The 570,093-nt window shown below is 35.8% G+C and overlaps 11 protein-coding genes, 2 long non-coding RNA genes and 1 other non-coding gene across 17 annotated transcripts; 7 read left to right on the top strand and 7 right to left on the bottom strand.

The window, feature by feature from the left end:
* The first annotated feature begins 3,728 nt into the window (after positions 1-3,728).
* LOC124368101 (jerky protein homolog-like) lies at positions 3,729-14,088 on the top strand. Its single transcript, XM_046825375.1, has 4 exons — positions 3,729-3,782; positions 9,340-10,848; positions 12,073-12,078; positions 14,077-14,088. Exons 1-4 carry the CDS (start codon positions 3,729-3,731, stop codon positions 14,086-14,088), a joined length of 1,581 nt encoding a protein of 526 aa, XP_046681331.1.
* Positions 14,089-19,671: 5,583 nt separating this feature from the next.
* On the bottom strand, positions 19,672-42,302 carry LOC124367499. The gene is made up of 3 exons (XR_006922907.1): positions 42,166-42,302; positions 40,497-40,618; positions 19,672-20,113 (listed from the first exon to the last, which is right to left on the bottom strand). It is a non-coding gene; the product is annotated as an uncharacterized LOC124367499 (long non-coding RNA).
* Positions 42,303-48,769: 6,467 nt separating this feature from the next.
* Positions 48,770-76,710, bottom strand: LOC124367498 (venom carboxylesterase-6-like). The gene is made up of 10 exons (XM_046824357.1): positions 76,346-76,710; positions 68,932-69,084; positions 67,397-67,553; positions 66,155-66,340; positions 63,528-63,724; positions 60,943-61,108; positions 58,479-58,663; positions 56,006-56,159; positions 52,760-52,886; positions 48,770-49,092 (listed from the first exon to the last, which is right to left on the bottom strand). Exons 1-10 carry the CDS (start codon positions 76,538-76,540, stop codon positions 48,885-48,887), a joined length of 1,728 nt encoding a protein of 575 aa, XP_046680313.1. The 5' UTR covers positions 76,541-76,710; the 3' UTR covers positions 48,770-48,884.
* Positions 76,711-101,483: 24,773 nt separating this feature from the next.
* On the top strand, positions 101,484-351,926 carry LOC124367497 (protein outspread). 3 transcript variants are annotated; one of them, XM_046824354.1, is made up of 27 exons: positions 101,484-102,040; positions 223,001-223,081; positions 261,619-261,684; positions 303,430-303,618; positions 311,487-311,571; positions 314,603-314,764; positions 315,487-315,666; positions 318,859-319,043; positions 319,383-319,523; positions 320,756-320,917; positions 321,790-321,908; positions 325,337-325,525; positions 325,802-325,955; positions 326,771-326,938; positions 327,701-327,783; positions 328,251-328,365; positions 328,594-328,847; positions 330,045-330,279; positions 330,991-332,807; positions 334,277-334,379; positions 336,789-336,998; positions 338,843-339,114; positions 339,694-339,846; positions 343,902-343,995; positions 345,456-345,528; positions 349,723-349,794; positions 350,831-351,926. In XM_046824354.1, exons 1-27 carry the CDS (start codon positions 101,912-101,914, stop codon positions 350,935-350,937), a joined length of 5,598 nt encoding a protein of 1,865 aa, XP_046680310.1. In that variant the 5' UTR covers positions 101,484-101,911; the 3' UTR covers positions 350,938-351,926. The 3 variants fall into 3 exon arrangements, with proteins under 3 accessions (XP_046680310.1, XP_046680311.1, XP_046680312.1); XM_046824355.1 differs by lacking the exon at positions 315,487-315,666; XM_046824356.1 differs by lacking the exon at positions 345,456-345,528.
* A 3,808-nt stretch (positions 351,927-355,734) lies between these two features.
* LOC124367496 lies at positions 355,735-361,322 on the bottom strand. Its single transcript, XM_046824352.1, has 2 exons — positions 361,179-361,322; positions 355,735-356,369 (listed from the first exon to the last, which is right to left on the bottom strand). The coding sequence occupies exons 1-2, from the start codon at positions 361,254-361,256 to the stop codon at positions 355,809-355,811; spliced, it is 639 nt and encodes a 212-aa protein (XP_046680308.1). The 5' UTR covers positions 361,257-361,322; the 3' UTR covers positions 355,735-355,808.
* A 1,164-nt stretch (positions 361,323-362,486) lies between these two features.
* Trnat-ggu lies at positions 362,487-362,557 on the top strand. The gene has a single exon. It is a non-coding gene; the product is annotated as a tRNA-Thr (tRNA).
* Positions 362,558-365,599: 3,042 nt separating this feature from the next.
* On the bottom strand, positions 365,600-410,003 carry LOC124367495 (F-box only protein 21-like). Of its 2 annotated transcripts, none has more exons than XM_046824351.1 (10): positions 409,623-410,003; positions 396,303-396,560; positions 394,224-394,408; positions 388,691-388,944; positions 387,267-387,400; positions 384,238-384,385; positions 381,227-381,436; positions 376,915-376,920; positions 375,052-375,286; positions 365,600-366,566 (listed from the first exon to the last, which is right to left on the bottom strand). In XM_046824351.1, exons 1-10 carry the CDS (start codon positions 409,787-409,789, stop codon positions 366,403-366,405), a joined length of 1,761 nt encoding a protein of 586 aa, XP_046680307.1. In that variant the 5' UTR covers positions 409,790-410,003; the 3' UTR covers positions 365,600-366,402. The 2 variants fall into 2 exon arrangements, with proteins under 2 accessions (XP_046680307.1, XP_046680306.1); XM_046824350.1 differs by having other exon boundaries at positions 376,831-376,920; positions 409,623-410,002.
* A 1,785-nt stretch (positions 410,004-411,788) lies between these two features.
* LOC124367493 (programmed cell death protein 6-like) lies at positions 411,789-443,319 on the top strand. The gene is made up of 4 exons (XM_046824349.1): positions 411,789-412,000; positions 428,505-428,611; positions 431,783-432,051; positions 440,573-443,319. The coding sequence occupies exons 1-4, from the start codon at positions 411,963-411,965 to the stop codon at positions 440,672-440,674; spliced, it is 516 nt and encodes a 171-aa protein (XP_046680305.1). The 5' UTR covers positions 411,789-411,962; the 3' UTR covers positions 440,675-443,319.
* A 9,219-nt stretch (positions 443,320-452,538) lies between these two features.
* Positions 452,539-470,036, top strand: LOC124367491. Its single transcript, XM_046824348.1, has 4 exons — positions 452,539-452,656; positions 454,382-454,542; positions 465,567-465,965; positions 469,131-470,036. Exons 3-4 carry the CDS (start codon positions 465,600-465,602, stop codon positions 469,926-469,928), a joined length of 1,164 nt encoding a protein of 387 aa, XP_046680304.1. The 5' UTR covers positions 452,539-452,656; positions 454,382-454,542; positions 465,567-465,599; the 3' UTR covers positions 469,929-470,036.
* On the bottom strand, positions 460,757-462,602 carry LOC124367492. The gene is made up of 2 exons (XR_006922906.1): positions 462,276-462,602; positions 460,757-461,377 (listed from the first exon to the last, which is right to left on the bottom strand). It is a non-coding gene; the product is annotated as an uncharacterized LOC124367492 (long non-coding RNA).
* Positions 470,037-481,190: 11,154 nt separating the features above from the next.
* LOC124367490 lies at positions 481,191-501,068 on the top strand. Its single transcript, XM_046824347.1, has 3 exons — positions 481,191-481,346; positions 497,526-497,695; positions 500,815-501,068. Exons 1-3 carry the CDS (start codon positions 481,260-481,262, stop codon positions 500,957-500,959), a joined length of 402 nt encoding a protein of 133 aa, XP_046680303.1. The 5' UTR covers positions 481,191-481,259; the 3' UTR covers positions 500,960-501,068.
* Positions 501,069-526,248: 25,180 nt separating this feature from the next.
* Positions 526,249-532,365, bottom strand: LOC124367489 (L-aminoadipate-semialdehyde dehydrogenase-phosphopantetheinyl transferase). The gene is made up of 2 exons (XM_046824346.1): positions 531,757-532,365; positions 526,249-527,701 (listed from the first exon to the last, which is right to left on the bottom strand). Exon 2 carries the CDS (start codon positions 527,611-527,613, stop codon positions 526,738-526,740), a length of 876 nt encoding a protein of 291 aa, XP_046680302.1. The 5' UTR covers positions 527,614-527,701; positions 531,757-532,365; the 3' UTR covers positions 526,249-526,737.
* Positions 532,366-540,915: 8,550 nt separating this feature from the next.
* Positions 540,916-547,162, top strand: LOC124367488 (transmembrane protein 120 homolog). Its single transcript, XM_046824345.1, has 4 exons — positions 540,916-541,210; positions 543,283-543,506; positions 546,018-546,122; positions 546,958-547,162. The coding sequence occupies exons 1-4, from the start codon at positions 540,931-540,933 to the stop codon at positions 547,009-547,011; spliced, it is 663 nt and encodes a 220-aa protein (XP_046680301.1). The 5' UTR covers positions 540,916-540,930; the 3' UTR covers positions 547,012-547,162.
* Positions 547,163-557,785: 10,623 nt separating this feature from the next.
* On the bottom strand, positions 557,786-569,324 carry LOC124367487. The gene is made up of 5 exons (XM_046824344.1): positions 569,047-569,324; positions 566,262-566,298; positions 563,241-563,327; positions 562,897-563,055; positions 557,786-557,938 (listed from the first exon to the last, which is right to left on the bottom strand). The coding sequence occupies exons 1-5, from the start codon at positions 569,052-569,054 to the stop codon at positions 557,846-557,848; spliced, it is 384 nt and encodes a 127-aa protein (XP_046680300.1). The 5' UTR covers positions 569,055-569,324; the 3' UTR covers positions 557,786-557,845.
* Between the last annotated feature and the right edge of the window lie 769 nt (positions 569,325-570,093).

The raw sequence follows: 570,093 nt of genomic DNA, 5'->3' as shown, positions 1-570,093 counted from the left end.
ATTTTCATTCTGCAAATAAAAATACTTTTAAAACAGATAAAGTTATAACTCAAATTATATATTACTTGTTTTGTTTAAAAGCAAATAATAAATAACCAATCGTTTAAATTTTAACCTTAAAGCTCATAACTTTGTAAATTATTTGAGAGTTTTATTGAAATCTCAGTAATTTACAGAGCTGAAGGTCAAATACTGCCATTTGATTCCGAGTAAAAGTGGCGTACATGGTTACGCAAGCACTGTGTGATTATGCCGAATACGGCCCGACCAGTATACATACAGCCCATTTAAGACTCCATCCGAACTGAACAAGAGATAAGTTTAGGCCACATTTGTTGCCTCCCGGTCGCAAAGAGTTAGAACAGTTTTAAACTGTGTTTTTATACAGTTATTCATTAGTTGTTTATTTAGATGTAAAATAAACTACACCTTTTGTGAATCGATGTAGTGTGAACCAGTAGAAATCTAAACAGATACAGTAGTTCTGCACGTTGAATTGAACTGTATTCTTGTACCTTTATACTGTAGTGTATCAGTATCATGTGTTGATACTGTAATTTAACAGTATTATGTGTTTGTACTATATTATAACAGTACCATAAGTGAATACTGTAGTACAACAGTATTACATGAACTAGAATTGTTCAGAAACTTGATAAAACAAATAAATTTAATTAATTTAACTTTATTAATTCTAGTTAAGTTGATTTTATTTACAGTAAAACTAGCCTAGTATATTTTTAGTATTTAAATTGTTAGTCTTAATCTTTACATTTATTATATTTTTGTCAAATATGCTTAGATAGAAGCTTCAAGATAAAAAAACGAATTAACCCCTTGTTAACGCCAAAAGTGCCTTAACTATTATGCAAAAATCTACTTATTTCATTTGTAATGGGTTTTAATTTCATGACATTGTTTATTTTACAAGGTGACAGTTTCTGTAATATTCAAATCTTTGGACATCTATTGAAGGCATTTAGCTGGTATATTGAAATTTCAAAGCTCAGCTGCAAGTTTGGATTTTCACTATACTCTCTAGACTAATAATAGACTATTTTTGGCAGAAGTAGGCGTCTCATACATATGTTATTATATTTTATTGATTGGAGAAAGGCAAACTCAACTATGCTGCCGGAAATATTATAAACTCAAATCAGAAAAGCTTATACACAAGGAAATAATTTTTAATGTATTAAGAATTCTAAAAGAGATTTTAAAACATAACAATTTTGTAATAACTTTAAAATTGTTGGTATTACAAGGATAATTATTCCAATCACGAAATTAAAACCCACCATTATTTCTTGTCACTCTATGGATTACAATTAAAACTTGTATAATTACTCTTGTCAACTTTCATAACTCAGGTTTTAAATTTAATTATGTATTAGTTAAAACTCAAATGTGACTATTTCTATGTATTGCTATTGTTATAACTATTTTTGCTAGATACTTGTTATTCTATTTTTTCCGTAATTTGTTTGTACTTCTACTGCAAGTAAATAAAACAAGAGTCGTCCTAATATTACCAAAGAATGTTTAGTATAAATTAACTTAACAAGCTGAATAAATTTAATAAACAAAGCATATTTGTTTTTTATGTGAATCCCCATATTTTTTCATCATTGAGAAGTGTGTTTTTCTTTATTCATGCGTTAAGTTTGCAACGAAAAGTGACCTTTGTTTTTGGACAAGAATATTTAATATTAGCAATAATGTGCAATGTATATCAGGATGGGCCAAAAAAAGGCAACTCCATCCAATTAAATTAAATTTTTCTGGTCAAGAGTTCATTTATTAGACTGCACATATACCTACAAAAATTCAGTTCTTTGTGCCAAAATGTAATGTTTTTAACCCTTTGGCTGCTATGCAATGATATGTCATTTTTGGTAATCGTGCCGAAAAATGCTATGCAACGATATATCGTAGTTGGCCTTTGTTCAGAAAAATGCTATGGAACGATATTTCGTTGTTGCGAATTTTTGTTTTCCAGCGCTAAATATTACGTTATTTACACGCGGATTGTGGTAAATGACAGATGAATAAGTTTACTTTTCCTTAAAAATAATAACAACACTTGTATTTGCTGGTTTTTTATAGTACACTAACGGCAAAAATAGCTGTGATCTATAACGCACAGGGTAAGTTTTTTGTGTTTTTTCCATTACATAAGTAAAAATCTATATTTTTGCATGAAAATTTCAGTATGTACTCAAAACAACATATGGTTTTAGGTAAAAATGTATTTAAAAAAATAAAAGTTAAATTTAATTATGTTTTTCTGTGTCAAAGTAAAAAAAAATTATTTATTTGTTTACATAGTTTTGTATTTTTCAAAATGTATTATTTTTTATTTTCTTACATATATTATGCTACAAAACAAAACATAAATCAATGAAATAGGTTTAAATTTGAGGAACTTATGATTTTTTTAGTAAAACTCTACAAATTCACCATTTTAGGCTTAGCACTTTTGGGATAAAATCCGATAAAAACCTGAGCACTTTTGGGATAACTTGTCAAAAAATTCTTAGCATCCAAAGGGTTAATTACTGTGGTAAACTTTCCAAAACTAAACAAAGCCCTGGAAGTGGTTAAAGTTAATGTTCTAAAGGCCTTAACTACCACAAAAATCTTGATCTTTATTCGCTATCGTTTTCTACATTTTTATTTTCCGTACTTATCCTCTTCGTTAGTTCATATACAGGGTTAATAAAAAGTCAAGAGTTTGCCTTTCAACACTTCACATTCGAAAAACTAATCTCTGCAATTGTTTGTCATGTCATAAAGTACTTTTTGGCCATAATATTACTACTTAGTTAACAAACCCAAAATGGGGGATTTTGGGGGGAAACTCAAAAATTTCAAATGATAAGCCCCATTGAGTGACCCCTCATTTTGAAGGTCCTGATAAAAAAAAAAATCAAAAAACACAAACTTGAGGTCTCTTTCTCAACCTAGTACAAAACGACAGCAAATTGAAAGTTTTAGGAGTCTAATTAACTTCTTACAACTTAGGCATAAGTAACCTTTTGGAGCAGCTAAAAATTGTAAATTTCAAGCTCCACTCAGTGATTTCTTTTTAACACGTATTTTTAATGCTACCATTGAAGGAAAATTATCTATGTAATAAAGGTATGCAGAGTTTAGTTTTTCTAGTGTGAGCTGTTACAATACTAACAGGGGTCTCCGACTTTCTATCAATCCTTTAGAACTACCCAGGACTCACAACGGGGAAGTGGTTGCAAGTCGAGTCCCACTCGTCCCCTGGCAGAGTTTCTAGACCATGGTGCCGTCAGTACCTCTGGTCTTCACAATAAGCCTTAAAAATCTTTCTTAGATCCAAATATTAATCTTATCTTAATCACACACTGCTGGAAAAACTTCTGACTTTGTGGTTTCTTTCACAGTCTCACTATAGCTTGGGTGTGAGTAGGCAGGCAACTTGAAAAGAATTCCTTCTTAACAACTCTCCAGCTCCAAGATAAAACATAGATCTGCTTGAGACGGTTTAAACGTAATTTGTAGCTAACAAATGTTTGTAACTTCAAGTTTAATACTTAAAACTTGTCATGAAATTCCATGTTTTTTAACTTCAGGTCCAATGTGGATGAAATCCTGGGCTGGAGGAAAAGGAACACAACTTGACCAATCTGTATAGACATTTTGACGCATGTACAATTCTCAAAATAGTTCTAATAAAGATAATTGACTATTGGACCATGACTACAGCTGAGCTGGCTCACCTGTGCATTGACCTGAATCTACAGAACTTGGTATTACATATTCGGTTTCAAAATAGTGTGTAATAATTTAATTTTAAATCTGGAATTATAAATAAATGAAGTCTGTAAACAATTTGTTTGTTTTTTTCTTAAAATTGAATATTTATTAAATGATTTACTTTTTTAATGAAAGGTTTAAATGTCTTTCTTCTAAGAAAAGCTAGCTTTACTTGGGGTCAATGCATGTTTTAATAATTTAAAATTAAATTAGCTACAATCTACTGAACATCTAAATAAACAGTTTAACATTATCATAAATTGAGGTTGAATCTTGTAAAAAATAAAGAAGTGTTTGAATAAATCAGTAAGTCTAATAGAAATAAATAAAAGAAATCAATATTGATATAACGTTATAAATAATATTACATTTAATATTGTTTAAAATCATGTTTTTATTTTTTTATATATAAAAATCTGTTGTTAATTAGTGGATTATTGAAGAAACAGAAAATGAAGATGGACGGAAATCCACAAGAATATAAATGTATTTGTAACATTTGCAGTCTTTGGTTTTGATTTAATATTTTTATTAAAAATGCATTTTTTTGTAAATATATTGTAATTACGTAAATATAAATAAATAACTTATCCAATAGTGTTAGCATATAATGTTTCCTATATTATCCATTAGGATATTATTCATTATTCCTAAAAGAAGGAAGTTTGTTATCGATGTATGGTTTTTAGTGGAATTATTCTTTTCCATGAGAAGGCTTTTTTAATTTACAGTCAAAATATACTTTTAAAGAATCCTGCATAAGAATTAAACATAAGAGTCATTTCTCATATAATGATCATATATGATTTTTTGTAGTAGTATTACGCAATATCACTTCAATGCTCTGCTCATAATGGGGGTTTAGCGTAAATAAGTTAAGGACACAGTAAATATGAATGTAGACTTGCAATGTGAGGTGTAAATCAAAACATTTGTGGTAAAAACTCAACATTTTTTTTCTATTGCCATTCATTTTATCATTGAAGACAGAAATATTTATATGAAAAGCTGAAATTATTCAAGTTTGCATCTAGAACACCAAGGGATAACGATGCAGCAGATGTGGCCAACAAGTATACACCTGATAATAGAAACTGTAGTGAATTGTTTTTCTTATCAAAAACAATGGATAATCAATCAGAGCCTTCATAACAACTGAGTTGCCACAAAATCTGTGGATGGATTTATTACGAGTATAATGCTAATAATTTAAAAGCCAATGGTGTGTTGTCCATAATTATTATAGACCCGAAAGGGCATTTTAAAATCAAATTGTTGTCCATCCATCTATGGATTAACTCTTGATAGAAAAGTACTAGAGATTTAACTTTGTATGTAGGTTCCTTGGTTCAGGGAAGAACCCTGTTGAAGTCGGCAGTCTGTCTGTCTACCTGTCCACCCACCTGTGTGCAGTAGACCTGTTTTTTCTGTTTAGGTATTTTTGATAGAAAGGTCCTAGAATCTTTAAAAAAGGAATAACTTTTAGGTTTTGTGGTCAAAGACCAGTCCATCTGGCTGTGTGATACCTTTTTCCTTCATTACTATGTTATATTGGTTTATTATTCCAGGTTTAATGCTTATTTATTTACATGTTGCCTCAAACAAGCAACTAAAATGCTTAAAATATATTTACAATACATAGGGTGTCACACTACAGACCTTTTTTATCACTGAAATCATATAGTCACATACAGATGAATGAAATCAAACTTATAAGACATGTTTATTTAAGTAAAAATTCACAGTAAAAAATCAGAGAGAACTTTTCTTGAAACTTGAGGCAACTCTTCTGATAATGAAGAAATTGTGAAATGTCTGTTAATTTTCACATTATCATTCACTTTCTGAACAAAATCTTCCTTGATCATTAAGGGTTGCCCACTCCATTTCTTATTATGAACATATTTAAGGCATCTTTTAACCCTTTACAGGGCAAGGTATATATTTTGTCATTTTGCAGGAAAGCTTTCCAGTGAAAAAATCAACAACCCTGAACATATTGAAATGACCGAACAAAACAACTTTCAAAATTTATAATGGTTTTGTTTCATTGTAAATGCTACAAAAGGCATTAGAAATAACAAAATTGTTTTAATGTTTATTTTCTTTTTAGAAGGTGATTGATCTATCAACCAGAAAGCATTCTTGCATAATGGTCTGCCTGTGTGTGTGTGTGTGTGTGTGTGTGTGTGTGTGTGTGTTTGCTGGTAAAATCAACCAGTAGAAAATCTATTGAAATTGTAGGAAAAGGTTAAAAAACAATAGATTTAGGAAGACATGCTTTCAGTTAATACCTTTGGTTTATACAAAATTAAAAATTGCAAAATATTTGCATATGGCAAATTGTTAGTGATATATTTTTTCACTTAAAAAGTTATTATAAATTGATTGTATTTATTTATGCAAAATAATATACTGTACAAGTAAAAAATATATAACTTTTTTCTAAATGATACCTAGTAAAAAATTTAAAAATTCCTCTCATATATAGTATTTACACATCTGTGTGACATTTCATTAATGACACTAATTAATGATAATTCAACTAATCAACACTTCAAAAAAGAGTGCAACACTTTATTTAATGCTACCTTGCAAGTAGAACATTCCATACTGGATCTTTTGGCTTGGCTGAAACACTACATCTAGCATATGTTCTGCTTGAAATAGCAACAGGAACTTGTCTCTCCCACATTTATAATAGGTATTAACAGTTTTTACCATTCCTTCTCCAGCTTTATTTCCCCTCTTGCAAACTGCTGGCGAGTTTTTTATTTTCCAGCTGGAAAAATGTCTAAATTAACAATGCACCAAGTTTTCTTCGGAACACCTGATGTTTTATTACTTTTCCTCCATTTTCTTTGGCAATATGTCTGTATAAAATAAACAAATTTACCATAGTAGATTACAACAGGAAGAACATAGGTTTATTTTTCTATAGTTTCTCAGACTTTTGGACAGTATTATAGCTAGACTGTAAGTTAATTGAAATGGTCTACAGACATCTACAGCTCAAGGGCATTTCACTTCTACTTTTTCACAGATTTTGTTTCTCCTCGCAACCTCAGTAACATCTGGTTCATGCATATTAAAAACTATTTTTATAGATTTTTCTCTTTATCCTTCCATTTATCACAGATATATCCGATATGAATTATTTGTCTTTTAGTAGTAGTGGTATATCAAACAAGAATCTTTTCTGATTGCTTTGTTTGAGCAATTCAGTCTTTAGCTGTGTAGTCCTACATTTTCCTATCTAATTTGGGATCCTTTCAGCAATAAAAATAAATGATACATTTAAAGCTATAGTATATACATGAACTACATTATAAATTCTTCATTTGTTGAAGAAATGTCAACTATTAGATTGGATTAAGTGTTTTGATAGATAATAGTATACTATCAAATTAAAAAAAAAAGCATTTAACACCAAACAATAAATTATCAAAGTTTGTAAAATTTTGTTATTGTATAAGTCGCACATCACTCACATTTGGCCAAATATCTTGCCTGCACTGATTATTTGGATCTTAAAATCTCTTAATTTATCCTTTGACATGACTTTATAGTGTTATTATACTAATCAAAATTCTGAAGACTATTTATTTTTTTATTTCACCTTTTTTTCTAATTAAGTGTAGAAGCAACAACAAAACTTGGTTAAATAATTTTAAGTCTTAGTGTCAACGATAGAGACTGATAAATCAAATGACCAATACATTATAAAAAAAACTAAGTTACTATGAAGAACTTTATATACAGGGTGTATATTATGTCTGGAAACACCCAAATATATCCTTTAATAATTTAAATATAAATTTGAAACCTCTTACAATCGTGATAGAGATTAGGCATCTACTTTTTTGGAACAATGTTTTGTTATGTCACACCAACGGGGGACGTTCCTGCCGAGGGTATCGTGAATATTCTTAATGGAAGCCTATACCTTGTGATACATAATTTTAAAGGTAATAGCTTACTGAATTGAATGCCACAAACCGCATCTCAAGGGAATTATTCTATCAGAAAATAGAGCATTTTTAGTATTGAAAATTTACTGATGTTCAGCAATGTAATTTTAACATGGTTCTTGCCACAAAATGTGTTACACTAATTTTTTAGCATTTTTTAAATGTTCAATTAAAATAAAATAATACAATTTTATTTTTAAGCTGGTTTCATTAGTACAAATTTTACAATTGCCGTTACCTGGGCTAGTGAAAACCCACATTGGATTACTGAGTCCCATTCACAGCAACCACAAAAACTGAACGTATGGTGTGGAATTTTAGGTAACAAAATTGTTGGACCCTTTTTTCATCAATGGAAATTTAAATGCCGAACTTTTACTACAATATGCTCCAAAATGAAATAATCCCAGCTATTCAAATTGCATCAGGAGAATACTTTGATAATGTATGGTTTCAGCAGGATGGTGCTCCACCCCATTATGGGAGACAGGTAAGAGAGTATTTGGATTTAAGGTTTCCTCATAAATGGATTGGCCGAAGAGGAGAAATCGAATGGCCTCCAAGATCTCCGGATTTGTCAACCAATCGATTATTTCCTATGGGGTCATTTAAAATCCAATGTTTATAGAAGAAAGCCTCATAATTTGGAAGACCTAAGAAACAGGATTATAGAGGAGATTGCTTTGATAACTGAAGAAATGTTAGGCAACTCTGTCGAATCATTTTTACACAAGATTGGCTCATGTCAAACCGTAGAAGGAACACAGTTCGAACAATTGCTTTGACACCAAATGCAGGTAAAACGTTTGTTGTAAGACTTTTCTAACAGCATACATTATTTTTTTATTTGTAATAAGAAATCAATAACATAAGTATTTCCATAATTGTACTGTAATAAAAACTGGCAAATTTGTGCTAATAGAACCAGCTTAAAATGAAATTTTTGTTTTATTTAATTGAACATTTAAAAAAATGCTAAAAAAATTAGTGTAACACATTTTGTGGCAAGAACCATGTTAAAATTACATTGTTGAAACATCAGTAAATTTTCAATACTAAAAATGCTCTATTTTCTGATAGAATAATTCCCTTGAGATGCGGTTTGTGGCATTCAATTCAGTAAGCTATTACAGTAGACTCCCGTAAGTTCGGCCTCGGTTAGTTCGGCCGCCGCTTAGTCCGGCCGGTCGGCTGAGCATGAGTCACACGCACTTGGCGCCAGCCAGAAAGCGGGCAGCACGTCTCTACTAACAGTGCCGTTGTATTCTTTGGTTAGTTTACTGCTCTCTGTCAAACAGCTTCATCAGTTCGTCTCGAACATTCATACTGGGTGGTGCTCGTCATTTTTACAGTAGACCTACAAAGTCAGTTATTTTCTTTTAGTTTGCGTTTTGTACTGTTGTTTATTTACTCGTGTGGTTTCTGTGATTTCTTTTGTGTATGTACAGTACTGTTGTTTTCATAGTTTTTGTGTGTGTGCGTGTGTGTTTGAACAAAAAACTGTTTTGCATCGTGTTTTAATCTGTTTTTAAAATGAGTGAAATGCAGGTAAACGTAAGTACAAGTCAATGGAAAACAGAGACTACAAGCTCTGGAGAGATTAGACAAAGGAGAATCAGTGCAAAGTATTTGCAAGGATTTAAACGTGGGCAAAAGTACAGTCAACGACTGGCGACGCAACAGAAAAAGTATTGAAGGCTTTTGTACACAAATTGATACCGAAAAAGTTCTAGAAAAGCGTTGCACACTAAGGAAGGCCAAACACGAATTGGTGGAAGATGCTCTATGGTTGTGGTTCGTTCAAGAACGAAGACGAGGAACGCCATTAAGTGGACCAATATTAAAAGAAAAGGCCATGATCTTACACTCAAAGCTTCAACCAGAAGAGGCGTTCGTGGCTAGTGATGGATGGCTCTCTCGTTGGAAAAAGAGACACGGCGTACATTTTATTGGAGTTTGTGGTGAGAAGTTATCAGCAAACCCAACAGCGGCCACCGACTTTTCTGCAAGATTTTTAAAAATTATCGATGATGAAAACTTTTGCCCAGAGCAAATATACAACATTGACGAAACTGGGTTAAATTTTAAACTTCTGCCTAGAAAAACATTTGCCACCCCGCAAGAAACGTCTGCTCCAGGGTTTAAAACCAGCAAAGACAGGATAACAGTCGCCTTGTGTTCAAATGCTTCGGGGACTCACAAGTTACCCCTATTTGTCATTGGCAAAGCAGCAAAACCGAGAGCGTTTAAGAACATAAACATGGACGCTCTCCCAGTGTATTATCGGTCACAGAAATCAGCGTGGATGGACACGTACTTGTTCAGAGAATGGTTTGTATGCGAATTTGTTCCCAAAGTGAAAAAACATTTGGCAAAATCGAAACTCCCCGCCAAAGCACTTCTACTTCTTGACAACGCGCCTACTCATGATGAACATCTTCAGTGTGACGATGAAAAAGAAATTAAACTGCTGTTCCTACCACCCAATGTAACCAGTCTTCAACAGCCGATGGACCAGGGGGTCATTGAGTGCTTCAAGAGGAAGTATCGTCGTAAGCTACTTTCGGAAGTTCTTTCCAAACTGGAGACTGATGACAGCTTAGACCTTACCAAAGTGTTGAAGTCAGTTAACATGAAGGATGTTGTGTACATGTCGGCCAAGGCATACGACGAAATACCACCATCCACGTTTGTAAAGTCTTGGAAAAAACTTTGGCCAAATATAGAAGATAGCGTAGATCAAAACAACACAACAGCAGATGAGCCAAACAACATTCTTGATGGCGAACCTGATGACAATGCAGCTCTATTGCACGACCTTCAGCAACTACCGAACTGTGGTCCCATTGTTGAAGAAGATGTTTTGGAGTGGATCAACATGGAAAAGGAGCTAGACAACGAGGTTCTGAATGATGACGAAATCGTCGAGTGTGTCATTCGCCAGGACAACGAGATGAATAACGACGCAGATGGTGCTGAGATTGAAGAGGAAGACGAAGAAAATAAAATGAGCCACGCTGAAGGAAAAGCAGCTTTGCAACTGGCAGCTACTTACATCGAACAGCAAAAAGAAGCAACTGCAGTCGATGTAATTTTTATTAAGAAGTGGCGTGAGTTTGCACATAAAAAATCATTAGAAACAAAAATTCAGAAAAAAGTGACAGATTATTTTAAGTGTTAAGAAGCTAAACCACCAATGTACAGTGCAGTACTGTATTATTTTATTTTATTTCATTAGGTCTGTGGTTTTGTAAATAAAGCGTTACTCTGTGTTGTATTCTATGTGCAAGTGTTTGATTCCTACACGCATTGATTCCCAACATATGCAGTATTACCGTGTTTTATTGGTAAGTACAAATTTAAAATTAGTTTAGTAGTTAATTCTGTGTTGGTAATGTTTGGAAAGGTTAATTTTACGGTTATTTCATAACTTTTATTGAAAAATTACCCTTGCAAACAATAAATGGGCATTTTTTAAATAGGCATCGGTTAGTTCGGCCGCTTTTAAGTTCGGCCTAGGGTCCGGTCCCGAGGTGGCCGAACTTACGGGAGTCTACTGTACCTTTAAAATTATGTATCACAAGGTATAGGCTTCCATTAAGAATATTCACGATACCCTCGGCAGGACGTCCCCCGTTGGTGTGACATAACAAAACATTGTTCCAAAAAGTAGATGCCCAATCTCTATCACGATTGTAAGAGGTTTCAAATTTATATTTAAATTATTAAAGGATATATTTGGGTGTTTCCAGACATAATATACACCCTGTATACCTGTCAGGAGATAAATCTGATATTATCATGTTATCACACGATCTGCTGCTTGAGTCACAAGCTGGAACGGTCTGTGGTTGGCACTGCTGAGATTACAGCTGACAACATGAAATAACAGGTGAGCTGAAAAAATATATAAGCTTCCAAATAGGAAACAAGAGTGACATTTACACGCTTGGTCACTGAATTATGATTCTTATTGTAAATGGTCGATTTTTCAACTGAAGACAGTTCCTGCAAAGTAATAAAATTTCCTCCTCAATACATAGAAAATTAAATAATTGGTTATTGAACCAGAAACTGTCAAGGGTTACAGCTCTTACCCGATACAATGCCATTTCACCCCATACACTTAATGCCAATGTCCATACACTTAACCTACAGTGAATTTTAATTACTTTCACATCTAGCCCCAAGGAAATAATTTACGTTTGCTTCACAGTTGGCGGCATTCCCAATTGACTGAGACATTTGAAACAGCATTACAGATGTAAAAACAATCTTTTTTGCTGTCTCTGTGTCTGTGACTTGCTAACAGATGAAGGTAAGTGCGGGACACCGACAGCGCTGCAGCAGCAGAATTTCAAAACTGTACTTACGTAAAGAACACCTCGTACATAAAATTTGTTTATGGTAACAACTGATGGTGTTTGTTTATTGTAAGAGATGTTGAGATAGATCGGTAATTTTCCATACAAGTAAAACTGGCAACAGTGTAAGGCTAGGTTGTAGTTACTGATACCCAATGTTTTCCCTAACTACTTCGATTCAAGCACTGATTAACAACAATTTGTCAGACTCTGTTCACAAAAATCTAAGTCACTCACTTTGACAGTTTCTTCAATCAGACAGACTTCAACAACTCCAGATTAATGACAGTTTCACTTTATTGGAGATTAACAAAAACGTGACCCTGTTTGTTCTCAACCCTCTAGCAGTACAGATCACAAACATTGTCCCTCTGTATTATTTCACAATTAGTCCATCTACAAATGGTTTAATCTCCTCAATGTTAAAGAATCTGGTCTAGTTCTAGTGGAAAGCTTCCTCCTTTAGACTGAATTCTCGACTATCTTCCAAGGTACTCTACACCCTTTACTGAAGGGGGGGGGGATGAATGAGAGCTACAAGCAGTTCAGGGTAAATATGAGTGCAGGCTCTCATTCTTAACCTTTCTTTACATCCCATATCTCTATTTGTGCCAACAATCCTTTTTATTTGTAGAACACTGGAAGTTGCCAGCTTTCATTCACAAAAATGACTTTGAGTAGTATAGTAAATTAATACCATGTTAAATTAAAAATAAACTTTGACCGATAATACCAACTTCACTGAAATTTGAAGACCCAAACCATTTTTGTTTTATTAAATCATTTTTTGAAGGTCTTACTATCCATATATAAATTTATTTTATTTAACAATTAATACATATTGGTTTCAAATGGATTTGATGTTACAATTAATTTATTTACCATAACGTTTTAAATAACATAAACACTAAAAAACTCTCTAACTCATTTAAAAGGTTACTAATAATTGGGAACATGCAGGAATGCATACAAGGATATGTTGTTTAGTTTGGCTACCTTAAAATTGTTATGCATAGCAAAAAATCCCAAAAATTGAGTACCTCTAAATTGCATCCGTTGCATTTTCATCTTCTCAAACTATTTGAAATTTTATTAGGCCATCTCTGCTATAATAGGAACTCCCAAGTTTCTCCTCATAGTCTATCAAAAATACCTCTCTGTAGCTTTGAGGAACATTAAATTTTTGAATTGTATGTTTGAAAATAACATTTTGTTTAAACTCAATCTAAGGAAATTGTTTTGATTAATTTGAAACAATTATTTATATTAAGATTCAGCTGTACTTAAATGACCTTGAGCTTTTAACTACATAAAAACAATGTTAAGCTTCTGACACTTGCTACTCTAAAACTACAAATAATGTTTAGTGGTCTACATAGACAAGAAGTGAAAGAGATGAATATTTGTATTGTATAATTCAATTGTCATTCTGCTATCTATCCACTTCCTGTTCCTGACCCTGATTAAGTTGGAGCATCACAGGATAGAAAGAAATCTACCACATTTATTTGATAAAAATTATAAAAGAATGTTACATAACATCATATTTAATGGAGTAAATATATTTAATTAATATTTATTTTAAAATTGTGAATAGTAAGATCAATTGCTTGTCAACATAAGCTTGAATTAAAATACCAAATTTAGATACATGGTGAAAAAACTTCATGAAGAACTAACACTAGAGTAACCATTTAGAGTATTTGTTTTGTACTTGCAGCGTTAAAAACCATTATCAATATTAATCTGTCAGTCAAATACTCTTTTTACACAATCATTGAAAATTACAATGGCAGCTTGATAGTAAAGTAAAATTATAAACAAAACAGTGCAATTAACAAGTTAATGAGAATCACATAAATCATCAATAGGTATCATCAAAGTATTCTATAGTGTATTCAGTAACCCACCTGACATGTGTATTCCTGTTTAAACTGTGATATACTGTGCAGATAAACACTTGATTAGGTTGTCTCGTTGCTTAAGTAAGTTGTTCTATGGTGTCATAGGGTTATTTAGTTGTGTTGGAAGGTACAAGGTGTGTATAAGCTCTCCTCTTAACAGTTTTTGATTGAGAGGGTAAAGAATTTAAAGGCTATTTATTGAGTGAATAACAGTATTTTTGAAATCTTTCATTATTATATATTACAAAAAAAGAACACATTATGAGAATTGTAATCAATTCTCTTCTACAGATATCAAAAAAACTTAGACATAAATTTATGCAATCATGTATAATATTATATCAATAAGGGTATGCTGATGGCCAAGCCTTCTAAGGACTTTGGATTTGAGTTACAGATAGTGCATGTTCAAATCCTCTCTGCAAATGTTGCACTACCTTGTCCTGTATCCACTCTTCCCCTTATTGTGTTTGGTAGGATTCTTGTATAGGCCATTGACCCATGACAACAGGCAGAATAAGGCTTTAGAGAGAGAAAATAGATATTATGGCAATGAATTTTCCTATGTCAAATTGATGACAGAACAAACAAGTTGTATGTCAAAATATTCAATCATTTCTTTGAGGGTCCATGTTGATAGAAAAAAACACAAATTTTATGATTTGGTCGGTTTTAAGTATACCAAGTTAATACAAACATAATCTGAGAACAAATGATCATTTCATAACATTAACAATTTTGAAACCTTTCATTTTGACCTTTACTGACAATCAATTTCTTTCTTAAGATAAATTCTTCTATCAATTTCATGAAAAACAAGTTTGCTTGTACAATGCAAATACGTTCTTAACTGCTGTCTGGACTATAATACTTACAATTTTCCATAGTGCTTTCTTGAACAAGTATTAATGCCATGTACGTATGTGTCTTGGCTTTATTCTATTTAAATATAGATACATGACATAATACAGCTTTTAAGTGTGTATTATTATGAATACACTTATGTTAAACTATACAATTAACAAGTAGCTGGAAATAACATTTATTCATACATTAATCACAACAAATAATAAATTATGTACTTCCTATGGCTTAGTGGCAGCATCGCGACTTGTTTGTTTATATAATTAGCAATCCACATCATTTCCTGATTACATAAATTGCTGTATTTTATATATAAATAAAGTCTAAATCATCTTGCATTCATTATTTTGTTTAGCAAATGTTTATTTGAAATTAGTAGTCAGATGAAGGAATTTATTATAGTTTTAACTCTAACTTGTTCTAATTCCAATACTTCTTATTTGGTTGTAAAGTAACTTGATTGTTCCCCAGAAAAAAGTTTACTTGTGGTTTGTATCTTCCATTAGAACCTACAATGGGCACAGCAGAAACCGATGTGTCACTTATTTCTGGGCAACCTCATCGATGTCTGGGAGCAGCATATCACTAACCACACATATTGGGTGGAAATATGGATCAAATATGGTTTAGTATACTGTGGAGGATGACTGTTGGAGTAGATAGAACTCCCTTAGTGTTAAAGGTTGTTGCTAGACCGCACATGAAGGAGTGATGCCCTTTCCCGCTTTAGTTGGAGAGGCTCTGTAGCAGGCCTTCCCTTCTTCCAAGGGGACATGACTGAGATACAGCCTGCTGTTCCTCCTCATAAGGTCTCTACAGGAGGAGGCTCCTACACCATAATCTTATCCATCCTGAATATCCTGTCACTGTGGAAGCAAGTGCAAAGGTCCTTTTAGGAATAACTGCTGTGTGAAGTTTCTTGTCCTAAGTGAACAAAACAAAATCTTTGAAGGCATTCTTCAGGCCCGTACTCAGACAGATTTTTCAAACAATTTTACTGGGCCCCACTACACTTGTAAGGGGACAGGTGGCGGAGCATGATAGGGTCTGGCCAAATATCTTTTCCAGTGCCCACCAGTGCTGAGTACGGCCCTGACTGTATATCAGGATCAACAGCCAAATCGTTTTCTACGCAGAAGGATAGTTTTTTGTCAAACCTAATTGTGTTGTGATATATGCGAGCATCAACACTGCTCTTCAGGCGGATTTCTGTATATTAGGATACAATATGAAATTACATGTTATAGTTTGTAATGATGGGATTATAAATGTGAGATTTAAAAAGTCTTGACAGGACAGTTGCAAAGGTGTGAAGACCAACTTCCTTTTTAGGTATAGATGGTTGTGGAAGTAAATTGTACTAATTGGCTGAAGTAGTGAAACCTAGCACTCAACGTGCAACAAAATGTCATTGTTTGTCTCTCTGTAAACACAGGTGTACTTTTTTGTCTAAGTTTGGCCAAATTTGGCTCAACCTTTCTTCTTCTAAATATTCAATAGAAATTGACCCAAGGGGGAGAGCCCTAGGACAAAACCCATTCTCATCAATAATTATTGACTGAGTGTTAGCGAAGCATATCACTTGATTGAGGGGCTAAAGAAATTCCATTTTGTCTGTCTGTCTGCACAATATCTCAAATACGAATGGACATAAATTTTGCATGAAACTTCATTTCTGTATAGGTAATATCGAGTTTGATGATGGTGGTGCTATTCCATAGGGTTTGAGTGAGCATTAGTGAACATTTTATATTGGCCTTATGGGTAATCATAATGGCAACGAGAAAATTGCAGAATAAATCAGTTTGTAAATAAACTAAGTACAATCATTTGAAATGTTACTTGCTGCTTCAGCAAAGCCTCTTATATGACACATTGTGGCATACTCCTACCTTGTACTAGAAGCCTTTTTACTAAAGGAATCTTGAGGAAATTTGCTCTAGTACTCTTACAAACTGATTCAAGATGAAGATTCAAATTCCAAAGGATGGTCGCAGTGAACCAAGCAACTGGTCTAGGTTTTGAATTATGGATAGATCTTAACCAAATGTAGCATGGTTATTTTATGCCTTACTAGCACATACCCGTGGCTTCGTTCGCAGTTTATATGCAACATTCTGTGTATCTGTTTGAATAACTCCTATGATTTCAGTATTATATGAACTATTTTAGAGCAATGTAGAGGAAATCCAAAGTCAAAGTTCATAGTTTTCTTAGTGAAAGCACTTGTGGTATAATATGATAGGGTTCTATGATATTTTTCAAGTGGAATTAGTCATATATCGTGCATTTGGTTTCCATTTTACAGTGTTCATAATTAAGAGGACCAGAAGTTAAACAAAAGTGTGAGTAATTCTTATTTCAGGTTTTGCACTTCTAGTTCAAACTAACTTTATATCTCCAACACAAAATTGGATTTTGCTATTTTGTCCCGAGAAGCAATATAAATAGACCTATATATAGGTCTATTTATATTTATATATATATATATATTATATATATATATATATATATATATATATATATATATATAATTTTGTAATGAGGTTGGATTCAAAACAGTTTAGTTTTCTAACTTGTATGAATATAGATATTTTTTATTGAAAATTAAAAACTAAAATCAACATCAATAATACTAATACATTTCAAGACTTACATTATGACAGTTGCCATCTATATGTAAATATAATACATGATACAGTAAAGTTCTATCTTACCAATCCATGTTCACTATATCATACTATTTCCTCAGTCCAGTCTAGGAATTATCGGTATTTATACACCTAATCAGTATCATATACCTCATCAGTGAGAAATAGATGCAATGTCACCTCGACGATTATCTGTCATAAAAATTAAATTAAGTGTGTTGTGTATTGCTTTGTGACCCAGAATAATTAAGTTGATTTGCCTAAGATTTTGAAATGTAAACAAATTCAAATTATAGGTTAAAATTAAACATATGGTGATGCTGTCATAATAAAATGTTTACATACACCAAGATGGGATTTTTGCTGCTTTAAAGACCATTGGGGCATAGCCTGGAAGGATTTGCGAAATAAGAGTAGGCTATATTCACCCTAGGGATGTCCATGTGAAAGTTCAGACCAATTGATTGATTAGTTCATACGTGAAAGCAAAACAAACAAACAAAGACACTTTCGCATTTATAATATTATTATGTGCGAATGTACTAAAAATAGTTTAAGCCAAAAGGTCAGAATCTCTAGGTGATAATGTTCACTAAAACTGTTCTAAGAGCTTTATTAGGGAAAGATTTTTTAATCAAATTTAGCATGTTGAATTTATCACTTGAATCGTATGATGGGAGCAGTGGATCAAGTCAATTATCTGGGCTTCTTATTATTGGACAGATATTGTACAAATTTGGAAAGAATATATCATAGCTCATGCGTCGCCTTAACTCAGGATTCATGCATTTTTGAGTCTGATTCAAGGATCGTAAGTGGATAATACCAGTAGTGTATTTAGAAAATTATTTTCGGGGCAGGAGGCTGACTCACTGGCTAGTTTAGAAAGAATAAAATACCTTCCAAAAATAGGAGCTCAAGAATCTTCCCACTGGAAACTTTTTAGATTTAAGACCTCATAAATGTGTTCTAGCTTAAAACAAACTATTGGGTACAATTCTAATGTATATCTTTCAAAATGTTTTGGGGGGGGGCTCGAGCCCCCTGAACAGGGGCCTTATATACGACTATGGACGGTACTCACTACATAATAGAAGTTGTTTGAGTGATTTTAACAATCTAAACACTTTGACTGTTTAAAATGCTTATAATAACTAGATACTTATGACGCTTCTTCAATGTGTACATGCTTTTGAAAAATTGTTTTTTTTTCATAATTTACATAATTGTTTAAACACTGATCAATACTGCTGTTTCTACCATTGTGAGAGAAATCAGGAGTTAAAAGATTAATCAAGCTATATTTAATATTGACAACAAACATTAAAAAAGCACAAACACAGTACTTGCATAGTGCATCAAATAATTGAATACCTCTCCTATTGCAAACACTGATAATTAGATTGTAATTAATAATTTACTGAATGTCAACAATAGTGTTGTTGCTCATGTTTAAGAGCCCAAGTTAGAAATGTTATACTGATGACATAATAAGTGGTGATTAAGATTTCAGTCTGTCCATGATTCCAAAGTTGTACGCTTAGTTCATTGCCCCAGTCGTATCTGTTGTATATGTACCATCAACAAATAATATGATACGTGTAGAAAACCACACCTCTGAGGTTTTATAAGACGTGGTAGTCATAGATAACAATGCACACAGTTCTAGTCAAGTCAATTCTATTGCTAGATAACATAATTTATATTGATAAAATAATCCATTGTTGTTTCTTAATTAAAAACTTAGTTACTTTTATATTAAAAGTGAGATCAGATATTTAAGCAAAGTCTAAACCTAATGCATAAATAACAGCATTTTTTTAGCTTTAGAAGTAACATTTTAAAATTCTTTAATCCAAAAGTATTTTTATTCAAGTCTATAAGGGTTTTTAATGCAAAAAAGTGTTTTCAGAAATAAAATTCAGTACCTGTGCAAGAAATTTTGAGGATTTTGAATTTTGAGTTTGTGTACGATATTTCATATATTATGTTTCTTCAACCTTTCTACCACATAGAGGAATTTTGTAATTAGAGGACAAATGGCAAATCTACATCTCTTCATCCACACTGAACTCTTTTTTCTATTTTTTATTTCCTTTCTTGTTATTTGTATTTCAATATAATAATAAAACCAAAAATTATGAATAAAAGATATTGTCTATTACTAGCACAAAATTTCAAATGTTTTTGTTCTTCATTGTTTGAATAGTCAATAAGTAGGTATTTACACACTTCACAATAAAAACTAAAACATGTTTGAATGCATATAAATCATATCATTAACATGAAACATTTCTCACAAACCTATGACTAAAAATAAGAATTAGAAAGTATTTGAAGTTTGACATTGTTCTTATGAGGTAAAAATCAAGGTAGTTTCACTACAACTTTCTCTTAATACTAGGTCCAATCAACAGTATTTGCTATTTTTTGTGAACATCCTGCTAGTAGCAGTTCCTAGGTCTAGCCATCGGATTGTGCTGTGAGCAATGTTCCAGTGAGACTTCTGTTTTATCTTTTATCTGCTCATGTTTTTGTTTATCTTAAGATGACAGTCACATAGATTCTAACTGTAACAATAAAGTAATAAATATTGTTTGATTAAACCATTTATAAACCTTTTAAGAAAGTATTCTTTAAGTACAAAAATTACTTTAAAGCAATTAGTTGAAATGTAAAATTTAATATTTTTAATTTTATAAAATTTTATTTTTTATTTATGTTCTTAACATTTTACAACATTTTAAACCAAATAATAAAACTCGCAGAGATGGAAGTTAGGTGGAATGGAGGGGAAAGTGTTTTAGTATTTCATTAACAAAGGATATCGTCACAGCACCTCTACACAAGGGACTGTTTATTTATCACCTTTCTACAGTATTGGATAGAGGAAAGCTGTTTTCTTGATTGCTTAATAGATTAAGTCTCTAAAGGACTTGCTTTTATTGAACAATCTAAACTCTGTCCTTATTTTGGCTCAGTTCTTTATCTATGAAAGTTTTATAAGCTATTTATTGTAGTCTATAGTACAACATATTAGTCATTTCAAAATGACTTAACTCATTAGTAAATGTTTCACACTGATTGGTGTTAACAAGATATTCTGTATCATTCTATTAATATATAAAATACGAAGAATCCAAAGTGATTTTAAAAAATAGTTAAAACTATAAATAGTCATTTATTAGTGTATGGATAATTTTAATAGGGTAGATTTTGTATTTGGAATCAGTATATTGCAATTGTTCTCATAGGAGCACATCAGTACCAAAAGTTTCTGCATAACTTCACCAAACATGATCTCCAGAGTTCAAAACCACCCCAGTCCAAAAGATTATATATATAATCTAACTGCCATATAATATAACTTGTAAAAACTATAACTGTCCCAAAAAAGCAAAAACAAGTCGAATTTTAGTACAAAAATTTCTTTTGTAACAACGGAAGTACAGTGTTACACCTTTTCTAACATATTATAACAATGGCAAATGCTCAAAATCCTGATATCATTTCAAGCAAGTTTATGTTTTTAATGTTACGTGGTTTTCTGTTTCTAAAAGCATTTTTGATCAGGAAGCATAATTTGGTAAAGACCAGTTTGTTTGGTTTTATTGTTTGGAACCTAGACGAAATACAGTGTCACTGAACTACCTGAACAGGCTTTGTGGTATTGCTCCTTGGTTTTTTACTTACAGATTTTACTTTATGACTATGGATTACCAGTGCTTATTTTTATGTCTGGATGTCTGTGTTTTTACATGCAAATTTTTAGCTCACAATTACAATTAAAGTTACAGCATTATAATTTTGCATGTCATTATCAACCCCAAACACTTATTTTACTAAAATTTTAAGAGGTGCCTCATTTTAAATGGTTAACCAACTGCACTCATTTTATTATCTTTACAATAGTGTTACTGGTTACTTAAAAAAACTCTAACATTATTATTTGTGCTATTGGATAAAAGTTTTGATCTTGTCCTTCTTCTAAGGGGTTGCCTTATTGCCGTGCACTTAAGTCACAAGAGTCTTTTGTCCACTGGGAAGTGACCATGAAGCCAACATGCTTACGGTTTCAGCAGTTCTACAAACCGCTGAAAACAACTGATCATATCCTCCTGAAGAAATTTACCACCCTTGTCCAGACTACCAAAGATGGTGTAGCACTCCCTTGTTATTGTAGGACAGCTAAAGAACAGTAGTTCAGCAGTTTTCTCCTGCCTGTCAGACAGGATCTGTAGAACGGATCCTCCCAGAAAATGCTGACTCTGTGAAGATGCTTCCTCAGATGACTCAGTCCTGTGATTAGACCCACAACCTGAGAAGACACTTATCTACTTAATGAGTGATCAGATGCTTCCTGGGTGAAGGAGGCGTCATTCTCAGACCTGGATGTTGTATCCACCTGCTGTCATGTTGAGTGTGAACCCACTTTGAGACAGCCCCAAAGGATTCACACCTAGAAATACCATAGAATGGTTGAGGCCCTGTCATATTAGATGCTGAGCCCAAGTTGACCAGGGCATTAGCTCTTTCGTCTCCAGAATCACTCCCTCCCCATGATCAGGAACCCAAAAAACATTTACATTGTTGATTTTGCCAAGGGAAGAAACAACTTGATAACAATCCCAGACAAGTTTGGACTTGTACACAAAAGAGTTCAATGCCTTCAACGCTGCCTGGCTGTTTGTGAAAATGTTAATTGTCTTATTCCTTTACTGCAGAAGAAGAATTTTACAAGCACATTCCATAATGGCTGTGAATTCTACCTGAAAACCCCATATGGGCCACCAGCTGCCTGCATGGTCTCACTTTTTATTTTAGAGCCATCCATAACCATTAAGCTCCTCTGGTGGAAAATTCAAACTCATTTTATTGCTCCTGGCTTTTGATGTGTCTGTTCAGATGTACTTATGTTTGATTATAACCATATGGGTCTTTGGAATCACCAATGTGGCTATAAATGACAATAAAGAATGATTGATTTCGCTATTCAGTATCAAAGTGTCACCTTGTACTAACAGGTAATACTCATAGTTCCAGCACAGCTGCTATGTTCTAAATGTGGTTTTCATTATACTATGTGTCAGTTCCTTCATCACAGAGAATTCAAATGTTTTCAAAAGTTACAAGAAATATGATGCCTACATTAGGAAAAATGATGTGTTCCCTGATGTCACTTAAATTCAATTTTCTGCCAAGAGATCATATCTGGACATTTTCTCTGAAAGTTTCAGGATCAAAGTTTGAACACCAAAGTGAATTTTTTGTTTATTTTTCACACTTCTCTCTTTCAGTTCACCCTGATGCCCTCAACACTTATCTCATTAACATTGCTAGGGAAAATTGACATCATGAAATATTACAATATTCATGATGGACGACTTTAATGCAAGGAGCTATGACAAGTATGAGTGCTCATTTTACGTAGGATGTAGATTTCTAGTTTTTATCTCAGAGGTAGTATAGACCCTCTTTTAAAATTTATATATTTTTGAATACTATAAACAACTTCATTAAGGTTGAAATATCTTAGAGCACATCCTTATTTTTATTATTACTTACCAAATTACTCCATTTTATGAACTACAAGCAAGTGAACTTGTGGCATTACATCCCAATAATATTATAAATGCGAAAGTGCCATTGTTTGTTTTGTTTTCACATGTAAACTATTCAACTGAATGTACTGAAATTTTACAAGGACATTCTTATGATCCCTGGGATGAATATAGGCCTATTATTATTTTGAAAATTCCTCTGGGCTATGCCCAACTGGACTTTCAAGTAGCGGAAAGTTCCATCTTTGTCTTTAAAGTTGTGAAATATTAATTAAAAGAGATGTCTAATGTAATCAGCTGTTCTATGTAAACATAGTTTATTATTTTCTATTTGTTTACATTTATAGAGAGTAAATTATTGCTAGACTGAACATTGTTAGAACCATTGCTAGACTGTGCTTTTTAACTAATGTACCTATTCCAGCTCTAAATGTTCTATATATATATATTATATATATATATATATATATATATATATATTATATATTATTTATTTATTTATATATATATATATATATATATCACAGATCAGAGAAGCCTACTTCTGTCCAAAGTTAACTAAGATGGGTTTTATATGAAAAATTTAATTAATACTAAAATTAAATAGTAACATTGTTTTTTAGATCCAATACTTAATATTTGATAAAAAATGTACAACAAAGTACATTAACAATGACACTACGTGTTTTTTCATTAAAACTGAAAAATATTGATGACATTTTAGAACATTTAGAGCTGGAATAGGTACATTAGTTAAAAAGCACAGTCTAGCAATGTTTCATCTAGCATAGTTCTTGCCGACTGCTTCAAAGGGAGTTTTCAAAGTCAAATCCATGTTTACAGCTTTTTCTAAGGTAGATAAGTCCTTACCTAATTACTGAATTCTAAAAATATTTGTTAATCCTTAGATAATTTACTCTCTCTCTCTCTCTCTCTCTCTATATATATATATATATATATATATATATATATATATATATACAGGGCCGGATCCAGGGAGGGGCAGGGGGGGCATGTGACCCGGGCGCCGAGTTAGGGGGGGCGCCGCGCCGGGCGCCAAATGATGGGATGAGGCCACCATAAAAAAAACATTTATCATTTCTACTGTCAAGTGTCAATAGCACAATATAGTCTACGTACGTACAATTTCTTACTTCAGTAAACTATATTTGCGCAAACCAAAAGAACATAGGCCTAGTAAGAAATATCTTTAAAGCGGCAGGGTATTTTCATAACTAAGGCTGTGGGTTGGCAACATTGTCTACGGCTTGACTAGGACTAGAAAGCGCAAGCGCAAGTCTCCCGCTCCCGCCCCTGACTAGTGACTCGTGAGTGTTCCCGCTTGACGTGAGCGTGAACTTTTGATGAGTTTTAGGTTAGATTTCATGTCGCAGTTGTATGAATATTCTACCTGTGACTAACATAGATCAACATGTCGAAAAAACCATCAGGGTGTTTCCACAGAAAGAAAGCTAAAGCAAGACAACAAGAGGCCACGAAATCGTCAACTTTAATGTCATCATGGTTGCAAAATATCAAGGACCAAGGTAACTAATTTTTGTTGTATTTTAATTTGTTAAGATTCATTTTGAGTACAAAACAGTTATAGGCTATAGCGGCATAATAACAACAAACTTCAGTTTTAATGTTAAAAATAGTGGTTATAGATCATTAATTTATTGTAAATATAGTTTTAGTTTATAGATATTTTATAGATTCGTTGCCTGAATGAAAATCCTCTCCCGTTCACATTCGTCGGCCCACCACACCTTGCGTAGCATAAACACATTTAAATATTCAGAACTAAATACATTAAAAAACATATACATAAAATGCTTCTTTCACTTACTTTCTATGCTATTATTAACGATAGTTTTAATACGGTAACATACGTACTAAAATGTTAACAATACATTGATTGTAATAATATCCCCTTGGCCCTTATTACTAAAACAATTAATATATCGAATAGGCTGTAGGCTAGTACTGTAATAGTATCCCAATTAAGATAGCATGTTTTTTAGCATTTTTGGCACTATTTAACAACATTATATTTTTGTAACGTTTTTAGTTAGGCCTACATGATTTATAAAACGTTACACAATGTAATAATTTGTTTATGTTGTACATAAACAACATGTAACCTACTTAAAAAACTAAAATGTTTGGTCATGTGTGCATTTATGTCTGTTGCTTACAGACGAAGCCGAACCTGAAGCAACGAGAAATAAACCGTCTGTTCAAGAAGATGGGAGAAGAAAGGAGGAGAAGATCTCATGGACGTTTGTGCAGAGGAAGAAGACAACAATGACTTTATTTGTGAAAAACCACATACTTCGCATGCTACTGATTTTTGGGCCTCTTCTACGTCATTTCAAGAAGCCGTTTCAGTTTCAGACTCAAAAGGGCCTAACCATGAAGAACAGGAGAGTGAATGTGAGTACAATTTTAATTTTAATGACCCTGGAACTTGGCCAACTCAGCTTAGTGACAAACAAAGATGTTACATCATAAAAAGGAGATGTGAAAACGATGATCATAATCCTGATTTGAGTAAAAGCGGTAGGGAGGGCCGAAACCTTACAAAAGATTGGTTTTACAAAATTTTTAAAAATGGTTCAAAGGTCAAAAGATCTTATTTGGCTTACAGCGAGACAATGAATGCTTTGTACTGTGTTCCATGCAGGCTTTTTCGTCATTTGAACACAGAACATGAATCAACAATTTCCTTTTTAGCAAGAAAGGAGGGATTCACAAATTGGAAAAAACTCAGTGACAAATTGCCAGAACATGAAAACTCCCAGTACCATAAGAAAACCTTTGTTTCATGGAAAGCATTAGAAATGTTACTTGGTAAAGGAGGGATCGACAAGGAGTTGCAGGATCAGATAAAAAAGGAGGAATCCCACTGGAGAGAAGTACTACGCTGTATACTAGATGCTGTCTTATTTTTGGCAAAACAGGGTAGTGCATTCAGAGGGACAAACGAAACTTGTAACTTTGCAGATCCAAATAGTGGAAAATTTCTCAACACTATAGATTTAATTTCCCACTATAATGAGACCTTGCGTGAGCATATTGGTCGCCATAAGAAAGGGCAGCTCAGCTATTTTTCTCACACAGTACAAGATGAGTTTCTTGATCTCATTGCAAATGCAATTAGAGAAGACATAATTCAGGACATAAAAAAAGCTAAATATTTTTCATTGATTTTCGACTGTACCCCTGATGTAAGTAAAAATGAACAAATGACTGAAGTCATTCGTTACATTACATATACTGACGAAGGGCCAGAGGTATGTGAAAGCTTTTTAGATTTTTTTACTGTGAGTGAAAAAACAGGCGAGGGGCTTTTTGAAAGCATTGCTAAAAAGCTCAAAGAAGATGGTCTAGACTTGATGTTTTGCAGGGGCCAGTCGTCTGACAACGGAGCAAACATGGCTGTGAAATACAAGGGTGTCCAGTCAAGGATTGTGCAAGAGAACAAACTGGCCTACTTTGTCCCATGCTCAGCCCATTCCTTAAATTTAGTTGGGGTTCATTCAGCAGAGGCCTGTGTTGAAGCACAATCGTATTTTGGTATTATAAACAGCCTCTACAACCTCTTTCATGGCTCTACATCAAGGTGGGAAGTTTTAAAACAACATGTTCCCCTTTCGTTAAAATCAGAAAGTAAAACAAGATGGTCAGCAAGGATTGATTCTGTGGAGGTTATTTATAAACATATGGACAAAGTGCTCTCTTCTCTTGAAGACTTAACTACCCATGAGTTCTCATCTCCTGAAACAAGAGCTGAAGCTAAATCGCTACTTAAAAACATGAAAAGGTTTGAATATGTTATTATGACATGCTTTTGGTATTCAGTCCTCAAGAAAATTGATAGAGTTAGCAAGTTTCTACAAAGAGAGGACACAACAGTAGACAATGCTGCAAGAAACATACAAGGTCTTCTAAATGTATTATCTTCAACTAGAGATTTAACTGTTTCAGAGGCAATTGATGAGGCAACATTTTTAGCTAATAATATGGGCATAACAGCAGAGTACAAGGAAACAAGAAAGAGAAAGAAAAAGAAAATGACAGGAGACACACATGAAGATGATGGGCCAAATTTTACTGAAGAAGAGCTTTTCAAAAGATCACTTTTTCAAATATGTGATAGAATTATTAGTGAGCTAACTAACAGATATGATGCGTTAAAAATCGTTGCTGATAAGTTTAATTTTTTGTGTGGGGATCAAATAAAAAAAATGGATGTTAAAACTTTGAAAAGTAAAGCAAAAGAATTAGCTACAACATATGCCAGTGACTTAAATGAAGAAGAGCTTGTGAATGAAATAGAGAGTTTTAAATTTCATGCCTTAAATATGGAAGATGGATTGGAAGACGCAACAGCAGCATCTTTGCTCAAAATATTGCATAAGAGCAAGTTGAAAGAGGGTTATCCAAACATATATGTAGCTCTTAAAATCTTTCTAACGCTTCCAGTCTCTGTAGCATCTGGAGAGAGAAGTTTCAGCAAATTGAAGCTTATAAAAACCTATTTAAGAAATTCTATGAAACAGCAAAGACTAACTAATTTAAGCATTGTATCAATTGAACATGAAAGGGCTTCTTTGATTTATTTTGATCAGATAATTAACACGTTTGCAGCAAAGAAGGCTCGGAAGATAAAGATTCTATAATTGTTAGTATTGTTTTTTTCTAAAACAATTGTATTGTTTTGGATTCATGTAAAATTGTAAAATAGACATTTCTATTTCATTAAAATAACACTTTCTTATTCAACCTAAGTTTTATTTTATTTCAACCCCATATACAAAGCATATAGTAGTAAAACTTATGGTAAATAGTTTGGTATCGGGGGGGGGGGGCGCCAAAAGTCAAGCTTGCCCCCCCTAGAAGAAATGATAGATCCGGCCCTGTATATATATATATATATATATATATATATATATATATATATATATACCCAATGTCAGACCACCAATGTCTGATATGGAAACAGATATTACACAAATGTAGCAATAAAGCTGATCAGAGGAAATTGTGGATACTTTGAAGATCTCTGACCTGGTTGGAGTAAGCGTGTCACAGAAGCTTTGACCTCTTGCTCTTTCAGTTTGTCATACTGGGGTAAACGTATATTTCTATAGAATTCTTTATGGTCACAAAATACAAGACGAAAATGTACATCATAGTTCCAGAGTATTCCTTTTATACAAGGGACCCATTTGCCCTGAATTTGGAGTATGCAACCCTAACAATTAGATACAGTGGCTTCATAAACATTTCAGTTAAAATTTTTTTTTGTAACAAATGTGTCAAATTTTTATAGAACTTGATAATGATGTGTGTTTCTCAATTGCTGCATGCTTGATCCTAATAATGAAATGTTAATAATGACAGTTTATTAATGTAGCCTATGTTATTTTAATTTACTTTAATCATTTTCTACAAATTTTTTAGGCAAATTAAGAATCTAAATCAAATTAACACAGCATCTAAAATTGTGCACATAATTCAAACACCAGTACTAAAATAACTCTTCATATGTATTTCAATGTTACTTTGATATACTTTCATTTGACAAAGAATAAGTTTGGGTCAGTTTAACTATTATCTAATGTCCTATCTTATCTTATCAGAAACAAAGTCCATTTGGGAATTTAGACACATGCTCCCTGTTGTGCTGAATTACCTCATTGATTGCATCTGTCAGAACGATTCCATTGTTTTACAGACTACAATTACATTTTTTTCCTTAAGCCATGTCTCGAAATCTGACACACAGAGAAGCCACTAGAGTAAGATTGTTAGTGCAGCATGTGCGATTATACAGAGAAGTTGCTGCGTTGTACAGAGTTCACAACACAACTGTCATGAGAGTTGCTCATCGGTTTCAGGAGACCAGAAGCGACAACAAAAGGCGAGGTCAGGGTCAGCCTCTTGTTACAATTGAAACTGACGGCCGATTTTAAAGACTGAACGGATTTAGAAGAAGGACTTCACAAGTACAGAGCTGCAGGGATTGTTAAGAAGGATTTATAATGTTCAAGTTAGAAGCAGAACTTTTCATAGACGACTTTGTTTTTCCATATAAACAGCAGAAGGCCTGTCAGAAGTCCTATTCTTACCAGAAAGCACAGAGTAATGCTATTGAGCAATACAAAGCAGTACTCTTCACTGATGAGACAAGAGTGAGTCTATGGTCTTCAGATGGACGTCAACCAGTGTGGAGAAGGCGTGAAGAACACTTTGCTCAGGCTTCTATCTCACCACAAATCCACTTTGGTGAAGGTGTCAATAATGTTTTGGGGAGGAATAAATTATAAGGCCTGCACAGAGTTGGTATTTGTTGGTAAACCAACTATAAATGCTTGTCGGTACATAGAAACTATTCTACAAGACTCTGTTGTTCCTTTTGCTTTCTTCGTTGTCCCTCAGTTTGTGCTCATGCACAATAACACTTGTCCCCACAGTGCAGCAGCAGTATCAGCTTACTTAAGAGAGGTTGGTATTAGATTTCTGGAGTGGCCATGAAGAATTCCGGACCTTAACACAATAGAACATGTGTGGGACGGTAAAGAGTAATGCTAGAGTCAGAAATCCACCTCTAGACAACCTTGTGAAGCTAGAACTAGCTGTAAAAGAGGAGTGAGATAGAATGCAAAGACATACAACACCTCCTAGAAGGAATTCCTAGAATACTCCTAGCAGTCATCAAGGCAAAGGGGGAAATACCTGTTATTAAGCAGAAGATAAATTTGTGTTAATAATACGTTATAATTTTCCAGTCAATATTACAGACTGTTCTCATTCTGTTTAATTTTTAACTAATAAAGTAGAGTGTAATCCAAACTGTAAAAGACTACTTTCAATTTTTATCCCCAAGGTTCCTGAATTATGATCTCATGAAATTCTACAAAGGATCATCCAGAGAACATAGATGATGCTGCTTTATTGTGCTGAAGTTTCATCTGGAGAATCTCTATCTCAATCTTCTCTTTCATGGCCCCTATCACGGTTATATATTTGCCCTCATCAATTAATTGCATGAGTAATTTGAAGGATAACGAGGTTATAGCTCAGTTGACCAGAGCCCCCATGACTGAGTGCTACTTATGCTTGGAAATATACTCACAACCCATGATTCAGCCAGTGCCTAGTATAGGGCTGGACTGACTCCACTGCTAATGGTTGCTGTTGGTAGCAATGCAGTTGTAATAAGAATCTTGGATTTTATGCCTGGGATTAGGATCTGAGTATAAACCTCTTCTTACCATTAGGTATATGTCCATCCCCTGGTTTCCTTGATATCATCCAATGGTTTCAAATCAGAGTTACCTAATTCCTTGGTAACAAATTCAAATCAAATTTGTATGCTCATACCATTTGAGCTGTTGACTACGTTAAGGGACCATGTCTAGTTTCTTAATCTCTCTGAATACAGGCACATATCTCATTCCGACTGGTTCTTATAAGGAATCTATCTTCCACTTACTGATTGCTGAATAGTATTTAAGCTTACTTTTTATTGTTACACTTCCAAATAAACTATGCAGTGCAATTCTTGTGGGTTTTCCTTCTATGTATCATGTCAATTAGCATAAAATGTTGAGTTAACAAGGATAAGACCACAAAGCTGTTTATAGCAGAGGTTCATTTATTTTGAGCACCTGTTTAACATTTCTACTCTATTCAGTGGCGAAGCAAAGGGGGGGGGCGCACTGGATGTCAACTTTTTTGGGGTGACACCCACCTGGTCTCTCAACTTTAAGAACAATGTACAAACAAACAAAATAAATCGCTAGCACAAAATTTTCTTTTTCAGGGATTACTCCACTATCACTAGCTCAGCTCTATGTATAATTCAATATTATAAATAATAAATTATCCATGACCTTTATCATATAACATTTATTGCTTTTTACTTTTGATGGGTTAATACCACCAACTTCCACACCGGGTGCCATCCAAAGTAGCTATGCCACTGATTCTATTCTTGATCACTACTCCAAGGATCTTTTCACTGCCAGGCTTCTTAGTTATAACACTGGACACTCTTGGTGCTCTTGTCATTGCATTTGTTGTATAATGATGCATAAACTCTATCTTCCAAGGAGCTGGCTGCCTTTTTAGACTATCTTAGGAGGTTTGAGGTTGTCATGGGGTTTTATGGGACCAACTCACACAGTGATGTGTGGTATAGCTATAATACTAACAGTAAAGACAAATCACTGTTAGAGTGTTTTATTATTCAAACCTTAAGAGCTTGTTGTGGGAATGAGGTATACTATATAGTTTCAATCAAAGAGAGTGTGATCAATAGGATACATGACTAAAATGAATTTGAGAAGCTATTTCTCTCTGATCATACTCAGATTTTGCTGCAGTATTTGTGTACTGAAGTTAGAAATGTTGTCTAATACAAACTGAATATTGTACAAGAGAATCTGAAATCATGAATTGAATCTTGCAATGACAAGGGGTTATTAATACAGTTCTATTGGATATATCTATAGGCAATGTAACATCAGCCATTATGACATCCTTCAAGCATGGCTGTCCTGTTTTAAACAATAACAGATCAAGGTAACCCAATAGAACTATAATTGTTCTTCAATGAGGGGAAGCATTTAAAACTCCATTTTGGAGAGTTAATCTCAGGGATACTTAGGCAAGTTATTTTGAGAAGCTGTTACCGTAAAAACCAAATAGAGCACTCGTCCTCTGTGCCAAGGTGTCTGCCACATATTCACAAATCCACATAAATAATTGATTATCAAATAGTTTGTACCAATAATCTGAAGACACATGGTGTAAATTTAAAAAGCTCCACTTTGCCATAGAAGAGGTTATGTGCAACATGTTAATTACTCACAGTGAAGTCATTGGAACATTGGATGATGAACTTCAGAAGGACTGACTAGGCAATCAATTCATATAGTCATAGTAAATTATCTTTGAGAAACAGTGTTAGACCAATCTGTTGGGTAGGTGTTGGATTGCATCCTTCCTTGCTTGTGCCGGCTGTTCAGGATATCTGTAGCACTTAGGTTCATCATGGAGACTGTCTATGATGGTTTTTACATCAAAGTGGCCTTTAAGTCTATCTTTATTGCAGACTTAGCACCTAGGAGGCATTAGTCCCCAATGAGGGCAATTATTTTTGGTAAAGTGGAAAAATCTCACAGACATTTATTGGGTACTTAGCCAATTCTCTTGTATTGGACATATGTCTCTGTGATCAGGCTTATCATTTGGATCTGTGGTAATACACTTTAGATGCGGTAGCTATGGGCAGGATGGCTAGCATCCAGAGGATAGTCAGTCTGATCATCAATAGAGCTATAGGCGCAGCCTTAGAATGTTCTCTTGGATATTGTGATCCAGATTATCCCCAGTTAAAGTGTTTGCCATGTCCAGCACGAAGCACAATAATTAACATCTGACTGCAGCATTGGACTAGCATGGTGATGCAGAAACATGTGTACCCAGAGATAAGATATCTGAGGGACTTGAGGGTCCTAAAATGTATTGACCCAGAGAGTGGAAGTACCCAGAAGTCAGATCATTACAATGGGTTACCACCGAATGAATTGTTTTAAATCAGTGGCTCCCAGCCACTAGAGGCGCTAGTGGATGAAGATTTCCGGAGGGCAGGTGGTGCTTGTGACTGAAGGCCTCAAGAGACAAAGTGAAGGTAAATTGGTAAATCTTAGGGGAATCCTAGAAACTAATTGATAACAGTTACTAAGAGGTTATGATGTATCTGAGTTGGTGTATGCTCAGATAACAGAGACTTTATTTTAGAAAAGAAATATTTCATTGAGTTGCTTTATGGATCTATCTCTATGGAAATATAAATTAATCTTGTGACCAATGAGTTCTTGTGTTGGTGTATACTTAGACAACCAGAGGCTTTTAAAAGATAAATCTTTCTTTGATGTATTTTATAGATCCATAAAATACGTGAAAATTTTTTTTAAAAGAAACACTGTATGGAAATATATGTTAATCTTGTGCCTAATGAGTCCCTGTGTTGGAGTACACTCAGACACCAGAGTCTTTCAGAAAAAGATTTTTTATTTGAGGTATCTTATGGATCTACCTTTACAGAAATGTACGTTAATATTATGACCAATAATTAACCTGTCTTATTTTTCAGGTATACTTTTTATTTCAATTTCATTTTATTTAATTTTAAAGAAGAATACAATAAAAATAATTAATGCTGTATTTTTTAAAGAGAAGTGATAATAAAATAAATAATGTACTTTAATCCATTATTAACATATTTACCTTAGCTATCTTTTTTGATGTACTGCACAACCTTTGTATTTTTTGCTAAAATATTTTGACTACACTGATTTTTTCAGCAAAACGACAGCTCATCAGTGTCTGAGTTGATGGTTTTACTGGTTACTATGTGGGAGCTACTTTGCTTAGTATACCAAAATGGTTTATATTTGTATAACCTTGTCGTGGTAGTGAAGAGATGATGATGACCGCTCCGTAGACTATAAACTGTGTGAGGAGTAGGGATGTGACTATAGATCACACGATTTACTGACTGGAATGATCGTATTCAGTCAATCTCTTTTACTATCGAGACCAGTTCATTTATCATTAAAGTGTGTCTCTGCTAAGTGACTCTCCAGTGAGATGATAGTATTAAGGACCCAATAGGGCCTTCTTAAAATCGTGTCCATCCTTCTGCTTGTCTGTCTGCCCGTCTGTGTAATGATTATTGTTAGAAAGGTACTAATAAGACTTGAAATGTGCTAGTACCTACTATATTGGTTCTCTTCATAGATGAAAAAACTCTATTGATTTTGGGATCAAGAAGTCAAAGGGCAGTATGTCAGTCTTTGTGCTGTCTTTCGTTATGATCTTAAAATTGATTCATTTAAGGATATTTAGTAAATACTAAATAGATTTAAGTTTATGTAAAAATTCCTGCTATTAAAGTTTTTTATTCAAAAGGGCTCTAAACATAATTAAAATGACTTTTGTGACCTAGTGATCTTCGAAAAAAATCCTAATAATATTATAAATGTGAAAGTGCCTTTGTTTGTTTGTTTTGTTTTCACACGTAAACTACTCCACCAATTGTACTGAAATTTTACATGGACATACTTGTGGTTCCTGGGATGAATATAGGTCTATTCTTATTTTGAAAATCCCTCCAGGCTACACTCCACTGGTCTTTAAAGGAACAAAAAATCTCATCTTGTTCTCTAAAGTTGTGTAATATTAATTGAATGAGCCTGTCAAATGTAATCAACTGAGACAAATATAGCCACAGTGACCAAAAACAAGCCAGCATAGTCTAAGAGCTGTGGCTTAAAAGAGAATAAAAAAATTTTAATAAAACCTGTTCTGTATAAACATTGTCTACTGTTTTCAATTGGTTTACATTTACTGTGAGTAAATTGTCTAATAAGTAACCATAGTTCTCCATTTTAGTTTTCAGCGATTAGGTAAGTACTAATCTATCTTAGAAAATGTCCTAGAACATATAAAGGTCAGAATTTGATTCTGAAAACTCCTTTTGAAGCAGTTGACAAGAACTATGCTAGATGAAATTTCACTGGACTGTCCCTTTAACATAAGTAACATAACAATGTAAACTCTTAAGTGTTCTAAAATATTTAAAAACTTTTACTATAAATTACAAGACTGATATAAAACCCTTCTTAGATCTCTTTTGACATAAGTAGGGTTCTCTGATCTATGTTATATATTTTCTTGATTGGGAAACAACAAAATTAAGTATGGAACAAAACATACTAAGGACAAAGTAAATTTATCTCACCAAATCTCACCACTGCTCAAAGAAGAGAAGCACTAAAAGGCTAAACTTCTTGAAAAGGGTGAAGCTTTTGACCCTTCCAAGTGGAGGAGGGGGAAAAAGAAAGAAGAAAAAGAATCCCGAAACGGCAGGAGGTCTCAACTCCGGGCCCAATCTGCGGGTACCAAGGCGGGGGTGGGGTCGGCCAAACGCCCCAGAGGCACCTTGGTCACCCCGCCCTCCGCTGAGGGACCCGCAAAGAAGGCTAGGAGGGAAACCCAAAAGCCCGAAGCCCACGATCCCGAGGCCTCTGGTAGCACACCCAAGGCTACCTACAGAGAGGTCGCAGCGATTTAAAATGGCCATAGCCCTCGAAGGCTACCCGGAAGCGAAGCTTAGTGCAGAGCAAGGAGAAGAAGCCATCGAGGACGCAATTATGGAAGAAATCCAACCCCTGGAGGATGGTTCCGTTCCATCGTTTGCGGGCACCTACCTAGAGAAAGGTGTTTTAATTGCTTCCTGCATCAACGAACACACCACACGTTGGCTGGAAGAAGTTATCCAAAGAATAAAACCTCTGGGAGATGATATCTCTCTGAGATTGGGTCTGCGTAAGGACATCTTGAGGTCCACCAGGGTGTTTTTCAGAGCTCACCCGAAGCTTCTGAAGAAGACACCTGAAAAGGTACTTGAGATGTTCAATAAGCAGAACCCCAACCTGAATGTAAACGAGTGGAAAATCCTTCCATCCAAGCCAGACCCGAAAGGTTACGGATTCGTCTGCTTCCTGGACGAGGTCTGCTACAAGGCTGTGAAGGCTTTCCAACTGTAGAGCCAACTTAGGACTCTGGCAGGTCTCAATTGTCTCCTCGACAGTCAAGGACAAATGCCACGAGTTCTACAAATCAACCTCCAGCACAGTAGGGCTGCCTCGGCAGCCTTCTGCCAGTTCTTCCTCCAGGAGGGATTTGATCTGGCACTGATTCAAGAACCATGGCTTCACCAAGGAGAGAGTGGCGGGCCTAAATGAAACCAAAGGTAAGTTAATTTACTGTACCTCTCTAAGGAATGTCAGAACCTGCATCCTGTTGAGGAGAGGCTTGGATTTTCTAACCCTCAACGAATTCTGCTCCAGAGATCTCACTGTGGGCACACTGACCTGGAAGAATGGAGGTATAGTGCAGAGCACAATTGTAGGCTCCGTATACTTGCCATATGATGCCAGGGAACTCCCTCCATCAAGAGACCTAGAGCTCCTGGTGGAAGAAGCACAAGCCAGACGTCAACAACTTCTTCTAGGTTGTGACGCCAACGCCCATCACTCTGCTGGATGGGGCAGCACCAACACTAACCCTAGAGGTGAGGCACTTTTTACAATTTCTTTCTAAGTAGGGACCTATTTATATGTAATAAAGGTAACCGCCCTACGTTCGCAACACGAATTAGACAAGAAGTTATTGACATAACAATCTGCACACAAGGAATACTTGGAATGGTTGATAAGTGGCACGTAAGCGAAGAGGCCTCATTATCGGATCACAGGTATATCCTCTTTAACTTGCAAGATGAGGCTGCAGAGGTCCTCTATCGTAATCCCAGGAGGACTGACTGGTTGGGGATATAAGTCTGACCTTCAGTCACAGTTGGGATCGGTAGGTAGGCGGAAGGGTGCGATGCTTCACAGACATAGATCAGATAGCTTCTGACCTGCAGAATGCTATAATCAATAGCTTCCATGACAATTGCCCATTGCGACGGGGGAAAGAGTCGAACCAATAGTAAGTGGTGGACTGCAGACCTCGCTCGCAAAAGGGCTAATGTCAGGAAGCTGTACAATCAATGCAAAATGGAGCCGTATCTGGGAGTCCTATCATAGAGCTCTAACAGAATACAGCCTAGCAATTAAAAAAGCAAAACAAAGTTCCTGGAGGCAGGCAGTTTACACAGAAGGTAAATGAGTTAAGCGCGGCAGCTAGACTGCAACGCTTGCTAGCCTCAAGTCCAACCGGTCACTTGGATCTTTAAGGTCCCAGGGAGGTCAACACACTTCCGGGTCTAGTGATAGCCTCAAACTTCTCCTTGAGAACTCACTTCCCTGATTGTATCTTTGAGAATGACGACACTGGAACGTCTGGTAATCACGAGGCAGGCTCACGGCCAAGAGCTTGTCGTGGTAGCTGGGGCCATTGCCAGAAGGATTGTCACTCTCTCTAAAGCCAAATGGGCAATTTCTAAATTTGCCCCTTTCAAATCTGCAGGAGGGGATGGAATCTTTTCCGGCCCTGCTTCAACAAGGGCCGTGAGAATCTCCCTTACCCTTCTATGTGAACTATTCAGGGCGAGCCTAGCCTATGGGTACATACCACAAGTCTGGCGTCTCAACAGGGTGGTCTTCATCCCTAAAAAAGGGAGAGCGGACTACTCTGTCCCTAAATCTTTTCGTCCCCATCAGTTTATCTTCGTTTCTACTGAAAACATTAGAAAGACTGGTGGAGAGGCACCTGAGAAAGGGAGTTCTCTCAGACACTCCCCTTCATCGCAACCAACATGCATACCAGCAAGGCAAATCCTGTGAATCAGCACTGCACCAATTAGTCAGTAGGATTGAGGATAGCCTGTCCGCCAAGGGAATTGGCATTGTGCACCTTCATAGACATTGAAGGAGCTTTCGACAATGCCAAATTCACTGCAATGGTAAGTGGAGCACAGCGACGTGGCCTCGAGCCAGCTCTGTGCCGGTGGCTTAGGGCCATGCTGTGCTCCAGACGGATCAGGGCCGATCTCAATGAAGTATCGCTTGTGATCGCACCCACAAGGGGATGTCCTCAAGGAGGCATCCTGTCACCTCTACTGTGGAACCTAGTTAGTAGATGGTCTACTTGAGGACCTTTACTAACAACGGAATCTATGTCCAAGGATATGCAGACGGACATAGTCCTTATGGTACAGGGAAAAAATACACAAATGTTGTTGTTGATATCATGAATACCAACCTTCAACATGTACACAACTGGTATGTCAGGGAGAGGGACTGAAAGTAAATCCCTCTAAGACAGTAGTTGTACCATTCACTAGAAAAAAGAACCTAGAGTCTCTTTCTAGGCTGAAACTCGCATCCACTCAGCTGGAGAGTGGTCAAAGACAGTCAAATATTTAGGACTGACTCTAGGACCATATGCTTACGTGGAATGATCATCTTAATAATATCCTGCACAAAGCAAAGTGGGCGCTCATGACGTCCAGGAGACTTGCAGGAAATCTCATGGGGCCGTAAAACCCCATATAGCACTATGGCTTTACAAAGCAGTTGTAAGGCCTCAAATCACTTATGGTTCATTAGTCTGGTGGACAAAGGTGAATCAGGTAACTGCCAAAGCCAAGCTTGAAAGCTTACAAAGGCTTGGCACAATCTTTGTAACCGGAGCATTCAGGAGCAGTCCCTCAGCGACCCTCGAGGTGGCTTTAGGACTTCTACCTCTTGATGTTCATATAAAAGCTGAAGCGCGTAAGTCAGCTTATCGGCTGATGGTTGCTGGCTTGTGGAGGAATGGCGCGTCTAACGCGAGCCATGGGCGCCATCACTGAAGCTGTAAACCCAAGCGCTATTCTCGAAATGGTCTCCGACACAATGAGAACGGAGTTCGTATTCAATAAGCCATTCTCTGTTGACTTCTACTCCAGAGATGAGTGGAAATCGCAAGATAACATCCCAACAATAAGAAAGAGCTTTGTCTGGTACACGGATGGCTCGCTTATTAAGGGTAGTAGAACTGGATATGGAGTGTTTAGTCAATCCCCTAGAACTGCCCTTAGCGGCAGTTTGAGTCGGAACTGCTCCATATTTCAAGCCGAAATCTATGGTATCCTAGCCTGTGCCAACCTAGGCCTCACCAGAAAGGTACCAGGGAAATGAACATCTGTATAATGTCAGACAGTCAGGCAGCTCTTAAAGCTCTTGACTCCAACAGCATTTCATCCAAGCTTGTGTGGGAGTGCTTTAAACACTCTCTGCAAGCTTGGATCACGCAACTGTGTGTGCGTCTGGTTGGGTACCGGGCCACACAGGCATAGGTGGCAACGAATGCGCCGACAGGCTTGCCAAAAGCGGAGCAAGCATGCCATAACACGGGTCCAGAACCGAGTTGTGGTATAAGCAAGTCAGCCGCTTATCAAAGTATAAACAAATGGTCCAGGAAAGACACACCGCTTGCGGTGGCAGAGTCACCAAGGACAAGCACTCGGCAAAAGACTGCTTGCCGATTCTAGCTCCGGATTCACCAGATGGCTGATGGGGCTGGGGAGGGATCGGGGTTAAGCAAGTGATTGCCTTGATCACTGGACACGGCCACTTCAGGAAACACCTAAACACTCTAGGTTTACGAAATGAGGACTCGGAGAGTGTAGACTCTGCAATAAGTCTGAAGAGACTGCAAAAACACATAATACTGGACTGTGAGAGACTGGGAGCAAGGAGAAGGGCTCTTTTCGGTGATAAACAACCAGGCGACGAAACCAGATGCTAGTATCGGGGGGAAAAGCTTCTTAGCCTAATTAAGGGCACGAAGATAGGCTTACCCCTCTAACATCAAAAGGGGCACACAATAAGCTCAGGTTGACGTGTGAGGATCTAGGAATCCACCCCAATATCCCAAAGGAAAAAAAAAAAAAAAAGTAAATTTTAGGCAAAAACACAAAATTGATGTCAGAAATATAATTAACTTGAACCAGCAATGGTCATAAACGTGCAACACCTACTAAATTGCGTGCAAAGCAGCAGGTTAACTGCTAGCAATGCAGATGTAAGAGACAATGTAGTCTAACTTTTACTACCGTATACATTTAAAGACTTATGAAACCTAAGTTATCTTTTGACAAAAATAGGCTTCTCAGAGCTGAGTATGTATATATTCTCTTGATTGGGAGAGAGGCAAAATCAGCTTTGGAACAATAAATTTATTCCAACCGGAGTAAATTAAAATTACCATAAATATACATTTTTTTAACATATTTTCTGCATAGTGGGAAGAAAGCAAACTCAATATTGGCATCGGAAATATAATTCACTTGAACCAGAAGTACCCATGTAGGTGCAAAACCTACGAAATTGTGTGCGAAGGTGTGGGTAACTGCTAGTTCTTAAATAATTAAAAACTAACTTCAGCTATGTTTAGAAAGTGTCAACACATGACTGAAGTTGGTTTTAATTATGTTTTTCAATAAATGTTCACTAAACGATTAAAAATTACATAATTTATTAAGAGGTATAATTAAAATGTAATACATTTAAAATTTAAACTTTCAATTCAACATTTTATTGAACAAAAATCTTATTTTTTATACTATGTTGTTTTGTTTGGAGTGCACTTAAGCAATAATGGAAACAATCAAAAGGTATATAGATGCAGCAGCTTTTGGTAAAATAGTCTCTGATTCAAATTTTGCGGTAAACAATCGCTAGCATATTTAGATTTTATTTTGTATTTATTTGCTTAAGTTTACTTCAAAATGAACAACACATTTCTATTTAAATAAGATAAATAACTGTTTTGCTGTGAGACATTTTTGAACATAAAAAAGACAACTTTGTATACTTACCTTAAATATACCTCTCAGCTATATGTTTTGAATATTTCTTAACACGTTGCTTACAAAATTGAAACCATCTTTGGAACTAATTAAAAATGTGAATGAAGTTAGCACTTTGGGCACAATTACATCTGGAAACCACAAATTGTTTATCAATATTTTAAAGTTTATTTTGAGAATAAAAGATACAAAACATTCAATCAAAGTTCTGGTTCATCAAAGTTTATTTTGATGAATAATATTAGACATTTATTTTATGTTCAAATACACTTAATTTATAGTTCATTGAAGGTTAAACAATTACTGTACACTTTTGTTTATTGTACAATAAGCCAGTGCTAGTTTCGTGTGTTTATGCTGAAAACTGTTGTTATTACTATTCTGCAATTGTGTTCAGTAAAACTTACAATGCATTTATAAACTTCTTTTTCCGTGTTTAGTGACGTATATTTTATTGTTGGATTGGTGATGAAGTAAAACGCAAGTTCCAATCAAACTATTGATTTTAGGTGAAGTAAGGTTATAGAAGTAAGGTTATATTGTAGGTCTGTGTATATTTTTATATACTTTTTATATAATTAGTATTTTACAGTCGTCTTACTTCATTGAGTGAAATAGGGTAGTTATAATATTGTTTCTAAACTTTTGACAAACTTGAACAAAAATTGCTTTTTGTTGTATTTTGTATATATTGCAGTATCTGGTTAAATATTACTGTAACACACCATATTATGCATGATTTTTGTTCAGTTTTTCATGCTCTTTCATATGGTATAGCTAAAAAAATTAAAAAAAAATTGTATAAATAAAATTTTAATTCAAACTTAAAATTTATTTTTTTTCATTTTTTAGTTATTTGTTATAACCTATATTCTTTTTGTGTAAATAAAAATAAAAATATAATATAATATGGAAAAAATACCTTGTTTTATAACACACAAACCAAAAAAAAATTATTCAAATAGGTTGAATAGTTTTTTAATATAGTTTTTTCCCCACACGCTTGCAAAACAGAAGGAAATGCTCTGGCAATTTATGCGTATGACTTGGGAAAATATGCTGTGGCACTCAAAGGGTTAAGTTTCATCAAAATCGAATTAGTCCAAGTAAACAGTTTGCAGATTCGTTCCAACCTGCAGGATTTGAATTTATTTTATTGGAAAACCCATATTTATGGTAAACAAATTTTTGTACTGTATGTAGGAAACTATACAAAGGTGATTACCAAACTTCATCCAAATCGGATTGAAGTGCCCATTCTGCAAAATGGACAGCCCACATAAAATTCGAGTTGTGGAGATGAAGTTACCTATTTGCCATTAAGGTCCAAGTAAATAAACAATTGAGATGAAATTAAAAATTTTAAATTAAATTAAAAAATTTAAATTAAATTTAAAGAATTAAATTAAATTAACAATGCATTGCAATTCTACAGTACCAGTTCTAGCATGACAGTGCACAGCTATTGTACAATACCAGTCCTAGCATGTAATTTCAAGAAAAAGTTGCAGTTTGCTCACAAAATTCTTTTCATAAATTTCACAAAACTCTCTAATTAAATTTAATACTGAAAATCATATATATTATGCTACATTAGTACAAGTCTAATTAACCAACGATGTATTAAGTAATTAAAAATGGATTCAATACAGTGTAGGTGTTCCCATAACTAACTTACCACTAAAAGTTTTAGTGTGGACAATTAATTTACAAACTTTCATGGTGATCTAAATTGATTTTCTAAAAAGTCACTAAATTAGCTGTCACAACAAATAAGTTGTTTTCATTGTTTGTAAAACCAAATAAACATAGAATTTTTACATAAGTTGTTTTCATTGTTTGTAAAACCAAATAAACATAGAATTTTTACACAGAAAGCCATAACCACAAACACGAAAACTCCTCCATCTCAGAGCTCATCGTGAGCTCCGGAGCGGAGGCCGGAGAATCAAAGTGGAGACTGAAACTTGAACAGAGTTCAATTTCAGAATATCAAGAATTAAGATTAAGAGAAGATAAGGAGTGATACAAGTTCACTAGCTATTATCAATAACATTCGCTGTTTCTGCTGCTGCCTGTTAGTTTTTTTTCTTTAGTCAACAATTTGGCAGCCTTTTTGTATGATTATCGCATATCGATGTTATGAAATATTCGATATAATAGATCGATGTTTTAGAATAGTCGATGGCAAAGACTCTCAATTTGTTTCTGTCCAGTCAAACGCGGAATTTTCCTTTAGTTCATTCTCTTTACCTTTCTTCATACTCCCAAGATATTTTTGAACAAACTTCAACAGAGATAATCCAAACCTAGACATATCGTAATTCGTTTTACTGATGTTAGTAAATAGGTAGGACCTGTTATCATTATTATTCACTAGTCACTGGCCTATAAGGACAGTATTGAAAATGAACAGTCAAAAGTATTAATCACTAAGTAGTGGTACGTTGTCTCGCGAATAGTAATTCCTGGATGGTTGTGAACAATGATTCTGTGAGATTTCTGTCTGAGAGAATATATGTAACGGCTAACAGCGTTCTTCTTTTCTATTATATCCAGATTGTGTACAGTAAGAATGAATAATTTTCATCCATGACCAGAACAGGTGTTAGCTTATGCGGAGTCTGCTGCAAAACTTACTGCGGGGTCCCTAAATTTGACACTCTTCTTGTTACATCCCCTCAACCACTGTAATTACAACTATTTAACACCATATAAAAATTTATTTAATCAGATACACACGAGATTCATATATCATTTAGGGACCGTCCATAATTTACGTAACGTCCCTAGTGGGAAGGGGGTTTTTCGGCAGCGTTACGTCCCATTGCGGGGGAGAGTTGAACGATGTGTGGTGTTACGTAACTATTAAACCTCAACTATTAATTGCTTGAATTCGTTCACAAAATTTGCTTGGTCCCCCAAAATTTTAAAGTAGGCTTTTTGAAAGCCTGACCGTATGGGCAGGTGCCGCACTACACTAGTACCCTCAGTTTGCGGCATTACCACATTGTACATCAGCTGATTCTCAGTATAAGGCAACAAAACACGTCTCGCTTCGTTTACATCCGTTTTTTCTTCGGGGTTTGATTATTCTGCATGTTTTTTATTTTATTATTAGTTTTTGCTAACGTTCTGTTTCGTAGTTTTAAGTTAAACAGCGGAGCTCCCCTAAGCGTGGGGGCTCGTGGTAGCACTGGCCACACCTGCCTACTCTTGGATCAAGAGGATAAATGACTTTAAAAGTTAACTATATACTAACTATAGTAAACTTACAATAATATGAGTTACATTAAAAGTTAGCTTCCTTATTTCTGCGTTTTTTATATCAGTAACAAGGAAAAGGTTACTGTTTAAACGCTTTCCTATTAAACTGCAACTTTCAAGGTTCATAAGTAGGAAGCTTGTAACTCATAAATACCATATTTTAATATGAGATTTTCAGTTTTATACTGATATGAACACAATTTTTATTAGTTCACCACTTTTCCTTTTTTTAACGGGTGGTTGAAAAATTTTACAATGGTCTGATTATAGAGCTCAGAGTATTTTAACTCTTACAGCATGAAAATAAAACTACAGCATATGTTTTGCAGTAAATTCATAACAATTTAAAGTTTCATTGGGAGAAAACACGAATTTGATATATAAAATCAGAAAAATACCGAATACAATTTGACTATAATATACAGTAATAAATAATTATGTAATGTAATAATTGTATACAATACTAATACATTGACATATGTAACAAAAGCAATGAACAAACATTTACAATGATCTGAACACAGATACCAAACGGTAGGAACAATTTATAATATTGCAGTATAGTACGTAATAATTGAAAACAAGCTTATAATACTAACAATGTAAACACCAAGGTGGACAAATCTTAGAAACAGAATGAACTGTAACAATATCATGATTTGCATTTAAATTGGGGGGGGGGGGTGGGGGGGGGGGGGGGTGGGGGGGGGGGGGGGTGGGGGGGGGGGGGGGTGGGGGGGGGGGGGGGTGGGGGGGGGGGGGGGTGGGGGGGTATTGTAAGTGTAAAGAGTGTTTACTTCTCAATCCCTATGATAGAACACAGCAGGTTACACTCAAGGATTAATTTCGCTTATTATCAAAACCAAATAACTTGAAAACATTCAACTAAAAGTGTACCGTACATCATGAATAAATTAACTGATATTTCATCATTCACTGCACCAGTTAGTTTATGGTTTCCTGTCAAAAATATTGAACTTGCTGATCCATATTTCTTAAAATCGATATACCGTAATTCTTGGACCTGACAATTTAAATTGGTTTATTGTCAGATGACATCATTCAAGGCCCGCCAAATATGCTATCAGCGATGGACTACAACTTATAGGTTATTTATTGTCAGGTCAAGTCTCAGGTTCACAATTGAACAACATCCGCTCATTCAGACTGGCTGTTGATAGTAGTGAACATGCGAAATAGGTGCAGGTTGGCATTGATGCCAATATTGGGCGAAGACTTGAAAGATTGAAATTGGGAAACTCTGCTTCTGATATATACTTTCCATGTAGAGGGGTGTTAGAAATCCATGCTAGTACAATAGTTGAGTTTCACCTTATTAACAAATTGAGCTAACAGTGATACACCACATAACTCAAGCTTGGTGATGGTTACTTTCTTAAGTGGAGTCACTCTTGACTTGGAGCAATAAAGTTGACTTTCACATGTGAGATCTCTAAATATAAAGATGCAGTGTAAGCATTTTCTGAAGCACTACACAATTCAAACAATTCATCACTAAATTCTGAACCAAACAAGATCAATGCCCTGGGTACTTTAAACCCATTGTGATACTGGATTCATCAGAGAGTTCCAGAGATACTGGATCATCCCATTCCTTTGTATGTGACCAAATTTGTTGATTGCTTTACACAGTAGAAATAATGGATCAAACGTTAATGCAATGTCAGATAAAATGTTTCACTTAGTTATGATGAGTAATAAATATGATAAACCCATTTAGCATCGAAAGACATTTTTATTGTAACCTGAAAAACTCCTAAACACTTGACTTGATTTGTGATTGAATCGAAAAATTCTCTGGCTGCTAGTTGTTTGAACCAGAATTTTTGGGCATTTAATGACCATTTCATAAGAATGAAACCTGTCTGGTTCATTGATTGAATTAACTGATTTTTAATTTATAGAGCAAGACCTACACTTTCAGATCTGCTGATTAGATCATTGTCATAAAAATCCTCTTTTAATATCCTTGCTAATTCAGGATTTTGCAAAACACAAAATTATTGGTTGGTATTCTAGTGAGCGAAAAAAATTTCTAGTAGGTAGAGAAAAGGTGCTTTTTGCTGCATACCATTTATAAGAATTTATATAGGCATGGTTCTAAGCTTAATAATACTGCCTATAAAACTTACCTTAAATGCACATCAAAAACTTTACAGAACTGAATTGGTTTTTTTTTTTTCAAGAAAAAAGCATGTGAAAATTACATTGAAGGTGCTCCAAATAAATGCAAAGCAGCATGGGATGTCATCTCTCAAGAAAGCTCACCTACACATGCACACACAAGACATCACATTGGATCCTGATGAATTACACTGTGTTTTTTCTGAATTCTGTTGAACACCTCAATAAAAAGGCAAACCTGTAAATTCGTCAGCAGCAGAGTTCCTCAAAAGGCAGCATGTGAAACAAACTGTCTTCCATTTGAATGAAATTACTTTGAGCCAGACTGTTATGGTTGTTTCCAAATTTTCTAACTTCAAAATTACAGACCCCTATGGGCTGTCCAATTATATAATTAAAAGGACTATCCAGTTAATCGGTGATCCCCTTTGTTTAATTTACAAGAAATGCTTAAAATCTGGTTATTTTTCTGACCCACTGAAAATTTAAAACATAATTACAATTTTCAAAAAGGTGGAAAACGCCTGTTGCAAAGTTATTACCCAATTAGTACCGTCCCAAACTTTTGAAAGTTATTTTGAACATCATAATATTTATCCGATAATCAGTTTGGAATCACAAAGTAAAAAATACAACTTCTGCAGGTCTTAAAATTATAAATAAAACATTAGATGCTTTTGAAAATAAAGGTACAGTTTTTCTTTCCTTGTGCAACCTATGAAAAGCATTTGATTGTATCCCGTTGGATATTTTATAAATTAAATAAGAATTTTATGGAGTAAAACATAATTGTTGAAAATAATTAATTGGATCTTATATGAATAACAGAAGACAGTTTGTTTCAATCCACAATAAAAAATCTGAATTAAGTTATGTTAAGATACGTGTTCTGCAAGGCTCACTTCTTGGACCATTCATTTTCATTGTGGCGGCCAATGATCTTCCATCCAATGTCATGGCTGATACAGTTGCAATGTTTGTTATGCTGATGACACAACCTAGATATTGCAACTTTACAGGTGATTTCGAAATCAGCTCTTTATAGTGCAGTAAACTGGTTCTCAGCCAGTAACCTTCTTTTTAACCACGAAAAACTCAATCAATTTGAATAGGTTTATCAAAAAATACAGAGAATAGATCAGTCTATTAGGCATTTGCATTGATTTAAAATTGAATTGGAGAAACCATATTGATTTTGTTTGCAGTAAAATTTATAGGGTGAGTTATCTTATTTGGAAATTAAGAGATATTGTTTCTATTGAATACCTTAGAATATCATATTTTGGACTTTTTGAGTCACATTTAAGCTATGACTTGCTTTTGTGGGGGCATTCCTCTTTAGTCAGCAACATTTTATTGATAAAAACTCTGTGGATCATTGTCACCATTTGTTCATTAAACCTAAAGTGTTAACTGTGGTGAACTTATATATTTTCAGTTCATTGATGTATTTAAAAAAACAACTTAGATAAATTAGAAATCAGAGGAAATATACATAGACATAATATACGTGGAAAAGCAAAACTGATATCTCAGTGCATAGATGCCAAATCACAAAAACTATATTTTGTACTTTTTCGATAAATTACCACTGTCTGCTAGAACTCCGCCTATAAATATGTTTAGAACTAGCATGTACATCTGGTTGCTTAAAACTCTATTTTAGAGTATAAAAGAATTCTTTGGTTGTGAGATTACTGTTAATTTTAATTAGGCTAAGATAGTTTTATATATTTTAATTTTGATGAAACCTATTTCATTATGTATTATTAATGGTCAATAAAGACTCTCTTTGACTGTGTGACTCATTGACAAAATTATTGGCTGGTTGATAAGTGTATGAAATTGTGACAGGTCAAATTACGACATTTGAATATTCGCGGGGAATTGGCAGACTGTGACGTCAGTGAATCGGCAGACTGTGACGTCAGTGAATCACATGTTGTCGGAATTGAGATTTATTGAATTAATAACGGAGAAATATATTAAACTTTATACGGGAACAAATTTAATTAATTAAAATGAGTTATACATAACCAAAATTCGTGTTTTACAAAAGTACTAAATAAAATTACGCAGAGAAGCCAATTGTGGGATAAAATGACTTGCGTATTGATGACGTCAGAAAGCACATGTTGCTAAAAATTTAAATAAAAAAGCTTTAGAAAAATAATAAAAGAAAATAGAAAGACTTAAATTGATCAATTATAGTGAACGTGATAAATTTCGACAATTATAAGAAAAGAATCAAATTATATTTAATCGTGAAGACGCTGATTTGAACGGGAGAGGGGATGAACATTGTGTGAACCGGTATGCGTAGTTTTTATACGGAGAATCCTTCTTCTCTGTCTGGACTTGAAGCAGTAAGGACGTCTACTCGTATAGATCCTCCTAGTACAGTAGTGATGAAATTTGAAACTGTACAATAGTGTATTGAAGTTGTAATTAGGGATGGGATGTTGTGTTAGTGAACAAAAATCAAAGCAAAGTGAGTAGAATTAGACAGTATAACATAAAATAAATTGACGTCAAAGTCATTTGCTTTGTCTTTCATTGAGTACCCCATCTACAAAGAAATGTGGTAAGTAAGACGGGGGCCTGGAACTGGAACGTAGCAAAATCGCACAGCCAACTTGGGACCTGGAGCGTGGCGAGTGGCACACAAACGAGGGGACCGTAGCAAAATATAGGTAATTTGCCCAAATCAAGAGCTTGTCTGAAAGAAGTAATAGCATAGTAATATGCTGGTATTTATACAACAAATATTATTTATACCTGTTACTTAAGAAGATACTTTTTACAATATATGTATATTTATCACTTAATAGCACTGTAGCATTATAAACAAATAAAGTAAAAAAACTCTATATTGTCAAGAATGCATTTAATTATTTGCATAGCTTGTTTGATCAAGGGAAATATAGGTTAGCAGAATTAATGTTTGGAAGCTTTCATCTTCTTTTCTGGAAATACAGTCAATTGTTAAAACTCTGTGTGCCTGCCAGTGCCAGCGAGGAGATTGGTAGGTTCATTGATCGGGAGGGAGTCCCAGAAGTCTCTGTGTCCAAGGTCCGGTGAGGTCACGGTTCGAGCCTCATCTGGAGACGCGATGTGTAGGTGGGAGAGACCACCAGATACCCCAGATGTGGGGGACACTGGGGCCCAGTCCACTCCTCCAAACACCGGCTTGCTGTAATTTCAAAGTAAATAAAAAAATAGCGTTTTTTACAACAAGGTGACATTTTTTATACTCCGAAACATAATTGACAGGGTCTAACAGAATTTAATGAATTATCTATTTGTAAGAGAAAAATACGTTTTAAAAACATACACTTTTCTGACCTGTTTATCATACTCTTTTCTCCTTTACACTTTTATTCAAGTTTTTAAATTTTGTCTTTAAAATGTATACTTTTATATTTGTTTTGAACACAAAAAATTCACCTGTACTATTATGTATGGTTGGTATGTACCAACAAAAAATTACAAAGTCAGTATAGCAAGTCCTTTATACCATTTAGCCTAAAAAAACACATTTCAAATGTTTGAATAGTTAAACTTACCACTGTTATATATTACTTTGAATTCTAAGTCAGTCTGAGAAGGCAGACAGAAATCAGCATATCTCTGTCAGGCATCAGTATTATACAGCATCCTATCTAGGACCCTACCTATCTAGGAAGGCAGACTGTGATTAGCATATCTATGTCTAGCATCTAGACTCAAGATTCAAGATTTGTATTTGTCATTAAATATTTAACAGCAAATGCAATGGATATCGTCAATGTTACAAATCGATAACAGTAAATATGTGTATAAAATTACTACTATTAAAGTTAGTAAACTAGTTTAAGTACGTAACTTAAAATTTAGGCTCCCTTGGTGATGCCAAATTAATTGCATGCTTTAAGTAAGTTAAAACCTATACAAGATATATAGTCATTTCATTTAAACCTTTGATTAAAAAAAAAAAAACACACACACACACACAACTAATGCATACTAGAGAGACATACAAATTAAAGTCTTAATTTACTACTATCACATTTTAAATAATTAAAAATGGAATAAAATGTTTCTGGTATCAACCATTTACTTTAAGCGAGTTTAAAATGAGTAATATTTACCATGCAGGACGCTTCTGTCAATTTATTAAACAATTTTAATTTGATATTTATATGACTAACATTACTTTTTTACATTAAAAGTTATAAAATACTAAGAGTTACACATTAAATAATTTTGTTTGTTGAGTTAAACAATACAATAACATAACAAGAAATTAAAATATGTCAAATACATACAATAAATATAATAAACAAAATAGCAATTGAAACGTATTATTCAGAATTGTATTAGAGAATGTATTGTAGAATAATATAATATTAATTGTATTAAGTATAGGGCATTTTCTTATTGGTATTCTAAAAATTCTCTTAAAGAATAGAATGCCCTTTGCTCAAGCCACTGATGTAGATTCTTTTAATTTACTTGGGCAACTTTCATAGGTAACTTGTATACTTTCGGCCCCACACACTGAGGCAAACGTTCAAACAAAGTTAGTCTATGTTGTATAGATTTATAACATGTTTATGTCTAGTGGACAGTGTTTACTGTGGACTGTTTGACTCTTCTGAAATATGTTAAGTTTTGAATTTACTGAATATGCTATCTCCATATGTTAACTAATTAAAAAATCATACAAAACTATTATAGAGGTTATTATAGATATATAAAGGATCCAAAAATTATATAATACCTAATATAATAATTCTATGACTAACCGTCAGTATTCTTTATTCACAAAACATCAAGAGTTGTGATGGCATCATAATACATAATTAATTATTTATTAAACATTAATAATTTAAATTATCTTCATGATGTGGATATTCTTGCAGTAAAAGGTCTCTGTGGTAGCCAGTCGTCAAGCTTTCACTTGAGCATCTTCTCATCAGTACACAGCTGGCTCTTCAGCACATGAAAATTATATATCCAAATTTAAACCTGGATGCCCAATATAATGAAATGAGATGGTAACCAATATCCAGAGGCTTTCTGAATCAGAATCTTATTAATAACATGGACATTGAGAACAGTTATGCATCAAAATACAAGAATACATTATTATCATTTGTAAGTAATTCTTCATGGAATTCTTGGACAATGTAGATGGGGTGATCTGTCAGCCACAAATCGGGTGTCCTCTTCAGTGCCTTCCCTGTTAGATGTTTGAAATGAGCTGGGAGCTGATTGTAGCCATGCTTTCATTGTGGAGGGTTTTTTTGTTGTAGAGAGCAGTTTGATATTGGACTGGTGGTATCAAAGACACTTTCCGGGTATTGTAGACATGTACGTTAGTTGAGTTGCGTTGGGGAGTCCAAGTTTATGCACATCTAGTATGAATTCTTTGATATATATTGCTGTCACAGTCTTTATTTTCAGTAATTTAAAGGCTTGTCTGCAGCCATCTCTGGTACATAGATTGGTTAGAGATCTTACAACCAATTTTTGTATTTTCAGCACTCGCTTTAGGTTTGTCACTGAAGTGCTGCCCCATACAGTGACTTCATACCTTCACGCTTAGTGTGGTATGCAATTTTTTCCTGCTTCTGGGCTACTTGCAATTTTTTTTCTTTTTACTGCATACGTGGCAGTGTTTAACTTTTTGCAAAGGATGTCAATATGTGGATTCCAGGTAAGTTAAGAGTAAAATTAGTCCTAGAGGCTACTAAAGAGTTTTCTCTTTGCTACTTATGTTAGCGACATAGGAATTTGTTCCCTTCTTCTTCCAAATGTTATTTGTTTCATCTTTGAGGGGTTTGTGGCAAGATCGTTCAAAGAGCAGTAGTCAACGGTCATATTTAGCACTATATAGGTTTTTATGCTAAGGTCTTCCACTGTTTCACTTTGAAGCAAGAGGGTGGTGTTGTCTGCAAACATAACTACTGAGCTGAAGTCTTTTACATAGTCAGGGAAGTCATTAGTCAAAACAGTAAACAATATAGGGCCTACCACAGATCCCTGAGGCACTTCCTTAGCCATTGATTGTGATTTTGACCTAGCTGAGTTACTCCATTAGTTGTGTAGTGCAGTTCCACCACTTGGCTTTGTCCTGTGAGATAACTTTGAAGCCAGGTTTTAGGAGTGACTATTATTCCCAGTCCGAGTTTGTCTAGGATTATCTTCTGTCCTAAGCAGTCAAATGCCTTTGAGTAGTCCAGTAGTAAGGCTGTTGTGAACTTAGTGTCTTCAAGATAATCTATAATAGGGTCGATTTTCTCTTGATAAATCCTGTTGGTTGTTGGTTAGAAGGTTTAGTTCCATTAGATGAGCCAGAAGTCTTTTGAGTAAAATCTTTTCTAGTGTTTTTGAAAATATAGCAATAATTGAAATGGGGTGGTAGTTTCCAACTTCAGTTTTATCCCCTTTTTAACTTTGGATATACTTTAACTTCTTTAAGAACAGAAGGAAAAATCCCTGTTTGTGATTATAGTCATTGGTGCCAAAATAACATCCACACAGTGCTTTATCAGTTTGCCTGAGATTTCATCAGTTTGCATGAGGTATTGTTTTTGACCTTGGCTATTGTATCTCTTAACTTCTTTTTCATTTGTTGGAGAGAAGGTCTGATCGTGTTAGCACTTCACTATCAAAGTAATGGAAGATCTCAAGTGGTTTTTTTAAACTCTCAAAAGATTACTGCTGTACTAATATTTCATAAAAATATGATTGGTATATGTCTATGTTTCAGTTTACAACGGCTTTTCTATATTCAGAAAATATAATTGAAATAAAATAAAAAAATCAAATCATTCTACTCGACAAAATGCATTACATACACAAAAAATACTTACCCTGTCCTAGCAAAGTTGACCCACATGTTCACCATAAGTTTGCTCATCTTGCGGTCAGAGTCTGTCTCTAGAGGGTTCATATATTCTACACCCAACATATATCCTGTGTCATCTCCATGGCTCACTCCTGGAATTGATGATTGATCAGTGATGGGTGACATAAGTAAAATAGTCTAGAATTATATAGTGAGTGGTCCTAATTAAAATGAACCAAATATGCATACTGAAGGTAGTTGAGTAAAGAAAATAACACAGAGAGCTTAAGTATAGAGCAACTAATTAGCATGCTCTGGAGAGACAATAATGTTCCACTGCTTTCAGCTGTTAGTTCAGTCTGTATTCACATTGTAAAAACAATTACGTTATATTGAAGGAGGAGCTCTTCTTATTGAAATACACTACTTTGTAATAATTGATGATCGAAAAGTCACAATTCTCCAATAATTTTATTTTTATACACAAGGCCTTTCAGCATCAAAGATGCCATCGTCAGGTGTGAAACAACAATTTGAATAATATAAATATTTAACATTTCAAATAAATTATCAGCTGAGTAAAGCTTAATACAAGATTTGTTTAATTTACTGTAAAATAAAATAAATATTAATATATGTATAAAAGTTTGGGTCAAAAAGAATTTTGTTATATTTTAAAGGAAGGGTGAATTTTGAATCGGTCCAAAACCATTGTTCAATATTTTATCTTTATGTTTTGTTATGTATAATGTTTCTTAAGCATCAAGTTCTTCTTGCTTATGGACTTGTTTTAATAATGTGAAATTTTTAAAAGTGTGATTTGTTTCTAATGCTTGTTTGGCAATAGCTGATTTTTTAGTTTGTCCATATTTATAATATCTTTCAGCTCTGTCTGGGCCACATATTTCCATGTAATGTTCAGAAATTATAATCTCAAGCATAAACTATGCCCAAGGAACCAACAACTTCGAATAAACATCTCTATAATTAAAAATAAGCAATATGATTAACATGAAGCACTTTCATGTACCAGAAATTATACTGACAGAAATCAGACCTACTTTTAGATACCTTTCAAACCCAGAATTATTAAGAAAATGTTTAGCAGGTAAGACTCAAATCCCAACGAGTCCCTCAACAACGTAATTTGGTCCCACATCTCTAACAGAACATTTGTGAAATTAAATACACTAAACTTTAGAGTACAAGATGCAGTGTTATCCTTCAGTGGTGGAATTCTTCTAAGTGTAAAGTTTTACATTTAGGATTGAAAATAGGACATATTTTGCTTGCAAATATGGCACGATTGAACGAGGAGCGAATACAAAAAGTGAAAAGGCCGCTGAAGAATTAGAAGAAACAATCAAACAAAGCAAAACTTCACTTAAAAGGAAGCTTTGAGGACCAATATCTTGAAGAAGAAAACCCAGACAATCTATCATATTTCAGCTAGTGGCCACTAAAATGTAAGTTTCAATAACTTAGTAATGTTAGTTTTTGCCGATTTCCCGAAAGTTAGTATTCTTACGTTTTGATGTTGTATAGCTCAGTAACCATTAAAGATAACCTTACCAAATTTTCAGGGTAAATTCATAACATATATTGTACCCTGCACAACGATTTTAGGTTATTCCTAAAGCGGCCCATACACTAGACGTGCAATGCACGCCGTGCAAGCACGACGTGCCAAAATTGGAAGAAACGTGCCAGTGTGTGGAGGTCTCCGTGCTAAGCACGCCGTGCATTGCATGGCACGATGGCAATCAAGATCGGTTTGATTTTCGGCGTGCCGTGCGACCTGCCGCCGTGCCATCCTGCAAGTGTGTGGACCAGTCCCGCGCCACGTGCTGAGAGTGGAGTGTCTTTTGAGGTTATTTTTCGTTCTCTCGCGGCAAATACTCTCCTATATTTACCATGTCGACTGCTGACACACAAATTTTTCTCTCTCCTAATTTCTTACCATTATTTATAGATTCGTACAGAAATCACCATTGTTTGTGACGAGTGAAGTGTAAAGAGTACTAAAATAAAAGTCTAAAACAAAATGCGTATTTAGACCTTGTGGAACTGTGCAAAACTGAGGTGCCTGATTAAGTCTTACAGTAGTCTCATATCAGAATACATTTCTCCCTCTTTTAACCAATTTTTCGTCCATAATTGTCTTCTTCTCTTCTTCACTTTGCTATCGTCATGAATCGCACCAATCAACAATACTGTTAACACTTTATGTTTAGTTACAAGAGGCATAGTAGTAAAATATCACAGCACGACAATACTACACAATATCACAATACCACAATCAACTTCTAGCACGTCACGGGACTGACTAAACTGTCAGTGTGTGGGGCACAAAGTGCCATGCCAAGCACGGCGTGCCAGTATAAAAAACTGCACGGCGTGCAATGCACGTCTAGTGTATGGGCCGCTTAACACATCTCAAGAAAAATATCCTTTTAAAAGAAATTTCAAGTAAAAAAAAGATTTAATTGAAAAAATTATGAAAATGTTATTTTTTGTTCTTATACTAAAATCCTGGTGCAGAGACATAGACTGAACCCATCTTTCAAAACAAAACAAAAAACTGCAATGTTCTATGTCTAATTGTGTTTATGCTAATTCACATAAACTTAGCATTACAGTCTTATGGCATTCCTACTCCCCTTAATTGTAGTAAGAAAAAAGTAATAGGTACTAACCTTGTACTATAAAAAAAACTATAAATAACCCTATGTTGGATTAGGGGATTGTTCTTACTAAACAAGAAGTATAATTAATTAATATTAATTATTTGTATGTTAAGTTAAACAAAGAAAGTCATGTCACACCTCAAAATATAAATTGCTTGTCTCTTGAATATTTAAAGTTTATACTGTATGACTGGCTGACTAAAATTCCATTAACTCAATAACAGATTTATTTGGTTATCCATCTGATTACTTAACTTAGCTTTGTATCAAATTACTTTTGTCGCCACTCTCTTTATTAATATTATATCACTTATATTTTAAATTTAGTTCATGATTTTATATGAGGTTGTACTTTGCTCACTGCATGTAAAATGTGCTTGGAAGTAAAAAAGATTGTTAATCTCACCTATTTACCTTTGGATTTAAGGTTTCCCAAAGTCACCAACTCAACTACTACTTTAAAATCTATTCTGACATCCTGTCTTTTACCTTGGTAGTAGATCAAATATATATTACACACGTGTGCATGAATGTTTAAAGGAATCAGAAAATGTTTAGACATTGTAAGTAGCAACAAACATTACCAAAATTCTCAGTAGATCCCCAGGACATCTGTTCGGAGTAACTGTGTTTACCACGATAACTGAACCTGTAGAAGTAGACAGGTGCGAGTCTAGCGGCAGACTGCAGTCTTGCAGCTCGCTCTACATTGACCACAAACAGTCGGTCACCAACCATCTATCATCAACATCCAGCGTGAGTTATCTCAGCTCTGAATTTAAAATTTGCTTACATAACAAAGAAAATAAACTAACAGAGAATGAAAAGAGGACCAAGAGGAAGACCTCATAATACAGGGAATGAAGATCTGTTGTAGTAATGGAAGAAAGTATACAGAAGGAGGTGGAGGAAATCTTTGCAGAGTAAGCAGATTTATGGGATAAACTTTGGTAGTGTAGGCGGAATATGTGTGTTAATGGGAGATTCAGAAGTAAACAAAAACAACCTTTTGTAAACATAACTTTTCTCCAGAATATTTTTTGCTTCCATTTAAATATTACACAGTATATGTTTTTCAGTAAATATCAGAGAATATGATGTTTTAGTTTTCTATAATTTGTTTATATACATTTGTAAATATTTAATATTTTGTATAATAACATGCTAATTAACACAAACAAAATCCAAGAAGAGGAAACTTTTTATTACAATTAAAACATTTTTGAAGACTTTGCAACAAATAAAAGATTATCCCAAAAAGTATAAGTTTCAAATAGCAATTTTTATTCCAACAAAACATTCTTTTGCTGAAAATTATCATGTAATTGAAATTTTATACTTTCTTCACTTAACTTAAACAAGACTAAACAAAAAGGGATATCCTATATTAATAATTTCATTGACATTACCTTAAAATTATCTTGTATTGGTACGATTAATTTGTCATAAAAGTAAGTTAGTCTTTATTGAACTAAAATTATAAAAATTAAAAAATTCACCAACCTGCGAATATTGGAATTTTATGATTATAAAAACAATAGTTAATAATTTATTTTTGCCTTTAAAAATATATTCTTTCCTTAAAAGTTGAGCACAAAGTAGATAAAACTCCTTATCAAAAAGAGGGGAGGTGCTTGGTATTTTTACATATCACGACTGCCTTAACATATGTGTTTCTTAAGTAGTTGTTTTCTTTCTTGAACATATGTCCTTCTGTTTTTCTCTCCCTACAGCTGGGGAAAGATTCTACAGATTCTCATATTTGTAAATATTATATTCATGAACTTATTTATGTTCAAAACACACAGCTTAAATATATAAGTGTCAACAGTTTTATATTTCAGTTTATCATTTTTACAAAAATGAAATGGAAGTCTTTTATATGCTGGTAATTTTTGTTCTGTGTTGTTGGGCAGACTGAAGGAAGTGACAAGGACTTTTAATTAGTATTTTAACAATTGTTCCATTTAATATTTTGCTCCAAAATGTCTTATGGTACCATAAAAAATTAACCACTCAGACTGATTACACAATCCAATTTCAACTATTATATACCAAATATAAATCCATTAATAGTTTTTAACGTTTTGATCAAAAACAAATTTTAATGGCTGCAAAGGATAAATTAGTGATGAAGGCATATTACTCCTTGGATGAGTATCTGCTGGATAAATGAAACCAATGTGCTGCACCCTCCTGTTTTTAATAATTAGATTTTTAATGAATTCTTTTTTATTTATTTCTATTGTATCATCTGATGTGAGTGCAAATTGTGTATACAAAATATATTTTAATTTTAGTTAGGTTAGTCTATATCTATGTCTTTGACGATGCATCTGTATTGTATATCTTGTACCTGTATAATATGTCATGTGCAATTAAACCACATTTAATTCCTAAGAACACTTTCTTAAAAATAAAAAGTGATTTTGAAATATTTTGTTTCTTTAAAAACTGTATCTAATTTAAAGTTGTATACAATATTACAACTATAATATACAGAATTAAGTGATTTAAAAAAATATTAAATTGTAACTGATATTAGAATGTTGCTTGTAAATACTTCAAGAAGTCTTCTGTAGTCTTCAAAATGGTTATCGATGTGAGCTCACAATTAATAAAGACATTTTTTATTTTTAGAAGTATATAAATCTCCAAACATTATAGTCCAAATTAAATAGTTTTAGAAGAATTACAACACACTTTTAATGGGGGTTTTCAATAGTACATAGAAATAATAATTACTAATTACAATAGACTTCCTTTAATTAGTGACTATTGTAATCACTAACACAATAAAGCATGAGACACATCAAACACTCGTACTCACTATTTTATTTTTGTTCAAGTTTACAACACTTAAGTTATATGACTGACTTTGTTTAGTAAATATTAATTGTACTGAATCTGACAAAAAGCCTGAAGAAATAAAATACAAAGACTGTAGTTTTTTAAAAAGTTTGTTATATTCTTATAGTCGTATTTTGTACAATCTAATAAAAACTATCATATAAGATAATTTAACGTGTTTAACATAATAAAGTATAGCAGAACTACCTGTATAAAGGGCGCTGTGGTCGCCCTAGAAATGGGCTGACCCTTCATGTAGAACTGTTTGATCTTGAGACTGATCTCATCTCGAAGATGAGCTGGAGTTGTGTAGTTGTAGTCAAGTAGGGCAGGAGCGATCTTCAGCCAGTCTCGTTCTATCTCCGCCAGCAGTGAGGCATTGGCCACAAAATCTACGGAATAACTATACTATACAAAATGTACATATGGATCAAAAAAATTTTAAACCCAAGTGAAACGTACAATATATTCTTCTAAAGCAATCACAAGTTGGCGAAATATGATGCTACATGAAGAATCACATGAATTAACCAATCTCCTACCATTCCATTGATTGTCTTTTTGAAAAAGACTGCAAAAAATGAGCACTTTACTTAACTTCCACAAAAGGCTTACTTGTAAAAATAACCTTTGAAAAAGGACTACTAAATTCATGTAAAGGATGTACCTTTTACTAACATACTTTCTATATTCTCCACACACTCAACACAATTGACGCTATAAAGTATATTTTGAAGATTCTGTTGTTTAAGAATATTGTCTGGTGTAAATATTGTATTGTGGTGGTGAATAAACTGCATGAACCACAACTACATAGAAATTTTTGTTCTAATGGTTTGATCATAAGGGTTCAATCATAATGGTTTGATTTGAACCTCAGGCAAACCTAGACTTTTCTTAAGTATTTAGTAGTGAGGAAAAGTTACTGTGAAATCCAATAGAATAAACTGTATGGGGGACAAGAGCTTAGTAGGGGAGTCTTATTACCTCAATTTCATATGTTAAAGTTGAATATAATAAGGAATATGTTAACACCAAATCCATAACACAAAATTACTCGACTTTCTTTTGCTTGATATGGTTCTTTCCCCTGTTTGTCTAGTTTAAAAAAGCAATTTTTAACAAAAAAAAATAACTTTACACTTTAACAAAACCGAAATTGTTGGAAAATGTGAAAACATCATGTGGTAACATTTCACGTACACAGCAATTTCTAAATTTATACTAACAGTTGGTGGGACTCATTTTTGGATTTGAATTCAGGACCAACAAAAATTGAATTTATTTATCTAATATTGTTAGGTGAATTAATCTGGAAGATGACAAAAAGAATTTATAAATTTTTCAATCTGTGATACAGTCTATTATAGTATACACAATGAAGATGAGCTAGTCAATGTATTTTTTGCACTCCCTTCGTCAGCAACAAATACAAAATCACCAATGCTTAGTACAGGGGTCTCCGACTCCCCAATTTAAACAATCAAAGTTGAATATAATGAGGAATTTTGCATTCATTGAATTTCTGAATTACAGTGATTGAAAATTTTATTAAATTCAATTTGAGGAATATTTGTAACAGTGGCTAATTTCAACATATGTCTAAAACACAGCCGATCTATCTTGAGACCCATTTGGCTGATAATGCATGAAGGAGGAAGAGATGATTATGCACATTATTTTATGCTAGATTAAATTATAGAAACTACCAGTTAATATTATTTATAGAAATTTCTTCTACCTAGAAGACAACTACTTGTTAAATTATTTTTTATCGTTGCTTCCTAAGCTCCTAGATAGCATTAAGAACAAGTTTTCTGTCAGAAAATTATGCATCTGAAACTAATTTTCTTAAGCTTTGTTTAACCCTATTATGAACTCTTTAGTGATACTTTGGTTCATAACATGGTTAAAGTACGGTATAAGATTTTAATATGGTTCCATGAAAAAATGATATTATATACAAACAAAAATATATTTTTTAATAAATTGATTCTCCACTCCACTCAAGTGTAGTACTAAAATTTAACTTTTTTCCAAAATATTGGTTTTTGTTTTATATGATTTTTTGCTAGTTGGTAATATTCCTGACTTTTTCAGAACCTGAGTACAATTTCAAATAGAAAATACCTTTCATTTCATTTCCATTCAAAGTCTATTGAAAAAAAATTTTGCGCTTATTTTGTAGTTGGGCCCTGGTAAATAAATGTAACATCGTTTGAAGAAAAAGGATTATTTTGATGCCCCTTAAATCAAATATTAAGATTTTTGGTGTTTCCAAAATATTAAATTTTGTTTTTTATGCACAAAAAAACCAAATTTATTTATTACAATTTTTGTGTCATTGTGAAATTAACTCATGTCTAAAGCTTATTGGAACGAGCTCAATATTTTGTGTAAGTATGTGTTGGTTAGATGGATCATTTTTATAATATAGTAATGTTTATATTATATTTTGAAAAGGGTTTGTCAGTTATCACAAGATAACTGAATCAAGCGACGTTGAGTGTGGCTGCTGCTTAGCTGGGTTCTTTACTTGATTCCAATATATTAGTGTGGAAGTAAACTTAATAAGAGTACTAATTAAAAAATTACCCTGCAAAAATAAAAAATTCCTATACATTAGTTCATTTTTGTGATACTCCTCCAACTATCATACAAAACTACTGACTTGAGACAGGGTATAAGCCTTCCTCTGAGGTAACACTGACAAGCCAAGGGCGGGGCTGGATGTGACCCATGCGCAGGATGTCCAAGGGATGTTGTGTCAGGAAGGGTTGCAGTCCTGCTCGTTCCTGTACGGGCCCAAACGGTGTATAGGGATTGAAATGCCATGGCTGGAACATTGGAACAAACCATGAGTGCTTTACAGCTTCAAATCATGACAATCAAACAAATCATACCTTGCATCTACGAATTCTATGAGATGTCTGTACTAATCTGCAAATTGATAATAAAAAATTAAATAAGAATTTTTGCAAATTAAATAAGAATTTTCGGCTTCCTAAGGTAAATAAGTCAATTTTTCGTCACTGTTTTCTTTATTTAGGCCCTAAATTATACAATCAACTTCCATCCAGTGTAAAAAATAGCTGTTCCTTAAGGGCATTCTGCAAAGATACAATTACCTGGCTTTCTTCTATTCATGATGTTAACTTCCTATTTAATGTTATTGCATAAATGTATCCTTTCTGTAACTTCTAGGAATAATTTAAGTATTTTATTATTATATATTATATTATTTATTCTTCATGGCCATCTTTTGTTCTTCTTTTTTGCTTATGTTATGTACTTGTCCTTAGTTGTCTTTATTGTCTTTTACTGTCCATGATTTGTCCTTATATAGAAGCCTACATAGAATAAAAAATAATCAGTTTTCGCTTCTTACTTTATATAAATAACCATAGATGTAAGTTTATACAGATACTGCAGTTGTAAGCGACATGCATTTTTTCTTGAGACGCTAGACTCAACGTTTTAGTTTTGTTATTCAGTGGTACTTTATTTTTATTTTAGCTGGTCACATTACTTGTACAAGTGACCAGTAATATTTCCAAACGATTTACAAGTATTGTATTATTATATAAAAAACTGGAAATAAATCATTTATTCATTTATTTATTCATAATTTACCGCTTCGAAGTGATAAATTTACTCACTATTTTTGTGTATACACTGTGATTAACTCTAACTATTGTTTGTATCTGATTTTCTTTGGTTATAATAGTTTAAGAAAACTGGGAGTGAACGTATTATCAACTTTTTGATGTTGCACCCACTTGTATCACCCAGAAACAAAATAAATCAGGCAGGGTTCTAAAGGAGAAAATATGGCTTCTTGCAGAATATATTTATTTGTAATGGATGATGAGACTATGAGAGAAGTTAACTAAAGAGAAGGACAAATGAAAAGACGAAAGGCTCCTTTCCTTTATTATGCCTGAGTAAAGAGGTAGAGAGTTTCTTTGTTGTAAAGTTAGTTCAGTCTCTTTATTAATTAGTTTTAAAACAAATTTGGGTTTAAAATGTACAGCTCTCCTTTGTCCATTCATTAGCACAGTGGTAAGTAGTACTAATTAGTGCACTATATTTATTTTTGGAATGGGAGTGAGAGAGAGTGAGTGAGGGGGGGAGGTTGTGAGTGAGAGAGAAAGAGAGGGAGGGAGTGAGAGAGAGTGAGAGGGGGGAGAGAGAGAGTCAATTTTGCTGTTATTTTCATATTACAATATGTAATGGTTTCGTTTAACAGTTTGTTAACTCAATAAATGGCTTTGATGGCCAAATAACAGACTTACTACATGATTTGATCAATTTTTAACATCATCTTAGTCTATTTTGCCAAAGATGGTGTATCACAAGTGTTGGTCATCGAGACCATAGAGGAAAGAATAAAAATACTGTATAGAGATAAAATCCATGTTGAAAGTTGGTTCCAAAATTTAACTATCACACACTCTCATGTTGTGGTAATCCCTCTCAAACTCAGTGGAAAAGCGAGATTTTAGTTTCCGTTATTTATCATATGGCTTCAATTTCAAATGGTCAACATTATTATATTTCGTTCTATTGAACCTTTGAATTCCGGTGACTTTAGTTTATAGACATTTCACTACAAATAGTTAATTGTTTTTAACTGCCATTCAATATGTATAGAGTTAAGATACTGTATTGTTATCTAAAATTTAAGTAACATAAACTTAGCAGAGACGTGGACGTGGACTAAAAATGATTTAAGCAGATTGCAAGCTGCAGAAATGAGATTTTTAAGAGGGATAGAGAAGACTACAAGAAGAGATAGAATAAGGAACGAAATAAACAGAGAAAGATTGAAGGTAGTTTCACTGCAAGAGACAATGGAAAGAAGAAGAATCAGTGGATGGGGCATGTGAAGAGGATGGGAGATAATAGAATGCCTAGAATAGCACTGGAGAAGGAGGAAAGAGGAAGAAGACCAAGAGGAAGACCGAGAGGAAGATGGGAGGACCAAGTGTGGAAAGACATAGAGAGAAGGGGACTACAGAAAATGCAGTTGGAGGAAGAGGAGACCTGGAATGACAGACAAAAGTGGAGGAGGCTGTGTACGACGACCCGTGATAACGGAAACGTCAGATGATGATGATGATGAAGTAACATAAACACTTGGATTACAATAACTTAAATAGCAATTTTGAAAAATCACTCCTAATCTCAACCTCATTGGTTTTTCACTTAAGTTTCCTAGTCACCCCTTGTAAATTTTAAAACAGTTCAACAAACCATAAAGAGTGGAGTTGAGACAAGTCGGACAATTCGCCTTGCAGGACGTTTGCGCAGACACTTGATCATCTCCCAGTTGGGTGCCGTAGGACAACCAAGGGCTGAGGCCAGTGTGCGAGCTTTGTTGGCCGCCTCCTCGGTTTGTGTCCAGGGGCACAAGGCAGAACCACTCATGGACACTCCCTTGTGAAACAGACCTACAAAGCGTAATATTTTTTGAACAAAGATGGAAAATTATTCCTGAACTCTTTAGTGAGTTCTAAATTTACTTTTTTGTAGTATTCCAAATACGTTCCTCAGACAAAAATAATGCTGAAAATCACAACCATAACAAAACTAAATGAATAGTGTAAATTATTGACCACTCGACAAGCCCATCTGAGCGATAATTCTTGATAAAAAGGTCTTGAAGATTTGGTACATATCTTCCTCTTGACCTGAGGGAGAACTGTATTGATTTTGGGGTCAAAAGGTTAAAGAACACTAAAGTTTTCACTAAAAAGGTCAAAGGGCAATGTGCCTGAGAGGTATGCAATGCACTCAGTACAGCAGACAGGCGGTGTTACAGGCATTGGATTGAAGGTGCTTATAATAGATATGGAAGAATTTAATAAATATTTTGCTACATTTTGTTGTGTCCTTTAATAATCTAATGTGTCAGTTTATGGAATGTAGACTCGTACTACCCAAAACAAGGGAATCAACAGAGAGCTGTGTTTATAAAAAAAGAATTAATTACTAAATTAAGTATCCTGGATGAGAATAATGTTTCTAAATCTGTTGTGCCTCATTTAATAATATTTTGGTAATGTATTTGCTGTCATACTAGTAATGATCATTCTAAAAAAACTAATTTCTTATTTACTAATTGCTCAAATGACTTTAAGAAAGACTTAAAACGATATTCTGTATAGGAAAAACTTTGAATAATTACTAGAAAACTGTTAAGTTTTCTTCCTCTGGAAATTATTTACTCATTGACACTTTTTTAAGGATACAAGACGTGCTGCTGATGATTGAAAATATTTAAAATGTAAATTATTACGGTCTTATTTCTCATAAATGACTTGAATTTTAGCCTGGAAATTTAAACACGCTACTCTTGGATTGACTCTAACAGTTAATTGTAAACATGTGAAAATACAATTTCTAAAAGAGTATTCAAACACAGATCTTTCATAAGAAGTGATTATGGTACTAACCAACCAGTTGTGGAGTTAATTAATTGCATGGGATTGGACAGAATAAGAAAAAAGGAAAACCTCATTCAAACAAAAGTGTGCTTAGAATCATACATAAAAAAGCATTTTAAATGGTTTTCATACAGAGGACTGTGTAATATGTCGAACTAACCATCTATATTAACTTATTTTTCAATTTCACCGTTCTTGCAATATTTTGAATGTTATTAAAATTGATTTCGTTTTAACAACCACAACAAATAACAAATTATGGGAACATTAAACTTTCATCTGAAAATGACTTGGACTGCACCATGTATGATGTTACGTAATCAGTTTCGTTATTATTTTGTATATTATTATAGTACTTGGGAAATCATTAAACTAATTGTTTCTTCTTGATCTCAAATTGAACTTCATACTTTGAAAAGAAGCCATATTATGCTGGGGCCTTACTGTACAATATACTTCTGCAAAACCTCAAAGTAGTTTAAAATAAGAAACTCAAGACTTAACTATGGAAATCGCTTCATGAAAACCCAGTTAATCCATCAAAGTGTATTACAGTCACAAACATCTACACTTAAACTACATCAATAATAAACTTGTATATCTGGCTTAAGACAGCACATTAGTTAGCTTCCAGTATCTGAGGCTCTGTTCTTAGAGCAGGTCTGAAGTTTTTAACTGTGTTATACATAAAAATTTGTCTCAAATCCATAAATTATCCATTATATATTCTAGTGTCTCAATGCTAATGAGATAAAACAATATGATTATCTGCTCATAACTAATGGTTTATAATTTATGTTTAATATAGAGTTTCTTATGGGAAAATCTATACTGAAAATAAATGATAAACAATTAGTATTAGTACATTCACTGAGACACGAGTCATGTACTGACTTTAGGACAGCCGGAATATTATTAAATTACGTCTGCCGCAGTCAATTTGTTAAACTGTGATACATCTCTAGCTACAGAATACAATAACACCTTCACTGCTAAGCTGCGTTTATTCCAGTCAATGTGTTAAAAGATAATCGTACTTTTACAATTCATTAACTTTGAGACAGAAAAGTCTAAGTTTCTATAGTGAAACTACATATATGAATTTTGGATGAATTTCTATTTAAATTGTAGTTTTAAACTTCAGCCCCATGTTAAAAGTGGAGCCTCAGTTCAAGGGCCAACAGCTAACTAGCATGGCACTTCAATACGCTATCTTGTTCAATATAAACAATGGAATCTAATGTTTTAGTGTTAGTCAGTTATAAAGTTGGCAGTACAATTCATAATTCAAAAACGTGGTAGAGGAACATAATTTGTAACAAAACATGAATGCATCAACGAACAGAATCATCATAGGATCCAGAATCATGTTGTGTTAAGATTTTTCACTGTTTTTAACCTATCTTAGTTCAGTGAGTGAAAAAGAGAACTGACCTACAGATCTTGGGGAGAGATAATGGTAATGAACGCTGGCTCCACCTGCTGACATGCCTGTGATTGTGACACTACCGGCGTTTCCACCGAAGGCTGCTATATTCTTCTGGAGCCACTGCAACGCCATCACTTGGTCCTTGAGCCCGTTGTTTCCAGGAACTATATCGTCTTCTGTGCTCAGAAACCCTGGGAGACACATTGCACTTATTATTTCTGTCATCGTCTTTGTTCTCGTGTTTTAGGAATACTAGGAGATAATAATTTATTGTCAATAATGTTTTGCTGTAAAAATTGTATAAATTTTATTTTGCTGTAAAATTCAATCCAAATATTTTAGAATATTACCAGTGTATATAATATAATGAACTCTCCCATCAAAAATAATCTGAAAACAATATGTAATTATTCCAATAGAAATAAAACATAAACAAAGTACTAAGAAGAACTATGGCGATAAGGCATGTACAGATACGTACTGATGTTACCAGAGAAAGACAGATTTTATTATATGTAAATAATTTACAAAAGAAAAATATAGAGAGAATTCCTGATAAACATTAACTAAAATCACACTTAAACCTTTTTATGTACTAATATGCTATGTTAGTAACTGAAATAAATTAACAATAATTAATTAAAATAATTAATTAATTATAATTATATAGTTTTAAATCAAAATAATGTAAACTTGTACAGTTTCCTTTAAGAGTTCAATGAAGAGACAGTTAACAATTTTACTAAAATTCTAAATTAAATTCACTGTGATTTTGAATTGTTCATTTAATTGTGATATTGTTTGCATTCCATAATTCTATTTCATAAAAGACATGTTTAGTTCTCCATGAGTAATGATCTGTTGTCTGCATAGAATGTTAAATCACTGGCATATACAGATGTATGTATATTGTATTGTATTGTATATATATATAAATATTCTAAAATATCAGTGTCATAAAGTCAGTTCAGACTAAAAAAGACAACTTACTCAGCTCAACCTTCTTAAGTATTTTTGAATTTGCTGGGAAAGTGGAAATAGGCCAAAACTGAAAAATTTGGTATTATCGCGTTCCTTTTCCAACAAGTGGGTAAACATCCCCTGACCAACAAGACATTGACAAGGTGAGTGAGTGCTTCAACACGATACGGACTCAGACACCTTACCATTTGAATGGCAATAAAAAATGGTGTTGATGAAATAAATAGTTTCTGAGTTAGAGTCTCAACTACCTCACTGATACTTACCAAGAGGTCCTAATCTATAGTTGATGGACACATAGACAACGTCTCTATCCAGCAAATACCACGGCATGTACAGATGGCCTCCGCCATACGTGAAGGCTCCTCCGTGTATGTATACAATAACATCTTTGGGATTGGCAGATATGAAACCAGCTGGAAGCTAGAATAAAAGATGAATAATAAATTTATAAAAAAAAAAAATACAACTCGTACAAAATCAACCATTAACAAGAGAAACGAAAACATAACATTTTTTTACAAAATATGATTAGTATAATTTTAGTATAAAAATACGTAGTTCACTGTCTAAATTGAATTTACAAAGCTATAATTTATCTTTTCAAATGTAACTTGTAAATACAATAGGTAGTGTGCATGTAATGTCTTTTGTTCCATAAAAATTAAACTGTTACTGCAGTTTCAACATTTTCAGTCAAGAAGAAACAAGAAGATCTCGTCAAATATTAAAAAGCGTTTAAAGACACGACACACACGAAGATTGTAATTCATTATTTATTATATTTATTACTTTTGTTACATGATTATTTTCAATATATACATACATATATATATATATATATATATATATATATATATATATATATAATTTTTGTAAATCTATTTACCATTACTTACATTAGTTGTTTGTTTTTACATTATGGATACTGTTGCTGTTGTTGTTTTTTTCATGTTGCTACTACGAAATGTTATCCTATTCTTATTTCTATTAAATTAATTTGATGATTAATCTGTATGACTCATTGTTACTATTATATGTTATTGTTAATACCTTTTTTAGTTGTTGTAATTTTATATTATTATTTACCATAATGTTTCTTTATTTTTGCTGGTTCTATATAGTTTTTCTATTATTCTGAATAAATTGTCTTAGTATGGTTGCCGTTGCTAATGTTACAGTCGTCTATATTTATGTTGCTACTTGCAATCTTGACTTGTTCAAGTAATTTAAGCATTATTTTGTAAAAATGGTGGAACGTTGATTGAATAAATAAATAAATTTTAATTATAGTCACATCTTCCATCTAATATTAGAAAACAGTGCTATTTATTATTGTCCTACATTAAAGGCTAATAACTGATGAGCTTTGCTGATTCTACATATATAAATTGCTTTCATATACATGTTTTAGTGATTTAAATTTATTTACTCAACATATTAAGGCTTATAAAGTAGTTTTTATGTACACAAAGAAGAAAATAAGATATAAACATTATTATATATGAAAATATTTTAAGGAAATATGAGTTTTGGAAGCTAAGAGAGTGATTTCAAAACCCCAAATGATCAAGTACAATATCTAAATTAAAAACATCAGAACATTCCTGCATATTTGATACTGATATTATCAGTGAAGTGCCTAACTGCAGACAGGATTTAAAATATCAAACTCGTATTTATTTTAATAAATTTTAAGCTTTGAATATTGAAAAGATCTTACCATTTAAAAAGGTAGCATCTTTCCATCTAATTTAATGGTTTAATCTGAATTTACCAAATTTGACTGAGGGTCTATTACCTCTGGAGTGTAAACGTTGAGGTAGAGACAGTCTTCGTCTCCGATGATGGGCTCCTCCTTGAGGTAGGTCATGTGGTCGTACTGCAGACACACACTGCCGGGGTGCGTAGCGTCCCATACACCGAGCCAAGGCTTGGTACGGAACTGAGGCTCCTGCACAGTACATAATTGAAAAACTTGTACATGAACCTTAAATACCAAATGAGTCTCTGGGTGAAGCGAAATCAACTTAACATATTTCACATTCCAAGGTCCAATAGCCACAATTGAAATGTATCAAACACTTAAACTTCCTCTTGTCAGGATTTCTATACTAGTTAATACTGTAGTGGTCGAGTACTGCACTGATGCTTAACAGCTGTTTATATATATATATATATTTTTTTTTTTTCAATAAACATTGAATCACAAATGTTCTTTGTTGTTTGTAAGTAGAATCTTGGAGCATTGTAAAAACGGTTTATTGTAGCATCACAAGATAAAAGAATATAACATTTTCCAATATATAATTTTTTATTTTGTTCAAGGCCTTTCTGAATCAAAGATTCTATCATCAGGCACTTCACAAATTATCCATTTTTTTTTTTAAAAAGTCATAACAAATTGAATTGTATAAGTAGTATAGTTTAGTCAATGACATATTAAATAGTGAATGAGTGAGTATAATCTTCATATCATTCCACAAACCCAGTATAAGCGTATCAATTTGGTGTCAGATGTTTGTTGGGTAAAGCGATTTGTGTGGTAAAGACAATAGCTGGTAGAGTTTAAAGCTTGTGGAACTGAAAGTGATAGATCTGAGACGTGAACTTGAACACCAGTATTGCGTTCAGGAGATCCTAGTAACTGCAGGAGACAGATCTCTTCGAGATGACATGTGGCAGCAACGATTTGAGTGGGGTGTTTGAAAAGTTATGAGATAAATTATCAGACGAATTAGAGGAATATTCTAATTCAATAGCCTAGTAAGTAAGATTACTACTTTAGAGAATAATATGAGTAGGTAGTCTAAAAGGAGAAGTTAGGAGCTTTACACATTATAGAAAGAGGTTAGTAATTTAGAAGATAATTTAGCTGCTCTAATATAGAGGAGCACCTATGAGCTATGGAAAGGCACGTAATGCAGTGGAAGAACACTTACTTAAGACCTCATGCCACCTGAGGAAGTTGCTGACACTAAGGGAGATGTTGGCACCTCTTAAGATTGGATCTACGCAGTGGTATCCCAAACCTCAGTGGGAAGATGCCTTGGGAGAGCTACAAGATACTATTCGAGATGGCGGCCCTGATTAATTAGTGATCATTGGCAAGCAAAGCTTCAATGCTCTGTTATCACTGCTAAGTGATGCATTAGAAGTTCTGCAAACTATTCCAGTTACAGAGAGACAAAATTATAGTAAGCTGGTGAAATGCTTAGAGATGCACTTTGGCCACATGACGCGTCCCTGCAGGAATTCAAAGCAGCTATAGCCTACGTGATGTCTACGAGAGTGTGGCAACTGAAAAATTTTTGGTTGGCCTTTGTGAGCCTGAGACACAGCAGGCGGTGATGCTCGAATGTGCTAAAACTCTCAACAAGGTACTAACCCTGTACTGTTATTTAGTTGTACTTCATATAAAGTACATATTTTCGTAACCCAGTTACTTGTTACTGGTTTTTTTTTTCCTTCCTGAGGGAAGAGGACAGTTTGTCCCCGCACTTAGTCCTAAAAAGGACCTTTGCGCCTCCCTTACTTTAATTTGTGCCCTCAAAGACCAAGGTTTGTGCAAAAACCAATCAGATTTAAGGGCTCCTGTTCTCTATTGTCCTTGGGGCTGAGGAGATAAGCTCCCAAGTATCTTTTCCGAGTCTCTACGATGGCAGGACAATCCAACCAAATGTGCTCCGCTGACTCCTCCTCTTCTCCACAGAGTCTACATTCGCTACTCTGACTAAGGCCTACCTTCCTAAGGTGCTTCCTCAGAGGGCCATGTCCTGTCAACATTCCTAATATCAGTCATCTTGTTACTGGTTAGTATAAGTTACATCCAATGTTCTTGGAACCAAATTCTTGGCGGATTGATAACCTAATTGGCACGCGTATTAATTTTTTCTCTTGGGAACTTTGTAGCTGCCGTACCTCGCTACCGAAGCTACATCTCGCGCGCCTTGTCAGTAAGTAAAAATTTATATTTCCGTATCATAAGTTAGCCCTTTCATGCGAGACATCTAATTTGAATGTACCTAATGTAAAGTAAAATTATTACTTGTAAAGTAATTTACCTTGAATGTGTTTTATTTGCCAGATCAACTTGGATAATATTTGTGGCAATGTCCTTCTAATGAGACCACGTTGTCGTGATTATAAGTTGTCTTGATAAATGGCTAATACAGTCACAATTTTGTTTTAGGCGAGTTGCAGTTCGCTCTTCGAGCTCACTTCTTGAGCTCAAGCCCAATTACTTCATGGTTTAGACTTCCAGTCTACTAATCTTCCCCTTTTCCGACTACAGCTGCATTGTCATGCCAAAAATGCTGAAGTCCGTGTTTGTGAGTCAAGTTCATCGTAAAGAGAAGTTATTTTTAAAGTTTTAGTTATTACCAATTTCGAAGGTACAATCCATAGAACACTGGAATATTTAGGTCCGCTCCATGGTATCGAATTTTAGTTCATTCATACTCTATTTGGCAGCAACGTGGCAATACTTTATTTTCTTTCACGAACTGGAAGTGGTGCTTTTATGTTTATTTGCCAATATTAAACATATACGTAAACTTCGAATTTCGAGTATTCATTACTACGACCTCAGCGGTATCCAACCCCATGTGTATTGTCCATTCGGTACAACCCAGAAAATGGAATTTGAAGCTGAAAAGCAATCAATAACAAGCCACTCTTGGATCCATGCTGTTGATGTTCTTAGTTTTCAACTCCATGCACTACTGAGGAGATTGTTCAGAAGGTATTAAGAGCACTAAGGACACAAAGGAAATTTTCTATTGGGGATGCGGAGAACTGGGACACCCCAAAAGTAAATACCAGCCCAAGCACCATGAGAAACCAGAAACCTAAAGAGGGTTGATAGAAAGGGGTAGTGGTCTACCCACTCTCGGGAAGCCCCAGACTCAAGCATTCTTGTCATATCTCTCACGTTTATTCACAGAAATAAACCATTAGATGCTTTCAGTTATACCAGGCTTAAAGTTTGGTGAACTGGCATAGTTGGACGATATATATATATGGTTTTAGATAGCTCAGGCTATCATCAATAATATTCCCAAAATAAATGGTTTTTGAAAGTATTAAAACCTAACGCTTATAGATAAACACGTTACATTTAGATCTTATGTTATTTCAAAACATATAGTTGATAATCACTATATACAAAATTTTTTTTAAACATTGCGCCCTCACAAAATTTAACAGAGGAGACAAATCTGCTGTTGCAAACCACGCTGGACACACCATATCAAAAAATGTTTAAAATAATTGAAACATGTTAGGACCCCAAGAAGTTAAGATTTAATGCATAAAATATATTGAATCAATAAGATGGACCTATACAAAAATGGACGTTATCCTAAGGTTAAAATCTAGTCATAAGGTTTTTACAGCTTAATCTATTTATCAGTCAGCCACTCCACCTGACATGTGCCTGTTATGTTTGAAGTCTGCTCATATAGTGTGTGCAAATACTGCAGAAGGATCTTTTTCCAGAGGTTTAGTGACATGTCAGCATCTATTATATTTACTTTTTTCTGCAACCTGTCTGAATGGTGGTATTTTTGTAGGATTATTTGTTAATGTTCTTTCCCTTTGAGCTGTCAAACAGCGAAGTAACAGTCGTTTTGCGATATTGTTTTGCTTTGTTTTCCAAAGTGTAGATCACAATGGTAAACAACTGTCGAGGTACGGTTGCAAAAGAAATACATTATCCTCAGCATTCGTCTTAAAATCCGTGATGATTCTAGAAATGTTTGTTTCCTATTCTGTCCTATGATGCCTCATTGGCAGAGATGCTAGTATTAGTTTTGTATGTTTCGACTTTTTTATAGTATGGTGCACAGTATCTGTAATTTCTATTGTTTCCATTGATTCAACATCTTGATTATTAGTAAGCAGTCATCCTTGTTAAATTTCATTCTGAGCTCGATCATATATTCTGTCACTTTGTCAAACATTGCTCTTGATCTAACATAGGAGCACACATTGTATGTGGTATGTTGTTCTATGATATTACTAAGGTTTTTGCTGTGGCTGTACCCAAATTAATAATCTTGATTTATTTGAATTTTTTTTTCCTGATTTTACATGGTGAGCTAGGTTTATTTGATTTACCTGTTTTCTCTCTAAATATGTGTACAGAAAAATATTCTACTATTTCTTTGTCAAAAGTGGTTTATTCTCAGTTTTCTCATTTTCTTGGGTCAGGGCTGAAAAATGTTCGTCTTCAGACAACCTTGTCAGACAAAACTGTCAGTTCATTGTCTACTCTCTGCCAGGGGGGACCTGAAAATGGATATTGCACCAGGGGATAACAGTTAAAACATTTAGTGACATTGTTTTGTTTCATTATATATTTATTATTGTTGTGTAATATTTCAATAGTATTCTGCAGGTTTTCGTTTTTAAGCTTTTTAATTTTACTCCTGTTTGAGTATTTGTCTCTGACAATCCTTATCAGAGAGAATGAAAATTATCTTTTTCTGGAGTATCAAGATTCTATGGAGGTTTCCTTTAAATGCGCTTCCACAAGCAGTGAGACCATATCTCAGATGGGTTTTGAAAAAAGCATGGTAAACTATTTAACCATATTGGTACTGCTCACCTGCTTAATTCTTCTCAATATATTTATAGAGGAGCATAGGTTTCACAAAGTTGGTGTACATAACAAACTGGATTCAAGATAGTTGGCCATTTATCAGTGCTCCAAGATACTTTGCCTGGTACACTCATTAACAACATGTTACTGCAAAGTAAATCAAGACAATGGAGGAATATTTTGTTATTATATATTAAATCAAGACAAGCATTAGCTGCTGAACAGGAAACAGTCATATTTCAGCTCTATAATAATGTTTAGAGAAATGAGTCTGCTGAATTAATAATGATAACTGTGAATCTTGTAAATCTGCCAGTAGATATGAATCTGTTGACAGGACATATCTACGATAGTGTTGAAACCCTGTGTGGACAACTGCGTCGGATATGCTGATCGATTAACAGATTAAGCTATAAAAACCTTATGTCTACATTTTAGCTTCAGATTAACCTGTTTGTATGTTACAAATTATGTAATAACTAACGCAAATGTTGGATTTACAATGAATATACATTGGACCTATTGATTATATGTTGAGTTTAGCTCCAGTGCACCTTCCTCTTAGTGCAGCATCTGAAATCTGATGTTGTCACAGATTTGACTTCGGGACTCTTTACTTTGTTCTGACATTAGAGACTCCAGAATACAAAATAATGAAGGCGAACAGGTATTCTAATTACGAGTATATCATCAGGTGCACAATTGCTGGGTCTTCTTCTGAAGGTGATCTGGAGTTGAATTCAACATTCACCACATATTAAAACATTCATCACCATTTAAAAAAACCACAACTAGTATTTAACACTTTTTATTCTGTGTTATTCCTTTCGACATCAAGGCAGTCATCATTAGACAATTCACTAAAGTAAATACAAAACATACTTTTTTGTACAGTTACACATTTGTGATATCAACATTAATTTTCTCTGTGCTAATGCTCTGTGCTATTTTCTCCACCTAAGTTGCGTCCAAAATGTTAAGTCTAGCCCATTGCATTCTTGCAGTGTCCTGCAGACAGAAAATCATACAGAAAATAATTTGTCATGGTTACAGTCAATCATATATCCCTCTGCAGACAAAAAGGAAATTGTGCCAGCATCTTGAGTGATCACTGAATAGGCTGGCAAAATTACCAATTACACTCAGCCAAATTTCATGGATGGATTTTCACCATCATAGAACTCATTCTAATATATGTAGAAATGATGTTTCAAGCATAATTTAAAGTGTACAGATGAAATGTTTTTAAGAATTAATATACTTGTATACCATGTTGACAGATGGAGAAAAATGAAATTTTCAAGCCCCAAGAGTGGTAGGCTTCGCTAACACTTTGCCAATTATTTTAATAAGGATCATAATGTCTTTAATTCAAATGTGAAAATATATATTATAATATACACATACATTAATCTGACTTGTACTGTAGCAACAACAAAAAACTGGTATATGAGATGAAATAAAAATAAAATATTAATCTATTTTGTTTCTTTATGTATAAGAATGTACAAATTGGCAACTTGCTTGGCCGGTGTTCACATTTGGCTCAAGTCTGCTCTATGTGTATCAAACCATTATTTCCTCTACCTTGGCAATACCACAATGCTGCTATTTATACCACCAATAAAATTCTACCTTGCTTCATTTGCTTATTTTGAACAATATTTGAATGATCCTAGTTCCCAATGTTGCTTGATCGTGCAAAAACTACTGAACAATTTGGGATTATGTATTGTATAGTTTGTTATGTCCATCTCCAGTTTGGATTTCCTGCTCCAATAAGTTTTAAGTTTGTCATAACTAAACTTTGGTTACAGTTATAATGTTTCCATTAATTACATTTGTGTGAAAAGAGGTAAAGATATTTGTGAATAGGAATCTCTTTGACCAGTTCAGTTGATAAAACAATAATTTTGAAATTACTGTAGTATATAGTGAATTACAATTGATAAGTAAGATCAACAAAATATATATAAAATAATTGCAAGTTATTTTATGAACAAAACAACAGTATAACAACAGTTTTTCTAAAACAGTATTATTTACAAACTTCCTGGAGAAAATTTGTAAATTGTAAATCAGAAATTCATTTTGGAAATAAAGAACATACCACATTAGAAATGAAAGCTGTTTAACAAAAGGCAATATCAAACCTCAGTGGTGAAGCAAATCAACACATTTAATATATTGGCTTATCATATTTATGTTAGCCTTTTTCTTCTGAAATAAAAGTTTAACTTTTCAAGTTCATTTGAGTTTATTTCCAGTTCTTTAAATGTTGATTACATTAATAAAACATTTATGTTATGTATTTACTTTTTTATCAACATGTATCTGACTTTCATGGTATTTAATTAATTGTGTATTTTATCAACATTAAATCAAAATGCCATCTAGAATAATTACCATACTATTTATTATTCATTTACACAAGATTTGTATGCCATAACTTAAATATAATGAATTTTATATAAAAAAAAGGAAAAGTGAGTTGTGTTACAATGAAACTGACCTTGGTTAAAACAATTAGAATTGGTTACAAATAACTGAAAATATAAGAAACCTATGTAATTAGTACAAATAATTGTATAAATAATGGTGCTGGATCTACCTTGAACCTGCGATCACCGACAGGAGGTTTGGCATAAGGGATGCCCTCGAAGGCGTAGATGGTCCTACCCCCGGCCGTCTGGAGAGTTCTCCCCCGCACCATCCCATGTTCTACAGTGACTGTGGGTGAGGTCAGGAGTTGAGCAGTGGTGAGGGACAGAGATAGGGCAGAGAGCAACAAGACGAGGGCAACCATGATGGGGTTAGAGGATGAAGGAAAAATCTTATTAAAATGGAAAGATGGCAATCTAGAGTGGAAAGATATCACAGACTGTTGGCTGGGTGAGGGACAGAGTCCCACTGGCTAAGCAAGCTATGTGGCTATTGTTGGCACATAACCATTACTGTTGGTGCAAAAAATTATCTGTTTGATTCGCTTGAGTTTTATAAAACCTTGCAAAATTGAGATGGACTTTCTCTTTTAGTTAAATTATTAATGGAATATTTTTTTGAGACAAAAAATATTTAAACAATTATGACATACTCAACTAAAAGTTTGTATTTCAAAATTACATATTTTGTCTTTATTATATTATTTTGGATTGTTTCTAAGCACAAAACTATTGCAACAGTTGCTAGTAATGTATTATGATACACAAAAATATATATCTTATACATACCAACTTTACTGTATTGAAATGACACGTTTTTATTGTTCTGAATTAACATCAATTTATAATTAGATAATTCCTCACTTTTAATAGGCAGCCTAACAAAGAATTCTGACCAAGTGGAAACAATTTATAGAAATTAATTAATATTTTTGTATTTTATTTTTCTAGAAACATGACAATAAATTGATGTATGAGTAATTTCTAGTATAAGGTGAGTATGCCTGCATGTTTTAGTTTATAGATACAAGAATTAAAGCTGGTAAAACTAAATTTCATCAGTTCAGATTTCTAAAGTGAGAATAGAGAGTATAAGAAATATCTAAAGCAATAATAACGAGTACAGTTTTCTCAAAGATTTTGGAGAAGGTGGGAATTATGGAAATGGGAAAATAGTTACTCAATTTGGTGGAGTCATCTTTCTTCAGTTTTGGGTATATTTTTGATACTTTAATTACTGAGGGGAAAATGCCGCTTTTGAAGGATTTACTGATAATATCCACAATAGAAGCAATTATCGTTTCAGCACAGCGTTTTACTAGCTTAGCAGAGATTTCGTCTAGACCACTGGAGGTTTTATTCTTAAGATGATCTTTTCAACTTCCTTCACAGTTGTGTCTGTTAAGATAAGCTTTGTCTGTGTTAGCCTAGGCCTAGGTGATGTGACACTAGTAGTTGGTGGGTTTAGGTTTCTAGCTGCTCTTAATGTGTCCCCTGCTATATTGAGAAGTAGTTGTTGAATTCTGCAAATGTCTTCAGCTTTCTCTGTAGTTTTTCCTTCAGTAATTAGTTTAATGGATGGATTCTTCTCCCCCCACTTTTCATAGCCTCACTATCTCAATGTTCATTATCTCCCCAGCTGCTTTAGATTTGTTGCTGGACTGCTGTATATGGTTTGCTGCACTATCTTGCCTTATTTTTTCAGCCTTAGGTCATATTACTTCTTTTTATTAGCCACAGGAGATATGTCTCTCCCAAACTCTGTGAATTCATACCTCCGAAGCAGCTGTAGAAGTTGTGATTTAGTTGGTTAACTTCTCTATCATAGTAGTGTGTAAAGCTTTTATTTTTTCTCTGCATAATTTTCATCAATGGACATGCAGCATTTATTTCCATTGTCAGAGTATTTAGAAAATATATAAGCCCCATCAGCTGATATATTTGAGTATACAGGAATGCTGAAAAGTCCCAGGACGGTCTAATAACTTTTGAACTGAAAACGAAAATTTACATCAGCTTTTGTCATATAAAACTATTATTTTATGTATTTCACCATGATATCCTGCTTATGACGTCCCGCTAGGGGTTGGTGAAAATCGAAGCATAGGTCGAGTCGTAATCTTTATTAAAGCTCTTTTAATTGAAACATTTGGCGAAAATCTGACGTAAAACAGTTGACGCATTAAAATGGGGGACACTCAAAGATTATAAAATACAGAATTTTTCAAATAAACATTCTGGTTGTTATTTTACTTCTTTTACTTCAAATCACTTACAAAACAGTTATAACAAATGTTCAAAGTGTTTGCCTTCATACAATATCCAATCGATTGTAGAACGCTGATATCGCATTGTAGCTTGGACAAGAACACCCTGAGCTTCTCTTACAATACGGTTTCTCACTCATCCAAATTTTGAGGTAAGGGGGGTCGGCCCACAAATTGGGTATTCAATTTTTTTTTTATTTTTGTTTTTAATTCCAAATTTTTGTTTAGCTTTAAGAACATACTTCACTTTTTAATTTCTGTCATTATTAAACGCGTTATGAATATTTTTCAAAATGCATGATTTTTTCGTCCCAGGAGAGCATGAGGCGTGTTATAGTACTGTTATGCTGATATTCTATGACCATAAGGCCCATACTCACTACCAGTGTCTGTTATGGATGAAATTAAAAACGTGTCTAATGAAGAACTCTTGAGGAAATGCCTTCACATGGTGGGACACAGAATTCTAGCGAATCGCTAAATAGTGTGATATGGTCGAGAGTACCAAAAAACAACTTTTGTAATGAAAAGCACCTTAGAACTAGGTGTGCATGGCTCAACTTTTAACAGGGGCAATAGTGAAGTGCAAGTGTTGGAAAAGTTTGGTATTAATCCTGGCTCTATGTGTGCAAGAGATTAAACAGCAAGATCTACGGCCGAATTCAAAAAGCTGAAAAAGCGCACAAGAAATAGAGAAAAGGTGCAGAACACACTTTCTATTGCAAAGAAAAGGCTAGAGGATAGATATGAAGAGTTGAGGACCCATGACAAACTTATGGGGCAAGGAATGCACTAGAGGTTGGCCAATTTTTAATTATCATATATTTTCTTGCTTTAAAACACGTTTTTCCGAAAATCTAGTTTTTTAACACAAAGGTACATTTATCTAAAAAACTATTGAAGATATCTGAACAATTATATTTTTTTATTAGGTCTTCCTTTAATTTTGTATGAAGCAAATTCCTTATTTTTAAATCCTAAAAAAAAAAAAATATTTTATACAAAAAAATTCCTGGAAAAAAAGTAGTTTGGGAAAAAAAATTTTTAAATATCCATATATATATTTTTTGAAGTTTTCCATACAAACTATGCAAAAAATGTCAAAGGTTTCTAGTAACACAAAAAATTATGTACCTATCTTTTACACTTTTTGAGAAAAATGTACCTTAAAGTAGAGGAATTTAACATGGGTAGATAGGCCTGGCCGACCCCCCTTAAACACTTTTTCTTTGAGGTAGCCCCAAAAGAAGTAGTCTAAAGGGGACAAATCTGGAGAACGGGCAGGCCCTTCTATTGTTCCCCTTCTACCAATCCACTTATGTGGAAAGACATTGTCTAAAAAATGTCTTACATGTACGCCATAATGTGGAGGGGCTCCATCTTGCTGAAACCAGATATTTTCATTAAACAGATGCCTTACCTCATCACATGATCTAATACGGTCCACCAAACCCGCGCATCATTAATAAAGTTATTCTTTCTCTCTCGGAAAGCGCCATAGCAAAATAAACTAGCACTACTGAAACTACTTGCAAAATTATGGCTTGAAGACTTCTAAGTGACTGAGTTGATAAAACAACTGTATCTGTCAGCTGGCAATTTCATTGTTGTCTTTTTTGGTCTTGTTTGCTCCAGCTGATTACCTTCCAGATAAGGAAGGTAATAACCTTACCTGCTGATAAGGAATTTCCAGATAAACAATGCGATATCAGCGTTCTACAATCGATTGGGATATTGTCAGCAAACTGAAGGCAAACACTTTGAACATTTGTTATAACTGTTTTGGTAAGTGATTTGAAGTAAAAAGAAGTAAAATAAAAGATTAAGTGTCTCAGTTTTCTCTAACAACCAGAAATGTTTGCATTTGAAAATTCTGTATTTTATAATCTTTGAGTGTCCGCCATTTTGTAATGCGTCAACTGTTTTATGTCAGATTTTCGCCAAAATGTTTCTAATTAAAATAGCTTTAATTTGATGTACGACTCGACCTATGCTTCTATTTAAGAATTTTCACCAACCCCTAGCGGGACGCGTCCCCCATAAGCAGGATATCATGGTGAAATACATAAAATAATAGTTTTATATGAGCAAAAGCTTGATGTAAATTTTCGTTCTTATATTGTAATTAGTTCAAAAGTTATTAGACCGTCCCGGGACTTTTCAGCACCCCTGTATTTCAAACCACATTTGTAGTGTAAGACCACATTTTAGATGGTCGAGAGTTTTAACAATTACTTGTCTTCTGATTTAGGATATCTGTCTGCACGTGGAGTTGCCCTTTATGATCTGGTAGACCTGTGTCGAGTATGTGCAATCTGAAGCTCTCTATGGGGAAATTTGTACACACTCAATCAATTGAGGAAGCTGAATGATAAGTTATTCCAGTTGGCAGAATATTTAGTCTGTTAACGTTATAAACTGCTACAATGTCTCCAAGCCTGTTTTTGGATTTGAGTACATGCAATAAATATTTATGTCACCTACTAGATGTTATGTGGTTGTGTTTATTCTAAGACTTGTGACAACATTCTGAGGGTATCTTCTAAATTTGCTTGAAGTGGTCTATACACTCCAATTACATTAATGTCAGTTTTAGTTATGGCTAGAGATGCTACTGTTATTTCACAAGTAAGTTCCTCACTAAGATCTCCCATACTTATAGATTCTGTCTCAATCACTGTATGATCTGTTATGTAAATAACTACTCCTCCATATTTATGTTGTGTTCTGCAGAAATGTACTACTAGCTTTGTATCCAGGAATTATTGTGTTCTGCATTTTATTCTGCTTTAGCCCCTGTTCTGTTTATACTAAAATGTTTGTGGTGTCTTGTAATAAGTAGCTGAGTTGCTCCTTTTTGTACTCTATGTTCCTTATGTTTTGGTGGAGGAAAGTAAGTTTTGAAGAGGGTCTCATACCAGAGATTTTTCATACCATAATTCAATTTTTAAGTATAAAATCAAATTTAATAACTTAATTGACATACTTTTAGTAAATCACTGTTCAATAAAGAATCACTGTTATGTATTTTCTTAATCATTTTATGTAATTAATTGTTTTATAGCACATAATTGTTTAACAGTACTTTAATGTTTGGATTATGAATAATACTGATAACAAGAAACAATGCCTAACAATAATTTACTTTTACTGTACAAAATGTAAAAAATATTTTAAAATTAAAAATGCATACATTATAATAACTCTTTATTTGTTTTTTCTTTGAGAAAAATAATGGTGTCATATTATATTCATAGTTTAGAAAAGTTTTAATATCATAAATTGTGGAACTCATCCAAAGTATTACTGGTCAGTCCATAAGCTAGTTTCTTAAGCTGTTCTTCAGAGTCTTGTCAATCAGTATCCGAAGATGGTCTGGGAGATGTTAACGAAGGCTGCTGCCAATGTAGTCATGTTTCTTCTCAAAAAGTGTCATTCGGTGATGTGTAGTCACAAAGTAGGATGCATGTCTTGTTTGATATCCTTGAATATCGTTATTTCTTTGTAGATTTTTGTCCTCAATATGAAAGATTACATTTCTTATATACAAGTTCACAACTGTCATGATCCATAATTCTTGAAGGTATTTTGGTATATCTCCATTTGCTGTAGGTTGACAAGAATAGACTTAGGTGGGTCCTAACCAACAATCCGTTGAGGACCTGGTCACTTACAACAAGGGTGATATTGTCAGTATACATAAAGCAAGAATATGTTGTCCAGTTGAAAAGCTTCCTTTTCATTTGTAAATAAAATGAAGAGCACTGGTCGTAAAACGGAGCCTTATGGAATAGCACTGGTAATGATTATTTGGATTAGATATTATAGTTGAAGATATTGCTGTTTATGTCTTCTTAGTTCACAATCCTCAAAGAATATTTCGTTGTTCTTGTTTTTGGGTCTAGTATTCTTCCTTGGGCAAGCAACATCCAGACCTGCAACCACTTTCTTAATGAATTCATCATAATGCTTCTTACGTGTTAGCATCAAGATGTACACCCAAACATTCAGATTTTGAGTAGTATTGAGATAGTGTTTGTTGTCAGATTGTATTTTCTTGCTGAAGATAAGATCCTAAAAAAGCATTTCATTGTAATTATAGGGGTGAGCTTTGTCAATTAATTAACATGAGAGAGTTATTGAATAAGGATTTGTTTCAGGGCCCAAATTATTGTTTAAGGTTGAAAGAACTGAAGTGCAGAGTTGTGGAGTTGAAAGTAAGAGGAGAAGTATTGTCTTTTGATGTGTCTGTACCACTCGTGAATCCAATAGAGTTCTCTGGTATAGGAGTACCTGTAGCTGTAGGAACAGTTACGGGCATAAGCAGAGCATTTTGAGATGAAACATGTCCTCAGTGTTGTGTCATATGTTTCTTGAAAAAGTCAATTGTTTAGTATAGAATTCTTCATATCTTCCGCCCCTAAGCTTTACTTTTTAATTAAAGGGGGTCCTATCCAATGTTGTTAGAATCTTATGAGAGTCTAAGCTGTATTTCTTTTAAGAGAAAGTTGTATCTGAATCTTTTCTGCTGACCGAAGTAGTTTATCAGCACGTTTAAAGACTTGAGGAGAGATACTAAAGACATATCTACTGGTTTGGCTCTCTACTGGGGTTGAGATGGTGTTTTTGATCTGTCTGTATAATCATCAAGCTGGAGGAGTAAAGTCTGTACTATTGGTATTCTGGTGTTACTGGTAGGCTATAATGTGACTGCAAGATAAGGCACTTAGTGTAATTTTTAGGCGAGTGTAAAATTTTTTACATTCTAATCATGTAATTTTTAATAAAGGTAGTTTTTATTTGAAATGTAATTTTTAATCGAAAATAGATTATTAGATGATGGACTAATTTTAAATAAAACACTCTTGTGGAGGAGGGGGCAGGTTCCATTCATCACTCCCCTTGGGGTGTCCCTGGTCATTTGAGAATTACTCTATTGACAGAATGTTGCCCGCTTCGGGCAACCGTGAAGCCCAAATGTTTTGTCCCAAAGTCTGGGATGCTTCTAACATTATATTTTTGTATTTAAGATTTTTATTCCACCCTTTTTGTGATTACAATTAAAATTTAGAAATAACCCCTGGGAAAATTAACAAAAATTAAAATGTAAACAATAAACAAGCAAACAATAAGGAGAAAAAAATCACAAAATGTAAAGTATTTACAGAGACTAATCCTTTATACAAAATTTCACATACTGTTTATCTTGCTTATTGACACAAAATTGAGATTTTCTGTACTCTTAAGGTAAAGAAAGTGACAAAGAAGTAAAAATCATCCTGTTATGCTCTTAAAGATAACAAAATTTAAGTAATAAAATTGTTATATTGGTTATATATATTATATATAATAAAATACAATACATAATTTGAAATATTATGCAATAATATATTTTTTGCACAATTCTTGCCATAAATAACGTACAAAAATGCAAAAAGGTGGTTACTGCACCTCGACTTTGTGTTCACAGGCCGCGGTATGGTACTCAGCGAGTAGGAGAGATAGTGCAAGAGAGTTGGTGAATATTCCCCACCATAATTCCCCTACGCCAATTGTGTACAGTGTATCGTTAAGCTACGGACTTTGGCTTTGGGATTCCTCCATATTTGTCTAAAATATTTTAAGAGTTTATGAAATTGTTGGAGCTATTCAGTCAAATACATGTAATGTTGCAGAGAAATTGCAAGTAAAGCGGCAGGTAAGTAAGTGCTGGTTTTTAAGTATTGTTTAAACCGTTTGATATTAAAACTTACAATTATAAATTTGAAATTAATTAAATAATCAAATGCAGAATATGAATCTAAATATTGACACAAATATAGATATGTATACAAAATCTACTGATCCTAAAATTACACATTTAAGTGTTAATATTAATTTTAAATTGAATTTATTAATAGATCCATTCATGGCACAGCCACTTAAAAATCTTGTTCAAACCACTTGGTTTGTATTGGATCGGTGGAACTCTGACATATTATTTATTAACAGATCGAAGGTGTTAGATAATAATTTAAGAGACCATTTCCAAGAAATGGAACTCAAATGCATCAGTGAAATTCGTGAAAATAAATCCTTGGAAGAAAAAATTTTAGAGATTGTGGAGGTAAATAGATTGAATACATCTTAACACACATTTCCTGACTCTAATAAAGATAATTTCAATACAAGTATGATTCTACAAAGAAATTATATCAATGACTTATGGAACAAATATTCAAAACAAGTACTATTTTCAAGAATACAGAAGAAAAGTGTAATAAATTGCTTGATGACAACTCTGTTTTGAAAACACATCCTGCAAAAGCCCTTCAAATGGGTGCAATATAAATCTGATTTGCTGGCAAATAAAAAGTGGATTAGATACCACAGTACAGTATGAGAGCATACTTTAAAATTTATTCTTGCAAAAATGTTTTGGAAACATGGTCATCTGTTTTGTTGATACCTGTGTTGCTCTAATTCAACTGGCTGATGATAGAAGCTCCACCGAAAGCAGAGCTGAACTTCCTGAATACTAAGCATATGTCTACTGATTTAAATATAGTAGGCAACTTATTGTATCATTTTCTTCTAAAATATTGTGGTGAACGTTGAAACAAACAAAGTCTATGGATTGGAAAGTGCAACATATCTCTATTTCTTGTATTGTAATTATGATTATAGCGATTTGCAAAAAAAAAGCTTGAAATTCTGTCTTACAAACAATAAGCATCTCAGCATATAAACCGTTGGACAGTTTAACAGATTTAAGTATTTAAATATTCCTTTGCATGAAGTTCTTCTTTTGGAAAATGTCATAATCCTTAAATATCCCTTTTGGATTTTGAAAATGTCTGTCAGCCTACCAGAACTTTCCCAAACTTCAATGCCATATTGCATGACTGAAGCAAACATAGCTTGATAAATCATAAGTTTTGTTTTTAAGTCAACAACATTTCTTAAGATTGACATCCGGAAACAAGAAGAGGTTTTCTTCCAGAAGTTTGAAAATATTCAGTACATTTTAGATTTGAGTCTATGTGGATTCCAAAAAAACTTGCTGATTTCAAATCAATGCGTTGACTCTCTTGATGTTAAATTCAAGATGGTTCTGGTTTTGATCAGTTTGAAAACCGACTAATCGAGTTTCAGTAGAATTCAATTTTAAACCATTTGCTGTACACCATCCTGACGATTCAAAAAGAGTGTCTTGAATCAACCTATGAAGGACAATACTAGAAGTGGATTTGAGAATTGCTGTTGTGTCATCTGCAAATAATATTAAACTAGAATTTGTATTTACTGGAAAATCATTAATATATATTAAAAATAGTACAGAACCCAGAATTGATCCTTGAGGAACCCCACAATTAAATAATTCCCATTCTGACTTAAATAACGTATAATTTTTTTATACAACTGTACGGCAGAATTGAGATGAAAGGGAAAAGTGTATCCAGCGCCAACTAGAGAAAGAAAAATTATAATAGAGAATTTCGGAGAGTGCCGAGCAGTGGTAAGGATACTGGGAGAGAGTGGGACCACAGTGGCGGAGGGGTATTTACCCCACCCTGCTTGAATTCAAATCGCCCAGTATTTTTTTGTAAGTGGTTTCCCTCTTTTTCCTAATTCTCCATTTTCTTTCCTCTTGGATAGGGCCATATTTTTTTCTTAATACTTTGTTTTGAAAATATTAAATTTCTCTGAGATTTCTTTGTAAGAACCCACAGTTCTGATCTATACAGTAAAACAGTATATCATTACTTTATACAGCCTTATTTTGGCTCTAGTGGTTAACAGCTTACTTTAAAGACCTACTACAGGCTCCAGTAGCTCCTGTATGCTGCAGTTGTCCTGAGTAGTATTTCAGTATCTTCTGTGTTGTTACGCCTGAACGTTGTCACAAGAAATTAAAAATCATCCACTTTCTTTTAGGAAACTTTAATTTAGAACATACAGTCTCACTTGATTTCTTCAGGTCCTCTACTTATTTTTATATACTGGGTTTTCTTCTTCATTGACAAATAGTTCAACTTTTGCCACTTGTATTAAATATCTCTCCGTTAGTTTTATGAGATCCCTCTTTTTATCTGCCAAAATTGCAAAGTTACCCACAAATGCCAGCACATTTATTTGCCCTCCATTGTTTGCAATTCTGGCGCACTCGTTGTTGTCTTCAATACATTTTCAATAGCAAAACTGAACAGGAGAGGGAAGAGCACATCTCCTTGCCTTACTCCAGTGCTGATTTCAAATGTGTCTGTATATTCTTTTCTACTTTAACCTTTCCTTTACAGAGAGAGGTCCATATAGAGATTACATAGTTTAGGTGACTAAAATATGGGCATAGTAAACACTTAACAATACATCACAGGAAACATTATTTCTTAAAACTATTAACAGAAACAAACCCTTAGCTACTCGGGTTGCAATATAATATGTAGACCATTTTAGATTGTCTTCTATATTTATAGTGCCACACTTGGGAGTAAACACAGTACTGATGTGTGCACATGGCACCTCTAGGCTGTTATGGGTTAAAGTTATGATGAATATATAGTTGGATGAATGTATGTACGATTATGTTAGTGTTTGTTCAGGGTAGCTCATGTGTTCCTACTGCAAAACGCTTAGTGTGGGGCTTCATTTCAGCTGGAACTTATAACAATGCTATATAGAAAATAATAAAAGTAAATAATGAGAGTAAATATATAAATTTAAACAATTAACATAAGGTGTAAGGTGTATAATGACAGTAATCTGGAATGGCTATGCTGATGTACATTCTGACAACATTGTCAAACTAGATCGCTGTTTGTAGCTGTTGTGTTTATGAAAATGCTCTGTATTATTGTTTTATAACTTAGTTGCAAACCTACATACTTTCTTGGTGAGGACTGAGGGTGAATCTCCTCCCTATATCATGATTTCTTACCACTATCAACGTGTATAGACTCTTTCTTTATACAAGCTCAGTATTACTATTTACTTCTTTAATTTTATTCCATATTTTTTCTATAATTCTCTACTAGCTATCATTTTATATAATGATTCTCTGTAGTTTGTTGTTTTCTTGATTCCGAAAGAAAACTAATCTTAATTTATTTCATTACTGATATTAGTAAAATAATTTATTTATACCCACAGCAATGCCATTTTAACAATAAAATATTTGTATATATATATATATATATATATATATATATATTATATATATATATATATATATATATATATATACTTGGTATGATAACACTTAACCGTAATATATACTGTATTAACCGTATTATAATAAATCAATACTACAAGACGGTTTAAATAGCAATAAGATGACATTAACAGTAACACTACAATAAATAATAAGATAAAAATAATAATAAATGTATAATAATCATAATCATAACAATATAATTATAATATATCAATGTATTAAGTATGTTAATATGAATGTATATATGTGTGCGTGTAGTAATGGTAGCAACAGTATAAATCACAATGACAATATTAAAGTATATAGTAATAATGCAATTATATGAAGCATGAGTTGTATGTATGCTTGTGTGAGTACTTGTCTGCAAAACGTAGCCAGGAAAAAATTTTGGGGGGTCCAGACAACTGATATTTTCCCGTAGTGGACAGAGAGTAAGGCCCCATTTGGTTCCTTAAAAAGTTCTTGACCTGTTTCTTTGTTGAGAACGATCTTTCAGCAGTATGTGTAAGTAATACTGAGTTATTTAAATAATAATAATCGCTTACTAAAACAGTAATTGAAAAAAGTTAAAATTTGGTGGGTCTAGACTCCTGTTTAAAAGACGTCAAGCTATCACTGAAGAGATCCACCCCAGATGGAAGCTCATTTCCCAACCACTGAAATAGAATCATTGTATTATTTCCAATATAATTTTCCCTTTAATGTGTCCTAAAGAAGACATCTGTAGACCTTGTAGTGCCTAATACAAGGACAAGTAATTTTTCCAATAACTGAGGAGAGTTGATCCTACCATTTATCTATTTGAAGAGAAAGGTCAAATCTGCAACATCTCTTCTCTTAGCCAGAGTATGAAATTCAGTTCACACTCAAGTCTCTGAACTGGGGTGTCCCTATAAGCTTAACTACATTTTACTGCAACCAATTTCACAAATCTGCTCTGAATGCTCTCTAATCTAGAAACTTGTAGAATAAGATACGGTTTTCAGGCTACCGTATGCATACTCCATAAGTGGGCATAGAAGCGTCTTGTAAAGAATTGTTATGTCTCACTGAGAACCCTTCTTAGAAACTCTAGTGATCTGGCTGAAAATTCTACAAACTGTGTAATGAAACTAAGAAAACCTTTTTACAGACTAAGGCTTTAATCAACAAAATTCAACTAGATAACCTTAAATATTCAATCAGAATGTATAAACAATTACTTAATATCTTCTTTAAAAATAACAGATGATCTAGTTATGTTTACCATGGAGTAAATTATATAACATTCTCCCCCACTGAATTTAGGAGGTAGTCATTGAAACGTTCAGGGATCCTTCTTATTCTTGATCCTCTTCGAGGAGAAACTATTTTATTTTCTTGATTGAACTGTTCAGATTCAACTTCAGTATCTTTTGAAGAATCTTCCTTATTTCCTTGTGATGCATCTTCATGTTCATCCTCCACCTCCTGTTCTTCCGACCAATTGGATAAGTCTGTCACCATTAGACTTTTATCACCTCGGGGAGCTAAGTGTTTTAGTGAAACAGTAGATTCTCTTCCATTGGGGTAACGAATTAGTGCGTATTGTGGATTTGCTTCTACTAATTCAACTTCATCAACTAGTGGTTCGTATTTGCTGCTTCTTACATTTCGCCTAGTTAGTACTGGACCAGGTTGCAGTAACCATGCTGGTAGTGAAGTACCTTTAGTTGATCGTGGCATGATAGTGGCATGGATGTATGAACATTCTCTCGTGTGGAGTGCAGTTTGTTGCTGTGCATAGTAAAGAGCGTATCGAATGTAGAGACTCTGGAAGTACAGACTCCCAGTATCGTTGGTCCAGTCCTTTGGATTTTAGTGACAGTGTAACGGTCTTCCATATAATTCCATTATACCTCTCAATTTGTCCATTTCCTGCAGGATTGTATGGACTGCTTAAACTTGTAGCAATCCCCTTTTGATGAAGATATGTCCTTATTTCATCAGACAAAAATGATTTGCCTCTATCAGAATGGATGTAATTTGGTATCCCATAAACAGAGAACATGTTTTCCAAACATTCTATCACAGTACTCGAAGTCATCTCTTTGCAGGGGTAAGAGAATGGGAAGCGAGAGTACTCGTCAACAATATTTAACATATAACGATTTCTACTTGACGATGGTAGTGGTCCTTTAAAATCAATATTGAGTCTTTCAAAAGGTGAAGTGGCCTTTATCAATGTGTTGGTTTGTTTGTGGAATCTAGGTTTGACCTCTGAACAAATAGGACAAGATAAAGTCATTGATTTGATCTCATTCAAAGAATATGGCAAATTCTTGCTGCGTACCCAGTGATAGAAACGCGTTATTCCTGGATGACAAAGAGCCTGGTGCATTTCAAAAAGTTTGTTGTCAGTCGTAGAGGTATTACAGATCCGAGAGAGTGCGTCTGCAGAAACGTTTTCTTTACCAGGTCGATATTGAATGTCGTACGAGAAAGGAGAAAGCTCTAGTCGCCAGCGCATGATTTTGTCGTTTTTAATTCTGCTAGAATGTTTTTGGTCAAAAATAAATGACAAAGCTTTTTGATCAGTTAAGAGAATAAATTATCTCCCTAACAAAAAATGTCTCCATTTCTTAATAGATTCTACGATGGCCTGTGCTTCTCTTTCTACTGTTGAGTGTTGTTTTTCACTTCCAGACAAAGTCCTAGAAAAGAAGGCAACAGGACGTCCATTTTGGCTCAGTGTAGCAGCTATTGCAACTCCTGAAGCATCAGTTTCGACTATCAATTGATTTTCCGGTTCAACAGTCACAAGAAATGATCTTTCTATATCCTTCTTAATGTTTTGAAAATCACTAGCGGCAATGGAGGTTGGTTCAATATGAAAATTCTTACAGCTTACTAAACTTCTAATCTTGTCAGAAAACCTTGGTATCAATTTGGAGTAGTATGATAACAATCCAAGTGTTCGTTTAAGAGAAGCAGCATCATGAGGCAGAGGCATGTCCAAAAGTGGTTGTAATCTCTCTGGGTCGGGACGTATAGTTCTATTTCTGATTTGATAACCAAGGATAGATATAGTATCTTGAGCAAATTTACATTTCTTCAGGTTCAATGTTAGATTGTATTTCTTAGCCACAGCCATAAACTTTTCTAAATTTTTATCATGATCTTGTTTACCCATTCCTCCTATTGTAACATCATCAATATATGCGAAAGTACCTTCGAGTCCTTCTTCTGAAATGATCTTATTTATTGTCCTTTGGAAAGCGGGCACGCCGTTGGTTACTCCAAAAGGAATGCGTTTGAACTGATACAACTGCCCATTAGCTTCAAAAGCGGTAAGTTGTTTTTCATGCTCTGGAATTGGTATCTGATGATAAGCACTAGACAAATCCAATGAACTGAAAGTATCAAATTTAGCAATTTTTAACACAAGTGATTCGATATCTGGCAAAGGATAAGCATCCAATAATGTAAATTTATTTACTGTCTGAGAATAGTCTATTACAAGTCGTTTCTTGTGGTTTTCATTTTTGGTAATGAGCACTTGAGCTCGCCATGGAGAAACACTTTCCTCGATAACACCATCTTTCAGAAGAGACTGTATTTCACATTGTATAAATTTTTCATCTTCCCCAAAAAACCGCCTTGTCTTAGTCACAACAGGTCGACAATCTTTAGTCATGTGCTGAAATAATGATGGTGGTTCCACATTAGCACAGGCAACGTTACAAACGGAGAAAGATGATCTTGGCCCCCCAAAGTCTACAGTAACATTTGTATGTAGTTTCATGATATCATGTCCTATCAGTACATCAGTACATAACCTTTCAATTACAAGCATTTTGATTTGTTTGTAAGCATTGTCTTGTACATACAGATCTACCCTAACATACCCTTTAATTGGTGAAACGAGTGACGTAGATGCCATCGACACCTGTTTGACTTCTGGAAATGTTTTAAGGTTGTTAGCCTTTACAAAACTACTATCAATAAAACTATCAGAACTTCCAGTATCAACTAAAAACTTAGCAGAAATTCCGTTTACATTTCCGGATACAATTGCTTTAGATAATACTTTGGGTGTTACTGCTGAAGTTATTACGGGACATGTTGTTAAAGAGGCTGAATTTATCTTACCTTTTTTAAGATTCTTAGATAAACAAACTCTGAGAAAATGACCAGTTTTCGAGCAACCTTTACAAATAGCATCTTTTGCAGGGCAGTCATCTCTTGAAATATGTCTTGCTCTTCCACAAAAATAACATTTCTGTCGGAGTCCGTGTGCTGATTGAGGTACACCTGAAGTCATGGAATAAGCGTCCGCATGTTTCTGAGCTGACTCTAAAGAACGAGCTATTTCTTCAACTTTTTCCAAGGTTAAAACGTTATGTTCCAGAATACGTTGTCTGATTTGAGAAGAATTTAAACCACTAATAAAGGCATCTCTGATAGACTCATCACTATAGGTTTTAGCATCGACATTTACGAAATCACACTCCTTACTAAGAGATTTAAGCGTTTGCAAATAGTGATTTATTGATTCTCCTTCTTGTTGTTTATGATTAGCAAGCAAGTGTCTAGCAAAAAGTACATTTTTCTTAGGTATGAATAATGTTTCTAAAGTTTGTATAGCATTGTTGTAATCTTTACACTCACTGATAATTTCATAGTTTTCATAGGTTAGAAAGTTCACTAGTACTCCAAGTTTCTTATCTTCTTTAACTTCAGCATTTTCTATGAATGTATTGAACGTTTGAAACCAATGTTTCCATTGTTTAGAAGCATTTGTTGTTTCAGGGCTGCATGCAAATTTCTCAGGTTTCAGTAGTTTTTTCCATTACAGAGTATTGAAGTTAGTATAGCAAAATTGTTGATTAAATTGTAATGAAACTAAGAAAACCTTTTTACAAACTAAGGCTTTAATCAACAAAATTCAACTAGATAACCTTAAATATTCAATCAGAATGTATAAACAATTACTTAATATCTTCTTTAAAAATAACAGATGATCTAGTTATGTTTACATGGAGTAAATTATATAACAAACTGTCCTACAGATTTCATCAATGTGGCGCTCCGAGATAGGGAGGGGTCCAATAGACCCGTTATAACTAACCACCTGTTTAGAGAGGCTTGATTTAGTTTATAATCTATCAGAAAAGCTAACTCCTGTCTTGGAATAATATTAGGAGATAATATTGAACTTTTAAGTGCATTTAAGTGCTTTAGATTATACTCACACCACTTCTCAATGTCATTCAGTGACCCCTGGAGGGATTCGCCGTCACTCTCACCTTTGATAGATTAAACAATTTCACATCATCCGCAAACAACACATATTCGGATTCAATGACTTCTCCTATATCATTTATGAAAATATTGAATAGATAAGGCCCCAAGAGGAATCTCTGAGGGACTCCTGACAAAACCTTTACTGGCACAGATTCAGACCGAGTAAACTTTACTAAAGAGTGTCTAATCCTTAAGTAATGATCTATCCATAAAAGAAGTTGTTCAACAATACCATAGACTCAATTTTGCAAAGAGATCATGACTCACCGTGTCGGTAGCTACTGGCCTTTGTCAGGTTACCAATCTTGAAAGTTGGCACCACGAACAATTTCTTAAGAAGGGAAAACTATCTGCCTCAGACTGAGAGAACAGTTCAGAGAGAATAATAAAGAGAAGATAACTACATCCATGAGGACCAAAGCAGGTAAATAATAAGGCAACATCATGACTTGTAACTTTTTCTTCGCATCTTCCTGTGGTGTCTCAATAGAAGCAGTAAGACTGTTACCAGGTTTATCTGTATACTCAGGAATGATTGCAAGTAAAGTATTATAAATACTAGAGAAGTGGCAAGTAAATGTTGGCATTAGTCCAAGGATCAGATGACTCTTCAATGCTCAATTCTAGATGGGGTGGATGATTGTCTCGTCAGGCTGTTCAAATGACTCCAAAAGATATTGGGATTAATATGAATTATGTTATCAAACTATTGAGAAAGCTATAAGAATAAGTGAATAAGAATCATTTATTTACACAATACAACACAAACAAATGTGCAAGTTAAAACATCAGTATAATAAGTAGTTCTAGAAAAGCAACAGAACAGAACGGTTTACAATAGAGCATACAATCTAAATGTAAAACACAGTGCATTCTTGTAACAATTTTCAAATTATTCCTACTACAAAAACTACTGGTGTCATCAAGACATGGGTATCACAAGAGCCTTGTGGAAACTGTAGAAAGCATTTCCCATCAAGTAAGCCTTTAAACGATTTTTGAAACTTTACAATGGTTTGAATTTTTATTACTTGGAAGTACATTATAGTCTTTTAAGTTTAGGACCAAAATACAAAATTGAGTTTTTGAAAAGGTTGATTATGAAAATAGGTTATTTCTTTGCCGTATGTTATGATCATGATTTAAATGTGGAAAAAAAGATTAACGTTTTTTTTTTAAACAAACCCTGTTGAGTGAAAAATGAGAAAGGGAGTCAAGGTTAGAATCCCACAAGACTGAAAACGCTCTCTATTTTAAAGTTATTTTAGTTTACATTATGAGAAGCTTAATGCACTACAGCTTTTATCAAATTTCATTCCCCAGACGACCCTCAACGCTCTCTTTTGAAGAGAAAATACTCTAATAAAGTTGATGACACTAGAAAATCCCCAAAGTATTATTCCGTACCTAAACTTTGACTCAAATAAGCCTAAGGAACCCAGTTTAAGAATTTGTTCAGAGGCAAATGTAGAAAGCACTTTAGAGCGAATTTAGCTGCTTTGATCATGTGTTTATATGGGTATTCCATTTCAGGTCAAAATCAACTTACAGAAAAAGTGCTATTTGTTGGATTGCCACCAAATGCATTAATATTAGGGACGTGTTAGGATGTTGAGGAATAAAATTCCACTATGTTCGTTTTAGAAAAGTTTAAGAAAAGATTATCGGTGCAGCACCAGTCAGAAATCAATTGATATACTTTAAATAGTCCTGTGTGTAATAACAAAGGCCTTCAGATCTTCGTTAAACCAAATAGGAAAGGGAGATATAACGACTCGCTTAAACTGAGTGTGTTTCATTACAGCACAGCTTAGTTTGTACATGAAGAGACTGAACTTCTCATTAATACCTGCACTAGCCTGCAGACACAGTTCATCCGCTAGACAATTTATCTTCGTAGGCATGAAGATCAGTAGCCTTCTCTGACATACAGGGCAAGTCAGAAAAGGTGAAATTCAAAGATATACCTCTATCATGTAAATACAGTATTGATTTCTTCAATATAATGTGTTGGTAAATAACGCTTTTGAAGCATCAGGATTGGTAGCACCCCGATGAGGTTAAAATCACCACCTATTACAATATTATCAGACTTTATTTAGATTCCATAGTTACCCGCTTAAAGGCGTCACAGAATGCATGATATTTAGTTAATTGTTTATTAGGCTATACGTAAACCCCACAAACTCAAAGGAAGAAAACATTGATCATAGTAACCATTACGAAAGCTGTATCAAGTTCTATGCAGGATGACGAGACTAAATATGAATTAATAGCACGGAAAGCAATCAGAACGCCCCCTCCTGAACTCTTACTACTTATAAAAATTTATCTGTTACAACCTTTGTAATGTAAAATCCCTAATTCAGAAGTATGAACTCCTGGATCTATACCTTCTCTCAGTTAAAATAACATCATGACCCCTAGCGTTGATGTTGTGTGTGAAATCAGGCAGATTTCATCTAATTCCATTGATATTCTGGTAATACACATTGACGTTACCGTATGTAACTAGTTTTTTAAACGTACATTCAATGTTGTAATTGTACAAACTCCGTGTTTGTACTTAATAGTTAGGTTCTGCTCACCCGTAGCTATCCTGTACTCAAGTTATCTAGTGTTTTAATTTCAAGCGGAGTTCGGTCCCATGAGAACTTTATATCCTTCAACGGAGGGTTTGCGCAACTGGTCGAAACGTAAGAAAAGATGTATAGAACCTTTAACTTATCCTCCTCCCAGCAGAAAATAACCTTCAAGAGACGGCCGTCTTCCCCATGCACTTCTGTCTCAACCTTAAGTACCGTACCTGATTCTATCACAAATCCATACTCTGATCGACTTATTTTACAGTCGAGACTGTGAGATCTGAATCACCAGTATTTATTGTAGTAGAGTTATTACTACAATAAATAAGGAACACAATGCAAAAGTAAATCATAAAATGTTTATTCACAACTACAACAACGTTGAAAGGCTCTGCTTCAATATAATAATTGTACAGATTGATATTTGGAAATGTTTATTTTTGTTTTAAATTTAATCCAAGATGTATATGCTTATGACGATTTTTATCTTGTGAAGTTTAAAGACAATGGAGAGAGAGAGGGGGGGAGAGAGAGAGAGTGAGAGAGAGAGAGTGTGTGTGTGAGAGAGAGAGAGAGAGAGAGAGAGAGAGAGAGAGAGAGAGGTGGTTGGCCGAAGCCCAGCGGTCCCTCCTCCACCCCTGGTTTAAGTCGGAGACTTATTCACCAGGCCGCTTTTTCCTGAGTTCCTCTTGAGCCTTCCTCTTGATTACTCTTGATCCTCTTCCGGGCACTCTTGTTGTGCCTATCCAACACACCTCTCCCCTCACCTAGCACTTATGTACTAGGATCATCGGAATTTTGAATTCTTCTTTTCGTTTTGTTTTATCAGCCTATGTTCTTCTGCTCCTCTTCAAGCTGCTTGCTGTCTTCCGGCATTTTCTAGGTCATGCTTCTTACTCCCTATCCGTCTACACATACGTGAAAACTCCAGTGCTGATACTTTACTTCTAAGAAAGTTTATCTTTTCCCAAGCCCACATCTTCCGTCGGAGGAGTTCCTTCAAATCTCTCCGTTCTTCTTCGTAGAACCAGCACTCCATCAGCACATGCTGAGATGTCTCCAGCTCTCCGCAGTGGGTGCAGCGGTCATCTTCCACGAGGTTAAAGCTCTTCAGTTTGGCCTTAAAGTTGCCATGTCCACTCACGAACTGTGTGGTGTAGTGGTCCGTCTCCCAGTGCACCTTCTTCCTGATCCTCACATCCGGGACGAACGCAAATGTCGTCTCTCTTCCTTTAGTGCTTCTTTTCCCACAACCTCTGCCATTCGTCAAGTGTTTCTTCTCTTCTAATCCCCCCTGCTCTCCCCGCTGTCTAACCCTTCCTCCTTGTCCCCTCTTCGCTTGATTCTTTCTTCTACCATCAGGTCTAGCGGGATCACTCCGGCAATCACTCTCACAGCTTCGTGGGATATTGTGCTGTAACCCTTGATCACTCCCAATAGCATCTTCCTCTGCAGGCTCATCAGCTTCGACCTCTCTCCTCGTTCCTCTCATTCTTTGCCCCCACATTTCACAGCCGTACAGGACCATGGGCTCCAGCGCTCCGATGTACAGTCTCCTTAAGTTTTCACACTTCATTCCATGATTTTTTTGCCAGTCCTTTCAATTTTCCAAAGGCTTTCATAGCCTTGTCGATCACCTGGTCATAATGCCCCTGCAAACTTCATCCTGCTTCCCACTACTACTCCTAGATATTTTGTCTCGTTCGAGCACCGGATTGTCACATCTCCCATGTTCACAACGGATAAACCTTTCAACTAACTTTCCTTTGAGTAATACCATCACAGTCTTCTCCTTCGAAAACGTCATCTTCCTTTCTTCCTCCCCATCCTGTAATAAGCTCTAGGGCTCTTGTCGCCTTCCCCATGAGGTCTGGACTCGTGTTGGACTTCACCAGCAGCAGTCCGTCATCCGCATAAGTTCTCGCCGAAATACCCTCCTCAAATGGCAGCCGTAGGAACCCATCGAACAGGACATTCCAGAACAGAGGGCCCACCACTGATCCTTGGGGGCAGCCTTTTGTGATGCTCTTGCTCACCTCACCGTTGCCAGCTCTCAGCGTCACTGTCCTCCCCCCCTAAAGTAGTTCCTCACCAGACGGTAGATGTTGTTGGGGCACCGCCATCTTACCAGCACCCTCAGGATCTCTGGCCACACCAAGCGGAGTCGAACGCTCCGGAGATGTCCAGGAACAATCCAACGACGTATTTTTCCTCAGATTCTTCTAACCTCTCTTTCTCATGTCCAGCAATGCATCGACTGTTCCCCACACCTTCCGTGAAACCATACTGAGCAGCATTCGTCCTATTTTCTCTCTCCATCCAATCCTTCATCCTCTTCACGACCAGTCTTTCCCCTAACTTTCCCAACACGGGTAGGAGGGTCACCGGCCTGTAGGATTTGACTTTGCTCGGGTCTTTATCTTCGCTTTTCAAGAATACTTTCACTATTCCTTTCTTCCGGACGTCCGGAAACCTGCCTTCTCTCAGCATCTTGTTGTACAAGTTCAGCAGCGTACCTTTGATTCGTCCGTACATTTCTCTTGACGACTTCGCCCTTTATTCCGTCATATCCCGGTGCCTTACGGTCTTTCATTTGTTTGACACATGGAGAGAGAGAGAGAGAGAGAGAGAGAGAGAGAGAGAGAGAGAGAGAGAGAGAGAGAGAGAGAGAGAGAGAGAGAGAGAGAGAGAGAGAGAGAGAGAGTGTGTGTGTGTGTGTGTGTGTTATCCTCCCATTAGTTTTGTTCAAATTCAACGTCTAAACTCTAAACTAAAAATGTATCTTCGGTTTGATAATTCGTGATAAGAGCCACATGTGAAATTTAGATTTCTTCCAACTATGCTGAGAGAGACTTTTGTACTTGTTTAGCTCTTCATTATCTTCTTGCGCGTTCATACTAATGTTTATTATGTATGCTTACAAACTGTGTTGTACAGTGGTCCGTCTCCCGTTTGACTTTTTCTCTATGTCTCATGTCACTGGTACGTAGGCGAACTTTTCTCTTTCTTTAGGGCTTCGCTTTCGTTTTATCTGCCATTCAACCAGTGTTTCCACCCTTCTTACCTTCTTAGTCTCCTTAATACTTTTCTTCTCTGTCATGTTATCGTTTCTTCCTCTCTTCTCTTCAATCATTAGGAATGCCTGTAGAAGTTACTCTACTGCTTTTTGTGATATTGTGATGTACCCTTTGATCACTCCTAGCAGCAACTTTCACTGAAGTTTCATAGACAGCCTTTTCTCCTCAATCTCTCATGCATTTATCCCACATTTCACATCCGTACAAAACCATTGGTTCCAACGCCGATATACAACCTTCTAAACACCTCATACCTCAAGCTATTTTTTGCCTTTGCTAGTACTTTCAATCTTCCGAATGTTTTTATCATAGTCTTTTCAATTTCATGGTCATAATTTCCTGCAAACTCTACCTCTAATCAATATTCCTAAATAATTTGCTTAACGAAAACACTGAGTTTTTATATCTCATTCCCATCGCAATAAATCTCTCCACCAGCTTCTCTTTAAGCGGTACCAAATCTGTCCTCTTTTGAGAAAGTCGTCTTCTCTATATATCTCCCATCTTTTATTAAAATTTATAACGCTCTAATACTCTTGTTAATTCTGGGCTCGTATTTGCCTTTACCCGCAGCAGTCCGTTACCTGCATAGGTTCAGGCCGATATCCAATTGTCAAATGGCAATCGAAGAAACCCAATCCATGGTTCAACCACTGAGCCCTGTGGGCAGCCTTTTATAATTTTCAAATGAGTCAGCGCCACACTTATGTGAAGGAAAGAATCCCTGATCAGACGAGAGATGCTATATGAGCACTGCCACTCTCTGAATACTCTCAGCACCTCGGGTCACCACGCAGAGTCGAAAACTTCGGAAATGTCCGAGACAGACCGATCACATTTTTACCGACTTCCCTCCTCATATCCAGCAATACAGATCGTACTCCTTTAGTAAACCCGCATTGAAAACTATTTCTTCTATTTTTTCCTATACAGCCGTTCTTCCACTCTCTTACCACAATTCTTTTTCCAATTTTACCCAACCCTGGTAGGAGTGTAACTGGCCTATACGAATTTTTTGTTCGTGTCTTTATTTTCACCCTTTAAGATTAAAAATACCTTTACAATTCCTTTCTTCCATACTTCTGGAAATTCTCTATTTCTCAACATTGTGTTGTACACGTCCAATGAGAATGAGTGCCTCTCATTCTTCCGTAAATCCCTTTAATGACTTCACTTATAATTCCATCATAGACATGTGCTTTCCTATCCTTTAACTCCTTAACCTCTAATGTCAATTCTTTTTCGGTAAATCACCCCTCGTCATCCCCAACACTCTATTTTAGTGTCTCTTGATTAAACACTGTTCTTCTGTCTCTCTCTGTCATCGTCTAATCTTCCTTCTCCAAACTCACTAGCAAAGTTTCCTTTTTCACTTTTTCTGTTCAGATGTATGAGATATGACAGCTGTTGAACAAAAAGTTATGCCAGTCTTGTTGGTGCCTCTAAATTATGTCGTTAATCAAGCGAATGGTGGTGTTTCCCATATAAATAGTGGATCGGACACCATTAAACTAGCCTAGGCTAGTTGCGGAGTGAGGATGTGCCAGGGAATGGCTCCTCAGGTAGATTCCAACATCATTGAGTCATTGATTTTAACGAAGCGAGGTTGCTTACTACCAATGGCTCTTTTGGAGGCCTTTAAAAGTGAAGAGGAATTTTTATTATCTTCTTTAAATAATTACTATATTCGAAAAACATTAATATCTAAGACATTAATAATGATGACAGAATAGCTAAAGCTGACAGGTGATAAACATACGAGTTGTATCCAATCTACTGATGATATAACCTAGGCTTATCAATTATTGTGCAACCTTGAATTTTGGATGGTTTAGAATTTGCTTCTTATTGTAAACACACGTTGTTGTTGTCATTGTCAACTTTAAATATTTTCTGTGGTTACTTTACCGGTATGAATTGAACCATTTGGTCATAATACATTGTTTTGTTACCTGCTTTAGAGTATAAAATTAGGTACCTATTAATACCAGCCAATCGAGTGATAGGCCTCGCCAAGGCTCAGCCAATTATTATTATTTAATTGTTTTTATGCTATTAATATATTGTTTATGTACTATTATATATTTGTTTAATATTGTTACATATAAATTTAAATTACAGCCTAAATTAATTTATTTGTTAGGAGTAAAATCAATCTTTGTTTATAAAAAGCATGCTAATTAACCTTACTCTAAAATGTAACTTTAAATAATTTTTTATTTAAATTTTATTTTATTATTGAAATTTATTCTAACAATGACCCACCCATTAGTTTTACCATTAATTATTTATTCAATACCCATATCAAAATTCGTGAAATAATTACAAGGAATTGGTTTTATGGCTTCAACTGTAAATTGTTTAGGAATCATTACTCAGAAGATCAGAAATTATACGTGGAAGGGTCCATTTAATGAACCACATTTATAGAAATAACGGTTATTAAAATTGGAAGAATGTGTTCTAGAATTGTATGGTATGCAGATTCTGTTCAATGAGGATGAATGTTTCTTCCCAACTGTATATTCATGTAAAGTTTATGTAGAATTTGAAAAAAATCGTTTCAGAAATCAAAGTGTAGCATAAGTTTAGTATTGGCCTATCGGTCGTCAAACTAAAATTTAGCGGTCTTACAGGATATTGAAATATAAATAGATATACATAGAGTATTGATATTTAAAGTAGGTATTAAAACATAAACAAATTCACAGTACACCATATATCATACAGCTGTAATAAACAAATATATTTTTAATGAATATGCCTGAAAAATATCTATATATATTTGTTTCATGAAACACTTAAAAAGCTCGGATTTGCCAGGTTTAAGTTGATGTATGTGTCCAACAGAATGCGCTAGGAGTACTAATTTTTATCAGCCTCGAGTTTGTCCCCTTCCCTCTCCCGTCCTGTCACTGTCTGCAGTTGTAGTATGGTGGCTGCCTGCTGCTTGAGTTAGTGTTCAGTTTACCTACTGAGAAGGTTGGTTGTCAGTTAAGAAATCGGTGGTCATCATTTGGTAACAGATTAATAAAACTTGTTTAGCATATTTTTCATTTGCTGATCAGTTTTTGTGGAATGTAAAGCGTGTACCTCAGTGAGAAACGCTGTTTTTCGTGTTGAATTTCGGCTGCTAAATCCTACTAGTTACCAAGATGTGGATATTAGTGCCGCGAAGGGAACGCTAGGGTTATCTACGCAGTCTGGTATGTGTTTGTGTTTACCAACATGTAGACTGTAACAAAAAATTTAGCCAGTGGGCTAAAACATTTGAAAAGTTAAACTGTTAAAATTAAGTTTCAATTAAAAATTTTTGGCAAAAGTTGATTTAGCCTAATAATTTTTCAAAATGTCTGGGCCGTTGCTTAGATCTGGTGAATGTAGAAAATTTGCTCCAAATATTTTCAATAAGACAAAGTGTACCAATTGTTTTCGTCAAAAAGAAGAACACAGTGCTGAAGCTCTGGAAAGCAATAGGGTAAGTCATTTTACTACATATTCTTGTGAAAATGATGATACTAGTAATAAATAGTGTAGGCCTAGTAAGTTTACTGATATGTAATTATTAGGCTATAGTAAAAATACCCAATAGTGATACTGAGGGATTACAGTGGAGATATAATCAATTGTAACTCCAAAAATTCTTAAGGTAGGCTACATATATCATTGTAAGTGCTGCCTATACTATTCAGAAAATAAGCTGAACTCATTCTTAGTGTATGTTTGATATCAATAACTGATTATTTTTCCACTCAGACCTGTTCTACTCCGATTGCTTCAGTAAGACTATCCGATTTAAGCTACCATATGCCTACTGATATTTCATTCTACTTCGATCTAATGTGGCATCTACTCATGGTTAAATCATGAGTGAAACATATTTGGTAACCTAGGGTAATTAAGTTTTCACACTGTAAAGCCTAAGTTCTAAACAAGACTTCATGAAAACTCGTAAAACCAAGTCAATACTCAAGGATTACTACATCACTTTCAGTTAGTTTACTATTGGAATATATTACAAAATGAATAATATTAATTACACTTCAGTTCATTTTAAGTGTCGGAAAGACGAAATAACTAATAAAATACAAAGGAATACATAAAGTATTGTGTTCATCGAATATTCCAATTGGAGGACCTACATGATTTTAAATTATCCAGGTTTGTTTTGAATTAAATTGAAGTGTGTCATTTCTGATTAGAAAGTTAAAGAATAAAGCAAACTTGTCTGATGATTGAAAGATAATATTGATATTCAGGCAGTGATCTGATGTTTATTGTCCATGTGGTGCATTACTTAGGTCTAGTATCTCATTCAACCTGAAGTGTAGTTGATACACTATATAGTCTGAACTTGATTTTTGGATAATATCTCGAGGGATGTATTTAGTTTCTGCTAGGGTGCCCCTGAAGCCCACATTGATATAGCAATTTCTGATCATACTTTCCCATGCCCAGATCACTTTAGATGATATGATAAGAGAAAGTACCGATCACAAATTAAAAACATCCCTCGAGTTAGTACCTAAATTCAAGCTCAAACTACCTAAGCAGTCTGATTTTGATGGGTAGTGCGTTGGTTAGTTAATTAAGGTAAGGTTAAATTTAAATGACTATGAATATAGCCTGCAATGAGAACTAACGTAACTTCGCTTTGGTGATATATTTGTAAAAATATTCTTCTAATGGAATAAAAATTATTATCACTGCCACTACAGCTCTTAAATGCTATTGTTTTAAATTTGAAATATAGCCTATATCTTATTGTTAACAGTGTGAAGGTTTGAAGAATGCCAGAAGCATGTTAGCAGAGTATATATACTTGTCTTTGGCCTCTGATTTTAGTTTGGAATATGGTTTTAGAAACTATGCTTGGAGCACTCATGAATGGAATTTGAATCCATGAAGTCTCACATCATATGGTCTCGTTGTTGCTATGAGACCAACTGTTCATAATGTAATAGTAAGCTGTTTAAATTTGAATGGTTAAAATATCAAACTTAACAATTGCTTAACGTGTAGGACTAGCATAAGTTATGAACCGAGAACAATCCAGAAAAATAATTTGTATTTCAAAATTGAGATAATGAATAAACTTGACAAATATCCTGTGTAAAAAACCACATTTTACAGTGTTTTAGACTACTAATAATCCCACGTACGGTCATTGGCTATATAGTAATATTTTGAAATTCTTATTCTGTTCAAATCTAAGAATTTACATTTTGCTTTCAACTAATTGAAGATTTTTCTGGCTTTGTGTTGCGATATATCCAACAACAGCATTACATAAATTGCAACGTTACTTATGAAACTGTCTGAAAATTTACATTGCTTTTAAGAATTTTGTGCTAATTCTTAAATTCATACATATTCTTCCAATTCAATGGTTTTAGACAGAATGTTTTATGCCCAAGAACTGAGTCCAGCTAAATCTCAATCTGTGATTCAGGCTGACTCAGACAGCAAGTTGCTTCATACTTGACAAACTGGATCCCATAAAAAAATCATGCTCTAACCAAATTTCTCCTCACCTGATGTGGTTTATATTGGAACTCTTGGGCATCCACTAGTGACTCACAGGTGTGAGTGACATACTAGATTAATTCGACAGAGCACGTAACATCGGACATGATGTTGTCCAGGTTCAAATACACTATTTTGAAAATAATTTGGGTTATTCAGTTATCAAATATTTGGAAATTCTTGATGATGATCTAAGTAAGTAGCAAGGTACATCATGACAATCAGTGATGTTGGAAAATGTGGCTCTGATGCATGACAGATATTTGATATGTTATCAATGGAACGGATCTTGGAACTATTCTCCTGAACCCTTTATCTGGTGATGTGTGGGGCGGAATTCATTTAAGAGTCCCATACTTAAGTACAGCCAGATTAATGTTTAAGTAAGTTGACCGTGTTTATAAAATTTCAAAACCATTGTAGTAGAACAGATACTAGAGAAAAATTTTCCTAAAACAATGTATATATATATATATATATATATATATATATATATATATATATATACATCCCTAAGTTATACTATAATGTTTACAATACTGTGGGCAAAATTATTATGATAGCATAATAGAATTACGTTATTTAACATTTCGAGAATGTATTTATGCCCTCTTTTTAGGTTTAAAATCTTAAAACAAAGTTAGGTATACATTTATGTTGTATTGATTTTTTATTTATGCTTCATTACTGGATGTGATTTTGGTACTGGATTTCAGGTATCTTTTAATTCTTTACTTTTTGCGTGATACAGTAACCACAGTCCTTAGACACACAAGTGGTGTCATGATTAACTTATTTAAGTTTCTGGTTCACACCACGTTGAAACATTAGTAACACAATTGCATTCTTGAAGGCTGAAATATTTAAAACAGAAAAAGTTGGATGTTACTCAAGTTTTAAGATTTGATGTCTGAAGAGGGGGCTTACATTGGTAGTTGAATTACTCCATAAACATAGTTTTGAACAGAATTACTGGTGCGGGGGGAAAATGTTAATGTTTTACTGTGGTGTTTTTTCTGCTTACCCAGATTTTATTTAAGTTTTTAAGGGGGCACAGTATTCTAAATCTGTTATTTACGTACCTGTAGTAACTTTGCTAGCTAAAAGAGTGTGGCAAATTTTAGGTTCCTTAAATGTTGGGTCCCTGGGTCTTCAGTTTCATACTGATTGAAACTGGAACCAGGTCTGATGTTACAGGAAATGAACCCTTATATTTGTAAACGTAAGGGGTATTTAGATGTAAAATGACGTCCTTGCTTCACTGTTTAAGTTACAGTTTGTTTTAATTTGAAATTATATTGACCCCCACACCTCCCTGTTGGCCTATTACATTTTTAAAATTTATTTATTTCACTTCCAACAGTACAAAAAAAATCGGAGCAAAATAGCATAAATATAGTATTGAATTAATAAATAACAATAATAAATATATGAGAATTAATAATAACACAGTAATAAGTTATATAATAACAAGTATGTGAAAAAATTTGTTAAATATTTATTTTGAACTAATAGGCCTTATAAACTTGCTAACCTTCAGTAAATGACTGAATATTTTATTCGATCAAGATTTAAAATGCTTTTGTATGCTTGCCTCATTTTGACACTACCTTTAGTACTACTTCATTTTGACTGAATACAATATATTACTTTAAAATTTTAGGTCCCCAACGGAATATAGTCTTATTAGTGGGCTCTGAAGCGTAGGCAACTTAAAAGGATACAAAATTTTAGATTTTGTCATCCTTTTTTGTCTTAACTGTAACGATACATTTCAAATGGTATCTTTGTCTGTCTCCTTTGTCAGGTTTTAAAAGTTAGACAACAAAGTTAAGCATGATAAGCACCTGATAAATGAGACCTACACTAACACTTGAGCTGGTCAGGACGGATACTAACGAAGTTTAACTATGGCACATGTCCACAATATTGTACCCTTTCAAATGGTCAATTGTTAATAATGGGATTTAAACAAAGGATACAGCAGTCATCTTGTGTCAAGTCTGGGAGCGAATGTAAAACACCAATTGTTATGAAAACGTATGGAAGTTTTGCATAAATCTGTTTCCGAGAGGAAAATGTCTGTGAGCAGTACAAGTTTAAATTGTAAAGAAAAGCACTTTAGTAGGTTGGATATAGTGACTGGATCAATTATTCACTTAGCAGATCATATAGTAGAGAACTAGCATTATGGTAAGATGTTAAATAAATGAAGTTAATTGTGTGAAACATTTAGGAATCATCTCAATCAAACGTCAGATTTTAGTAATACTCAGTGTTGCAGTTTCCAATAAAATTCTTGTACTGCATTTATAACATAGGTACAAATTAGAATGAGATATTGTATTTTATTACATTTCTTTTCATTTATTTATTCATAAATCTATTTACATTTCAATATAATATGTATTATTTTTAAATTAAGTAAGTAGTGGAAATTTCAGAAGTACATTTCACAATCTTCCTGAAAAAATATAACAGGATTATGAACTTTTTCCATCAACGATGAACTTTATATTGATTATCAATCAACTTAAGACATTTATTTCCCATTTTTATACAGATTGTAAATAAGGAACTGCCATCATGCATAATAAAATAAAATAATTGTCTAATATAGATAATGTAACAAATTAGAGATTCAGGAATCAACCATCATCATGTACCTCATTTTATTATTTCCATTTTTAAAGGTACATTTGAGGTTTAAAATATTCCTCCATGGAGTAAGTAAATGCTTGGTTTGAAAGGTGCTATTTTAAAATTAAGTTCAAATATAATACTACATTTGTGGTCAATTTATACAGTTTGTTGATTATTTTGCATATCATGTAGCAAGTCGATTGTTCCAGTTTACTAGAGGAACGAACAGGGAATGAAACAAAGTTGATTATGTTGTGTTTTATAGGAGCTCTGAATATTATTTATAAACAAATCTTGATTTTTACAATAAATTTACGAATTATAAAAACATATATACACTTGGGGAGTCTTTATTTGTGCTGAAGTGAATAACGATTTACAATGGTACTTAATTTTTTTTAATATATAGTTTCTAAAGCTCTCTTTTGTTTGATAAATATTCTATTAAAAGTTTGTAAATTCGTGTTATCCCGTACAAGCATGCAAAAATATTCTGTTCTTGTTATGTCCAATTACACCTTTGACGAGAGCCTTAGGCAAAATTCTAAGCGTAAAGCAAACTAAATTACATTTTTTTGCCAAGTACGAGTATTCAGTGGAAGTAAAAGCTCAGTTTTGAATGAACTAAATTTTGATATACAGTAGATTAAGCCTGAAAAAGGTTAACTAAAACAATAGGATGATAAATTTTACAGTAGTATGTGTGTCTTACTTGCTTAATTATATGTTTTAAAATACCTTAAGATAACATGTTTCCAAGACTTCTTGTTTATTTTGTTATATATATATTACTATAAAAAGTTTTTTAAATTATTTTTGTTTCTTTCAAATCATCTGTCATCAATAATGAACTTATAACAAACAATTTTCATATTTGACATCATGCATCATCTGTGTAAACATGACAAAGGTGGCCTGCTACCTCATTGATGAATTCATTGTCTAAAGAATTTCAAAGAGAAACATTATATTTTTCAGAATCAAATCCAACTCTGGAATCCTTTACAGAGAAGGAGAATCTTTTAGCATAGTTTGTTCAGACTCCAAAGGTTTAAAACAGATATGTATGAAAATGAAATTTTCTGATTTTAACTATCTTTTTTTCTTATTATAAATTGCAGTTCATATGTTGGTATTGAATGTGCAACATTAACCAGCTGTTTTATATTAAAAATATTAAAATATTTTAAAAAGTTATTGTTAGAATATTTTAAATAATAAGTAATACTCTGAATGGTCATATCAAAGAAGTCTTATTGCAATCCCTAATTAGTAATCACACCTTACTAGTTCACTTATAATCGAAAAAGGATTTCTGAACGAATCCTATTTCCATAGATCTTGAAACCTTTCTGAATGAGATCATACAGGAAAATGGGTGGCGGTGAACAACAAAAAGATGAAAGATATATTTCAGTTAAGTATTACTAATTTCTAACAGTGTTAGAGGAAGTATATTAGGAGAGAAGGATCATAAGGAAATAGTATATAGTTTATAGTATTAAAATATTATCTTCTACTTTATCCAATCCAGAATCCACATTCTCTCTTCAATTATATGGTCACTAATAAATTGTCACATACATGATTGGTTGGATTAAAGAGATAACTATTGTCATTTTTGTAAATATTGTTTTTTGTTAAGCTAGTACCATATGAAACTAATCATCTACATGGAATTTATTATTTTGTGCTAAAAGGGTCAAACAAACAGAAAAAAATACAAAAGTCTTCAAGTACAAATTATTTTCTGGGGGGAAATTTGTGATAGGAGATGGACATGTATGGTTATGTCCAAATATTCTGTAACTTAACATAAACATCCCCTTACCTTTTCCCCACTGTCGACATAAAAAATGTATATTTGAATCATAAATGAGGGAAAGGGTACATCACTCTCTTAACTAAAGATAAACTTAAAGTTGTAGTCAAATAATAATAATAATTTGTATCACGCATTATACCTTAGTTTGTCGACATTACAAACCTTAGACTCCATACCCAATTCGGACTCTGAATGTGTTGAAATTGTTAATATTGTGTTACAAAAAAATCTCGCGAACCGAAGATTTATTCCCTAGGGATTAGTTCTTGTCTCGGATATGTTTTTTCTATTTATACTATCTTGGGATGGTCCGAAATGTGAAGGTGTTCCGTAGTGCGGATGATATGGGTTTCTGCAGAAAAAGATCAATTACGGTACATTTTAAATAAAAAATTACATCCCAGACCTTTTGTTGAGCGAGGTGTTTCACTTAGTGTAAGCGGCAATGAGGTCAGGGGTTGCGATCGATTTTGGGTTCGTAAAATATTTTTTATGTTAGATTCATAGTCCATTAAGATAATTTCCCAGAATAGGCTACACAAAAAGTTGACAAATTGTTATCACTTCACGTGGCATTTTAAGATTGAGTACATGAGCATTTAAAGTGGGCAATTCAGGGTTTTCTAATCAAGCCCGGATAAAAACTGCTGAAGAAAAAAATGTGAAACTTGTACAGTGTGTGTACGTGTTGTTGCTTCATGGAGTGAGGTTGGGGTTTTTTAACTAAAAAAAAAATAATTTCGTTTAAAAAAATATATATAATAAATGTGATTTTCTTTTAATTTAGTATAATCTAATATAATTTCAGTAATTTGGAATGGGTTTGTTTATACTTTTTGTATTCTTGGGAGTTATCTTATCTTCTATATATATATATATATATAATATATATATATATATATCTATATATATAAAAATGAATGTTTGTGTGTTTGTCCTTTATGGAATCGTACACTATTTGACCGATCATTATGAAAATTTGAATGTATATGTACTTTTCGACGGAGAAGGTTTATATGCTATACTCATTTATAAAACTCACCACGAGGTGGTGCTGCAAAATATAAAAGTTTTCAAAGCGCCTGCACATTATAAACTGCAATTACGAGACAGTTACGTATATTAATTTGCCAAAGACTATTTGAAGGCACTAAGTTAGAATATATGTTTGTCTTTATGATAAATATATGGTTGAACTTAAAGCTTGACTGTTTGACCGCTTTATAATAAAATACATGTACGTGTATAATGGCTATATAATAAGCATACACAGATTTTCTTGATCGTGACAACATGGCAGACTCTACATCGGTGTTAGAAATATAATGCACTTGAACCAGAAGTGCAAATACATGGGCAAGGCTTACGTAAAGCGTGCGAAGCCACGGGAAACAGCTAGTGTACTATAAATATAACATAAAAAGTATTTTTCCTAACCCAAAATCGATGCAACCTTACATGTACCTGATACTGAAGTCTTGCTTGAATGAAAGATGTGGTGTACGTACATGTAGTCTGTTAAGGTTACAAATAACGTTTTGCGACTTTAATGTTTATTAGTTTAAAAGCAATAAAAATAAGGTTATTTTAATTCAATCGTGACTTGCGTGATGTCGTAGCATTGTAATAATGCATCACATCTTTTAAAGCAAATGCTTTAACTTCTGTTACTGAGCAGAGGAAACGCGTCATATTTTATAGGTAGTAAATTAGAGGAAGCATTACAAGTTATAAATTAAATAGTTTTCCCCATGCAAGTATTTTAAAAGTTTCTGTCATTTAGTATTATGATAGCTGTATGCTAGTATTTTGCTAGTTTCTCTTGATATTTGATGATAGCCTATACTGTACGTGTTGGCAGTTGCAAACTTCAAAAGTTATTAAGGACTCGGGCAGGTCCTTCTTAAATCGTGTCACTGATTGTCTCTACGTATTTTGGGGTACTTTAGTATTGTCCCGAAGCTACTATTTTTGGAAGATTTGAGTTTTTCATACCGGGGACCTAAAAACTACAATATTAGACAGAACAAATAGTAGATAGGGACAAAATTGCCTCCTCGCCGACATCGCTTCCTTCCGGGAGACAGAAATCGAGAACCGATCGTCATAATGGTGTCTAATTTTCACTTTGGGCCTAAAAAGTCCGTTCTTTCTAATAATTGTTGATCCCCGGTAAGAAACACTGTTCAAAAAAATTGGCGTCCGAATAATACCAAAGTACTGATTTTGGAGTCAATATGTGAAAAAGTGAGCAGCAAAGTTCAGTCATCCCGGAAAACGATAACCTGCAATCGGTTCAGTAAGAACTTACGTAACGTTGTGTTGAGCTTACGATATTCAGTTGTGTCAGTTCACTAGCTGCAAATTGTGAATTTTAAAACTTCACTTGACTCGTTCACTGGCATTAATTTGAAAGTTGATATATAAAGAAAGTTGCAAACGTTTGCCTTGCAATTTTATGTATGCACTGCGGTACTGTACACGGCTGTGGTCAGTGTGGTCAAACACTGCGGCACTTTCTCTGGCCAAGCGAAGGGACAGGTGCTTAGAAAGTCACGACCATCATCTGCCTCAGTCCGTCTGTCTATCTGTCGGAGCGTTTCACCGGCATTGTCCACTTCTTCGCATCTGTTCCGTCAGAGTCGTCTCTCTCCATCTCTCTCGTCTGTCGCTAAGCGGAATTCGGAATTCAGTGATGAATGGTCTTTCTTTGATTCCAGGACTCCGAATTCACTGGAACGCCGACAAGTTGCTTGGACAACATATGATAAATTCTTGGAAATTGTGAAGGAAACAGGATTTTCCAGGATTTTCTTGGAAATCTTGAATTTAAAACAAATTTTTGCCGCGAATTTACGATTAAGAAAAAAAACCGGTTGGTTACCCATTAACCATTATTTAAAGTATAGTTCTGTATTTAAGCTATACATTCATTATGTAACTTAAGAATGTTTCGTCTGAAAATAAGTCATCTTCTGAAAATTATTTGCAGCAATTCTGAAGGAAAGCTATTTTAAATCACTGTATCTTATCTTATCTGCATCAAATAAGGTCACAGTTAACTGGGGACGAAGCAGATCATTAAAATTTAATTTTCTTTGCCATTTTCTTTTTTGTTGACAAGAGATTGATATTTTGTGGTGGTTTCAATGAAGTGGCACATGTCACAGGCACACATTTCTTGTTATTGCATTTCTTCACAACAACATTGCAAATATTGCCGTATAATTTCATCAAGATGAAGTCACGAAGGGCTCTTCACAGACAATTATCAGCTTGCCTCATCTCACGATAGGCCTTTATCTCCAGTTTGTGATTTTCTGAGCTCTACTGAAAGAGATAACTTATCATGTCAGAGGAGAATATTTTCTCTAGATCTAATCAATATGACGTTTATTCTGAACTTTTGAGCAATATAGGATTTTTTAACGGCAGTGGAGGAGACGGACGTATGAATCTGTCAGAATCTTTACCAGGAACTCTAGTTCCCATTAATGGCCTAATCTGGAATGTGAGGTTATTGACTGATCAACGAATTCTTACATTAAGGACATCTCGAAATCCCAGGTGTTAAAAGGAGACTCTTATTCGGTTAAATCCGTACAGGTCGGTAGAGGAGCCGAACATTCCAGATGCTGGATGAGGAAGAGGATCCCAGCTATCTTGTTCTACCCATTCCAAAAACAGTCGGTAGATGTAGAGGTACCGAAAATCCCCGATTACGAAGAAGAAGATCCTAACAAGCTCGTTCCCAACCAGTCCCAAAAGGTCGGTAGAGGAGTCTAAGGATCGGCTAGCTGCTAGCGCCAGATAAGCGGCCCGGGCCGGGCTAGGGCTTGGAATGCGAGGGCAATGACCCCGTCATCCATCGCTATCTCGCTTGCTCACACTCCTCTTGTTCTGGAGGCTCTTCCTCGTTTCGACAACGATACGATCCAAAAAAAACCAACTTTAGTCGTCTGTTAAGATAAAAACTCAGTACGGTTGAGAATTGCGCTTGAGTTTTCCTAACAGCCCACAGAGTTAAGTTCAAATGCACTGCAACTTTATTTATGTTTTTATATTTAGGCTGTACTTTTGACCAGTTTTTTCAAGTTTCAGGTGAAATGATTATGAGTAAATAACTAAACTGTTAAGCAATCTACTTATAGAATGTATCTGCGTTTCTTTTTCGGTATGATGCTGCTCACACAGTCTTTCTCGTTCTTAATATAATAACGTATGTATTTCGTGATAACACAAATGATAACACTGAAATCAATGAAATTCACACCAGAGTAAAAAACTACGCAGATAGGAATTCACGGTTTATTGAGAAAGTAGGTGAGGTATTAAAGACTTAATGATGAGGTGTATTAGATTTAATATATTTCCTTATATAATTCATGCAAACTATTCATATTACGGATAGAACTAGATTAGTCAAGGAATAAAAAGATAAAACTTGCTTAAATTTGCGTAAGCGTTAAAATCTCTTGCATACCTTTTAGTTTAATGGACGCATGCCTCCTCGTTGATACTAACCAATAAATCAATTGAAGTTTACATTTATTTGTCTCCGTCTGTTGCCAATTTTTAGTTGTGATTATTCTATAGATTGTTAGAAATTTATAAGATAGTGTTAATATATTACCAATAAAAGTTTACGATGGTTACTAGACGATAAATAGTTCTGCACGCTTATAACCCATAACTATGGGTGAAACTTATTTTGTGATGAGAGTGTTCCTTGTCTATCTTCTTCGCTTTCGGAACATGAGTAGTTAAACCCCAATCACCAGGGAAACTCAGTTTACGTTGGTTATGCATTTTTAATACCAGATGGAGGAGTGTGGCACAACACGTGTCGCATAACAGGCTTCGCTGAAGTTGCGTGCAACATTTCAAGTCCATTCATTGCTCATATACTTCTCGAGATGTCCTGCGAGCGGATATACAATCAAACAGAAAAGAAATGTTACATTCGATCTACAGATAAAAGATAAATTGCGTCAGCCTACTGAGTAAATAAGCTTCAATGGCGCTCAGCCAAATTTCAAGGTTGGATTTGCACTCATTCTTATTTATGTAGAAATTAGGTTTCATGTGAAATTTCAATTCTAAAGATGAAATCTATCTCAAAATATCTTGCAACTTGATAAATTCAACTTTTTGTTCGTTAACTTGGATTTCATAGAAGTGTCTAAATAATATTGTACAGCCACTATATTTGTATGGTACAAAAATATATAACTATGTCCCGAAGATGTTAAGAAACCGCCTAGCATTAAAGTACGTATTCAAGGCGCCTTTGAGGTGTCATCTGATCGGAGAAGTTTACTACAGCCTTAACGAGGTTGCCCACCATCATTGTATGAAATATTTGTTAAGATTCATTTAGTTTAGGCTATAAATTTATAATAATTACTTGTAGTGTTGTATTGTATTGTGGCATGCACACAAAACTGTGTTGTTATAATTGTGCCAATACATGATTTGGTTTGAATAAAGCTTGATGCAAGGTTTCAAGTCTATAGGTCAGTTCTTTTCGAGATATCGGAAAAATACGAATGTTCTAGCCTCTCGAGCGATAGGCTTCGCTGACGCTCAGCCATCATGTAGTATCTTCATAGATTTGCTTAGCCTGCAGCTGACTCTGAAAGGGGTGCAAAAAGTAAACTGTCCATAATCTGATGTCAGTGATTCACAATTACAGTTCTCAGATGTTGACAGGTGCAGATCGAAATGACGTGTTTTGGTCTTCAGCGGAACCGTGTCAGAATCGCCTCTTCCGGCCCCACCGTTCCCGGGCGTTTCTCCCCTCGCGGAAGCCAAACCCGAGGAGCAGGACCGGTGGACGGTGGACTCACGGGTTTGGCTGATGACCCCGGCGGCCTGGCCTGACCGGTGAAAGTGATTTAGCTCCATATTAAGTACTTTCTCGGCCCCACCGGTTCACCAACCTCTCCGGAAGTTTTATAACCGGCTGATATGCACTTTGTGTCAGAACCGGTGCGGAAGAACTTCTAAAAGAGTTTTCTACCGCGGGTTTGACCAAAGTGAGTGGTCAGCGTAAACCACATAATCGTAGTAAACGGAGTATTTACCCAGGAGGTTTGGCGAGTCGGTATAGATCCTTTGGCGGAATCAACGTGCGTCAGTGGATTGTGACAAATCGTTAGTGGCTTTTTGTCGTCAGAATGAGAGCTCACGGTGCAAATTGAATACGTTGCAACAAAACTTTCTGACCTTTAAAAAAACTTGATATTTGCATTTCAAGAAACGTGCAAAGGTACCACTTCTGAAATCGGTAAAGGCTTTATTGGTCTTACGCTGTTGTGAATGAATCAACGTTACAAAACCAATAAGAATGTTAATACCAAGTCAGTGCTCTTGGATACCCGATGTGAAGGAAGCCAATCACAAATGATGAGCCATTCAGTAATGTACTTTCCAGACGGAACGGTTCCTTGGCCTTTGGAAATAGCTGTCATTTAGAGCAATTTACAGATAGCCGCTGCCCTCCCTCGTCAATCGTTGCGGCGATAAGAATAATTGGTCGTGATAAGAATGCCTCACGTCGACCTCTTTATCGGCTTTGTTCTGTGAACAATGAATAATTGCCTGACAAATGACCCGGAGCATAAAATAATATGTGCCGACCTAACAGTCTGGCAGGTTTTGTCCCTGATTGTAAGTCCTTCAACTTTGTGTACTCTCCAAGAGGGTTCGAATAGGTGACTTTATGATGTCTGGGAAAACAAATTTTAAAAAACGATTTGTAAGGTTTATAATTTTAATTGGACCTATATAGTATTAGCATATAGAGATTGCGTCTGGGGTCAGGTTGACTTCACACCAATACACACGCAGGCCCCACACACAAGTGCAAGGGTTTTTACCCTAAAGTGATTAGTATGTGTAAGTTGTAAGCATGATAACGAATAAATGATACCAAACCACGTACCATTGAGCTTTTCGCAGAATATTGTTTAGTCTGGAGTCTAAGACGTGTCAGGTCTGTCGCACGGCAGCCACGAACGCCTGTGCATGGACACCGGAAGACGTTTTGACGAGTCCAACGGGCCCAGACTGTAGGTTTATTGTTGTACCGGTGTAATGCTGTAAAGGCCAAAGGAAATGATTTGTTCTTTAGTATTTCGAACAAGAAGGAAATTAAAAACAAAATTCATTGCGTTCCTCAATTAACAAAGTTACGCAAAAAATTCCACAAAATCTCAATCGGATCCTTTGATGAACTTATAGTCTGAGCTTAAGAACGCCTGCAGAGGAAAGAAACGAACATGAGAAAATGTAGTTAATTCGATGAAATGTTGTCCTGACACTCACCCGAAGACAACATTTGATTTTCAATTAGAATGTTACAACTTTTTTTACTGGCTTTTATTACAGGAGGTGCTGGTGAGTATAACTGTTTCTGGAAGGTGTGTTTTCCGGAATTTTCCGGACACGAAATGGAACACTGAGTAATGACGATGACATTCGTGGGAGATTGCGGTCTGGACGGCAGATTCCATAACCGGAGGCCCTCCACCTGCTAAAGACGAGTGGCCGAGTGAGGTCACCGCCGCACCGTGTGAGAAAGTAAAGGGACTCAGTGGGAAAGGTGTGCTAGAGCTAGAGCTGGGCAGTTTCTGGTCTGTTTGTCAGAGAGGTTATGTAGGCTATCGTTGGCCGTGGGTGGGGCGGGGTGGCGCTGTGGGAAGCTATCGATGTCCCCAGAGCTATATGCCCGTTGGACCGTGGCCTGCGGGGGAGACGACGTCTCTGCCTGCGCCACACGTCGACGTAACGTTCCGAACGTGTTAAAGAACTCATGATCATGGTATATTTTGTGGTAACGACCTTTTCGTACTTTTGAGGTATCGCAGGTTGATGATGTGCTGTTATAGCTCTGCTAGTTTGCACAGGGTTCTCTCTTCCAGATTGGAAAACATGTTGAAACTAGCATGTACATGAAATTTACATAATCGCATGTTCTCCATGCGTTCGAAGAAGAAAAACATACAATGCGTTTTATTAGTAAAATGTTTTAAATAAGAAATTGTGTTTGGATCAATGTACAGTCTTATTTTCTTTCAGATTCGTTTTGATTAAATTCGTAATTTCTTACTTCTATCGAACGTTTTAAAGTCCGTATTAAACCTTTTGTGGAGACGGAAGACATTGGAGAGATCTGATCATTCCACCAATTTCCTCCACTTTACGCTTTCTCACATTCAAATACAAGGAATTAGAAGAATATGGTACAGGTGCGCTTGTTCTTGGTTTTGAACACTTTTGGAATATTCAGCGTTTATTGGTCGCTGAGGTTTGTGTAACAATTGCTACCGAGCGAGCGAGCGGTCATGTTTTCATCGTAGATAGTGAGTTTGTGTATGATTTATTGTTTACTTATATATTTGACGACGTTTACATAACCCGCTCACGTCGAGGGGGGGGGGGGAGTGGTATCGTATTGAACCTTACAAAACCCAATACCTACCTGTACTTGCCGGGTCGGTGACTTTCTGGAGTTCCCTGTTCTCAATATTGGAACTAAGGGCACATAAAATGACTAAGTATCTATTAAACCATTACGTGGTTAATTAAATCATTCGTGAGCATTATGAATTACCATCAATGTTGTTCTTAGATAAATGCACCAATATTGCAATAAAGGCAGCTGTAATTTCCCAATTGGCCGTGGTTCCGCTTATTAGAATGGAGTTCGGTCTGGTTTACATGAAATTGTAATAGTTTGAAACATATTCTATAATAATTACAGGTCGATGCTGATGTTTTAAATAAGCTGGGACATCAAACTATTGAAATTGGTTTAAAAAGCAAAATAAATAATAATATGCGTGCAAAAGAGCAGAGCGCCAGCGTGATAGATCGACGTTTTGTAGAGTAATCAGGGGGATATTTTGTTTGTTTTAGCACAGAAATTTTGAATTGCTTTAACTATTTTTTTTTCAACGAACCGAGTTGTATGTCATAGATATGTAAGGCTCAGGGTACGCCCACGCATTTTTGTGTACGTTACAATTCCTGTTTTACTTTTATATTTCCAAGTTCTGTAATCTAAGATGATTTATAACACAATACTTCATAGACCTTCACCATAACGTGTGGGAGTGACTATGGTCATTTAATCGAGGAGGTCAATGGTACGATTCCCAAGGTCAATTAAAACTTTGCAAGTAGGCCTAGTTATGAACCGTTTTCCAGAAAAATCGTTTTTTGAGATCATAAAAAGTGCCATTGGCGTAGAAAAAAACTCCTGAAAAATAAAAAAAATCTACTATTAAACTTCAGTGTTAAATCCGAACACAACCAAATTTAATACACAATTTCATAACGGAAATGTAAACATAATACAGCAGAATTAGTGAGGGAAGTTTGTTTTCATTTGCAAAGTAGCGTATTGTGTCCATTGTCTCTCGTCCCTTCTTGTCGTAATCCTCAACAAATTCTCTGGCTTAGAGAACACGGGAGGGTCGCTTTCAACCCCCTTTTGCAACGCAAGCTTAATTTAATCTCGGTTTATTTGTACCTGAACAAGGCTAATTCCCCTTCCATTTATTTTTCTCTGCGGTTAAGGGGTTGAAATCTGTTGGTCAGATTTATTTGTTTTAAGTAAATCTGCATTTCTGTGTAATGGTTCTCTTTAAGTGTATTATTTAAAAATCGAAGTTATGATTAAACCTCAAGAAGTGCTGAATTGTCTGAAAGCACAAATACACACACCATAATATAAAACAGCTTTATCGATCATTTCGTGCTTCCAACTAAAGGCTTTGTCAATTTTAATTGTACAATAAATTAAAGTCAGTCAAGAGCGTCCTGCAGTTTACCACAGGAATTTCGGTCTTGCCCGGGAAAGTTTGCTGCTGAAATTACTTTCCTTTCTTGAAATCCATCCTTTCAACACCAAGGATCTGGACGCCTTTAGAAGGTTTAAGCCCATGGAAGAGGTTAGCACCCTAAGTTGTAATCACGTTTTAATTCACCGTACCTCGCAAATTCTCTGCAGCTTCGGTGGACGCTTTATTACACGCACTTAAGTTCACGTGCTTGCCTGGTCGTGAATCGCAAAATGCGATAGTAGACGTTGAAAAGATGATACCTGTCTTGATAGAGTCGAACATTTAGGATGGTCCGAATTTTGATAATAGTACCGTGAACTACGAATCGTCCAAATTCCACTGTAGTGTGTTTGTGAAACAGAGTAAGCCTTAGTGATCTGTTATTTCGATAACTTGGTGATCTTCGCGGCGTGCAGACCACCCGTTTACCACCGTATGGTGTTACGGCGCACTTCTTAAATATCTGCCTGGCACTGTACCACCATATTCCTAGTGACATAAGAAAAAGCCGCACATATCGTTCCACAAATACGTGACTCAGGCAACACGATTACACTACAGCCCAACCGACATCCGTGAAGTACGGATATACAATCCGGATTAACTGTCCGCGTAATCCGGCCTCGCAAGTTGTATTACGGTAACATCCCGTCATTTCCAATTATCTCGACGCTGTCATTCGTAATCGAGAATGTCCGATATTGCTTTAGACGGGATTTCTGCATCTTCAGCGCCAAATGCTACGGTACCCGCCCTTCTGCCGCTGCCCAAGGAATGCGGGTTTTGGCAGGACACTCGCGGTTTTGGGCGCGCTCGCACCTGCTCCCGCATGTTGTTAATATTCCAGGAACCGGTTCCCCCCACCCACCCCCTCCACGGCCGGTTGACTTGATTAATCGGCGATCAAAAGCCAAAAATGCTCCGTACCACCACCTCGTCCTCCGTCCGTCCTTCACCCAGTGGCTCGCCTTGCCGAGTACAGCCTTGTGGAGGACGTTTCATTCTCACCCTTCCAGCAGCCTCCAGTGCAAGGCCGCTCTGGAGGTATTGCAACACCTTTTTAGTATACCTACGTCGAAACTCTTAAAAATATGATTTGTTAAATTTTGTTGCCATCACACCAAAAGACAAGGTAAAATGTGAGTACACAGTTTGCACTTTCAAGACATATATAGGGGTACTGGACTATTTAAATTACATAATGTGAACACTATCAACCATACGTGAAGATTCATGCATATTGACACGTACTGTAAAGTAACGTAAAGTTTCAACTCCTGGAGCTGAAATTATGATAATGGAAAATAAATGACACCTTTAAAAATAGTAGATAGTTCTTAGTAAGTAAAGGGGCAATTACTTGGCTATGTAGGGGGAAATCATCTCTTGGGGTAGATTCATGAGTTTTTCCTTACAGTAACAGATTATCATCGAGTCAAGCGAGAGTTTTATCCGTACTAATCAATCGATTATTTCCCTCCCTAGTTTACGTTTATAACGCTAAAAAAACAATCCAAATAAATGAAAATTATTTTCAAATTTACTGCTGACACTGGAAATTCAAACCATTGACTGAAGATAGTTCTACGAAGTCAAGAATTTAATGGTGTAATTCTTTGACGTGGTGTATTAACCGGAAAGCTTAGGCGACCTTAGAATCAATCTAATTTTAAACCGCTCTTTTCTGACTGCGTACGATAATAGATGAGAAGCGAAAACGAAAAGTAGGTGGGCAACGGTCAACAGTGGAAGGAGGAACGCCGGAACGAGAACTGAAGAGCGGCCGTGACGTTGGGCCCCGTTGCCTAGTAACGGAAGGAGGAAATTCCGATTTTATCACCTGATCTGCTGAGGAATGGATTATCTTTTTTTGCAATAATTGGATTTTAATTTGGTTTTAATGTTATGTGGGAACTAGAATGGATGCACCGGTTCAGTCTGTCAATGCATTATTTCATGTGTGTACTTCTTTATATTTTTATTCATTTTGAAGCTTATTTTGCACCAACACGTTTCATTAAATAATTGTTCGTATTTTACAATTAATTGAATGAAGATGTTTGATAACACAAAGACACCATTTCTACTTTGATGCCGACGTAACGGAGTCTTTTATTGAATCTTACAGAACACAGGGGGGCCGTCGTTAAAGGGAGCGGCAACGCATTCCGATCGGTGAAGAATTTGATGGTTCATAAACCCCTTATAAAGAGGTCTCGGTTTTACTGTATAAGGTGTACAGAGGGTACATTTTATGGCGTCAGGGACTGATCCACTGCCTCATGCAGTCCGTGGAATTTTAACTAATATTTTGTCCTTTGTGTAATAAATGCATAGGTTCAGTAGCCCACAGGAAAGAGAAGTACTGGCCTCCCTTTAGCAAATTTTCACAGCTCGATTAAAACTGTAGTACTCTACTGCTTGCAGGAATAAGGCAACACTAACGAATTCTATTGACTGGCTCTAGTTGCTAATCTCAGTAAGATATCTAGGTTTGAAATGTAGGTTTTATACGGAGGCCACTAAGTTTTCTTATCTGGGACTTAAAATCTCCATGATTAGAAAGGACAGCTATATTTGACTTACTGTGACAATTAATTATTTGTCATTATGACGATCGGTTCTTGTTTCCTGCTTCCCAAAAGGAAGTGATGCCGAGTGGAGGAGCCACTCTGTCTGTATCTTCTACTATTTGTTATTGAGCTATACGAGTAGGTTTAGATTAGGTTATCATAAATATGTTACTAGAAGTACCAAAGTTGAAGATAACCTTTACGAGCGGCTCACGTGATCTGAGTTTGAATTTTTTTACTCTCTCGAGGGATGTATTTTCCCAAAAGTTATGGGGGGGGGGGGGGGTGGCGCCTAAGGCGCCACTGAAGCCAGGGGCATTTCCAAATCCCGCACTTCCACCATAAAACCCTTCCCTCAAGATAGCACCTAAACTCACGCTCAGACCTCGTGAGCGCTCGTAAATGTTAATTGTAACTTTTGATATTTATAGGACGCACATATGTGTTTATCTACTTACGGTAGGTAAGGTACAGTATTAACCTAATAGTAGATAGGGACAGAGCGGTCTCTAACTCGCCGACATCGCTTCCTTTTGGAAGGCAGAAAACAAGAACCGATCATTATAATGACATAATTTTCGGATAGTCTGTTCTTTCTAATGATGTTTTTTAGGTTCCCGAAGAGAAAACTTCCAAAAATAGTGCCCTATGGATTATACCAATTACCGAAATATCTTTGACGAGCATACTGTAGCACTTTGTACCAAAATTGAATATAATACGAGGTTACGTTTGTCCTGTTGACGTTATTCACCTATTCCGTGTACATTTATTTGCGTAGGCTACTTCATAACATTGTATCTCATTGAGGTTGATCCTTATTCTCAATTCTCGGATCTCACCTTTCCAACCTCCTCTCAATTCCAAGGTGATCAGCCCGGTCTGTGAGCTGTGCAACTATTTGAAGAAGGTCTGCAATGTAGCGAAGATCGTTTTGTGTTGTTATTTATTGTTTTCCAAGATAACGTGTTACTAGCAGATTTGGTGTTGCACCCGATTTTTGTTTTCTCAAAAGTTGATACAAAAACAATTTTCGTAGCCGATGTGAAAAAATGCAACAATATTTTTGCAATACTATTCATCCTAACGTGATCATCTCTGCGGCCTGTTATGTCTGCCTGTTCAGTACAGAAACTCGCGCTTGTAATTCCGCTGTGTCTTCTTCTTATGACCTGGCTACTGGCTAGCTTTAAGCCTAAAGGGCTTATTTGACTATCCTGAGGAATCCTTAGTTCTTCTCGCAATGGATCATCATCATCATCATCCCTATTTAGACCGCTTCTCCTCATTAGCCTACCTCTTAACGACGGACTCACTCAAATTCTCGTGAGTCGACAAAATATAACAAGCAGCTACTACGTCTTGAACTCCTTATTCATATATTTCTAGGAACAGTTTTTAATTTACTCTTGAACCCATCATAACTTTGTTGACAATTGTGTTACTTTTATTTGTGTGGTGTTATAAACCTAGGTTTAGGTACTTTGCCGGGGACCCACGGTGAAGAAAATAGATCAACTGTTTGTTGGTCTTTTTCTTTTATTGGCTGAGCGTTAGCGAGGCATTACACTCGAGGCCGATCGTCTCAGTGATTAACAAAACCTTTTCTAATTTCTAATTGAAAATCAAAGCAGACCTCCCAGCCATTGAAGCGCACAGTAGTTTTGGTCAGTTTCTTCTCCAACTACCATTGGCTGAGCGTTAGCGAAGCGTATTACTCGAGCGACTGGAAAAAATCCATTTCCAACTGTTGCAAGATATCTCGAAAACTAGTATACCGGTACCTGTAGTCTTGAAATTTTGCATGTTGCTTCATTTCTATACAAGGAACATCGGGTCTTTCCATAGCATTTGGCTGAGCGTTGGTGATCATTTTTACACTGGTCGCGGGGAAAATCGTAGAATAAACAAATTTGTAATCAGAATGAGTATACATACTCTCATGTGACATTTTAACTTGTGATATTCCGGTGACAAGGCATTTCTTACATCGGGTCCTTCGAAACACCGTTGTACCATTTTATTTGTATAGAGATAAAAGTATTTGATGTCCGTCCTTAAGATTTACCTGATCGTTAACAAGGTGATATGTCGAGAATGGCTTGATCTTTAAACTTGAAATGTTTTATATTTTGTTTACCTATCACTAACGATTCTGGTAAAATTCCCCTTTTGTCTATCTATCTGCCCGTGTTTCTATTTTCAGGTAGATTTGATAACGAACTGAATTATGGGTTTGTAATGTCACACTTAACGTCTTTTCTACCTAAGAAACGTCGTGTGGCGTTTGATGACGAACGTGGCTATGGAATTTGACCGAGCCTTTGCTGCCTTTATCCTAACTGTTCGTAGTATATATAGAGAACGATATAATTTGTATACTTTAAACTCTGCATAAAACTTAATTTCTACAAAGACAGGTATCAGTTCGGTGATAGTGCAAGTCTATTCGTGAGCGTCATTAACGTCTATTACTCGGTAGGCTAGCAGATTTTCTCTTCTGTCCGCCTGTAGGATGTAAAAATATTTTCTTTGCAGGATTTTCTTGATTTTGATCTCGAGAATGAAATGACTACAGATTTAAAATTGTGCACGCAACTTCAGAGAAGCCTCTTACTCCTCAACACATGGTGTGTGGTGTACATTTATTTCTTGATTCCGTAGTAAGTTTTAAACTTCGGTGTGAATGTGGATTTGTCGAATGCTTTTATATATCTGAGATTTTCGAGTGACCCGTTGCCAAATTAGGAATGGTGGGATTTCCCATTGGATGAGGTAAGAAAACTTGTGTCAGTATCTCCCATTGTTAATAAAAGATCCATATGGTGGCACAGTTATGCTCTGTGTAGCTCTCGACAACAGTGTAATGAGGGAATTGTAGGGTACAAAGTGGATCGTCCGCACTTCATCACAATCTGGATTCTCTTGGTGAGGGTGAGGGGGTACTCCCCTCCCTCTTCCGTCGCCTTTCCGGGCACGCATTTCATTAGCTCGACCCTCTCCCCCCTGTGTGTGTGTGTCCTTTGTCTCTTGTCGCCCGCATTCTCTCTGTAATCGTGGAGAGTATTACTGAATTAAACTGCGGTAAATGCTAATTAATATTCTTTATTCCCTGCTTACGTCCCCACTTTGATCTCCACAGGGTAAGATATTGACGGGTTGAGAATAAATGAAAATGAAAAATGCCTTTATTAAAGAGGCGGAGTTAGAACTATGGGCTATTTAGCCCTCCACTCATCTTCATATTGTATACAGAAAATTTAAAATAGTTTAATACAATTGTGGTAAATTACTAATTTATTCTTTAAATTGAAAAAAAAATGCTTAACGTATACAAAATTAAATTATCTGAAAGTAAAAATCTATATATTTAAATGGATACTTAAAATACAACAGAAAAACTTTAACACTGTTTAAAAACAGACAGAATACATCCGGTCTGTATTTAATACAGAATACTGTTCTGTATTGCTTTCATTAGTAAAGATATTTGTATGTAGAAAAATGGTTTCCAATCAAACTAATCACATTATATTATATTAAGTTAACATATTTTTATTGTGTTTAATTTTGTTGAATCAGTGTTTAACACATTTAAACAGTGTTTTAAACGACTTAGAAATACAGTATCTAATATAAAGAAAATTTAAATTAGTATAAGAGTTAGACTTGACAGGTCCTAACTTTGTTTATGTAGTTACAAGTGTATGGAATCTTTCCATAATTTGATTAAATAAACCATATTGTGACACAAGGCTATTGGATTAAACATTTAAGAAACTTTGTAGTGTTTCCACAACGTCAAATTGTATTTTCCTGCAGTCTAACAAATATTCTAAATAATATATCGTTGTTAGTATAGTTTGAGAATGGTATTAGACATTTGCGGGGACTTTAAAATAATGTGTTCCATTAGGGTGACTTGGTTTATAGATTAGATATAATCTAGAATTTGCATTCTATATGGTGTGATTTACAAGCAATCTGTATTGTATTTTGTACTCTGTTAAGAGCCCAAAAGTCCTTTCTTTAAATCGAGTCGTTGTCTGTCCGTCAGTGCGATAACACTTGATAGAAAGGCTCGTGAAATTTTTAACTTGGTCAATATGTTTATTTTGCTCCAAGGGAGAAATCTTATTCATTCTGGGATCAAAAGGTAAAAATAAAATTCTAAAATTTGTATTCTGGCCTTCTATAGGTACTGTAACCATTATGGCAATGGAAAGACTCAGAATAAGTGTTTTTGTACAAGTTGATTACAATGTGAAGGTTAATCATATGTAAAGTACAAGTACACACGATGAGCTTACTTTGGTTGTTTGCTTCCAAAGTAAATGGAGCAATTTAAATTTGTTACGTTATATCGGGTAGTACGATATCATGTTACACAGGTTTATTATTCTTCCAAAGCTGTTGGGTAATTAAAAAAAAATATATATATTTATTTTTAAGACAATAAGAACAATATGCACAGTAAAAACAAAAACAATGTAAAAACAAACAAAAAAATTAAAAAAAGAACAAATGTAAAAATGTTATATAACAAACATTATGTGGGACTTTCCCCAACAATAATGAGATGTGCTTCTGAAAAACGTTTTAATGTGAAAATCAGTGGCGTGTTCAGTCTTAAATGCTGGTGGAGCCCAACCCTCTGTTTAGAATTTAAAATGCCCCCCCCTCCTCCCGAAGGCAGAGGGGAATCTGGTTCGGTCGCTCCCCTGCAAAATATTTGAATATTAATGTTTTAAAAATCAATTGTTAGACATTTTGCATTGTCATCTGATTGCATTAACAAGACTTAATGTACATATATAAACGAATGATATTTTGCTAAATCGTTATAATAAAACCGTTATAATAAGTACATTATTTATGAATTTATCGTTTTTTTTTTTAATAAATTTTGAGAAGTTGAATTCACATTACAAAAAAATCCTAATTCTTGCTAAAAATATCTACCACCTGTATTTACAAAACATTTTTTATAAGAACATTTTTAAGTACAAGCCAATTGTATCAATGGAATTGTGAAATGATGAGAAATGATATTTGCAGTATTGAAACCTTACATCGCCGCTCGCACACCCACAGCAAACCAACAGGGAAACGCGCGCCCATGGTGGCGAACGGGATGCCGGATCAAAATTAAACTAAAAAAAAAAGAACACCGTGGTCAGTATACTCAGGTTCATTTACTACGAAAACACAGGCCTATCCAGTCAATAATATTAAGTATATATAAATATATTATAAATAAAAAAATAAAAAGTGCCTGCAGTAGTATATACCTCGAACAATTATTCTTGTCAGGTGCACCTGCATACAAAAATTAGAAACGCCATAATTTGAAACAAGAAATGCCAATTCCACCCGGTATCCTTCGGCTAAGGGCGGGCTCCTAATGAAATCCAAGAAATAACTAAATAATATCTAAAACTAACTTAAAATTAAATAACAAAATATAAACTATATAAATGGCAACAATAACAATATCACAGGGTATCACAGATGTTGACTGGTAGAAATGTCCATCATGGTGGCCGTCCTTCAGTAGAGCACAAAAGCGAAGGTTCTCTGCGACCACGCATGATGGAGAGATGACAGGAGGAAACAATTCATCCCTTGGACCTCATCAGTGAGGGGCCGTAAACTTAGCCGCACATGTTAGAAGTAAATCAGCTCAGCAAATAAACAAAACACTTAAATAAACTAATTTTTAAACAGGAGCTACTCCTAACTTGTACAGTACGGCTCAAGAGTCTTTACGCCACTCTGCCGGAAAGGCCAAACGCCTTCAAATGGTCAGTCGCCTCTGCAGCCAATAAACCACACACACACTATATAAAACACACATGAGCCGGGGAGATATAGGTATTGAACCGGCTCAGACTCCCCCCCCAAAAGGAGGAAACACCCCTCTGTAAATTTCTTCAAAAAGAAGAACCGAACGAAATGCCTCTCCCCCCAATGGTTGAAGGAAAATAACCGGAAACCCTGAAGTCAGCAGAAGGGAAAACCAAGAAAATCCAGTTGGAGGCAAGAAATCCCTCCAAGAGTAGCATGGGTACAAAGAAGAAAACAGGAACCTTGATCAGGAAGAAAGAGCAGAGGTGATCAGGCCTCTGGAGCTAAAACCCTCCCGCACAGACTAAAGAGGAATCACGGATGACTCCGGCAAGGCTTCAGATGGGATATGTGCGCCTTCCTGAAAATCTTCTCGGACTGAGGATCTCCCAGTCGGGCAGTCACCGGAGTCAGAAACTTCCCCATCGGTGGTTCAGTGGTAGAATGCTCGCCTGCCACGCGGGCGGCCCGGGTTTCGGCACTAGAAACGCTGGACTGGAAAAATTTGAGCAAGACGGCTCGATCACCCCACTCTTAAGTAAATCATCAATCATATTTCTCAGAATTTCCATCTTGGGCGGAGCAAGCTTATATGGATGGGAACGTACAGGACGGGTGTCTGTAAGACGAATCTCGTATTCCAAGAGATTGGTCGTACCCAGTTTGTCAGTTAGGACTTCAGGAAAACTGGAACAAATCTGCCTTATGTCCTCAGCCTCTTTCGGCGTAAGATGTCCTAGTTGGTCAGGAGGAGTCAAGCTCTTATCTTCCATCTCTAAGGCAGCAGTCCCACGAGACTCGACATCTGAAAAGGGAACGATCACCCGCCTGGCGAAAGCAAAGAAAACATGACTGGAGGCCAAATCCAAAATCATGCCAGTTTTTCCAATAAAATCTGCTCCCAAGATGAAAGGAAAAGTCAGGTCCTTAGCCACCAAAAAGCTCCAATCCCAAGAGAAATAATTAATTTTGATGTGAATCTGGGCACTACAGATAATAGGTAAAGGTGTGCGTGAAGCAGTCCAGCAGATAAGTGAACTAGGCTCAACCTGCCGTATTAGCCCAGAGGATTTTAGATCTTCAAAAAACGACAAAGAAATCAGGCTGCGTGCTGACCCAGAATCAACCAGGGCCTTCTGCACCACATTCCCCACAAGCACATCCAGTTGTGGGCAGGTTGAGCGGGCAGCCCTTACTCCCTGCGCAGCCAGAGCAGCAACCTCCCCTCTCGGCCAACGATGATAACTGCCCCCACGTCTATTTCTTTCTGTTTTCTTTCTGTTCTGTATTAAACCAGCTACCCTTTTACCATCAAAATTAGGTACATATTTGCCCTCAAAATTACCTTTACGGCACGAGTCGGGCTTACTCGTCCGCAAGCTTACTAGTTTTTTTTATTAAGTGGACAAAACGGTCTAATATGTCCCACTTGCTTGCAGCCATAACAGGTAGGAGGCTGCCTACGGGAAGGAGCAGCTGCTGGCTCAGACTGCACCGGAGCATGGACCGGCCCCGGAGGCAAGTGAGGAAGATGCCTCGACATGGCCTCCCTTTGATCATCCGCATCCTGAACCCCTCTGGAGATGATGGAGAGGCGGTCCAAATCCGCAAAAGATGCGGGACGGCTACAAAAAATCAAACGGGAGCGTTCTTCAGGTTTAATGCCCTCCAAAATAAGGCTCACCAAATCCGTTTCGCTCAAGCTCAAGCGCAACACCCGGGCTACATCCCGTATCTCCCCGACAAAATGGCTCAACGTCTCGTCTGGTGCCTGAGGACGGTAAACGCGTTCCACCCGCAAGCGCTCCCTAACCCGAGCAGGTACAAAGAACTCCAAGATCTCGGCGTGGAACTGGTCAAATGTGGCACCTCGCTTAAGGCAGTCTAGAAGGCGATCAAAAAGCGGCCTTAGGGAAAACTGCGCTAAAATCTGCATAAGCATGGCATCTGTCATACCAGGAAATTCTCTTAGCTTAAAAACTTCCAGAAGGAAATGGATAAGTAAGTTAGTGTCAAGTCCATCAACTCTGGGGAAGTGTTGTAAAACACTCCCCAAAGGATGAGGCAATTTGCCAAAGCTAGAAAAGGAAGGCACAACTATAGATGATGCCTCACCAGCCGCTTCAGGAGGGCCACTACCCATCGGAGACATAGTAACTCTGGGAGTCTCGAAAGAAAGAGCCGGTGGATGGTTAGCAAAAGTAATGGTAGTGGGAACCTCCGTTGGAGTGACAGCGGTAAATAGTACCCCCTTCTCTTTCACCGAGCGCACCTCACTCAAACCATCTAAGGCTTGTTTTAATTTATTACTGGCCGAAAAAGCCCAACTTTTAATATCAGAGTCCAAACTAGGAGCTGACATAAGTAAAACTATTCTGTCACGCCAATGTAAAAGCTGAGATGCCAATCTAGCCTTTGCTGACCCGGACATGGGAAGTGACTCAAAATTAATGTCGTCTTCTAACTCTTCCATTCGGGTTTTACAAAACTCAAATTCAGTATTAATTTGGAACTCTGCATTCCAGCTGCGGTCCAACGCTATACAAGCCCGTAATTGAGCTCTTAATGCCCTCACATCTCCCTCGGGCTTCTGTCCTCTCGCCAGGACCTCAAAAACCAACTCGGGCTTGCGCAGATGTTCAGGCACCAGGGAAAACGCCATACCAAACAATTCAGACAAAATAAATACAACAAAGCGTACACAACAATTACTTAGTAACCTAAGTGGACTCAACTCACAAAGGGCTTACACTGACGAGGTCCAAGTGAAGAACTTAATACCTGCCACCTAATAGAAGGATACCCTGCAAATATACACTAACCACAACCTACAAACACAGAAGCAATAAATATAACAAAACAACACATTGATAGGGGAGAAGTAGAGTACAGTTAGATAAATTTAGCGGTTAAGCAATTTAGAGTCCCTTGCTCCCTGCAAAGGGAAAGTCTGCAGGAAGCAAGACACTAAACCAATTCCACCCGGTATCCTGTGCTAGGGCGAGCTCCTAATAAAAAAGTTGTGTACTCTGACCTCCCCCTACCTAACACTAACCTACACCAACAAACAAAACCAGAACTGAGAGACAGCTGAGAGAGCAGCTAACCACGCTCTGCTACCATTGAAACCTTACATCGCCGCTCGCACACCCACAGCAAACCAACAGGGAAACGCGCGCCCATGGTGGCGAACGGGATGCCGGATCAAAATTAAACTAAAAAAAAAAGAACACCGTGGTCAGTATACTCAGGTTCATTTACTACGAAAACACAGGCCTATCCAGTCAATAATATTAAGTATATATAAATATATTATAAATAAAAAAATAAAAAGTGCCTGCAGTAGTATATACCTCGAACAATTATTCTTGTCAGGTGCACCTGCATACAAAAATTAGAAACGCCATAATTTGAAACAAGAAATGCCAATTCCACCCGGTATCCTTCGGCTAAGGGCGGGCTCCTAATGAAATCCAAGAAATAACTAAATAATATCTAAAACTAACTTAAAATTAAATAACAAAATATAAACTATATAAATGGCAACAATAACAATATCACAGGGTATCACAGATGTTGACTGGTAGAAATGTCCATCATGGTGGCCGTCCTTCAGTAGAGCACAAAAGCGAAGGTTCTCTGCGACCACGCATGATGGAGAGATGACAGGAGGAAACAATTCATCCCTTGGACCTCATCAGTGAGGGGCCGTAAACTTAGCCGCACATGTTAGAAGTAAATCAGCTCAGCAAATAAACAAAACACTTAAATAAACTAATTTTTAAACAGGAGCTACTCCTAACTTGTACAGTACGGCTCAAGAGTCTTTACGCCACTCTGCCGGAAAGGCCAAACGCCTTCAAATGGTCAGTCGCCTCTGCAGCCAATAAACCACACACACACTATATAAAACACACATGAGCCGGGGAGATATAGGTATTGAACCGGCTCAGTATATGACAATCATTATTGTCAAGAAGGGTCATAACAAAGAGAATTGTGTAACGTTGTTATTGTTGTAGTGATAATTTATTTCAGTTAATACATATTTTTTATATGCAAGTGTAATTCCCATATAATTTTGAATTGTGTAACTCGGCGTGAAATGTCGCTGGCGACGAGACGCACCTGTCTTGAATAGCAGTTCTGGCCACGTAAGGAGTATTAGCCAAACAAACTTTTACCAACCGAGTCTAGTTGAACTTTGACAACGTTAAACGTCTGTCACCAACTATATAAGATTTATCCAGGAGGGGAACATACCCCCACACCAATAGACACTGTTCAGAGAAGATCGGATTCTGCTGATAGCTGAGATACAGCGGTATAACGAACTTGTGAAATGAACATGTGTGTCAGTCATTACCCATTCACTTAGTAATGTGTTACATCTGATAAGAGAGACTGCGTGCACAGCGCTGTAACAGCCTGTCGCGTTCGTGTCTCTTCGATGTCGTGTGCATGTCCTCACCTCAGTAATTTGCCTCCAGAGAAGAGACGATGAACTTAAACTAGGACTTCAGAACTTATTCAATGTTTAAGAGTTTCTAAAAAAAATTATTATTGTTTAGAATCCTTTCAGTCTCTTCCCTCATTTATCGTCTGCCTTTGACAAAGATAAACATTAAAATTGTGTTATTGTATTGAAACTATTTAAGTGTGGTATATGTAACTAATAGATATTTTTATTTTTTGCAGGTAAGTGTCCGGCTGTCTTCAAATTGGCGAGTATTCTTGTTCTAGTGTTTCTACATGTAAAAAAGTTATTGGGTGAGAGCAGTGGCATATTTACCAATAAAGTAAACCAATAGAATTTACCAGGGTCGGGATATTCTTTACTTTGGTACATACTAATGTTTTCTCTTATAGCTTTGGTTAATTGAAAAATAATGTATTCTCGTAAGTGCTTTTGACACCTTTTCACAAAAAAGTATGCTTTTGTGGAGGGGGAGCGCAAATATTCAGCCCCAGAAACCAAAGAAAGTGAAATCCGCCAGTGTATACAGGCGCGAGAACTTTATTTCTGATAAAATATTGCACCGGGTGAATTGATTTAATATTACGTTCTAATTTGCATTCTTTATAATCATTTCTTTTTTATTTGTGTAAATGTTTAGATATATTTGTATTGTTCGTAGGACAGTGCATGGATTTCAACAATTCAAATACATCATGTAATAATCTGAGGAGGCAAAAGCCAATTTGTATTTTACAAAAACACAACTTGGTTTTTTTTTTGTAAAATCTATAAGGAAGAATTTCTTCTATCAAAAAAATTAATCTTCAGCCGCGTTAGTTTGGAAGGGAGGGGGTTAGAAATGGAAAGGTATCGATACGATAAAAAATATGAAACTGTATTTATTTTCTCAGGTTGTACATTTCCATGTCTGGTACACTTAAACTGACTGTCAGACACATGAATAATAAATAGTTGTGTCACTCTCAGCCATATTGATAGCCGTTACTTTCAGCCAAATTGTTTGCCTGTAATGTGGTTGGCTGCTCATGGTTTAACGTGTTTTTTTACATTTCTGACGGTTTGTTTTAGGGGTGTTAAGCTAAGAAAAATATGATTTGTGGTAAAGAATATACAGTACCCATTTTTATGTGTTTTTTTTTTTTTTTTTCTTTTTTTTTTATTTTTTAACAGAGGGCCAGGTTTCCTAGGCCTGGTAGTTGCCTCTCAGCCATCCGGCTTATTGTGCACCCTCTCCCAGGTTTAAGCTGTATCAAATCCCAGGCCTTTACAAAACCATGAGATCTTCTGAACAATGCCTTCCTGTTCCAACCCCTCTTCCGTATGCATAAGAACACCTAGGGATCTTGAGCGTTTGCTCTGTAATGCCGGACATTCAAATATGACGTGCTTGGCTGTTTCGTCAGCCTCGCCACATTTCCTGCACAGTGTTTCCTGAACTGGAATACCTATTCTGTTCAGGTGACTTCGGAATATCCAATGACCTGTAATAAAACCAGTCACCTTTCTGATCTCCGTTCTACTCATTCTAAGGGCATCTGCTGCAATGTTCCTTGATGGTCCCTTGAGCATCCGCTTTGCCTGTACATTCCCCTCAGTGTTTCTCCAATGTTGTAGGTGTTTGTTAGCCATCCACTTGGTAACTGATCTACGTGCTAAGTTATATGAGACCCCACACGTTGGTTCAGGACCGGTAAGAAGACGGTTGGCTCCCAAGTTAGCGCAACCGTCTGCCCCTTCATTTCCTGTGATTCCTCTATGTCCAGGCACCCAAGTTAGAATAACTTTATTGGTTTTCGCCAGCAATTTCAAGACCTTATGGCATTCCCAGACTGCCTTCGAATTACAGTCATGGTTGGCCAAGGCCTGCAGAGCAGCCCTGCTGTCCGAGTTAATGTAGATGTTTTTGCCTTTGTAGCCCCTTTCCACATTAACTCTTGCACATTCTGCAAGGGCTGTAACTTCAGCCTGAAAGACAGTTGCCAGTTTACCTAGGCTAAAGCTTAAGTTAACCCTCGGTCTGGCTCCCCAGACCCCTGCCCCAGTACCCTTCAGAGTCTTTGACCCGTCCGTGTACCAGGTTAGAGCCTTCTTCATGTAGTCAGGCTCACCTTTTGACCATTCCTTCCTCTCAACAATGTTGACTTGAAATGGTTTTTCCCAGTCCGTAACCTTTGCCATTCTGTCAGACATCATTTCTAGAATATCCAGTTTGAGAATGTCAACGATCTTGGAGTGCTTACTAGCATGGTGATAATGCCAGTTCCCATTGCACTTCAGTCTGTAGGCAGCCATCCTAGCCTCTCCTATGACGAATATGTCTAGGGGTGGGAGGTTTAGCACTACTTCCATAGCAGCGGTTGGTGTTCCTCTCATGGCACCCGTTGTCCCCAAGCATGCCAACCGCTGTACCTTTGACAGGTTTTTTGCGGCAGTCACCTGTTGGACTTTTGGCCACCATACCACTGAGCCATACACCATCATTGGCCTAATGACTCTGGTGTACAGCCAGTGTGACATGTCGGGTCTAAGCCCCCATGTGCATCCTACTGCACGTCTCACCATCATCAATGTAGTCTGAGATCGTCTGATTATGTATTCCATATGACAATTCCAGGTGAGTTTATCATCCAGTTTGACACCTAGATATTTGAACTCCCTGCTTAACTGTATCTGGCCCCCACATAGGACTGGCTGTGTGATTTCCAGTTTCCTTCTTCTTGTAAATGGTATCATGACGGTCTTCGAAGGATTTACTACAAGTCCTTCTTCGTCACACCATCGCTCCACAATGGCCAGTGCTCTCTGCATCATTTCCAGACACGTTACCATATGCTTACCTCTTATGAGTATAACAACATCATCTGCATAGCCTTGAGCATACATACCCTGTTCATTCAGAGTCCAGAGTAAGTCATCCACAACTATGTTCCACAGGCTTGGTGATAATACACCTCCTTGTGGACATCCTCGCTGCGTTTTGACCTCTCTTGTGATTCCGCACAGAGATGCCTGTGCTCTTCTGCTCTTAAGCATGTTACTTATCCACCTAACAACAGTTTCCTCCGTACCCCTGGATGTAAGCTTAGACACTATAGAGTGAGTACTCGTATTATCAAAAGCTCCTTCTATGTCCAGGAACACTGCTAAAGCTATTTCCTTTTGTTCAATAGCTTGCTCAATCTTGCCAACCAGACAGTGTAGGGCTGTTTCACAAGATTTACCTTTCTGATAGGCATGTTGATTTGGATGTAAGGGACGATTGATGAGGACTGTGTCCCTTAAATGCCTATCCAGAACCTTCTCCATGGTCTTGACAAAGAAGGATGTTAGGCTTATTGGTCTATAAGCCTTTGCAACCTCATAGGAGGGTTTGCCTGGCTTCGGGATAAATATAACCCTAGAGGTCCTCCAAGATGAGGGTATGACTCCTGTCGCTAGACTAGTTCTAAACAGTCGTAGGAGCAGGGGTATCACCAAGTCCCCACTCTCCTGCAGTAAAGCGGGAAAAATGCCATCGGTACCTGGTGATTTGAACGGCTTAAAAGACTCCAAGGCCCGTTTTATCCCTAAGTAGTTGATGACAGTCTTTGCACAGTTCCAGTCCACCTTAGACGAGCTATCTCTAGGTTCTCGCCGCCATTCACTAACAACTGTTTCACTGGTTTGAAACGATCCTGGGTCCTTTTTATGTGTTCATCGTTTAGTTAATGTATGCATAATTATAAATAGGTTATACAGAGAAGTGGTTTTAGTTGAAATTCAACAGTCTGATCTGTTTGTGTTTAAGGGGAATGTATAGCAGTCAATAACGCCCTTTAGTTAAAACCCAATGTTTAGTATTTTTTATTCCAAACTAAATTGTACTTTTTTTCTTATACAAGCTATCTTGTATCTTGCCTACAATTATGTTGCTTATATTTTAAATTCCAGAAAGAAAGTACGCGTTGGTCGTGAAATACGAGATATTTCGCTGGAATTCGTCAATGGAATACTTAGTGGGACACTAAAATGGGCAATAGAATTAGTTTGGGATTTGCGCTCTGCAATATTATCAATATTTAAATGTGATGGTTCCTTTTATAAATAATGTATTCCAAGAAGTTTAATTGTGTCATTTTATATTGTAGTATAGTCAAAAAGGCTTTTAACAAATCCACAGTCAGTATTAGTCTTAAGGAAAATCAAGTACCCAGCTCGCGACTATGGTGTGGCCTAATGTTAAAACGCCCCCTGGCCGATCCCATTAGCCCCAACCCTAACCCTAACCCTTGCTCAAGGGCGGAGTGCGTCTTTCACTTTCCCTACAAGCTTTATTAGCCCTCTTTTACAGCTTATTTAGTCTAACCCCAGTCCTCCCCCAATCTGAAGTAGGGTTGTCACAATACTATCTATTGATGGTTTGTGTTGTAAAATGAATAAGGATAGTCTGTGATGTTCGTGGCCAAAGATGGACCTCATAACTTTATTTTTGCTCTAAATTTTCAATAACCTTACGAGTTTGGAAATGGTTGATGAAATATCAATATATGCGAATTTCTGTAGCAAATCAGTTTGAATTCTGTTGATAAATAAAATACTTTTGTTGCGTAATTAATTAGACGCTGTTTATACAAGCTTCCGGCGTTAAGCAGATACGGTCGCACTAAAATTAGGTTTTTACTATTTCAAGTCGTATTTTTTTAAATAGTCAATTATTTTGATAGGCATTTCGAACATGTTATACATAAAGGCTACGATACGATATTTCATATATAGCTTACGCAGTTTTAGAGAGCATATTATATTATTAGATCCCGCACGAAAATAGTCCGATGACATACAAGGCGGTGTTGCCATATTTCTGCTGACCACCCACCATCTGTTCCTGCGGCTGATGCTGCTATGATCACACACTGTCTGCTAGCTTTACACGTTGTCTGCAAAACAAATGAATTAAATCAAATTCATCTTTTCTCTCTGATCGCACATGTTGTAACATGTCAATAATTTTCCGTACACGTAAAACTGGCAACATTGTGCGCGTGGTGTATAGGGGGGGGGATACGGTCACCACGGGACTGTTTTCGTGCGGCCTGCTCTAGTCACTGTTTATGATGTGCCAAAATGTGTGTTCAAGTTGTGTCAACGACATTTATGGATCTGCTGGTATAAAACATGGATGTATATGTGTCAAACATAACCCACGTCTCCAAGAAAACCATAAAAAGCGTGAAACCGCACTGTCAAGTTTGTATTTTTTTTCATTATCTATCAACATTTGTGCCATATTTCATTTCAGGCTAATATTGTTGGCTCATCTACGTTTCAACCCTTATCATTAAACAAACCGCTGTGATTTCGTACGCACCATTAAAGACGACTAGGCCGTAACTTTAACTAAGTAACAACGCTGTATTTAAACATATCAGTAGTGTTGCAGTGTTTCGTGTTATAAAACATTGTTACAGCGTTCAATACACCGCTGACAGTTGTAACACATCTGCGTTTACACAGTTCAGTCAGTCGGTAAACACAGTAGACGTGAATGTGAATCACACATTACACCGCTTGCATGCATTTAGTCACTGTGGTGTCGTCGCCGTCACTCATTACCGCGTTGTCGCGGGTTACTCGTTAAACATTGACCGTTGTGTTGGTTGTTGATTGAAATATTCCCTTCTCACTGATAACTTCAGTCGTATGAAATTTATAAATAACTTCACGTTGATATCTCCCACAAAATTCGACCATTTATCATAGTTTTGGTTTAATTTTCTAATTGATATGGGTCAAATTCGGTTGTATGCCCAGAAAATATCTGAGGTCGGGAACATACGGATTGGAAATGTCCCTGGCCATCAGCGCGGGCTTTGACAAAAAAAAAGAAAGAAAAACACCTTCGAGATAGTACCTAAATTCAGGCTCAGGTCACGTGAACCCTCATACACAACTTGTTCTGTTGTCGCAATCAGATAAGACACCTGACCAGTTGTGCAACGTCCTTTCGTTATCTTTAAAAGTTGTAAAATTTGTTCTTAGTAGTCGTTAACAATGCAGAACAACGTACTAATTTGTTTAACGGACAAAAAGAGTATAGAAAAAAGTTAGTTTTTTTATTCTATTGGGTTACTCTTTTTTAATGGGTAATTTTATGAGATGAAAATTTATCCTTAGATGACATTCTTTCCTTAAAAATATACAGGGCGATATTGGAAGTTAAGTAAGAGCTACATATCGCTAAACGCATTTCTCGAAATATTTTGCATTGCCCTGGTGAGTCAAAAGACCACATTAGACCAGATGAGATCGAAATTCTCCAAATTTGAACTGTGTTAGTAAAGGAGGTTTGAGCCGTAAAACTTCGTAATAGTCAATGACAGCGACCGTGTAGACTTAAGGATGTAGATTAATTTTAATATCGTATCTTTTATTAAATTTATAGCTCGTATTGGTTTGTTGAAAAATTCGTGAACGATGGAAACAACATTATTGGTCGATAACATCGTTTCACTGAGTTTGACGTAACGTTAAAATGATCGTTTAAAATATGTTGCCAGTCGGGTTAATTGAGCGCGTGCCCAGTGTGTACAACGATAGCCGGGCAAGTAACGTCGTAGAGACGGTCGAGAGAGAAGGAGTACGGACAGGTGGACAGATGTCCGTCCATTCATGCGGCAGCTTCCTAACATAGGCCGTCTGTGTTGTACCGGTACGTGTGTGACCCCCACATGGTACGTCTGGTCTAGTATCGTCGTATGGTGGTTTCATTGATGATGTCGCTACAGTGGTTGTTAGCAGATCCACTCATCAGGTCATCTGACCCTAGCATCTAAAAAACGTTTTTATTGATGGAAACCTGATGGAAAGCCTGTCCCTTCCAGTTTGTTTCCAACTTCCATGTGAATCATTTTGGATGAGTTCATTTGCCGACGACATTTGACCGAAGAAAAGTGTTTTGTACTCGTTTTTATTGATCAAAAACGCCCGTTGTAACATGTGTTTCTTTTTCTGGTGTGTGAGATAATTACTATAAGTCGAGGCCTTTCTGCCACATGCTTAAATATCTATGGAATTAGACTCCATGTTGTGCAACATTGTTAAGGAAATACTGTCAAGGGGTAAAGGATTGATTGAATTGGATTTCAATAGGCTGATAAAGTTAGATCCTCCACAGAAGAATAAAACTTGCAGCAAAAATAGGTCCTACTCCTACGTACGATTGGTAAATCGGTTTATTTATATCGGCCAATCACTCTTCTGACTTCTGACCTTGTGGTGAATGAAGATCATACAATAAGATCAATATAAAGTGGTGAAAAAACCGTCGCCTCAAATACTGGCGTATCCAAAGGGTTTAAATTTGATGAGGCTAAATTGTCAACGACCCTCTTCCCCTTCTTTGTTATAGCCTCATTCGGAAAGGAACAATAATCTAGAATTCCAAACTATCTTAGGGTTTATAGATATTCTATGTAACGTTTCCATTTGATACATCTCAATAATTCAACAATCCTATTTTAGTATTAGACCAATTACGTCTAGTGAAAAATGTTTTAAGGTAAATTAATAAGATGAATAATTTAAGATAAAAGTAACATGACCATCCCATCTCCATTAATTATGTTTTGACCCGACAGAAATGTGGAAACCGGATTTGATTGACTTCCTCCTTCTTATGGGTTTAAATTCCTATTTGCGGTTTGCCCTTTTTCGTAAACTTGCTCACAACGCTGAACTGAGATTGTATTAGGTGCCAAATAAGAAAACTTAAGGTTTGTTTTCAAAGGGATTTCTTATACTAATTTTAAAATGCGTGGGAAAGTAGGTCTAGTTACCCATCCCATAGGTGTTGTAAATTTTATTTTTTCTATGGTTCAAAACTAGCGGGAGATGACTAACTTTCTTTTCACATTGACTAAATGTTTTTGGACGATCTCGTTTCTCCCTATCTCTGGTAATGTGATACTGCTTTCAACCCAAACCCAAACCTGGTACTTTTTCCTTTAATGTGCCGTGTGACACCATCCTGACAAGTGTAGTCTATAGCCCGAGGTGGTGGGAGGGCGCTGAGAGCGGTCATAACTCAGGCCGGTGATTAGACAGCCCTACAGTAGAGTCTGGTGACCTCCGTGAAGTGGGTTTACTGCTGGTACCTTGCCCTATCGTTGATAGATTTGTCAAGGGCTGGCCTGGAAGTGGGGTGAATAGGCTGTGAAGTGGATGGTCTCGACTACCAATACAGCAGGAATGTAACAAACGTGTTTATGAATAACTTTTCATGGAGGAATTTTCAATGGTTTCTTAAGTTACCTGTAGGCTACAATTTGAGGTTCATGAATTTGGCTTTTTAAGGTTTGTTGTTCATTTGATAGCCGTAAAAGCACTTGCATTAAATAATATTGCAGGTATTTAAAACCTCATTGTTGTCAGTGTTCACAGACTTGTGAAAAATTCTACTTTAATTCTATAAAAGCAACATTTCCTCTCTTGAGTTTTTGAATCCGACTAATGCTAGTTTAACCACGCAATTACTAAATCGTTTTTTATTGTAAATTTATAGGGAATTAAATCAAGTATCACATTTTTGTGACTAGCGTTTTCGTTCCTCTGGAATTTTTGCAATATTTGCCCATAAAACCTTTCAACAACTTGGACATGAAATTACGTGAGTTGAAATGAGTATAACAAATAGATCACAACTCCGGTAAGTATGTTAGCGCTTTTTCACCGTTTGTTAGGAAGAAATCATCTGTTGTGCAGTAAATTAAACATTAGGATCTGGTTGTGGTGTACCAGTAATCAGCAAGTAATTCCTGATTTGATAACGACTTCCTGTTGTTGTGACCCAATACAAGCGGATATAACTAATTAATTGTTTTAGCTCCGTTTATCACATTGTTATCATACTTGTATAAAGTGCGGACACAATTAGCAGGCACTCGCTGCACAGCGAATATATTTCTCCGTAAATACTGTAATTAGCTTTTCAACGATCAATCGGTGCCTATAAAGGAAGTTCGTTCAATGTTCAGCTCTGTAGTTTCATTTTTTGCTGAATAGAGGTAGTGGTTAGACCTCACAGTTGGATGAAGTGTTCCTTGTGGAACTATATGGTGGGAAGTTTTCCTTGAAGAAAGCACCCAGTGCACTGCAATGTAGCTGACACGGTTTCTGAATTGATACTCTCCTTGAGGACATAGTATTGCCGCCTTCTTTTGTGTAATGGTGAATTTCCTGTTAACCTCACTATAGTATCGGTTCACATGCTTGGGACTAAGCTATAGCTTCTGAAGCAGTAGTAAAAAACTTCTTGGGGTGTCCAATTTTATGCCAAGGAAAACAAGTGCCTCTTGCACCTATTGACTTCTTAAGGAAATTGCTCCTAAACTCAGCACATCACAACGAGTGATCCACTTGCATCTCTTCTTTTTTGTACCACAGCTTGACATCTCGGTATCAAAACAGTGGAGTCGTCAATTCGGCTGTCACCACTTAGGTTGTTGTCTCTCTTTCGGTTCCCCTTCATTTGTTCACATCCGAGTCATCAATTATGTTCGACTGAGTCGATACTCGCCCATTCGATACTTAACAGTCGGATGAGTCATTCGTATACGTAATAATCTCGCCGGTCTCTGATGTCTTGTTTACCTCACATAACCTCAAATGATAATCTTCAATATTGCTCAGTCTGCTGTTAATTTTTCTGTTTTCATTAGCCATTTCTTTAACTATTTTAACCATATTTCCAACTAGGTTATGAATGTAAGTGTACTCTTCTGCGCCAATCTTCTGTGTTCTCATTGCATCCGGTTTGGCAGAGCATACCCCACAGAACCACTTGGATATGTTCCCTAGATCTTTAAGTTTTTAATATTCTCTTGTATCCACATTTACACAGTTAATATGATGCCATTTGTCACAAAATCCATCACATTGTAGTCCTTTATCACTATCTTTCACCAATTTATTACACTTGGGACAAGCACTTACGTCTCCAACTGCCACCATCATAGAATCTATTGTAGGCGCCAGTGTATTTTCTGTCTGTTAGGTTGTCAGCATTTTCAATCCACAGTGCGAGCAATTAAGAGGTACACATAGTCCAAGAAGCGGTACAGTCTTCCTGTTGTATGCAGAGCCCCATTAGCAGACCAGCTGTTTCATCAGCAGCCCGGGCGGCCAAGGCACTGTAAGCGCAACTCTGACTTTCACCGGCGATGGCATTTCATTTTCCCACATCGGCACGGCACCTGCCGCGAACCTCGGTCACGACCCTGTGATTGTCGCCTCCCGCCCGCCCGTCCGGCCGCAGGTGGCGGCGCTAGCGGTCCTCTCCGATCCTCTCATCTTCGGCTGGACTATTCAAGTTCTTCGTGTTGTCGGTCATTCACTCAGACGGGAGCCACTTCTTCCGAACGTGTTCGAGGTGCGCTGAGAAGTATTGAAGCACAATGCGCAATACAGTGTGTGGAAAGTTGACTCCTGATACAGGCACTCCTGTCTGCTGTGTGGATGTGGCAGTGTTTATCAGTACCATCGATCTTTACTGTCTCGACACTCCCCCTTATTCTGTTTGATAAGATCCTCGCACGGGCCTGTGACACGTGAGGACGGGAGGACAGGCATCTCGTTAAAAATTAAGAAAAAAAGAAGAGTTCTGTCTTCGAAACCTTATGAACAGTAATAGGACTCGCAGTAAAAACGGGATCGAATGCAGTGCAAATAAACGTGGTAAGTTGAAATGTACGATACGATAAAGACTGATACCCACAATATCGATCGTCGTTACTTCATCCGTCGTAAACGTGGGAGGAGTTGGTGGATTACCCGACCTAGTGCACGTCTCCTGCAGCTCTCACTGTCATCTTATTCGCACACCAGATTTATGCCGCAAAGAATTCTAGTCTTCGTCCACTGCATCCGCACTCCGCAAAGAGAAGGTTACCTTATACTTTCCTCCAATAGGTATGAAATTATACGTCGGTTCCTTCCCACAAAATTAAATTCTGAATACGCAACTGAGTTGTTAGATTGGTTACAACTATGAGTACGAGATCTGCAATATCGTCTTCAGTAGATAAGTTTTCCATGAAGGACATTTGTCATTGTTCAGTGAAACAAGAATATTGTTGTTCGTGATTTCTGACTTAGACGTGCCACAACGTTTTGGTATGATTTGTTTATTTTAACCTAGTTTGTAATTATGTATTAGGTTAGTTATTTACCTGAAGAAGAGATCAGATTGCAGATCTCAAAACGTAGTGTACTGATTTTTTGTTGGTTTTTTGGTTAATTAGGGCGATTATCTATGCTGATGATATGGAGAAGCATTAAACAAAACAGTTGACATCGAGGCCAGGCCACGGCACTGTACAATGACGTGCCAAGTGAATAGGGCCCGTTAGCCAGCATCAATACGGGCACAATGGGTTGATGCGAGGCGCTACAATTATACGGGTACCGCTAGCTACCAGCTAGCTGCTAGATCAACATACGGCCGGCGGCTGGCCTCCTTGTTGGAGTGTGTTAAGGACCGGGTACGCCTGCAGCTGGCATGAGTCAGAGGTTTGGGTCTGGTAAATGGTGGTAGCGACCGTGGCAGAGTTTGGAGTATCAGGGCGACGTGGATGATTGTGAGGAATTGAAAAGGATTGTCCTTGGAGTTACACGTTTGTTCGGTTTGGGATTTCTGTGGCCTCATCCACAATCGAAATGTAGTCAAATCAAAGAATGTCTTATTTTATCAGGCGAATTAGGACTAAGAAGTCCTTTGTAACACAACCTGGGGATCAATGGCTAATGACTTCGGCACCATCACCAGTGGCTGAGCAGACGGACCGCTTACAAGAACAGGACCGCTTAGTGGACAACGATCCAAGCAGCAGCTACGCTTGACGTTTCTTTCTGTGCCCGCTACACTGCGCCATTGGCGAATATCATAAAGCAATAAAATGAAGTGCAAGCTACAAACTGGTTGGACAACTGGGACTGAGTGTGGAGTTGTCACTGTCGGAGCGATATGGGTGATGTTGGTTAACAGAGAAAAATTGTTCTTGGATTAAATGAGTTGCTGGGTTTGTTGGTGTTGTTGAGTTGGCAGCCTTCTCCTCAATGGCAAAGATGTGAGCGAGCCTCACCCTGGACAGGCATTGGAAACAGAGATGGGGCGTCTCTATCGGGACGATGCATATCTAAACTACCAAGGCAGTGAAGAGGGAAAAGCCCTTTTTTAAAATACTACATGGAACCCATTGTATTGGTGAAGTAAGAGAGGTTGTCCTTGATCTTAATTGAAACAAACACGCGGTACAGGTAGAGTGAATGAGGGGTTTGGTCCTCGGTTGAGAGTGTTGAGAGCAAACTGAAGCAAACCAACTGTGGAAGATGCTGAAAAACTAAGAGCGAGTTAAGAATAACAATTAATAGAGCATGAAAGATACTTTGTAAATACGTCATAGTTATCATTGTTGGTGTATACTGTATTTTTAAATGTGAATCGTGTGGTCAAAGTGGTGCGATGATGGATTTTCGTTTAGATTTTAAAATATTTTTCATTTTTTATTTGATAAATATTCATTCGCTGGATTTCGAAAATGGATGATAAAGCGTATAAATTGTAGAATTGTTTGTGTGGAGATAAAGATTTCATGAATTTAAACCAAGTTTGCATATTAATTTATTAAGTTTAATATCGTACAAACTTTGACAAGTGAAATTATTTACTACATCCATTGTTAATTTATACGTTTGCAACTGAACGCTTACTTTGAAATACTGTTAATAAGAGAAACAATATGTAATCTGACGTGAATTCTGGAAATCTGAATTTGTAATTTTTTAAAGACATAAGTGAGTTAGAAATACTGTATGTAATGTTAATGTTAATATCTTATTTCTTAGTGTGACATAGGTTATTATTTTGGTGACTTTTGTAGGAATGAATAAGTTACAACTCTTTAATTCTTCTTTGTAATTTCACCAACCTTAACTTTTTCTAGCCACACCATCTAAGTCTTAGAACCACATCGAGTTTGTAGGTATTCATACCTTTATAGTGCCACAAGTACAAATAAACGGCAGAATGTGGGTGATGAAAAGGGATCAGCTCATCGTTCCAGGGAACCGGGTTCGAATCCCGTTCGGGTCTGGCATTTTCCTACACTCGACAATTAAATTATTCATAAAAGCCGAGCCGGGCCTGAGGTAATGTGAACGGACCCGGTCCGGTGTCTCGGATTATCCAGTGCGCGCTGCGGTGGAAGTGCAGAGTCGGGTTAAACTCCCGCTGCCCGATGTAACAGATATTTCTGAAGTGAATCGTTCATCTCGGAGACCGCGGTAACGGGTCGTGCAGGCATGCGTCGTCCGCCGACCACTCGCCGTCGCGTCGTTCGACAACCCGCTTTTTGCCGCTCTTCTTACAGATATGGCCAAAACTTTGGGGTCCCGTTACCCGCGTTGGGTAGCCATTACCTGTCACAGGAGCCACCATTGTTACACGGCGTTTCGGCCGGCGGACGTGACTCTGTCGAGCCCAGCAGCATCTCAACAGTCCTCGGTCGTTTTTGTGGTCGATTGTTCGGTGAATTCTGTTGAAGCAGTACGACATTGAAAGTCAGTTAAGTGAATACAACTTATCGTTTACACTACATAGGCGAGACAAATTGTGTCACCTGTTTGTCCTGGCGCTCTTCGGATGGGGTCAAGCGTAAACATTGCCCACGTAACCATTGATGGTATTTGGTCAGATTCCTTCAACAGGTTTTGGCACGTTGGTTGTATTGTTGGAGAAGACTACTTGAGTGTATTCGTATTCTGTTCTCCCTTCAGCAAGAACGTAGCCAGGAAAGAAATTAGGGGTGGGGGCAGTCAAGATGACTGATATTTTCCCGTAGTAGGCAGAACGTAAGGTAGGTGCAGTGAACCGCTCATTCCCCATTTTGACCCTTAAAAGGTTCTTGATCCGTTTCATTGTTGAGAACTTTCTTTCAGCAGTACATTTCAGTAATACTAAATTATTTAAAGAATCATTGACTAAAAAAGTACTGAAAAAGTTAACAATTTGCTGGGGTCTGGACCCCTTTGATTCCCTCGCAGGATACGTCCTTGCCTTTTAGTAAATATCAATCAGTACTCCTTTATTACTAAGTTGGATTCTCTCAGGTATAGATTCGTCTCCTAAAGAAACCTGCATAGCTTCAAATGCTTGCAACTCGGTACTCATTTGAAACTCCGTAATTACTTTACTAGCGAGTTTTACACTATCGTATGTATCGGCTGTTAAGATCGAAACGAATTAAAAAATTAGTAGCCTTCTGGGCAGTTTCTAGGCAGTCCTGACCTCGTTCTGAATGGTTCTTTTGGAGATTCTCTGAATAGATTCTTACTGTTCCTCTATTTCCGACCGCTCTCTGGATGCATTGGGAAGTCTGATTACTGCATCTTATGAATCAGTGATTGGCCTGGGGAAAAACTTGAGAACACATGTTCATTTCTGACAAAACAAAAATTAGTATTCCTTTTGGTCATTTTTGTATCACGGATTAGCTGCGTTTCTAACAATTAATTCGTTCTCTAGCTTTAATTGTATGTAAACTTTTATGTAACTGTAGAGTGTTTTTACACGTCCTATTTTTGTTTTAATCTCTGATTCTTTGTGTGGTGGTTTAAAATTAGAAATTCTGATAAGTCAAAATTAAGTCAGATAAACTTAAGATAGATAAAGCATTTAATGTTATTGCCGGCACAAATCAGCTGAGCAAACTTCTTGACCACGGGAATAACAATATTAAGTTACAACAACATCTGCCCGTTCGCCATCTGGATCTGAAGCAGTCAGTATTTTCAGTTCTAATTTTATCGAATACCATCTTGTGTCTTTCGTCATTGAAATTTCTCTCGTCAAACATCTCAAAATAATAGAGTTTTTAGATACAAGAATTCAAAAATTATCAAATATGAAAATGGGAAAAACCTCTGCTCTTCATAGATTCTTTAATTGTGTTGTTCTCCCCCCCCCCTTGTTTATATGGTTTAAAGCCTACTGTCTCCTGTAATGAATTCATCGTTTTCCCCAGAAACTTCATCAAGTAAACTCTTAACTGTACCTTTATCAAGCCACTAAATTAATGTGAAGATTCTTACAGCAATATAGATGTGAAGTATGACACAAAATCGGAAGTATTTTCGTCTGAGTAACAACTTTTTTTTTTTAATTCTTCTAATGCTTTCATACACCATTTATATGTCTCACTCGTTCATTTACTTTCTTATCGAGCTTACCATCTTATTACTGTCGATCTTATTAGTCTTCTGATTTTTCATCAGTCTCCTTTTCTCTCATTGGTATTCCAATTACTCGCTCATATTCTCATTAAACATCTCCATAAACGTGTAGCATCCTCTATCAATATGTCCATATATGTTTGTTCCTGTTCCCCGTGGACTTCGTTCACACAAACTTTCCTCAAGTACAAATTTGCCTTCAAATTTATGAAAATATCTTCCCCCATTAAATTTTCATTACGAGGAGGGTTCGAAAATTCCTTCCTTCTGGCGTAATTGTCCGTAATATAGTTTGGAACCATCATTATATTCCCCGTAATAGCACAATTAGTAGAGCTGTAATACTCTAATCAGTCACCTCTTGAGTATTTACGGCGAAATTCTTTTCACGATGTCTCTTACTGGAGATGAGTATAGTATCTTACAATTCAACAAATGTACGAAGTTAACCTTTCTACGACTCAGTAGACCATTATGTTATGGACATCTTCACTGCAAAGAGGGTTTGAGAATTAGTTTCAGTGGTATAATTGTCCGTAGTGTCGGTAATCCAGTTTGGAACCATACTTCTCGAATTTGCAAGTATTTTGAAAATGTGTAGAGGTATAATGCTTTAATAAGAGACCTTTACGGCGAGATTATTTTCAAGATAAGTCTCTTAATGAAAACTAGTATAAACTCAACCAATGTATGAAGTTGTTTTCTATCACTTAGTAGACCATTATGTTATGGACATCCTCACTGCAAAGAGGGTTCGAAAATTAGTTTCAGTGGTATAATTGTCAGTAGTGTCGGTAATCCAGTTTGGAACCATTATTATACTTCCCGTTTTAGCAAGTATTTTGAAAATTTGAAGAGCTATAATGCTCTAATAAGTCATCTCTTGAATATTTACGGCGAATTTGTTCAAGATAAGTCTCTCACTGAAGATGAGTATAGTGTCTTACGATTCAAACCGCTGTATGAGGTTAAGTTTTCTATGACGCTCGGTGGACCATTATGTATGTTTTGGTCAAAAATTGTCATGTTTAAATATTCAGTCGTACCGAATCGACGGAACAAACAAAATAGTACAAGATGATCGGTGCGAGATAGGAGATGTTGTGATTGAACTGACGGTGACTGCGGGAACGCCCCCGTTTATCTGAAGGTCGCCGGGTCCCCCTCGCTCTCGCAGCCGAGTTATCAGTGACAGCCTGACTGATGTACTCGTTATCTTTACAGCTCGCCTTTATCATTATTGCCTCCCAGTATACTGATGAGTGCCACGCCACGCTGCGCACACACAGACAGATAGACCGAAGTGCGGAGAATAAGCTGGAAACGGGTTGGCGATAGCCTTATTTTCTTTGACGTCGATTGTCGACCTGTTATCGTGCAGGCGAGGTGGATGGCGCAGGTCTCTTGTTGTGGACAGAACTGCTCGATCTGCCCGTGAGAAGGAGACCCACACCTGGGTGCTGGCGCCCACGGGACGAGAGACAATGCCGCGTAGGAGACCGTAGGTGACATGAGAGACTAGGCCCTGCATGAGAGCTGTAGCCTCGCCGAGTGTCGTCTTTGTTGTTTGTACTAGTTTGTTCAACTCATAAATCTATCAGGCCTGATTGTATTTAATCCGATGTGTTTGACCATTTGGAACTTGCAGCTCAGCAGCTCATGGTATTTTATTGAAACTTCCTGAGATGGTGATATGATGATTGAGAATTTTTGAGATGAGATTATTGAGATTTCCTGAGATGGTGATATGATGATTGAGTACTCCTGAGATGGCGATTGACGATTAAGAATTTCTGAGATGATAATATTGAGATTTCCTGAAATGGTGATTGACGATTAAAAATTTCTGAGATGATATTAATGAGATTTCCTGAGATGGTGATATTATGATTGAGATTTCCAGAGATGATATTATTGAGACTTCCTGAGATGGTGATATGATGATTGAGTGCTCCTGAGATGATGATTGACGATTAAGAATTTCTGAAATGATATTATTGAGATTTCTTGAAATGGTGATTGATAATTGAGAATTTCTGAGATTGTATTAATGAGACTTCCTGAGATGGTGATATAATGATTGAGGATTTCTGAGATGGTGATATGGTGATTGAGAATTTCTGAGATTGATAGGATGATTAGAATTCCCGAGATGGTAATATGATGATTGAGAATTCCATTCCTGGCGTGATATCATTATTGAGACTTCGAAATTTGGTAGGTGAAACATGAGTACTAAATAGCCGTAAGTTCTGCGCTTGGACTAGTCAACGTACTATATTTGAACACGTAACTAACAAACCGGACTAAGTTTTCTTTATTTTCGTTTTGTTATTCAAGCTTAAGTTGAACGTTCTTGTAGGAGCCCTTAAGTCTTGGAATTCGAAACGAATTAAATGTCTTTACTATCTGGCATAATTCCTTTCCAAGGTGTTTGTAGTTTTTATGACGATCCCTCCTTCCTAAAATCGGAACTGGGAGTCACTGCAAACACCGTGGGTGGGAAGACTCATTGTGGAACATTTCATCACTAATATTGATCAAAGTCTAAAACACCAGAAAACCAAGCTTCGATTGCCCACGAAGAACCCTCTGAAGTATCAATTTTGGAAAATTATGTTACTTTGGGATTTAGTCCATTTGTAATTGAGGCCATTATTGTATTGATGTGTTAAATTAAAGATTTTTATAAGAAAATTCCAACCAGGGAAATAATATACCACCAGAACAAGAGACTTTTAATTCTCGAATGAGCTATCATTTTCTTTTTTGATGAGAAGTTAGAGAAAGCTCAATTTAGGTAAATTAGATGGAAAGAAGAGATTTATTCGTTTTATTATTTACATCTTTAATAGTTACGTGATTATAGTAAGTATTCTAATTGCAGTGATGAGTAAATTGCTCATTACCCAATTTTGTATTGGTGTGTATTGGTGGTATTGTACAGTGTGTTCCAAATTGTATGCACACTTGAAGGGATCTTGGAAACAATTAGAGATTCAGCAAAGATTAAATGAACAAAGCTGTGCGTTGGGTTTTTAATTAATTATTGTTTGTCTTTCACTGCGTTAAAAAACTGTTTGGTCAAAGTGCCACAGCTCTCTTGTTAGTTAGTACCTATTGATGGAACGTTTTTTACATGAAATCTACATGATCTTTTCTAGTTTTTTAATATTATAATGAATGATTATTTAAGACCAGCAGCAAGCAGGAGGTGTAGGGTTAAAGTGCCATACTGATTTGTTGGTCTTGTTATTAGACTACACGCAACTTTGTCACTTCAATCCTTTAAACACTTAAGTGTGCATATCACTTGTAACAATGTATACGGGATTGGTTGTTTTTTCCATTTTGTATTGAGTTTCACCCGAGTGGTACTGTTAGTAAAAGGAGGGATGATTCAGTATCCAACAAAAAAATACACTGAACCTTACTATCAGCCTCTTACAGGACATGAACACAGTTTAACACTTCAAAATGTTCAGGTGGCAGCGATTGATTTAGCTATTTTCGTAGCTAAAAATGCGTAAAAAATCAGTAGTGTAAAAGGCGTGTGAATATATTTAAATGCTATTGAACAGTTGCATAATTTATCTTACAGTTGTTGTTTCCTATTCCTGAATGAGTACACTTTTGATTAGATTTTAAGAAGAGCGAACAGTAGTAAGTAACGTACGAAAGCTATTTCTCTCTCTGTGGTACCTGTTATATCGAGGGCTGGATCATGTTACAGTGTTTTAGCTAGTAATTACTATTACAGTCTTTATGCGTACTACCAGGAAGACCGCGGCCCAAAGCGCCGTCGCATTTCTCGGTAGCGCAGAAAGTGGCCGTGACGTCGCGCGGCCCATTGAATCATCCACTATAATTCCACCATTTTCAGCGAACGCCCTGGAGCAGCTATTTCAGACTTTTTCTCTCTGACTCACCAATTTTGTTGTAGAGTGTACTGTAGGTGTGTAGGTGTAGCGACAATTAGCCATTGTCCTTGGGGCCGAGCGTTATAATTGTGGTGGCGAGCTTCAATTTGGCACCGACGTACGTTGTTTGTCCTGCGCTTTGAAGCCCCATTACATTCATTAGCCTCGGATAACCAACCATCTAGTCGTTCTAGAGATCTGCGACTAAATTATTTCAGGCTCTTTATTACTTATGGCAAGAATGGCTTATTGGTATCACAAGATTGAAAATTATTGAAATATGAAAGTTATTATTTACTTTAGTTCATTATTGACAAAAAAAATAGCTTATTTAATGCGTCATATACGGGTTCTGACATGCCGTGCAATTTAAATGCGAAATTATAAAATTTTATCTGAAATTTAAGTATTTTGTTTGGTTTTTGATTGAAGATTGGACAAATTTGAAATGTATTATTAATTTTTAGTCTAAAGTCGAGGGTCAATTCGCATTGTATAACCATACGTTTTTCATGTAATCGATAGAGAAATGTTTCCTAATAAATACATTTAACAGCGTTATTTGTTTTGGTAAGAGTCGAAAAGGGGAGACATCGAAAGTGTTAAAAAATTAAGCCATATTATTCAGCTCATATTTTTAGCTTGGAAAATCTTTAAACGGGTAAGTAAATGTCAAATGTCCATTCAGCCAACCACATGAAGAACGACAGTTTGGCTGAAAGTTCTGACTTTAACTCTCTTCATCGTGTTAGCTGACAGTGATTTCCTTGTTATTTCTGAGTTCGACTGTAAGCTTGATGTGTATCAGATGGAAAAAAATATGATCTTGCGAATAAAAACCATCGTATGATATTTCTCACTCTTTTGACACCCTTTGATTTCGACTTCCATTAAAACCAGCACGGCGAACGATCGATTTCTTTCTTGGCTAAAATGTATCTATCGATTGCATGAAAAACAATGTCTGCTTTTGAAATTCAAATTGGCTCTCTGCTGCAGGACCATTTTATCTAGCATAGATAATTTACGCTTAGTTTTTTTCTATATAATATAAGACAATGTTGTGACGGTGGTACCGATTTAGAAATGTGATCTGCAAAATATGATCACTCCGTATTCGCTGATAAATATATTGTAAATACCACCATTAGGGTTGCCGGAGGAGCCGATGTATTAACAGTGTCGCTATGAGGAAATGGGATAGCATCGCTGCTAAAGCCAGAGGGCACTAAAACATATTTTCTTGAAGGAGGTGAGTGAAAATTTCCGTTACAGCCGTTTTGTAATGAATACCTTTTGGAGGCCATATGATGGGAGTTACCATTGTAGGTAAAGTGATTAGAAAGTGTTTTTTTTTCAATACTGCTGTATGCATAATAATGCTTAGGCTGGAGAAACATTAGTAGACAATATAATACTGAAATTGTTTCATTTGTTTTGTGACATTGCATAAGTGAGGAAAAAAAACTGTGAGTAAGTTACATTTATTGAAATGGTGTAATTTTAAAATAATCTTGTATTTATTAGGTGGATATAGAGCTTAGTTATTTGGTTAAGTAGAGAATTTGTTTGAAGCAAAGCATTAAATTTTGTTTGTGCCCACTTCTGTTAAACCAACCCCTTGGTAATAGAGCTCTTAAGAGCCGGCTATTGTAAAATGAACTTTGGTTTTTTTTCATATAAGAACAATGATAAACCTGATGCTGTTGTGTGGCCTTATTTTTATCGTAGCTTTATAGGAGACGTCTCATTTTTTAAATATTTAGACGATGGATTACAACAAAGTTTCAGATATTTTTCTGAATAATTCATACAGATATCGAAAAAAAAGTATAAGTGTTTGCATGCGTATTTATATATCTTTAAAATGAGGCATCCCCATAATTCTACGTCCAAAGGTATCAAACTCCACGAGGTTTAACTGTTCTTATGGGGGAAGACTCAGTGTCGTTTCATTAAAACTGGGTTGTAAACCTCTTAAGCAAAGACTTAGACTCATTCTAGCCCACCACTTTGAGACTACTTCAGTAAAAGAGATCCTTTTTTCTCGCCAGGAAACAAGGGCTTTAAAAGAGTTGAACACATTAAGCTTCTCGCGTTTTGCAATGTACTGTAATGTAACACAATGAAAATATTTAATGTATTTTACACTTAACAATTTAATGGAATTTCTTGTAAGACCAATCTTCTGCTTCGACCAATTTGGCTACTAGATATTTTAAGATATTTTTGTGTTACTTTTCGTATCCTAATTTGGCATTTTAAATGCTCCAAACTATTCTTTATGCTGTGCTAAATTTCTTTTAGCAATCGAAATACGAGTATTTCTCTAAAAGTATTCTTAAACAAACACGTTATTGCTATTTGTTTTTGCTTAGTTTGAATTGTTTTAACTTCTTCTACTGTTTACCTTTGCTGATTTGTTGTAATATCATCATCATAGCGCTGAGTTTCCTAAGTGCTACTGATTATAATCACAAAAAATGCTACATCGAATTTACCTCTACAAACAAATCACTCTGTTATAGCCTACCTGAATCAAGGGGTTAATTGAGAAATTTGTTGGATCACCAGTATCGTGTTTCTATTGTGTCTATCCTAGGACAAACGCTATATATGGAAACAAACTATCATTATACCATTTCTTCTGATAAATTATCAGAGGTAGATAAGTCCATGCAGAAATTTGAAGTTCGATCATGAACTATACATATTAATGTTTTGTATGGGCAATGTTATGCACTTTTAATTGGATAAATAAAGCCTAGATCAACAACGTCAGTTACGGTGACCAACACTTGTAATACCAATTTGGGAACCGCAGGTATGTTTCGTTTAGTTCTTTAGCATTATCTGTAAATTACTAGAATTTGCAAACATGCAAGTCTCATTATTCACTCGGACACAGAAGTACTGTACATCCTAGGGAAAGATTTTGGTTAGGGAGTTAGTGGCCAGTGGTTATAACCTTCTCTGACTAAGTTGGTTTTTTCATTTAGATTTGAATTTCAGTTGAACGTTGTTGTTGAACTAAGGTTTGGGTCTGTACATTTTCTCCCGTTGAAGTTTATACTGTTATAATGAAATAAGTATTCAAATAATCATATATTGGTTGGAAGCACAGGTTTCGGTAGATTTGTCGGAACGTGTTTGATTGTTAACTTATACTTACAGGTCTATTTGTTCTCCCTGTGTAGATTGTGGTATTATTGTTTTTGACGGTTTTAAAGGTTAACTCTCAACACTACAAGTTGTGCGTAATCTAATGAAACCGAAATCTGTAAATTTACTCGTATTGCAAAAAAGTACTGAATGATTGAATTTGTCACAATCTAGCCAGTTGTATTGGTACAAAAGTACTGATTGATTGTAGTTGTTACAGTGTAGCCAGTTGTATTGATACAAAGGTACTGATTGATTGATTTTTGTCATAATTTAGCCAGTTCTATTGATACTAAAGTACTGATTGATTGTAGTTGTTACAGTGTAGCCAGTTGTATTGATACAGGTACTGATTGATCATAATTTAGCCAGTTGTATTGATACTAAAGTACTGATTGATTGTAGTTGTTACAGTTGCAGTGTAGCCAGTTGTATTGATACAAAGGTACTGATTGATTGATTTTTGTCATGTTAGCCAGTTCTATTGATACTAAAGTACTGATTGATTGTATTTGTCACAATCTAGCCGGTTGTATTGATACAAAATTACTGATTGATTGATTTTTGTCATAATTTAGCCAGTTCTATTGATACTAAAGTACTGATTGATTGTAGTTGTTACAGTGTAGCCAGTTGTATAGATACAAAAGTACTGATTGATTGATTTTTGTCATAATTTAGCCAGTTCTATTGATACTAAAGTACTGATTGATTGTATTTGTCACAATCTAGCCGGTTGTATTGATACAAAAGTACTGATTGATTGCAATTGTCACAATCTAGCCGGTTTTATTGATACAAAAGTACTGATTGATTGCATTTGTCACAATCTAGCCGGTTTTATTGATACAAAAGTACTGATTGATTGCTCTTGGAGTGACCGATTTCTCTGTTGGCTGCACCGGCGCGGCGGCCGGACCAGGTATTGTCGCGTCACCGCATGTGTGAGCTCCGCTACTCGACTCCTTCTGAGATGCAAATTTGCTCTCCCCTCTTCTGGGCTGTGTTCCACTAAAAAGGCGGCGTGCTGACATTTTTACCCAAGGTCCCGGGCCGGGCTGCACGCGAGCATCTCGGGTCAAGGACGCGGCTAAGTCTCCGCCACGGATCCGACTTTTACCCGACTATCGCCGGACTGGCAAAATTCAGCCTCCGCGGAGGAGCGTCGATCCTGCAGAAGTGATATTGGTCGCCAGATCGATGTAGTAGTGACCTGTACCGTTAATTGTGCAGCACCTCAGTGGTTTGGTCCTGTTTAAGAAGTTGCTGGCGGAACTGGTTTCCTGGATGCCTCATCAGTAATACACTGAGTAGGATCACCATCTGACATCAATTGTGTGATTTGATCAATCACAGGCAACGTTTAGATTACATAGTAGTTGGGTAAGGTTTGGACTGAAAACTTCCATATTACGGACTGACGTAGGATTTATTCAGCCAAGCAAGAATGTGTACTATATGGTACTTTACTACGTGTTGCAATGCTCTCTATAACACAATGAGGAGTTTCTGATCATTTTTTACTTGCGTAAAGATTAGGTTCGATTACCAACTACTGTGGAGTACATTGGGACTGAAACTGCCAAGACTCCCCCTCCCTTCCCCTATTAATTCCGAGTAGGATACGTACCGGGATATTGAGAAACACGGGCTGGTGTATTTACGGAGCAGTCCAGGTAACGTGTAATGCAAGTGTAATGCGGCGATGAATGATTCATCCTCTCACCTTGAGCACAGGACGGTCTTGAACCCATTCACTTTGCTGATCCATTGATAGCGTGGTGAAGCATGCAAACACCATCGCCAGTTGCTATTGGTCTAATGGACTCTGGCCGCTGCCAACTTACACAGAAGTGAGTTCTGGTGGCGATGATGGAATCTTCCCTGGAAACCCTAAAATTGGCATTCCATTCATAAGAAAAATGCCCATTCATGTACGACGATTGTCAACAACAATGTGCTTTTACCAGATATCTTGTTTAATAACTTCTTGATCTTGAGGTGAAAATTTGTTAGTTGTAAATTTTCAAATTGATGTTTGAACAATGATGTGGGGAAAAACTAATAATTCAAAGGTCGATAAAAAGTGCAACCTTGTCTCTCAAGTTAGTTAATATTAATTCGTTTTTAGTAGATCGAAGATCAATTGACTAATCGGTGTTATTGCATTTATCTCAAAGTATCAATCGAATCACTACGTTACCTCGAATCAGTGGATAAATTCTGTCTGAAGATATGTGATATCTCGGAAATATTGGAGAGTCAGTTGTTAATGTTTTTCTTGGAACTTAAAGTACCGTACTTGTTAATCATAAGAGGCCCTACAGATTTTCCCAAGTAGTACTCAGACCTATCTCTTTCGATGAAATCAGAACGGAAACTATTGATTGAACACGTCAGCATTGAAATAGCTGTTTATACTTCACCCATAAGTTTGATTTATTGTTGATTTTGTTTTTCAGTTTTGTTCAATTTGTTCTACAGTAAAAGCATTTTAACAAAGAAACTATTATTTGAACCAATTCTGAGGTGATATTATTCTTAAGTAAGGATATCATCAAAGTAGAAGTTAATTTGATATCACGCAAATATGACTGATCCGATCGAATTGAGATGTTTCTTTAGGGCTCTGCCTTAATAAAAATAAAATTATAAACTTGTAGGCAAAATTTGCTTTATAGAGTGATTTTTTCGAAATATACTTTTTTTGGGAAGTAGTGTTCTTATAATTGGAATTACACATATGCTCGCTTATCTTCAGCACATAACGCGTTAGCGACATTCAAAGGAAGTCCTTCCATTCAGCGTCTTTAAAATTTAACGCACACCACTAGCCTACTGAGTAATGATCATTATCAAACCACTAAGATTTCAGGAACTACTCAAATGGACTCCATGACATTTTATTTTGAAAGCTGTTTTTAAGAATCCTTACTTTCTAACTGATTATCAGTTAACTCACGAATGCTTGAAATGCAATTTAAAAAATATAGTCTAAAATAGGAATTATGTACCTGTTAGGGGTTACTACGTCAAACAGTTACAGATTCTAATAATTCTTGGACCTTCCAACGAACCTACTAATGTTAAAAAGGCTAGTTTCTTATGAACCATTCTAGACCTTTACGTCTTTATATTACAGCAAGAAATCTGCATGTTGATAATTGGAGGTATTATTTAGTGGTTAGCTTTAGAAGCTCTGTTTAGGGAGAGAGTTTTCAAGAAATTGACGATACCGTTTAAAATTCCCATTGTCCACAGAAGCATTACCACTTAACCTTTACAAAAACCGCTTAAACAGTTGGAAATATGCCAAAGTAAAAGGAGTACCGTGTTAGAAGACTAAATGAGTCCGGATTCTAGTGCAAAGACAAGCCATGAATGATTCAGTGGATTGGGTAACTCGCCTTGACAGCACGGCCGGTGCGGTGGACAGTGGACATACTTGAGCCCATTCTCTGCCCATTGATGCCCGGCGCTTGGCACTTGGCAGGCAGCGCGGTATTGCGCAACGTTCGCTATCGGGCGCCGCCGAGGGAAAATCTCCCTCGAATTTCCCAGAACGATGATGACTTATTCAAGGTGGGTCGATTTCAAGTTCCCCGCGCTTCTCAGACCTGGCGCTAATCCTTTTCGATTACTGTTTGAGACACTTCTTCAGTGCGAATAATGTGACTCAGCTCCTACGCAAGGAATTTCCCTCTCGTCTCTGGAGAGTCAGTTAACCGTTCCAGCTTGTAAAATGGTAAAACGTGCATGCCTTTTATGCCTTTTAACACTTTTTGATTGATTTGATTGTGTACAATGTACATTTCGAATTCGATGAATTTTTCAGGTACTTGTAGGTTAAGCTAAAGATTTTAAATAAATAATTGAAAATAAATTGCCATATGTTTGTAACTACCTTGGTGGCTAAAGGTTGTATTCAATTTTATATGTAATCAACTTATATTGTTTAAAAGTCTATAAATAATAAATTTTTTTAGAAAATCTTTGTCATTTAATAATACATTAGGATTAATTTTTGCGCTTTTGTAAATGTCAAAATGTTCTAAAGTTGACAATAGGTGAATTTTTTTGCATTTGTGTAAAATTTCAAGATTGCCTGTTCATAAAATTATTTGTTAATTTTGTGTAATTTTCTGATTGAATGTTTTTGATCTCTTTCTTTCTTAGTGTAGTTCTTCGATAATACATAAATCATTTACTCCTACAAGTACCTGAAGATGAATTAATCGAATTCGAAATGTACATTGTACACAATAAAATCAATCAAAAAGTGTTAATTCGTAAAGTGTATCATTGTATATTATATTATATATCAAACGCTTTCAAAGAATACATCTCTAACAATATTACCTTGTTGTGACCAACACCTCAGAGAACACCGTTTTGTCCTGCAAAATCAGAATAGACACTAAGAAATATACGTGCCTTGATGCACGAAATGGTAGTTCATTCATAAAGTTAAGCTCTCCATTCAGGGAACTCGTCAGTAAGCAGGAAATGGCATTGACTTTGCATGCACACGGTAATGAGTAGGCTTGAGTTTCTGTATTCCAAGTACAAATCAAAAATGGCCTTGATCACGAGGTTGACAGTGGGCTCGGAAGGAGACAGTTCAACCATGAGGTTTAGCAAACCTAAAATTTAGCGATCTGAGTTTAACGAGTAACAAATGTAATGAAGAATATCGAGTTTGTCTTCGATTTGTTGTAGTTTTATGTGCGGTCTTGGCTTAAGGAGCTCTCAATTTTAGTTTCCTAATAGGGTGAGCGCAAAATTAAATGCTTGACACACGGTAGGTCTCGGTGAAGATCTTCGCTTCATCGCTTTACTGATGTATCTCTCGGTTTGTTTCAACTAGTTCGCTCTGTGGGCGATAGGTGGCTCGGACATGTGCGTGCGTGTGCATGCAGGCATTGCTTGGGTTTCCGCGCCAATGCCTCGTTATTGGCTTCCTTCCCTTCATCAACACTCTATCCCATTACCCTCTCACGACTACTCCTGTGTCACCTTCCTGGAAAATTGATTACCGAGAGGAAGAGGGCTATTTGGAGGATTTTCAGTTAGTTTATAGATTGAAACTGTTCAGGTCCTTTCATGTGTGGTGTGCATGAGTTTAGATGCCCTGTGAGTCTCGGTATTCCCAAAGATAGATTCGCTCTCAGAAAAAGTAATTCACAATTCTTTTCCCCTGTAAGTCTCGGTATTCCCAAAGATAGATTCGCTCTCAGAAAAAGTAATTCACAATTCTTTTCCCCTGTAAGTCTCGGTATACCCGAAGATCGATTCGCCTTCAGAAAAAGTAATTCACAATTCTTTTCTGAACTATTTAGATATTGGTGTGGGTTATATTGACTAACCGACAACTCCAAACATCTCCCTCACGCTCACTTGGGCCTAAAAGAGGTTGTCATCGAAATTTGAGGTTGAGGTTGACGAATTGCAAAAGTACAACTAATAATGATAATGCAATTAAATAGTAATCAAGCAAGATAATTCTTAAGTAAGTTTGATTTATAATTATTGGCTTTAACATTCCCATGGAAATCTACGAGTTTGATAAACATTTGTTTGAAATGTAACACATGTTGTAGTAGAAAACCTTTCAAAATATTCATATTTTTAATGTTCGGCAATTTTATGCACAGATGATAATGAGGTTTTTATCATTAATTATAACTTTCTGTATGCTTCATTACCAACCTGTGGAATATTAGAGTGTAACGACAAAACATTCTTAGTATTTTTATACTAATTAGTTGGTAGTCTTTGGAACTTCACTTGGAAATTGTTTAGCCGTGCCATTTTGCAAGGAGCGTTCACATAGAGAACTAATACGGACAATACGGCCAAATTGCTATTTCCGTAAACAATCTCTCTGCGTTCACAGATAGTTCTGTGTCACTTCTCGCCTAGTGGCATTATTACGCACGTAACGCTCGCACTGACTGACTTTCTCCATTTCCTTTCCCGCAATTCCGCAGCAATCATCATCATCATCATCATGACTTCCTCCGTACTCTCCACTTCTGCTTTGTAATGCATAGAACATGCTAAAAACACAACATCCACGCATAGCTTAACGATGTTGGCTCATTACCCTGCAACAGTTTCTTCCTAGTGCAACTCTACGTTTCGTTGAACATCGTTGCCTTTCCGCATATTTACATTTCAAATGATGCCATCGTTGTACAAAGGAAATCTATAAGGAAGGACAATGTTTGCGTGGTGTAACATGATTACATTGTCTCAAGGAAATTTGTAACCGGGGATTTACACACTGCAATGTGTCATTACATTTCAATCAATGTGGTTTCCGTCTATGCGATAATGGCGCATTAAAGATATACTTGTAAGTGCTTTACTTCAACCGGCGTGTAGTGACCAACTTTCTTTAAAATGCCAGCAACTGAATGGGGAATATTGCAGTGGAAAAAAATGTGAGAGAATTATGGAAATGTTCAGTTAAGAAGTACAAATTCCATCAATTAATACAGTTCTCATGACTGCCTCAGAGCATTCTTTTTTGGTTCTCATTAACAAGAATGGACTTTATTTACTAGAAAGAGACATTCTGAGACTGAATATCTCGGCGCCAAGCAAAACAATTATGAATTATGAGTAATGGAACGCATCCAAGGCGTATTAGTCTTGAAGCCAAGAGCCAATTTGCTTTTAATAAGCACACAGCCTAGCTTTTCGTGAGATCTATAGAGGAATATCCCCTGAGAAAGAAATCGATGGTCAACCGCGCTAGTTTCTGTGGAGGTCGAAATAGGAGGGTATCAAAAGTTCAAAAGGGTTAAAAAGTTATTTTCAGAGTCTTTGTTTTGGTGAACAGCAACTGATTTATTCTCGGGACCTACTTATTCATTTTAAGTATATCTAGCTAAGAATTGAGAATATTGAGTTGAGCTAAACTCCATATTCCCATTGAATCAACCCTTCCCACCATAGATGGGTTATGTGTAGAAGGTAATAAAAATGAGATCCGAGAAAACAATGTTGGATATTTCTGACCCTTTTGATACCATTCTATTTCGAATCCACTAAAATTAACGCGGCTGACGTACAATTTTTAGAAGAAATTACATTATCGATTTCACGAATAATTATATTATACGATGTAAATCAGTTCTCATCTTCTGGATTTTCCTGTCACTGCAGATCTTTTTTTTGTAGATATGCTACCAACCTTTGAACTACCAACAATGCAAGAGCAAGAGCCTATCGACCTTCCACCCAACGTGTGGCTAAGGGTCTTGTGGGTCACAACAACATATTTCTCATTTTGGAGGTTATGTTACGATTGCCACTGCATTCCCTAGAAAATGCCATTGGTACTATAATTTTATAAATGTTTACGCGTACAACTTCACTGTGGAGCTCCAAATATTGAGTACTGTTGACAACCGAGTTCCCGCTTACGGCGTATTGCGTCTGAAGAAATAGTTGTACTGGACGAGATGAAATCAAATGCGGGATATCGAATGCGTGTGGCATCATGACAAGCCGTGTTGGCACTGGTCGGGAGGGTGGCTGGTGCCAGAAGTGGCGACCTCCAGCCCGTTTGTCTCCTGTGCGCGTGCCAAAATTGCATCTGTCGCGCAGGCTAATCTGTTGGGCCTTGGGTCTCTTGTTTGCATCTCTTGGCGCAGTTCTCGGTTTCATAGCAGTATATTTCATTGATTTCCCTTAAGGCACTCGCCCCCAACCCTAAAATATGTGGTAGAGTGACTTCTCTGGCATTTTGGTGACTTTGGCTAGGAACGTCTGCAACATTTTTGTTTTTTCGTTGCTTGAAGTTGTCACGAGACGAATCTTCACAGATTTTCAAGTTCCGGAATAAAATTTTTAATAAATTATAGTGATTAGTTTATTTGTTTTTGTAATCTGTTTCTAAAGTTCTTTCCTAAATTCCGGTATCTACCTTCAAACATGTTCTAGGAAGTTAGACTAGTTTGTTATTCGTGATTAGGCCATAAAAAATTTGATTAGTTTCGTGATAGAACTATTTCGATGAATGTTCGTCATCCGTCGCCGGCAATCCTAGGCAGCACCTAAGTGCTTATTGTTATTTGGTAAGATAAGAATTCTGTAGCCGAAGTACCCTATAACTGGTTCCAAACAATCTAAGGATTCTTTTTTTTATTTTTTTTTATTCCGATTTCCACGGTTAAAGTAGTAGTTTAAAAACTTATGGAGGCATATTATATTTTAAACTAAAAAGAGAAAGGGAATTGCTTTATTTTGAGCTTTAACTTTGAAAACTGGATAGCAATGAATTGCTGCAGAATCGGAATACTCATGATTTTCAGTGATTTGTTTTTCTGTATTTGCATTAGCAGGAAAACATTATTTTAATACTATACTGAATTCAACTATCGGTCAGACATTACAAGTTATTCCTCCTCATATCATCTTCTTCTGTTAGGGGAAATCTCATAAATTAAAAATCTTAAACCTATTCTACTCAAAGAACGACGTGTATAGCCCAAGGTGGGGTACATTGCAGTAGCCGATGGCCACACTGTATAGCACATGACCTTGGTCCAGGTTCTGATATTCTCTGAACGAAAATATTTTTTATTAGTGCTGTCGAACTTGTGGTGCACCGACTCTCCCCCCTTATTATTTTCGAGGGTCCTCGGGAACTGGCGGAATAAAGGGGTCAGAAGTCATTACTGTAACCAAGAGCGGGGTCTCCGACGCATACTCGTACATCCACGTCTTGTGTTCGTTAGCGTTTCAATCATAATAGAAACACCCAACCTGCCACGGTTCGAGTGCCCTTTTGCGCTCGCCACTTTTGTCAACACCGTTACGTCTGGATTTAGTGGATCTGGATTTAGCCAAGCACCAAGCTGCGTCCGCATTCCACCTCCTACACGCAATCTGAAGCACCCACTGTACAGGTCCTTCTGTAAGGTCCTGTGCTCCATTAACCATCATATACACCAACTGGATGATGTGCTTTCCTGATGTCTCCGACCCAGTAAGCTCATATCTGCAAAAGTGCCAACCAAGTATATATACTTAGCCTACTTTGTCCACTGTCGCATTATTAACTTATTTCAAGGAATTATCGTTCATCTACAAAAATGAACCGATACAATGGAGAATCGAGAGATTCTACAGAACGTATTCAGTCTTAACCACCAATCCAGATGTGGTGTTGTTACGTCAAATTGGTTCATTCTGCGATATTCTCGTTGCATTCTCATAGTCACTTAAAACCACTTTTAAAGTGATTTGTATTTTATTTGATAACACTATATATATATTTAAATGAAGTTTATTGTTATCTGTAAAAGTTGGCACCTAGAACAATAGAGGTTTTCCTTGGGCCAAGAGGAACTTGTGTAGCAAGTCTTCCGGGCTTCTATTAAGAGTAGCAACTCGTCAAACTTTCTCTACCACTTGTATTACCATTTTGGCTTTCTTAATCGCTCTCCCTACCCAAGCTTAAAATGGTCTGAGTCTAAAACCTAACACTTTAACCCGGTTTGAAGAAGATGAAAAGATTGACCACTCCTCCCCATAGGGGGGTTTAAACTCTACGGAAAGAGCTAAGTCTACTGGATACGTGTTCCGAAACATGTATAACAAAACAATAATGTAGTAAATTACTAACGCGAGGAATAGATACGTTTGTTACTAAATGATACCATTTGTGCTGACAATTTTTTTGTTAAGAAATAATATCCAGCGTTTTCGTACTGAATCGTTTACATATTCTTTAAAATGAGACATCTCCTATAATTCCACGATCAGAACTAAGGCAGTGAAAAGTGTTTTACGTTAAAACATGGTCTTATAAGGTACACCCCATGGTCGTTTTAATACAACCGTCGTCACCCATGCATAGAAACTGCATAGAAAATATAAAAGTTTTGTATTTTGTTAAACATTGTGTAGATCACTAACTCTAAAATATTATAGAAATAAGTAGTTTTATTACCACAAACAATGTATTGGGAGGAATGTAGTACCGAATGTTTAAGATTTCAATTAACTTTTTTGGGAAGCAAAAAAGGTTTTTATGGTATGATTGTTTACTACAAAACTACCTTGTAGAAAAAAATTTTCCATCTAAAAATCAAACAACAACCACAACGGCTGAAGTTAAAAACAGTGAATATTTTACAATATGTACCTGAGTTATATAGATTCAGGGAGTGACATGTTTTTTATTTATAAAAAATGCAATTTAGAAAAATTATTAAGAAACGTTTTTTTTATATTAATTTTAGTTAAAATTATAAATGAATGAAATCACATCACTGCCTGAATCTATAATTAAAATACACTCTGAAAAAATTTCACATCTTCATCTTTAGCCGTTTATGTTGGGCCTAATTACAAAATGCATTAATTTCGGACAAAAAAGGCTGCAATTTTCACGTAGAGTGATACAAACATTGTGGCACTTTGTCTATAATCAGAGAAGCTATCTTTTAACATAAAGATAAGCTATAATTTAACATAAAGAGATAATTTTCCAAACCCAAAATCAACTGTTCCACCTTTATTCACCACCTGAAAGTTTCTGCAAGAAAATGCATTTTCCTATCATAGGCTATAAAGTAGTTACAAAGCTGGAATATTCCTAAAATAAGATATGAAGACACAAATAATTCTTTAAGAGCCGGTGATAAATTCATTGCCACTGGCGGAGGAGCTGTCATGTAGAATTGTGCAAGAGCTTCTCCCGGAGCGTATTTCCGGTACTGACATTACGCTTTCTCCATCGTAATTTTCCGAGTGGTGTAAAAGTAACAACTACGCGACACTCACCAAGAGTGTTCATTCTTTATGCTTATCCGGCAGAAGAAGTGAGATTGCATTGTAACAAAGGTATGCGTCATGTTTTGTAATTAATAATTAATTATTTAGTTTTCAATCTTGAATGTTGAAAGTATGTGTAACAGTGATATTTGGAGTTTCTCTGTCAATTTCTAGTTGTAAACTGGGAACAATCGGCAATGAAAACACGTATAAACCGTTATTAGCAGCTTTAATAACCGTTTCAAATTTTGAATGCCTGATAACGATAAACTTGTCAAGGCAAAAGCATTGTGCTCTGTAAAGAGAGTATTAGTTATTTTGAACTTCTATCGGTTTTAGCCTTTCTTTCTGATACTGTTCTTATTTATAATAAATATTCTGTATAGTTTTAAGTGTTATTAAGTCTCTTGTCACTAGTTTAGTCTCTTGTTTCCTTCCACTAACGGAATCGTTTTGTTGCAGGTACGTTGAGAAGGAATCCATTTCTTGCAAGTTTGTATGTTATTGTATATTAATTAATGGACTTTTCTACATTCATTATTATATTAGGTACGTTTTGTATACCTATTGCAATTCTCCAAATGGTACCACTTACGGAAATTTGTACTTAACTTCACCAAACGTGATCCTCATAACCAAATACTGTCCCTTAGTTCGAAAGTTAATGTATATAACGTCACTGTGTTATATAGAGTAGGTGTGAAAACGATAACTGTCCCCAGATGACCCTATCAAGTTTAAACCATGTACCTATGATCTTTTTGAAGGACGTTCAGTATTTTTATAATGCACAACTCCGTGATTCATGAACCTAAAGAAATAGTAAAAATAAAGATTTGGAGTGCACATTACATGTCCAAAACATTTTGTTACAAACAATTTTCGAGATATCGATTACATAAAATTTCAACAAGAATTTTTGGTTACCGAGAACTGACAAAAGAAATGCTGCGAAATAATTCAAATTTGGTACAAAAGTGGGTCTTGTCAATATTTCAGGTAAGTTCATTGGCCAGCTTAGTTCGCTATTTCTGTCCAATATGGCTGCCATTCAGAGAATAAACAAATTCACAACTTTATACGCCTGGAGAAATTGTGTTTTCTTCAAATTTAGTTGGAGTGATGTATTGCTAAAATAAACCGTTTTAGTAATATTTTAATTGACACGAAATATATCTATTTGTTCCCACTGAGCCGGAAAGGGCTATTTTCCTTGGATTATAGAAAATTGAATTGCTCACTATCGTTATATAAGTTAGCATTTCGTGATTAGACGTTGAATTGCATTAGAGTTGTATTATGATTGTGCACCTGACACACGAGATCCTATGCACTAATTGATTGGGGAGACCGAAAGTGAATGGCGGTGTACCATTTGTGGATTTGCCATTGTCGAGGTGACAATATTGCCATTGTTGGGGCCTTGGCATTGTTCCTCGAAAAGGAGTGCCGTCAATGGCCGGTGAACAATGCAATTACAGATTGAACTTGGTCCAGATCCAGACCGTCATAACGTGCACCGGTACTTCTTCAGTGGCGATCGTACAGTATATATATAGTGTTAGTGATACTGTCAGGCACACTGTAGTTTCCGTAAGTTGTAAGAGTTACTTGATGTAAATCACAACTAATGTTTATAAATAAATAAATTGTTTAAAAATAAATGCAATTTTATGTAAGCGATGCACCATCAACAATAGGCCAACTTTATTAAGTTTACTGCCTGTAGGAATCTAAGTGAAAGGAAAACCCTCTACCTTTAGGTCTCTATTCAGAGAAAGGCTGGAACTTATTTGACAACTTGGTTAAAAAGCAATACATGATCTTTCTCAATAATGATGTAGAAAAGTAAATTTAGTTTTAAAGCTATAGTGAAACTAGCATATAATCTTCGTTAATAAGTGAACCTGAAAGAATATCTCGGAACGAGTTTGAAAACCATTGCGTATACTAATTACAATTAAAACACATAGACTTTTAAAACTTTTATTTTTGTGAGACCTTTCGATAGCAAGGCTATCTTCGTCAGACACATGACTTATGTCACTTGAGAGACTAGAAACTTGATACCAAGTTTGTTGTTAGTCGAGGTAGAACTCTGTTAATTTTCGGGAAAAAAGTAGGAAAGTTACCAGTACATTTAGTATAAAGTTGTGTTTCTCAAAATATGCAGTCACCACTGCCAGTGATCCTGTTAACCCTTTGCGTTCCTTTTATAATAATAAAACGAAGAAATAATTTTAATAATACTTTCAACAATACTGTAGTTCTGTTTAGAATATATTCTTCGTTGTATTAATTCTTATACAATTTATTTAATATGTCTAAATCTAAACCTTCTGGCTGTTCAGCTCTTTTCTACTTGGTTGTGGGTTTCTTCTGAAATAATTGGACTCTTAATAGATACCTGGACCATATGGAAATGTTAAGCCACTGCCATCATGGATGACTAATTCACAGCGAGTGCCCAGTAGACCTAGAGGTAATCAAAGATTTGATGGGGCGTTCAGCCCAATTGTACTTGGTTGTGGCCGTCTTCTGAATTGATTGGCCTCGTAATATATTCCTGGTGGAGATGGAAATGTTGGGCCAGTAGCATCGTGGACAACGACTAATTCTGAATGAGTGACCGGAAAGACCTGGAAGTGTTCATAGACTGGGTTGATCCTACTGGCCGTCAGCCCGTTTCTAAGTAGATTGTGGCTGTCTTTTGTATTGATTGCGCTCGTAATGACTTCTCTGGCGTCCGGATGGAAATATTGGGCTAGTAGCAACTTGGCCGACTACCAATACACATAACTGATCAGTACTCCTAAACGTGCCCAAAGACGAGGTTAGTTTTTTTATGGAATGGTTTGATTCTTAATAGTATTCCGAGCTTGGTGGTAGTGATGGCAGTAGGCCTAGAGGTTGTAGCAGTGGCATAGCTGAGCGAGGAGGAGGAAGGACTGTGGGAGTCTGACGCAAGCCACAATGGGGCATAATTAGGAGCCCAAGGACACAGGAAACGCGGCGACCCCGTGTCTACTTCAAGTGGTGTCCTGGACTTACGGAAACCACTTTCCAGGTGGCGACCGTCATCGGCAGGTGGGCATTTGGACATAGACCTCCCGTGGTGGTTCAGAACACCGTGCACCACCATTGGGGCTGTAGGAAATAGAACACCAACTCTCTTCTGTTGAAGTGTGGAGGGGAGGACAAAAAAGGCCATCCTAGAAAAGGCTATAAGTTTAGATATTAAATTGTTGGTTTTGAACTTTAGAAAGATGGGATTTTAAAATTGTGCTTTTGGTGACCGTAGGAACTAAATGGAGTAGGGGTATCCAAAAAAAGATTTACTCTAGAAATATGGAATCTTTGAAGACCAAATCTAAATCTTTTAAGTAGCCGTGAATTACAAGTAGCCAAGCGGGGTACAGCAAATGAATGAAACAGTGTAGACTTTAATAATTGGTTTTCAAACTTTAGAAAGATGGGATTTTAAAATTGTCCTTTTGGTGACGTTAGGAACTAAAGGGTGTAGGGGTATCCGAAAAAGACGTACTCTAGAAATATAGAAGTTTTGAAGACCAAATCCAAAGTAGTTGCGAATAGCAAGTAGCCCAGCGGGGTACAGTAACTGAATGAAAATATAGTGTTTAATAAGTGATAATTAGACAATCGTTAATGGTAAAAGCGTTTCTCGCAAATTAGGAGTGGTAAAGCACAACTCTTTCCCCTCGTCACCTGAGGATTACGGAAAAAAACGAGTCTGGTACAAGCGACAAATTTCTCTTACTTACATGAACAACAGGTATAGTTCAAGGGAGCCGGGTAGGGAAGCAATTATCGAGATAACGAGTCGTTTTCCACTTGTCTGGCTTTACAGCAGATGTAAACGACGTCAAAGCCTTTTAGAGCGGTTAATCGTCTATAATGTGTACAGCGAAGGGATGTAATAATATCGGCTAGTGGCCGGCCAGGCGCGGACTTCTCGCCAACACACATAAAGCCAGCAGTCCGCCTTGCCGCCGGTAACACCGAACAATGAAGTGTAAGTAACAGTTTCTCAGTTTACACCTAACCTTCCGTGTTATGGTTATGTTATGGCTCGTAAACTGAACAGGGAGCGCGCGCGCACACACACACACACATGCACACACACACACACACACACAGTCGAACCGATAGTGTTACATTCGAGGTAACCGGATGAGGTGGAGTAATTATGTAATTGTAATGAAATAATAAAAATTTCCAACAGAGTGAGTGTTGAAGGACCCAAAGATCGTGACAACTCTTAGCAACGAATAAAACAAGAATTAATTACGTGTTACTATTTGAAATGATAAAATATCGTACCATTGTGTGATCGGTTTGTTTAAAAATGTGTTCATTCCGAGATTTTGCTAGCATACCGTAAACAAATGTCTATATAGAATAAATTCACTCACACAAATATAATAAGAATACAGTACACATCTGTAGTAAGCACAACAGACACAGAAGGGATAGGTGGTTTGTTGAGACTGACAACACGAAGCTATATATAATGCCAAATGGAATTAATAAACAAACACACTAGATTATGCTTTATTTCATTTTTGATTAAGTAACTGTAGATTGTAGAAGACAACATAAGCCGGCTGCATCACACTATTTGTGCAGACCTAACCTCAATACATAAACTCAACAACTAATCAATGAACTCGCCTCTATAGGACTGGGCAGTATAGTAGGAGGAATTGCCGGCAGACGAAATTGCATAGCGTAAACAATGCAAGCGCAAAAAAAGCAAATGGGAGTTTGTTTTTATACGTGGTGATGATTTTAACTGGGAAAATGGTAAATATAATATAGATGTAATTGACATTTGTATTTTTGAAATAGTTTAAAAGTAGGGTATATTTGAAATTGAAAATAATCGTGATTACAAATTGAATAATTTTGTAAATAAAGTACTTTGATTATTAATTACTGAAATATTAGATGTAAACGTAATTTTCACCTTCAATGTTTTTTGACCTTTAGATCCCAAAATCAATATAGTTCCTCATTGGACTTAGAGAAGCCTATGTTCCAAGTTGCTGGTAACTCCAGATCCTTATTAGAACCTTAGAACCGTTATTTGTCGAGTGGCTGGATAGACAGACAGACAGACAGACGGATAGACGACACGATTTTAAAAAGGTCTTGTCGGTTCCTTAATAAACACAGTATTATAATAATATTGAGGAATTGAGCTGCTGTCTATACACACTTTACACTTTATTCTTTGTTTTAGATTTTATAATAGCATAAGACGTTAAACACATAAACGTGGTTCCTAACCATTAGAGAACGTATTAGAAAGAAGGAAGATTGCTTACGTATTAGCAATTGAAACAATGTATGGATTGTCATGTGTGTGTGTGTGTGTTTTTTTTTTTTTTTTTTTTTTTTTTCAATAAATTTGATTATTTGTATATATATTATAGTTTGATGTATCTCATTTCAGTGAATACAGACTTTAATAAAATTTTACGTAATCATAAAATAATGAAATTTTATGAAAAATATATAAATTACTTTAGTCATGGTTTACTACATAATTTTTCAAGCTTGTTTTAAACTCAAACTCATTTGTAGTGTTTTTTTTGTAACCCTTTTCTGAAAATTTACGAAACCCTGATTCACAAAGAATTGAGTTTTTTCGTTCTTATGATTCTTCGAAATAATCCAGTATTTGGAAAAGGTCTAAAATAAAATCTTTTTTGAATTGCGTGAAAATATTTTTGGTGTTCTGGACCGGCTGAGTTGTTGAGTTGTAAGCACCTTTTTCAGTATGTCCAAGGCGTCCACTAAAAAGTGTCGTTTCGTTGGAAAACACATTATATACTGTGTACCAGTTGAATTTAATTGCAGCGTGTTTTACATTCTCTCGGTTGTTGCATAATGTTGTCGGTTGTTGTCAAAGAAACAAACTCGACTGGTGTGTGTGTGTCTCTCTTAGTAACGCTCAGACCAGAAATAATTAGTTTTACACCGGTCGTTCGGTAATCTTTATGTCGGCATAAATCTTGGCCTCAGCCGTAAAGTGAGGTTTGTGACGTCTGCGTGACCTCCACGATTGTGTCGAGTCACACAATACGGCAATCCTATCGACGATTAGAGGCTGTCGATAGTAGGTAGTGAGCGAGCGAGTGAGTGAGTGGTCCGTACAGTACATTATGTGGCGTACGACTGACTGCGGACCCCTTGACCCCCCGGAGCCGCGGTCACCACCTCTGACTCCGCAGAGAATTCATTTTTATTTAATTACAGTTGTGAAACTATCTGATTGATTTTCCATTCGATTTGGCGCGCCTTTCGGTGCGCGGGGCGGTTAATTTAACGATTATGTTGTTGTTGTTTATGTGCGCAGATATCGAGTTTTGATACTGTTGTCGGATTAATCGATAATTATTCGGTCGGGTTCCTACCCAGCCGGTGTGAAAACACAAGGCTGTGGCCGTTCTGTACAGATGGGTGGTAATAATTTAATACCCAGGGATCGATTCGTTAGCGGTAAATCAATACACTGGGTGGAATTTCGGCACAAATATGTATTAGTCCGGTGGTAACGTTTTATGATTTTTGAACGACGTGTTACATATTTTCTCTCCTGCACGAGGAATATAAGAATAAGAAATAATTTATTCCTCCAGTAGTTTCCAATGAAACTAATGTAGACATTTGCATGGGATTACTAGCCATACTATTTATTAAATACGTATAGCTAGCACAACGTAAAGTAACATAATTATTTGTATATTAACAGTCGATAGTTGTCAACTTAAAAACTTGCGGTTCACACTGTAGCGTTCTTAATTTAATTAAATGTGAACAATTACAACTGCTCTTTTCTCGAAAAAAAAAAAAAAACAAAAAACACATACCTAACACAAAAATTCTAACAAAAGTAAAAATACTTAAATAAAGTTACTTAAATGTAATAAAGTTAAGAAAATAAATTATGTACATATTTTAAAATACAAAATAAAAAATATCTTCAATGTGTATTAAAACCACATTGAAGATATATATTTTTTCTATCTGACTAACCAATAAATCCTCAAGCAACTCACTCATTTTGGCTTTTTCTAAAAGCCAAATTTTTAAACTTATTTTTAAATAGTTTTTTAAAATGTTTTTAGTTTTTTACCGAAATAGGAACATGATTAAACATTTTTGGGCCTAAAAATAAAATTGATTTTCTGAAAATAATTTTCACAATATTTGTTTTGTGATATTTACACAATCTAGTGTTTTCCAAAGTAGGTAACTTCAGTATTTATCTGATGGTTACAACAAACAACCAAAAATAATAAGTAACAACAAATAGGAAATAATGGAGGAATTAAAATATACAAATAAAAAGAAGAAGATAAACTAAAACATAATTCTGTCCAATGGAAATGTTTTGATAATTTTCGTAATTGTGATGTACGTTTATAACGTCTACAAATGATTTCACCATTATTATAACACTAAATACTACTTGTGTACCTACGTGGAGTCACACACATTTTTATAATGATAATTGTAAATATTGAAGAGGTTGTTGCAATCTGTGAGAATTGTTTTTTTTACCAAATCGGGTATAATTTGCGACGGAATGGACCATATGTTTAATATAAAACTTCCAGTAATGTGCGATGCGTAATCTAAATGCGTGTTTATGATAGAAAAAATGTGCAGCATTGTAGGAAGGGGAGTTGCCATGATGTTTAATTGGAGTAAGTGCGGCGGCGTAGTACTGTAATCCATCTGCTTAGTGGTCACACTTACAGAATGATCTCGTCTAAGGTGTTGCAGAATCAGGTTTCGTGAGTAGCACGACACGCACACTGTCACCTTCGATGACAGGGAGCCTGGCAAAGGTGTTTACATGTCTACACGATCCTTGCGTGATGAGGTGTGGAGTTTGACATCAATAGCTGGGTTACAGCAGCCTACTGATAACACCTGTAGTTCTCTGTCGGTGACATGGATTCTTGCAAACGTTTCCAGTCGATCCTTGCGTGATGAGGTGTGATGTTTGAAATGTGTAGCTGGGTTACAGCAGCCTACTGATAACACCTGTAGTTCTCTGTCGGTGACATGGATCCTTGTAAACGTTTCCAGTCGATCCTTGCGTGATGAGGTGTGATGTTTGAAATGTGTAGCTGGGTTACAGCAGCCTACTGATAACACCTGTAGTTCTCTGTCGGTGACATGGATCCTTGCAAACGTTTCCAGTCGATCCTTGCGTGATGAGGTGTGATGTTTGAAATGTGTAGCTGGGTTACAGCAGCCTACTGATAACACCTGTAGTTCTCTGTCGGTGACATGGATTCTTGCAAACGTTTCCAGTCGATCCTTGCGTGATGAGGTGTGGTGTTTGAAATGTGTAGCTGGGTTACAGCAGCCTACTGATAACACCTGTAGTTCTCTGTCGGTGACATGGATCCTTGTAAACGTTTCCAGTCGATCTTTGCGTGATGAGGTGTGATGTTTGAAATGTGTAGCTGGGTTACAGCAGCCTACTGATAACACCTGTAGTTCTCTGTCGGTGACATGGATCCTTATAAACGTTTCCAGTCGATCCTTGCGTGATGAGGTGTGATGTTTGAAATGTGTAGCTGGGTTACAGCAGCCTACTGATAACACCTGTAGTTCTCTGTCGGTGACATGGATCCTTGCAAACGTTTCCAGTCGATCCTTGCGTGATGATGGTGTGATGTTTGAAATGTGTAGCTGGGTTACAACAACCTACTGATAACACCTGTAGTTCTCCTTCGGTGACATGGATTCTTGCAAACGTTTCCAGTTGATCCTTGCGTGATGATGTGTGATGTTTGAAATGTGTAGCTGGGTTACAACAACCTACTGATAACACCTGTAGTTCTCCTTCGGTGACATGGATTATTGCAAACGTTTCCAGTTGATCCTTGCGTGATGATGTGTGATGTTTGAAATGTGTAGCTGGGTTACAACAACCTACTGATATCACCTGTAGTTCTCCTTCGGTGACATGGATTCTTGCAAACGTTTCCAGTTGATCCTTGCGTGATGATGTGTGGTGTTTGAAATGTGTAGCTGGGTTACAACATTCTTCTGATAACAACTGTAGTCCTTCGGTGACATGGATCCTTGTAAAGATTTCCAATCGGTCCTTGAGTGATGGGCTTCGGAATTTGGCATTCAGCATAATGGGTTGTAACTGGTTTACACCCGTGGAAAAACATTTAGACTAGCTTAGCTTATGTTTTTGTTAGGTTGTTGGTAGGTGGTCCTTAGTAAAGAACAGCAGGCGGTGCCTCTTTCACAATCGGATCTTAATGTACTCACCCACTCTTTATTCGTATTCGCCTTAGAGTGTGCACTTGAATATTTCACCACCTAAAGAATCTTTAATGTGCTATGATAACATGTATTTTTATCTGTACTGTCACGATGTCTGGTATCTGAGAAATTGCCGGATGGAAGGATTGCACGTCCCAATATCCGAAGGCCACGACTGTACTTTCACTGGGGCCATCATCGTGTAATCCGCCGCGACTGTACATTATATAGACTATGTTATTAGCGATACAAGGCCCACGCTAGCGTGCCAGGCTACTGCAATCCTCGTTAGATTGGCATGTTATGTTATTGCCATCGCTTGATCATTACTACAGCCATTGTGCAAGTGTTGTGCGGGTAGTTTGGCATTATTGTTTCACTCGGTGAAGTTTGTTCTGCTAGTGTAGTGTACATTTCTTCTGGCAGGTGTTAAAATAGTATAAATTCCTGCAACATCTGCATAATTAAAGTTTTTAATAGTATACTTATTTTAGAGGCGTTATGGTTTGTAACTTCTTTAAATTCTCAGCTTTTCCCCAGCATATGTGATCGTATTAATTTTATCCCGTGTCCTATACATGTTCATAATTAAATGTTTTTAATCACCCTGTTCCTTTTTCCACGTCTTGATTTTATACCTCTATATGTTTATAGTCTTTAACAGAAAGTTATTTAATAAATTCATATCGACTTTTGACAATGTGGTATTTGTAAGCAATTGTGTGGAGACTGTTTAGAGGTATCTATCCTCTGTAGTGCTCTCAGAGGGTAGAAATGAAAATATTTATTTTATTCTCTCTATATTTGCATGATGTCTTTCAAGCGGCGAAACAAGAAAAAACGTGCTGGCACTTTCTCTAAACATTTCATATAGCTTGAGAATTAAAAAAACAAGTTTTTAAATAAGTCAAACATTTTTTCACAAATGTTTACTGATTCATTGGGGACAATTATATGTTCTTATGAATTGTATACAAATAGTTTGAGGTGCATATGCTACATTACACTCTTATTCTTGCATTACTTTTGTAAGGTGTAGTTTCCGGAAACAAACATTTTTAATGTGGACTTTTGCTTCTCCAAATCCAGCAAAAATTAAGGAAGTTAAAGTAGTATTTATTGTACCAGGCATATCGTGGCTAAAAGGACTCCTTTGACATCTTGAAAATCAACGCAACTGCTTAAGAGGCAGCTGTACTGGCCGTCATCCAAGCTCCATAAGAGTTTAAATCCCTAAAATTGTATATGATATTTTTATTGTTTTTCTTTTAGTAAAAAATTTATTTTATCGCTTGAATACTCCAAAGGTATAAATTTTACAAGAAAAACTACAAAGGCGTTTAGGTACGCATTAGTAATATCTTTAAACTGAGACATCTTCCATAACTGTACGACATTAGTGCGTAAAAGCCTTTGAGGTTTATATTGTTGTTATGGGGTCGTTTCAGCCCTTCGATTGTGTTTTGATACCACCACCAAGGACGAATTGGCTGGTTGCCTGCAGGGAGAGGACGGGAACCGTTCTTGTGTTCTCGCTAACTCATCCTGAACCACAGGACGCCGGACTCACCGAGCCAAGATTTTGTCGGAAGCAATATCGTTTGTTTGGCAACACACGCGAACTAGGACAAGGCGGTCAGCGAGTTTTTAACCGGCATCGTAACGTAACGGGACCGTGATGCCTCCAATCCTGTGGAAACGCCAACATCACATCGCACAGAGGTGTACAGTTTACCCGGTACAGCGTATTAGCCCGCAATTTGGGCGCCGACTGTAGTTCAATCGTCCGGAGATCTGCTATTACCGCGCTTGCCCGGCTCATACGCGGGCGAACCGTTACTGACTCTTGACAAGTTGACGTGGAGGTCGAGGAGGTATGTGAACCGTTCCGGCTCCGTGGACACGATCGCCTGCCGTGGAGGTGTCCTGGGTGGTTCATTCGAGAACCTAGGAAACTCGTAGTTGTCTACCGTTTTTTTTAGACAAATTGTTTATGACTATATTACCTCTTTAAATGTTGTGTTCAAAGCTACAGGTAAAACAAGTTTTAATAAAGAGGCTAACCTCTTCCATTCTAGTAAAATTAGTTATATTTCACTGTTTAATATTTGCTTATTACTAAAACTAATGATTTCTGGAATAAAAGGTGACAAATGATACGAAAGTACTTGGGCATGAAGCGTTCAGTTAGAACTTTGAACCAAGCTAAGAAAGGCTACAGTCATCGGAATCCCGGGATTAATATATGGACGCGAATATTATGAATTTCGCTGTTGTCACTATCGCTATATTGTTTTTTTTTTTTTTTTTATTTATATTTGTGTTAAATTAAGTATATCTTTTGTAAGGGTGTGAGTTCATCTAAAAGACTTTTATTTTGGGTTTTGGTAATAAACAAAGGACTGCTGACTTTTTACAACCTTTGAACGTGTTAAAATGTGGATTTTAGAGGGTAGCTAACTCATAATGAGAGTGAGCTACCTTCCGTGCGTATAACATGAGTTTTGCTGGTTCCTAAGATTTGTCGGATTTTGGTACAGGAGTAATGTCATATCTAATGCGAGTGAAATGTTTAGTTTTTACCGTATCAACAGCTGTTTTTGTTTTGGAGAAAAATTTTAAAAAGCTTTTAGATTCGAGATAATCATAACTTTAGCCATACACCTATCACATTTTACACGAATAAAAACTACTAAGATTTGTTACATGAGACAAGAACTTTATGAGCGTGAGCTTGGAAGCCATTTGCAATTAGGCCGTATCGAAAATCTATTCTATTTTTTAAATTATGTAGCAAAAAATCATTCAGGTCCCATAAAATATATGGCACTTATAGAAAGTATTTTCTTGCTTACTTTGAATTTTTTGTTAATTTCCAGAAAAAAAATTGAATGAGCTAAAACAATTGTAATTACAAAGTATAGTAGAAGTTAATAAGATTACCTTTTTCTTAATTTCATATCTAACAAGCTGTGTACTTTGAAGAGGGTTCGCTGCTGCTGTCTCACAAAAAGTTCCTAAAACTTGAGGCACTCGAGCAGTTGTGGACATTCGATGAGGTAGTTTAAGACCTTATACAAGATCGTGGCATACTGAATCCTTCGACTCTTCGAGCATAGAGCGACATTGAGTTCACGCCCACTGTCACCTCTTTGGCCGAAACATCCCCGTACCGTAGACTCTGGTCACACTCCCACCACCTTCACAAATTCGTCCTGTACGTGTCGGGCAGAGCACTGACTTGACCCATGTAACATTTTACACACATGCAAAAGAGTCACCTATTGTCAACTTTAGAACATTTTGAATTTTAAAAAAGTGCCAAAAATAATCCTAATTTATCCTTAAATTACTTAAGATTTTCTTGACAATTGATTACACATAAAATTAAATACAAAATTTAGCCACCAAGGTAGTTAAAAACATATGACAATTTTGCTTTCAATTATTTATTTACTACATTTACCTTAACCTACAAGTACCTGAAGATGAATTTAATCGAATTCCAAATGTACATTGTACACAATCAAATCGATCAAAAAGTGTTAAAGGTGTATTATTGTATATTATATATCAACCATTTTTCGTGGCTACAACTTTAATATGTATATTTGTGCTTAATCCCATTGTATATAACAAGTTTTGTTTACATTTTACAAACTGACTTCATGAAGAGCATCTGAGATCACATAGTAATAAAGAACAATATTAATTGTTATATTACATGCCATATTCGTGAGAAATGTTTTCCTGATTCATAGAAAGAAATATTGATATTTCACTGCACGAGGCATAAAGTGAGGCATTGGCGACGACGGCCACAGGTGCCATTAAAGCATCCCTTATTTGTAGTACAACTATTTATACAGGTATGTCGTACACACACTTTGATGTAATGTGCTTGAAGCTTTTATTTATTTACGATACTTAAATAAATTTTTGGTACTTTGGGATTGTACCGACCACACCCAGACATGAATCGTTATTTGACATTTTGCTTCTACTGATTACTAGATTAGCGTAGAACAATATTTCGTCAATATAAAACAGGAATTGTCTTATCGCAAACCCCTCCCCATCCTCAGACTGAGGTCAGAGTCGAGCGGTCTAGTAGATACCGTGATTGCAGAGTCTCGCCGCCCGTTCAGCTGGTGCGTCGCTTTATTTTACTTCCGTGTTTTACCCCTACATTTCTCCAAACACAAAAATTCAACAAAAACAAACATTACCAAACAAAAACTTAACTCATTATTGAAAAAAACAAACAAAACTGGTTTTTATTCTTGATCACACTCCGCCACCCAAAATGCGAGTGCCTCCAGTCATCAGCGCGGCTGCCGAAGCCGCGCTGATGTAAACGAAAGAAAAACATCCCTCGAGATAGTACCTATCAGTAAAATATCAAATTTTAGAGGGGCTGATCAGAAATATAAATTGAATTGTAATGAAAAGGCACTTTTGTACCGTGCAAAAAAACTTAAATAATCATGTGATGCCGCGCGGCCTACCGTAATCGGGATTCTCGAGAAAGATAAGATAACAGCGACAACAATACCGATCACAATACCTGGAATGCTTGTTGATTGATGGAATGTCAGTTCTGTTACTCAACTAACTCGTTTTATAACGTTCTAAGTTCATTGAAAAAAGTTTAAGCGTTGGAGGCATATAACGGAATCTGACCCCATTAACAATTGATAATCGTTGTAAGTTTGTAATTTTGTAATTAAAGAGTTGTTTTTTCGTTGTATCATGTTTGTTTCTATAAATTTAAATTTTTATGTTCTTCATACTGGTGTGGTCGGTATAATCCCAAAGTACCAAATTTTCTTTAAACACTTTTTTCTGTTTCAGTCATTTAGTTAGCGCACTTGCTCTATTGCATCAAATAGACAATGTTTTAACAAAACGTTGTTGCTAGCTTTAATTCTTTCAGTGACTTTACATTTTGCTTCAGATACTTTACATAAACACATGCATAAACAAGATGATACATAGTAGATATAGGGACTATCTAGAACTATTCTATACTACTGTAAAATATTCTTCTTTATTAATGTAAATGTTATTTACAATGGTCAATGTATCAGGTTAGGAACCTGTCAGTTGAAACGCTTATAGATGATGTACAGAAAACTGCGGCATCCCTTCGGGTTTGCGTGCAAAAGGAGTTTGAGTGTTATGAATAATCCGATAATAGCTATGAGTTATTTCAACTGTTGACCACACACTATTGATACTGCAGGGACAGCAGGACTGTAGAGTAAGTGATAATAGTCGCTGGCAATATGCCCTGATCCTACGTATCACCGTCGTCATAAACGTCACTGCAGAATAGAATACAAGTGTGATTAATGATTAATAGATACAAAATACACAGCATTTTGGTTACATTGATCATGTTATTCTCACTATGCAATGTTATTATCGAAAAATTTACATTTTTAAATATATTTGAGTGAATGCAGTTCCTGTAGTTCTGAATAGAATTCTCAATAAATTAACTCTACATTCACAGAGAGAAGCACGTTCATACATCCCTTTAGAATTACTTTCAACCACTGTTATATACCGTTAGGGTGGATTGTTGTTAATCAGAAAACTCCATCAAGAACATAATATGAAGCAGTTAGTCCAGATGAACCCCTATTTATGTTTTTATTAATAAAAGGCATTAGACTAGTATTTAACTGGATAGTTTAGTTGTTTTAAATTTCTTTTAAATTAAAAACTTCCATATATAAAATTATGTACATAAATGCATTATTCTTGGTTCATTATTACTTTGTCACCATTTAGCTAGAATTGGAAGTTTAAGATTAATGGCCCTCATCGGTTATTTGTACATGCGGCACAAGCAATTATAGCCCTCCTCGAATCTAACAGGTTAAGTGTTTGTAGAAGTAAAGCACCTTAGTGACTTTTAATTTTAATAATAATTAAATTCGCCATAAAAGCTGAAAATATAGTCACTCTAAACACAGGTTTATTAGCAAAATAAGTAAAGATTCAAAATTGTGGGCAAAATACAAGGTGAACAACGAACATAGTAACCAGCCATATGCTCTGTAGAACAGTAATGTAGAAGACGTTTACCATCATCAGCCACAGCTCAACATTTGGTGGTCATCATGTGTAGTGCGGAGTAGAACCGCTGAGATACACTTTTACCTCGTCAGCAGCCAGAGCTCGAAATTTTGTGGTCATCATGTGTAGTCCGGAGTGGAACCGCTGAGATACACTTTCCTCGTCAGCAGCCAGAGCTCGAAATTTGGTGGTCATCATGTGTAGTCCGGAGTGGAACCGCTGAGATACACTTTTACCTCGTCAGCAGCCAGAGCTCGAAATTTGGTGGTCATCATGTGTAGTCCGGAGTGGAACCGCTGAGATACACTTTCCTCGTCAGCAGCCAGAGCTCGAAATTTGGTGGTCATCATGTGTAGTCCGGAGTGGAACCGCTGAGATACACTTTCCTCGTCAGCAGCCAGAGCTCGAAATTTTGGTGGTCATCATGTGTAGTCCGGAGTGGAACCACTGAGATACACTTTCCTCGTCAGCAGCCAGAGCTCGAAATTTGGTAGTCATCATGTGTAGTCCGGAGTGGAACCGCTGAGATACACTTTCCTCGTCAGCAGCCAGAGCTCGAAATTTGGTGGTCATCATGTGTAGTCCGGAGTGGAACCGCTGAGATACACTTTTACCTCGTCAGCAGCCAGAGCTCGAAATTTGGTGGTCATCATGTGTAGTCCGGAGTGGAACCGCTGAGATACACTTTCCTCGTCAGCAGCCAGAGCTCGAAATTTGGTGGTCATCATGTGTAGTCCGGAGTGGAACCGCTGAGATACACTTTCCTCGTCAGCAGCCAGAGCTCGAAATTTGGTGGTCATCATGTGTAGTCCGGAGTGGAACCGCTGAGATACACTTTTACCTCGTCAGCAGCCAGAGCTCGAAATTTGGTGGTCATCATGTGTAGTCCGGAGTGGAACCGCTGAGATACACTTTTACCTCGTCAGCAGCCAGAGCTCGAAATTTGGTGGTCATCATGTGTAGTCCGGAGTGGAACCGCTGAGATACACTTTTACCTCGTCAGCAGCCAGAGCTCGAAATTTGGTGGTCATCATGTGTAGTCCGGAGTGGAACCGCTGAGATACACTTTCCTCGTCAGCAGCCAGAGCTCGAAATTTGGTGGTCATCATGTGTAGTCCGGAGTGGAACCGCTGAGATACACTTTCCTCGTCAGCAGCCAGAGCTCGAAATTTTGGTGGTCATCATGTGTAGTCCGGAGTGGAACCGCTGAGATACACTTTCCTCGTCAGCAGCCAGAGCTCGAAATTTGGTGGTCATCATGTGTAGTCCGGAGTGGAACCGCTGAGATACACTTTCCTCGTCAGCAGCCAGAGCTCGAAATTTGGTGGTCATCATGTGTTGTCCGGAGTGGAACCGCTGAGATACACTTTCCTCGTCAGCAGCCAGAGCTCGAAATTTGGTGGTCATCATGTGTAGTCCGGAGTGGAACCGCTGAGATACACTTTCCTCGTCAGCAGCCAGAGCTCGAAATTTGGTGGTCATCATGTGTAGTCCGGAGTGGAACCACTGAGATACACTTTCCTCGTCAGCAGCCAGAGCTCGAAATTTGATGGTCATCATGTGTAGTCCGGAGTGGAACCGCTGAGATACACTTTCCTCGTCAGCAGCCAGAGCTCGAAATTTGGTGGTCATCATGTGTAGTCCGGAGTGGAACCGCTGAGATACACTTTTACCTCGTCAGCAGCCAGAGCTCGAAATTTGGTGGTCATCATGCCACACCTTATAATTTGGATCTTATTTAATGTATTCCTGAGTCAAGGTGGAAAGATGACTCATATTATAAACAACCATCTTGTGAAGTGTAGTGTTCATTCAGTTTTGAATCATCGGTGTTTTTTTGTCTCTTGTTATTTAAAATGGTTACTGTCAATCTTTGGAATTTTTTAAAATTAATTTAGGTAAAAGTTTTAGCATTACTATAATAATTGGTGACGTAAATGTCCTTATAAACACGAGTTTCTAATTTTGAATTTGTAATGATTATTCGCTAATTTAATACTATGGATACAAAACTTTAAAATCTAATTGTTGTCTAAAAAGCGGAATATCAATTTTCTTTTTGCTTTGCTGTAATACATATGTAGACACTTGGTAAGGGTATTTAGAATTGTTTTAAATTAAGAAAGATGCTTGGGGCTGACAGCGTTAATCATTATTTGTAGCGCTCGATTTCAAAGATCCCAGGATCCAAGCAGTTCTAGAAAACATAAAGTAAAAATACGTTTTAAATATACACCATGAAAACATCGGGTACAATGTTTTGTGTGTATACACTGCAAATTTTTCTATAATAACAGTATTATGTAATTAAAACGTAACATAACACCAAATTATGCAATTATTATACATTTGTCATAGTACAAACTATAATATTTGAGGATTTTTCACTGAGTTTAATCTGCAGTATTGTAATTCCTGTGCTCACGATGATTTTTGCATTAAACCTATAAAGTATAATGTAATATTAATTAAGTCCTCTGATATTCCAGAATATATTCAGACAAGTGTGGTGGCCATGTCTTGAATGTTTATCAGTTTGTTTTACCCAATCTTAAACGAAAATGTATTACATCTGAAGAAGTGGTTAGATACTCGAAGGATTCATTTTTTTGTTGCTCCAAAACATAACATTGTTAAATATCTGTAATTAAAACTCTGAAATCTTCCATCGTTAATCTTAAACATAAATATGCGTTCCACATTTCCCTTGCTAACATGTTTACTGTTTAGAAACTAGGTACTCCGATTGTTATACAGGTACAGATATGTCAGTTACCTCTGACATTGTCAATTTCTGCACTCAAATCTGTTTATTCCGCATTTCTGAAGGTTTACTGTTTAGAAACTTAGGTACTCCGATTGTTATACAGGTACAAATATGTCAGTTACATCTAACATTGTCAGTTTCTGCACTCAAATCTGTTTATTCCGCATTTCTGAAGGTTTACTGTTTAGAAACTTGGTACTCCGATTGTTATACAGGTACAAATATGTCAGTTACCTCTGACATTGTCAGTTTCTGCACTCAAATCTGTTTATTCCGCATTTCTGAAGGTTTACTGTTTAGAAACTTGGTACTCCGATTGTTATACAGGTACAAATATGTCAGTTACCTCTGACATTGTCAGTTTCTGCACTCAAATCTGTTTATTCCGCATTTCTGAAGGTTTACTGTTTAGAAACTTAGGTACTCCGATTGTTATACAGGTACAAATATGTCAGTTACCTCTGACATTGTCAGTTTCTGCACTCAAATCTGTTTATTCCGCATTTCTGAAGGTTTACTGTTTAGAAACTTAGGTACTCCGATTGTTATACAGGTACAAATATGTCAGTTACCTCTGACATTGTCAGTTTCTGCACTCAAATCTGTTTATTCCGCATTTCTGAAGGTTTACTATTTAGAAACTTAGGTACTCCGATTGTTATACAGGTACAAATATGTCAGTTACCTCTGACATTGTCAGTTTCTGCACTCAAATCTGTTTGCAAAGTATTTACGTATATATGTCAGTTTGTACTTGAGATACCGTGGGGAGAGAGAGAGACAGACATTTTCCAGCCCCTCGAGTGATAGGCTTCGCTAGCGCTCAGCCAATAATTTATTATAAGCTGCCAGTGGATTTTTACGTAGGTGCGGTTAGCAGCGAATGTACCACTTCTGTTTATAGTTTAAATTCAGTGATTTAAAAAAAAATAATTCATGTTGCTTTTTTTATTAATCCATATAATTAATGCACTATAAGTTTCAATCCTGTTCTTCTTCTTATCTTCTCCAAAGTTTTAATTGAAGACACTCGGTACGTTAATCACGTACCACACATAGTCATATTACATCCTGCTCGCAACTCTCGGTTGTGACCCTGACCTCGTAACCCCGCTGTGAACTGTGACCCCAACAGGTATTGTTGACCACTTCCGCGATCATGCATTAGCTTGCTGATCTCATGTGTAATCTACAACTGTTTACTAGTCCGCGTGGCATTGCGTATTTCCCCAGTGAGGTTCGTAGATGACGACCACGTCGATGTCGCTACTGAAGGGATAGTCCGCTCTAGATGTTCAGGGACAGAACGGAAAGAAAGGGGCGAAAGTAAAAACGAAACGCCCTGTGAACGTGGACCTTCGGTAGTGGCCGAGTTCTATTGTTTTCAAAGTTATTGCCCGACATTCACAGTTTTTATTGTTTTACTGACAACGATTCGTCGGAGAGCGGAATGCGTAGACACCGGTTGGAAGGGCAGGGCGGAGTGAGCCGTGCTTGTCGACGAGTGCACCTCGTTTACGGAATGATTGAGGTGGAAAATGTCGGTTGCTCTTGCTTGCGGTTTGGGCATCGAGTCCCGGTGCGATATGGAGAACGGTGTTTTGACGCGAATAACGTCCGTCCTTTTCTCACCATTCAGAGTGGTGGTGGCCTTTCCCATCACATCGTTTCTCATCCCAGTGACAGACTACTCTCGGGAGAAAGGTCGGTCCCGGCGTACAGCCGGGTGGGAATTGGGTGCCATCCGGAAATGGGTTCTGTACACGAAACGACTTCTTCAATTCCGTCGGGTCTCTACTGGCCTTGAACTCTCCGGATTGCTCGAGAGAATTGGCAAGTCTACAGCCGCCCCGCCCCGTTTACTTGACCGCTCTTCGTCACAAGTCCGTGCATCTCTCGATGTTGCCAACCTTGAAGAAGGAACAAATAAGTATTGTAGTCTCGTGTGAGAAACTGATTACCATTGCCAGAGTCTAATGTCGTTACAACAGATACTACATCAGCTCGCAGATTTCGCACGGTCGCCGGGCGTTCCCCGCAGCCCATTTGATTATAATGACGAACCGTCCTCGACAGTTCGGCCTTGACTTTTTTACCCTTGAAATCACACACATTATTTTCAGATTATGTGAACTGTAATACTGTATTCCCCCTGGCAATCAGTTCTACTTTATTTTACCGCGATGCTTTAATCTTGAACGACAGTTCCATACCGTGAAGAAGTCTCGAGGTGTCTCGAGCAAATCGACTTGATGAAGATCTGTGCACCCTCCGATATGTCATCTTGTACAAGGACGCAGAAGAGATTCGGTTCCAGTTCTCATCTTTAATCGCCTTATTCTCACACGCCCTATTCTAATAAGTTCCCACAGAACCGTCTGGATAACCGATCGCGATTCCCAGTGGCCGTCCGTAATCCGTGGACTATGGAGAAAGCCGGAGATCTCCTGCCATGGGAAGTGTTACCGCCGGAGAAACTGCGATTTGGCTCTCATCACATCCTTCATCCCAAGAGGAAGTGAATTATCGACTGCAGTCGCTTGTGCCGGAAGTGGATATTGATAGGATGTGATTGCAGCGGTTCCGCGCAAATTCTCTAATCAACTGTGACCGCTATGTCGATGATTTCGTAACTATGAATCTTGCGCTGAACATTCATGGTCGGGAATTTAATATCAGGGTTTTACTACCGTCAGCCAACACTTGAAATTGTTCCATCATTTCCAAGTAATGTTCTCTGGTAAACAGCTTTCATGAATTACCGTATGTTTAGACCCTTCTCGATGAAATTGCAATAATCCAACCGGCAAGATCTGAAATTAATGACCTTGAGATTTTTAAACGTTGCCAACGCAGATCAGGTGAAAATTTAACAGTTGATCAAGGTCGCGCCGGTCAAATCAAGAGGAAAGCCACCGTTGTAAGAATGTCCGCAACGCCACGCATCCAGCTGCTAGCGAGCCACAGCAAATTAACATCACGTGAATGTAGCTGGTAATTGTATTGACAGCGAGTCGCGAAGGCAACAATCGGACGTCTCATTTACAACCTCCTGCCTGCGCACATTGTCGTAAATTAGTGCTGACAATACACTGTAGATCGTCAACTAAGCCGTTGTCTTTTCTTCTCGTGAACAGACATTTCAATTTCCTCAAGGTAATGTGAACAGTCCGCATTCGTCAAAGAACAAGATAAATAGTAGAAGTAGGAAATATATGAGAGAACCATATCTATGATTGAGGTCAACTGGAGTTGTTTGTTGTAGGCAAATGCAGTTCTGACTTCATTTATGACCCTTCTCAGATTGGGACTTATCAAATGAAATTCCCATCATCATTCTAGTGAATAATCTAGTGTATATGTAAAATTTTCGTGGATAGGCAATACTGGAATTCTTTTGCAGATTATATCAATCAATAAGCAATTTCTTTAGTTGATTTGAGATTGTTTGTTTGTTTTTGTTTTGTTTATGGTGATCATTTTCTTCCCTATGAAAAGTTTGTGCTTGGTAATGCATTTAAAGTTATTCACCTGTGGATCAATTATCCACCATAACTGTTCACGTTAATTCTTCAAAACAAAAAAATGCTTAACTTCAATCCTCCAAATCCTGGATCTTGAAAAGATGTTGCGATGAGCATTTGCCAACTGACATTGGCAACCCGGTGCCAAATAAATGACTTCACTAATTAATCGATCAGAGGCTCTGTAACCAAGGCCACCCTTCACTGGGTTCTCAGACCCAAGCCTTCACAGGCTTCACACCTTGTCCCTGTCTCCGGTTTGAGTAAACTACAAACTGTCCACGTCAAGGCCTAATGTATATTTATTTATTGATAGCCTGGTTGACTGATTGATTGTGTCTGTGTGCCACATGCATCCCACACCATTCCTATGTTTGTCACTTGGTTTTGTAAGTGTAATATGCTTGATATTTTCCGAATCTTTGTGTATAAATATAATACTGTAGCGGGTACGGTGGTTATCGCAAAATAACCGAATCAAGCAACACCGAGCGTGGCTGCTGCTTTGATGGGTGTGTCCGCTGAGTGATCCTGTCCTTGCCTGCAGCCCGCCTGTCCGTTTATTGATGGTGGCTCGGAAGTCACATTTAACACGGTGGTCCCCAGGTTAAATATTAGAGAAGTCTTCTTAACCATTCGCCTGGTAAATTAAGATAATCTTTGGCTTTAAATATGGTAGTACTGTACTTTAATTAATTAAGGTGATTGATAGAATAGCTTTTTTGGAGTTAGATTAGTGAAATATTATGTCGTCCGTCACCCAGAATTGCAAAAAGTAAACACTGCATGGAAAACAAAAATAAAGAAACGATTCAAGTGTATAGTATGCTCGTCATGCTTTGTTTTTGGCCTGACATGATGACATCACATCACATTACAAAAATCACATTGTGTTTTTTATAACAGTATTTTTATTTTAAAATTCCGAGCTGAAAATGTGATTATTCTTGACACATCCTGAAACTATACGGTCATTGGTCATTCGTTTATCTTCAACGACCACTTTTACTCTGACATTTTACGAGGGTTCGTTACACCTTATACGGGTGTCTATCCTTTCCCCTCGCCAACCGAAGTTGTTTCTCTATAATCTAACTTGCCGGACCACTCGGGTTCTCGCCAGTCCGCCAATCAAATCTATTGTCAGTAACCTCTAAGGATCTGCAGGAGGCGTGATGCCCGCGGCTTCGGTTGGGCAATCCTCGCGGTTCGTGAAGATAGAAAGTTCGGCCGCGGCGCTATCCGTGTGACTATCGATAACGCCATCGATATATCGATCGGTGGTGCGGGACTGACACTTTCCACGGCGCACCTTGCTCGCCACTCTCGCTGACGCCGGCGGATGCCGATGTTCGGCTCGTCCTTCTACTTGTCGAGTCGATTTGTGTTCGAAATTAGTGCAGAATATTTTCGACCAATCTCGTAACATTTGTTGTTCGTTATACAACTAATAGTAAAGTTTACTCTAAAATTTTAACGGGGGATTTTTTGGATCTAATTCCTTCGTTTTTTACATATCGAAACCTTCAATCGATATTTTACTAAAACATATGAATAAATGAATTTATTTCTAATCAATATAAACACAATTATGAACATTATCATTTTTGGGAATTGACTGGCTATTTTTACAAGTAGTGTGGCCAGTTAGTAAATTGAAAAAACAATAAATACACATTTAAGAGGGTCTAGCATCTTAGATTACTTTGTGCCGCCGTTTGGGTATCTACAAAAATTATTTATGGAATATTACAGTTCAGAAAATAAATTGTATACAATAAAAAAATACACAAAATAAATAAATATACACCACAGATACAAACACAAATATAAATAACAATAAATAATATTAATAAATATCAATAAACAATGAAACGAAGCAATATACAAGATATACAGAGACCATGAAACGCTATCAAAGTACCTTACACATTATGACATCATAGTACTTAAATAGCGCCAATGTCTTGCTGCAAAGTAAGCCAAATAATTAATTACTTGTTGACAACATTTTTTTTTTAATTTGGAATATTTGTAATGGAATGTGATTAAAACACTTTAGTCTGAAATAGAAAAGAATGGCGAAAAAAATGTATTTACCTTGGGTAGTCTAATAATATTACTATTTACATATCGAGGCAAGAACGTAGCCAGGAAAAGGTTGAGGGGTGAGGAACCGAGACGACTGATTACCATGGTTACACATGAAACCAATGCAAAAATGCAATACGGAACTTGTTATTGCTTAAATTGAGATAAGGCTTTATGCATAGTAAGTCTATAGGTCTATTTCTTGAGATGTGGTGCCAGACAGATAGATAACCCGGGAGATAGACAGAAAGAAATAAAAAGTTTCCAGCCCCTCGAGTTGTAGGTATCGGTTATTAGCTAAGCTAATTAGTATAAATAATTGAAACAAATTAGATTTCTTTAAAATTTTTTACCTATAGTGGAGTTGAGTAAGGCGTAGAAAGGCCCGATTACGTAATCAAGTCAGCATGTTTTCGCCCGAAGAGAAGTAATTGTTTCGATGTGTCGTCGTCGCTGCTCCTGATGGCGCGGCTTCAGTTCACATGTATTACACGTAGTTTCGTCATAGTCATAGCCCCAGTTTAATCCGGATTATCTAGTGATTTTAAGTCGATCAAGTCTTTCTATAATGAAAAACCTCACTATATAGCGTATGTGAATTTAAGAAGTGTCTGTATTACTTCACGCTTCTTACTAGCACGTGGCTACTTACAGTTTCGGATACTTAGAGGATATAAATATGTGTTAATTATGAATTGGAAAATGTTGGTCTTAAAGGGAGTGTAAAATAAACATACCATGCATGATTCAAGGAATTAGTAAAGGACATTCTTACAATGTGCGTTATTATAGTAATTTATTTATTTCAGCTCATTTTTAGTCAGTTAATACATTTATATCACGCCGCAAATTGTTTGCGGTCTTAATAGACAGTTAAACCAGCTGTTTTGACAACAAACTGTTATTTATTGTTCATAGAATGTGTCAGAATATGGACAAACAATTAATGTATGATAAATGGAGTCCACAGTTTTGCGTAGCTAATATTGAATGTTCTTAAATGTAATATTTCACAAAAGACACTCGGACTTTCCTAACCTTCCCTGTAGCGTGTACAATATTTGTTAGGTAAGGACACCCACTTACTACACATTACTTTTAACTATTTTTATCTTAAATTAGTTTTTTTGCTTAATGATTTAGTTGAAGGAGGAAAATAACGTGTTTACGTAAATTTGCAAGCTCATGACTTTTGGAACCGTTAGAAATTAGTCGCTTATTGTTTATAACAGTTGAGCTCGGTGGTGGCTGTCGATCTTGAACTCGTATTTGTGCAAAATACAATAAAAAATACGCTGAACCTTCTTTCGCTCTTAATATTCTGGGCTCCCTACATACACGTGTTGATTGGCACTATTCAAAGGTCCAATTTTCCCAGGGGTATAATTATTTTTATTTTTAATATCATTGCAAAATTAGTTCGAAGTCCTGTAAGTTTATGTCATTCTCTACAGAATCCTTGTGTGACGTCCTATGTAAGTAACTATTACACGTGCCATACAAAGTGAAGGCGTAGATAATGGGAGGTGAACGCCTGGCTGTGGTAGTGTTGATGGAGATACAACTACGGGAGTTGAAAGAATCATTTCTCATAATTGTCATCGTAAAGATCGACTAGAGAAAAAACTGTGATGCCATTCAAAAACATCCTGAAACAGTTCAAGACCACTGTTTCTTGAAAGAGGAAATACCATCATATCTATATCACTAGTCGCAAACTACTTAGAATGGCAATGTCACAGAAGCAAAGATCACCAATCAACGCTCGAAATGGGTTTGCATGACACACTCCCGTCTTAACCAGTTTGTGCTGACGAAGGGTGACGCTACGTCTGTGGTTATCCCACCGTTTCATGGGACCCAAGTGTCATGAAACGCCGCGATTCGACTGGCTCATCATTACGCTGTGCGTAGCCTCTGATGACGTGCATCGCGTACTTTGCATCGGTTCAAACGAGCCTAACACTGTAGAAGGCCGTTTTACGCCCCATATAAACCGTCCCGTTAATACAGAAGAGGCCAGGGCGTATAACGGTCGCGGTAAAGCCAATAAGGAGCTACCTCATCGGCATATCCGCACCACGGTGTGTACGCGCGGTGCCGGTGCGGTGACCAGCATGGGTAATGGCGGAAACTGATTAATTCACTGCCGGAGTCATCTGCGCCCATTGAGTTGTCCATTATCGCTGCCGGTACACGGTCCAGTTGGCCGGCTCCTGCTGGTACCTTGTCAGATGTGGTTAACTGTTAGCCCGACAATTCGTGACATGGAGGTGACCGTTTGGAATCCATAATGATTTTTAGATTCCTTCCAAAATGGCCAAGACTTAAGTAAAGCAGTACTTTGATCTTGAATAGTGAAAGGTATGAGGAATAATCTTGGTCGTGGAAAAGCGAGGTTGAGAGTGTGAGTTATGACCTTAAACTTGAACCCTAATCCCAGGGAAGTGATGTGTAAATTTCCTTTGGATATCCCTTGTATGGATAAATTAAATTATGCGAACTTCCCAGAAATCCAAAATGAATGTTAGATGCCTTCCAAAATGGTCAAGACTGAACTAAAGCGGTACTTTGATCTCAAATAGTGAAAGGTATGAGGGAATAATCTTGGTCTTGGAAAAGTCAGCTTAAGAGTGTGAGTTATGAACCTGAACTTGAACCCTAATCCCAGATGTGTTAATTTCCTTTGGATATTCCTGTGTACGAGTATATAAATTAAATTACGTGTACTTCCCAAACATTCTGACTTGGACTAAGAAAGACATAAAGAATTCAGAACAATATTGGATTAATACCTAAGCAAGGACTTTCCTCAATAGAGAATCTTGTGTCCATTTACGACCACAATTCCTGGAATGAATAATCCAACGAATTATTGGCAATAATTTTACGTTCTCCGAGTAGTTTTTCATCTATTTTAAATTCTGTTTAACAGCATTTGAATTGGTCTCCTGTTCTATAGCTACAACGGGGAAGTAAACCTTTCATACGCTTCACTCTATGCACCCATTATACAAGAGTTGTTATGATTGGAATTCCAGAGCAATCGCGTATTTAACATGGCTTCTCACATCAAAGGTATCATTCGCTAGAGGAAATGAACCGATTGCGGACAGCAACACTGGCCTCACTTGCAGGCCGCTACAGCAGTAATACCGGAATCCATTTCATAGCCGGCCCCATAAGGATACATTGGATGCTGTAATGAAAGCGCAGATCTGGGCAATCGCAGAAACCGATCTCTTATGCGGCGCATGCGCATAGTGCCTGTCCGCACGCGATTGGGCTGTTGAGTTTTATGGTATGTGGCAGAGCCGTGGCTGGTGCATTCTTCATGTTCGCCGTATACCGTTAATTAATTGGCGTTGAGAAAGTTTAGATTTCGCAGTAAGAAATAATTTGGTGAGGTTTGAACCTTGGCTACGAGGCATCGCCTCCTATCAGTGACAATTAAATGCAATTTAACCTGTCCCACAAACTTGCCTAACCGGGAGCAAAAAACGTCCGATATCTCTAAACCGTGACATGATCGTCGGTCCGTCATGCTCGCATATGCCTTGACGGATTTCGTTGAAGAAGGTATCGTAGGAATTGTAATAACAGTGCCAAAGTAGTTGGTATCTTGTAAAATTGCTATAACTGATGTAAAACAGCTGATAACAACCGAAACAACCAAAGTTTGCTCCCCCTGACTTCTGCAAGCCATCTTGAAAGTATGACGGATTTCGTTCAAACAAGTATTAATAAAAATGTCAAAATAATTCGTATCTAGATAATGTTTTAAAAATGTACTGGTTTTTTCGTTATTTTACTTTAAAAATGTCCAACAGACGCCATTTTATTAATGTTCATGAAAGACCACGCATATGTTTTTATTTTCCCCTTATATATTCAAACCTATGTACCAACTGTTTCTTTAGTTTAAATAGTTTTAGACATAGTAATTTTTCTTTATAAAAAATACAAAATAGCGGCTATGCGAGAAATTTCTCGACCTATGTTTATATGGAATCTTGTTGTTTGAAATGATGAGTATTATTACCCACAGAAGTTTGTGACGACCTTTTGTGATATAATATGTATTACATTCAACCCTAGATATGTACCTAATATTGCATTGTCTCTACAATAAATTCTCTTACAACAAGAATGACAGGGCCAAGGTATGGATATAAACATAAGACAAAGCAATCTGTAGTGGTACATGGCTTGATACATCACTTAAATTAATTTCTAAGAAACTTATTCCGTAAATCCAATAAGAAGTAAATGGCAAAATTTGAGTTATGGGAGTTGGATGGAAACGTAATATCAGCCAGTAAAACTGTTTCTCATTCCATACCTATAAGAAAAAATATAATGAATGAAGTTGCACATTTGGTACTTTTAATTTCAGATGTGTGTCAGTTTATATTTTTTTTTAAATCTTTAAATTGAAAAATAAATAACAAAGCTGCTAAATACTTAGTGTGAACTATTTGTTACATTCCTAATCTTCTGTTGGAAAAGACATTCGGTATTTCTTATTTTGTTAGTTCTAAAAATAATCCTACTTTATTGTAGTCATGGCAGTGACTCTAAGCGTGTTCTAAAGTTATTCTTTTAGTACGACACCAGTTCGATTGTAAATCATTAAAGCGAATAAACAAATATTAAAATTTAATTAAATTATGAAAGTTTACCCTGCTGTATATTTACAATATTCGGACAACAATTGTATTCCTAACTTATGTCGACAGTAAAACAAAAAACTTAAAACACATATTCTTTAATCACGTAGAATACAAACGTTTTCCTGGTAATTTTTCAAATTACGAATGCAATTACCAGGACAACAAAACGTTTTTACTCGGTATTAAAGTCTATCTAGCGATTTTGGGTGGTTTTGCTTTCATGGATCTAGGCCTAGTTCTTTAGGGACTATTAAATGAATAAATGGTTGTATCCATAAATATTGCAAGCGAAATATTGTATACAAAGACAACAATTAAGGGAAAATGTATTGCACGAGAACATTGAGTTAAAGTCTGTCCTTCTTTTATTTTCGCGTATCTAGGACACACTACGAAAGAACGTAAACAGTGACTAGTCTCAGGCAGCTGGCCGTCAGCCCGTAAGTGTAAACATCGCGGCAAACGTAACCCCTCGTAACCCAGATACCCGCCGATAACTGTGCGCCCAGGCCGTCAGGACTCCGGGAGTGTACAATACTTCGCCCGGGTTGGGAAATCGGCTCAAAGGGAACAGAAGAAGAGGACAGGTGGTGGTGTAATGACCTGGGATCTATTGTATCATCGGTGACCTAGTTCCGGCCGGTCAGCTCGGTTTGGCCGGTGCCGGTGCACTCTGCCTGCGCTGCGCACTTGCGCGGTGCCGCCGCTACGGTAATGCGCATGCGCTGCACTTGTGCGGCACACTAGCGCTACCTACCGTCACCTCCCACAGTTAATTGCGATAACGAATCGTGTTCGCGTGAATATTGAACTACTGTTGTTGCTTTTCCGTGCGTGTTCATGTTGCCGGCGCGAGAGTTTTTACATTTACCACTACGATTTTTTTGTTTTTTTTTTCTTGTAGTTAGTTGGTTAAATTTGTTCTGGCCTCGTTTTACTTCCTTTTTCATACGATCTTCCATCTTGTCTTAAGAGTATGATGATAATCTCATTATTGCGAATAACTGTAGTACAAATGAATCGTAATGGTCGATATTTTTACATAAGTAAAAACAAATTAAGCCTGTCAGAAAAATTTGTTTATTCACACCAAACTACATCCACTCATCAGTTCCAGTCCCATTCTCAACTCTCCAATGAATTCTTTAACATAATAGAAAACCTTGGACACTAAGAGGGGTTTCAATCGAGTTTTAAACATGTTAGGATTTTTAATTGATCATGATGACAGTAACTTGTGAGGGCAGTTGTTTAAATGCTTTTTTCCTGTGCTGTTGAACGCGAAATTTTTCCCCGCCTCTAATTAGAATAGAATAGAATAGAATAGAATATATTTAGAATAGATAATATAATTCTATATGGATGAGCATCCCAACCTCTCACCATTTTTACTTGGCATTGGCAATCAAGGATCACTTTCTAGACATAAAAACAGGATGAATTCGGTAATCAAATTTCCTTTAAAGCGTCTCTGTATTACTTTCTATAGCTCAATTTCACCAATAAAAAAAAAATTAACAATTTGTATGGTTATTATTATTATTGTTATTATCATCGCTCCTTACGTACATGTGTGCCTTGTGTGTGTGTGTGTGTGTGTGTGTGTGTGTGTGCGCGCGCGCGCGTGCGCGCGTGTGCGTGCGTGCGTGCGTGCGTGCGTGTGTGTGTGTTCATTCTTCACGACATTCTTATTCATGAAATCGATAGTGAGAATCTCCCTAAGAATGGATCTCATCCTTAAAGAGCTAGCCTCTCAGTGCCTTAGCCTACTTTACGGTGATAAGACTAATATTTATGTGTTTGACGGGGTTTTAACGTGTTTTCTATACGTTTGTCTATACTAGGCTGATATGGGTAAAACTTGACAAGAGATACTTTGTTTAAGTTACTAAGTTCACATTTTGTACTGTTATAATATTGTTACTGTATAGTCTACCACTTTTATTTCCATTCAATAAATTTGTATAAATGGCAATAGCCCAATATAGAATAAGTCATTTGACAAGTACTTGGTCCTCCGATCACGTGCTAGTTAGGTTTTTTAAACGCATACCTGACAGAAACGGCCAAATACAAAATTACATATATTTATATACATACATAATTTAATTATAGTGCAATTGGTTAGGTTGCATTATTAAGGCGTCTGCATTTAGCATAACTTCATTCATCGGGTGAGGGTACCGCACCTGGGAGTAAATAATAGTTTACCAGGGATGCTACAGGTCAGGGAAATCAGGGAAGTCAGGGAAAATTCAGGAAAAAAAACAGGACTGGAAATCAGGGAAAAGTCAGGGAATCCGGTCTCAAGTCAGGGAAAAGTCAGGGAATTTCGACGTTGGTCAGGGAAAAATATAAAATCCCTTTACACAAATAAACTTACTGCCGCCGCGCCGAGTCCAAGCCTGCAGACGACGCGGCGCATGAAGCAGGCAGCTAAAAACCCTGGGGATTGCGTCGAAAAAAGTCAGGGAAAAATGAAAAATTTGGTCTGGAAATCAGGGAAAAGTCAGGGAATTTCATTATAGGACTCCTGTAGCAACCCTGTTTACGTACTGATCTGCCAACAACATTGCTACTATGACCGATCTCTTATAGTAACATTTTCAACAATTATTCAGCTCCCCACACTAACCAAGGTTTATCGGTTGTAGACAGTAATTGTCTACCGTACTATTTGTTGCGGTTTTTGTGTAAGTCACGATTTGCCGGTGCCTTGGCCACGGGGTCCCGTTGTCCGGCGTTGTTACAGTGCCGCACTGGACCCGGGTATTTACATTGTTTAAACGTGTAATTGGCGACTTCCTACGGAAATTTGCTAAAAAGGCAGGTCCGGACCTTGGCCGGGGGGGAGGGGGGAAGATGAAAGGGTCCGTCGTGGACGCTTGGCCACGGCGTCGTTATAACTGGACCGTGGACTGCTCACTTAGCAGGGTCGGACACCACCCCCCACCCCACCCCTCCCACGCCCCATCTTATACAGGAACGTGACTTGTACGACATTTTTTACATTAAGTCGGGGTTAAAATTAAACGGCACATTTTATGTAGTAGGTTACATCACAGATAGTTGTTTTGGCACTGCCCATTGCGTGGGATTGTTTTCTGCTGTATAATTAGCGAGGAATAAGGAAAAGGAATAAGCGAGTGGATAAAGTCACTATTATTATCAAGCGGACTAGTTTCGGCGAATTCTGCTCTCTTGCTCTTGTGTATTTACGTGAGATTGTTTTATGTTGTACTATGAGGCACATGATAAGCGATCGCATAGTGTCACTATTAGTAGGAAGCGGATCGGCTTCGACGAATTCTGCTCTCTTGCTCTTGTGTATTTACGTGAGATTGTTTTATGTTGAAGCGATCGCATAAAGTCACTATTATTATCAAGCGGACTAGTTTCGGCGAATTCTGCTCTCTTGCTCTTGTGTATTTACGTGAGATTGTTTTATGTTGTACTATGAGGCACATGATAAGCGATCGCATAAAGTCACTATTATTATCAAGCGGACTAGTTTCGGCGAATTCTGCTCTCTTGCTCTTGTGTATTTACGTGAGATTGTTTTATGTTGTACTATGAGGCACATGATAAGCGATCGCATAAAGTCACTATTATTATCAAGCGGACTAGTTTCGGCGAATTCTGCTCTCTTGCTCTTGTGTATTTATTTACGTGAGATTGTTTTATGTTGTACTATGAGGCACATGATAAGCGATCGCATAAAGTCACTATTATTATCAAGCGGATCGGTTTCGGCGAATTCTGCTCTCTTGTTCTTGTGTATTTACGTGAGATTGTTTTATGTTGTACTATGAGGCACATCATAAGCGATCGCATAAAGTCACTATTATTAGGAAGCGGATCGGCTTCGACGAATTCTGTTCTCTTGCTCTTGTGTATTTACGTGAGATTGTTTTATGTTGAAGCGATCGCATAAAGTCACTATTATTAGGAAGCGGATCGGCTTCGACGAATTCTGCTCTTTTGCTCTTGTGTATTTACGTGAGATTGTTTTATGTTGTACTATGAGGCACAACATAAGTGACCGCATAAAGTCACTGTTATTAGGAAGCGGTTCGGCTTCGACGAATTCTGCTCTTTTGCTCTTGTGTATTTTCGTGAGATTGTTTTATGTTGTACTATGAGGCACAACATAAGTGATCGCATAAAGTCACTGTTATTAGGAAGCGGTTCGGCTTCGACGAATTCTGCTCTTTTGCTCTTGTGTATTTACGTGAGATTGTTTTATGTTGTACTATGAGGCACAACATAAGCGATCGCATAAAGTCACTATTATTAGGAAGCGGATCGGCTTCGGCGAATTCTGCTCTCTTGCTCTTGTGTGTTTACGTGAGATTGTTTTATGTTGTACTATGAGGCACATCATAAGCGATCGCATAAAGTCACTATTATTAGGAAGCGGATCGGCTTCGACGAATTCTGTTCTCTTGCTCTTGTGTATTTACGTGAGATTGTTTTATGTTGAAGCGATCGCATAAAGTCACTATTATTAGGAAGCGGATCGGCTTCGACGAATTCTGCTCTTTTGCTCTTGTGTATTTACGTGAGATTGTTTTATGTTGTACTATGAGGCACAACATAAGTGATCGCATAAAGTCACTGTTATTAGGAAGCGGATCGGCTTCGACGAATTCTGCTCTTTTGCTCTTGTGTATTTACGTGAGATTGTTTTATGAACCACAGTATAAGCGAGTGAATACAGTCAAAATTATCAATTTTTAGTTGCTGAGCGGTGCGATCCCCACTACTGAGGTTGTACTACACTCTCCTAATGTAACTGATCACATTCCCAAACAGTTCTATAGCAGCACCGGAACTACATAGTTAGTGAAGATGCAATCCGATCATAGGACAGACCGCGGCACAGTGCAATCATTGTTATATTCTTTGAAAGGGGTTCTTGGAATATTGCTAATTGCCATTTATTTATATACATATAATGTATTAGTTTGATGTTTGGCTACACTTCAGGGTTAGAATAGAAACACTTCTTTATGGAGGCGAAATTAGAACCATATTGTTCTTTTTTAAATTTAACCTCTTAAATAAAAAAAATAATCTTAATAGTACAAAATAAGGCTTATCTAACGAAAACACATTATTCCATTCACACAGTCACGATTCAACGAGTAGCCCTGCCGCCCGCTACGATCATCCGGTCCAGGCATTTTCGTCTCAGCTGCACCACAAACCGTTCCCAGCTTTCAATTTGTTTGACAGGATCTAGTAAGGAGTTCCATAATCTACAGGCGGTAACGGTGAAGGATCGGTTATAGGTTGTGGTTTTGTTGTATTGGATTTCTTTCCAAGGTTGGTGGCTTTTCCATGCCGCAGCGTACAATATTAATGTATAGTTAATTTTAGGGTTTTAGATTATTTTAACGTTTTTTATAGTTGTTCTATAAACTAATAGAACATGGATCGTTACTCTGGAAGCTTAGTAAGGAATGATAAAATATATGTGGGCGAGCAGTGCTGAAATAGACGGAATAACCAGAATGAGGAAACCAACGCACATTGGTCGAGGAAGGATACACATGTGATATAAAGTGAGACTCATGTCTCTCGTGAAAGTAGGTGTGTCATTGGTGTTTTTTTACTAAGGGAACAAATAGCGTGGCAACGCCGAGGAAAGTACCTACCAATGTTCAAAGAATGTGGAGTTGGGGCCAGGGCGTAAAATCCCAATTTCGTGTAAGAGAAGACTCTAGTCATAAATAGTGGTCGTATTTTTCTCACCACTAAAATAGACAAATAATGAGGAAATCTGACCAGTATTTCGCTATGCGTAATAATGTAATAATAAGATTAAAATATTGGGATTTCCTTATCGCCAGAGGTAACAAAGCTCGGAATCTTGGTCTCTTAAGATTGTGGAGGGCTTTATAGATACTAAACTCTAGGTCTCTAAGGTTATGGAGGACTTTATAGATAGTAGGTCTCAAAGATTGTGGAAGGCTTTATAGATACTAAACTCTAGGTCTCTAAGGTTATGGAGGACTTTATAGATAGTAGGTCTCAAAGATTGTGGAAGGCTTTATAGATACTAAACTCTAGGTCTCTAAGGTTATGGAGGACTTTATAGATAGTAGGTCTCAAAGATTGTGGAGGGCTTTATAGATACTAAACTCTAGGTCTCTAAGGTTATGGAGGACTTTATAGATAGTAGGTCTCAAATATTGTGGAGGGCTTTATAGATACTAAACTCTAAAGTACTAGGACTGTATTATGGAGGACTTTATAGATAGTAGGTCTCAAATATTGTGGAGGGCTTTATAGATACTAAACTCTAGGTCTCTAAGGTTATGGAGGACTTTATAGATAGTAGGTCTCAAAGATTGTGGAGAGCTTTACAGATACTAAACTCTAGGTCTCTAAGGTTATGGAGGACTTTATAGATAGTAGGTCTCAAAGATTGTGGAGGGCTTTATAGATGCTAAACTCTAGGTCTCTAAGGTTATGGAGGACTTTATAGATAGTAGGTCTCAAAGATTGTGGAAGGCTTTATAGATACTAAACTCTAGGTCTCTAAGGTTATGGAGGACTTTATAGATAGTAGGTCTCAAAGATTGTGGAAGGCTTTATAGATGCTAAGCTCTCAAATATTTTTCCTGCTTAAGTAATCACGTACATAGTTGTGTACATTTTAACTTTTGAAACATTTTGATCATCAGATATGTGTATGTTGTGCTGCTTCTAATAATTTAAAGTACGCTATTTGTTGAGGATAAAATTTTTTTATAATTCCGTGGCATTCAATATAGTAGGCCTATATCTGCAATAATAGAGCTTCGTCGTCATTGAAATTAAATTTCAAAACGATAAATCCCCAGTTAAATTTCAAGATTTGGGATTATCTGCTATCACTTAATAATTGTGTAGCGCTATTTTAACCACAGTGTTCGTTATATTTTTGTGTTTACATTTCTCTCATGAAGAGAGACTTACATACCGGTGTCTGAATTTATTTTTCGTTTGTTTAGTATCATTTTATTGAAGTTATGGTCACTAATAATATTTTTCTTTTACAGGTGAGTCTCGACTCTTCGTGACCATCTATACGTGCAGTCACGCAAGTACTCCGCTTTACGTACAATGACATTTACGTAACCTAGAAAAAACACTTTCTCACTCTATGTTACATTTTTACTCAAGTGAAGTTATATATATATATATATAATGCTAATAATTAATCAATACATGTGATGGGTTGTTCCACAAACAAATTAACATTGCTATCCGTCTGTCTCAGAGCAATTGAATTGTTATTGCAAGTAGCGCTAATTTTAACAAGAAGCGGCGACCTTCCCTGGAGCAATGGAGTGCCCATAACTTGCCTAATACAGCAGTCGCCCACGGGATGACAATGGCTTAGCCGCAGCGCAGCCACCACACACGGGCCTTGTGCAGTACAATTACAATAATCAGTACACCGACATTGTACTGGTGCGATGGTGGACTAGGCGTACGTCCAAGGTTGGACCACCGCGCCGCATCGGCAGTCCTACCCTCCTTTACTTTGCACTGCACCAATTTTCTCTAAATTCCCTAAAATATTTAAGCTATGTTTGTACTGCAGTGAGTTGTGTTTATATCTGACTAGAGCAGTGTACATTTCGTACTCAAGAAGAGTGTTGGTTATTATTGTTTGGAAGAAATCCTGCCTGTGACCGAAGCAATTTCATCAGTACCATCGATGTTGTACTGTATCGACTCTCCTCTTCATTACTTTGATAAGATTCTCGCACAGGCCAGTGACCCATGGGCCTCGGACACGCAGAAAAGTTAAGGGGATTGGCCTCTCCTTTAAAAGAAAAGTAGTGTGATATCTTTCTCCCCAAGGCAACCAATGGAAAACATTATATTAGTATAAAAAACATTTATCGTTCTGAACATAAACCAAATTAATCACTTACTCAGTGTATGTCTTTAGGCAAAGAAGTGTGACTATTGAAATCGCCCCTCTGAATGTGTAAAATATTTGTGGAACACGTAAATTAAATATGTTGTTATTTATTTATTCAATTCCATTCTTTGCGGGGGTTTTAGACAAAAAACATGACATAAACATATTATTTACTAGTGTCTTCAAATGCACACAATTTGTGAACGCCTCGTTCAAGGTGTTATAAGTTATTTAGAAACCGTAGAGAAGTAGATTTATAAAATATTATGACTATCGGTCCTATGGCGAATACTGTATTTTGTGTTTATAAATAAGCCGCATGTATTTTTTTGAGTAGAAGGATATGTGTTATGTACCGAAATACAAAAATTCGAACCTTAAACATTCATTTTCGTTTGTTTAAATTTAATTTTTTGAATTTTTGAAAATAATTAATTGTACTATTAACTGTTCGGATGAGTGGGAGGTTTTCTTACTTTGATTTTCTAATCATCCATTAGTTTTTTGAATGATTTATAAGCAAGTAAAACAACACAAAAATGTCGTGTCATAAACTAAAGTTTGTAGGAACGAGCCCGGAAGAAACGGGAATGTTTATATACCGTCAGCGATTGTTTAATCAACAACTGTGCCAATAGGCCTCCCCAACACACGAGCAATAGAATGGTGCCGATAACCTAGTTTCTAACGTGGCGCTAGAACTAGCACTATAACCGTGACGGTAGCTTGCTACTGCTGTTGGGTGTTCTGCAGACCCAGTTAGCGTAGTCAACTGTTTTACTGTTTTCTGCCAATACGCAGACCAGGACGGTAGTATATTTATCGTCGTTAAATGTTTAAAAAATTAACGTTTCGAGAATTGGTATATCATCCATTCATCAGGTGTCACCATGACAATTAGCAAAAATAAAGGTTGTGTTTGCTTTTGTATCATTCAAGCACCCCTAACTGTGGTTTCAAGACACATCCTTACTTGCAAAAAACCTGAACGTTTCGGGAACTGGTATCTGATCCCTTCATCACCATGACAATTAGCAAAAATAAAGGTTGTGTACTGAGTTGTGTATTAGCGCATTGTTTCTTGCTTTTGTATCATTCAAGCATCCCTAACTGTGATTTCAAGAGACATCCTTACTTGTAAAAATACCTGAACGTTTCGGGAACTGGTGCCTCGCCACTTCATCAGGTGTCACTATGACAGTTAGAAAAAATAAAGGTTGTGTACTTTGGGGTTTGTTCAGCGCACTGTTGCTTGATTTGTTAGAGTTCAAGCATGCCTACTTGTGGTTTTAACGTGTAACACATAGAGAAGTGATTACGTGCCAACCATTGAAATGGTAGTCTTATTTGATTTACAACATTGTTTGTAAACCTGTTACCTTTTAAACTTTTTAAGCCATTCATAATCAGTAACGCATTGGACCGTGTAATCTGATAGGTCAAATAATAATAATAATACAATCATTAATAGATCAAATGAATTTAAAACGTTTTCCCGGGCCAGAGACTGAGTAACACTGGATATAGATAGATTCATAACCTTAAATGGACAGTTAACATTTTTATCTTGTAGATTTGAGTTCGTTTTCCGTAAAGGTAAGAGTATGTTTACCAATCTGCCAAAAGAGCTCATAACTTTTCCATGATTCCAGTATCATACTGCTAGGCTAAATGTAATTAGCTTATCATAAACCACTATTTACACTAACAAAACATAATAAATCAACTACCGCATCACTAATGCAGATGATCACATGCTAATTAATCCTCATATATAAATAACTGAACATTCTGGCCATAATAATGTATTTCTCATCTTACTTCGTTAAGCTGCGTCGTAAATTCAACATGGCGGCGCCGTCACGCCTCGGAGTCTTTGAAGTCGAATTTCACGAAGGCCTTCACGATAGCGTTAATCGGGAAAAGTGTTATCACTTAGCTGGATGAAAATGACTGATAACAGAGTTGTTATAGGCGTAAATGTTTAGGTGTTCTAATCTAATACAAGATAATTTTGGATTTTTGGGCTAAATGAGTCTTGATGTCCAACCGGGGGGGGGGGGGGGTAGCTTCAACTTCTAAAATAAGTGTTTTCGTGTTCCTAGAAATTGATTGACCCAATCCTTTACTTCCAGGAAGTCTTTATTTTACTGACGATAAAACTAACTCAGTTGTTCTGCTTATAAGTTACCACGTTGGTAAAGTGAAAAACGTGAAATTAGTAAACAAACAAATAGTACCACTCTGTGATCATACAGATAAGCTATGGAGTGTAAAAGTAATCGTGTACCATTGGAATAAAACCGTGCTTTTACATTTTCTTAAAAAATTGCCAACACCATTGGTTAAGTTGTGGTGTTCAATTAGTAATAAACATTCTAGTAAATATTATTCTACTAAAAGATTAGGGAAGATACTTGAATTATTTCATACAGGTATACTAGGCGTGTACCCGGGTTTGAGCAATGGAGTGTGTCATTTAATATCTCACATACATTATTTACCGACACGACGATATATCTAGAGACAGACCAGTATCAATATGTGTAATCACATCTAACAGGTCGTAATGCCGGTGACGGACACCTCGCAGCAACCAACACAATGATATATCCAGAGACATGGCAGTATCAATATGTGTAATCACATCTAACAGGTCGTAATGCCGGTGACGGACACCTCGCAGCAACCAACAAGACGATATATCTAAAGATAGGGCAGTATCAATATGTGTAATCACATCTAACAGGTCGTAATGCCGGTGACGGACACCTAGCAACAACCAACACGACGATTATCTAGAGGCAGGGCAGTATCAATATGTGTATTCACATCTAACAGGTCGTAATGCCGGTGACGGGACACCTCGCAGCAACCAACACGACAATTTATCTAGAGACATGGCAGTATCAATATGTGTAGTCACATCTAACAGGTCGTAATGCCGGTGACGGACACCTCGCAGCAACCAACAAGACGATATATCTAAAGACAGGGCAGTATCAATATGTGTATTCACACCTAACAGGTCGTAATGCCGGTGACGGGACACCCCGCAGCAACCAACACAATGATATATCCAGAGACATGGCAGTATCAATATGTGTATTCACACCTAACAGGTCGTAATGCCGGTGACGAGACACCTCGCAGCAACCAACACGACAATATATCCAGAGACATGGCAGTATCAATATGTGTAGTCACATCTAACAGGTCGTAATGCCGGTGACGGACACCTCGCAGCAACCAACACGACGATATATCTAAAGACAGGGCAGTATCAATATGTGTATTCACACCTAACAGGTCGTAATGCCGGTGACGGGACACCTCGCAGCAACCAACACAATGATATATCCAGAGACATGGCAGTATCAATATGTGTATTCACACCTAACAGGTCGTAATGCCGGTGACGGACACGTAGCAACAACCAACACGACGATTATCTAGAGGCAGGGCAGTATCAATATGTGTAATCACATCTAACAGGTCGTAATGCCGGTGACGGACACCTAGCAACAACCAACACGACGATTATCTAGAGGCAGGGCAGTATCAATATGTGTATTCACATCTAACAGGTCGTAATGCCGGTGACGGGACACCTCGCAGCAACCAACACGACAATTTATCTAGAGACTGGGCAGTATCAATATGTGTGTAATCACATCTAACAGGTCGTAATGCCGGTGACGGACACCTCGCAGCAACCAACACGACGATATATCCAGAGACATGGCAGTATCAATATGTGTAGTCACATCTAACAGGTCGTAATGCCGGTGACGGACACCTCGCAGCAACCAACACGACGATATATCTAAAGACAGGGCAGTATCAATATGTGTATTCACACCTAACAGGTCGTAATGCCGGTGACGGGACACCTCGCAGCAACCAACACAATGATATATCCAGAGACATGGCAGTATCAATATGTGTATTCACACCTAACAGGTCGTAATGCCGGTGACGAGACACCTCGCAGCAACCAACACGACAATATATCCAGAGACATGGCAGTATCAATATGTGTAGTCACATCTAACAGGTCGTAATGCCGGTGACGGACACCTCGCAGCAACCAACACGACGATATATCTAAAGACAGGGCAGTATCAATATGTGTATTCACACCTAACAGGTCGTAATGCCGGTGACGGGACACCTCGCAGCAACCAACACAATGATATATCCAGAGACATGGCAGTATCAATATGTGTATTCACACCTAACAGGTCGTAATGCCGGTGACGGGACACCTCGCAGCAACCAACACGACGATATATCTAAAGACAGGGCAGTATCAATATGTGTATTCACACCTAACAGGTCGTAATGCCGGTGACGGGACACCTCGCAGCAACCAACACGACAATATATCTAGAGACAGGGCAGTATCAATATGTGTGTAATCACATCTAACAGGTCGTAATGACGGTGACGGACACCTCGCAGCAACCAACACAATGATATATCCAGAGACATGGCAGTATCAATATGTGTAATCACATCTAACAGGTCGTAATGCCGGTGACGGACACCTCGCAGCAACCAACAAGACGATATATCTAAAGATAGGGCAGTATCAATATGTGTACTCACACCTAACAGGTCGTAATGCCGATGACGGACACCTCACAGCTACCAACACGACGATATATCTATAGACAGGGCAGTATCAATATGTGTACTCACACCTAACAGGTCGTAATGCCGGTGACGGACACCTCGCAGCAACCAACACGACGATATATCTAGAGACAGGGCAGTATGAATATGTGTGTACTCACACCTAACAGGTCGTAATGCCGGTGACGGGACACCTCACAAGCTACCAACACGACGATATATCTCGAGACAGGGCAGTATCATTCAATATGTGTACTCACACCTATCACGCACCTCGTAATGCCGATGACGGACACCTCACAGCTACCAACACGACGATATATCTATAGACAGTGCAGTATCAATATGTGTACTCACACCTAAACAGGTCGTAATGCCGGTGACGGACACCTCGCAGCAACAACACACGATATATCTAGAGACAGGGCAGTGTCGATAATGTGTAATCACACCTAACAGGCCGTAATAACCGTTGACGGACACCTCGCAGCAACCGACACGACTATATATCCAGATACAAGGGCAGTAATCGATATGTGTAATCACACCTAACAGGCCGTAATACCGTTGACGGACACCTCGCAGCAACCGACCACGACTATATATCCAGATACAGGGCAGTATCGATATGTGTAATCACACCTAACAGGCCGTAATACCTTTGACGGACACCTCGCAGCAACCGACACTATATATCCAGATACAGGGGCAGTATCGATATGTGTAATCACACCTAACAGGCCGTAATACCTTTGACGGACACCTCGCAGCAACCGACACGACTATATATCCAGATACAGGGCAGTATCGATATGTGTAATCACACCTAACACACCTAATGCGTAATACCGTTGACGGACACCTCGCAGCAACCGACACGACTATATATCCAGATACAGGGCAGTATCGATATGTGTAATCACACCTAACAGGCCGTAATACCTTTGACGGACACCTCGCAGCAACCGACACGACTATATATCCAGATACATGGGCAGTATCGATATATGTGTAATCACACCTAACAGGGCCGTAATACCGTTGACGGACACCTCGCAGCAACCGACACGACGATATAATCCAGATACAGGGCAGTATCGATATTGTGTAATCACACCTTTAATACCGTTGACGGACACCTCGCAGCAACCGACACGACGATATATCCTGATACAGGGCAGTAACGATATGTGTAATCACACCTAACAGGCCGTAATACCGTTGACGGACACCTCGCAGCAACCGACACGACGATATATCCAGATACAGGGCAGTATCGATATATTGTGTAATCACACCTAACAGGCCGTAATACCGTTGACGGACACCTCGCAGCAGCACCGACACACGACGATATATCCTGATACAGGGCAGTTAACGATATGTGTAATCACACCTAACAGGCCGTAATACCGTTGACGGACACCTCGCAGCAACCGACACGACTATATATCCAATACAGGGCAGTATCGATATGTCTAATCACACCTAACAGGCCGTAATACCGTTGACGGACACCTCGCAGCAACCGACACGACGATATATCCAGATACAGGGCAGTATCGATATATTGTGTAATCACACCTAACAGGCCGTAATACCGTTGACGGACACCTCGCAAGCAACCGACACGATCACTATATATCCCAGATACAGGGCAGTATCGATATGTGTATTCACACCTAACAGGTCGTAATGCCGGTGACGGGACACCTCGCAGCAACCAACACAATGATATATCCAGAGAGACATGGCAGTATCAATATGTGTATTCACACCTAACAGGTCGTAATGCCGGTGACGAGACACCTCGCAGCAACCAACACGACAATATATCCAGAGACATGGCAGTATCAATATGTGTAGTCACATCTAACAGGTCGTAATGCCGGTGACGGACACCTCGCAGCAACCAACACGACGATATATCTAAAGACAGGGCAGTATCAATATGTGTATTCACACCTAACAGGTCGTAATGCCGGTGACGGACACCTCGCAGCAACCAACACAATGATATATCCAGAGACATGGCAGTATCAATATGTGTATTCACACCTAACAGGTCGTAATGCCGGTGACGGGACACCTCGCAGCAACCAACACGACGATATATCTAAAGACAGGGCAGTATCAATATGTGTATTCACACCTAACAGGTCGTAATGCCGGTGACGGGACACCTCGCAGCAACCAACACGACAATATATCTAGAGACAGGGCAGTATCAATATGTGTGTAATCACATCTAACAGGTCGTAATGACGGTGACGGACACCTCGCAGCAACCAACACAATGATATATCCAGAGACATGGCAGTATCAATATGTGTAATCACATCTAACAGGTCGTAATGCCGGTGACGGACACCTCGCAGCAACCAACAAGACGATATATCTAAAGATAGGGCAGTATCAATATGTGTACTCACACCTAACAGGTCGTAATGCCGATGACGGACACCTCACAGCTACCAACACGACGATATATCTATAGACAGGGCAGTATCAATATGTGTACTCACACCTAACAGGTCGTAATGCCGGTGACGGACACCTCGCAGCAACCAACACGACGATATATCTAGAGACAGGGCAGTATGAATATGTGTACTCACACCTAACAGGTCGTAATGCCGGTGACGGACACCTCACAGCTACCAACACGACGATATATCTCGAGACAGGGCAGTATCAATATGTGTACTCACACCTAACAGGTCGTAATGCCGGTGACGGACACCTCACAGCTATCAACATGACGATATATCTAGAGACAGGGCAGTATCAATATGTGTATTCACACCTAACAGGTCGTAATGCCGATGACGGACACCTCACAGCTACCAACACGACGATATATCTATAGACAGGGCAGTATCAATATGTGTACTCACACCTAACAGGTCGTAATGCCGGTGACGGACACCTCGCAGCAACCAACACGACGATATATCTAGAGACAGGGCAGTGTCGATATGTGTAATCACACCTAACAGGCCGTAATACCGTTGACGGACACCTCGCAGCAACCGACACGACTATATATCCAGATACAGGGCAGTATCGATATGTGTAATCACACCTAACAGGCCGTAATACCGTTGACGGACACCTCGCAGCAACCGACACGACTATATATCCAGATACAGGGCAGTATCGATATGTGTAATCACACCTAACAGGCCGTAATACCTTTGACGGACACCTCGCAGCAACCGACACACGACTATATATCCAGATACAGGGCAGTATCGATATGTGTAATCACACCTAAACAGGCCGTAATACTTTGACGGACACCTCGCAGCAACCGACACGACTATATATCCAGATACAGGGCAGTATCGATATGTGTAATCACACCTAACAGGCCGTAATACCGTTGACGGACACCTCGCAGCAACCGACACGACTATATATCCAGATACAGGGCAGTATCGATATGTGTAATCACACCTAACAGGCCGTAATACCTTTGACGGACACCTCGCAGCAACCGACACGACTATATATCCAGATACAGGGCAGTATCGATATGTGTAATCACACCTAACAGGCCGTAATACCGTTGACGGACACCTCGCAGCAACCGACACGACGATATATCCAGATACAGGGCAGTATCGATATATTGTGTAATCACACCTAACAGGCCGTAATACCGTTGACGGACACCTCGCAGCAACCGACACGACGATATATCCTGATACAGGGCAGTAACGATATGTGTAATCACACCTAACAGGCCGTAATACCGTTGACGGACACCTCGCAGCAACCGACACGACGATATATCCAGATACAGGGCAGTATCGATATATTGTGTAATCACACCTAACAGGCCGTAATACCGTTGACGGACACCTCGCAGCAACCGACACGACGATATATCCTGATACAGGGCAGTAACGATATGTGTAATCACACCTAACAGGCCGTAATACCGTTGACGGACACCTCGCAGCAACCGACACGACTATATATCCAGATACAGGGCAGTATCGATATGTGTAATCACACCTAACAGGCCGTAATACCGTTGACGGACACCTCGCAGCAACCGACACGACGATATATCCAGATACAGGGCAGTATCGATATATTGTGTAATCACACCTAACAGGCCGTAATACCGTTGACGGACACCTCGCAGCAACCGACACGACTATATATCCAGATACAGGGCAGTATCGATATGTGTAATCACACCTAACAGGCCGTAATACCGTTGACGGACACCTCGCAGCAACCGACACGACTATATATCCAGATACAGGGCAGTATCGATATGTGTAATCACACCTAACAGGCCGTAATACCGTTGACGGACACCTCGCAGCAACCGACACGACGATATATCCTGAACATGGCAGTAACGATATGGGTAATCACATCTAACAGGTCGTAATGTCGGTTTGTTTTTCGTAACCGACCCGCCTTGGATTTGACACTGACAAGGTGTTTCTTGTCGGCCAATACCACACCCCGGTCAGGGCCGTACTACTTCCTGAGATTTGGGGTTCTTGTTGGGTGCTAGACTTTTCAAAACAATTCGGTATGAACAAAGTACGTATGTATATTAATGAGGTAAATGATTCAGCTGCAATGTGCTGACTGAAGAAGTTGCCATTAAAAAGATTACAAATTAAAAATACCTGACAAGCGTGACAAATTTGTGTTCGTTTTATTTTGCCTATGTATGTAATTTGCGCAATGTAACAACGGGGTCTAACTTGTTTTAAGTTACAGCAGTTAAGTGGGCATGCTAGTGAGCTGAGGCTTTATTTATGTATGGAGATGAATATACACAAGTAGAGAGGGACCCTCTTCATATTTATGGGGATAAAGTTTCAATTGCTTAACAACTAGTGTCTCAATATCAAGGGAAGAATTATTAAACATACTACTATTATCTCTAATGGTTTATAATTTATATTCAACATAGTTTCTTATGGGGAATTTTGTACTGAATGTATATTATAGACAATTAGTACGAAGAGATAATCGTATGTTTAACACTGATTTATCATAAATATAAATTTTTCAGTTTTTATTTATGAGCTTGTTTTTGTGGTTTAATTTATATTTAGTCTAACTATAGCACATATGGGTTGGATAAAAATGAGTTGTATTTAAAAATATTTAAATATTTTTTAAGGATGGCCAGTTTAAAAATAAGTTTGAAATATTTTAATTTTGTCTCTACAGTGAGATTTATATTTTTTGATTATTCACTCTCATGTTCTTTATTTTGATTGGTCATGGGCAGTCTTCGTTTACGTAGCCCGCTTCATAGGGTTGTTTTTCAACAATCAAAATTTAAATTTTCATAAATGTACTATTAATTCTTAACTTACTTATTCGTTATGTGACCTTGTGTGAAATATACGTTCTATTTTTTAATACCTGTGCAATGGAGTCATATTCAAATTGATTGACTTGTAATTTGAGGTTTTGGCGAGGACGTTTAACGTGTATTTTATATCTTGTAAATTTACATGAAATGGCAAGTGTTGGGGATTAAGTTTTTAAGAATTTATATCATTTGAAACAAATCGCAACGCTAATTATTCATACTAAAATTTTTTTCCGAATCCATGTTGGGAAAATTAGAATTCCTCGTAAATGAAATACTCGGCATTGGTGGTGTCGCAGCTGAGGGGGGGGGGGGTTCTAACCTCCATTGTTGCTACGGCCCTGGCCTGAGCCCACCAGGACTGTGCAGGTGTGGACAAGGCCGCCCGAGCTTCATCCCGAATGCAATCCTTCGGCGTCGCGTCGGGCGTGGACACTACTGAACTTGCGGTTTTTATTGCGCTAGGTGGACAGCAGTTCTCTGTGATGTTTAAGTTTAAATTTCTATGTATCTGTCCATATGTTTATAGGCGGGGGTGAAAACCGACAACTCTTCCCTACTTGATGTGGCCGTCTTCAAGTGAGGGTATTATTTTATTTATTTCTAAAGGGGAAAACGTTAAAGGATGTCTCATTCTACCAGGCGAAGTTAGTGCTAACTATCCCTCTTTAATACTTAATCTGGGAACTAATGCCTTAAGTATAATTTGCGAACCACCACCAATAGCCCACTAAACACTACCAAGTACAAACCATAGTGATTTAAATATTTCTAAGATTTAAATGTGCAAGACTGTTATTTTTTAAATCAGCTATAGTAAAGTAACGCATAAAAACGCCTTTCTATTAAAAAAAAAAATATTAATGAATTTAAATAAATACCTGCAGGTGTTTGGTTTTGGTTTGCTACTGTGTCCTTTAATACTCCCGCAATCGTCTCTCTCTAAATTCCATATTTGAGAATATCCATAATTAATAAAGTCTGTAGCTATAGTATTTTCTCTAGTATTTCGGTATTTTGTGTTGCGTGAATGAGCTAATATTCGATAACGGATATAACTTTGAGTGCTTGGCTACCTGTAAGTACAACGATAGTAGTATTTTAGCCCGATATTTTTGTTAAATTCAGCACGAACCTTCATTTATGTCAACGAGAAGCCCAGGATAAAAACAGTTCAGCGAGTACTATAACAATGAAATGGATTTTAAAACGTCTTTATTTACAGACTCGAAGGTAGGACTTAAACTCATCTCTTCCACTTAACCTGTAAACACAAAAAAAAGGAAAAAAGTATCATCGTTCCCATCACAATAACGTAATACTTCTGAGAGATTTATTATTTCATGAGTTGGTCAGAGATTAGAAGTTCAGTTTAAATCAAATATGGGCAAAGAGAGCCAAGCCGTGATTGAGGATGTGAATCAACCGATTGGTCAGGGCATGTCACTTATTAGACGGCATATTCCCTAAATTTTTGGATTAAAATTCTATCGCTTATGTCTTAAACCACAATAGATTCTGGGAACGTCTAGACCAAATGGAGCAGAGGCCACGGTGGAACCGGTTATGCAACACTATTCTAGAAGGTTTCCCAAAAAGATTCCATTACAAAAGTTGACGTAATGATGACGTATGGCTCGATCCTAATATAAAGATCTTTTTAGTCAAATACGGCAACGAAGCTTTAGGATGGAAGTATTAAATCGATAGACTGGTCTGGGCTTCTTGAAACTGGACGGATCTTTTTCCATGGAAATGCTACGGCTTTTAGCGTAATCAACATGGACACTGAACATGTTTGCGCCAAGAGGATAAAACCGCAGTGTGGGATGATTTTCACCAAAGTTGTTTTTGAAGCTAGTAAAAAGTTCTTTTTGTAACTTAACTTAGTCCATGTTCGATGGAATACATTTGTCTTAACCGTGGATCCCGGAGTACAGGTTTCGTCGTGGATGAAATGTCTCGTTGTGATCAAAGGTGGCGTAGCGGTTATTCGTTCAGCCTCTTGTGCGATCCATAGAAATGCAAACAACTTTCTTATCCTTTGCCACAACATTTGAATGAAAACCGATCTTTAAACGCCAATTTAGTCAGATGAGTTTTTACAACTGAGCTGTATTTATCACATCTGGAGGTCAAAATCAGTTGTCGCCTCATTGTAAATCACCAGAGTACTTGAAGTCGTCAGTGTTTCGTTATTATGCAGTCTGAACGTCGGTAATCACAGCGTGACTCACTGCCGTGAAGATGAGTTAATTGGCCGACAATTGGTCTTGGCGGCTATTGGGCTAATTGGACCAGTCAGAGGAACGGTCAGTTGATTGGTAATTGTCACCCGGTAGCAGCAGTGGCTGTGACGGAAGGATCAAATATTGGACTTACAGTGTCAGCACTGCCCTTGTCGTGTTTGCGTTTCCAAATTCTACATTTTCACGTGTAGACCAAGTAGACCGGTACAGGATCTACCTAATCCGTGCACGTCACCGAACAATCAGAGCGTGGTGTTAGTACCAGGCCGGTGGGTTGATGATGGTGGCATGCGGGAATAGGACGAGTTCTTTCCAGCAAATAAAATGGTTATCACTTGGGAAAGTAGCTTTCACGGTTTCAACAACGATGAGTCGTTCGGTCTGTTCAATTTTATCGGCTTAGGTTGTGTGTTGATCTGGATTATCGTTTGGCGTGCTTCAGGCAACCCTGAGGTTGCTGGAAGTGGTCACTAAGTCGGTCATTGTTGGACGGGGTGTGGTAGAAAGACCACTGAGAGTGTTCAGGGTGTACTGTACATTTTAGAAACAATATTCGTGTTAAAACTTTGTTAAATGTCCTTTTTTTGGTGATAATAAAACTATGAAATTTACCTTCACTACTACAGTTTTTAAAAGAGTAACGGGTTTCTATTTGGAAATAGCGTTGTGACTACATTTACGTATGGTATATGTAACAAGGGCAGTCCATGCTAACAATGTAACTATAGGTTAACTGGACTTTTGAGACTCGTTGATTATTTGAGTTTCCTCCGGTGCACCGTTAGGTAAATGGTATACAATTATTCCCTAGGGTTTACTCTACAGTATTTGTTTCTACATTCCGGCGTTTCTGTTGCTGCAGTAACACCCATCTAGGATTCTGTTGTGTGGTCCGAAGCGAATGCATCCCTTCCAGCTGTTTGCCTCCGTACCCTTTTTCGCACGACCGGAAGGCCAGCGGTGTTCCCGGAAGAGGCGGAAGGAGGCTGGAAGGTTGGCCGTAGGCGCCAAGGTCGGCCGAAGGTGTGGTCGGACTCCGGTGTTGATTACAGGTGTCACTGTCTGCAACACTGGGCCTCCAGGCGCAGGCTTCCCTTGCGTGGCCCTGGCGGCGAGGATTCCAGGGAACTGCACCTGGAATCCGGAATACTCCCAAAAATGGGCACACAGAAGAAACCAGTTCTCAAAATCAGGTATAAGATGCTACAGATCTCTGCGGTGGGCTATAACGTACGTAGTTCTTCGCCAGTCTGGTCCTAAGTGGTTTCCACGGCCTGTTTTCTTATTTAATCTGAAGTGATTCTGTTTTCCCCTTCTTCAGTTCTTTCTTCAGTAGTTTTATATTAGAATTTGACAAATAGAATTGATTTTTTACATGTATGTTCCACTGGCTGTTGATCTTGAGATGATAAAGGTCAATCCAGCGACAGAATTGTGGTTGAATTCGCAATATCAAGCATTGCACAAAAAGTACAAGGGAATGTAGACAATTATGTTGTATTTGTTAGAATATGACAAAAATCGACTGATAAAATTAATCACAACGTTGTACTATAAGTCTGATGGAAGGTTGGTCATATGGATGGCTCTTGTGTGAAACGTGATATTGAAGATAAACATATAATTTTGTAAGCTGATTTATACATAGTTGTTGGTATAATGTCTCGTTTCATTAGGCATGTTATTAAATTATTTAAAAAAAATTTAGATACCTAGAATCGTTAAATTTTACAAGATATCTAAATAGTTATAAGTATACAAGTAGTTTTTAAGCAATGCAATTTTAAATATTGTATATTTTCTCTATTGTACCTCATACTACAGTCAAAATGTCGCACAAATGTAAAAGATTACCTTTTCAGATTTTTTGAGTGTGAACAATTAACTGAAAAACACATTTCACAAATTAATATAAGTAGTCGCCATATTGAATGATAGGTGTTATCCGTTAAAGACAATTAAGTACATTCATACCAGATTTAGGAATTATTATATTATAGTTATCTCCAACGGTTTTGCGATGTTACTAAGTCAGTGTAAGTCAATAAAATTCCATTGGTCTTACCGTATTATACTGCTGCAACTTGCACAGTAGTTTAAGCTATTAATGTTTTGGTAAAAATATGGCACGCGATAATCTGAAAATATACTAACTCATTAATAACGTATACACTTATGTCAGACAAGTTAATCCTCATTTTACATGATACCCAACTGACAGAGATATGGTTCTCCAAGATCCTTCAGTAAAGATCCAGTATTATCAAATGAAATAATGTGTATCAAAACAGAGCGGTTCAAAATAGCCATGTAATTTGCACGCATGGAAGACTCCATACAGGGTTTCTCTGGGTACATAGGTGAAGTCTACACGAAGAGTGCATTATCAAAGACCTTTGCCATTGCAATCGGACGTACTCTAGCAAAGATTCAATGCGCTAATCCTTCAGTCACCATTTCTATCGATCTTTTTACAAAGTACAAATTGCGAATACCAGTATTTCTTTCATTTATTCGGCGGTATTGGACTTCTTATAGGTTTTGAAGTTCAGTTTTTAATATCGGTTGATAAACCTTTGTCAGCAGAATTTGACCTTGACATCTTTTCTAGTTATTTTAGAATAAAGGCCGGGTGAAATAGAAACAGTGATTCTAAAACATCCAAGATTTATCATCTAAGTCCTGACTTCCAAGCCTTGGATCAGAACAGCCACGGTTTTGACAAAGGGTATTTTTTACATTATAGTCCTTAATTTCTCTTGTCAATTAAAAATGCTGTACAATATCCTGTCCTAGAAGGTTTCGTAATCCAGGTTCCAGCATTGTATGGCTTTTTAAAATTTTAGTGCTTTCAGTTACATAGTACGCACCATGTGTTGGCTGTTTAATTTGAATGTTCCATCCTACTCTCTCAACAGTCAGTGGTGCGCAACTATTGAAGACTCTGCCATTGGTGCATTCTACTAAATACCTTTGCTAGTTATTGCGATGGAACATGAGCAGTGCTGTAGAGCGGTTTACCGCCGCAGTGCAGAAGAAGCGGAAAGGACAGTGTAGCGGATGTTACGATGCTAAACGGCACTTATCACGACCAATCACGGCGCGGCCCTCGGGAGACGTCGCGTTGCGGAGGAGGGACGAAGCGGTTGCGGCGGCGGCGGCGGAGTGTAAACCACCTTAGTGGGTCAGCTGACCGCTAGAGGCCGGCGACCAGGCCGAAATATCGCCGTTAGTGTCCGTCACACTGCCCACTCACTCCTCCGCGGTGGTGTCGACGGCGACTCTCAAAGTCTTCAGAAGGACTAGAAGAATCCGTGCAAGGATATTATCGTTCCAACTCTACTTCGGTGGATGCGTACAGTGAATGAAGTTCCTATGTTGCGTGCATTAGATGCCCCAATTATCGGGGTTACTAGTCATTTAGGGCGGATTTTTGTCAGGAGTACAGTGGTGATACAAATAACACCTCCTTTTGTCGTGCGTTGCCAATAAGGTGCGGAATTCGGATACTTGGATTCGGACCCCATTTGGATTTTAAATCTTGGCTGAGGACGGAAGTCGTTATTACCTAAATCTATCTTAGTTACGGTCTATTTAAGACAGGTATATTGGCTGTAAATATTGCATACTCGTGCTAACCATAAGTTACCAGAAACTACACGATCAGGTGATCTGTCCAGTTTTTTTTGCTTCTTCTTCTTAGGATAAGAAGCTTATAAATTGCACTTAGTCCTGTAAGAACCTTAGCGCTGCTTCCGGTGTGGTAGGATATTCATAATGGGTAAGGTTAGGGGGTAGGGGCCGCCTTCTATTGAGATCCATGGCCAAGAATTAGGCCACTAATCTCAAAGTCATGTCACCCCGGAAGAAGAGGAGGCCAGCTCTGAACCAGTCTCTCCAGTCAAAGCAGGCAGTGGGGTGGCATACCCTTGTTGAGGCAAGCAAGAACCTCTGATAGTTAGGGAACGAACCCCATCAAACTGCAACAGTCGTCTACCGCAGTAGACTAGACCCATCGAACTGCGCTTGCACCCCAGAATCTCGACAATTGCGGTTAGTGATGTTCCGCCTCCTAGACATCCATAGGGTTGCCCAGATTTAAGTGACACATCATCGGTTTTCGCTGTGCCCAGTGGTAGGTTCAACTGGAAGGTATAAACCAGCCAGAAGTGATCCCTGCAGGGTAAATCTGTCCAGTTACGTCGGATGAATAAACAGGAAATTCATGAAATCTATCATCACTTAATACTGCAAATAATAAAGGGATACTGTGGAATGATATATACAAATTTCGAATGGATCCCTTGCTTGCTTTGAATCACGCCACTCCACTGTATGACTTGCTAATTGTACTGTTTCCATGTGGTGTCTCAGTGGACCCTTCTCCACATTGAGAGAGGAGTGAAAGGCGAACTTGAGAGTTACCAGGTAAACGTCTGCATCTGAGATACGGACAATAAAGCGACTGGTAGCTTCATTCCGGATTAAAGGAGCGTAACGCGTGAAGGTGCTGGCACGGTCCGGTAGCGAGTCCACGGCCGTAACACGTAATGGACCAGGACCAGGTATCACTTTCCATGCTCATAATCATTATCATCGCCCAATCATCGATCGACCTTCTCTTCAGTTTCACTTCCGCCTACTTCCGCTCCATTAGGTGTCGGTATCCGTGTTCTCGATGTGTTAGTTTCACGAACAACTAATTTTTTGGTTTAACTGCAACTTTAGTTTGTAATGATAGCTGGGTGGAAAGGCATCGTAGCATAAACACGTTTCTTATGCTTAGCGTCTCAGATTGTAAATGACGCCTTGCCAGTTATGCCTCAGTGCTTGTCAATGTCAACTCTCAACACTAACACAAAATCACTCGGTTTTATTTTGAGAAGTTCAGGCAGTGTTAGTGAATCGAGTGGTACCCTCTCATCTCGGCTTTCGTTCTCGAAGATGGTCTATAGTTGGTTCGAGTTTTAGAGTCCACGAAAATTTTAAGCTATTTAAACTATAAGTGGTATCTTCTTATGTCGGCTTTCGTTTTCGGAGATGGTCGACCTCTCTCTATAGTTCAATCGTGTTTCACAGCCCACGAAAAGTTATTTAACAATTTAAACTACTAGTGACTATATTAATACATTAATTATTTACATAATCTCACTTTGGATAATATACTATTTCAACACCCCTAGCATTTTGTTAAACGAACCGTTCCTTCTTGACCTCACCTAATCAAATTTAGATTTTAAGTGATAGGGTTTGTTTTTTTTCTTTAATCCCAGGGAACCATTCCGAGTAATGTAATGCAGTTGTGTTCCCTACACATTTATTTTCCCAGTGCAACACTGTTAAGTCGTAATTCATAGCTTGCTTAGTTAGGTACTTATTCTTTTGTTCACGCGTCCAGGAATGGAATGTTGTCTAGGCAGGCGGCTGATACCTTGTTAACACATGGACGCTGATATAACATCGTGAACTATCCGTTCTCGTCGCGTACAACGAGGTTAGCTAGTTATGTATGGCGCGGCGCGGCGCGGGCGCGGTGACCCCCGTCTGTATAGCGCATGCGCGTGAGCGGCTCGTTATTAATATTAAACATGCGCATGCGCGGAGGAATGCCACCTTACGTGGGCACAGCCGTGGCGCAGGCGCAGTGCTAGCCTAGATATGAGCGAGCTCTCTGGTATGAGGTCGGATATCGGGAAGCGTGCGCAGGGTTTTGCAACCGATGAATGCCGAAGTGATGATTCCGCTGTAGAACATTGAATGGGCGCTTGCGAGTCTTACATGGCACTGCCAGTTCATTTACTTAGGCTTTTTTGGTCTTACATAACGGCACTAACGATGGACTATGGTAAACAGAGTTGTAGTCTGAGATTTAATTCAGTAAAATTCTTTTTGGAGGCACTTCTTCTTCAGAATTAGAATGTCTGGTAAACAACAGTGTAGTTTTCAATGAGTACCTGCAGATACTTCAGGAATTGATGATAGTATCTTTAAAATTAATATTATTAAAGACATCAGAATTTTTTTTTATATATTTGCAGTGAAAATTAACACTATTTTGATTAGTGTTACTCTTTGTGGACTAGAAGACGCGACGTATAACTCATGGCACGGTATGAGGCTTTCCCACGTGCACATTCGTATTTGTGTGCTTCATGTCTTACTACTAGTTGGTATATTTTATGAGGATCGTTTTAAACAAACCACTCATACAATTCACATTGTGCTTCAATAGTCATTCAGATAAAGTGTTTGACACCTTTATAAGGAAGAAAAGAGTATAAACAATACACATTGTTACTTTCGTTGCATTTCAAAAAGTTCTTGGAACTTGGTCTGTAACAAGATGGTTCGTAACCGTTTACAAGAGTTATGAAAGTAAATGATATAATCTAAATTCTTTTCGAGAACGACTACTCCTTTACACTTTAATTTGATCTCCTTAAAGTATTGTACAACCTCATTAAAGTCCGTACAAGGGTTGAATTTGGCAGACAGATCTTCCCCAGCAGCAGGAGTTGTGCAGAAAACAGTGATATAACCATCAGTTGAGACTATTCAATATCGGAGCCCATTGTCTGGCGGGCTCCAATGTTATCATATTCACACGTATAAGGGTGAATTTAGTAGACGGACTTTCTCCAGAAACAATTTTACACAGGGTAATCCAACCTCATAATTCAAGCAGTTGTGCAGAAAACAGTGATATAGCCATCAGTTGAGACTATTCAATATCGGAGCCCATTGTCTGGCGGGCTCCAATGTTATCACATTCACACGATTGAGCGAATCTCCTGCGGCGTCGATAGCACGCGCGATGACCCGTGGTGTCGGCAGTAAATCAAACCGCCTGTTGGGCCGCGAGACCGAACGTGGAACGCATGAATGGGGAAAGTCATTCCGAGTCTGTCCAGGCCGAGCCATATCGGGCAGTGTCGGAAAGCGTTGCCCTTTGGCGTCCCATCAATACGCACGTGCGTCCCGGTGAGTGGGCAGGTGCGAGAAAGTGCGTCTGCTGTAGTGCCAACTCGCAGCGGCCACCTTCTCCAGGAAGAAAGTACACAGGGACGAGAGACTCGTCTGGAAATTGGCACCGGGATATAGTGTATCGCAACAGCTAATCTCAGATGTTTTTGTGATTTTGAACTGGGCAGTAGCGTAAGACCGACATCGGCACTTAACCTTCTTGGAATAACCGTGTAGTGTAAGAACGAATCTTTCGTTTGTTTGATCTCAAAGGAGAACGGTTCTGCCCAAGGATTCAGTAGACAGCCAGGAGACAGCGCGGCGGGTCAGCGTCTGCGACACTTAACCGTGTAGTGTAAGAACGAATCTTTCGTTTGTTTGATCTCTTGCTTCACCGTAGCTCAAAGGAAGAACGGTTCTGCCCAAGGATTCAGTAGACAGCGCTGCGGGTCAGCGTCTGCGACACTTAACCGTGTTATGTAAGAACGAATCTTTCGCTTGTTTGATCTCTCGCTATACCGTAGTTCAAAGGAAGAACGGATCGGTCCAAGGACTCAGTAGACAGCCAGGAGACCGCGGCGGGTCAGCGTCTGCGACTCAATCAGATCGGTCTCGGTTATCCCGTCAAACAGAGCAGAACTCCCCCGCGGTCTGCCCGTTGTCTCTAGTACCCGTGTCTGCCACGTTTCGCACATGATTTTCTGGCCTGTTGCCATTTAATTGAAATCTTTTCAGTGTGCTATTGGGTATTATTCAGTAAAACGCTGACGCTTTCATGAAATGCCCACAAAGCGCAATCAGTACCTTGTGGAGGTAATTTCGAAAAGTTTTGGAATCAGTCATTGCATAGTAGTATTGTTTTAGGATGCAGTATTCAACAGTTTGGTCCAGACTTTCCACTGAGGTTGTTTGGGGAACTCTAGATTTCAATTCTTCATTGTCGCTGACCTTTTAAAACAACTGCACATTATTTACAGCTAAAATTAAAATCCAAAATATTGTAAGAAATAAAATCCCTATTAGATTAGTAAGCCATGAACGTCTCATTCATAAAGCAAAATCATGGCCATTTTTATACAGAAAGAGTCTGTTCGTGAGGCTCTTTTCCAGATTTTCGCCTAATTGCTGTATACTGTCTCAGTTAAATCTCTGTTATCGAGACGTAGCAGAGATTTAAAAAGATTTTTATATTGGTATTGGGAAGGATGTATTATTGGGAAAAAGATTCAGAGGATATAGGGCTTGTACAACTGTCAATACCGTAAGGTTTTGTAAGTTTCTTAGAAACCATATTTGGTGGGCCATATTAGGATACGCGTGCAGATGTAGCACAGGATTACATACTGGAGTCGTTCATCCTTTTGTGGGACTATGCTGAAAGTCAATGTCTATAGGGGGAATGTGTATGCACCCACAATCGCCTAAACTATCTCCTTCCTCAAAATACGTTTGTACTGTTTTGAGTGAACTCGAGGAAACGTTACTTCAATATTGTAATGGTTGTTTATAGAGTTGAATATAGAGTGTTTTTTTTACCAAGTATGAAATCAAGATCCTTTGCTTTGATAGAAAAACCACGTACATTTCGACATTCTCCAGAAACCAAAATTTAGGACTACTTGCAGAACAACACGTTTCAGGCTGTAGCCTAATCTGTTATTCATCTATGAGTAAAATGTGAACCCTTTAAGTGGGACGCATATTTCGAAAAGGAATTTGCATACTTGTACAAACCCGGAGGCGTTAAATATCACGCTGCGCTTGTTATTATTCCCGTGGAAGCACTATTAGGGAAACCAATAACTCGGTAACGCTGAGCTGTGAGAAGCGGCACAATTAAAATAAGCGTAAATCATGTTGAATGTCTGAGTATTCCGTCCGTACCCGTACTCGATAATGGCGGGTTAATAAATATCCGCACACGCGGCACGGTCGGGCCGACAGTTCATTTGCCGGGGTGAGACATGGACCTGGATCTGCGCTGTTAACCGTAGCATTATGTAGTCAGCAGAGAACTCTATTCCAGGATTGTTGGCCAACTTTTGTCAATCCCGGGAATTCATGACCGATTGTGACCTGTTCAAGGAATTCCGGTTCTTGTCTTCTGTAGGGTTTCGTAATTGATTCTGGTCACTCCGAGGGCTGATTCTTCTCGATTTTCCTGGAATCGATAACTGATCTACGCTTTTTCAGAATTAAGTCCACGATCCTTGCGAAACCTGGCGTTCTGCTCAATTCCGAACTCACAAACTGACACCAGACACCATTGTGAAATCTCTGCTCCATCAGAGAGGGCTTTAGATGATGACCTTCGCTAATGCTCAGCTAGTAGGTAGTTCCTTCCATGATACTAGGCTCTGTGTTCCTTCAGCAATGTACAATTAAAATTAAAAATACATTCTTATATCATTTATATATTATTCTGACAGTCCATTTGCCGGAGTGAGGTATGGACCTGGATCTGTGCTGTTAACCGTAGCATTATGTAGTCAGTAGAGATCTAAATTCCAGGATTGTTGGCCAACTTTTGTCAATTCCGGGAATTCATGACCGATAGTGACCTGTTCAAGGAATTCCGGTTCTTGTCTTCTGTAGGGTTTCGTAATTGATTCTGGTCACTCCGAGGGCTGATTCTTCTCGATTTTCCTGGAATCGATAACTGATCTACGCTTTTTCAGAATTAAGTTTACGATCCTTGCGAAACCTGGCGTTCTGCTCAATTCCGAACTCACAAACTGACACCAGACACCATTGTGAAATCTCTGCTCCATCAGAGAGGGCTTTATAGGGCTGTTCAGAATGATGACTTCGCTAATGCTCAGTTAGTTCCTTCAACAATGTACAACTAAAATTAAAAAAAATTCTTCTATCATTTACATATATTTAAATTTTAATCGGATGTGTTGTTGAATTTTTTGTAAGAATTGTCATCACAATTGTTTGTTTGTTTGCAGGCAACGAGGAAGGTGGCAAAGTGTGGATATCTGTTCGTAGCTCCAGGATGGGACTTTACCAATCCCCTCAACAGAACGAAGGTAGGTTTATTTATTAATTGCTTTAGTTTGATAGCAGATAATAATTCAAGTAAATATAAGTCTTCTTAATTTGCTAGCCTTATACGTGACGTATATCTAGGTTACTTTCTTGATTCTGACCAACAGACTTCTGTTGCTCTTTGGTTGAAATGTAAAGCAATAAAACTGCCTCGGGTAAACCATTATTGTTCCCATATTAATTATTACGAATTTGCTGTTCGACTGGTTTTGTTGTAACTCAATATAACTCAATTTGTTCCTGGGTTTAACATATTCTGTGGTATTGGTAACTGCAGGTATTTCTTCTGGTGCACTGTACTTCTGTTTCTCGCATCCGCACCGACAAGATATGTAAGCGAGTCGAATGGTTGTTGGAGTAAAAACAATTTAAAGTTTAATTATTTTTTCGTTCTTCACTTCTTCACCTTTAAATTAAGAGCAACATTATTGATTTCCAATTGGATCGGTAATTTGTCTCGTATCCTACTAAACGAGGTGTTTAAACGATGTGCTCTTTTTAAGTTACAGTATTTGTCTCTTGGATTTTTTTAGTTACATAGGTCTTTTTGAAATTTTATAATATATTTTTTAATATATAAAATCTACGATTTTCATCTATTAGTTTTTAAATATATGTGGGCAGCAAAGGTTCCGATTTGATAATGATATCCATGCCGATTTTTGAACACTGCAACTTGGATCGTTTTAAAGTTGTGGATTTTTGTAAAAGAAAATGCGTACATGCAGAAGACGGAAAAATAATCACGAGAGACTGTATACTTAATTAACTTCATAAAATGTTTGTCTCGGTTAAAGGAATGATTCTACAAAGCGTAACCAGGGAAATACGACCTCCCTGTAATAATGCGTTGCCCTTTGAGAACTCAAGTTTGTAAGATCATTTTAGTGTTTGTCTAGTCAATATGTAGCAGAGCGATAAAAAGACCAAATTAACAAGCCGTATGTTTGCAGGCGGTAACGTTAAAGTGGTCCATTATGTATTTTGTTTTTAGTATCACGTGTAGATATGCCATAAGTATGCACAAATTTGCCAAGCAGTTAGGTACAATAATTAGCACGATTATATTTGCGATAATGTGCAATAACACTATACGTTTGCGATAATGTGCAATAACACTATATGTTTGCGATAATGTGCAATAACACTATATGTTTGCGATAATGTGCAATAACACTATATGTTTGCGATAATGTGCAATAACACTATATGTTTGCAATAATGTGCAATAACACTATATGTTTGCGATAATGTGCAATAACTAGTTTTTAAATTTGGAACTTTCTCGAAAATCTGTAATTTTGTGTTGTCAAAACTGTAACTGTACAGTTACGGGTAACTGCTAGTTCTTTATATTTGATAGATTATATTATGATTAACGATGAAATGGAATGTTAAATTCTTACGAGATGTGTGTACTTGTGCCTTGTGTATTATCTGTACTATTTATAATTTTGCCCATTTTACTCCACCGGCTATTGCGTGCAAGTAGTAAGTGAGACGGTGTCGTAAAACTTGTACGTCACAGCACCGTTAAGTTGAAGGAGTGACGCGATTTGGAGATGCTTATCACATCCTGCGCAACACTAGAACACAATAAAGTTAGGCCTGAGAGTGCGAGCGGTGTAATGTGCACTAGACGTGGGTTCCCGTTGTGGTGCAGTATCTGATGGCAGTGTGACCTTGCACCTGCACTCACACACGTGACCTCACTCCCTCCCCCTCCCCTCCACCACCTGCTACTTACTTACTCCCACAACATGTCAACGTGCCGAGCAGAAACATGTGAATCCACTCTGTACACGTATGTTCAGATGTTTGGTTACGTAACGGCGGCGAGCGTTAGTGTTTGATTAATTTTAGGCCAATTTCATTTTTAACTGTATTCGGAAAAATGTTATAAAACTCTCAAAACAGACCTAACTGTTTTTAATAAAAACATTCTAATCTTAATAATTTGATTTGTATATTCTTATACGGTTTAACACGTGGACAGTGTAAACAAAATAGTAATTCAATTTCATGTATCGACCACAGTTATAGTTGAAATTTGTACAGGCATATAACTTGGAACGTAGGTTCCAGATGTTTGGTTACGTAATGGTAAACGTTAGGATTTGATCAATTTTAGGCCAATTTCAATTTTCTCTTTCTTTGGGAAAAACTTATAAAACCCTCATAACAGACCTCACTATTTTAATAATAACATTCTGATCTTAATAATCTGATTTCTATGTTGTTTAACGGTTTAACAACAATGTGGACATTGGAAAACATTGTAATTCAATTTAATGTATGGACAGTTATAATTTAATTTGTGTACAGGAATATGGTATATTTATGTGTGGCAATAACTTAATTTGATTTGACAAAAGTGATCGTGTTTTATATATTACCTGAAAAAAACTGCGAATAAAATCATATTTGCTAACTGTTATTTGTCTCCAAAGATTTTATGTATTAATTCACTGATTTACAATTACGATAATTAATAATTGTCTTGCACACCATAAGAGGTTTGAAGTCATGTCCGGAATCAAGTGGCTTGGTACTGTAAGTGGACCGGATTTTCACACAAATGGCGAGTGACGGAACTGAGTGTATGTATATCATGTATGTTAACAAGCCCGGCCGTCATCACGCCGTCACAGACCGCGCCGGTTGCCTGGAGACCTAGTCGTGTCCCAGTTCGCGACCGGCCTACTCCGTATTGTGATATAGGACCCATACATACGCTCGCTATATGCACGGTCGGAGCCAGTGTCCGTGTATCCGCCCGGGCCGCTCCCATATCCTTCTCCCCGGCTGTGGACCATTCAGCCGTCATGTACTGAGTACCGGTAGCGTATCCACAATTGTCCTGTCATGGGTCGAGAACAGGGGGAGGAGGTACCCTCTTAATTAAGGCGATTTAGTTTGGAGTGGCTGTCTAAACTGCAGTCTATGGTTTGTGTGTTGTATTGGTGTATGGAGAGTGGAGTATTACTACACTTTTTATTATGATATAAGGTATAATGTGACGGCTTCCTTTATAGTGTAAAGAATGAACGATATCAAATTAACCTATACACACGCCTCATCTTCAAATTAAAATAATCAAAAATTCACTTGGGAGTTATAATTTTGGTATCTGCACTTACAAAATTAGTAATATTATTAAGGTTTGCGCCTCCAAGTCGGAGGTCCCGGAATAGAACAAACTTATATGAGATGCTGTCGATTCTAGTTTTAGAAGCTCCAAACAAATCGTTGTCATGGAAAACATCGTAAGAATAGTAGGTGAGTGATATCACTGCCGCTGTGGTTGAAACGACCATAACAATCGTAGAAGGCTGTAAAAGAGGGTGAGCGATGATCGAAGTTGGTGCTCTGCAAGAATAATTTTTTTGGATTTCGCAGGATTTTTTGGATGTTAGGACGCATGAAGAGCTCGTAATACTGATTGAAGACCTAAGCTTTACTGATTGGGACGTAAAGATCATGGTAATAATCATGCATTGAATTTGTAGCCAGTGGGTTGTATGGGGTATAATGTCCGGAGGTACATTGTACAAGGACAGACACTCGGTCTACGAGGTTCAAGTTCCTTCCTTACCGTTTATGCAGATGAGATCAGGACTCATTGTAAATTTAAAATACAAAGGTCGGTGCTAGTAGACACAATCTGCGTTGGCATGCTGTTGTGCAGTATCCCGTTTTTCTTACTTTGAATTATGAAGAAGGATTACAAGAGTCATCCTTGGGGGACCCCCACGCTTCTTCACTAACAATCACTCTAATGCCAACACAAACACTGTGATTCAGCAGGGCTAAATCAATCTCGTCGGTGATATGATTGGCCGTAAATTTGACTGGCGTTTCGCAAAGTTCAACGCGGGAGTTAATTTTAACGGCGCCGATTAGGGTCAGCGGTCACGGCAACTGTGTACGAGTGTAGGCGGGGGATGTTACATCGTGGAATGTGGGCTACGGCCAGTTCTTGCACAACGCTGCACGTTCACATTCGATGGGTGGGAACTGTGCCAGCTGCCAAGCCATTGTCCGTCTGTCTGGCTGAGCCGACGCGATGCAGAGGTTGTGTTAGAAGTCGATCCTTCCATTGCACGCTGAGTTGTTGACAGTTGAGACGACGGAAGCCGTGTCTTTCAGTCGTTCGACCTATCGGAGCTTACCATTCTAGATTAGTTTCATTTGATACCTGATTATATTGTTTTTATAATTACTTTTGTTGTGTAATGGTAACCGTTAGAGTTTGATGAATTTTAGGCCAATTTCACTTTTCACGTTTTCAGGAAAAAACTTATAAACCCCTTAAAACAGACCTCATTTTCTTTTAAAGTAATGTACTGAAACTGTGAATGGTGTATCGTTCGGTTGCAAGGAAGAATAATAGTTCTTTCCGCCATTACATTTCCGTGGTTGTTGCTACTATTATCGTGTGAGTCATTTAGCTAATAGCAATGGTCATGACGACAACTGCGGTAAGACACTTGACAGTAAGCCACAACACTGTCACAAAATAGCGGCGGCAGATTACTTTTATATAACTTAATAGGAAATGGCTGGATGCTAAATAAAATACCGAGTTGCATCATCGCTACATTTTTGTGCAATATCTCTCTGGTAACTGCCAAGTACTCGTTTTTTTGGATAAAAACGAAACACACACACATCACGAATTCAAGTTATATTTTCATTACACTGAGTAAACACTCGGGTTTTTTTAATCAGACTCGATTGTGGGTGGGGTAGAGATGAGAACCCTACAAGGACTTAACAATTGTTGACTGGTTTCTGGCGGTTTTCTGCTGTCCCCTTATTGAAGCGATGGATGTTAGGAAGTTATTTTTAAGGTAAACCAAGTTAAAAGAATAACGGAATAAGGCTTTTTCGGCTGTATTCCACCGTTTATGATAGGGCCTTCAAAACTACCTTCTTCCAAGAGCCTTCCCAAAACCAATTTATTATTCTTCTAAATATCGTATCCGAATCTTTTTTTCGAAGAATTTGTAATGATAAATGTTGGGAATTGATACAGTTTGAGGATGCATATCAGCCATGCTGATGTATAGTCTAGACTGCTGCAGTGTTTACAGAAGGAATGCGTAGTCAGCAGCTTCGGCTACTGGTGTGGTGTTGACCTCACTATCATCCTCACTCGCAGCGCTGCTGTGGCTGGGCGCACAGATTGTACAATACCGTTGTTTGCTGCGAATCATCTTATACCTCGTGATTGCTGGATTACAGACAGACCCCAGCTGACCTTGCAGATCTCACCTGGATTCCCGTTTTTCAAGCAGTTCTTTCTTCTCATTGTTTCAGCCATTTGTACTCAGTCAAATAGGATCGTGACAATTCATGAAAGCCAAGAGATCAACCTAATTTCTTGTAACTCTTGAATCTGCAATGGGAGTTTTTATCCCCTTGTCGTCTATGAGGTTCAGGAGCTTTTTTACCTTTGGAAGTATGGAAGTTGAGGAGATAATAGACTTTCTCCATTTCCTTGAATTCCAGGCTAATACGTTTCTGCAAGGAGGTTCTCTGAGTTTCAAGTTTGGCTCGGTGCAGAATCAGCCAAATCCGTAAAAAGTAAATAAAAGGGTAGGCACCTGAGCCTAGTCTAACTTTTACCCTTCCTTTTAGTCCACCGTCATCTGCGAGAATCTCACTAAAGAGACACCACATCCCATTTCAAACGCTCCTGTTTTGTCCGTACAATGTAAAGCTGAACGACGTTTTTTCCTGACGTCTTTTTTTGCAACATCGGACACAGCACGACGCCGACCGTTTGCAGTGACGGCAGGGGTTCGCAAGACGAAACCAGTTCGGTGCCGCTTATGACTGCGTGAAAGATACTACGTACTTCTTCACTTCAATGTTGCAGATTTTCACGTGTGATTTTTAATAACTTGCGTCCTTTCCTTTTCCTGATTACATAATCCTTTAACAATTACGCTTGAAAATCAGTTTAAAGTTCCAATTTTAGGCTTCATAGACGTAGAACACTTGCTGTGTAACTCGGGCGTATAATAACCAAGGGAACAGAAGTGGACCCAAGCAGTAAATATAAAGAGTAAGTGATGGCTGTAGGAGAGCGGGCCGCGCGCCGCTCCGCACCATAAGGAGATATCATTGGCTATAAATTAGAGCTGAAGCCCGACTCTGCACTCATCATTCATGCGGTAACATATGGCTCGGTCTCGGGTGTGAGAGCTTTACCGTCAGCCCGCGGGCCCCGTCTCGAGAGAACTCGATAATTGATGTTTCGTCATGGAGTTTAAAAGTAAGAAGAGATGAAGTCTGTGTACAAAGCAACTATAGTACTAGGCACATCATTGGGATTTTACCGCACCCCACTTCCCCCCTCACCTTGAGGCGTCTCAATTCGTTCCGGTTGTTTACATCCGGTTTGTTCTTCAGAGTTCGGTTATTCTGGTTTTTATTGTATCATTAATTTTGCTCGCATTCTGTGTAAATGCGTGTTAATTTAAATTGTGAAGGTAAATGATTCAGGAAGATAGATGAGAAGTAAAGATTAGCAGCAACGATCACTCGATTGTTGAACTCAGTTGATTATTCCGTCACTAGATCTTCCGTTACAGCTGGCAACACCGCGCCACAAGCCACGCTAAAGAATTTTTTACAGGGAAATAATCACTGGCTTCTCAATTTGTGCTTGATGTACGATTTAAAAAGAGTTCACTGTAGAAAGTGCCTTTTGTTCTATAGAAAAATTAACGTTAATGCCCACCCACTCGCTTTTAGATCTCTAACGATAATCAGACGGAGCTTTAAAATGTTTAGTTTTCCAGATGGTTTCAATTTAATACGTGGATAAAGTAAACAATGGCACTTTAAAAAGCTAGCAACAGATGTAACTAAATACAAAAAAGCTATATATAAAGCTAGCTGAACAACAAAGAGTAATTAATGAACTAAAAATAATCTAACTATTCTGACGTCAGATCACGATGGACGACGATCTGGCAAGTTATCTAAGGTTGAGAAAGTATCGATCGGAAATGCTCACCAACGAGGGCTCCGGTGGTGCCCCGGGCAATACCCTGGAGATAGTACCAAAACTCAAGCTTAGATCACGTGAGCGCTCGTAAAGGTGAACTTTAACTTCGGCACTACTTGTGACATGTGCATGATAGATAGGGACAGAGTGGTTTCCGGATAATACCAAAGTACCTAAGACAATTTATGCAATCGAACACCGATTGTAACACCTTTAATTCAATTTCAAAATAAACCCAGCGTAATAGTGTAAAACTACTATCCAACCCCTGGTTTGTTGGTTTAGAAACCCTTGAAAATATATACCATCCAGAGTGACTTCCTAGGATTGAATACTTTTATTTGTGTCCGAGCCGAATTTCTTCAGTACAGTACATCTGTATGTGGGTTTAGTCTGCTTAAATAGGTTTCAATTTTTAAACCTGAAGCAGACGTTTGCTAGAGTCCAAAGACCACGAGAACGAGGTAATCGAGTAAGAATGTTAAAACGAGAGCGCCATGAGCATAAAAAAATGAGAACATTTGTCATCGTTAAGTGTCACAAAAACCGCCGCCAAATAACTCTCTAAACGCGCAATAATAAATCATGCAAATGTAGTGCTAAACTGGTTTATACGCGTTGTTGCGATTTATAACCTCAAAATATATTTCAATTATTCACGTTTCTATAAATTGAATTCAATTTTTGTAATGCAAATGTGGAGTTCAGCTCTATTTCATCTCTCCTCATAGTAAATCGTCTGAATTGTGCTCAACTCAAAAGTCGCATTAAGTGAACTCTTCCCACCATAAATGTGTTAATTTGTTGAGTTAGAAATTAACACGATACGTTGACTCTTTAATTAATTGCTGTTTTATTACTGCTGTAAATTTACTTATTCAAGCAATGTTGATATAACTACTCTACCCCAGTCTCGAGTGAAATAAATTAGTGATGCAGATCAGTTGTGAGGAGTGGAATAATGTGTGAAAGTAGTGAATGCGACAGCCTTGTGCATTGTTATATAATTTACTCCATGTAAACATAACTAGATCATCTGTTATTTTTAAAGAAGACATTAAGTTATTGTTTATACGTTCTGATTGAATATTTAAGGTTATCTAGTTGTATTTTGTTGATTAAATTGTAATGAAACTAAGAAAACCTTTTTACAAACTAAGGCTATAATCAACAAAATACAACTAGATAACCTTAAATATTCAATCAGAACGTATAAACAATTACTTAATGTCTTCTTTAAAAATAACAGATGATCTAGTTATGTTTACATGGAGTAACAGTTCAATCAAGAAAATAAAATAGTTTCTCCTCGAAGAGGATCAAGAATAAGAAGGATCCCTGAACGTTTCAATGACTAACTTCCTAAATTCAGTGGGGGAGAATGTTATATAATTTACTCCATGTAAACATAACTAGATCATCTGTTATTTTTAAAGAAGACATTAAGTAATTATTGTTTATACGTTCTGATTGAATATTTAAGGTTATCTAGTTGTATTTTGTTGATTATAGCCTTAGTTTGTAAAAAGGTTTTCTTAGTTTCATTACATGCATGTTTGGGGAAGACTGGCAGTTTTCACACGAAAACGCTAATGCTGTTGACGCAGGTTGTTGTAAGTACAGCACTTATTTACCTGTGCACACAAACAGAATGTGCAGCGATGTTTGCACTGTTGTTGGCTGCCAGACTCCCACTAGTTCTAATTACCTAACTAAGTATATTACTCCTTAATACGTTTGGAAAATAAAAACAAAAACATACATTGGAATGTGAGATTTACCAGTTTATTAGAGCTGTGAAATTCTGTCGTCAAATGCGTTTACATTGTTGTAATCCACTTCAAACGTCCAAACACTGGTTTAGATTGATTTTGATGGATTCTAAAATTATTTACCCTCCCTATTTTTTTTTTATTTTTTTTTTTTTTTTTTTTTTTTTTTTTTTATTCAAATTGTTTTACTGGAAAACCTTAAGGGCAAATTGACAACCTTTCATAAGAGGCTCACTTAACCCTTAGCATAAAACTTGAGGATTAGGAAGGAATTTTAAATCTGTTTAGCAAAATTAAATTAGTGAAGTTTTATTAAAACATTATTGACACAGAGAACCGCGATATTTAACCATAGCGCCAGTTCTATTACGTTACTTAGTTTAGCGTTTTAGTTGGATATAAAACATATTTTGTTAGCTTTTGGGGTTTTTTTGTAACAGCATGTCATTTGAGACCACGGCTGATTTTATATTTAGGTTATTCAATACAAACTTTGGAATGGGCAGAGAGCATCGGTGTTTGTCTTCCTTATCGCAACAATCTTGGGGCTTTTTACCGTATTTTTTGGTTGGTTATTTGTTTGCGTATAACCTCTCACTCAATTTTGGGATTAAGTTATTGCTGTCGCTTTTTCAAAATCATAAGCCTGCTAAATACTATAGGATTTTAAGAGTTTTTGGAGTTCGTCTAAGAGAAAAGTTTAAATAGGTCTTGGGGAAATTAGTATTAAATTTTTAACATGAATTAGTATTTATTATTTTTAATATTAAAACAACTGTTGTATCTGGTTCCAATAAATTTCCAACAGCTTCTTCTCATCACAATTAATTAATACCGAGGAGAAAATACTGGAAATTGCAATGTGGAAATTGTTCAGAAACAACTTGCGTAAAGCTTCTAGCACGAGATAAGCGTGTTGATAGCGAGCTAGCGGTCGTCGTTCTCACGCGATTTGCAAATCGTAAACTTGATATTGTATCGCAGAAATAATTTTGTATCGCACTCGTTGGAATGCACACGGCAGGGCTGTATTGTTTTGTTGTTGCTGTAATGTCTATGTAAAGTTACTGATATATATATATATATATATATATATATATATATATATATATATATATATATATATATATTATACGTTGTTTTAATTATATGTATACAATAGTACCCAAAATCGTTGGAAGAATATTTAACAAATTCAATATCAATTACAAATTATTATGATTAAAATTTTAAGTTATGTAGCTACTATGATAGAGTAACACAAGTAAATCGTGATTTAAACTTTTAAATTTAAGTCTGGCTCACCTCATGTGTTTTCGTAGAATATTTATAGTCTGTAGTAATATTAATGGCAAATGTTCTAACTTAAGTAGACTGTATTAGTAGAGTTTAAAATTATAATTCATGGAGCTACAAATTTTCCTTCAATATTCCTAACGTAATGCTTTAATCTCTGTATTATATTTAAACAATTTCTGACATTGTATCGCAGTCGTCAACTTTAATAAATTTTGTAAATAACCATGTACACATTTTCTATACGTCAGACATACATTTTATACATTCATACAGACACATCCATTCCGACATCAGATCCAGCGTTTATTAATTGATTTCTAAATTTCTCAGCGGCTCATCATGAATATATATTTTTTTCTTGCAACAAAAGAGGGCTTGAGAGTCGTCTGGAGCTTGGGGCTTACTATGGCTAGTCTCTTTATTTTATCATACAGTAATATTTGTTTACAAACATAAAGAAAAGTTTTCAATTCCTGATCACAAATATCAGACTGGACACAAAACATGTCTTATGGTAGACATGTTTGGATGAACTCTGTTTAAAAACTCGGTATTTTACTTTGGACCAACATTGTTTTATCTTAATTTGACTTCAGGGCCCACTTGGTCGGAAAGGCATTTTACGGTCTTCAGGAGATCCTTGATGAGCCTATATCTTCGCAGTTCAATCTGTAAATAAACTATGCATGCGTGTAAAACTTATTTTTAGCATTACGTGTATTTTATTTATCTAACGCAACTCGTATGTCTTCTGACTGTACAGTGCAACTGTGTCAATAAACGAGTATTGAGTATAGAGTATACGGTAACATCTGGACGAGAGGTCGGGGAGCAGTGAAAGTGATGCACCTGAGTGTACAGTCCAGTAGGGGTCGCTGCCTCGTTACGTCATTGTGGGAACAGCACATCACGGCCGGCCTTACTGCCAGGGTCGACTCCGCGATTTCTCCATATCGACGTGTTGTTTCCACACGAGTTATAGCTCAGCGTTCCGTCCTTATCGTCTTAGGAGCCTGCAGTTTGAGTTCGCCTAGCGGAATTTCGATCTTTGGAACTTTTAAACTTTTGGAGACAGTATCATCATCGAGTTAAGGACGAGTGGACGATATATTAAGGCAGTAAAAACTCCCATATACCAGATGTATTGTATTTGCACGGGGTTTGACTGATATTCTGCCCAAAGTCATATCACATCTATCGGGCTCAAGTTGTATGCAGCGTAATAGAACGAAGCTTTTTTAAAATAATTTTAGGACTAAAGATAACGTCTACTTTGAGAGGTGCTGCAGACAGTTGGGTACACCCCCAGCACGTGTACGGGCATCTTACGTCGCAAAATTGATCAGCTTTGAAGTGAGGATTTTGAAAAATTTACATCCCGAAATTATAATTCCAGATGTTATTACTGATTTTAGGTACTATATAATGTAGAATTCCACCTATTATATCCTATTCAACCTCTAATAATTCTTCTACAACTCGAGAGATGAGTTGCAATGAAGATTGTTTTATCTCTTTGAACAAGAAGCTTAGGAATTGCACCTAGTCCTAAAAGGACCTTTGCGCTGCTTCCGGAATGACAGTATATTCTGGATGGGTAAAGTTGGTGGTAGGGGCCGCATTTTGTCGAGATCCATGAGGAAACATTTAGAGCATTAGTCTCAGTCATGTCCCCTTGGAAGAAGTGGAAGCCAGCTCCGAAACAGCCTCTCCAGTCACATTAGCAGGGCTTTAGCACGCCCTATATCAAGTACCTTTGACCCTTAGAGATCCCCACCAACTCCAACAGTCATCTCTCGCAGTAGACTAGACCTATCGAACTACTCTTGCCCTTACACCCCAGAATTTCGACATTTGCGGTTAGTGATGTGCCGCTCCTGGACATTCATAAGGTTGTCTAGATTTAAGTGACACATCGGTTATTGCTGTGCCCTGTATGAGTTGAACTGGAAGATTTTAACGAGCCAGAAGTGAAAAAACCTGGGAAAAACTCACAGTGCAGAAAAGGTGGAAAGGAACAACTTGTCTGCGTACTGACTCTCCCAGTTATTGGTAGATAGTTTCCCTGATCTTCCCTCATATCGGTAGAGGACGAGGATTTTTGTAGTTTCTCATCTCTACCTCACAGTGTATGGATGCCACGGGTGGTAAAGTCGCCACGGGTGGTGAAGTCAGCGTGACCTTCCAGGAGCCATTTTCCAGGGTTCCTGGACAATCCAGATAGCGGTGTCCGAAGTGAGACCTGCGAGGGTTTCATCACCTTGAGGTGTCCAACTGAACGAGAAATATAGCAATAAATAAAACACTTGTTGCATACTAATAGAATTTTAAAACGCTTCGAAGCTTGTAACGTAATGTGATAGGTGTTCTACAGCTGTAACAAAAATTCGCACCAAAGTTGTAGTGTTTGTTGGCTGAGAATGGAACATCGTCATTTCAATTTTGTTTTTAGCCAAGATTTCTATTTAGTTGGTATATAAATAATATAGATTCTAAATGGGACAATTCAAGAGTTTTATTAGAACCGAAAAGGCATGTTCCTTTGGAATATCTTTTTCTATTAAGCTTTGTGACAAAAAGCACTCCAAGAACATGAGATGTTGGCGAATTCTTTGTGTTAAATAGGGAAACACACGATGGTTAGTAAGTTATATTTACTGTTCTCTATGTGAGTTTGGCAATTTTAAAATGCCGGAAGCTTTGTCGCTATTGTCGTGTTGGAACCTTATTAGAACTTGAAAGAATGGATTAATTGCACCTGTAACATTCAATAAATTATAAGATCGCAGGTGTTTTTATAATTTCGCCATTTTATTGATATCCAACTCACTTTGCCTAGGGATAGATCGGTCTGCGGGGTTTATCTACATGTAGACGAAGAGTCGAAGCGTCGTGGTTCTTGTGATTTCACGGTTCCGAACAGAAAATTAGCAGATATTTATCGATAGGTTAATGCGGAGGAAGCTGGTCGAGTTAGCGTTACTGCTGTTCCTGGACTGGACACGGTCTAATCAGCATAGATAATACGGTTGATTACCAGCGGCTACCAGTACCAGTCAGTTTACCGTGAGAGATTGACCTTTTCGTCGAGTAAGTCGGTCTTCTCCATCCGAGTGTTTGTACAGACACACACATACTTTCGTATAGTTCAACTTATTTTCCTGCAGAGATTTTGTTGAAAAGGTTATTCCAAAGAGTGCCGATTTTTATTACTATTATAAAAATTGTAATAATTAATGTTTTTCCCTATTTTGGGCGAGGAACTACCATATTCGTGCAGTGAAACTTTTTTCTTCCGTGGGAGGAGTGATCCTATGTTACAACCACTGGAATATCACTTTTTATGGTTTTAGACTTGGGAATAATGCAATTCTTTAGTTATGGATATTTTCACTAACCCTTTGTATGCATTATGAAAGGGTTCAAAGTGACATTAGAAACTGTTGTTCAGTAACTTGCCAGTACTACTAGGACCGGAATACCTCCATGGTCCGTACCTCACATAAAAGTTATTTCCCATTGTTGCAATTGGCCAATGATGCTTGCTGGCGTACGTATATTTTCAGCAAGCGTCTACCACACGTAGTCCTTCATCCTGAATCGCAAACGCACACGAGGATTTGTCTGCAAAATTGCTTACGATTCCACAGTTCCAACGTCTGATATTGTGCTTGTAAATTTTCCTGATCTTGCTTGATTACTAATGTGATGGAGTGTCAATAGAGATATGAGTACGATTTGCAGATAAATCTTATAAATTTATGCAGGTTTAATTACTGGTGTTATTTAGATGCTTATAATAATGACATTATACGAAAAAAGTCTTATTTGTTATAAAAATTATATTTCAATTTCATTTGGGAGACATTTCCTTTGGAAACTTAGGAGGTGCTACAATGCAACCATACTTTGGTCTTTATGATTTCGTTACGCCTTCCATGATCTTTATGATCTCGCACATTGATCTTCCTTAAATGTTGATTCCCCTTTAGTTTTGGATCCTTACTTTTTACTACAAAACTGCAATCACCAGTGAAAACGGCTCTTAATTGAATTAACCCTTCCAGTGATACTTTGAACAGGACGGGTCAACAATGATGCGGATCGATCAGAACGCCATATGGCCGGAGAGTAAGTCGTAGTCACCTGTCCATTAATCAGCTGGTTATTATTCCTCTGCGGCCTGTTTGATGTTATAATTGGCGGTGTGTAGACGTGGCCCCAGCCTCCTAGCTTAATGTCGGGCCCGGGTCGACTCGTCTTCGCTGGCTGCGTTTATTTATCGTGATTACACAGAGTGGATGTTGTGTTCTTAACGGGCAGTTAGCGTCGTGCACCGTCATGTGATGTATATGGAGGCGAGATGAATGTGGAACAAGAGGCAAAGCCAGATGCGACATCGGAGCTTCTTTAAGTGCTATGAGTATGATGTGACTCAATATCTGAATGGAACAATCTCATTTTAAATTTTGTAGCATCTTGAAGGACCGTTTAGAGTGAGACGAAGGACTTTTGTTTCTTCTTTTTATTTTTATACTTTATTTAATCCTTCAATCAATTTGAAATTCCAACTCATCAAGGTTTAATTTGTGGGTTACAAACATTATAGGTAATGGAGCGAGTCCTAGGATTTGGTCGAAATTTTAAGGTATCTCTGGATCCCAAGTACAGTTTTAGTTCACGGATTATTGAAACCTATTACAATTGTTGCATTCGAGCGGCAAAATTGAATATTACAGTTTTAATAGGACAATCTATAAACTATTATCTTAACTTATCTCGCGATAACCGTGTCAAGCAACGTCGAATGAGGCTACTGCTTGGTTGGATGATACATCGCTGAGCGATCCTGTCTGTTGGTGGTGGTGGTTCGGAAGTCACATTTAATAAGCCGTTGAGCTCCAGGTTGTATCAGAGAGGGCTTCTTAGCTCTAACTTCGCCTGGTTAAACAAGACATACTTTACTCTTTACTTTGCTTTATTAGTCCTAAAAATGAAGTATACTTTTGAAATCACACAAAACAACTGTAAAACTTGAAAGTTTGTAATTTTCTTGCAATGCATAGTCTTTATTAGACGGTTGAAAGACCTTAGCAGAGGAAAAAGATTTTTCTATCAATATATTTTTTTTATATCTTAAGTAATGGTGATGGTTATAAATAAAGTAACATCATTTGCCGTACTGAATTGTTGTGGTAAAGTTATAAAATTTACAATTTGTAGTTTTTGGATATTTTTTTTTATTTTATATGCCATCAATAGACTTTATAATAACAATTTGTTTTTGATTTTAGGTAAGTGGCGGATGGAGTTTTTCACATCGTAAGTAAATTTATTGTACAGACACGATTCTGGTTTCCAGAGCTCCTTTCATAATTTTGCAAAGTTATGTTATTCTTTTTAGCAACAATCTGGTATTCAGAAAAGATGTATCTGGTTGTATAAATTTTAAGTAATCGATATAGGACGTGAATACGCCAAGTAGCAAGAGCAACAATAGAGATCCTTGTGGTACGCCAGACACGACTATTAAGACGATTAAGGGATTTCCCTCGTTATACTCTAGTCCGTCCTTGTTACGGTGCCTGAAACACGCGGCCATTAACAGACACTCTCTCCGCCGCGCCGCGCCGCGATACAGTTGATACAATTACCGCAAACTGTGCGTGTCCAGTGCGCATGCGCTGTAACCATATGAGCTGCGCAGCGAAGAAAGCGCGCGGATCTGCGCAGTGTTGCTCCGCCGCGCCGCCGCCGGCTTTCTCGCTAATCGCTTAATAAAGCGGTTATGTTTCCGAGCGACGGGGACGCGGGACGCTTTCGCCCTAATTGACCGGTTATCGTGGAAAGTCCGATTGTGATTGTTCGACTGACTATGGACCGGCCCCCGATCTTTATGGGATCGCGGGTAATTTATCGGCCCTCCTCATTCATTCGACTTTCCTCCTCAGTTTTAATTCGCCGCCGCCGACGCGGGGAAAGCGCAGTATCGGAGACGCTCCGTGCCCTGCGGTCCGCGTTAATTTTGTTCCGCGCTTTTCAGTTGTGTAATTTAATTTGTATGGATTACTTTTAGCCTGAGAATCTCCCAACTGTCGCCGACTGTCGTTTTAATTGTGAGATTTGTAGATAAAAAAATAGTGGTAATCACTTTAATGTTGGTTGCACGGAAGTAAAATAATTATCAGTGTTGTAATGATTAATATTTCCGACTTTGTGTTCAAACTAATTTTCCCCTCTGGCTGGGTGGACGAGACAACTATTAATTCTTCCTCAGTTGTTGTACTTCAAATTCATTCTAATTCGTCGTGCCGTGCAAAATATACTGAATGGAATTACATTGCGTTAATGCAACCAGCGCGTGTAAGGTTGCATACAATTGTTTCGTAATAGACAAAATTAATACTCGATAAACACATAGTTGATTTAAAACCAATATTATTGAACGTTTTTGGACTGTTCACAATTAAACATCTTGCAACACTAAAATCACAGGCTAAAAACAAAAAAAAAGTAAACATTTAAATGTACATTGTATTAATGTAAAACATTTTGCAATCTGCAAACTTATGGAAAGTTCTTTTGAGTACAGTATTTGAAGATCTCCAAATGCTTGCCTTTGATGCTCTATAAACTGATTGAAATCAAAAGTATTTATTTAAATTTGAGTTTAATTTTGTTTGATTTTGTACGTCAATTGGTGTACGACGTGAACCCCGTTCACAGAATTTTTGTTGAGGATTGTTGCCCTTATTTTTTTGGAGTATAAAATCAGTTATTTCTTAAGCCGCGTATCCATAAAAATTCATAGAGTCGTCAAGTTAAGAACGGTTCACGTTTTATCCCTTTCCATTAAGGTTCTTCTGGTCGTGTATATATAACGAGGGCGTAGTGTGATCGTTACATCGGGCGTAACGACGTCGGTTATGGCTGGTTTATATTCTCTCAATTATTAATTTCTTGCTATATCCATTCGCCTTGACAAATACGTTAAGCAAAGAAGATGATGATCTTGAGGGATCGTTTAGAGTTTTCTAGTCGTTAACTTGTCGAAGAAACGATACGGGCGGGTTGAATGAGGCTATTTTATGTTAACGGAGCAGAGGTTGTTTACCACCAACTGTATTGATAGTTTTCCGTTACACTTTTTCAATGGGATATCAGAAAATATGTATTGCAATCAATACGATCAATCGGAATGCGATTGTTTCAATATACTGACAGTAATACTGACCGAGAATAACAGTCGGTTTTGTTCACAAGCATTAGTCTCGTCAGTAGTTCGAATGAATGACAGTACTGATCGTCTAGTTTTCAGTTCAGTCTCAACTTCAAGTTTCCAAAGTTGAAAATTTAATATGAAATAAAAAATTTTGCTTGGGGTTTAATTTGCTTGGATTATCAACCCTGTAAACAGCGCACATTTTCTTCGTATTCATTCTCAGCCTTATACAGTGCTAGACAATACTACTGACAGTATATGGTCTGTAAGCTATACCATACGAGATTGGCCGAACAGGGCGTATAAATTACTTATCGCTAACGTGACACTTGGTGTGATTGATGTGGATTGTCAGTCAGTATGTTACTCTCCATACTGATAGGCCAGATCAACCATCTAGGGTCCGTTACAGAAGATATAAGGTTGTCAAGGAATTACATGTGGTTTTTCCGTCGTTATAATACTTCGTCCCGATTAGATCAAGGAATATAGGGATGATGAATTTTCCAATGCTTCACATTTAATTTTCTATCGATTACTCGGATAGTGAATAGAATGAGTACTGTATAGTGGTATCCAGTTGTACTTACGACAATCAATTTTTCATTGTTCTGTTTCAGCCAAATATATATTTGTAAGCTGGACTTGTCAAAAGACAGTATTCTAGATTGATGAAAATATTGATGAGTTTACTGATCGCAAAAATCCCAGGGTTTATGAAACAGAATCAGAAATTCTTTATTTCTTTGTAATCACAAGTTACAGTAAGAATAGGCCTAAATAGCCACATGGGACAAATCCTGTTCGTACCTGTAAATTCTACTAAAATATTATTCGCTTACTATACAAAGAGAAAGAAAAGGGAACAAAACACAAGAAAGCACAGAAAATACAATAACTTCTACATGAAATATATGTGCAGTATTTATTAATATAAATAGGTCCATACTAAGACTGCTACAGAATAGTTGTAGCCATACTTAATTACACCAACTGCCGCAATTGACTAGCACTAAAGAAATAATTTTCTTCTTTTTTTTATCAAAGATTTGAAAAAATATGCAAATAATCAAAGTAATAAATGTATTGAAATATTATTTTTTAAATGAGCAAGACCCGGATTTACATTTACTTTCAAATAAGTTACAAAGTGACAAATTAAAATTTGTTATAATAATGTATGAAGTGAAAGTTTGACTTTACAGACATTAAAATACTCGATTAGACGCGGGAAGACCTGCTGTAACACAGGGCTTGTGTAGGTAGTCTCCGTCAGTAATTTTACGTATTCAAACGTACTCAGGGCTGATTAGTAGATCCGCGTAATCAGCTCGGGTACCTCCATAAGCTAGGCGGTGATCAGTTTTTTGTATAAACCTGCAAGTGAAACCTGCAGATCCCTTACACGAGAATGTATTGTTCTATGTAGAAATATCACGATATAGAAAGAGTTTGTGCAAATATCAGCAGCTTTTACCACTCTGGGGACTTGCATGCCAACGTATTGTGCATGTCTAATGAAATTGTGTTGTGTAATCTCAGTTATCACTGAATCATGATGCGCGAAGGTGTATAGTAAAACGTATTTTATGTTTAGTTGACTTACTGAAAGTATTTTCGTCTCCTAAGAAAGTTAGATTGAGGAGTAGCGTTTCGGTTTGATTAAACCCAGATTTTATTTCTGATTTTTGCAAAGCGGAAAGTGGGTAGATTAGGGTTTTTCGAGCGTCTCCCCAAGCAACTATTCCGTACAACAGGATAGACTGCGCACAAGCAAAGTATACATACTTTCTTTGATCGTAATTTAGTATCCGACTAAGTTGATAAGAAGCATTAAATGTTCTCAATCCTGCTATCAAATTTAAATTTCGAATCCTTAGAATTGTTAGTGGTTCTTAAGATAAAGTCAGCTGTGTCTGACAGGCGCCACAAAGAGCGACTCAACTGGTAGCAACATTTTTGGACTCAAGAATTGTATTAGTTTTTATTTAATGCTATCACTGACCACAATACTTGTAAGAGTGGTCAGTGTTTTCCAGAGAAATTTCCATTTAATTTGTTTTGTGCATTATCCTCATTTATTTTATAACTAGGCCAGTGAAGACGAGGTTAAATAGTTGTCAATACTACTTTTTTATTTTTTTTTATCTACTATAACATAAAGTGGTTTGGTTTCGAGCCTTTGTAGAAAATATTACAAGTGTCCTAAGGACTTTCCAGCAGTGGAAACTTTTAAACATACAGAGAATTCAAAACGAGCTATTCCATCACTTTCTTTCTCATTAATAAATGTATGTATTTACCAATTTTCTAAATGGCCACAGTTTTTCAGTAATCATCCTTAGATTAAAATCTGCTATACCTTTGGGGGAAAATAAAAAATAAAAGAAGTTTAGAAATTTCTAGTCTGAAATTGCAAGGTTTTCAATTAGAGAAACTGAAGTTACAAAACTGTAAAATTGGTAAATACAAAACACATATTTATTGTGAATTAAAAGTAGGTGAAAATTCTTTATATAAAATTCGCTACTTTTGTGCAGATTTACGAGGTTTCAACTATGATACGCTTACAAATGATTCTGTGTGTCTTCATAACGCATCCATTTTAAATAGCATATAACATTATCTTGAACAGTTTGAATTAGTTATCCATATTAAGCCTGCTCCGTTCCTCCTAACCATTAAACTACATGAATGGTGAGTGTGGGGGGAGGGGGGTTGTTATCGTGATTAGCGTGTGTTTGATTTATGGTCGAAGGGCTTCAGTGAGAGGACGATCAGTCACAAGGCCCTGCACGTCACGGCGTGCCGGCACAGGCGTGTGTGTTCGTGTCAGTCCTTGTGAGGGTCTGGTGGAGTCCGAGCCAACAGGATACTGTACGGCGTACACGGAAGTGTGCGTGTGGATACATACAACATCGGTGAGCCGCGACTGTTGAAGAACAAAGCCAGCAAAAGTAAAATAGCCGAAAAAGAAAAAAAAGGAATGGAAAATGAAGGAAAGTATCCATAGTATTCTTTTTTTATTCAACCAATATCCAAACGTGGGATAGGTGGAAAAGATACTTGACATTTTCCTACTAGTACAGCGCTCGGGTCCTGTTCAACATTCTAAACAATCTTCTTAGTAAGTACCTCGGGGAAACCTAGCCTCGAATTTCCTAAAAGTCGCCTTCCATAATTCTGCAACAACAATTAAGGGCTTAAATGTTGTTGGGCTCAAAATTTAAGATTCATTTCAGAGGTCAAACTCACAATCGTTTCATTAAAATTGTGATATTGTAAATATTCCTCACTGATACAAAAGCATAATCATGTATCTAAGGTGAAAGCCTACTGAAAAAAACTATACCTTGTGTTGTATTTCAAACATTATAGGAACTTCGGTTTTTTACGTACGCATTCTTGTTTCAAATTAAGTCGAAATTTTAAACAAGTAATGCAGACTTTGAAACATGTGTTGGTTTGTTTTTATTTAATAATATCACTAAACATATTTCTGGTGCGGGGATTGTTTTACTTTTTCCGCACTGCTTCTTAATAACAACAGGTGTTTTGGCGCCACTCGTCGCGCGCGCCTGTGATCCAGACCGACGTTCCTTACGCCTTATGTAACCGCGTTCCAATGTCCCGCCTGTCGGCACGCGGAAACCATGTGAGGAAAGTAAACGTGACGGTCCGCACCTGAGGAAGCACGAGCTTTCCAGTAGAAAGGTCGCTGTACTTTCCCCCTGCGCAGTGCGGCCCTCTCGGAGGCGGACGACTCCGGAATCGAAGCCGGGGGTTTCACCGGCCGACGTGACCGGACCACATTTGATTGCCGCCAAATTATTGGGTTCCCCGCCAAAAATCGTGGGGCGGTTCCGCAATCGCACTTTTGTTTGTTGCTCGGAGTCGGGAAAATGGTAATGGGCTCGCAATTTTCCCTCCGCCATCGGACCTCTGATGTTGGCCCGTTAGAATGTCGTGGCTCGCCTTTATGTAATAAGTTTGTTGAGACAGCCAATTCTACTGTTACATAGGCAAACATAACGTTGGTGACAATTCTATGGCATTAGTCGAGGAATAATTATGGTTTAGTAGTTAGTTTAATGGCTAAACTAGAATTTAATGGTATTTCAAAGGCTCTTTCATCCTCACGTGCAGAATAATTAATTGCAGGTAGAAGCAAACATGGATCTCCCCCCATTTCCCTTTGAAGTATTGGCTGGATTTTAAGAAAAGTCGTAAATAATCAGGTTCTCCAAAATGATCATAATTCTTGGAAGTTTCCAAATTATATATGCTGTGCCAATACTTGGTCTGCAAAACCATTGGTTGTCCTCAAATAAATGGTCAAATTAGAATACAGTTGTTCTTGGTTTTCTGTTCTCTCTTCAATACATGTCTGGATCATACAACTGTTTTATGTCGTTGGGTGCTTAAGCCTTTAGTATGTGTTCCATCTTGGGAAGAAAATCTCAACGTTTGAAATTGTGTTTAGATCCACGCACCAAACAGGATTACTCTCTAGCGACTAGATCTCCAGCTGTTCTAGAACTCCATGAGCGATAGGTGTATAGACTACATCTGACGTTTCGGCAGATCATGTGGAATAAAGGCCGTTGACTTTATTGATGAATGTTGTGAGCGGAAGGGCTCCTGACAGAAAATCACTTTTGTTAGGATGCTCAAGATAAATTAATCACACCAACAGTCGCGTCTTCATCCCAATTGGCCTGGCCTATCAATCATTGTCGAAAATTCACCGTTACTTTTCATCATCAACTAATTTTACACTCGACCATTTAGTAAAAAAAAAAACAATTAAAACTTTTCGGCTCGTCACTTATTTGTTTAGAAAATTAACTGTAAAACTAAATTTTGTTTGCTTATAAATGGGATAAATTATCTCCGTTTAATTCATTCAGTGCTGACAAAATTTTTAGTTTTATCTTAAGAAATAGGCTTATGAGTAAATTTTCACCATTCATAAGTTTAAAATAGCGCTTAAAATGGATAAATATTCTTTCCGGAAGATGTTTATGTTTGGAATGTTTTAATGGTATTATTATATTTTTACATCGTTCCAACTTTCCTCTGCCTCTGGTAATGTAATTAATTAGTGAAATACAACGGCTAGTAGGGCATGTAAGAGGAAACGCTGAGCCTCAGTTTTGCACCAGTGACTTATTCAGGAGAGAGCACGTTCCCGTTCCCCAACCTGCCTCGGCCAAACAATTATCTCTTCTTACAAGGGTATACAAGTCTTGAACTAATAACGTTTCTGATTGCACATTTCACTAATCTTTTTAGTGTTACGAATTGAAGAGGAGTCGTGAGAAATATTTATGTAGGAGTGTTTGCTTTACTTTCCTTTCACCCAACCATGTGATCAGGATGAAACAACGGATGAATCGTATGTAATGTATTTCAGAGTTAGACATTTAGAATAGTACATTCGATTTGGACTTCTTTTCTTTGTTTATTATGGCCACTTTTACAAATACTAAACGGTATAATTATATATAAATTTAAAACAAAAACTCCAATAATATTGTACTATACAATTACTATATATTAATATACTATATATTATTATTGTAACCACTTTTATTCAGTTATGTGGGCCTGATGATGTGTTAATTGAGCACGAAAGACCTCACAGAAATAAAAAAAAATATATATTATTGGAGTGTTTGTTTTAAATTTAGAACTAATTACAATAATAACAGAACTTCTAGATTGTGTTGTAATATAAATTTTAAATTGACATTTCCAGTTTCCTACCCGTTAACATATCCTGCAAGCTTAGTGTAGGAATTTCTATTATTGTACCATGATTCAGTAAAGCAATTTCTCTATGTTTTTATTTGAATTTTCCGAATATTCTATGTTTTTATTAATATTTCCAAACTATGAGGTAAATCCCCCCCTCCTACCCTTCCAACATGAGTTGTGATGTGTTTGGGATCTCCGAACTGAAATTCTAGATACGCTATTGTTTGACGCAGTTGATTTTTCTCTGTGAACAAGCTACTTGGGTTCTCTAGTGTGGGAAACGAGATATGTCACCAATTTCCCAACGGCCTAATCGGCTAATTTCCCAACGGCCTGCGACAGGTGCGCTACGGCATCCGGCGGCGAGGTGCGGCACTTCACGCGGCACGGCTCCATTCATAACATCGCGGTCACGAGATCACCCTTATCACATGCCGTACTCCCCCCCTCCCCCTGGCCACCTCACCATTAAGTGCGCCGTTGGTCTCCCACATTACGGGCCCGAGAACCGAGTCACGCGTGATCACCTCCGGCCTGGCCCTCCGCGGGAATAGGGAATTTGGTAACACCTCTCGCTCTCGTGCGTGGGCTCGGCGTTGGGCAACCGTCTCTCTGTGGGTTTAGGTCAGGGTCATGTGATCGGAATACCTGCCACACAGAAGTCGAACGAGAAGATGGTGAGGATTTTTACTGTATAAGCGACGTTGTGTAAGCACGTGGCTTATATTTTAGTTTCCATGATTTGTATAGTCCTCAATTACAAGTGTTAAAAGTATAAGTGCATTTGTGTGAAATATATCTACCAAATAACACTTTACCGTATCAAGAAATGTGCAATTCGTAAGCGCGTGAACTGGAAATGATTTGAGCTAGTGATAAATTTTTTTTTTATACTGCTAGGATTTTGAAAATATTTACCATACTATATGGTCCTACTACGTTTCATGTTACCATACCCATTGTATGGTGTAAAGTACACGTTTTTACATCTCTGCCAACTCCTGTTACCTTGAAATCTGCCAGCTATCGTGAAAGGCGTTTTATTTGAACAATATTTACATCTTAGGTATGAATTCATAAACACGATCTTTACTCATTAGAAAGTCTTAGCCGATACGGAGATTTTTCTGAAAGTATTTTTTGCTGTTGTCACACAAATATTGTCAACAAGGCGTACAGAAGTATATCACAGTTTAGTCATTCTATTTACATTACACTGTGCAAGTTAGATTGTTCCCTGATTGTGAATGTTTTTTTCCCCATCGGGTGTGTACCAAAATTTGTCGGGAGATTTTTTGCGTATTTTTGGGATCCAAATAAGACGTTCTGTATAGGGAAAATCTATATGAAAATGTTCTATTTGAGAGCTACAAGGTTGGGGGAAAATCATCATTACCACTCCTCATTATTATTATTAACGAAAACGGAACATCTAAAATAAATCGAACAATATCAAAGAGTATTGTTTTTAAGACTCATAGCGCTGGTGAGGAATATAATACTCCTTCATATTATACTCTGAATATCACACGTAGATTACCCTTTAACCCGTCTCCAAAATAAGTTTTTGAAAATCGTAATGAAAAGTTGAGAATTATTGAAGCTGCGGCCAAACATCTTTAAACCGCCCATAAGATGCAGGGAATCTGACAACCAGAGGTAGGATATTCCTGTGTATTTGCGTAGAAGAGCAGTTTTACAAGTGTGAGTCACAGCGCCCGGAGCAAGGCCTAGTCAGTCATGCCTGTTGTCAGTTATTGGTATTACTCCACCTGTCTATAGGCATATTAGTGATACCTGCGACATGAAACCTGCATTCAGGATAATCGATGGGTTTTTAAAGTGACCATGAAAATATTCTCGTCAGCAGCACACTCGCTAGGGGCATTTGTGCAGTTATTTATTGGCGTTATACTTCTGATTGTATTAGCCGCACAAGAGATAACTCATCCAATGCCATGGAAAATGTGGGCGTTCGAACTGCCATCTCTGTGGAGTTTGAGAGGCTCGGGTAGTAAGCAATCAAAGTTACGTGGCGCAGCCCTAGCGGCGGACCTCGGAACTAAATTAAATAATCCCCCAGACCTCAGCAGACCTCGTACAAATGATTTATCACGTGTGTATCTAATACAATCAAAGCTTGTAAACACATTTGAAAAGTAAACATCTTATAGATAAGAACCCACTACTGAGTCAATTTTGGGGGTTCATTCACTAACCTGTTTACGCGCACTTATGTTCTTTATTGTACTGTTAATACGTTAAATATATTTTAAACGTTCAAGGTTTTAAAATGGAGTAGCAAGATTTTTGACATTTCATGCATACATAGGTAGCCACCGCGAAAAAACGAATACGTTTCAAAAACAAACTGATGCCACCACAATAATATTTTGGTAAAACCTAAAAACACACAAATTGTTTTCGTCTGCCACATACTTTAAATTACTTGACTTTCATGAGGACGAAATCCAACACAATTTCAAATCAAATGCATCAGAACATCAGTAAAAATTGCATTATGGCAAGCGTGTATTAAAAGTTTCTTTCTGTATTCAGAAATACCGTACATTACAAGATAAATATATTTTCATATGTAATATGGCCATATGACTGCGTAGTAGGCCTTATAAAAGTAATCAATAGAAAGTGAATAAAAAGTTTACAAATAGTAATATATTTTTATTAATCCAATTATATTTCTGGTTCTTATTGTTGTCCTTCAATTTACTTAAAGTAGGATGTAAACTACATTTTTAATTAAGTAGAATTTTAAAAAGTGATTAGTCTTGTAGTAAAGTTGTTTTTTAATAAATGGGGTTTTATCAATAAAAACAAGTAAAAAAATATGTACTATACATCATGTCTCAAAAAAAATCTGAGACCTATTTGTAAAAAATATTCAAAAAAATGTATTGCACTAGCTTAATGAAAATTTAGTTAGTATCAAGTAAGGGTAGTATTGAGTAATTCAGGTCAAGTTTGTTTCAACTAAAAAACTGTTTCGACCCGCTCCACTATAAGCTTCAACTTTCAATTGTTAAAATTACTATATCCGTTATCCAGATATAACGTCATAATAAAAACAGAGTGAAAGAATAATAGGATGTCAGATATTTGCCAGCGTTATGTGTTACAAACATAGAAAACGACGTTTTGAGGACTGAAATGTACCCTGTTTCTCAGGTATTGTAAAAGCAAAACTACGAGCGTAGCACTGAACTTGCCACGCACTGAACTAAATTTAACGACATAAACTAAACTGGATAGAATTAACACAAGCGATGTCATTGCACAAAACTAAGGACACTTAACAACACGTCACACTCATCAGGGAACGTGGAAGACTGATGTCTAGATGGGAAAATCTAAAATTCTATTATCCCTTTCAAATCATCCATCGCCAATAACAAACTTTAAATAAGAAATATAAATGTTATTTGTTATTAAAGAGCATTGTTCCTGACTGTTATTTGTTATTAACAAACGCTATTCCTCTTGTCAGGGAAAGAAAGAGAAATTACCAACTATCAACTTGAACTTTTCCTGTATGTATGGACTGAATCATCCAGACGATACGGAAATGCGACTGAAGGCTATTTTGAGTGATTGATTGTTTAACAAGCCGTTCAAGGAAAAGAGATTATTGGAAAATCTTTATTGGGTGTATACCTTCAGCTCCTTCTCTTAATACATTCCTTCACTTAACTTGACATACAAACCTCCTTCACGGTGTTGGCATAGTACAATTACAGACAGACGTATCGTGTCGCGCGTCATGAAGACGATACGCTTTTCTTATATGGAATTTTAATGAACAGCTAGACTGGTTTATTTTTGTTGTTGAAACTTTGCACAGTAAAACAAAGCAGTGTAAATGTGCCGTTAGCCGGCAATATAGTCAAACCGTGTCGGCGTTACAATGGTTGACCGTGGTCTGTGGCCGAGCTTAGGCTGTAACGGATGTACACAGAGCAGTACTGAGTGTCATTGGTGTTGGGGGAGGGTCGGGGGGAGGGTAATATTTTCCCACTCATTCCCAGTGTCATAATTGAATATTCATAAATAATGTCAAAAACTATTATGGCTCCAAATTGCAATTTTATACGAATACTTTACGTTCATTTATCCTGCTTTAAAAAAAATACACAACAACGGATTTCAAAAAAAAAAAGATTAACAGAAAATGAAATTGTTTGCTCCACAGAAACAAAGGGACGCCTCCTGCTGTTATGGTTTGGAAAATTCCCACTGTTTGATTTTCTGAGGTATCCAATTTGTCAAACTTCTGCGGTAAAATATCTTAAATGGTTACGTAATAATTTTATGACTTCCTTTATCATACGGTTTTCAAATTTCAAGAGAAGATTTATTAATAGAAACAACTGCAGTTAGTTAGCAGTGACTTCAGCGTTTGGGGGAATACAGAAATCCGTTGGTTAGGTTGGCAAATTCCCACTGTTTGATTTTCTGAGGTATCCAACTTTCAAACCTCAGGTAAAAGATCTTAAATGGTTACGTAAGAATTTTATGACCTCCTTTATAATAGGATTTTCAAAGTTCCTGTGAAGATTTATTAATAGTTACAACTGCAGTTAGTTAGAAGTAATTTCAGAGTAGAGGGAATACAGAAGTCTAACTGGAAATCTGTTCACAGCGCCATCCGTTGGTTAGGTCTAGTAACTACCATTGGTGGCAGTTGGCGCATCACTAGCAAATTCTGTGGACTGGGACGTGCTGTAGTTAGTTACTAACCTCAGTAACACACGTTTGGACTGTATTTGGACGTGATCACTTTCTAGAGGGGTTCAGTCAGAGAAAACCCGACTTCCTTCCGTCATTATAGATATCTATATGTTCACGTTAAACAACCGGCAATCTTGCACCTCTAACTACGATTTGTATGCAATTATAAATAGGTATGCATTTGTCATTTCGTATAACTGTGTTGTAACTTGTAAATCTGAACTATTACAATGTAATTTTTCACCTATCTTGTAAAACCGTAGTAACATTAGGTAAAGATGGAAACTGTATTTAATTAAGTATGCGCTTTATTCTGTCATGAAGCTCTTAATCTGTGCTTCATATTATGAATTATTAGCTCATGGTTTAATGTATGAATTATTTAATGTGTCACTATTACTTTACACGAGGTCGGTCAAACGTGATGTTTTCTTTACAGCCACCCGAATGCAGTATAGCGTTTTTTTTGTGCACAGGCGAAGTAGTCAAAATGTTTGTAATTGTAATTCGTTGTAAAATATGAAACATATATTTTTGGTAAGAATAGGAAGGACATAATATTGACAGTTGTCACCCGAGAAGGGGTCGCTGACTGAAAATTTTCAATATTCATTGTGCACTAACGGAAAAGAATCAAAACTACGAATTTGGCGCAAACTCGACACCTGTGAATGATTTTATTAATGTTAAAATATATGTGTTAAAATATAAATTTGAAGAAGGTGTCACCATCAGTAGTTGTATTTTAAGTTTTTTGGAAAAAAATATTAGAACTTGTGGTAACTGTTCAAGGTTAAGACTTAAAAGTACAGGGCAGTCGCCTTTCACCACTTTAGAGACATACAACCGTAATATTCCTAGCCTGTCGAAGTGAAAACATTTATATGGGTGGTCCTGCATATTAATCTTGATCGTTCTTGTAACCCGCATTTTTCCACTAATTTTCCCTTCTCGAATGTTAAATTGAAATTTGTTCTTGTTCTTGTAGTATCTTCTGTAGCAGCCAAAGCTGTAAGGGTGTGTTCTTCCAATGGTAGCATTCAACGTATTAATCCTCCAACTGGCTCAATATACTCGATCGGTAAAAATCCAAGTGTCCGAAACAACCCTAGGACCCAAACATGTAGTATCTGTTTGAAAACATGAGTCCTCACTCCATTTCCAACTTGCCTTTTTTACTCTCTGTGTAATCTTCCAAACGTTAGTAATATAATTGGCATTATGAGTATTATTAGTTGAAAATCTATATCATACCTAATTGTCGGGTCATGTGCTCAAAAATAGGAGAAATTAACCAGTTATTCTTTTTAATATTCGAATCCATCAAATCAACGTTTTTGACCAACTAAACAAACTCTGATATAGCTTCCAGAAGAAAGCACTTGCCATTGCGATTGTGAAGACTGAGTGCACTTGGCACCAATCATACACTGGGGTTTATTGGTGTTAGCATTACGAGGTCGTTAGGGACTGGGAGCAACAAAGACTACTCTCAACAATGTAAGATGTCCTGGAATCTTTCGATCTTGTTAAAGCGCGATTTGCCTTTTTGCCTGTGGAACCTGTAGCATCTAAGTGGTAATGTGTTACAGCCATAAGTTTGGTAAAGCCTGCGTTTCGGGAAATTCCTATAATTATAGATGATGAAAAGTGGCTCTCGAATATTTTCGTTTATTTGCACATTGTCGTCTATTATGGGTACATCAGTAATCGCCGCTCGGTGATTAACGTTCCCATTTAAAGCTGCCAGCACAACAGTTGCTACAAATCATTGACGTTTTAACATTAGGGCAACTCTTACAGAATGTAAAGACCGTTATCAGCCAATGTTAACAGGTCTAAAACGTTAAGGAACACAACTATACCGTGAAACTAATCTCTTGTTGTCTTTATGGAACCAATCTGTTATCGTTCGTTTGTTACATTAATAATTATCTCAATACTATATGTAAGGATCAATAATAGTTTTCTTCTACAATGAGTAATACTAAATAATGGCTGGAAAATAGTTCTGGATAAGCCGTAGATATATTGTCGCCAGGTTTAGATCACGAGGATTTGTCATTTTACAATTTAACGGTAAACCACCGACTAACAATCGGGAAGCCGGGCGGATGACCGAGTACAATGAAAGTGATCAGGGTCCGTTGCGTAAGAGAATTATGTAAATTGGATTACATAAAATGAGTTACATAAATTTTCCACCGGTGTGACATCATAAATAAGCCAGTGACATCCGACCGGTGCCGCTAGCGTTGCCCGGGCTCGGCCCTGCGTTAATTGAGGTGACTTCTCGTAACGGCAAATTACAGACCTATCATTGTTTTATCATCGTTTTCAAATTTTTTCAACTGTTTCAGAATAATCCTCTCTGTCATTAAACATGATTAAGGCGTACAATACCATGTTTAAACGTATATTAGTGATAACATATTCGGTCAAAAAGCATGTGATTGATATCGTAAAAGGATATTGCAGAAATATGAAAATCGTTCATTACTATAAAAATACGTAAGGCGATTCTGTGTGGTGATTTATACAGTGTGTTTAAATAACCCCAGAACGGTTTAATATTTTTGTAACCTTTTCTTTTAAAGCAGTGAGACTTGGTATATCAATATCACCCATACAAATCTAATTTTTTTATGCAATTGCCTAGTTTTGATGTCATCAGCAGGATGTCCCGCAAGGAGTCAGGAAAAAATCTTGAATAATAGCATAGGTCGAGATGTAAATAAAATTAAACGTCTTTTTTAGTAGAACACAAATCCGTAAACCGGACCTCAAAAGTTTTACCCTATCAAAGATGGCAACGTTTTAAATTCTTAACCATATCTATGTGATTATAGTAGGACTTAAAAGTAGAAGGGCCTCGCTTTTTCTAAAAAAAATTACAACAAAAGTAAAAATATCTGATCTTTTTTAGATTAATACAATTTTCCTCCTTTTTCTACCCCTCTTGACGTTGTAACCTTTGTATTGCAGTTGTTTTTTGTGTTTTCAAAATAATCCTCCTGTCCCCAAATGAACGACTCCCAAAATTGTCGTGTGAGAAGATCGGTGAAGTGCCATATCGAATTAAAACATCTTGATAATACAAGACCATTGATAAAAAATAAAGAATTGACACAAATTTTGATTTAACCTATCCTAAATTCATCTGCTGCACATTCTTATTCTGATGAAACCTGGAAGTTTAAGCCATGTGTTTTCATTTGAAGGTTAAAATGTCGAGTAATTTTAAAAGGTTTTGGGGGTTCGTTATTTAACATGTACCACAAACAACCGAAGCTTGGTTGGCTGGAATAAATGTGTAGTAAAGAAAACAAATAACTGTGATAAAAACCTATTAAAGAACTACTTTGTAAAAAAAGAGTAATATGATGACCTACATAAAGCTATTGCATTTTTAATGTATTGGACACATGTCTGGGGATTGCTCCTTGAGGTCCCGCTTTGCCCCAGTAAGGTTCATATGGTTCACTTCACTTTCTTAAAGCGAATTTAAATTGAATTACAATTGAATTTTAATTGGACCCAATACAATCAAGAGTCTTTATTAATGTTTTTACGGGTAAGAACAAGAGGAGATAGAGAAGGCAGGATTATAAAAAGTTAGTTAAAATTTAGACCTAGTTGTACCAGTAGAGGACTTGTACAGAACAGCAGCACGATTTGATATTGAAAAGGTATATCGAGAATGGAACTCGGCAAAGTCCACTTCCGCTGTGAAACAATCATTGTGAAAGGCACTTTGGGGAAACACCGACCATCATCACAAGATAATGAACCCTTCGTGTCATGTGGGCGGATGAATGACCCAAAGGACTCAGGACTGCGGCAGCCGCGTTCTTGGAGTGTTTGGTCACTGGTGTCGCAAGTCGCGTGAAAGGATAACGAACAATGACAGGAAGTGGCCGGGAATGAGGCAATCATATAATTGTGTGATCTCGTTTCGAGTCAGTCACGTGCCCTTGTACAACACGTGCCTATTAACCTAGCACAAATACAGGTTTTGTTTGGTCTTAATGTTAAAAGCCACAATAATTGCGGCATAACACAGAAAATCTCCTCTACAGTGTTCAAACGTTGTATTTAAACATGTTTCAACACATGCAAGGGCAATTAGAAGACTTCCTGCTAAGTCACGGTTGGCAACACTGGTGCGTATCAAGATTATTTTCAGTTAATATAATCTCTTGGGTGAACTGACACCGCTCATCAGAATGTTGGATTTTACTTTGCGTTCGCCATTTGAATCACGCAACATGAGTGAACGGAATCGATCCAAAACTGTTAATGTTTATCAAGGGCAGTCAGCAGTTATTTCAATACACTCCCTAGGAAGTTTGTCATCTTTGGACTCACAACATCTTGGTTGCTTTTTAAAAGAGAGTGTACACTTAAAAGGGAACATTGTGCTTCTCCATCCAATAACAGGAAGATAAGTGTTGTTTGGTATTGTGCGATGAATACTCATATTTTATACTACTTTGAAAATGGCAAACAATAACAGCTGTAGGTTTTTGAAGGAAACAGGATTTTTTCCGGACATTTGCCATCGTCCAGTGAAACGAAAAATTAGTAACACTACGTTTCTTTTGTACGTTTAAAAAAAAATAAGTTAAAGAAAGATTTGTTAGGAAAATATCCACGGCTGGCCCATGAAAATGTCACTTAGCGTGACAAAACACTAGCCCATTCTCCTAGAGTTGGGATCACAACATTGAAGCATTGCGGCACGATTCACTCTCTCTCTCCCTCCCTCCCTCTACCTCCCTCCCTCACACCCTCTCTCTTTCATTGTTATTGATACTAGAAGATATCAAGAAGTGAAGATGCCTTATTTTACCAGGCGAAGTTAGGGCTAAGAAGCCCTCTTTAACACTTTACCTGGGGACCAACGGCTTAAAGGTGACTTCCGAACCGCCACCAATGGCCGGGCAGGCGGGCCGCTTACAAGGACAGGATCGCTCAGCGGTCACCCATCCAAGCAGCAGCCATGCTCGACGTTGCTTGATGTGGTTATCTTTCGATAACCATAGTACCCGCTACACTGCAAAATTGGAAGAGAGGTTAGGTCAGGACCGGGCGATTGTTATGCTATGGTAAGATCTGCTGTAGGACGGGAACGCACAGTTACCAAATCGTGTAAAAATTCAAATTGTATTTTTTGCAGTCGACAATATTTTACAATTTATTGTATTGCATACGTAAGTAGTATAACTTACATTAATACAATAATAGTATGATAGAGAGGTTAGGTCAGGACCGAGCGATTGTTATGCTATGGTAAGATCTGCTATAGGACGGCGAGCGCACAGTTGCCAAATCGTGCAATAATGGTATGGTAGAGAGGTTAGGTCAGGACCGGACGTCAAGGACACGGCAGAATCGGCCTCCTTCATTTCGTATTCACGGGGACTACATTGACTTCCAAGTCTCTAGGCATAGGGAATACAGCCGCAGTAGTTACATACATTCTTTTGGTAATCAAGCAATAACAGCTATAAAACTAAATGTTATATTGATACCCATACTCTTCACTAGAGTGTTTGTTTCGTACATAAAATACAACGGTATATATCAGTGATCGTTTAGTCAATGGTGTATATGTTACACTCAAACACCGAATTCGGACAATGTCCGAAATTTTTACTCACTCCGCGATGTGGACAACGTGAATTACCCACGTCGCGGATTGAGCATTTTTTTCGGACATTGGCCGAAGCGAAATACCCAGAACGCGTTGTGGGTAAGCGAAAGTACTCAAGAGACGAAATAAACACGTTCATCGGAGATTGAGCAAAACCATAATACCCATAACCCGACGTGGGTAATCTAATTTGCCCACGTCGGGTTGTGGGTATTTGTAATTTTGCGCAAACGCCGAAATCCGTTTCCCACAGTCCAGACGTGCAGGTCCGAGACATGCGCCCCCCCCCCCCCACTATCGTCCACTGTTAGCAACAAATAGGCCTACTGTCTATTTTCATTGACATTAGTGCACTGTCGTTATACACAAGCAGTTTTTCTTTGTTCTGTGCGTAAGTGGCGTGTGTTGACTTATTTTAAAGTGCTGTTGTGTTTTGTGATTTTGTTTGAAATGAAGGAATCATTTCACAGTAAATTGGAAGATCTGATGTCCAAGAAGAATGGTCTCACAAGTCGAAATTTTATTATCGAGGAGCCACGCTATGAAGAAATTATCAGCGAAGTAAAGGAGGCAAAACAGAAGAGGAAAAATGGTCAGTCCTTGATGTCTAAAGATTATCGCCGAATCAATCGGTTTGATGTCATAAACATTGGCGATAAAGAAATGTTGATTGAAAAAACAACTGAAGAAATGACAGATATAAAATATTTCTGTCGCATTGATCAAATGTATGACACAATTCATTCAGCTCACTTACGAGTTGGTCATAAAAAAGAAAAAGCTATGGAAGCCGAGCTAAAAAAGAAATTTTGTAACATTACCAGGGAGGTAATTAAAATATATTTGGATCTTTGCGAACCTTGCGCACTTAAGAAAAAGTCAAAAAGTAAAGGGCTGGTTGTTAAACCCATCATTATGACAGCATTAAAATTCACGCTGCCAGGTAAGATATCATAGCATTTCTCTAAATAAGACAGTTTCTCCTTTGCTGACAAATACCTAAGCGTATTTACGCACTGGCAGTTGTTATAATGAGGTATATGGTATAGTTGACATAACATTTATGTTGAGTCGATTTATGTAATTTTTTATTGTATTTTAGGTGGATCTAATTGATATGCAATCAGAGCCTGACGGCGAATACAAGTTTATCCTTAATTATCAAGATCATCTCACCAAGTTTGTTGTTCTACGTCCCTTGAAAACTAAAACTGCTGATGAAGTATCCGACATCCTTTTGGATATATTTTGCTTATTTGGGGCTCCATACATACTTCACAGTGATAATGGACGGGAATTTTGTAACCGGGTAAGTGGTAAAAACAAATTACTGTAGTGAAAAGATTCCACCCTAGAATTTAGTATTTTTGTAATGGTAATGGTACGGTTTTCAGGTTATCGAGAACCTAGCCAGTAAATGGAGTGCCATAAAACTAGTACATGGAAAACCAAGACACTCGCAGAGTCAAGGGTCTGTCGAACGGGCCAATCAAGACGTTCGAGATAGTCTTGTGGCTTGGATGACTGATAACAACACCTCAGGATGGGCAAATGGTCTCAGGATCATTCAGAATACTAAGAACAACAGTTACCACAGTGGGATCAAGAGAACCCCTTATGAGGCAATGTTTGGTTCACCACAGAAAAATGGATTATTAGATTCCCCTTTGACAGCCGACGTCGTAAAAAAAATATAACTACTGAGGAAGAACTAGAAGGAGAGTTCTCTAAGCTTGAAAAAAGTTTTAATGAAGAAGACAACGAAGAAATAAATGCTGTGGATGAAGATGCTTCGGAGATTTTGACAAGGACTGTAGAAAACAATGAACACGTAGAAAAAGAAACTATGTCCAACGATAACTTAACACTCTGTAATATAGATTGTGACAAAGCAATAGATTGTGACAAAGCAATAGATTGTGACAAAGCAAACAGCTGTTTTTGAATGTGGTCAGCACATACATTATGAAGTTTTAAATAACGAAGACCTAGGCTTACCTTTGTGCACTCTTTGCTCAAGAAAATCTGCCATAGACCACAATACGAGAAAACTGTGTAACTGCATTGAAAAGTCAGGCAGCCAAAATGTTAAAGCGTACTGAAAGAAAATTAACTCCAGTCTCAGTCGGCGATAACGTTTTGGTAAACATTCCTGATGTCGACCGGGGCCGACTAGCTCCAAGAAATGTAATGGCTGTTGTAATAAATAAGAACGATGATTCCTATACCCTTGGTACAAAGCATGGAGTTCTTGACAAACAGTTTTCCAGAAACCAGTTCCAGGTAGCTCCTAATAAATTTATTAATAACATCGATGTACCTGATGAACAGCTCAATGTCCGTAAAGAAGCAATGAAGTCATCCGGGTCCAAACAAGGTTTCATCAGATGTGGATGCAAGAAGAAGTGTTCGGGCAGATCTTGCAAATGTGTAAAATCAAATTTAAAAATGCAATTCTAAATGTCACGGTAGCACTTCTTGTGCTAACAAGTAAAGTGAATACTTTCTGAAAAGAACTTTAATAAACATTGAAAGTGGTACATGTGTGAAAAATAACTTTTTTTTCTATTTTCAATAATAAGATACTTGTATTTTACTGTTTTAGTTTTTGTTTTTGATTGAAATAAATGGAATTTCAAGGAAAAATTTGATTTTATTTTACTTGTTATAATGGAATTAGTGTAGGGTATGGTATGGTTTGTGTTTGGAGGCTTTTCGGCGTTTGCGCAAATTACAAATACCCACAACCCGACGTGGGCAAATTAGATTACCCACGTCGGGTTATGGGTATTATGGTTTTGCTCAATCTCCGATGAACGTGTTTATTTCGTCTCTTGAGTACTTTCGCTTACCCACAACGCGTTCTGGGTATTTCGCTTCGGCCAATGTCCGAAAAAAATGCTCAATACGCGACGTGGGTAATTCACGTTGTCCACATCGCGGAGTGAGTAAAAATTTCGGACATTGTCCGAATTCGGTGTTTGAGTGTAACATATATACTACAGGCGGAGTAGCGCCGGGCAGAGCAGAACAGGGAAATTGTGGCAGACGTACCACTTAAAATATATACCACTCGAGTGGCGAGTGTTATGTGATAAATAGAAGATCTTGTAATGCTGCAGTCAAAGTGTAGAGTTGAAAGAATTTTGGCAAGGATGGTAATGGGAGTAGTTGAACTAGTCGAGTGGAGGGTGACTGATAGATGGTCTGAAGTGAAAATATAGTTTCATATAGGTAATACTAGGTTTTTTACAAACTCTCCTTACGCTTAACCTCTTCTATTATATAGATCAAAATAATTTATAATTTCAACATAATAAATTAAATTGGTTAAATTTTTCTGAACCATTTACTTTTACCGCAGCGTAGGGGTCTCTAAGGCCATGGCTCTCCAACCGAGACGTTCGATTCGCAGTGAGGCCACTAAATATTTGTAAGCGGGCTTGCACTGTTTTCCCCTTAAAAACGTTTAGTATGCTCAATTATTGTGCCATTGGCATAGAATGAACCTCCTTCAAATAATACTGGACGATTTATGAATAGATGATGATATGAATAGTGTTAAGCGTGATTTCTGTTACAAGAGTTACAAATGACCGTAAGCCTGTCTCACTTTAAATAATAGAAGCTTGACAAAATTTTAGAACAACCGTAATTAGATAAAAACGTAGCTTTATTCAGAATATATGCACATAGATTTTTATTTAAAAGATAACTCTTACGCTTATTATGCCGTAGCAATAATAATATATGATTATATAACAGTAAACAAAAACGATGATTGTACTTGTAGTATATATTTATATAATTCCACACAAACTCATTCGTCCACGTCCTTTTACCACAACCCCTTGCTAACTCCTAGCGTTCTTCACGTTCCTTCGAAGGAAAACACTATTAAGGTAATTCAAAGATGGGATGTAATAAAGATCCTGCGGTAATTCTTTTAAAGGATCTTTTCATCGCTGAAAAGTGCTCTTATGGTGCGAGTACATTTGATGGATGAGTTTTATAAACTACTAGCGGGCCCGGCGCGCTTTGCTGCGCATTTCAATAATTTTTTTGCAAAAGTTGCCCGCGGCTTCGCACGCAATTTCCCGTTGAAAACAGTACACTATATTCACTTATTCTTTTTCTATCACATTCTAAACATTGCTGAGATAATTGATAGTCGTTCCATCGTGAGCCTCTTGGGCGTATTATGAAGGTATGTACCATATTCCTGCCTCTATCTAGCTGTTACCCACGGCTTCGCACGAAAATCTTAAGAACCGAAGTCCTTATATTACTTAGTAAATTTTTTTTTTTACTATAATAAATTTTAGATTAAATTAGTTATATCTCCGATGCCACGATTGAGCTTGCTTTGTTGTCTCGATCGAGAGAATATGTACACACGGAGTTTTGAGAACCATACTTCTGTCAAAAAAAAACAACTAAGGTTGATTTTATAACATTCTTTATATTTGTAGCCAACGTAAGATAGTAATTATGATATCTGCATTACTCTTCTGATCAAGCATGAGCATGGTTTATATTAAATAAATATTGCAGTTAAAGGTGAATTTTTACGTCAAATTTAAATTGTATTATCTGGATAGTAAAGTCTATGTTTAACAGTGATTGCAAAAACAGTTTAAACAAAATTTGTCGTTTCTCTTAAGCTTACTCTATGCTTTAAAACTATAAGTGTAATATATGTTTACAAAGAACAGCTGATTAAAAATTTGAAAAGACGTTAACATATGTTTGCTGCAATGCATTTCTTATGGGTATTTCTGTAACCAGTGGGGCGGAATCCTGAATCGGGAAAGGGATGGGCATAGCTTATAAACCTTCTCCGTGGAAAAATACATATACGTACAAATTTTCATCATGATCGGTCCAATAGTTCACGATTCCATAAAGGACAAACATACAAACATTCATTTTTATATATATAGAAGATAGATTGTGGAACTGTAATGAATTTTTAGAAAGCAAGTGAAATAAAATTTGTATGTCGAAAAACCATTTAATAATAGTACTGTTTTGTATTACAGAGATGGCAGAGACGATGGTTTGTCCTGTACGACGATGGGGAACTGAGCTATGCACTGGATGAACACGTAAGTTAACTCATAGTGACTAGTGAACTCACAGTAGTTTTGGACAATATGCAGTGAAGCCAGCAGTAATCCACCACTATGACGTTTTTAACCCCGCGGAGGATTATCCCTTTGCTAGAAGGGGTCTCGTGGGCTCGAAAAGGTTTCCTTAGAACCCTCCTCCTCCGTCGCTGTTTGGCTTCTCCCCTGATTGATCCACCCCCGCCTTCTCCTCGGTCTTCTGTAGAAGTTATTGTAATACAGTTCTAAAAAATGAAAGGGTCGTTGTTGGTCATTTTTCTAAATTCATCAACTTTGGACTATGAACTCATGCCTGAACCGTTAGATGAACCTAGAATGGTCATTTCTGAATTACTTTTACGTTTGAAGGCTCACCCTGAATCCGTAGGAACGAAAGATCATGTCAAAATCAAAACGGTCGTTGGATTTTTCTCATGTGGAGTATGGAAACCTAGACGATTGTATTTACTCGAGGAGTAGGCTACGGTTTCGTCCATGACAGAATCGGAAAACGGTAGAGAATTAAAAAAAATTCTTTTCCAATAAATTTGGATGGTTGGAATAGCCACTTGGAGTTTTTTTTTTTTTTTTTTTTTTCCCTTTTTTTCTTTTTTTTTTGAATAACTGATGAGGCTTTGGATTTTTGCGATGTTAATAGCTATAGTTTTGTCCTTGACTATAGTTTATTTTTGACGATCGAAGGATTGTGAAGGAAAAAGGATTTTTCCTGACATTTACCATCATTTAGTGAAATAAAAAATCGGCAACTCTACGTTTCGAGATTTTCAATCTGATCTCTTCTTCAGTCGTAGGTGGTTGGTAGACGAATGCAGACGACGTGTTGTGACCTGTATTCTGTAGTTCAGTTTTAATGATTAGTATTGTGTATAGCCTTTTTATTAAGTGCATGTTTTAGAGTTAGTTAAGTTGACACACAACATGGTATGGTGGTTTTGATTCTTGACTTAGGCGTGTCACAACGCTTTGGTATGATTTTTTAATTTTAAACTAGTTTGTAATTATGTATTAAGTTAGTTATTTACCCGAAGAAGAGATCAGATTGCAGATCTCGAAACGTAGTGTTGCTGATTTTTTTGTTTCACTGAACGATGGCTATAGTTTTGTCCCTGGCTAAATATAAGTCTGGAAAATCTTTTCAGTAGGACGATAGAGTTGGAGGTTTGTCAGGAATTCACTGTCGCGTTTTATGTTATTTTTTTCATACATTCGTAGTTTAATAATGGTGAATGTCTTAAAACTTGATTTGCAAACGTTATTATTATTAATAGACAAATATTTAGAATATATTTGAGAGGCCGATATTTATGTTCCTGGAGCACGCTTCGTGGACATATGGCATCGCCCCTGAACAGAGTAACGGTTGCCGGGTGAACTTTAATGACGCGATATTCCACTAGTTCCCTCAGCTAGTGGTCAGATCTATTGCAGAGTCCTGTTGTTTTAGAGACAAACATAAATTCACATTTCGCCCCGTTAACTCATAAAAGCCGACAGTTGGCCAATTTGTAGGCTCGAACCGGCGTCTTAATTGTGAGCAGTAGTCGTGACAGGACGGGGCTGTCCCTGATTAAGACGGCAGGTTTTATGACAGTGGCCGCGAGTTATGGGCCAGATCTGCCGGATATCGGGGCTCTGCCCCCTTGGCTCCTGGCGCCCACTACAGCTCCCCGGGGTCGGTGACGTAACTGCAGCAGGTTCTGGCAGTCTTCGAATTTTCCGCCAGCGCCATCAATTTTCTGTTTTGATGGGAATTCTTTATTTCGCCGAGAGGAATCGTGTGTTTGAGACAGTTATTATTTCAATATTATACGGTGTCCCAGAACGGGCCATATTTCAACGGGTCAAATCGCATGATCTACAGCTTTTGAGTAAAACGATGGTGTTCTTCCTATAGAATCATATGTAAATAAAGCAGTCATATGTAGCAATCCCATGTTGTTATTTTTGTTGGTTGTACAAATTTTTGATCATATTTTAATATGAAGACACTTATATCCGACAAGGGTATTATGATAACATTCCAACAATCTAGTGTATAACCAGCTGATAGAGCAACTGACATTAGAACAGCTTATTATTGTGGCTCACTGACAATGACGTCACATAAGAGTAGTTGATATCGATTATTATTCGGTTAGTAATCAGATTATTCCTTATTCACCAACAGATTTGTTATACTTAATATCATAGATTTTGCAATTAAATTGTCTAAATGAAACACAAAGTAAAATTTTCTTTGTCTGTTTAAAATATTTTACGATTAAAGTTATCAAGAAGCCGAAATATGAAAATAAATGTTGTAAAAATGATCAATATTTCGTAATTATGTTTTTGAGTCATAAAGCTGTACACACAATTTCAACTTATTACAAAAATCGTTTTCGAATTAAAAATTGTAAAATAAAAAACAAAATGATGACCGGTTAGGTGATTATTGAGTTTTTGAAAATTTAGAAATAATATTTTGGTTTTTCTTCGGTCCAAGAATAATAATTAAAAAGGTTGGTATGGCGTTCTAGGACACACTATATAATAGTTTTTGGTGAATAACACCGATTGGTGGGTATAATCTTTCTAATCCGTGACTAGACATTGCTGATCGACGAGTATAGATTTTCCGACCCGTAGGTGTAGTATATTCGATTTGTAAATCGAGGGGTGTATACGATCCTGATCAGTGGATACAGACCTTCTAACCCAAGTGTAGAAAATATTCCAGGGTGGATGCCGTCTTTACTAAGAGTATCTATAAGCACATGTAGACATTCAATTTCGGACTTCATTATAAAACCGTTACTAAAAAGGTAGTGAGTCCGAAACTGTTTTCCTTTTTGAATGTTTACAGTGGGATCAGGTCAGAAAGCGTTGATTTACTCGTATGAGGCTGGCATTGTGATTACGGCGAAGACTCTTCATTCCTGGAACAGGATGACTGCCATTTCCCGCTAATCTACGGTCGTAGCGGGGGATACGTGACCGTGAGTCACCAGGTCACATAGCTAACCGAGAGTGAAGTGGTCGGAGGTGTGAACTTGACACCGGATTGGCAGTCGCTGCGACTGATTCAACTCTTCCAAGGAACAAGATAAATGTATCCGTGCGGCGACCGCCTCGAATAGCTCTCCATCAATAAAGCGGACTCGAACACTATTGTCGGCCTTACTACAATTTGTCAATTAAAATGCTACGTATATTTTTGTTGGTAAAATTTAAAGCATTGTTATTCACTCATGCGCCAAACTACGTATTGAAATAGTTTTATTTTCTTATTTTGCTGAATAGTCGTTTCTTCTTTGAGAAGAGACGTGTTCTATGTAGACATTGCAAGGATTAGCAACATGAAGGACCCGCCAGACCCTTCTTCAAATCGTGTTGTTGTCAGTCTGTTCGTGTGATAGATAACTTATTTAGAGATCCTAGGGTCTTGGTATAACGAATCCCTTCTTGATCCAATGAAGAACTCTACTGGGACCAAGAGGTCAAAATGAAGAGTTAAAATAAGATTCTAGACCTTTATATTTATTGGGTTATGGGTAACCATGATGGCATCGAGAAAATCGCGGAGTAAACAAATATTTAAACGGACTGAGTACAATCGTCGTATGCAAATTTTCTTGTGTAACATACTTGTAGGGACTATGTTATCCAGATACGTCGTAGCTTTGTTTAATGAGACTGTTGCTGCACTCTGTCACGTCCTTCGATACTCCGCTTTAGCGGTTTAAAAAACAATTATTGTCCTTCGAACTTTCCAAAAGTTTCCACGACTACATCGTTCATCATCTTTAAATTTGGAGAATCAACAAGTAAACAAGGACAGGCCCAGCGTTGTAGTTGTAATGTCTTATACGGCGAGGAGTTTATCATCGGTCTAAAAACCGTCGCCTTTGTCTTAAAGAATGATGTTATATCAGGCGCGTGTTAGTCATAGTGTCGACTTAGCACTGCAACAAGTTACGGTCCGTGCCAAAGTTCCCAGCCATTAGTCCTTGTCGAGGTTGTAGATGCGCCGATGCCCTTGGAATTCAAAGGTCACCATCACGGCCGTACCTGTCCCCCAGGATCTACTACAGTCGTGGGATCTGACAATAAAATTGTGATGTTTTCGTCTCTATTGACAATCGCGTTGAGTCAGGCTTGGTGTAAAGGTTTGAATCTGAAATTCCATTTCCGACTTTGGAAATTTGGAATTATGCAATGGATTACAATTGTTGTAAGAAAAGTGTTGTATGATCGTATACCAACATATATAGGGTGATTGAAAAGTAAATGCACCCTCTCTTAACTATTTTGTTATTTTAGATATATAAAATCTGTTTCCGGCAATCTCACTAGCTACAAAGGGCTACACTAATAGTGATAGTTTTCACTTACTCTCAGGGGACAGGGGGCGAGGGAGGGGCAATTCAAAATTTTCAAATAGCACTTATATTCTTGTAACGTGTAATTTTAAAAGGTCTTGGTTAGTCAATAACAAATACATTAAAGAATATAAATCTGTCCACTTTACACGAAATGGCAGCTCCAAACGTAAAATGTCGAAAAGTAAGTTGCACTCCATTTATCTTGACTATTTTAGATATGTGAAATCTGTTTACGGCACTCTTACTAACTACAAAGGGTTACACTGTTAATGTAACTTAGTAACAATACAACCTTATTTACCAATCTTGGCTAGTAATTGGATCACAACCTCGTTCTTCTTTAATCTCAGTTAGTAACAATAGCACTGTCTTATTCATCGACATTTAATAGTTAGAAACAAGACTACAAATCCATTCACCAATCGTAGCTAATAACAGGACTACAGCTACGTTCATCTGTTTTGCTAGTAGCCAAGACCAAAAACCCATTCGTCAGTCTTGACTAGTAACAAGATCTGAAGCTCATTGCTCGGCCAAGCACACATATGCATTATCGATTTATATTCGCCTAATAATACTTACTTGTGCACGCTGTGTCTTCAGTAAACAACCTTCATTAGTAACAAGACCATAATCTCATTTCCGATCTGTGTCATTTACTAATTTGTTGTTAGTAATAAGATCGCAATTTCATTCCTTGGTAAAGCTCACAATCAATCATAGTAACAAGACAAAAGTTTCATTCAATACCTAGGAACAAGACTAAAATGTCATTCATCAATCATAGCCAGTAACAAGAGCACAACCTCATTCACCAATCTTAGTTATAAGACCGCAAACTCATTCCTCGGTTAAACCCTCATATCATTATCAGTTGAAATTCGCCATACAATAAACACTTGTGTACGTCTTGTGTATCGAGCTGATAAACGAAAATAATCAATGACGTCATCACGTCACGTTTTAGATAATCACCCTTTATTAAAACCAAAATAAATGGACTGATAATCGTATTAGTGCCAAGGTCGATTTTAATGAAAGAGTGGCCTATATTTAACTCTTTAATTTCCTAGATATTTATACAGAGAAACATATAGTCTATACGGTCAAGGATGTAATAAAGCACGAGCCGTAAGTAGGCTATGTAGGACCTTACTGTGAGATCAAGCCATTTCACTCATGGATCAGTCCGTGAATAAATACGTTTCCACCATCACACCACACACCGAGTCATACGCTCAGAGCTCTAAATATAATCGCTCTGCACATGTGTCCCTCCGTGAAGCATCCTGTATTCGTTACCAGACAACTATATACTGGTGTAAACACTTTCACTCATGAATGAGTCAGTGAATAAAGACGTTTCCACCGCACGCCACACACCGAGTCATACCCTCAGAGCTCTAAATATAATCGCTCTGCACATGTGTCCCTCCGTGCAGCATCCTGTGTTCGTCACCAGACAACTATATACTGGTATAAACACTTTCACTCATGGGTGAGTCAGTGAATAAAGACGTTTCCACCATCACGCCACACACCGAGTCATACCCTCAGAGCTCTAAATATAATCGCTCTGCACATGTGTCCCTCCGTGCAGCATCCTGTGTTCGTCACCAGACAACTATATACTGGTGTAAACACTTTCACTCATGGATGAGTCAGTGAATAAAGACGTTTCCACCGCACGCCACACACCGAGTCATACCCTCAGAGCTCTAAATATAATCGCTCTGCACATGTGTCCCTCCGTGCAGCATCCTGTGTTCGTCACCAGACAACTATATACTGGTGTAAACACTTTCACTCATGGATGAGTCAGTGAATAAAGACGTTTCCACCGCACGCCACACACCGAGTCATACCCTCAGAGCTCTAAATATAATCGCTCTGCACATGTGTCCCTCCATGCAGCATCCTGTGTTCGTCACCAGACAACTACTACATACTGGTATAAACACTTTCAGTCATGGGTGAGTCCGTGAATAAATACGTTTCCACCACACACACCACACACCGAGTCATACCATCAGACCTCTAAGTATAATCGCTCTGCACATGTGTCTCTCCGTGCAACATCCTGTGTTCGTCACCAGACAACTACATACTGGAGTAATCATTTTCACTCATGGGTGAGTCCATGAAAAGACGTTTCCACCACACGCCACACACCGAGTCATACCCTCAGAGCTCTAAATATAATCGCTCTGCACATGTGTCCCTCCGTGCAGCATCCTGTGTTCGTCACCAGACAACTACTACATACTGGTATAAACACTTTCAGTCATGGGTGAGTCCGTGAATAAATACGTTTCCACCACACACCGAGTCATACCATCAGACCTCTAAGTATAATCGCTCTGCACATGTGTCTCTCCGTGCAACATCCTGTGTTCGTCACCAGACAAATACATACTGGAGTAATCATTTTGACTCATGGATCAGTCCGTGAAAAGACGTTTCCACCACACACCACACACCGAGTCATACCATCAGAGCTCTGAGTATAATCGCTCTGCACATGTGTCCCTCCGTGCAGCATCCTGTGTTCGTCACCAGACAACTACATATACTGGAGTAATCATTTTGACTCATGGGTGAGTCCGTGAATAAATACGTTTCCACCACACACACCACACACCGAGTCATACCATCAGACCTCTTAAGTATAATCGCTCTGCACATGTGTCTCTCCGTGCAACATCCTGTGTTCGTCACCAGACAACTACATACTGGAGTAATCATTTTCACTCATGGGTGAGTCCATGAAAAGACGTTTCCACTACACGCTACACACCGAGTCATACCCTCAGAGCTCTAAATATAATCGCTCTGCACATGTGTCCCTCCGTGCAACATCCTGTGTTCGTCACCAGACAACTACATTCTGGAGTAATCATTTTGACTCATGGGTGAGTCCGTGAAAAGACGTTTCCACCACACACCACACACCGAGTCTTACCCTCAGAGCTCTAAATATAATCGCTCTGCACATGTGTCCCTCCGTGCAGCATCCTGTGTTCGTCACCAGACAACTATATACTGGTGTAAACATTTTCACTCATGGGTGAGTCCGTGAATAAGACGTTTCCACGGCACGCCACACACCGAGTCATACCCTCAGAGCTCTAAATATAATCGCTCTGCACATGTGTCCCTCCGTGCAGCATCCTGTGTTCGTCACCAGACAACTATATACTGGTGTAAACATTTTCACTTATGAGTCAGTCCGTGAATCTGTCCACGGCACGCCACACACAGTCGTACACTCAGAGCTCTAAATATAATCGCTCTGCACATATGTGTCCCTCCGTGTAGCATCCTGTGTTCGTCACCAGACAACTATATACTGGTGTAAACATTTTCACTTATGGGTCAGTCCGTGAATCCTTTCCACCGCACGCCACACACCGAGTCGTACCCTCAGAGCTCTAAATATAATCGCTCTGCACATGTGTCCCTCCGTGCAGCATCCTGTGTTCGTCACCAGACAACTATATACTGGTGTAAACATTTTCACTTATGGGTCAGTCCGTGAATCTTTCCACCGCACGCCACACACCGAGTCGTACCCTCAGAGCTCTAAATATAATCGATCTGCACATGTGTCCCTCCGTGCAGCATCCTGTGTTCGTCACCAGACAACTATATACTGGTGTAAACACTTTTCACTCATGGATGACGCAGTGAATAAAGACATTTCCACCGCACGCCACACACCGAGTCGTACCCTCAGAGCTCTAAATATAATCGATCTGCACATGTGTCCCTCCGTGCAGCATCCTGTGTTCGTCACCAGACAACTATATACTGGTGTAAACATTTTCACTTATGGGTCAGTCCGTGAATCTTTCCACCGCACGCCACACACCGAGTCGTACCCTCAGAGCTCTAAATATAATCGCTCTGCACATGTGTCCCTCCGTGCAGCATCCTGTGTTCGTCCCCAGACAACTATATACTGGTGTAAACATTTTCACTTATGGGTCAGTCCGTGAATCTTTCCACCGCACGCCACACACCGAGTCGTACCCTCAGAGCTCTAAATATAATCGCTCTGCACATGTGTCCCTCCGTGCAGCATCCTGTGTTCGTCACCAGACAACTATATACTGGTGTAAACATTTTCACTTATGGGTCAGTCCGTGAATCTTTCCACCGCACGCCACACACCGAGTCGTACCCTCAGAGCTCTAAATATAATCGATCTGCACATGTGTCCCTCCGTGCCCTCCGTGCAGCATCCTGTGTTCGTCACCAGACAACTACTGTATATACTGGTGTAACCATTTTTAGTGACATATTCGGCTTAAATGTTCGTCACTGTATTTAAGCGCGCCCGGGTTTGAAGCGCCTTACGGAGTATGTTTCAAGGTGTAAATGACTTTTGATAAATTCCTTTTTGAACAGGCTGTTGAGTTTGTTAGAATTATTAACGTGTTACCAATAATTTTTTCCAAGGTGACCTTATTTTGAATAATATCCAGTGAACTTGCTAACTATTTAGACGCTTGGCTCAGTTAAATGTACTAATTATTTCTGATGACATCCGTTATGGAACATGATTTTTATTTTGTACACCTTTGTAACAAATACAATCAGAATTAATTTTGGTTTGAAATAAACTATTGCTCATTTTATTGAACTGGATGTAAACATTAAAATATGATTTGATCAAATATAATACTATAATACACTCTAAACTGAAATGCTTCAGGGACCACTGCGACGGACGATGTATGAAACAACATACTTTTTGCTTATATTTCGATCACACTTTTCGTATTAGTATATTCATCAATCGATCGAGCGCTCAATTTTAAATTGCAAAAATAAACTTAATTCATGATAAAAAGTTTTACTATGCCTTGATACATTTACTAAATTGTACCTCGTAATTGAGCGGGCATGGACTGGAATTAGAAGTTCATCAACAGAGATAACGTGTTGTATATAAATATAGCATTACCTGTGCGGTCCTCTTCTTATCAAGCAATTCCCTTGACAAATATAACCTTATCAGGACGCAATCCTGATTATAGCACTTGAGCTAAGAACTTAGTGCAATTAAGAGAAGTGGATCCCAAGATAACTGGACTGCTTTACAACATTCGTTTTACGCAACTTTCGCATTTTTATCTACCAACACGTACATGTGGCCTTATATAGTGAATTGGTTAGAGTTGGCTGAGCGTTAGCGAAGCGTATTATTCGAAAGGCTTAACAATTTTGTGTTTTTTTCTGACCCACGGTATCTGGAAAACGAAGTCCACTTTAAGATTTTAAGATTTAAAATTCGCATTAAGCTTCATTTCTATGTTGGTACATTTTTTTAGATTACATTTTCTATGTAGGTAACACTGACTTCGGCATTTTTGGAATTTTATAAACAAAAATTTGTTTTATTACAGTAAATTAGTCATTATTTGTTTGTCTTTGGGGTATATCAGCATTCACTGGCCACAAGTAAACAATGTTAAAAAATAATCTTCCGTGCTGTGCATTATTTTACCTTTTATAGTAATTAGTACAGCTTGGTAGTGAGTATACGGTAACAATGTAGTGCCCGACTTATAACATTCCGTTGTCAGCACACCTTTGAGAATTCTCGCAAGTAGGTCTTCGAGAAGGAATGCCCTGGCAGCGCAGCGTCAGTGCCGGTAGAAAGCTGTTATCAGTCACGGGTCAGCGGCGGCACGCACCTCGCCTCTTATCAGGAGTCGCAGACCCCGGTGTCTTCCTGGTTACGTCATTGAAGCGCCGCGCGCAGCAGGAATAGTGAGGCTTCCAAAGTAGAACCTTTCGGTATGCCATTGCTGTGCCTTGGAAACTGGCTCAACCCTGTCCGTTATAATTATCATGATTTTCATTCTCAAACACAAAGAATTCTTGTTGTTTTAGAAACTTAAAAAATATTGGAAACTGAAACAAATAATATAGTTATAAAGCTTAAAGTTTTTTTGCAAATACTTTTAGCACTATTCTTAATCATTACGCTTAAAAAGTTATAGTACATTTGTGCAATGGCTTAATAATACTGTCGGTAAGTTCAATTATATCCAAAGTGATTACGATTGGAATCTACTACGATGGCTATTCTTTCTCGCGCCTGTTGAATTCGATCTTCACAATAGAATTTCAACACTAAAAGTAGCAAACAATGCGGAACTGTGTTTTATCAGGTAAAATTTACGTAATTGAATATTGAACTGTCACCGCGTATTGTGTTTCAACCACTCGTCAAATATACCGTACTTAATGTATTATGTGGACTAAATTGGGGTTGGAATAAAATAGTAAACCAAGTATGACACGTATAGTTGGTTTCTTAAGTGTGCATTAGATGTGGTAGACAAGGTAAACATTTACAACACTGTGAAATTTGTTTTTGCCAAAATCTGTATTACTCTAATTAGTAAAAATATTATTTTCACCAATGTTTTATACTGTAATTTTTAATGATTACAATGTAAAAAATAGTTGTTTTGTTTCAAGATACGTTTTATACATATTTTAGTTAAATTGGGTGAAAATTAAACTCGAACGAGAATTAATCGATCTCACCCACCGAATGCTTTCGGTTTTTGCACTGCAGGAATAAAAGTTACAGAGCATTTTAAAATTTCCTTTAGAATGTACTATGTTCAATGTTAAACTACTCGACTCGAACGAAGTAGGAGTGTTAATCAATTAGAGGTTATGTCAGATAATAACAGTTGTCGAGAGGTGTGTATGTAGTGGTGTGCGAGTGCCACACGTCTACATGGCCGGCGGAGGAGTGCCCGAGAGCAGCGATTGGTCATGGATCCTCCCTGACGTGGGCGCACTGCGGACCTCGGACCTCCCATCGAGGTTTTGGCGCGGATTATTCCGCCTTTTTTTGTGGCTGGCACCAAGATAGTCCGTGTGGAGTGTGGGGTCACCCCTGTTGAGGTTACTCCAAACGTCGGTGGCAGTTCTATTATTTCTCACTACCAACCCTTTTCCCTCATTATCCTTTTTGAGTGTGCTCGGTACCTTCCGAAAGCTTCCCAAACGAAAATTTTCAGTTGGGGAGTCCAGACTCGCTCACTGTTCCAGCACTGTTCCAATGTACTGGTTGGCCACAATTCTCGCTATTACTGAACATTGATAGTAACAGCGAAGTAGGATTAGGGCAAGATAATTATTATCATGGCAACCAACGAGTTGATGCATATAAACGTGAATTCAACCTTAAATACTAAATTTTAATTGCATTACATTTTACAGACAGTAGTCTCATTGTACGATGGTTTTATTTCACGAGCTTTTCTTCTGCACAGAGATATTTAAAGGTAAAGTAAATCGGAACTTGCTAAGTAAAAAATATACTAATTTGAATGAAGTTATGTTTACATGTTGGAATTTTACGTGCCAAAAGATATATATATATATATATGTAGCAACAGTTTTCTTTCTTTTTTTGTTGCTGTTTAAAGTGTATTTATTCACGACTGATGATTTTGTAAAAAATAACAGGTGTTCGGACATTTGCCGCCGTTATATTACAAAATTAGAACGCTACGTTTCGATGATTGGAATCTACCCTCTTCTTCAGGTGTCAAAACCCTTAAAGTGCAAGATTAACCATACACAAACATTAAACAGAATATAAGGTGATAAATTTGTCGAATTTAAAGTCTACACAGATCAGGTTGCGCGTTAAAGAGTGACTAGAATAAGTACACAACGCATGCGCGCTCTGAACAACACGTACCGATTACATCAGAGGTTGTGAGAGACAGGCCACTTCTGTGCGGTACGTAGGTTAACTTATACTGACAGTATTGACCAATGCCGAGTATCGGGTCGAAGAGACCTCAGACCGGTCGAACATCTGCTAAATTGTCGCAATGCGAATTGGTCGTCTAGGTGTGAGCAGTGACGTATCCCGTCACTGGACTTCCAGATCGCTCCCGGATTCCGCGCCGGTTTGGCCGGTTTCTTGAATCGAATGAATAACCGACTAATTGTCTCGAGAAGGAACAACTTCAACTAGTTGTTTAGTTCTAATTGCGATCACATGAATAAATTAGGTGGCATGGAAATAGTTTGTTATCTCCCACTAATATTATACTGTATTCCTCGATTTATTCTTTTGTCGTGATAATTGAATTAGGAAGGAATTAGCCATTCTTTAAATTGTAGTGGCTCTACTTAAATTCTGAAATCACCGATTGCAATGTAAACAAAAACTAATAAGTTGTATTGATTATAGCAATTCGACTAGAATAGTAATCATCATTCAATAGTGTAATCAGGTTGAAGTCAAACAACCGAGTAATCGATTGAAGAGAAATACGGCACTAATCGATTACCGTACAGTTCTTAACCCTTAGAGCGTTAAAGACCGATACAGTTTCTCTGAAGAAGAGTATGTATTCCGTTCATAGCGTACAAGATGTCAATAATCGCTAATAACACTGGATTGAATTTACGATGTTAACTCTTGGAGCGTTAAATGACGATGGTTAGTGTCTGAAGGAAGCTCGTTAAAGTCTAGTTATGTGTAGTTCCGCTTCTACCGTAGCGGTGTTAAACTTTCTTTAGAGACCAGTAAGGTTTTTAGTATAGCGATATAATTTTACAACAGCACAATTTTTTAAATATAAACTAAAATGGCGTAACTATATTAACATTCATCTACGTCATTGTAGCGCTTGAATGGATTGACATTTTAAGACCGTTTGTTCACCAAACACTTTTTAAGTTTGAGTGAAAATTTGTTTGTTTTACCTTTCTTGAAGTGCGCATCGAATTCAAATAAGAATCGATATTTGGTAGGTTCTGGATGTATTTCCGCTTTACATCCACTGTAGCACACGTGCGGACACCCCCCCCTCTCCCCTCCCTCATCATAGTGCCGATGCTTTACTAGTCTTATTAACTATCAATGCAAAATTGTTACCATATTTAACATATAATATTTTTTCTGGTTCGTGATATTAAAAAGCGAATTACATATTACGATTTTTAATCAGATAATTAGTTTTATTGCGAAATTCAGTTAATGTTGACTTCATAATTAGTTTGACAGCTACAATACATTTCCTGTAAATTTCACTAAAAAAGGGAACAGTCTTTTAGCTAGATATCTAAATTTGCTCAAAATCAACAAATAAATGCATTCAGACCCCAAAAATCTTCCTGGATTTGTTATTGTAGTTTAAAGGGATTTTCAAACAAGTTTTAAAGATGCATTAGCGGAGGTGGTTAACATTGAAGTCACGGAGTGGAATAATGTTTTTTCTTGTGTTTAAACAGTTGGTAAGTAAAACCGAAATTAAATGAAGAAGTACAAGTTAAAGTTGTAACTTTTATTGTTTTAGTTACACGTGTGATATAATGCATTCCTACGGAAGAGGTTTGTTGAGAACTGGGGAATTATTTCTGTTACTTCTGAAGTCCTACCCTAGGACTGCGCCACATAACTTTACCGATCAAATGTTTACTGCCTGAGCCTCTCACTCTATATAGGGCGTCCGAACGTTAACTTTTTCCGAGCCTCAATTTATCCAATATCATTGGATAAGCTATTTTTTTGTAACTAACATAATAAAATGTTGTTTAATGTGGAGTTAGTAAATCGTTTTTATGGCACACCGAGGTAAGATGCCGATTACCAGATCACTGGAACACTGTATTACGAATTGGGTAGTTAAGTACAGATAGGCCAAGCGATCTATGCGCGCGACCAAAATGTACTAGCCATCCAGAAAACATTGACCTCACCTATAAGTGCTGTCATTCTTAATGCATTTTAAAGAACTGAAAAATCATAACACCCTTAACTTGAATACAACTTTACTTGCGATCAATACAGACGTATTATTATTAGTATCGTTCTTTGAATATTTTTCTTGAAAGCTCGATGTTCTTGGAAAAGACGCCCCTCTTCAGGTGGCCAGTCGGCCCACGCGCGCATATCGCTTGGCCCATCTGGACAGAGTTTGTAGGGGCCGGCTACGAACGGCAACAACACATGCGGAACAGAGGATAGATCCAGGACTGGGATAAAATAACCCAAGGACTGTGGCGACGGAGGACCGAAATAGCGGTGGTGGGTGTGGTGGGAGGAGGCACATGTGTCCGTGTGTCACAGGAAAGTCTGTTTCGATACAATCGTAGTGTTGGTCGATTGATACCGATATTGGTATTACCTGAACTCTACTCTAGCTAAGTTATTGATAAAACAGTAAAGCTGTAGGGAATCTGATACTATAGATACGTTTCTATCAGTAATTTTAAGTGTGACTCTTTAATATATAAAATGTTTCAAACTTTTCAAAGTAGGATTTTGCTAATGGTCATCCTGTCAATATGGGGCAAGTCTTGTCATAATATTTTATTCATTAGTATCCTTTGTATTACCAGGACATTGCTAAAAGAAATAAAGTGTTGTAAATATTTCATTAGAACAAATTATGAAGACATGTAATTTTCTTACAGTATATTTAATTTAAAAAGTAGTTAATTTTAAGCCATACATGAATAAAATATATGTTACCCCTTGAAGCCTGGAACATAAATATCTCATATAAATACTGGAAATATTTCACGTTTTCATTTTCAGTCGTTTTTATTTGAGCCCGATACACAGACAAAGTTGCATACATATTCTGCTTTAAATAGCTGCAATTTCTCTTAGAGGGATGATAACGATTTGTCTACCTTTTCTGTTTTAGGGAGGTTATCCTAAGGGGCTACGAATCTAAAATATAAAAAAATTTCCCCGCTAAATTTGAATGCATTGTGTAATATTGCAGGACAAAACTTAGTGGTGTTCGTGAAAGAGGGAATGTGTAAAATATTATTTGAAAGGTTCAGAGTGTTGTTCACTTACTATTACTTTTACCTCGGTAAAGTTAAAGCGTATCCATGAGGTAGGTTAGGTCAATGTTTCCGAGGCACTTACTATACATACAATAGGTAAATGCCGAGAGTATCTTATCATTCTCCCGCATTTTTCACCAGGTATACATCACTTTAGGACGAATGATATTTAGGACAAACGACGTAGGTACTCGCGATAAATGTCTGAACACTTTGTACCCACGAGTAATGGCGAAATACTCGCAGACAACAGACAAACTGGTCTCAGGTGTGGTTTTTAAACCCAAGACAGATTCCTGCACACGTCGACATTTCAAGCCTCGAACAGGGTGGCGATTGCGGGGGGTATAGCCTCGAGCGGGGTGTCAGTAATGAACTAGACTAGTGGTTGTACTATGCTAATGCCAGCTAGCCAGTGCCGTATATGGCCACTGCATACGGGGCGATCATGTTTAATCTCTGTTATTAATTACAGAACTAACGCGTTACTACGAAAGTTACAACCGGCATTAACGGTTTGATTTATTTCACGCTAGAAATAGTAATGAATGTTGCGCCGCTCTTTGATAAAGTGCGGCATTCATTGTTTATAGGCGGGATTTGCAGTAATCATCTTATACGCTGTGAGTGTTCAGTTTAGTTAGCTCTAGTCCACCTTCCTCTTGGTGCAGCGTCTGGAATCTGGCGCTGTTACAGAACTGATTCCTGAGAGTTGGAGTCATGTTCGTTCGAAGAGATAAAAAAAGTCAGTGCCGAAGAGGACATCAGAGACACCTAGACTACAAAATATAAAAATATAGTGTAATTAGATGAAGAGGTGCTCTCATTGTCTCATCAGGTGCACAAATGAGTGCACCTGAGGTGCTAAAGAGAAATGTGAACTGTAGCTAAACTCTTCAATCAAATCGAATCAACCCTTCCCTCCATAGCTAACCTTATACGTTGGTAACACAATTCAATAAGCAGAATGGTACTACAGTCGTCTTCCTCCAATGTGGCGTCTGACCTTCTCTCACTAAGTAGATCGATGTCTTCTCGGGTTATAGGTCTGATCACGGGACATGATCACCTGAGGAAGTATCTTCACAGAGTCGACATCCTTCAGGAGGATCCGTTCTGTAGAATGTGTGATGAGCAGGATGAAACTGTCGAACATTTGCTCTTTGATTGCCCTTCAATAGCAAGGGGGCGGCATGCCATCTTGGGAAGTATGGACAAGGGTGGTGAATTTCCCCAGGAGGATCTGATTGTGTTCGGGGCGGTTTGTGGTACTGTTGAAATGATATACTGGTAGGCCTCATGGTGTGCTTCCGGGGTGGGCAAAAGGCCCTTGAGGCTTACGTGCATGGCAGTAGGCCGCCCCATAGAAGAAGAAGACAATTTTATTCAAATTTCCAAACATGTTCTCCACTTATGGTTTCGTAGTCCTTGCGCTTCGAAAAAATATAGAATTAAAAAAGTAGTGAGCGTTAAAACTACAAGAAATAGTAAAAAAGTCTTTCTTCTACGAAGGAGGCGTTCCTAATTCATTTATCAAATGTTTGCCCTCCCTTTTGCGTAGCATCTTTGGTAAAGGAAGAAATGGCAAAAAATTTGCAGTCAATCCGAGAATGTTTTTCTTAAAGTTACAACTCGTATTGGGGGGGGGGGGTTACATACTATGTGTCTGTCCTGACAGTGCTAGTAACGTTATACTTAACTTGTTTATATCTTAATTTTTTTTAATTTTCAGTTTTTTCCGAAGTGTGCCGTATTGAAATTTGATCTTAACTTTCTATAAAACTAATAAAAACCTTATTTTTCCCCAGAATTCTTTAATATGTCCCCCTTTCCTATTATAACTATGATTACTTGTAGACTTAAAAGAGTTGGGGTACTAATTTCCCGCTTTGGGGTCACTCCCTCAACATTGCAAGGAGGAGATTCCATTAGTCTAGAAATAATGTCCAAATTTCATTTTTATAAGTGGTTCATTCTATATTATACAATAATCGTTAGTTAAGATAACCGTTTCCGTTTTATGTATGTTAAATGGAAAATAGTGAAAAGAAGGTTGTCCTTTTATTGTCAACTGATATAAATGATACTTAATCACTACGCACTCGTGTCTTTGAGAACGCAATAACCATTTTAATTTCTAGAACGCATCTTGTATACATAGTTTTGATAGGGTAGTGTATAAGTAGCTAATAATCTATTTTGAATATTCAGTTACATGAGGAAGAGATAAGGTAGGAAAATTAGAAACGTATCGTTTTGTTTCTATTGCAACACGGCAATTAAAACATTGTCTGGAACAAGCATGCAAATCTTTCATCATGAAAAGTTACGTATAAATACAGAATATTTCCAATGTGATCCGACACTTCGAGCCGGCGACAAAAATAACAAGACTTTAAGTTCACCTTCTTAGTACGGTATTGTCGTTAACAGCATTCGTTAACCCTCACACTTACGTATAACAACCACTAGATTGAATTTTTGTGATTTTGACTAATGTATTGAGCAGTAAGGGTTCGTAAAAATGCAACTGAATACGTCCCACACGTCCCCTGGATACGGATATCCTGATCCTCCTTGACCCAGTAGCCATGGAAGGGTACTCCGGCCTTTCGTGAATATTTATCTAGTCGTAGAGCACCACCCTGAACAGCCTTGATAACCGCTTAGTGAAGTGCAAAATAGCGAGATGCCTTATGTCTTCACGCGTGATTGCATCAACACGCGGTATAGCGGCACGCGCAAAATGTACATAGCATTTTTAAAAGACGGTCGGCTTTCCTTTCCAGTGCTATATATAGTCGCTCCAGTCCGGTGTTAGCGGCAGCTTTCACTTTTACTGCCTTGTTTAGACTTAATTGTGTTATCGAGGTTAGATAGCGAGACTTAAATATTGAAGGTATCTCCATCTCAATGGAACGAGCTAGATTGAGACTCAGGAAGAGGGGATTTCTCGGTTGGTAGCTGAGGTAATTGTGCTATCGAGATTAGATAAGAAGGATAATATGGCGACGAGTTAGATAAGGGCCGTACTTGTTAGATTAGGTAATTGTGATATCGATGTTAAATAAGGAGACTTGTGGAAGGGATCTCGATGGAAGCAACGACTAAGCTAAGGAGCTGCTGCTCGGGGAAAAGAGATGACTTGCTGGCTTAAGAACACTTGACACTCAAATACCCAAACCTTTCTTCCATTTTGTACATTCAGAAAATTATAGTTTAGATCAATTGGATTACAAAAAAACAATTTGAAATTCGAGCTCAATTCTGGTTGTCGTTTGAAAGGATTCACATCCTTGAGGATCAGCTATAATCCATGCCACCCTAAAAGTTCTTGCCTTCCCCGAACCATTACGTGTCTTCAGTGTGAAATTGTAGTTTAATACAAGCACATCCGGTCAATATAAAAGTTTAGTGGGAAACAGGAGACTGTACTGTCAGTCAACGCGTCGTTAGTTTTCTAAGTAAGGGATTCGCTATAGAAGACAGCAATTACCGAGAAATGGTATTCCTAAGATTTTGGATTAATAGCTGGTGAAAATCCCTGCCTTAATGGGTATATTGCTGGTTTAATTCTTCTAACCTTACGCTGCTTCGTACGGTTTGCCCTACATTTGCCCTTTGGGGATACCTGATTGCATACCGTATCATTTTAAGGAAATGACATTGAATCCCAAGTATTAAACCAAATGAGGAAGTTTCAAATTGTCAAATTTGAAAAAGTAAGTTACTGAAATGTTCACGGACGTATTGATTTCTCTAATTCGTAGCATACAATCTCTATACTTTAGTCTGTATTTCTCCCTTAGAAAGGTGTGATCGCACACCGTGCCAATGCAAGCACTGAACTGTGACCCCATTTCTTGCTAGTTAGACACGTCAACTAACCGAGCTGTAAAAACGGTCGCTTCATTTTTTCCTCAGCAGCTCTCCTTCCCAAATGTTTCCACTGCCTGGTTGAGTGAGACCACAGGGAAGAGACGGAGCCTGTCACCGTTTCGCCTGAGCTCCTCAGCAGGAGAATTGTCTCTAGGTGCGGTTGACAGAACCGGAAGAGCTGATATGATACAACTATCCATCCATATTGAAACAACTATCCAAATATTGCCCAGCCCGGGTGCTGATGACGGCATATTATGGAGTAATCTACCCACACCTCTCCTACGGATTGGTTTTGTGGGGAGGTTGCACAAACACAAACTTTTCCAGATTGTTTTCACTTAAAAAAAAAGGAGTCAGAATAATAGCAAAATTGGAATGGAGAGAGTCGTGCTAGGCCAGCATTTAAAACTTTGCAGCTGTTGACACTACCCTGCCTCTACATTTTAGAAGTGTCTCTTTTTTAAGTACAAATGCGAACATTTAAGAGGTAGTAATGTACACTCTTATGAAACCAGAGGCAAGGGATAATTACCGCACTGCGAGACACAGGACGGTAGTTCATGAACGCTTGCCTTCACAGGCAGGCGCTTAATTTGTCAACAGACTGCCAAATTCCATTAAATGTGTAAATATGCCCAAGGCATTTAAAGCTCGTCTGCAATCAGCATTAATCCATGCAGCGTTTTACAATACAGACGAGTTTTTAACACACGATTGGGAGACCGCTGAATTGGCTGACTGACACTGCGGCTAGAGTGGACAAATTCGAATGAACGAGATCAAGAATGGAAACTATGGTATGTATGAATGAGTCCAATTGTCGTGAATGAATGGGAAATTTTAGTTAACATATAAAACTGACAATTGCTATACAATTTTGTACATTGTTTACGCAATAAAATATTTATTAATATTATTATTATTATTATTATGATCATTTCTCCTTAGGGTTTCGTTGATCCTTCCGAAAAATCATCGTTATCCTGGACCATTGATTGCCATATTCAAACTTCATTTACCGCTCTAACAACAATAATGGTACCGTTTATTGCAGTCTCTAAGTGCTTTGGAGCCTTGCAAAAGGATACTGTACCAATTCCTGAATTGCTTAGTTGAAATCAATCGGTGATGGTTTAAGATTCAGTCAAGCCTTGACCGTTCGGAGTGATAATAGAAAGCTCATCTCGTCGCTACCATCTAGACCTCTCCTCATTCCTGGTGATAGCAAAGGTCACTGTAATTATTGAATTCTCTTCTGCGCGAAGTGACAGTGCAAGTGAAATGCCATATCTAAGTTTCACTTTCCAAATGCTGCAAATCTAATCGGAATGTCAATGACGGTTTTTATCCCTGCCCGCGACCGAAGAAACCTTTCCCGTTGCTCAAATTATTGCCTCTCTTCCAATTGTAGTCTTCAGTGTTCTACAAAATTAGACGTGTATTAGTGAGTTGGAACTGCAGGTTGTAGACGTTTGTGAAATTACTCCTTCCTGTCGTGGTGAAAACATGACTCTTGTTAAATACAGATTGATTTTTCGCCGAGTCATCAACGAATACATATTTTGGGAACAATGTCAAGTAAAGTAAAGGTGTCTTATTTTACCAGGCGAAGTTAGGGCTAAGAAGCCCTCTCTAACACTTAACCTGGGGACCACCGGCTTAAAGGTAACTTCCGAACCACCACCAATGGCCGGGCAGGCGGGCTGCTTGCAAGGACAGGATCGTCGCTGCTCAGTGGACACCCATCCCAGCAGCAGCCACGCTCGACGTTGCTTGATCTGGTTATCTTGCGATAACCGCTGTACCCGCGACACTACGCCATTGGCATAATGTGTTTATTATGGTTCACTTTATTTTAGGAGCTAATCTAATCCATCGTGAATTTCGAATGGACCGTACAATTTTTATTGTAACCTGCCTTTTTTGGTCTGTCAAGCTGTAGACTACTGGCCAAAGTAAATGATCAGGCAGGTAATAAAGTTCTATCTATTGGAAAACCCACAGAGCCAGATGAAAGCTGTCATAGAATCCTTATAGACTTCAAGTGAAGCTACTGTTGCACTTGGAAGATCAGACCTTATATTTGTACACCTGTTAACTGGACATTGCAACTGAACTACCATCTGTATAAGATGTAGAATTTCCGAATGGGACGTATTTTGCATCTGTAGAGAGTCCATTCTACACGTCATTCGTCACTGAGAAGTGATTGCGCTGCTGCCGTGGGATATTTAGCTACTTGAGACGTCTTCGGCTTTATTAAAAGCCTCAAAATGACATGGAGAGTCGAGGTGACAGAGGTCTTTTCTTGCTTAATTGATCCTCTATACCGTATCATAATATTTTTGATAGATAAAAAAATCACTGAGTTGTCATAGCTTATGGTGTTTCAATTCAACGTGGAATCGAGATCCTGCACCTCCAGGCCGACAAGACCGGGATCGGGGCCTCCGTGCGTGTTGCCCGGAGTTCTCATTCCGGCCAGCGGTCGCCCGCGCCCCCGTTTTTTGTCTATTGTTGTTTTTCTGGAGTTGTAATTTGAATGAGGTGCTGCACGGCGCGGCGCGGCGCTGCGCGGTGGTAAGGCGGGGACAAAAGCTGGGGACGGCCGCGATTGGCCTCGGTGGCCGATGGCCTAGGTTTTTGCCTCGGTTCCTCGACCTCGCCTTGCCCGTTGTCCACTTCCACTCTGGTAGGTCCCGGGTTCGTTTCGTTTTCCTAGCGACAGTTACACCGCGATGGTTTTAGTTTTGTAGCGTTTTATACATTACAGTATTAGCAAATTGAGACTGCTGAAGGGGCCCAGGTAGTTTTACAATGACACGCCCAGACTCCACACTAAGTGCAGGGGATAGTACCGGCCGCATTACCACGCTATTAGTGTTCATCCCCAATCAAACCCATATATTGTATTCTAAAGCGATTAGTACATAAAAACATTATAGTAAAAAATTCTACAAAAATGTAAAAATACACTGAAACTTTCACATAGTACTACATAGTCATGAGTGTATTAGAGCGCGTATGTATTATAAACGCTTGATCATGTAAACTGGTGGAGCACGCTTGTGCAAGCTTGCCTGTACAAACAAAATTTGAAGGAAAGCGTAGAAAACAAATGGCGTCTTGTAGGTGTTGGTAACTCCCGATCAGGAAAGAAATAAAATCGTTTTTACTACCAAGCTTGTTACTGTTCAGTTGGTTCTGGAGTAGTGTCAGTACACCGTCTAAGTTGTTTGAAATCGTTTTTTCGGAGTTACTTGAAATTTAACATGAGTTGCTTTAGGAACCATAAGTTTTTCTTCAGAAACACACTTGTTGCAAAGTTGGAATTTTTGAGTTATTCTTCCCAATACGTAACAGAATGTGCCTGACATCATCCTAAAATATTCATAAAACCTATCTGGCTGCTGAAGTAGATCTGGAAAAATACAAGCATACTCCCCGTCATCTTCTCGGTCCACATAATATTCATTTCACCCACTCATATCTTTCAACATCTAACAGTAAACACTTTAAAACTCAAGCCATATGTCAAGCACAACGTCCTCATCGTCTGACAGCTCCATTTCAACTATTGGGGTCTATCACTTGCAAAACTTTTTTGCAATTTGCACAAGCGGAAATGACAGGTGCCGGGCTACCCCCAACCGTCTGCGCTCATGAGTATGGATGTGCGTGGGTGCGAGAAGACTGCCTGGCCTTTCAGCCGCAATCTTTATTTGCTACAGTACAAAAAAAAAGTAGTAAACCTTTGTAACTTTGTACTATAGTAGTAAACCTCCACGGATTATGAGATGTTGACACATCTTCTGTATTTTGAAATTGGCCAGTCATGTTTTAGATTTCGATAAAATGTATATCTGCTAGTACTGTTGATCAGCTAGACCAATGTAAAGGTTATAAATAAACTCCATATTAGTGTTTTAGAGTTAATATAGACAAGTTGATAAAATTACAAAATCGCATGCAGTCTGTGCCATTCTTAATTAAATTAAATAGACACAAATAAAATAAATTTATATTAGAAATCTCAATGCGAATGTTGAGTTTAGCTCCAGTCCACCTTCCTCTTACGTGCAGTATCTGAAATCTGATGCTTTTGCAAACGACTGCTTAAAGTCATGTTCGTCTGAAGGGATCCAAAAACAGTCGGCGACGAAGAACGAAGGTGCTCAAAACGAAACCCCCCGCATCGTTTTGACATTGGTGACACCCAGTGATCATCAGATTTCAGATGCTGTACGTAAGAGGAAGGTGAACTGGAGCTATTGAAATTTGTACTAGAAATTGTATTAGAAATTTGTACCCATTGCGGTTCGAGTGTATAATTTCAAATTTAGCTTATCGGCATCTCTCATACATCTTAGCCTGTCAGTCGGCCGGCAGTGTTACTGTATGTAGCAAACAGGCATACAATATGTTACTGTAGCCTACAGTGCGGTACTAGTGACACGAGCGTCCCCAGGCACAACACTCCATTACAGCCTAGACAATACAATTGAAGTAGTTTCCCCAAGGCGGTCACCTTGGCCTGTAGACGGTTTAGCCAATTGTAGTAGTTATCGTCCACAATATTGTACGGCGGTGTACGGGTCCAGTTGTTCCCGTTATATGCGGTTTCGTTACTCTGGTAATGCGTGCTGGCGGTGCTACTTTATCAAAGTAATATTGGTGTTATATCTGATTACGGTTAATATACAGAAAATAAGCTGTACGCGTTTATCCGGAAAAGACTTGTCCTTATCAAGTTCAGGATAATCGTGTTATTGTGTCTATTTACGGGGTTTGAAAATTCCGAGCTTGGAATCGAATATTCTATTGGAATATTGGAATATTCTAGGAATCGTCTTTAGGAATATCTCACAAGATAAATCTACGTTCGTCACTAATTGAAGAAGAACAGCACTTAATCAATAAACTTCCAAGTTAGAGTTCCTAGTTTAATTTAAGAAAAAATCTGAAATCTTCTCTGTTCATAGTTGATTTTTTTCTAATTAAAGATGGAAAGTTTTAGAAAATGATTTAATTTAATTCAATTACAGCGTGTTCTAGTTATCGTAATCGATTGCTTTGTGAAAACATAAAAGTTGGTTAAGCTGATAAAGTTAACTTGAACACGCTGTAACTGAATAATGATTTAGGCAGTGAATTTTAGTTCCGTACCATGAATTTGTATTAAACATATTATTCAGTTAAACGTGTTGAGCTTTGGTTGGCTCTAATTGTAATTGTCTAACAGCATAACAAATACAATTTTTAGTATCGTATACCATAGAGTGATTTGTGTTTACTTCAATACGTGCCCAGAGTTATTGTGCTTTGAGGAAGGCCATTGATAAATAGTGGAAACATGGACAAGGAAACAACACGCAGCAGTATGAGACGTTAAAAACCTGTAAATAGTAACGTTTTAAACCTAATAACAAGTCAGGCAGTAATTTATGGTGAAGAAACAGCTACCGCAATCTTCTTCACCTGTCATTTGGTGTCATGTGGTGATTTGGTCCTTCGAGAGCCGGATCTTAATGTTTAACTGTACTTTTTTGAAGAGTCAAGTGATCGCTGATGGGGAAGGGGGTGTGAAACAAGGGGTTCGTGTGCTTGTATTCATGTAGCGCAATGTAAGTTTACTTGCCCAAAACAATCGGCATCCGAAATGTAAGTGGCATCCAAGGGAGAGACTGTAGGCTACGCCCCCGCCGCGGACGCACGGACACCGCACCGGCTGCTGGAGCTCCGCCCGGGCACATTCCAGCTCGCGTCACTAAAGGTCACCACGGATCGCTCCTCACACCTCGCCTGCTCCCCGCGCGTCTCTTATCAGCTGCAATTATACCGTGAATTCGTCGATTGGCGCTATCGCAGTTTAACAGCAATCGAGACTAGCTCACAATCACAATATTGTATCTTCACGTCAGCGTTTTGTTGTCGGTTGAGTGCAGTTTGGAAAATCAGACTGAATTGTTTTAATAATGTTTAACTGATAAAACACATTTAACTGTCGTAATTTAATATTTTTATTGTATTTTGCAAGGTATATTTTGGTAATATATTTTAGTGTTGTGAAATTAATATTCTGTAATGGATTAATCTGTGCCTATTAACACAATTGGGTAGGGTACGATAAGCGGACCCGGTTTTTTATATCGAAGAATATAATCATCGATACCTAATATTCGCATCTCGAATCCTAGACTATTAATTGATATAAAAGTATCTATAGTCCTAAATAACAATCATATGTTTTAAATTAAAATATGAGTATATAGGAAAAGTCATAAATAATAAAATTACATAAATAATAAACGAACCAGAACGAGATAAATCAAACAGGAAAACATATAAATAATTATGAGCCACAATTTTATATATATATATATATATATATATATATATATATATATATATATATATATATATATATATATATACACACACACGTAATCGTATGTATAATAATAATAATAATACGATTACTATTTGAAAGTGTTTACAGCTGTTGATATAGATTAAGTTAATTGTTCAAAATAATTAATCAATATAGATCGGTTATATCGATAGTTGTGATTAAGTAATATCGGTTGCCAAATTTCGATATAAAACACCGGGTCCGCTTATCGTACCCTACCCACACAATTAATTTAACCCATCATCTAGCACGCATCTATTTAGATACATAATCCTGACTATGACTAGTCTCGATGTCACACACGCACGATGTACTGTCAAGAAAAGAGTTGAAATGATGGAATATGTCATTAGAATGGATCCTTTAAATTGATGCGAGTTAACTAAACATATGCGAGTTATACTGTGAAGCAGGGTTCGTGATACAAATACGTCTACACAAAACTCAACTGCTACAGTACAATATGAGTTGATAACAAGTTGCGTATAATTAACAATCGTGTTCGCGTTAATTTTATGTTCTAACAACAAATATGTAACACTATAGTGACGCCACTTAAACAGTATATCATATTGAACCTCTGGTTTGGCAATGCAACCCACTCTGCCCAACCTACAAAAACAAAAGAGATAACGAATGGATACAAGTGAAGCCGGCCAAACCTCTCGGTCATCTGGTTTATTGTTAATGTCATGTTGCGATTAGCCGCGTCCCACGCCTGGCGGCCTGTCCGAAACCAAGACAGTGTCGTTTATCTCTTGAACAGCGGCTTACAGTCGACCTTGAGGGTTTTATTAATTTCCATGCCGTAAACCTTGGCTTTTGGCTTTCAAATAAATCGTTCACTTCCGCGGTACATAGCCTACTTTCGATTTCTATTGAGAACTACCCGGTGAATCGATAGCGGAGATATACGATGGGCGTGCCAAAAATTGATTTTGAACAATGGACGTGATTTTTTCTGGGTGTAAACAAATCTGTAGAGGACGTAAATATGCTTGTTGCAACACGAAGTGGACTGAGATACTTTTTCATTGTTTAGGTCTTCCTCATGGCGCGGTGTTGGCTCCTTTACTGTTCAACGTGTATACTGCAGCCATTCCTGATACTGTATCCAGACATATTATGTTAGCTTTTCAACATAAAGATTTACACCAGGCGGAAGTAACACTCGCTGATGATTTAAATGTCCTTAAATATACCATTGCATGACGTGGAAGTTGAGTCCGAAACTTGCAAAGATAAAGGTGGCCTGTTTCCACCTGAAAAATGAACCGGTAATTATGAACTCAACACTATTTTTGATAGTATTAAACTAAATCACAAAGAAATACCAAATGTGAAACGTAATTTTTTTCCAACAGTGATCTTAAGTATGGGAACATCCTTAAAAATCAAGTTAATGTTATTAGTTTAAAACTATAAAAATATTTTAAGGCTCAATTAAAAAAAAATCTTTTGGATAGTGCTGCATCCATCCTTCCTCACCCCTAAGGAATCCTGAAGTGGATCCTTCTGAATACAAATTTTGATACGTCCCTGCTCGTAATTTAAAATTAGAAACATTTGGTGTCCATATTATAAATAAATTCAAAACTAGAAGGAGCTGCTCTATATAAGTACGACAGATAAAAGCCTGGCTGTATGACGTGCAGAATTGCGGCTATCTGGTCCTCTATGAAAAAGGTCAAACGTAGACACTCCAGTGTTCGACGTACAACACTAGAAGTAATTTTGGATAAGAAGACTTGGTACAGTGTTTTCAAATTGCATGTTAGAGATGGAAGGAAAATGTGAAGAATCGTTTCTATCATATAAACAATAATGTCAAGGGTAGTTACCATGTAGGAGGTATACAGTTTGATGAATTTGGAATTTAACCGACCTATTATGCACCAGTCATTTAAACAAAATTCGGATGGTTTTGAATGTAGACTTTTCGAGCCAGCTAGACCTATCAATTGGAAAATAAGCTACTCTTTATTTGGCCTCCAAGTGCCAAAATCTGAAGTGCCAAATTAGTCATTATGCGAAACTCAATAATGTCTCGTGTTATAGCCTACCTCTCTAAAATCGTTTACATTTTCACGAATTTTGTTTCGGAAATTGTGTAATGTACGAGTGTTTTGAAAGGAAAAGTGTTTTTTTTTAGATGAGATTTCGATTTATTATAATGAACGTTCGATCGCGGCGAACGATTCCACTGTGGGCGTGGTCACTGGGAGTCTGGTGGGATAACAAGGGCCTGGGTTAAATAGAAGAATGTTTACAGGTCGCTGACCACAGTTATGATTGCCTTTGGTTATTTATGCGTGCAAATTAATTTCGCAAACTAATCGAGTCCGGTCAGCCCGTGAACGAGAACAAAACAAGACGTCTCATTCTGGGCACAAACACGTTAGTTTGCCCTCGCCTACGCGTCTTGCCTGGCTTCACAGGTGTTCTCACAAGATTTCATGTTGTGGTCTCATTCTGGGCACAAACACGTTAGTTTGCCCTCGCCTACGCGTCTTGCCTGGCTTCACAGGTGTTCTCAAACAAGATTTCATGTTGCTGGTCTCATTCTGGACACAAAACACGTTAGTTTGCCCTCGCCTACGCGTCTTGCCTGGCTTCACAGGTGTTCTCAACAAGATTTCATGTTGCTGGTCTCATTCTGGGCACAAACACGTTAGTTTGCCCTCGCCTACGCGTCTTGCCTGGCTTCACAGGTTGTTCTCAACAAGATTTCATGTTGCTGGTCTCATTCTGGGCACAAAACACGTTAGTTTGCCCTCGCCTACGCGTCTTGCCTGGCTTCACAGGTGTTCTCAACAAGATTTCATGTTGCTGGTCTCATTCTGGGCACAAACACGTTAGTTTGCCCTCGCCTACGCGTCCTGCCTGGCTTCACAGGTGTTCTCAACAAGATTTCATGTTGCTGGTCTCATTCTGGACACAAACACGTTAGTTTGCCCTCGCCTGCACGTCTTGCCTGGCTTTACAGGTGTTCTCAACAAGATTTCATGTTGCTGGTCTCATTCTGGACACAAACACGTTAGTTTGCCCTCGCCTGCACGTCCTGCCTGGCTTCACAGGTGTTCTCAACGAGATTTCATGTTGCTGGTCTCATTCTGGACACAAAACACGTTAGTTTGCCCTCGCCTGCACGTCCTGCCTGGCTTCACAGGTGTTCTCAACAAGATTTCATGTTGCTGGTCTCATTCTGGGCACAAACACGTTAGTTTGCCCTCGCCTACGCGTCCTGCCTGGCTTCACAGGTGTTCTCAACAAGATTTCATGTTGCTGGTCTCATTCTGGACAACAACACACAAAGTAACACGTAGAGATGTTCACTTAAGTCCTGTACTTCGTAAAGAAATGGACAGATTTCATCAAAGACTTCATTGTAATTTCATAGCCCTAACTTTCTTACTGTGAAATATCCACATTTAGGTATATGCTACCGACTTTCCCTTAGATTGTACAAACTACTTTTAGATGTCAAAATGACCTGGCTACAGACAATTATTTGTTCCAAGGAGACGGAATAGTGAGCATAAAAATATTACTTTCAATTGTTCTTTTCATTTCATTTTCTGAAACTGAAAGATTATTTTTGTGATTACATCAGTAGTATACCATTATATTCTTTTCTTATCTGAACACTAAAAGTAGAGGGAGGTTGTTCTTCTTCAAGCAGAGGTTCTTATATTTTGGCCTACGCTTCTTTAAAGACATACCTGATCTTGATAATTTTGTATTGTCATATATTACCTTTTAATGGGATTTTTCATTATTTTCTTACTTATCTATTTAAAGTAGTAGTTGTTTTATTTTGATTAGAGTACTTTGGATATTTGCTAGTGTAACACCAAATATAATATTATACTAAAATACGGCTTGTATTAGCAAAAAGCGAAAATGTAACTCTCCCATCAAAATAAAACAACACTCCTTAAGTTAGTAAATAATGAAAGAAAACATGAACTGGCAATGTCAGTTATAACTATATATAATTGCTATAAATTGTACTTTTTCTAAAACGTATGTCTCCAAAATTAGGGGATGCGAGCGTACAAGTTTGCGATTGTTTCCTGTTGGATGAAGTCCTGTTAGAGATATAACACGTTATATAGATGTTTAATCTGTAGTCACGTGATGGATGGTGCGTGTCGCTCGTTCGCCAGATCATAACGAGTGGCAAACCGGAGTGCGTGTGGAGGCACCGAAACGCCCAAAAACCCGCAGGGCGACCGGCGTGTTGTGCGGGGGGCCCGCGGTGGGGGATAATTATTACATGCCGAGGTGGACGCGACCGATAATTTGCATGAGGGAAGATTGAACCCATTGTTTGTGTAAGAAAAGAATTAGAGTTCGTGCGGAGAGCGGAGCAGAGGGAAGTGAAGCCGAGCCGACCGACTGCGGTCGGGCAAAAACAGGTCCAGGCCCAGGACGGGACAGGGAATTATAATTTGTGATGGTGGCTGCACTGGGCTCTGTCATTATAGTGGTGTCCTGCCCGCGCGGCCTTGGCACATGGTAGCGCGTCTGGCCTCATGGTGGTCAATGATACAGGACCTTAGTCGCAGGGCGGTCCTTGGCTCAGTGGACATTATAGTGGTGTCCTGCCCGCGCGGCCTTGGCACATGGTAGCGTCTGGCCTCATGGTGGTCATTGATACAGGACCTTAGTCGCAGGGGAGTCCTTGGCTCAGTGGACATTATGGTGGTGACCTGCCCGCGCGGCCTTGGCACATGGTAGCGTCTGGCCTCATGGTCATCAATGATACAGGACCTTAGTCGCAGGGTGGTCCTTGGCTCAGTGGACATTATGGTGGTGTCCTGCCCGCGCGGCCTTAGCACGTGGTATCGCGTCTGGCCTCTTGGTCATCAATGATACAGGACCTTAGTCGCAGGGCGGTCCTTGGCTCAGTGGACATTATGGTGGTGTCCTGCCCGCGTGGCCTTGGCACATGGTAGCGCGTCTGGCCTCATGGTGGTCAATGATACAGGACCTTAGTCGCAGGGCAGTCCTTGGCTCAGTGGACATTATGGTGAATTCCAACACAGAGAAGGAACAAAAATACATGACCTGTTGGACTCCATCCGGGTTCTGATCGTAATTGGAACCCTGATTCTACATCTTTTGGATTTTCAGAGCAATCTCAAAATCTGTTTGAGTTTTGTCACTTCTTAACATTTCTTAACGTTCCTTTATGTGTTCATATCAACAGATGGTACTCTACACTACACGTTTTCTTAGGATGCAGAAACTGTATGGGACCTCTGAATTGAAATCAGAACCACTGATGATCGCGAAGAGGTAACTAAGCAACCGTTACCAATTGTTGGTGGGATGTTAATGTTTGTGTTAGGGGTAAAGCCGTACAGTTTTAATTTTCTTGATACCGAAATATCAAGAGTTACGGTAGAGTCCGAAACCTACTAAGTGTTCGGAATAGATAAAAAGCAACGTTAACCATCCACTATATAATTTAGAAGAAGTTGCTAGGAGAACTCTGGCGTACACGTGACTGTTATCGGAAATGTAGTGAATGCTGCTAGAGAGGTCTAGAACCGAAACTCTCTTGTTCTCCGCAACTGTAGGATCACGGGATTGTTGACAACTTGACGATACGCAGTAGTCGTTGGCACTGGGGAAGCAGCCGACACCGAACACCGTTTGTCAAAGCCAAGACAAGGCGGTCGAGCCTTCGCAATGTAATGTGTTAACCTGAACCGTCGCCAACCCCGAGCGCATAATCGTTGGCGATGCAACGTGCACTCTTCGGTGACAATGAAGTCGGTGTATTTTTACCGCACAGGGCTGCCGGTGCCAAGTCGCGAGAAACACGGGCACGCACACGTGTTGTGTTGTGTTGTGAGGGGCGTGACGGAAATGTCAACTGCTGGTTCTGGCCGGTAGCCCATCTCGGCGCCCATCGTCCTCCGTGGTGCCCGCCTCTGTGAACATTCGGCCCCGACATGTCACTGCAACGTGAAGTGTTATGGACCGGTATGGTCATACCCTGTAGTGTAATTTTAAGTCTCACAATAGTACGTACGGGAAACTTCACCGTAACTTTACCGCACATGACCCCTAGAGTTCCAAAACTCTCCCCCATCCATTTCTTAAGTTTAAATATATGTGGAAACTCAAATCTTTTCCAAAAACAAGGTGATGCAAAAATTAATCCTATAAATGTCTTGGCTAAGTTCTTTGCCCAGCTTAGTGGGTAATTTCGTTCCAATATGGCACCTCTGTTAACCTCTGTTACTTATGGACTTACACATAAAAAGTAAGTGTCTTGGAATGGATATAACCGTTCCTACACGTTTTGTAATAAATACTGTACAGTAATGTTTTGTGTCGAACATGTATCGATTGCATGTAAATCTCATCAGGATTATTCGATCGCCAAGAACTAGTAAAAGAAATGCTGAAACTTGTGTTAAAAATTTGTGAAAAACGATTTCATAAGTATTTTGCCTAAATTCGTTATCAAGTTTAGCACGCCATTTCGTTGCAATATAGTAACCTTTTAAATAAACATAAAAAGCCCGCTTCTTATACGATACGTCACCTAGAGAAAATTAAAAAGGTGTTTTGGAATCCATATAACATCCCCAGACTTTTGTAATAAACCGTTTTTTTTTATCTCGAACAGTTTTCAAGATATCGATTACATGGAAATCACATAAGAAATAAATGGTTAATATAATAGTAATAATGAATATCGAGCCGACGTTTTACTGGTGAATGAATGCCTCGTGGAACGTTTTCCAACGATATTATCAATCGACAAAATTTAAATGAGCTACATAATGCGGAATGCATGTGGAGGCATTAAGATAAGACCAGAGTGTGATTTCTAAATTGAATATCTAAATCCCTGCAAGATTGCGGGAACAGATAAAGCTTTCCGATGCGGTATCTGTAATGACGGTATAAAATAAATGGAAAGCTATTAAACTCGATTTTACTGGATTTTGCCATTTATGTTTTTTTATACGGACTGTATAGATCTCACTAATGTGAGTTGCAGGAATTTGAGAAGAAAGGTAATCTTTAAGATCCAATCAAAGATTTGATCTTGGAATTGCTACTGCACCACCTAAACAATATTCTAGCAAACAATGGTACAATATAGGTTGGTTCTTGCTATTACTTACTATTGCTAACCTCACTTTGAACAAACTTAATGCAGAAGATTAGTCTGGGAAGGAGCGTGATCCCCCTTCTCAATGTTCCACATATTGATCATATGTATAATCCATCAAAACCCCTAAATGAAATAAGAACACATTATTTTCTTGCAAGAAGGCAATCATAAGGTCAGTGATAATTTGAGAACACACAGAGGATTGCCATATTCGAAAGTTGTAAAAGTGAACAAATGTAAAATAAGACTGGAAAAGGCAGTATTCCCGCTGGTCCTCCTATCATCTAATAGATAAGGGGAAAATCAAAATGGTGTCCTCGAAAGAACTCGAGTGTTCAAACTATCGGTTAATCCCACGAGAAGTATTAGGCAAGAGCTATCCGAATCCTGACATCATAGCTGAACTGCTCGGCAAATCTGTCCTTATGAATGAGTTACATGGCTGGAGGGTCCCGATGGCAGCAGCTTAGATGGGCCCTGAATATGTCTAACTCAGTTATCGCTGGTACTATGGGGCAGTAAACATTTAGGCCATCAGGCCCAAGCATCCATTAAATACTGGTATCTGCGAGCAAGTTAAATCCTTAGACCTTCATCCATAGACCTAGAAGACCAACGGTTGAGTAACAAGCATTCCGCCTGCTGCAAGTATTCTTCAAACCACGTGTTATTGGCTCCTCATCCTTAGCTTAGGGTATTTCAACGTCGTCGTGTCGAGATTGAAAGTTGAGGTTTAGGCATGTGGGCACAAACCACTCAATTCGATCCTAACAGGATCCTCTTGAGGTTTTGCATCCTGAAACCGGTAAATTTTACAACCACACCACTGTTTCCCCTCGCCAGATTTGAGCCTCTGTGGCCAGGGGTCCCGAGACTCTAGGTGCGGCCCTGAGCTAGACACGTGCAAGAACACAGATACAGTCCGCTCTCACACGCACAAACACACACCACGGGGCAACGCCTAGCCCAGATAATAACATGCTACAGAAACACGCACCCCGTCCGCCATTTTACAACTCTTGCTTTTCTTTTTGGATCATCTCTTCACGTCATTCTTCTCGGTCCTTCTTCTGTCCGTGCGCCCAGTTCTGTAAACAGACCTTTGGCTGGATTGTGAAGCTTACAGGCGCAAGTAAACACGGTGGACTTTTATCAGTTGTTGGCGATAAGCATGGAGTTTTGGGGAATGCGGTTAATCAGCACAATGGTACTTAGTATTTCATGGACAATCGACACGTTCCCATAGAAAACCATCAACGTTCGTTGCAGTGCTAATGAATGGGCTTTCAGTTTTGCTTCATAACACATAACCTATCCTTAGCCCTTAAACAATAACTGAAACTATATAAAATCCAAATCAATTAAAACTACTTCTTAATTCATAGAGATTAATAAAGTGTAACAGTTAAACCAGTATTCAAGAAAGTTGAAAATGCATAGTTTCGCCTAGAAGTTTACTAGAGGAATACTGGTCTGTATAGAACCTGTTAACCGAGTTTAAAGTTAGTCCCCCTTGATAAAAAGTGTTAGTGTTACGTAAAAAAATGTTTACAGAATCACATAATGTTAGTTTGATTAATAAGAAATGACTGTTCAGAAACAGTATTATTTTTATTATCGAGCATTCTCGCGTCTTCATAAAAAGCTCTAATTAACCTATAACAGTTTAATTGGTAAATTTCATATCATGGGCGGCTTTTAAGATTTAAAATGTCCTATCAAAAATATACTAAACTGTTAACATATTTTATTCCTTTTTAAATAAAGGTTTACAAGATACGAAGGGGTTGAGCTTGTTGCCGAAAAGCACGAGAAAATAAAGTTATGTTGCAAGGGCGTACTGCAATTATTTAGTATATAATTAAATTTTAAATATAGTATTTTTATGTCTTACGTAAATATAGAGTTATGCGTGGTAAATTTGCGTTCGTTACTTCCATCTACAGCTAAGAACGGGCCAATCGGTTCAATGAGGAGGTGTAGGTGTTGAATCGTGATAGTTGGAAGCTACATTGAGTGAGTAAGTTTGGGCGAAGGATTAAAAAAATTGTACTACTATAGTATTAGCGATAGTAACAATAACAACGTACCTTCTTGAAATAGTTCAAAATGTAGTCACAACACTACTATAGTTTCGGCTTTTAATAAGTTATCTTCCGGTGTCTGTGAGTTTTACTGTCTTCTGGTTTTTTGCTATTAATTATTTATTCGTTGTATTTTGTGCTGTGTTCGTAAATTGTTAAGTTATGACGACTCCAGATGGATAATTCTCGCTTTTAATATTTATTGACACAATCACCAAAAGATGACTTATTAAACTACACTGCGGTACTTATAGTAGTGTTGTAACCAAATTTTGAACTGTATGACGAAGGTACGCAGTTATTGTTATTAGCCAATTCGCAGTTCAGAGCTATATATTATGGAAAATAATATTAGCGATAAGTGAATGCGGCTGAAGGGCCAGGTCATCTCCTCGCACGCACTCACCCCCACACAAACGAGGGTTTGGGGTTTGGGGGTTGGGACCAGCCCGGTAGCAGCAGTCTTCAGTTCCGTCAGTCAGTCACACAATGTTACTGACAGGGACTATTCAGTAACATCTCAAGACTAGGCAATGCTCTGCGACAATATTAATGAGTTACACGTTGTTTGGTGTAATTTTTCTTATGTACTAATCACATTAGAGTAAAATTACAAACAACAAAAATCTGGATTTGATTGAGGACATGTATTTGGAAATACGACCGCGCCTAACACTCTGCTCTTGTGTGTGTATGTGTGTAAGTGTGGATCTACCTGGGCCAAGCCTCCACTCATAAATGCTAATACCCTAATGAGTTCCACCCCCACAGACTGCCCGAAATGGACTTTGAAAATTCCGACAATATTCTATAATATGAATAATATCTGTGAAATCCCTACCGATCGAAAGGTAAAATCTCTAAAAGGCCATTATGAAAATCTGTTTAAAAATACTGACGTTAATACAGTTGAGCCAGCGGCCATTGAGGGAACATCCTTCGCTAGTGCAGATAAACATTGTCTTCAAGTAGCCGCGACTTGTGGTGTGGATCATTACGACTACTAGCCCCGGTGTTATTACAGGCCTCTGACTCCCTCCGGGTGGCTACCGTGGACCTTGTTATCGTTATTTTGCATGTCTTTGTCCTCCTGATTATAAGTTATTGGGCTTGTGCACGAAACGATGCCAATCAATCAGCCGTAGTTAATAGTCGGTAGTGGTAGGGTTGCATTGGGACGAGCGATTCTGGAATACCTCTGGGGCCTTCCTTCGTCTTCTGGACTGGTTTTGAGAAAATCTCGATCGATCGTGGTTGGGCGTGGAATAAGGTCCTAAATCGGTTGTGATTGAACAGAGATGCTTTGAGTGTGTGTTGGATTTAATTTTTAGTTTGTATGTTTTCTTAACTCCACACTCAGTTTTCGCCATATTATATAACCGCTTTCATAATTGTATACACTTTTTCTCAATTATCTTTTGCGATTTTCTGTTTCTTCATTTTTTATGTTTTACTGAGTCGACCACAGTCGTCGTCTTTTCAAACCGATCTTTCTATAGTTCGAGAAATCTTTGAAGTCTTTACCATTGAGTCAAACATTTCTGTGCTGCTTTGTAGTTATATTCCGATTGTAGGACGTGCTGTGCTGATATTTGCTGTACAATGACCTTTAGTGATAAATGCTGTTTTGTGAGAATTATGATCTCAAGTTTGTGTAGACGAATTTGAAAGAACAGAAAAGGTGTGATGCCGTGCGCAAAGCCAATTGGATGAATTAATTTTACTTCACAAAATGAAAGTTTGTCTAACGTATTCAGTTATTCCGTGCGGCAGAGCCGGTTGTTGTTTTATTGTTTCCGCACCCTTTCCAACTTGCACAACTCTGTGGGATTACACAATTTAAATTAGCCACCGGCCCTTTTGCTATGCATATAGATGGACGCCCAGGCCGCCACGCCTCGGCTGCTGTCCACTTAGACGCGAAACTGCGCGTTCATTTCATATAGACATGCGTAACGGACGGAGACGCGATCTCGGTGGCACTGGCAATGGCTGGTGCAGGGTGCTGCCATCTGGGCGGCGCGGAACGACAAGGTCCCGTGTGGGCCAAAAATGTTTATGATACATGCCGCCAGGCGCGTTGATAACAATGGCTGTTTACGTTGTCAAGGCCTCACATCTTGTATCCCCTGTCTGCGGACCACCGTCGGTACATAATTAATCATCAGCCTGTTCGGTTTCATTACAGTTGGAACTGTTATCGACAAATCTTAATAAAATTCAAAGACGATGAGATTTGTATTATAGCAAATCATGGGCGGATATCAAAGCTTTCAAATATTTATTCTCCGATTAGGTTATTTTTATCTTCGGTATTCGATTTGTTTACTAGTCATTCTAGCCAAGGAGAGAAGTTGGCAAACGAGACAGGAAGCCCCGTTTGTTTCGTTTTGGTCGCCAAATCCTCTATCCTACTTAAACTGTTTATAGTAGTAATGTTAGGATTTTGTGGGTTATGTCGCACAGTACAACTACTGAATTAGCTGTCGCATTCATTTATTAACTAATGATTAGCATATAAATAAATTAATTTTAAAGGGTAAATTCCATTTTTTATGAAAATAAAACACAAGAATAATATCTAGTAAACAAACTAAGAATATATTAGAACACATGCGGAAGATATAAATTTGCAAAATCTACATTTTTAACATCTTTTCTTTCGATATTTAACAGTACAATTCAAAATAAAGAAGTACGCTAATTAATAAGCAATTCATAATTTTGCATTGTTTCTACAATACAATTTTTTAAAGTTAGTTTTTGATGATGGAAGGTTATTGCATTGTTTACAAATTTGAAACAGTCAAAATAATGTTAATTGTTTTCCACGTTACCATAACCTATATCCGAAAATCCTATGTCTAATAAAGTTATAATAGAATAGAATAACTTCTCCATGGGTATTGTCTTTGAGAAAAAACAGTGACGTAATATTATATTTATACATTATAATAGTTATTGTTTAAATATAATTCATACCTATCAATGATTATTAGTAAAGTTTAGGGCTGAAACACTTTGGTTAAATTAATGAAGCTGAGCTTTACTGTACATGTTTATATGTTTTAAGGCATGATCTAACAGTTTTCTAGTCATTAAATGTATTAGTATTTAGATAGAAAAACATTCGAAGAAATTATTCAAAGGTAGTTCAGAGACTGGATGAAAATGGCAGACAGTTCCCACTTTTTTTGTTTTAACAAAATGTTAGTGAATATTGTATCAGTTATCTGAACAGTCTGGCTGTAGACTATTTGCAGATCTATCGTAAATTTGTCAGGTGTTGTGCGTGGATCATGTCCATCTACGACACAGTCTGAAGAGCACCAATTTCCAAAATTGCGTTTGTCATCAGTTGCGATCTATAAGAGTCTGCCCCATAGTCACGTATGGTCAGCGCAGCGCGGCAGATGGTTTCTACGCATGCGCGGGCACTGCGCAGCCGCGGAGCAGATAACATCGACGATTTGCCGTTAATTGTGCCGCCATCTGGCCGGTGCTCTCGCTACTTCCGTCCCGCTCCGGCGGCAAACTTGAGACGCGGATCAGAACATGGTATCACGTGTTTCAGGTTTATGATAAGCTGCTAATTTTATGTCTATGGAATTTATCTAATTCAGTACAAAAACTGCGTTTTATCGGAGGATTAGTTGATTAATTTTGTACTTTCTTTCAAGACAAGAATGGATTTTTATCATAATAGTCTTACAAATTTCTGTTACAAAAAATCTACTGTTTTGATAAGAATGCTGGAGACATAAAAGGAGAGGAGATGGGTATTACGAGAGGAGGGGATATTGACTTACTCCTCTGCAGCACCTACAGCTGTGGTGATTATTTTGTTCTTCGCCATACTATAGTACATGTCAGCCTCTCCCTATTTACGCTCTAAAGCAACCGGATTCCTCGTCAATCGATCTCCATTAGATGATGTCAACAATTGACAATTGTAGAGTAGAAAGCACTTATCTAGACGACCAGTCTTAGTGTTAGTATTACGAATGCCACTTTTACTGACTATTAGTATAACTTATATGACCACGTATCCAGGTATTCACGTTGATCATGTACGTACGATCAAGTCAAGTTTTAACCAGAATAAAAGAGATTGTTTTAAAGACTGAACCTTTGTTTGTTGGATGGCATCATGTTTTTACTGTATTGTAATAGGAGTGTGGATTGTAAATATATTTTAAACTTTGTGCTTAAAAATATGACACATTCACATGCATATAGACATAGAACTGGTAATTTTCATGGTTTTTATCAGCATAACATTCCTTACCTCAATGGCCCAGTTTTACTGTCATTATTTTAAAAGAATGACAGTCTGGTCGATCTGTACATATTGATGTGAGATCTGGTCCAGGAAGATTGTTGGTCTTGAATGAAGGAGCAGTCGCCACTTTTTATTCATTAAACCTCGATTCAAAAGATCGAGCCATATATTATCCTTGCTTCTCAGACATTCTTTTCTTCCCCGTGCTTCCTTTGTCCACTGCACATTGTCTGCCTACCAAGCAGGGACTGAAACCATAGTCTATGTGACTGTAACACACAAAAACCCATGGGTAAGAAGAATAGTTACGTACTGTTCAAATTATAAAACACATTTATGGTATATTGTGTGACAGGAATCAGTATTTAGGCTTGTGGCAAACAATGATCTTTAATTATCTTCGGATCAGGATATCAGGGGAAAGAGTGAGAATTGTTACTAGTGCATTATTCAAGTTATTACATTATAAAGTATTATATAAATCCAAATAAAATTTCCGGATAAAGTTTACTGTCCTCATTTGATATTTATTAAAGTTAAAACTACCAAATACGGATTTAATAACAAGCCCCCAGCTTGTGAACTGAGAGGTCCGAGTCAAGATGAGACCGAACGCGACGACGGACGTGCTGGCGGATTAGGAACAAGTCGAGAGGTAGGTCAGATCGTACGTGTGCGATGATGCGGTGGCTCCTATCCGCGTGCACTGGTGCATCTCCTGATAACATCTGCATAATTTGATAAAGGGGCAGCAGCAGGCAGGGTCTCCGCTGTCGTGTCTACTTGCCTACCGCATCATGTGCGTGGCCCTACCTTCATAACTGCTGTGACCTGACCTGAAGTCAGTGCTTCCTGACCTGATGACCTATCAAGATTTTTGTCACATGGAGGCCAGTAATAATTTAATCTGTTAAATAATAAACACACCATTGTTGTCATTAGCGCGAAAGACAGCGATTGCTAAGTATCAGGAAAGCAGAACAACTGGGCAACATCACTTATGTTACTAGTGGCATTGAATCAACCCACATTTGTCCGGTAAGGACATCGTGAGCTGACTGACAAGACGCGCGTTTAAGGTACACAATAGAGATGTTAATTAAAACTAATGATCGTGAAAACTAATTAACAACGTGATGACTGAAAAATCAAATATAATAAAATTACTAATTAACCCTAACAAGTAATGTGTTCAAACTGCACACCAATCTACTCGTATGTTATTAAGGGTCTGTCAGGTCCTTCTTAAAACCTGTACGCGATAGTACAGGCCTAGAGATTTTGGGGTAGGATAAAAAGGGTCAAAGGGCAGTAAATTTGAAAGTAGCTCCGCAAAGAAATGCCGTTACGCTCTGTCAGGTTATTCGAGACTATGCTGTATCCGCCAATTTAGTAAAAGATAATATAAAAGTAAGCCTATGGCATCTTTAAATTAAAACTGCTAAAACTATTAATTGTGTTTCGTAACGATAGGTGCGGATAACAATTTCGAGCATGTTCACGTTCTTTCAGTAAAAATTAATAAGAGGAGATAAAAGTAACAAAGATGCGTATCAATGGCCGCACGTTTTACATCGAATGGATTCCGCATCGGTCTGTGAAGTTTTCTGCTAGCCTGATACTTTGAAAAACTTTCTGATTACAGCCGGTCCTGGGAGAGGAAAATATTTTTTTAAATACAGAAGGTATGAAAAGAGTATTAAATTATATTTCTAAATTATGATAACAGGAAACATGATGTATGAATAACTGTTCTACGCATATGGGTCTTTACGTCTTAACACGTTTCTTTCACTCCTGTAATGTTTTATGTTACGTGTCTATTGTGAGTATTGACAATATTACCAGGGCAAGAGTTTGGAACTATAAAAATAACAAACTGTGAACAATAATTCAGTCTCGTAAACAAAACTGAATAACATTTTTTGGTGGAGTAATTTATTTTTCCTTGAATAAAATATGTTTTTTCTAAAATATTGAAGGGGACGTATTTTGGGTTTTTCAAACACCTTTTATGGAAGGATTCAAAGAAATTCAAAATGTACAAAACATAGATATAATTTAAAAAGCAACTATTTAGCTTTAATAGTTTTTTTAGATATGTTGTTGAGATATTACCAAAAACTGTCTTTTTTGGATATTTAAAAACCTGTCACTCAAAACCCTAAAGACAGAATTTAAACTAGTCTTGGTAGTTACAACTTCCATACGAAAAATCACCAAAAGCTGAGAGGTCAAGGTTCAGACTATTGGTTGATTTGACATGAAATGACCCCTATATTCCAAGTTATGCCCACCATGAGTATAGAATTAAGAGGCTTGTGTCATGTGTAAAGTTTCACTTGTACAAGTTAAACGATATTTGAGTTATTATGTACATTCCAGAATTCATTACCTCACGTATTAGTGTATTTTGTTGAGAAGAATTGGTTTTACTGCTGTTTGTTTATCTATCCAGTGGAATTAATTCTAGATGTTCATGTTTGTACAGTATTCAAATTTGTCTGTTTCGAATGTGTAGTGTGAAGCCGTGTATAACTATCCATGTTTCTCGCCAAAGGGGTATCCCTATTGACTAAAACTTAATCTTTATTTCAAGACTTTAAGGAGAACAATATTTTAGCAATGGGCTAAAGTTGATCTATTGGGGTTATTGGATCAATGTATTTCTTAGTAAATGAACTCTAATTGTCCTGTTACAGCCCGAGACTGTGCCTCAAGCGAGTATCGACATGAACAAGGTGCTGGAGGTTGCTGACGCTGAGGACATCACAGGGAACGCCTACAGTTTGGCCATCACCGCGCCCGACAATGTCCACTTTGTCAAAGGAACCTGCCGCGAGGAGGCCCGCTGGTGGAACGATGTCCTGTCGGTGTTCCCTCGCTCTAAGGTCAGTCGAAGCGTAAAAATATATGAAAAACCATTTAAAATCTCCCTTATCATTTTATTTTACTTAGCAATTGGTTAAGGCCTTTATTCTACATATTTTGTATTTCTTCATCTTTGTTGTTCCTTTTCTTATCCCTGTTCTTCTTATTGTTGTTTCCTTTCCACTCATTCCACTCTTTTCCCAATGTAAGCACACATATCTGGTTTCATAATTCTTGAGTTAGTCAAAAAATTGAACTCAGTCTTCTGATCTTTGATTTTTGTAGAATACACAATTAAAAATTTAGAAAAAAACTAGCCTAAACCCGCGGCTCCGCTCGCGTGGCAGTAGAGAGGGCTACATCAATCAAGCATCGAAAAGAAATACTAATTTTATTATACGTTTTTCCAATTAATTTATTGCTCTACTAATACATCGTAGCATATCATAAAATCTATTATAAAAGTTTTTTGTTTATTTTAATGCGTTTTGGTAAACAACGTTATTAGTTGTATTATTTGGAGCATAAATATAAAGGTTCTTCGGGTTTCCGACTCTTGAGCAAGCGACGTATAATTGACCGTGCGAGAAACATGAGGGTTCCAGATGGATTCCTGCGACGTTAAGTGATTGTCCTTGTGCCTTATTAATCGTCATTGCGAACGCAAGTCGAACGGGGAACTGAAGTCTCTTAAATTCAAATGGCAAGTCGGATGGAATTAAGGGGATGCGAGGGATGAAGACATCTTCCCCGGCAGATGTTCCCGACAAAATCGTTGCTTCAAATGTCAAAAAATGTTTGTTTACATAGAAACGTCAAAAATATTTATGTTTACTTAGTTACTGTCAAAAATAACAACAATTTTTTGTCGCATTATATATGTTTACAAAGAACAGCTGATTAAAAATTTGAAAAGACTCTTTCACTTAATAACATATGTTTGCTGCAATGCATTTCTTACGGGTATTTCTGTAACCAGTGGGGCGGAATCCTGAATCGGGAAAGGGATAAAAAGTATCCTATAACCTTCTACAGATCAAGACGAACAAATTAAAAAAAAAAATTAGGCGAATCCGTCCAGCCGTTTGTGAGTGATGCTGTTACACACGAACAGTTTCATTTTTATATATATAGATGGATCTACTTTGTTCTTAATCAAATTTATTATTTTTTTGTTTTTTGGCGCAAAACTATAGACATATTTTATTTGATACATTAGTAAATAAAAATTTAAAATAAATTGTTAATATGTACACTCATGCTGTATAATAACCTCTGCCCACTTATTCAAGAACAACTTAGAATATTTTCTATTATTAACTATTGGAAATACCCTATAAGATTTCATGAGTGTGAGGAAATTGATGTTTGCAAAACGCTGTTTTTTAGTTCATTCCCCCCCCCCTTTTCCCACTGCTACAGTAATTATTTTTGAGAAGACTTCAACAGTGTCTTAAGATTGTTAATTTGAGATTTTTATCCTATATGCAAGAAATTAAAATCATACGTAACTGGACTGGATAGTGTGCCCACATTCTCCATGTATATTTATACCCACAATGATTTTCCATTAATAGGTTTAGACTGAAGAGACATTATGATGTATGATTAAGGTATCTCTATCTCTCTGATTTTGATGTCATTTGCTGTGACATCCTCACAACCAAATATTGGGGGAATATTTATATTAGCTATTAGATATCAATGTTAGATTTTAATAAATCTTAATTGGAGAATGACTATTTTCTACTTTATTAGGAGTTGCATTTACAGTCATCATGGCCATTACATTAATTAACATAACATGTATGTGAAACCATTTTTTTTATTCAATGAAACTCAAGCCGTTTGACTGAATACAACATATCTTAATTACATTTGTACTTTTTACCGGATCTGTATATAGCTCAAATAATTAGTTTTCTCTTTTCATTTCAAAAATTGTATGTAACTAAGCTTTTCTTCCGTGACAATATGTCTGCTTATTCCACATTGTCTCTGATATGTACTTTCCTTCTATTAAAGAACAATAAATTGTTCAAACTATTATTTTTTTGGATAAGAGAAGCAGAAGAATAATTTAATTATGGTAAAGTACAAAATTAAAATACTCTATTTTTAGTTTTGGAGCAAAAAACAAGTTTAAAAAAGTGTAGAATGATTTTAATTCCTCTTTAAAATAGGAATTAAACAGTGCTTAAAAATTAAGTATGTTATATTTTCGCACAGAATGTATTTTTTTAAGGAAAAGTATAAATAAAAAAATAGTGTTTTGCACGTTTTTTTTTATTTCATAATATGGGGTATGTAATGTTTAATCTATTATATTCAGAAAAGGAAAAATTTCAACAAACAGAGACAATTTATGCAGCGGGAGCATTCTTGATTATGTTTGACAGTAATCTTTCAACCATAAATCTGTGAAGCGTCATTTCAGCATAAACCGAGCAACCCATAGATTAGTCTCAATTACAAATAGTAGTAGAGACGAGGTAGCAATTGATACAAATGTGAATGTAATTGGAGCTGGAGTCGCACTGCCTGGAGCCTCCAGTCAGATCACCATCCATGGATCATCTTGACGTTTGAACTTGTTAGTTTCAGGGAGCTGAGGCCATACAGATGATGTTAGATTATGTGGGGGTTTACCATGAGTGAACCTACTCCCGAGAGGGTCCTGACTGCTTAGATTCTTGTATGTTTGAAGAGTGCCAGGTGCCATGACGCTGTTTCACTTAGATGAACAGGGTGGTTTTTTTTTTTAGTGAAACAAATATCTATGGATGGGATGTCTGTGCACTAGGCTATGGCAAGGGTAGAATCTGTAGGGGAGAAATTATTTTGCAAAACTTCGATCATTGGTCTGTAGTAGTTTTGGATGTCAGACACTTCTAGTGAATATGAAATTTGCCTGGCCAGGTAAAACCCTAGACTTTTAGTCCATTTTTTCCAATATTGAAAAATATTTATATTCTGTATTAGAACATACATATAAGGATTTGGAAGTGGATGTTTTATTTTGTCTTTTTAGTCATAAAGTGTCAATAAGGTTGGGTGGATTGCGAAATTAAAAATTTTATATAAATTTGTTTGTGCTTATTAAAAAATACGTTCTAACTATTGATATCTAAATGATTCCAATTTTTTTATTTTGCCTTATCAAAATATTATAAATGGGATTGTTATTTATAAAAACAATAGATTATTGAACGGTTTTTTGTGTGCTTTTGCTCAGCAAAGACGAGCAATATAACTTAATATGTAAATGTAATTATACTTACATATATTAAGGTGTAACTATAACAAAATCTTTATGTGGAGCCCCATTTAAATTTTGTTTTTAAAAATCTATTTTAAAATTTAAGGTTTGTTTTGATACTTGCTCATCTTTTTCACCCTCTCCCTCTTGATATATGATGTGGTAATGTTAGGAATCAAACATATATTAATCTAATTTGCCAACTGATAAATTAAATTTTCATATAAGGATTATTTGACTCTGAGAAATGATTAAACTTAAAAGTGTAACAGTTGATCTTAAAGTTACTAATTTTTATATGTATTTTATTACGTGTAATAGTTTTATGATATTCTTCTACAAATTTATCTCCAGTCACCTTTGAGTCAGCTATGCAAATAAATTCGGCTCTCTCAGTATATCTAGAACATATACCAAAGTCTTGTATTTAATCATTTAAAATTTAGTACTAGGTTACAATAAAAGTGTTCAATATGACAATTAAAACTTTTTGGCGAACTAACACCTTTTTGTGTAATTCTCCCTTGCTATTTTTTTGTGGACGGATAAACATGTCTATTATTTATTTGTTTGTGACAACTTATTTCATTGAAAATTAAATTTATGGCATATAGTACTTTTTGTATTTTCACTTGTTTTCTCAGTAATTGAAAATTACATGTAAAAGGACGTTATATTTCTCAGCAAAAATATGGTAATTTAGTTTTGACACTAAAATAAAATACAATACAATAAAAGCAATCCAGTTTTGATGTTTAAGATTCTACAGTAAAATTTAGTGTGTTGAATATTTAATATTTATATCATGTTTCCATTAAATAATATATATATATATCCGCAATACAAGAGACATGTTCTGCCCATTCTCTTCAAATTAGAGAAAGGGAGTGTAACATTGATAGGGAAAGAGCCTTGACTCGTTTCCACAGAATTAATGTGATTACAATTTTTAATCAATAACTAACTGGATCTAAACTATAATGAAGGTTGACCGTTACCACGGCCAGTGGGTAACTGGTCCAGTACCTACCGGGAACCTGCTGTAACTGTGACGGATGTGATGCACTGCTGCTCTACCATCATCCGGAGGCTAGCCACTCATTAGCGGAGAGTGTTATTGCCAAAACCGTCCTCCACATCCGTCACGGCCCGTGTAGATTTGTCGAGCTCGTGAGAGATGATCCTTAATTGTGACCAATGTGACCCGTTCTGCGTTATGGATTGGTTGTGCCTGCCATTTACGAACAACTGTGTAGAAATTGAACGATTTGATTCAGTAATAATAGTTGTTACCGACGAATCTTTGATTTGTTTGTTGGCGCACGTGATTAAATTAATTATGTAATTACCAGATAACATTCTATAAATATGAGGTTATACATTATATAATATAATATATAAGTACTTTGGAAGTAGGTCAAAGTACAATTTTTGGGTTCACAGAACCCTTTATCAGAAAAACCACAGAATCATAAAAGAAATAAGCAGAACTTAAACCAAATGTAATGTAACCAAAAAATAATCAAAACAAATAAATATCATGAACAACAAATTTCAAATTAGCTGTGTGTAAAATATTTGTACATTTTTCCATAAACTAAAATTTTGTGTACGAGGAAGGACAAGAGAACCATCTTAACTCCACAGTTAACCTGATTTATATAACTAGGTCTTCTGTTTTCTGAGTACTTTTGACGTGATCAAGGCTTTTTGTTATATCTGGAAATTTGCAGCTCCAGACCACATATGAATTCACACATCAATAGTGAATTTTTGCCATTGTTGGTTTGAATTGAGAAGACCATTTTCCCCCCAAGAAGACTTTGTTTGCACCACCCCCGGCTGTGAGGTTGGCCCAGCAATCATCCTGGGATTGGGACGCCCACAGGGACATTAACACACACCCCGGGGCCAGGAACAGGTCACAATTATCCCCAACATCACATGTGGACGGAGCTGAAGCCTGATCACACAAACACTAATCAGACGTTATGTTAGATTGAACTGTAATCACGCAGATTACAGATGCCCAGTTGGAAATCGCTAATAGCCTTTTTATCGAGTTGTTATTTTTTATGGGCGCTTCTTTTAATATGTTTAAGAACAGAAATAGCTCAAGTTCATGGTCAATGATCAGTTATCAGGTTGTTTTGGTTATTTATAAACATATCAATCGTAATATTGTATTTATTGACTTGTAGTTATCCTTTTAGTAACATAGTAATGTTTCTTAAAGACGATTCACTGATGTTTAGCAATCACTTGTTAGTTTGTTTTCTTTACAATTTAATGTTTTACATTCAGTGCATTGTAATTATTTACAAATAGCTAATCTTTATTGAATTATCATTGCTCCTATTATTCTTAAGAACCGGAAACAAAGCGTTCATAATACTTGTAAGATATAGAGAATTAAAAATTATTTTTCTTAAAATTTGCTGGAAAATATAAAAAAAATTCTGGTTTTAGTTATATTATTTGGTTCGTATAAATCAAACTGTGTTGTGTGAAAAGTTATGAAAACAACGTAAACTCTGTAGGGCTAGAAAAATACTTTGATACAAACATTTTTGTGCTTTGAATATGTTGGTCCACATATATGTTAAGTACTTTGAATAGTGAGCTCAAATTTGATATGGTTGTTAACATTTTCTAAGGAGGGTCTTATTCTCATCATCTATGATGCACTTCAGAAATGTGTTGATAAATAACAAAACCATCAACTAAGCCTTGGGAGCTTCTTATTGACTCAGTCGATTCGTCATCTAATATGTTTGTATCTTTTAGAAGTAATGTTTAGACAAATCATAACCAAAGATAATTCATGTTAATGGTTCAATGATTCGAAAATGATGTTTGATTTGACTTACAAATTGTTTGAATTGTCAAACATTTTTATTTACTTTTACATAAGGACTTACATAATTCAATGTAAATTAACCAACTTTCGTGTCCATCTAAACTTTTTGTTAAAGCATCGCCAAACAGCCATTTTTCAGTGTTTTAAAAATTATATAAAAACAACACATACTTCAAAATTCGAGTATGGTTTTTTACCCAGGATACTGCTCAGGGTTACCATCTGTAGGGAACAGAAGGAACGTTAAATTACCCAACCAAGGAAACACTTGTAAACCGTTTAAAAAATGTATATTATTTTTTAAATTAACAACCCTCTTCGATTTTGGGCTAATTTTTCTCCTATCATCGTTTCCTACATGGAAACATAACAAAGGCACGGTTTAGATTCAGTTTTGGTGTAAGACCTTTTGTACAGAGATTTACCCTTTTACAAGTTTTAAGATGTTAAAACTGCTGACATTCCTGAAACAAAGTCTAATAAGTTTATCTGTGCTGAAAGTTTTGCTGTTGCATCACAACACAGAGTCTACATACTGTAGTATATGAACATGCTGCTCTCAATAGTTTTTCAATTTTGGAGCTATAACACAACTCTTTTAGGACATACCTCCAAAAAACAACGAGTGTTTCCAAAAAGACTCGAGGGGTAAATGCAGTCTTGTGAAAATCAGCTGTGTACCTTGTCTACTCTGTGCTTTTGCATGGTTCGAACAGTGTTCATGTGGAAGAAGTTGACAGGACAGTGGGAGTGACATTGTACCATTATGGCTATTCCTGTGTAAAATCTCTAGTACTGAGCAGTGTTGCCACTCTACATTTAAAATGCAAGCAGACTTTGATGAGACAACTTGCCACTTCCGATCTTTCCATTTCGCAAAATTAAAATTTCTAAACCCGGCAAACGGCAAATCCTTTCTACATCTGTGTGACAGCAACATGGTGTTTTTCATGTTAATTCCAGCTGAGTGACAATTTTGGATTCATTTGATGGGAAAACAATGTCTGAATAGCTGACATTGAGGGAATTGTATTTTATAAACTGTACTGGTGTAGGTCATTACAACTATTAGAATCTGAAATGGAAACAAACAAAAAATCAGTCATGTGTTTATGGAGTAGTCAAATGTATAGAGTAGTCCTTTGCGATTCTATACTGGATGATGAATGGGACTAAATAACAATGACTTAATGGGTTGGATCCGAGTTTCGTTTTATGTAAATCAGTATGTCATATGGTACCTATACCATATGATATAGTATTGATTTTCATGATTTGTGGTTTTATGCCATTTTAAGAAATGACTTTTCTGCTTTAGTCATGATTGTTTTGACATTTCTAAAAATACATGAATTTACAAAAGATTCATTAAATTTTGTCTATGAAGAAAAACACAAAATCTAAAAATATTTTTACTCACATATTTTTAGTTCCTTCGTTTATAATATGTGCAAACAATAGTAGTTTTCATCACTAAAGTCATAAGTGGTTTTTTCGAATGAGGCAAAACGGAGATTGGAAGTATGATTAACTGCTTAAAACACTGTATATATATATATGGAGGACAAAAATAAAAACTTACACGTTTAAGTTAATGTTTATTTCATACTAACATAGTTGTACTGTCAAGTTTACCTATCAGAGTAGTTCTTTAACTGATTTTGTTTTAATTAAATTCTAGCACTTTAGCACAGTTATTCAATTAAATATTAATAACATATCAATGACTTAACGCTTTTGGGGTTTTAACATCAAAGTGAATGTTACAGGGTCGGCCAAAAAGAAATGCAACGTTCCCTGGCAGCCAAACATCCAACACGACTCCCAGCATATTGCAGACTCCGCCTGTCAGGGGTGAGTCGTTTGTTTCTCGTACAGATTTTTTAGTGATATTTCGTTTTCTAGTATAGGTGTGGTTACTGCAATGTTTTATTTAAATGATTATCAAGGAAAATAATAAAACCAACTTAATTAATGCTTTGTACATTTTTTAATAATTGTCGTACTCTAAATAAAGTATACTTTAACCCATAAATATTGATCCAGTATTTTATCATAATTTTATACTTATACTCAATTCTGATTAAGTTGTCTGATGAGGTTGCTTTGTACTAAGGGATCAGGACATAAGTATCAATATTGGATTTTAGCTGTATACCAATAGAGCCAAAATTGGAATCTCTGTAATTCTGACTCTACTGAAATCTTAAACTATACTATAGGACGTCTCTTATCATTTCAAACTTATTTTCACAGTGATTTTGCTCTATTTTGCCTTCAGTGCATCTTCAGGCTACTTTAGCTGTAGATTAAGTTGGATGATTATATTGGATATAGTGAACTTGAATTTCAGGTTTATACTATCTGTTATGTTTATGTTTAAATGCGACTTTTATTTATTTGTAAATATTTGTTGGGTTACACTTTGTACTTATATGATGAGTGTTTCAAGTTAATCTTGAAATGTTATGTTGAAATTTGTACAACAAGAAACATTTAGCCAAGAGACGTGCTTTTAGTATCGAATCAACCCCATCCTTTTGTAAGAAAAGATTCATTAAAATTGTATAAAATTAAATTGAAAATAAGTTATTGCAGTATTAATGTTTACAGTCAAATAAGATATCAAGCCTGCTATCTCGAGTCAAAATACTGTATTAAAGTATATGTATATATATATATATATATATATATATATATATATATATATATAATAATAATGATAATAATATAAGTTAATTTACATGAATATAACATAAAATGTCCTTGGAAATAACTGACCACATTTACAAGTATGTGTGGTCAGTGTGAATTATTAAATATAAACAAATTTACAACATCCTTAAAATAATATAAATACATAGTAAAAAAAAATTATATATGAGTCCAGTCTCGATACATCCAAAGACACTCTCTGCGGCGCTTGGTTTACTTAAAAAAATTATATACATACAGATTATATTCCTAAATTTTTTAATTTTAGGTTTAAATTTGTTAATAAGATTTGTAAATAACACATTACGTGCCATAATGCGTTATTCAGGAATTCAATTGTAACAGAGATGACAGCGAAGAAGAGTAGCAAGTGACTAAAAGTACCTTTTTCTCTACAGATATATTTTTGATATTTAGGTTGGTTCAAATCAGTCATTAACTTGATGTAACGCTGTACAAATTATTATTTTGCATACACAATCTTATTGCAAGATTTACTTTGAATTTAATCTTAATGTCATGACCTGGATCAATTAATAAAACATAATACTGTATTAATGACACTGCAAATGATGTTTTAAATTGGTATCTTTAAATAATTTTCTGGCTCCACTTTTTTACTTAACTCTTAAAACTCCTCATCTCCCACCACTTTGAGCAACCTTCAGACAAAACCCTGACTGTGCTTGTAAACAACCCAAAAATTGACATACAGGACGAAATTCATTATGAACAAAGTAAATGCAAAATTGGTAAAGTAAGCATTAAATCACTGTTAGCCAAGCGAATAAATCCAAAATCAATTCTGTGAAATCTTTAGGACTCTCTTTTTGTTTCTATTGGACTTTTCACGGTTTGTTGCACAATACATTTTCATTTACTGTTTATGGAGGAGAAGGTAAAAACGAATTGCATAAGCAAAAGTAAGATTCTTGCTTGAGAGGCAAGTTGTGACACTCCAGCAGCAGTATCTGGGTGAACCACCTGTCCCTAGATGTTGATGACCCACATGTTCTCTTGGCTGTTGGCCAGAAGTAAGTGTCAAACCTTGTTAGGTGGACTTCCTCCATAACGCAGTGGTCCCAAATAGTGCCAAACAAGGATATGGTTGACCAAAACCGTTAAACAATTTTGGTGACTTTATCGATCAATATCTTGCTCCATAATCAATAGTAACCCATAACTTTAAGCCTAGTAGGCATATCTTGTGATAAATTCTTTATTTTTAAACATTTCACATTGAGAATGATATTCACATTGTTAGATATCGAAGTTAAATAGTATGTTTTAATACTTACTAGTATTTTAATGAGCTTTATTAAATTTATACATATTTATATTATATATTTATTGCCTTAAAAATAAAATGCAGATAAAATTGTATGTTATATGTGTCATTCTTTTTCTCACTCTAATTTCGTTGCAATATTATTTTATTAAATGTTTGAAATAAGTGTATATATTTTTTAGAAAATGTATGAACTAAAGCTTTTAATTAAGAGTTTCAAATGGTACTTCTTCACTTTATTGAACATGGTTGTATTTTTATATCAGCATTATATGCTTGTATGTATTGGTAATATTTGTTCTATTTAAACATTACAAAATTGTTTTGTATATCGATATTTCACTGGAGGACTTTCTAATTCAGCCTCATGTTATTCAATAATTCAATAATTCTTTATTGATGCTACAAAACAGATATAAATCCAATAACATTGCAGCATTTAATACAAATAATTTTTACAATATTATTAAAGCTCGTACATATAAATTATTTTAAGCAATATTAATAAATAAATCATATATTATTGAAGATATTTTAAATAAATGGTACCACAATATAAGAATGATTTTATAAATAAATTAGGACATAGTCAAACCAAGCAAAATTTAAATTAGTTTCTAAAAATTTCAATATTATTGTACACAAAAAGTTCTTGTAAATTAATAGTATAACTTTAAGCTTATCCAATGATGAATTAGTACAATTCAAAAGCATACAACATACAAATCAGGCAAAATCACTCTAATTCTGTTGACAAAAGAAGCCAAGGTCGAAAGAGCATAAATCAATGTTTTGAGGTAGAGTATTATTGATACCATTACTTCTAAAGATTAATGTTACCCTTACCACTTCCCATCAGTAACACATTACGTGTTTGCGTAGATGTCTCCAGTTCTGTGTCCAGCGACCGCTACAGTGGCAGGAGACTACCCGGGGCCGTGTGGGAGGGCGAGGATGTGTTCCCCACAAGGGATGTCCCCGTCACGTCCCCACAGTCCAGTCCTATCGAGACACCTCATCAGCCGTCCATGGAGAACAGGAAAGGTGAGCCCCATTGTCTCTACCGCTTGACGAAATTTGTTTGAATGGACGTGTTTTCAATGTGACTTTGAAGCATACAAAAGATATTTTAGTGTATGAGCGCATGAAGCGTTACTGTGCAAAATATATGTCACATTTCACTTAGAGAATATACATGAGAATTTTGTTCAAAGCTTTTACAATCCTAAATCATCCATTATACATAAAAACATTAAATAATATTTTTATATGTAATGCAGTTAGAGTAATTAAATAAAACTAAACTGGTGGCCCAAAAATTTTTTTCACTCAATAAAAAAAGATTAAAAATAATTGGTATACAATATTTTAATTTTGCTTTATCTGTGACGTTAGTTCCTTCTTCTGTAAATAAAGTAGAACACCTATGTTTGAATTTTAATTATTATCTTTTTTATTTTATATCTGTTTGCTTTAAGAATTTATAATCCAGGTTGCACGAAATAAGTGAATTTCCTTGAAACATGATAAAAATATAAAGTTATTAACTGTAAAAATCACATTATATTATTGTAATATCTGTTAACTGTGATATGTAAAAGAGGCATACATATGTGTGTTATAAATTTTTGTGAAAAAATTAAAAAAATTCCTTTAAAACTTTTTGAAATATAAGTTATACGATGAAGAATTGACAACCTCCTGTTGATGAAACATGTGTGAGGGCATGTAGAGTTGTGCATGGTAGTAAAGCCTGTGGTGTGCAGTGTACATGGGTTCTCCACCCACCCGAGACAAGGTGCCCCGCCCCGACGACAAGGGCCGCACTCGGCGAGTCCAGAATAGAGAGAAACGGGGCCTCAAGACTGGCAGGAGCTACTCTGAGGATCTCACTAAGATGCTGCCAACCTGGCGGACTGACAAGAAAGCGGCGGTCCCTACCTCAGGTACATTGTTGTGCGGTGTTGTGTGCTTCTCATGGCTGTGACGTTTTTATTGTGAGATCCATCATGTAACATATTTTTCGGATAGTACTGAAATGATTCTACTCGTAATTCTGCTTACAATACTATTTAATTTGGTTATTTTCATTGAGAAAGCTTCTGTTTTAGCCATCTCAACAGCTTTAGCCAGTAAGTGTTAATTTTTAGCTAGGTAAATCGTGTTAAAATATGGCACTAACAATTCTACTGTAGATATTAGGCGGACTTATATTTTGTCATATTTACAGTACCCAAGCTTGCTTGGCTGTCTAGATTAAACCATCGTTTGGCCCTTAGTGATTTTTATTTCCTTGTTTAGATCAAATCAAGTTAAATATTTTATGAAAATTACTAATTTGCATGATGATATGACTTTTTAAAGATTGCAAATATTAAAAATTCAATAATAACCATTAAGACCTTCAAAACCCAACTTTTAAGCCCAAACTTGAATATTTATAATAGTATAGTTATAAAATGTTCACTGTAAATGACTTTACAGCAGCTGAACTTTATAGATTCTCCGGAATCTTTCTTGGAAGTTTCGTCTTTCTTAGTAAATGTTAATACAATTTTGTTAAATAATTCATAAAGTAAATCATATTAATGCTTTTAGTTAGCTTATCGTTGTTTATATTTTATAACATCTAAGCATTACTATCCTATTTTAACATTTTAATTCAACATTAATTTTAATCTCCTTCTATCAAGATGGAAATACAGCGATTTGCGGGTTATTCCAGTTTAATAAATTTTTATTTATTTTAACATTAGAAAAATCACTATGTTTTAGCTACTAGCACTTTTGTACAGTTTATTGATTAACAACCTGATAAATTTGTTAAAAATATTGAAATTGTTACTAGAAAGTGATTTTAATTAGTGATTGAATATGTAATCATTATGATGAGCTAAGTTTTTACCACTCACATTGTATGGAAATTGTTAATTAGTGATATTATCTGCGAATTGGCAAATTTTTAAAGGTGCAACAAACTGGACAACATTTAAAAATAGATCATGAAACAGTTGATTTCCAAATCTGAAAGTTTAAAGAATAATTGTCTGATATCTTGGGTAAATATATCTCAAGAATGTACAATCTCACAGTTTGTGACACAAGAGATAAACAAGGCAACCCGTAACAAACAGTGATAAATAAGCTATCACAAGAGAGTGTGGGAAACAAAAATATTATTGTTTACTTACATAATGGAAATAATCACTTGCTTCCCTTCAAATGTTTTAGTTACGTAATGTAACATTCTCCTGTTTTCCCCGACACTTCTTGAATTATGTGGTGTTGCACTTAGAGAAAAGTGAGTAGACAAACGTTCCGCGGCACTCTTGGTCGGTGAGTTCCAGTTGTGGCGAGGTTTGACCACAAACTACTGTGTAAATGTTCACTTTCTCTATGAGCCGACTGACTTGCAGATCCAGATAAACTTTTGGCCAGCAAATCCTTTTCTTGTAACTTCACTCATTTGTTCAGAGAAGTGGTCACTGGCTTTGTAAAGGAATGTTTTGGAATATTGCAAGTGTTAATTTCTTTCCTCCCCTCTTCTTCAAATGATTTCAAAGATCTTCATAGAACATTTGAAGTGTTTGTTTAATACAAGTCCAGTCATCTAACGTCAATATAAATCTCTTAATTGTATGATTATTATACAGTACATTGTACTTGTATGTGATATTAATCTCTAAATGTCTCGTATATAATTTAGCATAGTTAAATCAAACATTACTTTTACCAGTTAGATAGCTTGGGAAAATATTAATATTTCAAAAAGAAGATTTATTTAATTTGTTCATGTTGTCGGCATGCAAATTGGATTAAAATAAAATAACAACAAAATAAAAATATCCACTTATAACATATTAAATGAAAAGAGTTTTTTAAGTGTAAGGAAGGGATAGCAAGTACACACTCATATAATGTGAGAGAAAATTTTCACATTTATTGCTGAAAAGGCATTAATACATTCTTATGTAAAGTTTCGGAGATATTGTTGGTAGATTAGAAAATCGAAATACAAGATTCGTTTTTTTTTTTTTCAACCTCCAATCTCACACCAAGACGGCCAGACACGTGGCAGGTCCACTGTGTGGTCAGTAGTCGATCACGCATATTCCCCACTTCAACATTTGTCACTGCCGAGTTCAAGTAGCTAGTTTTCACTGAGCTGCAATCGTATAAACAGGGCTACCTCTATTGATCCCCTACCAAATGTCAGTTGAGGAATGTTATTCGTATCCTGCAATCAGAAGCGAATAGTGCAACAGAAATCCATTGGAGCATGTGCCATTTTTACGGAGAAAACATTATGAGTGATGGTGTTGTATGCAAATGTTGTAGAATATGAAAAGATGACCAAACTGACATGCACGATGAAGGAGGTCAAGGACACAAGTTTTTTGCTGCAGACGGCCTTGTTGATCAAATTGCTATAGTGCATAGTGAAAACTGTAGATTCACAATAAGTGCTTTGTCTTTGGAATTTTCAGAAGTTTCATGATCTTCTCTTTTCTCTATTGATACAGACAATTTAAATAGGATAAAAAAAGATTTGTGTTCGCTGGGTGCCAAAGATGACTTGACACCCACAAAATTTGCTGAATGGCATTCCTTCAATTTATCCTTGAATTTACCATTGGGCCATCATTCACACACAACACCATCACTGATGTTTTCTCCATAAACACAGTACATTCTCCATTAGATTTCTGCTGTTCTATTCCCTTCTGCTTGCAGGAATCTAATAACACTCCTCAATTTAAATTTGGCGGAAGAGTCAACAGAGGCGGATGCGACTGTAGCTCTGCGCAATCTGACTGCTTGAACTCGACAGTTGCAAATGTAGCTGTGTGATAGACTATTGCGCTCGTCGCTGACCTGTCACTTGTCTGGCCATCATGGCGGAGATCGGAGGTTGAAAAAGATTGCCCTCGTATTTATGTAATCTTCCAAAATCTCTGAACTTGAACAAATTTGTTCAATAGAGAAAGAAGTCTAAAAATGTATGTAAGATTTTTAGACCATCAAATTTAGGAGATCAAACTCAAAAGGTATTTCTTATGTGAAAACCATTTTCATTTTTACTTTATTTTGTAATGGCATCATGCAGTGAAAAAATATGTTGTGTCTGATATTGACAGAACACCCTGAGGTGTCGCGGCGGCTTCTGTTGGAGGAATTCGAGAGTGAGTGTAAGCTGAAGGACATCGCTGACTCGCTGACAAGGCCGAGACAGCACAGACGCCTCACTTCTCCTGCTGTCACGCCCCCTCCTCCCTCTAGCCATGAGCCCACCCGAGATGGAGACACCACCACCCACAAACAGGTAACTAACTGACTGTTGTATGTTTGTTTCTTTGTGTATTTTTTTCTAATTGCACAAAAACATTTATTGAGACTTAAAGACCTTTGTGATACTTTACTCAAAAAGTGGTTCTTTGTCTAATGATCAATGAACAAGAGACTGATGAGCTTCTGAATGATTTATTTACTAATATTGGCTTTTTCATATTGGTTAATTTCCTACTCTCGATTTCTATGCATTGGAGAAGAAAGGATATTGGTGATTCATACAATTCTGTATTTGTTAAAATGATTGATCAAGTTTGTTAGTTATAGTTGTAATAAATTTAGTAGTTTAACAGTTGGCTTGGGTGTGTTACAGGTGAGGGGAGATCCCGACGGTTGTGGTCTGGACTTGTCGTCTCTTCGCTACTCTCCCAGCTCCGAACTCAGGGTAGACTTGCCAGCCGAAGACCTCCTGAACATTAAGAAGGGCTGGCTCATGAAGCAAGGCAACGATAAGGTCAGTTATGGTCTGCTGGTTTTCTGCTTATGTCAGTGTATGCATTGCATATTTGTTTTTTTTTTTTTTTTTTTGGATGTTGCTATTATTTAGTATATTATGGAGGATCACTGTAGGAAGAAATAATAACACCTTGAGATTCCTAGTTATTTTTGTATTATATTATTTTATTTTAGTACATTTATTCTAACCTCTAAAATAATTCAGTTTTAGTTTTGTTTAATAACGAACATATAATAAACTAAAAAGTGTAGTTTGGATTTTACTAATGGGAGGCTCTCAGTTTGAATAAAATACATACAAATTTTAAGTCCAGTTATGCATAATGAAATAAATCATGCTAATATTCAAATATACATAAAACAGAAAACATAAAAGACATAAGACATGTTATATATAAAGAGGAAAGTGTATAACAAATTATCGTTGTGAGGTGATGGATTCAAACATGAACATAATTCCACCTTAGAAGCAAATATCACCCAGAAGTTAAATGCACAACATTTAGAGAGTCTCCCTAAGTTTAAAAATGTTTGTCAAACCACTCTTGGCCAACACTTCTCCAGCAGGTGATTTTAGTACTCATAGCACCTCTCATAGTGCTTTCTAGATTTATGAGTAAAGGCAATATGACCCCAAATAAATTCACTTCGCAATCCACTCAAAATACTGTTGTAATGATCGGAAATTAAGTATTGTACAAAATTTTCTGTCTGCGAAGCATCAAACCAGGAAAGATTGGCTTGCCAATCTCTACTCATTGTATTATAAAAAAATGTGTAAAGGACTTCCTTGGACATTCAGTATGTTAGGTGAACCGAAGCACATATATAGCAATAAATCAATGTTACTTTTATCAACTACAAAATTTAGTAAAGACAGAAAGGGAATAGGGAGCACATCTTCATATAATTTTGTGATATCAAAGGACGTTTGTTTTCTCATCGTGAAACAAATGAATGTCTTCTCAATGTTCCAAAACGTCCAAAATGTTTTAAGGACCTTGGACATTCAGTGCCTTTGCTGAACCGAAGAAAATGTATAGCAATCAGTCAATATTACTTTACCAACCACAAAATATTGATAGTAAAGACAGAGAGGGAGTAAAGAGCATGTCTTCATTCACTTCTGGGAATCAAAGGTCCCTTTGTTTTCTGATCGTAAAACAAATGAATGTCTTTTAAATTTCTAAGTCCACACTTGCTTTATGTGGAATTGTTGCATGATTACAGGAGTGGAACAAGCACTGGTTTGTGCTGAGAGGTGCGGCCCTGCTATACTATCGAGATCCAGGTGCTGAAGACCAAGGTATACTAGATGGCGTGATAGACCTGAGTGGCGTCAGTGCTGTCACCGAGGTGCAAGTGGCCCGCAACTACGGCTTCCAGACGACGGTGAGTACAGTGAACTTTATGTTAACAGTAGCTTCTACAAATTGCAACAACAGTAACAAAAAAGACAGTACAAATTTGTATTTTTGCTGTTTACATTCAACCCTTCTTACTTGAGCTAGTAATAGGTCTTAGGAGCTGAGAGCCAATCCACGCTGTTTAATATATTGACTGCGGCAGGCGCACATTACTACTCCTCCGTTGTAGTGAAGGTGTTAAGCACACCTTGCTTATTCTTGAAATTGATAGAGAATTTCTCCTAAGAAGGAAATCAACTGTTGGCCACACTAGTTTTGGTTAGGTCACAATGGGATGGTACCAAAAGGTTTAAAAATATCAAGTAAAAATATTTTTCTCAAATCATATTTTCTTAGCATGGCACACTATAAATAAATAGTTATACTGTTATCAGGCAACTATAAAAAGAGACAGAAAGTCACCATTTCAAGCCAAATAATCGGTTTGTATTATGGATAGATTACAATGATTTAACAATTATTTACCTGCCTGATGGTTATATTTAAGTATTGGATTGGATTTAAGTAGCTAGGAAACTATGATTTGAGAAAAGACTACAGTTTCTTATTTTTAACCCTTAAATACACTTCCATTTCAACCTCGAATTCTTTCTTAAAGGAAATTTCTCTATACGTTTCAAGAAAGACTAGGTTATGTGCTTAAACAAATCAAATTGTTCTCAGCTCCTGGATTTCAATCAGAAGTTTCGAAATGTATTCTTCTTTAACACTAACAACAATTATGATATGTTCAAAGGGTAAACTATTATTTAACACTTGTGGCACATGACAAATACTGTCGGAGTGATTGTATTGGTTAAAGAGGTTAATTGATTTATATTCGCCCTTTGTACACAGACATGGGATGAGCGAAGCTATGTTCTGTCTGCCGTCACTGCTGGTATCCGAGCCAACTGGATGTGTGCTATCCGACGAGCGGCTGGGCTGGATACCAAAATGGATACCAACCCTCTCCAGTAAGTTCAACATCGCTAACTATGTACACAAATTGTATCAAATCAAATCAAATCATTTATTGTCAAGATGTAATGTACATACATATAACAACGTCAAATATTAGGGCTAAAATAGTCTATTCCTAAAATTTTCTCTTAATACAGTAATCATTGACACTGTACAGGCAAGATTTGAGTAACAATTTTTTTACACAGTTCTTAAAATTAGTTCTACTTAATTCTTTTATATCTAAAGGCAATGCATTGTACAGCTTAATTCCTTGATACTTAAAACTGGATTGGGTGCTTGAAAAATTACATTTTGTTAATACTAAGGTTATTTCTATTACGTGTGTATAGTAAACTATGGATATTACTATGGTTAGAGAGGTAGTTTAAAATTATCTTTTACATACAGGAGCACATATAATATATAAATAGAAGGCAGTGTTAAAATATTAAGTTTTATAAAAAGAGGTTTACAGTGTTCGCGGTTTCCTACATTACATAGCAGCCTTACAGCTCTTTTTTTGTAGAATAAATAGCTTGCTTGCAGCTTGTGAGTAACCCCACAAAACAATCCCATAGGTTAGACAACTGTGGACATAAGCATAGTATATCTGCAGCTGAAGGTCTGAGGAAATAACACCCTTTAGAGATCTAATTAAGAAAATGCCCTGAGCAATCTTTGAAGCAGCATAATCAATGTGAGTTTGCCATTTAAGATTAGACTGGATGTGTACTCCAAGAAACTTGAGACTGAAATCATTTTCATTGGGCCTATGAGCTAGTGTTATTTGTAAATCCTGGATTTTTTTATTATTAACACATAACTTGTTAGCTGCACACCAATCGTTTATAATCGAAGTCTTAGAACCAACGATACTTTTACATTCAACGTCTGATTTAGAGCTGACTGTAAGCCCCAGGTCATCAGCAAATAAATAAGTGCTTACACCGCTCTTGCCCAGATTAGAAGGCAAGTCATTTATATATGCAATAAATAGAGTTGGACCTAAAATGGAGCCTTGTGGAAACTCCATAATTAACAGGGAGAGTTTCAGAAGTTGACTGAAACCATAGTAGCTCAACTTACTTATTAGGATCCTATGGTCGACCGTGTAAAAGGCCTTGGAAAGGTCATACGATCTAAAATTAACAGCATTTTTCAGTTCCAAACCCTCAAAACAGTCATTTACAAAAGACTGAACTGCATCAGTAGTGCTCCGTTTAGCCCGAAACCCAAACTGACAGTTACTAATTAACCCATTAGTTTCCAGATAATAAATACCTGCTTGTGAAGTAGGCGTTCCAAAACCTTTGACACAACTGGAATTATCGAAATCGGTCTATAGTTACAGATTTGATCTTTAGGCCCCTTCTTATGTACAGGAATAACTTTATTAACTTTCAATACATCAGGAAAAATGCCAGACTTAATACATTCATTAAATAGGTAAGTTAATACTGCACAAAATATAGGCAGCACATAATTTCAAGATTGGAGCATTTACACCAAAACAGTCTAAGCATGTACTGTTATTTAAACTAATTATAGCTGCATAGACATCTTCAAACTTTAAATTCAATAAAATTAAAATCAAACATATGGAAGGGTCAAGTTGGAATACTTGTTAAGATAAAAAGAAAATGTATTATCACTAGTGGGGATATTATTACATGTATCTTCAACTGAACAAACAAAATAATTATTAAAACTATTGGGTTCCAGTGTCACAGAAGAACTCACTGATTTACTATTAGGTCTGGCTGTTTGATTTATTAAACCCAAGCAGCTCTACTCTTATTTACAGCTTTGTCAATTACACCATTATTATAATTAAGTTTTGGCCTTTCGGATTTCATTCTTATACACTGTTTTAAGTTTCTTGTACCTAGTTTTGAATTCAATGTTACTCTCAGAGTTGGTGTTATTAATATTATATAATGTAGCTTATCTAATTCAGATTTTATTTTAAACTAGGCTATCATGGTACCAGGAAACATTAATATTCTTACTTTTAAGTTTTTTAGTCTTAAGAGGCATAGAACAGTTTAGTGCCCACATAAACAGATCTAGAAAGAGCTTGAACTTAGAATTTATATCAGATTCCAAACGGTATACATCATTTCCAATTTATAAGCTTAAGATATGATAACAAAAATGAGGTACCAATGCACAAATGGGTCTAATTATTGACTTTTCTGAGACAGTCTGTGGTATTTTATACTCCAAGAAACGCCTCGAAAGAGGATGGCCAGATGATCGGAAGCAAGCCGTGTGAATTACTGACGAGTGTACTCTGTCTGGGTGAACAGTAGTCAGTAGATTGTCAATACAGCTACCCAAGGTTTCACTATCACCAAGGCCCTGGTCTAGTTATTTCTGAGACAGTGATATTAAGTCCAAAGCTAATTGATCAAGTTGAGGAGTTCTTTTGTTTCCACATGGTTACTGAGAAAGTTTACATTAAAATCACCAGCAATAATTAGGTTCATTTTTTTTGCCATTCAGAAGGGAAAAAATATCATGGAGTTTATCATAAAATAGACAAAAGCTACTTGCTGGAGATCTATAAAAAGCTACCACTACTGTGTTGAAAGTAGGCAATACAATCGCTGCTAACTCACAGGTAAGTTCTTCCGAGAAACAAGATAATTTGTCAAATTTGATGACTTCAGTACCACTTTTAACACAAATAACAATCCCACCGTGAGAATGTTTTCTCTCTTGCAAAGAAATCAGCAACTTCATATCCAGGTATCACCAAGTTCTTCATGTCCGATGAGGATAACCAGTGTTCCGCAATACAAAGTACATCAGTCCTGTATTGGTTATTTAGAATGTCAATAAAAGGAAGCTTGTTGGAAATACTGCAAACATTCCAAAATAATAGTTTAAAATTAGGCCTGTAAAAAGGGACTATCATACACCGACTGTGTACCTAATTTCTTTTTCCAAGATCGCATAAAAACTAATTGAGAAAATTTTTACTGTAAATAACTAAAAAATTATCATAAATCCTGCAAAGATTCCCATAATAACTATGGACGCCCAAGAATAGTCAAGAAGCAATTTCACAGTTGTTTCATCTGATTTTAACAAAAAATGTGATTTGAGTAATCTAAACAAAACAAAAATAAGTAATTTTTGGATTCGATGATTACTTTTTGTTTATTTTTATGAAATTTAGCATTACAGTTTTAAAATCCATCATTTTCAAACTTCGTCTTTTTTAGTTTTATTTAGGAAAACACTTGTGCAGTTTCAACATCAAACAACTTATATTGTTGTGATATTGAATTTTTGTGAGAAAATAATAAAAAGACATGTATTATCTAAACTCAAAAATCACCCTTTCTTTTCTTTTATTACATTTTGAATAGAATTTTGAACTTTGAATTTGAAAAAATCCAGCAATATTTAACCATTACTTCTTTTTGTACAGAATGGAGAGGGACAGAGAGAGTATCGCTCCTTCCACCCCTCTCACGGGGCGTTCCATCATCTTCTCCTCGGACGACGAATATCGCACAGCATCAGAGGGGAGAAGAGAGAGTGGAGATTGGGGTGACACCTTGCCCCCCTCCCCACCTCTCAATCGAACCCCCATCTCCAAAGTCAAGGAACGAGCAAGGTAAGTGTATAATGGATGTTTGTTTTATTCTCCGTACGTTATGATATTCTGTAAACGTCACATAAAAATGTAACACTAATAGAAACGGTAAGGAAAAAGATATCAGTCAGGGATCTAAAATTTGTGTACCGAAGACTGCATTTGTAAGCAGACACATAAAACACAATACTTTTTTGTAGGCCATTGTAATTTGTATAGTACTTGCCACAAACTCTTTATTATAAAAAATGTTGGTTTGATGTTGGCCTGAAATAGATGATACTTTGTATGTTGTAGGGGAGGTTTGCGATCCCGTGCGTACAACACCAAGCGGTCCCGGTCATCCCCTCCCTCCTCACGCAGGTCCACACTCGACTCTGTTCCACAAGAAGACTTTGTGTTGGCCTGCTGTGGGGAGATGCAGGAGTCTGATGTAGATGAAATCAGCAAGGTAAGAATTGCAGGGTTGGAGTTACCACCTTAGTAAATTTTGTTTAGTTATAGTTATCTTAATTTATAGTCTTCCAACAACGACGTTGACAAAACTACATAGTACCACAGTACCATCCATCTTGAAATTAGTTTTTTAGCTCTCCTGAAGTTTACTCTAGACCTTGGCAATAGTGTAAAAACAACTTGCCTGAGATAGACTTTCACTTTTTATTATTTTGGAAAAGAAACTCATGTTCAGAAATGTAATGTATCAGAATTCATGGAAGCATGTTAAATTTCTCTATTTGAAAATAAACATTTTCTACATTGTCTTTGGTTTTTTAAATATCATAAACTTTTTTGCAACAATCGCCTATTTTCTAAGTTGAGAGATGTACTGGTAACCATCTTTATTTTAGTCCTATAAGAACTAAAGCATTTGGACGTGTATTAATTTTATTTGTAAAATGCGATAACTCCCATAATTTTAAGACCAAAATTAAGGGTATAATAGTGTTTGAAGGTTAACATTGGTATTATGGGGTAAATCTCAAGGTTGTTTCACCACAGACGGGTCTTCACTTTATGAATGAACTTTGCATTCAGATGGCCTATTATGGAACTACCCCTTTGTATCATAAACTATTCTATAATATGTTAAGAAAGATAATCAAAGCAACAACGAATATTGAAATCTTTGCCTTTGCATGTCAGGGAGGTAAGATGCAGGAGGTCGAGAGACAGTTAACCTCCGTTTTGCGGGAACTGAGTAGTGCTAAGGAAGAACTGTTGAGATTGAGGCAGCAAAATGTTGATGTCTGTGCCTTTGTGCAGGTGGTGACTGAAAGCCAGTCACTGCTAGAGAGGGTGCAGAATCAGGGGGGTGAGCTGCAGGAGGTCAAGAGACAGTTAACCTCCGTTTTGCGGGAACTGAGCAGTGCTGAAGAAGAACTGTTGAGACTGAGGCAGCGCAAGGTTGATGTCAGCGCTCTGGAGAAACAGGTTAGATCACCTGAAATATCCTTAGATTTACTACTCACTTCACTTATTTGTATAATCTGTTTAGAAATTTACAGTTTTTTTAAATTTTCTGCTCTTGTTCTTTTCGGATAGATATCTTCTGCCTGGTGAAAGTTAGAAGTCTGCAATCATTTTGAAAGTGTAGGCTGACATATTTGTTGTATAAAAAGATCCATCCATTTGAAATTTTTGTTATTCAAAATTATAGAATCAAGGAAAATAATTTGTGCTGAGAGTGCTGATGGCCGAGCAGTCTAGGATGTTGGACTTTGGATATCGGACTCTCCCACTTATTCTGTTTGATAAGATCCTCCACAGGAATAAGGCAAAAAAGAGATATAGAACAACTACAAATAATATAAATCAATTAAACATTACAAAATACTTTTCCGATTCTTTATATTAAGTGTTTGTATTTTGTAATTAATATTTTAAAATATTTTTGGGCTCCTTCTGAAAGACAAAAAAAGAGTCTATTTCAGCCTTAAAGGCTCATGAACAAGTAAATGTATTGAACTTTGTACTATATGTTATTCTCAATCCATAGATTTTCTATGTAATAATCATATAGATCATCATGGCTAGATGGAAATTCATTAGTTTAATTAACATAAAATTTGATTTGTGATAAATTTTTTATTACATTTATTTAAATTTTGTTTTACAAAGAATGTGTACACTGAGCTAGTTGAATAAATTCATACTTTGCAGAGAGTATTGTTTGATCTGTTCTGTGTTCCGCAGGTGGAAGATCTTTTGCAACGAGCCGAAGACGCGAACAAGCAACGAGCGAGAGATGCTGCTGAACTCGATTCTCTTAAAAAACGGTAATTTTGTACTTTGTTGTTTTACTTTGATCTATTATTGTTCAAAACTTCAATGTAGAATAATGTTATTTTCGATTTTCAATCAAGATTTGTACCGTAATTAATGTTAAGATAAGCCTAGAAATACTTAAGGAGATCAATATCGGCTGTGATAATGTTTTAAATTTATTGTTTTAGTTCTTATTAATTTTTGTTTTTACCTAACAGATAACTTGATGATTGATAATGAAACAAATATTATGATGATAGGGCAAGACAATAATGGTCAGTTGACAGTTGTTTTTTAGGTATAGAAATTGAGATTTTTCTTTAGATAGCTTACTGAAACTGTAGACACAGACCACCTCAAAGTAAATGAATAAGTTATCAATAATCATTATTAGTATTTCTTTGAAATCCCTCAAGGGCTAACAGAAACTGTTCTATTAGTGCTGCTAATACACTGTACCTTTTTTCTGTACCTGCAGGTATGTAGAGGAGAAGGCCCGATGGGACAGGGACCTGACTAGCGCGGAGTGCGAGCTACAGTGTGCCAACCAGCGATACTCGCAACTCTGTGTAGAGCTCGCAGACAGTGCTAAGGTGAGGCACTTTAAAAAAAAATGTAACTTTGTTGGTAAAATATGTATACCAGACATGAAACAGCAGTGCTCGTAATTTTAAGATGCAGTTAAAAGTAATGTTCTAGATTCTTAGATGTTTTTTGTAACACTTTAATACAGCTCAAACATGGCTTGATTTTTTTCTCAATTACTACCAATCTTTGAATTGTTAGTGCTGGGTGACGTTATGTAATTTGTTGCTCCATAGTTGGTACAACGGTTGCGGGAGGAGCTGGCTGCGACGGATGATCTCACAAGACGACTGCGTGATGAACTGGAGAGTGTGACCAACCGGCTTGCGGCCGGTATAGAGGAGAACGACCAGCTGTACCGGCGACTGCGTGACCTAGAGACTAGGGGACACCATTCACAACCGCACCCACGATCACGCTCTGTCGACTCTCTCAGCGACCTCACTAACATACAGCTGGATCTTGACCTCACACAACTGGACAAGGACAGGTTAGTCTTATGTACACGACAAACTCACTCGGCTGTTTAAAAACTTCATCAGGTAAATTTTTCCTGATTTTCTCATCCCTCTTGCCCTGTCTAGAATCTATTATTTTCGTCAGTTATATTTTTTCCTGGTGGAAAGTCTCATTCTATGTCTGCTTTTTCTTCCGTACTAGTCTCAATCCACAATACCGTTGTTTAAGGATGCTCTATTATCCAATCTTTTCATTATCTTTATTTCAATGCGTATTCAAAGGGAATTTCTTCGCTAAGAACTTCTTCCATTTGTGCTAATTGAAAATTTTAGAATCCTTTCCCTTATTAGTAAATTTTGTCCAATTTTTCATTACATCTTATTTGTTTGTAATTAAATGTATAATTATATTTGTTTTATTGAGACATTAAAGATGTTTTCAATACAATTCAAATCCAGTAGGCTAACCATTAAAAAAAATTATCCATAACTTATCAGTGAAAGTTAAGTAAATCATATGCACTAGATTTACAAAGTCTGACCAAAAAAAAAAATAACCGGACTGATTTTATAGCCAGACAATAGCAGAGACCTCATGGTCAAATGCTACAGTGCAGAATTACGTGAAATCTCCCCTCTCCAATTTTGCCAGCCGACCACTCAATCAGGCTTTGTATTAGCTGCTTATGGGAAAAACGCGTAGTGTTTTGATAGAGCAATGAATTAATGTGAAATCTTCATTAAAACTTGGAAAGTCCACCACAGTGGCCTATTCTTTATTGAAATAAGAGTGTATAGTAATGGATATTTGTCATTTACTCAAGGTTGTGAGTGGTTTAAGTCGCTTCAAGGAGGAATGAAAAGAGTTTGGATATGAGTGTTTAATTTGAAGCAATCATGATGGTTCTTTTTGTTATTCAGGGGATCATATATGTAAATTGGTACTGAGCAGTACTAAAGTTAATACCAACTGTAAATATGTATATTACAAATTGATCCAAAGTACTGAATTGGACATTTTTTGTAACGTTTTATATCACTCACTGCAAGTTGTCAGATCTGAAAATGTCTACTTACATAACTCATCATACTTATTAAAACTGCCTTTGTGCCATATAATGAAAGTATATTTGCTAGAAAAAAATTTAATAATCAATATCTCATGTTTGTAAATTTTCTGTTTCTGTACGACCATGCGAATGAAATATAAACCACTTTATTTTCCATAGGGTGGTAGAGGAGTATGGTGATCTGCGGGCAAGGTTTGAGAAGGCTGTAGTAGAGATAAGAGCGATGAAGCGGGAACTACGTGAGTCCCAAGCGCAGTCGGATTGTCTGGAACTGAGCCTCATCAATGCACGACAAGACATGCGTGCACGACAGGCGGACGCAGACAGCCAGACCAACCTCATGGCCGCCAGGATACAGGACCTTGCTCTCAAACTTTGCAGTGCGGAGAAACAGGTAATCAAGTACAAATATTTATCCTATACAAAATTTACCTAGACTTGCATTTAGATTTCCATGATGCTCCCCCCACTGTCTCTCCCCCCAATGTAGGCGTATGATGATTGTTGCACAAAAAAGTAGTTAAGATAGCCGAATAATATTCTGCCAAATTTGTAAATTTTGTCTGCTATGGTTTAATTATATATATGAAGAATATGTCACTTCTAAGTCACTTTTGGGGATTACAGAAATCACAGATACTTAATGTAATCTCTGTACAAACGTAAAAATATAATAAAATGATGTGAAAACGTACAAAATTAACCTGAAAAACGTGAAAAAGTAAAATAAACGTGATAAATATCTTGTGGAAGGAAGTACTTTTAAAAAATCAATCCTATTTAAATTATTTATTTGACTTGGGTAATGACTATTGGCCATTGGCATTCAATCAATATTTTAAGTTTTAATAGAGACTATATTGGTAAATTTGTTTTAATGTACAGCACACCTATTGGTTTTTTTTTTTTTTTTTTTTTGTATTTGAAAATTGTAATTCACTTCATTGCTCGATTTTGAGAGGTAAAAATATTATTGCTAACACAATAGTCTAGTAGTAGTAGTCTGTTATGAAAATTGAAGCATATAGGAGGACTAGATGTTGGTAGTGAAATATATCAATGGAAAATTGTATTATTTGCTAAACATATTTTTCTTAAATTTCAGATTCGAGCACTGAAACAAAAACTTTCAAAATCAGAAACTCGGGAGAAGAGGAGGTCATTGTCTCTCAAAGGCAGAGAGTCATTTACAATTTGTAAGGAGTTGGAAGATAAACTTGCAGAGTTAGAGAACAAAATTAGTTCACTAACTACAGTGGATGGTGTAAATCCTACCCCTCCCTCTAAGAGTCCCTCCCCTGTCAAGACTTTCCCACCTCCATCTCCCAGTTCTGAGACCAGCAAAATGGCAGCAAGGTTGAGACGCAAATCACTGGACAGCGCTACATGCTCTGAACCCATGAAAGTGCTCATCAGACTGTCCTCTTTGGAAGCAAAAGTAGCCAAGGCAGCGAGGGAGATCGTGATATGTCCTTCCTCTCCTTCCCCCCAACCCAGTAATGAGTCAATCACATCTCTAGACGATTCCGAGCAGAAGATCCCATCACCAACAGAACTGAAACTCTTCAATGGAGTTGAGGAAACTGATGAAGTGGACGGAACCAGTGCTGTCCATCATCATGTCTCCAGCGAGATCAAGAAGATGGAGAACCTATTGAGAAAAAAATTGTTGGAGATATCCAAAAAACGAGAATCCCTTATTGCCTCTGGTCAGTGGACGAGTGAGGCGAGAGTGAGTCTTTTGGCAGAGAAGTTGGCGTTTGAATCGGTACTTGTGGGAAGACTTCATGATGCAGTGTCTGGTTCGACCAAGGGAGATATCAGTGATGTGGAGAGATTCATGACTGAGTTGGACCTAAAGCTATCCGGAGGAAAACCTAACATAGAGACATCTCTAGATTACCTGGCCAAAGCATTGACAAGACATTTGTTGAATCAAAATACGCAGAAAATCAAACCAAGGAAACCAAAGGATAAGAGGAGATCCACTGAATCTGCTGCCATCATTGAGTTAAACAAGAGGAAGAAACATTTGGATCAGAATGTAGGAGTTTTCGTAGATCAAGTTGTGGATCAACTTGCAGCAGCTTTTGCTGTTGAAACACTCGGCGATGATTCTTTAAGTGGTGGTGAGAACAGGATAAAAGCAGCATGGACTTTAGCGCAGGAAGCTGTCAATGAAGAACTCATTCAAGCAGAAATCTCCCAAGTCATGTCTCAGTGCTCAAGAACTTACCAAAACTTAGTTGAGGATGAAAAAGACAGTAGATTTGTAGCTTTAATTCAGGAAAGAGCCTCTTTGGAGCTGTGGTCCAGAGCCACACAGGAATATCTTAATAAGGAAATGGAGGTGGTTGTAAAGAGGCTGTACGAAAAGTATCAGGACAACGTTTATAGGCTAAAGGCTCAGAATACATCTCCTGTGAAGACAAACCAAGAGGATGAAGAGAAGGCGAGGCACCTTCTGCAGAGATTTGTAGATGTAATTGCTCATAAAGCTTTATTAGATGCTAGACTATCCCTGCTTCAAGATTTGGATGTATCAGAAAGCAGTATTAACCTTCAAGAGGTCGTTTTTGATGAACACGTAGTCTTGGCTGAGATTCAGACATTATACCTTAAGTATTTTGAGGATCTACAAAATAAATCAGGAGATGGTGCTTTGGAGGACGATAAACTGAAGGAGGGCATGCAATTGCTGGCAAGAGAGGTGTCCATCTTGAGAGAATATCTGCTGGAGTCTGAGAGGAAACGACGAGCAGATGGGGACAAGACTCAGCTGATTGGAGTGGAGCCATTGACCTCCGACAGCCTGTGTGAGCAATGCTACCAACTGAGAGGACAGGTGCAACAACTGCAGCAGTTTGTGCTCAAGGGTCAAGACTGCCAGAGGTGCGAATATCTTCATCAAGAAATAAAGAGGTCAGTAACCGATTTATTTTCACTAATTTTGTGTTTAAATGTTCAACAGTATTGGAATATTGTTACTAAATAGAAGAGTTATGTAACTTGAAATAGTTAGAAATTTATTGAAATTAGTTTTGAATTTTTAATGAATTTGAAATTTGAGGTTTAATGGATTAAGTTTCCTATACAGTTAATCAAAATAATAATCTGAATAGCTAAAAAAGTAATTGAATATTTGGAGATATAAGATCTATCTATGTTAAAACAGTTTTACTAAATTTAGGTGATGTTAACTTAATTGCCTTAATTTGTTATATGAATAAACAACACTGTTGTAAACATTATGAAATTATTTTTGAAGTCAAATCATTTTGGAACTATGTTAAAATTGTCTTTGGCAAAATGATCTTTACATAAAATCTGTATTATGTAAAACAACCACTGATTTTTTCTTATATCGAGAATTAGACATGTAATGGACATGTAGTCCTGCAGTCTGTCATAAATTTACTGTGGTATATATATTTAATTAAGTAACTGTAGATTACGTTATTTGTTCCGTTTTGTATACATTTTTAGTTCCACTTCAATATATGTCATTTGAATATCAGAAAAGCTCAAAAAACTGTGATTTTCTTCCGATATTGATACAGTTGCACAAAAGCAATTTGGCTTGTTTGATAAACCTATTAATTTCTACATATTTTGGTCCGGTGAAATTCTCTATCTGGTTTAAATCATATAATAAAAATGTATGTATCTAAAAAACTTGAAGACCGATTACAATGCTGGAATCGGACTTACCTAAAGCTACATGCATAGAAATAAATAGATCTAATCTTCAGATTTGAACTTTCTTTCCTTTATGGCAACGTTTGTTTGATAAAGATTTCAAATACACATAAGAAGATCTAAATATTTATACATCTTCAATAATTGTATGGAATACACACTTTTTGTGTAGAAATGGTCTTTATCTTTGTATTGTTCCTTTGATGAACAGTGATTAATATGTCTGTTATCAGCGTTTGTTGTTGTATATCACAAGCTGCAGATTTTAGTTATGTGTTAGGTCAGTTATCTACCTGAGGAATAGATCAGATTGCAGATCTTGAAACTTCTTCTTCTATAGGGCAGCCTATTGCCATGCACTTAAGCCTTAAGGGCCTTTTGTGCACCCTGGAAGCACACCATGAGGCTGACCAGTTTACGGTTTCAGCAGTTCTACAAACTGCCAAAAACAACCGATCAGGTCCTCTCTTGAAACTTAGTGTTACTGATTTCTTGTGTCACTGAACAATGGCAAATGTCCGGAAAAATCTTGTTTTCTTCACAAGCTTTCCATCATCAAAAACAAACTATAAACAAAGAAAAAGCTCCATAATATTCTATGAAGTATATTTTAAAAGTTTTCAGTAATAACAGAACTTTGCCTAAAAGCTTAAAACTTATTTGGAAACTAAAAAATCTAATTCATTGTCTAGGCGTGAGATGCAGTTTGAAGATGATCTTCATGAGTTGAAAATGCAGCAAGAAGAAGAGTTGGCAAGACTAAAAGCAGAATTGGAGCAACAGAGAATTAGTTTGGTAAGTAATGTTATGGCTGTTTTTGTAAATGGGCAGAGTGGGTATTTGCCCAAGGACGCAGGTGTATTGGACAACAAACAGTCAAAGTCCACTTAAGTAAAAATTTATACTTTTTGGGTTTTTTTTTATCTCTTAATCAAACACAGAAGTACTGTAGTTAAGTTTTAAAAATGTAGCTATTCACTTAATCTAATATTAACCAAGTCACTTGACGTTACCCAAGAACAGAACCTGATCTTAACCCTTTGAACGCCGATATAAATTTAGTAATTTTTTTAGATTACGCTCATTTAAGGTGAAAAAATAAAAATGAAAATTCCTTAAAGCTAATTTTTTTATTCATTCCTAATAACTAATAGTCACACAAAAAAAATAAATTTTACAATAATGTAATACTTGCATTAAAATAATCACATTTTTCATAATAATGGAATATTTCAATCAAAATCAAATTTAAGAATAAGAATAAGAATAAGAATCATTTATTCCATTGATCTGTTTACAGAAATAGGACAAGTCATTTTAAAATTACATACATTGTTAGAGCTAAAAATTACATTAACACAAAAGTGTTGTAAAAAGTTCACATGAAATTTAAGTAAAGTAGCAATAAATAAAAGTAATTATAGTTAGTTATAAACTAAAACTTAACATTAATATGGCAATTCATGAATTCCTCAATGCTGTAAAAAGGATTTTTCACTAGCCAATCATATAACTTTTTTTTAAATATTTTAAAGGAAACAAGTCTCGCATCATCAGGCAGCTTATTAAAAAAATTTATAAAATTTAATTTAAACGAGCTTTTAGTTTTAGCTAGTCTGTGAGGCAATATATCAATCTTATTCCTTCCCCTAGTGTTGTATTGATGGATCTCCTGTCTTGTATGAAAAAGATTCAAATTAGATTTTGTATACAATAAAACTTGAAAAATATAAAGATTTACTATTGTGGGAATTTGAAATTGTACAAAAAGAGGTTTGCAGTGTTCAAGTGGGTTGGCTCCTCCAATATTACGAACAGCCTTTTTCTGTAGCACAAGAATGTCAATGACATGTGAAGAATGACCCCATACAAGTAGACCATACAATATGTGCGACTGAAAAAGCCCAAAATATGCCAATCTTAAATACTCTGGACTAACAAAACTTTTGAGTTTCCAAAGTAAGTAATTTACTCTAGAGATTTTGTTACAGACAGTATCTATATGAGTTGACCAGTTTAATTTTGAGTCTACATTAATTCCTAGGAGCTTGACCGATACCCTCTGGTAACCTCTCTATCGCTTCCTTAGATTAGTTCAATAAGGTTTTAGGTTACAGAGTAATCAAATGCATGTGATGAAAAATATGAAAACTATGTACAAGGATAAGAAAACAAATAAAGTGTAATATGCTGATCTTGATTAGTTTTATAAGTTCTGATAATAATAGATTTAGACAGTTGTACGGTAAACTTCGAAACAAAAATCGGGATGAAGCCATGAGGTCTCGGGCCATGACTTGCAGCCATAATCACACAACAGAAAAGAAACAATAAAAAAATTATAACACCTAAAACATGGTAACAATAACTTTTTACAACTGTTTGTATAAGGAATGACAACGCAAGAACACTTCCCAAAGGCACAATGCGTGCTCCACTGACAGTCGGTAATGGCGGATAGTATCGTCATCGGCGTACAGACGGGAGTGGGAGAACAGCTGCTAGCAACAAAAAAATTTACTGTTTACCTACTGTGGCCAGCTGACAGCTGCAACTGGATTATTTGGTCAAGCCAGTACATTTACTTTGTATTGTGGTTTATGTATTGAACTTATAAACTTCAAAAACAGTAATAAAATGTATTTTTATCGATCGGCGGATTATTTCGTCTTTGGCGTTATAAGACCAAACAACGTCGCGGATTATTCCGTCTACGGCGTGCTAAGGGTTAAGAACAGTGCTATATGTTTATTGCCGAAAGATCAGCACAAAAACTAAAAACTTAATGACATTTCCCTTCAGCCTCTATATTGTTTACATTTTTATTGTTACAGATGGTGTATGCCTGAGGGGAACAATATTTTATAACAATTAAAATAAAAATAACAAATTTTTAAAAATTTTTCTCTTAGGGTGCATATTTAAAATTCAATACAGATTTATAACTATGAAGGCTGATTCCGACCCTATAATTCTATAATAAGTTACATTGAATATTCACACAAATTTCTTATTTGTTTTTATAAATCAATATATATATATTTAATAAAAGAATAAATCAACAGCCAATACAGGAGTTGTAGAATAAATTAACAGCTGTTTATAATAGTGTGGGGATTCAAAAAATATATAATTTGTATGATAATTCATTGAGTAATGGAAAACAGCTGAAGAACTGCTACACAAATGTTTTGGCCATGACAGGTATGCCAACACGAGGCAGAGCAGAACATGCTGAAGGAGAGGGCTCGTAAGCTGGAGAGGAGGTTGGGAACACTGGACTCTGAGTACTCGCAGCAGATGGAGAACCTGCGAGCCGCCTACCACAAGACTCTGAGCTCCACACTGGACCGTGACCTCCCTGGTGGCGAGAACATCCGCCAACGCTACCAGGCCGAAATTGAACACCTGAGGGTCAGTAATCTCATTAATGAGTTACTTCTTACTCACTTACTTTAGTGGCTTTCTATGAATTCCTTATGAGATAAGCTTCTTTTAGTTAAAATACAAGTATAATTTAAGACATAAATATATTATTATCCATGTAGTGTATATATATATATATATATATATATATATATATATATATATATATATATATATATATGAAAATGTATATAGGCTTTTTTTAAACATATTAGATTCTTTAATTTTTTTTTAAAAGAAAATTCATATTTTTTACAAAGAAGTATTTATTTAAAAATAGTTTATAATACATATTTTGAAGTTTAAACAAATTAATTTGTTTTTTTACAAATCACCATTTTTATTCAACCATTTTTTAAGTTATTCTGGTAGTTCTTGTTTGCCTATGATATATCAGCAAGGCAAATGTCTTTGATGAAGTGTTGAATCTTACCTCATGAAACGTTTTCTTATGGGATGTTCTCTGCTTGGATAAAAAGTATTACCACCACTTTGGTGACAAGTGTGAATAGAATGCCAAAATTTTGATTTCTGTGATAATCAAATCCAAAAAGTTGTCTCTTTTGTCAGCACAGTGTAGAACTTAAAATTAGTTATAGCAGCAAGCAGATGTTCCATTTCTAATGGATATCATTAAAAAGGGAATCTTCAGAAAGCTAAGTAATAGTTTAAGGTTGAAAGGATTGTGGCAAGATTTTGACTTGGCCGCAGAATTCTGTAGGACTACGCAGTTGTAAAAGAGAGGTTTTTGAATTCCCCGTTTAGGACAATGAAACCTGAACATTTCCATTTCACATCTGGAACTAAACTGTGATCATGTGAACAATAACATTCATCTCTACTAACCTGCAAACTTCCAAATAACAAAGTCGAAAATATTAAGTCCAACACATTGTCAACTACATGAGTGTTTTTAAAGGAGATTCAAAAATTTTCATTGTTTCAATAAGAGTGCCTGAAGTGTATAAAAATAGAAGCATATATAAGCTAAAATATAATATATGTATAGTACTAAAAATAAAATATTTTGTTATTACTTTAAGAAAAATGGGATGTTTTGTATTACTTATATAATCAAAAATATATGTGGGCTCATTACAAAATCATAACATTATGGGTGGGTGGGATATTATTTACTCCAGAAATAATATTTACCTGATGATTTTATTACACAAATATCTTAAATAAATACTTTTTAATGGATGTTATCCAATCAAAATTTGAACTGCAGATCAGTGTGAATCAGATAAATTTTAATTATAATTATTAGACTTACCCAGTCGGTGTCATGAAATATTTGTAAGTTAAAAAAAAATTAAAACTGCATTAAACATTTTAAGACAGATAATATTGACCAAGATTATGTTATCAATGTTTTGATCAGTGAAGACTGTAAAACATAATATAAGTTGATATGTGTTTTTTGCTTTTGATAATCATACTTTCTCAACTATTTTATAAGTTGATAAAGTATGTTATGTAAAGTTTTAATACAACCTTGTTATTGTTTAGTTTTTAAAAGTACCCTGAAAATGTGATCTTTAAAGTAAAGATCCATAAGAATTATTGCTAGGAATGTTTTCTCATTGAGGTTTTCAAAATAAGTCTTCAGATAAATAATAATAAATAGAAGGTCACAATAATTCAAATTCAATGAAATTAGTAAACTAAATTTTCTTTTGAATCCTTTTCTTTTATATTCATTTTTTGGGTCTGATATGTTTACTTCTAATGCTCACTACTACCAAAAACTGAAATTGTTAGCTTTGAAATTCTTATTTTAATGTTTGTTAAGATAAAGTCATTTAACTACTGTTTCTGACTGTGTACAGGCGCTCTGCGAGAAGGGATTGGTCGGTATGGAGAACTCACATCGTCGCATGATTGCCGAGCTGGAGGAGAAACACCGCCAGGAGGCGGAGATGCTTCGGAGGGAGAAGGAGAGCGCATTGGCAGAGGAGACGCAGGCGACACTGGCTGCACTGGATGCCATGCGCAAGGCACACGAGGCAGAGGTGGCCCGCGAAGTGGCCAAGTTCAAGAAGGAGTTCTTGGCCAACATGCGAACCGGACAGGATATTGGGCAGCTACATCGGGAGCACGAGTGAGTTTCCACTTTCCAGTTGACTGCTAATGTTAGACATTTACATTGAATTATCATTTAGCCAAGAAGACTGTAGTGTAGTTTCGTCAGAATTGGTATCGTACGTAGAAATGTGATCTACACGGTACGAGAGGATTAGGAACTAGAATATGATTCTTGTAATTTTTCACACTCTATAAACATTTTTCTCCTACAAGGGCAAGTTATTCTGTATTGTTACAAATTGTTGTTTTAGTTATACTCATTATTGAGCTTTTGGCTCTTAACAATGACCAACTCATAACTGATTCATGAACAGTTTGATTGGTACTCGGTCATAATTTACTAATTGTCAATTGCTTTGATTCTTAAGTTCTGGAAATATATTTATTTATAGTTAAAATCATTGTTTTTCTGATTGTTGTTAGAAAAGAAATAGAATTTCATAAAAGAGACAATTCTTAAATTATAGTGTAGATTTTGAAATGTTTTAATGTTTTACTAACTTTGCAATAAATTTTATAACTTATGAAACACAAGAGCGACTTAATCACAAAAAAAGTAACTTCTAAGGAGTTGAACATCTGTGGATTGTTGCAGAGCTGAGATGGAAGAGATCAAGCAGGAGATTCTGTCGCTGTCAGAGAAGTATTCCATCAAGTGTGTGGAATCTGCGGCTCTAGAGGAGCAGTTGAGGGCAGCAAACGAGCAGCTGGCTCAGGCGCAACAACACATACTGCAGCTGGACTCCAGGTAAGAGACGATGTCCAACTACTCGATCAAGAAAATAGTCTTGCATATTGATTAAATTGAATAAATTCATAGTTTTCCGTTTTTATTAAATGTTGTAAAAAGAGGTAATACTATCATTATTAAATTCAAAATTTCATCATTCTTATTTTAAAATTTCCCAATTGTGTCTGTATTATTAATATTTAATTTGAATAATTCTAATAACTGTATGATAAGAACCCAGAGATTGGTACCATAATAGCTCAGTGCTACCATTATTAAAATTGTGACTAATTTAGTCAGCCCGGCTGACTATCGTGTCTACGATTACTTTCACACCAAATTCAAACCTATATCAATCAATCAATCAATTCTTTATTGTCATTAAACAACATACAACATTGTAATAGACATTGTCAAATAGGAACATAAAATTTACTCTATGCTAAAAATATAAATATAAAGGCCTACAACATAAAAACATATAAAAATATTAGACTAGAATGGGTAGGCTATGTATTGTTAAAACTTAAGGTCACTCATTGTCAGCAGTTTCCCAGTCCTCAACACAATAAAAGGCTTTAATTTTTTAACCAATTTTGTAAAACGTTTTTAAAATTATGTACAGTAACATTCTTAGCAGCTAATGGTAACTTATTAAAACAGTTTGACCCCAATGTAACCATAACTGTGTTGTGTTTTACTTAGTCTAACATATTTACAATCAATTAGGCCCTTATTTCTAGTGTTATGCTCATGGCAACTACCTCTTAGGTTATTATTCATCCAAATGTTCTTTAACATAGATCAGACATTGGAGAATATACATTGAGGGAACAGTAAGTATGCCTAGCTCTATAAAATGTGATCTAACAGCTATCCAGAAAGCCAATACCTGAAACACATCTGATTGCTCGCTTTTGCCATTTAAAAACCTCCTTTGCACCAGGGGCGTTTCCCCACAGGATTAGGCCATACAATATGTGCGAGTGGAAAAAGGCATAGTATGCATTTATGACTAAACTGTCATTTGTGTACTGTTTTTAGCTTACTTAGTAGGAAAAACTACTCTAGATAAGCGAGTACACAAGTTACTTGTGTGATGATGTCAGCCCAATTTACAGTCTAATGTAATTCCTAACAATTTCACAGTCTTATCATCTAAGTTACATAAACTAAATACAATTTCCTCTGTTTTACTACTATTTACAGACAATTGATTGGCACAGAACCATAGATTAGATCTCTCAACCATATAGTTTTTAACAATACAGTTAGTTTCAGAATTAGCGCTTGAAGTTAACAGTGTCGTGTCATCTGCATATAAAATTACATTTATCAGGGATAAAAGCAGGTAGATCATTGACAAAATATCACAACAGAAAAGGTCCTAGGACAGAGCCCTGAGGTACCCCACTTAAAACTCTTAAAACATCAGATTTTTCTTCAGAAAATTTTTTACAAATTGATATCTATCAGTCAGATATGTCTCCATTAACAATAATTTCTTTTCCCTTAATGTTATAAGATTGTAGTTTTTTTAATAAGAACATTATGAGGAAACAACATCAAAAGCTTTACTTAGGTCTAATAGCACAGCAGATGTTTCTTTTTTGGCCTCAAAACCACTCATTACATGTGATACAACATCTTCCACAGCCTTAATAGTAGAAAGGTTTTTCCTAAACCCATATTGAGATGGGGATAACATTTTGTTGGCTTCAAAATAACATTCTAGTTGACTTTTTATTGCACTTTCAATCACCTTAGATATTACAGAATGAGCGAAATAGGTCGATAGCTATTAGCATCCTGCCTATCACCTTTCTTATAAACTGGTACTGTAACTGTTATTTTTAAACACTTAGGGTAGGTACCTTCATGTAGAACCCAATTAATCAGGAAAGTTAGAGGATCTACTATGCTAGTAACAATCTTTTTTAGAACACAAAATTAGACATGCCATAGACATCCTGAGCTTTAGAATTACTTAAACTATTTACAATTTTTATTTACATGATCTACAGTAACTTCTTTCCATTTAAAAACATTTGGAGAAGGGTGCACTCCATGTTGACAATAATATATCAATAGGATCAGAGACATTATCATGACTTATAGTACTGTTAAACATTAGGCCTACTTCCTACATTTTATAAAAATGAGTATTCAAAGGCATTGACAGAAATAGGTATAGGCCTATCATACTTATTTGTTGAATTAGACAGCCTTCCACACTCAGAGTTAATGATATGCCAAGCTGCTTTACATTTATTTGTAGCATTCATAATATAGTTTTCATTTGCCTGTTTTTTTGCTATCTTAACTTGAGACTCTGTAAATTTGCTTTAACCTCAAGTAACTGATTTTGTAGTTAGGATTAACAAGGGACTTATTGTAATATATTAACATTATTGATCTAATATTTTTCAACTCAACAGTATACCATTTCTTATCTATACTATGAGACATTACTCCAGTTACCGGTACATCATTAGGCTGCGTAGGCTTAGTTTTAAATTGGACAGCAAATATCAAAATAGTATTTTAAAGTTTCCATGAAACAATCAATGCATCTTCAACCAAATTGTAAGGCAATAGCAAATATAACCAATTAATATTATTGAGCATGACCCTAAAACTATTTACAGTGGAATCATTCAGTAGCCTAAAAGATTTATTCTCACTATTCAGTCCCTTTGCACTGTCAGTACCAGTACCACCATGATGCCTAGTATTAGGCTTAATACTTAATATTAATCCCAAAATGATCTGATAGATGAGGCTGTGTTACCTTACAGTCTACATCTTCATAGTGAAAAATTAGTAATTATATTGTCCAAACAAGAATTATGTCTGGTAGGCTCAAAATTTAAACAAAAAAAAGTCATAAGACCTTAGCCTATTAAGAAACCTCTAATCTTAAGATCACTATTCCTAGGGTCAATATTAATGTCTCCAAGCAATAACAACTTTGCTGTTTTTGTACTTATAAGACTTATTAATAAAATAAAATACATTTTTCAAGTTTGTCAGTAAAAATATTTATGTCAGAGTTTGGGGCACGGTACACTGCAACCACAATCAGATTAAGGTCTGGGAATGCCACCGCCGCAGCTTCAAATTGTTGCTCCTCACATAACTCCTTGACATTAATGCAAAGAAAATCAAAAAGTTAAAGTTAGTTGCCACATAAATGGATACTCCACCATGTTTCATGAAAGATCTGGTAAAACTTGTAATCAACTTGTATCCTGAAGGAACATAAAAATTTAACTCTTCCTGTGAGCACCAATGTTCGTTTAGGCAAAGAATGTCACATTGAATATTCTGCAGAAAGAGCTCCAATTCAAGCAATTTATTTTTAACAGACTGAATGTTCAAATGATATATAAAGAAAACATCACCCAAGTTAGGCGTAGGCCTACTTTTAGTTGCGTCAAGTTGGTTATTTGTATTGTAATTTGATTCTTCATTAGTTTTTAGGCACTAAGTGAAAACCCGTCTCTAGTCTTTCTGGGGGGGATCTCCGTTTTGCTCCAAAAAATAACTATTAGGCTTGTCAGATAAAGTAGTCACTGAAGTTAAAGCTTTAGTGTTTGAAAATGAACGCTGCTTTACGATACATATAGTGGCATTCACCACAACATACACAGCAATAACTGATCTGTCACTTAAATTTCTGGGCAACTCCATGGATGACACATCACTAACTGTAAATGAAATGATTTCAGAGTAAAAGGGTTGATTGATGGATCTAGTTATTCCAGGTGATGTCTGGTGGACCTCTCTTAAGTGTTAGGTGCTGTTGTTAGTCTAAGGGAATACCTTCCTTCCTCAACCCTTTTGACTGGAAGAGGCTGGACAAAACTAGCCTTCCCTTCTTTAAAGGTGACATGACTGAGATACATTGCCCGCTATCACTCATCACTGAATCTCGACAAGAGGCGACTCCAACTCCAACTCTACCTATCCCGTCACACCGAAAGTTAAATGCACTAAGTGAAGTCATACGTTTCCTCAGATTCTTGTCCTAGGTGAAAAATATGCTAACACATCAAATTTTTGTGTTGCAGGAATAAACAGCTTCGAGCACACCTGGTGTCAGAAGCCAACGAGAACTCGGCTGACCTGATCCGTCTGGAGGACAAAGAGAAGCCTGTTACGACAGTAAGTCACGTTTTGACTGCATGTGACTCCTAGCTTGCTTCTTCTCTCTAGTATTTATTCAAATATAAGCCTGACCCCACTTCAACGCATGGTTCAACTAAATAGTTACATAGGCTGTCAAAGCTGTTGACCTTATTTTCGTATGTTGAATATTGACAATGTTTTCATTTATTGCGTTACTTTTGGGAAGCATTTTGTAGATTTTTTTGTCAGGGTTAATAATGGTCTGATTTGAGGCTTGCAATTTAAATATTAAATATAAAAACACATGATGAGTTTGTCTTTGTCTATGTTTATTCAAGAACTTTTTTAGACATTAAAACACATTTTCAAAGTGATATACTTTAGTGGTTAACAATAGATTCAGTGAGTTACATAATTTGACAATATGAGTGATACTATAAGAATATCAGCTTTAAACATACCAGAATATACTCATTAGAAGAGTAAAAATCCAGTTAACCATATATAGTCTGTTTTTATAAACATACAGTAATCATTCATTGTTATTTGCTTAATTATTTAATTGTATTAGATTAATATTTATTTTTGTAGCATTTAGAGTATTATTTGTGCTTTTAGTCTAGAGATATGTTTTAGTTGTAGTTTGTGTGACAATCTGAACTAGTCTGCCAGTTCTACTATACACTCTTCCATAGTTGGATGAATCTTAAAATATATTTGCTTAGCTTCAGAGTAAAATAGCTAACAAATTAATCAATTTCTAATAATAATAATAATAATATAGTGGCTTATATTTGAGTAGATATTTAATAATGCTTTTCCAGTAATAAATAATACTTTTTCTTACGTCTCTCACTCTTTTACCCTCCAAATAATACTTAATAAAAAGTTTAAACTAAGATTTGATTTTTCTCTAGTTTTGAGACTACTTAATAATATTCTTGCATATTTAAATGGATTTAAAATGTTTTTAATGTATAAAAGTTCATTTTAAAATTATAATAAATGTATTAATTTCGGTGTAATGTTCATTAAAAAACATAAATGTATTTTAAAAATATTTATCAATTAAGCTTTTGCATCAATCCAAATTAGTGTTTGTAAGTGTATAAAACGTAAGTGTTGGTAATTTGTTTCTGTAAATGGATATTAAAAAAAAATTAATATTCAAAATGCTTGAAAAGTAAACCCCTAGTGTGTTTTGCTGTTTTGTTTGTGCTGAATTTTTTATTATACTTTTCTTTATTTTTGCTAACTGTAAATACTGTTTGAGCTAGTGAAGTTTTTGTTTTTGTAATGATTTTCAACCATAACAAGTAACTTACTCTGTGGGTCGTTCTTCGTTAATGACAAGAGGGCGAAGGGCGGAGATGAGACTGTACAAAGGTAGACTGGCAAGCTTGACGCTAACGTAACGTAACGTGGCTAAGGGGGTATAGAGGGTTGGCAGACTGGCTGGCGGCAGCTTGTAGTGAGCATGAGTGTGGCATGTCCAGTGCTGGCGTGGTGGCAGACCTGACACGATAGCGGCGGCCCTGGCAATGCTCCACCGGCGTCACTGCAACTCAGGTATGATGGTGGATTATGGTTCAGGTCACTTAAGCTCATCCATGCAAAGCTTTCAATCACAAGTTCTACGTTTACAAATTACCGGTAATTCCATAATGGGTTTCACACATGGGTCTTGCATCTATTCAATTGTTTTCCAAAGCTTGCACTTCACACTATTAGGAGCTTGAGGAGGTCTGTTCGGGTTTCTCATTTGTTGTTCTATAAGTTGAAATCATATTTTTGTATTACTGAGGGTTCCTCTGGTGATTCAAAAAATCTATTTTAAGTTCATAGTTTGATAACAACTGATTCGCGTTTTGACTTCATACTGCCACCAGTTACCATCACAGAACTTGAAATTTCATACTTGCCTTGAAGCACTGGTACTGTCCGTGCATGCTGCATGTTTGGTTTTCTTTAAAACCGAGGTTGTTCATTGGGCCTTTCTTATACTATAGTATAATCTAAGTATCTCTAAGTGTGCATTAGTACATTATATCGACACTATTATGGACACAGTTCACAGAGATAAACATAGAATTGCTTGTAATATAGTTAGGTAATGCAGAGTACACGAGAGGAAAGAGATGCGTTTGTGAGGCCCACAGTACTAGTTTTATGTACAAATAAGAGAAGGAGGATGCCACACTTCAAACGAGTATGAGAGAACCGATAAAATATGGGGTACGGACAAATGTGAACTACGATAAGTGACTAAGACGGTGTTCAAAGAGTTAAACAGTTCCTATTACAGCTGCCTCATGATAGTTCAACAAAAGAATAAATAAATACGTTACAACATAGGAAAAACCTCCGCACGCATGCAGGGAGTGAATACTACATCTGTAATGTTAGAGCCCTAGACCAAGAGAGACCGTTAGGTAGCTAGTCTCACATGATTTTATGTGCACAGTTGATTTTACCTGGCTTGTACTATAAACAGAGTTATTATGTGTAGAAGTGACATTAACTAATATTAAAAGGTGAAATAATTTGTTAGATTTGTAGTATTGTAAATATCATGCAATGATGACTCAGAATGTTAAATTTAGTGCTATAATTCAAGCTAAATTTCTTCAAATGGTTATCATTTACCATTGGCGGTTTGACCATTTTAAAATACATGTGCCATAAAAAGTAACTTTGGGAGTTATGTAGGTATACTGTTAGGAATTAAAATCTTTTAAGACAAAAATCTTTTGACACACTGAGGAAGTTATGTGTGAATTATTTATCAATACCATTTCCGTAGAACCTTGTTTGTTGCCTGATACTTCAGCCAGAGTTTTAGTACCCATATGTTACAAAATACATTAAACAGATAAAGTCTGTAACAATCTCATAAAGTAAAACCACCTTGAAATTCCCTGTCAAATAAAGTTCAGCATTCACAAAACAGCTGTTTTCACAAATTTTCTTATTCACTTAGCCATTTTATAACAGTCTGTCATGATTATGGATTTGGGTAATTGGTTATGTTTTTTTCCAAAGTAATATTGGTTGTCTTAAGTGTGGACATAGCAGCAATCTAGGCTTGCACTAGTTTAGTCACAGAAGTATTAGAACACACTTCATTCGTTGTACACTTCCTCCACCCATGTCACTTCATGGTCACAAGTGTGTTTTGATTTTAATTAATACATTTTTTCATAATTTTTACATCTACTTACGAAATCCAATGACTTCAGGATCTTGACTGGTACTAATTCTTTTATATTCTCTATTATACCTTATTGTACAATGATGAAACTGATGTGCTGCATTACTGAAGTAAACCAATGGGAGGAGAAGAGGGAATTTGGAGCAGATATTATTTTGTCAACGAGTACAAACACATTCACGTTGACTTAGTAAGTCCAAAGTATTGTGACGATGAAAGCAGCAGTAAATGAAAAGTTGAACCTTTCTATAATTCTAGTAGGATCACAGGTTGCACCTTGGCTTCACCACTATATATTAACATCTGCTTTAGTAGTTTTAATGTTTTTTATTGTTGAAAAGGTTATACACACAGGACATGTAATTTAAAATTGGGTTTTCCGGAAAAGTAATGAAATAAAAAGACTACTTTTCTTTATCATTTGGGATGATCACTTTATCAGTTTACTCTTTGGAGATCAATGTCAAATCTATAAGATATATAATGTCTTTTATTAATTTACGCCTGGTTATGAAAGAGATGTTAATAACGTTCTTACTGAGTGCGCTTATTAGATGTTGATTGTGCATAATCCATTCCTTGTCCTGTTCCTGCTGACATTGTTAGTACTGTGTAAGTAAAGTTTAAAAAATGTAAATTCTGTGATAATTTAGATGTTGGACTGAAATTTGGAATTCATACAGGCTAATAGTACTAGAACTGAAAAAAAAACAACTTAAGAAGTGAAATGCAAATTAAAAAATTATTTCCTCATACTAAATAAGATGTATTAAATATTTAAATTATAAACATCTTGTACCTATATGAAATTAAAGAAATTTTCATAAAGAATAAATTAAAAGCAAAATTTTTATTTTAGCTATAAGCATTACAAAGTTACAATCATATTGGTGAAATTTTGCAAAATTCCTGAAACAAGTCTGGTGTATGTGGCTAGTAAGTATGATTTTGTGGCTTGTCTGTAAAGGGTTAAAAATTCATCTGTTTTGGGTATCAGGATATCTATCTCCTCTTTATATTCCTCCCCAAATATTTTTTTTTAATGAAGACTTAATCTCTTGGTTTCATTCTTACTAGTTATATGAAAAATTAAAATTGAATAGTTAAACTTGAAATATCATCACTACCACACGGGAAAATCGTGCAGTATGCTGACGATACGACTCTTTGTTTTAACGAATCTTCGAAATCAGATTTGGAACAAAACGCATTTGTTGGAATGAACAATTGTGTCCAACATTTTCATAGCCTCAATCTAAATACAAATTCATCTAAATCTAACGTTTTAAATTTCACTTTAAACCCAGTAGACTTTGAGTATGGACCTAGCGTTATGTTAGCGGATAGAATACTAAAAGAAGTCTATTCCTCAAAATTCCTTGGAATTTACCTTGATCAAGGTTTGACATGGAATGTTCACATCGATCACGTTTGCTCAAAATTAGCCTCAGGCATTTATGTTCTGAGGTCTCTAGCCAAATACTGCCCAAGTCAAGTTCTGATAACGGCGTATTATGGCTTGATTTATCCACACCTCACTTACGGATTGGTACTATGGGGTGCCTGTGCAAGGAACCAATTTTCAAGAGTGTTTAAATTACAGAAGCGAGCGATCCGCACCATTGCAAAATTAAAGTTTAGAGAGTCGTGCAGGTCAACTTTCAAAAGGTTGCAACTGTTAACTCTGCCTAGCCTCTACATTTTACAAACAACGTTGTATTGTATGTCTAAATGTGCCTTGATTACGGGCCGAGACATTCACTCGTACGGGACTAGAGGCAGAGACAACTACCGAACTGGGAGACACAGGACGGTGGTTTATGAACGCTTGCCTTCACAGGCAGGGGTTCATTTTATTAACAGATTGCCTAATGAATTAAGAAAAGCCTCGACGCTCAAGGCGTTAAAAACTCGTTTAAAACGCTGTTTAGCGTCAAATGCATTTTACAATATAAAAGAGTTTCTGGAGTATGACTGGGAGACCACACAATAACAAGACTGACTCTAGAACGAAGTGGGAATTATTGGCGATGGATGAACGTGGAATGAGTGATCAAATGTATGTCTGAATGAGAGCTCGATGTGGTATGTATGTCCAAATTTTAACATATTTGACGTTTGCTATACAAATGTATTTTGTCTCCGCAATAAAAAATTGACTATTGACTAATTTGAATTATAAACACACTTGAAGACATTCTCTAGTGGAGTAGTGGTATTTAAGGTTTAAAAATATTTTTGTCAAGTTTTCTAATGATTATAATTCAATATGTAATATTAGAGTATCAGATAGCAAGAGGATTCAGTATAAAAAATTACTAGTGTTACGTTAAAGAATTGCTTTTTATATGTAACACAAACAATATTGGACACAGTCAATTGAAGTAAGTATTAAATGAAAGCCTTTGCATGCATGCTTGTCTCTTATAAATGCTTTTTAAACGCGTTTAATTAAATTTGCATTGTACAGCATTTAAAGTATGTTGTACACTATACTGTATTGTGTTTTAGTGTAAATATTTATTGTTTTGTAAATTTCAACTGATCTGCAGGTAACGAGTCCGTGCCAGAGTTCTGTGTAGGGCGCTCAAGCAGTCCGGATCCCTCGCCTCTTCGTAAAGCAGGTATTTTAATCTCACGTGATTTTTCAATAATTCGTGTTTATTATCATCTGAGACCATATCAGTTGGTCTATCTGTAATCCTTGCAAAGGTCTATCGTCGCGAGTACAAAAATTACAATTGTTGATATAATTTGGTAGACCCACAACATAGGCTATCAAGAAATGATCAGTTTCAATTTAAATGTTGTTAACTGAACTTGATATTATTCTAAACAGTATGAAATGAAGAATTTCATATGCTAATGACTTTTCACTTTTTGAAACATCTGTCATTGAAAGTGATGCAACTTAAAATGACACTTCTGATGTCCTAATTCTCTCTTATTAAAAAGAATCATAGATGTCATGCATTGTTATTTAAAAAATGACTGTAATAAAAAGTAAAACAGATGGTAAATATTTTTGCAAATGACCGTCAGTAATGTCAATATTTATAGTCATGCAAAAAATTCAGTATATATTCAAATTTTTGACAACTTGATTTTTAAAATGGTTTTTGCCAAAGTTACATTTATTTTCTTTTTCTTGGATGAAGAAGAAAGTAAGAAATTTTATTTAAATTCTACCGGTTGTACATGTGAACATTGCAAGACGAAACCTCAATAAAAGAACAGCACTGATTTTTTTATTGATTTTTCACACAACTCATAATCCAGTTTGCTTCCCAACAGTCATAAATCAATATATTTACGAATTCCTACACATTTATAGCATTATTGTGAATTATAATATAAACAATAAACTAAAATGGGGAAGTACGGATATTTCCGTATGCTGCATTTAGCGCATATAGGAATATCTGTATGTCACGCTTTTAATCATGAATGGTTTTTTCTTTTACATGTAGAATTGTATTTGTACATTTATATTTTTCTTATTTTCGAATTTACGTAATGTTAAACATACTGTGTAAAAAAAGTTTTAAATGTTTTCAAAACTATTTTTACTCTAGAAACGATATCATGATATGTATGTAACATCTAAAATTTTAGAAAGAGCTTGATGAAAAATATTACAGAGCACTTTGATGTTTGCAGAGCCGAAGCGGTATCCCATAATGCCGTGCGGTCAAGCCTTCTTGTCTCCCCTCCCCTGCCCAGTCAGTGGGATGGTGGCCGAGCGGAAGAAGATCTTTGAACACTAACACAACCTCATTTCGCTTGACAGCTGCTGTTAGACATCATTAGTAATAATAAATAGCCGATTAAGGACTTTTTATAATGTTCTCAATGGCTTAAAAGCTTTAAATTATTTTTATATTTATATTCACACAGAAATTACTGAAAGGAAATTAATACATTTGAGTAAATAAGGTAGTCAAATAGACTCACGAGTTGTTAAAAGTTTAATTCATATTACTTAAAAGTCCTGACAGGAGTAAATTATTTATTGATCACTACGTACAAACGTAGTCGTCTCTTAAACTACACTAAATAAAGAATTGTTGCATTTCAACAAGTAACGTTAATTTTAATTTTTAAAACAATAAGAAATGTAATAGTATATGAGAATATTAATGTTCTTCTTACAAATATAAATTTAAAGCTTTTATAAATATAAGTGTTAGTAATTATATACAAGTATGTTTTTTTTTTAATTACTAAGAGAATTTCCTAATTTTTAAAGATATACTTTTCAAAGGTGCCAACTTTATTGTTTGAAAGATGTTTACTCTATTTTCAGTTTACTACATTTCTTCCTTCTGAGACAATAACATTAATGGATGTGTGTTTGTATTTGCAATTCATTTGTCGTGTAAGATTTGAAATTAATTGTAAACTCAATTGTTGTTATCCCAGTATAAATCAAAACCTGTGTTTATTTATACATATGTGCACTTAGTGTTGTCGGTCGTAGGTTAACCAAACCCACCTTAACTTTAATTAACCGCGTCTGTGTCACTGTTGGTTGGTGCGTATGTCAAGGCCCCTGGCCGATTTGCTCAATGTGCGATTCACACTGTACCGATGTGTGGGTAACGTCAGTCTCGCGACTCGCACGTCACTGGCGCGTCATTGTGCTTGCTGTAAATATAGCAAACAGTGTAATAAATAACCCACTAATATTTGATGTAATTAACATTTGTATAATTATTGTTATTTTGTTTCAGATATTAAAACCATTGTATGAAAAGAGTGTTGTATTTTGTCAAACCCCAGTGGTGTAACTGTGTTAAGATAACCATAAAATATAGTGTTAAATATCTTCTTTAGAAATAATAAGGCATGGAGTGCCAAAGGGTTCTATTCTAGGTCCTACTCTTTTCCTGGTTTATTTGTTGTGTTTACCAAATGTTTTTACAGATGGTCAGGGCAAGTTGTGTTTATATGCAGATGACTTTAATAGTTACTTGTAAAAACTTAAATGAAATATAAATTGCATCTAAAACGGACCTCATGTATATCAATAACTATTTTTGCAGTAAAGATTTATAACTAAACTTTAACAAAACAGATTTAGTTAATTTCTGTAGAAAACAAAATAGAAAAAACCTTGCTGAATGTAACAATTTATAGTGTAAAAATTTCTCAGGGAACATAAACCTAATTTCTAGGAATACTTTTGGATGAGAATCTAATTTGGGATGAGCACATTTTGGCTTTGCAAAAAGATCTCTTTCAGTTTATTTGCTCTTAAATCCATGTCCAAATATTGCTCAATAAAAATTCAGAAAACCATTTACTATGACCACTAAAACCTTTGGTGTTGGTTGTATGGGACCACTAGTATATTAATATCTGCAAAGTATTATGTAACTTCAAAAAAAGGAAAGTATAATAATAATACATTTAAAGGACCGGTATTGTGTAAAATATTATTTTCCTAAATTGGGAATTTTAACCCTTTGTGCAACGTGAATACTTGAAACAGTAGTGATGGTCAGATCAAATGTTTAAAAATTATTTTGATTTGGGTCAAGTCACAACTACTTTACCCGAAATAGAAACCGATTGGCAGTACATAAACATTTGTTGAAATTTATAAGAAACCAATTTTGGCAGGCATGAAGTACATAAGTAAAATCTCAAAAAATGTATTCATTATAGAAAATGATTTATTGTTAAAAAAAGCTGTAACATATTTTTCTGATAAAGCTTAATATTTATTTGGAGAATTTATGGGAATATAAAAATATTTAAAATAAATATAATTGATGATATTCTTACTTTGTTTAATTTTAAATATAATTGTACAAATAATATAAATAAAGTGGTTTTGAATTTGAATATAACACTTGATTCCTTAGTAAAATTGCTACATGTCAAATGTTCAATATATTGAATGAAAATCGCAGTAAATAAATTACCAACAACATCATTAATAGTGAGTTCAAAATCTACATGAGAATATAAAAACCACATCAAAGTCTGGCTATATAAAGTAGCTCTAATTTCAATATATTTTATACTTTCACGTACATAGCACGCCATCTTTGTTGCTATAAGCCACCAGACAATGTTCAATAAAAATTGTCAAAAAAATTGCCCCAAAACATATAGATGTTGTAGCTCCCAGCAGATTTTTTTGGACTTAACTAACATTCTGTTATATTATGAATCAGACGGCACTCAGCTGTCACTCATGGAAATTGGTAGAGAAGGGAAATCTCTACATACAAATTTGGTTCAAACTGGAAATTATATATAACAGTAAAAATGATTCATTGCTAAAACAATTTTTTTGACTATAGTAGGATATTGTCACAATTTTCATTGTACTACTGAAAAAATTAAAAATTAATTATGAAAATCACTTGAATAATTCTGATGCAATAGTTTTTTCATAAAACACATGCAAAATAACAAACAGCATAGCAATGACCTTGAAAAATCAAAGTGAACTCAGTGGATTAACTTACAGTTTGCTTATGTGGTTATTTGAAATGTAGTAACCGTTTGGTATAAATAACTAAAATGTGATGTTTAAAATAATTTTATTTTACTTAAATAGTACGATGCTTCGCCTAAGCATAGTTGTCATTTTTTTGGGACATTTATCGAAATGCAAGTAATTGATAAATCATTATAGACACCTGCTACAAATGAAGTTATCCACTAAGTGAATTTGTATTGTTGTCCTCGTACTCAGAGTGAGCCAAGGATCGCTTTAGGTGAAGGATTAGTTTGAAGAAACCGGTTGGTGTGGTAAGCTGGATGTTCTAAATTTTCCCAGCCTGATTACCTGATACATTGTTTGTGAGATTAGATAAGCATGAATTCCCCACTTCATCATTCTCCATCCCCCATTTTGAATGTTCAATGAATTTTCTTACAATTTCGTCACTCATTGCATTACCACTATAAGGTTCATAGATTTTACTATGCAGCCTATAAAAAAATTGTTGGAACAGGTAAGTACTTATTTTGAAGCTTGTGCTTTAATTACTGACTCTCAGTTGGGTTTTAGGAAGTCAAGCAAGGGAGTTTTTTGGAATCTAAGCAAGGCCCTTGATTGTGTTGATCACAAATTTCTGTGGAATAAAATTAATCACTATGGCCTCGATTGGACAATATACAATCATGTATGAATTTGATTGGCTTGTCAATGCATTTACATGTAAAAAGTTACCAATCTCAAGCCTTCTTTAAAAAAAATAAATCTGATCCACCAGTGCTTTACTATAAATTGTATTTGTGCAGAGACGGAGAAAAAAGGAATGAATAGTGTGTGAGTAAGTAGTTGACATGCAACTGCAAAGGTTAAGTGAAAAGGAACTTAGTTTTTGAACATGCATCGTAATATCCGTTAAAATAAGGTCAGAATGCAGCAAAGAGGAGCAATGAACATAGCAAGACAGTGCATTATTTTACAGTGGCATACCATGAGGGGATAGAGAAGTCAAGGAAGAAACAGAAAAACATTTTCCCAAGAATTTAATTATTTAAGAAATGTTTTGGCGGAGAGTATGAACAGAAAACTCAGATGATACAATTTATTTGTTTACTTAACTTAATTTCTGTTACTCCAAGGTTCCTGCATTCTGTTGCAGACTAAAACGATGCTTAGTGTGGTAGCAACAGACTCTCCAGTGCTACACATGGGATAATATCTATTAGACAGCAGTGAAACAATCAGTTATTGTATTTTCAAATTTTTACTAAACAATTCAAAATCTATTTCACTTTGAATTTTCAATTTCGATATGTAAGTAGGCACAATGTGGTGGCTGTACCTACCCGAATGACTTTCTCATATCCAAAACAAGTCACAAAAAGTAATGCCAAAATACAAATCTTTGGATTTGTACCTATTCTTTCTTATTACTCCCATCCACATAAAAGGAGATGGACTCTCTCTAACAGTGAGAAATAAAAACCCTGAAAAGATAAGAAAATTGCAGTCTTTTCCTCCAAGAAAGTTGGCTTTTGAGGGTTAGTATTAAAGGCATAACGAGAAAATGATAAACCAATGTATGTATAAAAAGTATTACCAATAAGGATAAAAAGGCCACCAAAGGACTAGTTTTTAACTCGAATAAAAATAGTAATCCTATACACCACTACATTAAATGTTAGCAAAATATAAAAAAATGTAAAAACTTATTTAAACATTTCTAGAATAGAACCCCTATAAAAAAACACTGTGTTTAATCAAATGCCACAAATACATGAGGACTATGAAATTTTTATGTTGACAATCATATTGGAAAATGGTGTATGTGCTCAGAAATTCCAATAATAGATTTTTATTAAACAAAAATTAAGATAAGGTCTCCCATTTAAAATGTGCTGAAAATTGTTTCCAAGATCCCAATGGTAGCTTTATTAAAATAGCACAAAATGTATTTTTAACTATCTCATATATTATACAAGATTGCTGTCTTTTTAATATTAACCCTTTCTTGAAAGGGAAGTGGACAATATAAGGTCTAGGACGAGTTAAAATTCTTACCATGAGCTCTTCTGGCCCCACATTACTTTTTAATAAAACAATTATAAACTTTAAATTACAAGAATTTATTTACATGTATTCTCTTAGTTAAACTGAACATACTTTTAGTTCCCCTTAGTGGTCTCATTTAGTTTTACAGCATTTTTCATCAGAATCGTCTTCATTTTTTTGTTTGTTTTCAATCAAATGATTCAGACACAAAAACTCGGACTCATCATCACAATTGTCTTTCTTCAAAGGTTTTATCTTCCCACAGGTCTCGTTCAGACAGAACGGCTCTTTGTGTGGAATATTTAGTTTCACGGTGCAAGGTTTGAGTTCATCTCCTCTCTCCAAACTTACGAGTTCTTGTCTGCCTTCACATGAAAAATTCTTATAGCCGCAAACCGGGTATGGGCTCTTTGCACTTGGCTTTTTGCTCTTTCGCTTTGTCTTCTTCTCTTTTGGGTTGCATTCTGGCAGCAAGTAGTTGTAATATTCAAGCTCCCATATTTTAGGCTGATATTTGACCTCTCGGTGACGATTGGTCAGTTCTTCCTCTTTCTTACGTTTGAGAATTTTAGACAGCCAACCTCTCTTGTCCTTGTACTTGTAACATTCCAGACAAGGTGACTCGCGAACTGACCACTGCCACTTGATGTCCTCATCACCTTTGTGTTCTGCATACCCACGCACCGCCACCACCTGGAATATGTGCAGGTTTAGAGAAATGATTAGTAACAGACACATGAGTAATTTCCTCCTTTACCAACATTGTCTCAGTCTATTTGAGAAGAAACCTTCATACCGAGAAACAATGTTCTTCAACATTCTACCCAGATTCCTAAGAGGATTGCCTGAGAAGAGCTTCAAAACTTCCTTGAGAAACTGCTGCTGGAGTGTCCAACATAGACTTTCGAAGAATTTGTTCAATGGAGGACACACAACTTTTGACAAATACTGACACATACACAAATATTTATGACCTTTGCTCTGTTCTCCCCATGTTCATTAGGAACACGATCGTCCTATGGTCCACAGGGATTCCAACCCTGTATGGCTTCATCAGAGACGAGGCGAGGGCCATGCATGCAGCAGCAGCTGAGTCACCGTAGGAATACATCCGAGAGTAGGTGACCATCCGTGGAAAATCCCCCAACTGAAGGTCGTCCTGGATGACCCACTCTAGACTCTACAAAGACAGACACCAGCTGACTAAGACTACAATACCACCACACTGACCTGACTAGTGACCTCTCACCGACTACAAGAACCCCATCAACAACCCACTGACCACATCGCACCAATAGCCCCAACTGGGGCTGGATGCACAATGGACAAGCAGCCATTCTGTTTGTTGCAGAGATGCTGCATCTACAAGGGACAAGTACCCCAGCCTACCCACTGCCTGCCTCTCCAAGAATATGTGCTACAGATATATTCTATTCTAGTTAGCCCTAAAATTGGTGAACACAGGACTGTATATATTTTTGTATTCTGGTCACATTTCACTAGATTATTACTTTCAAAACCGATATCAGTTTTAACTAATTCAACAAAAAAACCACTATGTTATTGATGAAATAGATGATTATTTCTTTTTCTATCGAATAAAAAAAGTGTTCTAATATATTTCTGTCCAGTTGTCAAGTATAGTTTTATTATAACTATTTATTTAAGAATTTACTAAACAAATTACTTTTGAACTAAAAAAAAAACAATTACTTTTGACATGATCTACAGACTTCAACAGATTTCAATTTGTTGATGTTGACTATTTATTATGTTTTTAGATTACCTGTCCATAACAATTAACAAACATGCTCCATTTCAAGCATCAAGCCTTGTCAGTCTTTTATGGTGTCCATTAAAAAACTAATCAGTTAATATTAAGTGCTCATTAACATCTAAAAAAAGTTATCATCATTAACATCACATGTCATGATCTAAAAAAATGTTTAATTTTGCCTGCAACCCATAAATTGTGAGTATCATTAAATATTAAGTGAGAAAGTTTCATTTACAGTTTTACACGATGAACTGTGATAAGAGTTTTTGAAAACTAACCACCCTTCAGCACCCCCATAGAGGTGCTAAACTTTTACAAAAATATGTTACATTTTTATATTTAATATATCCAAGCAAATTTATCAACTTGCAACAGCTAGGACATGTTTACCTACAAACTAAATATAAAATTTTTTTTTAACTATTCTCAATGACTAGCCCAAGTAACAAAATAGGACCCTAATACAAATCGCTAAATATTTAGAATTTGAAACACCAATTTTAGATTAATATAGAAGCACAAATTCAGCAAACTAGAAACAGAAATATTTTTACTGAAATTACTTTATTATCATTAATATAAGTTTTAAAGTATTCAGTAGAAATAATCAGTACCCAAATTAACATATTTTAATACCTAATTAACAAACACTTAGATAATAAAGATAATATTGCACTTTTCATGTAATGTAAAATCAGTGCTTCAAATGCAATAAATAATAAAAATTAATTGTTTTAGAGCTCACACTATTGAATCTAAGTATTGGTTATAAGTAATGTCAAATTTATTTCAAGTTTTATGTGTAAATATTAATGGCAATCAAGAAAAGTATAAGTGACTTGAAAACCTCAAAAACAGCATATTACGCCATTTTTGAGTCTCACTTAAAATATGGGATTGCAGTTTGGGGCGGCACAGCTGCAGGCAACTTGCAGCGTGTTCTTGTATTACAAAAAAGAGCCATTAGACTCCTAAAAAACCTACAGCCCAGAGAATCTTGCAGGCAAGCCTTTAAAGACCTCCGGATCCTGACAGTGATAGATTTATATGTTCTGGAAGTAGTACTCTACACTCATATCAGGGCAATAGAAACAGTAAAGACCGGAGCACAAACTCACTACTACAATACCAGATTTTCACACACGACTACCATCTTCCTGCTCACAGACTTTCCTCCACTGAAAAGAAACCAAGCTATATCGGTGCCAAGATATGGAATATACTCCCGGACGAACTCAAGAGAACTGAACATTCACAATTTGGACGACAACTCAAGAACTGGCTGCAGGACCGACCATTCTATTCCTTGACTGAATTTTTTAATTGGAAAAATGATAACTAACACTATTCTAATGTTAATGACTCTGTTACTAATCTTGAAGATTATGTTAATAAAGATATTTTTGACTTTGACAGTGTGGTTATAACTACCCTATTATTGATTTGGGCTCTATGAAACATATATTAATTAAAATATATGTTTATAAAGTTTTGTTTTAACTATATGAGTTACCCAGTTTTGTTAACATTTTTATCAAAACAGCCATAATGACAACACTGTTTAAATAAAAGTTCAGTATATTTTGTGGCTAGTACAGTTTTATACTGCGATTTCAGTGCAACATTTATTGATGGGATAAGGTGTTTAAGGAAACAGACAGCTTGTTGGACAAAACGAAATCAAGTATACTATAAACAAGGGATCAAATCGTCCAAAATATGCAAAATGGTTTTGTAAGAAGTCTAAAAAGGTCTGAACGTGAGTTGAATGACCCTAAGTATATAGTTCACCAATTATTTGAAGAAAAACATTGATTTAATGGTTAAAAACCTCAACTATTGCATTCTTTGAAGCCATATGACATATTAATGAATTATGACTTTGTTGTTATTGTGTATGAAATTGCACTGGATCAACATTTTATAAACCAAATTGTTTTTAGTGTTGAGGCTACTTTTCACTTATCCTGAAATGTGCAACATCATAATGACGTTTTTATATTGAACACTTAAAGCAATGAATCAGAGCTGTGATTGAATCAATTATCCCAGAAACAATGATCAAAATATGGGAAGATATAAATGTCTGCTTGGATGTTTTCAGGGTGTTCATATCGAGTTCAGATAAACTGACGTAAAACTGTTAATGCAATTATTAAAGTATGTACTCTTAAATGCAAATATGTTAATTTCATTATTGTGTTGTATATACTTTTGTAAATAGTTATTTAAAAGTGTGACATGACATTGTGAACACACCACATTAAAAAATTTATTTTAGGTAAATTAATTTTTAAAATTCTAGGTGTGTAGCAGTAGTGCTTGAAATATTAAATTGGAATAATTGTGTTTTTAATTTTCAAAAAGTGTCAATATGTTGAAAAATTATACTTAATTCATAACTGAGCCAAGAAATATAGGTACGGAATAGTTAAACATTCCATCAAATTCTACCTAGGAGTACATGTTTCACATCGATAGGTTTGTCCAGATTTAACTGACATCAGTTTCTGCTGTACCCAGTGCAGGTTCTGCTGCAAGGTATAAACCAGCCAGAAGTGAACCCTCCTGGGGTGTAGAGGAAAAACTTACCCAGAGACAAAATGAATCCACCTCTCAGAAGTCTCATGAATACAAGTACCTGTTCCTGCTACATTGATCCCTGGCCTTATCTTTGATCCCTCTGCATCCCAGAAGATAATACACACTTGTCCCTTGTCTTCATATGTTAAGTCAATAGGTAAGGGATTCAGAAAAGAGTATCAACACTACACCAGGGCAGTTTCTCACAGTATCCATCATAGCACCAGCAAAAGCCTCTGTGCATGCTTGAAACCTCACTGCTTCACTAGATTCAGTCTTTGACTATCATACCATAGCACCATATGTCATGGCTTACATTTCTGATCACATATAGATCCAGTGTAGAATCGTAGGTTTCAACCCCAAAGCCCTTATTTACATGTCTAACAGTTGGTTTTAAACCATGTCAAATTAAATAAAATTTAATCTAAAAAAATTTTTGTTTTGATATCCTTTTATATCAGTCATCACCAAAACTACTTCTAAGAGAAATTACTCTATTGATTTCACAAAAACTAGGTGGTGTGCTAAAACAATCCAAATTGGTTCTCAGCTTCTAGATTAAAAGGAATTATGAGGTTTTTGTTGTGGAGTTTATGGATGTATCTCTACTAAAATATATCCCTTCCAGTACAGTTGGAAAAAGGTAGATTTCACATGTGGTCATCATAAGTGATAACCCTCCAAAATGCACCATTTATCCTCTATATTTCTCCACTGATAATAATTGGTGTATTTTACGTACATACATTTTTGAAGTAAAACCGAAATTTTTTTGTGTATTTACATTTCATAAAAAAAAATAAAATTTTAAAACAAAATACTACATTTGCATTAACAAACGATATTAATGACTCATGGTTTCTCAGATGTAGGAAAAAGATAAGCACATCACTGAAATTAGCAACACTAAAAGTCCAGTGGTATATGGATAATGTTCATTGGGTTTATTATAAAAAAATGCCACACCAGGCTTGTCATATCAATTGAAGTTCAAATGATTGCTACTTGTAGAGTTAATTTCTTAGTGTTAACCATTATTTAATTTATTTAAAGAATAAAAATAAGTCCATAAAACTACAACTAATGAAAGTAATGGCTACAATTTAAACAAATTTTAGAACATTTTTAAGCCATCATACCTGAAACAGAGGCGTGGGAAGAGTTCCAAAAAATTTTGATTTGAGTCCAAGAGAAATCATTTTAATTTGCCATTCCATAGAAACCAAAGACAACTATTGTTTAAAAATCAATTAATTAGAACCCTGTAAACATTTTTAGTTTAGGTTTGTGTTATATTTAACATTTTAGCACCAAAAGGCTATATATAGACCCAACTTTTCATACAATGCAGAGGCTTTATTTAGACCCATTTATTGACTAATATCAATAAAATTAGTACTGATTTGCAGAACTATATTTTATTCAAGAATTTAACATAATTTGTTATGTTTATGCTTCATTATTCATAAGGCAGTGGAATTTGAGGTTAGATGATAACAACATGTAGCAGAGGATAGTTGTAATCTTATCTTACTTACTTGTACTTTAAAGCTTCTAAAAAGTGTGTCATTTACTGTAGACTTTATTTCATTTAAAAGAAAACACAGGTATGGTTTTTTACCTACCTAAGTTAAACAGTTGTAACATTAAAATTTTATTTTATTTCAATTTTGATCAATAAAAAGTTTATTTTCTGATTTTATACAAAATTTATTATAGCAAGTAGCATTGTATTGACGTTCATATTATATTCAAACAAATTAATAATATACACTCAAATCTTTTAATCTAACAGCATTTGCGTCTTTATGGTAAAAGTCATTTTTGTACTTTGTTTATTAATAAATACATAAATCTGTATATTTTTAGTATTATTTTACCAAATTTACACAGATCTTACTCAATTAAATATGTTACAATGTGATGCCGAGGCTTGTCGAGCATAAAATTGTTTCAGGTATTTATAGATCTCTAAATTTTCAAAATCAAAAGAAAAATAAAAAAGAAAAAAATTTTAAATGTAATGACATTTTTAAAGAACAAAATTTAATAAATTCCATTACATGTCATTGTTCAAATTAATAAATTATTGCTAAACATAAAGAACGATGTGGGTAATTTAGTACAATACTGCAAACAGGGGGCTGCCACTTCTAGGAAATGAACTCCAAAAATGGAGGGATACTAAAAGGGTTAGAGCGCAATAAATTTTACAATATATGTATAATTGAGAGATCCGGGTTCGAGTCCCGGCGGAGCAAGTACTTTTTGCGATTCAATATTTATTGAAATTAAATTAGGCTATTGCCAGTTATACAAATTTAATGAATGTAAACAGAAGTCATTTAACAGGTATTTGGTCTTCCGATCATATGTTAGTTTGGTTATTTAAACACATATGTGAAAGAAACGGCCAAATACTAAATAATTGAATTGTAAAAAGTGAGGGCTCTGTGGTGTAATGGTAGCACATTCACCCGGTAAGTGAGAGATCCGGGTTCGAGTCCCGGCGGAGCAAGTACTTTTTGCGATTCAATATTTATTGAAATTATATATATATATATATATATATATATTTACCAGAAGGTTTTTTCAATTTTCAAAGAGAAGTTAGTGCCAAATGGCTCACATATTTACAGAAACAGGTTATTCTCTTCCAACAAACAAACCTTGGTATTTTGATTCAAAACATTTATGAATTTTCGTGTATCTAAGTACACTTCTTTAGATAAATATAAATTGCATAAATATTTACATAAATTATCACATAAAAAGTAGATAAGAAATCAAACAAGAAAAACAAACATTACAAATAAATACAGTAGATCAGCAGCTGATGGTACATGACATGGTATGTGTAAATAAGTAGACGAAAAATAAATTCATATTAAATTAAGACCCCTTGGATGTTTTGTCTGAAGTACCAATTGGTGTGCAATTTTACTTTTTTCAATTTCAATCTACTAAGGTTTTTGTTTGAATTTTCAGGGATCATATTTATACCTTTAATGGTGTAACAATTTTCTAAATGATTTTGTTTATGTACATTGATAGTGTGACTGGCTAAAGGTTTTTCTATGTCGCTATGGACAATGTCAAATCGTGGCCAGTTACTCATACGTAAAGGATTCGATGTTTGGCCTAACTGGTGGTACAGTTAGTCTTCTTTGGGCTGCCGAGTCGTATATAAGATAACGTTCGTTCATCCAATACCTGGTCAACATTATTTTATATATATACTAGCTGACCCGGTGAACTTCGTACCGCCTTAAAGGGTCCACAGCATCCACATTGGTGCTTGAAATGTGCAGAATAAAAAGACAAAGTAAAAAATAAATCAAATTAGGTCCTACGTGATTTTTTTCCCTTTACAACTAATCTGAAACTTAAATAGAAAAAACAAATAAAAAACACAATTCGTAATTATCTAAAATAATTTAAATCGCAATAAGCAGCAAAGCCACAGATACATTAATTTATTAATATTGATTCTCTTTCTTCAGTCGAGTACCTTGTGATATACAACATTTTTGTCTTGTTATTAGGTGGCAAGAATGAATAAAAGCAGATGGTTTGCCGACACGTGAAAATGCCACATGTAGTTGTCCATGAGAAAAACATGGATTTTCTAATTTAGTCCCACAAACGCTCAAAGATTGGCCGTGTGATTTATTGATCGTCATGGCAAATGCAAGACGAATCGGAAACTGAGTTCGTTTAAATTCAAAAGGCATATCGGTAGGAATCATCGGAATAAGAACTCTTCCTCACCTTTAAATTTTCTTTTAAGAATCGTCGCGTAAATCACATTTATCATCAATTTTTTTATAACCAAACGTGTTCCATTGCATAATTTTGGTTGATTTAGATGCAAAGTATTATGACTACTGCACCAACCTTCAAAAGTAAATTATGGGGTGGTAAGCCGGGCACATCCAAAGAGTTTAAAAATTTCAGTTGGATAGTTAGTGGCCTCATCTTCATTTGTTACACAATCAATAGATTTGAATGTTTGCAGAGTACCATCAATTTGACTCTGAATTAAAAAAGTTCAAGTCATCTACATCCTTGTTCTTAGCTGCCAAGATTGCTCGCTCACTCAACCAATTGTTATTTAGTGATTAGTGATGGATCAAGAGGGGGAGTCAGTATTGGCAATTTTACTTTGCCATTAAGACAACACAATCCAAGCGACTCTCCAACAAACTTCAATGCACTACAATGCCCACAAACAACATCCATTGGACCAATAAGTACAGATACATGTGAACTGTAATCATAAGTGCAAATCATAACTAAATGATGCTCTATTCAAATCAACAGCTGATGTATTCCTTCTTGCGTGTCGAACTTGATCTAGTTGTTGATCAGTACAATTAGCTCGCCGATTTCGCATAACCAAGCGAGCTGTTTCACGGCTTCCTCTCTTTGCTCTTGAGATTGAGAAGCACGAAGTCGGGCCATACCAACACGACGCTCTTGTCGTCCCGATTTCATTCTTCAGTAGAATTGTTCACAACGTTACGAAGCCTTCTTGCCTCTTGATTCGCACGAAATTGTTTAATTTCGTGCGAAACAAAGTTATCCGAACCGAAAGCAATCGAAGTAATAAGTTGTTTGTCTTTTTTAAAAACCAACAGATTATTGCAAAGGTAAAAAAAAATCACTTCATGATTGACTGATTATTAAGTAAAACTGAAAGAACAATCTATATGTCAGTAGCCATGATTTCATTTTGTTTGACTGAGTAACCCAGAAAAATGACACAGACAGCTGTCAAAGTGTCAATCAAATTTACAGTTGTTTGTTTTACATTTTGGAATTCAGGCAATTGTTTTTTTCAAGATACAGTTTTTTTTACTCTATGCTTTCAAACTATAAGTGTAAAGAAATTTAAAATAGTAATTAAATGATATAAACATATATTTCTTTTGTCGCATTATATATGTTTACAAAGAACAGCTGATTAAATTTGAAAAGGCTCTATCACTTAATAACATATGTTTGCTGCAATGCATTTCTTACGGATATTTCTGTAACTTTTAGAGACCAGTGGGTGGAATCCTGAATCGAGACGGGATAAAAAGTATACTATGTCCTTTCTTCCAGTTCTTAGCTACCTCCCTACCAATTTTCAGCCAAATCGGATCAGCCGTTCTTGACTTATAAATAGTGTAACTAACACGACTTTCTTTTATATATATAAAAAAAAGAGGTCAATCCCTTTTAAAGCATTATTCTACCCATCCCCGTAGACTACGAGGATTTTACCAAACAGAGTACGGATGAGAGTCGATATTGAACAAGGTAGATGGTACTGATAAAAAGTGTTACGATCACAGACAAAATCTGAACTTGCGCTATATCTAACTCGGATTCTAAGTTCAACATCTTAGATCGCTCAGCCATCGGCTCTCCTAAAAGGGGTATTTATTACAAGGATCATTTAGATGTTTGTTTTTACATTAGCTAATCATATTATTTAGCAGTATACAAAAAAAGTAGGTTATATAAAATTTACATATGTTATATTAAATTAAATATTAACGAATACACACAATGAAATTATCACATGAGGTTTATTTATTTTATTAACAATACAATAAGAACAACAGTTTGGAACAAAATTAACACTATGTAAAATAAAAAATATGTAATCACTGCATAAATATCAAAATCTTTATGTATATCGGCTAAAAAAGGTTATGCACTGCACAATTCTTTGTACAACTATTTACAAAACTCGTTCTTTCTACCATTTATATGAAACTAAATATCTTTTAAATTTATCATTAATGTGATGCTAAGGACAGCCATTCTATCACAAAATACATCTCCTTTATAAGTTAAAATATGTTCTACAGGATAAAACTAATTAAGAATATTAAACTTATTCCATCTGAACAATTATTAACAATACTTATGCCTTTTTAGTTTTAGAACTAAAATATAACAAATTCTATGTAAATATTACATATCAAAATTAATAATACATCTTTAATTGACATATTAACAAAATGTATTTACTACATTGTTTTATGAAACATTTATGAGTATAATTCAAATTTGAGCAGAACCATGGTAACAGGAGGTATAAATTTAATTGTTTCTTTTACAGCAGTCACTTGACTTTTAAATGTTCATTTATAAACTTGAGTTTAGCTATTAAAAAATATCTATAAACTTGAGTTTAGCTATTAAAAAATATCTATAAACTTGAGTTTAGCTATTAAAAAAATATCTACCTATTTAACGCTACTCGTTCGAGTAGAGACAAGCGATCAAGATGGAAAAGTTTATGAAAACATAAACAAAAATAAAGAATCGGTCGAGACATCAGAAGACCGCCTGTGTCAAGCGATGCTACTCCAGCCGCAAGCAGTTGCGGACGACGGGGGGATCATCAGGGTAGCTCTGCAGCATCTCCTGGTTTGGAAGGTAGTGGGTGTGACAAAATGTGTCGAAATAACGACCAACATCACAGTGCGTAACCCAACAATCATGATCCTGCTCCACCTTCAGGTTTTCTGAAATCACACAAACATCTCTTAACCTTTTGGAAACATATATCAACCTCACAGTGTGTAACCCAACAATCATGATCCTGATCCACCTTCAGGTTTTCCAGGTTGGATTTTCTCCTTCCCTGGTTGTTTAAGCTGATCAGGACCTCAGTGGCACTCATTTATATTCCGCTATCCTAGAGAATTCCCAGAATGGTATTTATACCAAAGCAGGGGAAGCCTATGTTCTTTAGATCCATATGTATGTTGTTTCTACTTGAGACCATGGAGAAGATGATTCCTAGGTTTATTTGGGTGGGGTCTCTTGGAGTGGTTCTCCTTGATCCAGGAAAATCATGCAATTTAGTCCTGCACCAATTAGTGTTCTGAGAGGACTGAGAAGGTGCTGGTAGCCTGTCTAAATGGTGCAAAACATTTAATACACCATAAATAGGGTGTCATATATAGGTACCAGTCGGATAATGTGGGTCTATAGTAATGTTATAATGTACAAGAAGAGTAGTACCACTTACTCAACATAATAAAACTAACAAAATTTTAAAAACACATTTTTACAGACAGTCAATGACCATTGCTGTAAAACCATTTCAACAGCCCATAAGTTGGGAGATAATCTTTAATGAGGTAATTGGAAATATACCATCATCAACTACCTATTATTTTGGAAAATTTGGACTTCTGACTAATTCACAATGGTGGTGGATAATAAGCGAATCAATGTAATACAAACAAATGTAATACAGAAAAACACAGAATTTAATGTGATGCAAACAATTGTGTCATAAGCCAAAATTAAACTTGATGAGCTACATCACAAAAAAATAAGTACAGTGGACTAATTAACGTGGAATTAACTATCATGACATAATACAAATATTAAGATTAATAAGGCACACGAAATACAAAGACGCAACTTGGAATAAAGAACTATTGTAGTATATACAGAATGTCCCAGAATTAATACATTTTCTATAAATCATTTCAGGCATTATCACTGGCCCATGTTTTTAAGTCAACCAATTGAAGAAACCAGGATTAAGGTTTCTTTTGATTTAAAATGTTTACAGAAATGTCTACAAAAATAACATCTTTAATTATATAGAATTGTTAATAAATCTCTAAATTTTGTAAACTTAAGTGTTTTTATTAAAAGAGAGTACTAAATCAAATCTGGAAATGTTATGCTAGCTCTACTGACACGCTTTTGTAGTTTATTTATATTTTTTCTTTCAATATGTTTATAAAAAGAACCCTAAGGCCCGTATTAGACTTGGTCACTTGGCGACGTCACCGGTTGCGGTCACCGGTGACTGTACGGGCAGCCAGCCGCGACACCAGGAGAGTCACCAGTAGTGAGGCCAACTCCACTCAGTGCTGTCATCTCATCCGGGTAGAACATGCACTGTTTTGTTTATCCGTTAACCTTTGACTAAAATGTCTAGCCAACAAGTGAAATGTAAAACGAGTAAAATGTCTAGTGGCGAAAAAGATAAGAAAGGGAAAAAACAAGATGATTGTGTTGAGTCCCAGTCTAGTGCGTTGTCTACTCAACAAGTAAAATGTAAAAACTTCTACTGGTGAAAAAGACAAGAAAGGGAAAAAACAAGATGATTCTGTTGAGTCTGTTGATTATTTCTACCTTTATTAGTGAAAGCAGTTCAAAGAAATAGGATTGTGACATTCTCAAGTAGTTGAAGAACTTGTTTTCGTCAGCTAAAAAGTTGATCAAAAAGGGTATAAAACAATCCTTTTGATTCTCTTAAAGATAATATCGGATGCACGTGCATTTTCCTTGCCCGTCTCCTCCTTTTCCTTAACAAAAGAGCAAGAAGTTGCATTTCTTCATATTTTTCAGACATGACGTCCGCTCACTACACTGGCATCAAAACAACTGAACTGCGGAACACAAAAATACAGTGGTGACGCCAACAGCGGTGACTGTGTGTAATTAGGTGCCATTTGATTCAATACCCAGCGATAATTCTTGGTCACCAGTGGTGACTCGTCTGGTCACGGGGCAGAGTCACCGGTCAGTCACCAAACGCTGGTGATGCAACCCGGTGACCCTAGTGTAATAAGCGCCGTAAGTAAGAACTTTTTTTTTTTTTTTTTTTTTGGGCTGAGGATGGGGAATCTGCAATCAGATACATGGAGGGTTCTCTCTTCTTCCCTTCACTCCAGTGCATGCGGGGTTGACTACGTTATAAAGATCGCCGACCCGCTAAACCCCACCCTCGTCCTTCCTGCCCACCAAGCCCGGGACCACTTTTAGCATTTCTTCAGCTGGGTGAGTGTCTTGCACTAAATGCTTTCCTTCTTCACCTCAAGTCCTCACGGCTCATCTTCCATTTTCTTCCGTATAATGGAAAAGGCCATCTTACTGACTGCGTTTCCACATGTCTTCCGACTGCACCATGTGAGAGACCAAAGTCTCAGGTATCAGTTGTCCGGTTGTTTCCCAGCAATTGGCTCTCTCCTCTGTCCACCTCTTACAGAAAAAGAAAGTGTGCTCAGCAGTATCTTCCTCTCTGCAGTAGTGGCATATATACTTGAGTTACTTCTGCCAATCCTCTCCAAGTAACGGCGGAAACACCCATGACCTGAGAGGATCTGAGTCACATGGAAAATTTACCTTCCCATGTGTCCTTTGAAGCCATACTCTAATGTCTGGTATGAACCTTCTGGTCCAGGAGCCCTTACTTGAGACCTCCCACTCTCGTTGCCAAGCATCCCTCAGTCTTTCCTGCAGCTCCGCCCTGTCTCGTTCTCCCAGGTAGCTGTCAGTTCTCTCTTTCACCAGAAGATGGATAGGAGGAGTCCTAGCGAGCACCAAAACAGCGTCGAGAGATATCGTCCTGTAGGCTGATGTGATTCTCATCGCAGCAAGCGTTGAAACCCTTAGTGCAGCTTCCTTTGCTCTTCCAAACTGCATTGCACTCGCCCACACCGGTGCACCATACAAGAGTATGGACTGTGTTGCTGAGAAAATCAGCCGCCTCTTTGACTCCTTGGGGCCCACCGAACATTCTTCATAGTCCCACTTATTGCCATTGCCGTTACTGAGGCCTTTCTTGCTGTTTCCATAACATGGGGAACGAAAGTTCTTGACTTATCCAGCCAAATGCCTAAGTACTTGACCTTAGTCTTCGGTTGTGACAGTCGTACCCTGTACCCGAAAAGTGATCGGTCGAAGTCTCCTCCTTCCAGCCATGATAATTGCCTCAGTCTTTTGTGGGGCCAGCTCAAGTCCCAGTTCCTGCAGATGATCCCCAACCTAGTGCAATGGCTTCATTGGATCTCTCCATTAGCACATGTTCCGTGCTTCCCTTGGCCACCAGGGCCAAGTCATCAGCATACCCGACAATTCGTACCCCAGGCGGGAGAGCCAAGCGAAACACACAGTGTCGTACAGGACATTCCAAAGGGTTGGGCCAAGCACTGATCTCTGTGGAACTCCACTGGTAACTTGCCTCCTCATTCCATTTCCCAGGTCCAGTGTTCTCTCCCCTAAATACGCCTGAATCATGCGCCTAAGATATGGAGATACTCAATCGCTTTCAGCCGCTGCAATATCTTCTGCCAAGAAGCACTATTTGAAGGCATTTTTTCACATCCAAAAGGACCACCGCTGGTATTTCCCGGTATTGTCGGCCTCCACCCACAGCACGTCGTACCAACTTGATGACCATGTCCACAGCATCTACTGTTGAGCGTCCAGGTCTAAAGCCAAACTGGTTGTCAGACAAAGCATTGGTTTTCTCAAGTTCTTCTTGTAGTCTTCCTACCAGCAGTTGCTCAAACAGCTTCCCCACAGTACTCAGCAGACACAGTGGCCTGTATGAGTCTGGTCTGCCTTCTGGCTTACCCAATTTTGGGATGAGGACCAGTCTTGCCATCTTCCAGCCTGCAAGGAAGCTCTCCTCTCTCAGGGCCATATTTAACACTTTAAGGACCTTGTCTGGGGACTACACTCACTGCCACCTTTACTACCTCTGGGGGAATGCCATCAGGTCCCGGGCTCTTGTTAGACTTGATCTTTTTTCCCGCCACGATAAGCTCATTTTTGGTGAAAGGTGGAATCTCCAGAGCAACAATTTTCCTCATGCACTACAGGTGGGTGCTCAGGGAAAAGTAAATCTACGCACTGTTCAATTGTTTCTCTATCTAGCACTGGTAGGTTGCGTCCAAATCTCTTCATGACAATTTTTGTAGGCATTTCCCCACAGGATCTGCCTCAAGTAGGTCACATAGGTCTTGCCATTTGCGTCTCTTGGTTTCCAAGATCTCTTTCCTGTATCTTTGGCGTTCTTGTCTGAGCAGCACCACCAACACACATCCACTTCAGCTGCATCTGGTCGCGATCTTCCTCTCGCCCTGGTAAGTCGCCTCCGCAAAGACTTACATGATGATCTTAAGGCTGCCACCTCCGCGGTCCACCAGTATACTGATCTCCTAGCACCAGGCTTCCTTGGTTGCAATACTTCCCCACACACTTCATCCAATGCTTGAGTCAGTTTCATGCGCTGATCTGCCATCTATCTCATCAAGGTGACGCCTCAGAGCCTCCTCCAAAGGTTCCATGTCACTCGGCACCGTACTCTCCACCTTTTGGCAGTAACGGTGCAGTCTGCTCCTCATGGTCCATGCACAGCTCAAAAAATATCTGCTCATGGTCGCTTAGGGTTTCCTCCTCACTGACATGCCAGCACCTTACTTTCTCTGCCAAATCTTCTGTAACGAAAGTAAGGTCGAGTATGGAGCGATACCTCCCTCTTCTAAATGTTGGCACTTTCCCCTCATTTAGCAGGACCAAGTTGTTTTCCTGCAGCCCAGTCAACAACTAACCTTCCTCTTCTTCCTGAGCACGTTTCTCCCCATTCTTCAGCCTTGGCATTAAAATCACCACCAATGATTATTCCTTTTCTACAGTTCCTTCTAAAAGCCGCAAGTTCTTCTAGGCTTTTCTTCAAACTCCATGATTGGTTTGCCAGGAGGGAAGTAGCAACTACACACGATACACCGCTCGTATTCAATCCATGCAAAATTGTTTCCGTGTCCTCTTCCTTTTACCATATGAACCTGACTTAAGCTTTTTACACAGGACCCTTGGCGAGCATCAACAGACCAAGATTGATCATTTGCTGTCCCAATATTAGGTTCACTAAGCATGATGACATCCAACCTCTTCCTCCTGGCCGTGGCTTGCAATAAATCTATTGCAGCTTGGCTCTTCATTCCATTTAGATGGACAAAGCTAATCATTACGTTTCCCTTCTGGGCATTCCTTCCTCTTGTGGCCTTCCTTCTTGCAAAAGAAACACACACTGTGCTCCGGTCAGTACCCCTGCAGTAACGTGCAATGTGTCCTTCCTCAAGACAACGATAACAACGTATCCGCTCTTCGCGAAATCTTACTCTGCACAGTACCCAGCCTATCTTGAGTCTACCGGCCTGGGCCAGCTTGTTTGCTGTAGGTTTTGGGAGGATTACTGTTGCATTCTGGGTTTCCCCATATGCTGGTCTTAGTGAAGACACCTTTGCATCCAGAGTCGAGGACACCGACCTGCAAAGCTTTTGCAAGTGCAGCCAATATGTCCTCCTCAGTAGCGTCTACCTCCAGATCTTTGATGTGCAGAACTGCCCTCTTCTTGGGAGCTACTGCAGAGATTCCCTCGATGCCCTATTTTACAATGGCTTCTCGCAGTGCTTCAGCTTTGCCTGTTTTCTTTTTTCAGCCTGATGACCAGTCCTCCGTTATTTGCTTTTCGAAGTGACATTACTTTAGCACCCGTCTCATCCAGGTCCACCTTGTCTTTTACAAGTTTGACAAGGTCTGCATAGGTCCTGTGGGTTTCAGTCCTCACCACAACTATCTCTTTCGTCTTGTTGGCGTCTCTGCCTTCTCCTGGTCACTGTGCGATAGCCTTCTTTGTCTGTTCCTTCCTGGGTTTTATCATTTTGAAACCCCTGCCTTTCTTCTGACGGTTTTGGCTTATCTTGAGATCCTGTATTTTCTGTACCATGTGGAACGCCAGCATTCCTAGGAGCAGACTGCTTAAATTTGGGTTTGCGTCCAGGCATATCATTCACTGCCTGCTTACTACCATCAGTCTTCCGCCGAACCTCCTTTCCCTTGGTGTGACCAGCCTGCCTCTTTCCTGTGTTCTGGATCTCAGTACTCTTGTCTATTTTCTGTATGGAAATGGTCTGCGATGCCCTTTCTTCCACCTGTGGGCATCCCACTTGGACTTCCTTCTCGTTGTACATCTCCCTAGGCACATTTTTTTCGCTGCGGTGATAACAGTAATTCCATGTCCAGGGAGCTGACCACTTTTCCAAGAGCTTTAACTGCATCTCTTATTTCCATTCTCTCATCTGTTCTAGTAAGTTCCTGCAGTTCCTGTGTCCATTTTATAACCCGCCCCCCAGGCTTCTCTGGCTCTCCAGAGCTGTTTTAGGTCTTCTTCTGTAGGAGATTCTTCTCGAGACCTCTTAGGGTGTGTGGCTCACCAATGGAAAAAAGTCCGGCAAGGAGTTCTTCCGCTGAATTGGTGAACGCTGCAGCTTAGCGCTCCTGGCGAACGCCTTCTCCTCCCCCTTGAATTGGTCTTTCATCTAATTTTTTTCTTCCAGTAGTGCTTTGAGAAGCGGGGCCTGGTTGCCTACCACCAGCTTCTCACTACCCCTCCCATCACAGAATTTGTCTCCCCCAGAATCCTTGAGACAGCCTGGTGTCAAGACACCAGAGAGGGATTCACCAGATTGGCTACCCTCCTGGGGTAATGTGTTTTGATTCTGTAACATTTCACCATGAACTCATCAACCTGTTTGTGGGAACGCCCGCCCCGAAATCGTTGCCTTGCAGACGTTGACTCGCCGACCGCCATCCGGTACTGGACCCTTCTAGAGAACTCCTCTTCGGCTCCAGCCCTGTACTGAGTGGGCCCACGCACTTTCACCCACCAGGGATATTTATTGACTTCCCAGTCTAGATCCATGGTGTTCTGCTCTTGGCAGTTATGGCTCTTCACCATGCACCAAGGTCTTGCAATAGGAGAGACTGTGTGTTAGCCTCTCTATTACCTGAGGATTAGAGAAGATGTCCTCTTAGGCAGTTTAACCTCATGCCCAGGAGCCGCCGTAAGAACTAATGCCCACCGACTAGTCAGGTAACCGGTGACGCAACCGGTGACGTCGCCAAGTGACCAAGTCTAATACGGGCCTAAAACCTATACTAGCTAAGGATATTATGACCACAATTCAACAATATAATATAATCAGCTGATTAGAGCAGCTAAACTTACAACAGCTGATTGTCGTGGCTCACAAGCAGTGCTGTCACATAATGACAGTTAATACTGTTTCCAACTGATTTTCTTAAACTTGATATAGCTGGATTTGTAACTAAATTATCTAACTAAAATGTAATAACAATGTTTTTTATTTTAAATGTCGATTTTAAGATATTAATGCTTAAATATTTTAAGATGCCGTCATTTTGAAAATAAAGCAAGAAAATAATTATTTTAACTGTAATTAGGCCTTTAGGTTATAAAGCAGGTACCAAATTTCAACTCATTACAACAAGCTGTTCTAATATAAAAAATAGATAAGTGAAAATTACAAAATGGCGGACAGGTAATTATTGAGTTTCCAAAAGTTTAAATATATTTTTATTTGTCTTTGGTCCAGAAATAATATATGGAAAGATTGGTAGAGTTCTGCGACACCCTGTATATAGAGCAACAATCCGTTTAAATGGAACACTATTTAATGTTCTTAAAGTTTTTTTCAGTTTTACGTTAATGTTTTACTTTTCCTCAAAGCATATAATAACCCCTGGCTTATTTACAGTTTCTTGGTTTTTAACACCTTCTCTTCGTCACCTGTCATGTAGCGAATTTATGACAGTAGGGTTAGTACGAGGTTTTTTTTTATTCAAGCTCCAATCTCACGCTATCACACCCCACTACAACATCTGTCACTGCAAGTTCAAATAGCTAGTTTGCGCTGAGTTGCAGTCGCATAAAAATGGCCACCTTTATTGAGTCTTCCACCAAATATGAATTAAGAAGTGTTATTTGTTTCCTGCAAGAAGAAGGGAATAGTGCAGCAGAAATCCATTGGAGTATGTGCCGTGTTTATGGAGAAAACATGATGAGTGATGGTGTTGTACATGAATCGCGTCAAAACTGAAGCCATTCGAAGATTTTTGAGGGTGTCAGTCAACATTTTTGGCTTTCTATACCACTCATGTACAACACCATAATTCATCATGTTTTCTCCGTAAGCACGGCACATTCTCCGATGGCAGATGATTCTCTGCAGTAACAATTGTTGTAGCGGGAAACATGCGTGATCGACTACTGCTCAAACCGCTGACCTGCCACGTGTTTGGCTGTCACGGTTTGAGATCAGAGGTTGAAAAATAACCGCCCTCATAATAGTACTGCAGTCAATATGTTAGACAACAAAGATGAAGTCATACCTTCTGCCACGTATCGGTTGGTCCCATCATTGACTAGGACATGGTAGAAGGGTTGGCAATTCCTTCGGCTGAGGCTTTGTACACTCATCTGGGTCATCCACTCTTCACTGGCTTGGCAATACGGGTCCCAGCCGATTATCACACAGGTGTAGTCGTACTGGCGGTGGTGCATCACCATTCCCACAGCAAATTTCACTGCCTCTTTGCTCCCCTCTCTTCGCTTTACCTCCAAAGGCTGTTTACAACAAATGCATCCATTTGTATACACTGTAAATAAGGAACTCAAACAAAATTGCCTGCTATGACTTAATGACATTGATCTGTGATACACAAACTTCTCCAACTTTGTTAGGGACAAACACACCGTAACAGCATAGTGAAACCGTATGGACACATGGCTATGTTGATTTCTCACACACAGTGTTAATTCCTCACTTTATTATCTGTGCTGATACAGTTAAAACTAGCTAGTATATCGACTGTCTAAACTTAGCATAATTTACATGAAAGTAAGTTTTGAAATAAACTCTGAATTGAACAGAGAGTATCATACCGCCATTATGGTCCTTTGTATCATACCATACCTAGGCCTATTTTTGGACAAAAGCCATTCCTGGAACGATCACAAGTTCAAGACTCCGTACTGCAATCTTAGCATTAAAGAGGATCAAAGGTATGTATACCCCTGGAGTATTGAAAACAGCATATTATGCTCTATTTGAGGCACATTTTTCAATACAAAATAACTCTATGGGGATGCTCATCTGCTGGAAATCTTCATTGGTGGTGCAGAAGTGGTCTATGCGAATAATGTCAAGTCAGCAATCAGGAATTCTCTCAAGAGACTTTTAAGTTCTTTGAGATACTGAAAGTAGTGTACATCTATATCATTATCACGTTTGCCCCAAAAGGAAACTTGCTACAGGTTGATGAAGTTCATAGGTTGTAAACACACGATACACAAATGATCTCTTTTTGCCAGCACTAGAATAAATAACTTTATACACCAAGAAACCATCCTTCAGTGGGGTGACACTCTTCAACATGCTGCCAGAGAGTTTCAAGATGTGCGAGACTCTAAAAGTCTCATAAGACTGACCACTTTGCTGATACACAATATATAGCATTAATGAGTTTTCTAAAACTTTTACCACAGTTTTTCACTGCCCAGACTTTTAATTTTGTTTCGTTGTTTTACCTTACAATAATTGCCTAAAAATATGTTTGTTAACTTTAATTCAAACAGATTTTCCTCTTTGCATTTCTATGGTCTTAAACTCGTTATTACTTTACTTAACCTTATATTACATAAACTTTACTGTATATAAACATGGAGTTTGTAACCATTCTTGATAAATGTGTAAATAAAGATATTATTTATTGATACGGATTATTTGCCAATTAACTTAATTTACTTATAAATAGAAAGTTTTAAAAACTTTCCATGAGTGGTTGTAATAATTTTTATTTCTATTTGTAAAAAGTCATTACATCATAAGTTTATCCTTTTTCAGATGGTTTCAAATCATGCATAGAAAACATTATTTTTATATTATGGCAGATATGCCCATTTTGTGTTTTGGGTAGCAAAATTTAAATAATAAACTTTTATTATCACATTGGTGTTTTTCAATTCTAAAATGTAAGTTACTTCCTGTAATGTAAATTTATAATTAAATGAAATTTTAATAATAATGATATTGGAATGAACTAAAACCACTCCAAGCTTTAGTTCTCTCTGGTTACATTAGGTTTTGCTCATAACGATGTTGCACTTACCTCATGCCTGTTTTGGTTACGGTATGTGTCATCATAACCTCTCAGAGTATTAATAACATACGCAGCATGCCCCATGTCTCTTACCTCATACTGAAAACATCATAAATTATTAAAAGTTAAATTGGTATTTAGTTTTTTCCTTTATTCATTTTTTACTTTAGTTAGTCTTTATGATCCTAACATCATTATAAACCAATATAAACGTTATGTCAAAAATATCATTTGTCACATTTACAAAATATAAAATTAAACAACCAAACTGTGACTTGCACTTAACGATAATGACAGACACCAATAATGCAAGTAAACTGCTGATCCATACGGGAGTAGTATACCAACTCGGTTTCAGCAAAGTTCTCGTAGTATTGACAGACCACCCTACATTATGCTACACTGTACCTCACACTTCATCTTCACGCTACAACTTGTTTAGTATATCTACTAGAGTGGACTATAATAGCACTGTTCTCACCGGCCTTAAATTTCAATATACGATTACCAGTCTGTATCTATTATTCGTCTGTGATAATAATAACAGAGTTATTTCTTGTTCAATCATTTCCTGTACTTCTTTTCCATATTAAAAAAAAAAAAAAAAACTAAAATCTAGCAACAAATACAATTTTTCAACACATATTAGCTTATTTAGTTTGATTTTTCTTCACTAAACCAACCAAAATGTATAAAGCATATTAAACCTTTCATGAATGTGTAAAAACTGTATACAATGGTTGTCATATGACGTTTAATTTGATTATTGTTTTGCCTGTATTAAAACCTTTGAACACAATATATTTTTATTAATTAATATTGTCTCAATGTGAATTATCTATGTAATTTAGGGTAATAAAAATTATGTGTTATTTAAAATAGAAAATTTCCTTTAGTAGTTTGTAAACAAAATTTAAATTAAGGGGTAGCAGTGGGTAGTATGAATACTAAAAATAATCAATTAAATGCTGCGTTTTAACGTCAATATTATTGAGCTAAAATTGAGAAATAATTTCTTCTACTAGAAATGGCAGTAACAAATTCATTGGATAGCAAACACAGTGCTGGCTGGCTGACTGTTTGATGTAATATTATTTGTGTTTCAATTATAGTAGCAAATTAAACTGTAATTTCATAAAAGAGTGGGTACAGGTATTTTATATTAAGTAAATCATTGAGTTGTTGAATTCATAAAAGGGAATCATAAATTCATTAATGATCTAAGGTAGAGTAAATATTTCCTTAACAGTTTAGTGGGATTCATGCATTGATGTATGTTTTATATTAGTCTGAGAATTATTCGACTCACTGATATGGGGAAGTATTTAGTAAAGAATATCTATAATAGGCTGGCTTGCTGCGGAACTATTTATTCAGGAATGGCAATTGTCTGGTTTTACATCTGCAAGGCCACCTGCTTCACAGTAGCTCAGAAACCTACCAACCTAGGTAACAATCACAGCTATTACACTAGAAAAACCTATTACTATGCCTTACCTACACATCAACTGACCCTGTTTGAATAGAAACCTACCTGCATGAGAAGAAAACTATACAATCAACTGACAGACGACCTGGCTGCTACAGAAGTCTTTCTATAATTTTGGAGAAATCCAATTGCCATTTTCCACTCAATCCTAATTGGTAGTTACATTTATGTAGTTTGCCTAAATCTATTATTATATATATTATAACTACAATCAGTACTGATTTTCTTTGTTGTAGTAATGCATATTCAATATTTAAACTAAGACATTATTCAGATCTGAAAAAGTGTCATTGGAAAACAATTTTGAAATAATTGGAAATGAACATGTGATACTGGATGTACATTATTTATACTAGACAAAGGCATTAGATATATATATATAGAGAGAGAGAGAGAGAGAGAGAGAGAGAATTCACCGGTGTTATATATATATATATATATATATATATATATATATATATATATATATGAGAGAGAGAGAGAGAGAGAGAGAGAGAGAGAGAGAGAGAGAATTCACCGGTGTTAATAAATCACCAATTGTACTCAAAGACCAATTACTGTACGAAATAAGACCACAACAGTTATTTTAAATATAATTCCTTGAATTTATCAGTAAGAGTTGTTAACTGTGTTTCCCCTTTGCTGCAATAAAACACTAATTCTGTACTCTTTATCTCCATACCATTAGGTTTATCTCAGGGCTGACCTTCATGTTGGGAAACACAAGATTTGTTTCCATTTCACAATTTTCCCTTGTAAACTTAGCAAATGGCAAGTATGATTTTTGTCTTCTTGAAAAGGTTTACGAATTCCCTTATAGAATACCACACCCAAACCTCATTGTTATACACTGTAATCAGTATTATAATTTTTTTTAGTTTATTATTTATTAGAAATAGTTTTTTTTTTAAGAATTGTACTGGTTTATACAATTTTGTTGCTTTTAAGTTTTATAATTCAGAAGTAGATTTAGCAGAGTTTCAATTTTATTACATCAGTACGAGGTATTATGTACTATTAGTGTTGATGGTGTTATAGTACTTTTTACTAACAAATTTATGAAAATAAATATATTCAGTAACTATAATATTATATGAACACCAATGCATAAGCTACAATATTATCATCAAGATTTAGTCAGCTTGAGCCACAAGACAGTGTTAGTACCTACCTATCATTCTAATACTTTTTATATTTATTTATTCAATTGCATTTCCTTACAAATTTAGGTTTTTCCAAGTCCAATGTTTTCCATAATTTCCAAAAGCTTTAAATGAATTAAAAGAGGCTTTATGGAGATCGGCCTCTCCTTAAAAAAAAAATAAAAAAAAAGAATTAAATTACAATAATATACATACCACGCAGTACGCTATCAAATAAATCTACACTTTGTGTGGCTGGGTGGGAGAACTAATTACTTACAGTATATTATAATAGTGGCATTATAACAACTATAATCTCTATAGTGTTGGTGACAAAATAACATTTTGAGCAAAGGATCATTGGAAAGTGGACAGCGCAGAAGAGCAAGCAAGAGGCAGGAAACACGGACTGTGAATTATAAATTATGGAACAGAAGACCACTGGAATCAGGTCCAAAATGGCGAAACAATCAGAAGAGATCCTAGATGGCCTGGATGGATGTGTTTTCATCATCGAGTACAATAATAAAATATATTCTCATTGATGAGACAACACCACCAATGTGACCCTTGTTTTAATGTGTACACTTCCCAATATTTGTATTTTGTTGAGTGTTTAATAAGCTTCCCCAGATCTTAGGAGCTACTAACTACCAAGGAGTGCTAACTGCTAACTACTTTGGGTTTATTGTGTGAACCATAGTTTTGTGTTTGTTTGTGTTATGTGTTTAATAATGTTGTGAGTTTAATGAGATATGAGTATTAACCGCTTTTGTAATGTCCATGTGAGTTGCCTATCTCGACACAGTTGTAAACAGCCAACAACAGCTGCTGTCTCATGGAATGGACAACAGTCATTGGACTAAACTAACTAATAATCAAAAACAGATGAGATAAAACAATAAACATTTTAACAAAAATAGGTACTATCTAAACAACTTTGCTTTCCTTGTTTACTATACTTAGCAATTATAGTTACTAGGATTGTGAAATAGTTACTTTGAAAAAGATTGTAACCTAGGATATCCCCTAACTTAGCCTGGGGTTGAGTGGGTTAATACAATTTTTTCACAGTGTAATAGACTGGAACTAAAATAGATCGTTATCTACTAAAGATAAGATATTCTTTAAATAGACAATGTTTTGGCAAGCCCGAAAGAACCAGTAAGATTCATAAATTCTTTCACAGCACTCCATCAAAATATAACGTTAAATGCTGACATCTTGGTTATAAACCAGTGCCAAAAACATAACACAAAGTGTTGACTAGTTCCCGTTGCAGCAAAATGTTAATACAGAAAGAAACGCAAACCACAAGCATCTACTAAAAAATATTCAACTTAATGCTTAATGAGCACATAAACCGTCAACTTTACAAATCAGCTGATTTAGTAGATGAAACAAGTCAGAAACAATAAACCGATAAAACAAAGTATCGAAGGATCTAATAGAACATAATGAAAAAGTATCACACAGATGGATTTTTTTAAACTTTTCCACCCCAAAATCAAGAGTTCTTCCTTGGACCCAGAGCCCTTGGAACCAAGTTTCTAGTCTCTACGACCTTTCTATGAAGAGTCATTCCACAGATGAAAGAACAACATGAATTTAAGAAGCCCCTGGCATGTCCTCAAGAAATTACTACTAATTTTGAGGACTAATCGTTAAAGATCAGTCACTTTGGGATTCTTAGAAATATAAGTATCTTTCATAGCAAATAAAACAAACATGGCACAAACAAATGCATGTACATTCAGTTGACAGGAGAACTTACATGAGTGATAGTAGAGAAGGCAGCCTGTAGCCGGCTGACATCCATGTTGAACTGCATGTATAACCTCGCTAGCTGTAGCAAACAGTACATGTTGGATGGGTTCACCATAAGTATCAGTTCCAGTGCACTGCGCAGCCGCACAGACCGCCCGTTCATGTCCGTTCGCTGTCTCCCGGCTATCTCTAGGTTGTTAGCCATCCTCTCCACAACCTGCCAGAACAGAACACTGGTTAGCCACTTCATACATTTTTTTCCTGAGGGAAAGGACTTCATACATGCTTCAGTTTCCTGTTACATTACTTTCACAGTGACTAAAAGGAACAAAATCACCATTATTAAATCAAGTTGATTCAAAAATTTGTAGAATCGGAACACAAATTCATTTACTACAACAAATATTTGGAACGTCTAATACTTGTAACGGATAAATTTGGGATTCAAAAAATTTCAAGTTCCATTCTTTTTACTTTCCCTAGTGTTTAATATTATTAATTGCATTACATTCTTCAAAAGTGTTATAATGACATCATATTGCTTTATGACAACAAAGTACAGTACAGTTTTGATGTAACCTTGTGTTAGCACAATTAAGAAGCCAACTGTAGTGAAATGACCTGAAATATTTCTCTATAAGAGCTATATTAAACCACAAATACATTTTATGCCCTTATTTTTGGCTATGATATGCGTCTTATTTTAAACATAGAATCAGTATGCATCCAAAAGCTTAGTAGTTATTTTTAAGTATATACTGTTCAGGTATTTAAACAATGAAATACAGAAATAAGAAAGATTTTTTTTCAATAATTAATAAAACTTAAAAAATATGAAGTGTTTCAATGTGTATTAGTAATACTTTTTAAATGGACATCTCCCGTGATTCTACAACAAATAGTAAGGGCGTAAAAGTGTTGTAAGGTTACATACAATTGTTCTTGTCGTGATAAAATTCTGAATATCATATTATGAACAGTGTAACTGAGAATCAGAATGGTTTATTATAAACTTTTACTGTACAAAGAGCAAACACAGCTCATTAATTGACTTCCATTCTGTTTTTGGCACTAAGAGTAGTTCCTTTCTACACCATTACATCCAAGAAATCTGGAATGTCCGGAATGGCAAAGAGATGTCATTCAACAAGCACTAGAACTGTTTCACAGGAACATCGTGTTAGTTAACAACATGGATGTATCTTGAGTACGTCATCAGATAAAATCTGTATATGGGTATCACTTTGAAAGTTTTGAGATACCAGCAGACAGTGACACTGCAATAATCTTATCATTCTTATCTGGTTGTGTGCCAGTCAGTATCTGAACTCATGAAAACGTTGATAGTTGGGCACTATGCTCCAAGAGAACAGGCACAGCATTCATTCAATGACTAAAGCTTCCCCAGGGATTGGATCCGCAGCAGTTTGAATAATCGTGCATCATTTTTATACAATGTCAGAAAAGTTGTTTCTCAATGAAAATTCACAATTTGACAGATGAGCAAAAGGCTGAGCTGAACTTAATACTGAATAACAAATATAAAAAATTAATTACATCAAACAAATAATACAAAAAATAAATAATATTAATTTGATGACAGATTTATTATTTGATACTTTTAAACAGTGCAATTAATCAAACATAAATTGAATTTAAAATTTAGCTCCGAGGGTAGTTGTAACACATGTTAATTTTATTTTATTACTTTTTTGTATTTACCTTAACCCTTTGACTGATCAACAATTTTTTAGTTTTTTTTCCAAAATTGATATGATTTTTAACAGGGTTATCCCCTTAATTGATAGGCTAAAATTAGCTTTTTTGTAGTGTTTTATTAGATAATTTGTAGCTTTATTGTGTAATATAATAGAAACTTGAAAGTAGTTTTGTTCTTTAGACATTTAAATGGCCTATTAGGAAAAAATATAAAAAAGCAAAAAAAAAATACTTAAAAATATTTTTTTTTATTTTGTTTTGGTTTTATTTATAAAAATTTTTTTTCTTACTTTGTCAGTAGTAAACTAAAATAATTTTTTGAAATTTCTTATTGACAGTAATTTATTCTAAAAGTACGTATTATTGTCAACAAATCCAGAAAATTTGAAGCATATAAGTTAAAAAATGCATGACTTATTGGTAAAATAATAAAAATTTACTTATGTGAATTTGAGGCAATCTGTTTGGAAATCTGGAGTCAAACACATTGAATGTTCTATATTAATCAAATTTGTTTGTGAATCCTGTCTTAAAAATACACTTTATTGTCAAAACACAACACTAATAAAAAAGTTATTATTTACAATATTTACAGTTTTTTAGTTTTTATAATTTCAGTGGCAAACATGCTTGCCGAGGCATTCAGCATGTACACCAAGACCACACACACCTTACACACACTGTCCGAGACCTCCGCTTCTTTCCTTCAGGATGATTGTCACCTGAACAGGTTCGGCACAGTTTTTCCTTCTTCTCAGGTAATTTCCTGAGTCCGAAACCAACTGATGGACCATCACCACCACCCCGGAGATTTTGCGGGATTTGCTTACTTGCAAGCCATTCCGAAGAAAGATCTCCTATCACTTCTTTCATGAACTTTCAGCCCTCTTCAGTTGGCCTTGTGTTGTATTTAACTTATTATTATAATATTTATAATATTTATTATTTATTATAATATTTATAATAATAAGTTATTAAGTTAGTTATAGTTATTAATAATAAGTTATAAACTTACTATAATAAATTTATGATGCAACAACGATATATCGTTGCATATCAATTTTCGCCCGAAACATCAACAACGATATATCGTTGTGTATCACTTTTCAGTAAATTCACTCACAACGATATATCGTTGCGTATCAGTCAAAGGGTTAATCTACTAATCCTGATGATGGATTCAATGAATCCGAAAAATAAATAATATACAATAAAAATAATTGTTAAAGGTTTTTGTTTCTATTAATTTTATGAAATATTTTAGAGATTACTACTAATAAACTATGTTTAGTTACTAGCCTGCAGTGGTGTGGCAGGAGCGAAGCGGAAGATGTCACTCATCGGACAACGGAGTTCTGGGGTGCCGAACTGAGGACAGCTTTCCTTCCCCACAAACACTCCCCCATTGTAGACGTCTATGTAGAAGTGCTGAGTTGGCAAACTGTCCCTAGACAGTCATATCATTTCCATGTTCATATTCATCTTGAAAACGTTGATTTTACAGCTCTCGGTGAGAACAGTGGAATTCCGAAACTAATATTATACTAACATTTGGCTACTTCCAGATGTATATTTACAGAATTACAAAGCTCTCTACACAATAAGTATTTAAAAACTTAGTAAGGAACAGAATAGAATAATGGAAATACGGAAAACTAAGTGAAAAGTTTAACAGATTCGCTACCAATGTAATAAATAAACTGTCACCACAGCCCAACAGTACAAGTCAAGTACAGTTGGCGTGTCAAGCCAACTCTCTCTATTAACCGATATTAACTATAGACAACGCTCGGGTTGAATACACTGGACCAAAGTTAACTATTTTTTATGCAAATACAATGTTGTTTTATTGTCTGTTACAACCATTAAATTTGGTCTATGTTGTCGACTTAAGATTTTGTTTGTCCATTAACAGGAATGTTTGAAAATTATTAAGCTGGCCAAGAGGTCCCTGAGTGGGATATTTTTACTGGTATTTTGGCATCCTCATCTTGTACCTAAATTCCCAGCAAACGGGATTCAACAGAGCGTCCAAATAGTGTGTTCTGTTTTGTAATGGTTGAAATTTGTAATATGTTGATGTGTTTGAAATATATTGATGATGATAAAAATACCATTATAGAAAATATGTTTGCTACGTCACTTATAATTGACATCAGTCTAAGTAAAAAGGAACATGTTTATATACATTGCAATATATGGTATAGATTGACGTCACCTATAGTTGATGTAAATTTAAAGTATAACTTATAAATTAAAATTATGTTTTTATTTACTGATTTATATATATTTAACTGTAGACCCTAATTGATGACACAATTTTTTAAAGTTAATCTATGTGGAAGCCTATCTCACAATGTTTGGTCTCTGGTGGAAGATGTGTCTAATGGGACCAGTCAGTGAGAAACAGTTAGGTTTAAACTATAGTTGACCCTCGGTAGCTAACGACGTATTAATGTCAAATGCAGACCAAGTAACCATCACGTGACTCGCATTCAGGCCCACCTGGGTGGAATGTAACCAGCAACCATGTTTGTGGAATTTGGAATGTGTTTGTGGGTTAAAAAAGCTATTTTTCTAAAGAATATACACAGAGAAATAAAATAATGTGGTTGTTGTGGTTTTTAAAAACAAAGAAATATACAGTATAGAGAAATAAATAGAAAGAAAGAAAGAAATATACAATAGAGAAGCAGGGAGCAAGAGGACATGCCACTCAAAAGATCAAAATTTTTAAAATTGTTACACTTAAAATGTGCAGGAAAAACATGAATGTTTAGATAAATTATTAAATATATGATAATTAGGTTTGGTTATCCAAAATTTACCAAATCCAATACCAAAGGTTTAGAAATTAAATCTTATTTAATAAATATAAGCAAACTCAAAGTTAACACAAAAAGACCTAACGTTTTTAGCAAATGTTGATCCACATCGGTGTGTACATTGCTTGAAAATGATGTTTAATTTTCAATTGGAATTATTTTAAATAATCAAATTTGTATATCACACATTTTGTGTCTAAACTTTTACCTGAAGCATTGCTGTCTGAACGAGATCACGTTAGGTATCTTGGCAACAATTTAGGTTATAATATAATAAAACTCTCTTTTTGTATTTAAAACATGACAAGAAAATGACACAAATCTGCATGTGGTCTAAAAACAAACAATGCAACGAAATTCAACAATTAACAACGTTTGCTAAGTACTGCCACGTGTAAGGAAATCTATCACAACAAATTACCCCCAATCAAGACAAAAACTTGAAAATCATGCAAGAAACGTTTGAGCCTAACATTCCTCAATTTGGATAGTTTTTTCCCTCCCCGTCCCCTACACATACACAGTATCATGGTTTAGATATGGTTTTAGCAAGATCCGTAATACACAGATTTGTCTTTTTATTGGTTTAAAATTTAATTCAAAATTTAAATGAAAATGTATTTTAAAAGCACTGAAATAGGCCAAACATCTGAAATTTAGGAGGTAATTACAAATTCTAATTTAACAAATATTTCTAAATTTATACATTTTGCAGCACTTTTAATACCTAGCACAATTAATTTTCAATAACAATGTAATGTTTATTTTGCATTTTTAGACCATATACAAATATATAACTTAGTATTCAGCAAATTATAAAACAACTACATAGATTTTCAGCATAAAATTATCTACAAGAAAGCCAACACTGAAGCTCAGAAGAATGAATGAATTAGTTTACTTCCATCAATTTACAATATATACAGGAAAAGATTAAACCTGTGCGTAGACCCGAGTTGCTCAAGTAAAATCAATAATTGCAACAATGAGTTTGAACTATTTTTGTACGGTTTAATTGAAAGCCACAACCCCTACTATATGCAGCCAATGCCGATGTACGTCTTGATTCAATGTGACGGAGTGTGTCCGTAGGAGGGGGGGGGGATGTAGCGGAGAGGTAGCGGTCAAAACTGTCCATAGTTGGTCGCTATCAGTGACTCAGCTTCCGATACAATTAAATTAAAAATTATGTTATTTATGCATTTTTTTTTTAATAAAAACTGAAGGTGCAGAAAAAATATTAGTGTTGTTTAAATTTGAAGAAATATTTCGATATAAAATTTGGGAGATGTAGTATCAATTAAGTAGTTGAGATTGATTTATTCACTCTAAAAGATCGAATTCCAGTACTATTGGAATAGTGGGTATTATGTGAATGTGAAACTGGAGAAAAGAGGTTCCTGGAATTTATGTAAATATAAAGTAGGAAGAATGCTTATACAATGCAAACTGGCTCTCAGCTCCTGGACAGTAAAATCAAAGACCACTGAACATGCAACATACTTGTAAGTATCCCTCCAGCGCAGCAGGAAGTGTCCGGGGAAGCTGACGGGTTCACATTTCACACCCAGGCGTCTGTTGATGCTCTCAAACACGATGGACAATGTGATGGGAATGCCTCTGCGGTTTTCCAGTACCTGTCAACCTCTAATAACTCAGTAACCTCTCTATCAAAACAATCTAAAATACTTTTCTCAGTCTGATAAATCCATACTCATAACAAAGGTAAATGGAATAAGACAGAAAAGTATTAAAAATAACAATTCATTTTATTGCAACAGCTAGCTAATCCTAACTTTAAATCCTACAGAATTAGTATAGTCCTACAATCTTAGACCAGGTTAACCCATAAATGTGAGTTATCCCTACAATAAAAATTTATTATTTCTCATGCATACGTAGCATGGATTGTTCTCATACAAAAAATAACTATAGGCTTACAGTGGAGATGGTTCAGTTCTAATTTTTTCACTTTTATTTGATAGAATGACTCAACTGCCCAACTGGAGTGGTGGGGAGAATGTGCAAGTGATGACATAGTCAGAAGGCGCTGGTCACCTTTTGTTTATGATACACAGTTCTATTTGTCTCCAGAAGAAGGATAAAGCCTTCTTATCACTCATAACCATGAAGGATGATACTAAAGACATTGGATTTCAATTTTATTGCAACAGTTACCGTTAATAAAGTATGTTATTGCACTTAACTAACTCCAAATAATATAATTCGTGGGAAATCAGAGATTTTTTATTGCTAAACTTTAAGATTACAAGTAGCGCCAATGAAAATAAGATGTACATAGTTGTTAAGTCTTATTATAAAGAGTATTAGTGGTCTTGATTGAGTTGCCTCCAGCTGTCTTCATTTTCTTGAGATTATCTTGATTATTCTTGATTTCTTCTGGCAGAGCATTAAAGAGTTTCTTCCCAGCGTAGGTAGGTTTTTTCTCAAATAAGGTTGTTCTGTGAAGAGGTAGTGGGAAGTCTTGACCATGTCTTGTATTATGCTCATGGAGATCACCATTTCGAGGAAGGTGGCAATACAATATTGTTTCTATTATCTAAAGGGATGTTACCGTAAGTATTTTCAATTCTTTAAATGTAGTTCTACAACTTTCTCTAGGTCCTAGGTTGCCTATTAAACGTATTGATTTTTTTGAATTTTGAGGACTTTTGAAAGGTTAAATTTTGTTGTGCTTCCCCATGCTGCTATTCCATACCTAAGATGACTTTCAAATAGTGCATCTTGTAGTATTTAGTGGAAACCACGTCAATGACATAGAGATATGGAGTTTGCAGGGATTCACATCAATGATGTGCTAAGGTCAATAGAAACCTCTGCGGTGAACAAGAAGTACAACTACAACAAAAAAATTCTAAAATGTAACATGTAGCCTACAATAATTATAATCTGAGACAACTTATTACCTTATTGATATAAGAGTTCTCGTTACTGTAGTACATTTCACTATTGCCGTTGAAGCCCATTTCCTTAAAAAGCACGTGTGAGACAGCCTGGATGACCTGCCTGGACACATACGGGGTATAGTAGTTGTCTGGAATGTTGTGAGTGCGCCAATACAGGCTCTCCTCATGTGGTACACACAGTGCTGCATGCTTCTCTCCGTACTCTGATAGTAGCTGCTTCTTAACATCATCGGCAATCGCATTGAGCTGAGAGCCTGCCGACAACATGTGAGTGTAATCAGTGTGTTCTTTGGCACTTGTTTTAGACACTCATAACAAATTTTATGATTTACATATATTTTTTTATTCTGAGTGATGAAACATGTATTTTCAATTTCATATATTCTTGATAAATGGAATTGAGAATTGATTGGGAAGCATAAAATCCTTCATAGTGGTAAAACTTAAATGTATTGTTACGGCATGAGTACTAACTCAATTAATCTCTCTGATTGAAATTTTTAACAGACAGTAAGATAAACATTAATTTAATAAATTAGTTTAATTTAATTCATGTCTACCTGATTTATCATAAATCTGAATGTTTAACAAGAGGCATTTAATGCAATTCAATACGTGGAGCAAATGTCATATAGTTGATTTTACATACTAAAAGAGCAGTAATTATATCTCACATAGAAGATAAAATAGATGTTACAAATTATTCTGCTTTGTATGCTTAATGGAGGTTGTATAGTTGAGTATAAAAGACATTATTAATGCCACAAAAAATACATGTCTGTTAAAAATGATTGTGTAAAGTCTAAGGAAAGTTTAGGAAAAACTCTTCCATGAGCAGTTATTAAATTATTTACAAACACGATCTTTTAAACAATTCAATTGTTAATGGTCGACACACAATATTTAATATAATATGTAATAATAGAATTACTTATACGCCAACTCACAGTGGATATGTTTAGTTGCATTGACTATGTTTAGTTTTTTGTAATGTTCTTTTAAACAACTATGACATCAGTTTTAAGATGTTTTTTTTCTACAAGTGATGTCACTTAAGACAGATGAAAACAGCCACATTCTGAAGGGATTCAGACAGAATTGAATTTCTGTGTACAGTACTCAATTTATAACTGAATAACAAATATTTTTTTAAATAAAATATTATACTTCCAATCCAAATTTTAATGTTATTCAAATTTAGTTATCACTGTGTCTATATTATAATATATTTCAATTAACTCTATGACACAGTTGTTTTAGCACATGGATTTCCGTGGTTTGGTTTTATTATGGTCATGGTTACTCATAAATGCCTTGCACAAAATTTAAAAAACACAAATAAAGTGTTTTTTCTTAAACAGTAAAGACAAAAAATACAAATCAAGTGTTTTGTGTCTTGAGTACTCACTTAAGAATACACTGATCCCGTCAACTTCCACACAACCAACCACCATTAATTTAAGGTGGGCCCTCTCACCCTCCAACTTTACCACAGATCAGTGACTCTCATAAATGTGTAACAGAAAAACTTCCTAACGTCACATGCTGGAATAAAACCCACGATTCCAAGGCCCAACTCCTGTGTCTGAGATTAGCGCCTTAGTCCACTCAGTTATCCAGAGTTGATGGATATGCTGATAGCTCAATTTCGATTTCGTGACCATAACATCCGAAAGGGTTACATGGAAAGTAGTGCACGTACTAGGTACATCAAAAATCATCAAAGGGTTAATAAATAATACATCATTTGTTTCACGGTGTACAGAACAGAACTAAAAATATAACTAAATAATATAATCTGAATTATTACATTTTTAATCAACTCTAAGTTAGTGAATATTGAGTTAAGCTCCAAATTACCACAAACGTTTAGAAGATTAGAACTAAAACCATTTGCAGCCAAGTTGTCTATCTGGCTTATATAAGTAAGGCATTTTATTCCCATGATGAATCTTTTTCTACAAATTTTAACCTTGTTGATACCATTACCTAAGCAGTTGTTAATTGTTTTATAATTTAATGCTTTGTAATTATTTATACTGTTGTGTTTTTATTTATTTATTCTACCATGTTCTTAAGTTATACTGTTATATTTCTATAAATTTTGTAAATTTTTAAACTCTTACTGGTTTATGAAAATAAAATTATTGTGTAGTAATAACAATAATTAAACCCATGTTAAATTTCTAAAATGACTATCTGTAATGACTTGCTAAATGGTGCATGATCTTATAAAATATTAGTTTTATTGACCTTGTCTATTGCAATGTACATTGATAAAAGACATTCTATTTTACTTTACACTTAGTGCAACATTTGAAATCTGGCACTTAAGCAAACTGGATTTTAAGTCAATATTCGCCTTAACCCTAGGGGTGGCATTGTAAATTCTCTGTAGTGGCACAGTGTTTTAGGCCAACTGTTCGTCTATTTCTCTAATATATATTACTACCTCAACTAATGCTTCAAACTTAACATATTATACATCTTTTTTTTATAAAAGAACACAGAAAAACATGTTCTACAGAAAAACAAATATTATTCTTGTCATAAATTTTTGATGCAGCAAAAAAATTTTAAAAAGTAAAAAAAAGTTTTATCCTCGGATTCCGTTTTGTATTTGACTTTAAGCGTATAAAAAAACAATTCTAATATATACATTTTATCTAGAATTTATTGGTGATATCAGAAACATATAGTTTATATGACTTTTAAAATCCATATTTACACTTTTTATGTTATTTTACGGAAATTTACCAACCCACTTATTTTTTATGCACAGGGGTAAGACATAAAGCTGATATATACATGTTGACATATAATGTATTCAATACCCTAAAACTATTTTTATGAATCATTTTGGTTATAAATCAACTAAAAAACAAATATAAAACTCATTGATGTTACATACCTATATTTACAATATATACAAGTGTAGAATTCAGATCCTCAAGCAGTTCAGAATAGCAGTTCTCTCAAGTCACTTGATTTATCTCTAAAGATTTCACTCATTTTATCACAAATTATTTACAAAAATATGTGTAATATACTATTATTTAGCTGATAAGTAATAACTAGCTGAAATAAACTCCAAACTATGGACTTGGAACAACACAAGAAAGTAAACAAATGTTGTGCGGGCGGGCCAGATGTCTGCTGCACAACTGTTTATATATATATATATATATATATATCCATTGAGGATATCTATAAATACAGTAGTACAAAACCTAATAAAATACGTTGTTATTGTAAACTATGATTCTTCATCTTTCCAAATATATGATTTTTATCACAATCAGATTATATTTACTCCTTCAAAAATAACGTAATGCAATGCAACGTAATCGGGCCAGAATTCCGGCGCTGCCACTTAGGCGACGGCCGACCGCGCCGTATATCCGTCGCCTGCCACTTCTAGAGTTAAATCAACCCTTTCCACTGTACAGCTGTGTTATTTGTAGAAAATTCTAAGTCGTTGAGATTTATTCACTTGTTTTTAAAATTACCAAATGGCATGTTTTACTGTAAATTACATACATGCAACAAATAAATATATTGACAAAACAGTGTTTTTACTCCTTGAATGGCAGTGAATCCAAAGTATCAGATTCATGCTTTACTTGTTTTTATTAAATGTTACACTTAGATGAAGGTAAATACATCTATCTACAAATTTTTAAAATTCTAATCATGAAATAACTTTTTTATATCATTATTCTTTGTAAATAGAAACAACCTAATAAAACTGATTATGTTTCAACTCTTGAGTGCAAGTAGTTCTGAAAGTGAGTGTAAAGTACACACAAGGTTCGTTTATAAAACACACAAATGTTAAAGATTAGACAAGTGAACATTGTTTTGTATACAGCAGCTGTTTACTTGATGATTCATTCTTATCTCAGTAGGACTGCTCAACACTTTTCTGAGCAGCTGATAGTGTCCACAATCCTATTTTTAGAATTTGTTCCTTTATTTTATGTAACTTTTAATCAAATTAGAACGAGGAGTTTCCCAATTTATATATATATATATATATATATATATATATATATATATATATATATATATACAGGTATATTCTATACGGGATTTTATATGTAGGGATTCATTTAGTGAAGTTTATTAATTTACTTTTTAACGTTTTTTTTTAAATATAGTTATTCTCATAAACATTATTATATATTTTGACATGACAACGTCTTAAATTAGGTTGCGGCTCGGAGTCACTCATGAAAAAGTGTAACGCCCGGTAACGTTACGATGCCCGTCCAGTGGGTCCGCCGCACGGGATCCGCACAGGATAAAGCAGATAACTGTGGGTCCGCCGCACGGGATAAAGCAGATAACTATGTAGATTCGTGAAAATGTGGAGTGCTTAGATTCGTCATTTACAAACAACTACAACAATAAAGGTAAATAATTGTACACTGATATTTCATTATCGTAAACTACGATTGATTGATTAATTGTTAGATTGACACAAAAGTTGAGAAACTGAGTTTATAGGTTATGTCATACTATTGACAAATGTTGATAGTGTTAAGTAAATTATTAGTTTAAATCACTTTGCAATCAATCGTAATTCAGTCGATTGAGAAGAAACAGCGCGTATTGCTAGTCAAACATTTAAAATAACAAATTATAACCTCTAACCTGTCATAACAGTGCGACCAAACAAACGAACTAAACCGACCAATCACCACGCGCGGAGTTAGAATTTAACTGTGTTTAGCAAGAATTTCAAATTCCAATTTTAGTAAATGTTTTATTCAACTTTACCATTTACAATAACAAATTTTAATTAATTTCAAATTATGTACAATGTTTTAGTAAACAAAATATATTTCTATAGTTAAAATTTGTGCAATTCTTATTTTCATTCAATTCCTTGTTCCTATTTTGCAATTTAATAATATTCATATCAATAAATATTCTACCGAGAAAAAGACATTGTCACGTAAAATCTTCGCCCGTAAAACCGACTTTACAGGCAAACCATAATTTTTTTTTAAAACACATTTTTAAACAAAACTGTACATATTGTGGCAGTAAAAGTTTTTTTTATAAAATAATAAATGCAAATATTACTTTAAACTTGCATTTAAACAATTTTTAATGTAATGAAAAAAATTATTGATTTTTATAGCAAATTCTCTTAGAATATTCCAAAAACTTTAAATAAAAAATTAATATTAAATAAACATTGATTTTTTTTAATGCAGTAATTTTAGTAAAACACTGTAACACAGGTTAAAAATAAGCTATTGTCTTTGCTAGTTATGCGCCATATATGCTCTGTTGCTTTCATAACATCATGTCACTGTCTGTCTTAACAGCAAAAACCAAAAATAAGAGTAGGGAATTCACATTTTATGCTACATTGGAACTTATATTTCATTACAATAATCATTTGGAATTAAGAATAATTTTTTATGATTTCCATTAAAATTTTAAAATGTGGCATTTGCCGATTTCTCAATTTATCTACAAAATTAATAAACTGTATTAATGAATGAATGAGATGGCTCACCAATAGACTCATCTGTGATTTCCACCGTTGGCTGGGACCACTGAGCAACAATAACCGCTCCACGCTCCAGGATCTGTTCTTCTATAGGCGCATCCTTGAATTTCTCCCATTTGGACTCCACTTCCATTTGTCTCAGATGTGTCAGTGCCTTCATACCGTAGTATTTGTTGGTCAGATTGGTATTTCTGAAATACCGATTGATAGTGTTCTGTATTAATACTTAATAATACTTAGCATATTAGATAAGTAAATGTGGAGGAGTTAACAATTACACAATCGTTTTACAAATTTTCTTTATTAGTAGTTACCAATACCTAAATGAAGACATTAACCCATTGCGGATCGTGTTATTTTGGCGCGAGGGCACCAGCGGGCACGAATTAATTTACGGTCAGCGGCCGCACGAACAGCAATGGAGCACCACATCGTATCGCTCGCTATCGTATATTAGAAAATTCAGCTGTGAAGGTATTCATTCAGATGGAACATGGGCCTGCTGGGGTATCCATGATGTAGGAACGATAACACGTGAGCAAGGTTCCAGGGTGGCAGGGATGATGTCTGAATCATAGTCTAAATAAAGCGGCTCGGGCGAAGCGATTGCAACATCCGGGCCATTGTCTAGACTAAACCCGCCAACATGTACGTCAGCGTCTTTTAGTTGTGTCACTAACCTCAAAAGTATTATAATAACAACTGAGGAAAACACCCAATCAGAAGCGCTAAAAAGCAGAGAGTAAACTCATATGAATGATTTTTCAACTTCGACATACAACTGCGATCTGTAGGATATTTATAAAACTTTTGAAAACTCTAAACGTAGACCGTTGTTAAACACTCTTAGTTGACAAGCAAAGACGATCGCCCGATCTATCAGACATAAAGAGAACTATTTGGAGGGAAACTTAAAAGCAGACCACTTTTGTGACCTGAGCTCGTCATCGCGTTAGGCCCGGCCGCTGCGTGACGAGACCAGCTCGTCAGTGATCCGCAATGGGTTAAAGGATATGCTTTCAAATCTCTTCCCCCGATATAAAAGAACTAAGTTAAAACTAAGAAAACAACCAGACATCTAAAAACAGGTCTGGACAATTTGGAACAAGTTGTTGTCATATTGTCAATGGATTTTTACTGCACTATTCCTTTTGCTTGCAAGAAACGAATAACACTCCTCAACTTACATTTGGTGGGAGAATCAATAGAGGCGGCCATGTTTATGCCACTGCAGCTCAGCGCAAACTGACTAACTGAACTCAACAGTGACAAATGTTGTAGCAGGAAAGATGCGTGATCGACTATTGCGTACACCATGAATCTGCGCACAGCCGTCATCGGTAGACTAGTAATCCAATGTTGTAATTTGAAGCTGGTGAATTGAGCGTGACTATTGTTTACTCTAGCAGACCTATGCTGTAAACAAGCAACTCACTCCAGCCACTGGCGCAGATAGACAAGACTTGAACCACTTCCCCTCTCTCTTCTCTCATCATGTTGTATGCACTGGAGACCATCCTACTGTACTTCCCGCCAATCCAAAACCAACCATAACAATGCCAAGATGCCTATCTGCGATACCTAACTTCAACCCTTCACCACGGTCTAGCAGCTGTCGTTGGCTATGGCGGACTGACAATCATGATTTGTAAATTGTTTGTTTACCATGCTACACTTACAATAATATACTGAACTCCTGAAATTATCAGCATTCATGGAAGTACTGTTTAATACAATTTATGGTTAAATTTAGTAAGGAGGCATTAGAAAATAGTATAATGATAAAGCACAAAACATAGGCATGATGATTTCAGCAAGTAAAATAGTATTATAAATAATTATAATTATCTGCTTATATGTACACTTGTATTTCCCAGAATTTACGATATTTAACATTTCATTCGAAATTAAATTGTCCCGTGCCTACTAGTTGAAAATACATCTAAAACACATGTATCATACTGACCACAGTAACCTAATTAGTTATCAAGCTTGTGACAACTATTTTCTAAGACTACCAGTTGACTTAGGCAATATTAATACATCAGCCTACAGAGGGTTCCAAGTACAAACAAAGATTCTTACCTGTTCTTTTGGTTAACGCACAATTTTAACTCATCAATCATGAAGGTCAAGGAAAGCTTGTGGCTGGTTGCATTGAAGAGATCATTGAACTTCCAAAATTCTGCACTCGAGAGTTCCTCAAACTTGATGTACTGAGCAGACATTTCCCCCACCAGCTGCATGGTCTTGCGTCCGATCACCCATCGCTCTCGGAACTCATTGAACCAATCAGTCACAGTATGGCGCTTGTACGCTTCGTTTACCATCAACTGGGGCCACCTATCAGTGGACAAGCACAACTTAAATCAATTTGCCTTACCCGCACAAGGATTAATGGCAAGCTATTTCTATGAGCACATACAAGACGATTTGTTTGCTATCATAATAACATTTACTCACACAGAAATACCCCTGAAATGTAATATCTCTGACTTTCCCTGATTGTTTCCTGACTATATGCATAAATAAACCATTTTATTTTTTTAACAATTGACCTCCAACATCCTGATAGCCTTGAAATATACACTCTTTGCTTATTTAAAAGAAACATACTTTGTTTGTAGAAAATACTAAATACAACAAGAACAATTTAACAAAGAACAACAATACTTAAACAACTTAATACAAATTACTTTTTCAAACTGAAATTTAGAACATTAGATATATAATATAACACTGAATTTCAATAGTTTGAAATAATTTCTAATTAACAAGATTTTAAACAGTATGTAAGAAACATTACGTGACAAGGATTTTCATATCAGTTATGGTAATTATTGCCAATTAAGTTAAAGGTACACTAGTGGTGGAAATGAATAAAATAATGGGTTAGTTAGGTGATTTTAATTTAACGGATTAGTTGGTTATTTTTGCTGCAACCAGTTAACCTGTTTAGGAATATCTGAAAGTGGTTCCAAAAGAGCATTGACGGTTATAGCTTTTTTATCCCAGAAAAAGTAATAACAGTCTAATGTGGGCTTTTTCAAATAATATACTATGGGTGTTTACATTGTCTGGTGGTGTTCTTCAGTACTATTTCAACTTGGAAATGTACAAAGTAATTATTATTGCTGTAAGGTGCTGGCTCCTAGTAATAAAACAGAATGTACAGATTTAAAGCCAAGAAAGTATTATAAGGCAATAAGAATAATATGATAATAAATGTAGATCTTCTATATATACAGGGTGTATATTATGTCTGGAAACACCCAAATATATCCTTTAATAATTTAAATATAAATTTGAAACCTCTTACAATCGTGATAGAGATTGGGCATCTACTTTTTGGAACAATGTTTTGTTATGTCACACCAACGGGGGACGTCCTGCCGAGGGTATCGTGAATATTCTTAATGGAAGCCTATACCTTGTGATACATAATTTTAAAGGTAATAGCTTACTGAATTGAAATGCCACAAACCGCATCTCAAAGGAATTATTTCTATCAGAAAATAGAGCATTTTTAGTATTGAAAATTTACTGATGTTCAACAATGTAATTTTAACATGGTTCTTGCCACAAAATGTGTTTACACTAATTTTTTAGCATTTTTTAAAATGTTCAATTAAAATAAAATAAACAATTATTATTTTTAAGCTGGTTTCATTAGTACAAATTTACCAGTTTTTATTACAATGAATAAAACTTATGAGTCACTTTCTCTGATTACACTTATGAATCTGTACTTGGTGTTTTCCAGTCAGCAGGAAGGTTTAAAGAGACAAAGGTCACTAGCCTATGAGAAACATTATTGTGTTATTAATCATCTGGTCTACAGGTTTCAGTTTGTTGAGCATGAGGAGCTTTCACTAGACAGGTCTAAGCTTGGGAATTACAAATGGACAAAGGTCATATCATTCCTGTCGAGTTAATCAGTGTCTCTCTGAAGCATTGCTGTCAACAAGTTATCTAATTACAGTAGTTCAGTTTTATTTGGCATTTTAATGGAATTGTCTGAAAGAGAACGAATTACTCTGTTGATGATGCAAGGATATGGCGATCGTCAAAGATCTTATCGGGAAGTTTGTAATTTGTTTAATGACACTTTCCCAGAAAGGAATCCCATAAGTGTTTTCAACAATATCAAAAAAACTATTGAGCGTTTTTGAAATGACAGGGAGTGTACGGTAATCGGCCAAAAGTCGGGTAGGATACAATCTGCAAACAGATGAAGAACATGCACTAGATGTTTTGCAAACATTTATTGAAGACCCACATACATCGCTCAGAAAAGCTGCACAGCAACATGATATGCACCCTATGTCTGTGAGTAAGATTTTGAAAATTAATAAAATACAAACCATTTAAAGTTCATTTAGTCCAACAGTTAAGTGAGGATGATTACGACAGAAGAGTTGAGTTTTTGTGAACTTGTGATGCGCAAATGTGATGACAATAGAGATTTTCTGACCAACATACTATTTTCTGATGAGGCAACTTTTTTTCCTAAATGGCAATGTTAACAGGCACAATTGCCGTTACTGGGCTAGTGAAAACCCACATTGGATTACTGAGTCCCATTCACAGCAACACACAAAAACTGAACGTATCATGGTGTGGAATTTTAGGTAACAAAATTGTTGGACCCTTTTTCATCAATGGAAATTTAAATGCCGAACTTTACTACAATATGCTCCAAAATGAAATAATCCCAGCTATTCAAATTGCATCAGGAGAATACTTTGAATAATGTATGGTTTCAGCAGGATGGGTGCTCCACCCATTATGGGAGACAGGTAAGAGAGTATTTGGATTTAAGGTTTCCTCATAAATGGATTGGCCCGCAGAGGAGAAATCGAATGGCCTCCAAGATCTCCGGATTTGTCACCAATCGATTATTTCCTATGGGGTCATTTAAAATCCAATGTTTATAGAAGAAAGCCTCATAATTTGGAAGACCTAATAAACAGGTTTATAGAGGAGATTGCTTTGATAACTGAAGAAATGTTAGGCAACTCTGTCGAATCATTTTACACAAGATTGGCTCATTGTCAAAACCGTAGAAGGAACACAGTTCGAACAATTGCTTTGACACCAAATGCAGGTAAAACGTTTGTTGTAAGACTTTTCTAACAGCATACATTATTTTTTATTTGTAATAAGAAATCAATAACATAAGTATTTCCATAATTGTACTGTAATAAAAACTGGCAAATTTGTGCTAATAGAACCAGCTTAAAATGGAAATTTTTGTTTTATTTAATTGAACATTTAAAAAAATGCTAAAAAATTAGTGTAACACATTTTGTGGCAAGAACCATGTTAAAAATTACATTGTTGAACATCAGTAAATTTTCAATACTAAAAATGCTCTATTTTCTGATAGAATAATTCCCTTGAGATGCGGTTTGTGGCATTCAATTCAGTAAGCTATTACCTTTAAAATTATGTATCACAAGGTATAGGCTTCCATTAAGAATATTCACGATACCCTCGGCAGGACGTCCCCCCGTTGGTGTGACATAACAAAACATTGTTCCAAAAAGTAGATGCCCAATCTCTATCACGATTGTAAGAGGTTTCAAATTTATATTTAAATTATTAAAGGATATATTTGGGTGTTTCCAGACATAATATACACCCTGTATATATACAGGGTGATTCGGTTAGTGTTACCGGCACTTTCTGAGCTGATTGTACTATAAAAAATAAAGAAAAAAGTTCATATAAACATGGGTCCGGAAATGCTTCCTTACTGGGTTATGGCCAATTGAAGATTTCACCAAAAATTGTGTGCAGGAGGTCAAATGATGATTTGCCGCGTGTTTATGAAGAGATATTTATAGGCGAATGCAACTTTTTCTAACGGATTTTTAGATGAGAAATTGAATAAAGTTCATCTCATAGCTGTATCTCATTTAGTTTTTTTGTTATACTACAAAAAACAGAAATAAAATAATTTTGAAAACACTTTTTTAAGGTTTAACGGACAATTATTTTGTTAAATAGGCATTGAAGACCCACATTTTTACAAAGAAACTTGCAGAAAATTTAATTCTGAATAAAATTATGTGCCACACGGCTATTAACAGCGAAGTATTAGTTTCTGGAATTTAATTTTACAACAAACATTAGCGGTCAAGGATTTCTAAAATGTTCTTGTACAACAAGCTGCAAAACAAATAGGTGCCTTTGCAAAAAGAAAAATGTACTCTGCAATTCTAAATGCCATTCCAGTTTGTCATGTAACAATAAGTAATCAATAAACACGTTTAGTTTTGTTCCTCAGAATATCGAAATGTGAATAATTCATTACCCTTAAACATTTTATGATACTCTAATATAGTTTAAACCCCAACCCCCCCAGCTGCTTGGGTTCTCTCCATTATCAGACTGTAGAATACACGGGGCTCCTAAAGTTAAAAAGATATCATTCAGTTGGTAGGCAACTTCCTCAGCTCTTTTGCTTTGCAATGGACGAAGCAAAACAAATTTTGTTAAATGATCTTGGTAAACCATTATAAACTTAAATTGGTTATCTGGTTGAGTCTGAAAATCGATAAGATCAACTTGGCACCTACTATTCATTTCCGAATGTAAAATTGGTTTTGAGACCAGACCTCGTTTCTTTTTGTTTTTTTTCATGTGACATACTTGGCACATTGACAGATAAAGCTGTATTTTTTCCTTCGTAATATTGGCATATTTCTTTGACGTTTCGGCAAGCATTCTATCACGGCCACCGTGACCAACTGCCCCGTGAGCAGCATCGATAACATCGTACAGTTCATCTACCGTCAAATAGTACTTGATGTCTTGGTTTCTCTCACCGGCTGCCACCAATTTTTTTACTCCTCCGATGTCAATTACACCAAATCGTTTCAGGCGTCTCTGCTGCAACGGGGTCTTCTTATCTGTGTTTGCAGCAGTTTCGACTTCATTTATAAGTTGTTGGTACTTATCTTTTGTCAATACGTTGAAATGTGTTGATTTCTCGTTTTCACTTTGTAAAACTGTAGTCATGAATCTTTCTCTCCATTCTTTCTGGCTATGCCCACCACTAACAGAATCTTCCTCCATAGTCCCACCTACTAAAGTATATGTTACTTGTACCACTCTCTTAGCTCACTAACACTAATACTCCCACACGACACACTCCAAAGCACGGTGTAAAGCACAACGAACAACCAAATAACAACTAAGACGCACTCATATTCGCACTCCACGCACAGCGGATACTGACTGAGAGAGTGAGCGGTAGGAGCAAACAATGTAATGCGACAAGCACGTCGAGACTTGCAACCCCCACCACCCGGCTGCTTGGGTTTGGCCTGACCTTGAACCCGGCCACATTAGTTTATCCGTTCGCTACCAGGCCAAACTAGTTCGGCCTAACAATTCTACCAGGCTGAACTAGTTTATCCTAACGCTATTAGGCCAAACCAGTTCAGCCTGTAATCAATAAGGCCAAACTAGTTTATCCTAGTGTGGTCAGGAAAAACTAGAACATCCTAGTCCAAACTAGTTTGTCCTAAAATCGGGTTTGTCCGGTAACATATAAATGCGAATGTTTGTTTGTATGTTCCGTTATAACTCTGGAACCAATGCACGAAACATCGTGAAATTTTGTACAGTGATTCTACACGTTCCTGGAAGTAACATAGGCATACTTTTAGAGAGGTGGCTGTTTAAATAGTTTATTTAATTAATTTTTTAATTATAAATCATTGTTGATGTTAGAGTGTTTTATATTGGATCCGACAGACTGCGCTACGACACATAATACAAAGTGAACTGATACTTAACAGGTGTTAATACTTTCAGCTGAAGTTCATCAAAGAGGCAGAAACATTTGTTTACACTTAAAATTTAGAATTTTTATTGTAAAGTGCTTGATCACTAGTGTAATGCAGGTTGCATAGAAGACGTCATTGCCTAATTTTAAATTCAGATTGCACCAATGATCAATAAACTATCTAATGCAATGAAAATACTATTAAACGCTATTATGAAAACAACCTCATTGTAAAAATCCGTGAATGTTTGCACATAAGGTAATCGAATTTGGTTACATGGAAGGTAAATGAAAAGAGCCAAAAGAAGACACTTTATGATCGAAATTGGGTTTCTTTGATACATTTTCTTGAAGGCACACTCCTAAATAATACTGGAAATATCTTAGACAGAAAATTAATTTTAACAGACCGAATTTGATTCTTTATAACCTAATTAGTTTACCGAGATTCATCCATATACATTAATTGTTCTGAATAACTTATCAACACCTAGCAAAAACCACGAAAGATAGATGCAGGAATATGGTACATACCTTCATATTGCGCCCAAGAGGCTCACGATGGAACGACTATCAATTATCTCAGCAATGTTTTGAATGTGATAGAAAAAGAATAAGTGAATATAGTGTACTGTTTTCAACGGGAAATTGCGTGCGAAGCCGCGGGCAACTGCTATATCTATCTTCTATATATATAAAAATGAATGTTTGTATGTTTGTCCTTTATGGAATCGTGAACTATTGGACCGATCATGATGAAAATTTGTACGTATATGTATTTTTCCACGGAGAAGGTTTATAAGCTATGCCCATCCCTTTCCCGATTCAGGATTCCGCCCCACTGGTTACAGAAATACCCATAAGAAATGCATTGCAGCAAACATATGTTAACGTCTTTTCAAATTTTAAATCAGCTGTTCTTTGTAAACATATATTACACTTATAGTTTTAAAGCATAGGTAGAGTAAGCTTAAGAGAAACGACAAATTTTGTTTAAACTGTTTTTGCAATCACTGTTAAACATAGACTTTACTATCCAGATAATACAATTCAAATTTGACGTAAAAATTCACCTTTAACTGCAATATTTATTTAATATAAACCATGCTCATGCTTGATCAGAAGAGTAATGCAGATATCATAATTACTATCTTACGTTGGCTACAAATATAAAGAATGTTATAAAATCAACCTTAGTTGTTTTTTTTGACAGAAGTATGGTTCTCAAAACTCTGTGTGTACATATTCTCTCGATCGAGACAACAAAGCAAGCTCAATCGTGGCATCGGAGATATAACTAATTTAATCTAAAATTTATTATAGTAAAAAAAAAAATTTACTAAGTAATATAAGGACTTCGGTTCTTAAGATTTGCGTGCGAAGCCGTGGGTAACAGCTAGATAGAGGCAGGAATATGGTACATACCTTCATAATACGCCCAAGAGGCTCACGATGGAACGACTATCAATTATCTCAGCAATGTTTAGAATGTGATAGAAAAAGAATAAGTGAATATAGTGTACTGTTTTCAACGGGAAATTGCGTGCGAAAGCCGCGGGCAACTTTTGCAAAAAAATTATTGAAATGCGCAGCAAAGCGTGCCGGGCCCGCTAGTATATATATATAAATGAATGTTTGTGTGTTTGTCCTTTATATACTCAGAAACTATTGGACCGATCACTATGAAAATTTGTATTTATTTGTATTTTTCCATGTAGAAGGTTTATATGCAATACCCATTAATGTAACTCACCACCAGGCTGTACTGCAAGATATAAAAGTTATCAAAACGCCTGCACATTATAAACTGCAATTACAACACAGTTACGTATATTAAATAGCCAAACACTATTTGAAGGCAAAGAAATACACGTGCAAAGCTCAAGAGACGCATGCGAAGCCGCGTGAAACAGCTAGTTTTTTATAATGTTTAAATACATTTTGAATAAATACGCCAAGAAACCCAGAGCCTTCAAACACATTAATGTTTCTTCCCTTCCTGTGGTTTATCGTGCCCAGAAGTCAGCGTGGATGGACTCATACATCTTTATTGACTGGTTCGTAAACGAATTCATTCCTAAAGTCAAGAAATTCTTAAAGGAGCATAAGTTGCCAGAAAAAGCTGTTTTAGTGCTTGATAATGCTGGAACCCATCCCCATGAACTAGAGTGTGAAGATGCTCCCGGAATAAAATTGCTTTTTCTACCTGCCAATGTCACAAGTCTTATCCAACCTGTGGACCAGGGTGTAATCGAATGTATGAAAAGGCGATATCGGCGCAAACTTCTGTCTGAGATTTTAGGAAAAATGGACACTGACGGTGTGGATCTCGTCTCGGCTCTGAAGCAAATTAACATAAAGGATGTTATCTACATGACTGCCAGAATCATATAATGAAATCCCCTGTACAACATTTGTCAAGTCTTGGCGGAAGGCCTGGCCAGATATTGACAAATTGGTCAATGGCACAGTAAATGAAGATTTGATCCAGGTAGCAGATGAGCAGCAAGAGAATTATAATACAGAACTTATAAATGACCTGACGAAGTCAGCATTAACTCGCGGTGAAGAAACCGTAAATCAAGATGTTCAGGAATGGGTAACTGGTGATGATGATTTGGAAAACGAATATCTAAGTGATGAACAAATCGTGCAGAGTGTTGTAGAAGAGTATGAAAATGAAGAAGCAGAAAAATCAAATGATGACACTTCGGAAGAAGATAAAATAAGCCATAAGGAGGCGAGAAATGCACTTCAGGCATCACTAGCCTACATAGAGCAACAGGACCACTCAACAGCTGTTGACGTTATGTTATTCAAAAAGTGGAGAGACTATGCCTTCAAAAAAACAATGGACAACAAAGTTCAGCAGAAAATTACAGACTATTATAAGGCCTAATGTAATCTTCAAAACAAATTTATTTTGAGCAATTTTTATATCTCCATCTTTATTTAACATTAATTTATGTTATCTGAATTCACAATATGTACTGTATTTAAAGTGTTAATTATTTAACCACTTTTTCTTATACGATAAATTTTTTATTCGTTTTACAAATGTGTGTATTTTTATAAAAAATAATCCCAAAAGAGACTTAAACACTACTTTTGACTATATTTATTAATTACATATTATTATTAGGTATAAATCATCATTTTTATAATAGGTTGGTTTATTCGGCCGAATCGTTATCCGGCCAGGGGCTCGGTCCCGTGGTGGCCGGATATGAGGGATTCTACTGTACATGTAAATACCAAAACTTTCAGTTTATCCAGTATTACAGATAAGACACTTTTAAAGCTATTCATCGAATACGGTCAAATATTACAGGAGCTGATAATATTTCAATTATTCTGGTGGAAAATATTTGTAGTTGAGCTCAGATATTTTCCCCGACAAAAGGAAGTTAGTCCTTGTCCAACCTTTAAACAAGATATCCCCTTCACTCCCACCGGACCAATAAGTATTCTCCCTGCCAGCTCTAAGGACTAGAGAGGATAGTGCACTGTCAAATAAGTGAATTCCTACTTGATACAGTATTCTCAATATGTATCAATCTGGCTTCCATCGTTATCACACTACAGAGACTGCTGACTATATTCAGCTTGCTATAGATTAAAGACACTATTTTGTTTTTTTTTTTCAATTATTTAAAAGCTTTAGATTAAGTTGACCACACCCTGTTATTAACCAAATTAAAGCACTTGGGTTTTTATAAGTTGGTTACTTCTTGGACGAGATCTTATCATGTTGGTAGAGAGCAATATGTCAATACTGAGGGTGCCATATCTAATAGAAAAACTGTTCTTTAGGTGAACCACAAGGCTCTATACTTGGACAGTTACTATTTGCTTTCAGTAGAATTTAAATGTAAAGTAATACAATTTGTTGAAGAAAATCCCAAAAAGAAGAAATTGGAGATTGCCAAGAACTTTGCATCACTCCCTCCACATTAACCACAAGAATAAAAAATAAAGAAAAGTATGGAGTTGACAGTGAATTGTCCAAAATGTGCAAAAAGCCTAAGAAAAGTGAGCTACAGGATGTCGAAGAAGCTATTATTAAGTGGTTAAAACAGTGCCGGGATAAAAATGTACCCGATGGAGCTTCTATACTCCAAGAAAAGGCTCAACAGTTTGCAGAACAATTAGGGCATGCAGACTTTTGAGCCACTCAAAATTCAAAAATATTGGTTCAAAAAGAGGCACGAAATAAGTTTCAAAAAAATTTGTGGCAAGAGTGCTGCCGTGAATGTTGTAATGTTTTTCTTGTTTAGTTTTGTATATTCCAACACGAATTTAACTTTAATACAGTTTAAAATTGGTAATAATTTTCCATGTGTGGTCCTCAAATAAATTACGTTATTTTCAAAAACATTATGTTTTTTCCCTGTTTTTAATAGTGTCCTTTAAAGTTGACACAGGTCTGCAGTTATTCTGTAAATCATTTGTTAAACCGAGGTTAAGTGATTAGAAATTCATTATATAGAGGTTTGAATTTAGCTTTAAGAACCCACTTATAACGAATATTGGTCGCATTTAACCTTGATATAATAACGAACCCCGTCATTGAAAAATTCTCGATATAACAAATGTTTCCGACCCTTCAGATTCTTTATAACGAGGTTCTACTGTAACATAAATCTCGTTACTGATGAGGAGAAAAATAAATTTGAAAATAACGCATCCAACTGTTACCAAATTTTCTACAAACGAATACATTGTATGTAAAGCAAACAAAGCTTAATAAATAACCAAAACTAACGTAACCATAACTTCCTAATTTTGTATACATATATACACCTTATTTCCATTTTAGTTACCAACTCTGTCCGTTAAACTCTCTGATACCAATATGTTATATGCCTAGTCAAGAATGTGTGTATGTGTGAGTAAAATATAGCCTTCTTAACAATCATAATCGTGAAAGTTGATTCTAAAAGAGATTGAATGTCAATGTTTGGGCAACAGTTACCTTTATTAAAGTATAATTTACTATCGCATTTCAATAATTTCAACAATATTTCACAATAAAATCGTGTTTGGAAATCAATTCAAAGTGAAATCATGTCTTCAGTTATTAACTAACGGCGGCAAGAACATGTGTTCTTTGTTTCACAAGGAGTCAGACACGTTTATCCTTGTAAATAGTTAAAGGTAAGTAAATGTTATTGTTTTGTTTGTAACATTGTTTGAATATAAATAGTTTTTATTTATTGTTAGTATATTTATTTCCACTTAAAAGCAGCAGAACTCTGTAATTCCAAAAACACCTATTACATAATTTGGTCAGACTTTTGCTTTCAGTATTTTTGGGTAAGGTACGATAAGCAGACCCAGTTTTTATATCGAAATTGGCAAACGATATTACTTAATCATAACCATTGATATAATCAATCGATACTGATTAATTATTTTGAACAATTAACTTAAATAATCTATATCATCAGCTGTAAATACTTCAAATAATACACATAGGGTAATATTTCAATTTTACATAAGTAACATTTGATTATTAAAAATGGCAGTCAATTAAAAATAACTATATACGGCATTGGTTTGAAAGATGATAAGACATGTTTTTCGTGGCTTCAACATGTTGGACTCATACCAAAAAACCCATTATGTGAAATTTATGGGAAAGAAAAAACTATAACTGTGAGAGGAGCAAGTATGGTCGTCTTCAGTTTTCCTAATTTTGGTTGTACAATAATTTGTTTGATCACTGTAAATATTAAATTTATATTATAATTTAATACATACAATTGTTATTGAAGACTATAGAGACTTTTATATCGATTGATAGTCTAGGATATAAGATGTGAATATTAGATATCAATGGTTACATTCTTTGATATAAAAACCGCGTTCACTTATCGCACCCTACCCGTATTTTTTTATGGTCATAAAAATTCAATGATTTGATAACCATATGAGTTGATTGTGTTGATGGCTGTTTATTATACTGCAGCCAACCGTGCCAATTGTGGAGGTTAAGTATGGAATTTGCGGGGATTTACATCAGACATTCTAAAGATTTAAACATATAGCTTAGGCTATATTATATAAAAATATGCTATATAAGAAAATAGACTGTTATAAAAACCCAATATTACTAGAAATGGGGAGAATTTAACAAGCGACCTACACTCGTTATTCGGTTTGTTTTATTGGACAATTCAATATATTTTCCAACTTCAATTATGTACAAATCGTACACAATATGTTTTAATAAAATATAGGAACAAGAAGAATCTCGTACATTATAATTTAAAAAAATTAATACTAACATTACAAAACAACAAAAACCAACTATGGCCTAGACTTAAAATATCAAAGAAACCTTACAATATTAATAACTTGTCCAGCTAGATATCAGTGAATAACCACTTTTGTGAGATGGAGGAAGAATTCCCACATGGGCTACAGGAGCCAAACCCACATGTTGAACAAATCTCATAACTTGTGACAAATATCTCACATATTTTCCCAATTCATCGCCATAGACAATAGACAATATCTTTATTTTTGCATAATCTTGGAGATCAGCATGGCGTCACAACTGTTACAGAGAAATGAGAAAGTAGTATAGTATCGTCCATATAGATAGACACACGTATATAGACCATTTCCATAGTCTCAAAATATTAGTAACTTCTTGCTGTTTATTGCTTACATTAAAATCAATTTAACTAATAAGTTGAAATCATACGCTAACTTAAATAAATCGTAATACTGAATTATTCCTTCAGATAAAAACATCGAACCATTCAATAAAAAGAATCGAATAACGAGTGTAGCGTAGGCCACTTATTAAAGTCTACCCCTAGAAATTACAGAAGTAATTTTTATGATTTGCATAACACTGCCTTTCGGGTACGGTCCAATAAGCGGACCCGGTTTTTTATATCGAAATTGGCAAACGATATTACTTAATCATAACCATCGATATAATCAATCGATACTGATGAATTATTTTTAACAACTTAAATAATCTATATGAACAGCTGTAAACACTTTCAAATAATACAAGGTAATATTTTAAATTTCACGTAACATTGTGTATTAAAATGGCCGTCAATCTTAGGAAGCTTCACGAAAATTGCTTTAAAAGACGATAAAATATGTTTTTTTATGGCTTCAGGATGTTGGGTTAGTACCTAAGAATCCATTATGTGATATTTGTGGAAAGGTAACAAATGTAACTGTCAGAGGAGCTAACATGGTCGTCTTCAGATGCAAAAAAAGAATGTAATGGTGGACACAACTTTAGTAAAAACGTTTTCGTTCTGTTTCATTTAGTTAAAGTTATGAGTTTCCCTGATTTTGGTTATGTTCATTTATTATTTGTTATAATTAAATTCACATTTTAATTTAAACATATGATTGTTATTACTTTTATATCGATTGATAGTCTATGATTCGATATGCGAATATTAGGTATCGATGATTATATTCTTCGATATAAAAAACCGGGTCCGCTTATTGGACCCTACCCCTGCCTTTCAAAAATAATTGTTAATGGTCACTAGAAAGAGGTTATCCAGTTAACAGTCTGAGGGGTTAATACGTTTTTGAATTACATAATAATTATAGATCTTACTCACATTTGCTTGAACTTCGTCTTCCATAATTTATTGCTGCTGCTCACCAACTGCCAAGATATAGAACAAGTGTTTCCAAAACTTAAAACATCATTAACACATAATTCTTTTGATTCTAAAATTTGTTCAATGATTTCTTGTGGGAGGAATACCAGGTCAGCACAGTCCATTTTGAAAACTAGATTTATTTAAAGGCAGTTGTGCTAATAATCATAATAATTCAACATTTGGCTTATGTACAAGGGAAGTCGTCACAATAATACAGAATAATTTTGTTAAACCTAAACAATAAATACGACACTGCTCAAGGAAATATTTGTTCACCATCAACTCAACTGACATGTACTTCTAAATTCCAACGCCAACAGAATTAATCATTCGCCATACGACCATAACAAGCATTATCCATCCAACAAAGCCAAACGAACTAACCTATCCTAGAGCAGAGTCTAAAAAGACAGCTAAGAACAGCTATACGAAATTCTGAATCACAAAGTACAGAATTATAAACTTAAGCCGATGCCTAAATTAACTAAAATCTATTGATCCACAAGACGTGAGCCAATTTGATGTATAAGCACAGAACCTGGTTATTATTGAAATCGATAAAGACATCTATAATAAGAAATACTTTAACGTCGGCCGCTCTAGTTTTGGTGGAGGTAAAAATAATTTGTTTACCATATCATATTTTTTTATCTCGATACACTTAAGACCTACCGTTAGTCATAGGCTAAATTAATGTTAAATCAGCGTCAGCTAACCATAAAGACTATCAAAGAGGCGATTTTCAGTACTTTTAATAATAGTCGTGTGACTGTGTTTTAAATATTACGTGGATGATAATTGGTTTAAAGTGTATCGAGCTAAGAAAAATACAATTAGAAAACATATTGTGTAATATTTTTTAACCCTTTTGACATCCTCCCTATTTTACCATTACCAAAATTAGTGCGGCTGATGATTGACTTTTTCTTAGAAAATATTCATGCATCTATAATAACATTAAAAATGTTTGTGCCTGTACATAGCAAAATAGTTCTCAACTCCTTAACTAATATACGTTGACTCGTTGTAAAATGTCTTGGTACCTGTAGACCCACTTTTCGAAATGGGTCAGGTTCTGAGGATAAATTTGGTTCCCTGGTAAAATGGAAACTAATTAGAGCTAAATGGTGCCTTAGAACTTCTTGAGGAATATGATGAGGTTTTTTTAAAATAACATTGCAAAATGAGAAAGCCCTGGATCAGAAAGACACCTATTTATCTTAAATCTATTGGTGACAATTTTATAGAAAGTTTGTACAGAGATGTTGCTGTTATAGTGGAAAACTCTGATCCAAGAACCCCTTTACGTTGGAGCGAAGCTGTTAAATCTGTCACCACAAAATCCCAAAGACAATTCACCTTTTACATTGAAGTAGATTTCAGTAGTGGCTTCCAGATCGTCAAAATACAATTTTGTAGTAGTTTGTCGCTCATACAAACCCTTAGATAAACTATCCTCTATATTTGTTAGCATCTAGATTGTTTAAATAATGTTATATACCTTTAATAATGTAAGTTACCTTTTTATTACATAAACTCTAGCTTGACTATATTGACACTATTTTATTCTTTATTGCTCGTGAATTAATTATTATGTATTCTCTTTCTCTACCCTGGACTGGGTATCCAGGGCAACTATCAAGCAGATTGCCATGCCTGCTGCTTCGTTATATGGAGCAGCAACCATCTCACGGCGGTTGTATCACATGCCACACAGCTGTATGTATACCATGATGGCTGCGACTTTATTTTATGAAGGTTAAAATGTCACTGTTCAACATATTATTAGTTGTTCGATACTGAATAATGACACCTCAAGCTCAGTATGGTCAATAAAATGACGTGTCCGTGCCATTAATTACAAGCACTTAGCAAGAGGAGTTCCTTGGTTAAGTGTTTTGCGTTCTGTCAAGGGAACCATTGAAAGTAATTTATTGAAGTACAAAATAATGTTCAACTCTAATCGAGATTTGCAACTTAGAGGACATTATCCTTGACTATATAAACAATATTACCCTACACTAGTATAGTAATGGGTCTTTGTTAATTTTGTAAGCTCAATGTCAGTATGTTTCGTTAGTCTTTGACTGGATTAGTCATTTTTCTAGGAAAATGCGTCATGTATTTCACAATCACAACCACAACCCACAACCATAGGTTTGAAACTCGTGTAAACATAACCTGTACAAACAGCATTAGTAATCAGTATATCATTAAAATAAAATCTTTTTAGGTGTGCTTAGTGTGTTAGCTATTTTAATTGAATACTTTTGAATTGTACATTTTTCATCCGTAATGGCCACTCGAGAGTTTTTATGGAGTGTTTTTCAGAGGTAAGTTGTTTACAAAATTATGTCACTTGACTTAAAATAAGTTAATATTTTGCATATCGAAAATAGTATCTATTGGTAAATATTATACAGGGTGTATATTATGTCTGGAAACACCCAAATATATCCTTTAATAATTTAAATATAAATTTGAAACCTCTTACAATCGTGATAGAGATTGGGCATCTACTTTTTGGAACAATGTTTTTGATGTTATGTCACACCAACGGGGGACGTCCAGCCGAGGTATCGTGAATATTCTTAATGGAAGCCTATACCTTGTGATACATAATTTTAAAGGTAATAGCTTACTAGAATTGAATGCCACAAACCGCATCTCAAGGGAATTATTCTATCAGAAAATAGAGCATTTTTTTAGTATTGAAAATTTACTGATGTTCAACAATGTAATTTTAAACATGGTTCTTGCCACAAAATGTGTTACACTAATTTTTTAGCATTTTTTAAATGTTCAATAAAAATAAAATAAACAATTTATTTTTAAGCTGGTTTCATTAGTAGAAAATTTACCAGTTTTTTATTGCAATGAATAAAACTTATGAGTCACTTTCTCTGATTACTTATGAATCTGTACTTGGTGTTTTCCAGTCAGCAGGAAGGTTTAAAGAGACAAAGGTCACTAGCCTATGAGAAACATTATTGTGTTATTAATCATCTGGTCTACAGGTTTCAGTTTGTTGAGCATGGAGCTTTCACTAGACAGGTCTAAGCTTGGGAATTACAAATGGACCAAGGTCATATCATTCCTGTCGAGTTTAATCAGTGTCCTCTGAAGCATTGCTTGTCAACAAGTTATCTAATTACAGTAGTTCAGTTTTTATTTGGCATTTTAATGGAATTGTCCTGAAAGAGAACGAATTACTCCTGTTGATGATGCGAGGATATGGCGATCGTCAAAGATCTTATCGGGAAGTTTGTAATTTGTTTAATGACACTTTCCCAGAAAGGAATCCCATAAGTGTTTTCAACAATATCAAAAACTATTGAGCGTTTTGAAATGACAGGGAGTGTACGTAATCGGCCAAAGTCGGGTAGGATACAATCTGCAACAGATGAAGAACATGCACTAGATGTTTTGCAAACATTTATTGAAGACCCACATACATCGCTCAGAAAAGCTGCACAGCAACATGATATGCACCCTATGTCTGTGAGTAAGATTTTGAAAATTAATAAATACAAACCATTTAAAGTTCATTTAGTCCAACAGTTAAGTGAGGATGATTTACGACAGAAGAGTTGAGTTTTGTGAACTTGTGATGCGCAAATGTGATGACAATAGAGATTTTCTGACCAACATACTATTTTCTGATGAGGCAACTTTTTTTCCTAAATGGCAATGTTAACAGGCACAATTGCCGTTATACTGGGCTAGTGAAAACCCACATTGGATTACTGAGTCCCATTCACAGCAACCACAAAAACTGAACGTATGGTGTGGAATTTTAGGTAACAAAAATTGTTGGACCCCTTTTTCATCAATGGAATTTTTAAATGCCGAACTTTACTACAATATGCTCCAAAATGAAATAATCCCAGCTATTCAAATTGCATCAGGAGAATACTTTGATAATGTATGGTTTCAGCAGGATGGTGCTCCACCCCATTATGGGAGACAGGTAAGAGAGTATTTGGATTTAAGGTTTCCTCATAAATGGATTGGCCGAAGAGGAGAAATCGAATGGCCTCCAAGATCTCCGGATTTGTCACCAATCGATTATTTCCTATGGGGTCATTTAAAATCCAATGTTTATAGAAGAAAGCCTCATAAATTTGGAAGACCTAAGAAACAGGATTATAGAGGAGATTGCTTTGATAACTGAAGAAATGTTAGGCAACTCTGTCGAATCATTTTACACAAGATTGGCTCATTGTCAAACCGTAGAAGGAACACAGTTCGAACAATTGCTTTGACACCAAATGCAGGTAAAACGTTTGTTGTAAGACTTTTCTAACAGCATACATTATATTTTTATTTGTAATAAGAAATCAATAACATAAGTATTTCCATAATTGTACTGTAATAAAAACTGGCAAATTTGTGCTAATAGAACCAGCTTAAAATGAAATTTTTGTTTATATTTAATTGAACATTTAAAAAAATGCTAAAAAATTAGTGTAACACATTTTGTGGCAAGAACCATGTTAAAATTACATTGTTGAAAACATCAGTAAATTTTCAATAACTAAAAATGCTCTATTTTCTGATAGAATAATTCCCTTGAGATGCGGTTTGTGGCAATTCAATTCAGTAAGCTATTACCTTTTAAAATTATGTATCACAAGGTATAGGCTTCCATTAAGAATATTCACGATGCCCTCGGCAGGACGTCCCCCGTTGGTGTGACATAACAAAAAATTGTTCCAAAAAGTAGATGCCCAATCTCTATCACGATTGTAAGAGGTTTTAAATTTATATTTAAATTATTAAAGGATATATTTGGGTGTTTCCAGACATAATATACACCCTGTATATAGCGACAAACTATAAAAATACAAAACCACCTTTAAAATGTTTCCAGATTAGTATATGTAAACTTTACTATTATTATCCATTACAATGATTTTTTAGTGAGGAACAGGAAAGTAATTAACTAGTGTTGACTGTTCACAACAAAATTTTTCCAAGAAATGTTCAGGTCATGTGTGGTACCCAAAACTGTTCAGCTTAAACCAATCTTTTTAACAGTGTTTTAGGGCTGAGTATGATAAGCAAACCCAGTTTTTATATAGCTTATTACAATCATCGATACTTCAATACGAAAAACTATCAATCAATATAACTGTAGCCTATCTAAAATACTAAATTAAAGTCTCATGTTTCAAGTAAATAAAATTAGTTTAAACGATTACGGAATGTCAAATAATGAAGGAACCATAAACATTAATCAAATTAAAATCAGCGGCAAGAAAAAATATCATTTAAATAATATCGAAAACGTAACAACATATCTTGAAACCGAGATAGGCACATTACATCATCTTTAAGGGGTAGACTTTAATAAGTGGCTTATACTCGTTATTCGGTTGTTTTTATCTAATGGTTCAATGTTTTATCTGAAGGAATAATTCGATATTACAATTTATTTAACTTAACATATGATTTCAACTTATTAGTTACAGTAATTTTAAAAACAATAAACTGCAAAAAGTAACTAATATTTTGAGTCTTTGAAAATGGCGATAAATATAATGAATATAGGACTATGCGAGATATTTCTTACAATTCACAAGATTTGTTTAAGTGGCTTCAATATATGAGTTTGGCTCCTAGTAACCCATGGGGTCAAGTACCTGGGCGTGATCCTAGATAGGGTTCTAAACTGGGGACCTCATCTAGAAAGGGTCATTGCCAGGGGTAAGTGGTCTCTAATGCAATGCAGACGTGTGATAGGTGGGCCCTGGGCTCTTGTACTGGCTTTATGTTTCCGTGGTCAGACCTGTACTAATGTACGGAGCTGTCGTATGGTGGCCAAAAACGGAAGCCAAGACGGTGGTAGCACGTCTGGCAGGTATCCAAAGGATGGCACTGCAGAATTGGCACTCTGATACAGGAGGATGTTTTGCATATGATCTCTGATCAGATGCCACAAAAGTTTTCCTTTGACAAACCCTTTAGGATTATTTTGCCCTCAAGGGATGATTGGTCAGAGGGGAAGCAACCTCTTCCACCAGCGGAGCTCGAATGGTACACAGACGGCTCTAAAACAAAAAGCGGCACAGGCGCTGGAATTCTGGGAGTGAGACCATGTAGGGAGCTGGTGGTTCCTATGGGTCCGTATCCGACAGTCTTTCAAGCGGAGGTCGCAGCCATTATGGAATGTGCTCGTGAGAATCTTCGTCTGCGATATAGGGGCAAGACGATTAACATTTTCACGGACAGTCAGGCAGCGCTGATGGTGCTGGATTCTTGCGCAATCAAATCCAAACTGGTTTGGGATTGCTATCAGACCGTTTCCTCCCTTGCCAGAATCAACAATGTAACCGTTTGTTGGGTTCCTGGTCATGAGGGGATTCCTGGGAACGAAAGAGCTGATGCCCTGGCCAACCAGGGCTCATCAACAATTATGACGGGCCCTCAACCATTCTGCGGGGTTCCAAGGTGTGAATCCTCTAGGGTTGTCTCGAAATGGATTCGCGCGGAGCATGGGAGAAGGTGGAGGTTGCATCCGGGTTTGAGAGTGAGTAGAATGGTATTACAGTCACCTTCCTCCAAGGTGGCCTCGAACCTTCTCTCATTAAACAGATCAATGTCTTCCAAGGTCATTGGTCTCATTACGGGGCATGGTCACCTGAAGAAGCATCTACACAGAGTTGGTATCCTTCAGGAGGATCCGCTCTGTGGAAGGTGTAATGAGCAGGAGGAGACTGCTGAGCACCTGCTCTTTGATTGCCCAGCAATAGCAAGAGAGCGGTATGCCATCTTTGGTAGTTTGAACAGGGGTGGTGAGTTTTCCCAGGAGGACTTGATAGGTTGTTTTCGGCGGTTTGTTGAACTGCTGAAGTTGTAGACTGGTAGTCCTCATGGTGTTTCCGGGGTGCGCAAAAGGCCCTTGAGGCTTAAGTGCATGGAAGTAGGCCGCCCCAGAAAAAAAAAAAAAAAAAAAAAAAAAAAAAAAAAAAAAAAAAAAAAAAAAACCATGGGGAGAAATTCTTTTGGGTAGGGTATGATAAGCGGACCCGGTTTTTTATATTGAAATTGGCAAACAATAGGCTTTTACTTAATCATAACCATCGATATAATCAATCGATATTGATTGAACAATTAAATTAAATAATCTATATCAACAGCTGTAAACACTTTCAAATAATACACGTAGGGTAATATTTCAATTTTACATAAGTAACATTTGATTATTAAAAATGGCAGTCAATTAAAAAAAACTATACGGCATTGCTTTGAAAGATGATAAGACATGTTTTTCGTGGCTTCAACATGTTGGACTCATACCAAAAAACTCATTATGTGAAATTTATGGGAAAGAAAAAACTATAACTGTGAGAGGAGCAAGTATGGTCGTCTTCAGTTTTCCTCATTTTGGTTGTAATAATTTGTTTGATCACTGTAAATATTAAATTTATATTTGAATTTAAAACATACAATTGTTATTGAGGACTATAGAGACTTTTATGTCGATTGATAGTCTAGCATATAAGATGTGAATATTAGGTATCGATGATTACATTCTTCAATAAAAAAAACCGGGTCCACTTATCGTACCCTACCCATTCTTTCCTCCATTTCACAAAAGCAGTTACTCATTGATATCTAGCTGGGCAAGTTATAAATATTGTAAGATTTCTTTGATATCTAAGACTAGGCCATAGTTGGTTTTGTTGTTTTGTAATGTTACTGTTAAATTTATGTTTTTAAAATTGTAATGTGCGAGATTTTTCTTGTTACAGTAATTTATTATAACTCTTATTGTTTACCATTTTTACATATCGAAGTTCAATAATATATCGACCCATTCGATAAAAATAACCGAATAACGAGTGTAGGTCACTTATTAAAGTCTCCCCTCTTTAAGTGTTATTTTGTTTTGTTTTCTAAAGTTAACTAACTTTATTTATTTAAAAGAAGGTATGTAAGGAACAAATTGCGATGGTATCTATGAGGTTAAATGCCGACCCGGCAAATCACGAATTTGACGTTATTACTATATTCTGCTCATCCTCCTGAACAAAAGTATATAGGGGGTGCAAATGACAAATAAAATGTTTTTAGGGGATTACATTTTTATAAATAGTTACGTTTTTAATATTTTAATGTTCTGTTTGTGTGCTGTGTGTCTTGATATCTGTGTACCTTAATGTTATCTGTGGCCGGGACTGATAGTGTATCTGTTATCTGAGTGCTTCGGGGCTGTGGTCCAGTGCTTCATAAGATATTATCGTGTACTGTAGTTCAGATCGAGTGAGTGCTTGTCAATCATGGATCAACCATCCACTAGTTCGACAAATTGTGTGTGTTGGGGAGTTTTGTCGGATGTTAGGAGTTAACGTTTAGACCGAAATGAGATTATTTCCTTTTAATGGTAAGTGTTCTCTATTACTGTCCATTTATATATTAATATTGGGTTTTTACATTATTTATTACGTTTTTTTACACTTTACATAAATTTCTTTGCATTACTTTTCAATTTATATTTCTGATCAGCTCCTCTAGAATTTGATATTTGACTGATAAGTACTATCTCAAGGGATATTTTTCTTTTGTTGACATCAGCGTGAGGCAGCACCACAGCCCGCACTGATAACCAGAGGCACCTGTCTCAACCTGATAACAAGTAATTAATTTGTAGCTCTAAATCAAGAAAAACATTGTTTATTTGGGTCAAAATCCTGTTCATTTTAGTATTATTCATCATTTATGTTTCAAAAGAAAGTGGCATCACAAGGTTGTATCACGGTCAAAAAAGACACGTGTTGCCCAACGTGGATGTACAAAATGGAAATATTGGTCTGTGCGTGAAAAGTAGTTCCATTTTTATGTTCTATACTTTTGCTATTTCTCATTTCCACCCCGTGAAACAATATTGTTTTGTTCCGTAGGACGTTTCTAATAAGTTAATAATGGGAAACTCGTATTTTGCCATTCCAGCTGTTACTTTCACAATTACCATTCCATTTATAGTATGAAAATGTGTGTACAGTTGGTGCAGATGATTTAAGTTACTGTTCAAATTAATTACTATTGGTGGATTATATCGATCGGTATAATAATCAAATATAGTTTGATAATTTCTGAATAAAAAAACGTGTCCTCTTATCATACTCTATCCGTGTTTTATTTTAAAATTTGTAACTCTTTTACATAATAATATTTGTTTGAAATTGTTGCTCTTCAAATAAAAGAATATTTGTATTTCTGAGATAAAAATGTTCAAGCATGGTATAAACATTTTTATATGTTTATTTATATTTATCACTTGGTATCAGTAAAGTTAAGCCTTGGAGTTGCCAATCAAATTTTATCATTATTAACTTATTTTGCTTTCCCTACTGAACATGATGTAGTTTATTGTTTTTCACTTACTAAACATTGTTTCAAGCACTCTTTTAGTTCTGAAGTAACAAATGAAGTCTTGCTAAATAGATAGTTACACTACAAAATATTTATTTAAACTCCTTTAGTCTTATATGATAATTGTTTGTCATGTATATATAGTTATTAGAGTAACCCGTGTAGTGGAGGAATAAAACCTTAGTCTTGGTCAGATTTCAGTAATAAGAAATAGATTTTTCTAAAATATTGGTGATAAAATAGTGATTTATTGTAGGCAAAGCCTAAGTGATAGACCATGCTCTGACTTTAAGTGATACGAGGGAACTGGTGGAGCAGGTCTCTCAAAGTGAATCTAGTGATAGGTCAGATATACACAATATCTTAGTGAAATTCTATTGTATTGAAATACCTGACTGATATATGAATTATCTTATTATTCGTTCTAAGCAGCAATTTTCAGGTTCTTGTAAATCAAGATCAGCTAATTTAGTAACACTGTGAATGTTATTGTAGATTAAAATTGTTTTCTAACTCGTTCCCATTATTATCGCATTTTCTTTTGTAAATGTTGTATTATTCTATATATTTAGACATAGTCTATAGTTTACTAAAACTACATCAAAATTCCTATCATTTATAACCCATAAATTTTCGTATAATACAAACTTTCAAAATTATATTATACTTGTTGAATGAATTTAGGTTGGTCTTTGAAAATTCTTTTCCTTTAAAAACACATTCTAAAAAGATTAACAACAAAACCGGAAAAACATGGATAGCTTAAGGCATTAAAATTTCTAGCGCAAGATAGAGACAACTTAACAAAATTTCAAAACAAACTTCTGATGCATTATGTCCACTTCAAGAACTATAGAAACATATTTAGATCTGTTTGTAATAAAGCTAAGAAACTAGTTAATTGTAAGTTTATTGAATCCTCAGAAAATAAAAGTAAGACAGCATGGTCAATTTTTAAATCTGAACTAGGTAGCCATAAGCTAACAGAAACTTTCTCTGAACTCAATTGTAATAATGACATAATATCTGATGGACAGAAAATTTCTGAATATTTTAATAACATGTTCGTCAACATTTCTAGAGAGATTAATCTGAACTCAGATATAAACCAATCACTTAAGTGTTTGTTTAATTTAAAAACTTTAAACCCCGTCCAATTTAATATTAAACCTGTTTCAGTCCACACAGAATACAATACAATTAAAAAACTGAAAAACAAAAAGTCATCAGCTTGGGACAAAATTCCTGTGGATTTGATGAAGCAAGCTGTGGATTTCATTGCTTCTCCCCTTTGTATCATAATTAATAGATCATTTGAGACGGGTTATGTTCCTTACCAACTTAAATATGCAGAAATAAAGCCAATTTTCAAGAAAGGAAGTAAGCACAATCCAGAAAACTATAGGCCAGTGTCAATTTGCCTTTTTTCCAAAGTGTTTGAAAAAATAGTGACAGATTAAATAATATCACATTTTGAACACAATAATTTGTTTGTAGATGAGCAATATGGTTATAGAGCTAGACGAAACACAGTTCAGACTATTGCAGATTTTGTGTATAGAATAGAATAATTTATTGGCCACAAGATATTTCACACAAATACATAGGCAGGTCAGTATAATTTATAATTGTACTTCACTAGTTAAAGAAGTCATTGTCAGTCCATTGACTCAATAAAAACTCACTTATTGAATAAAATGCATTATTTAACAAGAAATTATATAATTTTGATTTAAAAGAACAGTCTTTTAATTTTTTCATTTCCATAGGCAATTTATTCATAAATCTAGATGCAATGTGCAGAGGGGTTTTTTTTACTTTTGCTAAGTCTATGTGGAGGTAAATTTATTAAATGGCTATTTCTTGTATTGTATGAGTGGATTTCATTTCTGAGCATAATTCTGTCTTCATTTTTTCTAAGGTACAACAAGCATTGCATTATATACAGACAAGGTAGAGTGAGAATCCTGAGCTGTACAAAAATATCCCTACAGTGATCAAGCCTACCAGCTCCGGCAATGATACGGATAGCTTTTTTCTGTAATATAAATACCTCTTCGGCATGGGAGGCTCCACCCCATACAACAAGACCATAGGTAATATGTGATTGAAAAATACCAAAATAGGCAGTGCGGATCCCGTTCTGGTCCAATTCACCACATAAGCTTTTTAAGGCATAAATGCTTCTGCTAAGTTTAATTTTGAGACCAATTATGTGTTGATGCCAACATAATGTTGGATCAAGGGTTAGGCCCAAAAAAGTTAGATTTTCTGTGTGTTGTTCTGGTTTTTCTTTAAGGCCAAAAAAGGTTGTCACTGTTTTATTTGTATTTAATACCAATTCATTAGCAGTCAACCAATTTTGAATGAGATTTTGATTTGATTTAGCATGTGCCAATGCTAGACTGCTACTAGGTTGTTTATTTATGATTGTAGTGTCATCAGCATAGAGGACGACATCCGCAGGTACACATTCACTTAAATCATTGATCATAATAATAAAAAGTATGGGGCCAAGCACTGACCCTTGTGGGACACCACAATTCACATCTAGGCTGCTTGATTCCTTGTTGTTGCTTACTACATATTGTTTGCGATTTTTCAGGTAACGTTGGAAAACTTTTAAGGCAGAGCCTTCAATTTTATAGTGCTGAAGTTTATTTACTAAAAGCTCGTGAGACACACAGTCAAAGGCCTTGCTGAGGTCACAAAAGGTGACCGCAGCAAGTTCCTTTTCTTCAAAGCAGCATAGAATTTGTTCCACCAATTTTATTAAGGCATTGGCTGTAGAAAGACCTTTTCTAAAACCAAATTGTGAACTACAGATTAACTTGTTAAACTCCATGTAATGCATAAGCTGTTTGCTGATTATAATTTCTATTACCTTAGATAAGACAGGAACAATTGCAATAGTTCTAAAGTTGTTAAGTTGATCTTTTTACCCTTTTTAAAAACAGGAATCACCTTAGTAACCTTTAAAATGTTAGGAAATTCACCTTGAGACAGACACTTATTGATAAGAGCAGTAAGAGGAGTGATGTAACAGCAGATGGTATCTTTTACTAGTCTGTTTGAGAAACAAAAATGATGGTTGCTTGACTTATTGGACAACTGTTTAACTACATTTAGTACATCATTTTCAGAGACATCATTAAAACTAAAACAAGTTACAGTCTCAGGAACATCTCGACGAACTAGAAAATCTAAAGCACAATGAGTTGTATTTTGACTAGTCAGGGTCTGTTTGATTTCTTTCGTAACATTTACAAAATAATTATTAAATTCATCTGGAGTAAAAACATTATCATCAAACCTATGAGTTCCACTTGAGCCCTTCTTAGACTTATTTACAATATTCCACAATGATTTAGTTTGGTTTTCTGAACACTTTATTTTTAACATATTTGCCTTCTTTTTGGCTTCTCTTATTTTGTTCCTATAACAACATGCTTTAAGCCTATTATAACTGGTTCTAAAGAGATTGCAATTTTGCTGTTCATTTTCATTTTTAGCTAGTGAGTAGAGAAAGTCTAGCCTATTCTTTATTTCTCCAAGCTCAGGAGTGTACCAATGTGTACCTCCTGTAGGCCTATTGGGTTTCTTAGTGTTTCCAGGGTTTATTCTAATACGTTTAGTAAAACTTATGTCGTAATAATATTTAAAACTATTTACAAAGTTGTTAAAATTCTCATTAATGCTTTCGTCAATAAAAACATCAGACCAGCTTTCCTTACTTAACAGATACTTAAACAGATTGATGGTTTATCATTAATATTTGGCACATTTTTATAGACTAGACAAGGGTTGCTATTAAAATTTGAAACTAACTCTACATTTTTTAACACAAAATGTTGACCTAAGTGATCACTAACATGGAAATTTCTTAAGCTAACATTTAACTGATCCCCAAAGGAAGTGAAAACATTGTCCAAACAAGTGTTATGTCGAGTGGGGCCAGTTATTGTGATTTTAAGTCCATACATGGAGCATAGGTTAACAAAGTTTCTGGCATTCTTGTCCTGGCCTTGAGGCGAAAAGTGAAGGTTGAAGTCTCCGCACACAATTGCGTTTCCACTTTTTTTATTAATATGGCTTAACACTTTTTCTATTATATCCATAAAATTGTCATAGTGTCCATTTGGACTTCTGTTCACATTAATTAAAGAGTGGCAGAGGGCTTGGATATGTCGCGGAACACAGCTTATGACTTGTGTTTTATGACTTGTCCAGGGCCTTTGACTGTGTGGTACATGAAATTCTCTTGGATAAAATTCCCTATTATAATTTTTCTTTCACTAGTTTGTACACTCTTACCTTTCATCTTGATTCTGCCACACGGTTGTATAAAAAAATAATGCATTATTTAATTGTGGGGTTCCATAAGGATCAATTCTGGGCCCTGTACTATTATTAATATATGTTAATGATCTTCCAGCAAATACAAATTCTAGTTTAATATTATATGCAGATGACAGAACAGCAATTCTCAAATCCATTTCTGGTATTGGCCTTCATAGGTTGATTCAAGATACTCTTTTAATTGTCAGGGTGGTGTACAGCAAATGGTTTAAAATTGAATTCTACTAAAACTCAATTAGTCGGTTTTCAAACTGTTCAAAGCCAGAACCATCTTGAATTTAACATTAAGTTAGAGAGTCAACGCATTGAAGTTTTGAAATCAGCAAGACTTTTAGGAATCCTTATAGACTCCAATCTAAAATGGACAGAATATTTTCAAATTTTGGGAAGAAAGCTTAACTCTACTTGTTTCCAAAAGTCAATTTTAAGAAATGTAGTTGACTTAAAAACAAAACTAATGATTTATCATTCTATGTTTGCTTTAGTGATGCAATACAGTATTGAGGTTTGGGGAAGTTCTAGTTGGCTGGCAGACATTTTCAAAATCCAAAAGAAATATTTCAGGATTATGACATTTTCCAAAAGAAGAACGTCATGCATAGGAATATTTAGTCTGTTAACCTGTCCATCGGTTTATGTGCTGAGATGCATATGGTTTGTAAGGCAGAATTTTGAGCTCTTTTTTGAAAATCACTATAACCATAATTAGAATACAAGAAATAGATATCTGTTGCACTTTCCAATTCATAGACTTTGTTTGTTTGAGCGTTCACCACAATATTTTGGAAGAAAATTATACAATAGTTGCCTACTAGATTTAAATCAATACAAAAAGACAATGTTTTTAAAATAAAAGTTTCAGATATGTTAAAAACAAAACAATATTACTCTATTGAAGAGTATCTATGTGATACAATAATTTAATAGCATTATGAATATAAATACATAAATTTAAACATTTTATTTATTTTTGTATTTTTATAATTATAATAACATTGTACATATTTAATTGTATAATATTATACTTCATTAATTAAACTTTTGACTTTGACGATGTTTCATAACTGATAGTAATATTAAGTTCTATTTTATATCTTGACAATGTCACCCGTTCTTCCAACTGTGACATTAAAGAATTTTAATTTGAAAGTTTTTCGTAAAACTTTTAAATAATCACCAAAAATAACTTTTTTATACTATTTAAAATACAAGTTATGGATTTTTATAGGAATGGTGCCCCCACATTTTAGAATTGTTTGCAAAATTTGCATTTAAGTAAAAAGTGTTTTAACATACATTTTTCTGTTTCCTACTTTTAATGCAAATATTAACTTAAATTCTTTGTTCTTTAAATATTCTTTGTGAAATTCTGAAAAATTTACTTTTATATGAATCGATATTTGTTAAAAGGGCTGATGTAACAAAACACAAACTTTCGGAAAACTAAAAAAAAACTCTCCAGTTTGAAAAAGGCTGCTTGTACATAGACAACGATTTTTGCACATAAACATATGATGCCCAGGAGTATATTAATGGCAATTTTTATTTGAAATATTTATGTTTCTTGGTAACAGAATTTTTTAAATTTTACGAACATCTGCCCTTTTAACAAAAATTGTAGTTTAAGCCAAAAATTCTAATAAAAATGCATCATACATTCTTATAACATGTATATTAGTAATACAAATTCATAAATATACATTAGTTAGCTTAAACTACCACTTAATTATTCCTTATAATGCTTTAAACGTCAAAATATTACTAATTTCATTACCAGTGAACAGAGCCATGCTATTGGCTAACAAGTTTTCATAGTAGTCTTGATGTTCATCTGGAACATATGGAAGAGCTTTCTCTATATCAATCATTTTGTTTAGTTTTAATGGTGCTCCCAACTCCGAATACAGCAAACTTGTTGGTAGCTGTACTTGAACCATGGTCGAGTGAACCAGTCTGAAGGAGTGCTTTACGATTCCATTGATACAGGGCATAGCAGTGCATACACCTTTTGTTTCAGTATCGTATTCAAAATGGTACAGTGAACTGATGCCGAATGATATTTGCTACTTTTTAGGTTTCTTCTTGGTTTCACAGGAAATGGGTGATTTCTTATAAAAGTTTGACCACCAAGATTGGTAGTCATAGATGATGTCCTCGTTAGCCTCCACAACCAAAAACTTCTGGGATGAGCTGCTTTGAATTATGAGAGATGTTAACTCGTGTACAATGTATAGACGGTCACGTTTTCTGAAGCGCCTCTATCGCAAGGTGAATAGCTATGGCCAACAATGTGGAAAAACTGTTGAACCACCCCATGTCTGTCAAGGCCATAAAGAAGCGAGAAACGGTGTGGTTTTATTTTGGCCGGCACAATTATCTGCATAGACATGCAACTCATCATACGAATCAGATACTTTATCTAAGTATGTTTTCAAAAACGAACATATTTCATCTGGCCCTCTTTTGGCTTGGCCTTCATGATAGCAAAATATCCAAGACTGGTTACTCTTGATATCTTGTATACAAAACGCATAAGCAGTTAGCTGGCGCAAATAAAAAGTTCCTGAACAGGAACTTTTGACAGCGATACGTTCTGCATGTAATCAATCGCTATGGTAAGAATATTCTCATTAATTTATTATTCTTATCCTCAACTTCTTGCTGTATGCAAGACTCTTTAAAATATTAAAATATTAGCAATGTGCTATTCAACAGACTTACAGCTACAACAGAACAGAGTGAGGTTAGATGTATAAGCTGTCAAACAGCACTGTAACTAGCGCTAATGTTTCTTAAAACTTCCATGGTGCTCTGTTGGTGGTTGGTTTTTGTTAAAAAGGCACTTGTGCTGCACATCTGCCAATTTAACATAAATCCCAATTTTCAGCATGCTACTATCAACACTTCTAATGATTGTACAACAGCCTTTTTAACCCAAATTGTGCATTTATATGTGTAAAGTCTGATTTTAACATAAAATGCATATCTGAAAAAATGTAACTTCAGCCCTTACCGATTCATATATATTGCTCTTAATTTATATTTTTAATACATTTTTACATTAAACCTGGCGTGAAGTTCTAAAACAGCCTGACACTACAGGATGAAATGACTACCAGTTGTAGGGTTAACTCACGGTCACAATAAGACCATGTAATGCTCAGCACAAATGTATAGTAAGGAAATATTACTCCTTGTGAGAAGATTAGTTCCACTTTTAGTGTTCTATAACTTTGTTATTTGTCATCAATAGGTTAATCATTTTAAGCTGATGTCTTGCCACTCCGGCCATTAACTTCACATTTACTTATATATATTTTTTATAGTTATAAAATACATTTCATTTATTGATAGTTTAATATCAAAAATTTAAATATAATTAATTATAAACAGAAACCCGATTTGAAAACTCTGACTCAGTTATATTTGTTTATTGCGTTGTGCACATGCTGATATATTAAAACAATAATCACTTTCTTTTATTATGCTTAGTGAACATTTTAAGTGTGAAACCATATTGTTCAATATATATGTATATTTTTATTTCTTTTGATGTAAACTACAATTTATTTTTTTACTTGTGATATATACAACGACAGCATATACAAATATTAATTGTATATAAAAATGTTCTTTGTAATCCATGAACTACTTTAGCCGTTGAGTGACCTGTAAAATACTAATTTCCTTATTTCCAGCAGATTTTAGAATAAGTAAATCAACTATAACTTTTTTGATATGGATAGTATTCACATTAGCCACATTATCTATAATGATCTAAAACTACTTTTTATATTTGCTTAAAATAGTATGTTTTTGTTTCTAAAAATAAGTTTTAGGTGGTTGCGATCTATAATTGCACAATAACTAACTGATGATATATTTGAATTTTTATATTATATCCCAGATAGACGATCTATTAATGGATGTACAGCATTTGCCACTGTCTACTAGGAATAGTACTTTTGGCAACTTATTAATTAGTTGCATCTTGTTTATCATTTACAACTTGATGTGAGTCATATTCTCTTGATTAGATAGTGCATTCTTATAAGTATTGTTTTGATGTTAACATTGTCTTTCATGTTAAGTATTTATGGATTACCATTATTAAGTTGTTGGACATATTATGTGTCATTGGTGACAGTGACTTATTATGTTTTTTGTCAAGCCATCTAAAACATATTAGTTTTGTTAAAATTGTTTGTACCGTGGGAATAAATAAATAAAATCTAGCGAAAAAATAGATAATAAATGGGAGGGGAATCAGGGTTTCTGGGTGGGGGGATAATAATCTACGGGGGATAGGCATTGGTAGAGGCAATAATTGGGATAGCAATATTCACCCGAGAAGAGTACAAGGAATGTTAGAGGTCAGAGTAAGGCTAACAACAGCATTATGGGAATAATTTTGCTCTTCTTCTTCTTCTATGGGGCAGCCTATTACCATGCACTTAAGCCTCTAAGGCCTTTTGCGCACCCTGGAAATGTTGCCCTTAGAACGCTGACTATACATTTCTGTACTTCACTCAAATGTAACACTGATTAGGCTACATGTAAATCTTATATAATTATACTCAGTTTATTTACAAATTTGTTTTCTTTGCTATTATCTTGTTGGCATCATAATTACCCATAAAGCTTCATGCAAACTTTCAAGCCTATAGATCTGTTAGTTTTTAAGATAATGTGCAGACAGACAGATATAAATTAAATTTTCCCAGGCCCTAGAGTGTTAGATTTTGATGACACTCAGCCAAATAGTTTATAAGAAGTATTAGTTGAGAAACTCATACCTATCTATAACAATTAGATAATAAAAAATATTTTATTCTTATATTGGTACTTTTGGTAACTCAAAACTAAGGATAATGGTACCCTATTTTACTGTGTCTTCTTTACATGCCTCAGAACTACCAAACTCCAAACACCACCATGCTGTACAATAAACAATGCATATTAAATAATTACGCTCTTTCTGTTGAGAAAGAACTATAATTAGCTCTTTTATGATATGATTTTGGCCAAATGTGTTGTCACATGTACAGTGGTACTGCATTTAATAACATCAATTTTACTAATTGAAATGTTTTACTACAGGGTTGACAAGGACCGTAGTGGTTATATATCTGCTGATGAACTACAGATGGCTCTATCGAATGGAACATGGACACCATTTAACCCTGAAACAGTCAGACTTATGATTGGTAAGTAGCTGTGGCCAATAAGGCAAAAATGTTAAATGGAGCATAGGTTGAGTTGTATACGTATTACATAAGGAGAACAGCAAACCCAACCTCAGAATGTTCACTTTAGCGAACATGGCGGCGGTTTAAAGTTACAAACTTAAGCTTGTTGAATAAAGCTTAGTTGTTATTCCTTGTGTTAGATAAAATAATGTAACCCCAAAAACCTCACAGCATACAAAAACCATTTTTCATAATTGTGAATTCATTATTTTTATACCATATTAGGAAATGGTCTAAGGGGAGGCAGATTCTGGAATCTTGACAGTGTACACTGTTAAACTGCCTAGAGGAAACAGTTTGAGCACCTGTTGTAAAAAAGGTAAGCTGTGTACATAACGATAACCTCATTGAGAACTACTTCTTTTATTATTTTGTGACATGTAGAACATTGTCAAAGGCCTCCTTATACACTGTTTCTGAGTGTAATGTTAGTCATTCAGAATTAGGAAAAAATAAAAAAGGTTATTTTGTATGCTGTGAGGTTTTTGGGGTTTCATTATTTTATTTAACGCATGGAATGACAAGTAAGCTTCATTCAACTAGCTCAAGTTTGTAACTTTAAACCACCGTCATTCGGCTAGCATGAACCTTTTGAGGTAAGGTTCATGGCATTGTGCTCTACTAATAGAGACAAGTTTATTGTAAAACTTGACCTATGCTCTCATTTAAGGTTTTATTCTAACTCCCTGTGGACTGTCCCTAGTATGATGGAAAAAATTGATATTTGATTAAAAAGTAGATTTTTAGGTATAGTATTTTTTAGGTATAGTTTAATGTACTTATGTGTAAAATTTATTGCTTTATTTGCAATAGTTCAAAAAATAACATGCTGGTTCTTGACCTTTTGTAGACTCTATATAATATAACATTTCCTATAAGTTAATGACAAATGAAAAAAATCAATAGCTAAAAAAAATACTAAATTAAAAGTACGAGGTATGTTTTAAAGTATCGGTGGAGAGACTGATTGTAAAGATTTGTTTATGTTATGTTTATGTTATGTTGGTACTTATGCTCCTGAAGGGTAATAAAATTTACAGATGTATTCATTGTTTATTTTTTCAGTGGCAGCAACTAAGGTTTTTATGAATTCAGCGATTTAAGTTTATTATCTGGATGCAAACCCAGCTTTACTATTACATGTTTAAAAACCTACATGTAAAAGTGAACAGCGAAGTTACTAAAATATTTTATTAAACTGCATTTTCCTCTACTGACTACTCATCAAAAGGCTTATATCAATTGCTGCCAACCAATTTTTCAAGCTGGTTACAGGATACCTGATAGAGAATCTTGATCTTTTTATTATCTGTTGTATAGTCATCACACAAAATAACACTGACAGGGGCAGATATATTAAGTGGCAGATCATTGATCTTGATAAAGTAAAAGAGCCTAAGGACAAATCCTTGTGGAACTCCATATTTAAATGATATAGGTCTAGATGTGCCAAAATTCCCATCTTATGTTACAAATTATACTGTCTTTATGAGGTATGTCTCAAAAACACTAATTCTTTTGTTTTCACGTTGTACTGCTAAAGTTTACTCAATATTAAATAATGAGGAACAGTCTTGTGTTTTTCTGAGGTGACAAAATGTATTTTTTCTAAGGTGTCCATAGTCTCTTAACCATTCAAATTATTGCATGTATTATTACTACAATTATTAATAAACCTTTTCTGTCTTCAAGTTGTTTTATGGCATAATAAATTATTAATTTCTTTTTATGAAGATCTTTAAGTGCTTTTCAAGTACAGTTTTACATTATTTTGTGAAAAAAACATGTAGTAATTAATTGAGACCAGTCTATAATTTCTAAGTTAATTTTGATAGCTTTGCTTGAACAAGGAATGTACTCTTAAAATTCTCAACATTTCTGTAAAATCAGTGAGCAAAGTATTGATTGTTCAGTGCTAAGATTAGGAGATCTTTGACAGGCATTGTTCTGCTTTACAAACGAATTAGACAAACCAAAGTGATTTTCTCTTAGAGTTTGGGACAAAGGAAATGTAATGAACGCATTTTTATGATGGTATAGCAACTTGCATTTTGTTTTTGATGTAAATTAGCTGTGAGAGACCAGATTGTTTAGAACCCTGGACTACAAAAACGCTTCATGTGTCTAGTTTCACCACAGTGGAGAAAATCATAATGTTAAGAGAAATGTTATTGATAGGTCTTCATTATATTTCTTTCATGGGTGTATATAAAGGGGAGACCCAAGAGGGCATAGGACCCCGATATTTCGAAACATGACATTAAAATTACAACCAGTTGCTTGTCTTAAGCTGGAACACATTTATGAGGTCTTAAAGCTCAACAAACTCCTGGGGGAGAATTTCCCGAGCATATTTGGAGGATATTTTATACTTCCTAAGCCACCCAGTGTGTCACCCTCCCAATTAATTTTCTATATACACCACTGATTTCCTTATTTAACATTTACAAATTTATTAGACAGTCCTTGACCTGCAAGTTTTGTTTTGTGTTTATGTTAGGTTTGCATTTTTTACACTTTTTGTAAAATTTCAAATGTGTTTTTCTTATTTCCTGAGTTTATTGTGTAATTGTTATTGGAATAATTTTTCCAAGTTTAAATATTGCCTTAAACCTGATAATTGGTTGCTTAATATAAATCTCTGCTCTGAACACTCTTTGTTGATTAAACACTAAGTAATATTTAATAATGCAGTCTATAATTTAAATTTATCATTTTTATTGTGTTCCATTGCTTATAAGGACTATTGTTAACCCTCTTTAATATTTATTCAATAATTAATCAACAAAATCCTCCTATGAAAAATAGTGTTAGTTGACATGATAGGCCTACAAAATCATTTTTTGTAGAACTAATAACCTAATTTATAATAATAATACAGATCTCAAAATTCTATCAAAATTGTTGTTTTTATGAAACTTCCAACAATGTAGGCTTAACAGGAAATCTTTAGAAATATCTGCTCAGTTGCATTATCTATAGCTTCAGTTGTTCTAAAATTAATGAGGTTGGTCAAACTCTTTCATCATACTTTGGTATAAAGTTTAAATGAAAAATAAAAAAATAAAATTACTCTCTAAACAAAATGTAATGTTGTATTTCATACTGAATATTTTACATTGCTTGCAGGTATGTTTGATAAACACAACAGCGGGGTGGTGTCATTTGAGGACTTTGGGGCGTTGTGGAAATATGTGACAGATTGGCAAAACTGTTTCCGCACGTTTGACCGTGACAACTCTGGCAACATTGACAAGTCGGAGCTGCGCAGCGCGCTCACTGCGTTTGGCTACAGACTGAGTGAGAACATGATTGACCTAATGATGAAGAAGTTTGATCGTTACGGCAAGGGCACTATATTGTTCGATGACTTCATACAGTGCTGTGTGGTACTTTATGTAAGTAGGCTTTTAAGATGGTCACTCAATTCTAGACTTGGATAATATTTTTGTGTTAATTACATAGCCATTTAAGATAACTTCCCTGAATACAGTAGTATCGTGAAATTAAGCCACTTAAAGTAGTCCATTTTGTAATCAGTCCCAAATAAAAATTTAAAAAAAGGACAATTTTACAGTGTACCTTACATAAAGTAAGGAAGCGACTTTATTATTGTATATTTTTTAATTCAATATAATTTAGGAAAATAACACATTTTTAAAAGTTTTCTACAAAATAGAATTTTTATAAATAAAAAAAAGCATGTCACTTCCCGAAGCTTTAACTCATGTACATATAGTACAAATTTAATTTTTTATATTCAGCTGTTTTATTTGGCATGATTTCTCAATGACCTAAATGTTTATGTAAAAAAACTTAATTTCATGTAGAATAATAAAAAAGTTTCTACTTTTCTGTATTTGGGGAAGTTATTTTAAATGGCTGTGAATGTAACTTACAAAAATATTTTCCAAATCCAAAATTGATTGCACAACTTTAAAATATCATAGTCATGTATATTATACTATACAGATCTTAATACGTTTCTCAAATTACACCAATTTATAAATCTGTACTTATAGTTTCAGTATGTACGTTAAAAATAACTAAAGCTATTTTCATCTAATATTCAAAATAGGTTTTACTATTTAATTTATTTTCATGTGTTTATCCTTAGATGTTCAGTTGGAATTTGAACTTCTTCTGGTTCTGTTGGAACGTCTTAGAATGAAAATGGGAGATGAGTTTGGATCATTAATGTTTGGTGACTCATGTGACAGACGTTCATTATCCACATTAATATGATCCAAACTCATCTCTGCATCTGAAGCAATTCCAACTGAGATTAAGTTGAAAATTCATACCGTCTTTACATTGAAGTGAATGCTCAAATGTACCCTCCCCCCCTCTCTGCAGGAATGCTTTATAAGAATTCTGTCCAATGTTGTCAACATCCAGAGGAATTAAAAAAAATACGCTGTATATAATTACTTTCGGTTTTGGGTGATTCAATGCTTAACCCTTTGGATGCCAACGTACCGGTATTACGGCCGTCGGCTACTCAACTGAAAATCGCCAACGGCCGTAATATAGGTACGTCACGTTTTTCACCTGTAATTTTCTTATAGTTCATCTTATTGCCGCGAAATTTTGACTAATCGATAGTCGATTAGTTGCTTTGCAACCACAAAGTAGTTAATTCGTTTATGGACTGTTTGTTTGGTCGTATTTGAGCTTCGCAGCTGTTGAATTGTTTTGTCGAGATTGAGGTTACGTTCGTGTTGCTATGCGTTGTTTACGTTTGTAATTCTCTCATTACTTTTGATGTTAAGGCATTTTTACTATGCCCCTTTTATTAGATTCATTGGTACTTTGGGATTATACAGACCACACCTAGACATGAATCGTTATTTGACATTTAGCTTCAACTAATTAATAGATTAGCGTAGAAAAATATTTCGTCGATATAAAACAGGAATTGTCTTATCGCAAACCCCTCCCCATCCTCAGACAGTTGACATTTAGCTTCTACTGATTACTAGATTAGCGTAGAACAATATTTCGTCAGTATAAAACAGGAATTGTCTTATCGCAAACCCCTCCCCATCCTCAGACAGAGGTCAAAGTCGAGCGGTGTAGTAGATAACGTGATTGCAGAGTCTCGCCGCCCGTTCGCTTTGTTGTACTTTCGTATTTTACCCCTAAATTTCTCCAAACACAAAAATTCAACAAAAACAAACATTACCAAACAAAAACTAAACTCTTTATTGAAAAAAAACACACACAAAACTTGTCATTATTCTTGATCAAACTCCGCCACCCAAAATGCGAGTGCCTCCGGCCGAAGGTGCTTCCGAAGCTCGGGCTGATGTCAACGAAAGAAAAACATCCCTCGAGATAGTATCTATCAGTAAATATAATTCTAGAGGGGCTGATCAGAAATATAAATTGAATTGTAATGGAAAGGCAATTATGTACCGTGCAAAAAACTTAAATAATCATGTGATGCCGCGCGGCCTGCCGTAATCGAGATTCTCGAGAAAGATAAGATAACAGCGACCACAATACCGATCACAATACCTGGAAATGCTTGTTGATTGATGGAATGTTAGTTCTGTTACTCAAATACATCGTTTTATAATGTTCTAAGTTCATTGAAAAAAGTTTAAGCGAATCTGACCTCATTAACAATTGATAATCTTTGTAATTTTGTAATTAAAAAGTTGTTTTTTTCGTTCTACAATGTTTGTTTATAATATATCTATAAATTTATACTTTTGTGTTTTTCATAGTGGTGTGGTTGGTATAATCCCAAAGTACCGATTTGTATAGTGTCAAATATTGATTTGTGAATATAGTGTAACATTACATACAACGTCCATGCAAATTACAAAAACTGTGCCCGTGTCACATTTAGTGAAAAAAATCATAACTGGACTTCTATATAAGGTAGACTTTTGAAATTTTGTAATTAGGTTACGGGTTAGATATAGTTTACTAGGATATAACAGGAAATCAGCATACATTTTCTTTTAAACCACTTATTTGTGCTAAAAAAAATGTTTTTTGGAAATTTTAATTTTTTTTTTCTTAATTTTTAACTTTTTTATAAGTTTAAATTACATTTATGCAACTAAAATTTACCAACAGAACAAGGGCATTTCATAAGCAAAATAATGGTAAAAAATCATCAATATCTGTTAAAAAATAAAAAAGTTATGATACATTTAGTGAAAGCTTGCAAAACTGCTGTAAATGCCCTTGGCGTTTCTGGGTAGTACTTTTGGAAAATGGGCTGGCATCCAAAGGGTTAATGACATTTCCACTGCCTTTTCAAACGTTAAATCATTAAGTTTTTAAAGTAATTTTCCTCCAATTTCTGAGTTATTTAAACTGTAAATCAATTGGGATCTTATATGAGAATTGATTTTCGGCCTGTTACACTCAAAGTCCGCTAAATTGCAGTGAGTTGTAAGAGTCTTTATGTTTCTCATATAATCAGCAATTGTCTTATCACTCACTGAGTCTTTTGCATAAACATGTGTTGTTCTTCTATTTAATTCTGTTGAGGGTCAAAATGGCATTTCGAAAGTTGCACTAATTCATTGTAAGTCTTAGAATTGGGTAAATACGAAGCTTGTCAAATCACTAAGTAGCTAATAGACAATTAGTTTTTGATCCAAGGCAATTAATATGTATTTACACTTTCTTCTATCCATATTCAGGTTTGTTTAATACCCTTCTTCTTCTTCTTCTATAGGACAGCCTATTGCCATGCACTTAAGCTTCAGGGGCCTTTTGCGCACACCATGAGGCCGACCAGTCTACAATTTCAGCAGTTCTATAAACTGCCGAAAACAACCGATTAGGTCCTCTTGGGGAAATTCACTACCCTTATCCAAACTAAACAACCAAAGATAGCGTACTGCTTCCTTGCTATTGCAGGGCAGTCAAAGAGCAGGTGTTCAGCAGTTTCCTCCTGCTTGCCACAGAGCAGATCCTCCTAAAGGATACAGACTCTGTGAAGATGCTTTCTCTGATGACTATGTCCCATAATCAGACACATAACCTGAGAAGACACCGATCTACATAATGAGAGTTAAGGTCAGACACCACCCTGGGGGAAGGCAACTGTAGAACCATTCCGCTCATTCCCGGATGCAGCCTCCACCTTCTCTCATATTCAGTGCAGACCCATTCCGAGAAAGTCCCAAAGGATTCACACCTAGGAATGCCACAGAACGGTTGAGGTCCCATCATATTTGATGCTGACCCCAAGTTAGCCAAGAGATAAGCTCTTTTCTTCCCAGAGATCTCCTCATGACCAGGAACCCAACAAACAGTCACATTGTTGATTCTGGCAAGGGAAGAAACGACTTGATAGTAATCCCAGACAAGATTGAGTTGAACACCCAAGAGTCCAATGATTTGATTGCTGCCTGACTATCTGTGAAAATGCTAATTGTTTTACTTCTATACCGCAGACGAAGATTCTCATAAGCACACTCCATAATGGCTGTGACTTCTGCCTGAAAGACTGTGGGATAAGGACCCATTGGGACCACCAGCTCCATGGTCTCACCCCCACAATTCCGGTGCCTGCACCATTTTCCGCTGGTGGAAGAGGTTTGTTTCCCTCCAACCAAGCCTCCCTAGAAAGTATGACAATCCTGAAGAGTTTGTTGAAGGAAAATCTTTGTGGCATCTGATCCGATATCATGTGCAGAGCATTTCCCTGAATCAAGATGCTAATTCTGAAGAGTCCCCTGCTGCAGCCCGAGACCGGCCAGTCTCACCTGCTGAAGGCAGTAGGCACTCCTCCTGGCCATAGCCCAAATGACAATGTCCGAAGGGGGGAGGTTGAGATGACAGTCTAGAGCTGTGCCCGGTGCACTTGGAAAAGCCCCAGTGATAGCAAGGCAAGCCAACCTTCGGATGCTAGCCAGACCAGCTACTGCCATCTTGGCCTCCGTTTTTGGCCATCAGACAACAGCCTCAAACCTTAGTGCAGGTCTGATCATGGGAGACATAAAGCCATTACAAAAGCCTTGGCTTAATGCCTTAAATCCAAATAATGTTTTAGACAGAATAATAAATAATGTTGAATGTATGAAGTGATATTTTCAACACTACTATGAAAATGTTCAAACAACATTCATTGTACTATTTGTGTAACGGACGAGACGGGACTTGGGAATTAGATAATCAGAAAACTAGTTGGCCGCAAAAATCTGATTTTAATTTAATCTTTCACATTAATAATTATTACGATACTATTCACATTCCCTAAACTGTACTTTTAAAATATATTAATCATTCATCAGCGAAACAGTAGGTTAAAAAATTTAGATTTTAGAGGGAAGGGCAAACACGGAGCGACGCGTTACGTTCGAGTACCGGCGATCAACTCTCCCCACGCACATACTTTTTCGCTACAAATTTTTATTAAAATGGCGGACTAGACTCCGTACGGTGCTGCTCCCAAACGATTTACTTGGGCGTAACAGAGTCTAGAAACGACACAACTTGGCCAGACACAGGCTGGAGTCAGCAGAATCAGCAAATTCCTCAGCCAGCTGCAGCTAAAGCTGCCACGGGTATCGGGCTACTTCTGCTTAACAACTCAGTTGAGATCAACTAGAATATTCCGAGCAACTATTACTTGGACTTATATCTTACTAAATAAATATATAATAATCACTGTTCCTTATTTCCTTTTAATAATTTAGGTGACGGTAGATATTTTGTAAGTAATAGTACTTACATTTTACTGTTAGGAACAATGAAGAATCGTTGGTTGGTAATACTACAGTATAAATACTGTAGTACTTCACTGGTCAATAATAATATTAACCTCACAGTGTCAAATGGTCAGGGGCTTTCTTAATGGGCCGTCACATTTGTATCATCAGAAGGTTTTTGATTACCCCAAAGTCCTTGTAATAACTGTATTAATGTATTTACATTGATATTCAGATGTAGTGCCTCGGTTGGTCATGACTGACCTTCCTTCTCATGTTGCTTGGAACTGTACTAATAATAGTTGTACAAGAGTTAAACAAGCTTGAAGAGTATGAAAAGAACTGTAAAGACATGAAACATGTAATACAAGTTCAGGCTTGACTGCGCCCATGGAAGATTATTAACTTTAAGTGGAATGTATTACGTTTATGTACAATGAATGAATATTATTCTCTTTATTTCAACCGAAATAAAAATGAAATACAAATATATGATGTGATTTATAGAAAATCGCATGTCTAACTATTTGTCTTGTTTGTGTTTTGTTTCATAGCTAATAATTTTATCTTCATAATAAAACACGTTTATTAAATTATTGTTTTACAAGGAAAACCTTATAATTAAAATCTGTTATTCTGAGTAGAAGTTCGTGTTGTAATGAATTAGTGAAGAAAATTCACACACAAAGCGGCAGTCAAAACTTAAACAGCTGTTTTTAATTGTTAGCAACCACAGACTCAGCCTGGCAGCATGGAGAAGTAGAAGTAGAAGTTAAATATATTTATTAGTGATAGAAAGTCTGTTTCCTCCAATGTGTTAACACACATAGACACATTGGTGTGTGTGTGCTGTTTTTGTGTTAATAGCTTCAGACCTCATTTTGTAGAATTATAAAATATTCTACAGAGGAGAGCTCAGGTACTGTGTATGTCAAAGAAACTAAATTCAACTGGGCAACCCCTTTGAAACGATAGGGTATAACAACTATATTATAATATTGGTTTTTAAGGCTTGTTTTTTTGCACAGGAATCTATTTTTGACTCTGTAAGGATTACTGAGTTCCGGTTGACTAAGGGTTTCTGTAGACAGTTGTAAAGTAATGGATTACCATCTGTTGTGAGTGATTGTGTATCTAAGTTTGGTAATGGTTGGGATGGATTACTCTCTACATGCAAAGTGAGGTGAAGTATATCCATGTACTACTATCTTGGCTTAACAACGAAGATAGTCTTATCCAGTACTTCTGAGAGTGGTCGTGAATCACTGAAAGATAAAAACACTTGTATTTGCATTGCTTATAAGCCTCTTAAGTGTCCCCTAATCGAGTTTAGTTCTTCGATTTATGCTTTGTTTATTGATAAGTCATCAAAAAATTTTTGTTGCTGTGTTTTGGTGATCTAGTATTTAATCTTTTAGACACAAGTAAAGCTGACAGTGACTTTCTCACTGGACTTCATCATCAATCAATGAATTTGGTTCAGCTATTGAAGGGCTGACATAAATAACTAAAACAACATCTTCATTCATTACTCGTAGTAGATAATAGTTGATAAGAGTCTTGCTCTTTGGGTGAGAGCAGTTGTAAATAAACCCTCTTGGACTCTATAAGAACAACATGATAGACCCAGGTTAATTTTCTGTGATTGGCTGTGTAAAAGAACAAAGTGTGGAAAAGAGTTAAATTGTATCGTAACTAAATATATATTTTAGTCAGTTTAATGATTTGACTTGAACCATTTGTCCCAATGGCAGCAAATTAATATGAAAATGGTGTGAATTATTTTTAGGGCGAGCAGAGAGGTGTTGGCAGGGTGTAGGGTTGGCCGATTGATGATTTATTTGTAGGGTTGATTTACGATAAAACAGAAATATAATATTTTCTGGAAAGGTCAGAAGTAAACAGATCACGTGTCGTTTAGGATTTGACTAATTAATTCAATCGAACAAAGGTAATCGTAGTATATTGGATTTAATTCTGTAAGTAACTGGATAAGCCTCAGGGACCGCTGCAGACTAAATTGGGAATATGTGAGGTCAATTATGAAAGTGTTAACTTGCTCATGGCAATGTCTGTGTTCCAGTTATAGGGAAACATACTCATAAAAAAAGTTTTTTACTTTCATTGCTGATGTGTCCTACATGCCGAACTCATTACGGCTACTGCTGTCTCCGATCGGAGACCTTCGGCAATTGTCGCAAAATACAGGGTTGATTCAATGTGATAGTTGAGTTCAGGTCTATTTCACCTTCCACTTGGTGGTGGCGTCTGAAATCTGATGTCACAGAGTTAACTCAAAGTTTGTTTTGCCGACTTTTTTTGGACCTCTTCAGACGGACGTTGATTCCAGGTTCCAGAATTATTAAGCAGAAGATTATATGGAGCTGAACTCAACATTTGTATTGAATCAACCCTTCCCAGTTAGGCCTAGTTGTTCAATTAATATTACTTATAATAGGACACACTTTTAGGACTGCATACTGTAATGTCTGTAACAAAATAAATGTAGCCATATGGCAGAACAAGGAGTAATATTTTCACATTTGCAATTTGAAATGCAAAAATTCTAAGAGCTTTAAGATAGCTATGTATGCTGGTGATGTATTTTCTAAAACAAAACCTGTTACTTTCCTTTTTTTAATGTATGGTATTTATAGTTACTTTGCAAACAGTGGGGGTGGTAACAATGTTTACTTGGAAATAGTTAAAACTTTTGCAAAAATGTTTGATTTTGGAATCCAAGCAGAATGTTCAGTTACCTACCAGTGAACAAAAGTAAGATCAAGGCTTTAATGAATAATATTTTAGCTGTTGGGGTGGTAGCATTACCATTCAAGTGGTAAATGACTGAGTCCTTACTATATTGAAGCTATCACTCACCTTTTCAACATTTTTTTGGTTAGTTACTGGCTGCTTTCTTACCAAATGGAAAAGATATGTGAAGGTACTACTTACCATATCATCCTAATCCGTTTCTGTGTTTTTTGGTTTCAGCTGACGTCCATACTTCTAGCAATTCCTACAATACTAAAAAAGTTTGTAGCCTGACGAGTTGCGTTTTTATAGAGTGTAAAAACGTAATTCCAGAAAGCTAATTGTATTTTAAACAGTGTTTTAATACTGACACCTTATATGGTTCAAATGCGTATTTGGTGGAATCATTTCATAGTTTGTTTCAATGTTTTCTCTATTATTGTAATTTTTTTTTATATATTTGATCAACTGTTTCCCGTTGCAGACCCTGACAGCAGCCTTCCGGCAACATGACACTGACCAAGACGGAGTTATCACTATTCACTACGAGCAGTTTCTCGGCATGGTCTTCAGCCTGAAGGTTTAGCCGACCACATGCCACAGACAGCATATACAACATGTCTGTATATGCATTATTCCACTTACAGGCTGTACATTTCTGTGTCGTGTGACAACGCAGATAATTATTTTATTTACTCTATAGAAGCCGGTAGGAAATATTACTGAACGTAGTTACCCTTAGTGTTATAGTCACATTAAGGTCCAGCCATTTGAAGTTAGATCTTATTGTATTGTTTTCAAGTACCATTGAAGGTTGCGTTCCTATTAAATTTTGAATGAAATTTGGGGCGAATGGGTGAAAAACATAGGCTAAAAACAAAGAGATAATGTTATTTTTCAAATGGTAAAGGGTATGTATTTTTTGTGTTTTTATATAAATACAGTGTTGTTATTTTTAAGCCAAATATTAATAATAGTGCTCTTTGAATAGATGACGTACTTAATAAACAAAATGGTTTATAACATTGATTGTTGTTAGATTTGTTCTACCTACGTTTATGTACAGTTTGTTGAATTTAAATCCAATTGTTAATATGTGATATTTTTATTTGAAAGTTAATCAGTCTAGTTGTAAAAAATTATTTTGGAAACTTAGTCCTTTGTAGTAACAGCCTACTAATTTTGAAAAGTTCAATATTATTTTTTATTTTATACAAACTATTTCTGTAACTTTGTTAAACCTATGAGAACTTTATTCTGGAGATTAAGTTATTTTCTTCTTATGAACATGAATACAAAAATAGCGACCAGACTACTAAAAAAAGTTTAAAGTTTCTAGCAAATTGTGTTTTTATATACTGTATAGCATTTAGTGCTAACTATAAAAATTCTGTGGTAACCTCTTTAGAGGTGGTTTTGACATCTTTAACAATAAAAAAAGTAATCTTACAATATTTTAGTATTAGAACTTGCTTCTAGGTTAGAAAATTACTGACATAGTTTTTTAAAATTTTCTTTTTTATGGTAAACTGCAATTAATAAAGTTTTGCCCGAAGTTGAAGGCTCCTTCTTGGCATGTGTTGATTGACAGCAGTAGAATGGTATCTTTGGATTTACTTTGGACACATATACCTGCCAAAACAGTCACTTGGGGAGCCATATCTGTTGGGAAAATCCTTAATTTTACCTCCAGAATATCGTTTTAGTGGTTTTACATAACCTGATAACACCCAGTATTATGATAACAAATAGCTCACTATGTAAAATATGTGCTCATTGACACTAATGTGCTAATAAGTGCCGAATTTTTCATTCATAAGACTGTTGCATAATTTTCTAGTTTTTTAATATTCCATAGATTTTTATAACTTAGTACGGTAGAAATTTTGTAAATTGGGTCACCTTCTTAAGAAATGAATTTTACATAAATGAGTGAAAGATTTTAGTAGTGCATTACTACCTCTTGTAAAAACTGTTTCCTTTTCCAATTCCAGGAGTTGAAAAGAAACCCTGTTTTGGTAATTTTTAAAGTAAAATTAAGTCTTACAATTTTATTAACTATTGTTATTATTGTCATAAAATATATTATGTATTTCATGGTATACTGTATTTGAAACTCGTCTTTACATTATACCTTTTTTCACAAAATTTATAGGCCTAAGGACGTGAACTTTCATTTGTAATCACAAATATTGTATAATTCAAAAGACAATAAATTGAGGCTAATTGAAATAATGGTGAAATAATAATCCTTCCAACATATTGAATCTAGTATAAATTTACATCATGTGGCTTTTTGTTGAATAAATGTGGTATTTACTTTATAAATAGAGAAAAGATACCAATGCGGTCTGCACAACGTGTATAGGACATTAGATCTTGGATCTGAGTTAGATATAGTTCAGGTTCAAATTCTGTCTGTGACATTTACACTTTTTACCAGTATCGTCAACCTTGTACTGTACTGATTCTCTCCTCTTGGATAAGATCCTCGCACAGGCAAGTGATCCATGAGGACAGACTGTATAAGGCTAAAAAGGCGATTGGCCTCTTCTTAAAAAACAATTAGAAGATGTATATGGTTTGCCACCATTGCAATTTGCAGGAATTAAAATGAAAGAGGAATTTTTAATCACTTTGTTATTTCTCAGTGATTAGTTAAGAGATGTAAATCAAGCATTATTAGTTGCAACCATGTTGTGTGTTCCTTGAGTGAACATTGTAGAAACTTCCAGTAAAACAGCTTGATTTTTCATTACATTTCCAAAAATGTTATACCTATATTTCATATTGATGTCATCATCTTTGACAGCAACGATAAAAAAAAATAAAAAAATATGATTGATACTACGTATTGGTAATTTTACTAAGTTGTTTCGCTTTTGGATTTTCTGTTTTGATTTTGGAAAAAAATCATATTAAAACGAATAAAAAAGGAAGTCAAATAAAAACTTCACACCGTGCAACAGTTATTGTTAAAAACTATAAGTAATGTGCTAAAGACTAAAGACATCTATCAGTTTAGATATAATACTTCAATCTATAAGCTACCAATGTTAATAAGGTATTGTAAATAATAATGTTAGTGTAAATGTTTTAACTAGTATTTTTGAGATGCCAAAATTAATATTTCTACCATAGTTATTCTATTTTATGCCTAGTTCGTATTAAAGTTTATGCATGTGCTGCCTCAATATATATCAATACAAAATAAATACTGTATTTACTGTTTCTCATTTATTTATTACTTCCATCTTCCCATCTGTAATCGCATCACATTTTAAGATTGGTTTCTTGATTATGTGGCTTGCAAATTATGACTGGTGTAGACATTGTTGCATCTCCTTCATGTGGTAACCCTAGATTTCTAGCTTTTATTTTCTGTGCTGTATAATATTTATGACTACTCTGTTATAATATTAAAAAAAAAATGTTCACTCTTAAGATTATTATTTAGTTAAATGTGAAATTTTATACATAATTCTTAATAACGTGCATTTTCTGGCTGCACTCATATAGATGAGTGTTGTATGATTTATGACCACTCACCTTGTCTCCGATTGGTCGGAGCGACAACATATCCCCATTAACAGAATTGGACCGGCATCACATCGGGAGCATCCCTTCCCACCCACTTGGTTCTGATTCGCTCTAGAGGTTGTCTCACGTGTTGAGTTCCTCGTTGGGCCAAGCACATTGCATCGCTTGCCCTCCCTCCCAAAATGATAACTGAATCTTGTTTTTTATGAAGTGCATGAATTTGTCTCCCACGAACCGCGTTTAAATCTAGTGTTGTGGGTCACCTTTTGTCATGATTCCCTCCTCCACACTGCCAAGGAGCTATTAATTTTGCTGCCATCTGACTGTATTGTTGGTTTTATAACAATTTCTCAAGTGCCCAGACATTGTGTCGACACTGTGACAATCTGTTTGTGAGGAGGTGAATCTTAGTTCCGTGATGTGTGGCAGATGAAGACAATTTCAGTGAGTTTAGTAGTTAGTAGTCCTATAATATTTAACCTCTCTACATGATATACCATCTCCTCTCCTCCCCACAAAGTTTATTGATTTGTTTAAACAATATTCTTTTAGTTCCCTATGAGCAAAATTAGTCCCATACAATTCATGTGTCTTTAGTCCAGGATTCATGGAGCATACTTCTTGTACTCAAAAAAGAGCCATCCATGTCTGTTGTACAGGACCTTTCAAAAGCCCATCTCAATTACTTTTTCAAAATTCCATGTCATAAAACCTTTGTGTGCTTTGTTAACAAGACTTTATTCTGTGCAAAAACATTAGTATTTGTGTCCTATCAAGAATATCATAACGTTCAAGTCAACTTACAATTCAATAATGTACTGACTAAATTCATCATTGGTGTTTGTCACTAGTTTTGGGGTTTGTAAATAACGCTAAGAACTAAAGGTGTGAATATGTGCTTTTAACATGGTTACACAATTGTCTACCAGGCTGCACGACACATCAGTATGTTCCCTGTAGAACAGGAAATCACCAATAGAAAGAAGTGAATGATTTTGGAACAATCAATAACCAGCTGGTTGTCAAACATTTATTGACAAAAAGGTAGCACAATTATGTGTTTGTTATACAAGAGAGTCGCACTGGGATGGCCAGATTGCTCAACAGTTAAAAATCAGATTCAACCTTCACAAACCAGAATTTGGTCAAGAGGTGTTTTGGAGACTCTTTTAACTGTCTATTACTAAAAGTGTTATCAGAATAGTTTCATAGATGGATAATTGATTCATAAATGCTGATGGGTGTCACCAGCCATGTGTCCCACTGTTTTTAATTCACAAGTACATTCATATATATTAAAATTTATTATAACTCATTTTTAGTACAATCTGAATGGGATTATAAATCTGTACTATAAATTATTTTACTCCTTTTAGCCCAAGTGTTAAAAGATTTGTATTAATTTTAGTGTCATTTTTGAAATATGAATTTGATTATTTATCAATTAGACTTAAAGAAGGGGAGGGCTATGGTGACATCTGCTCGGCCCAAAAATGAGTGACACTCTCCGAGATGATTTCACGCACGATTCATTGTCAGGAATGAGAAGTGACACCACGCCTAGCTCACTTGATGTCAATAGTGTCTAGAGGGTATCTTAAATTGCCAGGAAGTGATCACCTGATTGTACATAATCGTCTGTTTCTACGCAGCTAGCCAATGCAGCCCATTGAATAGTATATAAAAATACAAATGTAAAACTTATTAATCTAATAGTGAAATTATATTCTATATTGTAAAGAATCAAAGCTATGCACATTATAGGGCATACTCCTATCTCGCAATATTACGTAATACAATGGCTGCGCAGTTGTTACAGGTCTATTAAGAGGTGAATGTGCTGGCTGCCATCTTAATTTTTACTCCATAATAACAATGTTAACCGTAAACACCAATCTTGTTAATGCAGAAGCAAAGCTATGCACATTATAGGGCATACTCCTATCTCGCAATATTACGTAATACAATGGCTGCGCAGTTGTTACAGGTCTATTAAGAGGTGAATGTGCTGGCTGCCATCTTAATTTTTACTCCATAATAACAATGTTAACCGTAAACACCAATCTTGTTAATGGCAGAAGCAAAGCTATGCACATTATAGGGCATACTCCTATCTCGCAATATTACGTAATACAATGGCTGCGCAGTTGTTACAGGTCTATTAAGAGGTGAATGTGCTGGCTGCCATCTTAATTTTTACTCCATAATAACAATGTTAACCGTAAACACCAATCTTGTTAATGGCAGAAGCAAAGCTATGCACATTATAGGGCATACTCCTATCTCGCAATATTACGTAATACAATGGCTGCGCAGTTGTTACAGGTCTATTAAGAGGTGAATGTGCTGGCTGCCATCTTAATTTTTACTCCATAATAACAATGTTAACCGTAAACACCAATCTTGTTAATGGCAGAAGCAAAGCTATGCACATTATAGGGCATACTCCTATCTCGCAATATTACGTAATACAATGGCTGCGCAGTTGTTACAGGTCTATTAAGAGGTGAATGTGCTGGCTGCCATCTTAATTTTTACTCCATAATAACAATGTTAACCGTAAACACCAATCTTGTTAATGGCAGAAGCAAAGCTATGCACATTATAGGGCATACTCCTATCTCGCAATATTACGTAATACAATGGCTGCGCAGTTGTTACAGGTCTATTAAGAGGTGAATGTGCTGGCTGCCATCTTAATTTTTACTCCATAATAACAATGTTAACCGTAAACACCAATCTTGTTAATGGCAGAAGCAAAGCTACTGATATACAACACCACTAGAAAAGATCATCACAACCAGGATGAAACATATACAACAGTTAGAGAAATCGCTCTGCAACATTAAATTCATCTTTTTCGTTTACCCCAAAAGTTTTAGAGGCAACTAGTTACTTTTTGACTTCTCGAATCAAAATATATCTTTATCGGAAGATATCACACACTGGAGGAGCAGACTGTCAAACTTGTTTCAAAAAAATGATTCTCAACATATGCTTCCGACGGTTTGCTCCTCCAGTGTGCGTCCGGCCTAAGGGAGGTCCATCCCAGGGCCTAGTATCAAGGGCTGAGCCATTTCTTTGATCTCAGCGCGGTACCGCCACGGCAGGCGGAGTGGTGGGAGGGGGTGCCGTGACGTCGCTGGCCTGATCAGGCCAGATATCGCCACCGCGCCTGCAACTTGCATGGACTGGCCGTGTTGGCGTTGAACATGTGTTACATTGGCGCACTGTCGTTTACACGCTGCTGCACATACCGAAGTGATTTAATTGAGGTTGATCCTCAGTGATTTGATGTGGATTTAGTTTATTTATGCAGTGTCAAAATGAGTTGTTGTGCTGTGGCTACTTGTCCAAATGACTCTAAAAAGACTAAAGGAAGTGAACAGCGAGTAGTGTACCATAAGTTTCTAAAAGACAGTGAGACTTGTAAAATTTGGTTATCAAAGTGTAAAAGAGGAGACGCGGTAAATTGTAAGTATGCCTATGTGTGTAGTGATTATTTTGCACCATCTGACTACATTGATGACATGAAAAATCGCTTATTAGGGCTGCCTCATAAATTGTTATTAAAGCCCTTTGTTGTTCCGTCAATAAAACTTCCCACTATCAGTAATGACGATGACGATGTACGCAATGAACGGATAGAAAAACGACGTGTTCGTAAAAACGCAATTGAACTATTAGACAGTTTAAGTCCAAAAAAACCTCGAATTGAGCCGCTAAATACAGACCGATTAGATGAAACTAACCTCGTACAACCGAGTTCTGTTTGCGAAAAATGCGAGAATCTGTTAGAAGAAAACAACAATCTGAAATCTTCCATTGATGTTTTAGAACAAAAACTAAATAATCTGAGAAGAGAGCATGATATATTGTATAAATCCATTGCGAAAAAAAGGAAAATGCATTCTAAAACCTTAAGAAGGCATGTAAAAACTGTCAAAACCCTGAGGATAAAACTTTCTTATTACAAAATCAGGTATGAACAAAATTCTAAAGTCACAGATTATGTTTCTAAATTTTTGTCTCCCCAGCAGATTAAGCAATTACAAGGAAAGGGCAAAATAACTAGATGGTCCAGTGAGGATTTATCGCGGGCAGTTATGATAAGGGCTCTGTCTCGTAAATCTTATGATTTTTGGAAGGAGAAAATGGAGTTTCCTCTACCATCAGCAAGCACCCTTAGGCGATGGTGTTCTAAATTTTCTTGTCGGCCGGGTATTCTACATAATGTATTTACTTTGATGTCTAACTGTAAAGAAAATTTATCCGAGCTAGATAAATATTGTGTTTTAAGTTTTGATTAAGTGCACATCGATAGCAGGGTAGTTTATGATGCTGGAATGGATAAAATTCTAGGTCCATTCTCAAAGTTACAAGTGTCCATGTTGAGAAGTCTAACAAGTAAATGGAAACAACCAGTGTTTTTTGATTTCGATAACACTATGAATAAGGAAATATTATTACGTATTATCAATCGTGCTCATCAGGCGGGATTCAAAGTGTGTGCCATCGTGTCGGATCTTGGTGGCTGTGGGAAATTGTGGAAAGAATTAAATATTTCTGTACGAAATACATGCTTTGTTAACCCTGCAGACAATGAGGAAACAGTTTGGGGTTTTGCGGACATGTCACACTATCTTAAGTTGTTAAGAAATCACTTCCTGGATGAAGGTTTAGTATTAAGTGATGGGACCGAGGTTAACGTGCATATTTTAACTGAAGTGCTGAACAAACATACAGGAGAAATCAAACTATGTTTTAAACTCGACCCCTCTTTTTTAACTTTGAAAGGAAATGACGGATAGCGTGTTGCTCCTGCAAAGGCTGTATTTTCTAGATCCACAGCTAAAGCTATAGACATTTTAATGGGAAATAAAAGAGTTGCTGAATTTTTGAACTGATTGATTCATTTGTAGACATAATGAATAGTAAATCACCATACCCACCAGGGTCACATCCTATGAAAACTGCGTTTGGCATTGACCAACATTACGAGACTCAAAAAAATTGTTAGATGATGTAAAATTAGAAATGCTTGGTTTGCGGGTGAAAGGAAAGAAATCTTTGTTACCCTTTCAAAAAGGTTTTATCATATCAATAATTTCATTGAATGGTTTGTTTGAAGAGTTGAATAAATAGCAAGTCAGGATTATCATACATAATGACTAGTAGATTGACGCAAGACCTACTTGAAAGTTTTTTTAGTCAAATCCGTGGTACCGGAGCGTTTGCAGACCACCCAACAGCAACAGAAGTAATATCACGAATAAAAAAAATTGCTTTCTAATAAAATGCCCAGGCCTTCGTCGAAAACCAACATTGAATCAGAAGGTGTAATCAATGTAGACGTGTATTTGACGGCAGAACTTACCCAGTCGGCTTTCTCTGAAGATGAACTTTTAGAAACGAATGCCCCAATCGAGGAGATAGAGAAGAATGAAGTTGACCTGTTAAACGAATATGAGGATAGAGATAGAAGTGAAACCGAAAATGCGCATTCAGAAAAGAGTTGGCCGGAAGAAGAAGCGCTTTCTTTTGTAGCTGGTTATGTTGCTTACAGGGCAAGGAAAGTAGACCCATCACTGGGAAAAATGAGTAGAGATCTACCTCATGAACACTTAGATGACGAAATCTGGATTAAAACTTTATCTCACGGAAAATTAACTGTGCCTTCAGAAGATTGAAAAAAAAACAATTAAAGAATTTGAAAATGTATTTTTAAAGTTCCACGGAGACGGAAATTCTTTTTCAAAACAAATCCATGTTATAGCCAATCTGAAGAGTATTTTAACTGAAAAGTTCCCTAATGTTTGCAAGCAAGCCATACACGTGTATGCCAGAGTGAGAACTTTTATTAGATTAAGAACGTTAATAGTAACTTAGAATGCAAGAGGAAACAGCTTAAAAAAGCTAAGAAGTGGATTCAATCAAAAAAAGACTGAAGAACAGTGTTGAACTAGATAAATGAGTGCTGTAACTATTAAGTGGTATCAATGTATTAACATGCATAATTGCAGTTTTAGGTATTGACGTCTTAAACAAAACAGTAAACAAATAATGCTGTAAAATGAACGAACTAATTTTATTTGGACTTCCAATCTTTTCGTCATTGGTTCTACTAGACATTTACATTGCCTAAGGTAAGTCACAAAATATCTTCAAACATATCCATACAATTATTTAAATAGTTATTAACCAATAAGATGTGTGCAAATTGAAAAAAAGTAGATTCGACGGATATTATTTCTTTCTAAAATTATTCTATTATTCATTTGTATAGAAAAGACTAAGGGAATATTAATAATATTTTATTCCAAATCTTCCAATGAAACTTATAGATACGTAAACTAATTTACTACAACTTTGCCGCTAAAAGTTTGTTTTTAACAAAAAAAAAAATAACGCTTATAAACTTTCAATGTATTGCATTTCGGAGTTCAAACACGCCTTTTTTGTGGTTGTACAGTTTTCAAATCGATATAAACTTAAATTTATTTATACTGCTAGTTTCAGCAGATCACACAGTTTAAGAATATATAAGGATGTCCTTAATTATATTATTCTACTGATGTGTAATAGCGTGTAAACCATAACGCTCCCACAGTGGCAAGCGGGTAGACGCGGCAGACGTCAGGTTCGTGACGTATGCGGTCACGTGACCAGGGGGTCACGCCGGCAGGCAAAATGGTGCAGCCCTTGATACTAGGCCCTGGGTCCATCCACCTTCCATTTGCCCGTGACCGCGCCTCAACGTTTTCTTTGCCTAAGCCACCACTCTCAAATAAACGAAATCGATTTAAATCAATCCTATCAATTTATGTTTAATCCTTTAAACATACATCCATAGCCCGCCAGAAAAAGAAGTTAACAAGGAGTGACATTAACATCTCACTAAGCACGGCTGGATAACCAGTCACTGAAAGGAACGGCAAAACTCACTGACATAAAAATGGCTGTGATCCCTAGTGGCTACAGAGCGACATGCGTGACGTGACGCGAAACGAACGTTCCCCCCCTGCAAAACATACATCCAAGGCCCGCCAAAAGAAGTATAGTCACTTCAATAAATAATTATGACACGAATAATGTAATTGCAATATTCAGATAGTTCTTCGGTTGCTGAGTAGATGTGCAATGGCAGTTTATTAGCAGTCGATTGTTTGAGCAATGTTTTTTAGATCAAATTATTCAACCGATTTTAAAAGTAAAAATTTCTAAATTCATAAAAACGTTTTGGCCATAAAATGACTACCTGCAAGTTTTGATTTATTAAATAATATTGAAGCTTCGTACAGTAATTTTGTTATTATATATAAAATAATTGTTCTACTTTCATATATAAATTCAGTAATTATCTAGTTTACAAATCAGTTTAAAAATTGAAATCGGTTGAAATTTGAGGGAATAAACAGAAAAATGAATTTGCTTCATTATAAGTTAGGAACTTATCTGGCACTTTCTGGGCAGGCTGGCTGTTCACGCGTTAAATGCCAAGGCAGATTTAAAAAAACCTGTTCAATTACCTGTTAGAACTAAACATTTTATTTTCTGGAAGTTATTTTTTGTAAATCTTTAAATGTATAATTATTTTTGGCGTGTGTTTGTTACTGAACTCTTACCAAACGGTTAGACCGATCTTAATGAAAGTTTTTGTTTGTCTTCAGGTGGATTCGAAAATGGTTAGATTTACAATTCGGTCCAATTTAAATTGTTTATTTAATACATTTTTAATTTATAAATTTATGTTGATTTTGGAATGCTTTACATTAGATCCGGTAGACTGTGCTACGACTAGTAAAAAAGTGAACTGATACTTAACAGCGGTTAATACTTTCAGCTGAAGTTCATTGAAGAGGCAGAAATATTGGTTTACATTTAAATTCTAGAAGATATTAAAATATTGTAAAGTGCTTGATCAGTAGTTTAATTCAGATTTCACAGATGAAATTATCTGATTTTACATTTATTTAGTTTGCATCAATGATCATTTCGCGTGTGTGTTTTTATCGGGGAAACAAGACAAAATAAACTATGGCACTATATTACTTTAGACCGGATTAAACTGCAATGGCTATCATTATATACTTTTTGATATATTTTCTTGATCGTGGCAGCACACTCAGCAGCAAACTCAACCATGGCGTAGAAAATATAATTCTTTCAAACCAGAAGCAGGCCTACTCACCTACATGCAGAGCCTAATAAGAGCTATCAGCAATTTCGCTTATCATTTGAAGTTGTTAACCATGGACACTAATATAATATATATCTAAGGTAAGCTTACCTTCGTTCCTAAACTGCATAGAACCCCACCTTGCATTATATAATTAATTGCTATTGTCTTCGGTTTAAAGATTCTCCACTCTGGTCTAAAATAGTTCAGTTGTTACTGAAATCGTCGGAGCAATTCAATAAATTATCATGGAATGTTGGAGGGAAATTCGAATCTAATAAGAACTGTTTTACTCTACGACTTCAGGGTCCCAAAACACCCTGTGTTTAGAATTTCATAGAAAAATAATATGTGAATATAGTGCCCTGTTTTTCAACAGGAAATTCTGTGAAAAGCCGCGGGTAACTGCTAGTAATGTGTATAAAAATAAGTTAGTTTGTGGTTTAAAAGTTATTATATTAGCGAGTTAAACTCTTTTCTTGGCAGTATACAGTGAGTGTGAGACAATACTGAGAGTAGTATGGTGTATTCATGTGAATTGTTAACGTTTAAACTCGAGAATGTATACTTTAAAATCCGAGATTCGGCAAACATATCCCCAATCTCTGCATCTGATAACGTGATTATAAAGCAGAGACCAATATTATGTATTATTGTATCATTGTTCTTTGATACAAAATCTGTGATTTCTAATTTCAGACTGACAGCCAAACAGGAACTTACATTCGTCCAAATTCACTGATAAGATTTTGACCACTTCCTATGACTAAAACTGGCTTATCCCTCATTATCAGTGTTATTTTCCTGGAAAGCAGTTCCAAGTTTTAACTAGTGGAATCCATGACACAGGTATGTTTTAATGCTCATCCAGTGCGATTATTTTTCATAACGGCAACAACATGAAGACTGAAACATGCTAGAGTTGAGTTGTATATTATGGTCTATGAGTGTGATTAGGCCTTTTTCAAGGAAAAGCTATAACAAAAATTACTAAAAATAGTATTTTACCAAATTTATGCTTTTTCTTGTGTCTACTCTGCGCAGTTTTAATAACTGACAGTTTTTATAAACTCGGTTTTCTTCCAGTGCACTTAAAGAAAACTTAGTAGCTGTATTTTGCAAACTGTGGTGCCTAATGTGGAAACACTACACAATTACTTTATTTCGCAGTAATTTGCAATGTAATATTGTATGTAGGAGGACCATGAATGGTTATAGTATGTATACTTTTAAGGCGTTTGTTTGTTTTACACCATATTTAAGGCAGGATGGTTTGAACACTATATTTACAGAACGACCTCTATGTTAATGTTTCCTAAGATTGAAAACCGAAACCAAGTAGTGATTGCTATATTCTTGTTTTTGACCAAACTCCTACTATACTGACACAAGCACAATCTATTAAGATTGTGAAGATTGTGATTGTAAGATTATTATTATTAATTGTGAAGGTCGAACGGCCGAAACGCTTCCTTTTGAGACATTGATTGGATAATATCAATTATCATCTTTGAATTTGGCTAACCCAATGTTGAAAGTGTGATATTAACGTATTAATTGATACACATGTGGACATTTCCATACTCTAAGTAAACAGAAACTAATAAATATACCGTTAGGTGAAGAAAATTATTAAAGCTCGTGAACTTTATATGTCAAACGAAATGCCTCTCATTCTCATTTGAGTGTGACACACCGCCGAAGAATGAATCACTAATGAACTCTTAATTTATAATGAGAAGTTGGGGCTATATGTTCCTTTCTTACTCTTACAGAAGGCAAAGTCTTGGGGTATTTTGGCCTAGCTGTAAAGTCATTTTCATTCGTCAGAATGACGTTAAAACAAGACTGACAGAACCAGTAATGCGTGACCACAGTTGAGTGAGGGTAACCAATCAGCGATCAGAATGGTTTCTTTATCACGGGCTGTCAGGTTTTCAACCATCTGATATGGTTGATGTTATTTGTTCAGTCAAAATAAAGTAATGTCCTTTATTCATGTGCAGAGGAGCATTACTATAGTACGATACACATCATTGCAAGCCTGGACGAGCGGTTACCGCACCCCACTTATCTCTCACCCAGCGGTGTTGCCACATTGTACAGCTGATCATCAGCGACGCGACATCTCGCTTCGATCCGGTTGTTTACATCCGTTCTGTTCTTCGAGGTTCGATTATCCTGCATGGTTTTATTTTATTTTTATTTATTGCTCACATTCGGTGTCGTAGTGTAAACTCGTATTAATTTAAATCGTGAAGGTAAATGATTCGGGAAGATAGATAACAAGTAAAGATGAGCAATAACGACCGTTCGAATGCTGAATTTAATCGATTATCCAATCACTAGCTATTCTTCCGTTACAGCTGGCAACACCGCGCCACAACCCAGGCTTGCATTGATATGTCTCGTACTTTAGTAATTCCAGTTTTGGTTGAGCTGAAAATGGTTCTCCACAATGATGCCGAATTATTTCAATGTTTTAATTATGTTCTTTCCCACAGTAGTTTGTAATATTTATTCATAGTATAACATCATTCTTGTACGGCTTTAGTAATGCTCAATGTGCTCCAGGATGTCGCTGACAATACTACTAGTGGTGGCAACCTGTGTCATTGAGGGATTGTTGTGGAGAGCTTCAGCTGTGCCGTTTTATTTTCCGAGAAAATTGTGAGTTGAAGCACTTGCACAACACATTCTCTGCATCCTGTAATGGAGGAAGGGCTAAGGAAAAGGTTTGTACGAAAGTGGACGTTTAGTTATCTTCTGTTCTGTTACGTCATTCAATTGATTCTTGCATAGTCTAATAACGGAGATAGATCAATCAAAAGACACGACAACTATGTTTTAAGTGCACTGTTATGTGTGAAAAGAATTGTTTGGAAGGTATACCGAGCTTCAAAACGACCGTTATAAGCTGCACACTGTATTATATGAACTCGATGAATGTTATGCTTACATGTTTGCTTTCAAGGATTTAATGTTATTAATTTCCAAAGGGATTTCTCTACAAACAGGGCTAACAGACATAGAGCAAATAATGATGAGGTCTCTGAAACAGCTAGTACGAAATACAGTTACGTAGCTTTGAAATGGTTTATATTGGTTAAGGTTTAAAGTTGTCACTGCATTTTAAAGCACTATTGGCTACTGAAATAAAACTGTGTAGTACATGGACCTTTTCTGGAAGGCAATGGCTCGATGCAACACTACCGGGACTAAAAAATAAACATGAAAAAGTGTTTGGATGCGTATTGTAATATACTACTACTATACACTTTAAATAAATGGTTAAATTTAACTTGTATTCTGATGATTATAGCTAGAAATAATAAATAACTCAGTATGATACAAATGTGAACTTTAATGATGATAAATTAATTGACATACAGGTTTCAATTTTTAAACAAGATGGAGGATACAATAATGGTAAATTTTTAAATACAGTTCTTAAATTTTAGGGCAGGGTGGTCGTGCTGGTTTAATGAAATAGAAATATTAGGTATTGTTTTTAATAAAATATATTGTAATTTTGAAAAATAATTTTGTTAAATTTTAATTATATTAATTTTGAATTGTTAGCCAAATCAAATGTTCCTGAGTTTTATGTTCTTCCAATGGATCACTGTTAAATTTAAAAAGGAATTTTCTCACCCAATGTCTGTCTTCTGCTTCTCTGTACTTCAGTGATAATATGAATTTAATAAATAAACCTTTCTTTTGAACCAAATACTGCTGAATAAAATGTAACCAGTTTCTTTATTTAAAATAATAATCTTGATTCACTTCTTCTATATCCCTCTCTCCTCTAAACTTTTAAACCTCTGCTCTCTTCACTCAACAATCATCCCTGCACACTGTATCACTGACTTTAGTTTACTTTATAACTTTTGAGTTTTATATGTAATAAGGTGAATTTTGATTAATTTTGATATATTTAATTTTGTATTTATTATTGTTTGTATTAAAATTTGAGACAATTTATAATTAATTATTCCTTAATTATTTAATTATTATTACTAATAAATTTCTAAATTAAATTAAATATTGAAATGAATGTGAGATGGGTGTATGAAATGAGTCATTACAGTATTAAGAGTACAGTATCTTTAAAAAGAGAAATCTCCGATTACAAACCGAAAACTTAACCGATTACAAAGGATGGTGTAAAAGTGATGGATATTTAACATTATTTGTATTGACTACTAGCTCTTTCCCGCGGTATCGCACGCTTTTCACAAGCTTTGCCGGTGTACGAACACTTCTGGTTCAAGTGAATTATATTTCCAACGCCGATGTAGAGTTTGCCTTGACGTCATGATCAAGAAAATCAGTCGAACGTGAACTGTACACGTACATTTACTTTATTACAAAAGTGGTTTAGCACTGAAACTTTAAGTTCAACCAAAAATTTCTTTAAAAACAAATATACATCATAACTTAGCACCTTCAGATAGTGATTGGCTGTTTAATATACGTAACTGTCTCGTAATTGCAGTTTATAGTGTGCTTGCTTTTTGTGATTCAATGTTTATTGAAAAATTATAATGTGTGTGTGTGTGTGTGTGTGTGTGTGTGTGTGTGTGTGTGTGTGACTTTTATATTTCTTATCACTGTTAATTACATATTTTTACATGAAAAAAGACTAAGATATTCCTCATAGCTAGCATAAATATAAAAATAAAATTGTTTAAACACAAAATATATTTTAAATTATTCTAAGTTTTTATTTTCTAATTTTTTGCTTTAGAAATAATTTAATTATTCTAGTCTATTTTGTAAATTATATATATATATATATATATATATATATATATATATATATATATACACATCTTCAGTCAAAATTTCAAACCAATATTTCAATTAGAACCTCAGACAAATCCACCTACACTTTCGTAAAACAGCAAAAAACAAACAAAAATAGCTGATTTTAAAGAAATATTTATCCTAAAATCCTTCTGGGCACTATCTGGAGTAAACTGATTCATCTACTTCAAGTCTCTGTCTGCTTCTGCCAATCCTGGCTTCTTTAGTTGCTTCTTGTGCTGCTCGATGACCTTTGCGATGACTAATTTCATCGGATATTTTAGTGCTTCAATAGTGTTTATATCACATTCACCTATTCCTAATTCTTTCTAAACTCGGAATCTTCCTAAATTACCATTATGATATGCCAAGATGGCATTAAACACTCCTATTTCTAAAGTTTTTCTCCCAACAAACACATTTTTAGGAATCCTACACCAAACAGAAGACTGGGTTAGGTAATGCTTGTAATATGTCCTACCAAAAATCAATGCTACACACATTGATTTTTTTTCTAATTTTTACTACTCTGCTCAGTACAGTACAAAATGTATGTAAATACGTTGCGATTGTACACAAAATTTAGCAAACCGCTAATCTGACCGAAAGAAAGGTGTGCAGACTACTTTTTAAAATTGCGTAATACATTCTGAGAAATAATTTAATTGATTATGTTCAGTATAAAACTGTGGAAAAAAGTAGAGTAAATATTTTAACAAGGAAAAATTGAAATTGTTTGACTATAGACCCTTCAACTCTCCTTAAATAAATAAATTCAATTTAGAATATCGGGTATTTGAACTAAGATTCAATAATATAGAATCGGCTCCAGAGATGGATGTATTTTCTAACTCCTATCACTTGTCTTCGAATGCTTCAGTTGCTCTATATATATATATATATATATATATATATATATATATATATATATATATATATATACATACAGGGTGATTCATGAAGTTCTCCCCCCACTTCTACAGCACATTGTACTAGTAAAAATAATGAAAAAATGTTATATAAACATAGGTCCGAAAACGCTTCGTTAGCGAGTTACAGCTAGCGAAAGATTTCGCCTGAATTCCTGGGTAAAGAGTAAAATAAAGCCATACTGAACTTTTGGAAAGGTTAATTAAGTAAGAAATATCGTGGATTCTTATGTATTTTTACCTGATAAAGCTAATAAAATAGGTTTCAGAACTGTAACTGTAGTAGTTTTTGAGGGATTCAGGGTTAAATGCAAAAAATTGGGGCACGAAACGATGTTTTTTTAAGTTTGATGTACAATAACTTTGTTAAATTGGTAATAAATACCTAAAATCAACAAACATTAATTGTAGAGAATTTAATTCTGAGAAAATTGATTTAATCAAAATCTAAAATAAAACAGAAATAAGTACAAAAAAATCGATTTTATTCAGTATAATACATTACTAGCTGTAAAGAAATACCGTACGGTATTTAGTTAAAATAAAACAAAAACAAAATGTTTGTTCCTTAATGATGAGATAAATTGAGAAAACAAGATTAACTGTTAAATAAATTTGTTTGTAAATAAAAATATCATGTTTTATTACGTTGTATTTTTTTTTTAATAAAAATTTTCATCAAATGTTCGAAAATAAATGAAGCAAACATTTTCCCATTATTGTTTACTAATCATCGAAATGCAGTTTTTTGTTTTATTAATTTCTAAGTTGGTAACGCACGAATAACAGCTGATCAACAATGGTATTCTGTACTTTTACGTTAGAACTGTGTATTAGTGGTGTTTTGCAAGCTACAGCAGGAGATCGGGTTCTGTGAATCGTGTTATTAAATGCAATTTTTCTGTGAGTTATAATTCGATTGTTTATTCAGCGAAAAAATGCCTTACTTATTTACATCAGAGGAATACGGTGATATAGTTTTTATTTTGAGTTACTGTAATGGTAATGCTAGAGCTGCTGTAGAAGAATATGAACTACGTTACCCTAATAGGAGGATTCCAGATACCAAAACAATTTCAGGAACTTTTCGTACTCTTCGGGAAACAGGATCACTACCAAGTACTAGAACCAATTATGAACGAGCTGTCCAACTTGATGATGATATTGTTATTAATGCTGTTCATCGCAGTCCAGGTGTAAGTACACGACGTATTTCTAGGCGGATAGGAGTTTCGCAGTCAACGGTGTGGAGGTCACTTAATCGAAACAAATTTTATCCGTTTCATAAACAAAAGGTTCAACATCTACAGCTAGGGGATGGTCCGCTTCGCTTGGAGTTTTGCAACTTTTTGAATATTAATAATCAACTCTACAAGCGTATTTTGTTTACGGATGAGGCACAATTCACTCGGGATGGTGTCAATAACTTGCACAATGAACACTCATGGGCCGAAGAAAATCCACATGAGGTAGTGGAACAGAACTTTCAACACTGATTTAGCGTCAATGTCTGGTGTGGCTTTTTGCACAATCGGCTGATTGGACCTTTCATATTACCTGGACGCCTAAATGCTGAGTTCTATTTGCATTTCCTTCAAGAAGAGTTGGCGCAACTGTTAGAGAATGTTCCTTTACATCTCAGACAAAATTTGTACTTCCAGCATGACGGAGCACCTCCCCACTTTTCACGTGCCGTTTCTGCTTACTTAAATAATCAATTTCCTGGACACTGGATTGGTCGTGGAGGGCCTCACCCTTGGCCACCAAGATCACCAGATCTATCTCCATTGGATTATTGCATCTGGGGATGGATGAAAGACATTGTATACAAGACAAAAGTGAATTCTCGTTATGAATTAATTGCCCGTATTATGGATTCGGCTGTGCAGATACAGGGAAGTCCTGAAAAATTAAGAAACGCAACAAAAGCAATACACAAACGTGCTGCAAAATGTATTGATAATGATGGCCTCATTTTCGAACATCTATTATAAAAAGGTGCGTACGGTTGGCCCAACCTGATTAATTTTGCTTAAACCTTGTAATGTATTATACTGAATAAAATCGATTTTTTGGTACTTATTTCTGTTTTATTTTTAGACTTTGATTATATCGATTTTCTCAAAATTAAATTCTCTACAATTAATGTTTGTTGATTTTATGTATTTATTACCAATTTAACAAAGTTATTGTACATCAAACTTAAAAAAACATTGTTTCGTGCCCCAATCTTTTGCATTTAACCCTGAATCCCTCAAAAACTACTACAGGTACAGTTCTGAAACCTATTTTATTAGCTTTATCAGGTAAAAATACATAAGAATCCACGTTATTTCTTACTTAATTAACCTTTCCAAAAGTTCAGTATGGCTTTATTTTACTCTTTACCCAGGAATTCAGGCGAAATCTTTCGCTAGCTGTAACTCGCTAACGAAGCGATTTCGGACGTATGTTTATATAACATTTTTTCATTATTTTTACTAGTACAATGTGCTGTAGAAGTGGGGGGAGAACTTCATGAATCACCCTGTATGTATATATATATATATATATATATATATATATATATATATATATATATATTGTAACAATCCCGGTTTCACTCAGCCAAGGGGGGGGGGGGGTAGATTGCTCAAAAATCATAAGTTGCTTTACGTCCAATGGACCTTAAGTATTCGTATAAACAACATATTACAGGGCGCCACCTTGTTTTGTCATAGTTTAAATCCAGGCCTGAACAAGGAAAAGGCCTAAGGAATAAGTAATGGTAGCCAAAATCAGCTGAGGTCCAGTCTGCCAGAGAGTCCTTAAATTGGTTTTCTTGGTTTAAACACACACTAAGAAATACTAATACTAAAAAGACAAAAATCCTAAATTGTTAAAGAATTCTTTAAGTTGACTTTGACTGTAATAGTTATAAACTAAGTATACAAGTTCCCAAACTAATTCTACCAATTTAATTTAAACTGAAAAAAAGGCAAGGTCGGTCTACATAGACATACAGGTTTTTAATTAATCAAGTCAAAGATTGTCTACTACCATTTATTCCAAGGTCCTCTGATTAAGTGAATTCACAAGTACTGTACTCCAAAAGCATGAAATAGGCCCTATTAAATGCCTGCAACCATTAATGGTGGACCAAAGATTTGATTCCAATTTATACCAGTGTCACCATTATTAATCCAAGAAAATATGTTTAACATGAGATAAATCAAGTTATAATCTGAGATAAAACTCAATACTAAATACAATAGCTTAATATTTGTACAAATACCTTGGGTGGCCACCACATACTGAAATAAACAAGTTAACTATATAGATTATTATAACTAACACAATATACAAATCTTACACACTACACACATAAATAAATACACAATAAACAGTTAATAATATGTAGTATAAGTGATATCCCAGTAACAATTGTAGACAGTTCCAATATTGAAGTCCATTCACTGCTACAATAGGCCCACAGGTTCTCACAGTTGTAAGGGGTCAGGCTCACAAAAAGTCCCAAAAATATTATTAATTTACATCCACAGGTGGGAGGTAAGATTTGAAAGCCCCACCATTGTCCCTTCAAGGTGTAAACTGAGACTAACAATCATAAGTTCCCCATACTATTTCAGATTATTTGGCATTGGCCGGCAAAGTGAAAATAATGAATAGTCCTTCAGAATAAAAGTATTTCCACTTATCGGTACGATGAGCCCCGCCAATAGTCTATGAGTAGGCCTAGGTAGATAGTGGGTAAAGGCAGGCAACCAGGCAGCTGCGCTAAAGGCCAGTGGGTAGTGGGTCTCACAAGCCGGAATCAGCTCCCAAAATATCCCTGAGCATACCAAGAGGGAATAGAAATTTGCTAGACTACACATTTCAACATAATGATGACTAGCATAAATAATAAAATAACACCAATCAGTAGAATAATCTTTTGGAAAAACAATATTACTAGCATGGTACAATCCATCTACTACTTTAAAATTTTCCTTTTTATTAATAACAATAGTTTATTTTAAATAAAGACTTTTCTGTATTTAAACATTGAAAAATAATTTCTAAGCAATAAGATTTAATGTAAATTACCATTATTTGAATTTAATAACAATTGAGTTCAAACATTAAATAGATGGATTAAAATAATCAAAGTTCAAGAATTAATCATTATTGAAATTTTTCATTACAGGAATATTTAAATATTTTCATCCTCTAAATTCACTATGTACAATTAAACAAAATTTGATGACATTAAAATTGTACGGCATTAAAGGTAAGTAAACCAATTCTTAAAGCTTAAGGCTGAAGTGTAAAAATTACATTACAAAAATGCATCAAACAGTTACAACATTACACAATGGACAATATGACAGGTTACATGATTCCATTATCTACAGAATTTTGTCTGTTAGGTTTTCTAATAAATTTATCTTTTAAATTAAACAAAACACAAAACCCTGAATACAATAATTACAAACATATAGATACATATTTTCTTGGACATTAACACAATATTTTATCTTAAAAAGCAAATCAATGAATAATCAATTGACATTTTATTTCATGTAAATTTCAGGAATAAACCTTCCTTGTCTCTGTCCATATTTAAATTCATTTATGACATCAAATTATTTTACAGTTATTTTTTTATACCAAGCTATTGTCCATAACATAAGTTATTTTTGTCCATGAGCCTTTATTAACAAATTACATTTATAAGAATTAACTCTCACCTTAGCTTAATAAAATCCTATAAGAGCAAGGAGGGAGCACAGGCACGAGAAGCTTTCTGTTCCAATCTTCTGAAACTACTACTGTAGACGGCAGTGATGCAGAGTCATCCAAGAGCAGGAATAATCAAGGCAAGAGTAGTTGAATTGTAGTTTGGCCAACTGGGGCTGCAGCAATGTTTACTAATCCAGCTGATAAGAACTAACACAGGTTGATCAGGCCTGTGACCTACTTGCAGACAATTAACTACCTTGATAACTTGATTTTGTCCATCAGCGAACAATAATTGCATTCTTGAGGTTGAATATTATTATTTTGAAAATAATCACTACAACATATATATATATATATATATATATATATATATATATATATATATATATATATATATACGAGATCACAGCTTCTTGAAGAGTATTGCTATCGTGATGACTAAAGACAGTTGATAAAACGAGGTGTCCTGTATCGGTAGCAGAGAGATAATGTGGGTTAAAAAGTAGGTTGATTACAATAGCCTACCCCTGTTATACCGCCGGTAACAACAAGTAACCTATATATCCTTGGAAATTTGCTCCATATTTGCTAATCTACTATACACGTTTTTACATTTTGTTATATTTATTGATTGTGTTTCCAGCCTTGTAAATGTGGTTGGCTGTGTTCACATCTTTGTAATCTAAATCTATTGGGTAATTCTAAGCAATATATGGGTCAACCTCGATTTTTCTCATATTACAATATAATGTTCCAATAGTCAATTAGAAAAGGAAATGACTAGAATTTCTTGCCGGAAAGCAGTTATAGGGAGCAGGCAACCGCCAGACGGTCATATATTGCTTAGAGTTACCTATTACTGATCAGGGGAACTGACGTGATCTGGGCTTCAAATTTGGAACTACTCGAGTTAATTTTTTTTTCTAAAAGAGCAAGCAGCGCGAAGCGCTGCGCAGCGGGCAGGCATCGTGCGTGATCCTTTTTTTTATTAAAAATTTCTGATAAATTGTTATTACATATTACAATATAATGTAGGTAATGTATGTAAAACAATTTTAAACACATAATTACATGCTGGAAAGCAAAGTAAACCAATATAATCCGCCCAATACAAAATCTCCGTAAAAATCTGGTAAAGGAATCTGTGTCATTCCTTTGGCCTGAATCAATTCAGTATATACGAAGATCACGCACGATGCTTGCCCGCTGCGCAGCGCTTCGCGCTGCTTGCTCTTTTACAAAAAAAATTAACTCGAGTAGTTCCAAATTTGAAGCCCAGATCACGTCAGTGCCCCTGATCACTAATAGGTAATTCTCGCGGTTGCCTGCTCCCTATAACTGCTTTCCAGCAAGAAATTCTAGTCATTTCCTTTTCTAATTGACTATTGGAACATTATATTGTAATATGAGTTGCCTGCTCCCTATAACTGCTTTCCGGCAAGAAATTCTAGTCATTTCCTTTTCTAATTGACTATTGGAACATTATATTGTAATATGAGAAAAATCGAGGTTGACCCATATATTGCTTAGAATTACCATCTATTGTGTTCTCACGTTTGTAATATAAATCGACTGTGTTCACACCTTTATAATCTAGGTTAGCTGTGTTCACACCTTTGCAATCGAAGTCGACTGTGTTCACACTTTTATAATCTAGGTTGACTGTGTTCACACATTTGTAATCTAGGTTGACTGTGTTCACACCTTTATAATCTAGGTTGACTGTGTTCACACATTTGTAATCTAAGTCGACTGTGTTAACACCTTTATAATCTAGGTTGACTGTGTTCTCACATTTGTAATCTAAGTCGACTGTGTTCACACCTTTATAATCTAGGTTGACTGTGTTCACACCTTTATAATCTAGGTTGACTGTGTTCACACATTTGTAATCTAAGTCGACTGTGTTCACACCTTATAATCTAGGTTGACTGTGTTCACACCTTTGAAATCTAAGTCGATTGTGTTCCCACATTTGCAATCTAAGTCGATTGTGTACACACATTTGTAATCTAGGTTGACTGTGTTCACACTTTTGCAATCTAAGTCGATTGTGTTCACACATTTGCAATCTAGGTCGATTGTGTTCACACATTTGTAATCTAAGTCGATTGCGTTCACACATTTGTAGTCGACTGTGTTCACACCTTTATAATCTAGGTTGACTGTGTTCAAACATTTGCAATCTAAGTCGATTGTGTTCGCACATTTGCAATCTAAGTCGATTGTGTTCACACATTTGTAATCTAAGTCGATTGCGTTCACACATTTGTAATGTAAGTCGACTGTGTTCACACCTTTATAATCTAGGTTGACTGTGTTCACACATTTGTATTCTATTTCGATTGCGTTCACACATTTGTAATGTAAGTCGACTGTGTTCACACCTTTATAATCTAAGTTGACTGTGTTCACACCTTTGCAATCTAAGTCGACTGTGTTCACACCTTTATAATCTAGGTTGACTGTGATCACACATTTGTAATCTAAGTCGATTGCGTTCACACATTTGTAATGTAAGTCGACTGTGTTCACACCTTTATAATCTAGGTTGACTGTGTTCACACCTTTATAATCTAGGTTGACTGTGTTCACACATTTGTAATCTAAGTCGACTGTGTTAACACCTTTATAATCTAGGTTGACTGTGTTCTCACATTTGTAATCTAAGTCGACTGTGTTCACACCTTTATAATCTAGGTTGACTGTGTTCACACCTTTATAATCTAGGTTGACTGTGTTCACACATTTGTAATCTAAGTCGACTGTGTTCACACCTTTGCAATATAAGTCGACTGTGTTCACACCTTTATAATCTAGGTTGACTGTGTTCACACATTTGTAATCTAAGTCGATTGCGTTCACACATTTGTAATGTAAGTCGACTGTGTTCACACCTTTATAATCTAGGTTGACTGTGTTCACACCTTTATAATCTAGGTTGACTGTGTTCACACATTTGCAATCTAAGTCGATTGTGTTCGCACATTTGCAATCTAAGTCGACTGTGTTCACACCTTTATAATCTAGGTTGACTGTGTTCACACCTTTGCAATCTAAGTCGATTGTGTTCACACATTTGTAATCTAAGTCGACTGTGTTCACACCTTTATAATCTAGGTTTACTGTGTTCACACCTTTGCAATCTAAGTCGATTGCTTTCACATACTTGTAATCTAAGTCGACTTTGTAATCTAAGTAATCTAAGTCGACTTTGTAATCTAAGTAATCTAAGTCGATCTTTGTAATCTAAGTCGATTATGTCCACACATTTGTAATCAAGGTTGATTGTGTTTCAGAACTTGGTTTTTACTGGAAAACACACCCTGTATATGACGGAAATAAATATGACGAACTTCCAAAGTGTAAAGTTTGACTCATCGGTGAACTTAACTCGAATCATCGTGTCAAAGACTTCTCGAGTTTCACTGTTCTTGAGTAACCCACATTTGACAGATCTGCAGATTGACAATGTAGATGAGCTGACACTAGAGTACAAACACAGAAGAGTCCCTCTGGAAGTACCTTATATAAAGAATATGACCTTAAAGAACATCAATACCCTTCGCTTGATCAGCGACATGCAGGAGTTTGTGTGGCCGATCAGCACGATCAATCTGATCAACATTCTCGACATGGACCTCGGCTCTTCATTGTTGAAGATGTTCGCAGAACATGTGGTCATAACCAAGACTAAAGTGAGTACTGTACATGTGTAAAGAAATTGTAAATTTTTTCAATTAAAATAAATTTGTAGTGTAATTTTAAATTTTCAAAAACTAAAAAATAATATTTTGTCAATTTAAAATAAAAAAAATACATTTTACAGGCCATAGAACTTTTGTATAACAAATATTTGATGGATTTAATTTTTCTTAATAATAAATACATGTTATTGCCCTTTAAAATATCGTTACAAGAAAAAAATCACTTGTATTAATTGTTTTATAAAAGTTAAATATTGAATGATACTAATTCTTTTAATACACCGTTTTTACAGGACATTAACTTAAAATAAAATAAATATTACAACACTTGTACGTTGTTGTTTGTTGTAGTAAGTCGAAAAAGTGTGTTTTTTTTTGGTTTTTAGATATTTAAAAACATCTATTACGCAGTTTTACTACAATAATAGTCCTTTTAGTGTGTAAAAAAAATTACTAGACTGCTCTCAATGTTTAGATGCAGCTCTGTATCGTTTGCAAGAGTGCATTTTATATAGTTTTCTAATCAGTTGTAATTTAATTCTGGTTTCATACGTTGGTTGACCTGTGGTTACTTGCAAGATACTGTAACACTACAGACTAAATCAGCTGTTTGCTAAAATTAGTGTTCATTTAAGTTTTGCTTTGTTTGCAATCAGTTTGGTGCGTGGGTGGGGTGAGTGCTATAGTTTATATAGTAGTGGAAACAATTTAGCCTAGGTATAATTCTAAGCTTACAAAAACGAAAGTTTTATGATAGCAAATGTGTAAGTGTGAGATCTGCTAAATACACAGCCTGCCAGTCCTGAAGACTTTAATCCTGCAAGTGAAGGTGATGAAGAGTCTTCCAGGATCAGAGCTGTGAAGAAGGATTGAAGAAACTTGATGAACTGCTACTCATGGGCAGTAACCGGAAAAGCAGTATTTGTACAAAGAATGTAAAAAAGCAAAAAATATCAGTCAAGAAGCAAAAATGTAAAGGACATGTAAATCAGGAGCAGAAGTATGGTTATGATATATTCTGGCCACTTTGGACTTTTCCTTCGGTTCTAACTTCTTCCCACAAACAGTGTTTTTCAACTTAAAGGTACATTTACTAGAAAATTGTTTGGCCTATTGACTTTAAATACTATTGGTAGTTTATATGTATATCATACACAAACTGAAGTAAAATAATTACATTTGAAGGCATAGTTTAAACAAATCCTAAAGTCAAAAAATGATTTTTTTCTTAAATTGCAATAAAAAAATCATACAAAGAACTAAAACTATTTCAAATTTAAATATTTGGTTTGTGTTGTGCATCATTGTGTTAGCTGATACGTGCTGAAAAACGTACCTTTTGTGCAGTACTGTTCCAAAACAACGAACGTTTTTAAACAGTTTTTAATACCTCCCTATCGAAAGAAAACGTTTTTAAATTTTTTTCTCCACAATATTAATAAAACTTAAAGATATTGTTGTAAACACTGTTCATGATAAACAAAACAGTAAAACAGTTACAAGTAATTTTACTTATAGCAGTAAAGGCCGCCTAACGCCACATTACTACACATTAATAAATTATATAATTATAAATGCAATTTATACATATTAGAACTGGAACTTTCATAGGCTTCTATGGAAATAGATATCTAGAATGCCTTAAATTCCGTTTCAATTAAAACATAATATGTACAATTTTAAAATATTTCTTATAGCAAAAGATTTCTTCTTGAATCAATCAAGAATTCCTTAAAATAAATAGTGAAATTTCTTCTAAGTTTAGCATGCAATTGAAAGTTTGCAATCTATAGCTAATTCATTCTCAAGATGCCATGTAAATTGATAGAAGGGCGGATAACCATAAATAAATTTTGAAATACCTTCCGGCAGGCAAAAGAAAAACTCTGTCAGCCTACTGTGTCATAGACTTCATAACGCTCAGCCAAATTCCAGGGCTGAACATAAACCATCATATAACTTATTCTTCTGTATGTAAAAATGAAGTTTCAGGCAAAATTGAATGACAACAGATTAAATATTTCCTGAGATATCTTGCCAAATTCCACAATCTATTTTTATTAATTAATTTATGTGTAATTGCCGTGTTCAAATAAAAACAGTTTTGGTGAGATAATGAGCTTAATACAATGCAAGTCTGCGCTGAAATGAAATATTACAGTTTTAACATTGAGTTTTCCACTCTTTTTCTTTTTACTCTATATCTAAAAGTCAAAAAGGGTGAAATCTCAAAGAGTTTGTCTGTTTACAGATTTATTTATTCCGCTTTTTCTTGTTGGGATCATGGTTATCCATAAGACCAATTTAAAAATATTCACTAACACTCAGCTAAATACCATAGCATGACGTGCACCACCATCGAAATCAGTTGTACTAATTTATAAATGTAGTTTCATTCAAAAGTTCAAGCAAATAGACCAGTTTGTTTTCAAGATACGAGTATCATCCGGACAGACAGACAGATAGAGAGACAGTCAGACACATAGGCAGACAGGCAAACGGAAGAAAATTGTATTTTTCCATCCCCACGAGCATTTATCAGCCTACTGAGCATTTAATTCAGCCTGGACAATGGACATGCGCCGTCATAGAACATATTCTTGAGTACGTAGAAACGAAGTAATTCAAAATTTAAAGATAACAGAAGAAATATGTCTTTAGATATCTTACTACGTAATGTATTCCAGTTTTTCATTACTTAATGTTCTATAACAGTGTTCAAATAATTAAAGTTTCGGTGAGCGGAAGAGTGTACTAGTATGTGCTGAAATTAAATTTTTTCACCGAGTTTTAACATTGACATTCCATTCTTTTTCTTTTTACGCTATGACTGAAAGTGTGAGTGTTAAAATCTCAAATAAATTAATTTTTTTAATAAATTTATTTATTTTGCCTTTTCTCGTTGTCGTCATGGTTACCCTTAAGGCTAGTGTAAATATACTCACTAACGCTCAGCCAAATTCCATGGAGTGATATATACAATCATCAAAAGTCAGTTCGTTTTTGAGATATCGTCCGGAAAGACAGACGTACATACAAACCGACAGACAAAGAGACAAATTAAATCTTTCCAGCCCCACGAGTGATAGGCTTCACTGAAACTCAGCCAATAAACATTAATTTAAACGTAATCACAGTATTTTCTGTATTTTTCAGATCCGTTTACACAATAAGACATCTTTGGTACTCAGTGCTTCATCGATTGCCATAGAGAACTCCTTCTTATACATCCACGAGAATGGCTTCTTGAACGTCACCGCCAATCAGACCATAGTGAGGGATTCACACGTCAACTTAGAAGACGGATACCTCAACTTGGTTGACGCGAGAGAGGTCTTATTTAAAAAGAACTCCCTGCATGGATTCAACAACAGGCCTCTTTTAGTTCACGACAACATCACTGTGAGATTTGAAGAAAATGACATTTTCACTCACGACATTGGCGGCGTTCTGAGTTTGAGCAAATGGAAAGTAATTTTCAAAGGCAACAATTTTGGGTGCGACAATTGCCCCGATAACAGGCGTCTTTTAGACAGTGATCTTCAAGACTTAGGGTATGTGAACTACTGCTACACAAACTGCAACGTCACCCTGAACGCTTTCAAGAAATATTTAGCAGACAGCTGCTTTTGCCTCGAGGGTGTACAGCAGGTTGCAGATCTAGAACGATTGTGCTCTTCAAATACGACTATGAAATGTCCAAAAGTGTTGAAAGACCTACCTTTGTGGTTCCAAAGAGGTAAGCGCCTTATTTGGTGGTTCCTGATTGTATTAATTCCTCTATTGTTGATTGCATCCCTGGTGTTCTGGGTGTCCTGTATCTGGTGTAAGAAAAAGCCAAAGTGTGAGCAGCCACAACAGACAACAGCATTTAATAACGCATGCTACGATAAATGCTTATACGAGCATCATCATTACGAAGAAGTGAAGCCTGAAACTGCAAATAAACTGTGATATTTTTGTCTTATTTGTTACTTTAAATATAAATAGAATAGCTTTCATGTACACTGTATTTACAGATAAGGTTGTATTAATACAATAAAAATCTATTTTCTTATAGCACATTTTTAATAAGTCTGTTGAGGTTTGAGGAAAGTGGAATTTGGATGAGTTCACAATATTGCAATACATTTTTACACGTATTTACAATTCGCAATGGAAAGATGTGATTTTGAAACCATCATTAATGAGGTATAGTATAAATAGGTGAGTTTGTGTAACACAATATTCGTGCTTAAGGAAATTGTTATTTGCACGAAAGGTATAACAGAAGATGAAGAGAACAATGGTAAAAGACTTAGACCCAGAAATCAGGTTATTAATTTAAACCAGTTTAGTGGGTTTAAGTTCCCACCAGTTGGACGTCATATGAAGTTCACACTACAGTAATGTTAAAGGCAAAGTATTCATTTTAAAACCAAGCAATCTCTCGGAATACTCTATTAATGTGGATAGCAATTAGCAAAAAAGTTGAATTTTACAACAATTACTTTTTCGGAATATTTATACAAATATTATTAGGCTATTTATTGGGATATTTATTATTTCTTGTCTATGTACTATTACATGTAAAATTCCTAATTATTTACTTTTTTTAAATGCATATTTTTGTTGATTGTTTCATCTAAATGAAAAGTATTGTACCAATCACTATTACATTATACTTAGAATTTGTAAAAATAGCTGTACGTTGAAATAAATGAATAATTTTGAAGAAAAACAGTTTTTGTTGTTCCAGTTTGTATGATTGTATTATCAAAACGCAATAAACTTTAATATTATTACCAAAATATCACAACAGCATCGTTGAAAAATATAAACTGACCGTTTGGATGAATTATTTTAAAAAGTTTATAAGTTGCTTTATGCAATATATAACCCGTAACCGAAGAAAACGTTGTGTGATAATGTTGTGTTTATTATAGAAAAATCTTAACCCAATATTATTTTGTAAATGACGGGAATCAGTGATTTAATAGTCATTATTCTATAGCGAGCAATTTTGTTAGCAAATTAAACCGTTTGTCTATGTTTGCCTTTCAAAATTGAGACTTAAACAATCTACTATATTTAATTACTCATCTGTAACCACAGCTCCTTTGTTGAAAGTTTGTTACTGAGGATGAAAGATTTGAAAGGGTAATAGGATTTCGGCCATTTTCCATCGTATAATACAGAGTTTCGAGGATTAAAATCCATCCTCTTCGTCAGGCGATAAGACATACACGTGTACTTAGAAGTTGCAACATGCAGCAATGGACAGCCACTAAAAAAGAGAAAAGAGATAGAGAATAAATTAGGAATTAAATTCTCGGAATGTTGTTTTACATTTTGTAATATATAACAACGGCACTCGTTGTACTGAGTTAGTATCAGATCTGATTTTATTTTTGTTGATTTAGTAGTTTAAATTATTGTTGCACATATTACTGTCATTGTTTCAATTTTTGTTAATAAACATTATCAAGCAATACTATTGGTCAGATGGAAAAACATTTCACTTCTCCACCACTTTACATGTTTACCTACACAATTATTGCAAAAGAAGTAGGATAAAGTCTGGTATTAATTCTAAAGCGGCATTACTTTAATTTAGTTCGCTAGGGGTTTTTAAGAACCAGTTCGTTAGAACGAACTGGTTTTTCTAACGAATTAGGACAATGATAGATCATTGTCCTAATCCTAATCCTAGTAATATTATAAATGCAAAAGTAAGTTTGTTTGTTACGCATCACGCTAAAACTATTCAACCTGTTGTACTGAAATTTTACATGGACATTCCTAAGGTCCCTAGGATGAATATAGGCCTATTCCTATTTCGTAAATCTTTTCGGACGACGCCCCACTGGTCTTTAAAGTAGCGAAATATCCCAATTTGGTAATGTCTGCAATATTAATTGAACGAGCCTCTGAAATCTAATCAGCTGTTCTGTGTAAACATTGTTTATTATTTTTAATTTGTTTACGTTTATAGTGAGTAAAGTTTTTAATAAGCAACCATAGTTTTAACACTTTGACTACCGAGCAGGCCACTGTGTATAATGTTAGTTTGTACACTACATAACACTTCTGTACATCACACATGCTTTTGTAACCTCTGGTAGCCAATGTGTTAAAGCCGTTTTAGATTTCAGCGATTAGGTAAGTACTTATCTACCTTAGAATATGTCCTAAAACATACGAAGGTCAGAATTTAACAGCGAAGACTCCCTTCGAAGCAGTCGGCAAAACCTATACTAGATGAAAGTTCACTAGACTTATTTTGAACTAATGTACCAATTCCAGTTCTAAAATTAAAAAGAAATTTACTATAAAGTTAAAGACTGATATAAATAAAACCCATTTTAGTTTTAGTTTGACAGAAGTAGGCTTCTCTTATCTGTGTTATATATTTTCTTGACTGGAAAGCAAACAAAAGAAACAATGGAACAAAACATACCAAAAACGAAGTAAGTTACAATGGCTACAATTATACAATTGTTTACGTATTTTCTTGATCGTGAAAACAAGGCGTCGGAAATATAGTGTGGAGTGCAAAGTGGTTATAAACGTGCAACGGCTACTAAATTGCATGCAAAGCACAGCTAGAAGTGCGTATATAAGAGAAAATGTTGTCTGACCTTTACTATACAATTGAACAGTTAAGACACCTATCTAAACTGTCCTTGACATAAGTAGGCTTCTCAGAGCAGTGTATGTATATACACATTCTTGTTCGGGAGAGATGTAAAATCAGCCTTGGAACAAACAATACTAATATAGGAGTAATTAAAATTACCATAAATATATTTTTTAACTCATTTTCTTGATCATGGGAAGAAGGCAAACTTAACACTGGCGTCGGAAATATAATTTACTCGAACCAGAAATGCTCATACAGGTGCAAAACCTGCAAAATCGCGTGCGAAGCCGCGTGTAACTGCCAGTGGTAGTATATATTTGAATTCGTAACACATTTTTTATTAATAATTACGTATTTACATTGCTTTTATTTAACGAAATAGACTGATCCAAAAGAACTCACTATAACATTTTCTCGTCAAATGGTTCCATTTATTTTGGTTTTATAAATCTCGGAAAGGCAATATGATTATTTTACATAGACTACCGATATTCTAATCATTCGTATATATTGACTATGTACATACTACACAGTATACAATCATTTATTTATTATCAATAGTTGCGGATAGTTCTATTCGGTTACCATGTAGTAATACAAATTATTTATTTCCAGAAACATTAATATTTGACAGTTTTAGTTAAATTTCCTCCCATTGTACATTCCAGGTAGTACCCGAAACGTATTGCAAATGTGCTCATTCAAATCCAACATTTTTCACTTAACAAATTAATAGTTTGCTTGAAATTTATTTACGATTTTTACTCTGTGCCTCAAGACAATGTATCTATAAGTAATGTACGTACATGGCAATGTCCATTAAATTTCACTCATTATAAATTAAATAATTAGTTATTGTTGTATTTACTTTTATATGCTTTAGAAGTGTGGAAGGTTACCCTCTGAGAATAAGGAAAAGCATGTTTGATATTGAACTTGAACTTGATGAAGAACTTTTGTGCGATGGTACTTTGCAGGAAAAATTCTGAATGTGGTTTTGTGGCTCTGTACCACGGCGCAGTGTTTGGGTACGGTGGTTATCGCGGGCGCAGTGTTTGGGTACGGTGGTTATCGCGAGATAACCGAACAAAGCAATGTTGAGCGTGGCTGCTACTTGGAAGAGTGACCGCTGAGCGATCCTGAGGACCCCTTTAAGCAGTTATTTCTCAGGTTAACTGTTAAGGAAGGCTTCTTAACCCCATCTTCCCCTGGTAAAATAAGACATTCTTTCCTTTACTTTTTTTTAGTTTTTATATGTATAATATCCATTCTCAGTAGAGATAAGAAATACATTTTCTGTGGATAAGAATGTGATAAAACAGCCTTTAGTTTATGACGACTGTAAACTAGGGATTACTCGAGTATATTATAGGATATTAGCAAAAATATATTCATATTCTGTTTCAAAGATTGGTAACAATAATCTAATGTTTAAAATACAGTTCAGTTTAAATATGGAATTGCTCCATATATATATACGAACATTTTGAAGCTAGTTGTTGTGTGTTGATTGCAAATTTACAAATTAACTTTTATCATTTTCTTCATAAAACATTCATATCCGCGACTGAGCAATTCCACTTTTTAGAAGATTTAGTGACTATATTAATGTGTAAAAAAAAAAACACACACACACACACAATAGTAGGCCCATGCAAGATCGCTTTTGATTTTGGAATATCAAAAGGGACCCTGTCTGTCTGATAAATTTGGATAGGAAGGTCATAGATACTAGAAATGTTATATATATCTTCTTCTTGTCCAAGGAAAAGCATTTTTGGTTCTAGGGTGAACCGGTCAAAGGGTCCACAAAGTCCGTCTGTCTGTGTACTACCTCACGTTAGAAAGGTCAGAGACTTGAAAACCAGTATATAGGTTCCTCGTAGTACAGGGACAAACACTTTTCATTCTGGGGTTAAAAAGACACACAGTCCCTTATGTATCCGTTTGCCTGTCCATGTAAAAACTCATTATAGAAATGTTATAGAGACTTGAAACGAACGTAGGCTACGGATGCTTCTCGGTCTATGGACGACTCCATCTGTTTGTCCCTTTGTGTGATGAATCATTCGTGAAGGAAATGACGTCGTAGGTGGTTGGTCAGCGAATGCAGACGTATTGTGAACTGTATTCTGTAGTTCAGTTTTAATAATTAGTGTTGTGTTTTGTTTTTTATTAAGTGCATGTTTTAGTGTTGTGGTGAAGTTGAGACACAAAATGGTGGTTGTGATTCCTGACTTACGCGTGTCACAACGCTCTGGTTTGTTTTGTTTATTTTAACATAGTTTGTAATTATGTGTTAGGTTAGTTATTTACCTGAAGAAGAGATCATATTGCAGATCTCGAAACGTAGTGTTACTGATATTTTGTATCACTGAACATTGGGAAATGTTCGGAAAAATCCTGTTTCCTTCACAATCCTTCCATCGTCAAAAAAACTTCAAACAAAGAAGTCAATCATTCTGTCAGGTCTATCGATAGTCCGTTCGTTAGAATGATTTATTTTTAAATTGCTATGAAATTCAACAAATCACCTGAAGTTTTCGTAGGTGGCACGGAATATTTACAGTAACTGAAAGAGAAACAAAAAGAAAGAGCAGTAACGTAACTAAACGACCTCTGACCACTGCAAATAGAATCACAAAGCAATACACCAGACTTAAAGTGCAATTTATTTAGGGATGAGAAAGTATCGAGAGTCTGTTTGGTACAGATGATGGATACAACACTGTTATTAATACACTAGACCAAGGAAATAGGACAATACAGCGGACAACTGAGATCAGAGAGCAAGGACCTGTTGTATAAGGTTTACAAATGATATTCATTCTTTCCAAGGTTCATATTAGGGATGTAACTTAGTTTTAAGTCCAAGTGCTACTACAATCTGTTGAGCTATTCAATAATCAATCATTGTCATTGAATGTTGCACTGAAAATTCAATATCTGCATATCTGCACAAGTATATACGTATATATACTTTTGCCGTCCCTGTTATTCAGCAGGAAAATGCATGAGAAATCGCAAGTAACAGCTAGAATACATAGAAAAGCGCCTTCAATCTTCTGGAGGCAGTTAACCCAATATTCAAGTGTTGTATCTGCAGATATGTTTCAAGGCGTTTAAGCTATGAAATAATAAATAAATTTGATTAAATTATTTTAAGCGATAAATGTTTAACCCGTGTCTCGGACACATTAGTATGCAAAGTATTTACTTCTAAATGTGGGTATAGAGGTTAAACTAACTAGTATATCATTTGGTACAACAGTTTTAACAGTTTTGCTATATGTTGAATTAAAATTATTTCTCAGAACTTGCAGTACAGTACAGTTTCATTGCCTAAGTTGGAATTGCAATAAATCGGTCACGACGGTCATCAAACAATTAAATTAAAAATCAGTGACTTTTTAATTGCGGTTTCTTAATTACAACCTTTCTGCAATCTAAAAATACGCGCTGTTTCTTCTCAATCGACTGAATTACGATTGATTGCAGAGTGATTTAAACTAATAATTTACTTAACACTATCAACATTTGTCAATAGTATGACATAACCTATAAACTCAGTTTCTCAACTTTTGTGTCAATCTAACAATTAATCAATCAATCATAGTTTACGATAATGAAATATCAGTGTACAATTATTTACCTTTATTGTTGTAGTTGTTGTAAATGACGAATCTAAGCACTCCACATTTTCACGAATAAACATAGTTATCTGCTTTATCCCGTGCGGCGGACCCACAGTTATCTGCTTTATCCCGTGCGGCGGACCCACTGGACGGGCATCGTAACGTTACCGGGCGTTACACTTTTTCATGAGTGACTCCGAGCCGCAACCTAATTTAAGACGTTGTCACGTCAAAAACAAAGTATATTTATCTTTAGCCGGTTCCTGCAGCGCCGTGGCGTGATGTCAACAATAGTAATTAATATCTAAGTCACAAATCTATTATTGATAACAAAGTAACGATAACACAATCAAATAATAAATTCAAATAATGAAAATGATACATCTCGTAAATTTAATAGAAATTAATAAAAATGTCCGCATACATGGCCGTTAATGGTGTGTAAGTATAAAAACAAACAAAAACGTAAAAGCAAGAAAATATTAAGGGAGATTCAAGGATAACATAGCAGCAAGTGTGAATATAAAATGCATTTTAACGAGATATTGTTTTACTTCGAAAAAAAATATTGAAACAATTCCAGATTTTTTCATCAGGTAAGAAATTGTTACAGCTGAATTGAAATCCTCGTCAATTTCTGATTTCCGCTCAGAACATAAAAGTACCATTTCCGTATTTTTGCACTGTAAATAGATTTTCAGTCCCCCAAGCTGATTTTGAGAAAATCCTGAAAACATTAAATATATTTTTAATTGGTAAAATGATTAGTTGGTTGAATGTTTCCTTAATGCGTTGTCTTTGGATTTTTATTGAAAGTATGCAAGTACATTTTAAAGGAGAGGCCTATCCCTTTTTAAGCCTTATTCTGTCCGTGCTCATGGGCCACTGGCCTGTGCGAGGATCTTATCAAACACAATAAGGGGAGAGTCAATACAGAACAAGGTCGATGGTACTGATAAAAAGCGCCAAGGTCACAGACAGAATTTTTATAATATCGTGGCTCCCACTATCGTTAAAGTCGTAAGTAAGAAAATTTAAAATCATGCAAAATAATTTAAAATAATTGTTAAAAATTGTGACATTGGTCTTATAATAGAGATGTCTTTATTGATTGACCAATTAATTTCAGGATACTTCAATTATTTTAGAATCAAGATATCTGCCCAAATAAGAGTACATAATTTATTTCCTTTCTCAATAATTTCAAATTTGCAATAATTATTCGCACTAATACAACTATTGTGAAATTTTAAGGTGGGCGTACTTCAAAAATATAATAAAATCGCTTTTTGTTTCATATTATTAAATAAACCTTGGTACGAATCTTTTAGGTTGAAATCATGTATACGAGTGCAATTTTAATAAGTGGAACATATTATGAGATATTTTCTAAAAATTCTCTTCAATGGTAAATAATTTTCTTCCAAATCCTGTTTATTCCTGAAGTTTACTTTTCTCATCAGTATTTTATACACAATATCCTTTGCTCAGAAAATGTTTAAACTACGCCTTTAAGAGTTTTATTAGTTGTTTGGTAAAGTAGAGGAAGCTTACTGAGTTTTTCATGAAAGCTGAAGGTTTTGGTACAACACTACATAAGCTACTTTCGAAACACTTTTTTATGGGAAAATTAAATGAGGCTTCTGCTAAAATTAAAGTGTAATTAAAAGCTATGTGTAGTAGGTACGTTCTGAGAAAAGGTGCATGGAAGTGGCTTAATTTAACATGGGCGAGATAGGGAGGTAGTTAATTCCCTTAAATGCCTATTAAGTTAAAGTCGTTGGGGTCAAATTAAAGTTCAAGATTTTAGCTAAAAGAATTTACATTTATTATATTACTTTAAAACTTCGTAAGTACCGTGGAATTAATAGTTTCAAATCTACTGATTCCGTCCCAATTTCCTAACAAGTATTGCATCAATTGTCTGCGAAAACAATTAAATTCACGGTAGAAAAGTTCAAGGTAAGTTATAAACAAGAAGAATAACAGTGATGACAAAACTGATCCTTGGGGTATATCCTAAGGCAGAGATTTTCAGCACCAATGGGAATTTTATAATATCCGCGAAAAAAGATTAATCCTCTATCTCCACAGACTGTGTTTTAATTAAAATTCTTATGTAACCAAAATACACTTTTTATAATCTATGAAAAGGTCAGACATTTGTATTACTACAAATTATTATGCTTATATTTTTTAAAGCGACAACTAAGAGCATCTTGGGTGCTTTTCCGTGTTCCGAAAAACAATTATGAGTTCGAAATTGTATGATTTAATTTTAAAATCATATTTAAAATTCATCGCACATGTGTTCAAGTAATTTTTTGTAAAGTACAGTTTTTGAAAGCAACTTTGATTGTAACCTTTAAGGATTCTTGAAGACCTTTTTTTTTAAATTGATTGATGTCTACAACAGACTAGGGACATTTTCAGTAACAAAATTGAAAATAATAAAATCTGATAAAGTTACATCATATATCACATCAACGTCGACATATATCCCATTAAGAACTGTCTAACCTAATGCAACTTTCAAAATATCGAATCATGATGATTTTGAATTGGACTAAGAAACATTGTTTATATTTAAAGGATTCAATGGAGGCAGCAGGGTTACATTCAGTGGTTATTAAAATTCATTCGCAATCTCACGAAAGTGATATGATTCTACCACTGTCAAGAGTGCCATCATAATTATCTATAAGACCTCTGTCATAATATTCGCTAACGTTCAGCCAAATTCCATGGAGTGAATGAACTAAATTTTGCCTATACAGAAATGAAGCTTCATGTGAAATTTTAAATCTATAGGTCAGTTTTTTTTCGAAATATCTTGCGGATAGACAGACGGACTGAGCGTTATCAAACACCTTTACATTGGCCTTATGGATAACCATGATGAAAACGAGAAAATCGCAGAATAAACAGTTTGTAAACAAATTGCACGCAATCATGTAACATTTTAACGTGTGACTATAGAATAGAAATTTTACATGTGACATTATCGAGCCTGTTACGCGACACGTGTAGCGTACTCCTAGAATGTAGATGATCTAGAATGTAGATAAATAGTTGTACATTCTCTATTATCCTATAATAGAAATATTTGAATATTTTATCTGTGTAGTACACATGCAAGTGCTTTATCGCTTTATAGATTTAACTATAAAGCTAATAAATAGGCCTAACCTAAATGGACAGTATTGCTAATTTTATAGCAGATTCGAAGGTAACTTCTTTCATAACAAGAAACCTTGAACCAATATCACGCAAAGTCTAAGGTAAACTTTAATCTTATTTCCAACATGTACAGGAAGCCTCGTTGTGAGGAAAGGCTTGATGCCATAGCAATGTGTGAGGTCTGAGTCAATGAAGTTGGATTAAATTGATATGAAATGACGGTTTACTCTACAGTTTTCGGATGCTTCAACGAGACAAACGAAGCGTTGCATCGGCTGCAATCAGCTGATTGTAAACTAAACAAGTTCAAGGCCAATCGGTTTAAATTTTCCTTTCTGACGATATACAGATCACTCAAATAATGCTATGCACAATCGCTACTGAATTATCTCATTTTCTCTTTCCGAGAGGTAATGTAGTCATTATTACAGGTAACTAGGAAGAGCTGGAAAAAGATAACTAACTAGATAAACTAAGATAAAAAGATAATTAAGGTCTAAGAAGTTGGACTTTGGGTCTGAGTTAAAGGTAGCACAGATTCGAATCCTGTCTGTGACCCTTGCACTTTTTATCAGTACCATTCGACCTTGTACTATATTGGCTCTCTCCCTTATTCTGTTTGATAAGGTCCTCGCACAGGCCATTGGCCCATGAGGACGGGCAGAATAAGACTTAAAAGGGGATCGGCTTCACTTAAAAAATGATACCTATATTGATTAAAACTAACTTTTCTAACATTACACTTTTAATAATTAAAATTCACGTAGGTTGATCAAGAGACTTTTTTTCTGGGAAATTATAGATGTAGCCATAGTTCATAAATAGGTGAAAAAAACCACCCTTCCAAAAACTGATTGAGAAAGGCTACAATAATCTAAGTCTGTACTACTAAACCATATTAATATTGTTTGAAATTAGTTTTTAATGTCCGAAAATGCACAAATTGATTGAATGCTATATTTAATAATAGTCTGTCAGATATGTTATCGTTGGTACTAGATTGCGAGGGGCGCCCCCTTACTAGTTTCGTCACTGGCATCAGCTGTTTGTGTTTTATCTGAGAGGTATTTCGCGAGGAGTGGGGGGAGGAAGACATTGCAGCAGCTGGTCTATCTGACGTCGCCTCGCCTGTTTCAGTGTTACAACAAACGTTTGCGTGCATCACAGTGTTCAGTTTCAGTTCAGTGCTGTGCGATTGTACGATAATGGAATACGTGTTGTAATTCTTTCTCTGGCAGAAAATAGTGTCGTTCATACTCTGTTCGTTCCTTACAAAGTTTACTATTCCTGCACCAGTGACGTCAGAGGAATTGTGATCAGCGTGCATAACAGTGTTGTGTTTCCTTCTTGCAACCCAAAACCGAATCGTGAGTACATAAGGATTCGACTGTTGAAAGTACATTTTTGAAACTATGGATGATTCTGATGATAATTTAATTGATCAACAAATATCATCTCGTGTCCGAGGTGATGATGATGACAGGTGCATGTTTTGCCGATTATCCGACAGAGTACGCTCTTGGCATGATTCAGGCCGAGGATTGTGTGTGTCCGAGGTTGATCAGCGGGATTGTCAACACAGGACATCAGAGGCCACAGGATTTATCCCAGAGTCAGTACAACATATCAGCGACTTTCCTCCGAGCGTCATCGACAGAACTGAACCCACCCTAACCAGATGTACCAGGCAGATCTGGGGTTTCTTAGAGGATTATAGGAAACTCTTTAACGTTGCCATAACGAACCCCGTGTATATGTATTGTGTACGGTTTCGTTTTTCTAGTCCTCACCGCTTTTCTTCTGCATACGTTTGAGGGAGGGTTACTCGTCTTGCTGTTGGTAGGCCTGATGACAATCCTATCACTTGCACTTCCGGTCTACTGCTGGAGGAGTGGACTTCTGTATAGACTCGAGTCGGGGACGAGACGAAGACAGGTTAGTCCATTTTTATATTTCAAAAACCTGCATTGCATACAAATGCCAAATGTAACCAAAATGTACTTTTTTATAGAAGATGCCATTGGTTTTGTGCAAGTTTTTCCAGTGCTACCGTGTGAACAATTGTAATAGGATGATTTTGTCTGTAAACGTAAAAACTTAAATCCACACCAATTTTTTTGTCTGAGTTTTGCGGTATTTTATATGAATGGTGTACATTATAAAGGGATGACATAAATTCCTCCTTAATAATCTTGTAGTATTTTTCTTTCGTCTTGATCAAATACTCGATAATTTTCTTTGTGATAACAAAGTAATTGTCTTATCTTAATCTTATCGCGAGCGTTGGATTCTTTCCTTTTTTATATCCAAGATTTGAGCATTTGCACTGACACGACCTTGAATTTTGTTCCACGAGAACAATGCTGTACCACAAACCGCACTCTTCCTAATTTATACTGCAGATAGTGTATGTTTACGTAGCACACTTAAATGAAGATGATGTATTGATTATTTGCTTGATGCAAAATGTCTCATTTTAAAGGTGTAGCTTATATCTATCAAAGTAATAGTACTGGAAATTTTGTAAAATGCCTTACTTTACAGCGTTTTAATTTTAAAAAGCTTTCAGAATTTATTGTTGAAATACCCGCGGTATTATGGGGAAAAGCATTAACTCATGTCGATGCGTATACGGCGTGATTTTAAGTTGAAATAGGTCGCAAAAACTGGAACCAAAAGGGAATAAAATGATCAATGGTTGAAAATTGTTTTAATGGACCAAAAATGCAAAAGACTGCTAGTACAGTAAGTTCTTAGTAACAATTCAAGGGTTTCAAAATCATTTAACTTTCCACCTCGCACTGAATGCTTAAATTTAATTGAACGCAATTGTCTATTTGGCCCTTTACTAATTCTTTCTTCACTATTTTAAATGTTCTTTTCCCTGTTGTGTGTTGTAGTCGGGGGAATACGGGAAATACAGTGCAGAAGTTGGGAATTTCCGGTACGTAATAAAAACTACCTTGCCGAAGTAGGCTTGCCCCCGCCAAGTAAGATTTCAGTCGGTTCAAAATTGACAGGCCATTTGAAAGTAGACTTACAGTAGAACGTGATATCATACTTGCCAAATTTCAAGTTGGTAACTGTGGGTTTTTATGGTTTTGATTTGGTCGGTTGTCCTTTTTGAACATAGCATTTTATATTTTCTGTATCAGTCCTAAAAAGGTCAATTTTTACTCAATAATGTGTAAGCTAACATTCGTCACATTGTTTTAAGAAGGTTAAGTAAAATATTCCTTTCAGCTCAGCCGGAAAAGGTACAGGTAGATTTTGTTAGAACTACCTTATGGTTTATTTTTAAAATTCAGGATTCCAATAACATTCGAACAAAAGCAATTCTCTAGGCTTGAATAATGGAGTTGTGATTGTTTTTTATTCGAACAACTGCAGGTATTGGATCTAAATGACTTACAAAGCTTATCAATGAACTTGATAGTCGTAATATCTACGAGTATAAGATCCGTTGATATGATTAAGACTTATGTACCAAAATTGAAGTTGTGTCATCATTTCTTTCGGCAGTTAATGCTGATTGAATAATTCTATACGATTTACAAGTAATCGATACCTCGAAAACCGTTCGAGATACGTAAAGATTGTTTGTGACAAAATATCTAGGGTATGCTATACACATTCTTTGCACATTTTTCTTTTTCTCTACACCCATAATTAACGTAGTTGTAGTTTAAAAAAGCATTTAAATGGCTAACATTGGGACAAAATGGCTAAACAAGTTGACAAACGAACTTAGCGAATATATTTATAGTACAAATGTTTGTACCAAGTTTGGTTTCCATATGGTGACCGTTAAAACTTTGAAAAAACTCGTTTATTTATCACCTGGAGAAAAAAGTGTTCTAGAATGCTTAAAATATTTTCAAAACATTCTGTAATTAATTTTAAAAATTTTAGAACGATTTTATAACGCCATACTACAGAGAACGAAGGAGTGGCAGCTAATACACGAACCACTTCCTGCCAGCAGCCTTGACTAGTGGGTATAGTGGTTTTCATTGCAAGAACAAAGTCAAGCAATGTCGGGTGAGGTTGCTCCTTGGATGGGTGACCGCTAAGCGATACTATCCTTGCAATCAGCCGCCTAGTAACTGGGATGAACTTCCCTAGTCAGGGAGTAAATGTAAAGTGATGATTTGATCATAAATATACCTACTTCCATTGTACAGAAAATTATAACCTAACTCTTTCAACATTTATTTAAGTTTTCTACAAATTGTGTTAGTGGCTGCAGCATTGTATTATTCTATTTTATTTTTACCTGTTACAAACACAAGAGCTTTCAATTAAAAATCACTGAAATACGAGTTGAAGGTTGTACTTCGAAATATTAACAGCATTTGTGACTGGCATGAGTTAATTTATTGTTTGTAACAGGTGTAGCCTACCGCATCATATGCTAATATCAAGATTTATTATATTAGTGGTAGCAACATTTCATAGAAAAATGCCTTATTTATCCTAAAAGTGCTACAATTAAAGTACTTGGGGCATTTTTGGGCAAAATATAAACACTTTTTCTTAAATTCATAAACTGTTTATTATTCAATATTTTATTGACGGGGCAAATTACTAAGTTAATAGCCGATTATAATAACCTACGAGTTAAATTTTTGTAATACAAAAAAACGAGAAAATGTTCAACAACGTAAAATAAATTTAGATGTAACCTCAAAAAGTTGTAAGCCTTTTTTCGTTTCAGACTACCTGTATAAAACGTTTATAGTTTGAAAACTAAATGTATATTGCTTGTAACTTTTTGTCATAAACCATTTTAGAGAGAATTTTAATACAAGAATAAACATGTAAAATGTTTCGTTTTCGCGCAATAGATCACTCCCGACAGTAAGTTACTGGTGAACGAAATCCGATCTCTGCACGTTTGCACGCACGATAGCTGCCGAACGCAGTCTCCTAGAGAGATCAAATATAGGACGAAAGTATATATCTAATATCTCGATATTGAAAATGATACATATTGGTATAATGGGAACCTTAGTTTCTGCCGGTCACAAATTGACTCTGACTACACTTGTCTTATGTGTACGGTAAGTTATTGGCAACAGAAAACAAAATAAACGAATTATTAAAAAAGGTATATTGTAAATGCATGAGTAAGTATACAAGGAAAACTTCACTCGCGTGACTGTAAGATGTAATTTCTGTCTGTATGTCAGTCGGCTCTATGTCAGTCGGCTCTATGTCAGTCGGCTCTATGTCAGTCGGCTCTATGTCAGTCGGCTCTATGTCAGTCGGCTCTATGTCAGTCGGCTCTATGTCTGTCGGCTCTATGTCTGTCGGCTCTATGTCAGTCGGCTCTATGTCAGTCGGCTCTATGTCAGTCGGCTCTATGTCTGTCGGCTCTATGTCAGTCGGCTCTATGTCAGTCGGCTCTATGTCAGTCGGCTCTATGTCAGTCGGCTCTATGTCAGTCGGCTCTATATGTATAGGCCGAACTGACCTAAAGACTTCATATTTTGTACTAAGCTTCGTTTCCATTCAGCCCATATCGAGTTCGATGGTGGTGTATATAACAACATAGGCTGGGCATATTTATTGTTCTCATGGGTAAACGTGGTGGCAACGGGAAAATCGTTAAATAAATACATTTGTAAATAAGTGTGTAAAATCATGACATCGTATTACAGAAACACAAGTAGCTTGTACCGTTAGTTCCATTTTATATTTCACAACCTAGTTAGCCAGTACAACTAATATTATTTTTTATCCAATGTTCCGGAACTAAATTATCGACGGACTAACTACCTAATTGGCACGCGTATAAATATTTTATTGTAACCCTTCGTAGCAGCCCAACTACTGTAGGGAATTTATAGCATGACCGGTGGGATGCGCGTGAGGAGTGCAGGAGGTGAGCGCGTGGGGGCACAATCTAGAGTAGGGGAGTGAATACGGTGCTACTACCCCTACTGAGTTTTCGGCTCCCGGCTCATATTGGAGGCGGGAGCCGAATATTGTAGTGTTTGCCAACATTTCTAGACCCTTATGTTCTTACCCCCACCACTTTAGTTCCGTCTTTGCCTACGGCGCATCTCGAAGTCACCGGTCATGCTACAAATTCCCTACTATACGTGCCCGATTCACCTCGCGCGCTATGTCCGTAAGTAACATTTATATTTTCGTATTATTAAATTAGCTCTTTGACGCCAAACATATAAAAATGAATGTAACGTAAAGTAAAGTTGTAAATAGTAAAGTAACTTACCCTTGAACATCTTTTATTTGCTTGATTGAAATGGATACAAGTTGTGGCGTCGTCCTTCTGACGAACACGTTGTCGTGATAAGTTTTTTGTCTCATTAAATGGCTAATACCGTCGCGAATTTGTTTTAGGCGAGCTCACGTATTATTTTAGTAGATGGCTACCACTTTCATAACTTCTACTCCTCTTCTAGTAATTACCGACTAGAAATAACCCTTCTTAGACTACAGCTTCAATGTCCCGTGCCAAGACGCTGACGCCCGGGTTGTGGGTCTACATATTGCGAAGGGAAGTAAAATTTTAAAGTTTTATAAAGTAAAATATCGCAGGCATAATTCCATAGAACATTGGATATTTTAGGCCCACCTATCAGATATACATTTTTAGTTCTTGTACTCTAATTGGCAGCAACGTGGCAAGGCATACATTTACATACAATTTACCAACTAAAAGTGGTGCTTGTAAGTTTAATTAATTAAATTTAACTTATAAGTAAACTTTGCAATTCGAGTATTTATTACTACGACCTCAGAAGTCACCACCCCCATGTGTTATCGTCATTCGGTACACATACTGATTTGCGCCACTCTGCTCTCGATGTGCCTACTCTGCCATCAACTGGGTGAAACTGAGTGAAAACGCCACAATGCCTGCCATTAAAATAGAGTATTTGTGTAAAGATGAGTTACTATTTGAACTGATATCTAGAGGTGTTAAATTAAATAGGGACAGTACAGTAAATGAACTTAGAAAGTCCTTAAGACAGTGTTTGAGAAACAATATTTTACCTACTGCAAGTAGCCTATTAAAAATAGATCACAATCAGGAAGTACAACTTCTCAGTGAAAAAGTGATTTTATTAGAACATGGGTGCAGTGAATTGATCAGTGATAGTTCACCTTTAGAAATCACCATCATTCAGTACAAGCTATAGACTTGAAATGTTGCATGCAACTTTAGCGAAGCTTACATAGTGTGGCGTACTCCTACCTATGTCCAGTGGCGTAGCTACTTTGGGTGGCACCCGGTGCGGAAGTTGGTGGTGTCACCCCAGCGGAAGTAAAAAACAAATTCTATATGATAAAGGTCATGGATATAATACTTTTTTTCTTTTTATTATCTATCACTATAGAATAATATACGTTTAACAATTCACGCCAACCAACCACCACACACTTCAAGAAACAAATGAGAAATGTTGCAACTGAAACGTCAAAGATCGCGAGTATGGGACGGGGAATCCCCCACGACAGCGTCAGGCTCTTTTGCGGGAATCCCCGAATTATACACAGAGCTGAGCTAGTGCTAGTGGAGGAATGCCCGAAAAAGAAATGTTTGTGCAAGCGATTTGTTTTTTGTTTGTTTGTACATTGTTCTTAAAGTTGAGAGACCGGGTGGGTGTCACCACTGCCACTGCCACTGCCTATGTCATCATATAGAATATAGATCTGGCATCCATATTATGGGGATTGTATGGCGGTATTGACAGAGTTTACGCAATATAATACGTGTTTAATAGTTTTCCACAACATATTTATAATCGCTGTTTCCTTCGTTTGCCGCTAGATGGTGCACAGCCACGGCGTTTCAAGACGTAGCTACCCGTTTTGCATTGGATGCAATTAGTGATGGGAGAATCGAATACTTAAAAGAATCGAATACAGTGTATTCAAATGCACCCTTGTATTCGAACACTTAACAGACTATCCGTAATCCATCGTTTCTTTGGTATTTGGAATTACTCTGTCAAAAATGTGGGAAATTCCTTTGCGTTTTTGTACCTCTTGCAAACATGTCATACCCATGATTTATGTACTCCAGAAAAAATAGGTATTTATCTGCTACTTCAGTCCCGTCTGAAAGATTCTTTTCTACTGCAGGTTTTGTCACAATGATCGTAGAAATAAAATGAAGCCAAAATCCTCAATCATATTTTGTTTTTACACAATATGAAATAAACATTAATTTTCGTCTTTATTGTTTACAAAAATGTATCTATTAATTGATTATTTGTACAATTATAAATATTGTAAAATGTTTAATTACTTATTCCAAATTATGAATTTCCTCTTAATTATTACTTTCATAGTCTAGATATATACATACAGTATATTATTGTCTTTATTGTTTACAAAATGTAATTATTAATTGAATATTTGTACAATTATACATATTGTTAAGTTTGAACAGTTGTAATTACTTAATCCAAATTATGAATCTCCGCTTAATTATTCTTTTCATAGTCAAGATTATATATATATATATATATATATATATATATAATATATAAAAACATCCATATATTCATCTAAATATTCCAAAAAATACATTTATATGAATATGAATACTCTTGAATCCTTTATTTGAATACTATTTTTCCAAACTAATGAATACTGTACGTTTGAATTCTATTCTTCCAGAGTTGAAATTGTATTCATTTCAAAAGTATTCGGATTCATTTTAAGGTATTCGAATATATGAATACCCGGGCTTTATTCGAATACTATTCGATTCTCCCATCACTAGATGCAATATCTTCTCAAAGCTCCTACATTGCTCTACTTTTATCACCAGATTATGAAACATTATTAGCAGTACTTTCCTGTAAATCAAATTGCGTTTATTCTAGGAACGATATTTACCGAATAAACACCTGGCGAGCGATTGCCACATTTATTCTGCACAGCTGTTGTGCAATATCAGACAAAATACTTATACACTTTAAATAATATTAATTGTAAATTATCATATAAGCCATCAGTAAATTATGTCTAAATTAAAGTCTTATGATAACACTATAACTTTACCCTTTAATTTTAGCAAGTATAAATTTTTATTATTTAAAGTAAAAAATTGAAATTTGGTGCGTTAAGTCGTATTATTTTTTAGTTACTAAAATAATGCGTGCACTTATATATATATATATATATATATATATATATATATATATATATATATATATATACACACACATACATATACATAAGCAAGTTTCCCATATATGGGACATCGTACCACCCTGTACCCAGTTTTAATTTCTTTACAGGTTTTATAATATAAATAAACTAGTAGTTTACTTAAAAATCTATATTGATTGAACAAAAGCCTTGTGTATATTGAATACTCATTAAAAACAAAAAAATGTGGATTGTTTTTGGATTTTCCACCGAAATTATTATATTTCATATTAAAATGGGTGTATATTATGTCTGGAAAACACCCAAATATATCCTTTAATAATTAATTTAAATATAAATTTGAAACCTCTTACAATCGTGATAGAGATTGGGCATCTACTTTTTGGAACAATGTTTTGTTATGTCACACCAACGGGGGACGTCCTGCCGAGGGTATCGTGAATATTCTTAATGGAAGCCTATACCTTGTGATACATAATTTTAAAGGTAATAGCTTACTGAATTGAATGCCACAAACCGCATCTCAAATGAATTATTCTATCAGAAAATAGAGCATTTTTTAGTATTGAAAATTTACTGATGTTCAACAATGTAATTTTAATATGGTTCTTGCCACAAAATGTGTTACACTAATTTTTTAGCATTTTTTTAAATGTTCAATTAAAATAAAAATAAACAATTTTATTTTTAAGCTGGTTTCATTAGTACAAATTTACCAGTTTTTATTACAATGAATAAAACTTATGAGTCACTTTCTCTGATTACTTATGAATCTGTACTTGGTGTTTTCCAGTCAGCAGGAAGGTTTAAAGAGACAAAGGTCACTAGCCTATGAGAAACATTATTGTGTTATTAATCATCTGGTCTACAGGTTTTCAGTTTGTTGAGCATGGAGCTTTCACTAGACAGGTCTAAGCTTGGGAATTACAAATGGACAAAGGTCATATCATTTCCTGTCGAGTTAATCAGTGTCTCTGAAGCATTGCTGTCAACAAGTTATCTAATTACAGTAGTTCAGTTTTTATTTGGCATTTTAATGGAATTGTCTGAAAGAGAACGAATTACTCTGTTGATATGCGAGGATATGGCGATCGTCAAAGATCTTATCGGGAAGTTTGTAATTTGTTTAATGAACACTTTCCCAGAAAGGAATCCCATAAAGTGTTTCAACAATATCAAAAACTATTGAGTGTTTTGAAATGACAGGGAGTGTACGTAATCGGCCAAAGTCGGGTAGGATACAATCTGCAACAGATGAAGAACATGCACTAGATGTTTTGCAAACATTTATTGAAGGACCCCACATACATCGCTCAGAAAAGCTGCACAGCAACATGATATGCACCCTATGTCTGTGAGTAAGATTTTGAAAATTAATAAATACAAACCATTTAAAGTTCATTTAGTCCAACAGTTAAGTGAGGATGATTACGACAGAAGAGTTGAGTTTTGTGAACTTGTGATGCGCAAAATGTGATGACAATAGAGATTTTCTGACCAACATACTATTTTCTGATGAGGCAACTTTTTTCCTAAAATGGCAATGTTAACAGACACAATTGCCGTTACTGGGCTAGTGAAAACCCACATTGGATTACTGAGTTCCATTCACAGCAACCACAAAAACTGAACGTATGGTGTGGAATTTTAGGTAACAAAATTGTTGGACCCTTTTTCATCAATGGAAATTTAAATGCCGAACTTTACTACAATATGCTCCAAAATGAAATAATCCCAGCTATTCAAATTGCATCAGGAGAATACTTTGATAATGTATGGTTTCAGCAGGATGGTGCTCCACCCCATTATGGGAGACAGGTAAGAGAGTATTTGGATTTAAGGTTTCCTCATAAATGGATTGGCCGAAGAGGAGAAATCGAATGGCCTCCAAGATCTCCGGATTTGTCACCAATCGATTATTTCCTATGGGGTCATTTAAAATCCAATGTTTATAGAAGAAAGCCTCATAATTTGGAAGACCTAAGAAACAGGATTATAGAGGAGATTGCTTTGATAACTGAAGAAATGTTAGGCAAACTCTGTCGAATCATTTTACACAAGATTGGCTCATTGTCAAACCGTAGAAGGGAACACAGTTCGAACAATTGCTTTGACACCAAAGGCAGGTAAAACGTTTTTTTGTAAGACTTTTCTAACAGCATACATTATTTTTTATTTGTAATAAGAAATCAATAACATAAGTATTTCCATAATTGTACTGTAATAAAAACTGGCAAATTTGTGCTAATAGAACCAGCTTAAAATGAAATTTTTGTTTTATTTTTAATTGAACATTTAAAAAAATGCTAAAAAATTAGTGTAACACATTTTTGTGGCAAGAACCATGTTAAAATTACATTGTTGAACATCAGTAAATTTTCAATACTAAAAAATGCTCTATTTTCTGATAGAATAATTCCCTTGAGATGCGGTTTGTGGCATTCAATTCAGTAAGCTATTACCTTTAAAATATGTATCACAAGGTATAGGCTTTCCATTAAGAATATTCACGATACCCTCGGCAGGACGTCCCCCGTTGGTGTGACATAACAAAACATTGTTCCAAAAAGTAGATGCCCAATCTCTATCACGATTGTAAGAGGTTTCAAATTTATATTTAAATTATTAAAGGATATATTTGGGTGTTTTCCAGACATAATATACACCCTGTATATATATATATATATATATATATATTAATATTTCATTTAGTACGATAGCTCAAAAACGGCAACTGTCACGAGAAAGGTAAAGATACACTTAAACTTAAAGAAAAAAATATTCATTTAAGAAAAAAAGTGTTTATTTATGCAACGAGCCTGGTTTTCACCTCCTTGTGATCAGGAAAATGACCTAATCCGTCATACTTTAAGTGTCATGGCTGGTAAAATTCCTAAACATAATGAACGTATGTTCATGTTATGTTGTCAATAGTTTACTAATTGTTATAACGATATATTGGTATGTTTATATACATTTATTTATAATGATCTTTGGTTTTATCTTCTTTGTAGGTAGTGGTTCTTTTAACGTTTAATGTACATATATATATATATATATAATATATATATATATATATATATATATATATATCTGTATATTATGCGAGGTTAAGTAGTAGATAGAGCTAAATAGCCCTAACTCCGCCTCTTGAATAAAGGCATATTTCATTTCATTTTTCATTTCTTTTATTTGCTATTTTTCAGCCTTTGCATTTCTATTTTTATTATTGTTTTACCATGCCACACATTTACAAACTGTTATATAGCCTACTGTATTTTTTATAGACTAGTTTGTAGTTATTGGTTTTTTTTAGAATAATTAGAATCTCTTACTAATATTCATTTATTGTAGACTATATTTATTAGCATTTTTGAATGGATTTTATCAAGTTGCATTATATTATTACTCATAATTATTATTGAATAGTATCACTATAATATTGTTATAATATAATGTTACTTAATAATTCTGATGACTTTTTAAAATATTTATATTGTCTTTTCATAAGCTGCAATTGTAAACTGGCGGTTGCCGTTGGAAGAATAAATAAATAAATAACGTGTGGTATATGGCAATAAGGAAATGTATCAAATCGACCCATGCTATTATTATACAGTGGTATAACTTATGGCCTTTCTACTTCATTGTAACAACCTTGATTTTTATCCCACCTTTTAGATTTGTCTTTGACTTCTCCTCCTATGTGGTTTGATGAAATAACTACACATGGTTGTTATACTATTTAGTTAAGGTAATCAAATCTTTGCTTACAACTTGTTAAACGTACCATCGTTCTTGTCCTATTCGTATGGTTTTGTCACAATAAGGGGGTTTAATGAACCTGTCCACACAGATTGTACCTACAGCTAATATATCTCTGGATTTATATCTACTTTGCCACTGGAACAGTGAGTCTAAGCTAAAAAGTTATCAAAAACATTTTACAAGGCACAGAAGTTGGAATACGTTCCGACAACTGCATTACTGCACCAGCGCCTTTCAACTCTGTAGTGATATGAGATGAAATCATACATGGCGTTAGAGCCTAAACACTGACTGTCAGTAATCATCTAAAACAGCTGAAATAACAGTTAGGCCAGAATGCCCTATATATGGGACTCTATGGTTAATTCAGTCACAAAATGGCAAGTCACAATCAACGAATTTTATTATACTAATGAAACGCGCTCTGGGCCGGAGAAACCGAGCCTAAATCCTGGCCTGCGTTCCGAGTCTACAGGCGCTGGAAATGGGCAAGAACTCACTCCGCCCATATGGCAGGCATTATAGTAATGATATAACATCACTTTAAAACGCCTTCTAGACTTAATAATATTGTTAGATACCACAATTTATATATTATTACAATTTTTATTTTTAGTTAAAAAAACAGATTTTTTGTGCAATATCAAAATAACTGAGATTTTGACTTGGTATTTTACGTATAAAGTCGGAAACGAAGATTACAGGCATTAAAATATTTCCCAGGTGAAAAAAAAAACAACTTTTTATTGACAGTGTTTTATTTCAAAGTAAACTACATAAAATGTACAAACTCCAATGGCTGTTGCATATGAGATGGAAAATAAAAAAAATGTTGGAACTGCTTCATTTTTTAGACATTTTCTTAGTGTGTCACGCAAAATTAAATGGTAATCATGTTCGGTAAAATGTTTACTGCATAAAACAGTATGTTTTGTTGGCTTAATTTTTTTTTCTTTGTCACAGTAATCTATTTTTTTTAATAAATTGTCATCATTCAATGGAAAGCTAAAACAAACAAATTAACAAATAATAAAACACAGGTAGCTGAAAATCACAAAGATCCAATTATTTTAGCAATTATTTATAAGTTTATGCATCTATAAGTGCTATAACGACCAACATTTATATCTTGGATCAATGCGGATGAAATAATTGAGTGATAAGCTTGTTTTACTCAACTATATAATTATTGTTTATGATTAAAAAAATGATAGCTTATTAATTTACTCATTAACAGCCTTACCTTATAATTATTTGGGTAACCCAGTTAATAATTTGGCAATGCAGAAAATTATATTGGTGAGAATTACTATTTTGGAAGTTGCAAATAAATATTGACATAGTTGATAGAGTGAGAACTTACTTGTCAAAAGAAATGTGGCTGTCTTTAGTCCATCTGGACGTGCAGTTGCACGCAGAGCAACTCTTCACCATGTCACGATATAACAAACATTACTAACATTGACAAATAAAAAGGAAAACAAACTAGTTGAGATGCTCAGATCAGACGTCTTGACGTAATAAACAGGAAGAGTTCCCAATAACGCAAATAACAACAATGATTTGTGTTTCGGCATGAAAAGGCGTGATGCCGTATCGTCCCGTTGATCGCCGCACAACTCAGTGAGTTCTTGCCCACTTTAAGCGCCTGCAAGTCCATGGATACAACCGAAACGCACAGCTGTGTGCGACCGGAAAACACATGTGGCTTGTGGGCAGTACGCGTTCCAGTAGTATATAGTTCGGTGGTCATAATGTCCTAGATAGGGAACACGCAACATGTAATAAATGGAAGTGGATTTTTATTCCAGGAATAGAAATATGTGACTCAAGACCACATCTTTCGAACATAATAAAAAATCGGCACATATGACGTCCTATATGTGAATTTAGAAATTTTACATTGTTTTGGTATAATAAATGCCACTCGGAAGGCCAGGGCGACTGAAGTGGACGTAATAAGTTTCTCCTTAACACTTTTAGGGAAGCAATGAACTTCCGGTTAGTGAAATCCCCGGCAGGGATTCTGGCTGGCTTATACCTTCCAGGTTGAATCTACACAGGTTACATAAAGATGTGCCACTTACATGTGGACGACCAAAAAAGTGATGTTGGGCTAAAGGATTAATCTAAAGCCTAGGTTACTGGAGGATGACTGTTGCAGATCCAGTAGTGATAAGTTTGTAGGTAGCCCAGAACATGACGGAGTACATTCTTCCCTTGCCCGCTTTGACTGGATGAGGCTGTAACAGAGCTAGTTTTCCCTTCTTCTTCTTCTTCTTCTGGTGACGTGATTTATTTATAGAGCCTGATTTCCATCCTCATGTGTTCTCGACAGAAGGAAGCCCCAACTACCAATACTTAACCTGAAAATCCTATTATTCCAAAATCAAGCGCAATAAGGGTCTTTTTGACTTCTCGTACTAAATCAAAAGAGCTTTTTAGTTTGTATGGAATCTTGTAAAAGGACTCAAATACTCAATATGGAGATACAATGTTAGTTGACAAGAATCTCATTTACACTAGGAAACGGTATGGAAAAAATATTAAAAACGTACCAGAGACTTTTATTTGCTAAATAGTTTATACTTTATGTTGTTTACCACACGTGGTTTGAAACAGTTCTGTCATTATATTTTTATTAAATTAAAAAATTAACCATCAGTAAGTTATGAAAGCATAGTTTAAAATTCTACGGGGTAGGTGGGGGTGCACGTGGTACAAACTCCACAACTCCTAGAGTACAGTATTGCAAGAAACATATAAAATGCACACCACACTTTTCTTCAATCAAACTTGCAATGATTTTACATTCATTCCACTGAATCATTCGCCAATTTTTCAATCCCAGTCCCAGCTCCGGTATCAGTCATCCAGACGGGTGGTGTCCCAGTCATTTTTCATAATATTTTCCATATCCTTTTCTCAGAAATTACAGTGGCACCGACCCCTAGCATCATACGGATTTGACGTAAGGGCATGGGGTAATCTTTTTACTGACACTATTGTACGAAACGGTCTTAATCATTTATTGAAATACTGTGGACTTTCAAATAATAATTCCAAGCAGTCTTACTAATTAAAGTGTAAGCATACACAATGAAAATTCAAAACATCAATATCAGAGTAATTTCACACAATAATTATACTTGATAGTTAGTTTTCTGTAGTAAACGGCTGCAGCAAAGTTTATCGAGCACTTACTACGTTGCAATACTTATCATACTCCGCAGCGATAACCAATAGATAACTCACTGCCCAGCCAGTATTCTAAGATAAGAAGCCATATTCAGATCCCATAGTGTGCCTTGGTGGTGTATAATTACTAAGTGTTGCCAGTTGTTTAGTTTGCGATTATACCACTTAGTTTTTATTGGTTTGAAACGGTTTAAAATGCAGATTTGTGAAAAGTGTTGAATTTGTGTGTTTGATCTCTATTAGAAATGTCTTCGCCTAAGTACATATTGCCGTTTCTGGGGGGGGGAGGTGTTCCTCAAATCAGACGCGCTTTTTACATCCGCAGATAATTATGTGATCACATGGAGTTCCGTGTGTCCAGAAGTCATCGCCAGAGCTAGACGCTCCATAGACGGTGGAATCAGACGGACTAAACACTTCTGCTCCAAGACCACCGTCACTAACTTCATCCTCACTCCAGACTGGGCTTCGGATACTTCTATTGGGGTGTTTGCCTTACAGAATTATGACGTCGACAAGGGTTTAAGTTTCCCAAATGTGCAGACTTTGGTCACAGGTCTTGTTTCCCCTTTCCCTTGTTTCCCTTGTCTTGTTTCCCCCTGTTTGTCTTGTTTCCCCTTTCCTTTTGGACGGCCAGACTCGGATAACCAATTGTTGGAGGAAGACACACTTGAGATTTTTAGGAACGTGTTTTAGGAACGGTTTACAAAAGTACTCATTTAAAAGGATTTACTATGAAGGAAGGAAAAATTTAATAAAATAGATATTATTTAGGTAATTCTAAGCAATATATGGGTCAACCTCGATTTTTCTCATATTACAATATAATGTTCCAATAGTCAATTAGAAAAGGAAATGACTAGAATTTCTTGCCGGAAAGCAGTTATAGGGAGCAGGCAACCGCCAGACGGTCATGTGTTTAAAATTGTTTTACATACATTACTTACATTATATTGTAATATGTGTAATATGTAATAACAACTTATCAGTAATTTTTAATAAAAAAAGGATCACGCACGATGCCTGCCCGCTGCGCAGCGCTTCGCGCTGCTTGCTCTTTTAGAAAAAAATTAACTCGAGTAGTTCCAAATTTGAAGCCCAGATCACGTCAGTGCCCCTGATCACTAATAGGTAATTCTAAGCAATATATGACCGTCTGGCGGTTGCCTGCTCCCTATAACTGCTTTCCGGCAAGAAATTCTAGTCATTTCCTTTTCTAATTGACTATTGGAACATTATATTGTAATATGAGAAAAATCGAGGTTGACCCATATATTGCTTAGAATTACCATTATTTATTTTCATACTCTAATCCTAATAACAATATGTGTAAAAATAGGTTTGTGTAGTTGAAAATTAATATTTTAATTATAGCCTTATTAGCGAAGCCTATCTTTCAGGGGGCTAGAGAAATTTTGTTTCTGTCTTTCTGTTCGCATGATATCTAGAGAACAAACTGACCTACGGAATAGAAATTTTGCACGAAGCTTTATTTTATAAGCAACATCTCCATGGTATTTGTCTGAAACTTTCGCGAGAATCATGATGGCAAGAAATCGCAGAATATACAAACTCGTAAACAAATTGAATACAATCGTGTTTACCATTTTAATATGTGACGCCTATAGCCCAACTATCAAGATATGTCGAGAAAGATTTGGCTAGCAATTCCTCTTCGTCTGCCAGGGGGAGGTAAAAATTTCCTTTCCGTTTGCTTGTTTGTTTATTTGTCTAACTGCCTGCGGGATATATCAACAATTAAATACGCTGTAGGGTTTACATGTTGCATTCCACTTCAACGAATCCTGTGACGCGATACATGATATGGTGTACTCCCAACTTTGTAATGTATTTAATTTATTAGCGTCTTGTTTTTATGAACAGGAGAAATTAGACGCTTCTAGAAATTAGAAAATTTCTAGAAGTTTTATAAATTTTATAATTGAATTTCATTCCGGTTTTGTGTGATAACAGACGAAATTTGTTTTCCAGAGGTTAGAGAGTCCTACCCGTATTGAGATGCCTGTAGAGAAGCCTCCACTGTATGAAACACTCGAGTTCACAACTCCTGAATCTGTGATGGCCTCCTTGCCCCCGCCATCGTATGAAGTAGCGATTCAAGCAGCTGAAGTACAGCAGGTTCTGCTACCTCAATGCAATAGGTATGTTGAATGTTCCTTTATTTCATCAGAAAACGCCTCGTGCCACCAACCACTATCGCATTCGGTATCCGGTTTGTAGTATTACCTACTGCAAGCTATTTTTAGTCATGAGCTGGGATACTAGAATACATTTTGTGAATCGAATACATATTCGAATCATGAACGAAACATCCGAATAAGTATTCATTAAAACCACCGCTTAGACTGCCCAGTGCATTCTAACTACTAGCTTTGGTTGTATAAGTTACACAGTTTATAACTGTGTAATACTTGACTTTTATTACAATTATCTAGCCAATAATAACTAGGCAATACCCAGCCTGACATATTGATAGAATTCGCTATAAATATGTAATAATTTACATGATAGTTATTAGCAACATTAATGGTGTATTTTTATTTATTCCTTAAACTAGCTGACCCGGCGAACTTTGTTCGACCACAAACTTTCAACGATTGGCCTTGTGACTTATTTACAGTCATGACGAATGCAAGACGGATCGGAAATTGAAGCCGTTTAAACTCAAATGGCATGTCGGGTGGGATCATCGGGATCCTCGGAATGAGAACTTCCCCTCACCTTTGAATTTTCCTTTGAGTATTGTGGCGTAAATCAAATTTTTAATCAATTTACTTACCAACAAACATGTACCGTTGCACAGTTTTGGTTGGTTTAAGTTTCGAAGCGTGATTACTACGGAACCAATCTTTAGTCGTAAATTATGCTGTGGTAAGCCAGGTACATCCCAGGAGTTTATAAATTCAATTGGATAGTTGGTGGCATCATCTTCATTTGTTACACAGTCAATAGATTTGAAAGAATGCAGTGTACCAATGATCTCATTCTGAATTATGTAGTTTAAGTCATTTACATCTTTATTCTTAGCTGCCAAAATTGCTCGCTCTCTCAACCATTCATTATTTTTGAGGTTAGTAATGATGTTTGAGAATACTTTGTTGATGAGTTCGTCTTTCGATGAGACAAAGTTACAGAAATTCGGAGGAAATGAAATCAATCTGCTCGATTCGTCGACAGGTACTCGACCATTACCGATAGTCAGCAATTGCTCAGAGGAATCTTCAGCAGATTAATCGTTCAGCAATGCAACCCTCATGTTTGTTGTCAGCTGAAGTTTCTTAACATAGCGCCATAGATTCGATGATTTGAGGCAAGCGTTTATCTCGTCGGCAGCAGTCGATCTGGGAAATACTGGCAATGTTTGGCGGAAATCGCCAGACAGTAAAATCATTGCGCCTCCAAAACATCTCGAGTCATTACGTAGATCTTGCAATGCTTCCAATGCACGTTTATGCGCCATTGTGCATTCGTCCAGATGATGATCTTCGATTCTGATAAAACTTTGGCCATAGCGGAGCGCTTTGTAATGTTGCATGTTGGTTCTTCAATAGATTGAAGATTTAACGGCAATTTTAATGCAGAATGTGCTGTACGACATCCTTCTAGCAATGTGGCTGCTATTCCAGAAGAAGCAACTGCAACCGCAATGTTGGATCTTGCACAAACAGTGGCTAAAACTACTGATATGACGAATGTCGTACCAGTTCCACCAGGGGCATCCAGGAAATATAAACCACCGTTTCCATCATCAATTGCCTTCATTAATGTATCATGAACTTCCTTTTGTTGGGGATTCATCAGGGGTACATTCGTTGGAACTACTAAATCTAATTCCTGGTGATCATATTCACGTCCCCGTTCCAGTTCTCGATTAAATGCGTCATTCATTTCACAATTTGGCGCTGGCATTCCTAACCTGACTAATGAACTAACGCACATGAGATAACACATGTCTTCGATCAAGAGCAAGGCCCGATTATGTATCTCCTCATTCATTTCAAGATCGGAATTTCTGGAACTGACACCAATGTTATGTAAAATATCTTCTGCCATATTATCCTTGTATTTGTGCCACAGGTTAGATGGGTTCGATGGAAAGCATGTCGAAATGATGATAGCAAATAATGTACGTATCTGACTTGGAGATGCAGAGATAATTGCTTTGGATTATAAAATTAAAATTTCAATTGTGTTATCTGGATATTAAAGTCTATGCTTAACAGTGATTGTAGAAACAGTTGAAACAAAATTTGCTGTTTCTCTTAAGCTTACTCTATGCTTTCAAACTATAAATGTAAAGAAATTTAAAACGGTAATTAAATTATATAAACATATATTTCTTTTGTCGCATCATATATGTTTACAAAGAACAGCTGATTAAATTTGAACAGGCTCTTTCACTTAATAACATATGTTTGCTGCAATGCATTTCTTACGGGACATGAACATCAATCAAACGTTTGACAGGTAAGAACAATTTGTATGGGAAAATCGAATTGTCGTTTTTAGTATTTTCCTTGCAATTTTGTTATATTTGTTCTCATCGTTTAAACCTTCCCTGGACTTCCACGAACATTTCAAGACCAAAATTAGCCAAATCGGTTCAGCCGTTCTCGAGTTTTAGCGAGACTAACGAACGGAAATTCATTTTTATTTATATAGATAAATGAGAGAGAATTTTATAAATGTGTTGTTTTAAAATTAAGCTATGATTTTTGTATCATAAATAAACGTTTTCAATTTTGTAAAATAAATCAGTATTGACATTATTAGCCTACTCTTCAAAAGATTCAGAAGAATTATTAGTTCATAGAGAACTGTTTAAAGCATTAGAGAATAGTATGGAAGTTAAAAATTAACTAAATTGTTCGAATTATTTTAAAGTATTGAAATAAAATAGGATACAAATTCGAGATTTTTAGGAATATCCTGACTTGCTAACCATTAAAGGATCGCCGTACCATCATTGTTGTACAAATTAACCTTCTATCTTAATAATGCATTTCCAGTTTGGTACTTCCAGACGACAGCCATACACGAAATTTACTTTTCTCTCGACTAAACGGGAAAATATATTCACTAATGCAATTCATTAGAGACGAATATTCACGACAATTTGGCATAACTGAATGGTATGAAATAACAATTAGAATTTTTATGTTGAACATTTAAACTGAGGGGATCAATTTGAGATTTTCGAATAACATTTTTATATGTAGCAATCAAAAAGTGCTGAATTTATGTGGTGGGTTTGTTGCAGCAGTGATGCCAACATAGCGGCGCCATTGTGTCCAGTACATCAACAGTCCAGCACCAGTCTCAAACAGTGTCAGAGCACAAGGACGCAAAGGAGTGGGAGCTCAGGGAATATCCATGACGACCTGAGGAGTGAATTTCTCGTCTAGACACGTTTTCGAGTCGTTTAATTCGTGGTAAAACCATCCGAATCATACAATAACTTTTGCAATACAAACAAAATGTGAAGTGTAAAAATATACAAAATATTTTCCATAACCACAGAGGATGTTCATTTATAAGAGTGTATAACAAAAAATCTACTTAATATCCTTCCATTGAGAAATTTTCTTCAGTAATACCCTACTTACCAATCAAGAAATGCCTAGTCAATTTTAGCTCTGATTTTTTTTCATAATCATACGATCTTTAAAGTTCCTGTAATGGCAATCGTTTTATTTATACTGTTTTATCTTTAAATTATTTATTTAATGGCACGCTTGGTTTTTATATACTTTTAACTCATGGCTGTGTAAAAATATGTATTGCGCCTTTTTTGTTGACTTTTTAATAGTAGCAATTTAACAAGAAATTCTCTCTGTAATTGTAAGTTGAATAGAAGTTGTTTTGAAAATTATCGGAGGCTCATTGGCACGATGCAGAAAATTTTGAAGCTGTTCACCGACCAAAGGATGTGCTCCTAGAATTTTATGCTATCTGGAGTTTTTTTTATTTATTAACATAAATGTGGGAAATTGATATGTTTATCAACATTTTTTTCATCGAAGTACAGTGTGGACCACTGTGGTCGGCGCATTCATTACTTCCCCCTCCAAACGGCACAGTACAGCCATTTTATGAAATCAACATCTTGTATGAAACTTTATCATATGTATTTGTTTTCGTTCAAATTACGTGATTTGAGGATTTTTTCCGTTGTATACATTTTCTTGTGATCAAAGTAACGAAAGTGAATATGAAAATTATATTTTGAACATACGAGTACTTTGTGCAAACTGACGTAAGATAATTATGGTGGGGAACATTCTCTATCTCTCTTGCACTACCTTTCCTACACGCATCGTGTACCGTGAGTCTCATTCAGTTAAAGTTACGATTATATATATATATATATATATATATATATATATATATATATATATATATATATATATATATATATATATAAAATTCGTTATCTTTTTCACTTATCACAACCTAGATTGAATACAATAAGTTTATATTACTACAAATACAGCTTCATATTCAATCACATTTTACTTGGTCACCATCAGACAAAATGTAAGAATGTGTATAATATATCCATGATTGTCTTATAATTGTGTGTATAATGTATATATACTAATATTTTATATTTTTGTTCCCCTATTATATATTTATAAATTGTTATCTGTTCGTATTGTATTTTGACTATAAAACATATGTTTTCTATATACATTTATTGTTTACAGTTTACCTTTTATATACCCTCCTATATCACTTTCGGAGACGATAAAAATATATGAAAAAGTGGTGCAAAGTACCATAAAAGATCTACAGATAATTTCAAATTCTGCAAATCGAATTTACAAACGAAAAACTGTAATAAATACACTATAACATTTTTAAATGCATACAATGTAAATATTGTGTAGAACTCAAATCTAATCAAATGCTCTACATTAGAAAGAAGTGTAAAATACATATTTCAATCACATATTATAAAAAATAAACCATTTCAAACGGTTTAGGTCTTCAGATACAACCAAATTTTGATATGAATGTATAAATTTGTTCTTCTTTTTTTATCATCTCAAAGAATACGTAAGATGTTTAAAATAAGCTAAACAGTTGGAAAGTTGTGTAATAGAACTTTTCAAATCATAGATGTATTAGAATAACGCCAGGAGAAATTCCTATCTGTTGATTAGAAGCTCCAGAAAGGTCAAATGACAGAAAACGAAGCTTTGATATAATTTAACTATCAAAACATATCTTTAAACATCTATAGTTTATAATGAAAAATTCAATATAGTTCCAAATCAAATTTTAGAAATGTATGATACTGAATAAAATATTGATTTGTTTTATATAAATAAACAAATACCAGTTAGTTGCTACCGGCTTGTGCAAGCATATCTTTAAAGTGATCGTGCTTCCTTATGCGTTGACGGATCTCGTTCAGAAAACTACTGTTGGAATTTTTATAAAAAGTAAAAATATTAGTAATCTTGTAATTTTTTATAACTGATGCAAAACAGCTGATACTTTTCAACTGATACAATCTTTATTGCTCATCATACCGTTTTGTGCAATCATACCTATTATAGTGATTAATAAAGTGATCGTTTCTCGTTTACGCTATAACGGGTTTAATCGCAAAAGGTACCGTTGGAATTTCTATAAAAGATACTAAATGTTTAGTATCTTTTGAATTGTTATAACTAACAGGTTTTTTTTATTTGACTTCAAAAAGTTTTAAACAAACGCCATTTTGTTGATATAAAAGAAAACAACACCAACATTTTTTATTATTTAACACTTACTGACTGCTTGTTTACCGATGTGTGAAGGTTGACAGCTGCAGCTTTACTAATTTAGTTTTCATAACAATATTTATATGTAAAGTAAATGGCATTGCACATGTATGACCACTGCTGGTTCGAGTGAATTATATTTCCAACGCCAATGTTGAGTTTTCCTTTTGGCCACAATCAAGAAAATTCATAAAAACGGTGTTACTTTGTTCTTAGTATGTTTTGTTCTATACTTGATTTTTTATTTATTTCCGATCAAGAATATACCAAAGAAGTCTACTACTGTCAGAAGTGAACTAAGATCTGTTTTATAAACGTCTTATAATTTATATTAAAAGTTAGATAGTAACATTTTCTTTTAGATCTAATAGGTACTTAATATTTGATAAAGATGTACAGTTAAAATTACGTAACAATGACATTACTTGTGTTTCTTTATAAACTGAAAAAATACTTTTGATATTTTAAACCATTTAGAGTTGGAATTGGTACATAAGTTCATAAATAACAGTCCAGCGGACACTCGTCTAACATAGTTCTTGCCGACTGCTTCAAAGGGAGTCTTCCGTGTCAAATTCTGACCGTCTTATGTATTACGGCATTTTGTAAGGTAGATGAGTACTTACCTAATCTCTGAATTCTAAAACATTGTTAAATATATTTGTTATTCCTTAAAGAATGTACTCACTATAAATGTAAACAGGTAATGGACAATGTTTACACAGCGCAGTTGATTGATTACATTAGACATGCTCTTTTAATTAATATTTCATAATTTTAGAGACCGAGCTGAGATGTTTTGGAGGATCTCAGAGATTTTTGAAATAAAAATATGCCTATATTCGTCCCAGGGGCCGTAAGACTGTCCTTGTACAGTTTTTGTACAATCGGTTGAGTAGTTTACGCGTAGTAGTAAAAAAAGCAAGCAAAGGCACTTTCACGTTTATAATATTATTAGGATATTCACAATAATAAATTTTATAAATAGTACATATTTTTGAAATTTAAAACTATTAAGTTAAACTAATAAATAAAATTAATATATTTGCAGAAACATGTAAAACGTGAGTGTACTAAATTCTTAAGTTCAAATATAGCCTAAGCATGTATAACAGTGTCAAATACTCTTTGTAGTAAATATTAAAGTAGCCATGCAGTTATTCTGACGATGTTCAGGTGAAGTTTCCTCAGCAATTGTCCCACAATATTGAACTTCAGCATTAATCTACTGAAACATATTGGACAATTCAGTTGTAATATTGTTTATTTTTAAATCTTATTTTTTTTCCAAAGTTTTGTTGAGTAAATTTAGTTAATACAGCAAATGATAATAGTGTTTTTTCCCATATTTAAAAAATCACATCCAAACAATGTACAGGTTCGGAATTCACACTGCCACGTTTACCAGTAATGTGCAGCGTAACTACGAAAATGCAGTTTTACAATAAGAAAAGAAAAGAAGAGAAGACACACGGTATTTGCAATTTTTTGTGCAGTCCGAGTTAACGTTAATAACCATAGTTAAATCTTATGACTATAATAAAGACAGAGATAAGTAAATAAACAATAAATAAAGCAATATGACATCAAACATCTTGTGTTATTCCTGTTTTGTTTCAACTCGGCCAGTATCCACATAGCCTATGAGTGCATAGCCTATGTGTGCATAGCCTATGCATCTTGTATCAGGCCTCAAACTTTTACTGACACTATTGCAATCAAACGAACTACTTTTTAACGTAATGTAGTAATTTTTTATATTTGATTAAAACTTAATTGCAATTAAGTCGTTACGACTCATTAAAACTTCTGTGGACTCATTTGCTCTATTTAGCATTAAATTTAGGTAATTACTTTCAGAATGTCTTCCGTGTTGAAGTATCATATCAACCTTAGGCTATATAAAAATTTTCGCAACTTCTAGGTTGTATACCTTGATATGAAATGCGTAAAATCTAATTTCCTCATTCGTATAGACATGAGGAATGAACATGAAATATGTTAATCATATTTCTGGGTGAAATAAATCGTTAGGCTAATTATTAAATCCTAGCAAATTATAGCTAATCTCTAATCTTACTACAAAAACGAAGCTAAAGAAAATAAAATTATCATAATGTTATTATTAATGTATTTAGTTATTATTTAGTTAGTATTTAGAACTGTATATCAAAGAACGAACAGTTGTTTCTAAGTTGAATTCAATGATTATTTTGTTGTTGCTTATTTGTGTTTTACTTAATAAACAGCTATTTAGGGATGGCATTACTGATCTCCATGTTATCCTAATGGAGAAAGCCTAAATATTTCAGATTAACTGTGTCCTTCACAATTATTGTAATAATTAAATTGTAAATCAATTTTTACAACTATTGGTAAGATATAGACGTCAAGGTCAAAACTGATATGTTATGACCTGTGAATAACACTATTTCATAATTGGGTTTTAGCGAAACATCACATTGGGTTGTTTAATGGGTTCAAACAATTGTGAAATTAAATAATCAACAAGAAACTCTATAGTAAAAATTACAATAGCGTTGGATAATTTCTTAATCACATTATTATAATTATATTGAGTTAAAACAAAATGTTCTTTTTGATATTATGTTAGTCTAACTTTTTAGTTTTTGTGTAGTTTTTTAGGAAGCGGAGGGAAGGAGGAGAATTCTTAAGTAAAAAAAAAAAAAACAATATGTAATATCGGTATTTTTATTTGTCTTTGGTCCAAGAGTAATGCCTGATAATGTTGTCGGAGAGTTTGGGACAATGCACGCTATTGTATTCTAGCATGGAATTCTAAATTAGCGTTCGTGTACCAGTCAGGTATTAATTCATAATTGTTATACATTTGATTGGGAGTCCATTGCCATTGCTGGGCGTTTTAGTTTTTTGTTGTATTAGTGTTTTTACACCTGAAGAAGAGGTTGGATTCCAAACTGTCGAAACTCAGTCACTTTTGATTTAACGATAGCAAATGTCCGAAATCCTACTATCCTATCAAATCAAACAATCGCAATACCGTTCATGATAAAATATTTCACTAGTTTGTCACTTAAAAGTTGAACAAATAGTTTTTCACAAAAAAAATTAAATTCCTAATGGAATCATCAAGTGGACTATGACACCAACCGACAATGTTGGATTTTTAAGAATAAGGTATCTTGATTTCCTCCTTTGTGTATGTGAGGAAGAGTTTGAGAGTGGTGGACACGAGATGTCAGAAGCTGGACGCCGCGCCGCTTTCCTCAAGAGACAGGAAGGTATCTACGAACACCATTCCAAGAGATCATGATCTTCGAATATGTATGAAGAGGAGAATCCTACCCAATACAAATGCGCTGTTGTTGCTATGAATTCATAACGGTCGTAAAGAGATTCATCTTACAAATGAAAAAAAAACTATATATGCGGTGTGACCGCTTGTGCCTAGCTGCTTATATTAGTTTTTTTCTAATTTTTTTCCTTGCTCTGTGGCTGTAGTATTAGCGGTAATTGTGGTTTTAATGGGATTAGCGATTCTACACTGGAACACTGAACAGCTACCGAGTCCTGAATTCAGGCTGAGATCGAAACAGGTTAGTAGTAATTGATATATGAATAATATTTGTAACAAATGTGCATAAATAAATAAAACTGCTTTTTTTCTTTTAATACATATAAGTTATATTCGATTTTTATAACCTCAAGAATGTAAATTTGGTAATGATTAGAAACAGACAAGGTTGAGTCCATTATACTGAAATAACCTCTTGTAACAAACAAAATTTAAATTTCGTTTAGAAAAAATATCTAAAAATGTGAAATTTTCTTAAATCATATTTAATTTAAGAAATGTAATTTCTTTAAGTTATAAATAGATAACAAAAGTGTCAATCCCTAAAGATGTGAACACACTCATGTGAATTCTAGTGATATGAGAATCGAATAGTATTCGAATACAGCCCGGGATTTCGTGTATTCGAATACCTCAAAATGAATTTGAATACTTTTGAAATGAATTCAATTTCTTTGGAAGAATTGAATTCAAACCTACAGTATTCATTAGTTTGGACAAATAGTATTCAAATAAAACATTCAGGAGCTGTATTCGTATTGATATATTCATTGGTATATATTCATTCCTATTCATATTCATACTCATTGGAAGATTTTAGATGAATATTTAGATTGATAAGTAATTAAACATTTTCAACTTGACAAAATGTATAATTGTACAAATATTTAATTAATAATTACATTTGTCAACAATAAAGACAAAAATAGCTGTTTATTTCATGTCGTTGTGTACATACAAAATATGATTGAGGTTTTTGGTTTCTATCTATTTCTACGATCATTGGTGACAAAACCTGAAGTAGAAAAGAATCTTTCGGTTGGGACTGATACAACAAGTAAACAAATAGTTTGGGTCTTTTTCGTTTAAGGGCCAGCACCTTACAAACATACTATAACTGACTGACAGTGCATTTAATCGTTTTTTTGGTGTTATTAGTTCGTAGGGCAGTAGTCCAAGTACTACTTCTAGTAAACTCGTCTTATCTTATCAGTGATAAACGCGCGTCGCTTATATTTTGCCTGTAATGAAACCTGCGTTAGTTCTGTGAGTTTATACTTAGTTTTTCTTGTTCAATAAAGCGTGGGGAGTTGATCTGGGCTTGGACTTTGCAAGCTCGAGTTAATTTTTTTTCTAAAAGAGCAAGCAGCGCAAAGCGCTGCGCAGCGGGCAATCATCGCGTGATCTGAGTTTTGAATAGGCAAGCTAGGGTCTTTTGTGCTGACCCTTAAACGAAAAAGACCCAATAATTTTCTTCTGAAGTTCATAAATTATTGGGTATGACATGTTTGTAGGAAGCACAAAAAGGAAAATGATTTTACCACTTTTTGGCAGGGCAATCTCAAATAACCAAGAGACAATGTATTACGAGAAGGAGGTAAGACAAGTCTAGATTTGTCTGTTAGAAATAATCAATGCAAATAAAGTATTCGAATACTAGGGTGCTTTTGAATACACCGTATTCGATTCTTTTAAGTATTTGATTCTCCCATCACTAGTGCATTCTGCAGAAATCTAGGATTTTTGTCTTCAACAGTTTTTATTATATTTCCTACGTCAAAAGTATGTTTTTTTACATGGAGTGATAAAAAAATGTTCTACTCTTTCTGTAGTCAACCCGGTTGTCTTAAGAGCTATGAATAAGAAACGGGTTTTGTACCCAAAATGATAGCACCACTTTAGTGTCCATCCAAATTCTATACCACAATTTAGGTACATCGGTCGTATAGCTACCGTTGTCCCTTGATATTCTGATCATATTCCACAAATACTTATAAAACTTCACCAATTAATTTTTCGTTTTAAATTTGTGTTAGAAATGAATTCAATTTTAATATAATTGAGTATTTATATTTGTTTATCAATGGTTAGATCATTTTTAATAATATCTATAACAATGTTGTATTTTAAATAAATATACAAGATTTAAATAAGAATTCAATCACAATTTATTTAGTCTATTAGCAACATTATAGGACGACTGGAAACGTTAAAATGTTGAAAAGTAACGTTCAATTAAATTTGTCTCCTAAGTAATTAAACAATAAAACAACGATTGTTAAGGGAAGACACGCTTCTATCAATGTGGTGCAATTATAGCGTGTCTGATTTTAACTCGGTTTGATAATTGTGAAAATCGACCCAAGCTAAATTTAGATGAAGCGAATGAATAAGGAAGAGAGTTTGGACGAAACTGGGTCATTGGCAGGACAAATCTGCCGTATTAAGGCCAGTGACCGTTATCGGTCGAGGTGATAGGGAACAAAGTGATAACAAGATGCCGCGATACGACGAAGGAATGGTGGGGTCTGCTACCGAAGACTGGCGGTAAAAGCCGAAGGCTCCCGAACTTACAGGATAGGTACACCAGAAGCAGAACGCGCACAGTTGACAGACTATTGAATATCGGGGAAAAGCCAAGTTACCATTCGTCTTCTGGACACAACCTCGTGAATCGTGTTACAGTTCCACTTGTCCACATTTAAGTTCAGTGCCAACTACACATAGACAAGGTACTATTTTATGTCTAATTCAAACATTCAAATTGTTGATTTAGCGTTATGAAATAATTACATCAACTGGATTAGTTAAACTTTTTGAGTCATGGACAATTTACAAAGTGATCAAGGTTGCCTGATAAGTGCGTTTGTTGTTAACGGCTTAGAATAGAGCAGTGTTGGCATTCTTCTCAGGGCAGTGGAGTGATACACACGGAGATGTCGGAATCCGGAATATTCCAACACGGGTTGTCTATGGCGGTATTATTCCTCCAAAACTCATTCCGACAGACAAGTAACATTTCCTCGAGTGTGTACGAAAGCTGTGTGAAGGCTGCCCCAGGACGTTTTTGGAGAGACGTTTAAAAGATTTATTTGCGTTTGAAAAGGCGTTCTTTGCCATTTGCGTCGTGTTAGCGAGTTACATTCTGCTTCTGACAGCGTGTGTGATGATCGTTCCTTACCTCGAAGACTTTATAGTTTTGATGTTCGTAATCACTGCGGTGTTGATGGGATTACCGATCGTCAACTGGAGAATATCACAACTGCACAGTGCGAGAGCTGAGGGCGACGGTGGAGACAGGTTAAGTTAAGTCGTCCTAAACTTTATATCTGTTAGTTTATACCATTTGGAATACTGCAGGGATGATAATAGGTCCCATTTTCTTTCCCCTTTGCCATGTTCTAGGAGTATCACTGTGTTTGCTGTTCGGCCTCCTAGCCAGCAGGAAACTAGAGGTAAGATAATCACACGTATAATGTAGTAAAAAGTTCTAGCAACAATGCTGATTCGATCTTTGGAAAGATTTCTCTAAGGATAATTTTAAAATTCTATTATGTTCAATGGTGGAACTGGGGTTGTGGTCTAAGCTAAGCTGAGGGCTAGATCGCTATTAAACATTAACCTTGTTCTCATCCCAGAAAAGTTTTGAATAAAAATAATTTTAAAGTTGTCTTCGGCCTGCAGATTGGTTTCTTGTAATGTGATAAGATCTGTATTATGGATATTGCGATTAAGACTATTGGTGTATGGCTATTGATTTTGAAAGACTGCCTTATAGCATTGCGAGATATGGAAATATATGTAAGTACAATAAGTAGTTTCTAAACACTTTTAGATTTTGAACACTTTACTTTTTCTCTTCATAGGGTTATATCCAAGAGACAAAATGTAAAAATTTAAAAAGATCTTGATTTTGATTGATAAATTTTAAAGAATCAATATTTCGAAATTTATGGCAAATAATTTAATAAATTGATAAAATAAAAACTAGACTGAACCGTTATTGGATATTTAAGTTATATCAATCAAACTTTCATCCCATGTATATTACTATATAAACATCTAACGGTGTCTCTCTGTGTATTATTCAATCACGTAAAAACTACTGGATCGATTGTACTGATATTTTTCATGTACATTCTTAGGGTCCCTGCTTAACATATAGTCTATGTCTATTCCTATTTCGAAAATACCTCCGGGCTACGCCCCACTGGTCACGAAGTTACGAAAAATACCTTAAGGAATGGCATTACAAACGAACAAACGGGCCTGTTTAAATATAATCAACTTTTCTGTGTAAACACTGTTCTTATGACAGCGCCACAATATCATTAATGTATGTAAAATACTGTTATAAATTTGTTTACATTTATAATATTGAGAGGAAAGAGTAAGCATGATATCGACAACAAGTTGACATCACAACTAGAAATGTTTAAGTAATTGGACTAGAATTTTAAATTTGTAGACTACATTTATAGTCCATAAAGTAAGCTTAATAGTGTATTGCTTAATTATGTACAAGACATTGTCCTAAAAATTTACAAAATGTAGAATTTTACATTCTGGCAAAACATATTTATAACCAAATATGTGCGGATTTTATACTTTTCAAGCATAAAGTAATAAATAACGTCATTCACATCTAGTTTTGATTACCTCTAGAGAATCTTTCTATGTCTAAATCTTATTTTGTTCTCGACATTTTTAGGTAATTTAATAATTATTTGTATTCTAAAAATTGTGTAATAGTTCAAAGAGTAAAGTTTTTAAAATACTCTAGAAATGTTTATCATTGTCAATGGCAAACCAAACCTGCACAATAACTTCCGTATACAAGATTTAAGTTAGTGATTTTGTATAAAAATGCAATCTAGTCTACGAGTGCCAGTATAAATTTTCCAGAGATCTCTGTTTTCTTGGATTTTGTTATATATAATATTTACTATATATAAAAAAGGTTTCTGCAGTATCGTGTTGTTTTGTATTTTACTCTTTTCTTGGCAGTATATTGAGTGTGTGACTATATGGAGAGTAGATGTTGTATCTGATTGGATACATGGTAAGTAAAGGGTTAAAGCTACTTACTTTTATGAAATGTTGGAAAACCTGTATCTATAGTATAAGGAAAGGTTAAGGTAGCATTCTGGACTGTAGTTTCCCGATGGTAGGTGTGGGACTAGCAGATTGCGAGAGGCCTGAAGCAAGGGTTTCCCGAGGTCGCTGAACGTCATCGACAACTGAATCTAATCGGCAGCGTTAGTGAGTAGGGCGCCCCTCCCCCTCCACTGGCTCCCCACTCCACAGTCACAGGCAGTCCACCCAGTTTTCTCTCTCTGAGAGAGGAGTGTTGTCGGTGAAACCATTTGTTAAACTACTTTAAACATCGTTCTTTCACAATCATACTTCCTGGATGGTTGACACTATAGGAACTTTGTGAGTCCGAAACTACCATAGAACTGTTATCGTGTTCCGTTTGAGGTGCGGTTAGTAGTGATCGGGGAAGCGATGGCTGGCGAGGACGGTGGCAGACCTAATGCCGCCAGGTGGACGGTAACAAGTGCGTCTTCTGCAGGCTCTCCAGTAGAGCCCACTCCTGGAGGTCCCAGGTGGTGTCGATGACCTTCCAAGACGTCGCTGTCGGGGTTCGCACCCTCGGTGGGACCGTTGTCGAACACTCTGTTAATTATTTACCACAGAGGGGTGACCTATTCCCGGGACTTCTACTCGTGGGTCATGCCTACCTTCAGGGATGCCTGCAAGGGACCAGGCAACTCACGATAGAGTCTACCAGAGATTTAGTGGACGTTTTCAAAAGACTACGCCGTCGTTTTCTTCCTATACGGCTTGGTTGCTGTGCTGTTCGTCACCCTCATGTTCATTGCCCCGATCGCCCGACGAAGACCTTCAAGTCTATGTGTTGGCGATGCTCTTCCCCATTATCTTCTTCTGGCTGCCTTGCTACTGCTGGAGGAATGGTCTTTTCGATCTGTTCAAGAGCGGTTCAACTCAGGTTAGTGGCAGTTGGAAGACTACCCGTTATGAAAACAAAGTTAGGCAATTTGTACAAATAAAATCTATTCTTTCCAAAGATATTTAATCCAATATTTAGGTAGTTTGTGTTCAAAAGTTCGCATGAAAAAACACCCAACAGACCCAAAAGATTTAATGTAAACAGTATTGCCCCTCCAAATATCCATATAATAACTGATTATCAGTTTTGCTTTGGTAGTTACGTTTATCATGAATTGCCTATTGCCCAATCATGTCACTGTTGTGCAATAGCGCTTTATCTGGCCGATTGATACAAAGGTACTTTCAACTAAAGTGCCGCACATAAGTTACTCATTCAAGTACGAATGAGTATTGCGGTACTTAGTTACATTCAAAAACTTGTTGTGCGATAAAATACAACGTGCTGGTACTAATTATGTTCCTAATTAGCAGCTACGTGCAGGAGACAAGCGCAAGTTCGTGATAAGTCTGCAAATTTAATTGTCCAATTATGAAGTAACAAACTTGCAATACCAGACAACAACTTGTTGACCCTTGATAAGATAACTCTGACTAGAGGAAATACAATACACAATATAATCTGAGTCGTGGATTGTTTTCCTTCTCCATCTTTTGTGTACCACATTGATTGAGAAACGTTCGGAGAAACAATGACTTCCATCTCAGTCAGTTATACACAGTGACCTTGTACAAGATGTGTTTAGAATCAACGACATACAAATGAGTCATAGACCAATCAATGACCAGGCCAAAAAGCCAAATGTTACTTTAATTTTAATGTTGCTAAGATTCTAAATATCGCCTAGATCTTGTTTTTAAATCAGCTACTCTAAAAGCTAATATATTTTTCCACCGAAATAAATCCATAGACTAATATTACTAAATCAGATGCAGTTCAAAATCAGCTCAAATAGCATTAGTTTTAAATAATGTGGAAAAATAACAAAACCTGAACAAACAACCTTGTAGTTTTTATTCAAATCCAGCAAGGTTTGTGCTTTAAAAAACAATTCCTGTAGGCCATTGCTGAACTTCAAAGTCATACAATATTGCTTTTACATATAAGTATGTATAATAAATACAGTCATGAATTTTCCATTTCATTAAAACATCAGCACTTTTAAAATACTATAATCATTGGAAAATTAAAAAGCTTTTAACTATGATAGAAGTTATATTGACGCACAAATTGTTGAATATATATATATATATATATATATATATTTATATATATATATATTATTTTTAGTAAATTACTGTACAATCAAAACAAAGTGTTTTTTGGGGGGGGTGGGGGGGGGGGGGGGTGGGGGGGGGGGGGGGTGGGGGGGGGGGGGGGTGGGGGGGGGGGGGGGTGGGGGGGGGGGGGGGTGGGGGGGGGGACAATATTTTGAGCTCTCATCAGCCATTCAGAATATATTGAATTAAATAATTATTAATATTCTTCAATCTTTCGATAGTTTAAAAAAGTTTATTGATTTATTCAAATACTCAGTAAATGTAATACCAACCTGATGACCTTGCCTAGTTACCGTTTTACTGAAGCAATGGTAGGCCTGCAGTTTGAGTGAAGAGGTCAGTTTAATAATATCTACTTTGATTTCCAGAAGTGTTGACAAGTTCCTTACTTGCTTCATATAGGAAGCTACCAGATTTTGGATTTTCCTGGTTTTACAAACAGCAGAACAGTTTACCCATATCTGCTCCACACATTCTGCATTCATCAGTCTGGCTTGAATCCACCTTATCATATGTTTTTCTTTATTTGACATATTCATAGAGAACAGCCATGCGTCAATATTAGATAAGGTTCAGTATACATTTATACGTTGAATGAGGTATTCAGGAATTCCCCCTCCGAGTAGAACGGTCGATCCAGAAGCCATACTTTCAGCTGTTTCTTGAGGCGCTTTGGATGTTCCATCCTTAGGTGCTCTGGCAGGTTATTGAAGAAGAGGGCACCTTTGTAGGTGGGTTTTTGTTCCGACAGACTCAGGTGGTGTTGGGGAAGTGAGAAGTTTGCTGCATGTCTGGTGTTATACTGGTGAAGATCTCTATGTCTCGGCTGGTTTTTGAGATGGTGTGCATAATTGTTTCCCTGATGTAAAGTGAAACTGCTGTCAGAATTTTCAGCTCTTTAAAAGGTTCTCTGCAACTGTCCTGATAGTTAAGATCTGCTAGGCATCTAATCGCTCTTTTCTGCTTTAGAAGCACCCTTTCTAGGTTGTTTTTGATGCTCCTCCCCATGTTGCAATGCCGTAGCTTAGGTGGGACTCGAAAAGGGCAAAGTAGGCAACTCTGGCTGAGTCCGGGCTGCATACTTGCTTGATTCTGCGGATGACATAGAGGCCTGAGCACAGCTTCTTGCAGAGTTGGTTTACGTGAGGTTTCCAGGAGAGCTTTGAGTCAATTATGATGCCTAAGTATTTTGTGCTGTTTTGTGTAAGTAGTCCAGGTAGTGATATGGTTGTGTTACTGCGTCTGGTGGTGAAGGTCATCTCCACTGTTTTGCTTTCATTTAAAACTAGGTCGTTGGTGGAGCAGTATTGTTTGGTTCTCTGGAATTGTAAGTTTGTTTTCTCTTCTAGCATTTCAAGTGTTCTGTCTGTAAACGTGTGAGGACAGTGTTGTCTGCGTACATAACAGTGTGTCCATTTTCTGCTATCCATCCAGGCATGTCATTTGTGAGAAGCAGAAATAGGACTGGTCCCAGTACCGATCCTTGTGGTACACCCCTTTGTATATCAGCAGTTCTGGAATGGGCCTTGTATTTTGTGTTGTTTTTTATATAATTTATTTCCACAAGTTGTTTTCTTTTACTAAGGTAACTGGCAAACCATTGTTCTGCTCTCCCTCTCACACTGAGGTTCCTTAGTTTGAAGAGTAGGAGATCATGGTTCAGGCAGTCGAAAGCCTTACTAAAGTCAAAAAACAGGCTAGTAGCAGTGCAACCTTCTTCTAGTTGATCTAAAATATGTTCTGTTAACTGAATTATGGCTGTGGTGGTAGATCTGCCTTTCAGGAATCCATGTTGCTGTTTATTGAGGAGGTTGTGTTTGTTCAAGGTAGAGTAGGAGTTTGTTAAGTACTACCTTTTCAATGATTTTCAAGAATGTTGAGATCAGGGAGATTGGCCTGTAGCTATTTCTTCCAGTGGTTAGTCCAGTTTTATATTTTGGGTAAACTTTTGCAATTTTCAGTTTGTCTGGGAAAACTCCTTGTGAGAATGACTTGTTTATTAAGTATGTCAAGGGTAATAACATTTCATATTTACAAGATTTTATCACTTTGGCTGATATTTCATCAACTCCGGCTGAGTTTTTTGGTTTTAGGGAGTCAATGGCTGTTTGGACTTCGTCTTGCGTGACTGGTCTGAGCTGGAAGATATGATTTGTTGTTGATGAGTCTGGTAACATATTAATTCCTGTGTTATTACTATTTTGAAGTGTCCTTTCAGCTATTGTTGAGAAAAAGTCATTCAGATAGTTTGAAACTTCTATTGGGTCGTCTACTATTTTATTGTTAATTTGTAAGTGAAGCGGTTTGTCTGGACTGCATTTAACTTTTTTTTACAGTTTATTGTACGCCACAGTGCTTTTGATTTATTTTCTGCTCTGTTGATGTGGTCTGTAGCATTTTCTTTCCTTAGCATTTTTAGATGTTGGTCATATTCCTTTTTCTTTGCAGCTGTTCTAACTTTGTCTTCTGTTAGTCCTGTAGTCTGCTCCATTTCCAGGGCTTTTATGTACTCATTCTTAAGTTTAGTACATTCTTGATCCCAGCACTGAGTTTTCTTTGGTTGTCTGGCTCTTGACGTTTTCAGTGGGCATGCATAGTTTAGTATGGACTGAATAATGTTTCCAAAGAGGGCTATGTCCTGTTAGCATTCCAAGTACTAGTCATACATCCTCCTTGCCTAAATCTAAGAGCCTAAGGCCACCCTTTAGCATAATAAAATTGCCTGAATCCTGAGGCCTTTCTATGTCTTGGATCTGACCCTTGTTTCTCAGATATTTATAAGAGCTTTACTGTAGGAGAAGGCTACACTACAGACTGGTGGTCCTACCAAAATGCTTTCAAAGGTTTTTTGGGTCTAGGCATCCACTGTTTCATTCTCAGGAATGCCTTCATGACCCAGCACCCAGGCAAGGGAAAAATTGTTTCTATTCACCAGTTCCATTAGAGCATTCCTGCATTCCCATACTACCTTCGAGTCAAAAGAGTGAATTTCTGACACCATTACAGTAACCTGATTGTCCGTTCAGGATGAGCCTCCCTAAGGATTCAATGTTTCCACTGCCATGACTTCATTTGGAAATCATATTCTTTGGTAACTTACTGAAAATGTAATATGATTTCTTCTTCAGCTTTATTGTTTACTAATATGTTTACTTTTGGATATTTTTCTTTTTGCAATTATGGTTAAAAATTATAGGTATCTTAAGACCAATGTAAAAATGTTAGAATTTTAAACGTATTGGATCCTTAATAAACTTTATTACCTATGTTCTATAATGCATCAATACTAAAAAAAACATTAATTGACATATTCTTGGATAATCTGAAAATTAAGTTTAATCATCAGTAATCCTAATGTCATGTTTAAAAAACTTTAGTTTTACATGGAAACACAGCAAAAAATGCCTGAAGAATACATATGGAATGGATTAATATGAAATAACCCACAAGGGAGATGTTCATATTAAGATAGCACCATTTGCCAAGAAACAAATATTTAACTCTTACTATTATTATTCACATCTTTTTTTCAATTCAATTCAAATTACACACTATTCTAAATGTGTGTGTGGGGCTGCCAACTGATTGCGGTTGCTAGTTGAATAATTACGGCAAGTGCCTAATTTAGATAAAATATCATTAACTGCTTTACTGCTATGTATAGTTTCCATTATGTATAGTCCATAAATGGTTTGAATACCTATGTTTGTTTCACTGACACCTGCCTCTGTTAATTAGGCATAATATGTGTACCTTTCTTTTGCAATATTAATATACTTTGCAAATTTATATCATTAATTACTCCACACAATACAACACCAAAAAAATATGGGAGTGATTACAAGAGTAGTAGGGTAAATCATTTTTATGGTCTCCAGCTTACAAAATGAAAAAAAAAAATATTTTAAGCTATACAGACCAGAAGATATTTTCTTTTGAATGGCCAGAATGTGCACATCCCAAGTTAAGCCCTCATCTAGTATTAAACCAAAAAATCTAGTTTAATTACTTTCAGAATGAGTATTATGAACTTTAATAATCATCGGCTATTGATTGTGATTGTTTTTTTCAGTACAAAATGACACCAAATTAGTTTTTTAATCAAGGTTAAGTAAAAGGCTTTTTCTGCTAGAGTTATTATAACTTGAAAATAAATTTTGGTTTGACAGTTTTCTATTTCATTTCAAGATTTAAGAGATATGATAATGTTGGAGAGTCATCACATATAGACATTTTACTGTTTAAATTTGTTACACTATTTGTTACCTAATATAGCAAAGAAGTAGTATGGGTCCAAGATTGGTACCTTGAGGTATTCCATATTTTTTTGCTTTCATTGTTTATTTAGCAAAACTTAGTTGTCTATTATCTATATAAGGTAATTCTACATATTGTTTTATATTTTTTAGATAGGATTCAAACCAGTTCAGTGGAACTCCCATAATCCCTAAATTTTCTAATGTTCTAATAAGGGTACTATGACAGACTGTCAAACGCCTTACTGAAGTCCATAAAGATACCCTCATCATGGTCACCTTGGTCTATAAAATCTAAAATAGTCTCTAAAACCCCAATTCCTGCAGAAATTACAGATTTATCCGATTTGAACCCATGCTGCTCATCATCAAATAAACTATTGGTTTCTAAAAATTCCACTAATCATACATTACACACTAATCATACATTACACATTAATCATACATTACACACTCATATATTTTAGAAACGTCGGTTATATAGATAATGGGCGATAATTTGTAAGATCAGTTGTATTCCCTGTTTTAAAGACTTTTTTATTTTAGAAATGTTTAGCCTGTTTGGAAATATTCTGCATACAAAAGAAAAATTTATAATGTGCATTATTGGATTAATCAATTGATATTTTGCATTTTTAACGATAGGCATAGATACTTCTTCATACCCAGTAGACAATTTATTAAAAAAAAAGATAAAACTTTGTCAAGTTCAATTTCGCTTACACGTTTTATATGAAATTGCTGATTAATTGGATTATATTCAATAGTTATTAATATTACTGTTATAAAATTAGAAATATTTGGAACTACACATTTTCTACAAAATTTATAAAATAATTATTAAATATTTTACATACTTTAAAGGGATTGGAGCTCACTTGGCCATCTAAAACCAGTGTAATTTAATTTTTACTTTCTGTTTTTTTTCTTCCAAATTGATTTGCACACATTATCAGAATTAATGATGTTTGTTTATATTTTGTACCAACAGCTTTTAATTTATAAAACTGTTTTCTTTCTTTGAACATTTCCTTTATGACCTTGTTCTTAGGTATCCTAATAGTCTGGCTTAATTCAATTAGTTCTTCCTTTTCTTTCCTGACCTAATTTATCCAACTACCCTTATTGATAGTATTGATCCTATTCTTTACAAAAGCAGTTTGGAATAATAAATAAAATATTATAAAATGTGTCAAGTTGTTTATCTACTGGAGCGTTGTACCAGTCCATCCATGATTCAGAATAATTTTTAATAAATTAAATACATTATTGTTTCTTCTAGTAAAATATTAGTTTTAATTCTCAAATTTGATGACTCAATTTTATTAGGATAGGCTGTTTCCATTAATTGAGTGTCCTGATCAGATAGTTCTGTAACTAGTCCAGATATTGTAACTAGTGACATCAATATTAGTAAAAATATTATCAATAGCACTCTGAGTATCAATAATAACCCTTGTAGCGAAATTAACAAAATATTATAGGTTACATTGAATAAGAATATTTTTGTAACTGTTATGAGCTCCAGACCCCTTTAAAACATCATATTCAGATCCACGCCAGAATTACATTATCATATTTATTTCATAATAGACCTAAAACTATATCAAGCTTATTCAAAAAACATTACCATACATTGAGCCAGTTGTTTTATACAATCCAACTATAATGAGTGATAGATTATATTAATTTACCATCTACTGCACAGATTTCAAATTCTTTTTCATTTACTGAATTTTTAATTTCAGGAATATTTACATCTTTTAACTGTACACAATCATTTTCTCTAGTATGAATCATAAACTCATCCACCTCTAGCAATTATTTTGGCAAAATAATGATTTTATTACATAGTTATTTAATGTTATAGTACTTATTATTGAATCCTGAAGTTTTCAGAGAGAATTACAATGCCTGGTTTAACTTCATTAAGGGTTATTTCTAAAGCAAGTTTAAAGGAAGCTAAAATATTGAAAATTTTGATGGAAAATGGATAGTTTAGATTTAATTAGAAATTTATTTGATATTTTAGGGAGAGCAGAGGAGATATTTACAACCAGATATTTATTTAGGTTTGAGCTATAAGATGAAATGGGTTGTCCAAAAAATCAAAACTGATAGTGTTGAAGCATAATGGACTGGGTTGTTGTCTCTGGAGAGGAAGCTGCTGCTGTTTGTGTTACTGAGGGTGAGTTATCATCTTTGGGAATGGCCATCACCTCCACAATAGTACTGGAATACTGTTAGAGGACATGTTACTAAATGTAATAGCTTCTAAATGTTATACTGTGCAGTATTCATAGGTTCCATGATATTATATGATAAGGCTGTTGGTTAACCATTACGTTTCACTTTCAATTTCAAGCAATAAACCATGTTAAACTAAAGAGTGTCTTATATCTTAAAGGGTTTAACAGATCCTGGGACAACATACAATTACTGAAGCAATAAAATATTATTTTTGGTAAATTCCCTAAAAACATTAAAGATTTATTATTATTATTATTTATTTATTATTAAACCCATTGTGGATCATCTTGAAAAATATCTCATTGACGAAATGTATCCTCATAAAGTAAGTAAAGGGCCTAGCAACAGCAGTGATGAGCTCAGGTCGCAAAAACAATCTGTTGTTTATTTTACCTCCTAATAAAGGGTGATTTTTTTTATTGGTGTGGTTTTTAAGTTGGCACCACTATTAAACACAACAATTAAATTTGAATAAAACAGCTGATCTTTGTTTATTATCTTATGTCATTTCGATATTTGTATTGTCTAGTGCGTATTATTGTATAGTAACCATGAACAGACTTACAAAAGAAGAGCGTTTGCGAATAGTGCAAATTTATTTTGAAAACCGCAGTTCAGTTCGGGCAACTTACCGAGCTCTTCGTCCGATTTACGGACCTCATAATCGTCCATCAGAGTCAGGTATTCGAGCTTTGGTTAATCGTTTTCGTAATACCCACACTCTTGTTGACAAGCATCGGCAGAGACGCCGCACAGTAAGGACCGAAGAGGCTGTTGATGCTGTTGCTCATAGTGTTGAAGAGGATTTAAGTGTGTCGATTCGTCATCGTGCGCAGCAATTCGCGATCTGCTACTTAACTCTATGGAATATTTTACGGAAGGATCTACGCCTATATCCATACAAGATTCAGTTGGTGCAAGAACTGAAACGATTAGACTATCGCAAGCGTCTTGATTTCGTTGAATGGGCTCAACATAAGATAACACGTGACCCAGCTTTCGCAGGCAAGATTTTTTTCAGTGATGAGGCTCATTTCTGGTTATGCGGCTTTGTCAACAAACAGAATTGTCGGATTTGGAGTGATGAAAACCCAAAAGAATTTGTTGGTATGCCCCTTCATCCACAAAAACTTACCGTTTGGTGCGCCATTTGGGCAGGTGGTGTTATTGGCCCTTATTTTTTTAAAGACAATGCTGGCCAGACTGTTACGGTAAATGGTCAACGCTATCGGGCAATGTTACGGGACTTTTTCTTTCCTCAGCTAAACGAACTTGAAGTGGATTTAGAAAATGTCTGGTTCCAACAAGACGGCGCGACGTGCCACAGGGCAAACGACACAATTGGCCTCTTGGCAGAAACATTTGGTGAACGTATCATCTCATTTAGAGGTAGTGTCAACTGGCCCCCACGGTCGTGTGATATCACGCCAACAGACTACTTTCTGTGGGGATATGTTAAGTCTCAAGTATACGCTGACAAGCCACAAACTTTAAATGACTTGGAAGCTAACATTCGTCGAGTTATTGGCGGAATTCAACCACAGCTGCTGGAAAGAGTATTCGAAAATTGGACTTCTCGATTGGGCTTTCTACGCGAACGAAATGGAGCCCATATGCCAAAAATCATTTTTAAACGTTAATGTCATGACACTGTAGTTCAAATAAATGCATTTTTATGTCAATGCAGGTTGTTTTTCATTTTTTATTTAGTTTTAAAAACCGCACCAATAAAAAAATCACCTTTTAGTTCTAATAATGTGTTGTACACAGCATCAGTATAATAATTATATTTGAATGTTTTTAACAACAGTTGTTCTTTAGTTTCCCAAAAACATTTCAAAATATTGTATAAATAGCAGTTGTATATAGAAAATGAAGAATCAGCTGATTTTACAACCATTATGTAGAGCTACTTAACTGAACTATTGTTTTCCTTAGCTGTTTTTACAACAGCAACTAGTTTCAAATTTTGCTGTATCTGTTACGTGTATTATTAAACATTGTTAATATGAGGGCCGTCTTTTTTTTTCAACCTCTGATCTCAAGCCATGACGGCCAGACACGTGGCAGGTTCGCCGTGTGGGCAGTAGTTGATTGCGCATATTCCCTGCTATAACATTTGTCACTGCCGAGTTCAAGTAGCTAGTTCGTGCTGAGCAGTAGGCACATAAACATGGCTGCCTTTATTGATTCTCCCACCACATGTGAATATGGTAAGCAGAAAGGAATAGTGCAGCAGAAATCAATCGGAGAAAGTTCCGTTTAAGGAAAAAACATTATGAGTAGGGACTTGATAGGTTGTTTTGGCAGTTTGTTGAACTACTGAAGCTGTAGACTGGTGGGCCTCATGGTGTGTTTCCGGGGTGCGCAAAAAGCCCTTGAGGCTTAAGTGCATGGCAGTAGGCCGCCCCAAGGAAAAAAAAAGAATGTTTAAAGATGGCCGAACTGACGTGCACGATGAAGGAGATTAGGAAAGCAAGTCTGTCACGACAGATGGCTTTGTTGAATTAAGAATATCTTCTAGGAATTATGTTTTCAAACCATGTGCCGTGTGTGTGTGTGTGTGTGTGTGATCTTGCAAGGTTAAAATAACATTTTTTGTCAACTTAACTGTGAGTGATGGTCTTAAATACAAATGTTAAACATTTCATGCTGAACACAAAGAGTTTTTACTTAAGTTCTTAAGCTCACGTGTGCAGTGTCGTACCTAACACTAAAGTCTTCCGGTTCACACCAAAACATTGCTTAAACCATTAACTTCTTGAAATATTTCAGGCTCAATGTGGAGAGTCATCTTCAGTCAACAGATGTTAAACCGAAACTGGTTTACAATGTTTCGGTTTAAGTGTAAACCAGAAGAATTTGAAGTTGGTTTTACATTCATTTGCTAATGTTTAAAGTTAATACGAGGTCCAATCAAAAAGTATCCTACCTTTTGGTGCAACGTAAAAACTGAAGTTACCTGAAAAAAGCTGGCGTTAATTTTCTTCAAAATAAGCACCCTGAGAAGCAACACAACGATTCCAGCGACGTTTCCACTTCTGGAAGCAGTCTTGAAAATCACTTTTCGGCATCGCCATGAGATCAGCCGTCGTTTTTTTCATAATTGTTTCTCGATTTTCAAATCTGTGCCTTTCAATGGTTTTTTTGAGGTGGGGGAAGAGCCAAAAATCGCATGGAGCCATATCTGGAGAGTACAGAGGCTGAGGAACTTGCGGAGTGCCGTGTTTCGCCAAAAAAGTTTGAATGAGCTGGCGCATTGTCCGTGGTGTAGCCGCCAATTTTGAGATGCCCACAAGTCAGGTCTTTTGCGGCGAATCGCATCTCGGAGACGACGTTGGACACTTAAATAGTACTGTGCATTCACAGTTTGACCCTCAGGGGCATATTCATGGTGCACAACTCCACGGTGGTCGAAAAAACAGTAAGCATCACTTTGACATTGCTTCGAACTTGCCTTGCTTTTTTTGGCTGAGGATCCTGGGGAGACTGCCATTGTGATGACTGAAATTTGGTCTCAGGGTCATATCCATAGACCCAACTTTCGTCTCCAGTTATTATCGATGTCAAAAAGTCCGCATCATCCTCACAACATTGCAGCATGTCCTCGGCAACATCCAATCGCCGTTGCTTCTGCTCGTCTGTCAGCAATTTTGGCACAAATTTTGCGGCTACCCGGCGCAATCCCAAGTCATCCGTTAAAATTGCTTCAGCTGATCCGAAACTGACATCTAACTCAGTACTTACTTCCTCCACAGTCATTCGACAATTTTCACAGATCAAAACTTTTGCTTTCTCGATGATTTCCGGAGTTCGACTTGTTTTTGGTCGGCCCGAACGCGCGTCACTTTCTGCCGAGGTTCGACCACTTTTGAAACGGTTATACCACTCTTTAATCTGCGTAACACTCATTGCCTCATTTTCGAATGCTAGCTGAATTTTCCGAATGGTCTCACTTTGTTTTTCTCTCCGAGTTTCACGCAAAATTTAATGCAATAACGTTGTTCCACTTTTTCCGTCATCTTCACAGTTAGAGAAAACCGATACGCACACTTGACTTATCAGTACATAATGACCCGTCTCCGGCGAACCAGTCGGGGGATCAAGATAAGACTTTGTACCTTTCCTTATCATAGTAGGAACTATTGTCGCAACAAATCTTATCTCATTATTGGCAGCAGAAGCCGCGATACACGACGAGGTCGGATACTTTTTGATTGGACCTCGTAGAGTGGTCAAACTTGTCACAAACCCTTGTTTTATCTTGCCAATGCTAATCTGGCAAACTAACAATAGCCACCAGAGCGTAAATTAAAAAATGTATAACAAATATTTTTCTTATACGTTATTGGAAATATTTATCTAAAAAATTGGGAATTCAAATACTTTCCTACAACGCTGCCTGCATAGTCTGAAGTGTGATGACTATTTAAGCATAATAATTGCAGTAATTTATAAAATATAGAATTACATTACATTAATATAACATATTGTTATGAAATAAATTTAATACTATATTTATTTGTTAACATAATACTCCATTTCTGACATTATTAAAGTGTAACAACACTTTTTCAGACAATTACCATCATTAAGTGAAATAAAACACAGTAACACTATGTTTTGAGATCTGCAGTCTGATTTCTTCCGTAGGTGGATAACTAGCCTAAACACCATAAATTATTGAAATTTAAATAATTCTGAGTATCTATCATTATTATAAATTTAGTAAATGGTTGGTTTTTACAAGCATCTGTATGAGCATTATGAACTGTCATTGCTGTGTTTATTATGAACATATGGAATGTTACCTAAATTTTTTAGTTATATCGGTGATAATTACTGTTAGTTTTATTAAAGGCATGTTTCTGAGATAGTAGGTATGGAGTTTGATGGACAAGTTTATTGTGATGTTTAACTTAAGAAATCAGAATTCATTTACTGTCATAGCTTACATGGAACATTGACACTGTCAACTTAATACCATTTTTCTTAAAGGACAACAAATACTAAAACACAGTAATTTATTTTTCTTCCAAACAAATTCACCATCTAGAATTACTTGTTTGTGTAGTTAAAAAGTAAGTAAGTTAAAATTTCCTAAATATAACTCTCTAGTTAAGTAAAGATTAAAAGAGGTAAAAATAAACCGTGTTTACTCAACTTTGTAATTGTATAATTAAATATATTGTTTTACTGACCTTAACCTATAAATTCTCGTGTTCTGACCATAAAAACATTCTATCTATGAAAATACGCACAAATATTGTAAATTTTAAAATCTAACGTTCTTTGCAACATAAAAATATTTACTCTCTTGAGTTTTTCCGAAATTTAGCTACTCACCTGAGGATGAGATTAGATTGCAAATCTTGAAACATATCTTTACTGATTTTGTTGTTTCACTTAATGATGGCAAATATCTGAAAATTCTTTAAACAAACACAATATAGTTGTAAATAATTTTTAATATATCAAATACATCTCACTCTATCTCTTATGTTTGCCAGAGACATAATTGATGCATACTGGATCAAAGACTAAAGTAGACCATATTCAGTCTAATTTTAGAGTATTCTTGGAATAAATCAGAGCAATATCAACATATAAATCTTTTAATCTAATATATGAACAAATATCAACTGGATCAACACAAATTAAAAGAGTATAAACATTTTTCTATTTAGTTAAATTTCTAGAGAAATATTGTTAATTCCAAGTATCTAAAAATAGATAAAGAATATAATTTTGATTGGTCATATTGTAAATTTTAAATAAAATAATCGCTTATTACAAAGTTAAATATACAGTTTTTATATTTTTTTTCAGGTTTTCTTATTTAATCAATTAATTCTTCATTGCACAAAACATTTCACATAGTATTATTATTACAGTGAACAAACTGGTGCATTGTCAGTGACTTAAAATAAACTAAAAATAATATACTTATGATCATATTAAATCAGTTAGTATAATGAATCACCAAGTAATCTAAATAAACAATAGCTTATTAAAATTCTAGATTATATCTTTTGGGGATAATTCATTAACAGAGTAAAAGCATTTTTATTTGTGAGATATTTTAAAATTTCTTTTTCGGAAGTTTCAAATTTCTACAAAGACTTAAAATTGTACATGGTTTTAAACTGGCAAGTCAAAAATGTCATATATTGGCTATAGTTTAAAAAATATTTAATATAATGCTTTAAATAACAATCACGATAATACAGTTTCTTAGTCTTTGTAAATTAATTACTAGACACATGAAACCTAACTGACAACTAGACAAACTACACTAAAACTGTGTTGAACAATCAGAATGTTTTCTTCAACATAATTTGGCTTGCATAGTCGACATCTACATCAGTAACTTGCTGGTATTGTAATATTAACTCAGGATATGTTAGTATGGTAAAAGAACACTTGTTTCGATGGATTTTAAAATTTCTTTCACGATCATTAAGAGCAACAGTCACTATATGTTCTCTGTCAATCATCGTCTCTTCAAATTTCCAACTTCCACATTTACAACCACCAATAAAAACTTCAGTATCATCAACGATAACGTTTGACGATAATTTATGACTTTTCAGATTGAAGCTTATATTCCGAAGATCTCCTGTGATACCAGTACCAACCGCTTTGGTTAGGCTCTCTTTCAAACACCAAAATCGGTAAAACATCGCCATTTGCTCTGTGTCACTCTTTTGAGAATTTATGACGGCCCATTCCGCACTGGAATATTTCCTTCTCATTAGTCGAAAATACTCATCAATATTAGCTGTCCTTGTCTTTTTTATCTTCATCAAATCTATGCCGATATCTAAAATACCAACTTCTCCAGCCAAAGCAACGTAATCACCGTTGTGCGAAACGTTAAACTGCACTCTTCTACGAGTAAACTGATCGTCACACAGGTACGGCTTTTTGTGTTCCACATCCCTCAAAATTTTAATATCCTTCCAATCCAATCCACTAACCTCACTGACATATTTTTTTATCATAAACCGTCCAATTATTGTGGATTTCACATCCTTTAAATACGCATACTGTGCCACTTGTTCCTTCTCCGAGGCATCCAGGCCACTGGCCAGGAACTGCCAATCCTGTACTGAAGGTGACCAGCTACCGCATGGAAAAGCCCAGCGTATTCCGCTTACTATTTGTGATGTTGTGAATTTGCTCAGCATCCTTTAATCAATCTTCCTCAAGGTATAGTCAATATGCTTTCAGTTCTTCTTACATTTACATAAATTATAACTCTTGTCTTGTCCTGTGCTGAAATTCAGACACTACAAGTAAATGAACAGGAAAATTAATTCACAGAAACTTACATGAAAGAAATAACTTTGAATACACACTATTTAAGTGTAACTTTTTTAGAATTTAAAAGAGTTTTAGAGACCTAAAACTCAAGTTTTTTTTGTTATACCTTACACCTACTAGTTATAACCAGTAATTTTTCTCTTATATATTACTATTACATTACAATAACTGTATGACAGGCAATATTTATAGATGAAAATTTCAACAACATTAGTTTTTAGGTCTTTCCTATATTTGTAACAAAGTAAATTAAGCTTCTTCATATGTATATATTCCATATTTATCTTAGGAAGCTGTGTATACTTTTAAAAATAGCTATTCCAACACTTGAACCCTCTAAGTGGATTTGTCCCTTTCAAGTACTGTGGTATGTGTTTAATATTGTTTAAAACGTACTGAGTTTACTTATTTCCATTTTAAATAGTTCGTGGTATCACCAACAGTCAGAGTTGCTTGACGGAGTGGCACACTCTGTAGAAGCCATTTCCAACAATTTGGATGTTCATAAACGTAGAGAAAGATGGAGCTACTTGTAACTGAATGAATGGCCAAATTGTATTATTTGTTTCTTTATTGTGAATACTTATTTTTTAAGTTGAAAAAATATATTTTGATAAAGTAAGCTTTAGTGTAATATTTTGTAGATTTATAGTAGTAACCATCGAGGCATGCTTGAAACATTGTCCCTTTGAAGGGACTACTTCATTCAAAGGGAGCAAGGGTTCAGCTGTTTAGATCAGCAGTTATTGAAACTTCTATCTTCTATCATTGGCTGAGGTATAGCACAGATTGCTTTTTTAGTATTATTGTGCCTAATTTAGCCTAAAAGACACAAGATTTATTGGGGGAAAAATCCAAAACTCGAAAAATAATTCCAGGTACCAAATTCCTGAGTATATCAGAAAAATCTTCAAGAATTGTACCTAATATCAGACATCACTGTGTAAAACAAAGGACATTTGTTTCCATCAACAATGGAATAAAACACACACACATTTTAACTTATCAATAATTCAAGGAAAGCTCCTAGGTGTTCCATAAAATTCTAGAACTATGCACCACTGTGTGCTTAAAAAGGTCATCATGTATTTTCACAGTCAGAGTATGAGTTCGCTGTGTAATTGTGTGTTATTTTTAAATGAAGAAATGCTATTTTTATATGATCAGAAGTTACCACATAGTATGTAAGTAAATAGTATGTACATACTAAATTAGAGGGTTATGGTTAAATTAATTTTGCTTATTTATTAAAATTAAGTTTGTTTTTTTACATTATTTATTCCTTTGTAGAAAGTTTGTTTCAATCTGTTTGCTTTATTTTTATCCATACCAGAAACGAGATTCACGTTATTAACTTATTGCAATCATCCTTCTGAACAAAATAATATAAGGTTTAAAGGATAAAAATGACAAGTAATGAATTTTGGAATATTAAAAGTGGAACTACTTTTCTTGCAAATGATGTGAAGTTATGGTTAGCTGAATTTAAAATATCTGTTTGTTTCATTAAGTTGTGTTTTAAGCATTGATGGTCAGAGGCATTTTTGATTAGACCCTCTAGAATTTTATCTTTTAGAGTTAGGTACTAGCTCGAGGTTTTTTCTAACGCTGCAATCAGTTGCTGAAGGCCGGAGGCACTTGTGTCAGGCTGATATGGGCTGCAGTATAATAAGCGGATGCCACAACAATCGAATCTTCGATATTCATAATTATCTAAAACTACCGAAACCAAAATTCAAACCAAATTATGTTATATTACAAACTTAGAATATAGTTGGGCTGATTAAACTTAAAAAGTAATATTTAATAACTAAGAAAAATCTATCTAGGCTTTGTACGTTTATAAAATTCAACAAACAAAACAGTATAACATTTAGTTCTTTTTCATTATTTTCAAGGATAAACATGTCAGACACTTTGTGACGCAAATAACACATGTACATCGCCATTGTACTTGCCAATTATTAAAATAGCATCCACATAATTTTACTTTGTTTGAATTTATTTGGAATAATAATGTGGAACTGAATTACATTACACGCTTTGAAGACTGTACATATATTAAAATATATTGAAGCTATATTTTTATATGAAAAAGAAATATTTTGTTTTGACTTTTTCTGCAACAAAAAACTATTATGATTTCCAACTTTAATTCTACCTTTGATCTCTTCAATACAAACTGGGCACTTTGGATTTAAACCAGCAAGATCCCTTATCTTGTAGCCATTTGAAAAATGTTCAATTAAAAAAAATACATTTTGACTCAAAAAGCGCACAATTATCTCAATTGTTCTTGCTGATGTCATACTCACAATGCAAATAATTTTACTTTATTTGAATTAACTTAAGTGTAAACAATATTATTATTCTGTAAAATAAAAACAACTGGAAATTATTAATTGTGATTATCTATATATCAAATGTTTTTATATTCCATAGTTTAGATATTTCTAATCAATGTTTAATTTGATTGTTGTGGTAGCCGCATACTATACTGCAGCCCTGATACAAACTTTTATTCCGAGGCCTAGATCTAAATAAAAAAAAACTACTTTAATTTAAGTAAATTATTGTTATTATACGTATCCAAAGATGGCGTAACAGCTCAAACCACATGCCTGTAAAACAACGAAATATTATTCGCCACAAAAAAGTGGTATTTTAGATTATCCATGAGGCCAATATTTTTGGAACTATGTTTCTTACCCAGGACCTTATAAAACTGCATTATTAGAAATAACAGACTATTTCTAGTGCTGTCCTACGCTGATGGCGACATACAAAAAACATCCCTTGAGTTAGTATTTTTGAATAACCAATAAAATTCTAAATGATCTGATCACTAATGCCTCCGGCCATTACTGCTTTATAGGAAACGCAACTTGAATAAACAAACAAACATTGTAAATACATATAACCATAACTTCCTACTTTGCAAGAAAAGTAATTCCACTTTTAATATTGAAATATTCATTATTTGTTAATTTCATACCCCAAAACCTTATATTGTTTCGTTTAGTAGGATGATAGAAATAGGTTAATAACGCGGATCTCATTTCTGACGTAACTAAAATAAATTTTAAAGTAATTTATACAAACTGAATGTAACTTTCAACAAACCAATAAATAGTGTAAAAAAACTAACAAGTTTAATAAATAAGCAAAACTAACATGTACCCACAACTTCATATGTATGTAAATGTACTCACATAGGCCTACTACGTGGTAACTTCCGATCACTTAAAAATAGCTTTTCTTGATTTAACACACACGATTACACAACGAACTTGTAAGTTAATCTCGAACTTGTATGAAAACACACGATAACCAACTAGGCTAAAAATAAATTAATTAATTAAATAATTTTTTAACTGCTCACATCATCCACAATCACACACATAAATAACTTTCAAAACTAATTAACTGTATTACAAGTTAATGCACAGTGATTATGTATGTGTAATAGACAGTGAAGTTTATTGTACAAGATGATTGATGTTACTTAACTGAGCTGTTCAGACCACAGAACATTCAGATAATACTGAAAATCATACATAACAAGAACAGTAGACAAATATAACCACAAATTTATATTTACATTTTAATTACTGTATTACAAAACAAAGTTATTTGTGATCCCCTCCCCTAAAACCATCTATATTTATGCTCAGGAGGATGAGCAGAATATGTTTATAAGTTGAAATTTTGATTGGATGTTCTGGCCTTGATCCTCACTGATACCAAAACTGTTGAAAAGATAGTGGCCTCAGATAATAAAATAGCACGAAAAAAGTAGTTTACTTTTAATGTTCTATAACTTTGTTATTTGACATTGTCACCCCTTAACACCTTATATTATTTGGTTCAGGAGAATAACAGCAATAAGTTAATAATGCAAAACTCATCTTTCACTACTCCGACAACAACTTTACAATTACCACAAACATAACAAATGTACAGAATTTGTTTATGAATTGGTTTTAAGATTAGAAATGTCTACTCACCTCTAACACTTTCAGCTCTTTCGTCAAATCTTCCCATCCTTCAATGCAACTTTCTAAGCTATCCAGTTCCATGTCTAGGTTTAAATGGACTGATGTTTACACTATGATGAATCAATATGATAGCAGAACATACACATAAAGGAGTAACAATGACAGGCTTATCTTAGGTTAAATCCTCAAGTAGGAATTCAAATACCCGATTCTAAATTTTCAGTGTTTTGTAGAAAATTATCTTTCCAAAAAATAATATATTTTATCATCTTACAAAACGTAACTGATGAGTGATAAACCCTATATAACATAAAATAATAGGATTATAAGTTGTCTTTATCAAATATTAAACAATTGTATAAACTAAATGATCATAAACATAAAGTACACAAAAACCAGTCGCCCTGTTCTTCATAAGAAATCAACAGAACAATGAATAGTGACCAATTATTATCTATCATTCAAGTCTGCACTATATTATAAAACTAGATTTCGGATTTAATTTCAACTTTGCAAGTCAAGTACGCAAGCACTGAGCATGACATCTGACGTCTGTTGCTGTTTTTGCCTAAAAAATTGAGCAAGTCTTGCTTGGTCTTGGTAACACATGAGGGTGAGGACCTTATATTTCTTTTATATTTATTCTCTTTGCTACGTCCAGCAATTTTGTAATAGCATGGAACCGGAAAATCAATCATAATTTTTGTTCACAGTTTTGTATAAACACATTTAAAACATTTTAATGCTATTCAAAACCTTTACTGTTGATTACACTTTATATTGTTTTACTTTTTATATATTATATTAATGCCTGCAATTGTGAGATTATCTGATAGCAAAGTTATATTGATGTTCATAATATGCATCGTCCAGGAAATGACATGATGTTTCTATTTGTAGACATGCAGTAACTAAAATGTACTATATGCTTCTCTAAATTATTTGAAATATTTCACGATTGTAAACTACTAAATTGTTTTTCTTAAGATATCTTGAAGCTTATAAGAAGGTATTCCGTTTTCAGCCTTAGGTTTTGAATATATTTTATTTCTGAAACTTTGATATTTTGGTTCTAAAATAAGATGCTGCAAAATCTCAAAGTTATTTACAGAATATTTTACACGAATTGGTGTAAAATAACATTCTGTTATGTGCAACTAATGACCGTATTAAATACACGAGGAATAATGTGAAACAATAAGCTCAAGTCACAGACATTACAACAATATTAAAAAAAAAAACATAAATCCAGTCAAAATGAGAGTGGAGTCTACATTTATGTGCGATTCAAAAACTGGAGAACCCTCCTCTTAAAAGTAATGACAGTACATAATTTATTCAAAGAAGTCTAATTTAGGGGAAAGTTCATCGGCAAGGGGTTAGGGTCGAGGCAGACATGCAAAGTACTCATAGTTTATATCATATTGCCCGCGACCAAAGATGTCTTTAGAGCGAGTTTCAGTAGGGATGCGGAAATCGATCCGACTGAGGAGATAAGGGGAATCAATGAAATGGTTAAGAAGCTTTAACAGAAATGTTTCGTCCTGAAGTCGTCTTCTATTATATAAGAACACGAGTCCAAGATGATTAGCAAGGTCTACAAATGACACTTCAAGATAGGGGAAACCCATTCTCATTCTAACAAAACGCAAAATTATCCTGTGTATCCTAGATCTGGAAGCTAAATATGTTCATTATCTAGGAGACCAGACTACACAACAGTATTCAAGAATTTGCCGAATTTAGTTGACATACATTGTGAAAGTTTGTATACTGAATGCATTTGTAGAAAATCTTCCTGTTGGCTCTGAAATACACAACCTCAATGTGCCTCTAAAAAAGGGGTATCAAAGGTAATACCTAGATCACGAATTTCAGAGCATAGAATAATGAGGTCACCTCCTAGGGAATAGTTATGAAGAACATGCTCTCTACCACTATAGAAAGACATAAGGCTGCATTTATTTTTGTTCAAGGTTATAGAATTTTCATCACACCACTAATTATCTCTCTCAATGGAATGCTGAAGATGACTGTAGTCCTAAGTATGAAAGATCTCATTGTAAAGCTTAATATAGTCAGCAAACAGCAATAACCCACATCGAATTAGGCCACAATATCATTAGTAAAATGTTAAAGGGGAGGATTCCTAATGTGATCTTTGAGGTACACCTGAAGTGGCACTAAAAGCTGAAGAAACTGATGCAGCAAATATGACCAGCAGTTCAAATCAAATCACTTTATTCCACATACTTAGAATATACAAGAAAAACAAAGCTTATTCGTATGGAAATTCCCAGCAAGACTACAGGTCAGAGTGCTGGGAAGAGTTCTTTCTCATATTTACATATCATTACATAAAAGCTATATTAATGACAGAATAAAAATAAAATGTCTTTAAAAGTATAACCTAAAATACTAACAACTTTGAAAAGAAAGGATTACAACTAATACAAACAACTTGTCTAACAAACAAAAGCAGGTCCACGTATGAAAATTAATTACTACATTAATGAAATTGAAATTGACAGGTGCCAAGTTTTATGCAAAGATTAAACTAATAACAAAAATAGTCATACAACAATTAATTAACAGAGCTTTGGTCCGGTAATTTAGGTGTAAAGTGACAACAACAGCACCTCTGCATCCCGCCATCCAACACGAAGCAACTATGCTGTAACCTTCCGCTTATACACAATGACGCTGTCACTCTCTGCTTCGTTAGGTACATTTCGATACAGTATTTGGGCCAGATAAAATGAATTACTAATTTCAGAACTATGAATTAATCTAGGAATGCAATAACCGTAATTATCTTTGAGCCTTGTTGCATAACGATGATGAGTTTCAGTAAAAATAGTTTATGACTTCTTATGAATAATAACAATGTTTTGATAAAAAGCTGTCTTATATTAAACACAGGAAATTCCACAAAAAGTAATAAAGTAGGAAATCTATAGCTCTTTTTTGAAATAGTTTTTACTATTGCTCTCTGTCTGATCGCCAGTGGTTCCAAGATGGCAGTGGAAGCACCACCCCATACTAGTATACCGTATTGTAACACCGACTGCACGTAGGCAAAGTACTCAGTCCTGCACTGATCCACCGTCAAAACCTGACCAAGCTGTGAAAATGCATATGTAAGTTTCCTTAAGGCTTTATTCAAATACTGTGCGTGTGGGCCCCAGGAGAGTTTATGATCAATGATAACACCCAAATATGTGTACTGGTCCACACGCGCAATTGCTTCACACCCACACACATTCGACAGCGGATCACCGCAGGAATGCATCCTCAAAGTTCGAAGGCCAGGATCGGCTTGATTTCTAGTAACGATTGGCAAATATTTAGTTTTACTAACATTAACTGTAAGAGAGTTATGGTCAAACCACATTTTAATATTTGATAAATCTGCCGAAGCATGTTCCAAAACTTCGTCCCACGTGCAGCCAGCAGAGAGAACAGCCGTGTCATCAGCAAACAAAAATAATTTTCCTTTGACATTTAATTTCGAGACATTATTGATATAAATTAAGAAAAGTAGAGGCCCCAAAGTGCTTCCTTGGACAACTCCAAAATTAACACCAGCATTGTCACTCTTGATTCCATTTATAGAAACTACCTGAAGCCGATTCTGGAAGTAACTCCTGAACCATTCTAATTCTTTACTCCTTACACCAACTGCATCTAACTTTGCAATAAGCTTTGCCCTGTCAACAGAATCAAAGGCCTTTGCCAAATCTAAAAATGTAATCAGCACTCGCTTTTTCAACGCAATCTGACTTGAAATAAACTTTGTAATGTCAAACAGAGCATGTGATGTATTTATGTTATCTCTAAATCCATACTGAACATCAGCAATTATATTATGTTGTGAGAGATAATTTGACAGTTGCTGCTTAACACTTTTCTCTATAAGCTTGGAGAGGGTCGAAAGTAATAAGATGGGCCTGTAATTAGAAAAGGAGGCTTTTAAACCAGACTTATATAAAGGAACAACTTTGGCAATTTTAAGTGCATTTGGAAACTGTCCAGTACGAAGACTATGATTAATAATATGTAAGAGAGGAGACGATAAGGAATTAATATTGTCTTTAATTATTTTTGAAGGAATTGCGTCAAAACCAGGCGCCGATCTTCCCCTAATACCTTGAACTAAGTTACAAAGTTCTTCCTGAGTGATAAGCTTCATTTGAAAAACTGACTCCACTCTATAGTCAGCATCATTCACCTCCGCCTGTCCCCAAGGATGTATAGCATTTGTTAACTGTAACCCCGAAAGTTGTCGGTCACAAAGATAACTCTTAAACCAAAGAAGGAGATTTCCAAGGATTTCACAAGATTGAAGCTTGGATATGAGGTGAATATGGCTGACAAACAAACATTGTCTATCTGACTTTGACTTTTTCTAGAAAAAGCAGATGTAATATAGTCCTGGTAAACTAAAAGGTTGTAGCTGATAATCGTCCGGTACAAACACTATATGTCCAAGACGAGAGATTCAAACACTTGAGCTAAAGTGGTATGTATAGATTGACGTATAGATCGTTACCTACCGCGTCAGGATCATCTGACTTAAATATTGGAACCACAAAAATGTTCTGATAATATTTAGTAATATTCCCTTGGCAAGGGTTTTATTGAAAATTCCAGTATAATAACTTGCAATTGTATTGCATCCATGCATGAATATTGATTATGGTATGCCATTATGCCCACATCCTTTGAAGCACCCAGTTTAGTCAATTTGAACAGGACTTGATCAAGTTTGGTACCGCAATTAGATAAGAGGCCAGGTACACAATAATTATAGTTTTGAGGTTCTATAGAAGCAGCCGCAAGAACGGAAGCGAAGAAATCAACGAAGAATTCACACATTTTTAAAAGTCATCAGTAGTTACGCCATTGTATGCTATCGTACTTCGAATACTAGAAGATCTCTTTAAGTTGTTATAAATATCCAGAACACCCTTGGGTTTGTGATGAAAACAATTTTTCAACATGATCCAAATAGTCTATCTTACAGGAACCGCAAAGCTCCCCGCATTTTTGCCTCGGCGTTTGAAATTACGAGATGATATTCAGCCTCATAACTGTTACCAGAGTTCAAGACAGTTATGAACAGTCTGTGAATAGTAATAGTTTTACGATCAATAGTAATCAATTGGGGAAAAGAGTATAGCTCAACCGTTTCATGGGCAAATGATTCCGGTCTAGTGTGTCCAGGGTATTACAAAAATCCGGAAAATCCTCTTCAATATCCGTAAAGCTAGAGCGAGAAGACAAAATATCACACATAATTGAGTATACTCACAAGAATGACGCCTTCTGTAGTAAGGAACAACATTATTTTCTTCATATCCACTTGATTATCATCTAGCGGAGCGAAAAACAGAGAACATTATGTATGACTTCCGCAGGAACGAGAATATCTATGGCAAGGGATACGATGATTGAATGAACTGTGAAACTAACCAGGTCCAAGATTTCTACTCTGTGGCTAGGGGTATAATTTAACTAGCAACGATTGAAGAGTTCGGACAACTTTCTCCGAAGAAACACTATAGTCAGGGAAAGTCCAGTTTACATTAAGAAAATTGAAATCACCAATAAAGTTAGAGAGCTACCTCTATGATGAGATAACATAACTTCATCCACGATGCCACAGTATAGCACGTAATTTTATGTATTTAAAGAGGGTGGAATATTTACATACACAAAAGCTCCACAAGACTAAAGAGTCACTCAATGTCATTATTTGAAGTAGGGATAACTTGAAATTGTATTTCGGAAGAAACTGCAATAAGAACACCTCCCCGCTAGTTCATTATTGGAAATGTCAGAGAAAAGGTTCGTCTCAGTGAGACATGTAATATCATAAATAGAGGAAAATAGAGACTTCAAATGTCAATCTTTGTGGGAACATAATTATTTACATTATAATAGTACAATATGAGATTTGGTTGACCGGTGAACTTAACTATGTTTTTTTTTGCTTTTTACAATTTTTGGAATGCTATTGAAGTACTTCAAGCTATGACCTGTTTCACCATTTTTCTTCGCTCAGCTAGCTCTTTAAGAAGTTCCTTGAGCAGCTTGGTTCATGGTCAGTGCGATCTCTGGTGATGGAGACATCTCTAAAATATGTATTCACAGCCGTGACATCGAACGTAGAACATGACTTTAGAATATTTACGAGGTGAACGAAGTCATCAAAGACAAGCTTTAGCAGATCTGTTAAAATATTTGTTGCTAATTTGTGCAGTTTTCAGGTGACGAGTATCCATATTTCGACAAAGGATTGCGATCAGATCTTTAATTTTCTCTAAGTCGTACCTTTTCTTCGAATCGATGTTTCTACTAAAGCTTCGGGCAAGTTATGTAAAATAAGGTTAATTGAACGCCTAGCGCGATCGTTGAGCTAGTATGGGACTGATTCTGTTGTAGAGCCCGATTACTATCAAGCTTGATTCCTTCTAATTTTTTTCAACCTGATCAATACGAGCCTTTGAGTGAACCAAACTAAGTTCAAGCTGATCAAACTTTGCATTTAACTGCGTCAGGTCCGAGCGAATTTCATTCATGCATTCCTGGGGGGGGGGGGGGGTGGGGGGGGGGGGGGGTGGGGGGGGGGGGGGGTGGGGGGGGGGGGGGGTGGGGGGGGGGGGGGGTGGGGGGGGGGGGGGGTGGGGAATATATAAGTTCTCTGTATTTATAATTGATTATTTAGTAAAGTCTTAGTGAGTAGTTCTTAATTACTATTAGGAGAGGTTATATCCTTGGCCGAACTTTATACCTACACCTGCTTATTCCATTTTGTAGAGTATTGTTGTTTAGTTGGTGCAAGTAAGCTATCTCATGATATAATTATTGGCTGAGCATTAGCAAAGCCTATCACTCGTGTGACTGGAAAAATTTCATATCTATCTATCAGCCCGGACGATATCTCAAAAACGAACAACTATAGACTTGAAATTTATATTTTAGCATAACTAAGTTCGATGATGGTATATGTCACTCCATGGGGATTTGGCTGAGCTTTAGCGGATTTTTTTACATTGGTCTTAAGGGTAACCATAATGGCAACGAGAAAAAAGTATAATAAATAAATTTGTAAATAAACTGAATCTAATCATTTGAGATTTCAACATGTGTGCAGACATTTTCAAGATATTTAGGTAAGTGATTTGTAAACAGTATAAAATTAATAATAGTGGTCCTAGTACTAACTCCTGAGTGAGGTACTCTTTGGTTTACGGGTGAAGATCTTGGTCTGGTAAATTTATTAACCCAATTTCTTGTGTTTTTATCTCTACAATTTGCATCCGTTTTCTAAATAGCTTATGAACCACATTTTAACTGTGTCTTTTCTTACTCGTATAGTATGAGATCATGTCACAGGTAATCAAGTCTCAGGCTTTGCTAAGTCTAGGAAAAAGGATTATTACATGTTTCCCTTCTTCGAGGTTGTCAAGTACAAAGTCAGCAAAGTTGGATCAGGGCTGTAGTAATAGATTTCTCTTTAATGAATCCGTGTTGCTTGTCTGTTATATTTATAACACAGTTTACACACAGTGGCCAAAAGTCTATTTAGTACTACTTTCTCTAAAACTGTAGAAAAGGTTGGTATGATTGAAATCGGTCTGTAACTATTCACTTCTGTTTTACTAGCGTTTTTGTATATTGGAATCACTTTTGCCAGTTTTAATGCTGAGGAAAATTGACCTTGACTGAAGACTATGTTAATTATATTTGTGAGAGGTGTTGTAAGAGAATCACTGCAGTGCTTTAAAAATGTTGTGGAGATGTTGTCTGTTGCTACAGAGGTTTTAGGTTTTAAGATTTTTTAATGATATTGTATACTTGTACTGGGTTTGTATTGTGAAAGAAGAGTAAATCATGTCCAGTATTTGGTTCTGAAGTGTAGCTATTGGTTGATTTAGGGTTATTGCTTTTGATGAAATAATTCATGTGGTTAGCTACAAAATATGGACAGTTTTCTTGCTTTTCCGTTGATTTCTAGCTTACATTTTTCTTGTGCTGCATTTTTTCCATTTTGTTGTTATTTATTAGTTGCCACAAGGCTTTAGATTTATTTTCTCCATTGTTTATGAAATTGGTTACACCATCTTTTCTTACTCTCTCAGCTTAAGATCGTAGTTTTTCTTTAGAAGTGGCTAGGTAAATTTTGACATGATCACTGTTGAATTGTTCATGTTTGATTAGAATTTTGAGGTAGTTTTCTTTAAGACTGCAACGCTATTTAAAAGCAAAATTAATATTTTTCACTTTCTATTTGGCTTAACTTTTATTTGAGGGCATGATTGTTCAAGGGCCATAGTTACTGTTATAAATGCAGTATAGGCTTCTTCTGCTGTTGGAGCTTTGAGAACCTTTTCCCAGTTTTCCTCAATTAGTATGGATTTTAAAGTGGTAAGATTGTTTTCACAAAAACTTTTTTCCATTCTCTTTTGACATGGAGAAATTCCGGGACTAAATTATAGTTAGGCCAAACACAGTTGAGCAGTATTGTCGTTGTGAAAAACTTTATGTTCAAGGTGATTGCTTTGTAGTTTGAACAGATGCAGTCAATTAATGATCTTGAGTTTGAGGTAATACTCGTAGGAGGCAGAATCAAACTCTATATTGTGACTGGTTAAGACATTGTTAAAGTTTTTTGTGATCCTGGTCATGCTATAAACAGTCAACATTTATATCACCAAGTATCAGGATAGGGTGATTTTCTGCTTTTGTATCTTCAAGCATCCCTGCCATGAGATGTAGTGCTCTTGCATTTTAATATCCTTCCTATCTCACGAGAACTTGTATTATTTAAACACTGCTATAAAACCTAACTGAATTAACAAAAATGTGAATGTATCATGTGGCAAGATATCTTGAAAAATATTTCATCTGTAAACTTTAAATTTTGCATGAAACTTCATATCTGCTTAGACGGTAATGAGTTCTATGATGGAGCATGTCCAACCATGAAATTTGGGTGAGCTTAATTGGTCTACCACTTAGTAGGCTGACACAATTTCTTTTTTTGTCTGCCAGTAGATATAAAACTCTTTCCTGTATGATGGCTGTCCGTCTACTTAACCGCAGGACATCTCGAGAATGAAAAGAGCTATAGATTTGAAAGTTTGTATGGGTGAGGTGAAACCTATTATGTGACACATGGTGTCGTGTACTCTTTCCTTGTTATTAACTGTAACTAATTGTAATGTCTTCGGTTCCAGAGTGTTGGAGTTACTGTTTATGTTCCTACTGGTGTGGTACTACTGCACACTCACCATCCGTGAGAGCATACTGAAAGTGAACGGGTCCCGTATCAAGGGCTGGTGGCGACTGCACCATTTCATCTCCACCGTTGTGTCGGCAGTACTGCTTATTTGGCCCAACTCTGCGTGTTGGTACGAGTTCCGGCCACAGTTCATGATCTTCAATGTGTACATAAGTAAGTACCAAAGTGTTTAACTTCTAAATTAATTAGTACAATAATATTAAATATTGCAACTAACCAGTATCGTGATCAGTTAATATTTTATTTAACAGGGTGGCCATTGGACCGGAAAAACAGGGAATTTTACACACCGGGACAATACTGGGAATAAGGCGGGAATTTACTTGTAGAACTGAGAAAATCTCAAAAACAGTATTTCTGTCTTAAAGAACTAATAGAAAATCAAGAAATAATTTGACAGCTCCTTGAATCAGGAGTAGGTTAATTCCAAATATCATATTTTACGAGACATGATTCATGAAACTGTGAATGAAAATCAACTACGCAAGCTGAAAGACTATGATGGCTTGTTATGTCACTGAATTATTTACAGAGTCCATGGACAGCGTTTTATTACTACAATATGTGATCAGTTCACGAGCGCCACCTGACACCGTTTAATGTATGGTTGCCTTCACTAGTGTAGTGGAGTTTATCTTGGTTAGTTAAGCCCCTACACTCGAAAAATCTTGATCTTGATCATTGAGCGATTTGTCATCAATTATAGGTTAAAACGAATGGTTACATTCAAAGCTCGACGTAACTAATATTGTCGCAAGTCTGTGGATGGCTGAATTCCCCACACATATATGTTTTTCATTGTCAGAGCGGTATTGGTTGGACAACGGCTTGTGGAAATCCCATAATTTGTCCGATCAACTAATCGTTGTTTGAACGACTTACCCAGTCGTGATGATCAGTCAGACAATTCAGTCTGTTCAAGCCAAATCATTTAACCAATCATTGCGTATATGAGGAGCCTTACGCCATGTTGTTTCTTTTTCCATGACTACAGTATAATGGACACATTGTGACTTGACACATAGTATTTTGAGTATTTATTTAATTTGTGGTTGTGTTGTTGCGATTCTATTTTTGCATTATCTCAAAGCAAACACAAAATATAAGATATATAATATAAGTTAAATAAGAGCTAGTAATTGATTAAGTTAATTATACTCTTACTCCTGGGAGGAGGGGAAGGGCAACTGTGGGAGATACTGTTCAGTACAGTTTCTACTAATTCTACAGATCAAGTATTTTAACCACACTACGGTAACTTGTTGTTACATTCCTTATCAATGGTTGAATTCCTTATCTAGTCTTATAAACCAGTGTCCACGTGAATTACTGCTACCCTCCAATTCAAACTATATTTCTGCTCAAATTAATCAAGTGTAGGTTGCCACAGAGAGTTCACTACTTGAAATTGTGCTGAATATCAGTGCACTGTGTATATGTATTTTGTGACGGAAATTCACAGAGGGAATATCAAGTTCGTTGCCCAGAGAACTGAACTCGAGAAGCATAATTACTTGCTTCCAGATCTTGACAGGGTAAAATGGTATGTATGGAACTTACTCTTATGCAAAATCTCCAAACAAAACCTTCCATTGAGATAAAACAAATTTTGTCACACCAAGAAAAAATCATTCTACAAAACATATACCGTATCGGTCAAATTACGAAGCACTAAAAAAAATCAGGCAATAGATCATCCGTTGGTTCTAAAAGGGTTAATTATTGAATCAAACTACAATTGAGCAGGGAAGAGAGATCCAAACGAATTATATTTTGAAGGAAACAGATCTGCAATCTGATCTCTTCTTCAGGTAAATAACAAACCTAATGCATAATTACAAACTAGGTTAAAATAAACAAATCATACCAAAGCGTTGTGGCACGCCTAAGTCAGGAATCACAACCACCATGTCAACTTTACTAACTCTAAAACATGCACTTAATAAAAACTATACACAACACTAATCATTAAAACTGAATGAGACAAGTGCAGACGTACTATGACCTGTATTCTGTGTTTCAGGTGTGTGGTTCTGTTTAGTTAGGTTAGTTTTTACCTGAAGAAGAGATCAGATTGCAAATCTCGAAAACGTAGTGTTACTGATTTTTTGTTTCACTGAATGATGGCAAACGTCCGGAAAAATCCTGTCTACTTCACAATCCTTCCATTGTCAAAAATAAACTTCAAACAAAGAACTATATTTGATGGTATCTGTGTTTGCCAGGTTTTGTGCAATATCTACAGTTCCGGTACCAACAAGGTGTGCTGTATCGCCTGAAGGCTCTGGGAGAGAGGCACAACATGGATATCACCATTGAGGGGTTCCACTCGTGGATGTGGAGAGGTCTCAGCTTCTTGCTGCCGTTTCTGTACGCCGGCTACTTCTTCCAGCTGTACAACGCTTACAAGCTCTACAAGCTCACCAAACATCCTGACGCCACTTGGCAGGTGAGACCACACGTGTTCCTTCTTTTGTCAACTACCTCTAAATTATTTTATCTTATTAAAAGGGAGATTATAGCAGTAACATACCACTTTTAAGTGATCTGTTAATGCAGTTTTGAGGTTCATATTAGTTAGTCTGTTAATGTTAGATGACCATAATTTCAACATTGATGAGAATTGAAGAAGAATATAACCTAACTTTTAAAAAAGTTTTCTCTTTAACATTGGCAACAAGTGAAGAATTTGTATTTGTGTTCTTTTGCACAGAATTATTTGCAAATTTGAAGAAGTGTTACCTCAGTAAAAATATTCTTACTTATTTAACTAAAAGTTTGATTCTTAGAGTTATTATTAATTATTGTACTCCAAAACCATTTTTTGTATTTGTTACAAAAGCCAAGTTGAAGTTTATATTTATAAAAACCAGTAATATACATTCTTTTAAATCCAGCATAGCTGGAAGAACAGGTGACATTGTCATGGTATAAAATAGAACTTGTGTCAGTTATGAAACATCAACAAATTAAAGTGTGTGTATATGTATGAATTGAATATTTATAATGTTGTTAAATCATAAAACACTGTCATCAAAATAAAATATTTAAAGTCATGTATTTATTATTCATAAGGTTTTCAATTATTGAATCAAATATGTTACTAGTTGATAGGAAAATCAGCAGACTTACATTGAAAACTGTCTTCTTGGGTCCACTGGTTGAAAGAATATATAAAATTACACATGTTGTTTACATAATTAGAAATTTTTTGTTTTAAAAGTGAGACATTATGTGATCTGTAACTATTTTATTTTCAAACTCTTTGGAGAAAGAAAGCAAAATTAATACTGTTCTGTATTTTTCTGGATTGCGCTTACTTCCTATCTTGAAAATGGATTTTATTCCTTTATATTTAAGTTGGTAAGGACATAACCAGTTTCAAAGGATCTATTTATTATAATACATTTATTGTTTTGGAATTTTGTTAAGTTGTCTCTCTCTTGTTTCTAAAAATTTGAATACCTAATAAAAAATTAATACCATGTATGTTTTCTGTTTTGATGTTAATCTTTTTTGAATTTGTTTTTAAAGGAAAATGATGTTCAAATACCAACTTAAAATGAAAAAGAAATTTATTGAAACTTTCTTAAGGCTGTGTGTACTCATGAAGATTCCAATGAACCTCTGGCTTGTATTTTTCTGGATTGCGCTTACTTCCTTTCTTGAAAATAGATTTTATTTCTATATATTTAAATTGAGACAGAAAACTAAGAGCATTTAAAAATTGTGTTATAGTGTTAAAAATTCTTTGAACAGGAGGGGCTTGATTTACTTTTTCATTTTTACAATATTGTAGTCTCCATCATTGCAAGGAAGAGAGCCTGTGATCTGACATTCCTAGATCGCATTTAAGTTTTTTTTTATAGTTGGTTAATAAGTAATTCTTGAAGATGTTATCAATACAGTAATGTAAATAGTCCTAGTTCTAGTTTCTTTTTCTAGTAAATCAAACAAAGATTATGGTTTATTTAAAGAATGTGGAAAATCTTCTTAATGGTATTAGGCACATATTATAATATAGATTGTATTTGAATAAGTTAGTTCTATACTTGATTTTTTGATTTTTTTTAATAAATCCTTAAAATAATTAAATCACTTCTTTCAACAAGATTTAAATTATCCCTCAAGAAAATACAGGTACCATCACCTTAGCCATATTTTTTAGATTAATATGTTGCTGTATTGGATATAGGTGTATTATTTTATCAATGTACTCAATAGTCTTATCTGGAATGTAAGGTTACAAAGCACATAGTTTTCTCAGATATTTTTTCTCATGGAAAATTGGTACCACTGCCACAAAGAAAAGCCAACAGAAGCAAATTAGAAGTCCCATTGTGAACTAGCATTGTCAAGATGAACATCCTCTTCAGTTTCCCACACAGTGCAAAGTGCCTGCCATAATACATAACGTAATTGCTTATGGCATGAATACTGCTGTGATTCATCATAAAATCATTTCAGTTTTGGGTGATTACAAAATAATGTTAAGACAGCATGGTGACAAAATGGTCATGGAATTTGAGTTTTGCAAGAATGGAAATTCAAGATAAAGCAGGATTGAACGTCGATCATCAGTCTGTTGTGACTGAAAATCTCTCTGATCAGCATTTTAATAATTTGTGCCCATTCTGAAAAGGCTAACTGAAGGCTAGATCTGAAACCAAAACTTATTTAGGGAGAAATTATTGTCGTTTGAAGAGTTATTAAAAATTATAGCAAGTCTTCATAGCCTAATAAAACTATAGTCTAACCTGGAAGTCTAGATTATCTATCTTCTGATAACGATAATTATCTATCATCAAATAGATTTACCATTTAAGTTGTATTCAATTTGTATTGATTTTACTTTAATTGTGATGAAATAAAAAAAGTTCCTGATTATTCTTTTATTTCATCACATTTTAAAATATTTGCTATAGATTTATTTTTATACTGATATATTTTTATTTATTAGGTCCCAATGTTGGCCATCCTCTTCTTTATCCTGTTCTTGGGCAACATCATCACAACTTCCATGGTCATACCTCAGAAACTGGAACCATCCATCACTAAAACAGAGGTAGGTTTGAGACTAAAACATAGAAACATTGTGTTAATTGAGGTACAATATGCAGATAGTAAGAGGAGATAAATGTATAGTAAACCGGATCAGCATGGCTGCATAACTCCACACAGTTGTTCCCCTTGGATCCAAGATGCTGAAATCAATTTCACGAATCGTAGCAACTAGAACAAGACGATAATTTCAATTTCTATTCCGATTGCAAAACAGCAATAAAAGTTCTGAGATTAGCAACTTGACAGATGATAATCCAAATATAGAACAACAATAGATGCTTATTGCATACTTGCTACAAACTCGTTTCAAGAGCTGAAGCGATTTGACATGTCTCTAATCGATTAATTTTTTTTGGTCTTATCAAGCAATAATTAAACTTTAATTAACTATAATCCATTATTAACTCCTTTTAATTTTGCTGATAGTGTTTATAATATGCTGTTGCTAACTAACTGGTACCTGTCGTTAATACAAATACCATTGTAATTATCATTAATTTAATAATAGTTGTCTTTTTGACTCATTGTCTTAACCACCATATTTCTTGTTCCTACATTCCTTCTACCAGTACACTTTCCCAATCGTTCTTCTCCCTTTCTACATCACACCACTTAACACCCACCTTCATCCCATTTTCCACTCGGTCTGTCTCCTATTCTTCCCTCTCTACTTCCCTAAACAAGCACTCTTGATTTCACCCTATCCTCTAGTAGATCTAAACCATTTTACTCTATTCCTTTTTAATTTGCCATTAAGAAGTATTTCATTCTTTCTTCAAACTTGTTTGTACTTTAAAATGTGTTATTTAAATAGTCTTATTTTACTCTGCTTTCAGGATGATGACACATCCAAAAGGAAAAGTGAAGACAAAATCTCAAAAAGCGAATGAAGCATTTAATTTTCTAGAGGAGGGGGTTAATTTATTATTTTTATATTTTATTTATGTATACAATATATTTGTAACACACTGGATGTAACAATATAGATGTATTTATTAATATATATTTTTGTGGATATAAAAATATAGTATACAACTGGAACTATGTTTTACATTTCCTTATTAAACATCTCTTGTTTCATGTTCAGTACTGACTATGATTGCTTTTTGAAATGATAACAGAAATGTTATGAACACGTGCAAACATAAAAGAATACTTCAATAACTAGCATCTATTCTCTACTTCAGGCTATGAAGCAAGAAATCTTACATTCTTCTCCAATTTAATTGCTGCTACCGGTCCTGCCGAGACCTCAATAAATACTTCCTCAATGGTTAACTCATTCCTGCACAAATTGTGATGGTCCACTCCACTATTAGCAAGTGCACTGCGTCTAGGACTGTCGTTCTTTTATTTATATTCCAGGCACCAGTTTGTCTACAATAAAACGGGTTTAAATAAAACACATTTATTTTAACATCAAAATTGATTTGATTTTGACACATGAATTTAAATAATTTTAAATCCAATTTGATAGTATTGTCTTGTATAGACTCATTTACAATCACAGTATTGTCTTCTAATGATAACTGCCCAATAATGGCTGTTTGCAAACGAGTAGTCAGCCTTGATGTTTATACAAATCAAAGTACATTGTACTGAAAAAGCCAACATCAAGGTAAATATGCTAAAATTCACTACCAAATGGAATAAGATATATCAGATCAAAAAATTCTCTTTATTTATCTGTGTACAACTTGTACATGAAATAGCGTCATTTTTTAAACTAAAGCAAAACTATATCAGGATTAAAATCTTCAATTTATTAATATTACAATGTTATAAGTTGATAATATATAACTTGACTAACTCATAAAAACTCATCAATTTAATATAATGCCAACTCTGTTAAATGCTCCTTTCAAATTGATTTTAATTTCTTTAAAATATTTTCATTCTTTAAATCATTTGGCATTTAAAAAAACCTTATTTCACACATTAGTGTTATTTTTTAATTCCAAATTGTGTTTTGTACAGTAAATTTTCTCTTTCCTCTAAGGTCATATGAAATGTTGTATCTCACTTTCTTTATATTCATGGCATGTGAAGAAAAGAATAGATGAAAAAATAAACACCACCTTGTCAAATCAGTTACAAGCCAACAGTCAGAATTTATCTTTAAAACTCTATAGTGAAGCAGGAACACAAACACATGATGCCTCCACAACCCCAAACTCCTCTTCTTTCTTTCTTGATAGAGCTTACTCAGCTGAAGAAAAGGCAAGATGAAATGGAGCAAACAATCAAGATGCTACTAACATCATCAGCAAATTCCTTAAAAAAGCTTCCAGACAAAGAAAAATACACAGAGCAAAGCTCTAAGAAACGAAGAAACACTTGTAGGGGTAAAAATGTGTTTAGCATCTCCCTACAGGTTGCTAAGGCTAAGAACAATGCAAATAATGCAAACACAAATACCCTAATACACGACCTGAACCTGGAAACACGGGGCCCACAAGACAGCCGAAAGTATCAAACCATCTCATTTGACAAAATCTCTCAGTGACAAAATCTTAAGTGGTGCCACCGATCACCTGGTAGAGAACAGCCAAGACACTATAGATAGAGATAGCCAAACATCAACAAATGCATCGCCCGCTTACAAAACTTCTACAGAGAACCCCAAACCACTGACAGAGAACTACAACACAAATACAACGGAGGGAGACAGACAAACCCTGACAAAAAAACTGAAGATAAGTGAGTCAGACCAACTGACAACTAACAGCCAAGCAAACATAACCGAGGGAGACAGACAAACCCTGACTAAAAAAACTGACTATTTATAAAACCTTGACAAAGACTTCAAATGAGCTGACATCGACTGCACAAATGGACACAATAGCAAAAGGGGAACCAAATCTCTTGACCAAATTGACTGAAAGCAGACCAAAAATTACAGACAAAGACTCACTTAGTGATGATGATGAAACGGAATCATCTGAAACGAGATCGCTGACCGGAAAATACATCTCAAACTCATCAATCAACACCAACACTGGCCGCATCTCCTACTTAAACCAAGAGGATAATGCTAAACTTAAAGCAGTAAAAGCATTTGCTTTCCCCCCAGAGGAAACCCCCATATTGACTACTCAATACATATCTGACTCAGACCTGCCACAAACCTGTGGAATATATTTCCTCGATACAGATCATGAAGATTCTTTTAGACCCTCATCCCTCTCTCACAAACAGAACTCACTAAAATTACCCACAGGCTTAAAAATAAAGACACATCTTTCAATAGCTTTATCACAACACTAGACGAGCAGGGAAAAGTACACATTGTAATATGCTTCTCGACAAAACAAAAGAACTGGAAGAAGAAACTGTTTCGCTTTTTAGAACTAGCAAATGACTGTATAAAGTTCTCCGTACTCTTCTCAATACAACTGGAAGAAATCTTGGAAGTGATACAACTAAGCCAATCCAGTATTAGAGAACTTCTTCAGGTCATTCTCCAATACTCAAGTAACGCATACCTACACCGTCTGCGCCTATACACACAAGACAAGAAGCTCAAAAAAGTCATAGACGATATCCTGGACGACACAGCTGACAAGAGTCAAAGAAAAATCGCAAGACTCTCTCCAAAGACAGACAAGCCAGTATACAGCACTTGGAGAACAGCTCAAGGATCTCTTCCACAACCAAACACATACACAACTCCTAATCCAGCAACATCAAATCGAGTCGACTACATGCATGCTGCCATGGAAGAACAGAAAGAATTGTGGAGATCAAAAGAAAGGGAAATACTTGAAGACCTGAGTGCAGTATACAAAGAATATGATGTAAGCCATCTATACAAAGAATCTGCTACCCTGCAAAATTTCTGTGAAAAAACAAAGAATAACTACGCCATTATTAACCTACAAACGAGGACCTTCCTAACTGAAACAGATTCAAGAAAATCCTACCAATTTGGATTTGATGGGGCGCGACTCGTAAAGCTCTTGAGAAATGAGCAAAAACAAATACACAGCCAGCCCAGACAGTGCTCTCATCAATAACAACATACTAACATCTGACGACACATACATCCTAAATGACCTTAGACTCTACAACAGTGTTAAGAACACAGATATCCCCACAACCCCTGATATCAGACTTAACCTTGTTCAAGGAGTACCAGGATGTGGAAAAACAACTTTTATACTTAACAACTGCAGACCTGGCGATCTCGTTTTGTTCCCAACCAGAGATGCAGCCCTGGATTTCCGCAAACGCTACAGTGACTTACATCCAGACCAGAGCAAATATGCCAATGACTCCTTCCGAACAGTTCATTCATTTCTGATTAACTCCACACTTCATCTACAGCAAGGAAATAGATATGAAAGACTTATCATCGATGAAGCACTCATGTTACATGCTGGAGAGATCCTGTTCGCAGCCAACCTCGCTAAAGTGCCTGAAGTGATGCTCATTGGGGACACTAATCAAATCCCATACATAAACAGAACAAACCATGAAGTCAAGTTCTACAAAATTACAGACATAGCGACTATCTCAAAAGTGCTCAACGTATCCTTCAGATACACTAGAACAACCACAGCCCTTCTCTCAAACTACTACAGCCAGGGAATGAAGACAACAAGTCAGGCTGAAATGGAACTGAGTCTCAAAACAGCGGATAACCTCAAAAACCTCCATCAAATCCTAGAAAAAGACAAATACACGTGCCTTGTCTTTAAACAATCAGAAACCCGTGCACTAATACGCACTTCCAGCAAACCAGAAGACATATATGACTCACTTCCTCACTGCCTAGTAGCAATAACAAGACATACCAATTCCTTCATATACATCACACCAACTAGAAAGGACACACTAAGCAAATGGATTATTAAAGCAAACACTTTTAAACTCAGCTCAACTGATAGACTTCTTTATAGATATCCCTTATGTACAACGTACGTCCAAGGAAAGAAAACAACCCACACCTACAATCCCAAACTGACCAAGAAACCTTAGCAAGGCATAGTGTAGAGCACCCCTTGGAAAATACACCACAAGCCCATTTTTTAGCCACAAGCCAGTTTCCTGTAGAAAAACACAAACGCAAATCCTCAACACAAATCTTCCTGAATTCATGCCTCAAAAAAGCCAAGAGCAAACTAAAAGTACGAGACCCCCTCAACAAAACACTCAGACATCTCGTAACCACCACAAAATCACCCTCATACATCAAAACATAAATTGGCTCTCAAACAAATTAGATAGGCTGGCCCATTTCCTGAATGAACAACGCCCAAGGCCTCATAATAATAACAGAACATGGCATCCCTGAGGAAAATCTACAAAACATGTGCTTGGAGGGGTACTCCCTGGTCGGAGGCTTCACAAGGAAAGCCCACAAAAAAAGGGGGAGTACTAGGGTATGCCAAAAAAAGACTAGAAAATCAAATAATACTCTTGAATACAAGCAGACCCGAGTCTGAATTGATTTGTGAAACAGCTTTATTTCAAATAACACTAAAGAAGGAAGTAGTCAAAGTACTTGGAGTCTACAGACCACCAAGTGCAAACCTGAACAACGCAATTGACATTTTACTTGACCAACTTGAAAGAGCACTGCAAACGAAAACTAAAACAATCCTAATGGGAGATGTAAATGTTGACAACCTTGTGGCAAACAGTGACAACAGCAAGCTCGAAGAACTCCTCTCCTGCTTTGACATAATCAGAGAGAGTCTAACCACCTACACGAATCACTGCTGAATCTGCAAAATCTATTGACTGGATCTGTACAAACATAGACACACAACTAATCCAAACAGCAGTAATACCATCGGGACTCTCTGATCACACGGCGCAAAAAATTACAGTTCAAACAGAGAGAAACCATCTCCCACTGGAAAATGAGAAGAAGAGAATATTCAACAAAAAGTCTACAGATCGATTCAAATCAAGCCTACAGTGCCAAAACTGGGATAACGTACTCTTAACAGCCGACGCCAACCAGGCCTACAATAGTTTTCATGAAATCCTACAAGTAACATTGAATAATACCTGCCCACTAACAACAACAAGAAGAAGACCACTTAACAAGAGAACTCATTGGAATGACGAGTGCACAAGGCTGAAAAAAGCATACATCCAAGCACTGGAAAGAGAACAATGTACAGGGAGAGCTGAGGACAAGATCGAAACAGCAGCAAGGAAAAAAGAGTATGACCTAAGACTCAAGCTCCTGAAACGAGAGCAAACAGCTGCTCACATAGAACAGGCTGACAACAAGCCTAAAGCTCTGTGGTAAATTATAAATAATGAGCGAAACGCAAAACCTAACACAACCAGAGAATGGAAACTACAACTCGACAATGGAACAACCCAAGACCCAACAGACATTGCAAACTGCTTCAATAACTTTTTTGCCACAGTAGCGGAAAGAACACTCCAAACCCACCATAACAGGCTTAACACCCCACAAAACGAAGACCCTTTGCCAGAAGTAAATTATGAATTGCAATTTCGACCAGTAACCCACAATGACATAAAAAATGCCATTAACTCCCTGAAGCCAAAAACTTCCTCGGGTATAGATGAAATATCAGCAAAACTGACGAAAATCTCTGTAGAAGAATTAACCATCCCTCTGGCAGATATCACAAACAAATCCCTCCAACAAGGAATCTTCCCAGATCTACTAAAAACCGCTAAAGTCTATCCAAAATACAAAAATGGCGAAACTACCAACACTAGTAGCTACAGACCCATCTCACTTATCCCGACTTTCTCTAAAATAATAGAAAAGGTAGTCCTCGACAGGCTACTCCTCCACCTAGAAGAGAATAACCTCCTCACAGGCCAACAACACGGTTTCCTAAAAGGGAGGTCAACCGCTACTGCCCTGATACAACTTGTAGAACATGTAATCGACGAACTAGAAGAGGGAAACACTGTAACAAGTTTTTTCTTAGATTTCAGTAAAGCCTTTGATTGTCTCAGTCATAACAGACTACTCACAAAGTTAAAACACCCTTGGAGTGACTGGGACAGAGGCTAAGTGGTTCTACAGCTACCTACATGACAGGAAACAGCTTGTGGAGATACAATACACAGAAAATGGCATCAAACAAAAAATCAAATCTGAACCCACCACTGCGCAACGAGGAGTCCCACAAGGTTCAGTCCTGGGCCCTGTGCTGTACCTCCTCTTCACTAACGACCTTCCTGGCTGTTTGGAGGACAACTGCCATACAGTAATGTACGCCGACGACACAGTGCTCACACTGGCCAATAGATCAGCAGAAACACTCACCAGAAACATACACACCACCCTCAACACTACTAGACTATATTGCACCACAAACGAACTAGTCCTGAATGAAAAGAAAACAGTCCAGCTAAATTTTACCACAAAAAATAAGAACAACACCAACAGCATTACTGGGCATAGAATCCAAAAATAACACCAAACACCTTGGGGTAACTATAGACTCCAACCTGGCCTGGACAGCCCACATAGATCACCTCTGCAAGAAGCTCGCCTCCAGCACCTATGTCATAAGGAGGTTAAAACAAATAAGTAGCCTGGAAACAGCAAAAAACAGCATATTTTTCTTTATTTGAATCCCACCTCAGGTATGGCGTAGCAACCTGGGGGGAACAAGTAATGCCAACATGGAAAGGCTCTTAATACAACAAAAAAGATCAATAAGGTGTCTTGCAGACATTGCCCCACAAGAAAGCTGTCGAGATACCTTTAAGGAGCTCAAGATCCTCACAGTTGTGTCACTCCATATTCGAGAAGTTGTTCTACATGCAGTCACCACAGCACAGACCAGACACAGAGACATACACCGCCACAACACTAGACATGCTGCGAACTTCACGCTACCACCTCACCACCTCAGTCTATATGGGAAGAAGCCATCATATAAAGGTGCAGCCTATTTCAACCATCTGCCAGAACATCTCAAGAAAGAACCAATCAAGAGGCTCAAGAATCAACTAACCATATGGCTGCAAGAAAACCCTTACTACACAGAAAAAGAATTTTTTAACACCTGAACCTGTTTTTAAAACACTTTGTATTGACACAATGTACTGTTCTCTACGAATATGTCATTAAAAGAATATTGTCTATTGTCTATCAACTGTAAACTGGTAATATATTGAATTCTCTAAAATACTGCCTTAACCAATATCGGCAATTAAATTGAATGATATCTCTCAATTCTTTAAAAAAATAATCTAGGTTTTCCTTACAAGTTGCCCTATATAAGCCAATACCACAAGACGTATGTGGGCAAAATAAACTAATTTTAAAACATTTGGATTGCATAAGTGAGACACTCTTTACGGCATACAGGCCAGATTATTTTTGTTAGAAGTAGTTAGTATGTTTGCCAGCTTAAGTTGGCATCAATTTTCAACCTCAGGAGTTTTGCTCCTTTAATCTCCTCTGTACTATCTGTGCCTCTAATTATATGTCTTTTCTGGCGAACACTGTTGCGCAATCTTCTTAAAATCTCCAAATAAAATGTTTGGTTGACAGTCTGACCTGGAGGAACAAACTCAGAATGAACAATGCCTTTAGCATCAAAAAAGTAAATCAACATGGTTTTGATGTTTGATTTGACTTGCCGACATTTTTTTGGACGAGGTGAAGATGGCGACTTCCATTGGCTTGACTTTTGCTTCGTTTCTGGGTTATAACCATAGCACCATGACTCATCACCAGTAATTACCTTTTCCAGAAAATCGGGATCATTTTCGAGATGTTCTTTCAGAAGGCGGCAAGTTTCAACTCGATGTGCCTTTTGATGGTCAGTCAGAAGTCGAGGAACAAATTTGGCAGCAACCCTTTTCAGTCCTAAATCTCCTGTTAAAATTCGCTGAACCGAGCTCCAAGTTAACCCACTACTCTCTGATAGTTCCTCAATTGTCTGTCGACGGTCGATGAGCACAAGTTCACGAATTTTCTCAACATTTTCGTCCAGAACGAGGTTTGTCTTCAATCGATATGTCGCCATTTTTAAATTGAGCGAACCACTCGTAGACCTGAGTTTTTCCCCATAGCATCATCTTTGTAAGCTGTATTCAACATTAAAATAGTTTCTGCAGCATTTTTACCAAGTAAAAAACAAAATTTCACAGCTGCACGTTGTTCACTTAAACTTGCCATGACAAAAAAACTAAACAAGAACAAAACAGGGTTAGCGAAAACAGTCACTACGAACGAACAGAATGCACTAGGACAACGGAACTGGGGTCACTGAGCTCGCAATAGGTTGCGAGACACACGCCTAGCGGCAGGAATGTGTACTACACGCTGCCGGCTGCCAGCAATACAATTCCGGTTTTTTTTTGGTACCCCCTCGTATATTATTTACACCTCTCACTCCAATGTCTTGCAATTTTTGGAGCAAATGGAGTGTTCAACACAATCAAATGCGTTAGACATGTCCATAAAAATTCCTACTACACACCATTGTATTTCGCCTCAATACAATAAAGTTGCTGCAGACACTAACTTCACTTGATGAAATCCATGTTGCATGTCATCAAGGATATGATTTTGTTCCAACTATTCATAGAATCGTACATACATGCTTTTTCATACATTTTTGAAATTACTGGACAAAATATACTGGCCTGTTATTTTTCATGTCTTTTTCAATGCCTTTAGATATTTACTTACTTACTTGATATTGCGTCCAGTTGATCTGAGCAATATTAGACATGTCAAAATGCCTTATTGAACATTCTTCTGCCAGACAGAAATCTGGTATCCACAATACTAGAAAGTAGGAGATGTGTGACTCAAGCAACCATTGGTAGACCGATTTCATCAGGGCCAAGTTTCTTAGCCCTCTGAAGCTGTGTACGACAAAAATGCCCTTAACTAGCCTTGATTCTTACACAACTGTTCACTCCAGTCTAAAAACTAGTTCACCCTCACTCCCATAAAGTCAACCCAAGTGAATGACATGGAAAGGTTTACGATTTTTGAAAGGCGCGTTTGATTGGTTTAAATACACAGAATATTTGTTTTTCAGAATTCAATTTCAAGAAATTGATTGTGAAAGATTGAACCATGTTATTTACTTTTGTAAATGCATTGGCTTCAACCGAATCAAAATTTTTATGCCTGGTGATGATTGTGGTATCATCAGCAAACATAAAGAGGTCGCTCTGTGATTACCTTTGCAATATCATTTATGTAAATGATAAAAAGCAGAGACAGCAAAATGATCCCTGTGGGACATTTGTTATTTGCCTTTCATTTGATTTGATGAATTCTATTTTGAATTTTGAAACATATTTGACCTCAAGTCACCTGAGGTCTGCCGCTAATATAGGTAATTATCCAACTCAAAGTGGTGTCAACGGACCCAACTACTTAAGTACCAATATAATACCAATACCAATATATCAATATCGACACAATCAAAAGCTTTGCTAAGGTCAGCAAATGATTATAAAATCAATCAATAGTTTGGTGAATTTTGATTGCCTGAACCCATACTGCTGCTCGCAAAGGAATTTATTTCCTTCCAGGTAAGCAATCAGCTGGCCACAGACAATTTTCTCAATTAATTTAGAAAGAAGTGCCAACCCGTACTTCCGGCAAAAAAGGAAAACATAACTTAAGATGATACCCAAATTCAAACTCAGATCACGTGAGCTCGGCAATTAAATGTTCACTTTAACTTTTTATTTTTATAATATGTACTATAGCTTAATAGCAACAAATAGTAGATAGGGACAGTGTAGACTTCTCGCCGATATTGCTTCCTTTCGGGATGCAGAAAACAGAACCGATCGTCATAATGATATGTAATTTCCACAGTAAATCATAATTTAAGTATGATCTATGTAGTCCCCAGAGGGTTGACTTCTGGCTGGTTTATACCTTCCAGTTGAACCTACCCTACCAGTGGGCATAGCAGATTCTGGGATGCAAGGGCAATTCGATAGGTCTAGTCTACTACAGGAGATGACTGTTGGAGTTGGTAGGGTCTGTTCCCTAACCTCAAGAGGTTCTTGCTAGCCTCAACATAAAAGTGTGCCACCCTCTGTCTTCTTTGAATGGAGAGGATGGTCCAGAGCAGATATCCCCTTCTTTTGAGGGGACATGACGAGATTAGTGCCCTAAATTCTTCATCATGGATCTCGATAGGAGGCGGCACTCCTACTCCCAACCTTACCCATCCAGAATATCCTGTCACTCCAGAAGCAGTGCAAAGGTTCTTTTAGGACTAGGTACAATTTATAAGCTTCTTGTTCTAAAAGAAAAAACAAAAAAAACAAAAAAAAAAACAAAAAACACAATCGTTGCTGCTGTAACCGACATGCAGTGTCTGATGACAACTCTCAACAAAGAATAGCCCCAAAACATCTAGATTTTTGTAGTTCCTAGTGGTTTTTATGGACTAACTGACACATCCCATTATATCATGAGCCAGATGGCACTTTGTTGTTAATCGTGGAAATTGATAATTAGACAGAAAAACCAATGAGTCTCCCTTGAGTGCCGGCTGCGAAATTAAACAATAACTATACAATAAAAATAAAATATATAACCCTCTGTGAGAGTTTATACAATAAAAAACGAGCCTTTACCTACAGATCATTGCTGATGACTTGCAGGGTTAAGATAATATTTGAACTAACAATCTTTAAGATGGATATAATTTTTGCAATTGTATTATGTGGGTTTAAAATTGGGGGTTTCAATAAAAAATATTTCTATTTTTTTATATATATTTAACCAAGTTCTTGTAAAAGATGTTTTTTTATTAAGTCTAACAATTCTTGCATTTGTTCTTCACTCATTCTCTCATCGGCATCACGTACAATCTGAAACAAAAGATAACAATACAATAATCCATCGAATAATAGAGGTAGATATTTTACATTGCCTTCCTTTCTATCACTGTTATGGAAAATATTTTGCAGCAACAAATCTGTACTGATGTGTTGTTTGTCTCTTAGGCAGCTGTTAGGTTTAAAACTCGCATCTACCTGTCATAACTAGTTGACAGATTTACAATTCTATGACTTTATATGTCAGTAAAAATATTAAAATGGTCACTCAATAAATCCCAGTAAATGCACAGCTGACATTCGTACAGCTGTCATCTCGATTCATTAAAAGGAAGACTCGTTATAGGTCAGTCAACCCTTTGAACGCTGGTGATGTCTATCGGTATGGAAATAATGGAGAGGCAGTCTAATGTGATGGAGGTGGTTCAATAATGGTGCCACACTCTTACGGTTTTGTTGAACTCACTGTGAAGAACATCGTCCAAGTTAACTACGGAATGTTGCCTTATTGTAAATTTGGCTTTGTTTGGTTATCTGAATCAGCTGCTGTAAATATGATTATTTTTATCTTACACGGCATACCGATAGGTACAGCTTAAATTTATTTAAAAATATGATTTATTACAACTTTATTTTAGGAACCAATTCTTATTGTTTACAACTGACTGTGGATGTTAGAACAAACTACTATATTAATTCCTTTTTCTATGTGTTTTCTAGCTTCATTTAGTGGTTAACTGAAAGAAACAATGGAATAAATAACTTTACTTAAGAAGTAACTTAACACAACAGAATTAACATAATTTTTTAATGTTTTAGATAATTTTTGGTGTGGTTATCTGTGTACTGGCTGGACTGCGCAACCAAAAACATCAACCGCGCATCATTGTCGTGCAAGACTGCTGAAAGACTTAAAAATTGACAATTCTGGTGTTTCTGTTATGACATCTATCAAGAAACCTGTTTGTTCTACATAGTCAGGCATGGGAAATAATATATAATGTGTACAGGTATATGGAAAAACAGTAGCCCAAACAGTAGTCATGTCTAACAAACTACGGTTTTGAGTAGCGGAAGTTTGTGGAAAATCGCCAGTACTGTTTACATAATTATTAAAGAAAATAAAAATTACTCAGGGGAAGTGAAAATATTTAACACTCCACATGAAAAAGTCTGTTGAAAAAAAGTAAAAACTGACCTTGGTGATTTGAATAAATGTCTTGTAAGAAGAGTAATAAATGAATTTCACCTCACTGAAAAAGAAAGATCAACGCTGAAATGAATTTTAACAGAAAGAATTCACTACGAGGGAAGCATTTCAAGTTTAAGAACAACATAATTTTAGAACTGGGATTTAAATGGGAAAAAAGCTGAACACAACAGAAAAATTTCAATGGAAAGGTTTGATATAAGAAATTTAAGATTGAATTATTTGAGTAAAGTGAAGGCTTATCGTGAATCACAGCTCCCAACGGTTTACATGGATGACTTTCATAGTTCTACAGAAGCGACATAAACGTGGACAGAAAGTGAACCCAAAGGCTTGAAATATCCTATTAATAAAGGAAAACAAGTTGTACATGTTGGTGGGAAAAGTGGATTCATACTGAATACATTGGTGATGTTTCAATGTGGGAAAGGGGATTAAGGATCAATAATTAATGTTGTTACACTGGAAGTGCAATCTATAATTTGCTATTAAAGCTATAGTTTTTATTAACCCTAGAACTGGCAATGGTGTCACTCTGTACTGGCGGCTCTATTTTAACAGCCTCGCAGACGTTTCTTATAATGTATCACATTTCATAACTGTTAGTCCAAATATAAACTATTATATGTCAATGTATTCACAACTATATGGAGAGCATTATAATAATAATATCTTATTGTTTCCATGAAAACATATTTTTGTTTTTTTTTTTACAAAATGTAAGAAAATATTTTTTTGGACATTATTTTTGTAAATATTCCATTGTGTAACTGCTTAGCAATAAGCTTTACATCAAAATTGTAAATGTATAACTCATACTAAAACTATAACCTAAGAAAGCTAAAAAAACAATAATAACAACACTAAAACACTATAAAATACAATTCCCAAAAATAATATTGGATTCAAAATGTTGCCCTGATTCCAAAAATATATAATTATTGTAACTTTTACCTCAAAACTTATGTGTTACAGGGCTTTGTATGAAAAATCACGCGTATTTACTTATTTTCAAAAATGCGCTAAATAAATATTATTTTTTATGGGTAAACATTATCTCATGACTGCAATTTTACTTATATAAGTATGACAGATAAAACAAAAATAAAATAAAATAATAAATTTTAATCTTACCTTATTTACATATGTACAATATATACAAAGTTTCATTTTTCACTTAGCGTCACTAGATTTATCGGTCTCTAAAGTTTTCACTCATACTAAAACTATAACCTAAGAAAGCTAAAAAAACAATAATAACAACACTAAAACACTATAAAATACAATTCCCAAAAATACTATTGGATTCGTAACCTGAAACACAAAACCCGGCAATTGTTTACAGTTTCACAACAATGTGGTTGACCCATACTACGTTCACGTCAGCTGTCCATAGAGAACGATGTTTTACGGTAAACAAAGAAGACAATAATCGAATTAAGAACAGTAAATCGGTACTATAGTTAATGCTGTTCCAGAATATATCAAATAAAAATAATTTATATGACCTTAATTGCCTAAAATTTCAATAACTTTACATGTCTACTTTGGCGACGAATATTCGTCGTTGCCAAATCGGACGGGCCTTTGGCGACGAAAATTCGTTTCATACCAGCTCGAGGGTTAAACATAATTGTTACAAATTCAGATACCAGCAGCTGATATTCGTAGTGGATTTCTGATGTAAGTTTATGTACAAAAATTATTAATTAAACTGAAGTATTGTTTATAAAAACCAATTTTTTAGTTAGTGTATATAGTTTTACTGAATGAATTCATTGCTGGCAAGGAATTGTAAGCCACTACAGCAAAGAAAGTTTCGTAACATTTTCAAAACATCCGACTCCAGTCAACAGATAGAATAGTCATTGTTCAGATATATTTTATAGAAATCTGCCTATATTTTGCTAATATTGACACTCAAGATATTCAATTTCAGCACTGATTTACAAACAAAGCATGACCAAAAATCATGAACGTCCACTAATCAAACTAAATCCACATCATTTACCATCTCAGTTATTTCTATTTCCATACACCACACCAAGTGTCATGTAATATGCTTTGTGAGGTTGCAAATAAAATTTCTAGTCTATAGCTTATTTTTATGTTATGTTAATGTTAAAATGTCATATCATACACAGCCTGTTTACAAATTTATTTATTCTATGATTTTCTCGTTACCATGGATACTCATGAGACCAATATAAAAAAGTTTACTAATACTTAACCAAATTCCACAGATTGGTATGCACCATTATCGAACTTAATGTTGCCTATATAGAAACAAAACTTCAAGCAGTTTCAAGTCTATAGGTCAGTTTGTTCTTTAGGTATCGCGATGATTGACAGATAGACAGAAATTACATTTTTTTGCCCCTCGAGTTGAACTTCGATAACACTCAACCAATGCAAATATGAACTGCTTCCTGAATAGCCTTCATCTACTTCCAATAACGTAGCTATGGTGTGAAGAGTTGATTCAATGTGAATGTTGAGTTTAGCTTTAGCTCACTTCCATTTAAGACAATAAGACATTTATTTATCCTTCGGCAAGTCACACAACAAGCAATAACAAATATACTATAAGTGCAGCATCTGGAAGAGGTGCTGTCAGCATCTGATGCTGTCACAGACTTAACCCTTTCAGTGCCAGACATTCTCCCTAGTGCGCGTGCAAGAAATGGCAGGCATAGTGCCATATGCTCATGCAAGAAGAGCCAGGCTATAATTGCCAATTTTTTAGCAGTTTGCAAAAACTGTCACAGTTTTGTTATTTATTGATGAAAATTGTTACTTTTTGTTTTGTTTTGCTCTAAACAATGCGCTTTAAATTAATACTGAAAAATAAATTTACTACAACATGCATTACAAATATAAAACCAGAAAAACTTTTACTTACATAAAAATTTTATGATGAATTTTTCAGTTTGGTGTAAATATAAGGCCAGTAAAAAAATCCTTGTTCCATAAATTGAGTATGTATTTGAACCTCCACATACTTTTGAACACATACACAAAAGATTTTACATCTATCTTCAAAATAAAGGTTTCATCATTGTTTTTCAAAAATAACGCGTATTTGGATTTTTCGCACATCTTGCTATCTTGTTTTGCTCTTCTTCACTCTCCGTTTCACTATCACTCACAACAACATCACTCGTCTTCTAACACTCTCCGTACAGTGTTTTTACTAAGAGGTGATGCACTACGCTTCATTTTGTAAACATTTTACAAAAATAAACAAAAAAAAAACAAGTTAGCTCGGCGCAATCGGCGAAACTGCGTAGTTGGTTAGTAAACAACAGACGACAGCTGACTCAGACTAGCGACGTCCACAGCCACTTGTATTTTGTTTTATTTATAATACTAATGTAATGGAAATACATTCAACATAATGTTTTTTATTAGTTTATATCCTTATAAATACAATTATAACAAAATTAGGATTGTTTAGATATTTTTTGTATTTTTTACGAATATTTTAAAACACGTCCATGTAGTCGGACGCTGACTCTTCTTGCACAATTTACATGTGTCCCTTGTAGTCGGACGCTGGCTCTTCTTGCATATTTTATGTACGTCCGTGTAGTCGGACGTTGGCACTGAAAGGGTTAACTCCTGGAATTTAGAGTGATGTTTGCCTGAAGAGATCCATAAAAAGTCGGCGACGAAGAAGCTAAAAATGAATTCTTTACATCGTTTTGACATCAGAAACTATGAGGAAGGTGGACTGGAGCTAATCTCAATATCCACATCTTTAGCTACTAATATTACTGACCAGGGAAAGTTGCAGGTTGGTAGTGGGGGGGTAATTGACGATCATCAGCTTCTCTTCTTTGGTGAGCGCAACTGGGAACTCCTTGAGTGCCAACAACATGTTGCTTATCATAGATGCAGTCTGATCGCCAAAGCCACTGTCTTGCAGGAAGTGATTTGTCTGAAAAAATGTAAATGGTAGATACAATTTTACTATTCAACTCTCAAACTAATGATAATTTCCTCTGAAATTGCACAGTTTTTTACAGATTTTAGTAAAATTGTTATGTATTACTGAAAATTGTATTAATATAAATGAAAATGGAAAATTGTTTACTTTCTGAAATAATAGACATCATGACTCACCTCATAATATATGGTGGCTAAGTGTTTGTTTAGAGGAGCACTTTGTTCCTGAGGTTTCTCCTTTAAAACGTTCAACAGGTGAAGAACCTGAAAAATTCAAAATATATGCTTTATAGGTTGATGAATTTTGATTACAGATTACATTAATGACTTTTTTGTCCCAAAAATATGTCAACCCATTGACAACTAACTTACAAAGAATTTTCACAAGAATATTAGTATAATTGCCGCAGATAGCTCAGCCTATACTGAGTTGGGAAATTCCAGGGTTCAAAAGGTCACAGGCAAAAATAACAGAAAAGAGAACAGGAATGATGAACATACAGTTATATGATTTATGTTATACTTTTAATCTGTTGTTCCAACAAATGAAACGTTCACTATCACACGCATTATAATTACGGTCACAACCTAAACAGAAGTGCAAGGGATGGCAGGAGTAGGCTAACCGCCCTGGCTTCGCACCTGTCTGACCTATCCTCGGTAATCCTACAGGCACACCACAGTCCCCTCAGGTTTTCTGCTTCATAGCAAGATAGAGAGCTTCTAGATAAACAGTTGATTAAATGTGAAAAACCTATAACCAATCTCCTGCAGCCGTAGTCCGAACCAAGCCCATGCACAAAGAAATCAAATGTGTAGAAAGAAATTTACTCATACTCAAAGTTTGTTATTAAGTTGTTATTTTTGTGGTTATAAGAGTGAGTAAATTTGTTTTAACAATAGAGATTGTTGATAGTCCCTAAGTCAATTGAAAATTCTACATCATGTGAAATCAGATGTACCCATCTTTTTATGTATTTTCAAACATTTCCAAGATCTTTTTTTCATGAAGTTGATCTTGAAAAATTAGGATTTCATAAACTTTGTACTCATTGGGTAAAAAACACCTCACCAAGAAACAAAAGAAAAGTCCCTTGGTAGTGCACTTGAGTTTTGACATGTCATGATAGTGAAGGTGACAACTTAATTTGCAGTTTTTAGTGATTGGGAGTGGAAACTAGACTTAAGTACCTTATGACACCTTTGAATAAAAATGTCAATCTATGTAAGAAAGCGAGACATGATCATCACCAGTACAGTATAAAATACAAAAAATCTTGAAAAATCGCTAAAACAATATTTTGGACAGACATGATATTTTTTAGTAGGCTTTTAACTGTAGAAAACAATGTTGCAATACAAAATAGGTGCCATAGAATGTTCAGCAGGTACTGCTGTTTTGATAGCATGACACTGCTCGTCCTCACACTGTAAACGTCTAAAGAATTTTTACTGGAAAACATTTGACTACCTTCATAAAACCTGGACTACTTCTTTCTCTTGCATCCAAAGATTGATCTTGCTGGCAAGAGATTCAAAGACAATGCATGACAAGATCAAAGATCATGTTACCACTTGGTTGAAATGACAGGTGGTAATTTTTATCACAAAGACATACAAAAACTTGTGCCATATTATGTCAAGTGCTTAAAAACTAGTGGAACTCTTAAAAAATTATTACTATTACAATTACTATTTTTAACTATTATAGTTTAAAAATACAGATACAATGAAAAGTTGTTTTTGCTACCAAGTTTTTTTTTTCACTGGTAAAACAAAAACTTACTTTCTGAATGCACCTTGCAGATTCATCCTGTAAAATTATCTTTCATTACACCTCCTCTGCTAATCCTCCATTTTAGCCCTTTGGGTAACGGCCAAATTTAAATGTTCTTTCTGAGGAATACCAGTGATATCTTTCCTAGGGACTACCGAGTGATACCGTACCCATTTTATACCGTTGCACACCTTTTTACATTATTGCCTATATGTACCTTTATATTTTTTTAATTACACAAGAAATTCTTTAGTACCACAAATAATAATACTACATGAAACAAAGAAAAACCAGAAATTTATAATAGTACTTTCTTCAAAATAATCTTTTCCCATTTTGATCTAATAAAAAAATCTTCAAAAAATTTCTTGAGCATAAAACAACTTATTTCACTCAATACTATAACTAAAATCGTACACAATCACAGATTTTTAATAATTCGTATTGAAAAACACATTTTTTATAAAACTGTACAGTGTAAAAACTGCCAGATTATCAATGCCTTCTACATTTGAACCAAATAAACAACAAAGAAGAGATGTATATACTCTTTAATCTATGTTTTTACATGACAGGTTAGTACTATAAATACTACTGAATGTAAAGAATATGATACATTTCCAATTTATTTATTTTTCGGACAAGGCTTTTTGAAACCTTTGGTTTCGTACTAAATATGAAAAATTGTATTAAAAAATTATATAACACAAAAATAAAATACATAACCTCCGGTTATTGGAATATTAGCATTTTTTGACAATTATGGGTGCACCCTATTAACAGGATGTTAATATTTCTCAAAACTACTCCTAACATCTGGATATCCAGATGTTAGTACCCAAAGGATTAAGAGCATGGTTGGGATGTCCAAAGATTAGATTATAAGAAGAATAATAATGTAATAAATTTGAAGAATGGAACAGTACCACAACGGTTATATATGTATCACTATTGCCCAACAGTACAGACTATACAAATATGTACAGAAAAATAATAATAACAAAGAATACAGTTCACCCAAATCAAGTGCTGCAAATAAACTGAATTATTGCTAGGCTTTTGTTATCATAACCAGATCTGTCGAAGTCTGTGAAACTAAGCAAACTGAAACATCAGTAACTGACAAGGACAGGCAAACTACTTGAAAAATGTATCTTGGTTAAGTGAATGAGGGAAAGAATAATAAGGTAGCATATTAGCATGATCAAATTAAGCAAGGAATCAGATGATTAACAGTGGATTATTATGGTTCTATTGTACTTATATCATGTACTGACATGATTACATTTATATAGATTAATTATCTACAGTAATCACTTAAACAATCACGAAAGTGAAAAATAATACAAATTTATTAATAATAAGTATGTCCTACATATTTGTTAATATTAAAGTAAGAAACAAATTCATAAATAACTTACCTCATGATTACAGAGAGATGCAGCCTTTACATTCTTTCTGAAAAATTATTGAAAATGTTAATACACACACTAACAGATAATCAACAATCACAAGTGCCATTATATTGTTGCCATTTTACTCGTAAGACTGTAAATATACCTTAATCTACTTCAGATTACAAATGATAGTATTTAAATTATCGATTTAAAAATGTCTATTCTAATAGAAAAATGTTTATTTCCTAGAATTATGAGAAGCAATACATATGCATTGTGTTAATAATAGCCTACCATTTTGAGATGTAAATAAACATAGCCATTAACCAGTCAGTAACCATTAAAAGATTGACAGTGTTTTAGATAACCCTGAATAAAATAAGAAGAGACTTTGAAGCTACCAGCTCCACATGGTATTACAAAGTACTGTCTACCACAACTCCAAGTAATTTCATCAATGAGGATTCAAATCTAGCCTCTTCAGGTATCAAAAAAACTAACAGAGTTTTTAGTTTTTAAGTTTAGGTAACTCAATAAAGGATACATTCTTGAGCTTTTTTTAAATGCATTACGGTTTTTTGTCACTTGAAGAAGAGGTTGGGTTTCAATCCCTGAAAGGTAGTTTTATAATGTTTGCAACATATAACAATAGCAAAGTAAAAAATCTTATTATTCTTTTCAAACCGTGCACTGTCAATAAATAACTTTAAATAAAAAAGATACAATAATTTGTGGTGATTCTTATGATCTGATTTTTAAATTTGAAGAATATAAAATCCGATAAGTAAGGAGCATCTATTATGTGATCAAAATTGTTAAAAAAACACTTATGTAAATGTGTTATTCATAAATAAAGCTACAATTGTCAATTTCCATTTTCAATAGTTCTGTTTGACTGGTAAACAGATTAGAAACAACGATTAAACTTGTATAACCATACATTTTTAGTACAACGAACTTGATTTTATTTATTTTAGTTTGAATGGTAGACAATCAATGTAGTTTTAGTTTGATATTATATTTGATTGTTTGGTGGTCTGATACAGACTGCAGTATAATAAGCGTTCAACATTCAAATGATCAATAATATCGAATCATCAGTATTCTTGAGTAAAGAACCCTGGATATAACTTCTTAAACGAAATTACGTTATAGGCATATCAAATTAATTATAAAAAGTAACAAAGTTATATAAGTAAAAACCAATCTAAGCTATGTGCATTTATAAATATAACAAACTAAACTGTATAACATTGTACTATAATATTTTTTACTATTTTGAAGGAAAAAACGTGACTGACACAAATAAAACATGTACATAACCATTGTATGTGATGCCATTACAGATGGGCAGTATTAGTATCAGTACCAAGTAATTCAGTGGTAACCTATTACCCAAATACTGTTATTTCAGTAACAGCTTAGCTGAATGATTTGGTGTTCTCATTATGATATCTGGTTTTATGTTACTTAGTAACCAGTAAAAGCCAAGACCATTTTTTGCAAGCAATGAGACAAGGAATGGAAATATTACACAATGAAATGTTATTATGCAATATAAGTGGGTTTAGATTAGGTTATCGTAAGCATTTTACTAGTAGTACCAAAGTTAAACATAACTTTTAAAAGTGCTCACGTGATCTGAGCTTGAATTTGGGTACTATCTCGAGGGATATTTTTCTTATTTCGCCAGAAGTAAGGGGCATTTCTTATCGGTATTTTCTCGACCTAAAATCACGTCCAAGATCGTACAACATGATCTGATGTTGGATAAGTTTGGACAATCTGGGACGTGATCTGAGGTGGGGAAAAAACCGATCAGAAATGCCCCTGACTATCAGTGCGGACTTCAGTGGCGCCTTTCACCTGCACTTCTGGCAGAATACGAAAAAGTACCCTCATGATAGTACCCAAATTAAAGCTCAGATCATGTGTGCACTTGTAAAGGTTATCTTTAATTTTTAATATGTATGTATGTAACAACATAACAAATAGGAGATAAGGATTTCATAGTACCCAATAATTATAATTAACCGGTTTATAATTTATCAGTCTATATTACATTGTAGTGTATTAAATAGTTAAATTTTTGTATACTAACATGTTACTACAGTAACAGGTTACTGGAATATAATACCTCAACATGTTATTTTGTAATAGGTTATTGACAAAGGACAGGTTATTTGCCACCTCTAGTACCCATTGCTCAAATAACATATACATGATTTAACTTTGTTTGAATTAATTTGGAACAATAATGTCAAACTGACCTATGTTATAGACTTTTAAGATATATAATACGTCAAAGAAATATACGCATTTTAAATAATTTATTATTTTTATTATTATTATTAATTATTATAGAAAATAATACAGCTATGTTTATACTAAGTTTGAGCAGCATAGTACTTGCAATTACTTGAGGGTAAACATGTCTGACAGCATTTAAATTGTTGTTATCGTGATTCGATATTATCGACCATTCGAGTTTTAGATGCTTATTATACTGCAGCCATTTTGATGTAAAAGAATCACCCAGAGGGTTTTTTACAAAACAACCAGAGATCCAACCCATCTACCTAAGCCAACCACCAGAACTTCCTTATTTTCTGCTACAACTTCTTTATTTTATATTTCCTAACACTGAGTTCTCTTTTTATATTAATATACACTATAGAAGTTTTGAACAATTTTTAGTGCAAAATGTTGAGTATCCTTAAACTGTACAAATACTGAAATTAAAAGCTCGTTTCGGCATAATAAATTTAGCCTAAATAATCGAATAATTAAAACATAAGTCAATACTTACACTTCCATAATATTGGAAGAACAAATACTACTCTAAATTTAACCTCAGAGCTGATAAAAGACACTATAACTGGACGTTTAAATATCAAAATAACACATCAGATTATTATGTAAAGTTAAAGCGGCTACATACATTCGCACAATTATAACATATTTCGTAAAGTTACGGTCAAACGATATATTCCAACTTATTTGTCTTCCCTTCGAAACTTAGGTTATGTTTTAGTTTTGTTGTTTTAAATTTGGAGGCTGATTTGAACATGTGAGTACTCAGGGAGGGCTGGATGCTGCCCAACTGCTTTCAGGGTTGCCACTTGCCGGACACATTTTTGTTTCAAATGTATCTTGAGAAATAATTAATACATACATAATTAATACTTACCAAGGGTTCAAATCCCGGCGAGGGCCAATCAGGGAAATACACGGTTAATAGTGTAATTTACGAATAAATATCAGTGTCATAAAATCTATATAAGTTATATCGAAGCCAGCATAGCTTAAAGCTGAGGCTTAAAAGAGATAAAAATAGATTATTATTGCATTAGCAGCATGACACAGACATCCTAAAAAGGTTAATAACAATATAATGTGAACTTATTAACAACAATATATACATACATACATAAAAATACACATAAATGAGCATGTGATGAAAATTAAAAAATGCAGTTAGCTTAAATAATACATATCAACAGTTTAATAAGAAATTCCTCGGTATACATGTAGATGATTTAACTATACTGTTTTGCAGCGGCCTTGCACTGTACGAAGTAGAGGCTTTCAGCGAAGAAGTTCACCTCTTCTGCAGTATCGTCGTCAAGTCAGGATTCTTACGATGGACTTGTTAAAAGTATAGTGACGCCGATTTTAGTATAAAAGCGAAATAAATACAATCATGCATTAACAATAAGAAATTTGACAAAGAAAAGAGAAAAAAAACATATTTAGTTCTTGGAAAAAGAAAGTTAAACCTTTTTACATTTGAATAATGAACTGTGAATATGCATTTATTATTGTATTTTTAATATACATAACTCTCTGACAATGA

This window comes from Homalodisca vitripennis, chromosome 8 (genome assembly GCF_021130785.1).
Source record: "Homalodisca vitripennis isolate AUS2020 chromosome 8, UT_GWSS_2.1, whole genome shotgun sequence".
In the NCBI taxonomy this organism is placed as follows: Eukaryota; Metazoa; Arthropoda; class Insecta; order Hemiptera; family Cicadellidae; genus Homalodisca; species Homalodisca vitripennis.
The sequence above is the reverse complement of the archived record's forward strand: the minus strand, read 5'-3'. Positions and strand labels throughout refer to the sequence as shown.

Bases quoted from the DNA above. Each gene is read 5' to 3' on its own strand.
- LOC124368101 (XM_046825375.1), top strand. From the start codon at position 3,729: ATGACTACAGCTGAGCTGGCTCACCTGTGCATTGACCTGAATCTACAG. The intron at 3,783-9,339 runs GTATTACATATT...AATGGAAAACAG, and splicing joins ACCTGAATCTACAGAACTTG to AGACTACAAGCTCTGGAGAG.
- LOC124367498 (XM_046824357.1), bottom strand. From the start codon at position 76,540: ATGGTTGCCCTCGTCTTGTTGCTCTCTGCCCTATCTCTGTCCCTCACC. The intron at 69,085-76,345 runs GTAGATCCAGCA...TGTACTGTGCAG, and splicing joins TCGGTGATCGCAGGTTCAAG to GAGCCTCAGTTCCGTACCAA. The intron at 63,725-66,154 runs GTCAGTTCTCTT...TACGCTTTGTAG, and splicing joins TCTCTCCCCAAGATCTGTAG to GTCTGTTTCACAAGGGAGTG.
- LOC124367497 (XM_046824354.1), top strand. From the start codon at position 101,912: ATGTCTGGGCCGTTGCTTAGATCTGGTGAATGTAGAAAATTTGCTCCA. The intron at 325,526-325,801 runs GTAAGTGTATAA...TGTATGTTGTAG, and splicing joins AAAGTCAAGGAACGAGCAAG to GGGAGGTTTGCGATCCCGTG. The intron at 343,996-345,455 runs GTAAGTCACGTT...TGGCATGTCCAG, and splicing joins AAGAGAAGCCTGTTACGACA to TGCTGGCGTGGTGGCAGACC.
- LOC124367496 (XM_046824352.1), bottom strand. From the start codon at position 361,256: ATGGAATGGCAAATTAAAATGATTTCTCTTGGACTCAAATCAAAATTT. The intron at 356,370-361,178 runs GTATGATGGCTT...CACATATTCCAG, and splicing joins TTCCCACGCCTCTGTTTCAG to GTGGTGGCGGTGCGTGGGTA.
- LOC124367495 (XM_046824350.1), bottom strand. From the start codon at position 409,789: ATGGACTGTGCTGACCTGGTATTCCTCCCACAAGAAATCATTGAACAA. The intron at 387,401-388,690 runs GTAATAAGTTGT...AGAGGTTGACAG, and splicing joins AGAACTCTTATATCAATAAG to GTACTGGAAAACCGCAGAGG. The intron at 376,921-381,226 runs GTAAGTTCTCCT...TGATGTTTTCAG, and splicing joins CCTTCTCTACTATCACTCAT to TATGAGGTAAGAGACATGGG.
- LOC124367493 (XM_046824349.1), top strand. From the start codon at position 411,963: ATGGCCACTCGAGAGTTTTTATGGAGTGTTTTTCAGAG. The intron at 412,001-428,504 runs GTAAGTTGTTTA...GTTTTACTACAG, and splicing joins TTATGGAGTGTTTTTCAGAG to GGTTGACAAGGACCGTAGTG. The intron at 428,612-431,782 runs GTAAGTAGCTGT...CATTGCTTGCAG, and splicing joins AACAGTCAGACTTATGATTG to GTATGTTTGATAAACACAAC.
- LOC124367491 (XM_046824348.1), top strand. From the start codon at position 465,600: ATGACGGAAATAAATATGACGAACTTCCAAAGTGTAAAGTTTGACTCA. The intron at 465,966-469,130 runs GTGAGTACTGTA...TGTATTTTTCAG, and splicing joins TGGTCATAACCAAGACTAAA to ATCCGTTTACACAATAAGAC.
- LOC124367490 (XM_046824347.1), top strand. From the start codon at position 481,260: ATGACAATCCTATCACTTGCACTTCCGGTCTACTGCTGGAGGAGTGGA. The intron at 481,347-497,525 runs GTTAGTCCATTT...TTTGTTTTCCAG, and splicing joins CGGGGACGAGACGAAGACAG to AGGTTAGAGAGTCCTACCCG. The intron at 497,696-500,814 runs GTATGTTGAATG...GGTTTGTTGCAG, and splicing joins CTGCTACCTCAATGCAATAG to CAGTGATGCCAACATAGCGG.
- LOC124367489 (XM_046824346.1), bottom strand. From the start codon at position 527,613: ATGCTGAGCAAATTCACAACATCACAAATAGTAAGCGGAATACGCTGG.
- LOC124367488 (XM_046824345.1), top strand. From the start codon at position 540,931: ATGGTGTCGTGTACTCTTTCCTTGTTATTAACTGTAACTAATTGTAAT. The intron at 541,211-543,282 runs GTAAGTACCAAA...TGTGTTTGCCAG, and splicing joins GATCTTCAATGTGTACATAA to GTTTTGTGCAATATCTACAG. The intron at 543,507-546,017 runs GTGAGACCACAC...TTTATTTATTAG, and splicing joins ATCCTGACGCCACTTGGCAG to GTCCCAATGTTGGCCATCCT.
- LOC124367487 (XM_046824344.1), bottom strand. The intron at 563,328-566,261 runs GTAAGTTATTTA...TGAATTTTTCAG, and splicing joins CATCTCTCTGTAATCATGAG to GTTCTTCACCTGTTGAACGT. The intron at 563,056-563,240 runs GTGAGTCATGAT...ACATTTTTTCAG, and splicing joins TAGCCACCATATATTATGAG to ACAAATCACTTCCTGCAAGA.